The sequence below is a fragment of the Xiphophorus maculatus genome, chromosome 1 (genome assembly GCF_002775205.1).
Source record: "Xiphophorus maculatus strain JP 163 A chromosome 1, X_maculatus-5.0-male, whole genome shotgun sequence".
In the NCBI taxonomy this organism is placed as follows: Eukaryota; Metazoa; Chordata; class Actinopteri; order Cyprinodontiformes; family Poeciliidae; genus Xiphophorus; species Xiphophorus maculatus.
In genome coordinates, this window is record NC_036443.1 from 18729399 (window position 1) to 19232357 (window position 502959).

General features: G+C 38.6%; 10 protein-coding genes across 24 annotated transcripts; 7 read left to right on the plus strand and 3 right to left on the minus strand.

Moving 5' to 3' along the window:
* The first annotated feature begins 1292 nt into the window (after nt 1–1292).
* On the plus strand, nt 1293–55280 carry samd10 (sterile alpha motif domain containing 10). The gene is made up of 5 exons (XM_005801664.2): nt 1293–1609; nt 29944–30128; nt 39775–39943; nt 47250–47390; nt 52921–55280. Exons 1-5 carry the CDS (start codon nt 1597–1599, stop codon nt 52941–52943), a joined length of 531 nt encoding a protein of 176 aa, XP_005801721.1. The 5' UTR covers nt 1293–1596; the 3' UTR covers nt 52944–55280.
* A 3767-nt stretch (nt 55281–59047) lies between these two features.
* Nucleotides 59048–94583, plus strand: znf512b (zinc finger protein 512B). Of its 5 annotated transcripts, XM_023332389.1 has the most exons (19): nt 59048–59423; nt 59669–59819; nt 59934–60109; nt 62793–62927; nt 76422–76501; nt 76655–76783; nt 77042–77211; nt 77305–77582; nt 77691–77762; nt 79402–79536; nt 80217–80344; nt 81371–81463; nt 83566–83664; nt 85183–85437; nt 85523–85846; nt 86405–86506; nt 86722–86784; nt 89215–89313; nt 90130–94583. In XM_023332389.1, the coding sequence occupies exons 4-19, from the start codon at nt 62795–62797 to the stop codon at nt 90472–90474; spliced, it is 2505 nt and encodes an 834-aa protein (XP_023188157.1). In that variant the 5' UTR covers nt 59048–59423; nt 59669–59819; nt 59934–60109; nt 62793–62794; the 3' UTR covers nt 90475–94583. The 5 variants fall into 5 exon arrangements, with proteins under 5 accessions (XP_023188157.1, XP_023188150.1, XP_023188153.1 ...); XM_023332382.1 differs by having other exon boundaries at nt 59669–60109; XM_023332396.1 differs by having other exon boundaries at nt 59050–59423; nt 59669–60109; nt 85285–85437.
* Nucleotides 94584–95906: 1323 nt separating this feature from the next.
* On the plus strand, nt 95907–116307 carry uckl1 (uridine-cytidine kinase 1 like 1). Of its 5 annotated transcripts, none has more exons than XM_023332062.1 (15): nt 95907–96011; nt 101987–102180; nt 104073–104179; nt 105153–105323; nt 106764–106835; nt 107686–107875; nt 107998–108059; nt 109129–109145; nt 112413–112511; nt 112619–112712; nt 113129–113191; nt 113285–113407; nt 114256–114363; nt 114473–114629; nt 114770–116307. In XM_023332062.1, the coding sequence occupies exons 1-15, from the start codon at nt 95938–95940 to the stop codon at nt 114847–114849; spliced, it is 1611 nt and encodes a 536-aa protein (XP_023187830.1). In that variant the 5' UTR covers nt 95907–95937; the 3' UTR covers nt 114850–116307. The 5 variants fall into 5 exon arrangements, with proteins under 5 accessions (XP_023187830.1, XP_023187823.1, XP_023187836.1 ...); XM_023332055.1 differs by lacking the exon at nt 109129–109145 and adding an exon at nt 111230–111249; XM_023332068.1 differs by lacking the exons at nt 95907–96011; nt 109129–109145 and adding exons at nt 99321–99642; nt 111230–111249.
* Nucleotides 116308–146385: 30078 nt separating this feature from the next.
* Nucleotides 146386–235121, plus strand: zbtb46 (zinc finger and BTB domain containing 46). The gene is made up of 9 exons (XM_023332712.1): nt 146386–146639; nt 172893–173113; nt 173220–174153; nt 209763–210044; nt 220461–220801; nt 225210–225252; nt 225336–225461; nt 229887–230062; nt 230955–235121. The coding sequence occupies exons 2-9, from the start codon at nt 172928–172930 to the stop codon at nt 231393–231395; spliced, it is 2529 nt and encodes an 842-aa protein (XP_023188480.1). The 5' UTR covers nt 146386–146639; nt 172893–172927; the 3' UTR covers nt 231396–235121.
* A 1081-nt stretch (nt 235122–236202) lies between these two features.
* slc2a4rg (SLC2A4 regulator) lies at nt 236203–280040 on the minus strand. 2 transcript variants are annotated; one of them, XM_023331473.1, is made up of 9 exons: nt 279559–280040; nt 277792–278027; nt 255770–255870; nt 253006–253238; nt 248660–248760; nt 245667–245940; nt 244804–244953; nt 243549–243676; nt 236203–242696 (listed from the first exon to the last, which is right to left on the minus strand). In XM_023331473.1, exons 1-9 carry the CDS (start codon nt 279808–279810, stop codon nt 242585–242587), a joined length of 1587 nt encoding a protein of 528 aa, XP_023187241.1. In that variant the 5' UTR covers nt 279811–280040; the 3' UTR covers nt 236203–242584. The 2 variants fall into 2 exon arrangements, with proteins under 2 accessions (XP_023187241.1, XP_023187244.1); XM_023331476.1 differs by lacking the exon at nt 244804–244953 and having other exon boundaries at nt 279559–280039.
* Nucleotides 280041–283589: 3549 nt separating this feature from the next.
* On the minus strand, nt 283590–335595 carry LOC102220074. 4 transcript variants are annotated; one of them, XM_023335674.1, is made up of 9 exons: nt 335039–335595; nt 303289–303488; nt 302530–302587; nt 298844–298898; nt 298004–298449; nt 296201–296365; nt 295595–295756; nt 291855–291992; nt 283590–286814 (listed from the first exon to the last, which is right to left on the minus strand). In XM_023335674.1, the coding sequence occupies exons 2-9, from the start codon at nt 303414–303416 to the stop codon at nt 286299–286301; spliced, it is 1668 nt and encodes a 555-aa protein (XP_023191442.1). In that variant the 5' UTR covers nt 303417–303488; nt 335039–335595; the 3' UTR covers nt 283590–286298. The 4 variants fall into 4 exon arrangements, with proteins under 4 accessions (XP_023191442.1, XP_023191435.1, XP_023191426.1 ...); XM_023335667.1 differs by lacking the exon at nt 302530–302587 and adding an exon at nt 298578–298665 and having other exon boundaries at nt 335039–335591; XM_023335658.1 differs by lacking the exon at nt 302530–302587 and adding an exon at nt 298578–298668 and having other exon boundaries at nt 335039–335591.
* A 4738-nt stretch (nt 335596–340333) lies between these two features.
* On the plus strand, nt 340334–391183 carry LOC102220331 (sodium/potassium-transporting ATPase subunit beta-1-interacting protein 4-like). 3 transcript variants are annotated; one of them, XM_023344305.1, is made up of 7 exons: nt 340334–340631; nt 358701–358838; nt 362379–362459; nt 367944–368144; nt 380274–380334; nt 389247–389331; nt 390342–391183. In XM_023344305.1, exons 1-7 carry the CDS (start codon nt 340578–340580, stop codon nt 390349–390351), a joined length of 630 nt encoding a protein of 209 aa, XP_023200073.1. In that variant the 5' UTR covers nt 340334–340577; the 3' UTR covers nt 390352–391183. The 3 variants fall into 3 exon arrangements, with proteins under 3 accessions (XP_023200073.1, XP_014325234.1, XP_014325233.1); XM_014469748.2 differs by lacking the exon at nt 389247–389331; XM_014469747.2 differs by lacking the exon at nt 390342–391183 and having other exon boundaries at nt 389247–389335.
* Nucleotides 391184–394427: 3244 nt separating this feature from the next.
* On the minus strand, nt 394428–398776 carry LOC102220596 (baculoviral IAP repeat-containing protein 7-like). The gene is made up of 7 exons (XM_023325385.1): nt 398204–398776; nt 397566–397665; nt 396825–396906; nt 396629–396674; nt 395677–395886; nt 394905–394970; nt 394428–394765 (listed from the first exon to the last, which is right to left on the minus strand). The coding sequence occupies exons 1-7, from the start codon at nt 398694–398696 to the stop codon at nt 394566–394568; spliced, it is 1197 nt and encodes a 398-aa protein (XP_023181153.1). The 5' UTR covers nt 398697–398776; the 3' UTR covers nt 394428–394565.
* A 1860-nt stretch (nt 398777–400636) lies between these two features.
* On the plus strand, nt 400637–409796 carry LOC102233845 (YTH domain-containing family protein 1). Its single transcript, XM_005801668.2, has 6 exons — nt 400637–401079; nt 401847–401871; nt 403867–403946; nt 404537–406186; nt 406331–406375; nt 407335–409796. Exons 1-6 carry the CDS (start codon nt 401053–401055, stop codon nt 407359–407361), a joined length of 1854 nt encoding a protein of 617 aa, XP_005801725.1. The 5' UTR covers nt 400637–401052; the 3' UTR covers nt 407362–409796.
* A 54177-nt stretch (nt 409797–463973) lies between these two features.
* Nucleotides 463974–466815, plus strand: bhlhe23 (basic helix-loop-helix family member e23). Its single transcript, XM_005801670.2, has one exon. It carries the CDS (start codon nt 465499–465501, stop codon nt 466180–466182), a length of 684 nt encoding a protein of 227 aa, XP_005801727.1. The 5' UTR covers nt 463974–465498; the 3' UTR covers nt 466183–466815.
* The last annotated feature ends 36144 nt before the right edge of the window (nt 466816–502959 follow it).

Consider the following 502959-nt stretch of genomic DNA (forward strand, 5'->3'; position numbering starts at 1 on the left):
AAAGAACATCAGATTTCATATGTTTTACAAGCAACTATAAAAGATGTTGTTCAATGATTTAAAATAGTTTCCTGAAAATGTTTTTCAGACCAAACATAAGCAAGAAAGTTGTTTGAATGTCTACATCTGATACTTTTGCCAGCTTGTATTGTATGTTGCAATGGCTTCAGTAGGTTTAGACCCAAAACACAAACCAAATCACAGAAAGAGTCGAACAGTTTTTATTAACAGAAATTGTATGCATGTGCAAGCAGGGATGGGGTTGGGCGCAAAAGCAAAACAGATCCAGAATCAGTAATCAAGGTCTAGGTACATAAATCGAGGCTCCGAGCCAAAATCAGAGTAACTCAGTGAAACAGAGGCAGTGGTCAGGAGGCGGAAAACAGGTCAGGTACAAAATCAGGAGAGCAGAGCAGGAGTTTTCATAGCCAGCAGCACAGGTGAGAGCCAGCACTCAACAGCAGGAGGAGGAACAAAGGCCAAGGCAAAAGCAATAAGTTAATCAGCAGGTTAAGGAGAGGCTGTAAGCAGAGGAGCAGCATAAATCATAGCAAAAATGGTTGCTATGATTTATAGCAATCATCTTTGCTATAAAAATGATAGCAATTACATCATAATTACATCATAAGAATTACATCATAAGCTTTTACATAATGAGATTTATCCAGCCATTTCTCTTGGGCATTCTCAACCATTCATTATTATTGCAATTGTCATTCTTTTTCTATCATTTGACAAGAACCCAGTTTGACTTATGGGGACTTTGCTATTGTCAGTCACACCTAAATTGTGGCTGCAACTTTTGTATAATCATCCTCCAGACTGGCAATGACTCCAGTTAGATTAAAAGGGAAACCTTGGTTAGATCATCCTTATGCCTTTCTGATCTCAATGGAACTTTGTAATTGAATAAATGAATATAGACATAATTCAGGCAGGATCTCTTACTAAAATAAAACATTTGATTTTATTAAAACTAAGAAGTACATCTGCAAACAAATATGTTTAATTAATCTGTAGTTTACATTAATTGCCAGTTTTTTTTTTAATAAACTTCTTTTTACAGAGTAATTGTATTATAGTTACAACAATAATTGACATGTTTTTTTCTCCTTTTTGGGGGGGTAGATTTTCAGTAAACAACTGATCCAGTGAAACAAACCGACAGGTGCCACTTTAAAGCAATTAGTGGTTTTATTCAAATGTGTGTTTGTCTTCAGCGCCAGGGACAGACGGGTTGCTGTGTCTCTTGTGTACCCACGAACAGCTGCCGTCGGGGCGTGATGACCTTTTTGTCTCCCGGCGGTCAGGTATGGAGAGGGGGCGGAGACACAGGAGGAGCAGCCTCGTGTCGGACTGGTCCCGACGTCCGGGACAATAAATGGCCGTGAGCCGACAGAGAGCGGCGGTGTGAGGCGAGTTTCCTTTATTCTCAGCACGGCTGCACCAAGAGCTTCCTCCATGCTCACATAGCGGGTTAAAAGGGGGCCAAGAGGCGCGCTTCATCCTCTCTGTCAGTAACCTACATTTTTTATCTCTCTGGGAGGATGAGGGAGTCCTGTTGACACCACGGAGAGATACACGCTGAGACCGACTATGGCTGTGGACGGTAAGAGCGCTCAGTTTGCGGAGCATCTCAGCCGGACAGTTTTCTGACAGACTTTGTTCGGATCTGACTTGTGAGTTGAGACCGTAAAAGCCTCACATCAGAAGATCCGCACAAATAGAGATGCCTATTTATTCAGTCATTCACAGCATGCCGATAATTAAAGTTGTTGACATGGTTCTTGCTAGGGGTTTTTGTCAATTAAAATAAAAAGAAAACTTGACGCAATTTCTTCTATCTTTGCTATGTTATGCATTTCTAAACTGTAAAAAGTGGAGCATAGAAAGGATTTTGTGATATTCATTTAGGAGTTGTAATTAAAACACAGCATTTAGCTGGCAAAATAGTTTTCCTCCATTGTATATTTATGTAGTTGGGTTCTGGATCCAGGAATAATGCATTTTGAGACTAATATTCAATTTAACTAGAAGCATCTTCATCCCTCATCTTTTGTTTTTTTGTTTCTTTTTCCACCGTTTCAAAAATGATTAAATTATATTTGCCACTTTATGACAATGCTTTTTCATGTGTTTGGTTCTATAACTATTACATTTAACAAATTAATTAAACAATAATGTTGTTCTAGTTTTTCTTTATTAGCCCTAAATAGAAAAAGAATTGTCTTGTACTGTTCTACAATAGTTTCATCTTAAATAAAGAATATTTTCATTTCTATTTCTTAAAAAGCAAGAAAAGAGACCATGTAATCATACTCACTATAGTTAGTAAATCTTGCATATCAAACACAGAATCCTTGCAACTTCGATGAATAAGTGATGAGGTTATATATTTTGCTGTCTCAGCTTGAAATTTATGCTTCTCTGTAAGTCCAGAGGTTGTCTTCTCCCACGTCCTTTTAGCTTAAAGGCGCAAAGACACACAATTTTTCTTTTTTCTGTTTTAAATTCACTTTAACACCTATGCGCTGTTTGTCCTGTTTGTTTTCCACACTCTTCCGTCTGTCCTTTGCATGGCTGGTTGGTTTTTATTGCAGGCTAGCAAACTTAAGTGAAGTCTAATCAAAGCTTATTTTTTTCCTCCTCCAGGACAATAATGTGTGTTGGAACCTCTCTGTTGTGCCGCGTATGTTTTCTATCTGTGTCTATTTAGGAAAATCGGTCAAATATACACTAATGCAATGCACAAGTTGGTATACCTTCATGATTTTCAGCTTCTCCTTTTCATATCAAAACCGTTCTGACCCATTACCCCATTTAAAAATGTTTTGAAAAGTGTCAAATATCGGGACATCTTCCATATGGAGTACATTGCTCTACAATAAGAAGATCAGTGTTGCTCTCTTTATCTGTCAGTGGTTGTAATGTCATGGCCGCATGGTGTCTTTGCCTGAAGTTATACATTGAACTATCTATAATTGAACTGAAGTTTGCTTAAGCAGCATTGATTTATGCAGTGCCCTGGGCACTGATGTCACAAAGTGCCGCTGTTCCACTTAAACTTTAATGCATGTTGGTGAAAAGAATAAAAGAGAGTGGAAACCATATTTCTTTTACTGTTGAAAGTAGAGAAGGACACCCTGTGAGACACTGGATGCTAACATATGGTGTATGAGTTTATATAGGTCAGGCTTGTTCAGTAAAACATTTAAGTTCAGATTGTTTTCAATTTGCTTTTAGTTTGCAGTGTCATTGTTTGGCAGACTGTCACCTGCTGACCAGTAGGTACTACAAATTACAAAGCCTTCTTTTTGTTTGTTTTTTTTACATTTACACAAATGCTTAAATGGCTACTTAAATTACATAGACATCTCAAATGTTGTGTAAGTGTATTTTACTGACAGAATGATTTTTCTTTCTCGCTGCCATGCTGCATAATTATGCTCTCATCCATGTTTGGGAATTTGAAGCAGATGCAGTTTTTCAGATATTTGCCTAAATTTACCAGTAGGTCTGGAAGTATTGCAACATCTGAAACAAGAGTAAAAGTAATTATCCTTAACAGTAATGTGCAGAAAAATCGACTTGTGACTGGAATTGGCTTTGTCTATAATCAGCTTGACTGATCCTACTCTGCTCAGGATTTAGAAAAAGTTGGATCTTTTTGAGATCCATGATCCCATCATATGTAAGCACTACTAAATTGTACTTACAACAACATTCTTCAGTGTGCACACTGTGATTGATGGAATGAGATTTAATAGGACTTACACTTATCAATTTTTCAGGCAGGGAAAAGGCAAGACTCTTAGTAGATGATCGGAGGGCTGCTTTATTTTATAGTTTTCAAGCTCTCTATGTCATAGAATATTGTGGATTTGGAAATCCACAATGTTCTATCATTACAAGATGTCAGAGCTAAGGTAAGGATTTATACTCTCCAGCACATATATACAGATACTGATGTAGTGATTAAAGCTCTGCTCATTTCTAACATAAGTTAAAGACAGCTTAAATTTTGAACTGATTTTGAACTGTTCTTTTTAAAGACATTTATGAAACTGTGTTTAACAGTGACAGCTCCTTCACACGTGTGATGTTGCATTTCTAATAAAAGACGGCAGACAAAAGGAAGGGTAGAAAATGTTGAATTGAAAGCTGCCTTTAAATCTTAATTGGATCTTATGTCATTTACAGTAAAAAATATTGGCTGCTGGTCATCAATGTACTCTACATAGCTATACGTTCCTTCATGTTAAAAAATCTGAGCAGGTACATTTTTTCTAGAGTGTTGCCTTACTTATCTCTGAAACTCTGGAAGTATAGTCAAATCAGAGATAAGCAGCCAATGCAAACACATCAATCTTTGTCTCCTGCCTCTCCTATACACACTTCACCACTGCACAGACCAAAAGCACATTGTCTAGCAGAAGAACTTTATTTTTAGAGAGAAAATAACCAAAAGCCTATTGTTTTTATGCTCAAAAAGACAAGGCTGACCAGGCTCAGCTAGATATCTAAAGATTTGTGGCGATGCAGAGAATGTCAGAATGGCTATCATCCATCCTCGTGCTGCCAGAAAAATGTACGTACACATAGACACACACACAGCCGTGCTCATCAGCAACCAGACAGCCTTCGGGGAGGCGACTACACAGTTGGAACTCAATCAAAACCCAAGCTATTTGTTTATTTCGACCTCACTGGGCATGGCAACATTCAATGGACATTTCATTGAGAACTGTATAATTGAAATGCACGAGGCATTCTTTCTCTGAAACACTGATTTGTATCTTCAAATAGTGGGTATGTCTTGATGAAGGATCATCAGGAGTGTCACATAAACCGTCACTCCTATGATCAGGTGACACCATTGTTCAGCTGTGAAACAATTCCCCACTTGCAGGAGAAGCCTCCTAGCAAAGTAATTCAGACTCAGTGTGCGTCTGACCATGTGCATTTCTATTCTGTGGATATGTTTATGTTAGATGAAGCAAAAGAGGTTTTTTGTGTCACAGTCAAGGAAAAGCATGGGGGAGGAGCAGTAAGCACATGAACACACCCTTGTTGTCTTTTCCCTGGTGTGTATTGCATCGCCTGCTAATGATGGTCCATGTGATGCATTTGGTGGTGGAGCCAAATGGTTTTTAGGTGTTTGGAGTTAACTGATTTGGTAATAGAGTCTTAACCTCCTCTGTTCCAGATCTGCTGTGAGGTTATACAGGGATTTTCTATGTGGACATGCATGTAAGGCTTGCAAGAGCCTAACCTCATTCCCCACCATCCATTATCATCCCTCACAGCAGGGGGGTTGTCATTTTAATGCATAGAGAGTCCTACTAAATGTGTTCGCACCCACACAGAAACACACCCACTCACAAGCACTCCTATCATCCATCATCAACACCCTGATCCTCTGCTGGCCTGTAGTTGCTCCTGACCTGATCCTGTGGATTTTAGACCCACAGAGAGCAGAATAAACATGATGTGGACAGAGAAAGAGAGAGAGCAGACAGAGATGGATGTGTTTGCATAAACTGAACCAGGAACAGCACGTTTCAAAATGCGCTCACAAACCTGGACCTTAAGTGTGTATAAACTTGTCATTCAGCTTGAGGGCCCAGACATTGGCTTTTGCTATTATTTCTTGCAGGTATGTTTAGATATGCATTTAATGAAAGGGCATCTTAAATGCAGAAGAAGAACCACAAACACTTCAGAATAGGTTTTCTAGACTGTGACTATTGTTTGCACTAAAATGTCCTTGGTATTTCCTTTTCTTGCTTTTAAAAATTTGTTTTAAACTTGTGTATATGGTTAAATTTGTTTTGCTTTTGCGTAACAAGGTTGCCGTGTGTTGCAGATTTCTGTCTATGCTCTCTTGCAAATGAGATCCGGATCTTCATTGGATTTTACCTGGTTAAATTAAAAAAAAGAAAGAGAAAAATCTAGTTTTTATTCTGCCTTGTATGCAGTGAGTATTGAATTTTTAAAAAATATATTTGCCAAAATAGCTATCAGCTTTCAGCATACAAGATTTATACTCTGAAAACTGCATAACACAAAATGCTTTGGTCTTTGACGATCCCATCTGCTCCACCAGTAATTTACATAAATAAAAATAAATACAAAGTTTTTCTGTCAATTGCATCTATAATGTCTCATGTGCTCTTTGCCTAATGACATACTTTTAGAATCAGATTTATTTTTAGGTCTAGTTCAGAATTTACAGCATGTGCAAATTCATTTTTGCTCATGTTAATTAGCACCAGCAAATAAATTTACCTGCATGTACTTGAAAGTCATACTGGTAAGACTTACAAATACCTTGAACTTGTTAAGTAAGCCTGAGAAAATGCCTTTTACTTGGTAATGTAATCCAAATGTTCAGCCTCAGTGATAACTTGCTGTAGATGGAGATCCAACACGGTTTAAACCCTGATTGAGCATTTAAGACTTTAATGGATATAGAAGTCTCTGTTCAAAAGAGAGAAATAGTGGTCAAAGAGGACAAGATCACTGCAGGATAAATCAAGAGTGGATTAGCATAAGCAGGTCGAGGTGCGTTTTGGATTATGCCCTAAAGCGTCCCACCTTAGATGTCTCTTTTGGTTAGTCTTCTGCCCTCACTGTTGCTACATTTTGCCATCACTTAAATGCTTACCCAGAGGACAAGGCGTTACCTGTCTGATCCTGTGTCCTCGTCTTGGGTCTGACATTTCTACCTCCCTCTTGTCACTTCTTTTTTTTTTCTGAATTGGAGTGCGCAAAGGCCCATATCCAATTTCTTTCCTTTAATTAGCCATCTACTCAGCAATGGAGCGATTGAGGAAGGAACTGGAAGGGGTGCATTGAGGGGGGAAAAAAGAAAGATATAATTTTGCTGAAGGATTGCACCGATTTAGATACAATTTCAATCATTTGTTGATTTGAAACATGTCAACTCAATTATTCATATTATTTTACTGTTCAAGTAAAGTGACACATGTCCTATTAAATGAAAGGAGAACTTACTGAATTTAAAGTTTTCACATTTTATCTGCTGTTGCTTTCTATCATCACCATCTGTCCAGACAAAATGAGACACACTAAATGAGACGAGGGCTTGTTGGGCTATAAACACGTTTTTGTTCTTTGTGTTATCCTTGGCCAGATGTCTTTCAGCTCACAGTTTCAAGGAGAAAAACAACCTTCTCACACGGTTTGCTGTCCTCTCCATTAGAGTGTGCTAAACAAACAGCCTAATTAAGTGTGGCCTTGTGTGAGAGCGCAAGCGTGGAGCTTTTCACTCTTTGTTAATAGGTTAGGCATCTCCTCCTACTGAGTTGCTGGGGGTCAGTAAACCCTTCTGTGGAGATTGTCCATCTAACCAAATTGCTGATGGCTCCAGTTACACCCTAACAAGCCATACATCCTCTCGCATTTAGGAGCAGAAGTCATGCTCATCCACTCGAAAAGCAATTAAGTTCCTGAAAGCAATCTCGTTGCGTGATCTCTTGCAGGTCTCATCGGCATGTGAGATTATGTGAGTTTATATGGAAGAAACCAAGTGTGTGTGTTTCTTCGATGTTAGTTCAAATATGTTTTAGACTTATTCCAGAGGATGGTCTTACCTCCTCCAAAAATAGAAATCAATTTTCTGTCTTCCCCTCTTATCACACATTTAGTGCTTCCTTCCCTTCGCTGCTCTCGCTCTTCCTGCCTATATTTTCATACTTTTTAATCATTTTTACCTCTGCATGGCTCACCTTCTGTTGCATTCATCTATCTTATATCCCTTGTTCATGTTTTGCTGCATTGCTCTCTCTCCTGCTCCTTCTGTGTATGTATTCATGCAAAGTTTCCATATAAAGCTCTGGCAAAGTCCAAGTCCTCCCTTGGCTTTCACATTTATGCTAGAATGAGCCCTCGATTTACCATGTCAATGGGCAGCCAAGAGTCAGCGTGTCACCTCGACAGCTGGGGTGTTGAGCAAGAGTTGCTCAAATGTAGCTCAATGCTCTTGTATGTTTGCTCATGTTTACTGGATTTAATGTAGGAGTGCATAATCTGGAGGTCATGAATGTCTCAAATATGTTTTTTTTTTCTTTTTAGGTATGTATATTTTGGTGAAGTAAAACAATGTGTAATTAAATTAAACATATGAAACGGTAAAAAATAGACTGTCTTGCACTGGTCAAACAAAAAACCAATCTCTGACTCATGGTTTGTGTACTTGTATATTAGATCTTTGGTCTTCTGTCAAGTACTATTACCTCGAGCTTCAATTGTCCATTTTGAAAAACAGATCTAGCATAAACCAACAAAGACAAGCAGCTCTTTAAGCAGCCCTTTGACATTCATAGATCACCAATAATGACACTCATGTCTCTCACTCATGTAAGCTTATAAGGTAAATCCAGCATTGTATAACAAAAAACATGCATGGAAAGAAACTCACCACTTCTGATGAAACTGAACTTAGCTGTGGTCCAGTTATCTATTCTGTCATAGCGCACTTCACCACGATTTGTGCAATGTGTGATACTGATAAGACATTATGTCCTGTTGTGTTTTTGCCTTGCATCCAACAGATCTTCATCAGTACGTCACACTTAGGGGTCGGCTGTTACAGTCGCTTGGCTGCTAGGAAGCTTGAAGGTTGTGTTGAGCCCCCATTCTCATACTCATGGTTTTAAGACAATTTTTGAACTTTTGCTTCTAAGTTAAATAGCTTCAAAACTACTACATTGTGGAAAAACACATTAATTATACAGGATGAGGAAATTCCTTGTCACATTAAATGTAAAATGTACCATTCGACCTACAACCTATTGTATTGTTGTTCTACAACATTTCATTCTGCCTGCCTGATGCTGTCCTTTAAATATCACTGGAGATTCTTAAAATAGATATATGCTTCAGTTTTCAATTTGTTCCATGCTTACTGAACATGTGACATTTTCAAAAACTTATTTTTTCCCTCACATGCTAACTCATCTCAAGGGAACTAATGTCTTTTTAAAAGAATCATATGGTGGCATGAAAAGTCACAATGGGAAATACATGTTACAGAAACGCGTCCGTCAGAGTATAGTGGTATTTTGTAGTAGCTAAATATAACAAGCAAGTTTCAGCACATAATGTAATCTGATTTTCCACAGATATAAACTGACATTAATGCCACAGTCCAGAAGATGTCCTGAAGGCTGTAAAGAAGACATGCTGTTTTTAGCCAAGATGTACACATGTCTTCATGCAGCTCTTATTAATTTCTTTTTTAAATTAATTCAAAAAGTAATTTAGAGTGTAACATCCTGTTACCAATCTGGTACCAAATAGGTCTTCACATCTAGTTATAGAGGATGCAACTAAAATATATTTTTCTGGGATTTTTGAGATATGCATAAAAGGAGTTGTGCCTATTTATGGCTTTAAAGGAAAGAGATAAATGCTTTTTAAATTAGTTTATACATAAAAGTTGAAAATATATGGTTTGCATTTGTTCTCAGCCAACTTGAGTCACTACTTTAATTCAGGTGTAAGACAACAAGCCAGTAAACACATTTCTGTAAATGACTTTTTACATGAGCTCCTGCTCAGTAAGTACACATCACTTGTAATTACACATTATTGCCAAGCTTGTTCATTTCAGAAAAGGTTCTTTTTAACATTTAAAATTCATAAACTGAAGCTTATGTGCTGTAGTCGAAGCCTCACTACAGAAAGTTTTCATCTTTTAGGTGGAGTTGTATTTACGTCTAACTCAATTTGGATCTAGACTTTGCTCAACTTGCTCTTTCGATATGCCCTTACACCCTAACCCAAACTTTTCTATGTATGAATTTTGCAAGATTCATGTGCCACTAACATGAGACATATATATAATCTATCTCCTTTCTTTCTATTGGCTCTGGTTGTTTCTGGCTGAGTGGTGTGTTTATTTCTGCAGATGATAGGACTATGGGGTCCATTTTTTTTTTACAGATTATCTGTCAAGACATGGTGACAGTTTTAAGTTTTAATATGTAAAAAAAATATGTATTTTTTTTTAAATAAAAGTTACACAATGACAGTGCAAATTGTATTAACAGCCAGTATCTAGCATAAATATACTTGATCGCTTGTTTTTGATTTTCAAAGAGCACCTCAAAAATTCACACTTGTTGATTTTCGACTGCAGATTTTGGAATCACCACTATAGACTGTAGGACTGAAAGACACTAATGTGTTTGCTTTGTGAATACACTGACAGAATTAAGAGGGTTTTACACAGTGTGACTCCTGTCCTTAAACATCAGATTGCTAGAATACTTTGAGAAACAATATTTTCCTTCAACCTGACATTGTTGTTTCCTCAAGTCATGATATTATATATGAAAAGTTTGCTTTTGTGAAAGCTGAAATGACAGATGCTAAAGTGAAACCGAGACTGAGTTATTGTCTCGAGAGGCAGCCGAGGTTACCGGACTGCCAGTCAGTGTTAGTGGGGGCGGGCTCTAAGCTGTCATCCCAGCATTTCGGTCTCGCCCTACATAACAGGTCACTGGAGCACTGCAGGCTTTGGGTCTTGGCAGGAGCAATCACACATACTTTTACAGACACAGTTAAACTGTATGTGCTTTTTGCACTTGTGCTTCCTCACATTTACATTTTGCTTTTGATGGGATGAGTCACCAGCTTTTGGAAAGAAGCATTTTCGGGATGGGACCGATCTTAAGTTTGTGAAATGTTTTGTGGTTTCTGTAAAACAGAAAGGATTTTTAAAATGTACAAGTACAAATAAAGCTGCTCTTCTTGAACCTTTCAAGCCTGTGTGGATTTAGCTTAGACACACTTTGATGACCCTGTGATGAACTCGGCAGAAAGTGATATAATTAAGGGGTAGATAGTGAAACTCTTTCCTAGATCGTCCATAATCATCCAGCATATTAACATGTAAGGTTATAATAGCATACTCGTGGAATTATGTATATGTCAAACAGAAATAAAAAAAATGTGTTAAAAAGGCTTGTTCACCCATGTGCTATTAATAGCCCATTTGTTAAAATGACGTATTTGTGGGATAATTAGGGTATGTTTTTGTGTGCTTCAGAGTGTGTGTTTGATTGTGTGTGACGCATGGTGATAATAAGGGGATGATTCAGTGGAGTGGAAGATAATGGGAACTAGAACTGGTTTGACACCGGAACATTGGGACAGAATAAATGAAACCGCTGTGACACACACACACTTAGAGCCAGCAGTATCATTAAAGTACAAGTATACATACACTCACATCGTCCTACAAATAGGCTGATTAACTGGTGGCTACATGAGAGAAGCCCACAGCAGCAGTGTCCAAATCACCCAGCTGTAAGGAATATATCTTGGATTGTTTTCATGTCAACAGAGGGGAAGTTGGAGGACTGGTGCAGATTGGGATTGGAAAAAATCATATTGACAGAGATCTACTGTGTGAACCTGTAGATCTCTGTCAGTATGAATTTTGAGGGCGTTATATTGCATTATTTGAAATTCACCTAATTTAAAATGATATGCAAGTGTTTGCAGAATGCAGAAGCATGACAGTCATGAATAGAGAAAGCAGACGACTTGACTGTCCAGTCATGTTTGCAGATGGATAAAAAAAATAGTAGTCTCCTATTGTTCTTGCTTTCTATCTACATAGCTGAACCTATCAGGTGCAAAAAGGATTTGCTTTCTACAGAACATTTCAGACAGACCATGCATTATTTCACACCCTTACTTTCATAATCCATGATTTAAAGTAAGTTTCTTCAATATTCTCATCGCCTGCTTTAAAGAAATGTACTTATGTAATTCTGATAAGTTATTTTTGTTTGATTAAGAGACAGCCTGTTACATTTCATAAGATTAAACTGAGCCAGACAGGGATAAAAACCACAGTGAATAGAAACATGTTTGTCTTCAAAAAGTAATAAATAAATTAAATGATGCCCGAATATTGTTATGAATACTTTGCTTGATAATTCTTCAAAGGGATTGAAAACAAAGAGAAATAAACTTAGAAACACAGGTAAAGTTCTTGAATGAAATGGTTTGTTACAGGTACAAAAAGGTAGTGCATGGGTAAAGACGAGGGGAGCAAATTTGCCATATGGGGATTTGACCCTGAGCCGATGTAAGGTGCCACTCCGAAATAGTATTTAGTACATGGAGATGTGGATTCAATACTGTGTGGACTGCTTTGTTATGAAAGGTGAAATTAATCACATTTTGTGCTTACTGCATTACTAAAAGGATGTGAGGCATATCTGCTGCTTGGTATGAGTTCTCATTTATTTGATCTGTCAATCATGTTGCATTGTGATTAAGGGGGTTATTGAACTGGATTGTGTACATTTTTGCTGCATGAATATTTTGTATCTGTTTGCAGACAGTATTGGCCAGAGACATGTGATGCTTAACCCTAAATATTATCTGGATGTTCGCCATTTGAAAATTTAGCATAGAAAGAGAATCCCGGTCCATTTAAGCACAAAGAGCTAAAATGATTTAAGCTCTTGGTGGAGTAATAAGTTTGTAGCCTCTGGCTGTTATGAGCAGTCCTGCTTCAAATTCTCTCAAGATCAGTGTACACAGGTGAGCAAGCCACACTACACAGCAGACTGACAACTGCTGCTGCCAAGCTCCTCCATGAAGCACCCAGGATGCATTATGCCAGTGTAGGCACACTGTCCTACATGTTTTAGAGGTTTCCCTGCTTTAATGTGCCTGATTCAACTGACTGTAGTTCAACAAACGCCTGTTAATCAGTCATCAATTGAAATCAGCTGGACTGAAGCAAGGAAATACCTAAAACATGCAGAGCAGTGTGCCTTGAGGACCAGGGTTGGGAAACACTGCATTATGCTGTCACGGTGATAATGAACCACCACAATCTCACTGTGTGAGACTGGGAGTGCTCTTAAGCTTGATCATGCATATGGGAGAGCTGACTGCATTTCTGATGTGCCACAGAAAACCTCTTCAAGACTCTGCAGAGACCATCTCCATTCTGGCTGTTTTTGTTTTTTTTCTATGTATGGAAACAACATTTTAGCATCATCTTCAACTCTTGCTTATCTTCCTGCAAACAAAATTTTGCTGAACAAAATAACAAGACAACTTTGTCCTCTGTCTAATCCTTGTGTAAAAATGGCTGAGAAGGTGGAAAGAGCCCAAACAGGGATGTCATTAAAAACTTAAATGTGATCGAAAGTTCATGATGTTGTTCAGAGGACTAACTCACAAAGTTAGCTCCTCCTTGGAGCTGCAGTCTCCAGCCGAGCTCCCGCCTCACAGAGCAGCCCTCCCCCGTACCTCTCCCACCCAGTTTCTCCAGACTAGCAGCAGCAATTAGAAAAGTCCTGGTGGAACTGCAAGTTTGCTGAGTTTACCTTACAAACTACTTCACAGTCAAACGCTCTTATGAACTGTTATAGAGAGCATAATGGAGGAGCTTCGTTTTGATGATGTTCTGAAGGCGGCGTGTCGGAAAGAGCAGGAACTTCTTAAAGAGACAGAGGCCAGTTTCAAGGTGTCATGTTGTGAAGTTAAATTTCTTTTAAGTTATAATTGATATATACAGCATTTTTATAACAACTGACAGTAACAACATGGTTACCTGATTGTGCTATGAAATGGCACAATGTGCCTGGAAAATACATAATACCTCTCCTTTAAGATTAAATTTTGACAGTACATTAGACCAAAATTGTTTAATTAATGAATATCTATTAAAATGTACATTGGAAATCACAGTTGCCAACATATTTTAGTTGACCAATTTACAAACCCTTTCATTCTGTGCTTATTTGGATTTTACATAGCATCTCATCATTTAGGAAATAATAGAGTTTTTTGATGGCTGGCTGAGTTTTGTTAATTCCATGCTTAATCCAAACTGGTATTTACTACCAACCCATGACAGTCGTATCACTTTCCTCCTGTAAGTGAAAGAAAGTGCAAATGGAAATATGGATATTTCAAAACTGTTGGATTGTGTCTGCTAGCTAAAGATAAGCTAAAAAAAATCAATAGAAAATCACGGAGATGTGTGAATGTGTGGGAATGTTTGTAAGTGTTTACAGGATTAAGAGGTAAGGAAATAGAAAGTTTCCCTCGGATCACTTGGCCTGGACAAGAAACTCCAGCTGGGACTTTCTTTGTGCCCGTGCCTGTACTTGTCTAAATGTGTGAATAATGGCAACAAAAAGCTTTGATTCTTTTCCCCGTTTCATCCGTAACTGCCCACTTTGTTCCAGCTGCTGTCTACTTTGTTACCTGATGGTGCAGCCTCAGGGAACCCTGTGAGGGATCAACATCTAGTGTGTGAGTGTGGGGGTGTGTGTGTGTGTGTGTTTGTTTGTGTGGAGAAGCTGTAATTGGCATGTCCGTCTGACTGAAAGGACGGGACTTGGTGGCGGTGCAGGAGTGGCGGTGATAACACGGCAATTAAGCTCAGAGAGACAGACCCCAAATCACTACAGTTGGGTGCTTGGAGACTCACAGCGATAGGTTGGACTGTTGGGAGTGAATACAGAGGAGAAGTCCAGAACGGATTGTACTGGACGAATTGCACACAGAAGACACCTGGTGCAGACTGGATTCTGGCTTCTATGGGTGACTCTACAACTAAAAATATCTTGACGGTGTATATCACATGCCCTTGATTTTTATGAGAATCACAGACAGCGAGTAAATGTACTGAAGTTTTTACAACACTTAGGATTCATATTGCATTGCCTGTAGGGTGTTTGCAATGACGACAAAATAAGAGCTTTTATGGCGACTCATGCAGGAATGTTGGTGAAAACTAGTATTAAAAACTGCAATTAAAGGAAGATCAAAGAGTTTAGAAATACATTTAATCGGTAGACTTTAAGTATACCTCATGAAAGTGCTATAAGTGCCTTGGCTGCCTAACATTTCATACATGGATATAGAGAACTACTTCCTAATGTCAGAAAACCACAAATCTAGATTACGTCTAATTGGAAAGTAAATGTGTTAGTAACCTACGCATAGGAAAATACAGCTGTTACTGTAGAAATCTTTGAAGATGATAATCTTCAAAAAATAATAATAAGCCCATGCTTATTATTATCTAAGCACTTTGGATTGTGCTTATTATTACCTAAGCATGGACTTAGATAATAATAAGCAATTTACCTTTCTAAAACAAACATCCCGTTTGTTTCTATTAAATGCTCTATGGGTGTTCTTTGATGAAGCAGATGCAACAGTAAACCTTCAACAAATTTGACAGTAAGAGTAACAGCGATAACATTACCAGATTGGTTTTGTCTTCTTAATTCTTCCATTGAATCATCCCAGTTTGTGACTGAGGATGCCACAATGTTTTACCTCATCTCTCTTTCTCTGATTAACTTAATCTTCCATGAAAAAATCCCTTTGTTGTTGCCTCCAGAATGGGGGATATGAAGTTAGCTGACGTACTATGCCAAACACCTTATTTTGCACAATCCTGTATTGTTTCAGCACCTACATGTCCTTAATTTCCATGAGACACTACGTCATGTGCAGCAGATTTTGCCTTGTGTGGACAGACAATTTGCCAGCCTCTGTCATCCTTTGCTCTGTTTTTGAGACTAACCTAAACATTTCACACGTTTAATTGAGTGAAAAATATAAAGATTTATGTTGTGATTTATGCTGATTTGCTTAAAACAGTTTTGGAAACCTGAGTAATGTCAGGCAGCAAATGAAATTTATGATTCAATAACTGAAGTTTATTCTTTGTAAACAATATAATAAAGATTAATGACCATGGAAATTAGAGGGAGTTGCTGGGAGAAACCCAGGAAATAAATGAAAAGTGGAACATTAAATCACATTCAGATGGATTTGTAGCATCGGGAAAAGAAAAAAAAAACATGTGCCAGGTGTTTTGATGGGCATCAGAAGCAGGTCTTAAAATGTGATGGATCTTTGGGAGCTATAGGAAATTATTTACCAACAAGTCTGAAACCTGAAGTGTTCATCCAGACAACCCTGGAAAAATGCAAAATAAAAAACATATAAATAAAGAACAGAAATATCTGTTTTCCTTCCTTCCTAATATTACTTTTAGTGAGTTAAAAAAAAAAAGGTTTATAGCTAAATACATTGTAAAAGTTCATTTTGCCTAATGATTCCATTTAGAGAAGAGCTGAGGCTATGAAATCCTGGATTTAATTGCATCGCTTGCTAAAATTATATGCAGAGCGGAGATAGAGCAGAGTAATTTCATACATTGATTGTTTATGCCAGTGGCACTGCTGATATTCTCCCTCTCACCTGTATCAGCAGCATTGCCTGAGCGTGCCTGTGTGGCCTCCCTTCACACGTTTTTTTGCATTCTTTTCCCCTTCATTTCTGGTTTTTCTGGTTTCTTTCTTTTTCTTCCTTACCCTCCTTTAAAGGAAAAAAAAGAAACACGGCTGTCTTGATCACTTCAGACCGTACTACTGCAGCCTTCAAATCTGTTATTCATATAAATTTCCAAATTAATTCACTACTTTCAGTTTTTTGTGTGTGTGTTTTCTTTGTATTTCTTTGTATCTCCCTCACAGATGACCCATTTACCTTCTCTCTGCAATGTGCTTTTTCTCTTTGTTTACTTCTCAGCTCCTGTCGAGCATTAACTTTTATCTTTTTCTCCCTTTAGTTTAGTATTCCTGCCATAAGCCTATTTCCACATTTTTTTCCAGATTTTAATTTTTGTCTTCCTGATTTTATTTTAGAAATAGAACAATTTTTCAGATAAGCCCCACAATGGTTATTCGGTTTATGGAAATGTCTCTGTGTTTAGTAATACTAATATATGAGCCACAGAATGTTGACTGCTTACTTTAGTAACGCTTCACTGCTTAGATATTTCTTTTCTAATTTATTACAAAGATCTACGAGCGCTGAGATACATTAGCTAACACAGTGGACTACTCGCGTGACTCCCATGGTTTAGGGACACTCAATAATTTATTGACCGCTGAACCCTTCCTCTTCATTTTCTCTCATCAGGCTACGGGGTGAGGGCGCTTCATTGATTTATAGACTAGATGCAATTTTTAAATACAAGTGTGGTTAACTGTTATCTTTATGGATCAGTTGGGATCTCTAAACGGATTTACAAGTGACAGTGGAAGGGATTTCCTTATGGAAAGCAGGAAAAAAGATGCGGATATCTCCTGAATAGTTTTCTGAATGCATCACTGAAAGAACAATCCACAGTGGTTGTGAAATTATTCATGCTTGAATTTTTTACATTTTGTCATATTAAATCACAAAGTAGTGCATAGTTGTGAAGTGAAGAGTGAAGGACTCATGGTTTTCAAATGTTTTTCCCAAAAGAAATCTGCATTGGCCTAAATCATAAAACACAATCCACAAGTTATTTTGATGGCACCGTTATTGTCAGTTTTAAAGAACCAACATTTTATTTCATTTTTTAGGTTGTAGACTAAAGAAAAACATAAATATTTTCTAAAAAAGAGGAGGTATTCATTTTCTTTATGTTCTTTTATTTGATTAGGACATTGCATCAACATTACTGCAATTTATTATACTGTAAATATGCCCAAATTAGCACAATAACTAAGTTATGTTATTAATTCAAAATCATGTTTAAAAAAAGCACATAGGTTTCACATACTGAAAAAAGGCAAAGCAAAAATGCATTTTTCATTTTATCTACGTTGAAAACATTAATAGGTTCTTTATTTATTTTAGCCAGTTACGCAGATCCAGAGCCACAAGTTGCAAATCTCTGATCTGCAACCACAGATCCCTGAGGTCTGTGGTTGCAGATCCCTGAGCGACTTAATAAAAAAGTAGGAAGAGGAAATACATTTTGGTACAAACCATGCAGATCTTGAATATTGACCTGAACTCAAGCTTAGTCAGATAGAGACTAAGCTTGAGCAATTTTGCTAAATTGTTGCATTTTTTATAGTAAAAACCTTTTCACCATGCTTTAAAATTGTTCACAGCTCTGTGTTCATCATAAAGAATTCTAACAAAAATATATTAACATTTTTAGTTTTATTGTGGCAAAAAATGTGGACAAGTTCAAAGGGCTTAAATACTTATGTATGAGCCGGAAAACAAAAACTTGCAGCTGCGTGTGTGAAGTCTTGTTGAATCCTTTTCTTTTTTATAAGAAGCTAATGATAAAATCTGTTTCACGATGCGGAACACTATAAAGCTCATTAGTAGACCATCTGGTGTGTTTGCTCGTCGTTCCGAGTGGTCGACTTAAATTGCTCTTGAAATGAAAAGATGACTTGGTGCTGGGTTAGGGTGGACAGGGACTACTTTAGACCTTTAGGAAACCAAATTATCCTGTCACATTTACTGTGGTGCCCTTCACAAGAACAGCATTGGACAACAACCTTAAAATGTCAGTCTGGTTTAGAGGTTTGCACAGGAACATTCTGTGTCAGAAAAACTGAACAAATGGTGACATTTTAAATGAAAGCAGTTGCAACATTGAAGGACTGGGGAATTTATTATTATGATTTGACAGCTGAATCGACTGGTATTCAACACAACATAATGGCAAACATTTCTATCTAAAACTTTTGAAGCAGTGAACTTTCCTTCTGGAAACGAATCTGCAATAATTAGAGTTTTAGAACTGGATTTATTTATCTTTCTCCAAAGATCAACAAATATGAAGAATGCATTTACATAGACCAGTATTGTAGTTCCGGAAGCCATAGTCTGAATAATATGCAGTATTTAGTCTAAGGACATTTGGTGGAGTTCATTTAAACACTATAAAGATTTTGAACTGATCAGTTAAAAATATGTTAAAATAATGAATACATGATTTACTTCCCCATTAAATATATTTAGAAACAACTTCAAATGAATGAATAATGCAATCATTTTTACTGCAGTTTTACAATTTGACACTATAAATGGCAGCAGCCTGGGGTCCTTGTCCAGCCTTTTCTGTCACACTCCTCGCCTTTTTAGTTATTGCTCCAATTATTGATATGTGCACATTTTTAAATATTATAAAGCAGGAAATTGCAGACTAAACTTGAAATCTTCTCATTTTTGTTTTTTTGCCCTCAATGGAAAGACAGATTTGCTGCTTGCATCAACACTTTACTCATATTGTGACATTTTTAATATGTGAGACTAACCTGTGAAAGAAATATCCACAGCTCATTTCATCAGAGGAAAAAGAATCAAGTAGTAAAGTGGTCGGAACGTTTTCAATCCATGTATCTCATTTTATCGCTGCTGCTGCTTCCTCTGCTTACATGAGCGATGTGCTCGTACTTTGCATGTATATGAAGTTGTTCCCTACTTACTTGACCTTTCTGTGTAATTTTCCCCTTTTTCATGCTGTGCCCCATTTATTCTAATTCATCCCAATGTGACAATCAAACTAATTTGGATAAAGTTTGATGATGATTTTTATGTGAGGTGAATCATAACAGTAACATTTGTATGCAACCCGAATGATCTCCCGATTACTTTCACAGTAAGAGCGCTATGTTATTTAATTATTTAACACTTTATGGAAAAGATGATGCAAACATACATACATGTTATATGCGGTGAAAGAAATAGTACTTAACTCTTCATTAGAAAAGCATTCATGCCAGGGTTTTTTTTCTTCTTTTTTTTGACATCCACCATTCTGACTGCATCATTCATTATGCATATAGCTGCCTAATGGAGCTTGTGTTGCTCATCGGTGTGTGAATGTGAGTACAATGTCTGGGTAAAGCTAACATAGAGCAAGTGGTGCAAAGGTGTAGCAGTGCTTAAATCGTAACACCTCTGGAAAAAAACAAAAAACATTGTATACATGGGATTGTGCTGCTTTTACTTTTGCCTCATAAATCAGAATTTGGACAGTTCTCCCATTTCCAGTTTTGATCTGGAATCGTTTCCTAATTAGTATTCTTTGTAATATGTGTAGATATCACAAAACCCATCTTAGCAAATATCTTGTTTACCTCAATAAAATTTCCAATGAAATATTAATGAGATAATCTTTAAACAACAACGTGTCTGGAGTAGCGACCTACTAAAAGATGGAGGTGTATTGTAGGAAGGAAAATATTAAAGACTAAGAAAAATTTAAAGAGTTATGCAAAACACCGTACGTACAAGTGAGATTGCATTTTATAGTCAATTATATTTAAAAGTATATTCAAAAGTTTATATTGCAGATTCATATCCAGGTTTTGAGGCTGTAAGTTAGTTAAAATCTCCTTGCAAACTCTAAAAGAAAATTTGGTTTCGCAAAAACAACATGGTGTCCCTGTGGTGTCCAAGCATTTTGTCACATGGGCCAAAATCATTCAGCTCAAAGTAAACAGCAAAAACAAATAAATGAAAAGCATATAAATAAAAAATACATATCTGCTTAACAATAAATAAAATTTATTGGATTGAATAAAATAGTTTGTGTTTGGAAGACAAGAGATCTTTAAATCATTGTAAATTCCGAAACATAATGAATTTTGAACTTTTCTGTTACTAAAGAAAGGCATACAGTTTTCTAATTGTGTTTTGTATTTTTTTAGACAAGGACAACTTTTCTGTTTTCAGTAACAAGAACAGGATTTATCTTTCTTTGAGAACACCTTCCTTATTTAGCCTAGTTTAATGAATTATTTAAAAGCAGATCTTGATGGACCCAAGTCTGCATCAGTTTCCTGTCCTATAGGGCCATATTTTTACCATTCCAGTTGGGGCCCATGGTATATATTTAAGATCCGCACATGGCCCCTGAGCCGTGCATTGGATACCCCCAATATAGTACATAGCTTTAGCAAGAAAGCAGGTGTCACTTTTTCTTTCAACAATGTTGTTTCCATTTATCAATTTTCTGCAATCCAGCTCTTCTGTGTATTTGGAGTACATGGATGACAAATGTTTGCACAGCATTTAAAAATTATTAAAAATCTATAGATATTAATTTTCAACTACTGCATTAGTTACACTATGCCCTTGCCATGGATATAATAGTTTTTGTAGAACAAATGATTAGCCGGAGTACTCTTTACCTTAGTGTTGTTCAGGTAAAATGTACCAGAGCAACACTCTTTATTCATTGCTTTAAGTCTTCCTGTCTCATCATTTATACCTGTTTGGTATAAATGACAGGTATGCTGCCTGGATTTTTGTGACTAGGCTGACTACCCTCTTTCATTCAAAGGGTGGTGGCAAGATCACAGCAGATATAGAAAACAATCATTATTTTATAAATAGAAGAAGAAAAATAGCAATGCGTTTAAAAAGTAAAGTGCAGGTAAATTCTGATATTTTCTGTACTTTCTCCAAGCAACAACAAAAGACCAAAATAGTGCTAACATACTGATGAGAATTTTTTTTCTTCCTTTTCACACCTGAACAGTCCACATACAATGCATTATCATCCCCTATCAAGCTGTAGTGAACACATTATATTTCTGTGCAGAACAGTGTGTTTCATCTGATCTGATGAGGGCATGATTACAGGAGCGTTTGTATCAGACGCACAGAGCTATGTTCAAGATTTAAACCTCAAAATCAGGTAACTTCTGTTAATTCAGATGGACTCGTTTATATCCTTCCCTGATTTTATCAAACTTTACCTCATATCCTATTACTTAGATTCATATCCTCCTTCTCTGTGTCCTTCCTCTCCCTTCCTCTTTGACATTCACTCTGGATTATTGATAGGCAAAGAGATCTAATCTGTCCTCCCGTGTCATCATATGAGGGCTTTGGCTGTGAAGGGGAGACGGTGAAAAACACTGCGTCTGATTACTTTAAATTATTGTTAACCTTTTCTTAATCTTAATGTTCTGCACCTTTTGGTCTGTTCAATTTATTCTGGCTTATTCTGCACCTATTTTATGATTATTTTCTGCATTACTCTCTGAGCTCTAAGGTTTCCTTTCCACATTCTTTCAGTAAGTGTTAAAATGTCCCACCTCTATACTATGCTTACTCTTCTTTTCAGGGGTATTTTGAGTTGTGAAAAAAAAGAAAGAAATGAAGTCATATTTATTTTAAATAAGAGATTTTACCACTGCTTGTGTGGAAGAGACACTGTTTATCCACCTTGTCTTCTCTCTGTGACACATCAATACCTGATCAATAGTTCTGTCTGACTTTGTGAATGTGCTTGGTCTTCCAGACTTGTTTTCCTTCACAGCCATGCGTACAGAGAGGAAACTGGCATTTATCATGTCAGCAGGGTTACGTTCTCCCAGGAAAGTGCTTCTGCTCAGTTTGTAGAATCATAAACAAAATGCCATCCCCACCTGTGTGCTGGGCAGCTCTGTGCATCCTGAGGCATGGCTGCCCTGTGATTTGATTCCTGGATTTGCTCTCCATCCACACGGCATTCTCTCTGTAGCTTTGTTCAGCCTCAATAGCCTGGATGAATGCTGATAGAAACTCCACAGATGTACGACTGTGCGACTTGGCACTCACAGTAATGCATGTATGGCAATGCTGACCTTCATTCTTAGTGGTATGAGGGAATTTAGCTTGCGTTTGTGCATGCTGTGCCACGATGAGAGTTGAATCTGTGCTTGTTTACTATCATCCCATTATTTACTTGCTTTCGTGACACTGATAGTTAGTGAAAGGTAAACCTTAGCCCCATCCTCAGCGAACGCGCCCTGTCAGAGTGGATAATAGACTGCAGTGCATAATGTGAACCATCACGGGGTTCTTGAGTATATTCGAAGCTCTAAACATATTCTGGTATTCTGGTCTGCAAGGTTTATTCATTGGGTTCAAACTGGGTTCTAGTGGACTAGAAGTGTTGAAAGGTCCACTTACTTTACCAGCAGCATGCATAAATATTAGTGTGCTCAAAGCAGTAGTTGGGACACCAAGCGCAATGTGTTACACAAGCATTAAATGACTGCATTATGATGTTTCACACTCTGGAAGATTACAGGGTGACTGTACATATTTATGTATTACTTATACTGCAAATAGAATGCTTTTATTACTGGGGTGTTGGAGCAAGTAAATACCCATATCAAGCAGCTGAAATGCACCATGGTATCCTCTGCATGTTGCCCAAAATAAGGTGGATAGACCAACTGCCTTCCTCTCAATGCAAGAGGGTAAAGTTAATATGAACTGCTAGGTTGATGCCAGCGTTATCAAAGAAAAAAGAATCAGGCTTCTGCAAAAGAGCCTACACAGCAAAAATAGACCATTTTAGACACTCTTTGGAGTCAAATGAGTAATGCTGGACGATGCCATGTTAATCTACTCTGGGATTTGGCTCGAAACGACCTTCCAGGGTGCCGTACCTAACATCTTAATTACCTTTTCAAAAGGGAATACCTCTGAGATTTAACTATCCTTCCTGCACAGCAGATAGGTTGTTCAGTCAAGAGGAGGTGATATGAGGTTACACTTCACTGGGCTGAGTCGCTTTGACCTACCTACCCTCTGTACGCTCATGTAAAGCTTTCTATGACACTTTGCCCTTGGTTTTTGGCACGTCTTGTTCCAACTGCCAGGGATCCTATGAAGTCTTTGAAAGTGTGGAAAAGTATAGAATATGGTTGAATCTCTTCCTTAGTAGACAAAGGGCAATGTGAGATTTGAATTTACATGGTCTAATAACGTTGAGTAAAAAAACGGCACATTTTTACAGTATTTGTACAAAATGTCTAAACTGAAATGTTTAACATTATCTAATAGTTTCTAATTAAAACCGAAAATCAATAATCATTCATATTGCTTCTAAAATTAGTTATTTAACACATATAGTCATAAAAATCCTACTTCTTACATGAATTGATTGTTATATTAACTTTTACATTTAAAAAAATATTTTTTTTACATTTACATTTTAAAATTAAATTCAGAATACAGACCTGCTAACATTGAGGATTTAAAAATGTGTATTAAATATCTAGTAAATAAGTCAGGCTATCTCCTCAGGAAGCTAGCAGTGAGCTGCTTAACAGACGTGTCACTCAAACCTTTACAACTGAAGTTTGATTTAATAAGAAAAGAGTGATACTCCTTTAGTTTGGACACCATGGCAGTGATTGTTTTAAAAACACTGTTCTTCAATACAAGAAAAATCTGTAGGCAGACAAGTTTGTTCTTGCTAGTGAGAGTCTGTGTAGTGGCCTTCATAAACTGTAAGAACAGTAAGTTGTAGCATTTTAATGGTTTTGAAGCTATAACTTTTTAAAACCTTGGAATGTCTTGATTCTGATAAATGTTCCATACCTGATTCTGAGACATCAAAATATGCATTAGAGAAAATCGAGTACAGCAAAAAAAATTGGGGGTTTCTGGACCTAAATCCTTATTCCATTGTGTAAAAAAAATCTAAAGAAAGTGCTGGGTTATTGACAGAGAACTCACAGATAAATGCAAATCCATTAAAAAAATCATAAGATGGAAATTTCAGTGCTTTTTTGGCCTCCAGCCAATGGATGTCCAACTCCATTCCTAAAGAGCCGGTGTCCTGCAGTGTTCCAAGTTCAATGCACCTTAATGAAATGAACCAGGCTTCTGCAGAAATAGTTGATATTCTGAGGAAGTAATTCAGACATTACTTTTGGCTTGTTGGAACAGTCACATCTGAAATATGGAGCACAGCAACTCTCGAGGACTGAAGTTGGACACCCCAGTAGAACTGAGACTTGTAGGTCAGCATTTTAACATTGCTGTGGTCTTAGCATGACACTCAGGAGGTGTGCGGCAAATATCACGGCCGGACAGCGGGAAGTGGGCAGTTGTCCCGTCAGACTGTCACTTTTCGAAACCACACACACACACACAAAAATCTCATAAAAGCGCACATGGAGTCGATGCGACCACACCACACAGAGTAGAAAACTCATGGGGTCTAAATGACCCGTCTCTTAGTGCTGGAGTGTTGATAAATTCAATAAAATTATAACAAACATAAATTTTAATATACTGAGAATTTCAATAAAAAACACTGCATGAAATTATTATGAAAGGAACTCTGAGCAGTCCTCTTTTTTTCCCCTCTTTTTTTATCTAAGCACGGCAATTTAATTGTACGCAGTTAAAAAGAATCCTCATTTTACTAGTATAGTTTTCTTTTTTATTAAAACATTACATTCTAACTCCCATCGTTTACTCTCCATCATCCCTCGTCCTACCGCCCCCTCTCTTGGGTGGAGGTGATAAAAGTCACTCACAAGGGTACTGAGAGATAATACAACACTAGATAGTGACAAATAGGGCAGTGGGGACTTGGCAGTTGTCCAGGCTCATCGTGCACACGTTCTGGCAGACGAGGAAAGGTGAGAGATAACTCCTAAATCTGATTGAAATCACAAAGATATAACGAGATTTAGCAGAACCTAAATAAACGTCAGTCCCATTTTCTTAAAGCTTTCAGTCTCGCTGCCATGCCGCTTCAAAGGGGACATTAGTTTGAGTGTGTGGATATTTAATTATCTTTGGCTGATCTTAAATTCTCTTTGGTATCTTGTGCCAGAAGGTTAAGCCAACTAAGTCCATTAAAGACTGCAGAATGAGTGCTTTGCCTTCATTTTTATGACTGCGTTAGGAGAGGGAGTCCAGCACTGTGGAGAGATTTAGATTCTAATAGATGAGAGAGGTCATAATCCAGCAATTCTTCATTTTAAAGGTTATGTCTATCAAGTGTGGAATCATTGTTTATTAGCAGCAAAGTTTTGGCTTGTAACATTAACGTCTCTTCCTCCTGAGATCTTTTTACCTTGATACAGTCAAGGTAGGTTTACAGGAATCCAGGACTAATTTACAGCTCAACTCCCTCTTTCTCCTTGTCAGTCTCGCTCTCGCTTCTCTGCTTCCTCTTGTCTCTTTCCGAGAGATTGGCAGGTCTTTAGGGTTTTAAGGCGCTTAGTTTTCCATGTTCCTTCCTCCTGTCTCCTGCCGTTAGGCTGACTGGCAGTAATTATATCTGAGTTGGGCCCTGGTTGATCCCGACGACCCCAAGGACGTGACGACAATAAAAAGACAGAGAAATGCAAAAAGATTACAAGAAGAAAAAAAAAAATAAGATAATGAAAAAAGGAGTACACCGCATAAGACAGCGAGGCTGAAACATGCAGAAAAAGGAAGTCGGGAATGATGCACATCTCTGCAGAGTAAGAAATAAATGGACGGAGATAGGCTGGACAAGGTTACACTTCACTGATTCCTGACAGGGTTTTTTTTTTATATATATTCCCTTTCTTCCCCCTTGTTCCTTCCTGCATCACAGGTATGAGAACTCAGTATTCATCGTTGTTCACTCGAGCAGCCTTGTACGCTAAGAAAACGTGTTTTTGTCTTCACTCTTCTCAGCTGCAGCCAGGTGTTTCTCCTCAAACATCAGCTGTCTTCCAACAGGTTTCAGTGCTCTGCTGTTAAATTGTGAAATAAAATCAGAAGAATTGTTTTTCCCTTGATGGATGAAGTTACATTTCCATATACTTTTTTACCAGTTCTGTCTGCAAATATAACCATCTTGCACAGTTAGAAATGTATATTCAATAGTCAATAGCATAAATGATATTGGTTTGAAGCTTTTCTTTCCTGAGGGGAATGGTCATAAAAATTGACCTTTGATAATTTCTACAAACAAAAGTTTTCTGTGTGTTTTACAGTGGGCTGCACTCTTTCTTTGTAGCAAGAAAATCCTGTGAATTTCTCCATGAAGTTTACATGTGAATGTGTGGGTTCTGTCCAGGTACTCCAGTTTTCTCCTGCAGTCCAAAAACAAGAATGTTAATTAGTCCCTCTAAGTTGTCCTTAGGTAGGTGGTGTGTGTGTATGTGTGTGTTGTCCTGTTATGGACTGGTGACTCGGTGTACTCTTGCCCAATGACCACTGGAAATAGACACCAACCTCCCTGAGATCCTGCTAGAATAATCAGAAATAGACGATCAATGAATTTGTTTTGAATTTCTGAGCTTATTTTAACCAGCACACCTTCTTTTTGTTTATATAAAGTCCAGAAGAGTCTTAAATTTAACTCGCATTGTTGTTGAGAGAGTAAAAATGCACTGGGGAAAATGAAATTAAGTTTCTCCCGCTCGCCTGAAAGCTTTGTCTTACATTGTTCTCTTATAAAGATTTTTTTTTACATCAGAAAGAAATGAAAATGACATTTGTTACGCCTTGTTCCACTTTTAGTTCTATAATCAGCAAATCTCCTTTTGTCTCAATAACCATATTCACATGAGCTGACAAGATTTGAAAAGGTAGTTCAATTAACACAAAAGAATTGGATGCTGCTTTGAATATGCTGTGAGTCTGCAGTTACTTACAGACTCGTAATAAACTGAAATCATCTCCTGCATTTTCTCAACCAGCTGAGGTGCAGTCAAAATGTCGTATATTGTTTTTACAACACTTATCCATTTCAATTTTGTTCAGGCTTGTAGCTCACATTCGTTTTATTCATTCCAATTTTCAGGCCTGTAATCGAGAAATCTGTGAAAAAAGAAGTGTTAAAGAAAGCATGCAGAAGACAGTGCAGAACTGATCTGAAAGCAGGTGAAAAGTAATAACATTACTGTGAGAATATGAACTTGGGCCTCAAATCAAAACACAATGTGCCACATAGGACAAAAACCCCAAAACAACTAGTTTCCAGTGTTTCCAGCTCAAACGTGAGTTCAGAACGTACAATTTATGTGATTTTTTCATTGATAGGGAGCATATCAGGAAAAATGCTATGAGAGCAATAAAAACTTAGCAGACTTTCACCTTACAAAAGGGATTTAAAATTGCTCTGTTTTTTGCTACATTGATGAATAGCTGATGAATTCTAAAAAAAAAAAATGTAATTCTTCTATGAAGTAGTGCAGTTGCTCAAATATCTGCTCTGGCTCTGAGCAGCAATTTTTTTTTCTTTGATTCAAGCAGACACCGACACTCACGTATATTTATACTCTTACATTTACATCATTACGTGCAACACATTTTAATCCCAACTGCAGATTAACTGCAACTTAGGCTTCAGTTACTGTAGGTCTTTGTGTCAAAAACATTAAATTTTCCCCCCAAAAAGGATCCAGGAGTTAATGTTGCACTGCTAATTGGAAGCTAAGTAAAAATACTGATATCCATTCAGACAGAAGCTGCCATCAAATTCATCACTGTCTGAGCCTTCTCCTGGCTCAGACAATGAGAAAAAAAAAGAAGACGCAGGATGGACTAGGTTTCTCAGCTGATCAGGAAAAGCGTTGGGATTCCCCTCATGGATGGATGGATGGACGGATGGATGGAGTCTTTCTATAAAATCTCTGCTGACTCGCTACTAGAGTTGTCACCATGGCATAAACTGTTATGTCCTAATCCCTCACTGTTGTGTTTGTTTTTTGAAGCCAAGTCTCCTGTGCTATATAATCCTTTGAGACAAAAAGTATTTCCAATAGTGACTGTCTTTGATGGGTGACAAGGATCTACCCTCTTAACCTGTTTATTTTTACGGAGATGTTCAACTTCTTGCAGAGAATCTTTAGTTTGGGGGAGGGGGAGTTGTCAAGAACACAATCTATTCCCTGTTCATAACAACAGACACACTGTGTCTGTGGCACAGTGCAGTTCTGGAGGATATGTCATTATTCGACTGTGGGGGCGACTGTGGCTCAGTAGGAAGATTTGAAAGTTGTGTGTGTGATTTCAGCTTCCTCCTGTCACATGTCGATGTGCAGTCCCATTGGACAAGGCACTTTACCCTAAGTTCTTCATGTAGGAATGAGTGTGATTAGGTGAATGTGGCTCTAGGTTGAAGTGCTGTAAGCGGTCGCTATGACTGGAAAAGCTTTTGATATAAATTCATTTAATTAACCATTTATATGCATATAGAGTAATGCCTTCTTGCTTTGGAAAGACAGGCTTTTAAGAGTCTAGTTGTGTCTAAACAGTGTGTTTTAAAATTAAATACCTGCTTTATAAAACCTAGAACAGGTGTTTGCAATTTGTTTGTTTCATACTTTGATATGATGTGGTTGTATGACTATTTGATAAATACAATTTGCTCTTTTACATGTACTCAAATATGTACTTTTTATTTCTGTATCTGTTTTAACCACTGATTATTTTTAATCATTTCTGCTCCATGGAGCCTTTTCTTGAACAATGCAGCCATGTATAAGTGATTTACCAGATACTGGCTGTCTGCGGCACAATCGGGTTGCTATTAACCCCTAATAAATGGGCTTCTTGCCAATCCATCCAGGCATGAAATAACACTGCAACTCATGCTAGATGTTATTACTATTCACTGTTTTATCTTTGGTTCTCTTGACAAATGAGTTTTGGGCCTAACAGTAACTCGTTTGTGATTTAACACGTTTAAATAGATTCCCAAAGATCTTGAGGTAATGTTTCTCCTCCTCTTTAATTCACATTACATTGCATTAAATTACCCCTTAGGGGAATAAAAGCCCTACGACTCCATTTCACTGTTGGATAATGGCTCCGCTAGAGATGACAAACCACAGGTCAGCTTTGATTCAGAGTGCATAAGATGCCTCATGGCGTTCACTCAACTGCACTTTGACCCTAAACTGACAAGTTGGCTGCTTCGCCATGTCACAGCTAACACGTCTGTCCATCCATCCAACATTCCTGAGAGAGGAGGGTGAATGAAGGACAGAGAAGAGGAAGAGCGGAGGGCAAGATGAGTGAGACACATTCCAGATATTCATGATATAGAGGTTATATAACAGGAACCAGTCTGGTAAGAGAGTTACTTTTCCAGAAATTATGTGCTCCCTCTTTGAATATGCACTCAGCATAATTAGAAATCACAGTGAAGTAGCTCAATCTCCCAGAATCATCATTGCATCAGCCATCTGTTTATAGCATATCTAGAGTTGGTAAGCAGTGTGCATACATTAGAGTAAATGTCAATATCATTCATTGTAAAGATTTTATGTGAGCAAAGATAGAAAAAGCTGATTAGCTAAAATTCTCCCTTTCTCTCCTGACCAGCGGCGTCCAGCTTCAGTTTTTGCCGTGCCTCCCTGGAGCACACGGTGTCTGCTGAGGAGCTGAGCTACCAGCTGCCGCGTCGGGCCGGAGGCAGCAACCTGACCTGGCACGACGGCCGCGGCCAGAAGACAGCGCACACGCGCACCGTCAAATTACTCCAGCAGCCGGGCACAGAGGGCATCCAGGTAGAAGCATTTCTGCACAAACAGAGCAGAAACTGAGTGCATCCGGTCCATGAAACTAACCCCAAGTGGCGGTTTTGCTTGGAAAATAAGGTCAAACATATTTCGGTAATCAAGTGCTCTTTAAGTAATCAAGTGCTCTTATCAGAAATACGTTTGACATTCTCAACCGTCTTTTTCTTCTTGCACCTCACTGCTCACATACACTTCCATATCCCACTCCAGTATCTACAGTCAATGCAGTAATTCCCGATTTAAATATCAGAAACAAAAATTTTTCTCTCAATGAAAATGCCAGTGGTGCGCCGTTAGGGCCTGCAAGGCCTTCTCTGCTGGCTTAAAAATATCTGAATCACAGACTGATGTTAATTATATTTTGTCCATGAATATGTATTAAATAAATCCAAATTGTTTGTCCGCTTCCTTTCATTGCTAGCTCCCTGGTTGCGCTGCTTCCAGAAGTGTATTTTCATATTTAAGCATTTAACCAATCACATTTCAGCCACTATTTGTTGCCAGGGTCAAAGAAATCTGCCTGGAGGCCTTCATAATCAGTTCCGCGGGCCCTGTAGCATAAAATAAATGTCGATCAAACTGTTGCTTCAACCAATCAGATTTTGAGTTGGCGACACCAAGGCCCTCTAGCAGGCGTAACGTCAGCGTATTCACACGCTCTGATTGGATAGTCAAAGCGTGTACTAGCCAGAGCTAGCAAACTGCATCTGTAGCGAGCTGCACAAGCAAAGATGTTGTTGTATTGATTTAATAGCTGTTTTGTCAACCCACAATGGGTGAAAGAGGAGAAGAAATGGATTTGGTTGGAGATTTACTGTCAAAGCCATTTTCAAGACGGACTTTTCAAGAAAAGCTGGACGTTGTTAAGCAAGGTCGGGCAACTCCGAAGCTAGCAAGCCTGTCACAACCGGGAAAAGGATTTGTCCGCCACTTTCAGTCTACTAACTAAAACTTATGCCAGAAATACGACAGGGCAGGCTGGACTTTCAGCATTAGCTTCGATGGCGATAGAAAAGGACTTCTTCATGGAACTGAAACGCACGGATAATCTGCACAACAGAGTAATTGAAATCTTCTTGAGGAAAGAAAGGAGGATGGATTTTGTGTACATATAATCAGGATTTTTGGTGAGTAAAATGTTGCTATATTCGTAAATAATATTGCAATTTTATCAGGTTATTTTTGATGCTTTTTTTAATGTGTGTTGCAGCTGTTTTATAGCCATGAAATAGTTATTGAGGGTTGGATTGATTCAGACGGAGCACTACTGAAGGCCTAGGTGTGAAATGCACGGCCCGCCACTGGAAAATGCCAAGAAGTCTCCTTGGTTTTTAGCACTACAGATCAGAGATAAACTTCAGAATGTCTGGGTATTGATGTGTGGCTATAGTAGGACCCAAATGCATACAAGACTGAAGTGATTACAGACAGATTTCATTAGTAGTAAACTGAAAGGAACCTAAAGGAACTCAAACCAGCAATGAGACAAAACAGTGATCATAAATACTGTGAAGGTGTTGTTAGTGACATGGAAACCAGGTGAGAGAAAGTGCTGAGCAGAAAGCCTAACACCAACTTAAGAGTCTAAACCAACAGAACACAAGAAAGAAATTAAACACATGGAGGAATGAACTTAAGAAGATGATAATACTACAATAATAATGAAAAATCAAAAAATGATCAGAATATTAACACCACTGAAAACCAAAAGCCATAATAACAGTCTGCCGCATAAAACTACAAATTTAGCTTATTCTCACAAGATTGTGGATACATGTTAAAGTTGTGGCACAACAGGATAGCCACAAGATCATAACAGTGCAAAAAGAAGCATCTGCATTGCTTGCGTCAGTCATTGTTTATATCCGGTTTTATCCCATTTGGCTGCTTCTGGTTAAAAATTATGCTACGTTTCATGTTCATGACATAAAAGTTGGACAAAATGTGATATGAACATTCTGACTGATGCACTGAAAACTCTCAGATACATATATGATTTAGTACCACATGTAAAAGTGGAGTAAATCATATCTTTGGGGGGTGAAGCGGTTGGAACTGGGTCGTTCAAACTATCATGAAAAAGTCGGGTTTGGATAATTGGCAAAAAAAAAAAAATTTGGGTTGCATTTCCCTGTTGTGTGAATTTAGCCGTGCTAATAGGTAACAGAAAATAGTACCTTGAATCACCAAAATAAATAGAATTTAAGGACTTAGTTTTTGTTATCTTTTGCAAGTTTTAAGAATTATTAACCAAATGACAGGGATTCTGAAGTCTTACCTGGAGCCTTCTGGAGTAAATTTTCTTATTAGTTCAGTTTCAAACCAAATTGAGAGATCTACCTGTGCGATGTCATTGGAGATGGGCCAAAATGTTCAGTGTCAGACCTGCACCTCCCCAGATCAAATCTCAGCCTTGACAGAATGCACAATAGCTTTAGCTTGTGCATATTGCTGCCTGATCTTGGTTGATTCTGCAGTGGTAGAACCACCAGAGAAGAACGGGTTATGTAATAGTCGTACAAGTGCTGATGTAATGGTGCTTGTGCGGTCTAAGTGAGTCAGAAAGTAAGAGATGATGTTTAATGTTAATTATGTCTGAAATATTTCTTTATTTTACAGATAAATGTTTCTCACCAGGGATTTAAGTTCTAAAAGCAATGAGGTTAAACACCAGATATAAAACTCATTTGAGTGCTGTCAGGCATGTGAGGAATACTTAGTGGCTTATCATCGTAGCGATACAATGCAGGCAGCCGCTGCACCATTTAGTTGGAAACAGTGCTTTATTGAAACTTTTCTTCCTTCTAAAGCAAATGAGAAGTGAATCAAAATGAAAAATGACTATATTAGAGCGGATTGAATGCATCACGCCTAAAACGGCATGTGAATCAACTCCCTCGTTCCATTTAAATATTTAAATGACAGAGAGCAGATAGCCCCGTGGATGTCCTTTCTTTCATTTTCCGACCGCTTTTTGAGAAAGTTTGTAATTGAGAGACTGTAAAACATACACACTGTACTCAGTTTGTTTAATAATTCATAAAAGAGAGTCCTCTTAGCTGCAAAAGCTGTAAAAGGCTTAATAAGAGACGAGTGAAGAGCTGTTTCCGTGTGATTACACAAAGCTTGGATAATTACAGCTCCTTTATACCATGAGAACTAAAGCTTATCACTTCCTTGTGGCGACAAGCTTCTTTTTGCATTATTTAACAAATGAGAGTGGAGTCCAGCTCTACGTGCATTTACAAAATACCACAGTCTCTGCTCATATAGCTGTAATGATAAGAAATGTGTGTTTATTGGGGTGCAAATGTGTGCGCACGTATTGTGTTAACTGCTTGTGTGTGCATGTGGTCCTTTCAGGACTGATGATTAGATTATTCTCCATTAAACTGGCTGGGCACACACAGGCCTTAATGAGGGAGCCGTTTAAGTAAAACACGGCTCAGTTTCTGGATGTAAGGTAGGACCTGGGGAATCCTTCTTATGTGCTTAACAAAGCTGATAAAGCACGTTATGCATCGCTGTGCAAACTCCCAGTCAGGGGGTGATGAGAGATAATGATGGCAGAGGAAGGAGAGGTGGGTAGTTTTAGTGTTTATCCATGCACAAACATGATTGTTAGTATCAAAGATGTCCACAGCTTCTAAGTGTCACTGGTTCAAATAGAGTGTAGCGACACATATGGTCACTAGCAACCATATATCCTGTTTTCAGTGATTTAGAAGAAATAGGAGGAAGGTGTACGCTTAACAAATTATAATTATCCAGACGATCCAATAACAAACTTATTTATTATTCTCTTTAAGTTTAACTGTGTTTTGGTTGCTGGATGTGAACCAATACACCGACCTCTCTGCTTACTGAATTTTTTCCAAATAATGAGGTACTGTCTCATCGGTGCACCTTCTGTGCCGTTCGTGCCTTGGCTGCTGTTTGGATAACCAGATGGGGGCTAAGGGAGGGTTTTCTGTGCGCGGCTCATTTTGCTGTCTGCCACACAGCTTGTGGGTGAACGTTTAGATGAGACCGGGGACTAGGTGGAATAACAAAGACACAATTTAAGAAGTCTCCTTTTCTCTGAAGCAGGACTGAGCTTGTTACAGGAAGCAAAGCTCCTTCTTTGTGCGCTAATTTGCTTTGCCTTGGTGGGCGAATAAGAAAGACTGCTTCGTGATTATTTTTCCCTTCTCATTACCCAGTGCTGTGGCTGACCTTTTGAGCTGACACTGACACAAAGAATTGAATTAATGGAGAAAACACACACGCATGTAATTTGCAGCCCTTTTTTTTTATTAGAGATTACATCTTTTAGTCATCTCTAGTCTACTTTATTATCTTTAGTCTACTGTATTCTCACCACAGTTATACATTTTCAGTATAAATATTTTCAATGTTTGTGGGGTTTTGTATTATTTTGTATTTTACCTTTAAGTAATGGTATTTATGCTGATTCTCTCTTAGCAGAGGGCCATTTCTCAGAATGAGAGTAGTTTATATTATTATGGCTGGTTTATACACACCACTGTTGTCCTTTCTAATGACATGGAAGCACATGATTTTGAGGAGCATATTCTCTTGTTTAGGTTTGGAGCTAGGTAAAGTCTGAAAGCCCTTCCATTTCTTACAAGCATTTGCAAGGTTCAGTATAAGTAGAGAAAAAACATTTTGCAAAATGGTTGGAATCGACTTGCAAAAATAGACCCGTAAAGCCAAACTTAGTAGTTAAAATTTAAAATGGGAACATACTATTTCTACATTTCTTCTTATGCTCCCAGTTGTTGACAGATTTTTTTCTGCAGCGCCGTCAACTGCGGCGCCTCAGCTGCAGCTCCCCTTATGACATGACAGACAGAGATTAAAGTCTCAGTGGGATAAAGCAAAGCATTCTCCCTACTCTCCATTCAGCCTACCTGTTACCTGCCAAAGTTCTGGCTCTGTCTTCGTCTGTCGAAGCCCAAATAAGCCACAGACTTTAATAGTTTCCTGCTTCTGTGTTTCCTTTGACATAATCGCAAACATCCCACTGATAATAACAAATTCCGTCACTTAGTTACTGCATTTGCACCAAAGAGTGTTGTTTTGTATTGTATTATTTTGTCTGCATATGGAGTCACAAAATCCTGGAAATCACACAGCCACCTGCAGGGATCCTTGTGGTCGACTGACTGACGAGTTCTGTGAAGCTAATGATCACCTTGGTTGTTTAAAACCGTGATGATGAAGTGCAGAAAACAGACAGACAGACACAAAAAATAAGAGCTGCTGGGCAAAGAGCCAGAAGTGCTTGAGTGTATATTGTCCTTGTCCTGGCACTCAGTGATGTGTTGCACTCTTCAAGACACATGTTTGACTCATGCTAAATAGAGAGCTTTGCGAAAATCCCATCTGGCTCTTTGTCCACCCACTGAGAGGCTGCTCATATTTGCATGAGTGCAAACCTTTTTAAACACTCAGAGTCCTGGGGACAGGCAAAAAACAGAGCTGCACAAAAGCTGGCCGAGGTTGACGGTTCACACACTTCCACAAAGTTACTTACACAAGAACAGTCAAGTAGACACTTGACAAAAAGCCACTGAAGCATTTACGGAATCACCCTGACACACTTAAACAAAGGCACAAGACTAGACTGAGCAGGTCGAAGTAACGGGGTGCTAAACGGTGGAATCGAAACTGCCAAGAAAAGGGGGCCGAGGAATGTTTCTGTGCACAGAGGGACGAAGGAGGGAGGAGGATGACGGAGATATGTTGGATCATATGTCGTGATCTGCCAGGGTCTTTGGGATCAGAGAGACAGATTGCAGATCCAACTCTATAATGACAGCAGAGCAAGAGTTCGATGGGCACCAAAGATTGGGGAAAGGGAAGGAGTTGTTTGGTCAGACAGCAGATTGCAGGGATGATAGAGGAGTGTTTAGTATCCTGCTGAGGGATGAAGTGACACCCAGAGAAGATTTACAGCCGAGAGAGAAAGTAAGGAGGCAGTACATGATATGCATACCATAAAAAAAATCAATCTATTCATCCTTGTACTGTAGAATTTTTACTGCTGATTAGCATTGAATCTATCGTCAATCTCATGCAGGGTCTAACAGGCAGCCATCAGAAGAGGTGTGTTATTGGTCGCAAAGAATGAATTTAGCAGATTCCCCACGCTCTCTTGACTTCCAGCTAATCCCTAATTAACTACACATGAAGACACTGCAAACACACACGTGCACTCTCAAAATTACTAAGGGAGGACAAAGCTCACAGAAGTCAAGGTAATGCACAGAGCGAACAGACAAGAAGATGAAAAAGGAAGAAAAAAAAAGATGTGGAGTGAGAGTGTCAGGCGGAGGAGCCTGAGATTTATGTGAAATGAGTGGAGGAGGATACGGGACATGATAGATCAAAAGGAGCAGTGAATGGCAAAAAATGCTGTTTCAGTACACAAACAGAATGATCAATTGGAAAGTACTGAGAAAGTCAGAGTTTGATATAGGGAAGGATGGGTTGAAATGCACAAAAAATACTCTGAAATACTGATATATAAACCTGCATATTTTTTATTCAGAATTTATCGGAGGGCTACAGGCTGATTCTTTTGAAATCAAAATAGTCTGGTCTCTAAAACAGCACAATGAGTTAAACATTTAGAATTATCTAACCATGTTTGTTTTCAACCTACATCAGTCAACTCCTACTTTGAAAGCTTGACACTTTCTCCTTTCTGGATTTCACTCGTAATTCTTTCAGTAATACTGTACCTTAAAAAAAAGAAGCAGTTAGACCTTTTCAACTATTTCACATTTTTGTCATGTTACAACTTCAAACGCCAGTGTAGTTTGGGGGAATTTTATGGAGTGGGGAGATCAGATGAAAGGCCCACGATGGAGGAAATGCAGAAATCCACAACTCAGGTGGGAGGATCTGTCAGCTGTGGGTGCTGAGAGATCCATATATGTGGCCTTTATGGAAGAGTGTCGAGAGGAAAGCTTTTGTAAAAAGAAATCCATAAGAAATCCTATTTATAGTTTCCCTCAAGCCATATAGAGGAAACAGTAAACACTTAGGGTAAGGTGCTTTAGTCAGAGAAGGAAATCAGACATCATAGTCGTCTATATATTTGTGTAAAAGTAATACTGCATTATCTTTATCTTTAGAATGAAAATGGTGCTGGCAGCTTTATGCTTCATTACAGAGTTGATAGGAAGATAGATAGAGGGCGGTACGAGAAGTTCACTTTCAGCAGGACAGCAACACTTTAATGATTATTATTGTCTCAAGTTATTTAACACCTTATTACAACCAATCAGGAGCTTCGTTAGCTGTACAAAGCGTGCTTGAGATAAAATATCTCAGATATATGGTCTGATGAAGTTTCATTGATTATTTCTGTACATAAGCTGTATTTTTTTTTTATTGCATAATGTCTTGAGACATTTGCTATGGATTGGCATTATATAAATAAACTTAGTTAGAAAGTGTTACATTAATAAAACAGAATAAGAACCTGTCACATAAGAGTTTGTCTTTCTCCAGATAGATTCGTATTTTTTTGCAACTGCCAGCTTTTTTCCTTTTTCTTCCCAGTCCATATCCTCAACATTTTATAGACCGCCTCAGCAGATGCAGCCTCTGCCGTGCCCCTATCCTTTCTGTCTTTTTTCTATATGTAACAAATGAGGGACCTCCTCCAGCTGGACAGAAGTAGGTCTCAGGAGGAACTGCGAGGTAGCAAAGGGTGAGCAGGGACTAGACGGATCTGGCCAGAGGAGATGCAGTCTGATGGATGGCCAACAAATGGAGCGAGAAGAGTGAGGGATGGAAAAAAGAGAGAGACAGAGGGATGATTGGGAACTATTATTCCATTTCCCTCTTGTCTGGCTTCTTGATGATGAAGGCCATTATTCACACTCAGAGCATAGCTAACTCTACAGCTCACAGCATTCCCTCCCTTTTTTGTCCTATTTTATATGCGCTCACCTTTTCTGTCTGTTTCACTGAATGCCATTTGCTACATTTTCATTATATATGTACAAGCAGATCTAAAACAAATGTAAACCATTTGAAATTTGCTATGAAATTACTACACCTATGTACTATATTACCAAAGTATTTATTCGTCTGCCATTATGAACTTGAGTGGCACCTCATTCTTAATCCATACATATAATAATAGGATTTTAGGTGACAGCTTGAATTTTTCTAGAATGCTGAGAGAATAAAACGGTTCCATATTGGGTTCAGTTATTTGGTTAATTTTAGTAATTTGCAATGTGAAAAGAATATAACTCTCTGGTTTCCTCTTGTACAAGCAATAATTATCCTCTGTTTATCTTATTTAATAATCCAGAGCAGAAACCAGTTCCACATCTTCTCAAACTCAATTCCAGCTAATGACTGGGCTCAGCTGTAAATTTTCTGAAGCTGACTTGCTCAGAAATATGTGTGTAATTGGAAAACAGGCACACTGGAGAGGGGAAATGTAGATGTTTTCAATTAAGTCCAATAAAGCAGATCACACTTGGTTGACCAGCCCTTAAGATTTGATAGCTTATTAAAAGAGAAAGTAATTGAAGCTGCATATACAAATACACAGTGTTTACTGCATGAGAGCCAAATTGAGATGTGCAGCTTTTCTGCAAGCTGACCATTCTGTTCTCGAAAGTGTGTCTATGTTGCATTTGTGCATATGACATTTCAGCATACTTAATCTCATTAAATGCAGTCAGCTATTGAGTGCAACATTTGGCAGCCGTTCAGTGCTTTTCCGTTGAAAATAAGCCAAAGTCTTTGTTTTAGAGTCAGCTCAGCCAGAACATAATTGAATGGATTAGCTATGAGAGTAAGTAACTTCTAATGAGAACTGAGGGGACAGGGTGATTGTTGTGTTTTCTGGTCTTATGAGCCGGTTGTCACTTTGTAATATCCATATTAATTTCCTTCAATTGACTCATGCAAAGGAAGGCCTGTGTTGGCTATAAGTCTGTGTAGGTTAGTGAACGGAAAACAAGAAATGCAAAAAGACAAATGAAAGTGAAACTATTAGACAAAAATCTTAGAAGAAACACCATGAGCAGTTTTTTTTATACGGTGTTCCTCTTAATGAGGGGTTGTGAGGTGAACATAAGATGCTAATTCAAATTTAACTCAACATCTGTTCGCCTGTTTATGCTCACAAGGTTTCAAACCTTAATCTCACTAATGAATCAAGCTACATGTGAGCTAATTGTGTTGATTAAATTTGTTCTGTATAAAGCAAATTATACCAACTTTTTTAAGCAGATAAATCAGGAAAAACATTTTTGGTTTGGTAGAGTTAAGGAAAAATGTCAGTCAATATTACAATTTGTTGGCAATTAGATGATTGTTTTCCTATTACTATTTTCCTGTCTCTGGTTTATACTACTGGGAGTAGTTTTCTTTAAAATTGTGGTATTTGAATGCATTCCTTCATCTTATTTCAACATAATGTGACAATCCTGCAAGGTGAAATGAGCTACATCAGTTACTGCATGTGCAGTTTATCTGGGGATAAAAAGAAGTATTTCAGTCTTCATATCTCATATGAAGACTGAAATACAAACATATTCACTTGGTCATACCCATTACAAGGACTGATATAAAATACCTTTTTGTTCTGTTTCAGCTGCATCCAGGTGAAGCCTTCACCGTCTATCACACCAGTCCTACGCTGTCCTGTTTGTCCAAACCTGTGGTGCTGTGGACTCAGCAGGATGTCTGCAAGTGGCTGAAGAAACACTGTCCTCACAACTACCTGACCTACGTAGAGGCCTTCTCCCATCACGCTATCACAGGTGCAACACACTGCAGAAAGATGCAAGCACACCTTCTTTATAACGCATTAAATGACATTAAATAACTGTGATTGTATGGCTGTACAAAAAATTTACAGTACACAAAATATTATTGAATATCTGGTATTTTTCTTAGTATTGTATCAAGTTTGAAATTATAGTATCACGACAACCCTAGAAATGTTTCAAATTAGTGTAGCGCTTTTACCTTTGGGTATTTGTATTTCTATCAGAATATTGCTTCTGAATGTTCCTCAGAGTAAACTATCATAGAAGTTATTCCATGACCTTTAGAGTTTGTTTTTTTTTAATACACAGTTTAGATGTATTTTTCTATTAAGGCACATCAAATGAATGCATTAAAATGCTAATAGGTGTCACATGGGTCTTTTCTTATCCTACAGCTTAAATTTTCAGCTTGAAGGGGATTTAAACTGAAAAATCTGCAACTGAGATTTAAAGTCTTCATTGTGAGGTGACTTATAGGGTAAAGTCTATATTAGGTGAAGAAAGAAAAAGCTGCAGAAAGAAAACAGAGTAATAAGTGTGTATTTGTTACAAAATAAAATCCCTACAAAAGCACATGCAGGCACCTCTACATTTAAAAACATACCACCAGCAGATCCAGATCCAAGACTTACACACATTTCTTTCAAACCTTAAGAGGCCAAATGGTATTTCATGGCTGCACAGAGAACAGATTGCTGAATGGTGCCGTAGGGTCATTCACCACTCAGACTACATTTGCATGTAGGCTTTTGAGCAGACACATGCTGTATGTACACATTTGCTTTAGGGTTAACAAGCTTGACAAAACTGCACTGACATGGATACAGTTTATAGAATTTGTAGAAAAAGAGACAAGGAAAGCAGCTCAGCTCTCATGTGCTCTGTAATGCCAGCGACACATCATTTTACTTAATGTTATTATTATTATTATTATTTTCTTTTGCTAAATTGCCAAATGAGTTCTTGTTTTTGGAGTCATCATGACACAATTACACACAAAAAGTGTTCTACTTAAACCCGCATGGCTTTTGTGTAAGCTATTAGTAGCTCCGTGCTAGATTCTGTGTCTGTACCACATTAGACCACTGACCCATAAGTAAATGTATCTATTTCAGTCTCTTTGTTAGGGCACAGTTACAGTGGCACAAGCTGCCTGAGGACAGTAATGGAGTTTGTTGTTTGTATTTACATTTGTGGTGTATATGTATTACGAAAAATCAAAAAAGTTAACTGTCTGTGTCTGCAGACCTTAGAAAATTACCTTTCAATACTCCTGCTGTCATTGTTTGTGAAGCCTTAGGTTATCAGACTGTGTGTTATGTAATTTTAACTTGGTTCCACCAAACAGTACATAATGTTTATATTATATATTTATGTATTCTGCATTTACTTAATATATACAGGCTAATTATTCTGCCATTTAAAGTTTCCATCATCTACTAAACGGTATTAATGCACATATAGACTACCAAAATAGAGGACTACCACAATCTCCTTTTCTGCTTATCCTTTTCCTAAAGGCAGAGCAGGGAAATGCATATTAATAACCATGTGAATTGGGACAGAGACTACATGTTAGTTTTGCATTAAAAAACTAATTTGAGCCTGAATCACCCGCCAGGGTGTTTATAGCTACCTCTGATAAAAAAAATAAATAAAAAGAGTTCCAAAATAAATCTGTATTCAATAGCAGTGGCATAATCCTACTCTGAAAAATGTTAAAAAGTGCAACTGTTAATTTGAGTGCTCTGATTCAGCAGGGGGAAAAAACTAATTAAGAACTGATTTTTTGGGTCTGCAAAGGCTATCAATACTTATGGCACAGGTGATTCTTATTAGAAGGTTTTATCTCATCACATGGGGATTTATAAGTTTACACATATTGGAATTTTCAACATTTTTCTGTGTGTGGAATTATTCTACTGCAATGAATTTATATTATTTTAATGTTTTTACATTTCTTTACCGAAACTTCCAATAACAGTGGAGGATACGGCAAGTTAGCATTTGAAACAATAACCCTTAAAACTTAGCATGCTATTTTTTTTTTTTTAGCTACAAAATGGTCCTGCACACATAGTCAGTCCTTACGGGACTGACTTTAGATACCTGGATATTTTTGTTTTCTCTTTGGTGGTAGTTGGTTACTACTTCCTCAGCATGTCAATGTTCTGCAGAGGCCTGCTAATGAGGCATCATTCGATCCAGATGTGTTGAACCAAGGAGAGAACTCAACTAAGACTTGAGGAGTGACTTCTGAGGTGCTGCTGTTTTACTGCTATGACCTTTTATATGAGCTATACATCTCGTTACAACTTATTATAACAAATTTATGTGTTTTGCCTTAATGATTTTGTTTTGAGAAGATCCTTTTTTTCTGTTTTACTTTATTATTCAGTTATTATTTATTGTTGTATCATTTTATCATCTGTCTAACCAGGCACTGACTATGCCTTTGAATTTTTATATTGAAAATACTTCAGCCATGTCTCCTGTGAGCTCTGTAAGTACATAACTCACTGAAAACATGGCTGGAGTACTTCACTTTAAAAAGTACTTGATGCTTTTAAAGTTTTAGAAAATAATCATATTACATTTTTGAAACTGAAAAGGATTCTTTTCTTATTGCTGTCTCAAAGCAAAATATATATAAAAAGAAGTGATTTACATATTTGTATGTATGTCCCCTGATTCAAGCATACTGAAAATGTATCAAAAATGTATTATGCCCGTGTGTGGCATAATGGTGCCTGAAGGTTGACGTTTGGAGCATTGAACTGCTACATAATGTAATAATGACATTTATTTGGTGTGTAAACTCTTTTTACTTGCTTAGTGGGTATGCATACATTTCTAAAAGATTTTAGAAATGTAATACACTGCTCAAAAAAATAAAGGGAACACTTAAACAGGTGTTTAACACTTAAAGTGTTCCCTTTATTTTTTTGAGCAGTATACTTAATGTTTGGCTTCAGGAAAAACAGGAGTTCTATACGTACAATTTAAAGTACTTTTCCTCTTTTATGTAAGGAAGTCTCTACCTTTCCGTGTTTTGGATTGCTTGTCAGACCACTTTAAGAGTCATTATTGCCCTAGCCAAGGTAGAATTGCTTCTCATTTGCCCAAAGACACCATTAATATGCAATTTAGTTGGGAGCCAAGTTGAGGGAAGCGATCTCCATTTTAAAAAAAGCTTTTGTTTTTGTGTCTCTTTTCTCCCTTTGACGGCATACTTTCCCTATCTGCAGGCAATTATTAGGAGCTGCATTAAGTCTGTCTGAAGGGAATTGATTTGAGCTCCATTCATCTGCTTTGTCTCGTTTGTACACACTTATTCACAGCGCAAGGGCAGGGGGTATTCTGGGACATGCTGGTACCGCTGTTGGCAAGCTCTAGAAACGACAGGGCTTTTGAGAAGGCGAGGCAAATACGTTAATGAGTGTATATACACAGAAACTAGTTCATTTCAGTTTGAAAAATACTAAACACATGCACAAAATAAAACGTGTCTTGTTTAGTTCTCAAGAGTTTGTTTGCACATAAATTGGTTATTAGATACAAATTTTCTGACACAGTAAGAGAAGCAAATAATCATCCTCTGAACAGCATGAGCATACAAAGGCATAAACACACCATACAGCAGTTGTGAAAGCTGATAAGTGTCGCACTGCTTTTTCCTTTAAGGGAGGAGAGTTAAACTTCATCAGAGGTAACAATTGCTTTGTTTATAAAGCAGTTCCATATTCATGTCTTGTTGCATCCAAAGTTTATATAAAAATTGCTCTTTGAAATGATGTTTGTTGGTCTATTGATCCTTCATTTAAACTCAATGCAAATTTTTGACAGAAAAAGTGTATTCATACCTTCTGATTTTTTTTATATCCAATTTTGTCATTTTACAAAGAACCTTCAAGTATTTTCCTAACATTTTGTGTTAAACCAACAATAAGTAATACATGGCTGTGAAGTGGGAGAAGGATATAAAGTTTCCAAAGTTTTTACAGACAAGCTGAGCAGTGTAGTGTGGCGTACATTTGTATTCTTCCTCCCTGAGTCAAATCTTTGTAGAACCACTTGGTGCTGCAATTGGACTTTGACTGGACTGTTCTAACACACATATATACCTTGATTTAAACCATTCTTTTGCAATTTTGACTGTATGTTTAGGGTTGTTCTGCTGGAAAGTGAACTAAATTTTTGCAGCATCCAACAGATTTTGTGCAAGGACTGTCCTGTATTTAGCTAGACAGAATGCAGACAGAATTGCATGCTTAAGTTTTCAGATTTATTGAACTATTTTTTCATGACATCCAACTTTATTGGTTTATTCCAACCCCCCCCCCCCCCCCCCCCCATTTGAATAGATAGCCTGAGTTTGATTTGTGACAGTGGCACAGCATTGCTCAGAGATCTCTGCTAATGTACAGTGATAAAAGAAAGGATTTATTTACTTGAAGACTGACACAGTTCTCTGCAAAAACAAATAATGTACTTGTCCTGAACAATCAAAAATCTAACAAGCTTTTTGTCCAAGGCATCATTTTTTATCAGTTCCAAAAGGATGAGGCTTCCTTTGTTTATTGTGCTTGGGTTTTTTAGTCAGTTGTTAGGGGGTTTAGGAATGCTGTGTATTTCTTTATACATAGTGTAAAAGAACTGCATCCAGTGGGACTATTAGGGGATCCAGACAAACCCAAACCATCAAACCCTCAAAGCTGTTTTGCGCTGTGATGCCAATCTCATAAAATATGACTTCTGTTTCTCTGTTAAGAAAATATACCCGTATTTCATAGACTGGGAGATCAAAGGAAGCTGAAAGCTGCCTTTTAATTTTGGTTTTCTGGACTATCTCTGTTTTATCCCACTTCTGTCTCCACTGCTTCTGCATTCAGACCACATGCAAACTTACTGACTGCACAAGGAGGGTAAAATTGCACTAATAAATAGAGCTTATTAGGAGTTAGAGATGAAAGTTCATACTTTTGCAGGAGTTATTTAAAAGATGTACCTAAATAAGAGATTAAATAAAATAGCAGAAGAAGAACTAGACCAGTGAAGCAGAGGATGTGCAGATATTTAAACGGGGGAAATTGGAATGAATAGAATGATAAGGAGAGGGAGCCACATGAGTAATGAGTCCAATTATGTTTTGGATGTCGTACAGAGCTGCTGCAGGTATGATGGATTCCTCCTCTTGCTGCGCAACTGAAGGACACACTGTAGCTCTTGTTACCACAGCAGTATCTGTTCCTTTTTTGAACCTCCATGCAAATAAGCTTTCGTACCGTTCCCATCTACAGAACGCCTGGTTTTAAATTTTGTTTACACTGGGTAATGATATGTTAAATGTTTGTGTCTTGAGGGTTAATTGCCACACACTGTAATAAAATCCCACCACAAAAAACAATCTAGCTATTCATTAACAGTTTACCCCTGCTAAACAGATAATGAATCACCAGATCCTTTATGTAAATTATGCAGCAAGTCTACAAGCTTAAACATAAATTTCTTTGCAGGGGATTGTAAATGTCAGATATGTGTTTGTTTCCTTTAAACAACCATGTGCAGACCTCAAAACATACAGTTCTATATTTTCACAAGTTTTCTGTGTAATTTATGCCTTATCTCTCTTTTAGACCTGCAGTTTTGCAATACTCAATAGGGAAGTGAAGATGTTTAATCCTCACTGATGCAGTTTTGTGTTGTTAAGTACTGTAGGTTGACATTGAATTGCCATGACCTGCAGACAGATGGTACACATACACTCAATATAAGGATGATTGCCATATTATTATTTTAGCTTGTAAACACTAACTCTCTCCCTGGTAATTGGTAAGTAAGTTAAATTGATTGCTTCATTGCCATGGGTCTGGCTTTAATTCGTTGTTGAAAAATTTTCCATAGAGGTTAGGTCAGACCTAGCCTGGCCATTGCCTTCCTGTGCAATTTCGCTCAAGTAAAATCTTTCTTCCAGAACAGTCTGGGCTTCCCCCTCTCAATCCCGTTGGTAGATCTTTTACCAGGCCAATCAGCAACCAGCAGGAGAAGTGGCGAATGATGACATTGATTTTCTGTGCTGCTTTAGAATTGTCGTCTGCCTGTAGCTTTCTCAATGGCAGTGGAGGAAGTGAACAAAGTCATTAAGTGCGTATTGGCCATGCTTCCAAATGTTAACATTATTATCTAACTCTTTGAAGACTTTGAATTAATGAGTTACAGCAACATGTAATTTCCCTTTGGGATCAATAAAGTATTTTTGAATTTTGAATTTGAATTTTTGAACATTAACAGCCGTCTCGTTTGGATCAGCATTTCTCTTTTCGCAGTGAAGGATGGTTGTTTACCGCACAGGTAATTTCTGGTAAGCTTCATAACATTGAAAGGGCGCATAATATATGTCACGGACAAAAGTTAGCAACTGGCTAAAATGTAAAACCTCAACACAGTTCATGCCTGCAAGAAGCAATTGTTTCTCAAAAGCTGAGAGCCCAGACCCACGGTATGAAACTAATAGCTTAAGACAAGGGGCTGGTTTTTACCAGGCTAGGATAATCTTATCCTTCTTTTTCTAATTTAGATCCAGGTTTGGCCTGGCTTTGAGTTTATTGTCCTTTTGGAACATTTAAGTATTTTCAAATTATGCCTGGCCTAAAGGTATGGATTAAGATATTTGGCCACAAAACAATAGTAATGTTTGAAGCTCTCAAAGTGAGGCTTTCATGCCTAGAAAAAACTGTTTTAAGTACCAAACATGGTGGTGATAGCTGTCATGCCGAGGGTTTGTTTGACTACTGGTGGTACTGATGCTTTGCACAAAGTAGATAGAGCAATGAAGATGAAGGATCATCTTGAAATTCTTCAGCTTCATCAAAAACAAATGACAACATAACTGGAAACATGTTTAACACTTAAAAATAATTGTAGTTTTTTTTCCTGTAAATTAAGGGAAATTTATGCTGCTACTTATTGGGTGTATGTGAATATTTTAGTCTATTTGAATAACTGGTATTGATGTATGTATTGATGTATGGATTAGAAAAATTTGCAAGAAATTGCAGATTTGTGTACCAAGTATCCTTTTTTTTAAAGAAATGATTGAAGTCTCATGTTTCAGACTTCAATTACATAATTAAAAATCAAAGATTATTATGACATTCATGCTGGAATTGGGGGTATGTACAACTCTGAAGAGCATTGTTAATTTATTGAGAATCCACACTGACACTCAGTGTTGAATAAAAGGTATATCAGAAAGTCAAGGACAACTCTTAACTAATTCCTAACCTCCTGCTGGCAGGTCGGGCGTTGCTCCGCCTCAATGGGGAGAAGCTGGAGCGGATGGGAATCGTCCAGGACTCCCTGAGGCAGGAGGTCCTCCAGCAAGTCCTTCAGCTCCAGGTCAGAGAAGAGGTCCGCAACTTGCAGCTCCTTAGCAGAAGTAAGTGACCGCGTAACACTGTGTTCTGGTTCCTGTGCTTTGTTTCAGTGGGAGAGGGAACAATAAAGTCAGACAAATTGGTTTGAGATTTGTCAAAGTGGGAGGAGGCAGTGTGGGACCATGCATCCCTGCTGCGACATGCGTGGAGCCGGACAAACAAGCGCAGTTGTTTGTGGATTTTACTGGTGGGGGTTTCAGGAATTACTGCATTGCATCTCAGCAAGAGCTTCATTGACCGCTTTTACTACCCAGCCACAGGGAAACAAGCCCAGACAAACTCTGATTTCCTGAATTTTCTTCTTGTATAATGTTTCTTCTAAATAACATTTGTGTCCTTTAGGTTGTGCAGATTGAATCAGGGTCTTTTATACATATTTATTGATGAGAACAACGCTGGGTTTGTATTCAGGTTCAGGTTTCCCGTTAGGTATGATACATTGTAAATCCTTGACCTAAATTGAGCAATAGAAGCGTTTTTCCTGAATACATGCTTAGAATCAGAAGAGGGCAGCAGAATTTAGGATTGCAATAAGCTTCTGGATTTTGTATTTCTGAAGCTTGTTTTAATTTGTTACAGGGTTGTTTTGGTGCATGCTGAGTAAAACAGCTTTTTTTTTTTTACTGCAAACATGTCTAAAATAAATGCGGTAAATTATCTACCCTGTGCTTAGTTTAGGTGTGCCGCTTCTAAAATCATATTGCAAGGTTTTTTGTTATTACCATTTCATTATGGGCTGATACTGTAAACAGCTAATTAAGTAAAAAAAGTGGTGTTGGCTCAAAGGCATGCTCACACTTTCACTTCTTAAGCTGCTGATGCTGTTACAATTTGGTTCTGCATATCAACCACAGGCTGCTTTACAGTAACTTTTAAATCCACACACTGAAGACTTTTGTTAAATTGAGTTACTCAGTTATTGACTGAGTTTGCTCTTTTCTATTAAAGCTGGTTTCAAGTAAATTTTCACATCCACGTCCAGAATTGGACTAATATTAATAGTTTGTGGGGATAAGATGAGTCATCATGGCTGACTTGTTCAGTTTTTAAGAAAACCAGCCGAAATGGAACAGTTTAGAGGGTTTTTTTTTAAGTAATTGTCAGTGATGCATGAGCTAGGTATTGTAGCATATTTCTTCTTTTTTTAAAAGTTATGTTTTTGTTTATGTTTTGTTCAGTAACTGCATTAAAACTTGGAACTCCCAATTTTTTTCTATAAATGAATCTGCTAAGAACATAGTGCTATGACGCTCTTAATAATTAAGTAGGAAGCAAAAATTCACTAGGCACAGTGCAAACTGATCATTCATGACTTAGCTTATTTACACATTGTAGAGATATTGCAGGTGCTTTACACTTATAGATACGTTTCTCTCCAACTTCTTAAACTAACTTTCTACAAAAAAAGTCAGTCACACCTTTCTATCTACTTTAAGTGAGTTGGTGTGCACATGCTCCCTAATGGCACAATTCACAGTGTAAGGAGTGCTTTTGATGACCTTCAAATCACCCAAGCATGTTAGACAGAATTAAACTCAAAGATGCGAAACAACTAATAGGTAAGGGGAGAGTATTAAATTGCTGTTAGACACCTCCGTTAATTGGGCAGTGCCAATGTAATTTCTCAGTTCATGAGGCTTTAACTCGGAGCTACAAGGGCAGGCTAATTAGGGGACCTCATATAAAGCTTGGTTTTCACAAGTTTGGAGAAAAATGAGAGGTTACAAAGGTGTGGGACAATCTGGGAAGCTGTGGGGTGGGATCATGAGACAAGAAGTGAAACGTGCTGGATGTGAAGGTTGAATGAGGTCAAAGCTTTAAACTTTTTTTTTTTGAAATAACAGTTTTACAAAGTAATTATGTTTTCTAATCCACCCAAGTTATAAAATATTTGCTCATTAAATATAACTTTGTTTTCCCTCACTCGTGCTGATGGGGCAGAAGCTGCTCAGGGTAATGCCCAAAGGAACTTTGCCTGGTTGCGGTAGCGTTTCTGTTTCAAAGGCAACCCCACTTTTCCATCAGCTCACTAATTTTATCTAAATTCAAAAATTAAAACTAACATAGATCATACATTATGCAATGTGTTATATTTTAAAAAATTGGAAAACTAATTCCCCTTCCTCTTTACACCTATTGCCTGCTTTGTGTTGGTCTATCTATCACATAAACAGCCACTAGAATACAGCGCAGTTACCATTTATTTACAAAACTGTAAATGTTTAAAGAGAATAATTTCTGAAATAAAAAATATTTGAAGATAAACTCTTTGCCAGTTTCTCTCCTTATAAGAAATTGATGTGATCAGTTCTGTTTTTTTCCCTTGAATTATCTGAGCTGAATAATGCTGTTAACATAAAAGTAATTATAAAATTTCAAACTAGGTTAGGACTAGGCTGAGAAAATTTGAAGTGCTGTGGGTATGACTGTGTTACGTGGACGAGAGAACGAAGACGAGCCAGCTGGCTGTTCTGTGCTGAATAGTGTGGAGAGGCCTGGTCATGGTTAAATGGAACGATAAGAGCATGAAACAAGAAAGAAAGATGGTGTATTCAGACGGCAGCTCACACATATAGGCGTTGCACTCGCACAGCTCTGCACACAACTGCAACTTTTCTCCCTGAACGATTCTTCTAATACGCTCACACTTCTGCGGTGATTAAGTGGAGCCGCCATACCAGCTGTCAGACCTGATACATCTCCAATGGATTTACCAAAAATTGAATATTGATCTCACAATAAATTCTGCGAAGGGAACGAAAATACAGAGATGCAGCTGAATTCCCATGCAAGCTTGTCTCTGATATGAGCCATGACACTTTTACAATGCTTTCACGTTATTCATATCAGGAGTGTAAAAGGCTTTGTGATGCAAAACCCTTCGCAAGACGCAGAAATGCTGCATCCAGCTTCTTTTGACAGATGGCACAAAATATTAAATTACGCCTCACTGAAATGACCAATAAAAGACCTGCATACACGTTCAAATCCTTCTTTATTTATTGAGTTTATTGAACTTTTTTAATAAAGACTCATTTTAAAGAATTTTTTTTTGTTTTTGTCAGGGGTTTGCTTTCATTTTCTGCAGACCAGTGAAATGTCTGCCATATAGATTAACCAGTAAACTGTAGAACAGTATACTGTAGCATCACTTACACAGCTTTTCTTTCGAGAGTGGTTGTGCAAGTTCAGGCTACCATGCAAATGAAAATTATGACACATCTGGTCTAGGTTGTGAAAATACCACACTGAGGATAGAGTAGCAAAAGAGCCAGCTGCTTGGTTATTATAAGGATTAAAACATTTTGGTTATGCCTAGGTCACATATCAGCTCCAATAACTCATTTGCCTTTGCTTTTCTGGGTTTGACTCAAAAAATAAAGTCCCCCAAGATAGAGGGCTTTGATGTATGATTTAATTTGTATAGATATAACTTCAGATGCAATCAGACTGAACTGCTTACAGGTTTTCTTTTGGGCTATGAAGGCTGAACTCCTCTGGCGTTTACTTGCATTTGTATGGTAAATCAGAAAACAGGTGAAGCAGTGAACATGTAATGTAGTTCTGGTCAAACGTTTATGTCCACTCATACACTTGAATATAGTCTTATTTTTGGGTTTTCATTAATTTGTTTAAATCATTCTGTTTCTGGCTAGTCTGACTGTACTAACATACAGTTAGTACAGTCAGACAAAATATACAAAATATAGTCTTACAGTATAGTAAGACTATATTTTGCTGTCAGTTTGAATTTACTGTCTGTTGTCTTAGATGCATACAAGGTCAAATGTTCACATACAGTGAATATCCACTAAGATATGAATGGATAATTGTCCCAGGGAAAGCTGCATCTTCTGCTTTTCTAACCATTTAAATTAATTCTGGCATAATTCTGTGTTGATATTTGGCCAATGCTCTTGTTCAAAATAATATGGTTCATTTAAATGGACTGTTTTCTAAATACATGGCTGGTTTCTAAGATTAATCCATATTAGTCGAGTTTGGGGCCATTTCAGAGGCTTAATGTAAGCCTTCTCCATTTACTCCAAACTGAGCCCAGCAATTATTGAATTCTATAATATATAAGCTCTTTGACCAGATTTGTAAATGTGCTCTGAATCAAGATCATTTACAGCATAAAATGTATACTTTGTGTTGTAATCATATTTGTAATAATTAAAATGTTCATCATATTTTTAAAATTCACTTCCTGTTAAATGTTGGATTACTTCATTGCTAAATAAACGTCTTGCAGCTTCTTTTCTTTATTTTATGGAATTCTCAAAACATAGTGAAACATTTGGAAGATCGTTGACTTCGCATCAAAGCTGAAGTAAAATGAACGTATGTACAACTAATACTCCAGAAAGCTCATATTCATCATTTTCTTCTTCAACAGAGCCTTATCATCGATTTAGAAAACCTTTGCCATTTTTTTCTTCTATATGCATATTGTATTATTCTATTTTTGGAAACTGTTTTGAAAGGTAAAGTTGATATCTTCCATAGCCCAGAGCCACAGCGCTCAGAGAGTAGGGAGCAATGTGTGAGGATTTTTATCCGGAAACTTTTGGGACTGAGGATTCGGATCAAAGCCCAGAGAGAAATCTGTCTTCCTTCTTCTGCTGAGGAACTAGCTGTTGGTTTATCTTTATAATAAACTGCCAATAACTCTTTGCTGCTCAACATATCAACTTTTGATCAAAGTCAGCCTGTGATTTTGTGTGAAGCCATCTGCCATGTACAAGAACCTTAGCTAATTAGGAAAAATTAAACCAACTGCAAAGATTGTCATTAAAACATCTGATCTTCTCCCATCACAAAAAGATGTGTTGCCCGTACTGATTTGCTGAGAATACTGAAACTTTACAGCTCTAAAACTCTTCTGTTATAAGTATAAAAAAAAACAGGCAAAGGAAAGTCAGCCTCCGCATGTAGAAAGATGATAGAAACATCTGCTGTAATTGCAGTGAAATGAGATTCTACAATTTTTTTACTCAGTAGGGCTTAAATAAAAGGTAGACCAAACTTATGTAATTGTAAAAAAAAAAACAACCAAAAAATACTACAACTTTATAATGGTGTTGCTACTTTCTTTCACAGTAAAAGAAATCTATTAACATACAAAAAATGTTAAGGTTATAATACGACAAAATGTTCAAGGGGTTTGAGTGCTTTTGCCTCTCTCGATTAATCGTATGCTAATGTGACTAAACATGACTAGACATCTTGGGGAAAAAAAATCAAAATACATTTTTAAATGTGTATTGCTATTGATATTTTGTTATTTTATTCTAATACAGAACTGATTTGTAATTTGTTGGCTTGTTATTACATGCAGCATTTCCCATACACTGTGACTATCCATAATAATTACTTAAAATAAAATAGACGTCCATGGAGACCTCTGGCCACCAGTCGGCTAAAGGCCTGACGTGGGAACAGTGAATCGCTTCACTTAAAAACAGCACTGTTTCCATGTGAGGCCTGGTGATGCACTAATTTTTTTTTCCCCTTCTCCTCTCTCCACAGCCTCCTTTGGAAATTTCTCTTAGCTCATCAAAGGATGTGCTTGGCAGTCCTTCTCCTCGTCTCCTGTCACAATACATCTCCAGGAGCTGCAGAAGAGCTGCTATCTCCAGATATGTGAGCGGAGAATCAACGAGTGAAAGCAGGGGGAGGACGAGCCTATAGACTCTATGCCAACTGGTCTGGAGGATTCCCATTCAATGCAGCCAATCTGCTTTACAGGCACTGTGACAAAGACAAAGAGCCGTTCAAAGCAGGGAGACCCTCTGTAACCTAATGATGCAATGGAAGATTATCACTATTCCAGGGATGATCCAGACCTGGCACTGGTGGGATCATTAAAAATGTCCCTTTTGATTTTCATTTCGATTGAACCAACTGGACAGCTCTGACTGAAATTAAAGTCTGAAAAATTGGACTCATAGAGATCCGCTTTGATTTAGTTAAATAAATAGTTCTGTGGAGCAGCTATGAGTAGTCTGAGTCTTGTCTGCAGCACTAGCTCTTTGAACAGCTTAACTGTAGAGATCTGGAGGGTAGTTTTATCTGGAGAGTTAAACTAACTGCTGGTCAGGATTTGCTTAGTTGGAAAGCACAAGAACTTTGATCTCAAGAATCCTTGTGATTCATTCAAACACTGCTTTATATACTGTATGTAAGGCCTTTAGCATGCCTCTCTGTGTCTGCGAGCCACTTGGAAATATACAGTTTTCACTACAGCCTCAACGCAACTGTAATATGGTGCTCATTCAAAAGAGAAAGTAAGAATTAAGGAATTTTTCACCAGAATATCTAGTTTTAAATACTAGTTGTTTCTCAGACATACTTTATCCATACATGAAAGACAGCACAGTAGTGTCTCCATATGCTGTACTTCTAAAAAAAAAAAAAAAAAAAAACAGACATAGTTGTTGTTTTTTCTAATTGTGCTTGTGATCAGTCTCACCACTCTCTCTTTCTGCAGTGTGCTTTGTTCACCCTTTGCATGGGAGTTTGGTTTTTCAGCTCAGCGCTCACTCCGCATGATTACAAAAACTTGAGCTTCATGGTAACGCTGGTAGGGAGCTACAGATGACACTCATGCTGGCATTTATTTCCATACTGTAGAGGTGTATAGTTATATACACTGAAGCACCTAGTCAAGGACAAGTAATGTAAAACTTGTTTAGCCAAGTACTTCATGTTGTACAACCTTGAAGAGTAACTGCCTGGTGATAAGAAAAAATAGAGCAGTGGAAAACAACTACAATGTAACAGTTTATGTATAGAGGTATCTGCTGTGGGTAAGATATTGACTGCTCATAACCTCTGCACAGAACTACATAGAAGAAATCTGAACTATCCCTTTAAGACCACTACACCAGTGATTATGTTACATGTTTTTATATCAAGGAATTCTGGGTTAATTCCTTGAGTCATGGTGTGAGTACATATGAACAAACAGAGCTACTAACATAAAATAACGGAAACGTTCCATCTACAATACTATGAGATGAATGTCATTCCCACAATAATCCTTTTTGTATTGTGACTTCTCTGCAGTGTAGTACTGAAAAAATTAACCTTTATATATAATTGAGTGTAGTAGAGTAACAAACACTTTAATTTATGTATTTGTGATTTAATGACTGATCAAAGGGTTTCATGGGGTTAACACAATGCTCACTAACTGCATAGGTCTGACAAAGCAATAATTTGAATAGCTAGAGGTAAATGGGAAAGGACTATCTGGTAGCTAAATTAAGAAACCATTTCCACAGAGCTGTGAAGGTCTGCCAAGGGAAAGAAAGTCATTTGTGTGTGAATCTTTATATTTTACATCATTTGTCACTTGCAAGCACTGGAGGAAAAAAAAATACATCCCTCTGTTGTATTCTGTTCGGTTTCTTTCCCAGAGATGATGCTGAAGTTTCTAAAGCTCAGAAAGCAAGACTGCCAACAATGACAGCAAGCCAGATACCAGATTCCCTAAGTGACTGAAGCCAGATCTGCAGATGTAATTCCAGGCAGTAACGCTCAGCTTTGCAGAATGATGATTCTCATGTCACATAAATGAATAAAATAAACAAACATCCAGTGAAGAAAACCTGCCCATCCAACATCCATCCATGCATCCTTTAGCAGGAAGTCACAGGGAACAGTGAGTGACTGACTGTTAAAAGAAAGAAAACACACTGTGTAATTTTTAGTAGACCTAATCCACTGTAAATATCAACACATTCGGTTTCTGTTCACTGATCATCGATGAACTGTTTCAAATGCAGAAAAAGTACAGTTCGCTCTGCTCTACAGATTCAAACATAAATGTATGTATGGAACATGTCGACAGCTGTTTTTGAATAAACTTACTGAGAAAAACTGTTGACCCTGATGTACTGACATGGTGCATATTTGTCTGCATGATTAAGCTAATAGTTTTTACCAAACTGATGTTAAAACAACCACATGTGATGCAAAAAGGACAATAGAAAAATCATTTTAAAAATAGAAGGTAGTAAGGGAAAAAAGAATGCTCAATACTACATTTTTCTTTAAAAAAAAAAAAAACCCAAGTGATTAAGTGATGAAGATTTTGTCCTTATAGTACAGAATCCTTTACCACTTGTTCTTCAAACATGTTTATGCTATCGCTTCATCCCTTTTTTTCAGTTGATGAATATTTAAGGTTTGCATTGCTCTCATCAAGGGAAATAATGTCCTTTAATTGCTCAAAAGCTAAACTTGTTCATAAACATAAAAAAGATTAAAAAAGTGCACCACAATTTAAAATTGGATACATAATCACAGTTCCTTCTTTCATTTTGCAGTAGACAAAATGAAATTAGTGAGAAGCAAAATAGTTTCCCAGTTAATTGCTTACATTAAAATTAGTTTTTGTTTTATAAAGTGTTGCAAGTATAAAAGTACTAATTTGCATATTCAGTGGATAATTTAGTAATAAGAACATCTTAATTTGTATTTCCCCCTCCAGTGTTTCCCATTATATAAATTAGTGTACTAAAAAATATATATATATATAAATATAGATGTATCTGCAAGTAGAGATAAAATTACTATGATGGTTTTAATATTCATACAAAAATACAGCTAGAGAACTCATTCCAGTGAATCACAAAGTCTTCATTACACATAAATACATTAAGAAACAGTTTGTTTTGAAGGACTGACATGATTCATATCAGTGCTTGTCCTCAACTCCATCCATCTTCTAACTTTATTTAGTCCAGCAAAGGATCACCAAGGCCTGCATTTCTCCAGTGGTCCATGGGCAAGAGCCGGGGTTCTGCCTGGACAATTTAACAATCTATGAAATAGCAAACGGGCAACCAAAGACACACACATTATACACATCAGTGATATTTAATGCAATGTACGTGAAAGGTTTACACGCACTATTTAAGCGACTTAATGTAAGATTAATCCTGGTCTTTCAATGATGCATTTGACCCTTTCTTTTTTTCAGGGTGGACAACAACTTCAGTGAATTTCCAAAGCAGGCACAAGTTTGAATTTCACTAGCTTTTTTCTAGTCAATATATGGTCAGAATTACACATACAGGCCCAACGCATACACCTGCACTAATATTTGATTTAATGTCCACTCCACCACCTTTATATAGCCCTGCTTTAACAATTCCAAAACAATTTTTGTGTGTGTTTTGGATCGCTACTTTGTTTAAACACCCAATTGTATTAAAGTTGAAACTTTCTACTTGTTGAGCTGAGTCAAAGAACTTGGAGGTAGTTCTTTGTTTTCAGCAGATCCATTCATGTTGCTTTGTTTTCTTTAAAAAATACCCTTTCTGTAAAATAATTCCACTAAACCCTGAGCCAGATTTATTGTCAGAATAGCTATTGACTATATAATTTAAATATGCCTTAATCTTCCATCTGTTCTGAAACATTATTCAAGGTCCATGAGTCACAACTTTGACTCTGTGAAAACTAAGTGTTGCCCAAACAGATGATGACTTTGTCTCTCGCTGACGCATCATCACACGCATTGAGAACACACATACACACTCAAATAAATCCTATTACTGCAAGACATCAAGCATCTCACCTGTTAGTTCCAGGGCACATGTATGATAAACAGATTCAGTGAACAGTGACCTTCTCAACCTTGGTAGGGGAATACATCTGCACAGCAGATGGTTGGATGCTTCAGTTAATTGGAATCTGTTTATTATTATGTTTTTCTTTTTGTTTTCTTCTATTTACCATTTGGAAACTATGCTTCCACAATGGGAGCTTTTGTGACTGTTCTCTGTTTGAGACCCGTGCTTTTTCTGATTCGTAACTATTTCCTTGTGACTTTGATCTGCTGGCTCTCAATTCTCTGACAGCACAGAAACTAAATGTGAAACACTCCTATGTCTTCCATCTCTCCTTTAACAGCTGCTTGACTGAAGGCTCTTGATGATATAAATAGCTCAAAATTGTATTTTTTTCATGAGGAGCCAAACTGTCAAGTAGAGTGTTAAAAGATAGTAATGAGAATGACGTTAGTGCGCTTAGTTGCTTTTGATTTGAAAACTTACTAGGAAAAAAGTAGTTATCTCTTGCCAGTTAAAAAAAATACATGATTGTGCTTACTCAGCTGATAAGGAGAATAAGCATAAACCTGTATCATGCTCTCAAGTACTGTTCACGGGTCTAACAGTGCCGCAAAGTGAAGTATTTATCAGAACCGATTAAACAGGAAACGTGTGTTTTAGATTTAACTTGATCAGCTAGGAATGGCAGCTGTAACTCAGGATCACCATAGACTTGATGGTTCTACCAGTCATCACTTATGAACAAATATAAAATATCCCAAAATTTCCTGGAGTGTCACGAAATTTTGGGCTTTACAAATCAATCAAGTTTATTTGTAGGGCACATTTCAGCAACAAGGCAATTTAAGGTGCATTACATCATAAAACCATACAAAGTCTTAAAAAAAAAAAACACTGTACAGTCAACAATTGCGAAAACCAGTAAGATATGCATCCAAATCATAAGTTTTGAAGTCACAATGACGAGGTGTTTGTTTTGCCTTTTTACTCTGAGAAATGATTGAACTGTACTGCCCTCTAGTGGGTAATTTCTGGTCATATACCTTGACTGAACGTGGAGAGACAAATAAAAATGAATTATTTGTCTAATAATAATAATAGTAGTAGTAGTAGAAGAAGAAGAAGAAGAAGAAGAAGAAGAACAAGAAGAAAGAAAAAACAATACTTCATTATTATCAACCACAGTTGCAATAACAGCAGTAAATAAAGCGGTACAAGTAAATTACAACAGAAAATTGAATAAAATAAATGAATACCTACTTTGTAAGAATAGTAATAATAATAATGGTGATAAGAATAAGATTAAGAATGAAAATACAAATTTCATATAGTCGATTCTAATTATTGATACTCTAGTACAACTATGTGTACATAATAAGTGGTATGCTTTTTCTTATTTATGCACAGAACTCAAAAATAATGTCTCTCACCCTTTTTACATTTTATTAATATATTTAATTTCCCATATGCCTTTTACACTACATATTTGGCAATTCTAACAATATACTTGGCAACACTAAAGTTAAGCTATGCCGCCCTCCAGAGGCGATACCTAAAATAGTTTTTTCTACATAAATTACATCATGATTTCAGATTATTTCCACTAATAGGAGAATATCAGTCCATGTTGACTGGCACCAGTCAGAGTAAGAGAGTCCCTCTGTTGTTGTACTGAAACACAGAGAGGTGGCAATGAAACCATGAATGATTCATGAAGTCAGCTGTCCTTATGAGAAAAATGTAGGCTCCCACCATATGTGAGAAACATTTATTATTTGCCGCTTTAGATGGGTGAAAAGCCATGTGCACATACCCCGCAGCCAGCTGACAGAGCATCTAATGCAGATTAAATATTGCATTAGACCCATTACTGCCATTACTTGAAATAAATAGGACTTAATATCTGAGGTGATGACCTTGAATTCTGTGGAAATATAAGAAAATATTACAGAGACTGGTAATGATGACATAAGGAAATATTTTTTGCCTTCAGTGGTATATTCAGTAAATTTCTCTCATACTTGATTTTCAGATGTCTTTTTTTTTTTTTTTTTTGTCAGAGAGAAGACTGCACAGACTGAACTCAAGCTGCGGGTCAGATTGGTCTAATATTTAGCAGCAGCTCGATGCAAACACTTAACGAGGGCTGATATGAGGAATTTAAGCCCTGACCCTTTTTTTCGTCAGGGACCAGCGCCGTTACGTCGAAAGAGCAGCGAGAGCCGGGGTATATTGCAGCGACTCTATCAGCCAGAGCAACCCCACACTGTTGTTATTCACTTCGAAATAGATAATAATAACAACGCAAGAGCTCGCAAGTTGCATCAAGACTGTGGCTGCAACTGTCAAAGGTGGAGTGGATACGCGCATGACCCAACACACACTACTGTAATACTGTACACGACCGCCGAGATAAAATCCGTATAAAAAAGCCGAAATAATCCCGAGGTAAGGAGCCGGGGACTGGACTAACATCCGACGTTTGTTCTTTTCCTTCGCTTCGTTTTCTTTTACTCTAACCGACTGTCTCACAGCCGTCGAAATTACTGCACTAAACATATTTTTGTGCCTCCCTTCAGCTACAGCCAGCGCAGGGATTTTTTTTTTTTTTTTTACTCCTCCTTCGTAATAAAGTCGCCATTTTGCTTCACTGCCTATATAAACCATTCTGTATTCTAATATTTTTCCTTCAGGAGCCGAGGACCTGGTCGTGTTTCCTGGGTGTTTTGTTAATATTTCTGGAGGGTCTAAGGAGAAGACGGAGGTTGGAGAAGTGCCTCGTGGTGTACATATTAATGCAGAAAAGGAGGAGGGAGGAGAATGCGTTTGGAAGCTGGGAATGAGGTGAAACTACACTGGATTTCTTTTCATGGACACTCGGGAGCGTGATTCGTCTTTTTGTCGTCGTGTTCAGAAGAGACGAGGCTGACGGTTGTCCGTGTCCCTTCGGCCCCCCAGCCTCCTGTTTGAACGGCCCTTGACGTACAAGCAGGTGTGATTGCCATGTAACATAACATTGGTGGAAAAAACGCCCACTTTGGTGCCTGTCTCCTGACCTCCTCCTCCCGTCACGTGGGTGACCCGGTGGGGCCCCCCAGGGCTCCTGCTGCTGAGTGACTGACCCCACAGTTCAGGTAGGTGTGGTCGGACTAAAGGAGGAAAAAGTGGAACACTTTTATTGTTTTTATTTACCGTACTCACATGGTCAAATTGAGCCTGACCATAGCTGACAAACACCGTGGCAGTGGGCCACGTGCAGTGGGAAATACTTGTTTGCATGTTGGCTTGTTTGAGGTGTCACAAGCTTGTATTCGTTATAACTTGAAGGACGGTGTCAAAGAATCTTTTATGGAATTACTTATTGTATTCGGCACATTATTGTTCCTAATTAAAAAACAAAAACATGAGAGTAAAAATGCTTGTTTCGCAATAATATCAAATTTGTTTTATTTTAAAATAGAAACAGTTTTTTCAACCATTTTAAAAGTATATATTTTAATGTTAAATGAGTTCTTCTGATCATTCCAACCTTTTGCCATTAAGTACTTTTGTAGTACATTTTGAGACTTAACTATAGACTCCCTTAAGTTTCAAGTTATTTTCTAATATGTGCTCTAGCCTTACTGTAGGGAAATGTAGCTTTAGGAGTCCAATAAATAATATGTCTACTAGTTGGATGTTATTTAGAGTTAATTTGGTTTAATCATGGCATAACATTTTAGAGCAATCAATTAGTCTGAACATGGATAAGAGTTATTTAATTTTCCTTTGGGATCAAGAAAGTTTTTTTGAATTTGTATTGAACCAGAATCCAACAAAATAAAACAGGTTTTAATACTCAGATTTCAGAGAACTATGGATTTTTTAAAATAAAATTTTAGCAATTTATCACTATTTTCATATTTCAGGTCAAAACTTTACTGCAAGTAAAAACAAAACTGATACACAATGGTTTAATCACATTGTATTTGTTTACAGGTTTTAAATGGAAGTACAGTAGGTGGGTGCAAAATGACAACACTAAAAAATAACATGGGCGTAAAATTTGAAAACGGGTGCATTAACTCAGGGCCTAAATTAATAACAATGTTATTTTGATTCTACATAGACCAAAGCAAAGGCACTTGCTAAATGTTGTAGTAGTTTATAAGTTCTTAATGTTAAGATTTTCTCTTGTTGCTGTTCTGGTTTTTATAGATACACCAGTATTTATTGCTGGTCACTTTGTCGTGCTATCTGCTCAGTTAGCCAGCTTGCAGTTGGCTTCATGACAGACATATTGCTTGTGACTTGCCAGCTGTAGTGTCAAAACAGTTTTAGCTTCATTAGACTCACGTTTCATGCCATGGCTGTTTTTTTCACAACTATTTCTAAACAGATAAATGTTTTTCTTGTAATCAGAAAATAATATATAGTGGCCGTCTTTCAGATAGCTGACCAGCAGTTCGTAGTAGTTGGAAGTGGAACACTAATCTCTGTATAGACGGTCACTATGCCACTTTCTCTGACATCTAAATAAAAGATCATTAAACCGTGGGATCAGTATGGTGAAATGTTTTAGAGAAACCTACTAAGCGGTTTACATTGTTAGGTGGAGCTGAAACTGTTTGGCCTTTAGCTTGTTAAGTGAGAAAAATACCAAGTTTATTGAAAGTTTGTTAGCTCCATTGTTTGTTTGCATATATTTTAATATTTTGTCATTTGTAAACAGAGGGAAAAAATTCACACAAACTCAAAACATTCACAAAGTATTTTCCTACAATGTGAATGTTGTATTTTAATATTTGAAGTAAGCTACATTTTAATTCCATTAGCTATGTACCAATTTAAAAAGAAAGTATGTGTTTAACTTTTTGCAAAGAACCTTGCAAACTTAATCTCTGTTTATTTGTTCAGTTTTTTTTTTACTGGTTTTTGCACTAAAGTCTCACAGTTACTCATTTCTGTTTTTTTGGTTTTTTTTACCCACATTTGTTAGTTTCAGGGCTTGGGTGATCTAACACCCCTCAGTCATACTAAATTACTGTTCCTGCATGCTCTCTAGTTCCTGTTTGTGCTTATGTGCATTTCAACTTCTTGTTTAATGAAGAGCACGTGCTATGCATGTCAGAATATCTTTAAGCAAAATTAAAGCAAATTATTTCCAGGATACATCATCCAGAAGAGCGTATATATTGTAAAGCATGGCGTGAAAATGGAAACTGATTGGTTCCTCCTGGGTGTCATACAGTTTGGTGTTGTAATTTATAAAAAGTAACATTTGAGTGAAAGCATGTTGGATTCTAAAAGCATGTTGGCTGCCAATTAACAATTGGCAGCCTTGTTCATCAAAATTTTAGGAACAGTACATTTTGTTTATACAGTAGGCGTGTTGAGATTCAACAATTAATGTTGATAATTAATAATGTAAAGCAGAAAACTTTGCTGTCAACCAGGTGACAGCAAAGTACTGTTGAGTTCTGAACACAGTTGGTTTTTCATAAGCTAGACAGCAAGCAGAGCAGCAGTTCTTGTCTCTGTCCTTACTTTGACGTACCTTTTGTCTAATGGGCAGAGCATGAAGTTAGTGTGCAAGTCAGATTATTGATTTTGAAATGAAACATGGAAGGTCACACCCTCATTACCACTGCAGATGATGTGTGTGCCTCCACCTTTAGTCCAACAGTACCAATGACCAGTATGAAGACTCTGCATTAACAAGGAGAGAGCATCTTCACAGACTATTGATGTAATGGAGTGCTAATAATGTTCTTACAAACATTGGGAACAGATTAATGAGCAGCAGAAAGCCTTTAACCTCATAATCTACCATTGTAGGTATGGAGAGCTCCAGTGGCCCCAGGCTTGGGAAGCTGTCCTCACCAGGCCTGCCAAGGGGCCAAACACCCAAGCATGGTCATCCCCAGGAGTTTGTTAGAAGCACGCCGTGCCCTGAAAACAACAACAAACATAGTGAGTGATATACCAATGTCCCTCTTTATATATAATTAGTGAGAATTAAGCTTTTGTTGGGATAAACCAGGTTAGTAGTGGCTTCATCCCCAGATGAATTCATCTGGGGATGTGAAGTGGAGCATCTGTCCTACTAGTGACCTCTGACATAACATACTAACACATATTGTAAATGTGTTTGAATTTTTGTTCATACAGTGCCGTACAAAAGCATTCACACTGTGTGGGAGTTTTTATTTTATATTAGAGTCTACTACTTCTGTATATTTCATTGGAGTTTATATGATAGACATAAGCTAATTATGTCTAACATGCTTAGCTTATCTCAGATTTTGGAAGTTTTTAACATAAAAACCTTAGTGTATTTTTGTATTCTGTTCTTTTTAAAAATGTTTCTTGACTCCAATTAAAATTTTATTTAAGGAATTTTATAAATGTAACTTAAGTTGACATAAAACTAATAAACCATAAGTAAATGATTGTGGTTACTAGTATCAGTACAACATGGGCAGTGTTGACTTAAAATTTAATTATGGTATTATGCGTTACAGCTATGTCAAAGCGATAAAAGTGATAATTTAAACCTATTATCACTTCTTTTAAATCTTTTTTTAGGTCATTAGTTATCTCCATGGCAAAGCAATGAAAGACTCAAACTCAAATGCCTCTGTTAGAAAACATTTCAATTTTTAAATGTACCTCTGGTACACTACTTGACTGGTTCAAGCCTTACCTAAAGAACAGGGATTTTGTCATGTCATTAGGCAACGTTTCATTGAAGCAAACAAAGATCACATGTGGGGTACCTCAAGGTTCCATCTTGGGGCTCTCCTTATTTAATATCTACATGTTACCACTAACTCATATTATAATATTTACTACCATAACTATGTAGATGATACACAGCTCTACATTACAATGCCGCCAGGTGACAATGAACCCGCGGAAGCACAGAGAATGTGCAGAAAGTCAAGTCAGTGTGTGAATGTGCAGAAGTTTCTTCTGATGAGTAGAAACAAAACTGAAGTTATTATCTTTGAACCTAAAGAAGAACGATCTAGAATCTGCCTACAGCTTCACTTATTACAGCTAGAAAGTGATCAGGGCCAAAATCTGTATGCAGTGATGGATATAGACCTGAATCTCCAGAGATACATAAAGACAACTGCATCATCTAAAGAACATTTGGACGATTAAATCACTAATGTCCCAACAAAATATAGATAAACTCATCCATGCGCTTATATTTAATTTGTAAATTTATTGATATTTTTTAACTCCCTCATCGAACAAACAGTGGAGAAAACTATAAAATAACAATACAGACCAAAGTGTTTGTATTTTTTTTTCTAAATCTAAGGACGTCAGTAACAAGCAGGTTAAAATAAGCTGGAAATATTGAACCCAAACACTCCCAGTCAGTACCTGGCGATAGGCTGCTTCCTCTTCATGTAATGGACATGATATAAAAGGAAAAGACAGGCAGAGGTTGTCAGATTCTGCTAGAAGGTGAACCTCTGCTGCAGTCTAGTCAAGTTTTCTTCCAGACCTGCTTTGTTTTCAGAAACATCTAACTTCCTTTCAAGTCTGGTCAGCTGATGACGCAGGTCATCATGCCACAAATGCTTTCACCTACATTTGTCACTGTGGAGATGTTAATTGTGTTGTGTTAGTTGCCTGTCACATAAAATTTTGTGGCATGTAGGCCACATAGTTTAGTTTTGGCTTCATCTGACCAGGACACATTTTCCTACATGTTTTCTGTGTTTCATGTGCATAGCTTCTGGAAACCTGAAAGTAAGAGTTCCGATTGCTTCCTTTGAACAACCGCTTTCTTGTAATGCCACCTGTTTTATCTATCACATAAAACCACAAAGAAATGCACTGGAGTTTGTGGACTTAATGTGATTGAATATGAAAATGTTAATAGAGGTATAAATTCTTATGTCACTTGGTATCTTGGTTTTTGTTATCTGCTGAAAATTTATCATTTTGGGTTAGCTGTTGAAAATTTTGCATTGTTTCCAAAAGATTTGATTACCCTACCATATTTCTAACTAGTCCCTACAGCATTTCTTTAAATGATTTATATTTTATTTTAATCATTGGTTCTAGTCTGTATGCAACCCTACCCCTCTCATTAGAAAGGGCCTGGAAACTACAAAATTTTTTTTCCTGGGACTGCCTTACAGTGAGAAAGCCAAACAAACACGTATTGCCAAGCACTGACATGATTGAAACCCCAAGCCATCTGGATGGAGATGGAATATTTTGGAAGGAGAAAGCGAGACTAGGGAATGGTTTTTCAATTCAATAACCAGCAGATCCTCATGACTTTGGTAATAGCATCAGGCAGGCTTGGAAAGCTGGGTCTGTGCTAATATGACCCAGTTGTTTTGGTTGCTGCAAAATAGCCTCCTTTTTCCAGACATAGAGGTGCTTCATTGTGTTTGTTATTAGTAAAATCCCCAGGCTGTATTTTCATATCCATGCGGGGGCCTGCATGTGTTCGGTGGTGCCTGCTTTTTATGGGCGTCAATACAAACCTTATTCACCAAGATGAAGCCCGGAGTACGGAAAACGTAAGAAACAAAAAACACATTTAAGTCGTTATAAAAATCCCTTCTTTATCGTTTTCCAGTTATCTGCCTTATCTGATTGCTGGCACCAGTTCAGAACATGCTCTCTTATATTGCTTCCTACTAATGTGCTGGTCTTGTGGTTTCATGTTGTGTTTATTTTGGTGGAAGACAGTGAGTCAGTTTAAAACGGCAGCTTCTTACAGGCAAGCTCTCAAAGTGTCATATTTGATAGATTTCCCCTATTCTTTATTACTCAATAAAGATACGTTTATAGATCCATCAGTGAAAAGTTGGTGGCTGTCTCCTCATTTTCTCCTTACTGTAAGACTAGAAGTTACACAAATGTACTACTTTAATGAGTAACCCTGCAGATCATGACTAGGAATTTGCGTGTGTGCGTCTGTGTTAGTACTGTTTTCACAGGTGATGAATTGGTCCAGGTTTTTATGGGACTTTTCCAGGTAACTTCATACTCTACAGTGTGTGCATATGTTCCGCTTTCTTTTCCTACGGTTGATTTGCTCTGACTCGCATGCAAAGCTTCCCAGGGATACGAGTGCAATTAAATCATTGTGTTTAGTGTTGTACATAGTTTTTTTATTATTTTTATTTAGCCTAAACTTTCTGATCTTAATCTAAAACAATTAGCTGTTAAAGTTGTTTCAGGAGAAGTTGTATGAAGCTTAGATGATATTAGGAATAGATGTAATGAAAAGTTATGATTAAATATTGGTATTATTAGTTATGGTAAAACCCTTGCATTCCTAACTCATCTTGTTTGTTTTCTGTCATAATGTCCGCACTCCTTTCCATTCTTTTCCAAACAATCTATTGCTGCATAAGGAATGAGGATTAGTGGCAGTGAAGTGAATCCATGCAATTGACCATATGCAGTATTGGCACACAAAGGACTAATGTATGATTCTTGAAATCTAATAACCTTCCAAATATCACATTCAAGCAGTCCCATGCATTATTTTCCATTATAGGAATTGTGACTTATAGTGAGGTAAAAATATTCTACAGTATGATGTTTGTAAACTTCCAAAACTATGGGATTGATCAAACCCCAAAAACTATCCAGAAAAGATTACTGTTGAGTTCTGAAAAAATCTATATAAAGGTTTTTGATAATTGACTGAATCTGCTTTTTATTGTCTTATTAGTGAAACAAATTTCCTCTAGCTGTAAACAGGACACGTTATATGTGATCCTGTGGGTAGAGAATGAGTGACGCACCTGCAGAATGAGGTGACGGCTGTGCAGTTGAAAGGTTGTGAGTTTGGTTCCAGATTTTTCTCACTGAAGTGCAAGACAATGTACCTGAAGTGATCTGCTGATCTGCATTTTGGTGTGAATATTTGTGTGGAAAAATCACTTTGGATGGTCTGTATGTCAAGAAAAGTGTTCTATAAGTTTATTTACTTATACATCTATTTACTATTGGTGTAGCACATCCTTCTCATCGACAACACTGTTTCACTCAGCTGGTTTGGCTTAAAACATTGGAATAAACAAGAATTTTATCAGACTAATTATGTTTAATTTTTCATTTCGTGTCTTTTGTTTGTTAATGGTTTTTCCTGAATAAAATTTAGCACAAAGAAATAATAGAAAACAAACTCTGTCTAAGCCATTCTTCGATGTACTCGTGGTTTCCTGAAAGTCTTCGTGCTTTGAAACATGAAGATAATAAGTTCAGATCGGCTTGCATGCGTTCCTAAAGTGTTGTGATTAAGCTTTAATCTTGCCACACCAGACAGATCACATGGGAGGATGTGGTCCTTGAGGTTGACTTTGAGACATTTTTCTTTGTTGTTTTATGTTTTCTTCCCTTTGATATTGTGTTTAAACCTGGTATTATTATTTCTTTTGATTAGATAGACATAAATCTGTTATTTAAAATGCTCCGTTCAACTGCAGGCTTAGCAAAAAGTCAGTGTTTGCTGACTCTTTCCTAAGTCAGTCTTTGCAAAAAATATTGTCAGGCTCAGAGAACACTTAACCATTTAAAAGGAAATAAAAAATGTCTGGTTCTGTGGTATACCTTCAAGAAAGTCTTTCAAAGTAAGTAGAAGATATGGAGCAGATATTATTTAAGATATTAACGTATTAATTTTTAATACCTTTTTAAACCAGATTAGACCTAAAGCAACCCAGAAGATATTCAAATTACATTAAGTATGCTGCTGCATTATCTTTGTACTTCAAAGTCAGATTTTCTGAGTTCCCAGGCAGAAAAGCAACAATACAACTCAGACAGTCAGAGCTTGCTGAGGACGTTTAGTATTCAAGATGGCCGCACGCCCACAGAATGCAGGCGTGGACTTCATCGTGTTTGCATCTAAATAAACCAGTAGCACCAAAAGTTCTGTAGATCTGTTTGTGGACATGTTCCTTCAATGTTTGAACATACTGAATGGAGAGAAATATGCTGTTTTGGTATATTATTGCTAATATTAGCCAGCACATACACAAATATCTAGTCCCACTGTTCTGCAGCATGCAGAAAACAAAAATTATATTATATGTGATATATTTCCTAGCTCAAAACCGACTTCTGAGACACGCTAGATACAGCATGTTCAATGTTAAATAATGTAAAGAATAGGAAAAATATTCTCTTTTTTCCAGAATATAAAAGTGACATCCCTCAGGGCGCCATAATGAGATTTAAAAAACATTAAAAATAGTAATATGTTGATTTTGACTGATCTGATTTTGTAAGTGTACATACTGTAGGTACCTTATATTTTAATTTAGGAATTTCACAGATATTTGAGCAGATGAGCCAGCTTAAATCTATAAATGTAAGCAGCTTTCTGCCACCGTTGTGCAGTTAGTTAACTGTAGATGTTCTTCATAAAGTTATGTCTATACACATCAGTGTAGCAGCAGAATATTCACTGTTGCAGAAGACAGGATGTTGGGCAGAAATGATTTACATAGAATTCACTGTTCTACAATTTTAAAAATGTCAAATTAAGTTTTTTTTATACTCATCAATCAAGGCTTCATTGCAATGGTAGTATGACGGAGTAATTCATATTGATTTGTCCACTTACCTGCTGCAAATTGCTGGGTAAGTATTTTAACCCACTGTGATTTTTTCATATTTAAACTTTTACACACAAACTCCAAGATAACATTTAAAAAAAATTATTTACATATTTTTTATAAGATTTTCCATCAACATCTAAGTTTCAGTGTGTTCCTCATGCATCTTGACGGCTTTGAGCTTTCAGTTTTCTTGCTTCCTTAATTCCTGCTGATGTTCTATATTAATGCGCCTTAAATTTCCTGTTTTATTTGCCATGTTTACCATCAGTCATTTTGAGAGTGATTATTTTGATGCAGCTTTGTGTGATTGCAGCCAAATGCAGGTATTTTGACAGTTGGTGCTTCCCACTCAGGATTAGCCACCACTAGCTTATCCTGTCAGACTAGTCTTATTAACTAAGCCTCTTCCTCATAATGACCCACCTGAGCAACTCAGATAAGATACAGTTGAAAAGCTTACATTCCAACCTCGTACCTGCACTCAATAGTAAAATGTCAATTTTTAGTTGATTTTTTTTAGAAAATATCCGAATTTTCCACTGCCACTAAATCATTTATTATTAATATTTTTATTTAATAAAAGGCTTTAATAAGATACTAAAAACTTAGTACCATTAAAAAGTCAGTGTGTTTCCCTTTTTTGATGTTTTTGTTGCTATTTTAATGAGTTTTTGTGCTTACTGTGGGGTTTTTTCTTACCTAAAAGTAATGCACATTGTCTGTAGTATTTTGCATAATAGTAGCTCAGTTTTTTTTTAAGCTTCTGCAAAGGTCTTCCTATAAGGCTTGAAGTCAAGGCTCGAACTTTCAAATAGGGCAGATATCTCTTCTTGTTGCAGCCTGTGAAACATTGCCCACAAACTCTTCTGCCGTTTTTATTAACAAAACCTTGACAGCACAGCCACCCTCTGAATACAGTATGTTCAAAATGTTGCACACGCCGCAATATTGTAATTAGCACATCGAAAAAGCAACTCTTTCAACAGATTAACACATTTAAACTTGTGGGCTTCATCAGGGTCATCATAAAACATGGAACTGTTTGCATATAGATAGAAAAGGTGCAAAATAGAAAAGAAGTTCACAACAACCAATCTTACATTTACAAATAGAAAGCCAGACAATTAACACATAAGGGGTAGGGTTTGTCACAAGGTGGGTACTCTAAACAGACTCCCACTTGGACAAATTTCAGAATCATACAAGCAGTGGTGAGTTTCCAAAAGCTCCTTTAAAATCCAAAAGCAAGGAACATAGACACAACAATCATAATAGTTGTATAAAGGTCATGAATGAAAACATGAACGTATTAACTCATTAATTAAAAGTTCCATAATCATAATTATTAAAAATGGAAAAGTATGTTGAAACATTTTATCTCTGTGACAAATGAGTGATATTTGTCAAATGTGTACAGCTGGAGCACAAAATAAAGACCCATAAATATGAAGTTTCTGTTGTCAAATGTGCAGTTGCAATGTCTTCTGTTGCTTAAAACATAAACATACAGTTTATCATTAAATATAATTGTGAAAAGTTGTGGAAAGCCACTGGCGTATGTGGTTATATGGAAAAAATATTCACCCAGTCTGGTTTATGGACATACACAGATCTGAAATAACATTATGTTAATTGACAGGTGAAGTGATAAATGGTTCAGTAACAGTTTAAACTGCATAATTTTGATGTGTTGACCTTCAAATTCCTCAAGAGGTAGATCCAATCAAACGTGGGTGTTGATGTGTTAGACAAATAAATCCATGGAGATGGAGGCCCCACCTTGCAAAACTTGTCAGCTACTAACAGATTTATACCACATAGCACAGCATGCCTTCAGGATATGAGTGCTGTCTATATCTTGACTGGTCTGGACTGTTTTTACAAAAAATAAGGGCAAACAAAAGATGTATTTTGGCACATGAAGTGTGTTTTCAGTGTACAGAAAACAGCACCAGGTGCTGCACAAATTTCGTTCACTCATTATGAGCTTCTTTCTTTAGAAGACAATGGCCTCAGAAGAAGTTTCGAATCTCCCTACAATATTATATTGACTATGTTAGCACAGGAAACCATACCTTTGGTGATTTTAAATATCTCAGCCTGATGTCCGTATGTGCAAACATCAATGTTCTAAACAGGCAGAATGAGACCATTCTCCCTGTGAGACCCTCATTTCTGGCACACAGCTGCCATTTGATAAAACTACACATTTGCATTTGTTTCCATCAGTTTTTTGCCTTTTCTCTCCATGTACTCACAGTTCCTCTGATGTATTTTGTCCCATTCTGGATGGATAAACAAATTCCTTCCTTCATCTCTTTAACTGTCTTTTGTTTAAATTAATAAAATGGAGAATATTTGGGGGTATTTTTGCCTGGTTCCTAAAATTTTATTTATAAGCTTCATTATCCTAGTACGTAGTATTTGTGGAGTTTTTCAGTTGTGAAAAAGATGACAAACAGATTGGTAAGAAGAAAGAATCTTAAGTTTGGGAGTCATTTTCCATAAGGAGGGAGCGGCAGGCTTTCTGTAGCAGGCGGTGTCTGGCTTTTATGTATCTGGACTATATAGCTTGTTCTGTAAACATGGGTCATTTTTATGCTTATTTATATGTAATGGAACGATTAAAAACCCCACTGTGAGCTGCTGGTGGAGTATACATTTGCAAAGATTTAGCTCGTTCTTTTGTCAGCTCGTTTTCCTCCTTTATTTTTGTCCTTCCCTTGAAATTATACATATGTGACCAGCCAGCTGGAGTTATTGTGATTGAAAGTCTTTAAACCCATTATACCACATTAGTTCTGCAAAAGCATGGAAAAAAACAGCTGTAAGATCAATGCATAATTTGTAAGTATCCAGATTGCATTTCAGAAATCTTAACCATGTCTGTTCCTTTGAACTGGCTGTGTAATGTGTGGTTTAGCGGTAGTATTAAACTGGTAGTCATCGCTTCTTACAAAGAATGAGTCGTTATTCTGTGGTTTCAGGCACTGTGCGCCCTGAAAGTAGTTTTTCATTTGGACACTTGCTTTCTCACGCTAGCTACTAATTTTAAAAATATGTGGTCCAAGGATCTCCCACTCTGAGTCAGTTTCGCACTATGAAACATGAGAGTGCAAACCTGCAAATCAACGGAAAGTTGTGCACTCTGAGCATACAGTAGCATTGTTTTTACATGCAGAAAGCCATTTGCACATGAGCTGCTTGGATGGGCTGTACATTCTAATATTAATGTCAATGTAGCACATGTGGGTCTGTTGTAGAAATGTTTAATGGAAGTGTGAATAACAATTCCACCCATCCATCCACCCACCTACCTACCTACCTTTGTCAATGCCTCTGTGAAACTGTCTATTAATCATTCATTGTTTTAGTTTCCACATATAATGCTTAGAATTTACACAAGAATATATGGTGTTATGATTTTTAGTAGTTTTTAGTACATTATGTCGTGTCCAATGGCAACTGAGCTTTTTTGAGTTGTAATGTAACTAATTGAACTGAGGCAGAGTAGTGAGATAACACAAGATCTAAAGTAATTCAAACATCTTCTTCTGTTTTATGTTACATTTGTAAGAAAATTGGGATATATTATCAGTAACTAGTTATTATTTAGCGTATAAGCTTTCTTATAGCTATATTTCTGTTGACCTGTTGAGGTAGCAGGTTTCTTTAGTTTCCTGTTTGCAAAGATCATCTCGCCATCAAGATCAGAGAATAAGGTTGAGTTCATTTGAAAGACTTTTTTTTCTGTTTTAGTGCTGCTTCTGTTGATGAACAGCAAAAATTTACATTATGAGATAATTCCACCAAAGAAAGGAATGATGGTTCCTGAGGTTAGGGTTAGATCATCTTCTCCTATAATAAGACAATTTAGTTGTGAACAAACATGGAAGTGCTTAGCTAAAGCACAGCTACAGTGGGGCAAAAAAGAAAGAGAGGGAGGGCAGTAAGACAAAGACAGCATGAGTCTGAGAGCCCGTCGCACTGACAGAGTCTGGTTTTCTTTTCAGTAAGTCAGTGTCTTCTGGCGCTGCTCCACCTCACTTCTCTGTCTTACTCACTTTCTGGAAGCAGATCTGACTGGGAGGGAATATGGGGACGTCTTCGAAAGGAGGTGCGTATACGAAGAAGAGGAAGAAATGCGCTTAGTGTGTGTGTGTGATGGAGTGAGTGAGAGAGAGAGGAAATGAAAATACATGCAGAGAAAATACATGCAGAGAAAATACAGTATACGCGGTCGTGGAAAGTAGTAAAAAAACATGAGTGCATATGAAACGAGAGGTGTGAGAACAGTTTTTTTAATGTAAACCACATTGTCTGCAGCAGACTCTTACTGTAAGCATTGTGTTCTGAACCCAGGTGAATTGGTTTCTTCACCTTTTGTCCATTTAGATTGAGGAAGTAGTGAAACTATGCCCTCATTCCACAAGGCATGTGTTCGTGGCAAATGTTTGTTTATAACTACAGTAGGTCTGTAGCCCACTGTGCAGACACAGACAAAGGTTTCTGTGTAAGTGTTTGTCAAGGAAAACAAATGGCTGTTCTGTACGTGCATACTGCTGTGTGTAGGGGTGTGTGCTTGTGGGTAATGTGTGAACGCTTGCACTAAGGGAGAGAGCAGTTGCAGGCGTAGCTAGGAGAACGCAGAGGTTATTTGAGATCGTTAGACAGCTGCCAGGACTCCTGTGTCCTGACTCTTGTCCTCTCTACTTTTCTTTTCTCTTCTTGCACGCCTTCAAGTGTTAAACAGTGTGGCGCAACAGTTGCAGGCAGCTGGGAGCGAATCACACTCTGACATTAGCAGAACAGCTGTTTTATCCCTGTGGCCTGTGCATGAGAACCGGGGTTTGGGTTTGACACAATGGGCCTGCTTTGTTTCAGACCAAAACAATGCACGTGATTGCTGGAACATCAGAGCACCAGTGTGCTCCAAACTTAAAACTTCTGCTTAAAGATTGTAATTTATTTACAAAGATAATCCAAAAGAGAAGAGTTAACATTTTATATTCATAAGCATAATTTATGTGCAGAACAGGCTTTGATTGTTTGCATTGTAGCGCAGTTTACAAAATTTGAGTCAGATTGTTTTGCTTTCACTAAAGAGGCCTCTAATTGTGGTAAGATAAGTGGATGTTATTCCCATAGCAACAAGATCATATCTTTCCCAAGAGCAAAATTCATTAATTATGCTGTTTTTTTTCAAGGCCTTTATTTTCTAGGACAAGAATTAGAATGCAAGCTCAATTTCATTCCCAGCAAAAGAGCAGCTTTGCCAAGTGCATCACCTCTCCAGCTGCTACCCAGCTAATAGAGAAATGCTCTGGTGCCTGGAGAATATTAATACACTCATATCAATGCATTGACATCACACACACACTGGTAATGGGTTTGTGTACTTGTTTGTGCAGGACTGTGTGCTTTTATGTTTACACATTTTGGCAAGTATTTGAAGTTTAAAGTCTGCAATGTTGTGCTACTTCTCATTCTATTTTGCTCTATTTTCAGTTATTTTCAGACTAACTTAATGTTATGAGTCTGCAAAAAGAGATTAGACACAAACATTTTCAGTAGTCTTTGTCTGCGGGTTTGGGTCTGAGAGAACAAGAGATGAAGAAAGAAAGTGGAGGTGTTAAAAGTTTGCTGTGTAATTCTTGTGACTTGCAAAATCTGTCATACCCCTTTTCACATTGATGCAAAAACAAACTTCAGTGTGTCTGATTAAGATTTTATGCGATTGATCTCCACAAAGTTGTGAATAATAGTGAAGTAGAAGGAAAATGATGCACAGGTGTAAAAAAGAGTGGCGTGCATTTCTACTTAACTCTCCTCCACAAGAGTCAATATTGTGTAGAGCAGCTTTTCACTTCTGCTACAGCTGCAAAAGAGAGGTATGTCTCACACTTTGCGTCATACTCCTAGAGACCGAAAATTTTGCAGATTCTGTTTCCTTTTGTCTTCTGAAAAAACAAAATGTCCACAGAATGCTACTACCACCATCATTTTCTGATCACAGAGATTGTGTTTTCAGGGTGACGTTCTCTTCCATACATAGCATTTTGCTTGTAGGGAACAAACTTAAATTTTGTCTCACACACCAAATTTGTGGCGGTCACAACTAGTAGTTGAATGTGCTTTGATTTAGGATTGAGGCTCACTGAACTGTAGACTGAACCTTAGACTAAGTATACAGCTGTGTCTAAAAGGTTTTATCAAGCCATCCTTTGTGCTGAAGAAAATAACTTCCTCCGCATGATGCTGTCACTCCCATGTTTCATATGCGGCATTGTGTGTTTAGGATGATGTACAATGTTTTCTGAGTTGCCATGACCCTCTTCACTACCACTTTGACTGATTATCTCTGTTAGCTTAGGTGGACGGACAGGTCTTGTGAGATTTGCAGTTGTTCCAAATGTTTTCCACTTTCAAATGAGGACTGAAAAAGTGCTTTGCGAGATGTTCCAAACTTGGAGTATTTAAGATCCAGGTTGTTTTTTTAGACAACCTGGAAACACAGGTTTCCAGGTTGTTTTTTGTGTGGCTTTTCTTGGTCTTGCCATGTCGATGTAGTCAGATTCAGAGCATATGTAAAGACACATTTTGCAGACCAGGGTTACCTGCAGCACTGTCATTCAGTATTATGTTCAGGCAGAATCATTCTTCTGTGAAATTCCCTTCTCCCTCTTCAACATCCTTTTTATTCTCTTCTCCCTCTTTTCTCACCTTTTCAGTCATGCATACAGTCTTGTACGGAGCACACTCTTCATCTGTCTGGGCTGATTTACTCAGGTAGCAGTGTGCTACGGAGAGGGAGTGTGGGGGTTTTAATTGTGGCAGAGAAAAGAGCAGTACTGAGATGGTGGAACCATCGAGAAAGATGAGCAAGAGCAGAGAGAGAAAAGAGAGAAACTTAGTCTTGTGGTGAGTAAAGAGGAAAGCAGCAATATCAGAGATGAAAGAGGGTACAACAGAGAGAACAGAGTGAGCTGAGGCAGTCAGTCTGCAGTCTGCTGTGTCAGAGGTTCATTCAAGCTCCTGCAATTTATATCCTTTGCTCACACAGCTTTCACTTTCACACACTCATGCAAAAACACACATACTTACACATGGAAATGCACAAGAAAGACTGACATGTGACTCCCCTGGTTTCCATTTAGCTCTGTGTTTACACACACTTGAGTCAGTCCATTTGTTTTTGTGGGAATCCCATGATATCAGATTCTGTATGTGTGGTGAAGCGCCTCCTCGTGTGTGTTTCTGTCCAAAACCTGCTTTATTTTTGCAGGAGGAAAGCAATTGTTCTGAAATAGATTTGGACAATTCACAGCTCTATCAAATAAATAGGAATATTACTGAAAAGTAAATTTATTTTAGTAAGTCAAATCAGTTCACCTATCAAATAAGTACAATTGCTGCTGATTAGAAGCTTCACATTAGTTTGAAAGAGTAATTTAATCTTTAACTGGTTGTTTCAACAATTCAACTGTTTATATTTCTAGAAGATAAAAGCAGTCTGCATCTTAAAAACAGAACTGCCAAGATTTTCATCTCAAGGTATTGGGCTCTTAGTCTGTAAAGAAAAAAAACTTTTTCTGCTGAAGGACTAGTGTAAAATACTGGATGTGACACTGTGCATGATTTTAGGAGATCCCTCATGTACCTGTCTATCCTACCTGCTTAACTCAACCTCTATAGTGATTGTGAATCATTAATTTTGTTTGAACTAAAAGATAGTGAAAATGGTTTGTGGAACACTTCACAAAACTTTGTCATAGCAATTTGCAAGCTTTTATTAAGTGTGAAGTAGTGGCGACACTTTTATCCCAAAGATATTTTGTTCTAATTTTTCCAGGTTTAATGTGTGACGACCAAGCAGATGGGAAGAGAAAAGGTCGGCCTAAGACTGACGGTCAGGAGCTTAGGAGCATTCCTGTGAGTATCTCTCTTGGACATGTCTGGGTGCGTTATCTGGGCTTTGTTACCCCTTAACAGAAGACAGTTTCTTGATAATGTCTGCAAGATAAACCAATTTAAAAAAAAAAAGAATTTGCTGGTTCTCACTCTTTTGTCATCATGTCTATGCAGGCCCATTTGATAATACAATGGAAGGAAGAGTTCAAGCGCCGCTCCAGGGTTAAATGTCCATGTACAGGCTGTTGGCTAGAATTTCCCAGCATCTATGGCGTTAAATACCACTATCAACGCTGCCAAGGAGTGAGTCACTAGCCTCTGCTGCTTTTCCTGCTATTTCGCTGGCTATTTCTGTTTGGATTCTTCCGATAAGGTCTAAAGATTCAAGAAACGCAATTGAATCTTATACAACTATTGAAGTTAAGAAATACAATTTATGTTTTTCTTCTTGAATGACTTCTAAGTTACCTAAGAGCTTTAAATAATAACCACCAACTAATATTGGATAATGTGTAGGGCGAGAGCTTAATCTAGGTCCCCACTCATGATATCTTTCTTCAGCCCACTGTAGCTGAGAAGCTGAGTCACGGCTGTCCCTACTGTGAGGCAGCTTTTGCCACAAAAGTACGGCTGGAGAAGCACAAACTGTGGAACCACCCAGAGAGAGTTAGCAAGGACGCCAAGGAACAGCAGCTTCTTAAGATTCCTGTCAAATCCAACATCAAGAAAAGGTGACTGAAAGTTCAAATTCTTACCCAAAACCACCAGGCGGATGTTTTACGTGTTTTAATGCCTACATCTGTTCCTTCGGTGTGTGAATTTAGGCCTATGGAGAACAGTCCGCCATCGCCGGTGTTCTTTAAGGTGAAAAAAACGTATGAGGTTTCCGCACCGTCTCAGAATGGAGAACTAACCCACCTCAAGAGTGAGAGGAAAGTACACAGTCAGATCCCGGCTTCACAGCAGATTCACCCATCGTCGCACACAGTTCAGTCTCAGTCGCAGTCACAAAGCACATCATCCGACGCAGGAGGGAGTGAAAGTGAAGGCGGGAGTCTTCCCTCCTCTTACCCCGACGAAGATCCAGAGCGAATGAGGCACAGTAAGATTGCAGCAAAATGTTGTAATGTACTTTTGTGTTTGTCGTGTATTCTACGTCTTTAATGATACAATTCCTTTTTTGTATTTTTTTTTTTTTTTAATGGTCCAGGACGGAAGCAAAAAACTCCCAAGAAATTCACCGGAGAACAGCCGTCAATATCCGGGACATTTGGGCTGAAAGGTAAACACCTGCTGCTGCAGATAATCCAGCCTTTCTAATGGAAATTTGCACTCTACCACCATTTTCAATTACCATGTCACCATGGTTATAAAGATGATAAATAGATCATCTGCGTAGACAGAATCAGCATTGATTACAGAAGACCTCAGGAATTATTTGATGTTTTATTTAATTATACAATTCTAAGGAGAACTAATATACCACTGTGTCCCTGCAGAGTTGATTTTAGGCCCTTTCAAGAGAATTGCATTTGGTTGTGTCATTGTGAATGCTCCCTATTGCTACTGATCAATGGAGCTAGTCTTTTAACAGCGTTAATGTGGCAACTGCTGAGATGCTTCATTTCTGGCTAAATGAAACAGTGAGTCACATACACAGCTTTACCAACCTCCTTCTGTCTTTGTCTCATTGATATGCTGGAAATACTCAGTGACTCATGTAGCATATTCGGGCTGTAAAGCACTTCTCATCACATGTCAAACAATTCATCTGCCGTTTTGCAAGACAGATTGCTCTCTTTCAGGCTGCCTCTCATAGATATGTATACAGTGTCTTGCAAAAGTTTTCATAACCCCTGAAGTATTTCATGTACAGTATTTCCTCACTATATCTGCAAACTTCAGTGCAATTTATTGGTTTTGTATATAACAGTCTAAGCCAAAGTAGTGCATAAATTTAAGTAGGATAAGATGATACATGGCATAATTTTTTTTCACCAAAAAAAATATCTGAAAAGTTTGCATAGGATTTGCATTCAAGCTCTATTACTATTATTTCACTAAATAACATCCAACCCAACCAACTGATTTTAATTATAAGCTCAAGGCAATTGGCAAGGCGATAACAGAGAACTGCTTATTTTTTTGTTTGTTTTTTAAACTGTTATTGGCTCTACTGGCTTTTATTTGACAGTTGTCAGGAAGGAACAATTGTCATCCGGCCAGGACTCGGAATGCGTGACGGCCGCATCGAAGTCCAAGGTCTCTATATATGGGTCGCACACTTTATCCCTGAGCCATTGTCATGCTCAACAGAGAACTATTTAATCCATCATTAAAAAAATAAGGAGATTACTGCACAACTTCAAACCTACCAAGACATACATCCAATTGAGATTCTGTTGACCTGAAAATCGATGTTCAAAATAAGGATCGAGGCTATTTCTGCCAGCGTTTGAGCTATTTCTAAGAAAGTTAAATATTTAATGTCTTTAGGTTTGCAAAGCAGATAGAAACAAACCCCAAAACAGTTCAAGAAAATATTGACTAACTACAAGTCAGACTCTTCAGGTTTTTAACTGTACAGGACAGGAAAATGTAATTTTCTTAATACTTCACAATTTTAATCTACTGTCATTCATATAAAAACAAAAAATAGAAGTTACTGGAGTTAATGTACAAAAGCTCAAGGTGATGTGAAAACTTTTTCAAAACACTAATTCTACTAAAGTAATATATATTTACAGTTGATTGTCATTCTTACTTTTTGCTATCGTACACAAAGTTTAGCTCTTTGGTTTCTTACTAATCGTTGACCATCATTTTCTCTTCACTGTCATTTTTTTCTCCACTTCTTTTTAAATACTTTATTGTCCAAATTAATTACTACATTAGTTGTATCTTTTGTATGTGCATTTCAGGCATGACTAAGGTCGAGGAGAAGCTGAAGGCAGGTCGTGTGAAGAGACCAGAGGGCTGTGGGTTCAGCGATGAGCCTCAGAGAAGACCCTCATCTGCTCAGTCCTCCAAGAAAGAGCCAGTGACAGCAAGCTCGGGTGAGAACCAAGATCTATGAAATCCTTAAATAAATAAAAAATAGGGAACCTAAAAAAATTTATTAACCTATTCTGATTATATACAAAATCTGAAAAAACAAAAAAGGATGTCTAAGTTTGCTCAGATATATTGTCTTAATGCATAGTTTATAAGAGAATCTAATCTTCACCCTCCATATAGTTTTTTTAATGAAGCCACAGCATTTCAAAAGCTGAGATTTATTAGATTTTTGCTTTTTTAATTAATTTGGGCAATACCACCTAATTTTGTTAGATGTTGAAGTACTTCCTGCTTTAAATTTGTTCGCTTCTTGATTTTCTGTGACTGCTTCATCCTACTCAGGATGGAGAGGTAGCTTGACCAGATCCCAGCCATTATTATGTAAGAAGCACGTAGGAGAAAGGTCACTAGTGTGTAACAAAGCTACATTTAAAATTACCCGGACTAGGAAGCCTGTCATTAAATTTTTACAGGGGTGTAGAAATTTAATTAATTCTTCCTATCTGACATTGCGCGTACTGCTTTTCGCTGGGCTCGTCTGTTCAGTGTGATTCTGGGAATTTTAAAACAGATCTGATAGATTCATTTAAACTGAGTAAACATTAAGCAATAAAATGTTCCTAATCCTTAATATTTTACATGCATTTTACAAGCCTTCCTGCTTCCCATTTGTGCTCAGGTGGTGTTTCTGACACTCAGTGGCAGCGAACAATCTCGGAGCGAGGTGAAGTGGTGTGCCCGACTTGCTCCATTGTCACCAGGAAAACAATCCATGGTCTGAAGAAACACATGGAGATCTGCCAGAAGGTATGCAAGAAATACACCTGTCTACCACACAGAGAACCAAAACTTCACTGCAACTGGGTCAATATTCTATTTTGGTAGGGGAACACTGTTTTATGACTAAAGCTACCAAACTACAATGAGCATGTTTGTTTAGATGCTAAGATCTGGCTGCGGACCAGAGCACATAGCCTGACTAATTAATTGTAACAGTAGCATCATTAGTTGTTGTACATTTTTAGTGTTAAATTTTTAACACTAAAGAAGCATGATACCATGATATTGATACTGTGAAACCATAATAAGTAGTTTCTCAAAGTTATAATTCTGTGTGACCTCTAATAACTCCTTGCATATTCTGTGATGTTATGCGATATAACATGATAGTGAATAAGCATATTACCTCGATTACTGTTTCATCCATTAAATTTCAACTCTACATTGTACAGATATGATCCAGAAATACCACAATGTTTTTCAGGTGCTGAGTCTGTATTATCAGCAGTGATATAGTGACACCCTCCCTGTGGATCGGTAGTTAACTATGCCATTTGCAGACCAAATCCTCCATCTTCCAGAGTCATCTTATGACATAGGCAGACCTTGCTAATTAGATTACATTTACATGTTATATTTGTTTTTGTGTTGATGAACCAAATTTGCCTTTTCAGGGCCTGATTTTGGCTTTTATAACAAAAATCCATCTGTACGCAATCAGGCTTTTTTAAAGTGACAACTGTACTGTATATACACTAGATGACTATGAAAATAAAATCTGCCAGCATCTCCAGCCTGTGCAGTATTTTTACTAGTTTCTGGTTGTAATATACAGTACAGACCAAAAGTTTGGACACAACTGTGTCCAAACTTTTGGTCTGTACTGTAATAATTTTTTTATCTTATACCTCAGGGGTTGGGTTTTTTTATGAGAACTGACCAGATTGCTGACTACATGTTTGTGCGTTGATTGATTCAGTTTAGTGAAAAGCCAACTTTAGTTTTTGTTTCAGGTATGTAAATGATTCTCTGTTTGGCCCTCTCTGTCCTCAGCTCCAGGATGCCCTAAAGTGCCAGCAGTGCCAGAAACAGTTCCGGTCCAAAGCTGGTCTAAACTACCACACCATGGCAGAACACAGCACCAAGGTACTCTGGCATGTGTTGTGTTTTTTTGTGTTAAATGCACACCTTCTTGTGTCTTCTTTGTGTATCAATCTTAGCCTGACCCTGAGGAAAGTGCTTTGGGTGTTTTGAGAGTTTTGTGAGTGTTTTGACACCAGAGAATTTCAGCTGTTTGGAAACTGCTCTGACTTTTTCTTGCGTTGATGTGCTTCTTCTTATCTGGGCCCATGAAGTTATACCTTATGTTTAAATATCTTTCCATTCAGTAAAATACATCTCTGTTTTTAATTCCTTACAATTGTAATGGAACTCATAACCTGGATGATGGCATTTTTGTTTTATTGCTCCTATTTCTTTCTGGACCTGTCTTAAGTCTGTCGACCAAGAGCTTCATTAAGATACTATCATGCCCGGTTTTGCATTAGAGCAATGACACTGCAATGAAGTTTGTTAAATAATTCAAAGCTGCTTATTTGTAAAGGTATCATAAAAAATTAACGACTCTACAGGCAGTAAACTTTGAGGCTTGTAGTATGTCGCTAGGTGGTGAGCACCTAGGCTCCAAGGAGCTGATACATGGGCTCGTACATGTATATTTATGAAGTGTGTCATGCTTGGTAGTTTTGGAGTAATGATCCATTTGCACCAGCAAAATTAAACTGAGCGAATCAGCCATATATCTTCTGAAGGGACTTGTAGCCAGACATTACTGGCATCCTTTCAACTCAGTGGAGATGACTTCAGCATGTTAGGTATGTAAGATCTTCAGAGATATGAGAAGGCACGTTATCTCAGTAAAATAACAATGCACAGCATATTTTATACATGATCATAAATAGTTAGTGAAAATATAAAAGATCTCAGTATTTTGGATATAGTTTTGCCACTTGTGTTTTTGTACCCAAATCTCAGAGTAGGTCCTGACTGAAGTAATGGAAAGCTGAAATTAAACTTGTTCCTTTCTGATTGAAGGACAGTTACCATACTCACTCTAGCCACAGCAGCGACCCCTATTTTTAAATTATTTATGGCAAAAAATATTTATTATGTATTTGTAAGGCAAGTTGGTATTTCCACTGATCATATTTATGCAGGCATTACTGCAGAAAAGAACATTATACCGCAGCAGTAGCATTTGCTAAATCAGATTTATTTATCTAGTGGCTTTGATTTATAGAAGCATCATTTTTTAATGTCCTGTCAATCTTTCAGCCCTTAACTTGAACTCTGGTCCTTTTTTTTATGTGTAGCGATTCTTTTTACTGTATTATTTATAAGTATTTGATATTGATGTGGTTATTTTATTAATATTACCCTTAATTGACTTATTTTTGTCCCTATTTTTGCAGCCATAAACTATACTAGTTTATAGTAGCTGCATACCACTGGTGCTGTAATTTGGTATTTTTGTAGCATGTAGTTTTCAGGACCTTTGGCCCTTTGTGTTTGAAGTGTTTGTACATGGACTAGGCTATTTAAAAACCTTATTTCCATAGTCTGTACGATAGTTAGGTTGTGCCCTGGAAAGGCCTCTAGTCCATCACAGGACAAGTAATTCTTTGTCTCCCCTGGTGGTTCTCACTCTTCTTTTGTTCTATATATATTAGAGAAATTAATAATGCATGTTGGTGCACAGCTATCCTTTTTTTGCCCGTCAGTGTAAATCACAGGCTCAATCTGCAGGCAAACATTATTGTTGAGATAAAAGGGCATCTCCTCTTTACCTTCACCTTTTATCTGATGCAGAGTTGCATGCCGTGTGTCTCATGGAGCGTTTTACGCTTGAGTAAACACGTGAAGTTAACCCCCCTGGGATTACTGAGTAGGTCCAGACTCTTTTCAGTGCCTCACTTTTCTTTTTTCTATCTGGCAGCCTTACCATCTGTTGTTCTGGTCTTGGCTGCGTTTGGCACCAGGCGACATTCAAGTTAAAACATGAGTTTGACAGTTGTCACAAACACGCCTTGAGTAACAGCCTCACCATGAAATCATTCAATGATCCTGCCACAGTGTGAACAAATGAGAGGGAGAAGATGCTTTCTTGGTACAATGTTATTGTGATATGAGGAAGCGGGTGGTGTTGTGGTGCGACAAGCTTATATGACGGTGTGTTTGTTCCTCCTCAGCCCTCAGGGAGCGAAGGCCAGACGGGCAACGAGCACGAAGAGAGAGAACGGCTGCGGCGAGTGCTCAAACAGATGGGACGAATCAAGTGTCCTACTGAGGTATTCTTCTCTCTAGTTCTTTCCATGGCCTTGTCTCTTTTCTGCCTTTTATCATATATCATAATTTTTTTTAAACATCTGTCATTCACATTTTTGTCAGTTTTGCTGTCTAAAGTGACATAATCCCTTTTCCACATTTGCCGGTTTGGATTTGGTGTCTTTTTTTCTCAGACTCCTCACATGTGCCACTCTCATTTTACAAGGCTCCGATCCAGTCTGGAAAATTAATTTTAGTATTTTTAATATCAAAATAACTTAAGTAAATGATAGTATGGAAAAAAATGATCTTGTTTAGACTGTCTTCCCTGAATGACTGTGTGTGTACATGGTTGTTTGTCCTCTGTGTCCCTGTGACGGACGGACGGACGGATGGATGTTCTGACAAATTTTATATTAGTTTTACTCATCTATCCATCCATTTGCCCATACCTTGCCCGACCCCTTTAATTTTTGCCAGTTCTAACACATTGGAACCACAAACATCATTGTATTTTATTTTAATTTTATGTGCTAGGTTACCAGAAATATATAGTAGTGCATGACTGAAGTGGAAGGAAATAAAAAATGCTTTTCAGTTTTGGCAAATAAAAATCTGAAAAGAATAGTGTGTCTGTATTCAGCCTTTCTCTGATATCTTAAATACAGTACAAAGAACTTCCTTGGTTTTATTAGTTGAATTATTTTAATCTCATATCATATATTTACTATCATATTGAAAAACTGCGTCAATAGAGGCAAATTGTTATCAGCATACTCCATTGGCAAAGATTTTAGTCTGCAGATATGCAAAGTTGGTAGAGACATACCCTCCAAAATGTGCAGCTGTAATTTCAATGAAAGGTAATCTTCTATCATTTTTATATTTTTATTTGTTAAAAAAAAAGAAAACCAAGTATGGTGCTCCTCCCTCTTTACAATTATGCATTATTTTGTGTTCATTCATCAAGTAAAATCCAAAAAAACTGCTTTTAAATTTATGGTTGTGACTCCACAAAATATGAAGAAGCCAATAGACGAATGAATCTTTTTGCTAGGTTTCATCCATCCATGCCACGTTTGTGGATTGTGTCGCTTCCATATTGACAGTCTGATTTCTGTAGAAACATCTTTCCTTCCAGCTTCCTAAAGGCATGACATTTTGACAAGAAAAATGTGTTGGAAGAATGATTTCAACTTCCTCTACTTTAATTTCTGATATGATGCCTAAGCTATGTCATCACTCAGTTCCTGTTTCTGGGACTACAAAAGGTTGCAGAGAAGAAGGAAATTTGAAAAACTGATTGCCTGATTGATGTTTAGTAGTAACATGTTTGGACACAGAAAAATTACCACCTGTCAAACATCAACTAAAAACCGCTGACTAAATCCAGTAATACTGTTCCTTTTAACATTGAGATTTTTTGCCTTCCTGGCTAAATGTTCATCCTGTCTCATCTCTTGTCATTGTTGTCACACCATCTTACAAACCTTTTGTGCACAAACATGCATACACGCATACACATATATGTATATACACAGGGTTGTTCAGCCCACTTTTCCAGTCTGATGGGCTACCAGTATCACCAGCAGCGTTGTGGAAGAGAGTTTTCTGATGATGAGAGGCCTGTGTTTCTGTGCCAGCACTGTGGGAAGAGCTACCGCTCCAAGGCAGGCAGAGACTACCACATACGCACTGAGCACCCGCCGACCATCACCACCGTCACGACAGCGACAAATGCCAATAACTACAAGAACAACATCACTGACACCAACAACAATACAGGCAAGGAAAGGGTAAGTGGATCTTTGAGAGGACTGATGAAATATTGTCGGAGCATCAAGAATTTCTCCCAAATGAGTTCTGTCTTTGTTTTTCCAGGGGATCTCTGAAGATTCTCCGTTAGTAGGGAAGAAAAAAGAGCAAAACTTGCTCGAGAGGAAAGACTGGCCGGAGAAAATCCCAACCAGCCAGCCTAAAGAGAGAGACTTGGAAAAGGAAGAGGAGAGAAAACAAAGCAAAGAGAAAGCAGCACAAATTAAGAATCAGGGGGAGGACTTTGAAAGGACACCCAGCGGCCGAGTGAGGCGGCAGTCTGCTCAGGTGGCCGTGTTCCACCTGCAGGAGATAGCAGAGGATGAGCTGGCCAAAGACTGGGGCACCAAGCGACGCATCAAGGACGACCTGGTGCCTGACAGCAAAAGGGTGAGGAGACATTACATACAGTGCTGGCTAGAATATTCATATTGATAAAAGTTTTTTACATTTTGTCATGTCACAAACACAAACCTCGGTAAATTTTATTTGGACAACAAACAAAAACGTACAGCCAGAGGAACAATGTAATGTTTTAGTTTAAATCCAGTTGAGAATCTGTAGCAAGACTAGACATTGATGTTCACAAACACTCTCAATCTATTGAGAATGAGATTTGAAAAACTTTTAGAAATATGCCCTTAAATGTTCTATAAAGGTGTGTATACAGGGCAGTTCAATGCATGTCTACACACCACACGTTTTAGCATATGCACTACATTGCTTGGGTCAGCCACATAAAATACCTGTAAATAGATTAAGGCTTGTGAAATACCTAGAGAAAATGTAAAAAATCTGAAGTAATGTGAAGATGTTTGCAATGCACTGTGGTAAATGATTAATGACAGCATGAATACATAAGTGCAAAAAAGAAAGACAAATATCTATTGAAATGAGTTAAACTTTATTTCAGTTAACAATTCAGGAAAAATGTTCTCTTCTGTACAGTTGAACTACACTCGTCCTGGCCTCCCCAACTTCAGCCCAGAGCTACTGGAGACCTGGAAGAACCAAGTGAAGGAGAAGGGCTTCATTTGCTGCACAAATGCTGTATGAAAATTCCTCTTGTTAACATGTCAAAACACAGAAAACAAATCTGTTTGGTTAAAGTACATAGTTTGTAAAAAGAAAGGGTAAACTATTTCTGGGATTTTATTTATGAAGGAGAGGTTTAAATAATCACTTCAGTTTTTTTAACTATAATAAGAGTTTTATAAATATGTTCACTGACTCATTATGATCCCTTGCTCTTGTTTTTACTTCAGAATTGTGAAGCTGTATATTCCAGCGTCTCTGGGCTGAAGGCACACCTTGCCAACTGCAGCCAGGTACAGACCTCCATCTGCAGCAGTTCTATCAACTACCTAAATCACACCTATCTGTTGTGACAACATCATATAAGCTGAAATGTACTCAAATAGAAGCCAATCCAATATTTGAACCTGAGGTCATCTGCCAGACCAGATGTTTCCTCTTCAGTTTGTCTGTAGTCAACATAGGTCAAAGAAAATGTTGAAATTCATCACCAAAAAATAAAAAAGTAGGTAATTTAGTAGAATCTGATGCTCATGTCTGTCCCCATAGAACTAGGCCTGTCGCGATAAACAATAAATCAATAAATCGCACAATAAATTAAAACTATCGACCTCATTTTAATTAAGGGCTTTATCGTTTCTTCTGGCCTTTTTCTCTTTCTATTGATGACACTGAATGAAAAAAGGCTCCACTGACCTCTCCCTTCCTCATTTCCTTAGCGTAATGCCCAGTGCACACTACATGATCTTAGAGTTGCCGGCCGACTGTTGGCCCACTTTCAAAAGCTGAGAGATCACACATTAGCCGACAGAAATAACTGTTCGATCAGGTTCGATCCTGCCGTGTGGTGTCCAGCAAAGGGCACAAAATAATGGCTACAAGTCCAGTTAACTAATTTTAAAACCAGGCATTAATCAATGCTTTACTACAATCTACCTGCAATGCATGTGGCTAGTCTCAGTCCTGACTAAATGAAAATCATAACCTATTTATGTCGCGTTAATGAAGAACAGCTGAAAAGTTACCGGGTTTATCAACAGCGGTAACAATTTAGCTCCAACTCCTCCCCTTGTCATTTCTGTATTCTTTGCACGAAATGTTGAATAAACATTAATGTTGTTTCCACATATCATCTCCAATGTCCGCTGGACTTCGGGTTGCCCTGTGTCAGTTGTTTGGGATTCCCCTCCATAATTTCCCCTCAGAAAGCACGGAGGGGAATCTGCGCTTTCTGATTGGCTGCCTGTCACATTCAACAGGCTGCGTTAACAGTCCCAGTCTCAGCTCCCTGATTAAGATCGGAGCAGCCACGACAATCTATTGTAACACAGCACACACTACAGGATGATCGGTTACGAAATTGCACGGCCAACGTTCTAAGATTGTCGTAAGGAGAAAATCGGGGCAGAAAATTGTGTAGTGTGAACTATTGCATCAGGTAGTCGGATGTGCCCGTCTTCTCTATCTAAATCTAATGACTACTGAAGTGCAATATAGTATACAGACTTCATAATCTGTACTCTTTTGGTTGAATGCAGTATTTATTTCCACTTTGGCTTTATGTTGTTTAGTTTTTATTCAAGTACATTTTTTGTTAATGGAGACTGAGAATCCATTTTATTTTTGTTTTTGGTTGCTTTTTTTATTTTGTTTATCAGTTCCAGTGTTAAGTGTTCTTTTGAAAATAAAGTGTATTTATCTTTGGCAGGAAATCGCATGCATTATTACTTTTTTTTTCATTAAATCAGTGTAAAAAGCTCTTCAAACAATATTATTGTTTATCGCAATAATTTTTGAGACAATTAGTTGCTCAGCAAAATTTGCTATCGTGACAGGCCTACATACTGTAGAACAGATATGATAAGGCATAGAACTCATATCTCATAAGACAACCTTTAATTAAGAGTTCTCTTTGCTTATCTGAAAGAAAAGGTCATTGGAAATCTTAAACTTGTAAAGCTTGATACGACTCATTCAGTCTCATAGAAAATGTCGGACTAATTAAATATTCAGTTCTTCTGACAGAAAAGTTCACATATTGGTCTAAATCTTGTTTTATTGTTTGGTTATTGTAATTTTATTACAGATAAACCCCAAAAGGTAATTTACTTACTCATTGAACAAAAGATATCAACAAACATCAGCGTGTCTACTAACTGAGGAACAATTGGGAAACACTGCCCCCTTACAGCCAGTGTAACCCTTTGGTTGAAGTAATTTTAACGAGATACTTCTTGCAATTTATCAACTAGTCTCTGACATCAGTCTGAGGAACGTTTGCCTCACTACTTGTCATTTTAAGTGGGAATAAATATGTAGGTGTACTAATTTATTCCTTTAAAAATGTGCATATTTTATAACATTTTATAAAACATGTCTTTTGGGCCTTTATTGTTTATTTACATCACTTGTATTTCTCAGTTTACGATTAATAATTAAGATTAATGTTAAATATCCATATGACCACAAAAACACATAGATTGACGAAAACCAAACTTAGGCATATGCACAATGATCCATTCATGAATAAATTTGAAACACTCAATAAAGGAGATAAACACATCCCTGAAGAACACATTTGTAAGTAATGCACATCCATTGAATCTTTCTACTTAACATGATGAGCTTGTTATGCATGCTTATTGTATATTTGAGTTAGTTCAAGTTAGTCTTCATACTGTATTTATGCATTTTTTGTTTCTACTTGTCTGTGTGTTTTTCAGGGTGGTGGTGAAATGGGAAAGTACACCTGTCTGATCTGTCAGAAGGAGTTTAGCTCAGAGAGCGGTGTTAAATATCATATTAGTAAGACACACTCACAGGTGGGTCTCTCTCTGTGGAAACTTAAACAGCCATTAAGAATGCACTAACATAAACATACAGTATATTTGAACATGAATGTGCCAGCTTCATTGAGAAAAACTTTTTTAAATTAAATGCCACATTCTTAGATCACCATGCAAAACATTCTTAGGACCTATGTTTTGCATGCAAACTGAGCCGTTTTTTTCCCTGTTAATGAGTGTATATGCAGTGTGTCTGATAATTGTGTAGCATTATGCACAAACACATCACTGAAGTGGCTGCTATGAAGGAAATGAAAAAACATAAATCTTACTACAGAAAAGTTTCCTAAAACTAATGAAAATTATCCTGATCGCTCCCTTTGCAGTATAAGAAGCTAATAAAAAGTGCCATAAAAGTAACTGCTCAGCAAGAATTACTTGGCGGCCCATTCTCTGGGAGGAGTGAAGGCCAAAATGATAAATAAATGATCAAAGCAACCTGAAGTTCTTTAATGCAGAACTAATGGCTGATCACCTCCATGCCAAGCTGCATTGATGCAATAATTTAAGCAAAAGGAGCCCCAGCAATGTATTGAGTCAAAATACTGTGCAGTACATCAACTTACTTCTCAGTAGATCGATCATTTTTAATTGGTCTTTTTCTATTTTCTAATTGTTCTATATATATGTATGAATTATCAGTTGCAAGTTATAGTCATCAATTCTAACAGATGCACACTTCACTGATATCACTTTGTGTGTTGTTAAGTAATATTCCTTTATGTTTGCACTTGTTATGTTTTATATTTATGTTTGTTCAAATTCTAATTGATTTAATGTGCTTTTTTGTAGAACTGGTTTCGTGCATCAACCAGCCAAGTGGTTTCTGGTAGCAAGAGCAAAGGGTTGGAGAACAATGGATTCAAAGCTGAGGTGAGGAACGGTGCCACCTCAGGTAAAAAGAGGGGCCGGAAACCAAAAGAACGCCCCCTGATGGACGAGTCTCTACAAACAAAGACAGATGCCCTCACCACCGCCCAAAATTCACCTCCAGCCATGACCCCTCCCTCTTGCTCAGCACAGTCCCCAGCCCTGATCCCTGACCAAACGGACAGTGATGATCCAGGCCAGGAGAGGCAAATCCCCCCCTCTGCCTCCAGACGGAACAAAACCAAGAAGATCTTTTTGTCAGAGTAGCACTGCTTTTATCAACCCTGGAGTCAAAATGGATGCTTTTGGTAAACGTGCCGCCTGGAAGCTAAAAGGACCTTTCCATCTTGGCACTGAGTAGAAAGCCAGATCAACAATGAAAACTTTAAAGATTTTAAAAGAGTCTTTAAATCTTGGTTTTATACCTTAGAGTTAATGTGTGCACTGGTATGAACATTTATCACCACAGTAGTGCATTTCCTCCATTCCACTTCTGTTTCCTTTATAGGGCACACATTTCAGTTTCTGTTCCCACAGCAAAGGCCGTAAACCAAGTGCAAATCCAAACCCTAACGTTGATAGAAGTTTTTAAACAGAAGTAGTATCCCAAATAGATAAATAATAATAATTTTCTCCGCAAGAGTCAAATTGTTTTGAAAGGATTTAAAAAGGAAATTCTATTAGCATGGTGAAGTCATTTTATGATAGCTGGTGTTTTTTCATGTTTCTTCACAGATATACTGTATGTGTACATAAACAGTAACTATATATATATATATATATATATATATATATCTATATACTCAAAGTAATGATGCCATCCTTCGTTTTCAAGCCCGATGCGTCCAGTTGGCTTTTGGTCAGTCACAAATTTTGCAGTGTGTTTTAGTGCAACATTGTTTCAATGTATTATTTTTCCTTTTAGTTTTGCTTTCATTACTTTTTTGGGTTTCCGGTTCTTGTGAGCAAATTTCACATAAGCTACAATGTTCAGTTGTTTTATTTCCCCCAATGCTGTTCCTTTTACCTAACATTTCCATGGTTACTTTAGACTGAAGGTGATAATTAATACACCCAAAAAGGGATTTTTTTTTTTTTTTATCTCTTAAGATGATAATTCAATTACAATAACACACATTGATTTTATTTAATCGATTTCATTTAAAGAAGCGAAACAAGGTCTGGCCAAACAAAATATTTAGCAGAAGGAAGGATTTTTAACATTGTTGCACCGTTGCAGCACAATCAAATGACATATCTCTATTAAAAGGAGGCCATACTATGGACTCTGCTTTATTATAGGTCTAAGCTGCAGAGAAGATTTACAAAAGCTATCTTTTATAGAAAGGTTTAAGATGATAACCTTTTATTACACAGGCAAAACATGTAAATTAACATTCTCAGAAAGTGATGTATTTGAATGAATTAGCTAAAAGTTGTTGCCTTGCACTTTAACCCTCTACCCTTCTTGCTCTCCTCTTATCTTTTTTGCACTCTAAGACTATTCAATCTAGCCTGCAGGTCGTCTCTTTAACAGGAGTGGGAAAATGTTGCTCTGATCGAAAAGGAAACAGTTAACTCTGTCTGAACTGTAAAACAGGACTGTGTAATTATTGCTTACAGAGCCAAGCAAAATTGTTCATACCTTCCAAACGTTTTAACTTTTTTTTTTTCATTTCAACCACAAACTCCATCATGCTTTGTTTTATTTCATTGTGGTTAAATAACATGAAGTAGCAATTAGTTATAATGTATTTTTACTAATAATACACATGTGTATTACTCTGTAGATCACCTTTTCCTGAACAGTGTTTTACATTCAGCTTTGGTCTCATCTGACCAGGGTGACACTTTTCACACATTTGCTTTCCCCTGCATGGCTTGTGTCAATCTGCTAATCATTAGTTGTATTCTTATTTCTGCTTTTCCATAAAGGCCAGATTTGTAAAGTTTTCAAATAACTCAGCTCGGGATGCTGTTTTTATATTCTATCCCTGCTTTAAGTTTTTCTACAATTTCATCCCTGACCCGCCTGATGTGGCTCTTTGGTCTACATGATGCTGTTTGTTCATCAGTGTTTTCCAACAGTTCCTCTAGACCCTAGAGTCTAGGGCCTACGGGGAACAGCTGGGCTTATACTGAGATTTTACTTCTAGTAGTAAAATCTAGAACTGAAGTCTCTTGGTTGCATTAAACTTTATTTAGATGCAATAGATTAAAAGATGCTGAGCACATATGCAGTCCATGCTTTTTAGATTTTTTTTTTTACAATTTAAAGTAAATAAAAATCATTTATTATGTTTCTTGTTTTACACTAAGCACTACTTTGTGTTGGTTTATCACATACAATCCCATTAAAACACATTGGAATTTGTGCTTTTAACATGACAAACATTTGACAAGGCTCAAGGGGTATGAATGATTTTGCAAGGTACTGTATTCCAGAAAGCCATAACTGGTCTTAACAAAGTTCAGAGTTCCTCAACATTTCGACTTCAGATTAGATTACTTGATTACTTAATATGAGAGACTATATTCACTTTAACATGCTAAAAAGTCAAAGTAGATACTTGAATCCACAGTTATGTTAAACTTTTCAGCAAATGTAAACAACATATTACTTGGTTTATTTGTGCTGTTTGTGTGATAATGATGCTCACTTTTGAAAAAAGAAAAAAAAAATCACAAATCTATTTTAGATTTTCTTGTGTGTATTACTTAGATAGCCAGTCTGCTAGTTTTGGATATATTGTGATGTGAGGGATAATAAGGGTGCTTTACTTGCCACTTTACCTTAAAGACCTGATACAATGCACCTAAAATCTACAAATCCACCCAGCCTTCCTACTGGCAAGTTGTCTGAATTTTGGAGCAAAATGTCAAAGTTATGAAATCCAAGCACTGATGTCAGCTGAACATACCCTAGGAATATAGAGTTTAATATGTTATTGGTGTGTTCAAGTGGTTTCATCCCCGTGCTGTTACTTTTTATAATGTACAGCAAAAATTCAACTTGAATTCCTCCTGAACTAATCAGACAGTGGAGTGTATTCAGATGGGGATGAATATGTTTTTATAGTGGAATGGGCCTTTATCTGCTATTTAGGCTTAGTTGACAAAAAGCAGAAGTTAGAGAAGCACTGATCGGTCCATGGACGAGTTTTTAACACGAGTTGTCCAGACCTTGCGTGTATGCGTGTGCGCGAGTGTGTGTTTGTATTAAACGGTTAGCACCTTTGTAAAGAGTGGATGTCGGAGAACGGTGACACTCTCTGTTGAGTGTGATGCTGTGGCACAGAATCAGTTCGTCAGCTGCTTGTTTCTCGTCTCATACAACATTGCGTCGACTGTGTTTACCCGACAAGCTTTTGGTGTTGCAATATGATAGTTTAGCACTGCTTATAAGAGTGGATATTTTATATTTTATAACACCCTTTACTATCTGTCTTCCTATTACTTGGAAAACACATCTATCCTGCAGTGTGAATAAACTGCAACTTGTTTAAAACTTACAGCAATATACCATATTTAGCTGATTTTGTTGGCTTGCTAATTTTTTGATATTGATGTGTCTTCTTAGAAATGTGTGGCTTTTTTCCACCCACTCCCCGGTCCACGCCCCCAAATTTTCTTTAATTGCTTTAAAATGCTTTTTACATATATGAATTTTACATAACGATGTTGGAAAAATAATCGTAGACCACAAAAACTTTGTTGGCATACACTGTTATTTTGTCCATTTTGATGATGCACATGATTTCAGATTTTTTAGTACACAAAAACCCTGTTGAGAGAGTCATTTATTATTATTATTATTATTATTACATATAGATATGGGGGCAACAAGGCATATGTATGTGTGTTTGTTTCTGTATTTAGTGCACTTACTATAACATAAAATAGGCTTGAAAATAGGAGTGTTGTTGGAGATTTCTAGTGACCTGGACTGTGTGGTGTGACTTTTGTACCCAGGGAAACAGGAGGCTCAAGTGTCTTCCCTTTGTCAGCAATGTTATTTCCAAAACCAAGGTTAATCCTTAGAAATCCTCTTAGCCTATGAATTTTACCCTGGTTCGTTTTGTATGCTACCTACTTGAAAAGCAGGAACTGGCATCCGACTGGTGCCGGCCATTGTAATGAAATATTTGAGAGCTGCACGACAGCTCATAACTGTTTATGATACTTGGGTAACAGATAAAATTAGACTGATGATGTAATTAAGATTTCCATATCTGAAATTAAGCTGTATAGTACTTAACACTGGAGGAATCAGTTCCTCCTTTGTGTCTGAACTGTTACACTTTTTCTCCCAAAACTTGTTGTATTACCTGTGCATTAGTATCCCTTAACTAATTAATAAAGTTTAATGACTAAATCAGTGTCGTATATATGCAAGGTCTTTAGCAGTATTATTTTAAATGTCATTCACATTATGTACAATATATCCACAATAACTTCACTACAACTGGTAAAGGTTGTAGTGAAGTTAAAAGAGTTTTAGAGGACTATGCATACCTTAAACAAGGTATGCATGTTTTTCACAAGGTTGAAAAAACATAGTGTGACACCATTGTGTTTTTGCAGCTTGTTCTTGACATTTTCAAGAACAATTTGAAAATGTTTTTTTCTTGTGCGCTGTGTGACAAATAATGTGTCACTGTCAAAAACCTGTGGTTACCATATTGATAAATGTTACCATTGGAGGAACCTATAAAGGTTTCCCAAGAGTTCTCTACTTGGGTTCTTATTAGATATGAAGTGTCAGAAAGAATTTATTCTTGTTACTGCTACCTTAAGGAAAGAAACTCATTTCTCTGTTAGCACCTTTGCTAGTTTCTTTCTCCTGTTTTCAAATCCACCAAAAGAGGTGTCCAGCAGGTATCCTGATCAAATGCATAAATAACCTCAAATGATTTTGTTGTTGTTGTTTTAATTCAGAAAGGTCCCCACCCAATCTCTAAGGCTGAGTTGAACTACCCTATGAAGGAAGTTCATTTCAGCTATTGATAACCAAGAGCAGGTTCTTTCAGTCATGATTCAAATCTCATGAAAAGAGATGAGGGTCAGAATGTAGACTAACCAGCCTCATCCCTTCTCTTCACCACATTGTAGCATATGAGACATCAGTTCATCTGCCTATTTACTTTGTAAAATTAAACACCCATGTAAATATTTCATTTTTGGCACACCATAGAATAATTTCAACAGTGCACATGTTGTTTATCGCATTGTGACGTTCAATTCTGAAATGACACACATTATGACAGTTCTGTGGGGTCTTGCTGTGTAAGTGTTTATGACAGTTACTGAGCTTTTCAAGCATGAAACGCTTAACAATTATTAAGAAATGGAAGGATTTCCCATACATGCAGCCGCAGCAGGATTCATCATCAAATTAACGAGTAGCCAAGAAAGTAAAAAAAACATGAATGTTAAAATAAAACATTCAGAAATAATTAAATATATATATATAAATATATATCTACTCTGCGCTGCTAAACTTCACTAAGCTTTGGGAAAGGCCCCGTGTGATGTCATAGCGTACTGCACTATACATGCTTTTTACTGTAAGAAAAGGGAGAGAAAAAAAATCTGTAATTGCATTGTAGGGCTTGAAGTCTTTCAGAGAGCCAACGCTGCACTGCGTTCGAAGAGTGAATAACGAAACGCCTACATATCCCATGATGCCTCAGCGCGGACCGAACACCTGATTGTCAACAGAGAAAAGCAATGTCTGCCGTTAGCGTGGAAGAAAGGCTTGCTAAGATGGACAACGAGGAGAAAACTTGCTCTGTTTCCAACAGGTACTCCTCTTTCAGGGTGGGGTGTTTGCCGTTTGAAACTTTGGACTATTTTTGCATTTTTATAGATTGTTATAATGTATATATATATATATTTTTATTACAGCAATAGTTAAGCATCTTCACGGATGCTACCACTCACACTGTTCCTTCCATTAAACTGACACTTATAATAGCTGCTAGGTTCTAGGTAGAATTTTAGGCACATACAAATTTCATATACACGTCCATCGTGTCCCATTTTACACCAAGTGGCCTCCTGATATAACTTTATATTTTGAAACATCCGATGAGCTAACAATAATAAGCAATACATGCTCTAAAACTTTTAACACGTATATAACCGAGGGGCATGAATTACGGTAAGGCACTGACCACAGTCCACTTTAATTTAGGTTTTGTATGGCGATACAAATTAATCTTTTTAATATTCCGGACTAATTTATTATATTTGCCCTGTGTTCATGGTTACGGAATGAAAGAAATTCACATTTTAATGGCCAATAGTGTAATTTAAGGTACACGTGCTATGCCGTGAAGAAATTATCTCTGCATCACAGCAGCATGAAGGTTGATCCCATGAAGTACCACCAGAGGGCGTTGCTGATCAGTCCACTGCACTAGCACAGTACCATACGTCCCTGCTCCTGTTCATTTACGTAACCTAACTATCACAAATATTAAAAACGCCCTCAAAAGGGGATCGAACACGGAAATGACTTGCTTACAATGTACAGTTGAAAAAGGGCAAGGACCGAATGATTTTTGACTCCACATAAATCTAAGTCTTGTTAAGTTCTAATATTTAAATGACTTTTCTTTTAAGATATGCTCAAGTGTGAAATATTTTATTGTTGTTTGAGCTATTCATCACTAGTTTTAAATGGAAAATGCAGACATATTAATCACCTTTCATACATATTAGTACCAACTTAATATATTTTATCTAGAAATTTAAAAATAAACCAATGCAAAGTGGCAGATAATTGTGTGTAGATTTTTATGAATAAAAATCAGAAATGTGTGTTGTACATTTGCATTCAACCCTATTAACGTTGATATTGCTAAATTACATCCAATGCAATCAATGACCTTCAGAAATCACTTACTTTGTGAACAATGAAAAATTTCATCTAAGCACTACAGCTTTTCTTTCAAGGTCTCAGAGGTTTGTTAGAGAACATTACACATAATGCTGAACACACCGTGCCCACCATAAAACATTGTAGTGTCATATTGAGGTTGTCTTCAGTAGGGATTGTGGTGCTGGTCAGAGTTACAGGAAAGATGAATGTTGCTAAATACAGGCCATTACTGAAGGAAAACTTAAAACTGGGACAAAGCTGAATATGATTATGATAAAGCTGTTTTACAAAAAAAGAATGGGCATTAATGTCACTCTTTATCAAAGCGGATAGAGACTTAGTCCTAATTAAAAGTTGGTACTGACTTAAGAGAGCCTAAAATCTATTCTTGATGCACTTGGAATGTTTTTACTTGTAAACAATACTAAACCGATTTATCATTTTCACTCCACTACTTTATGCTGGTTTTAGGGGTTGGTATTTAACATATTCTTTATCATTTATTGTGAGAAATTTCCTATTGTGAGAAGGATGTTGATTTATCTTTGAATTTGAAAATATGATTAATACAGTTACTGTGTGAAGTTTAGTCATACTATATGTGGCTGTTTTTCAAGACCTGTATTTGTGTTTGTGGGACTGAAATTGCTGTGTCATGCAATGTTAAACATTTACCTAAAACAAAAGTAACAAATAGTTCTCATCACTTTTATCACAATAGTACTACAAAATCTGATAAAACTCTAAGACTGTATCGCACACATCTTGTTGGTCTGTCACAAAAACACCAATAAAGTGCATTGAAGTTGGAGGCTGTACTTGGAGAATTATTACTTTTGCAAGGCACTGTAGGGACATTCATTGCAATTAAACTTTTTCACTTACAAAATAATGTGGAATAAGGAAAAAGTATTCAAAATGTCTTCGTTAAAGTTTTTAAGTTACAAAACTTGTAACTCGCAGTGATTGGTTTTAGATGAGTTTCGTGTTCTCCACTGTGTGGTAGATCATTGAAAATCTTGTTTTTCTAGATAAACAGCCTAGTCTTGTTGTGTAAAAATATGTCTGACTCAGACTTAAACAGAATAGCAACAGAATGCATTTCATTTCAGACTCAATCTGAATCATGCCTTCAGTAGGTAAATATTTTGTTCCCAGGCTGCCTCTGCTGTGTTAGACTTGGCTTTGCGTCTTTGTATCCATAGAGAGTTTTTTGAATGTTTGGCATAGCAACTAACTGGAGCTTCTTGTTTCAGTGTGGCTTTCTTGTGCTGCAGCTGTCTTCAGCCTGCACTTTAAAGCTCTGGCCACGGCTCCATAACTGTGATTACGATCAGAGGAATTCCATTGTAGTTTGATCAAGGAAGAAAACAGAAGCTGGATGTGTGTAGTACAGTCAGAATAGCTGTAGGGGTTTGACATTTTGGTTTAAAGTAAATCTGTTTGCTTCTTTATTTTTTTGTTCTTAATTGCATAGATTTGTAATAAACAAATAAATAAAGACTTAATATTTGCTTTGCCTGGCCTAGGAGGAGTGTAAGGGTGCAACTTGCACATTGCCAACGGCCGTCCTTCAGACTTTCAGCTGATTGAGCAGGAGTGTTGGGTTTCATCATGCTGTTTATTCCCTCCGTCCTCAGTGGGAGTGAACCCTGGGAGGAGGCACAGCTCTTTCTGTGTGTGTGCTTGCGGGTGTGTGTGTGTTTGTTTTCAGTGGTGCTGACATCTCCAGTCTCTGAGTAAGGCAGAGACGTAGTGAGTCTCTGCAGGGTACAAGCACATCACGTCCTCCCCGCCCTCCTCCTCCATCATCTTCCTCCCTTCCCTCTTTTTCTCTGTCTTGTCACCTCTTCAGCTCAGCCCGAGGCGTCTCCCCTTTGGATAAAATCAACATCAGAGGACAGCAGATGTTGCTGTCCTCTGACAGCTACCTGTTTGTCTATTCCTTCTTTAAAAGTTTCCTTGTCTGTGTCGCTTTTCTCCGGTCGCTCTGTCGCCCCTCCAGCCACGTTTTGCGTCACTGACTGTCCAAACTGTTTATGAGACATGTGTGTTTGTGCCAGTACTAGGAAGGTATAGCTCTAACCTGATGCTATTAATACAAACTAATGAACATAATCTGGAAAGGGGTAGGTGATCCTCTGAGATTTGCTGGCTGGACAGCCAAAGGGGAGGAGCAGAGAAAGAGGAGGGAAAAACTGTGCTGCAGTTTCACTCTGTCGTTTTCTCTAACAACCAGGCTGTGGAGTCTTCCTCTGTCCAAAGAAAGGAGAATCTGAAACCTAAACAGATGCTTTAAGTTTCGTTTCTCACCCAAGTTAATACCCCCTCATATCTCCAACTCCTTAGTGTCGCTGGATGTTTTGCAACAAGGGGCGTGGTGGTTGAACGTGTTACTGTGCTCCGATGTATTAAAACTATTACCTGTTGGCAGAAGTGTTGAACTAAAACACAAGCAAATCCGAAATAGTTGCTCCTGTCATGAACACTATACCAGCTTACTCAGGAGCTAGAATATCTGGCTGTTGGACTCTAATATCTGATGGCAGGTAAGTGTCTTATTTATTCATATATTTTCAATGTTGACATCTTATTTTCAGGCTCCAAAGGAGCCTTTTTCCTCTCCGAATGTGGAACAATGTCGTCATGAGTTGTCTTTTGAATCAAATTGTTATTGTTTATCTACTGAGAAGATCTCTGGGGAATGATGCGACTGTATCGTCTTACTAATCAACTCTGTTATACAAATTGAGGCAAGAAAGGCTCTAGATTGTTTTTTTTTTAAGTAATTAAATGTCAGTTTATGTTTGGCATTTTTATGCATTTCTGGGGATATTTTAAAATTGCTAAAAAATTTTTTACCAGCTTACTTTTTTCACACACGCACTCCAAAAAGTTTTCTTGTTTACCTGCGATCTGCCCTTTTGTCCTTTTTTTCCCTCCTCTCAAAGCTGCATCCATGGTGTGTACTTTGCATTTGGAGCAATGAGCAAGAGCATGAATCAGCACCATCAGCCAGGCTAATCTATTATGGCACCGTGGTTTGGCTTTAACTGATAACCCAGTTTGAGCGAGCCGCGTCTCATGTGTAGCTCTGACTGTTGTCTGAGTACACTCCCTGGCTTCACTCAGGTGACTCTGATGAGATAAGATAAATCTTTGTCAGTTTTTCATTTGCTTCCCGACCGCCTCCTGACTACCCGAGGAACTATGTGATCTGAGTAAAGATTTTAGAGGCAGAGAATTGACTGGATGACAGCAGACGTCTTGGAATTCCTCTCTTATAGCCTGTAGTTATGGCCTCTGGCTCTTTACAGTCCTGTCTGGGTGAGGTGTGGATGTCTCGCATACTACAGTAAGTGTTGCTAAAAACTGGACACTGGTTAGATTTTATTTTTTTGGTCAAAAATTGAGGGTTTTTTTCTTTTGCAAAAAACTTAAATGACAATTATGAAATTCAGAGTAATCTGAAGATTTACTTGTACTGTTTTGCGCTCTCCTAGGATTTTATTACTTAACAATATTCTGCTAGATTTTACAATATAATGTTTGTTTTTTTCCAGTATTATGGGTTAGTTGATCTGTAGCTCGCCTGAGGAAACACTTCCATTAAGCAATTAGTTGCTGCACTGCTTTTGTTCTGCAAAGTGAAGCAGCTGTATTTCCACTTTTGCTGTTCCAACTCAGTATTAGTTTCTGTAGATACTTTATTTTGGTCATGAGTCACAGAGTCCTTGCAGTAATCAGCATTGCTTCTCTGTCTTGCAAAAGACTTGAATGTCCATTGTGTTTGCTTTGAGTAGTTCATGCAAATTCACTTTGTGTCTTTGTCCAGTGAGAACCTTGTGTCTAATTTGAATCAGCTTGTTGTAATTTGTTTACCTTTTTCATTACTGGGACGATGCGTTTTGTTCAGTTGGACAACCGACTGCATGACTCAGCAGTTATTAGTAAAGCTCACTGCAGGGAGAGGTAATAGATTTTCCTCCTCTGTGGCTGTCGATCAATGATCAGGGTTTTTTGTTTTAAAGAGTGTTCCCACAGCATGATACTGTCAGTCGATGGATGGCACTAAATGCAGGGAAGTCTGGCAGAACAACCAGCGAGAGACTATAAAGTCTTGGGTGGAGGTTAGTTTTTCAGCAGGACAGCCAAATCCACTCTGGAATGATTTAGATCCAAGGATATTCTTGGTTTTGAATGGCCTAGTCAAAGTCCAGAACTATGTCTACTTGACTTTATACTATATATTTTCTGCCCAATCCAATTCAGTTTGAGCTATTTTGCAGAATTATGTAATTTCAACAGTTGGTTCTACAAAGTGTCACCCAATCAACCCGCTCCACTTAGCGCTGCTCTTTCACATAAAATCCCAATAAAACACAACAAAATTTGTGATTAAATATGAAAAGTCCAAGGGCAATGAATACATTTTAAAGTCTTTGTGCCTATGCTCTGATTGAACAGTTGGATCCATTTCATTGAATTGCCTTAGCTGATTTATACACACAGGTCTCTGCTTCCATCTAAAGGAATGTTTGGCTATCTTTTTTTTTTTTAGCAAAAGCTGGGGACAAATTTAAAATCTGGTGTTAACCCATTTTTATCTCCAGGACCTAAGGTTGTTTATGAACTTCTTTATCTGTTAAGCTTTTATCCAAAATCAGCCGTAAAAATGCCCTCTTTACCTGCTGCCTTTTCCACAATGGTGTACAAAGTTCACTTGCTGAAGATGTAAAAAATAAACTAAACATTAACCAATGGCTGGGGATACAGTAGGTCATTGCTGGTACAGTTTGTCATTTAACTGGACCATTTTCATTATGTCATGTTTTTGTTTTTTTTGCTCTAAACACTTACGCTGGGATCTCTTTTGTGTTTGCTTATTTAAAGTGGAGGCAGTGAGGGATCGCTGGACCGGCTGCTGCCCTCTGTCAGCTTGGGTCTTTCTCCCAGGAAACGGACCACCAGCCAGTGTAAATCTGAGCCTCCGCTGCTCCTCACCTCCAAACGAACCATCTACACAGCCGGTCGCCCACCGTGGTACAACGAGCATGGAACACAGTCCAAAGAGGCCTTCGTCATTGGTAGGAAACTGCAGACATACAGTTTATGTACAAATTTGTTTTATTAAGATTACTTTCTCATAACAGCATAGTACAGTATATATTTTGGGGAAAACACTGTTCTCCGTGGTCCAAGTGTTTAAAAAGTAAATGTAATCATTTGTGTTTTGACTGAGGTGTTTCCTTGCTCTTACTTTGTGACAAAACCTCAAGTCCCATGATGCATTTCAGCAACCAGCCTGATTAGGAGTACAGCCTTCCTCATGAACTGAGTGAAAAAATGTCATCCTGAATCTGACTTGTTTGTGGCACACAGATCAAAACATTCTTGTGTTTTCCATTACTAACTCTTCCATATAGGAAAATATATATCTACTGAGATTTGCTTTGACAACAGGGTTTTCTAAAGCTGCCTAAATCTGTTATTGATAACTGTCAACAGGGAGCAACATAACTATAACAACATACATAGCTGCTTCCTGCAAACCGTAAAGTTCATTGCACAATCTCGATGAAAAACCAATGAAGTCAAAAGCAGAGTCACAACCACCGTATTTAACTTGCTTCAGATAGTCAAAAAATTAAATACTGCTTATTGGGTAATATATTTAGTGTTCTATGTTTTACATAAAGGTTTTGAATTTCATTTCAGTAATAAAAAGAAAGTCAAAAATTCACCTCTTAACCATTTTTCTAAACTGTCCCACCTTGATATCTAATAAAAGATATATGTATTTTTTTCCATTTTCAATTAGATTTGACAAGTTTGACATAATAGTCATACTTAATAAGAATTGTACTTTGCAGAAATTAACACTGATTTACTTTTCTTTATATTGTATTCCAGTGATGAGTGAAAACTGTATTTCCAAACTGTTGATCCTCTTCCCAGCTGCATAAAAAGCAGCTGATGTAAATGTAAACAGAGCGTACAAATAGAACCCAATTTCATTGGGTTCTGACCCGAATTGTTTACTATAGTGTGAGAGAACGCAGGCCAGAAAGAGCTGGATGTCAGTGAAAGTAAGGCAGGAAGTGAGAAAAACTCCTACGCGTTGCTGCCTCGATGCTTCGCAACCTGAGAGGTGCAACTGAATGTTTGGATTACTCACACACTCTTAAGTGTCAGCAAGATTTGGACACTTTGTTGGTTGATAATCATCACAGCAATATTTTGAGAGCATTTTCATGGCAGCAATGTCTGCCAAGGCTCTATACATTATGAGATAAATTAATATCGTAAGACCTTTTTGTCTTTTTATATTGGAAAATATTACTGTCACAGTTAAAGCATTTTAGTTTCCTTATTTGGCAGATTTGTCGTTGCTCTTTTTTTTGCGTACTGAAACTTTAAAGTTTTAATTTAAAAAAAAAACTATTAACAATAAATATTGCTTGTTCTGGCATAGTAATATTTATGGGGCATCCACTGGTGTCTGGCAATAATTTCTCAATATAATATAAAAAATAACCTGCTGAAAGTAAGACTCATGCTTGTTTTATATGACATCACAGTTAGGCTACATGATATTAGAAAGTCATGTAGTAGTGATATATATTTTTAAGTTTTGCAATTTATCAAAATGTTTCTCTCACTTATGTTTGTCTTCTATCATTGGAATATTTTTATGTCTTTTCTGTGACCTTTAGTTTTCGCGACACTGTGGTCTGTGGCAGTTTGGCTGCAGTGAGGCTCCAAATCCAACAGGCTGATTATGTTATGCATGCAAAATCTGTGACACTTGGAATAATTGCTAATAAAGATTATATTAAGAACATTAGTTTGTAATATCAATATTGCATGTACCAATTGTATGATAATACATTTTTTGATATGTGTATTTGATATATTTTATTTATTCTATAAATACATATTGTAACGTCTTTTTTTTTTCCCCAACTTACCCTGACAGGTCTTTGTGGAGGCAGCGCTTCAGGAAAAACCACAGTTGCCAGGAAAATCATTGAAGCTTTAGATGTGCCATGGGTTGTTTTACTCTCAATGGACTCTTTTTATAAGGTACTTATAATGATGCAGCGTGTCTGACATGAACCGATGTGTGTTTGCGCGTGTGCAGGCGGGGGTGTGTGTGTGTGTGTGTGTGTGCACATATACATTTTTTGTATAGTTTTCATCAATGCGAGTTAATTTAGACTGAAGAAAATAAGACCATAACATTAAATTGAAAGATTTTTGGTGCCTACTCACATCAGGCTCCTCTAAATCCTCCCACTGGCCTGAAGGACAGAAATATAGTGGAAGAAAAAGAAACCAAAATATAATACAGTTTGAATCCTGAGGGGGAAAAGAGGAGTGACAGAGGAGAGAGAGGCCAGACTGAATAGAAAAAGAGTGCAGTGAAGTTCAATTAAATAAGAGACTTCATTTTTACCCCTCTGCAAGTTCGCCCACGCTGGTTGTGTAATCCTTTTCTGCAGGGGGTCATACCCGACCAAGGACTAGCACCGCTACAGCTCTCAGCCTGTTTTCTCGCTGCGCTAACAGGGATTTCTTTGTACATTAGCGACTTCATTTTTTTCTGGTGGAGTAGCTTACAGCCCACACAAAGCGTGGAACATCAGTTTATCATATTAAGCGTGTAATCAGCTCACTTAAGAAGAAGGTGTTGGTGTTCAGAAACTGCCAAATAGGAGGTCTGGGCTTTTCAAAGCACAACCAGCCTAAGGGCACACACACACACGCATACATACAGAGACAGCACCTGGTACAGACGTCACAGTGGCGCATGATGTTTTACTAAATTTAGGTTCCTAACTTCGACTGCTCTTGAAGGGATCAGTGTTTTCACACAAGCATGTGTATATCATGTGGCAGTATTTGACTGTGTATGATTGTGATAGAGCATTGCAGATATTTTTTTATTTCATGTTTATGAAATGTTTTCAGTTCGTTCTTGCATAAAGAAGAACAACACAGGCTAATTTCTTACAGTAAAAGTCGCGCTGTGCTGAAACGATGTGCCTGTCCTCAGGTCCTGTCCCCTGAGGAGCAGCTGCTGGCAGCCAGGAATGATTATAACTTTGACCACCCAGATGCCTTCGACTTTGATTTGCTGACACACACCCTGCGCAAACTCAAACAGGGCAAAAGTGTGAAAATCCCCGTCTATGACTTCACAACTCATGGGAGACAGAAAGAGTGGGTAAGGACGACCTAGCGCAGCCTGGCCTGTTTTTTATTAGCTTTTTCACATTTATTCACGTTGCAAAAACTATTTCAATGGGATTTTATTAAAGTTTTTACATATTTTACAAACGAAAACCTGAAAAAGCTTGTGTGTATTTGCATTCGCTCCACAAATCCGGCCTTTGTGGAGCAGTAGCAAGAGGAAAGTCAAATAAGGTGACCATAGGCTTGTGCAATTTAGCACAAGCCTATGGAGAACAGAACAAAAAGAAAATGCTGGACAAAAAATCCAGAGAGCAAACGTAGCTCCTATTGATGACATTTTAGAAACATCTTTTTCTGGATTTTTTGGAATTCTAAGATTTGTTTTAGAATTTCACCTCGGTAAGGTAAAATTAATTCCCAAAGCACCTTAGGCTTTTAGAGAGCACCTAAACTCATTAAATGTTGGGAGTGTTGAGGAGGACTTTTATTTAGTATAAGAGTGTCTTAAGATGGGAAGAAATATCAACAGAAAGCAGAAATATTCTCTATAAAATGGATAAAGCTGTAGGCGTTGCTTCTCTGTCCTATTTGGTTATGTGTCTTTTACTTCCCTATTTTGTATTGATCAAACAACTTTATATAAGCAAACAATCCCAGTAAATTGCTGACAGCTGAGCAAATACCATTCCATCTATTTGATAGATGACCTAATAAAATGACCAGCATGGCAAGAAGCCATGACAAACCACAATGATGATGGGAATGTAAATAAGTTGCCATCAAACATGTTGATTCAGTGTGGCAATAAATTCATTTTCATCATCATGACACATTTTTCTTTATCCAGTCTAGAGTGTATGATTGGTTAATTTCTATCAACATATTATTGTTTGTTTTTTAGTCTTATTTTGTTTTGTGCATCCACCAATCACAGTCCCTAGAAGATAGCATCACACCTAGCTGCAGCTGCATCAATCACTCTTAGCAACAATCACTTAGCATTAGTGCTAAGTGATTGATGCTAAGATAGGACTCTTAGCAGGAATTTTTTAGGCTAAGCTAGGAGCTCTCTGAGAGAACTCTGATAATCTCTGGGCATGTGGGCCCAGATCTGATCTGAGACCAAAACCTGCATACACATGTAGTGGAAACTCAATATTAAACACTGCACATTGCCCATGTTTGATGCTAATCGGACTTCAAACATGGTGGTGGCAGCATTATGCTGTGTTTTTTCTTCAGCAGGGAAAGTTAAGTTGGTCAGAGTGAAGGGGAAGAGCAGTCAGACTAAATTAATTCGTTGTCATAATGTCTATGATACCATTAAAGGGGTAGGAATATTTTTGCAACAGTGATCATTTTTTGGCATTTATTAAAACTTACTGAGATATCACTTTATGAATCTGATCTGTCATTATATCACTGTTTCTATGGGCATTTAACTTGAATGTTTTGTGTCTGTTTTTTATAGAAAACTGTATATGGAGCTAGTGTCATCATCTTTGAGGGAATCATGTCTTTTGCAGATAAAGCCCTCCTGCAGGTACGGCATGAATATTGATCTGCAAATCATTGAAAAAGCTTGCTTTAGTGTATTTTGTTAGTGTATTCATTTCTTACTAGGTCTTTTAATTAGACACATATATTCATTTTCTCTGTTTGCAAAGTAAACAAATGCAGAAACCTTACATGTATGCACATGTGGGTGGATATAGATGAGTAGAGAATTGCAAAAATACATTTGATTGACTTTCTAGATTTTGTTTTTAGCCGTTAAATGTCACTTATTTAATATGGATATTCAAAAAGTGCCCTTGTTTTTTCTCTTTTTCATTGTAGCAAGTGTTTAAGTTGTCCTTACTTTAACTGTTATTTTATATGGGTCTCTTACTGAAATAACTTCTAAAAATATTTAAACAAACTTTGACAATTGCAAGCTTGACTGTGCATTCTAGATACCTTTATTTACTTATAATTAAAAATGAAACATTATTTTTATGTAAAATGTAAGTTACATTTTGAGTAATAGCATATTGCCAATAAGCTTGTCATTACTGAAATATATTTAATTAAAAGAAAACATTATACTCAATAAATGTGACACAAATTGTAAGAACAATAAATAATTCTAGGTTACGACACCCTTTGTTTCAGCCTTATTGGACTTTTTCCAAAAAAATATAAGCTTAATCAACTTACAGTAGTCTTTGCCTCGAAGAATTTCACCATAATTTTTATTATGAAATATAATTCAATGAAATCTGAAATCTGAAAGGAGGTGAATTCACCACCAACCAATAAGATTCTCAGTGTCGTTTTCACTTTATGTTTATCAGTTTGAACTAAAGCTTCATATAACCAAACATTTCTAATTGTGTGGTGCATCCCGGCAGCTGCTCGACATGAAGATCTTTGTGGAAACCGACTCTGACATCCGTTTAGTGCGCCGGCTGCGGAGGGACATCACGGAACGAGGCCGAGAGATCGAGGGCGTCATCAAACAATACAACAAGTTTGTGAAGCCCGCTTTTGAGCAGTACATCGAGCCCACCATGCGCCTGGCAGATCTAGTGGTGCCACGTGGTGAGCGCTTACACACTGACTGCATGGACTAGTTCAGAATCAGATAGAATCAGATAAAAGTCGAAGCTGTGGCCTAAAAGACAAATAAACCCTGAAACTACAGACTTCTGTCATCCTGTCAGGTGGTGGGAACATGGTAGCCATTGACCTGATTGTGCAGCATGTTCACAGTCAGCTGGAGGAGGTAAGAAGGGTCATACTCACAAATCTAAGCAATGAGATATTATAATAGATTTCAATAGAGCCCCGTTCCTTTTCATTTTTTCCATCTTTTTTATTTTTAAGTACTACTTCCTAACTATATGCACTCAGTAGAGTTGTTTTTGCTCACGCCCATTTTTATATTTAGCATGCAAGGGTCATCATGCCCTCTTGTGGAGGATGTCTGAACTGCCTGAGTGTTACTGAGGGTTTTAAATTTCTTTGGATTTGTATTCTTGACTTTCTCCTGCTGAATTTCACATTTTTAGAAGACATGCACTTAAGAGGGAAACTGTTAATTCTGCTTCGTGTGTATTTGAATTGATAACACCAAAAAAGGCACAAAAATCAAGCTGATCAGATGGCTTAATGAACGCTGAAGTGGTTTTGTAGATTTCAACACAGTTTATGAAGAATTCAGGTTGTTTTCCAGTCTGCTTTGGTTATCTTTAAAAATTACTCCATGTTTTTTATTGTCATTAAAAGGACATTTAATTAAAAGCAGGTGAAGAAAGAAGCAAAAATAAAAACAATGCAAAAGCAAACAGAAAATAACTGACCAGATGCTTTATTTAATAACCAGATTCATTTGTCCCACGGAAGCTGTGCTTAGGATGGTTAATTCTATCTTAAGTGATGACTTGCAGCAAAATGGCACAAACAGAAAAACTGACCATGATATTCTGCTCTGTTGATGACAGTTTGTATCTCAGCAGACTTTGATTGATTCTGTGCAGAAAGTTTGACTCGTAGCTTTAAGAAATTGGGACACAAAGAACAAGTTTGTCTTTAAAGGCACGACTGCTTCTTTCTACATTACACAACCTGTGATCCCACCAATGATATGTTTGTTAAAATGAGACGACATATGAAACTGACTTTTGGTTTTCCTGTACCACTACACTAATCGCAAGTTTTGTTTGTGGGGAGCACTTTTTGCCATGGCGTTTGCTTTTTTTATGTCCTCCCCACCACAAACACAGTATCACACATGCTGCTGATGGATTGCTCTCTCACTCTCTCCCCTCCTCCTCACCCTCCGTTGCTCACAGCGTGAGCTCAGCGTCAGGTAGTGTGACCTTTATCCTCTATGTCTTTCTCTCTTCGACATCTTCCCAGTTCACCACTTGCTTTAGCTTTCCACTTGAAGGGATAGAAAAAGCGCTGAGCACAAACCAGCATGTCTTCCTCTCTGTCGTGCTGGCTGCCAGGACGCATCAGCAGGTGGTGCTGTTGCATCTTGTATTAATGAGGAATTAAGCCGTCCACTTTATAGTAATATGTTACGGAGCTGTGCAAAGAATACTCATACATTTTGTCACGCTACAACCACAAACTTCAAGTCTTTTTTCAGAAGGTGGGAGAAAAATCATATTTTCAATTTTTATTTTTTTACGCATAAAAAATCCCTTTACTCTGGCACCCCAAAATAACATACAGTGCAGCCAGTTACCTTCAGAAGTTGCCTCATTATAAAGTGCATATGTGTGTTTAATTTAATCTCAGTATATAATAACGAGGTCTTTGGATGCCTCAGAGCTTCGTTAGAAAACAATCAGTATCAATTAACACAGCGGACAAGTCAGAGATGATGTGAAAGTGTTTAAGCAGAGGTAAGTCCTAAACCAATATGCCGAACTTTGAACACCTCATCAAGCACTGTTCAAATCATCATCTGAAAATGGAAAAAGTGTGACACAGCGTTAAACCTACCAAGACATGGCTGGGTAAGGAGAGATTAAATCGGAGAACCAGACAAGTTGAGCTTCAGAGATCCACTGGGAGAATCATTAGTCGGGATAATTAGTCCCGTCACTTCCCATATACAGCCATAATGGTGAGGTTGAACAAAGAAAGCCATTGTTACAAAAAACAATCCTACACAGCATTAGACTAAAATTAATCATTTGGCCTACAAGTTCCTTAAGAGTTGAAGGCTGCAGCAAAACAAAGAAGCCTGAGACCAGGGCAGTAATCAGTTTATAAATGCGCAGAACTAGTTCTCATGCCACAGAAGACCCACAGCTGTAGCTTCAACAATAGCTAGTCCTTCAAAGTATTGACTCAGGGGCCGTGAAAACAAATCCATGACACAATTTTCATGTTTATTTGTTTGAAAAACATGTCAGTTTCCTCCCACATCGCAATAATATTAAACTTTTTGTTCGTCTACCCAATAAAATCCCATAAAAGCATAATGAGAACTGTGGTTGGAATGTGAGAAAAATGTGGAAAAAACATTAAAGGGATGTGATTGTTTCAAGACTGTAAAATCTGAATCTGTGGGCCAGTTCCAAATCTATGGAAACTGTAGTTTAAAAAGTTTAAACGTGGTGCGACGCAGCCAGTACGCAGTGAAAGGTGTTGGTTTTTCCTCTCTTTATGTTTAAAGAAATGACAGCTCACACTCTTCCTGACTCCTGTGTCTAAAAATACAGCCATGAGTCTGAGCAACTGACCCCTCCTTTAAGTGGCAACAACAGAGACGGAGGGAAAGAGACACTTAACAGAAAGCAGAGAAAGAGAAAGGAAGCGCTCGCTGCAACTATTGTTGATTATCACATACCTCAGCCACAGAGAAAGTTTCCAATACCCTACTACAAAGCAGCGAGTTTTTCCATTGAATGTCGGCCACAGTACATGAGGCAGACAGAGAAAGGAAGTGAGCTCGGTGTCTGTCTTTAGACACAGGATGTGCTGGGGCCTGTGAGCTGAAATACCAACCTTTACTGTTTTACACGGTGAAAGAGTGACAGCCGCACCAGCGCTTGTGCACCGCCCACGCGTACACACACTGGATGCACATGCAGATATCAAAATCTGATCCAAAAGGCGATACTTCTGTTTTCTACTGTATCTGTAGAAATATGTGAAACCATGGACTATAGCTCTAGGCTTTCTTAATGTTATGGAATACATCCACTATTGAGGTTTTTTTTTTGTTTTTTTTTTTCAGTTCTTTTGTAATTGAAATGACAATTTGACATATTTCTACTTAGTCGCAGCTGTCACACTTTACACTGTCTGATCAACCTTCATCCTTTCATTCACCTGATGTTGTCTCTTCTCATTTGTCTTCTCTTATCTGTTTGTCTTTTCTTTGTCCCCTTCTGTGTGATTGTTGTCTTGTCAAAAAAAAAAATCTCCCTTTAGAGGAAACTTCGCTGGGATATGTGAGCAGATCTGCTACAATCTTTCTTTTCTTGCCTTTGGCTAGTCTGTAATGTTTCTGATGGTGTAGATATTTTGTAGTGTCAACATAACTGCATCACTGGGTGTTTATAACTGTGTTTCTGCTCCTCTGGAAATCAAAATCAACCAGTTAGTTTTTTCAGACCTAATGTCTGAGTGGTTAAGCAGAGACCAATTAAAAAAAAGAACACTTTTAATTTGTTTTTGTTTAAAGGGCATGTATCGGTTTTTCTTTTCAGATGTACGTTGTAATTTTCTTACTGAAAATAGAGAAATAGCTAGAAAAGGAAACAGCATGAAGGAAAAAAGCCAGTGTCGGAAACACACTTGGCTAACAGTAATGGCATTTCATCTGAACTGCATTTGTAGAGGTAGCAAAGTCTCCAGCTCAAATTCTAGTTGTCAAAGTAAATAATTACGTGGGTATCTATCCATAAAGGTGAAGGAAGAGTCTAGAAGTGTTGTCTGAAAGAAGTAGCTTTGAGATGTAACAAACCACCACAATACAGAGGAATTTAATTTAATATCTCTGTGACGAACTTCATATGCATGAAATTTACCTTCATACACAATTTTAAATTTCAGAAAAGTGCCTCGTGATTTACTTATCAGCTTTGAAAAACAAAGTAAGTGTTAGGTGTAGATGGTTTTCACATTACTTGTTGAAATATGGTGTTATATTCCCTTCAACATGACGTTTATTTATTTTACTCTTACAAATAATATTCAAAAGAATATTTTTGATTTCTTTTTAGTTGTAATGTTTTTTTTTTTATCCATTTTCACGGTCTCTGCTAAAACTGCACTCTGCAGTTTTCTGTGGTTTTTATTTTTTAGTCCAGAACTACTCTTGCAATTTTGTTTTGCTTTTCAAATTTTCTCTAACTACTACAGAAAAAAAGATCTTTATTGATTTAATGTTTTATCTGCATGTAAATTCACCTGTGTGTGTATTTTCTGAATATGAATATACAGAGTGTGTGTGTGCACGCTTCTGTGTGAATTCTACAAGATTTCTGCACAAGTCTTAATTGCGCTTGCCTCCATTTGTGCTTGCACTCAAGTCTCTGTCCATCTTTCTTTCTGTTTTTGGCACTCTCACCCTCTGCCACCCCCGCTTTACTATTTGTTGCCGTGGTTACAGGGCAGCCCTGGCTTCTGCACACCAGGCCCAACCCCTCCCCCAGACCCTCAGCGTTCTGGAGAGCACACCCCAAGTCAGGGGCATGCACACCATCATCAGGTAAAAGCTTCAAGAAAAATACCCTAATGGAAGATTTAGCAGAGTAAAGCCTCTGCTGTCAGAATAAACCTTGTAACTCTTATTTTTTCACTGATCATCTCATTTAGAAACAAGGAAACCAGCCGCGATGAGTTCATCTTCTACTCAAAGAGGTTGATGCGCCTGTTGATTGAGCGAGCGCTCTCCTTTCTCCCCTCTCAGGTTAAATACATATAAATAAATTAATTTATGCCGCATGGAGTCTGCATTGTAGAACATAATAAGCATAAAGGCAGCCAACAATCAGCTCAGGACGCAGTGAGAACAAAACATGTAGATGGCTTTAAAATGTGAACAGTGTGAAAAGATAAAGACAAATGGAAAGATGAAGTGCTTGTGTTAGAAAGAGATATGCAGCCTGAGATGACCTGCAACACAAGCATGGAAACTTAGAAACTCACCACAATGGAAAGTTTAAACCTTAATTCTGGGTTGTTGTGTGCATCTCTCACTCACTAACATGAGTTTCTAATGCCCCTCAGCATATCTGAATCTATGTTCTAGATGTCTGCAGTACAGTATACAGCATTCTGAACAGCTCTGTGTTTATACTGTGATGCTCTCCAATATTAACTCAGGTCCACATAGTGCAGACCCCCCAGGGAGAGGACTACGAAGGCAGGAGTTTCCATGGAAAGAGAGTGAGTGAGCTTCATTTAGCTTTCTTTCCAATAGTCACAGTTTAAAGCCACTTAAAATGATTTTCTTTTCATTTTAATTTATTCCTCCAAAAGATTACAGGGGTGTCCATCCTGAGAGCTGGGGAGACCATGGAACCAGCCCTGAGGGCTGTCTGTAAAGACGTCCGCATCGGGAAGATCCTCATCCAGACCAACCAGGACACAGGGGAACCTGAGGTACAACGATCACTACTGTAGCAACATCAGAGCTGTTAGACACACATTACTATCTAAACATACTTTCCTTTGCAAGGATCTATTTAACTCAGAATCGGAAGACTTTGTTTTTAATTCCTGCAAATATGTCCTTGCAGTTGACCAGTTTGGGAAAAAACATTGAAATAGAAATATAACTGGTCTGACAAATAATGACCATACATATAAATCCAAACTAATTTAAGAGTATAGTAATCGTGTAGTACTATAAAAATGTGCGTGTTTATGCACTAAGCTTGTAAAGTTGAAAGGAATTTTAAAAAATATTTTTCAAGATTTGTTTTGCTTGTTTCTATAATTGTGTTTTCCATGTGGTGATAATAAAAACACAAACTTGTTTCATAATAGTATATTATCAGTATAGTTTATTAATAGAGCTCACTGTTCTGTTAAATTTATTTCTGTATTTAATTATGTATTTATTTATAGTAGATCTTTAGTTGTGTAACTTTTTATCATATGGATACCAAGTTGATACTAGTGAGGAGAATGTAACAATCAATACTGCATCATTCAACAACACTGCTAAGTCATGTTTTTCTTGAATTTTGAATAAAGTGTTTAAAACTGAAATTGCTTTACCTTTCTGTTTCTCAGTAAACGCAGTTTAAAACTTAACTTCACTGGACAAGTAATTAAAATAAAACGGTTGCATGCAATTTTATGAATATAAAGGTTTCAATGAGCAGGTGTTTGAAGCGCTCCTAATTTTGACTTTTAGGAAGGTGCAGGAGCCCCGAATATAGCAGCAGGTCAGTTAGGTCACGTTTTTGGTATTAACCACACACATCCTGTCTGCACATTTTCAGCTTCATTACCTTCGTCTACCCAAAGACATCAGTGAGGACCACGTGATTCTGATGGACTGCACTGTGTCCACTGGGGCTGCTGCCATGATGGCTGTTCGAGTTCTGCTGGTGTTGATTGCTCCAAAAATCTTCCTTTTTCTGCATTCATTAAGCTGCATTCAATATTCAACCTGTTTCTTCTTATTATTATTATTATTATTATTATTTTCATTTTCAGGACCATGATGTTCAGGAGGACAAGATCCTGTTAGTTTCTTTGCTAATGGCGGAAATGGGAGTCCATTCAGTGGCCTACGCATTCCCACAGGTGAAAATCATCACCACAGCCGTGGACAAGAAGGTCAATGATGTTTTTCACATCATTCCCGGCATTGGTGAGTGCTGTTTGAATCTTTAGTTTTTCTTTTTAGTCTCACTTGTTAAGCTAAAAAAAACAGTGTGTCGAAGTCGGTTCATCTGATCAAGGGAAAATTAGCCGATTCCAGTTTATAAAACGACTTTTTATTCTGCGCAGGAAATTTTGGAGATCGATATTTTGGAACGGACGCACCGCCTGACTGGAGCGACGAGGACTTAGACGAGCCCAGTTACTGATTGTTACTCACGCTTTAAGGATTCAGGCCTTTTGGGGGCAATCTGAAGACATGCTCCTCGTCCTTCTCTTTCTGACTGCGGCCGGCCTGCATCCTTCAGGGATCGAACAGGAAAGACATGCAAAATAATTCAAAATCAGGAAACGGGAGTTTGCAAATAGACTAACTTGTAAATTATTGCATTTAAAAATCAATTTTGAACACTGTTGAGTGACTTTGCTGTTATGCATCCAAAATATTTTTTATTTGTACAGTTTGTTATAGAGCTAAAATATTTAAATTGTGACAATCTATTAAAAAAGTGCAGTTTTAAGATGTATATCTTGCCTTAAGTCATGTACTGTGGACGACACAATTGAATGTGAGCTTGCACACTTTTTAAAAAAAGAAACTGAAGCTTTTTGGGGGTTTTTCTCTTGTTTTACTTTTTTTTTCACAACATGCCTCCTTCCTTGTAACTTTCAGAAAAGTAAAATCGTAACACGAACCCGTCTTGCTCAACTTCCATCGCCGTGAGGCTTTTCTGAAGGACCATTCAATCGGAAAATGTGTGGGTGTTGTGTTTTTTTTTTTTTTTTTAGCTCTCTCAACCTTTTCCTTCAACGTGGATGCTGACCTATCCAGCCTAAAAAGGATGTTGAAAACCGAAGTTCATTATACAGCTTTAAGTATGTACTTGTGGTGTATATATTAAGGCTGGATGTCTGTCTTTTACATCTTTTTTTACTATGTATGAAGCAGCTGAGTGGGATGGGCGTGCATCTTTTTGTTGCTGTGGAAATGGGTTATCTGCATAAAGCAAACACTGATTGGGCATATAGTTTTAACCCAGTAGGTGGGATTGGTGATTTGAAAAGAGGGCAATGATGGTATAAAAATATCCACAATGTGCCGAATGTTTTGATTCGGGAGTTTTATTGAAAATAAATTATATTAATCTGTTTAAGTTGTTGCATTGTTCTTATTGTTGTAAACTATTCAGTTTACCAGAACTGGGGTCACACTCTGCAATATGGACCCTCACCAGTTTTATAGTTCATATCTTGAAGGTCAAGTCGTTGAGTGTTTGTTGTGTTTTTTATAATTTACATTTTTGCAATATTGGCGTTTATTTGAAGCGGACATGTTAAAAAGTACAGTAAAATTACGTTTTATTGAAAAGTGGAAAATACTGCATCATGTTAGTTGAACATATGTCATATTTGCTTATCTCTGCTCCTCCATTTTGCAACCTGTTACTCACCAATAAACTCTTTCCGTACTGAAATCAAATGATTGCGTGCCGTTTCATACCCTTTGAACGTTTTCACATTTTATTATGCAATCACCACAAATGTCGATGTGTTTTATTTGCACTTTTTTGTGTCAAACCAAAATAAAGCATTGTGTTATTGTAATGCTGATGGAAAATCAATGCAATGTTTTTAAATTATTTTGCAAATAAAAAATCTGAAAAGTGTGGTGTACATTTTTATTCAATGCTTGAAATGATGCGTGATTCTTGTAAGCAAAACAACTGATTTCCATTCAGATTGGGTGGTAGGTGTGTGTGAACATCATGTTCTGAGTATTGATTTAATAAAACTACAGATTTAAGCTATTCTTACATGAATATAATTTAATCCAAACTCTTCTATTGTAGCTCTGCTCTGGTCCTGCTGTAAGGTGAACCTCTACGCAAGTTTCAGATTTTTAGTTGTTTTTAACTTCTTTGTTTTTGTCGGAATTTCCAATCTTATCTCCCTGCTTAAGAAAAACATTTCTATAACACCACGCTGCCATCATTTTGTATTTTCATTGTGATATTTTTAGGGTGCATAAGCAGCATTAGCTTTTCCACCATACATAATATTTTACACGTTTGCCAAAAAGTTCAGTTTGGCTGATTCTTTGCAGACAGTTGATTGGTTCCCTACATTACTTGTGGCAAACTGCTAACAGGATAGCTTGTGACTTTATTTTGTTCTTCTTCCATAGAGGCCAGATTTATAGAGTGTTCCTTTGAACTGTATGAACATATTCTCATACCTGAGACATGGGTCTCTGTCACTATAAGCCTCACAGCTCCTTCCCTGATTCATGATCTTTGCCTTGCCAGTCAGCTGAGGTGGGTATTCGTTTGTGTCAAATATTCATTTTAGGATGATGGATCGAACACTCACCTGTCAGATGATCAAGATGTTCTCCAGCAACACCTTCAGGGCTTTGCAGAACCATTATACTAAGATTAAGTTTCGCACATTTAGAATATATTTATTGTTTGACCTCTGAAGGCAATTTGTTGCACTGGACTTTATTTAAGGGTGCCAGAGTACACGAGGCTGAATACAAATGCACACTGCACTTCTCAGGTTTTTTAAAATTTTTTATTATTTCCATCCCCTTCACAACTGTGCTCTACTCTGTCGACCTTTCACATAAAATCTCACCAAAAAAAAACAAAACATCATAGTTTATGTGACAAAAATGTGAAAAAGTTCAGTGAGTGTGAATGTATCTGAAAGCAGCTTCAGACAATAGTGCAACAAAAACCGATTTCCCCGAGCTTCCCTACAGAAGGTGAATTTTGCTCTTGCATCACTTTTATAAAACAGATGCAAGTGAAATGCACCTTAGCAAATGCAGCAGACTTAATATTAAGCCGTTCAGCACAGTCGCACATTACCTGCGCTACAGAGGAAGAACAGGAAGGATATTGTGGTTGTCCTCTTCTCATGGAAAGTAACCTCAGTATCTTCCATTAGTTTCCATAATTATCGCCCTGACAGCTGTCGAGACGTCAGTCACCATAAAATATGATTGGCACACATCTCATGAGGCTGAGAGACAATTACAAACTGCTAGCCTGCTGGGTGGGTATCGACAGGCACAAAGCATGATTTTTCTTTTGGAGGGAAGCTGTGAGGGGGATGGAGAGCGAACATGCAAGAGATAAAAATATCAAACATTCAGCAGCAGCATTTTTAAAAAAAAAAATTCAATACTTTTATGTGCAATTAAAAGACTTTTTTACATTTTTGATTGATGTGCTTTTATTCAAATGTTAATTCTTTGAATGATTTAACATAGAAATCTCTTTCCGATTCTATTTAGTCAAAGAAAGCATGGTTTAAAAAAATAAAAATAAAAAAATCCTCTGCAAAATGCATGAAAACTATATGAATGAAACTGTCAGTGGAAAGTTCAGCACCGGCACTGACAAACAGGAAGGTGGCGTGTCACTGTGTGTTTTGTTGCATCCCCATTGGTAGCACAGAGCATGATGAGGTCACAGCCTGCTGAAGACTGCAGGAGTGGCCGTTAAAAGTCAGACCTGTGTTTCTTTTTTCATCTCACATCACACGGTTTCAGCCAGGTTGCTCCTCTGCTCTCTTTGTGTCTTTTGCTCTGTGCTTCACATGACGGTGTCTACCTGCCTTGTCTTGAACTGTGGTGTGAGGAGCCTCAGGGTCTGCCATGTGGGTACGTAGCATGCTCTGAACACTTCCAAGGGTCTTAATTCAGGATTAGGCTATGCGAAGGTGCCATGATTACTGCAATAGGAATGTGGGGAAATAACTATGTTGTATGGCTGCTATTTGTTTGGTTTAGTGTGCAATCAGGCTGTGAGGGTGTAAGGGTTGGACATGTGATGTGATGTAGGCCAACGGAGAGCAGCAGCTCAGTGCTCAGAGTTGAAAATGAATTATTCAGACAATGAAGTATTTCTGAATCATATGAAGAGGGTTTAGATTAGCGTGTTTGAGAGGGTAAAGTACTATCTTTCCCTTCTCCCCCCCTCCTTCTCCCTTCGCCCTCTCTCTTTGTCTGCGCGTCTCATTGTGCACTCTCCATCTGCATACTTTAATATGAGAGTAGAAGCTCTGAGAGACTGGACAGTCCTCATCAAGCCAGGCCAGGGTGATTTAGATGTTTCCAGTGAGAGATGCAGTTTGTGCATTACGCTCAGATGGCTGAGTGTTTAATTGCTCTGTGAGTGCAGGTCAGCAGGCAACAGAAAGACAAATGTGGTGCTGTGGTGCTTCAGAGACTGTGCATTAAGTTTTCTGAGATCGAATTTTAAAAACAGATAGACAAAAAAAAAACCCATCACCTCTTATATCGTTTAATCGACCTTTATGGTAGCATTTAGGTTTTATAATAGCATCTGACGTTAAAACTTAAAACCATATCAATTTATAAGCACAATGACTCATTTACGGAAAATGAGCGAAGCAGTTAAACAGAAAAAAAGTTAAAAAAAAACCAGAGAGAATATCTTTTGATTGTATTTTTATTAGGAGTTTCCCACTTTTTTTTCCCCAGTCTGGATGATGATTCTTCCCGCCAAAATCTCATGCATTCATCTCAGGCCTGAAACATTTTATCATGTTGGACAAGTGAATAAATCTCACATCTACTGAAATTACATAAATTTATCTAAAAGGAAACAAATAGGCGGTAGGTAGTTTAGCAACATTTATAAAACTAAGAAGATGCACCTTTATAAGTTGTAATTAGCCTTGTAGGCAACTTGACATAATAAGGTAGAAACTTCGCCTCAAAAGTGAATAAAATTTGTCTGGACCATTCTACATTTGCAAAGATGTAACTAAATCAGATTTTTTTTTTTTAAGGGCTACATATTTCTCATTTTTTCACCCGTTGGATTTTTTTTTTTGTTTTGTTTTATTTTTATGTTTGTCAGGAAATTTTGCCTTCGCCTTGGACTCTTTGCCTTCGCCTTGGAGCTGAGGCTCACGGAGCGGCCTGACCGAGACCAGCGGCCGCTCTTTGACTACTGAGTGGTTCTTTCCAGGACTGTCCAACCTGAGAATGGTGATTTCAGGCTCAATCTCAGGTTCGTCAGCCCATGAAACGCCAGCTCTCCTCAGCACAGTGTATGAAGAAACCCCAAAAGAGAAAATTTTTAAAAAATCCACAAAGATGTCCAGACTGAGTTAAAAGCCTGAAAGCTGAAGTTTTACTCATTTTAAGATTAGGTATTTCATTATTTTGGTAAAATAAATGTAGATTTCACTTAATTTTTTTTAAAGAAAATGTTTGTCAAATAATACATTCCTGCTATTCTATAAGTTGGGAATTGTAAGCTCCTAAGAAAAAAAGTAACAGTTACTGTTAACATCAATTCTTCTAAAACAAAGAAAACAGCCATTTCCTCCTCTAAAATGCTGCTGCCTGTTAACCAGAAGAGGGAGCAACGTGCACGTTAACCAAGGAGCAGTGAAGGATGCTGTCAGTCATAGTTAAATTCATGACAAAGTTTCCTTTGATTTTAATCTAGAAGACAGTTACTATTATTCAAGGCTGATTTTTTCTTGTCTAGAATAACAATTTCAGTCTCGAAACATAAAACTTGCATAGACTGTAAATATCAGGGCCCTCTCCTATCTGCTGAACAATTTCCCTCAGTGTTTAAGATTTTGAGTAAAAACTCCCAACTTACTCGCTAAAGTGAAAAAATTGCCTACAAATGAAAGAAAGTTGGTCAGACTCATCGATGTTTGTATAGAAGGACATTTTCAGTTGTTGTGTGTTTTTCTGCAGATGGCTGTTTCAGATCAAGAGAGGACAATGATGCTTGAAAATTGTCTGACTTCAAACCCATTGGCTTTATACCGGAAATCAGACTACACTTTCCTATAATTAGGTTAAAATTGGAATGCATGGAAATGCATTTGAATCTATATAATTGAACAACATTAATCTTTTGAGTATGTCTTTGTCCTGTAAACTGTTCTAAGGAGATATTTTCATTGTAAATCGGATCAAACTCGATTGAATTGATTGGAGTTGAGGTGTAGGCAGTTACTATAAATTTTGGATGGTATTTATTTCATGCATCTGTAAATTTAATTTGACTTGAAGCAACACATGTATGGTTAGATTTTCAATGTTCTATGCTGCAAAAGAAAATTATCTCTGAAATCCATCCATCTTTTACCCAACACGAGGTCAGAGAAATGTTTCAGTAATAAATTACTGCATTTTTGCTTGAGTTGTGCACAAAAATCCCAAAACAAAATGCTTTCCATTTAGCATGTTGTAGATATGGAAACCCATGACGATTTATTTCTAAATTCAATAAATAACCAATGAAATAACAATAGATATTTGTGTCTGTGGTTATTGTCATTCATTTAAAAGTATATGTATGTCATTTTCTGAAACAGAAGATACAATACAGCGTTTTGCACTATAACTAAGCACATATACGTCATATACATTTCTGTCTCTTTTTAATTCCATTTCAGCACAATCAATAAACTGATGCTTTTGTTTTTTTCTCTCCAGATAAGAAATCTCGAAAGAGGTTTTATGAATATACTTTTTAGCGTAATAATAAACCAGTTATTTTACTGGCAGTAATTCAGTAATAAAAAATTACATACAAAATGAAACTAATTGCTTTTATTATTTCCAATAAGATCATTCTCTACTTTTGGTATGGGGATTTTAATATTTGCCTTATTCACAGCAATGCAATAAAGAAATTGTTTTACTTTTCTGTTTTACTAAGTTACAAATAGAGCACAGTTTAATTTCTGATATAATGGTTAGGACTCTGAAACTGGTGAACTGTGGTCAATAATCAAAGAACAACGCTGGGCTGCTCTCTTTGTTGGTTCCACCGAGTCTTTAGTGTGTTTTACTGTGACTGTATTACAGTTTAATGAATTCACAGAAACTCTGAATTTAATTTATAAGCCTCCATTCTGTGAAAAGTTTCTGCAAACAAAAAGGAACTGATTGGCATATAACAATGGCAACCTTTTCTTTATTTCCATTAATGTTCAGGTTTGAAAGAAGTCACCGAATCAATAATTTGATCATATTCGTTTTTATGTGTTTTTTTAAGTTGTTTTTTTATTAAACAGTGATAAAAAATCATTAAAAATAAAACTTTACTTAGTTTTCTTAAATGTTCCTTAAGGTGCAAGCGGATGATTTTTGAATGTGCATGCTCTCCCTCCTGATTTTAATTTTTGTTTGCTCCACAACTTTGTACGTATGAATCAGCCAGTAATGGCTGCCGTGTTCGTGTTTGAGGCACATTGCCTGTGGTTATCTGTCTGAGAATGAACATGTGGAAGGGCTGAGAAGCCAGAAGCCGGTGTCCAAGTGTGAGGCCATGCTGGCAGGTGTACAACGCAGTCCGATCATCGGTTTAGCTCACAGTGTGTCAGTCATGCTCCTGACAGAAAAATAAATCACTTCACAGGATGACTTGTTGACCTTTTTGTACTCCTCTTCTAAAAAAAAATTTGTAGATTGTAATTGATTTTTTGCCTCCTACTTTCCCGGTGCTTTTAGGTACACCTTATTGTGAGGCCAGGAGCACATATGTCATTTTCATAAATAGAGCGCACCAAAATTTATGGGGCTGTATCTCTAATCTGCCCCATAAATGTCTGTATAGAATCATGTTTTCATGACTCTATGCAGACATATAATTCAATTTAAATATAATTGGGAATGTTCTACAATGGTATGATAATAATGTTTTAGCAACTTCATTCATTCATTCAAGTTAAACACATTATCTATATTACGTATGCTTTAAAAACATTATTTCTGTTTCTTATAGTGTTTTTTCCACTTAAAGCTTATCTATTAAGATTAGAATATGTTAGATGAATAAAAATATTTTAATAAAGAAATGTGGTTTTAGTAAAAAGAATTTTTAATTCAAGGTTGCTGTTTTCAAATGCTACTTTTAATCTCTCTAACTATCCCCTTCGGAACTCATATTCTAATTTAGAGAACGTTTATTGAACATAACTGTATATATACGTGCCTACAGTCTGTGTGTGGGTGTGAGTACAAGATGTTCGGTTGTCAGCATACAGTGTGTGTGTATGATTTTAAGTTGGTGGTATCTGATTCGTAAACCACAAAAGTCTTTAAGTTACAGATAAAATAAAGTAAAATGATCTTTATATATATATATATATATATATATATATGTATATATATATAACATCACATCAGAAGGATCTTATTATGTCTTTTCTTACAATTCAATGACTAAGTATAACCAAAAAGATCTGTAAAAAAAAAGCATTGACCTTATTGGGACAACAATACCAAGACCTTCCAGAAATAATTTTAGGTTGTTTTTATGCTGTGTGAGTTAACACACAAATTAAGTTAGAAACTAGTTTTATGACAAAGCTCAGTATTTCCAGAAACACATTAAATGACAGAGGTATTGTCAGCTTAAAACTCAGTGCCTCCCATTTCGTCTTTCTGGAAAGTTCCTGTAAGTTTTCATGCTTCCCTGTGACACACAGGTGTTTTTTTCTGGGTACTCCAGCTTCCGGTAAACTGTTCTAAAAAATATATTTCTGGTTAATTTGTCCTATTTTCAGTAGGTGTGAATGTGTGTTTTTGTTTGTTGGCATTTAAAAAATGTCTATTACATAGACAAATGAAAATAAACACATGATAATAAACATTAAAAGCACTTTTACATTTTCAGCTTTTAGGTACTGGTGGTCAGGAGACTTGTGATCTTAATTTAAAATGTTTCAAATCAACATGTGTATTTAGTTAATAAATAAACAAAAGGTCGGATTAGATTTTTTTAATGTGTTATGCTGCAATTTGGCTTCTACGCAATTTTACTCCTCTTCTAAATGAAACATGACTTTCCTTCAGCTGACAGAGTGAAGCGTATATCTCAGCAAAATATGGGTGATTTTTTTTCTTTGCTCCTGTTTATTTACTTTTGTGTACAGTTTACCTTGAATTTTAGTGCAGAAACAACCAGTTGCTTTCTCAGGAGGAGGGACTGCTGCACAGTTAGTGACTGAATGCAATCACCTCGGCCCCCGTGCATGGAAAACCTTTTACACCGCTGAATTTGTGTGAAATGGGATATAAGTAGGATCAGTTCAGAAGTCTGCCAGTGAATGCATGTCTATGTACATTATTGGCTTGAATTGCGTTGGAGTTGTTGTCGATATTTCTATATAACGTAACATGGATATGACTTGCTTATATAAAGTTCTTTTGAGATGAGTCCTTTGAATTGGTGGCATGTCTATAAAATGGTTCTGACCTGAATTCAATTGAAATGAAGTGCGACTGGTTTCCATGTAACACAAATTATAAAAGTGAGTAAGAAGTGAGAACTTCTTACATTTGTTTGCCCTGAAAGCTTTACACAAGAGAAACAGACTCTTTATCATTTAGCTATCAGTTGTTTTCATGTGTGTGTGTGTGTGTGTGTGTGGGTGTGTGTGTGTGTATGTGTGTGAGAGGCTTTAAAGGTGTGGTGTGAGTTGAGCTCTGAGGTCAGTTAGTTCCAACCTCGAGGAGAGTACCGCCACGGCCTTGGAACAGTGTGGGGGCGGTTCACTTCCCCTTTCCCTGCTTCACGGCTTCCTGTGAGTGCTGCAACCGTTAACCACACCCTCCTCCTTTCTGTCCGACACCCCCAACCCCTTATGCCACGACACTAAGCCCTAAAACACTAATAGACAACTCCACCCTCCTACCTCATCAAACAGACACCACCTCCAACAACAGCCCTGTCCATTATACGACCTAACCTCTCGTAGGTCAATCATAAAATAACTCTTAAGGCACTTTTTCTCATGCTAAAGCCACAGCACTGAGGTGCGCATCTCATTGAAACAAACTGTCCCTGTGTGAATCAACACTGAAGGGTGTCTGCGAGTTTATTCTCTTCTGCTGCCTGAACAACGATGAAACATCCAACACAGAGCTGAGCCACGATCTGCTCCGATGACTTGTTTTTCTGTGCCGTGCATCACACCTACTATACCAGCATTCCTACACAGCTCCCATCAGTCATTGTGCTGCTCAAATTCAGATTTCTGAAGGAGATCTCGTGTGTCAGTGTGTGTGAGAGTGGGCGTTTGTAAGCCTGTGGTCTGTGGAGGGACAGTAGATATGTATTGGAGAGTATCTGAGTGTATGTGTTTGTGCAGATCGTGAATCTGAGCACAATGGTAGTGTTTTTTATTTATTTAATTTTTTATATGGGAGGGTGGGGGGGGGTGAGGTCTACTCCTCGAAAAGGGAGGGCTGTTCCTGTGGAAGGGGGAGAGTAGGAGTGGGGTGGAGCGGTTGGAGTGAGTGTATGTGGGGGAGTTAGTGTGGGGGCAGCTAGGCCATCTGGACTGTGAAGAGGCTGAAGAAATAAAGGGAGAGAGTGTGTTTGGGTGCGTGTGCGTGCGTGCAAGTGTGCGTGTGTGTGAGAGAGAGGGAGAAGAGAGAGAAAGCACGAAGGAAGGATGAGAAGAGAAATTAAAAGAGGGAGGCAGAGCCAGAACTGAGGTTCTGTGAGAAAAAAGCGAAGGAATGAAGTTTTGAGAACAAACACAAGGAAGGACGCTTTTTATGGATGTTCCATAAGAACATCCATAAGATCCACAGGCTGCTATGAAGATCTCTTCACAGCATCCTGCAAAATGTATTGATTTTACTTTACAGGCACGACGCACTTGTGAGCGTAGGCTAAGAAGAAATGAGCTATAGGTATTTCAGAGCTTTTCACACTCATTCAATAGAGATAATTCATAAAAGTTTTTTATGAATAATCTTAAGTTTGCTCAACAGTTACAGATACGAGAAAAAGTTTAATTAATAAAATAACCTTACTTTCACATTTTTCCTAATTCCTCATTCCTTAAGGTTTCAGAACAAAAATGTGGTTGATAAAATGTTATTACTTATCACACAGACGTTCTATAATATGTACAGTATTTAAATAAAATGATTTACTTTTTCAATAGCATTTTTGCACAAGTACCTTTTATGACAAAAAAAATGCATCACATGCATCCCACCGAATGCTTCAGAAGGCAGAGCTGTAGATCCCAGTGCTTTGCCTTGAAGCTTTTCACATTTGTGTCATATTACAACCATGAAGTTCAATGTATTTTTTGGAGACTTTAAATGACAGATCAACTAAATGTGGTGGGTCATTGAGAAATTGAATAAAGTGGATACATGTTTTTTCGATGTTTGTTCAAAAATATAAGTGTGACATGATTTTTAACACTCCACAATGGATCTCATCAGCTTTGTAGCTCTGCAGACAAAAATTTGTACCAGTCTATAATTTAATTACGGCTTAATATCTAATACAAACTTTAAACTTGAGATAACAATAAAATGTCTTACACAGTTCACTGATGGGTTTTTTTGGGTCAATTTGTTCCAGCTTTTTTTTGTTTTAAACACTTGGTCTGACATTTTTCTGAAACATCATTAACAATTTACTATGGATTTTATGATGACAAGGTGGCCAAGTCCTGCTGTACCAAGAGATTACCAAACCATGACACTTTCAGCTCTATGCTTCACAGTTACTTCAACCTTGAAGCAGTTGGTATCAATTCTGGTGGCCAAATGTTTTCATCTTAAATAAATTTTTTCAGGACATTTCTCTTCTTGATCTTTCTCTATTTTAATTCTAAAAAACGTTAGTCTGACATTGGTGATTTTCTTGTGTTTTCTCTTTACACGCTTCTCCTTAAAGTTCCAGTTGCTGCAGTATTTTTCTGAATGTACATGTATTCACTTTCATATTAACAGCAGGAAGAGCCCATTGTAGGTTTTCTTATGCCATTTTAGTAAGTTAGTGTGTTTTAGCACCTTGCAGTCTTCTTTCAAGTTGAAGTTACTGTGCACGGAACACCAGACCTACGCATGTTAGCAGATGCTTTGAGCGTCCTGCAGTTGTACGCTATTTTCAGGGGAGAGGAATGACTTATTTAAAATTAAGTTGAGAGCTTTTTAAAATCCTTGCCAAACCCATGAGAATCAACAATCCTTTTCCTGGGGGCCTAAGACGGCTCTTTTGATCTCACTACGGTGTTCACTCTCAGATTAGGTGGACGATCAAGTAATGGTCGGAGTCAAAGCTTGGGATGTTGTTTTGAACTTCCCCACAACTTTATCCTGGACCTCCTGCTGTGTTCGTGATACTTATTGATACTAACGTTCTCTGAAAAACCTCGGAGGCCTTCATAGATCACATGCTGACTTTAATTACTCTCTTGATGATTATCAGAGGTAACTGATTGCATTGGCTTTTATTTAGTGGGGGGGGGGAAAAGTATATAAAGCTCATACCAAATGAACCCCAGACCTTTCACATATTTATTTGTAAAAAAAATAAAATAAATGTTTGTCAGTACATCATCAGAAATCCTTAGCTACAGTGATTTTACGATGTAAAGCACTTTGAACTGCCTTGTTACGATACAAATAAGCTTGGTTGATTGATTATCGGTACCGTAATTAAACTTGTGGTGATGAAAGATCTTCTGTGGAAGTCTGTTTTACAGTGGATCACTAATCCGTGTCTCCAGTCCAGTCTGGTGTGTAGGTTAACACTAAGGCTGTATTCACACCAGGAAGGTCCGTTGGTCTACTTGTTTGGCCCAGGCCAGAAGTGAACTCTAATTTTTTTTATTTTATTTATTATTTTTATTTTCTTTGGTGTGGTTTGCTGTCACATTGTGCTTCTCAATGTTTTGGCTGTTTGGCAGTTTTTCAGATGTTTGTTCCAGATTTGTTGTGCATAAAAGCTGAATGCTGCTTCTCAATGTTTGGTTCTGGTTCTGTGGATGCAGAGCAGATCAGAACCGGAAGACCTGGGAGGTCCGGAGGGTTGATGCAACAGAAGATCTTTAACATAGTGTGGAGCTAAGCCGCTTAGTGATTTACAAACTATCAACAGTATCTCAAAGTCTGTTCTCTGAGCTTCAGGGAGCCAGTGTAGGGCCATTAGAACTGGGGCGATGTGCTCTATCTTCCTGGTTTTAGTGAGAACGCGAGCAGCAGCGTTCTGGATCAGCTGCAGCTGTCTCATTTTGTAGGCAGACCTGTGTAGAAACTGTTGCAGGAATTAATGTGACTAAAGACATGGATGAGTTTCTCTAGCTCTTGCTGAGACATTAGTCCTCTAATCCTAGAAATGTTCTGCAGTTGATGGAAGGCCAACTTTTAACCCCGTGGCAGAGGTTTTTCTGTGTGCAATGCTCCTTATGCATGTGGTTACTCTCATTGTCCAAACTCATCATGCATGACAATTTATCAAGTACTCTGTCTCTCTTCCATTGACAACTGCACTTTTGGTAAAGGAACTAAAGTAAACAGAGAAATGCTAGCAGCTACTTACATACAGGAAACTTCTTTTACTATCGACTGCTAGGTGCAGAATGTGAGCCATTTGAGTCCACTGTCACTACAACCACAAACGGACCAGTGTAGAACGGATGTGGTTTGCATTCAGGAAGTGTGAAACTACAAAAAGTTTATCATGACCCTAAAACATAAAACTTCCCTTTGAAAAATTCATTGTCTGTCAAATTTGCTATTGTGAGTGGGCATGTATTTAACAATGTGACAAAAGCAGAGTGGCCTGATTTGTGCAGCTGTGTGCAAATGCATCACTGCAAACCTAACAACTAAAAGGAGCCGACACCAGGATCAACATTCACCTGACTGTCACTAGATTTGAAGCAAAACCTCAAAAAAGGTAAAATAATTGCTGACTTTAAATTATATGTTTAACACTGAGCAAAAACTTCATAATGTGAGACACCACCTACCGCCAGGGCCTGACAGCTAACAGGCCCAGAAAAAATAGTGTGCCACCGAAGCAGCTCTCCGTTGGTTGATACAAACAGATACACTAAAAAGGCATTTATATAAATACAAATAATATAGAATTATTGTCAACTAACTTGATTTAAATTCCTCCACTGTCTCTTCCTTTTGTTGTTAGTAGGTGTCGAGTCCTTTTCTGTAAGTAACTAAGTAGCTGCTAGCAGTTCCTTGTTTACTTTAGCTCCCAGAGTGATTCTATACAATTTGATCAGATTTATTTTCTAAGTTGTTTACACTTTGGAGCTAAGGTCCAATTGTTGGGGAACCATTTAACACCACAGTTTAGCTGACATCACAATTAGCTTGGTATTTAAATGGCAATGCTATTTTTTTTTCTTTTTGTTATAAGTGCCAATCTAATAAAACTCTCAGTAGTCCAACTACAACAGATTTTAAACCATTGTGTTTTAAAACAAATGCATTTTATTAACTCTAAACCAGGACATTGCAAGTGCTAGGAAAATCCCTCTATCCTTCTGATGTTTCTATATTTCATGATGTTTAGCAAAATGTTTGCACATCTTCCACACACAAGATAGACCTAATATCTATCCTCACCTTTCAGAGTTCGGGAATATTTTATTGTAGTGGACACAACCTGAAGCACCTCAAAGCCTTTCTGAATCTAAAACTATAATCTATATGAATACTGACGTGGTGTTTTACATGTTTTTAAATCTGCTGATAGTACATTCATTGTGTATTGTCAGATATATTAGTATTTTAAAATAAATAATGAGTTGTATCAACTACGTTCTGCACTCTTTTCTTTGTTGAAGAGTTCCTCGTGCGTTGACATGTGAACCAACAGCACTCTTACACTTTCTTTTTGTTGGTTAAATGTGCTTTCAGGGTGTCCTGCATCGCTGTTATGCCCATGATACCAACTGCATGATTGCTTAGCTGCCACCAGAGTGAATGTGTCCTAATTTCCTAAGCCAAACCAAATTAAAAACAGAAACTTTTTCAGTGGTGTGGGATAATTTGTGATTGTTGTTGATTAGTTGGTAAATTGCATTGAAATTGTTAAACATTATCTCATTAATTTAGACAATGACAGATTTTTTTTTTAATCAGACCATTATGTTATTTTGAGCTGGTTCATTTACTATTTTTTAACAAAGAGACATCAACATCATGTATCTATAGCTATGATGTACTCTACTGATCTTGAGTGAATGATTCTATAATTTTACTTTAATTCATCAGTTATTTAGACTATCTAGACTATCTCCATCACAACTAGCCTGTTTTAGAATGATTATAGCTTAAAGAAAATGCCATTAAGAGGACGGAGCTATAAGTCTCACATAATTAGATTTTTGCTACAGACAATGCATATGAAATTGACATATCACTGTCAGATATTCCAAACCAGGCTTTTTTTCTTCATATCTATTCTGGCCGCTTTAAAGCAGGATGTGACTACATGGAGTAGAGAAGAGCGTACAAACAGCTAAATTTGATGTTACTAAAATACTACTGAAATGCTACTTTCTCAAAGTTAGAAGCCAGTGTTTGTTTTTACTTTTAGCTATGCAGAAATCATAAAAAAAAACCACATAGCTTGGGTAATAAATTAAACAATTTAATCATAAAAGAGCTGAATCAAACAGTGATAGAGTCGACAGTCATCTTCAGAAAATCAATTGATAAGAATTAACTAATTGCAATATTTATATTGTTTGGATTGACTGGTTTATGTGCATGTTTGCCACTTGTTAATGGCATATTTAGCTTGTTTGGCCTCAACTACTTAGTTGAGAAGCCAATACAGAGGCTGAACATCGCTGTCAGAAGACAATTGTTTTCCACATTTGGTTATGTTAAAAATGTATTCCTAGTTTCATTTACATGTAGGTTAAGAGGTTATAAAAGAAGATATATGATATCCCAAAAAGATGACACATGTTTAAGATAATTTTATAAATTCGGAGTGGTCAGAGAGCCCAAAGAAGTCAGACCTTAGCCCAAATGGTACTAAAATCACCATTCAGAAGGTCATCCATAGCAAATGCATTCAGCCTTTATACAGAGTGGCCAAATGCAGCTAGGTCAAATTTTGGAGCTGCAACACAAAAAGTTATTGAAAAAAACGCAATTACAATCTGAGTTCACCGGGAACATTGATAAGCATCTGCTTTTAGAGGCTTGAAAATACCCACCTTTACAGGAAATTGATAGAAAATCATCTTCTTTGTCTTAAATCATGGTTAACTTTAGCTTCTCCACATTCTGTCACAGTTTTGTCTAATCTCATCGCATTACTCATTTGCTTGTTTGTTCATTTTCTGTTTATATCCTTAGGTGTCTGCACAATGCTTATGCTAAAATAGTTTTATTATGAACCAGGCAGATAACAGTAAATGCGGTGAAAATGTTGGCCGGTTCATATTTCATAATCGCGTACCTTGAAAAATATTTTGCTGATCCAAGCCTGACAGAGATGAAAAATCCATTAAAATTTGTTATATGAAATGTATAACATACAATGCATTTGTAATCAAATTTACAAGTTTAGGTTTACAGTCCTGCTCACCATTATTGGCACACATGACGTTTAAGTACATATAATGGAATATTTCCTGAAGGAAATTCATCAAATGAAACAACATTTTACTGCTGATAGCTTGTGCTTGATGCAAAACAGCAAACGATAAAAAAAAAAACATTTAAAAAGATCAAAATTATGAGAAAACAAAAAAACCCCATAATGTTTACCATGTCAATGGTATTGGCACCCTGTTTTAATGGTGCGTAATGTTATTATGACGTTTTCCAGGCATGGAATAGTCAAGAACCTCCCTGGACATGGGGGGAAGAGAAAAATTGATGACAGAAGTCTTTGACGAATGGTGCGAATGGTGGAAAAAACTCCACGTCAAACATCTAAAGATCTAAAGACCAACCTGGGGCAGTCTGGTGTGATTGTTTCAACAAGTACCATACGCCGCACACTAAACAAAGTGGGGCTTTATGGGCGGAGGTCAAGGAAGACCCCATTGTTAAAGAAAAGACATAAAAAATAACGCTTGTTCTTCGCAAAAGAGAAATCTGGACAAATCTCAAGCCTTCTGGGACAACATTTTATGGACAGACGAAACAAAAGTGGAGCTTTTCGGTAATTGACACAAACCGTATGTTTACAGACGGCGCAATGAAGCCTTTAAAGAAAAGAACACCATACCAACAGTCAAGCATGATGGAGGATCCATAATGCTGTGGGGCTGCTTTGTGGCATCTGGTACTGGAGGCCTCGACTGTATCACAGGCATCATGAAATCAGAAGACTATCAAGCAATTCTAGAGCGAAATGTCTTGCCCAGTGTAAGAAAACTTGGTTTGAGGCGAAGATCCTGGGTCTTCCAGCAAGATAATGACCCAAAGCACACCTCCAAAAGCACGCAGGTATGTTTGAAAGGGAATAAATGGACTCTTTTAAAATGGCCAGCAATGAGTCCTGATCTCAATCCAATTAAAAATCTTTGTAGGGTGCTGAAATCTGCCTTTGGAGAAAGGAACCCTGCAAATGTACAAGAGCTTGAGCATATTGCAAAAGAAGTGTGGGAGAAAATGCCACCCGAGAAGTGCAAGAAGCTTATAGATGAATATAAGAAACGTTTGGAGGCTGTCATTGCTGCCAAAGGCTGTGCAACCAAGTATTAAGGAGGGATGTCAATATTAGTGCACATGCTGGTTTTCTGTTTTGTCCTTTGGAATTAAAATATTTATGTTGAAATAGTAATTGTCTTTGTTAAATTACTTTGGACCTCAAATTGGAAGATCCTGCTGATATAAGTTTTGAACATTTCCATTTATTTCTCAAGATATTCACTCAGCTATGCAAAACATGAAGGGGTGCCAATAACGGTGAGCAGGACTGTATTTACAGCTCTCCACTGTTGCTGCTACTCAAACTGTATAAAGTAGACTTTAGCCTGAGGGGAATAGTGTAAAGACATCTTAAAATTGCATCACCTTTTGACACTTCTTCAGGTGAGGTCTTGGAGCTGGAGAAAAAATAAAAACAAGAAAGATGTAAAGCGGTAAGCTTACCTGATCTCTCCTTTCCCTGCTTAAGGCTGACAGCTTAAAGTCAGCGTCTGAATCAATGACTGTTGCATTGAACAGAACAGTTGATTTTTTTTTTTTTAACCAAAAAGTGAAGTGATACATTCTTGGAGGATTTTTATCCAAGGCTACACTGTTAAGATGTGATATTTTCATTCACTTCAATAAGATATTGCTCTAATAATCCCAACGGGAAATTAAATGTTCTTGTAACATAGACAAGTCTCTTCAAAGCACTTTGAACTGCCTTGTTGCTGAAATATGCGGCACAAATAAACTTGATTGATTGCTGTAAGCTGAATAATATGTAAAGCTCTCCCTACCTTGTTCCACAACATGCTATCATGTTGCTAAGCATTGCTAAGCAGAAGATGGTGGATCTGGTATGATTCTCTCCAGAATTTTTACGATGTGTGATGTTGGAGCGATTGAAATATAGTTATTGGGAACTCATGGATGAACAGCCTTAGGTACCGAAACAAGGCGAGATGTTTTAGATAGCACCAGAAACCTTCTCCTGAGTCACGGTAAGGTTAAAGACGGGCTGTGGAATCCGACATAGCTGATCCGCACAGGCCTTCAGGACTTTAGGGCTGACATGGTGCGGACCTGCAGCCTCGTTCCTGTTCAGTCTCTCCAGCTGCCTTCTAGAGACTTGACAATTTCTAGAGAAAAAATGGTTTAATCGTCTAACGTTCTTTGATTATGAAATAAGCAATTAGATTAGACAAAATTTACTCTCGAAAAATGCTATGCCAGAGGGCTGAGGTTGTTGCATTTGGTAATTATAACTCATTGGTTTGTCATTAAAGGAGCTGATGTATGATGTTCCATATTCATCCTTCATTTTTGTGCAGCAAGGTTTATAAAGCTTCTTGAAAGTTATGCAGGACTGTGAGAATGCATTCTTACAGATTCTCTTTTCCTTTTTTTTCATACTTGAATGCTTTAGTTCATCATCAACCCAATCTCATTACCAGATAAAGAAAACCAAAGAAAATACGTAAACCAGTTTTCACATGTTGGTTTTATTTTTTTAAAAGAAAAAAACTTCAAAACCAACCTGTTCTGATGTGAAAATGTAATTGTCCCCTCAATCTAAAAACACACTCACCAGCAAAAACTGCCACCAAGCACTGATGATATCTGGCAACGACATTTTACACGACCGTAGAGAAATCTTGGTCCATTTTTTATACACTTGCTTCTACAAACAAACAAGAGGCATCAATAATCACCTTGATCAATGACTTCTTGACAGATATTTAATAGTTTTTGAGGACAAATTGTTATGTGTCTAAACAGGTGGCCTCACAGCACAAGGGACCTTATGCTCACCTTTGTTTTTCAATGTTGTTCAAAATGTCTTCTAGCAGTTTGTAGCAGAGAATGTGATTTCTTCTTCCATCATCTGTTGGCTGGTTCTGTTCTGGGGACTACTCTAGAACCCCAGAAGATGATGATGCAAAGAAGGATTATTCACATAGTGAAGGCCATAACTGGCAGCTCTCAACATCCTCTTCAACATATATATTGTCTTCAGTCAGAGGCTTCTTTAGAACAGCTGCAAGACTGACGGCTAAAAGAGATCCTTTCTGGCCATAAGTATCAGCATAATTAATGACTTTAAAAAAAATTGTGTAAAGTAAATTCAAATATTTATTTTTCCTTAGGGATTACTAAACTACTTTTGACACTAATTAAATTAAATGAGTTTATGCTATTTTTCACATTGGGCTAGGCTGATTTAGATAGCTTTTTGCTCCTAATAAATTAAATCCTTATATAACTGTGTATTCTAACACAGCACTTAGGATAATATTAGTTTCCACATAATCTGACAAGACAAAGAACATCAGAAGCTTAAATAGTGTGACTTTTCAATTATTTCCGTTCTAATAGAGATGTGCGTAAGGACTTCTCGGTGGAAAGGTAATGTTATTTTGGAAAGTAGAGATGTGTAAGCAATGCTCTAATGTCAAACAAACAGATGCACACAAAGGGCAGGTAAAGCAGGTTCCTGATCTTCATTATTATCTAAAGGAAAATATTTTTTATGCATTTACTTTGAAGAAATACAAAGAATACAGTATGAATTTGTTTTAGATAGAAATATTTAAAGACTAAATGTACTTAGTTACCATTTCCCTAAACTTCTGCATTCTACAAATGTCCCAGTTCACACTGAGAGAAAATATGTGTTTAGGTGTGAGAGGTGTCTTCACTACCACCCTTCCCCCGATCTTTTTGCCACATCGATATCTCCTCCATCCTTTTTCAAAACTCCCACAAGACTTCACCCTTCCCCTGGCCTGATCTCCTCAGATTCTGCTTGTTCAGGGGTCAACGTGGGTCAGGAGCTCATGACTCCCTCATACAAGCTCGTTCCTCTTTTTTGCTGACCTCACGCCTTCATCCATGTTTCTCTTTTCCCCTTCATCTCTTTCTCTTCAGTTTAAACACTCAAAATTTCTTGCCTCATTATTTCACAGACTTTCCCCCTACTTTCTCTCTTCCAGTGCTTGAACTGCTCCGCTGGCTTAAGCTGCTCTTGGTTGGCATATTGATTGGGGTTTCTATTTGCCTCCACTAACATCCCATACACTCCCTCCAGTCTTTTTTTGTTCCCCAGTGTACTGTAATGCTCAAACCTCTTTGATTCATGTGTTTGCATCTGTCTGTCTGCTGCTTTCCTAAATGTCTCCATTTGCTGTGAGCTTTACCTCCGTGCAGCGCTCAGTTTCTTTCCAGCTCTCGGGCTGCAACACAGAAAAACACATGCACGCACACACACAACACATGCACGCACACATGAAACACAGATATCGTATTATACACACTGACAGGTTGATGTGAGAAATTGATATGTAAAAAATAAGACCGCAGTCTGACTGCAGTCTTGGACACTCCTGTCTGGTCTGCTCATCCTTTTCCATTGCTGTGTGTTTGTACTTTGCACGAATCACATAGACCCACAAGTTTCTGTGACATGAAAGTCTTACAGTGTCTTGCAAAACTATTTGAACTTTTATACATTTTGCAACTTTATTTCCACGTCCAGTGGACCCCGCCTATTTGTGCTTCAGTATTTGTGGATTTGCTTACTTGGGGATTTTTCAGTGGAACGTAATTCCTAATTATTTATAGAAGCTTTGCCTATTCAGGTTTTTTTTTGCAGAGAATATATAAAATATTCAAAAGAAAATCCAGCTTGGGAAGCTGAGATACCTCGGTGCAATGCCACTTGACACAATATTGGCTATATTTGCAAAAATATCTGCCTGTTTATGGTCACTCTTCTGGAAGTTAACCTCCATTACCAATTCAAGTATTTTTCCTGGTCCTATCAGATTTTCTTTTCATATTATCCTAAATTTTCCTCCATCTATATTCCTGTAAACTCTGACCAGTTTGCCTTTCCCTGCTGAAAAAATCAGCATCCCCACAGAATATTGCTGCCACCACCATGTTACACAGTAGGGATGTTGCGTTCAGGATATGATGGAAAATTAGTCCTCTGCCACACAAAGCACTGTACAACAGGCTAAAAATTTCAATTTTGGTCTGATCTGGCCAGGGCACTTTACTCGATGTTTGCTGTGTCGGCTTTTCTTACACATTGACTTTATTCCTGCCACTCTCCCACTAATGCTGGATTTGTTGCTTCTTGGATCAGCAGTCTCTTTCAAAACCCAGTGATCTCCTGTCTCTTGTTAGGTTTGTTCGGAACATACTCACGCAGTGCTCCACAACATGTTCAAATCTTAGACTGTTGTATCCTACCCTCTGCAACTTTCTCTCCAATATGCCATCTTGCTGTTGTAGCGTTTTTCTTTAGGCACTGTTTATAAGCCATTAACTACACTGGATTTTATTAAGAATATTCAATTAAACGTGACTAAATACATATGAATGCCACATGATTCAGAATTTCCATTATTTTGAGGAGGGACTGCATGGGTTGGATACTTAGGGGAATTTACATTCAAACGGGTGGATACGCATTACACACTACACATGCACATGTTCACAGATCAAATCCAAACACAGCCCATGGGAGTGGTTGTACTTTACTCCCGCTTAGCCGAAGGGAGAGGAGAGATGTGGTACGAAGGGAAAAAAAATTAGAAACTAAATTAGAAGAGCTGGTCAGGCGAGGAGGAGAGAGAGAGGAGTTGGAGGGGAAGAGAGGAAGAGGAGGACCAAGACAAACAGAGCCAGTGACCTGAGGAGGGAATGTCTGAGAACGTAAGGAGCGTGCATCAACAAAGAGGCTGCTGAGAGGGCAGAAATGCAAGGTACAAGAGTGAAAGCAGCTCAGAGTGGAAAAGAGTGGGAGAGCAACTCTTTCCCTGTCAAACAAGTTTGTTGCTGTGGGGTGCCTTTGTCCAGCTGTTGCCCTTTGACCCCTTTGTTATCTGAGCAAGTGTGTAGTCTTGAAGCAGCTTTACCCCCCACTACATGTGACTGTCATTCCCGTCAAACCGCAGAGACAGTCACAGTTGTAGGATTTTTTTTTTTTTTAATTCTCAAACCGCTCCTCGATCTCTTGACTGGAGCATCCCACGTCTTCCCAGTCAGCCTCTGCTTATCGAAGAGTGTATATGTCTTGTGGGCTGAAGAAGAATACTTAGCATACAGTCCTGATATAACTCTGCCTCTTCTTATTCTTCTTTGCCAGTTTTGGATCGGATTGTCACCCCTGGAAACACGCAAACTGCACTGGTGATTTCCTTGATTAGTATCCCCCAGAAATACCCTTTAGCTGTAAAGAAACTTAGACTAGAATAACTTGAATACTTACACATCGCAGCCTCCTACAACCGTGACCTCCGCCCTCATCTTCTTCTAACTTCCCCATTCTTCCTCTCTCCTGCTCCCTGCAGTTTCTTCTCCCTGTTCTGCCTCTTTCATTGCCTCATCTCTCTTTCTCTCGTTGGTGTAAGTAAGCAGCTTAAACACCTACAGGGTGTGACATCGGGGCCCCACGCGCCTCCAAACGCAGTCAGAGCAGGCGGAAGGAAGGCAGCGCTGAAAAGGAGAGCATTTCATTCGTCTATTCTCTGTTCCCTGCTTTGCCTGGCACCGACGGTGCGAGCACGGTTAAGGCAAAGCCAAGGCTGTCCCCTCACATTAGCTGGGGCTGAGCCCGACAAGCCGTCACCCCCTCCACCACCACCAACCCCCCTGCAACACTGTCCTCCACTGCTCATCTTGACACCCCTCCTGTTTTTCCTCTCTCTCTCTCTCTCTTTCTCTCTCCCTCATCCTCCTTCCACCTCCTCTCCTCAGCTCAGCTTAGCTCTGCCATGGGCACCGGTCCCCAATCTCCAAGGTGATTATGACAAAAACGAACGACCCCCATGAGACGGGGCCAGCAGAGATAAGAAAGAAGAGGATGGCAGAGGGAGCGAACGAGGAGGAGGAGGAGGAAGGGATTGGAGATGGATGATGTAACAAAGAATTTTGGCTTTGTGTTATGATTTGGGTTGAGTATTTCAGGAACAGCAGTTTTCACCAAAGCGTGTCAGTATCCATCGACAGTATCAGTGTGGTACAAAAGAACTAAGTATATTGAGAAATGTGCCGCAGGTTTCTGTTTTTTCAAAAAAAGAAAATATCATAATTCAGAATGTGCATATTAAAAATGGCTTTAATTTAAATACAATTCAATTCAACAATTCAATGAATTGATTCAGCCCGATAGATAGATAGATAGATAGATAGATAGATAGATAGATAGATAGATAGATAGATAGATAGATAGATAGATAGATAGATAGATAGATAGATAGATAGATAGATAGATAGATAGATAGATAGATAGATAGATAGATAGATAGATAGATAGATAGATAGATAGATAGATAGATAGATAGATAGATAGATAGATAGATAGATAGATAGATAGATAGATAGATAGATAGATAGATAGATAGATAGATAGATAGATAGATAGATAGATCGATCGATCGATCGATCGATCGGATGAAGAAAGGAAAGGGAAGATAAAGATAATCATAATGCCTTAGAGAAATGCATAAAAGAATGACTAAAACAATAGAAGGATGGAAAGATACATGAAATCCTTGACTGATGAAAACATATTATAAGGACTGATAGAAAAATATGGAATAAATACATAAAGAAGAGAATAGAAGACAGAGAATGAAGGACGACACGACAGATGTACGGATGAAGAAATGGATGGAACATGGAATGAAGTCCAAGGGATGGAAAGATGTATGGCCATGAAAAAAATAAGGGAAACTAGGAAGGAAGAATGAGGAGAGGTGAACCATGGTAGGAAGGGAGCTTGGATAGATAGATAGATACAAAGACAGACAGTTGTTGTAGTGTGGAATGGGGGTCGTGACCATACAAGGTCAGCAGGGTCAAATCAAGCAGTGGGACAAAGCTGAAGAAGGCCATTAAAGAGGCACGCAGTCCTGATGGAGGAGACAGTGAAAGGGGGATGCTGCTGTTAACCCCTTCCCCTGCCTCCCATGTAAAACGAGAGGAAGCAGAGCAAAAGGAAACGTAGTGGAGGAGAAAAGACGAGAGGTCATATTATTGTAGCATAGCAACCCAGGTTTCAGTGTGGGTTGAGGCAAGCAACAATATATATAATATTGCTGAGAGGTTAGACAGCTTAGAAGGACCTTTCAAGATGAATGTGGAAAGAGAGGTATACTTCCTGAGCTTGAAGAGGGGGAGGGAAGGTAGGAGAAGATGGGGAGCGTGGGGGGTGAGTGGTGGAAAAAAATAGCCCAAACCTCCTGTCTTCATGCACTCCCCCTTCTTTTCTTTTCCCTTTTCTCTTCTTCTCTGATACTATGTTAGTTTGCCTATCTGGATCTCTTCCTCCCTCCTTCTCCCTCCGCTCTGTGCATCATTAAAACAAGCAGAGTAGTGTTCAGAGCGTGGGGCTGAACTGAGACGGTGACCTCCACAATAAGAAGATGTTCTTGCTTCGGGGAAGAGAAGGTCGTTTTGTACTCCTCCTCCTCCTCTCTCTCTCTGTTTCTCTATCTCTCTCTGTCTCTCAGTTTTTTCTCCTCCTGCTACTTCCAGTGGAGTAAATGAGATTTGGAGGGGATAGAAGAGTGCAGGAAGGGATCAAGAGGGTAGACATGCAGACGGAGAGAGATGGCAAGATGCAGATGGAGAGAGGGCAGCTTAATGTAGAATTCATAAAACAGAAAAGCTGAATATGATAAACAGCAAAGATCTGAATTCCCCTGAAGTAAAGAGAAACGGAGGGTTAGACTGAGGCAGCCAGGAGGTAAATCTACCAAAATAACTCTTCCTATTTTACTTTCTCTGCCCTGAACTATCTTAAAGATTCTTCTTTGGTATCCGCATATACCAATGGATGCACAGAGGTCAGCAAGAACACCTATCAAAGAACACCTCTGCAGCCATGTCCAGAGGCTCCTCTATATCGTATATAAATATATAAAGTAGATGTAAAGACCTGCAGGTCTGGGGAGGACACAAAGTCCTGTGGGTGACACAAGGACAAGCAGTAGTGTGAACAGCTCCAGTCGCCCCCCCCTCCACCTTCCCTTTCTGCACGTTGCCTTCACGCAGGAACAGAATGTGTGGGCAGAGAGCACAAACACATTCTCTGTATCCTCCAGATGATTATACAGCCCTTAAATCCAATAACCTCCATTCATTCTGCTTTTCCTGGTGTCATTCTTCAATGCACCTTCATTCATTTCCACTGTCTTGGTGAAATTATATTATTCTCCTCCCTTTCCTCACACTCTTGTGCCCTTCCTTTCCTAGCTCCTACTTCGAGTGAACTTTGTTCCAGGACCCTTTATTTGGTCTCCTTCTCCTTGAGGGAGGGCTCTTTATAAAAAGCCTTGTCGTTCTTCAATACTGATTTGAGTATCACTGAGCTGCACCTTCACACATGTTGATGCCTCTCACCTTGTGCCAAATGCTCCTTTGTGAAGCCTTCCCCCATCCTCCGCCTGCACCTGGTAGAGATAGTGTTCATCCAGCCGGAGGCTTCTCTGTCTATAAAAGCAGGCCTGGGATGGCACAAGCCGCACACAGCTGTTCTCCTTGCTAAATTGATAGTGGAGGGTTGTGGATGGGGCTTTGAAAATACCCTATTTTATGTTTTATGACACTTGTACATTTCTTGTTTAATTCAGTCTTTAAAAATGCTCTGTTTGTGTGCGGCAAGACAAAGTTTCTTAAAAGTTTGTTAATGATCCTCCCACTGTTGTGGAGTTTTCACTAAAACACCGATTAAAAAAAAAAAAAATTATGTTCTGTTCATTATACTTCTTTCAGCCTTGTTTCATTATTTAAAATTCAAATTTAAGCAAACACAGCAAATACAGCAAATACAAGAGAATTCTTAAAAAAGACAACAATCCAGTCTGACTCCATCACCCCTCTCCCTCAAAGCAAACGCAATTCAGCCACAGCTGCAACTGAAGTTTTAGTGAGAAATAAAACAAAGTTTTATATGCTGATGATTTTCTGAAATGAGCATATGGTTGAATGTTTACATATTAGCTCCAAAAACATTCAGACACCCACTCAAATTATTCACCCAGCAAAATTTCCAAAATGTCTGTCAACTTACCAAGAGCCTTTTAGCTTCCTGTCCGTGAACATGACTGACTGCAGCTGGTGACTCCTCGATGCCAGCATGCAAGAAAATTATTTGACAGCACTCACTGGATTGACCAACGTAATGTGGACTTACAACATTTTTGAGCCATTCTTTAACAAATGAACATTTCAATATCAGAAGCTAACCAAGTGCTTGATGACTTAGCAGCCACTTTTTTTGGAAAAGTGTTTTAATAGTCAGAAAAACTGAGGAACCTTCTTCGCAAAGGACTAGGATTAACATATATTTATGGCAGCCTATAGACAAAACACACATTTTGCAGATAGACCAAACATTTTGGTCTTGAGTGACCAAAGTAACTTCCTTCACAACTTAACTAATGTATTTCATAATATATTATTATTACATATGGCTGTATGTAAATTTGACCTGTTTGTCTTGGAAAGTACCATGAACTGACATTTGATGGGAACTAGTGCTACAAAATGTACTAAATGCCAATCTGAAGTCACTATTTTGGATTTTACATTTCAAATGTAACTTTATGACCTTTAGTTATATCAGGCCAAATGCAAAGCTCTTTTTTAATTAAGTTTATTTTATGTGAAACACATAAAGGTACTAAAGATGTATTCTGCTATTTTATGACAGCTAATAGGCCAGCAATAACTTAAAACTAAAATACATGAAATAAAAACTAAGTTATTGAATAATGTTAATTTGTAAGTATTTCTGCAATAATTGAACCTAATGAGAATTATTATGCACATAAATGTTGTTAAAGCGCTGTTTTTTGTCAGTAGTACTATCCCTTGTTGTGAGCACTTCCTTGGACAATTATTAAATGTAACATCACTCAAACCACTTTACACTGGAGACACATTCACCCAGATGTCCTCTCAAACACACACACACAAACCCCTACACAGAATGCAGAACCAGGGGTAACTTTTAGCTAAGTGCCTTGCCTAAGGGCATATCGCTACGTAGTAAAGGAGGAAGCCAGAATCAAACCAGCACCTTTCTAAGTGAAATACAATTACTCACTATCCCCCAAAAAAGTAAGTTTACGCATCTCAAAAAGCAGGGGGAAATGGGAAACAGCTTTAGGTTAACAAGTGTAAATCACATAATTGTTTCTGCTCCAGAGAAGTGTTGCTAAATGTCGAACTAGAATTGTACAGTAGGTCCACACCACACCCACATGTTGCTCCTGAGTTTAAACACCACACACACGCAGGGCAAAAGCACTCTAATACAAAAATCCAGTTTTTTTTCCCCCTCACCCTGGTACTCAGTGTGGATTTCTACAATGAGGGTTCCTGGGGGGAAATACATGTGTAAGTGGTCTAATGTTGCCTAAATCCATCCTTGAGCTGGCAGAACGGGAGAACGCGACAGTCAGGGAGGAGTGGCATGGAGGAGGAGGCACTAGGGTCGTGCTTTTCGTGTCAGGCGGATTGGAAAGCCCTGTTGGCACAAGGGACCACAGCTTTGAGTAAAGCAGCTTGTTTCAGGAAGGGATTGTGTTTGCAGACCCTGCTTGGAAGTGGGCTTGTGTGTGCATGAGTGAGAGAGGGGCATTGCAGCCCGGCAGCCGTAATCCACATGGCCTGACACTCTCTGTTATCTGCCCCTCGGCTGCCAACAACCCGGCCTAATAGAGGCAGAGCTCAACCCCCTGCTGTGTTAGGCTACACATCACTGTCTCCCCCCACACACACACACAGTAAACACCCACATGCAGCAGAGACACACATAGTACATGTTCTAAAATGCCACCCGGTTTCTTCCCCATAAATGTTTCCCACTTCCTCAAACCTCCAACGATTCCTGGTTACAGCACATATATTCTTATTTCCCAAGAAACAAGCTTGTCCACAGTTCCTCATTACTGAACCCATTAACACACCAAGTTCACTGTATGCACTGACTCTGAGACACAAACAAACTCTTATAGCTATAGCTGTTATAACTCCGCTTTAGCCTTCAGAAGTAAATTAAAAGTTTGCACAGTCTGGAAAAACTATTAGTTATGAGCTGTGATGAATTATGTGATCTCAACTCACATAATTGAGTTGAGATCAATTATGTGAGTTGATCTCAGTGTTACTAGTGTTTAATGTTACTAAACACTAGCAACATTAAATTTGTTCAATTGGTTAATGTGGCAATTTATACCACAACTTTTACACAGCCTAATTTAAACATTTTTAACTAATTTATATGTGGCTGGTACAACAATTTTTGCAATTCTTTCATAAATATTTTGACGTGAAACTGTGTCTGAATTTTGATTTTTATACTAAGATTTCACAATTGTTTTTTTTCTTTGAACTGTTTTCAAGGTTGCTACAATTTTCTTGTCAGTTCTTGCAATGTATATATATATATATATATATATATATATATATATATATATATATATATATATATATATATATATATATATATATATATATATATATATATATATATATATACTAGTAACCTTAAGTTGGTTCAATTGACTGTGTACATGGACTGTTGCTGAAGTTCTGACTGAGCATCAGAATGGGGAAGAGAGAAGATTTATGTGACTTTAAATAGGACATGGTTGTTGGTGTCAACATAAACAGGTCTGATTCTTTCCAAGGCTTCTTATCTACTGGAGTTATCACACAAAACATTCACTCAGGTTTACAGAGAATGCTCTAAAAAAGAGAAGATATACAATAACCGGCCGTCGTGTAGATGAATGTGTTGTCAATGTCAGACATCAGAGGACAATGAGGAGACTGGTTCAAGATTATAGAAATGCAACAATAACTCCAGTAGCCACTCATCATAAGCAGGTTTTCCAGAATACTTTCTCTGAATACACAACACATTGAATGTTAAAGGAGATTGGCTACAACAGCAAACAGGTATGACATTTCAGATGGCACCCTGTGTTTAAGAGATCCACAATTAGTTGTAACAATATACATTATTTGAGAAATATTTATTTTAGATGTAAAAACAATACAGTATTGTCACATGGATGGCACCATGTTTTTTACGCTGTAATGCATTCTGGGTAAATGAGGTATGCTTAGTCCGATTGCCCTAGTTCTGTCCAGTCAAAACAGCAATGAGTAACTTCATTAAATTGATGGGAAAGTAGAAATCACAAGCAGTAATGAAGATGGGGAGGAAAAAAGGAGGAAGAGGACAGAGTTGGGCGAAGAAGCTGATGTTTTGCTGCTGCTGCCACATTCAGCTTCGTGAATGACTCGTACCTCTGGTTGGACCTTTTTAGCTGGTAAGTAGTTCTGTAGCTCTTCGGTCCGGTGCGGTCTTCAGTCTGGTGTCGGGACCGCTTCACATTCACTAGCACAGGCAGCGGGATTTGGCGCCTTGAGGATAAAAACTGTCGCCAGGGTTTGTGAAGGCCCTCATCAGTTTTGCTTGTACAAATGACCGAGTCTTCGGGAGAGAAATATTGAGAGAAAATGTAGATCCTGTGGAAGTTGTGTTCGGCTCTTTCCCATTGCGCTCTTCTTTTTTTTTTTCATGTGGGAAAACTTCCCTTTTTTATGTTTTATTCTTAAATTACAACCAACAGTGACACAGTGTGGCATTATCTAAATTCACACCAGTGAAAAGCAATATAATAAAAACAATTCAGGTAAAGTTAACCTTCCTGTGTTCGCACTGTAGATTCCAGTAAAAAATGGACCAAAACCCATCATCAACCCAAAACGCATTTCTTTCATGCGTTCAAAAAATGAAAGTATGAAAAAGATGGAGACCTTCAAGATATACATTTTTTGAAGTAATGGTGAGTTTTCGCAAACAGCAATTTTCTTTAGTTAATAGTAAAATTAAAATATTTAGACCAATGTGTTAAACTAATCGTAAATCCCTTTAATAGCTAGAATTAGCACTACAAAATTAGCTTTACAAAATCACACAATGAATAGAAAAATGTTGTCTGGCTCACTGAGTCTCAATTTCAACTGCGACATTTAAAAAGTAGGGTAAGAATTAAGCAACATCAAAGTGGTTAATTCCACTGATAGAGGGTCCATTCGGCCTTCTATCAGTGGTTCAGGCATATGGTGGGGATGTAATGCTGTGGGACATAGTTTCTTGGCACTTTTTGGACCTCTTAGCAGCAACTGTATCGTTAAAATGCCACAGCCTCAATAAGAATTATTACTGACCTTGTCCTTGTCTTTATGACCACAGTGTACCCCTTTTCTGATGACTACTTCCAGCAGGATAATGCATGGTGTCACATTGCTCAAATCATCTCTAACTAGTTTCTGGAACATGACAGTAAATTCAGTATATTCCATATGGGATGTGGTGAAACAGGAGATTTTCTTCACAGACAGATGAAGAATTAAGGCAGTTCAGAATATGACCTAGCACTATCAATGTGTGCAACCAAGAAAGAAAGTGATTATAGAGTGTACATGTGAAAGAAGTGCTGTAGTTAAGTGAAAGAGTTTGATCTGTTTACCTCCACCAGTAGAAATGTGATCATTTAGGTTCGTGTTGACTCTAACTATCGAACAATAACAACAGGAAGTGTAAAAGTCACACAGGATTCACTTACGTATGTGCCAACCCCCCCAAACACAGACACATACCTTGAAAAAAAAATCCTTCTCTCGTTCAAAGGAAAGGGTCAGGCCAAAGTGGAATTACCCCAGAACTTCTGGCAAAGATTTTTAAAAAATGGCTTGTGTGTTGCACATCACATGGCCTAAGAGGTGTTTTCCAGCCACTGTCATTGTAAGAGTAAGACTTTTTTCCTATTGAAAGTGTTTTCCAATTACTGCCACAAGAGGGGGCAAGTTACAGTACAGAACTGGTCATTAAGGAGTCCTATGGCAACAGATGCAGAAATTGGAAAAGCCATTCAAGATTCAGTTTCTATTATTATTATTATTATTATTATTATTATTATTATTATTATTATTATTATTATTATTATTATTATTATTATTATTGCTGTTGTGTCATATTCTGGTCTGATATGAGAGCTTCTTATCTGAGATGAAATGATATATCCCAGTCTACGCATGGTGTGTGGGTTTACGTTGTCTCATTTCCTGACTCTAAGAGAAAGTGTGTGTGTGGGGGTGTGTGTTGGGGGGGTGAGATCGAGAGAGACAGAGGGAAAAAGGAAGAGAGAGATAGATATGCACAGAGGAGGAGAGAGAGAAGGAGGAGGGAGAGGAGGGGGAGGCTCCTGATACCAAGACACGGAAAAGCAGGGGAGGGAAAGAGAGAAAGAACAAGGGGCTGGTGGAGGAAGAGGAGAGGGGAGTTGGAGAAATCGGGGAATAACACTTAACAAAAAGCGCACAGAGAAGAGGAGGGACGGCACCCGGCGCGTTGGACATCCCCAGCTTTCTTCCCTCAGGCTGTCAGAGCAGATTGGACTCCGAAGGACCGACACGGCGGCCACCCCAGACCCCATGGGGTAACAGGTATGTCTGACTTCCTACCTATAGCCACCACCAGGAGCCACGCTGCCCATCAACGGGGCATCATCGGGAGTAGAGATTTCATCTAGACACCGTGAGGTTTCCCCCCCCTCCCTCCTTGTCATGTCAACAATTAGTTTTCTGCCTCACGGAGCCGCCGCGTCTACAGCTGATATAGTTGCTGCTGCCGCTGCGCACAGGTTGGAGACATGACACAATACAACTCTTGGCCACTGTGGCTACTCTTACAAAGGCCTATTTGGATTTTTAAAAATTTAACATTGCCATTAGAATCATGTTAATGAAGAGCTTGAGTGAATATTTCGACAGTAACGCAGACGGGTTATCGAGCAGGCGGCAGTCTTAAAGTACGCCTACCTGTTCCATACGTGACAGCCAGCTGCCTTACTGCGCGTGTTGATATTTTGAAGAAGCTGTCCAAGCTTTTTGCCTGGATTATTTCAGATTATTGATCGCAGACTACTTCATGTCACACGCTTAGTAAACTGATTTAAGATAACAAACTGTTTTAAATTAAATTTCTATTTGAATTTGAAAATGTGAGTTATAAATCCTCAATAATCTTTTTGAGACACGTTTATGTTTACTGTCGTAGAGAGCTGGATGTGTTTGATAGAACCAGTGGGGCGATCGTTGCAAACTTTTGCTTTCCACAATTGCTGAGAAAGGGGTTGGGAGACAAACTTGAAGTGCACACATGATCGTGATCGTACCACAGAAGAAAACGGGGGATGCGCTATAGACGCCTAGAGGGGATTCAGAATGAAAGCGCTTTGCGTCTGAAAGACAGAGGGGGGGTTGAACCCTCCTCCCTTTTCACCGCGATTAACCCCAGAAAGGGGGATTTCTCCAGCTGGGGTTTTTTTTTTCTGTTTTGCTGCGTCAATGACAAGCCCCTTAGACTTATCAGACAAGACACAAAGATGAAGGGAGGCTTTTTTATTTTGAATATATAGAGCTGTCGCGCGATTTATTTTTAATCATTTGTAGAAGGTAGAAGTATTTGACTAGGCTCATCATCTGATCCTAGATGAGAGTTGAATAGCACCCGCGTCAAGTGTTTTTTTTGGTTGTTGTTTTTTTCTGAAAGCGTCTCCTGCCAACATCTGTCCTATCTAACCGGTCAGTTCCGTCTTCCTCCATTTTCTACCATGTGACAGCGGGGGAACAACCCCACTTCGTTTGAAAAGCTGTGCATATGGACGTCAGAGCGCCTGGCTGTCATGCACTGACTTAACCACAGTCAGGTGGATGCTCACCAAAATGTATAAGGAGGCGACAGATTAATAGCAGCAGGGCTGCCAAGTTTTGAGCGGAGCTGGGAGTAACTATGAAAAAGTTTTCTGTAAGCAATATCTTTTTATTTGCTTGACATATGGATGAAATCAATCAAACTCATTATATAGTTTGCCCAAGATGGGGTTGTTGTATATACATTTGTTGGCCTGTTTTGCATAAATTGGTATTCAATCATTATTAAATACCCTGTCTTAAAAGCAAGCTTTCACACACACACACCTCTAGTAACATGACAAAGGACATAAGGAAAGTGAAAATGGCTTTTTTCAGTTTGTTTTGTCTTACTTTTTGGGTCATAGTCCCTTACAAAGGCCTTTATGAATTTGGTAGAACTGCAGTGAAAATATTTACTTTCTGTGTGTTTCATATAACTAAGAACTAGCAGTGTTTATCTTTAGCCCACTTTTAGGACAATGTTTTTGTGAAAGCTCACTATGGAAGTATATGGTTTATTACTAAGCTTTTTTTTTTTTTTTTTTTACAGTAAGTTTACTTTATTAAATGAGCAAACGTGATCCTAAAAAATAATCTAGAGATAACTACATTTTTTTGCGCTTGTGATAGTCATGTGGAATCAACAATCTCTTTCTCTTCAGGATTTATGAAAGAAGTCGTAACCTTAAGCATCAGAGGAGTGAAGTACCAAGAAGATTTTATCTTTTTTAAATTTATGCCAGTTAATGGACAAAACATCTCTGCTCTCTTCTTTTTGGAAAGTTTTGATTCTTGTCATATCTTACACGCAACAGGGTATAGAAGTTTCAAACATAAAAAAACAACAACATAAAACTACTTTAAAAACCTGTTGTACACCTTGTTAATCCACAGATTAATATAATCCTGACAAAACACGCTTTATTAATTTGGAGTTTTACAACCCAACCTTTAGGGTTCTTCTGTTTCTTGTAAACGGCAACTTTCCTTGATTGTCCATTGCGTTAACTTGAGCTTTTTGCTACTAGGTTGCACACCATGTGATTAAAAAAAGATGGTTCGTAGTTGTGGAGACCTACCTGCCTACCTGTTACAGAAAGATATAGCCACTGTGTTTAGAGTGAGCAATCAGCGAAGGCACTGTGTGGAAAATAAAGAAAAAGCTCGAGTCTCACTCTAAAAGAGTGAGAATTGGAAACTGCACATGTGGTGCCACCTTTTTATTTATTTATTTTTTTATCTAAACTCTTTTTAAATGATATTTTTATGGAACTTAATGTATGGATGGATTTTGAACACTGTATACGTGAGCTTAAAACACTGAGAAGTTTTTATCTCCCCTGTGCTGTAAATAGATTTCCAGTTATTCTGAAGCATTTGTACGGTCCCACTGAGCTGTTTTTTTCTGCCGCGGTTTAACGTGCACTCTTTTGGCAGCCGCAACTAGTGTACAGCTGTAAGATATAGGCCTTTTCCTTTTGTTGGACAGTTGCTAACTAGATCTCCGGGATTAGTAGACCATCAAGCCATTTTTCCAAATTGTCTTAGCCCTCTGTGGATTTGTCTGGTTGTTTTGTCCTTCCAACTACTGAGTTAAGGGTTGGCACTTGATATGATAAACCCTCCAAAGTCCTTTATTCTGTTATTCAATTACCATCGGCTTGTTTCCCTGTGCATGCCCCTTTGAGAGTGTGTATGTGCGTGTGTGTCGTCATGAGCAGGATAAAGCTCAATTATCTGCTTTTAATGCTTAGAATCCAAATAGCATTAGAACAACTAAACTCTCATGGCACGCTGTCAACTTAAAGACCTAACATCTTTCAGAGTGCTTTGTTTCTTTGGCTCTGCCCGCCTTCTCCCCCCATCCACTCCCTTGCTGCTCCTTGGAGGTTGCTCTCCCAGGTGGGGTCATGTAGTGCTGTCTTTTTAGAGGAGAACAGTGGTGTATGTGTGTGCATCTGCGTCTGCACCTCCATCTGTGTGTTCCACATAGAAAAAAAAAAAATGCAAGACAGACCAAGACAACAGCTTCAAGGATGAGTGGAGGAGGAGTGTAGGCGAGATCGGCCAAAAGATGGGGGGAAAAAAATTAGCTGCACGTGTGCTCGTGGGATTGCAAAGCAGGAATGGAAGCGTTCTGCTCTTGTCTAATCCATCATGAATGGACTTTTGAAGTTGATTAAGCGATGTGCGCTGGTGAAAATCTCTCTGATCTCTTTTTGTATTGCCAAAGCCAAAGTTGTACGCTGTGTTTCTTGAAAGCATCGAGGAGTAGATGTGCTGGACTTTATCCGTTGACTTTATGAAGTTTGTGGGAAGCAACGGTAGTGTGGTGACAGTGAAGTAAAGGCACTGAGGAATTGAGAAGTAGGGGCTTGGTTTCAGTGGTGGACAGGCTTGAAGCTCGACACCTGTTTCTCACTGTGTGAGTGTGTGAGGTTGTTGATGTGTAGGTGGTGCTCAGTGATCCCATGCAGGTTGTAAGCTGAACTGTGTGGTTGCAGGTTAGTTGGCTTTAGCCTTCAGTCACGCAAACCCGGGGGTTGCAGCGCCCCCGCTGCATGCGTGTGTCTCAATCCAGCAAATACAGTGCCCTGCAAAGCCATTCACACCTCATAGTTGTGCAGTGAAAAGAAAATTATTTAGTATTCAGCAGTTTCTACAAGTTAAAATCTAATACGCATGTTGTGCATTTGTATTCACCTCCCTGATATGCCAAAATAAAATACAATTCAACCAAATAGCAAATTTAGGCTACCCATGTTTAATTTAATCTCACTTCATTGGTTGGGCCCTTTTTGTGAAGAACTGATAGTAGAAAAAACATTGTTCTATGAAGAAACACGATTCACTGTCGGTCACATGCAAGTTAGGGAACACACGGAAACTATTTGGAAGAAGTTAAGATGAAATGAAAATTAAACTTTTTTGCTATGGTAAAAAGTACTTTGAATACACCCTATTTATGGTGAAGTATGGTGGTGGCAGTATCATGCTGAAGGAGTGCTTGCCCTTAGTAGGGACAGGGTCATAGTTGATGGGATGAATGTGTTAAATACAGAGCAGCACTGGAGGAAAACTTGTTTAAGTACAACAGCAATAAACATATAGCTTGAGCTTCAAGAAAAAGGCTTAGCATGAAGCATATTGTGCTAGAATGGCCTAGTCAAAGTCTATTCCCAATAAACACCTTGCAGCTGTTAAAGCAATAAATTGTGGTTCCTCAAAGTATTGACTCAGTGATTCTGAACACAGATTTTTACTTGTTCCCAAAGAAGAAAATCAAGTACTTACTATTTTCTTTTTTAATCAAAAAAATCTGCATTATACAATGGTTGATCACACAGAATATCCCAAGAAAACACAGTTTGAGATCTATTAACTTTTTTAAGACACTTTACCTAATCCGCAAAATAAAAAAAGCTCTACAGAGCCCCCCTTTTTTTCCAATAAACAACCTGTGTTCACCTCTGTGTTTCTGTCGGCTCTCTCATCTGGATCACCCCTCAGGGCTCACTTGTTAATGAGAACACCTGTTTGGCTAACACTCTGCAAAATAAACCATTTACACTCATCTTACAAGACACACCGCCTCTCTCTGGAGCTTTCTAACAACTCCGTCTCTCCGTTGCGTTCCAGGTATTTGTTTCGCGATACATGTTAACCCCCGGGTCTAAACGTTGTCCATCCCCCACCTGCCCAATAACTCCCCAGGCTTAACTGCTGCTATAGCTCATTGTGCAGTGCTGAATACAGGTGTTACTAATCGCCATGGGGTTACATGGGTGATGTGGGGGATGTGTGTGTGTGTGTGTGTTCACCTATCTGACATGCTCATCCTCCCCCAGCAGAGAGAGCAGGTGAGTCTTTAAGCAGCCCCCGCCCCTTCCTCTGCAGACCGCATCTGCAGATACTCTCCACCACCCGCTTCCCTTGAATGAATATTTCATGGCGTTTTGTGTATGTGTGTGTTTTTATTCCCGTACTCATCTATACAAAATAATGAGAGTGACAATAATAATCCTGCTCTTCTGTTCCTTTCTTGTTTTGTCCTCACGTTTTGCATTAAAATGTAATTTTTCAGCTGCCTTTTCTTTTTCAAATTCCACACTCAAACATGTGATAGTAAAAGAGAATAGTTGACAAGGAATGTTTTTTTTTTTATTGTTGCCTTTCTTATCTTATTTGAGGAGTTGTTGATATTGCAAAACACCTTTTCGATTGCACATTCCTCAGAAAACAGACGTGGGATTTAACTTTGTGTATTTTTCACAGGTTGTGTGGTTTTCGTTTTTCTTAAGGAATGTGGAGCAGGGAATTTTTTTTCCCAACTGCTAACCTATCTTCTTGTCATCATGCAAAGCTCATGCCATCATGAGCCAATCAGAGATACTTTATAGCTGTTTATTTTTTTCAAACAAATCTGCAAGATTCAAAGTGATGACTGTGGGTTTTTTGCACATATGTTGTTGTAATGTGACATATGTGTGTTGGTCATTTTAATCCTTCACTAGTTTTGCATTTTTCATCCTATCATCAGGTAAACCTTGTAGTGAAAGTGCTTCCATTCATACCTTTGTTTTGACAGTTAATTTAAAGTAGCTTTTAAAGTCTTTAAGTAAATACAGTTGCGTTACTGGTGGATAATATTTAACATAAAAACGACATTCACTCTTATTTAGGCACCATTCTGCTTGACACAATACTGACTGGCTTTTGCAAAGCAGCCAATCCAGGAGTGCCATTTATTTTCCTTGCCGCTGATTGGCTGTTCCCTGTCTAAATAAGAAAGACTGTAGATGTAAATTTTTGTGTAGTGCTACGACAGTTTCCACTGGTATGGTATATTTTGTGTTTAACTATTAAAATGTGCATCTTTTATTAGCATTTTTAGATGAGGTCTGAATTATTTGCAGATTTTAGATATTGTTGTGTTGCCTAACCCCCACAAATACCGGGGCTCCAGTGTATCTGATTATACTGGACCCCCCTGTAATCATAAACATGATTACCATATTTATGTACTTCACATAACAGCTGTTAATAACAGCTGATGGAGTAAGAAAAATGAAAGTGACTACTGTCCTCTGAGAACTGAATACAAAACTCACGTTAATTTCTTTGGAAAGACAAAAAAAAGTACAAGTTAAAATAAAATCTTTTAAAGATGGGAAGGGGGGGGGGGGAGTAGCCTTTAGATTTTTGCCATCACCATATTCTCCAACAAATTTAATCATACATGTTTACTGAAAAAGCTCACCAAGCCTCCCAAGCAGTGGGGGAGGTTTTGGTTTATTAGTGTTAGCAAAAAGAAGAAGTAAGCCTTCCAAACATAAGCCCATCGTTACCGTTTTTTTCCCTGTTGTAAAAAAAAAAAGGAACAACAAACAAAAGTATTTGAAAGATCACACTGATGAGCAAAGCTATGATTCACACCATTTTACACATTAACTACTGATATTATCACTCTCCCGTACTGGGACTGTTTACTGCTGTTCAGAAGATTTGACTTCTTGAACAATTGAATCCTCTCAGACTCATTTTTCTGTCTCCTGTATATTAATTTAATTTCTACCTAATTTTAAAACGTTTTCGTACCATTAAACTGTTGAAAATGTCTCTCTGTTTGACTCAGAGTTGGAGACATGCTAGTTAGAAGTCTTTTAATGCAATGTAATGATCTGACAGGAAAAGAGAAGTAAACCGGTGGGAAGGAGCTCTCTTTAAAAACTCCATCAGTAATATGACGACACTCCTCAGCTTTGCACTTTGCACAAATGTCACCTGCCTTTTAGCCAAATTAATATGAGCTGCTAAGAAGCTGAGAGTTTGAGCTTCTTGGCTGAAGTGTGTGGTTAGCAGAGAGTACCAGGTTGTTAGTTGTTATTTTCCTAGTGAACAAGTTTGTCTTTCATGCACGCAGTGGGAGCATTTGATGAGAAATTGAACGTCTTTGAGCAAATACATCTTTAGAAACAGTCAACTGGCCTCGGGCTCTGGCTGTTGAGAGATTTCCATATCAAAGCCCAGGTGAGGGAACTAGACTGGGGAGGCAGAGGGAGGCAGGAGAAGTAGGCAGGGGGTCTGGGGTTTGATGAAACAGACATCTACTCCTAAAAGATCTCCATCCCTTGTTATTGTGTCACTCCTTTGTGCAGCACAGTTTAGTCTGTGTGTGTCAGCGCTGTCTGTCTCAATCTAAACTCCCCGCTTTACAAAAACACACACGCGGTGCGAAGGGAACTCATACGCGCACCTTTACCCGAATCAAATACACCACAAATATTGCCTCTAGTCTGACCACAGAGACTCCCAGTGTAGCAGAGGGGGGCTTTCTCCTTTTAACAGTGTGTAACATCTGACCTGCCAGCCTCTGCCAATATTTGGATCCCTGTTTAATATTGATACAGAAGCATAAAACCATAATTTTCCCTGGAACTAGTTCTCTTCTTTAGCCATAAGTATCAGAGCTGACCTCATGGAAATGATGGTGGCACACTAATTAATGGATAGAGTTTTTAAAGATGTGTCTGTGCGTGTATGCGTGTGTGCGCGTGCAGGGGTGTGTGTGTGCTGAACATTAGTCCGCTTTGTAGAGTTTTGTAATCCAGCCATGGACTCAGGCTAGAGTGCTAAAGTGCTGCTAACAAGACCTGTTTAACATTCTCTCCCCTGCTCAACATACAATTATTCCACTTCGCTGCCATTAACATGTACAGTAGGACTGGGCTTTTAATTGGCCTGATATGACTAATGCCAGATCAACTTGGATTTGCTAATTAGTTTTTTGCTTTAAAAGTGCCATCAGGACATGAAATATTCATTGATGTGAGGTGGAGTGAGGACTGTGGGTGGTATTAGTGGGATATTAGTGGTACGGGCAGGCTGCTCAAGCGTACCGGGGGAGAGACTGAACTTACGTTGGCCTGTTGTGGTCGGTTATTCATACTTTGGGAGAGGTGTTAGTTTTTCGTCATGATTCGAGACACCCACATGCACAGAGAGACACACATTCATGCCGTTCACGCACACACCACCTCCCTCCTCGGCGTCACAAGGCCACCTTTTTTTTTCCAGCCCCCACCCCATCTCTCTCTGTCTCCGTGTTTCCATTATTTTATCTTTTATTCTGCTTTTGCCTTCACCATTCACTTATTTTTTCTTCTTACCTTTTCCTTCACCCTAACCCCTCCATTCAGTTTCATTTGCTTTTCTTTCTTAATTTTTCTCTAGGCCTCCTCATCTTTTACTTTGGCTTGGTATATCTCCTCCGCCTCCTTTTCTTTTTTCCCTTCTACTCCTTAATCTTCCACCTCTCCTTCTTCACCACCCCCTCCTCTGCTCTAAGTGGGCCAGGTGCCTCCTGTGGCCTCCCCTACTCCATTTCTCATTTTACCCTTCCTCTACTCCTTTTTTTCTCATTTTTACCTTCTCTGCTCCCTTTCTCATTTTTATCCTTCCCCTTGACCCTACGGCTCATATTTATACATCCTGTTAAAGCAGCGGCTAACAACCGGTGCAACCCTCCGCTCAGCCCCCAAAAAAGAAAAGAAAATGTCTTGCTGTTGCAGTCTGTTCAGTTCAAACATGTTTCTTTGAGGAAGTTAATTTAGAGTGTGCTTCAATAGGACTGTACCTGTGAATCTTAAGAAATTAGAATTAACAAAAAGTTTATTTTTTGGGGGAATTCACTTCAGTAAAGTAAAATCATATAGATTTATTAAACACATTTATATACTTCAAGTGTTAACTTCTGTTCATTTTGATAAGTGTAGGCTATGGCTATTGTTCAGATGCTGAATGTGAATATTATGTAAAAAAAACAATAGAAAAGGAGTGTTGTGGTGTGCACTATAAACAAATTACTTGGTTGGGGCTCCTTTTGCATGATTTACTGCATCAGTGCAGCATAACATGGAAGTAATCAGCCTTTGGGTAATGAGGTAGTAACGATATCTATGTTCATTTGCTATAAACCCAAAGCAATTTCTAATAAAATTTTTAATATATTAAAAAGAAGAAAAAACAGGAACTCTGTTGCTTTGATAGTGACCTTTAGCTCATATCTATTGTTGTTTGTCTGTCGTCTCCCTCTTGCGACACCAGTACCTTTCTATGCGGTGGCTCCTTAATAGTTCTGTGATTTTCTTGAATAGGCTTTTCTTCACAACCCTCTCAAGTCTGTGGTGATCTATGTTGCTTATGCATCTATTTCAAACACACTTTTTCCTTCCACTTAACTTTCCATTAATATATATGAATACAGCACAATTAGCTTTTGTGCCTTGCCCTCCTTGTGTAGGGTGTCAGTGACTGTCCACCTGCTAAAACTCTTAAATCAGTAAGTTTCCTTATGATTTGGTAGACCATAACAAGGTGTTTTACTGGTCTTGTGTACTACTTTAATTTTAATAGAATCTGAATTGTTGATTTTTCATCAGCTGCAAGCCATAATGATCAGAACACAAAATCACCTTGAAACATTTTTAAATGACTCATTCTGTAGTTAATCTATGTATTGTAGTAGTTTCACTTTTTAAAACGGAATAACTGAAATAAAACATGTTTTCAGTGACAATTGAGAGCTTGTTACTAGGTGTTTGAGAAGCTTATTTTTTTTAGTTTAGTTCCTTTAAAAAAACAGGAGATCCAAGTGGGAACAGAAGTGAGTAGGTTCACATCCCCTTTTCAATGGCAAGGGGCAAATTTCCCCAACGGTCCTGTGGCACTTCTCTTCAACTCTGTGTGTACACACACAGACGCACACACCCCTACAAGCGCGCACACGCACACTCCCACGTGCATGAGTACATGCATTCATTCACACATGCACATGAATGAAAGTATCTTTATCACTGTCGTCTTGCCCTCCTTCTGCTCTGTATGTTTTCACAGGGAAGAGAGAGCATGCTCGTCACCTCTTGTCCTCTCTCCTTTCCGTTTTTCTCCCACCCAACTCTTCCTCTTTTCACTCATTGTCATTCTGCCTGCCTTTGTCTCTTACTGCCTCTTTCCTGTGCCCTCTACGTTTTACTTTCTCTTTTCACCCCCCTGTTCCATCCTGTCTTCCATCTCAGGGTTGTGTTGCTGTGTGCCCTGGTGTCTGTCACAAAAAGGCCAGTAGTAGATGATTTGTGTTTTTTACAGGACAGCTGATGATGCCTCACAATGTGGGGAATGTAGGACTTCTTCAAAATCATGTTTCTTCATTGGGAGTTGTCTTTAGGGATGGGAAGTGTAACATTTTCTGTAGGTGTACTTGTGAAGGTTTTTTTTGTGACTGGCAGGAGAGTGGGTGGAGCAGTAATTGCTCAAAAAGCCTGCGAGCCATGGCAGTCACTAATGCTAGTCAACAGGTGACAGTCAAACGTCAAAGCGCATTTAAATAAACGCTGCCAGAGTAAAAGGCAGATTGACAGATGTGGAAAATAGGTGGATAGGTACTGAGGTGACAAAAAAAGAAGATCTTAAAAGAAGCCCGTGGATCCAAGTGAGGCATTTGTCCGATCAAAGCTTGCTCTTCGTCAGTCACAGTCAGAAAAGTAGCCTGGAGCTGTCCGGCCAAGGCAGACATGCAAATGTGCTGTCCACAGTTACTTTCAAGGAATTTCGTTTTAGCACAAGATACTTTGCTATGTAGTCTTAATGCAGCTCTTTTCATGTACATTATCTTATAAAAGTATTTACAATGTTTTTCTGTATTTTGTCATGTAACAATCACAAATTTCAATATACTTTGCTGGGATTTTATGAGAAAGCATAGAATTGAAAAATGGAAAGAAAATTATGAATGGTCTTATTTTAATTCTTTGGCAAACTTAGAATTGTAAAAGTAGCACTAGGTTTTAATTGAATTGCTAATGCAAATCTTGGTGTCTGCACATCTAGAGACAAAACATTGTGATACTAGTATCTTTGTAGAAGGTTTTTGCACATTCTTCTTTGCAAAGTGAGATTGGATGGAAATGTCTGTAAGCAACATTTTTAAAGTCTCACTGCAGATTCAAAATTTGATTTACCCCTGTAGTTTGACAAGGATAATCTAAGAAACAAATATGTTTTGATCTAAAAGGATTCCATCTATGTCCTGCTGAAAGGTAAACCTCTTCTTCCGGCAGGTTTCCTTGCAGGATTGCCCCATGGATGTTTAACTGTATTTTCCTACCAACTTTAGCTAGTACCTGCTAAAGAAAAGCATTTCAAGAACATGACGCTGCTATCACCATATTTCATCATTTGAATAGTGACTTAGCATCCTGCATGTTGTCCAAAAAGCTCAGTTTTGATTCCATGTAAGCACAAGACCTTCTTCCACATATCTGCAGTGATACTACATGGCTTATCGAAAACTATAGACAGAACTTCTTATGACTCTCTTCATAAGACACTGTCTTTCTTCTTGTCTTTCTTCCATATAGACTAGATTTCTGGACTGCATGATTAACAGTTGTCCTATCAGTGCATTGTTCCACCTAATCTCTGTAACACTGGAGCTCCTCTAGAGTTGCCATAGACCCTTTTGTTGTCTGTCTTTACCCAACCTTTCAAGATGATAACTATGTTTTTCTAGGTTTGCAGTTATGCTGTACTCTCTCTGTATTTGAATGACTTCTGTAGACAAATGGTGTCACTAGATTTTGTTTTAGAGCTATCACACTAATAGGGGCAGAACACAATGCACACCACACCATTTAGATAAAAAAAAAAAGAATCATGTAGTATTTTCTTTAAATTGACAATTTTTGCGTTACTTTCTGTTGCTCTAACAATGTACATTGTAGTTTGTGTATTTAATAAGACAAAATGTGTTAGATTCCAAGAGGGGATACATATTTCTGCAAGATACTGTAGATTTACAATATCCAGTCACAAATTGCAGGACTGGTCCCACGCAAAATAGCCAATCAGGGCACAGCACAGAGACAATAGAGACAAAGACCTATAATGATTTTGCATCTTTGCTGATTGCCGCTGGGTTCCACTCAGCATATTAAGGACCGCGGACAGTTTGTTGAAACTGTTGAAGAGCCCATACAAAGGCCAGACCTTCAGTATTGACTCTATGCATTGATGAGCACCTGAAGTAATACACTGAGCAGCTTATTGAACTCCACCATGCCTGTGCCCTGTTCTCCAGAAGTCCACTGAACTAGTCTTTCCATCTTGCGCTTGCATCCCTTTTCTTCCACATTCATCCCATTCCTTTCCTTCCATCCCATCTTCTTTCTCCCTCACCCACCCTTCAGTGTCTCTTCTCTGAGTCCAAAATGCAAGCCTCTCTATATTTAGATGCTCTTCTTCTCTCCCCTTGATTCCTCTTCCTTTATCTCACCTCCTTTTTTTCCTTTCTGCTGTCGTTGAAGGACAGATACGCAGACGCGCTCCAAGATTTATCAGTGTTGCATTGTAGCTGCTTTTTGATCAGCTTGATGACTGACAACACAGCCTCAAGCTATTATATACAAGGGTGCTTTTATAAATGCTTTTCTATCTATATGTAAATCTTTCCTGCTTAGTTGTTGTTGCTTTGTGCACAGTGAAAACAGGTATAAGTGAATCTTGTTTGTTTATTAGAATAAACCGGTGGAATAAAGTTCGCCTCACGCTGTGCAGGTTTTGGAGTGTGTATGGATTAGATTAGCTGGGAGTAAAGTCTCCCTTAATATTTGCTCCAGGGAAGGCGGGACGGGGGGGCTGGTGGACGCAGGGCGTGCCTGTTGAACTTGCGAGTGTACACTTAAGCCCCTGGTTCTTTGCTTCCCTCTGTGCATGAGTTCATTGTAATCTGGTGCTCAGTGTGGATTTGAGAGAGCCGCCTCTGTTTGCTGTCTGACAGAGTGACAGTCACACCAAGTTACCCCTGCATGCACACACACCCTCACACACGCACGCACACACGCACGCACACTCCCCGGACACCCGCCTCGGCACCAGAGAGCGACTGGCCACCAGCAGTGAGTCACCATCGTTCAGTCATTCAGAAGCCACACATTTTAACAAACAACAATTAGCTCTCAGTCATCAGACGCTTCAGACATTTATTCCCAGAGGACTGGTATTTTTGTACCATATGATCTTTTTTTATTTATTTACACACTCTGTCACCTTTTTATTTTCCTTCTCCAACCTTTCTCTGTACTGTTTAGTCTTTCCCTCTCTCTCTCTCTCTCTCTCTCTCTCTCTCTCTTTCTCTTTCTTTTGGTGTGTGTGTTTCTTTGTCTGAGACCTTTGGAGCTGGTGACTGTTTTAACAGCTTGGGAACAGGCTGCTTGTGTTCTTTGTGGTACAGTCATGTACAGTCGTGTCTGGCTGAGTCGTGACAGGTTGCTTTTTTGCTGTGACAGGTTTTGTGATGAGACCTACAAGAGGCTCTGAACGTCCACACACACTTGCTGACACACAAGGCACGCACAGAGACGCTGAGTAGCTCGCTGGAAGAGGGGAGGAAAAATTGGGAAGGTGCTAAAGTTCTTGCCTGTCCGCAGACTTTTTATTGTTACTTTTAACAACAAAGCCATTTTTTTGTGTGGTTTTAGAAGACAGAGCTGAAATTTGTCAAACAGAAACAGGAAAGAACATCTCTAAGGGAATATCCAGCCTACACTTTTTCACATGTGGATGGAAAAAATATTTCATAGATTGATTTGATGTACTTTAGGGGACATAAGACATGCATATTTGTGTTGTAATTGTCCACAAGCAGTGCTATGTAACATTGCTGCTTTGCAAGCTGTGATGAACATAAATTGGCTCCAGAGCAATTGATCTATTCATACCTGCCTTACTTTTACACACACATCATAATACTGAACCACAGAGTATGTCCATTTATCTTTCTTCATTGTCAAGTATTTTAAATACAACTACACTATAACAGAAAAATATTTAATTGTGATAGCATTTTTGAATTCTGCCACAATAATAATGATCCAACATCTTCCTAGCTGTGATCTTTCTTTCTTTTTCCTCATCATAATGTTGTTACCTAATTTTGTAAGTTCTAATGTGTTGGCATTGAGGGCAATGTCAGTCTATCCAACAGGTCAATGTCATTATTAACATGCAGCTTTGGATGCATTGCAAATGACTGCTTGGTATTGGAACCAAGCAGTCATTTACAGTTGAGAGCAGACTGATATTGCATTGATGATTGCAATTCTGTATGTTGTGCAGCTATAATTTTGATTCCTCGATAATGCCAATAATGCATACGTGACAGATTTTTGTAGACACACTAACCCTAAAGTTCACAGAGAGTCATAGAGATATTATGACAATGGAAAGAAAAGCTGAAAATTGATAAAAGGCTGAGTTATTCCGAATTGATATTATCATAGCAATATTTCAGAATTACACTATATCTCTAGGTGATGTTTTCATATATATATATATATACAGTATATATATATAGTTCATGATTCGATGTCATGAATTCATCTTGGTATTTTACAATATCATGCCTTAAAACTCCCCTTACCATGACTTCATTTTAAGTTAGCTAGACCATCAGTCGATGAGTCTGTTGCAATGATTCAAATGGGGGTTTTGCATGAAGTGATGTAGTGTTGTCACATGAGCCTATCCCCTTCGATGCCATCAGCCTCCTCTTACCAGAAATGCTCAACTTCTGTTGTTGTTTTTTTTGTTTGTTTGTATGTGGAAAAAGTTGTCTATAATGAAAAGAGTTAGGTCTATGGCTTATTTGAGCTACACTGATTATGATTGTATGGATAATTTATGATCTTCTGTTTTTATCTAGCTTTGATCTAAAATGTTAACACGATTTTATGTTTGCAGTTTGCACAGCTTCCATAGGTAGCATTTGTTCATCATGTTTCCTGACAGACAGACAGAGGTCAAGAGCTTCAAAGGTTAAAACAGAGCAACTTTTCTGTAATACATTCATATATACAATTATTGCTCCCTCAAAGCCTAAATGAACCGCAAACAGGTTTGGACATGTAGGAAATACAGTTTCCTTCTCAGTAGCTTTCTACATATCTTTGCACCTTTTGACTTAAGTTTTTAATTCTTTACTGAGGGAGAAAATAACTTAATTTGAGTCTTATTCACTCAGTAACAATCTGCACACCTAAGAGTGTTAAACACAGTTTGGTAGATCAGAAAAATATCAAATATTCTTATTTGATAAGCTGATCACTGATTGAGATGAAGATAATCAGATTCTTTTGAAAAGCCAACTATTTTTCTATTCACTTCTACAAATTATTCTTAAACATAATTAAGACAGTCAGAGAGATGTCCTGTCTTTTTTTCCCTGGACCAAGCGAGGAGAAATATGAAGAAGCAACTAATAATCCTTATATAGATAAGCAGAAACGCATTGGATCTGATCATTCATAACAGCAATGGATAGCTAATGAGGTGTTTTAGAATTGAAGTAGGGAATAGATAAACCCGAGTGACTGCCATCCTCCATCAGGACTCCAACTCTGTCTCTGCATTGGTGGTAACTCATGTATATGCTCAGTGTAACGGCAACATGCATCAAACAGAAGACTCACTGAGAGGCTACCTGCTCCCATCCTTGCTTCCTCCCTTCTTTCCTCCCCTGGCTCTGCTCCTTTCTTTTCTGCTGCAGCTCATTTATCCCCATCCTCTCACCTACAGCCCTCTCTGGTTGTTTTATCATTATTCCCCTCTCTCTTACTCTCCCTCTCGCCCCCTCCTTTCATTTTGGGTTCTCCGACAGTGGTAATGAGATGTTTCATTATTTGCGTTTCACAGCTTTTAATAGAGAGAGAATTTAGGCTAAGCCCCGGGTCGTCAGGCAGGGAGTTACCACGGGAGACATAGGAGGCTTAGGGGGCCTAGAGAGAAAGATAGCCCAGAAACCACACATTTATATGCACTCCCGCACTCTTCCATGAGGGCAAAGAAAGAAAATGCAGAACCAACGACGTCTGAGAGATGGTAGGATGCAGTTTCACCACTCTCGGGGAAACAAAAAACAAACTTGCTAGTAGTTTGTGAGCGGCTTCAGGAAGTCAAAGGTGAGGCGAAACTCTGGCCTGAACGACATCCATAGCAATGTCACACCTCCTTTCTGGTCACTCTGGGATGATCCCTTTCCATCCTGGATTTCCATTAGATCACTATAGGGTTTAACACCTGTGTGGCTGAAGGCGAGAAGACACGGTGCTACAGAAGTGACACATTGGTGTCATAAGCTTGGGCGGACGTGTTTGTAGAGAGAGAGCTTTACCGAAGTCCAATGAATGTTTACGTGGTGAAAACCCAACCGTGCCGACATCCTCAGGTGTAAATGAGGAGGGGTGGAGGTATTGTTTCAGGGACAGCGGGTGCAGGGTAAGACCCTAGGAGGGTGGAGCAGGGGATGAAGGGAATAGTGTTAAGTCTCTCAAAGCCTCTTAGATCCTCTTTGGTCCCTCTCCACATGACATGGCTATCCTTCTTTGAGTCAATCTCTTCTTCCACCTTGCCTTCTTGGACACTGTCCAGGGTAACAGAGAGAGGACAGGGAAAAGGGAGAGTGTTGTAGAGGTGGAGTTGCAAAATGTGGGCATGATTAGAGCCGTTCAGGAGGTAGGACAGATGGAGGGTGTGTGATAAAAGAAGCAAAGGAGACTGAAAACACAAAAACGTGCAGGGAGATATTAAAAAAAATGTCAGAGACAGACGTGAACAATAGTTTATTTTCAACAGAAAAGAAGACGACAAAGCGCCTAAAAAAAAAACAAGCCATTTACATCTAATAGCTTTTTGGGTTGTTTTGCTCTAATTGTAGCTTGCATGCCTGCCTGTGTCTGTCATGTGCATGTGCTTGAGTGTGTGTTATTTTTGTCCACGCCTGCCTTGTTGATGGACTGCCACCCTGGCTTGTCCCGGAAGGCTGCCAGCTCCGTCGGATTGGGGATTAACCCCGGGATAATGGCCTTGATGCCCAGTTGAGTGGAAGCAAAGCTGTTTAAAAAATATTGGCTGCCTGAGTCACTCTCTCCTCTCTTCCTGTCTTCCCCAGTTTCACTCTGTCCCTTCTGCATCTGATTGTGCTCGTGTTTTCTGCTCGTCTTTATCTCTCTGAGGTTTTATTCTTTTCTCAAATAGAAAAGAAGCTCCTCTGTGAATACTCATCCTGCCTTAATAGGAGCAGTTCAAGAGCAACCACTGTGCTCGTACTTAGCAAACATCAGTGTATTTTCCATCACTTATTCAACTTTGTATTGAAAATAATAGGTGAACAGTATGAAGTCTAATAAAAGTGACTTGTTGAAGTTAAGGGACTTGGTTTTACTTTGAGAAGAGATGGCTGCCCTCAGCCAAACTCTCTTTTTTTTTTGCTTAGTTCAATATTCTTTTGTAATTTGCTGCTGTATAAACCTTAATCAAACACTTCAAAATATACTAAAAATGAAAGATGTTGATTTTTTTTAATCCTACTTCATAATTTTTAAATCTTGGGCATGAAGATGAAGATATTTGACAACATAAGCTAGCTATTCTACCTTACCTTGACCTCCATTTGCCCTCATATTTTTAAAACCAGATTTTATTGCACTTTTCCAGCTCAAATAAATCATTCCATCATAAGTCAGACAGACTTTTGCGGAGAATTAGATTAACTAATCACGTTTTTAATACCTGAAAATGCTAGAACCAATGTAGGCAAGGGCTAGTTTTTTTCAAACAATTTGAGCTCTGAGTTGAAGTAACATCATGTTAAACTGAACAAAATGTGTCATAAGAATTTTGCTATATTATGAATTGGATTAACATGTTGTAGTACTTACTTAAAGAAATGTATAAAAATCTATAACATCATCTAACCACTTTTATTTTAAAACATAAACCCAGTTATTCCTACTCCTTATAATATGTAATACTACATATTTATACTACATTTAAAATAATATGTTTTTGTAACGTTTACCAACAACAGTGTTACCTCAATAAAAGTGATGCGTGCATGTTTTAGTTTGCTCTAACTTACAACCAACTTCATTTGTTTTTCTTGTAACTAATGTAAACATGTAGCACCCATTCTCGGCTCGCAAATCGGCAGAGCGCAACAACAGGTGGGGAGGGGTAGAGATTTGTTACCCCATACTTAATACAATCAGAAATAACTCCCTCACTTTGTCACTCTGACAATTATTTGAGTGTTTCATCAAAATAACTTTCCACCTTTGTAACAGTTTTAGTTGTTCTGAGACCATAACATCACTGAAAAACTTTCTTTAAATACATTTTCTTTTGGAAAAAATACTGCATTTATATAGCTTTTCCATCCCAAGTTTGATGTAGTTCAATATGTGTTGACTTGACTCTGCAGGGCAACGTTTTAGAAATCGTCTCTCCTTGTTTTTAATTTAATCTACACTCTGGGTTTGTGGGCTCTAAACTACATAATTGTGGGTCTTGCCTTGGCCAAAAACAGATCCCTCCATGTCATTTCCCTGTCTTGTAAAGAGAGCAATCTCAAACTATTGTCTTTTCTGACTCAGATTGAGGAAAGTTCATTGCTTTAATAGACATGTTGTAGTCTCTTGTGGACCACTGAGGTTATTATAGGCTTTTGACAAATCAGTTCCTGTTAAATCAGCAAGTGTTTGCTCGCCACCTTTTAAATGCCTCTTTTAGCTCACAGAGTCCATGGACTCTACCATTGCTTGAATGTTTCCCAATTGACCACTCACCACTGCTGTCATTTTCACCATTCATAACAATTAGTGTAGGTGAGAATAAATGAGACTTATGGAACTCGAATGTGAGCAGTAACATGTTTACTTTGAAAGCAGACACTTTGCAAAACATCTGCACTAAAATTTATTTTCAAATATTAGTCCTGGGGACCCAGTTTGTAAAAAGGCTTACTTTCTATGTGTGAAATTAATTAATAAAGTGAATTTTATTGCAGTGTTTTCAAGCCAACTTGTCCCTTTAATAATTTATGCCTCTATTTTGTAGTTGGGTGCTTAAATTAAGACCAGACCTGGTATTAACGGCCATTTTGGCTGATCTTGTTGTAAAAAAATAGCAATGACCATTTACAACTGACAAATAAAAACCATCCAGTGATCAGATCACAGTTAATGCTTGATCCGCTGATGTTCATGTAAGAGCACATATTCATTCAATAACTTCAGCTATGTTATTAATCAGACATCAACATTGCTGAGATTCATCTGTAATGTGTTGGTATTTCACCTACAAACACTTTATAAGCATATTTGTGTAAATCAGCACATTTTGTAGAAAAACAATAAATCGCTTGCACACTGTTATTTGTTCATGCACGTTAAGCTGCATAAAAGTTCCTGCTCATTTTAAATAGAAGGACTTTGGACATTGCATGAATCAATTTTATTTCTTGCTGACATGATAAATAAATACGTGATTTATGCAGTATCTTGATATCAACAGATTTTCAATCCTGAGAATGATTAGTGAAACTTTTGCCTACAGTGTATTTTTTTTTTTTTTTTTTTTTTTACATCCTTCCAGGTAGCTGTTTCACTGACTTATAGTTGACATCTGCTCTGATTTTGGTAAAGAGCTGTGCAGGTAATTCTGCTGCTTGAGGAGAGTCAGTTCAGTGGGCGTTTCCACAATGTGTCCCAGGAAGGATTTCATTAAGGCTGCCAAACGAAACTGATACAAGTGTCTCAGGCTGCCTTTGAAGGTGGTCTGAAGGAAAGCGTCTTCAGTGCATTTTGATCATGTTCATACCTGCTTTAGGAGCCACCAGGACATGATCTGATCACTGAAGACACACTAGAGCAGGATATGAACCAGGTCTTAGTTCTTTTAGACAAACCATTTCATGCCTTTGTGCTTTACCTTGCAGCGAAGTAGTCTATTTCTCTTGGTAGTTAACTAAATAAATATAACTGCATAACATTTTGTGAAGATCTTACATTGCACCCTTTTTCAATTGCTTCTGGTTAAGATATATTTTTCTGGCAGTTGATTTTATTTTTTTTTTAAGATTGAGAGCACCGCTCCAACCTAAATAGCTCTGAGCTGGTACATGCCATCACTGGATTCACATAGCCACACTTACTTTAAATAATCATCTGTAGAAAATCTCCCTGAGGTGACTAAAAATTGAAGCATGGTCAGTACAACATGCCCCCTGGAAGAAGGCTCTTTGTCATAGCCCAAGGAATCAAACATGAAATGATCAAAAGTACAAAATGACAAAGGAACAAAATGACCAGCATCTAATGGGAAGGCTTGGAATGGATTTGACCAGTTGCTTTTCCAAAATCTGCAAATAAATAACTTTTTTAGGCACTGCAACTGGAGTGGACCCTAATGATTGTGGTAATTGTTACTGTAGGTCTTGTTTGACATGGGCTTCAAAAATATTCTTTGACTACCTATTAACTCCTTGGAAATGAGAAAATAAACTTTGTACCTATTGATTAATACAGACTCCGTTAACAGCTACAGAAGAATCACTATGCCTTAAGTGAGTTTTCATTGCCAAATTCATTTAAAATCCCATTTAAAAGAGCCTTGAGTGCTTTGACATTAACAATGAGCACAGTGTGAGATCACCTTCTGAAAGCTTAGGTTTACACGACTCCAAAAGCCTTCCTATCAAACAAAGTACTGCTTCGTATTTGATCCAGAAGGACCTTGTGCTCCGTCTCCCCTCGGTCCTGTGCGGTCAAGGAGGCAGAGAAGTGGCTCGGAGGGACAGGCTGCATTAAAAGGAAACGCAGGAAGGATGGAGCCCCATTCTCTCGCTCCATCACACGTCTCATCTCTTTAGCTGTCTCTGTGTCCGGGGCCTAAAGTGACTTTGCCGTGATGTGACCAGGACAAACAGCTAGTGATGCCATGACGGCTCTGGTAAGCGTGCGAATGTGGATGTTTTTAGCTGTAGCTTGTGTTTGTGTGTTTGTAGGTGGGAACTCTGTGTGCCTGTTTGAGGGAGAATATCATCTTGATTCTGTGTATTTGGAAAAGGAGGAGTAAAGAAGGGCGGTCACTTTTGATTTGGTATCGCAAGGGTTAGGGACCTCTGGTGGAATTCTGTACTAAAACAGTCGTTTCTGACCACAAACAAGCACCGCAGACTGTCAGTTTCCCTCCTGATGACTTCTTCCTTACTTTTCCTTTTGTTAGCGCTAAGATTTCATAGAGGGATGAAAAGCTTTTTTGTGCTGTGCGACATGCTGAAAGCAGGCTTTAGTTTCTGTAACCTTGGTGAGACTGCTAATGCTTTAGACATAAATATCTCTGCCTCTCTCTCCCTCTCCATAGCTGATTGTTTGACAAGTTCATTTTACCTTACTTTTCCATCTTGTGTGAAGTGTACGTTTTCACAAAAACGTGTGCTTTGAATCAAGCCTGTACTGTACTAGTGAAAGGTGCAGGCTTTGGTTCTGTAGCTCATGGGTTAAGATGAAGTCTTGAAAAGAAGAAATGACTGGATGGGTGTTTTTGTATCATATAATGGGGGGGGAACCTGGGATGGGTCCCTCTGCAAAAGGGGTTTCTGACTGGAGGGAATTGGATATGCTGAAATTAAACGAGCCAATTAGGAAGCAAAGAGTTTAGAGGTCAAAGCATGCCCCATTAAAGCTCCTCTTCTCAACCTAACTTCTAATTCAGTCTGGCTCTTAGTCTGCTGAAGCAATAAATCTGATTAAATCTCCTTGGCTTTCTCTCTCAGGTCCCTGCTGTTGTGTTGCCCTCTGCCGATCACTGCTTTTGTGAAATTTGAGGCACCATTGAACATGGGTGCACAAATTCACACAAACGTAACATTGGATCATTGACTGAAGTATTCGTCTGCACCTTGAGAAATCTGTATTACCATCTCTACTAAAGATAGTGTTTAAGAAAAAGTTTATTCTGTGTTTAAGGCCTGTGCTCCCTTATTGGTTTAAATAAGAGGTTTCAAACTCCAGTTCCCTTTTTCTATTAGATTCATCCGTAGTCCAACACACCTGAATTAAATGGCTGACTGAGCTACTCAGCATGCAGTTAAATTCCAAGGAGTCATGCTAACTATTGACTCAGGTGAGCTGAAGCAGATGCACATGATACAGGACACCAGGCCCTGATCTTTAAGTGATATACAGTATGTTTCCTGTGCACCTTGTTAGGCAATCCTTGGTGGTACTGGGTTTGATCCCCATTTTAAATTGACAGTGATCTCACAGTCTCACAGTGATCACTTGACCATGTTGGACTGGAGGTTTAATGCCTGCCAATTTTCAGAACCTGAGAGACTCCACACACTTGATGCTAAAACCATCATAGATTGTATAAGTTTTATATAACAGGTTTGGTCCTACAGTGTATGGTGTCCAGTCACATAGCAAAGACAACATGCCACACACGGACAGATTTCACTCTGAAAATTTTGATGGTATTCTGAAAGGAAATATCGCAAAACTTCTCGGGATCAAATGCAAAAAGAAGCAACGGTGATAATTGGTGGACTATTTTTAACAGGGAAAAAAAATAAGTGGACAAGTAGCTATTTACTAAAATAAACAGAAGACGGGGCTAAACGTCAACCACTTTTAGCACTACGAATGTGGAGGGGTGCAAGTCTTCATCAATGGAGCCCAATCATAATAGTAATATATTTAATAAAGACAGTAAAACTCTTTTACCTTGTTTTACAAATATATAAAGAGAATAGGTTTTTGTGTGTTTTTGTTTTATCTGACGGTAAGCCTGCAACATAGGTGCCTAGCAAAATTTTCATCACCACTTTGCAACAAAAGTCAGGTTTGAACCTGAAGCAACATCACAAAGTGAAAAGTAATGGTTTGTATACAATACTATGTGTGGCTGCAGTTATGACAAAACATAAAGATAAGTCAAAGTCCCCCAAAATGACAAAAACAATCACCCTTTAGATTACTGTGTACTGCAGATGGATGTTTTCACTCTCCATTATTCATTTCAGACAAATAAAAACAGGAAATATGGCAGTAATGTAAATCATAAAGTGTAAAAAGGTATGTTTTCAAATGCACACATTTTTAACATTACATCTTGTAAAACAGCTTTCTAAGCGTGGACTGGGTTATTATTCTCTGAAATAAAGTTCTTTGCAAAAGGATATTTGTAATACTTGCTTAAAAATGTGAAAAAATAAGTTCAAAGAATACTGACTTTTCCTACGTCAGAATTAAACTCTTCAAATATCTTTTTTTCTCCCTACTAACCCACCAAAACCTTGAACATTGATGGTACCATTGTCAATGAAAAAGAGAAATTTTCACATTAAGAGAGACTGTAACACTGATTACCTCAGATAATTTCTTTCATACAAATTTTTTGGTGCTTTTGGAGGCTTCAGATTAAATTCAGTTGACTTAAATGGCAGTGTTTGTGTGGAGACAAGGATTTTATAAATTAGTTTATCTCCCGATACTCTTGCTTTTTTGTTACCTGGTTGACAGAATACTTGAGTTCCTTTAAAAAACATTTTCATTTAGCTATGATTAGCCCTTGCTTTCTTTGTTTAAGAATTTTCCATTATTGATTTGAGATTTTAAGAGTAATACTGAGAAACGGACAGGTGGGTGGATCTAAATGATTAGTCTAGATGCATAATCCTCTATGATGCACACTGACCTTTGGCTACACCATTCATTTTGATCAGAAAAAAATTAGAAAAAAGGAGGAATATGTCTGTGTGGATCAGTGACTTCTTTTGAATAAGTGATTTCTTCTGTGTTTAATGTAGCTCACATATACAGCAGGCTTTGCAGTTGAATGCACAAGTGGCCCTGAGAGAGGACAAGCACAACCACGGTCTCTTTAAAGCCTCTCGGTTTGTCTCCAAAGGTGAGAGGTGAAGACTCTCAATACCTCTGTCAGAGCAATACAGAAAAGAAAGAATATCTCAAGGTTAGCCTGATTTTTTTTTTTTCAAAGAAATATGTGAGCCCTAGGATAAAAAAAAATGTTTGTGTGAAAACCTCCCTTTTAAGTCTGTCAGGGACGCTGTTTTTCTGCACTCACATCCAACTTTCCTTTTTCTTTCTGTCGTTTTTTTTTTTTTGTCTCTCTATAACTTCAAGAATCACCAGTCAAAGCAAAAGGTTTCATGCATTGATAGAGAAGGCTTCAGCTGCTGTCACAATCACGCGGTCGGCATGTCCACTGCTGTTCATAGGAGGTGTGTTTGTCCAAGTGGACGTGGGAGACAATGTGGATTTATCTGATCTTACAAGCCATCAGGTTGAGCAGAGCTTTGCTAAACATGACCTGAAGTGTGCCGGCCCCCGAGCAAACGCTGCTGTCACCTTGGCCAGCCCGAGCTGTCATCTCTCAGAACGGCCCATGAGAGCTGACAGCTGTAGCGTTCCCAAAACAAATCACTGCTGCGTTTGGTAACACCCTGCGTCCGCGCGATTTAGCCCTCGCTGAGACAAGAGCGGGAGTGGCGGCTGTTAATGCTCCAGCTAATGCACTACCTTGATGTGTGTGCGTGAGTGTGTTTGTGTCTGTTTTCACCTCTGTGAACGTGGGTGCAGGTTTGCCTTTGCTGGGATTTACGTACTTTCCTGCCACCTTCTGCATGGGTTGACATGGTGATGTTCACATCTTTATTTGTCTCCTTTTTGCAGTCTTTTATCAGTGTGTTTTTTTTCCTGCCATTTTTTCTTTATCATCTGTTCTCTGACCATTCAGCACCTCTGCAAATTAAGGGCCTAAATCATTAAGGGTCAGTTTCCTCTTTTTCCAGGCATAAAGCATTTGTTTTCATTGCTCAGACTGAAGCGAGGACACAAAGGTGTTGGACAACAGAAGCACTAATGTGAAGGTTTAGGAGTGCACACAGCAGGTTTTGTGTCAAAATGAGATTAAAGAAACAACTTAGACCATTCTTTTTTATTGGTGAGATTAATTGTAATGCAATCTGTACAAAACGTCTTCCTTTTTCCTCAGAAATTCCTTTGCGTGTATGTTTCACTTTTTAACTGGCATTTCTAATGAGTGTATGCACTCTGTTTCACTCTCTCATGCACACACCCACACACACCCACGCCCACACACACACACAAACCTGTCAGAAGCACTTCATAAACAGAAATATTTGATTATTCGATCCCAGGCTTTTTTTAGACATCAAACTCAAGTAGTGGAGATGTGGTTTCTATTGATGTCTTTGTTTTTATGTCACAGTCATTGCTCACATATCCTCATCTTTAGAGACTACCTCAGTTAAATATTTTTTCTCCTCTTATTTTTGCATAAAAAGAAAATCATTTAGGCTTTGCCTAAAACTATAAACTATATGAATGTACCGAATTTAAATATCTTTCCATCTGAACACGAAAAATGCACATTAGGCGTGGGTAATAAAATCAGTAAGTCTGACCAACAGACTAAATATATCACTAGTATCCCAAATTTGTATGCATTTCATTTGAAACATAATACCCCACCAAATAGTGTATGAAAAAAGTCATAAAGCAAACATTGGTGATGTAATGATAATGCAGTTCAACATATTGTGCTGCTGTTGTGTCCACATTTGAATATCTGCTGGTACAGATGTTTACTGAACCAAAAAGATTTTATTTTAGCAGTTGGTGTTTTTATCTCCGTGTCATAAAGCCATGAATAAAACATGGAAGAATGACCCTTGACCCAGCACACACCTTCTTGTCAGCTATAAAACTGCTAAAACTGGATACAAACTACTGAAAGAAGTGATGTTAGGGGGGGCGTCATCAGCACCGTATGTGTCAACACTGTTTGAGTGCATATAAGTTACCAAAATATCAATTAATATCAGTCCAGTACTGATATTTTATTGATTTTGATGGATATTTTGAAGAAATGCATTATACAGATCTTGTTTCCTTCTCCATAAATACCCTAAAAGTCTTAGATCCATTTTCCTCCATGCTATGCATTTCTGCTAACGTACACTTTCGATATTTCATCTTGTAGAATTTGTGAAAGAAAATATTTCGAGGCGCCCCAGATCCTTTGCTTATTGCTTTTATGTCTTCTTTTATCTTCATACAGATGTTTTGAGGAGAGGCTTTTGTTCAGCTACACAGATGAACAACAGGAAGGAGGACATGGAGATCTCATCTCACTACCGTCAGCTCCTCAGAGAGCTCAATGAGCAGAGGCAGCATGGCATCCTCTGTGATGCCTGTGTCATCGTGGACGGAAAGATCTTCAAGGCCCATAAGAACGTCCTTCTGGGCTCCTCACGCTACTTCAAGACTCTTTACTGCCAGGTGAGGGACTGCATTTTATAAAACAATTCAGGGGGAATATATGTTTATTTTTCCATCACTTTCTCATTACAATAAAAAGTAAAGGGGTCCGTTTTACATCCTGCAGGTTAAGAAAGGAGCCGAGCCTCCCCATCAGACTACTGTTACGCACCTCGACATCGTGACGGCGACCGGCTTCAAAGCCATCTTGGATTTCATGTACTCAGCGCACCTTGCCCTTACCAGTAAGAACGTGATCGAGGTCATGTCGGCCGCCAGCTACCTGCAGATGACGGACATCGTCCAGGCCTGCCACAGCTTCATCAAGGCTGCTCTTGACATCAGCATCCGCTCGGAGATGGCTGATGAGCTGGCTGACTTTGAAATGGGAGCTGTTGCTGCAGGTTTAGGAGGAGGAGGTGGAGTCTCCGGGAATGGAGGTGGGGTCGGTTTAGCTGGAGCAGGGGGTGTTCCAGGAGCTAGTTTGGGACGAGGGGGTGGGATAGTAGGTATAGCCTCTGAAGCTTTGGCGTCCATCATTTCTGGTCGCAGCACCTCTCCCTGGCTGGCACGCCGAACTAGTCCAGCCAACTCCTCCGGAGATTCGGCCATTGCCAGTTGCCATGAGGGAGGCAGCACGTATGGGAAGGAGGACCAAGAACCCCCTAAGAGCCATGAGAGCCAGGAGGAAGCATGCCATGACTCTCAACCCGCCTGGCCTCATGACTATAGGCCGGTCAATGTCAAAGAAGAACAGGTTTCCCCTGCCTCCTCTTCTCATCCAAGGGACACTCCCAAGGGGTCAACCCAAAGCCAAGTAGAACAAGGGGCAGGGGGAGCTAGTGGTGGAGGTGCCGAAGGGCCCTGGCAGCCCCTATCAGGGTCCGGGCGGAGGAAGAACCGGAAGAACAAGGACACAGTCAGACATATTACCCAGCAGTCTGAAAGAACCTGGGATCGGCAGCGGGACAGGGACAGAGAGAGGGACAGTAGACCTGGATCACCTTTGCCCTCCATGCTAGCTGTCACTGCTTGGAACTACAATGGCCAGGACATCCCAGGTAAGACCAACCCTTCCTACAATGGTCAGTGTGCACCAGCTGTAATGTTGGAATTAAATATTTTCAAGTTACAGGTTGAAAATTAAATTTAAATGACACTGAAATCAGAACTCCACCTTAGAAAATCAGAGGTTTCTTAACTTTTTCCTTAAAATCCAATATAGTTGGTTTGTGGTCAAAGCCGACATAAACTCTTCCCACTTCCTTCAGTTTGTGAGACTTAAGACCGACTTCCAATCTTGGGTTTAAGCTCTGGCTTACTGGTATTGATTTTAGCTGATTTCAAATTCTCTTTACAAGACATTAAAAAATAAATAGTCAAAATACAATTTTATTGCCTTTCAACATTGACTGGTCAAATACTATTTATAGTAGGAGACACGGTCTTTCTGTCACTGCTTGTGACAGAGAGTAGCTACTGTAAAACAAGGGTTTACTCATTTAAAACTTTGGTAAAAAAAAAGTTTGGACTGTCTTTTCTGAACAAATGCAATCAGAGGCTGAAAGATTACAAGACCAAAAGAGAGACTCCCTTTTAGCTACACAAGAGGTCAGTTTGTTCCTTCGCCAATTTGACAAAAGTACCATGTCCCAGGGTCATTTTTTTTATTTAAAATATCTTTTTGCAGGTTTTGTGTTCACATGACATCCGGCAACGCTGAAAATTTCTACTTTAAATCTTCTACTTCAGGTTCCACACTGGAGAGTGTTGTTATTGCAATTCAGAAGTGCTAACATGTATGGTGCCTTCACTGATGAGAAAATAGTTATATTTTTGAGTGTGTGACTGGCTGGCCAACCTCAAAATGGTCCAATTTTGGTGCATAAATTAAATCAGTCACATACATATTACTGGTGAATTTCTATGGTTGAACATTTTTGCTACAGTGTATGACTGCACATATTTTGATAGCTTGTGTTGGTAACAGGTACTTTGGTCATTAGCAAGTCCTGCTTTTCTAACCTGCAGCCAACACAATTACATAGGTTTATTACAAGATCCAACTTCTGAGAATTAACTGGAGTGGAGCATCTTTCTATTTTTAGAAAAGTGATTTAAGCAATAGGCAAAACAAACCAGGTGTTTAGTGGCTAATCGTGTGCTCAGATTAACAGTTAAAGGTCTCAACATTGAGCGGAAAGGACTTGAAAGGATGAATGAAGGTCAAAAGAAAAGCTTTTTATCTCCAGGTGTGGGGCGCTGATTTGATGACTTCGAGGAGGCGGTGCTACAATTTTACTTTTTTTTTAATCTTGTGGACTATAAGTTTGTTTTCATTGAATGTAATTGCCGGTTGTCTGGTGAGTTTACAAGATTAGGGTAGATAATTCGGTGAAACTGTCGTCTCAACACCTAACTGTGGCAAAATCTAATTTATCTTTAAGACTGTTTAACCAACTGGTCAACGGCTGGAAGTAACTGAACTTCTGCTGTTTATTTCCGCTGGCTTCTGCTGATCTCACGTCCATGATACTATCTGCATCCTGTAGTGCTTCATCAGAAACCCAGAGAAAATCATCTCTCTGCACAGTTTGTAGAAATTGACCTCTTTTCTTTTTTCTCTCTCCTCCGGCATTGTGATTAGTGAGCTTATACACTAACGTGTCAGGCCTAAGATGATTATCTCAGATCTTGAAGGTGTGAGGTGAAGCCTGGGTAAATGCAGATGGATAATACAATCCTTTCTTTACTGCAGTTTATTTAAGCCACACTCCTACTTACACAGACGAGAAAATGTGTACACAAACACAATGGTGAATGCATATTTATTTTGAGATTTCTTACTTGATCCTAGGCCTTGCAGAGCTGTTTAGTGAGTTCTTCTTCGCCAAAACTTATACATGATAAAGTTACCTATGTGTGTTTGTGCGTCTGTGTGCATGTTGTGGGCCCACGGCGTCAATAGGTAGATTATTAAAAGTAAGAGAAGCTAATCCTGGGCGCATTAAGGGAGTTGGCTGTGAAATGGGCACACACGTCGCGCAGTGAAAGAAAACAGGATAATTGAATTGACCTGGGTCACTGCACGGATTACCAGCGCGTCCTCGCCATCCCGGGCTCCTCCCCCTCTCTCTGGGGTTTAGGGAAGGACCTTCTGGAAAGGGCGAAAAGATGGAACAGAAAGAGAGAGTGTTAGATTGGAGGGGTAATTAGAGAGAACAAAAATACAGAGGAGCAAGAAGGAAATGGGAATTGAACGGTCCATGCTTGTGGGCTATGAAGTGTTTGTCTTCTCTAGTTGACGTGTCTTCAGTCCCTGATTTTATGACCCGCAGTTGAACCTTATTACTTTGCTGGAGTACAACTTGTCTTGAGTCGCAGATTGCCAGACATCAATGCATAATCACACACAGACACACAGGTAAATGGTACAAATAAGGCGGTTTCCCAGTGGCATGGTTCTAGTAGAAGGTAGAGTTAAAGTCTGGCTGTGGTGAAGAAGTGTTTAATGAGAGCTGTGTTTGCCCCACCTTAAGGTTAGAGGAAGTGTAGAGTTGCTGCTGGTGTAGACTCACCTGGTGTTTGCCAAAAGGCAACCAATCATTCTTGAGTGCTACTGGCCAAGATCTGGGTAAAGACTCAGACAATCCAGTCTCCTTCAGAGTGATGGACTTGATATTTAAGAGCAAGCATCTTGTTACCACTCAAGGTTTCATAGTTTCACTGTTGAGCTTTGAGGCTGTAGTTTGTGTCTGTACATATTGGCAAGCAATCCTGGTTTTAATTTTAGTTTTACAGCCTAGAGTCCAATTGGTCTACAACTCTAAATAACTGTGGGTCAAAAGTACAAACAGTGGCTCTGGTGGGCTTATGAGCGTTAGAGTCCTTAAGTCTTAAGTCTCCTTAAGCCCAGGATTTTGTCACCTCCAGTCAACGATCTAAATGAGATGTAGATGCATGTTAAAGGGCCAAAGCATTAGAAAGTGATCAGATTTTGTGGATTAATATATTGCTGAGATTTGCAAGATGCAGTTGGCAAGAGGACTGAAACAATTTGTTCTGGTAGCAGCAGAATGTGGATTGATGTTGATGAAGAAAAATGCTTGGTAACAACTTCACTATGACGTAAGTGAAAAATAAATTCATGATTAAAAATGAAAATGAAATCTGCTTTTTCCTTTTCAGTAAATTAGAACTTTATCTGGAATATTTTAGTAAATTATTCAATTCCATCAGTAGGACAAGCTGATATAGAGGCCCCCTGTTTCTTGTGGCTCAGTATTCATGAATTCACTTATTTGTGGAATCTTCTGTGGACTGTAACTCCTATTTTTTTGTGGAAAATTAGCCTATTTGTGGATTTTTTTTAAAATATTTGAAAGGAAATTCAGCTTGGGAAGCTGAAATACTTTGGCGCAATGCTACTGGACACTCAGTTCATGGACATTTGCAAAGCAGCCAGTCTAGGAGTGCCATTTATTTTCCTTGGTGCTAATTAGCTCTACCTACAATAGCGGAGATAAGACAGACTGCACACGTAAGCTTCTGCGGTAGTGCAAAGACTGTTTCCACTGTGAGTATAAATGCACATTAAGGTATATTTGGTGTTTGAACTATTTCAATAAACAATTCAAAGTCTTTTTAGATGGGTCTCAAGTATTTGTGGATTTTACCTATTTGAGGGCTGCTGTGGTCCAAATAATTAAGAAGCTAATAGTGTTTGTGGGTGTTGAACTTATTAGGTGTTTTATTTATTCAGGCAATCTGCTGAGGTAGTGAGCCTACAGTCAGCTGCTAAATAAATTCTGCTTGTGGCTTGTCAACTACAGTTATAATACATTGTTATATTAACGATGTATTAATATAACACATCGTGTTATCTGTTTCTTTAAGACAGATGATTTCCACACAGTGGCTGTCAGTATTTTTCACGATCAGAAAAGTTTGTCTCTATTATATGGATGGAGAAATATGGTTGCCTTTTGTCACACAGCTGTCCAGCAGTGTGCAGCAATGGGTGGGGGAAGGGTGGCACTGCATTCATCCCTCCCCCTTCTACACTCATTTCTAATGAGTGTAGAAATAAATTTTCAGTAAATTATTCATCTTTCAGTCACAGGAGTAAGACAGTTTTACACAACTTTATATACAATGTGAAAAATAAATCCACTAATCTCACCTACAAATTTCTTCTTTTTTTTGCTACTTTGTCACAATGTTTCAGATTATGAAACAAATTTTAATCTTAAGCAAAGCATAAAATGCACTTTTTTTCAATAATGCTTTCATTGATTTAACAAAAATCATAGTTAAACAACCTGTCCTAGGGTACAGCATTGTTGCAGGGTTAAAGTGCAACCCATGTATTGAGGTGTAAATCCTCGTTGCGGCAGTCACAGGTTTGAATCTCGACCTGATGACCTTTGCCGCTTGTCTCTCACAACCCTCTTTCCTCTCTGACAACTGTTAAATAAAGGCCACAGAGCCAACAAAACCTTTTAAAAAACAACCATATAGCTCTGGGGAGAAAGTTTGGCCAGTTTCTCTTTGCAGAACTGTTTTAATTCAGTCACATTGAAGGTTATTGAAAATGAAAAGCCTTTTTAAGGTCATGCCACAGCATCGCAATCAGATTTAACATCAAACTTTATACAGGCCACTTGTGGATAGTTAATTCTACCCTTCAGGCAGTAATCACTTTTTTTGCTTAAACTTTATGTTTTGTTTTATTGTGAAAGTTATGTAAACTCTGTGTGCTGCCAGTCTTGGCTATATAGTCTCTTGTTAAATAGATTTGTTTAATTTCAGTGAGATTTTACTGGTGAAATTAAAGGTAATAATGACAAAAAAATGAGGCCTATTACTTTGTATTTGTCCTATATCTGGCCAACAGCAAGATTAGAGTATTAATGAATCTTTATTTTGTCTTCCAGTTAAGTCATAACAGCATTTAAAAAACACTCAGTGGCCTAATCTTAGGGGCTCAAATAATTTCGTAGTGTTCTTGAGACATGAACAGGATTTGGTTTAGTGTAAAGGAATAACATCACAAAAGTTTGATTTAAAACACTGGTTTATAAATGATCCTCAAAGTTGACATTAAAAGATAATATGAAAATTTTTTCAAGTACTTCTGTCTGAGATGAAGGATTTTTTTTTTCTTTTTGCTTGATCTGATTTTCATCAAAACATTTTGTCTTCAGTTTCACTCTGACTCACAGCTTGGCAGGCTGGCCTTAGTCCTATAGCTCAAAATCTAAAGATGGTGCAATCAGAGTATTTCTCTGCAACTGACACATAAAGTTGTTCTAAGAACATCGGACAATACAGGAAAGTGAGGTTACAATAAATGAAAACGATCCAGTTTTTCACAGTCATTGTATATCAAAATCTACTTAACTGAAATGTGGACTGCCTCTGAGTTTGCTTGCTTCAAGACAAGGCAAAAGTTTAGATAGGCAACTAACCGGTCAGATAACTAACTATGTCAACTTTTTTATTCTCTGATGGTTTAGAAGAAGCTCTGCCTAATCTTCACATTCAGAGACGTTTAGATTGGGGAGGAAACATGTTCCATGGAGTCCCGTTGTTAGTTTCCATGAAGGGCTCGTCTGGGGGAGAAAGGGCACCTTCGGTCTGAGATTAGCTTAATTGCTTCATTCTTTATTGATGAAAAGTGCCTACACACTGTCTTTCTCCCTCCCTCTCATTCATCTGTAATCAGTGTCCATGCTCTGCTGTTAGAAATGACCATGTGACACACAATGCGGGGCGGCTTGGTCGAGGGTTTAACTAGTTTACTCCAATCCACCATTAAAGCATGTCTGTGTAAAGGCTTGGAATATTAGCACACAGGCTTTAATGCATCTGTATGAAAATGTGGCCATGTTGACATAAACAGCTGCAGGAATTAGGATTTGTTTTCTTCGGATCCTCTTCTCCCACTAACATCTGCTGTGGTTATTGGATGTCATTATTAAGGCCTCTAAGCGTCCAGCTGCCTTTTCTCTGGCTTGCTAACATTTGATCTCCTTATTTCTTAGGCTCACCTTGCCTACTGAGACACATGTTTGAAATATTACATGTGAGGAAATCATTGTTTCATACAAAATGCTCATGTGTATATTTTCCTCCCAAGAAAATTATTGTAGGTGACATATTTTGACTAAGAGAGCTTTAAATAGTCTCTGCTTTGACTGCTTTTTCTTCCCGATCCTTTAAATAATTACCTGATATTATTTTTAGTTTGGCCCCTGCTGCTTCGGCTGCTTCTCTAAGACCTCAAGAAAAACATTTCTGCACATCTAAGGCAAACATTTTGAATTTCAAGAGTTACTGGTGGCTCATGTGAAACTTTTATTTCTTGTTTAATCATTTTTATTCATTTATTTTCTACATTAGTTTTATTTTAAATGTCATTTTTATTTCAGATTTTTCTGATCTACGTGGTGCTCAAATAAATTATTAGTAATTTCTAAAATTAATTAACAATTTCATTATTTTATGGTATTTTTCAAATTTATTCACAGCTAAAGATCTCAGCTTTAAATATGCTGTGTTTTCCTCCCGCTGGCATCGCTGCAGTTTAAACTAATTTAGCAGTTCATTTACAAAACACAGGGAAATTTACATTTTCCTGTCAAGTTTAACAAATAAGTAAGAAAACGACAGCAAAATACAATTTTGCCCATTAAAATTCAGTGGCTAATTGCTACATTTAGCTGCTAAGAGCTTTCCATTTATTAACAGCTGGACTCCTGATGAGTTTTACTGTACAATAACAGACTTTACTGCATGATATAAAGTCTGTTTGTAACAAGCTCTCCAAAAATCTTGATGAAATAGCTCCCGTTACCATAAGACCACCAAATAAAGCTGTCAAACATTTCATACTTTGTTTACTTTTTGTGAAGCATTTTTTTCATGCCTTTGGAAATGGTTGTGCTCACACATCACTATAATCATTGAAGCAAAGAGTCAGTAATTACCCTACACCATACACAGACGGTATGGTTTACAACCAGAAAGTTTCCTATGCGTCTTTTGCCTAAGGGAAAACTCATTTCGATGTAGCGATGTAGTTTCCTACCTTTCAACATCTAAGTGACAGTTTGTTGCTGTTTTGTTAATTACATTAGGAACAATACATCAAACACGAGATGATACATGACGATGGTTTCATAAAAACAAAATGAGAAAAAATTGCAAAGATTGATTTTGGGGGGGAAAAAAAGAATGCATATTTTTTTTGTTTTTACAAACAGATGAAATGTTTCATAAATCTCAAATCTGGAATCAGAAATTAGTGTAAAATACTGCAGTTCATGCTTATCGTGTCCAAACTATCCTATGGTATAGTCATGCTGTCCTTACAATGTTTGCAAATCATTTGTATCTTGTCTTTCACTTTGTCACAGTTTTTTTATAGGGTGGCAAAAAAAATAAAAAACACTTGCCAGGAAAAATTCATACTTCAAAACAGAAGTATGGCTGTCAACCTTTTGATGCCGAGCTTGACTCGCTTACAATAGCTTACATTTGACCAAAGTCAAGCTGACTACAACTACATTCATGATACAGGTTTCACTTTTACAAGAAATAGTGGTGTTTCTTTACCCCATGTCTTGTGGCATGAGGTGTTGCTACCAATCTGATATTGATCTCGTTATCTGCAACATCTTAAAACGTTAGCAAAAACAGGGTGTTGGTTTTTCCATTGAGTGAGATAAAAAAGCCGTTTAGTCATTTTTGCACTCCTTACTGAGATGCTTTGAGATGTTCAGGTTATACTTCTCTGCTCTTTGACATGTGATCCAAAACTGAAAAAAAAAATCTAAGAACTCAGTGCTTTGAAGAAGGTTTAACAAATCCAGGGCATACAACAACCCTTATGGTTGCACATAGAGCTGCTGGTCCACTCAGGAAGTGAGGTGTGTGTGTAATGGTTAGATTTGAATTGTGAGAAGCAGCCACAATGAAAGAGCATGAAGAAAGCTTGCAAAACAGAGCAGCCGAAATTAAAGCTGCAGCAGGTAGCTTTTCTGAAAAACATGTTTTGCACATATTTGTAAAAACTATCACTATGTCATCAGTCTCCTTTGGCTCCATCCTGTGGTCCAACTGCTATCTGCAGAAATGCATTACTCCTGGAACTACCAATCAGAGTCAGGAGGAGGGTCTTAGCGCTGTTAATCACAGACCTGTACACCCTGCAGCCATACTAATAATGGAGAGACAACTTACTGCTAAACAAAAAATGTTTATCCATCGTCATGCTAACTAGCCTGCACATTCATGGCCATACCGATTGTGGGGAAGGAGCTGTAGCATAGCGGAGAGCAGTGGGGAGTGTGTGGGCAGAGTGATGATTGACAAGTGATGCGATCTCCTCCTGACTTTTATTGGCTGAGAGTACTGCAGGTAGGAGGCAGAGGAGCTTAATTTTTTCACAGATTTTCTGTCTCATTTTTTGCTGTTTTAACAAATACAAAATCGTACCTTCTGCAGCTTTAAGAAGGTTTATCAAAGTATATTTGCCACATCATTGGGGTAGAAAAGAATTACATTTACTAACATAATTGTTATGCATATCTCACAGATTATCCAGATGTGAGAGAAATTCTCTACTTGAATCTTTGTCCTGTTTTAAAGCCTCTTAAAGTTGTAAAGAATGTAAATGTCTAAGATCACCAGTATGAACTGATCATTTCCTATGAAACACGCTGTAGGCTTTCTACGTCATTGTATGTAAGAATATACCTTCCAAGGCTGCTTGAAAAGCTTTTAGTTCTGAGTTTTTTCAATCTTTAAGTTTAGTTTCTAATCTTCAGTTTCTAGGTAGAAGAAACTAAAGTAATCATTCTCTGTTTTAGTGACATTATCCAAACAATATCAGAGCAGATGAAATCTCTCCTGTGAGGATTTCTCTTATGAAAGTTAAACCTAACTTGGCAAGAAGGAAGAGAACCATTTACTGTTTCTTTTTTCAGAGCATTGATTGTTGGTTGGTGATTTAAAATGTGTTCATTTTATATTCCTCTGGAAAACACTGAACCTTAGTTTCTCACAGGAAGCTGCTAATTCAGAATTATAAAACAGGTTCCCACAGCAAGACGAATACTCAAAATATAAAAATAACCTCATTTGTTAAAAATGTGGCCTACTTTTGATATATGTATCCTTTTTTTTTTTAGTAATTTCTCAAGACATCGTCACAAGGTTTTAATTGATAAGTGCCAAGAAAACTTGTGAGCATAGCCAAATTCTTATTTTTTCTATTTTAAAATTAAGTGCTTTTTCTAATTTTAAAGAGTCACCTGTCCATTCTTCAAACAGGTTTTTTTGTCTTTTTGGAGGCAGACCTAAAATTTTGCTGTAAGATTGAGAAATCATGTAGACAAAAACATGAGTTAAAAATTGATTTCTCCCCTCCTGCTGTTCTTCTGTGGGCAAACACCAAACTTGATCTGTATCCCACATAATAACAGCACTGGAAATACTTTTTGTTTGTGTTGTTTTCTGATATTAAAGCACACGCATACACACACCAGACGCACACGCACACACACACACATGCATACGGTGACCTTTACCAGCAGCTTGGGGGATTTTGGCAATCCGGTACATGGCCAGTGTGATACACATCCACACATACACAAAGCTTAGAGCATCTGATTATGTAGACGTGAACAGTTAATCACACGTGGGCTGTTCTTTCCATTTCCCTCTAGCTGTTGCACATTGATTACATCGAGAATCTTTTTTGAAATCCAACATCTTTATCTGACTCTCTTCCTCTCTGCTCTGTGGCCTCAGAGTTCCCCTCCCCAACCACTGATGCAAAACAACATCTCACAAACTCACACCTACCCACGGACGCACATTGAAGAAAAAAAACCAAAAAACAACAACATGAAATCATTTTTCCGCAGAATCGTGTCCTGTTCCTGCATGTGATCTCAGGAGCGCTGCAGTTAACGCTGCATGTTTTGACTTGTTCAAGCTCAGATCCTGGTCCTCCTGAGCTGCAGAGTCTCCTGGACTTGCCCAAGGCCTGCAGACAGGTGCTTGAAAAGCTGCCCTCTATTTTCTGCCTAAACTTTCTCTCCTTCACTCCCTGTGCTCCTCTCCCCAAGTCTCTGCTGTCTATAAAGGTGAACACTTGAAATAATGAATCGGATCCCCCTTTCGCCCCTTTCCTTTCTGTATTCCAGTTAAGACTCTCCCCATAGTATTTGCACTTCATTAAACTTGAAATAGGTTTAATATTTAAAACACCGTGAACAGATTTCAACCCGCTCACACCTCTCCACTTTTCTTCTCCTTTTCTCCTCGCTCTTTAATAATCTACTCCCTTATTTCCTCCTTAATGCACTTCTCCTTCATTAAAAGCCAAAATAGATTTAATATTTCAGAGTGTGGACTTAATTTTTTAACCCCTGTCTTCAAGGCTTGGTGTCTGACACACGATGAGTTAGATAGCTACATCATGTTAAGACTTTTCCTCTCTTTGCCTTTTTCACTCTCCGGATTTTTCTGTGGCTCATCCATCTCACTTTCTCCACCACGGGTCTATTATCAGTTCTGTCTCTCACCATCATTGAACTGCCAGCCTCTCTGGCTCACGCTGTCCCTCCACCCCCTGTTTGCTTTCCCTTTTTGTCCTCTGACTGACTAGATGGTTTCTGCCCTTTCCTCCCTGTTGACTTTTGTATCCTTCTAACTCCACTTCCTTCAACTTCTTACGCTTTTTGTCACCTGCTGCCTCAGAAACAGTATTCACACCCACCTTTTACACATTTTGTCCCATTACAATCACAAACTTCAATTTCGGATGGGATTTTGCATAATGGACAAAACAAAATAGTTGTAGAAAAAGGAGAAAAGTTTTCAACCAATTTTCATAAAAGTGTGCCTGGCAAAATACACCAAAATATAATGTCGATTAAAACCCTTTCTACCTCCAGAATTCATATTATTAGTAATCATGATTCACTTGGGGTTCATATGGTCAACGTTTTACCCACAATTTGTAACATTACAACCATAAACCCCCACATATTTTGTTTGGATTTTATGTAATAGGTCAACACAAAGTGACATAAAGTTAAAGAAAACAGAAACAGAGTTTTTGTGGAATGCAGTTGTGTTCAGTCCTCCTTACCCTTTATGTTCCTTCAGCAGTCACTCAATAAGTAAGTGCAGTTCACCTTTTGTCAATGCTGTATAATTAAATACAGCTGTTCTGCAAAGGCCTTAGAGGTTTGTTGGAGAAAGTTACTGTAAAGTAAACATCATGAAGACTGATGAACAAGCCAAACAGTTATCAGATAAAGTTGGGGAGATGGCAGAAGCATGGTGAAGCCAAAAAACAGGTTATGAAATTGATAAGACTGGCAAGTAGAGAGTTAATCAGTGGAGCAACCAAAAGGCTTTTGGTAACTCTGGAGAAGCTACAAAGATTCACTGCTCAGGTGGAGATATGTGTTGACAAGATAACATTTTGTTGGGTGCTCCACAAATCTGGCTTTTGGAGAATAGTGGTGATAATAAAATCATTATAAGAATTTCACTTAGGGCAGTGGTGCCCTCAAGGGCCGGAACCCTGCATGTTTTAGTTCTCTTCCTGGTGGTAGTAACAACCTTTTCAGCATGTCAATGTTCTTCTTAGACCTTCTAATGAGCCATCATTTCATCCAGCTGTGATAAACAAGGGAGAGAACTAAAACATGCAGGATGCCGGCCCTCCAGGACCGACTTTGGATACTACTGACTTAGGGTCTCACTTTAAGGTTGCCATACCCCATCTAGGTAATAAGATCGCTTTTGGAAAGATGAAACCTTTTTGGTCAATAGACAAAACCATAGTGAGTAGTAGCAACATCAGGCTATTTAAGACTCTTTTCTTCAGTAGGGACATTGAAGAAGCTAAGTCATAAGACTTGTCAATGTTGCAGAGTTTCATGTTGATGATGCCATCCAGTCCGACTGATCTTCATCTATCTTGTGAACAAGAATGAGCAACACCTGCATAGTCTTGGTGTGCAAAAGTGGTAGAGACAAATTCCCAAAAGTAACTTCAGCTCTAACTGCAGCGAAAGGTGGTTTAACAAATTACTGACTCAAGAGGAAGACAAGTGTACATTACAGTTTTAGGATTTTCACTCTTAAAACCAGTAAAGGAAGTACATTTCCTCCCAATATACAAATATACAATACACTGAAATGTCTGGGAGTTATGCTATTTAATAGGGAAAAATCCAAGTAACATATTTTGAATAGCACCATGCACAATTTATCCTCTGGAGAATTGAGAAAGAGCATAATTCTGTTCTTTCTCCCCTTTTTTCCTCTCTCTCTCAAAAAATGTTGCATTATTTCTTTGGAAAGCAATAATTTCTCACCACCCACCAGCCATCTTTGCGTTATGACCTCACATCCTGCTGGACATTATGGGTAGCCCACCAGTTAAAAAAGCCCCTTCTCCCACTCCACGATGGCATCACACCACACACCCATTCACACAATTTTTCACACTCTTGCTGTCAGTCTTTTTTGCCTCGCAGCAGTTCTCAATACTGACACCTGCTCTATTTATAAGTATTTGGCTTGAAAAGAATAATTTTTGGACAGGAAGCTGCCCCCTCCCTGTTCTTGACCGTGGCTTTTTTCCAAAACGTCAGAACCCCCTACAACCCACACCTCCTGGCCTTGGAACAGACAAGAGAAGGCTTTCTAAATGGATAACCAAGGCAAGAAAGAACAGAAGAATGGGAGCATGTGCATGGAGTTAAAGATTAGCCATCCCATCCTGAATGGATCTGAGTCGGGCTCTTTTGTGTGCCTCATTCAGCCTTCCACCACTGCGTGCTCTCAGATCCTAGCATCTTTACAGATATCCCATGCATGTTGCAAATTCCCCAATTTCCATGCTAAAGTCTAAGTGGTTCAACTCTATTCACACACACACTTCTAACCTTCGAACACTCAGGTCTGAGGATTAAAATACCCACAATGCAATCTGACAGGATGTCCTGTTGGCACAATATAGAGTGGGTGGGTCAGGAGGTTTTTGTGGTTGAACATTCACAGCAGTATCCCCACAGCTATGGCTTGGCCCCCAGCACATCAGCACGCACTGTTTGATCTAAATTGCATGTACAACATAAATTGTAATTTTGTTATATTCTCATAAAAATAAAAAAAAGTTAAGTAACACGCAGCTTTTGATCACAGACCTATTTTCTAAAACACTCTTTTCCTTTCACATTGATGATGTAGGGGACATGTCCTAGTTATTTTAGAACTTGAAAGTTTTATCATGGCAGCATCTGAGTCAAACAATATTTTTAACATTTCCAAAGAAGCCGATGCTTTTGCAAACAAACAAAAACTATTACTGTGTTCGCTTTATTAATATGTTTCCCCCTCTTGTGTTTTGGCTCTGTTACTGGTGGGATCCTCTAAGCCAGGGGTTTTCAGAGTCTGACACTGGAAACTGGAAATCCCCACCCTGGATAAAATGAACATAATTTTGTCCCCTGAAACCTCTCTATTATAAGGTCAAGCTATTTTAGGTGCATCATGCAAAAATATTGCTGAAATAATTGCATTGGAACTTGAATGACTATTATAGTCTATATATGGTATAGGAATTGCCACTAGGCCAGTACTTTGAGCTACAAGAGCATTGACCTTCAGCAGTGGATTTCAGAAAACTATAATCTACAAATAGGTTTTTTTTATTTTTATTAAAGTTTTAGACAGGTATTGCTGTAGAGCTAAGTGGTTTGATTTAAAAAAAAAACTGCAAACAACCAGCTTGCTTTTCCAGAGCTACAGAGTCACCTCAGAGTCACTGCTCAAGACATTACTTCCAGTAAATGTTTGATCCTCCCACAGATGCATTCTGAATTCCTTTACAGTTCAAACATAGTTCTTTTATGTATTGCTTGTGAATGTAGTTTTAAACAACACCTGGTTTGCTTGAGTGATCTTTGCAATGCAGAGTGGAATTTTCAATCTCTGATTGGTAATACCCCTTTTCACACTATTGTGTTTCTGCGATGCCTTTACAGTGGCGTAGGAAGATGACTTTTCTTAAATAAATAATGCTCCAGCATTGCCTTCCCACGCATTTGACATTATCGCATAAACAATTCAGCTTAGGAAAGTTTCCATGGATTTTTTTTAGGTGTGTTCAAAAAATTCTGCGCCATGAGCGTCACAACCCTGAAACGGTTTGCTACACACTGGACAGTGATGCAAGAGCTGAAATGTAGCATAATTTGGCCAATATATAAAGTCATTTTACATTATGCAGATGCTTTACCTGGGCTGATGAAGACTTTAGTGTGTTCTATTTGAATTAGTTTTTTTTTTTAGATTTCTGGAAAAATAACAAACCTTGAAGTTTAAAGGTCTGACAAAAGTAAGAGTTCACTGAAAATCCCCGAGTTCAGTATCTGAAATGGTTGTGCAATTGCAGAACTTCTTAAAAGTTGCTGGCATGAATTATTTATTTGCATTTCTGACTATGTGTATTTCAATTAGCTACTGACACACCTTGTCCTGGAACGTACCTACTTGATGTTTTAAAGTAAATACAGTGAACTGCAGCAGCAAAACAAATAGAAAATCTCAATATTTTCTATCTTACATACTTTACTACATTAACACTCCATTTGGGAGTGTTGTCATTCAAAAGTCTGAGTGTTGACGTCTGAGACAAATCACACACGGCAGTACTTACCTTAGCAAGGTAAATGTTTCAATTGGCTCCAGTTGATGGCAGCCCACCCTGCTCTGATTGACTTTGATAAAACATTCTTGTACAATTTACATCTCTAGTTCATTGTGAAAAATAGCAAAAATAAAATGAGAAAATGAAATATGGGTCAGTTTGCAGACTTTATTCCTTTTTCCAATTTATTTTGAAATTGATCTATGCTTAAAGGACACCTGTTAGTTTTAAATTGCCATAAAATGCCGATCTAAAGCTAAAAAATGGATAAGTTCACAACACTTTGACCTCTTGTCAACCTCTTTAGTGTTTTAAACTGGAGCTGTTTTTCTTGAGAGGAGTCTGGTTCAGATGCCACATGAAATATTCAAACTGGCATTCTGTTCCTAAAAACCAAATAAATGGGTTAACATTCACAAACGGCACTTTAAGTGATCTGTGTTTAGTGAAGGACAATCAAGTCTTCATTTGACAAATTTAGGTGTTATGGATTTGAAACAGAGCTGATCTAAATTGGCCTAGTTGCTAGATAAAGTAGTAAAATAGCTTTTTGTCACACTACCAAGTTAGAAACTAAATTCAGTCTCAGGTTATTTTACAGTTTTTTAAACACACAGATTATAAGCTTTTAGTCCTGTGCAAGAGGTGTTGCAAGGTGTTGCACTCAAATGTCAGAATCTTTTTTTTTAAATAGGCAGGAAAAATCTAGAAAATCACTTTGATTATCAACATAAACAAATCACTTAAGAACATATCTTTGTGGATGATCCTAAATAAATGCTTTATTAAGCAATCAGGTGCAGCTATAGTGCTTATTAAAGCACAGATTTTATGGGCACAAACCTAAAAGCATTTTCATCTAAAGTTTGCAAAATCTGCTCATAGATGGGGATAAAAAAAACATCATCAGGGTAACCAGTCCTTTGATCTGGTTCCTTCTGAGCAACTGTTGGAGTCAAAGGGTTATGTGACAAATCTGAAAAAGTCTGCGGTAATTGGAAGAAATAAGAGCACAAAACTGCCAAAATTTTAATTTTGAGTGACTCATCTCTGTTTTTGAACCCTTTGGTGGTCAGTTTTTTTAGGTATAGGAATACTATCAAATCTTCTATGCCTAGTGAGTTTAAAGATCCTAATGGTTGTAATAGACCCAGTAAGCTTTATTCCCTCTTCAGAGTGGATCAATGATTGACTTTGTCTTGTGGAGATAAGAGAAGTGCTGTGATGTGACCTAAGAAGCTTCTTTTTTTGTTCTGTAACGGTCAGATAGGCTTAAACATCTACCAGCTCACTGCAGACACGAACAACACACTTCAGCCAACATTCACCAAGTTTGCTGAGAACAAACTGCAAACCTACTGCACACATCGGCAGGCCGCCTGGCAGGGAAAAGTTTAATCTTAGAGTGCTTTATAGGAAGCTCACTCAGTCTGTGCTCTGTTTCTCTCTCAGTTTCAGTCAACCTGAAGTTCCTCTTCCCCCGATTTGTTTATTTTAGAAAGGTGGCTTTGTTCTATTTACTGTACCCACTCCCTCGGAGGCCTCCCCTCCTTGTCGGACCAGTTAGAAAAGGGGGAGCGAGAAGGAGGAAGAGGAGAAGAGGTGGTTGAAAGAGGGGTCGGGGTGGGGGGGTGGGGGTCGTGATGTTTGGACAAACGAACAGCCCGAACAGGATATAGAGGTCTACAGCCCATGGGTGTGTCAGTTTGGCCGTCACAAAGCTCACACATACGCACACATATGTGCACACAATTGTGGGAGTGTTCCTGCTGGAGGGCAAAGTCTCCCTTCCTCTTACACATTCATCCTCTCTTCTCCCTTCATTCCCCCTTTCCGCCAGCCATCACACCCCTCCATACCTCCTTCCCTCAAACCTCTCTTTCTCTCGCTCCTTCATCCCTCATTCCTTCCATTGTGACAGCCCCCACCGCTCTTCCTCTTTGTCCAAGAAGGAGAAAAAAAGAAAGTGTTAAAGATACAGAAGAGTTGGCCAACAGGAATGAGAATCTAAGAGGGAGAGGCCAAAATCACCACAGGGAACAATTATGGCTTGGGTTGTGTATGCGTGTGTGTGTATTTGTGTGTGGTTCTTTTCTGGGTTTGATGGTTCCAGAGATGCTGAAGACAGTCCTGGAAGCCACTATCTGTCCTTAGTAGCAATGTATCCCCTCGTTCTCTCCTCTATCCCTCCTTCCCTCAGTCTCTTTGGACCTTCTTTATCATCCTGTCAGTTCACTCTGTCACTTTTGTTTCCACTCATTTCATACACTGAAGCTATAGCCACTTCTTCAATGCAATGTGTGGGTGCGTGTATGTGTGTCTGCTTATGGTTTAACATTGACTAGAAATAAAGGGCAGGACTGTGGGTGGGTTCAACTCTCCTCCCATCCATCAGTAGTTTTCTACCCCTTTATTTGCTTTTAAAAGTGGAACTTACAGATATTGGTTCAGCTCAACACATTATAGTAACCATTGTGTTAGAGATCACAAAAACTGAATCAGATTTTACTTTTAAGCATCGAGATGCTTTACGTCACCCCTTCTTCAACCTTGTTGCTAATATTATGATCTGAAAGTGGGTCTAAACTAAGATGTTGAAGTTATTGGGATATTTCAATAGATGAAGTATATGGTAATTTATTGTTATTTTATGCAATACACTGTCTTATGGTAGCATTTAATTGTGAAGTGAAAATAAAAACTGATTCACGATTTTAAAATGTTTTTGTAAGTGAAAAGCTAAAGATCGTGTCATGCCAATACTTTATCTTTACCAACTTTGCACTGCTAGAGGCTCAATCTTCTCACAAAATAATTCAAGCTTATTCAAATTGGATGGAGAATGTCTTTCGGCATCATTTTTTTTTTTTTTTAGATCTGTAGATTATGAACTAAATCTATGTTCAGACTTTGACTGGGCCCTTTAAAGACATAAATCTGCTTTGATCTAGTCAAGTCAAGTTCATTTCAGCAACAAGATTCTAGTTTAAATGCTTTACATGCTAAAAATATAATACACTAACTAAACAGAAAACAAACAGCAAACATTACATTTTGTCATATGTCATAATTAGAATCATAAAGAATAATCATCATCAAATATATTAATCCATATTCCAGTTGTTTTTAATCAAACGCAACTCTAAACGAGTCTGTTTTATCCTTGATTTAAAGGAACTCAGTGTTTCAGCTGTTTTGTGGTTTTCTGAAATTTTGTTCCAGATTAGTGGAGCAAAGAATGCTGCTTCTCTTTGTTGATTCTGGTTCCAGCTGTCTAATTGACTTTTTAGGCAGACCTGTGAAGATATTGTTGCAGTATTCAACTAAACAAAAACACATGAATGAGTTTCTCTAGATCTTGCTGGGACATTAGTCCTTTAGTCCTAGAAATTTCCTTTAGATGACAGAAGGTCATCTGTATTTGTTTTTACATGTTTTTGAATGTTCAGGTCCGAGTCCATGTCTACATCCAGATTTCAGGGCAGATCACTAAGTGAAGCTACATCCTGAGTGTTGATCTTTAGGTCCAAAGAAAAAACTTCAGTGACTTTTCAATTGAACTTACTGTAGTTCAAGTATTTTGTGATCTCACCCTTTAAACCAATTTAAAAGAGAAATTTTAAGATATTTTTTCACGTATTGGTACAATTTCTAAAAAAAAAAAAAAAACAACTTCTTCAACAAATTAAATTATCACATACAGGCAACAAGCAGTTTATGTTTAAGCATAATTCACACCTCTTCTCTAAACAATAAGTTGAGTGTTCGAATCAGAAAAGATTCGAACACTCGGACGGCTGTATTGAGGAACAATTAACTAATAATTTTGAAGAGAAAAATATATACATATTTTCCTAACTGTAAAGAGGAAGTATGGTTTCTTCACATAATGGAAGTTTAACATTGACTACAAATAAAGGGCAGGACTGTGGGTGGGTTCAACTCTCCTCCCATCCATCAGTAGTTTTCTACCCCTTTATTTGCTTTTAAAAGTGGAACTTCCAGTTATTGGTTCAGCTCAACACATTATAGTAACCATTGTGTTAGAGATCACAAGAACTGAATCAGATTTTACTTTAAGCATCGAGATGCCTTACATCACCCCTTCTTCAACGTTGTTGCTAATATTATGATCTGAAAGTGGGTCTAAACTAAGACTAAACTAAGTCGAAGTCGAACTTCTTCGACAAATTAAATTATCACATACAGACAACAAGTAGTTTATATTTAAGCATAATTCACACCTCTTCTCTAAGCAATAAGTTTTAGGCAATTTTTCTTTTTTAAAAATCTTTTAGTGCTAGTGGCCTTCATTAATGATAATTAGACGAGGAACAATTAACTAATGATTTTGAAGAGAAAAATATATACATATTTTCCTAACTGTAAAGAGGTAGCATGGTTTCTTCACATGGTTGAAGTTGAAAGTGCGACTTTTCCAGTCCTCACACTGTTCCACTTCACTTCTTTTCTTCCCCAGCCCATTTACCTGATATCACCTGTCAGACTACACCCTTTACTGTTATTTCCTCACTGATACACGTAGGGAGCGATATACTGATATACTCATAAAGGAAGTCTACATTCAACGAAGAGCATTTTGTTGGTGAACCACAGCTGCACCAAATCTAGCACTAAAATTTCATTTCCAAACCTTTCAGCTTGCTCTTTGCTTAGTTTTCGGTGAGCAACTCATACAGATAGAGTTCATCTAGTAGCAGAAGAAGATCAGGTTCCACAGAAGGTTCAGGGTCCACACTGCTTCCAATAACACCATGGCAGATATACAGCGCATGTGATGTGCGTGCGGGGGCGTGCGTGTGTGTGTTTGTTTGGGCTGAGTATGGAGACATAGACAACATGGTTTCATGGTGGCTGTAATTGTGGCCCTGGCAGTTTTTTTTTTCTCATTTTTTTAATAGCTTCCCCATAGTTCATCTGGCCTTGAAACATCCAGTCTCGGTGTGTAGTTTTTGTGTGTCTGCTTGCGTATTTTTATTAGAGAGAGGAGTGAGACAGCAACAGGGTGGTGTGAGGTGGGTTTGATAGCACCCCTCTTCCCGCTCTCCTCCTTCATACCCCTCTGTTCGGGCCCTGATAAGAGGAGCCGTGGTCTGTGGGGGTTAGGGATTCCTGTCTGGCACAGTCGCACCAGCACACAGAAACAAGCACGCACCCTCGCTGGGATCCGCCCGCTCCACATTCCTGTGTCCGGCTAAGGAAGCAGCCCAGCCGTCTTCCCCTCCACTCCCAAATTATCCCCTTCTCCTAAAGTCACTGCATACTTATCGCACACCCTTCTACCTCTCTCATCCAATATTACACCCACGGACCTCCTCCGTCTACTTTGTTTTTTTTCTTCAGGATCGCTCAACCATAAACAGCGTCTCTACGTATCTGAAATGTTTCACTATAGCAGTTTGGTGATTTAGTGATGTCATTTTTTTTGACAGTGTGAAAGTTTGAAAAAAATATGTTTGCTGCTCATTTTTTAAAATCTTCTGTTTAACTTGATATTTCTGCTTTTAATCCTTATGCTCCCTTTTAACTCCCATAACATTTTCACCCTTACTTTCTGTCCCAGCATGCCTCCCTTTCTCTTGCTCTTGAGGATGTGTTACAGAGGTCAACAAGGGGTCATGCGTTCTCTTGCTGCCCCTCTCTCAAATGGTTTCTTAATGAGAGAGTTGGAGAGGGAGAAGGAAACAGAGAGAGAAGCAGTCTGGAGAAGCTGGGTGAGATATCAGCGATTCTGCTTACAGCGCTGACTCGGTGTGTAGAGGTGTGTATGCTTTGTGCATGTGTGCTTTGTGCACATGCCTGTGCTGTTCAACTGACCCCTTGCTCCATTTCGAGGCCTGTCTGTGCTCCGTGCTCCACTCTGGGGAAAGAGGAAATGACACATTTGTACCCTTGAATGAGCTCGTCACACACACACACACTACCCACGGGACCTGGCTCTGGGGGAAAGCTGGAGAGGGGAGCTGGGGGGATGTTGTGTAGGTGAGGGAGGAGGAGAAGGGGTGGTGGTCCACTCCTTAATTTGCATAGTTTCTGCTGATTTGATCATTAGCAATTAATCTCAGTAGCCCAGCTCGGCTGTGTCGAGGAGGTAAAGATGACTCCCTCTGTGCACATGTTGTGATTTTGTACCGTTCTTCATCAAAATCTTATAATGTATAGGTGTTATTGAGTCAAGGTGCCATGAGAGACAGATAATCATATGTTGAATCAAAATCTAGCGGAAATAAAAATAAGTCACTTGATGAAGAAGATTTACTTAATCAGTGCCTGTAATGAGCTTTTATTTATTTATTTTTTTGACAACCTGGAGTTACAATAAAGTCAGATTATGCAACATGGGTTGCATGTGGAGAGACCTTCTGTTTTGTTGGCTTGAGACCTTTGAGAGGATTGCCGACTTGTTTGAGGGTTAAGGCCCAGTTTCCCCCGCTTCATCTTGAGATCTGTTCAGCTCAAGATTCATACAGGTCTCCTCTGATCTATAACCAGTTAGCACACACCAAGCACAAGCAAGCTCATCTACATCTCATCTCTCTCACTTCCCCTGCCTGTTGAACCCGCCGCTCCGTCCTCGTGCCCCACTCTTGTGTGCACGACGAACGGTGTGACCCGTCCCTTTGCTCTGCCAGTTTTCCATCTCCCTCACCCCTCGGTTTTCCTCTAAATGGCACTGTACTCCTCCCATGCTGAGGCCAGAGCTCTCTCCATTGTTGGAGGCAGGTTGCCAGGGATACAAGCACACAGAGGCACAATCTTAATGTTAAGAGATGGGAGAGATGAGCAAAGAGAAGGGAGGAAGTAGCTTATCTGGCCACCAGGCAGCCCCACCAGCACGCTCAGGCTCTCCTGAGAACACGTAATAAACCCCTGCTTACTAACGTGTGTCCCTAAGTGGATGGAGCAGAATGACACTGACTGCTTGTGGGAGAACCTTTTGTACTAGTTGCCTACTTTCCGCTCACCTGTTGTGACTGAAGTGTAAGAGTGCAGTGAAAAGTCTTCATGTGTTGTGTTTTTGCACATTTGACAGGCAGCCCTATTGGTGGAGGAGCTGTTCTACTTTTAAGAATATCTGCAGAAATAAAATGAGAAAAAGAGAAAAGTCACGTTTGAGTTCTGTGTGGGGTTTTATTTGACCAAATACAGGCGTTTAAACTTGAATTCAGTAAACATCTCAGTAGGTTATGTTTTTTGTTTTTTTTTTTTGTCAAGTGAAAGGATGCCCAGTGGCTGCTGTCGATGGGAGTCATAAAACCTGCAAGAATCAGACATGGATAATCATACCGGTTCTCACACAATGTTTTATGAATTTCAATTAGATTACATTGTATGTTTTTTTTCCAACCCAAATCTGGATTTAAAAAGAAGGACCTGTAAAAAATACTTGCACAGAATGTCTCACATAGTGAAAAAACACACAGACAAATATGATGAAAGAAAGCATTGTTAAATTTTTTTATTTCATTAATCTCTCATCTGAACAAAATTTGAAAATGCTGATAAGATTTTAAGTATTTTGGAGTGTTTCTTGCTCTTTAGGGTATTATCACAACAGTTTCGTGTTTAAAGCTAAATAGTTGCATGCATATATTAAGTGTCCATATCTAGTTGCAATCTCAATCCACCTTCTACCTTTATAGTATTTTACCTTGATTGGATGTGTTAGACCAAAACAAAGTATGGTCAAAGACAGGTCCGTGGTACCTCTAGAAGAGCTGCAGCGATCCGCAGCTCAGCTCCAGCCACACAGGGAAAGCATGCTGTTTGGTGGAACATTAGCCCTGCAAATCAAGTAGAGACACTATTGGTGAGGTGGGAGTATGAGTCTTTGGAGGGCACTTTTATTTGGCAGGGTGTGTCGCATAAAATCCCTAAAAATACATGGAAGCAAATTGTTTTAATGCAACAAAATGTAACAGTCTTTTATACTATTATGAGGCACAGCAGACTGGGTGCTGTGCCTCGTACATGCTGCTTTTATAGGTTTTATTTGTTTTGAAAACTTTGAGCTGTGCTGTTAATTCCAACATACTGATGCCAAACAGAAGATAGGATTTCTTTTCACCCATTCATGGGAATATGCACATTATCTCTCTAAGAATTTTAAGGTATACAAACCCAGAAAGAAGAATGTTTTTTGAGAGCCTGTGCTGGAAGTAATATTAGCCTTACACACTCACAGTAGTTGTAGCTACCTAAGCAGAAAGTTGCTGCAGTTGTTTAGAAAGGTCATCCCAGGTTCCAGGATAAGAGTTGTGGAGGAGGACTACCTTCACTACCTCTTCTTCTTCCTAACTCTTATTGGTTAGCACAGTTAATTGCAGCCAAAGTATGGAACAGGGGTGCAGTTACACTCAGTCATTACTTGCATGCATTTTTATTAACAATAATAATTTAAACAAGTAGTAAAGTTTGTCTTGATTTAACTGATTTAGTGTTTTGTAAATTTGCTGTCTCTCTTCTCCTGTTAATTTCCCTCTGAGCTGCAATTTCAACTAAAGCTAAGCTATTTAGATGGTCAGTGTGAGTTGAACAGTGTATGAAGACATGCATCACAGGCTCAAAGCAACAATCAGACCCAGAGTCTTTGTTGATTTCCTCATCTACTTTCCATTATCCGTCCTCTGTCTCTTTGTGTCCAACCTCACCCTCAAAACGACCCTGGACTGAGTCGGACGGGGCTTTCGGGCTCATTCGCTGGGTCCTCCCCTGCACTAGAAGCCAGAAAATAACTTCACTTTTTCTCTCTTAATCTCTCAATCTGTCTCTCTTTGCTCTCAGCACAAAGCCCAGCGTGTCTGCCTTCCTTCCCCACCCAGCATTCTTTCCCCATGCAGACCTCTCCCCCGCTCTGTGTCGTTTTCTCTCCTTTGACTTCCCTTCTACCCACCAACTCGCTGCTCAGCCTCACCCTACCTTTCATTAGCCCACTCTTTATCTCACACACTCACTCTGCTGCCTCTCTGTGCCCCCCCACCTCCTGCCTCATGTTCCTATCTCTCTAGCTTTTAATGTTTGCCTCTCTCTTTTCTCCTCCTTCTCTCCCCCCTTAGTTGCTTTGGCTTTTGTTTCTGATACATCTTCATTTATTCCTCGCTCCCGCTCTTTCCCTGCTGACCCTATTATTTTTATATTCGTTCTCTCTAACTGCCATCACTCCCCCTCTCTGCCTCTCTCTGCCTCCCTCCCACTCCTCTCAGTCCCTCTAAGCTGCATTAACTCCCCAGATTACCTTGAGCCCTGCAATCCTCCATCCCCCATGCACTCACCCACTCTTCCACCCCTCCCTTCATTCACTCATTCACTTGCTCACATTAACCCCCCCGTCCACAGCAGGGTGGTTAATTGTGAAAATGTGTACAGGGTTTTTGTTTTTATGTCACGTCATTGAGACTTAAACAGCTAAACTGTAAAATGAAATTCTTGCGTGCTTCATGGCCTCAACAGAGTTATTATATCACTTCAAGCATCTGTGAAGTGACTCAGGTAGTCAAATTAATTTCCTGAGTCCTGTCAGCTCTTTAATAGCCCCTCTAACACTCTGATAAGTTCATTTCAGCTAGATATTTTACTGGTTCAGTTCACCTTATGGATAATAAACCTGTTCATAGGCCATGGAGGCTAGTGTTTAACTCTGTGAACAGTGATGTTTTCCCTGCTTCATTCAGTCATCAAATAAATCAATATGAAGAGATGTAGCCTATCAGGAAATCGGATGATTGAGTGATTTCAGCTTGATAGCTTGGTAAGTTAAGGGTCTTTTTCAGGGGTTTCAAACTCCAGTCCTCAAGGGCCGCTGTTCTGCAACTTTTGGTGTCTCTACAGACCCTTATTGCATCCTGAGGGGGCAAGTCAGGTATTTATGCCAGGTAGGCTGAAACAGGGAGACATCTAAAAGTTACAGCACACCAGTGCTCAAGAGCAGACTACATTGTCTAGGAAATACACACTGTAACTCTGTTTTGTAATGCTACCAAACTGAAGCATGCTAATAACTGGTGGGAGATACTAAAAACAACACACCTGGGGAGGTAGTTGGACCATTTAAAGCAGCTCTGCTGGACCAAAGACACAACTAAAACTGGCAGGACACCAGGCCATTGAGGATTGGAACTCAACACTCAAGATTCAACACTGTAACATTCATTTTGATCTGTAGATGAGCCAGACAACCACAGATTTTGTGGACATTTTCAAAAATTCCATACCAGCTTTTTTACCAAGACGTAAACCACACATGTGCACCACTTCGACAGAACCGGTCCAATTGCACCTAAGATATCACAGCAATGACATCACTAACTCTCATGCAGACACTATAGAAACAATTTAATCAAAGCGATTCGAAATTCTAGTTCATGGTGCCGCAGAACACTGGATCCACTCCATTGATTCATTGAAACAGTGAGCACCTGTTTTGAATATTCACTATTCAAAACAGGTGCTAAGCCTAAGTGAGAATAAACTTGATGTTCTACAAAATCCCCTGTATTACCACATGTTATGACCCACCATGTTTTTCAATACACCTATAGACACGGAAAAAATTTTGCGTGCGCCTTCAGGTTAAGAAGAAATTTTCCTGGTCATGGTTTTTGTCTTTGCAGGTCTTCCCCCTCAAAACAACAAGCAAACAACCACGTGCTTCTTATTCATTTGTCTCTTTTGTGCTCATTTTATTTTTTAACCTTTATTTTACCAGGTTAAAAAACCCCACTGAGATTAAAAACCTCTTTTTCAAGGTATTCCAAGCGGCAGCAACAAATACAGCACATAAAAATACACAGTTAAAAGAAAATGTCAAACTATAAAAAAAGAGGTACATGTCATAGAATCAGCCATTTAGATTTTAAACGAGATGAGTTCAGTCAATCTTAAAGTTTCTTGTAACACGTTATATGAAGAGGGAACAGTGAATGAAAGCCTTCTTGCTCAATTCGGTCCAAGCAAAGGGGACAGAAAGAAGCAGCAAATTGTGTGAGCAAAAAGTATGAGGTAATTAATTAATTAAAAAACAAAAACTCATGAAAAGTAAACAAGCATCTTCAGCATGAAGATGGACATTGAATCAAATCGCAGTTGTTTAAAATCCTGGTGGGATGTTTGCATCACACTTAACACAGTTGCTTCGCGACAAGAAGGAGTTTGCATTTTCCCCTCAAGCTTTCACACATTTCCAGTACTCTCCTTGAGCATAGATCAGTTTGTAAAAGGGAAATTGGTTATCTTCAGGGGAGGCGAAATCACTCTAAAATTACAGCAGAATAGAGAAAATTCAATTCAACTCAAAAACACTAAGTTGATTCCGAAGGAAAATGAAACAGACTGCTACAGTTTGGGAATTCCAGCACTTATACAGAGCGGTAACCCTTTGGTTCTTTGTTTCTTACAGATTATTCCTGATAAGATGGAGCTCCTGTCCATATTTACAAGTTAGCATGACGTACCGCCCGAATGATGTTCCTAGAAAATCTCAGCTGTACAACAACATGGGGATGTTTTTTTTTTAAACAGACATGGCATAGAGTCTGCATTTTGCTTGTAGTTGAAGAACTTTATTTCGAACACTGTTATCAGAGTGGATTATAGCACACAGAGTCCAGAGAACCAGCAGGATGTACAAGACTCATTGAGGGTTCTGACTGATTAGGTGAATTAGAGAAAGCTGGTCAGCTAAGAGGTTCATAATAAAACCTATTAACCTACAAAAGACCTGCATTTGAATCAGAAAATTCTACAAATCCTTTTTACAGTTTGCAGGTGTGAAATATGAAGCCTGCAGCTCAATCTGCTCTCTGTGTTTGCTTTGTGGCTGTGATTGGTTGTTTTGTTTAAAATGCGTGAACATTACTCCCTGACTGAAAACAAACATGAACTGTGGCTATAGTACAAAGAGGTAGTTTCTAAACTGAGAAATGATTTTAAGAGTTCAACGTTATTCAACCACTGAACTTTCTTTGCGTAAACAACCAATTGTCTAAAATCACTGAGTAATTCAATGTTTTTAAAATAAAGAAAAGTGTGGTTTTTATTTCTATGCTCATATTGTAACCAATTATTTAACATATTTTGCACATGATCTGACTCAACTATATCTAAAGCTTTATGTTTTTTGGGACAAAAACAGTTCAAACATAAATAATTCACTGTACCAGATTATATATGTAAGCTAATTGATACTTGCAGACATTGCTAACATCAACCGGTCACAGCAAAGTACTCATCCAGCTGATTTAACTGACGACTAAACGTTTCTCCTTGATCAGTAGGTAAAAATGATCTTAAAATTATTTTCAAATATGAAAATAATATTGATTAATTGATATGTCAATAAATCAATCAAATTCTAATTGTACATCACATTTCAGCAACAAGGCATTTCAAAGTGATTTATATCATAACAAGCACAACAAGTGCCATCATTAAATTCATAATTGATTATGTTTCAGATACAACTCTAAACAGGTGGGTTTTCAGTCGAGATTTAAAGGAACTCAGTGTTTCAGCTGTCAGTCAGATGTTTCAAAGTCTATTATTTGAGCTACAGGGAGCCAGTGCAGGGACTTGTCACATAAACTAGTGTTATGTGCTCTATCTTCCTGGTTTTAGTGAGAACGCGAGAAGCAGCATTCTGGATCAGCTGCAGCTGTTTGATTGATTTGTTAGGCATACCTGTGAGGAAGCAGTTGCAGTAATCAATGCGACTAAACATAAACATGTGAATAAAATCAAGGTGGAACAAAATGAGTCTGTTACTTTTTTTGTTTAGTGAAGTATTTTTATCTCCTCAATTTTTTCTCATTTGTCATGTTAAAACTATTAACTTCAGCATATATCACTGGGATGTTAGTTGATAGACAAACACAAATAATTGCATTATTTGGAAGTGGAGTATCACCTTTAAAAGTATGCCATGCATTCACACTTATCTGCTCTGAGAATTAGGACTAGGTAAACCTAAGACTTTGTAGAAACACCTTTGTCGGCTAATAAAGCTGAAAGTCATTTTAAGTACGCATCTTTCACATACCATGACCCTAACACCAACACAATTCCCTTCAGGCATGGTGAGTTCTGGATGATGTTTTGTATTTGTTTTTAGACACGCATAATATTTTGCATGTAGGTTGTAAAGTTAAGTCTTGGTCTCATCTGAGCAGAACACCTTTTAGCACATGTACTTGTTTGCTGTGTTACTTATCCAACAGAATTTCTTCTTACAAACATGGACTCTATTCACCTGTTTGATAACTTGAAAGTATGAACTGATTTTATCTAGGTGTGTCAGGGTACAGAAGAATAATCCAAGCCACACTTGTTGGGTTTCTATATGTAGATAAAAACTAGAAATCATTATTAATTTTGTTCCATTTAATAATTGTATACCAGTTGGTGTGAGTCTGATTCATAAAATCCCCCCCAAAATGTATTTTTTGGGGGGATGTATGTAATGTATGTAGCAAAATGTATTTGTGGTTCTGGCATAACAAATGCAAAAAAAAAAAAAAAACAAAGTTCAAAGTGTATGAATACTTTGCCAAGGCTTTGTCTTACATATTCATAACATGCTTTACCACATTAATGTAGACATGGAATTAAACACAGAGATGAAAGACGTTTTCATATTTAGTTGCTGCGTGTACTGTAAAAGTCCTTTCACACACTGCCCTCCCTCCCACAGCCTCTGTAACCTCCCCCTCACCTCTCCTTGCCTCCCCTTCACTTACCCATCCACCCACACTCCATCACCCCACCGCTCACCTCTCGCCCCACCACTTTTGCAATCGTGCTCCTCTCTTCTCCTCTTCTCCCCTCCACCCACACTCTCTTTTCCTTTTTTCCTCAGAGCCCCCAGCAGCAGTACCACCATCACTACCAGCACCATCGTATCCCTCTCCACTGTCCTTTACCACTTTCTTCCCTCTGTCCCTCCCTCTCTCTAAAGCCTTCAGGCCATGCTTGATTTATGCTCGCCCTCCCTACCACCACCACCATCACCACCACCCACCCTTCCCTATCTCTCCAGGAGGTTGTGGCCCGACTAGTCCCTAAAAACAACAGAGGGAGAAGAGAATAACAGCCTTCTTTTTTACTTTCCATCCTCCCTCCTTTTTAACCCAGCATTTTTTTCATTCCCCTCTCCCACACTGCTTTTTAAATTGCCTCTGAATTCTTGAGCTGTTTTAGTGCCTCACTCCCCCTTCTCAGCTGAAATTACTTTTTTACCCTCTCAAACTCTGGCATGCTGAGGAAGCAAGTTTCACCTTCCCTCCCCTCTCCTCCTCTTCCACTTGAGAACAAACGCACCTCGGCCGCACGTCCGTCGCAATAAAAGCGTGGAGACGAGATGTTGTGATGTCGCGCGTGCAACACAGTGGATTCTTGTAGTGCCCTGTCCTCGATCTAACTCTTGGCTGCCCAAGCCATTAACCCACACAACTTGAGGCAAGGCTTCTTTCTCTGTCTTTCACCGTCACACACATTTACTTACAAATATACTCAGTGAGAGTCTTTCTCCTTTGTTTGCACTCACCCTACAAACATGCACACAGGGCCCTGCTTTCTTTTCTGACAGCTCTCTTGTGGTCGACAAGCCTCAGTAACTCGTTGCCTAACCACCCTAGACTTTTTTTCTCTCCATTGTGTTTGGCTACTGTCTCTGTTGATTTGATGGCGTGAACCGTTTCTTTTTTTTTTTTGTACGGGTAAAATAAGTATTGAATGAACCAATGTATTTCTCAGTAAATATATTTCTAATATAATATAGTAGAAAAAAGTAATTATTATCCCACAGAGAGGAAATTCAGATGCAGCAGCAGGATCAAGACTATGTAGGTTTACACAAAAGTTCCACAAGTGAAAAAACAATATTAACAATAATAATAATAATAATAATAATAATAATATGCTGTACACGACTAGAACATGACAACACTCTGCAGTTATCAGAAGTAGAAATAGGACTGGAAATATCATACGCAGCAGTTATTGGAAATATAAATATCATACCAGTAGCAAGTCATGCAGACAGTCAGTAAGTAATCCACATGGTAAAAATAATCTAAGCATAACAGTTCATAAAGTGGAATAACTCAAGAAATAAGTATTGAAGACATATCACCCTCAAAAATTACCAGAGTTACAATGATGTTTAGAGGTGGGAACATCAGGGTTTGAAGCTGTTTGTCAGCATAACACAGTACCGGCAGATTTCCGAAAGTTCAAGAGAGGATGAATGGAGAAATTTAGTGAGACGGCCTCAAGAAGAATCTGAATCTTTTCACTTGAACCCAATTGAGAATTTATGGAAAGAACTGAAGATCAAACTGCATGAAAGAGGTAACAGTTAGTGTAAAAGAGAGTTAAAATCCCATTGTTTTAATTTTGTTTTGTGTGTGCATTACTGAGTGTTGCAAATGTTTAGTGTGTATTTCATTTGAATGACTTCATCATAAATGTATCTACTGATAACATTAACTAGATTAATAGTGATTCTCTCTGCTGTCTTTTGAGGTGTTAAAATGCGTGTCCATAAACAGCCGGGCCACGAGTGCCTGTTTTTGTGGGAAAGTAGTAGATATGCATGTGTGTTTCTGGGGTCGATCCGTCAGCGGGTGTATTTTTGTTAAAATAGAAACTCTCTCGCCCGACAGCGTTCAGATCACATAATCAGAACAGAAGATCAGAGGTCAAACTGGGCCAGCTGACCTATTCCTCCCCTTTCAGGCCTTCCTCACCTCCTCTTTACTGCCTCAAAGTGTCTCACTGTAACAACACACCACCCCTGACACACACACCCCACACACACACATCAATGAGAAATACAGTGCAGCTTCCAACCACAGCATATAAAACTGCATCCTCTATCCATTAGCCATAACTCAGTATTCCTCACAACACGTATAAAGTACAGTCAAACGCACATCTTTTATTCCGAGTCTCAGTCCTTTTTTTTCATGCTCGGCTCTGGCATAGCTTACAGCGTCGCTCGCATTAACAAAGAGAACCACCATTTCTACATATTTGTCTTTCCTTTTTTTTTTTTTTTTTAAAAAGGGGGTTTTATTTAGCATAAATGTTGAAGCCAAGGGTGCCGGGCTGCCATGGCAACCAAATTAAACGGAGGATCTCTTCAGAAAGCAGAAATCTAAATTATTCGGACTCTTTTATGAAGGGGAAAATGAAAATTCTTTCCACTGTACAGAAACCGCTTCAGTGTAAAAGCAGAAGAAAGGAACTGAGAGCGGAAAGAAAATGATGAAGAAAATGTCTTTGTTTTTTGGGGGGGGGATCTGACCATGTAGTTCAAAGGCATATCTCTGGCTATTGAAATTCATAGGTTGTCTCATGACACTGAGCATATTGTGCATGAAGGAATGATGTAACAGTAGTGTCTCTACAACACGAGATAAACCTATTGGGTTTGAAAGGCTCCACATTTTGTGTGTCTGCAAATCCTCGATGAAAACCAAACCAGGCGCAGGAATGATGAAATCCATAGGATGGAACCTCGGGATTAGTTGCAACTTGTTTCTGGTGCCATAAATGATATTATCTGTCCGAGCAGAGGGCTGTTTAAGGATAACACTATCAGCACAGGCCAGTCAAAGCTCAATAAGTGGGGATTACGGGGCACATTTTGATCAAGTGTTTTTAAAGTCTGTTTGCATTTGGTTGAATTATCTTTTTTCATTCTACCCCAAGTCTTGGATGTGTGGGTATCTACTGTATTTATAGGTGTACATCAATAAATTAGAATATCTTTGAAAAGTTTGTTTAAAGGCTGATATGTAGTTTTATTACAGAAAGAGTGACATACTTCCAATAATTTTTGATTATTGTGATTTACAGCTAATACAAAAGAAATTTCTGTTCTCAGAATAATAGAATATTGCACCATGCCAATAAAATATATGTTTTACTTCACACATATGTCCACTTACTGAAAGCATGTTCATGTACTGTACAGTGTATGCACTCAATACTTGGTTGGAACTTCTTTAGTTTGCTCTGGTGTCCTTCACGACAATACTCCATAGATTTGTTCATTGTAGCTCAGGTGAGTTTGCTATCCAGTAAAGTCATACCTTGGTCATTATAGCATAAATTGGTACTTTTTGCAGTGTGTGCTGGTAAATGAATTCAGTAAATCTTCTCATAAAGTGTTCTAAAATATCTCAGTAGCTGGCTGTGCTGACTTTTCACATGAACCAAAACCAGCAGAGGCCTCGCCTCCCCAATCATCACTGACTCTAGAAACTTCATATTGAGCCTCAGTCAGTTTGGACTGTGTGCCTCTCCACTCTGCGACATTAAAAATGAATGAAAAATGGCAACCTAGCAGCAGCCCAGTCTGTTTCCTCCTTAGGTTAAGGTGTTTGTAACGTTGTCTGTGGTTCAGGAATGTGTTAACACAAGGAGCCCATGTCCTGGATATTTATGTGTATAAGGGCTCTTGGAGCATTGACTCCATGCTGTAGTCCACATCTTGTGATTGTGCATAAAACTCTTGATAAATATATTTTCCAACCACGCTTTTTTCTTCCATTCAACTTCCCATTAAAACCTTTGGATCCAGCATTCTGTGAACATCCAGCTTCTTAAGTGATGACCTTTTGTGATTGAAACATACATCTCTCTGTATGTGATTCATCTAAACTAAATAACTGAAGTAAGAGCATTTTTTCATTGAGATTCACCCGCATTCTTAAAAAAACATAAATTCTGCTGCAGAACAGACCACCTTCCAGTCACTCTTGCGTAAAACACCTGCAAATTTACACCTTTTTTTAAAACAAGTTTGACATTCCTGACGTGACCCATATTCCATAAGACTAAATCGAGCGTCTCGTGATTGATTCATTGTTGCTGCAGGGCTGCGAGGAGGGCCGACATGTTCCATCTGTGGATGTTCGTCTTCCGAAGACGCTAGAAAACTGGTCAGGGTTCATTTAGTCGTCCAATAAACAGATGAGTGGTGGGACACATGGGGGTCAGAGATGATGCTCTTTTCTCTGCCTCCTTCCCATCTTCTCCCTCCAATTGTCATCCTCCCTTTGCTCTCTCTGTGTGTGTATTGTTGTTGTTGGCCAACAGCAGATCTATGTTATTGATTGACTCCTTTGGCTGCTGGGCTGCCCACTGAAGGAGGGGGCAGAGCTCTAATGAATTCCTGCACCTCGTGCCCCTTGCGCCAACCCCTACACCCCCTTCTTAATTAACTTTGTGTGTTTGTGTGGGTGTGAGTGCAGGTGGGATGGTTTTGTGTGTGTGTGTGGGGGGGTGTGTGTGTGTGTGTGTGTGTGTGTGTGTGTGTGTGTGTGTGTGTGTGTGTGTGTGTGTGGGGGTGTGTGGGTGGGTGTGTGTGTGCGTGGATGCATGCAAGTATGTTTGTTTGTGCCTCCTCCCTAGCTATACTCCCCCGCTTTCTTCTCTCCCCTACATTTTTTTTTTTTGCTTTATCTGCCTTCTCTCTCTTCCTCTGCTTTAGCTCTGCATCTCCTTTTTTCCTATCATCTGATGAGTCTGATAGTAGAATGGGGGAACAGACAACTTTATATGGATGTCACTCTTATTTGTCACAGCTCATCTTCTTCTTCTAGCCACTATATCTAATTGTGATCTCAAGATTCTATGTACAGAAAGGATATCCATCCTCAGGACTGATCTGAGTGTCATGAAAAATGTCAGATTTTGTGTGTGTGTGTGTGTGTGAACACTGTAGACCCATCGGTATTCCAGACGTGCAGGCAAACTACTGTTTCTGTCACCTTGACCACCTTGATTCCCCCTGCAGTAGACAGCAGCTCTGAGCTGCACAGCAGACACTTTTGCCCGAGCTCGACGTAGTTGGAAGAGACAGTTTTCATTTTCTTCACTGCTCATTTCTGTTTTGCATGCTCCTTCATCAAACTGGTGTTTTCCTTCGCTTTATTTATTCCTCGTTTGCTGCAAGTGAAATTTCAATTGTCTGTTATGTGACAACCGCACATTTCAATTTATTTAAATGGGATTGTGTGTGATAGACCAGCAAAAAGTAATGCATAATTGTGCAGCCGAGAGAAAATCACACAGGATTTTAGACATGCTCTCCAATAAAAATCTAAAAAACAGTGGGAAGTATTTTTATTCAGCAGGCCAGAGTTAATACTTTGAAGAACCACCTTCTGCTACTATTGCAGCCGCAGGTCGTTTTGGGCTGTAATTCTCTAACAGCTTTACACAACTAAAGGCGGAAATGTTTGCCCTTCTTCTTCACAAAAAAAAAAATCTCAAACTCAGATTGGAAGGAGAGCATCTGTGCACATCAGCCTCCAAGTTCGCCACAGATTTTGAGTTGGATTTAAGTTTGAATTTTATTCTAACACATCGATGAAAATGTTCCATTTTAGCTCTGACTATCACTGCCTGAGTTTGAAGTGCTTTACAGCCTCTAGCAGCTTTTCTTCCAGCATTGTCCTGTATTTTTACTCCACCCAGCTTCCCGTTCGCCACAGAATGATGCTGCTACCACCACCTTTTCCACTGTGTGGTTTCTCTACACTTAAATTTGTGCATATAGATCAACATTTCGGTCTCCTATTTCCAATTCTGTCCTATGTATGGCAGCAAACATCTGTCAATGTCTTTCTTCTTCCCTCTCTTGTATGACTAATAGTTGTCCTTTTGACAGATTAACCCACCTGAGCTGTGGACATTTGCGGTAAATTTAGGTAAACAGTCATATCTTAGGTTGTTTTTTTTCTATTTCTATTTTCAGCAGATGGACCCTGAAAGCAATTTAGTGAATTGGATTTTACACAGAGGTATTGAATAAATGGTGCTGAACATAAATGCACACCACACTTTTCAGACTTTTCTAAGTGCTTAAGTAGAGGGTAACTGGACTACTCTTTTCTTTTCTTTTTTTTTTTTTGCAGAAGGCATTTCACCTTTCATCCAAAACACTTCTTTAAAACTGAAAAAGTTTGTGGTTATAATGCTAAAAACAATGGGGTATGTATACTTTTGCAAGTCACTGCATACCAGGATTTCTTTGTGTTAGAAGCAGTCACACATCATTATGCACCACTTCCCACCCCCTTTAAGGCAAATCTGCATTATCGCTCAGATGTCTGTTTGCTTTAGATGTAGACAATCTTTTCCTTCAAAGTCTCTAAGCTAGCGATGTGTCTTCTGTATTTTTCTCCCTCTAAGAGAAAGCAACCTTGCATCAGGTAAATGTCAATTAGGAGACGGTGTATGTCTGTAGATTTGTGTGTGCATGTGTGTTTGGTGCGCTGTTGTCAGCAGTGTTGTCTGACAGTCTCGTAGATCTACAGCAAAACGTCTACGGCTGACAGCGCACATGCCGTTAGCCGTTAAATGCGCACATGCAGACGAAACAAGCACACAAAACACGCTGTGTCTGCCTTTTCTCTCTCTCTCTCTTACTGTCTCTTTATGATCTCCTTGTTTTTAGTGTTGACTGGTAATGATGAGATATGTTAGGGAGTCAAGCAGAGAGGGAGATGAATCAGAGCTGTGACGCTTTGGTACTTGCTTCTGAAACCTCTGTTGTGTAAATGTTGATTTTATTCTTTTTTCTTTTTTATTTTTGCATTTTGCACTTCAGCTGTTTTTTCCATCATCAGGTCAAAGCCCTTAAACTGCCAAAGTGACAACTTCATGAGCACATTGTAAGAGTTTTGGGGGTTTTAACATGCCTTTTTCATCCGCTTTGTTAAGAGTGACAGGATTTGCAGCCTGTAGAGAAGCGTGTAATCCCTGAAATTAATTATCAGTGTTATCTGGGAGACATCAAACATTATTAAATTTCTTTTTCAGACACTAAAAACATTTTGAGTCACTGAGTCAGATCTGCATACTCATCCTTTGTTACCTCCCTTTTTTTCTGTTCAGGGGCAGACGTGACCGAACCCAACAGCTCAGACAGCCGCGGTGAGCGCCTCGATTTCTTCCTCAAGCAGGAAGAGACTCTCGCCACAGAGTCGGGCTTCCTGGGCGCCAACGAATCGGAGGAGGCCAGCGGAGGTGGGGGAGGCGGAGGCATCTCATCCGTAGCCAATCTGAAGGCAGCGCTGATGAGTAAGAACAGCCTGCTGTCGCTGCGGGCTGAGATGATGGGAGATGATAACCCCTTGCTGTATGAGTACCTGCCCAAAGGAGGACACTCCCTGTCCTGTAAGTATCTATTTACAGAAGCTGTGCTCACACTGCTTGTTTCGCACATCTGAGACACACCGTCTAACTCATAGTATATGCATATGTTGTTCCCCCAGATGCAGCATACAGTGCCTTGCAAAATCCTTTAAGCTTTACCTTTAAACTTTACTTTGCTTTTTACTATATTAGCAAAGTTTACTGTGACACTCCAAAACAAACTAGTGAGTACCTGTCACATGGAAGGAAAAGAATACATGGTTTTCAACTTTTTGAAGAAGTGTGGCATGCATATGTATTTATCCCCCTTTACTTTGACACTCCTAAATAAAATTTTGCGTAAACAAATTACCCTAACACGCTATTCCCACAGTGATACATAGTGGCAGTAGCATCATGACATTAGAATGTTTTTTTTTCCCCTGGCAGAGATATTGAAGTTGATTAGAAGGTAGATTGAGCTAAACACTATTAATTTTTGGAAGGATTTAGGGGTGTGTTAACTTGTGAGTGCTGACTATAGGCATCTAATGTTTTTTGGGGGGAGGGGTTATGTGAATGGATTTGTGTGCATATTCATGTTTGTTGGATATATACCTGTTGTGTATAAGTGCATATATATATTGGTTTATTAGGTTAAAAAAATTTTCTATTTCATTAACAAATAATGTTCGCTTAGATAGACGTCCTTTCAGGATTGGAGTGTGGCCACCATCCAGAAGAGGGCACTACTGCTCATTCTTAAGCTGAGCCAGTTGATGGTTGTAAGAGAAACAATCGTGGCAGAGGTATCCTACGGAGGAAAGTGAAACAGTCCAAACGGAGTCAGGTGTGGAATTACTGTACTCCAGTTAATGATGACACAGACGCAAAATTCACTGTATGTGGTGATGTTTTGAAATATAAATACTTGAAAAATCTTCTTAAGTTATAGCGCTCATTCAGCCTAACTGCATTGCAGACAGCATCAAAATCTCAACCAAAAATTAGTCCTGAGGCTGCATAAATCAGAGGGCATTAAGCAAAAATAAAAAAAAAGAGACGTTTTAACATCATAGATAAAGACATAGTACCAATGACCACGGTTGATGGTAAGAGCTTTCTTGACTTCTTTATGGAGCTCATTTTTCGTTTCTTTGAGAACAACAATAAGCGCCCATTTAGAGGCGCACTATAACAAGAAGCCTGTTAGTGTTTTTGCATAATGTGCAGTTACCAGTCCTCTTGTTTGTATTCTAACCCTCCCAGGGATATTTCAAGTTTTTTTGTTTTTTTTATAGTTTGTTTTTGAGTTAGTCCTTAACTTAAATGATGGTTTTCTATTTGGATTAAATGTTATACATATTCTGTTCTTTTCCTCTTTTTCTCTATTCAGCAACGTATTAGGTTCCTGTTTAAAAGTGTGTGGGAAAATAAAACAACACGTATTTATTTATTAAATCAGTATTTAATACAACTGAAACAATAAATTAAAATGTAATGATGCGCTTCTTAGAAAATTCAGAATATTGCAAACATGTTATGGAAAAAACCCTATGATACGAGAGAAAACTCTTGAATGGTGACTGCAAAGTATTGACTCAGAATGACTGAATACAAATGCAAGAGACACTTTGCAAGGTTTTATGGAAGAAAAAAAAGCAATTGAACACCATGTTCCTTTTCCTTTAATTGCTCCATTGTAACATGACAAAACAAAAAACAAATACAACTGACATGGTACTGTTGCAAGGCATTGTATGTAGTGGTTTCTGTCCTTAATAGCACTAAATGTCTATGAGCCAGTTTACTAGGTTAGACCTCAATGCATGTGTGTTTTTAATGTGTGTGCGGGCGTGTGTGTGTGTGATGCCACGGCTACACGGCAGTGACTAAGTGAGAGAACATTTTGCAAGGCTGTCTCGAGAAAATTTTCTTGTTTTTATTTTCTGAGACAGTTTTTTTTTTTTTGTAGTCAGTCTGTGGGTCTGCCACTGAATTTCACAGAGGCAAAATAAACCAGCAGAACAACCACTCAGACTGACATAAGCTCATATTGCTCCACTTAGCCATGTTTAAAAACATCAACTTTTTCATGCATCCAAAAAAATCTTTCAAACACAAACATGTCTCATGTTGTAATTTCAAAAAGTTGTTCTTGACAAATGTCCTTGAAATACATATTTCAACTTCAGGTATGTCTACCAGTTTAAATCTGTTTTTCGTAGAGTTGTACGATAAGTTTATTTTTAGTTATTTTAGATACATAATTTACACAAAATGTAAGAATCTTTATATTTACTTAGTATTATCTACATTGTATCAAGCCTCTTGACAATTATCAAGAAAGCTGGTTTATTTCCTTTTCAATGGCGTATTTGAAAGGAAAACGCATTTGTGGGTTGAGCAGGAGAGTTCAGTTGGTGGTTTTCTTGGTAAATCTTCTTTGCCAATACAAATTAATGAAGTTAGTGAGACGGTGTGATCATATCAGAGTATACCAGGAGTGGAGAGAATGGAATAACATGTTCTCAATGCCATTAAACAGTTGTGGGATCTTTTTGGGTGTGTTCTTTGTGACAGAGCAACACAAGTATGCCGAGTGACTTGTGGGAAATGCTGGTTGAATAAGATGCCATCCCACAACAGTTGGTGACCAAGCTAGTGATTAGCATGGGAAGAAGGGGCTAGGCTTTTGTCATTTTTATACGGTTTTCCCATGCATCACTAAGACCCGTGTTTGCCACGTGGATATGGTTGTAAATTACCAATATGTCTCATTTCTACAAACTTTAATTATTTAGTCAATAAATGATTGATGCGGACAAACAAATTTTACCATGACATTTTCTTTCTGTATTGAATGGTTTCAGTAATTATCACAATATGTTTTCAAATTACAGTAAATGGCTTGCTTCTAAGATTGAATTGATTTAAATGCAAACTTAAAATACACATTAATAATAACTAGTAAGATTAAATTGTCGAACTGTGCACTAAATTCTCTTTAAAAAATGTGACTTATTGAATTAATAATGACAATGTCAGCTATAAAAATGTACAAATACCATTTAAAGTGCTGTTTACAAATGCATATATGACTATAATCAGAAAATAATGCAAATCAAGTTCACACAACTGTTTGCAATCTCTACTCCGTCTTACAAAAATTCTTAAATCATGATGCCCCACATTTTGCCTGTTAACCCTCCTGTATTGACTGTCTTATTGAATTTTACATTTTCTGTTTTTCTAAGAATTATTGAAGTCTTTTTTGCCTCGTTCTAAATTACACCAAACAAAAGTCAATAGCTGAATAAGCATTTTGGCATTGGCAGAGAGGATTTGGCAAGTTTTTTATGAATGCAGCCCACATAGTTAACTCCGCAGCTCGACTCACAAACACGTCTTCCTCACCAATGTCACACCATTTAAAAGGAAAAATAAACCTTTCCAAACGTCTAAAAATTATTACTGAAAAAACATTGAATCAAAAATAAACTAATCAAATTTTTCCTTTTAACTTTTCATACTGCATCAGTAATAAGGTTGAATTTAGTTCCTTAAGTCATTGTTGACTAAAGCGTTTTATATTTATCTGTGTTAATAATACATTAATGCCCTGCAGAACGACTGTGTAATTTGTCTGTAACAAGAGATTTTCTTTATTTTGCCATTTTCTTTGCTACTCGTGGAGCGTATAAAACTGTCGGCGTGTATGGGTGTGTGTGTGTGTGGGTGCATGGTGGTGTGAGCTTGTATTTGCTAGAGTCCAGGTCCGCGTGGGCACATTTTGTGAGCTCAACTTCTGGGTTTGTTTCTTTTGCTTTTACTGCCATGTAATTGGATCTTTTGTCCTGAGTTCTCCCTGTTTTTTGTGAGTGGAAGAAAAGATGAGAAAGGGTACAACTCTGAGCCCAGTCGCATCTATTGAGCTGAGCCCCACTCACCTAAGCTATAAAAGACTGGGCCAAGCCTGAATAGACCAAAACACATACTCGTCATCGTGCACGCTCGCGCGCTCGTGTCCCTTCGCATCACCTCTTTTGTGTGAGTGTTAAGTGTGTGGGATTGAGATGTTTCTGTTGGCTCACGGAGGAGAATCAGATGCTGTCGCAGCACAGACAGCCTCAGAAAACACAAGTAGAGGCTTTTGGATATGCTTTCAGACTTTACAGATACAGTCAGCCTTGACTATCTGAATAAAAGATTTGGAGAATTCTGAGAATGTTAATCATTTGTTCCCTGCATGGGAAAGTGTCCTGAATGAGCCCTGTATCTGTATTTCAGTTGTCACCAAAGAAACCTCAGGGAGGGTTTTTTGGTTAGCCAAATACTATTTTGTATTCACTGCACAATAGGGGTTGGGGAAATGGGCTTGCTGAGATGGCCAACAGCCTCCCCTCCCACCCCAGGTCTGTCCCTGTGTCTAAATGAGGACAGAGGATAAACAAACACTGTACCTCAGATTACTGGGCGGAGGAGAAGTCTGCCTGCTTTGACAGATCACTGTTCCCATCTTTGCTCCCTCCCTCTTTCTATCCATTCAGCTCCATTTGCCCCTTCGCCTGTCTTCTCTTCTTTCGCCCCCGATGTACATCTTATCCCTCTCATGCTGTTTCTCTCCTTCTTCCCCGCCATACATTTCTCCTTCATCCCACCTTAACACTCATTCCTTGCACTCTCCTTCCCAGCCTGCATTTTCTCATTTTATTTGCTTCTGGCCCTTTCCCCCTCTTTTTACTTCTGCTAGGGAACATCAAAGCATGTTGCTGTAAAATCCTGGGAAAGTATTGATCTGGGCAGAGTGGAGGTACAGCAAGGTCACTTGCTCCGATTCCAGAGAGACCAGGAAATTTTGCAAAAGGCCTTGATGCAGAGCTTCTGTGGCTCTTATTTTTCCATAAAGTCACCTTCTTGTGTGGTTCATGCACTAAATATATACAAAAACACACAAAATTTGACAAAAACAGTTTGTGTTGTTCCGTTTAATTCTTTCTAATCTGAGCCAGCCGCCACCTTGTTGACATTACATGGGATTCCAACACAAAGCCCCTTGTATTTACTATTCTTTGCATGGGACATGGACTAGATCCTCCTTGCATGTGGAATGCCAAAAATACAGTGGAACCGGACTGCATGTCAATCAGTCTCTAAAATCCAATTAGGATCATTGGGATTTAGCCCCACTACCCGTCTGTGTGTCAGGCAGTCAATGTCTAACAATGGATCGTGTCGGACCATCCCGGAGCACCTGTCCACACTGCCACTGTGTACAGGCTGCAAAGAACATCCAATTAACTGCAGAGATCATACTGACAATATTGAACTTTTCTCTAAACTGTCAACTCTCATCATTTCACATCAACTTTTTCAAATTGACAATGTTGCCTGTAAAGCCGGCGCTTTCATGAAGATTTTCTGAATGTATTTTGGTGAATAAAATTTTGCTCCACCTTCTGAGTCACACCTTCCTATCCTCTTTTTAAATGCAAACCGACAGGAGGAGCTGTAGCTTTTAGTTTTGATACCAGTAGGAAGAAATTGATTCTGAAAAGTCTTGGATGTGTTTTAAGTTCTGTGCTTTTTATTTAAACTTTTCAAAGGTTCTGGGACTTGGCTGCAGTTACAGGAAGTCAGAATTGGTCAGAATAATTACCTGAAACTATCTAGATTTTGGGAGGTTTCTCACCCATCTCAACCCCAAAATCCATTATAAAGTGTATGTATCCTGCAATAAAGACTTTGTAAACATTTTAGTCATTAGATTGTTATTTTCACTTTTCACAGCTTATATCTCACTTAATCAATCGGGCTTATAATTATTTGGGAACATATTCACAGACAGATATACATGAAAATGCAGAGAAATACATCTTTGTTGATTGGTATTTCTAACATTAAGCCCACTAGTACAATGACTGAAAACATTCAGTGTTGGGTGAAATATCACTTCGTATCTGAGTTTCCACTTCTCAGGCAAATGATTCACAGCAAAAGTTCTTTATAACATTAGTAATGATAAGAGGTATTTTTTCAAAGCAAAGGTGAGAAAACGGTTATGCCTTAATTTACAAAGAAGTGACAATGTCCCAGTAAAGGTAACCTGAAGAGAACAAGTATGCTTTTAGAAGAAATTGTACCTAATCTCTAGTTCTAACATTTAGAGAGATTTGATCCTTCCTTGTGTGAATTTAATTAAGACTAGTAATAAAGATAGTTTGCACAACTGATTCTCATTCACATAACTGTAGTATCTCAATTGTGATTGCCAGTTCTTTCTATAGCCATTGTAATGAAAATTCAAAGGAGATCAAAATTCAGGTGGAGAAATTCAGGTTGCTCATCTAAAAGAACAGTCTTGCTGCAGCCTAGTTACAATGGATGTGTCTAAATTCTGGGGCTACAGGGATGTAGCCTGAGACATAACATAAAAGCTACCCTTCACATATCATAGTTAGCTAAAGGTTAGTGCTTGCTGACCCACATGAGCTAAAAAAACATACTGGTTTTAAGTAACTGACAGTTACTAATAATGTGCCGACTTATTTTAATAACGATCACTTAATAACAAAACCAAACGTATTACTTTGTGTGGTTGGTCCTCATTTTTCTGCTTCAGAGCTTAAAGCATTATACTATGCTTTAAGTTAACTCTGATGTGTGGAGCTGTTGGTGCTCAGTTGATTATCCAAAGAGTGGTTTGAAATGTGGTAGCCTATCCTCCCTGGCTACTCAACATTCAAATGACTTTTGTTATCTGGGTTTTTGTAAAGATGCTTGAAAATAGCAATAGAATTTCATTCTACGTAATAATGATTTATGCCATAATGTGATCCACTGTTGTGTTCTAAACAAAATCAAAAATCAGGTAACAGTAACAAATCTTTGAAGTGCTCACATAAATGAAGTAGAAAGTTGATGAATTGGAAAGTAGCATGACATCAGAATGGGAATGTACCTCCAAACTGCACAGTTTTAGTTACTTTACATTAATTTTCAAAACTCTGAAAGAGAATAAACTTTCAAAAGGGTCATTGCTAACAAGATGTCATTAAGCCTTTTTTCTACTAACAAACTTATGAAGTTTTAGGTAATTAGTTAGGATATTCAACTTAAGGGAGCTGCTTTTCTAAAGCTTAGAACCGTATAAGTCTTGACCCCATTTTAGTGGCAGATGGAGTAAAGGAAACAGGTTCTTACAAGGTCAGCTTGCTCCTTCAGCCTATAGTCACATGGAATAGATTTTTTTTGTTATGACCTCTATTTTTCCATGCAGTAAGTCACTTTGGTGTGATCACTATTCTTTAAAGCTTGCCAGATTTCTGACAAATCTGAAATTTGTGAGAAATCCATCAGTCTTTTAAAAAGACTCACACCTCACACATGGTGAAGTTCAAAACAAAGTGATTAACACAAAGTTCAAACAGGAGGCATTGTCAAACAAACAAATGGACAAGCACTATTTAGAGAAAAAAAAAGTACTGATTACCTAAACTGGGTTAGGTAATCAGTACTTTTTCAGTGATTGTTATGTTGATGGGCAGATGCTGGATGTAGACATAAAAAGCCAAAGTTGCATTGACCTGATAAAAATGAACCCTAAGATTATAAATAATCAGCAAAGGGCTAAATTGAATGATGTACATAACAATAGTAAAATCCAAGGAAAATATTTTTTTTTGCCCTCAGAAAAACATCCTGAAGACATTTCAACAAATGGAAAAGACATCAGGGCATTGGCATGTATACTCCAAAATATTAACTTTATTGGCCATAAGCTCCTTTGTAGTTACCTTGCTTGTATACTTAGGCTAGTTATCCATTTACATGTCTATTTGTGAAAAGCTGTAACTCGTAGCGTCTCTTGACTGATGTCTTGAGATATTGCCTTAATATTTACACAAAATGTTCTTTCCTTATGATGCCATCTATTCAATGAAGCGCACTTGCAATAAAAAAAAATCAACACAACATGGGGGTGCTGTGGTGGTGCAGGGGTTAAGAACAGCCCATGTGTGAAGTTCTTAGTCCTCGACGTGGCTGTCGCAAGTTTGATTCCTGGCCAGGTGGCCTTTGCCGCATGTCTTCCCCCGTCTCCCATTACCCACCTTCCTGTCAATTCACTATCAAATAAAGGCCACTAGAGCCAATAAAACCTTAAAAAAAAAATCAAGACAACTTAATGCTGCCGCCCTTGTATTTGTCACTTAGGATGGTGTTCTTCAGCTTGAAAACTTCCTTTTTCTTCCAAATGTAATAATTGTCATAGTGGCCAAATACCAGAGGCCACAAATTAAAGGTATCCATTGTTGTGCACCTTTGCAAGCTGAAATCTGGCTTTTTTATGTTGCTGTTGGGGTCATGACTTCTTCCTCCCCGAGTGGGCTTTCAACCCATTTTGGTACAAAACTCAATGTTTCCTTGTGGATAATGACACCAACTTCAGCCAACCTCTTTACAATATATTTTGTTCTGGGTTTTAGATGCACTTTTCACACCACAACATGCCCATCTCCTGGATACAATATGACAGCTGGACATTCCCACACTGTTTATACTTGCTATAAGTGTTTGAACAAATGCATATTTAACTTTCAGGCATTAAAAACACCCGAGGGTTTATCAGATTTGTAAAGGACAACAAGTATCCAAATATCTCAAATATGGTTTTGGTTTTGACTCAGCATTCATCCACAGTGGTGTCATTGTTTTACTCAAATGTTGTTAATGAGCTCATCAGAAACTTCAAATGCCATGATATTATCACGATCTAAGTTTTCACAAATATTCTGTCTTTAAACAATAGCAGTATTTTTTAAAGACAGAATACATAGTGTACAGCAGGGTACAGAAAGTAACACAGACTGCCCTTAAAACCATCTATTTATTCTGGCATTTGGCAAATAGTAATAATTATGGTATAATTACTAACCTAAAACAAGAAAAGTTTAGTCTGATGTCACAGTGAGGGAAAAAAAAAATATTTGTACACATTTGAAACCTTATGTAAACTTGTGGTTAAATGTATATTTAAATAAATGAAAATAGAAATGTGAGTTTTACTATATTTACATTTGGACCATATCTTATTGTATGGTTTTATGTCTGTCAGTACCTCTAACTTCAATTAAAGATGCTTATCCAAATCTTCTTGAATGTTAAGTGACATTAGAAAAGCCTAGTGTGTTGGAAAATTTAAAAGCAAATATAAACAATGTAGTTCACCTGAAAAAAAAAAAAATCAGCAACCATACACTGAACTAAGGAAGATGGAATAGAAAGATAAAAGGACGGCGTGCTACTAACTAATGTAGCTGACACACTTCTGTCAATAAATTGATTCCCCTGAAATGCTTGTATATCTTATACCAGGACAGCAGTCCAATTAGATGGTCACGCCACAACCTAAGTTTGTCTTAACTCAGTAAAACTCAGACGCCGTTAGAGCCAGCTAACAGAGTTATTCCATAATAACGCGTCTGACAGGTGTCTTCTGCCAGAACGCCATTAGTTAATGAGCTGCTCTGCCTCACCTGTAGCTCATTCGTTTACTCTCCGCCTCCACTTCCTCTTTCACGCTCCTAAGGCTTTTCCCTCTGCCTCTGCTGGGGTGGGCGAGGAGGAGGACAGGGATTTCAACTCTTGTGTGTGTTCTCATTCAGTGGGAGTGGGGAGTGTCAGGCGTGGTAGTTTAACATTCCAGGAATCAAACCTCATGTATGTGTGATTCTATCCATTGTGCAGAGGAGGGCAGTGAATGGCTAACCCACTGCATAACTCTGGAGACGTTCCCCCCAAACACAAACATACTGTAAGACAACTTGCAACAGATTATCTTGTTACAAGAGAAAGAAAGAGTTTCACTTGTGCTGTGAGCTAACGGTGATATTAATGTAGCAGAAATGCATGTGTGTGAACTGAAATTTCAAATTCTCCAACCAGCGTGCCTTCACTTGTTGCTGGTAAACATCTTACATGCTTCTTGTAGTCATCCTTTGCCCACTCTTGTACAAAAAGTGTTCAACTGAGCTGCAATATGGCTCCTCTCCAAAACTATTTCCCTCCACGCTACAGAGGATCCTCAAGCCCTCTCTCCTTGTAAGCATTTCACTGCCGCACACAAACACATGCACATGCTCTCCCAAAACACACACATGCTGCCATCCTCTGTGCACACATGTGGGTGGAAGGAGAAGGAGAGCAGAGGAGCAAAGGAAAAAAAAGGGAGAGAGAAAGAGAGAAGAAAAGTCCTAACCCTTTCCCCTCAGATGGTGGAAAGTGAAACTTTTGAGTTTTTCTTCCTCCCCCTCTCTGCAGTGTTTGATAGTGTAGCACTGGCAGCCTCTGTGTGCCCCCCTGCCCACTCTCTCCCGTTGTGTTCTGGTGGCCCAGCTGCTAGCAGGGTTGCAGTTGTACGTGAGTGGGTGGGTGAGACTCGTTTCCTGTGCTCCTCAGGGCTCCGCTCCAACAACTACTGCAGCGCACTCCGGCCAGGGGCCACGGGGGCCGCTGTTCATAACAAACAGGGCGCTGGTTCCTCTCCTCCTCTTCCTCTTCTTCCTCCTCATCTACCACCATCACCACCACCACCACCACCACCACCACCACCACCCCATCTGCCATCATCAACATCAGCATACTGCCCACCCTCTCCGCCCACACCACTGCATCTATCCGAGCCTCGGCCCCTGGAGGCCCCTGGGCTGCGGGCCGGGGCGACACCCCTCCACTCAGAAGGACTGGACATGGAAGTAGAAGAGGCTCCCGAGGGCACAGAGCCCTCCGTCTTGCCGGAGGTAAGCACACCGAGCTAAGGGTCAGGCTGCTCACTGGGTGCCACTCCACCTGATAGATAAAAGTTTGAAACAAGGAGTTTAGCACCCAGGGGGCAACTTCAGCCTGCTTCTACACACCCAAGGGGGTTGAGACTAGGCATGGGCCGGTTACTGGTGGGAAGGTATGATAAGTATTTTTTTTAAAATATCTTTTCAGAACATTTTTTGTCATATTTACTTGGATTTAGAGTGGAATTAGATGCTGCAGAAAGAGTGCCAAAGCAAGCTAAATATTGCCTTCCTATGGAACATTAAGTAGTGCCATGTTCCCCCGTTCTCCACCTGTTTTCACACACTGCCTGTAAGCTGGCTGAAAGAAGCATGTCACACTTTTTTCTTAGCTACAACAAAGACAAACTCAGCAAAGAACTATTGAACTTTTTTAAGAACAGTTAGTGATGGCGTGAACTCTAAAAGAGCTTTAGCTGCCTATTAATTTTACATAATGCTTGTTATAGTCACATCAATATTCTACAAAGAGAAGAACAGCATAATATTTTGCACAATAAACACTTGAAAAGGGCTGATGGAAAAGTTACTAACTGAAGCTTCAAGGTGAGGAGTATCTTGTCTTTGGAAGAAGATTGGGTGGAGCAGGAGCATTGGTGACGATTTTATGTTACTGAGGTCCCAGTCTGTCAGGGTGGAAAGAGGGAGGAGCGATAAAGCAAAGCTCTCTAGTTTCCTGTTTGTCTACTTTTTGGCACGCACCTATAGACATGAGATGCAGACAAATGAGACCCAGGAAAAAAAGTGGTTGAATAAAGTTTCCCCACTAGGTTGCTGATCTCAGACTTCGCAATAGGGTGAAGTGTTCTGAGCTGCACACTGAAAGGAGTCACTTGAGGTGATTCAGGTATCTAATCAGGATGCCTCCCTTTGGAGGTTATCTTGAGACGTCGTACTGGGAGGAAACCACGTGGCACACAAAGAACTCATTAGAGATACCATGTTTCCCTGGGGACGCCTCGGGATCCCACCAAATCAAGATGGAGAGGAATGTCCAGGTTCCCTTTCTAAACCTGTAAAACCTGCAACTCAATCTTTACCAGCAGAACACTGAGCTATGCGTAGATATAAACAATCCATTAGGTAACATTGTAGTTTTCTGTCCATAACAAAAACAATTACAGTATTTTTGTGTCAGTACAACAGAACTGTGAATTAGTGGCTCTTTAACGTCAGGTTATCATACCATGAGAATCTCTTACCGGCCCATGCCTCGTTGAGAGGGGCAAAAAAAATGAAAGTTGATGTGGGGTAATTTTTCATCATGTTGCATCGCTATATCTCATTTGGCCCTTTTCTGTCTCTCTTTCTTGTGTGAATATGCTACATTTCCTGCTGCACTGAAGTTAACAAAGCTGCCTGTTTTTTTCGCCTTTCTTTTATGCTTTTTACTCTCAGTTTCTTTCAGATCCCTGTCACCCTTCCCTCTAGTCTCCTTTCTCAGGCAGTCTTTTAATATAGCTAGACCCAAGTTTGCCTTGAAGCAAGGAGTCTTTGCATGGCATTAGAGATAATGCAGTTTATAGTGGTTACATCAGAGATGACACCTTTAGTCACAATGGCAGCATGCGCCCAGAGATAGCAGATAACGGGCAAAGGTAGTGTGATGAGACCGAGTAGAATCAATACTAGAAGACAAAGAGAGGTTTGGTCTTGTGGCTCAGGAAATTGTTTGTTCTGCTGTGTGTGTGTAGGTGTGTGTGTGAGTGTTTCTGTGTGTATGTGGAGAGGGGTGGGCGTGTTTGTGTGTGTGTGTGTGTTGTGCCAGTTTGTGTGCGTGCGTGCAAGCATTTAGGAGCAGCATTTGATTTCAGTGGACCTGCCTCCCAACAAGCCTTCCTATCTCTACGGACAAGCCATCTGTTTGCCCAGTGCATGGTGTTCTGTTCTTAGAGAGGAGGAGGAGGAGGAAGAGTGAAGGAGCTGAGTAAATAGGCGGGGGTGAAGGAATGGCACGGGTATGGTGTGGATAGACGGGGGTAGAGTTTTACGCTGGTGCAGAAGGGATGAGATGGGTTTTGGCTGCACCTTACTGAGACCTCAAAAGATCTGTGAGCTTTAGTTAGATGGTATTTAAAAAATCAGTTCTTAAGGGTTGTTATCCTGCATCTTTTCTAGTTCTTCTTGTTTCAACACATCAGAATCAAATGGTTCATTACAAGGCTTCTTTAGAACTTAAAGACATACATGGAAGTAATTTAATCGTTTGAAGCATGGATAGAAATCACACAGAACCTCGACACTTGAGGATTGTAGTTTCCCATCCCTGGATTAAATGGAGAGTTTTGGACTTTTGAAGTGAGATGTAGGTGACCTGCAGTAGATACCTCTCTCGGAAAGTTCATTAAGTGTCAATTTTATTTGGTCCTGCGGCCTAAAGCTAATGACTTGCACAAGGGGTACAAAACCAAAGCTGATTTTTAATATCTTAAATAATTCTAGTCTTAAAAAAAACATCCCAGAGGTTTAATGAAAATGATATATATTGAACTGTTAAGCTGTGGTAATGTAGTAAAATCATTTCATGATGATCTTCACCAAAACCAATAACTCTTTTGCATGGTTAATGAAGGTGGCAGGTGGGGTGCCAAAAGTGATCTTCCTGTGAGAAATGTGCACGGAAATATCCTTCTGAAACTATACCTCAAATGATTCAATTTCTAAAAACACTGAGGGAAGCGTTTTAAATTCACTGCTTTCCCCACTCTACAGTTGTATGTTTTTTTACATGGTCATTTCTTTCATGGATAACAACTATCACAGTTTCCCAGATTCCCTGTCCCTCAGATTGAACAGTCCGGTGCCTCTAAGCTGTATCTAAAATACAGATTTTCTACCAACCCGAGAAGAAACCAGAATCTCAAGCTGGTGCACTTCTATATTTCTAATTCCTATGATCCTATGATTAGCATACATGCCGTTAGTTTTTTTTTTGTTGTCAAATATTTTTCCAAAACAACACCGACGAAAATATTGGGAACAATCAAACAATTTTAGGTTCTTCATTCTCTAAATACCTGTTGGGGAGGATTTTGTGAGAAAGAACAAAAACCTGTTAGTTGATGTTCAAGACATCCTCACAACTCATCTTTGAACAAAGACATAAAACCAAGATTATACTACATTTCTAATTGGGCTGTAGATGGTGGATTTGAATGTACATGGCATTGTCAGTCAGAGTAATTGTATAATGTAAAGGTGAAAAACTAAATTATTCTTGTGCTTTAAGGTAACACTGTTTTATTGATTTTTACACGGTTATGCTTTTCTGCAAGGTCACTGCTCTGACCAGAAACTCTTTACATGCTTTGTTCTGTGTTTCACACAGGAAGATCATTGGTGCTGCACCACCACCTGTCTCTGTTTTATGTGTAAATAATCCTCAGCTTATATGTAAATCTACACACACTACAACTGTGGCCACAGTTTTTTAAGTTCATAAAACAGTGTTTACATAGACACTTTGATGTTCCGTGGTTTATTCTTCCCATCAAATTCCAAATTGTATGTAAAATTAAGGGCATTGAAAATTAATTTATATGTAGTGGCTTACTTTGTGTTTGACTTGCCAAAGCTCATGTTTCGTCAAAATCATAGACTGCTGTTGTGGGTTTGACTTACTGATAGAATCAACCAATAAATTCCCACTCATTCAGAATTTTAAAATTCCCTCTAAACCTTCTTTCTTGAGGATTTTAAACTTAACCTGCAGAGGGCAAGCAAATCAGTGACACTTAAATTGTCTTTTGCCACACTGTCAAATTAAATGTCATCATGTTGTTTCGTAATTTGTAAAATGTACAAATAATAATAACTGAGCTAATGGTTTTGCAATGAAATGTTGAGAATGTTGTCAAAACTGACAGAAATATTGAGAAATTTGAATCTGGAAAGTGTTTGATTTAGAAATATAAAAATATTTGGAACTCTCGTCTTTGACCCTTGCTGGCTACCTGTTGGCTTTAACCTCATGGACAAAGTAATACACTCATGCTAAAGTAAGCGACTGTAGGTAGCTTTTCAACAAACCTAATTTAAAAAGTCCTTAGTGTTCCCGTTAATAACATCACTACTTATCAGTGTCACTGCCTAGAATGATGTAGTAACTTAAACTCTTTTATGACTGCAGTTTTTGTATTCTCTGTCTCTCTGTTTCTCTCTCTACTAACCTGCTTTTGCATAATTATGACCATGGTTTCCTTTTTTGAACTTTTCATTTCTTTATATCTGGTTTATTCATATTAAAAAAAAGGGTTTGCTTTCACAGCTTTACCCCCTTCCTGCCTTCTGCATGCCCAGACAACATTCCTTACAGATTGCATAAATGTGTGTCGCATAACGGAATATTTTGTGCTTACAGGAGAGGATAAAGGAGAGAGAAGACATGAAAGACTACAGCCCAGGTAAAGTTCAAAACTTAATATAGAGAATGTATCAAAATTGGAGTTTCATTTTTGTTTCTTACTTAAACTCATTGCTATTTCAGCTTTGGAAGGTGACCAGTCCCCTGTCGAGAGGGATCAGATGGGCGAGGGGAGTTGCGCCGGTGGCTCGTCAGTGCCTGCGTCAGTGTCCGTACCTGGCACGGGATCTAAAGGGCCGCTCGCGCTGGGTGAGGAGGCTGGATCAGGGGAAAAAGTCCTGCCAGAGCACGGTGGCTTCTCACAGGGGCTCGCCTGCTCCCTGTGCAAACGGCTGTTCAGCAGCCTGGAGCATCTCAGGGAACACGAGTACCACCACACCCTGTCTCTGATGGCCCTGTCCCTGGACTGGCCAGGCATGCCGGGTCCTCTCCACCAGCCAATCCAGCCTCGCCACCAGTCGCAGCCCCAGCCTCCCCTCTTCGGCCAGTCTCTCTACCGCCCCGGAGTGGGTGAGCCCATTCCAGCCCGCTACTTCTGCTCCCACTGCCCCGCCAGCTTCACCCTCAAATCCAACGCGGACCGTCACGAGAAGACCATCCACTTTAAGAAGAAGCTGATGCAATGCGTGTACTGCCTGAAGCACTTTCGGGATCGCACAGACCTGCACCGGCACCTGTCCTCTGTGCACTCCAAAGAGAGAGGGCACACCTGCCCAGCCTGTGCCAAGGCTTTTAGCACCCAGAAGAACCTGGCAACACACGTTAAAGTGTGCTGCCAGGTGGCCTTAGTGCCAGGAGCCATACTGGGAGGCAGCACTGGAATGGAAATGTCTCAGGGTGGGCTTACAGACCCGCTGTGGCGGCTAAACCAACACCTGAAAGTTGACAATTACAATGGCAGTATCGACGTGGAAGGCCTGTAGAGTCACTCATACCCATTTGTAGTTAGAATTATACCTTCACTTGCATTTCACATTCATGCCAAAAATGCTTTGTGGTGTTATTCTCTCAGAATGGAAGAATTCCTTTTGATCAAAAGTGTGGAGCACTTTTTTTACACCTTGTTAAATATCATGCCATTAGTATTATGTAATAATAACCCATTTAAACTTATGACAATTTGTCAGAAGTGCACAGTTGCTATGCAAAATGAATCCAATGGAACACCCATTAAACTTTTGACCCATAATTTATGCAATGTTTAAATAGTTTTAGTAAGAACTATCTGAACCCATAAACCAGGTGAATAACTTTTCACTGCTGTGCCGAGCCAAGAGACAGGGGGTGTATTTTCACTTCCTCAACTTTAACCACTTGTCTGGTTCTCCGTCGCCAGTCACCACTGTGACTGCGCTTTCATCTCCTTTTTAGGCAGAGAGATCTCAATCTTTGTGTCCACCCATGCATTACGGCACAAAGATGTTAAAACAGAACCCATACCTGTCAGGCATAGTGGGTTGAAGCCCAAACAACCACACCACCTGCAGGAACTTTACAGGATTGCAAAAAGAGAAGAAAATAAGATGTTTTGCACCTGAGTCACTATTATATAGAATGGGAAGATAATTTCTAAAAATCCTGTGATAGGTCCAGTTAAGATGGACTCACAGCAGTCACTCTGACGTGACTATATTGAGTCAGAAGCTGTCAGATGAGCACAGATGGAGAGGATGTGCCGAAGAAGACAAAGCCTGCTAAAACAATAGGCCAGCAGCAGCTTGGATGGGGGTTGGTTGGTGTCATTTTCTCTCTTCATTCCGGCCACCTTCTTAGAACCAGATCTGTGAGTGCCGTAGTGGCCGAGCAGGGCAGGACCTGGGCAGTAATCGGTCCTCCACGGCTTCGGCCCCCTCTTGACCTCTTGACCCCCACATCTGAAGTGGAAGTGAGGGCCGAGGGGCAGAGGCCTGTTAAACCAGTGGAGCTCAGTGATGTCACGGATGCAGAGCGATAATGGCGCTGTGGTGTGCTCGGGGCAGAAAATGGGGAATCAAGTGAGACAAGTGGAAAAACGCATATGAATAATAATAAGGCAGACAGTGAGGGCTGTGTTGGTGAGCAGCAGTTGGACTGAACAAGAGCTTGACAATCATTGCTAATGCGAATTCGCACCAGTTTCTGCCAAAACACTTTTGTTTTGAGTTTACGATAGTTGAGCAGCAAAATATAGTAAAAACCAGTATTGATTTCTCAGTAAATGTATTGTCACTGGGCTATTGAGATGAAATTCATGTCAGATGTTGGTAACAACCTAAGCAATACACACATACAAAGAATCACAAATGAATTTAAAAATGTGTGTGTGATAAAGTGGATTGACAAAGAATTACTATAAGTACGAAGACATGTTCACTGAAATGCATCGAGTATTTACTATGAAAACATTTTTGGTAATAACATCTTGAGGACATCTTTTTAGAAAAACTAGTGGCACGTGTCACTCTGGTGTAATTTTGACCCTTATTTCAACAAAAACTGGCTTCAAATCTTCAGGAGGTTTTTATGCACTTTAGTTCTGTCTACAGATAAATTGTATACAAGTGAAGTAATTTACTGGACCAATCTAGAAGCTCTCTGTGGATTTTAAGTTTTTATTGTTGTGTGTTTGGGAACATTGTAGGACATAAAAACCCACTCACTTCAGGATTCTGAAGTGAGACATCCTTTTGTCTCACTTCTAAATTTCTCCATCTATCCTTCCTTCAACTGTAAGAAGTCTGCTGTATTTTGAAAACCATCACATGACATACGCGCCTTTAAACATCACTGTTGGTGCAGAGTTTTTGTGGTGAAGTTCAGCATCATTCCATCTCCAAACACATTGGGTGCAGTGACATCCAAAGAGGGTCATTTTAGTCCCATATGACCAAACTATATTATTTCATTAGCTTGTCCACATGTTCTGCTGCTAATTTTGATAGAGCTTTGAATTGTTTTTTTTCTCCAACAATGGAGTCTTGTGCAGTGAGTGTCAGTGAGTGTGCACAGTGGCCATTTGGTAGTGTGCTTGCCTTTTTGTTTTTGGTCTTTCTAAAGTTCCCTGTAAGTGACTCCTGGCCCTTAGACAATTCTGATTGTTCTTCTGATTTTGTCTTGCAATGATTTTGTCTTGCAATGAGCACCAGGATGCGGCTTGTATACAGTAAAGTCATAATCTTTCCACGCCCAGATTTTTAACCCATACAGTACACATTGAAACTTTAGGGGATTTAGAAAGAGTAATGTCTTGGAGCTTGTTGTGTGATACCTTGGTAATGAGAAACCCTTTTATAAGTCATCATTCAGGACCAAAACAACTGATGTTTTCTGACAATGTTAGGCGGAATTTTTGCTTTCTAAATAATGGGAGGTTTTAGTTATTTTCTTGGGTTTTTGTGTATTGTTAAAGCTTAATTTCATCATAACTACCCTGCGTTATTTCACTTTATTTCCTATAACATAATTCATAGACGTATTTCTTTGTGGTAGTGGATTACTTAGGATTTTTATCAACATCTGCTTTGAAACTTTATGTCTATGGAAGCATTAGAAACAAATATACTGAGAAAAACTGTGTTCACTTCCTATTTTTCCTGCCATATTGTCTTGTTACAACAAAAGTTTCTTAAATACACCCATACTTTGAATAAGATACCCATTATTCAGGTATTCACCTGCTATTGTCTTTTTAGGTGCTCTTTATTAAAGCAAAACTTGAGCCCATGGGAGAATTTGTCCCTTTTCTGTTGCAAATGTACAGAAAACTCCCAACTGCCAAATGCTTTATGAAATCCCATCTCCAGGTAGCACATTTTGCAGCTGAACGGAGTCACAGGTTGATGGAACTCAGGAACTGAATGGGAAATCTGCTGAGGTAGTTGTTATGTTGTGGTATCTATGCGTTTGAATAAGTGTTGTAAGTACAGGAAGATTTAGGCTGAATAATGTATCTTTGAAACCCATGTACTGTTCAGACATCTGTATGTTTTTTTAAAATAAAAAAAAATGTAGAATTCATGCTGTGATTAAATTATGGTTGAAAACTGAAATTTTGTTGCAGCTCCTTTTTTTCCCCATATTTGTGTTTTGCACACATGCACACTGACATTCACGAGAATTCGTCTACTTCAGAATTTGAAAGCCTGAATCTGTTGTGCGGTTTATTTGTCCTTGCATGTTTTTTCTTCTATTTTCTTTCCTCTTTTTTTTTTTTGATGTGCTGTCACATGTTTAACGAGAGCCGAAGCCGATGGAGGTAATTACAAGCGATGACCCCCTCCTTTGTAGATGTGCACAGTGTGTGTGGTGCCTTTTAAACCCCCGTCACTGTAAAATACAGTTTCCCCTCCATCGTGTTGCTGATTTTCTTGTCGTTGTCTGTGTTTGCGTTTCTGTCTGTGTTCTCGCAGTCCACACCAGAGACCTTCTAGAGCACCTTAGGCAGACTCAATGTAGTGTCATGTGTTTATAGTATCGCTATGCCTTTATTGCTTTAGCATGGAGGAAGAGCTTGTTTCCAGGGCAACTGTAGCTTTGCCTGGGATTGGGATGACCATGGGAATTGATGTTACATTTCTAGCCCATGCTGATAATTAAAAGCAATAACTGAAAAGAGAAGTCATGTTTTTTTTCTTTCAAAGCTAATCTTTTGCTCCTTCCTTTTCTTTTTCTCCTCCCTCCTTTCTGTCCTTGCAGTGAACGACTTCACAGTGATCCGTAAAAAGTTCAAGTGCCCATACTGCAGTTTCTCTGCTATGCACCAGTGCATCCTTAAGAGGCACATGCGATCCCACACCGGTGAGAGGCCATACCCATGTGAAATTTGTGGCAAGAAGTTCACCAGACGGGAACACATGAAGAGGCACACGCTGGTGAGTGCTGTCTTGCAGCCGTTGCCCCCTAGGGGTGTCCTGTTACAAGTGTCATCAAAAAAAAAAAAAAAGAAAGAAAGAAAAAAATCTGTTATTCAATTAAAAAAAAAAAATTGATATTTTCTGGGGGATTTTCTGTTCTGTTTGATGATTATGGCTTACAGTTATGAAAACTCCAAATTTTAATTCTTAGACAGTTTTAATATTACATCAGCCCAATAAAAATTGATAGAGAAGTTAAAGCCACTCATATGTGGTCATTAAGCTGAGTTTTGATACTTTTGATGGTGTGGGCAGGTGTCAAGTCCTGCTGGAAGATGAGATGAAATCAGCATCCTCATAAAGCTTGTCAGCAGAGGGAGCCATGGAGCTTCCTAAATTTTTCAGGTTGATAACTGTGCTGATTTTATCTTTGATAAAACACATTGGACCAACACTCGCAGGTGACTCAGTAAGTCCCCAATCATTATCATTGAGTGTGTAAACTTCACTCTGGACCCCACACTTGTAGGATTTGGTGCCTTTACCCGCATTCTGCAAACTGGCAGCTTCTTTAGCAATGACCGTGTGTCTTACCCTTCTCATTGATCAGTGATCTTCTAGACATCTTCCCCATAATTGTATGGGCCATAAAATGACATTTCTGTTAAAAATAAGTTTTTAAAATGGACTTATGTAATCTTAAAATTTTCTCAGAAAATGTACGTTTCAAAATGAACAAAAATTAAATACTTGAAATACATTTTCATGATACGCCATGCATAATCATGGCGTATCATGCATCTATTTAAATGAGCTTCACTTTTAGAACTGAATTACTGAAACTTAAAAAAATATATATTGTAATCGAAAATGTCACTGAAAAACATGGAATGGTTTTTCCGTCCCACAGGTCCACAGCAAGGACAAGAAGTATGTGTGCAAGGTGTGCAGCCGGGTCTTCATGTCCGCCGCGAGTGTTGGGATCAAACACGGTTCTCGGAGGCATGGGGTCTGCGCCGACTGCTCGGGCAGAGGCATGGCCGCGCTTCTGGACCACAACGGGGAGACGGGCGGGGACATCTCCCCCGAGGAGGAGCTTTATCCTGGGGACCGGTTTCACGACGACCAGGCGGAGTGCGATGGGGACGGGGAGGGGGAGGAGGAAATGATGGTGGAAGGGGACGGTGAGATTTTGGGAGAAGGGGAGGAAGAGGCGGGGAAGTGGAAGGACTCAGGGATGGCCGCCGAGGCACACAGAGCACTGGACAATGAGAAGGAGGAGAGCGACTCCTCGGCTCAGGAGGGGGAGCAGCATAATGGGAGTGAGAAGGACTTTGCTTGGATCTCGTAGAACCCGTCAAGCCTCCTGCTTGTGGCTCGTCAACCAATCTCTGGAGATCTCCTCTGATCTCTCAGGCAGATTCCTCTGCTCACTTTACCCACTCGCCCACCCACTGTGGGCAGGCCTTCCTTTGTACGGAGATGCTGTAGGGTGATGCACGACAATGATCGAAACACTCAAACACTCCACACACACACACATACACCCCTTCTCAAGCTTGACCGCCATAGAAGAAGAGTAATCAAGAGATGGCTTGAGTGCAAGGCTTTTTTCCGCTTACCTCCTCCACTTCAGATGCAGTGTTTTTGTGTTTCTTCTTCTCGAGGGTTCAGGCTGGAGTCCAGCTGTTTTCTGCTCTGTCACAACAGGTATCAGGCTGCCAAGGACGCAGCCGGCGCTAGACTGCAACTTTGTATGTTTGCCATCACAATCATTGCAGAAACCAAGGATCACAGGCAGAATAAGGGGGACAGCCAGGAACGAGGGTGTCTCAAAGCGAGAGTCTAAATCTATTGCAAAGATCGAGTGTCAGGGTTGGGGGACTGCGAAGCCCCAAGTGACACATTTTCTTTTTTGAGTCCTACTGCCACAGACTTGCACTTTAATGACAACTGACTCCTATCAAAGTCCTGAACCCATGGTTTACATTTTTAATCTGATCTTTACTTACCTGAACAACTCGGTGACCGCACCTACCTTTAAGGATGTACCTTATGTCTTCTCTGACTGTTATCGCCAGATAGAAATCACTGAATCTTTGTGCAGATTGCTGATCATAGAGCCTATGCCTTTTCAGTGGGGTTCTTAATCTTTTCTTCTGTTAAGTTCACCACCTGGTTTCCATTGATCCATTCCAACAGAAGCTGGAGATTTGTACATAAAGATGTAAAAGAAAGGGAAAATAAAGGCTGTGTGAGACAGAGAGAGACAGAGAATGAACTTTGCTTTTACAAATTGGGGAGTTTAAAACAAAACGTTTCTGCTCTGACAGTCGATACGAGCGCACAGTGGACCTACCTTACACTAACAAACACTCTTTGTCTCTCTCACTTGTCTCTCTGGCTGAAGTTTGTGAAGATAGGACCTGTGAGCCAAGTCTCTCACACCTTTTTTTTCTCCCTGGTTTTATTCTATTTTGTTTGATTTCCTCCCCACTCAGACGTGTAAATTCCAGTTTCTCCACACAGAATATGCAGACACTTTTCGCGGTAACTCTTTTGCGTGCTCCAGTTCCTCCTGCTTTGTGAGGTGTAAAGAAAAAGGATCAACGTTGTGCTTGAAATTCAGAGATTTCAGTATTTGTAGAGAGTGTAATATTGATTTGTTATTTATTGAGAACCATTTTTTTCCCCTCTCTGTGTCTATGTGTGTGTGTGTGTGTGTACGTTTGAATGAGGGTTTGGCGTTTAGAAAGAGTCTACACTGATTTTTAAGATTATTTCTGAATTTTTTGGCAAAAGGTATTGACAATTCAAGTGAGGCCGATGACATGTCTTATTATTATGAATACCTATGATTATTGTTGTTGATGTTACTATTATTAATTATTCTTATTAAGTGCGGGATGCTAAGCTTTACTGTGTGTGTTTCTTTTTTTTGATATTTTATATCTTGTACAAAAAGAAAGCTTTTATACTTTGCCTTGTTGTGGATAGCAAGCCATGGGGCTTTTTATCAACCTTTTATTGTGTCAGTTTACGCTTTTTTCTGTCGTATTTACTTCTTTTTTTTTTTTTTGTACTACTGAGGGGAAAAACACATTCACTGTCCTGCTCCTCTGTTGAATATTGATTGAAACATTTATTCAGCTTATGCTTTTTACACCACTAATGTACACTAATTGATTATTATGGAACCAAAAAAAGAGAACAAAATATACCAATCTAGTACTTTTGTATACATGAAGTGCTTTTGTTTTGCAGTCAGTGTTTTAACGAGTGCTTTTTGCCTTTATAGTCGTGGTAAACGGTTCGTTGCTGGGTTGTTTTTATTTCATTTTGGGGGGTTTTCCCACGAGCCTGTCGCTATTCATCACAATTGAATTAAAGAAGTACACATGTTTTGTTTTTTTTTTGTTTTGTTTTTATTATTGTTGTTATAAATGAAGGGCTGGATGAGAGGGAACATCTAGTTTTTTGAAGACTGCAAGCAGATTTGATTTTTATTTTATTCCTTCACAGTTAAAGTGATACACAGTAAGGCAGCTTGCAGACTAAACACTCCTCTCTAACGCAAGTGTGTTGAGTCTGCAGTTTGGATCTCAATCTTAAAAAAAAAAAAGTGGAAAAGAAGTGCTGCAGCTGTAACATGTTGTGGAAAACGTGTTGCCTGTGATGGTTGCACACATCAGGCTCTCTGCTCTGCTGCCAGTGCCATGGACTGTACTTCTCATCAAAAAGAAAAAAAAAACCCTCAGCACAACTTGTGATGCTTTCTTCATTTCTAGCAGCTCTGCTATCCAATGTGTTTTTGATCCATTTCATTTTGAACTGTTCTTTATTTCTGGGGTTAAAAAAAAAGACAATGGGGAAGAAATTTTGATGAATGTTAGTAATGGGTGTGGAAGGAGCCCATGATCAGTGACAAATCTCTGTCCTGCGGTGCTGTTATGGCCACTGAGAGACATCTGGATGTATGTTTGATTCCCCTGGACCCTTCCTACCCCACACTTTACTCTCTTCTCACGACCTGTGCTGTATGTCCTCTTCCTCATTCCGGGTTGTACTTCAGGAAAACGTCCGCCATCGACCCCTCAATATGTGCCTCAATGACATTTTCTTTCACCTGCGTACTTGCGAGAGCGTCTGCGTGGAGAGATGAAATGAATATTTGTGTGTGTGGATAGAGATTACGGAGATGTGTTGTTTTTTTTTTCTCCTGAGAAGACAAATCATAACGGGGCAACTAGATCCTCTCTCCTTTCCTTGACCTTTCGTGCCCTGATTCTGTGGTCTTAACTTGCATGCCTGTGTTCATTTTTGTCATACCAAAGCGACATCTACGGCATCTGCGCACGGCGGTCTCATTCCACACAATGCAAAACTGGAACTGTTTGCTCTTTTTGCAGATGAATATGGGTATTCTTTGACGTGTACAAACTGCAATCCTCATTCAGCCTGTATAGCTTGACTCACACGTGAAAATCATGAAGCCATAGATATGGGTATATCTATATTCTACTATATTTAAAAAAAAAAAAAATTGGCGCTTTTTACTTTAGATTTTGTTCTTCTACTAAGAGTGATGTGTGTATACCTTCATATATCTGAATTTATATTACTATTATATATTATTTATTTACTCTTTCAAGTTTCAAAGGGTCTTTCATTTGTAAAAGGTCACACTTGAAGCTTGAGGTTTGTTTATTTTTGTTGGGAATATTTGTTCAATATGATACTGACTTTATAATGATTATTATCATAATCCTGTGTTTGTAACAAAATGTGGTAAATAATCAGAAAAAAAGAAAAACTGTCCTGTTTTTACTCCTGTTTTGTTTTTTGGGCAGATTTAAGTGCTCTTGTGCTGATTTTATTTCTTTTTGTTTCTGGTTGATAGTACTGATCACAGAACATTTTTACAGTCAACCATAAGCCTTCTGTTTCGATGTTGGGTCGAGCCCGCGAGTTGTCCAAGCCTCTTTCTAACTTCATGTTTAGTGGAAGAATTAGCTTGACTATTATTTGCAAAATCCAATCAGTCTCAATAAATTTTGAAATTGCTGCTGTAAAGACATGAGCAGTGTCTATTGTTTTTTTTCTTTTGCTTCTTTTTGTCCACTGGGGGGCGCAATAGACAATTTAGATTAAAAAAAAGAATCCGCTGGGAACATTTTTGTCAAATGTTCCCAACGTATACTGTATATATAAAGATCCACACTGTATATATAAAGATCTTACTGTACATATAAGGATCCAGACATGTTGCACTCCAGGAAAAGTTGTGAAAAAATCCTTAAATCATATTCTACTTTAATTTCTTTTTCATTTCAAAAAGTGACACCTGGTATTAAAATTTGAAAACCTTGTTTTTGTCCACTGGACAGCACTTTTATTAAACCTTTCACTTCCATCCAAGGTTTCAGGACAAAGTGACCTCTGTCCATTTTTCTAAATCCTCAATATTTTTTGTCTAAATTTGCTCAAAGATTTTATATCATTATCCTGCTGAAACACACACTGCAGACAAACCCTTTTCAATTTTCTGGCAGACCACCACATATATCTTGTTAAATGTCCTGGTAGGGGTAGCATGACCCATTGAAGTCGCCGTCACCGATTTGAGTTCCGACCCGATGACCTTCGCTGCATGTCTTCCCCCTCTCTCACAATCCACCTTCCTGTCGAACGACTGTCAAATAAAGGCATCTAGAGCCAACAAAAGTCTTTTAAAGAAGTATATAAATAAATATGTGTTGTTCCAAAGTCTAGATTGCACTATTGCAAGATGCTAGTCACATTATTAGCAAACATTTCATATTTCTTCAATAGTAAATCTTAATAAATGAAAAAGTTTTTTTTTTTAATATAGCGATACATCTGTATAAACTTGAAAAATGCATTGTAATAATAATGGAATTTTGATTATGTGTTAGACATCTAAACATAAAAGTCTAACAGGGCAAACACAAGGGCTCTCGAAAGTACTTGAGATCCAAAACACATACGTACAATTGATGTACTTTTGTTACTTTTGGTTGCATTCGTTTTTTTCTTGCAACATGGATTTGGTTAAGTATTTATATGTTAAGTACTATCAAATGATTTTCACACATCTTTACCTAGGATGTCAAAAAAAATTTAAATCTGATGCCAGACGTCTTCCATTCAGGTTTATTTTTCTTTACCGTCACATTACATCACACAGATCACATTATAAGCATCATACATGTTCATCCATCTTTTCAAGCACTAGTCAAAGGCTTGACATTCATACGAGTACTCCTTGAGTGCACCACTGCTCAGAAAGTGCTTTCTCCGTGTGTGTGTGTGGGCCTGCTGATGAAGACCAGAAGCAGAGCCCACCCAAAAACAGGAGAAATCGTGGCCTCCAGTGAAGACCTAAAGGCTGACGTCACATTTCCACCAAAAACTCTTCCAGCACTGAGCGTAGTCAGGGCGCTCCTAGTATGTTTGCTTCCACCATCAGCCTTGAGCTCCTGGATACTGAGAGGGGAAATCTAACACAAAACCCTTCAGTGTTGTATCTCCTAACATACACACAAAAATAAAGAATATCAAAAGAATGAGCAATGCTAGACATGCACAACGTCGTCAAACTCAATCAGACAATCGATGGGAGAAAAATAAAAGCGTAAGGCTCAGTAAAAACACAACAGCACTGAAAAAAATGGTCATTAGAGGGTGGGGTTTGACAAACGCCTGGACAGACAATACAAGCACAGGAGAGGGAGGTGTGGAGCTGCCATTGCAATGAAATACATGTGATTTTGAACAAATATATATATTGTTTTTTGCTGCTGCTCTTTAGTGAACAAAATGAAAACTGACATTCAGGAAAGCAGCACATCAATTTTGACATATTTGGTAAGAGAACAAGAAGGCTTTTTTTTTTTGATGCACATTTCAAGGGTTTAGTTTAGCTTAATGTACTGGCTAAAGGCTTGGGTGGAACCACAGTGAAGCTGAATAGCACATAAAAAGGAATTGCTGCGGTGAAAGGAGAAGCGGGGAAAGACACTAACAGCATGCTGTCTGTTGGAATGCGCAGGGCAGGATAAAGATGTCCCAAAGGGTAACAATTTCCATTGTGACCAAAAAGGTTGAAAGAGATCCTGACTTGAGGACAACTTCATGTCACAACCACAAACAACATTCATGACAACAAAAAGTACACAAACTCACACGAAATGACCCAGCTGGCTGAATATAGAGGACAAAATGATAAAAGTGGATCATAAATGTCACCAAAAGGCATGAAAATTTTTGTTCCGCTGTAAATGGTCATTGCACAAAGATAGTAAAGCAATACTGCATGGTTGTGTTATTCCATATGATTCATCAGTGTGGCGACAGATGTTTTTTAGGCGTTAACAAAACAAAATAAGGACGCACAACAATTTCTCAAAATGGCTAAGCTAGCCAGCGACTACACGAAAACAACAAAATGAATTTCTATAAGTTGTACATTCAACAGGTTGTCATTTTTTTCTCCCCTTTGCCACTAAGCTACAATATACATTGAATCAGTTCACTATAGGTTTGCAATTGCCTTTAAAAGTGAAAGAAAAAACATATATTCTGAGCAACTTTAATGTAAAAAAAAAAAAAAATGAAGAAAGTTTCCTTTTCGTATAACAAAGATACAACAAAACATGTGACAAAGCCTCACAGAACTCTTTATCTTGCTTTATGTACAACAAGGCCCTGAAACTGCAAATGTTACCGCATGTTGTGTGTGAACTTTGCTGTTTCCCGCACACCCGTCAGCAGTTAGTGTCAATCTCCATCCACTGGTTTCTAGGGAGAATACGTTGTTGAAAGTAAACTGGAATTTAAACTAGAGGTGCACCGATCAGTTATTTCCTGTCCGATTTTTTTTGAGGATCGGACCTGCTGAGTACGATTTTGATCAAAACTGTTTTTTCACTGCACATAAAAAAATGTGGTACATGTTTTTTGACAGAAGTTGTAGTTTTAAACAGAAAATCAGTGGATTACAAGATGATATTCATTCATAGCCAAGAAATGATGGGAGTTATTAAAACATTTTAAAAATGTGGAATAAAATAGATGTATCACAGCCAATTAAGCGAAAATTGGTATATTATTATCTCTGGCTATTTGACTGGTGCATCTCTAGTTTAAGAGCGAGTGATCTTTGAGGCTAAAAAAGTTATTGAAAATAGAGTTCCAAGCTCCATTGTTAAATGCAGAGCTAATGGGGACAATTTCAACAGCGGGGGATCCAGTGGCAGCTTTTGCTTAAATGGCACCCAGCAATAGCTTTAGGTGGTCCTAATGCCAACAGAGCAATAAGAGTTCTCTTGCGTGTTTTAACAAATAGAGTAAAGGTTTCAAAGATCTCAACATTTATTTTTTAAGAATTTCTGTGCAGTATAGCATAATTCAGTCCAGTCTAAGAAACTTAGTTATTAAACAAGTGATAATCAAATGTAGTCCCAATTTCCAAATAAAAAAAAAACAACCCTATGAAATAGCCCTTTTCAACAGCACCACAGTAGAGGTTGTAAATCAAAGAGCAACTTCAGCCTGCTGCAGTGTTCAGCCATATTTACAACTTTGAACGCAACTAAAAACTTGTTTGGAGCACAAATGAAAAAAATAAAAACAAAATCTTCAGGCTGGTCCTAAGCTGTGGTGCCCTGGGCAGTGAGCCACATTGCTCATAACAAAAACCGCCACTAAGTGGAACAGTGGGGAGAAAAGCCCGGTTTCCTCTGGGTTCCATTCTCTGCCAACTGAAGCTCTCGGTACATGGACCTGCTGGTGTTTACATACGGGATGGAGAGACCTAATGGGTGGCTTTTCATACTCTTATCGACAACCAAACCAAATGTACTGAACAAAAAAAGTGGTATCCAGCACTAATAATTGTATGTACATACATGAAATACATTATCTTAGTAAAACGTTAAGAAGCAGGAGCTTTTTTTTAATGAAAGGAAGAGCAAATTTGCAGCAGTGTGTCTAAAAAGCATGTGAACAATGCGAGGGGAAAAAAAACCCTCCAGGCAATGAACACTTTAAAGCATCTTCTGTTATCGAGATGATAACGTGTGGCTATGTACTGAAACTGGTGTTTCCCCGTCACTGCAATAAGTCTGGAACCGTTTTCAGCCCATGGCGCTCATCCTAGGAAAGGCAAAGAGATCGACGACCGCCGAGTACCACACTGTACTTCCAGTACCACACATCTCCAACTGTCAGTACTACAGTGTTAGGTACAACATCTGACACCAAGCACAAGATTGTAGCTGTCAAGATCACTTGCCATTAATGGGGAAACCCCCTGGGAGGGGTGCTCAGCCCCCTTTATTTTCCCACTGTCAGCCTGTGAATGGATCCCTCCAGACCCATCGGGGGAAAAAAAACAAAGAAAAAAACAACGACCTTTTCACTTAAAAATCTGTAAATACAAAACGTTCATGTATAAAAAACATGTCTATGCGCAGTACAGCGTAGTGCAATTTCTTTAAAGGTCGTAATACCCTTTCCTTTATGTTTTAACTTTTATTGGCACTTGGTGAATTTGGTGACTGGAAGAGGCCTGCTGGCCTAGCTTATCTGGAACACACTGATATATAAAAAATTTAAACGGAGCATCGTGAAGGCTTGAACTGTGATGGTGACAATGTCTGCTTAATGTTTTCTTTAGCTCTCATCAAAAAATTATTGGAGGTCTTTATTGTTTTTCTTGTAGCACATCTGACCTGCCGATGCTAGAAAACAACACAAATGTTTTCACGGAGACGAGAGGTTTGACGCTGTCGACTCAAATACGTGCCAAACAAAGAACACGTCCTCTGTGAAATCTGATCAGATTGACAAATAAAAAACGTGCAGCAGAATTTGTGAGAAGAAGGAGGCCAATGTACAGCATACATGTCTTTATGAATTTACACCTACTGACATAACTATATCTCTGCAAATGTGAAAAAGGAAAAAAAAAATCACACAAAGAAAGGGTTTGTTTTTATCATTTCATGTCTAAATCAAAGGTCAAAAGATGAGGTGGAAAGGTAGTCAGAAATTTCTAGACTTTAAAGCCGTATGGGGCTACTTTGAGTTTTAGGACAATATGAATAAATAGTTCAGCTAACATTTTCCTCAGAATTAACATATCATTTAAAAGAAAAGAAAAATAAAAAGGTATAGATTTTTTTATGCACAAGTTGAAAACTGATTGAGTCAACTGAGGAAATTTACAAAATTGACTAACAATGGACGTTTACTCTGGAAAGATCTGAGTGGCAACCAACTTTTGTTGTTTGAATTTTTCTCTCATTAAAAGATTTTCTATCTATGTAAATACACCAATCATAAGTGCTTTTTTTCTCTTTCACTTTGGAAATGTAAAATTTGAAAAAACTACATTTTAAAGAGGTGGACAGCATTTAATTTTTAATATTAGAAAGTTACTTTTTTCTTTGTCTTGTATTTCTTATTAAAAAATTAACCAGGTAACAAAATGGGCTCTAAAGTCAACTATTTTTATAGGTACAGATTACAAGTACTTCCATCATCTGTAGCAGACATACAGTCTTTTTATCCCTGCCCTTATTCTTGTGGCCTCAGTCTGACTTCAATATGTTTATTCTAAATAAGTAAGACTCCATTTTGGCCTCCAAAAAAAAAAGAAAGATTCTTGCTAGATTCGCTTCCACATAAATCAAGGGTTCCCTGATTTGCAAAGACTCAATAGATTCAATGTACTTGCTTTCTTCAAAGATTAAATATATATTTTTTAAAAACACAGGACAGCCTTGGCCACCTGCTAAGTTCAGTTTGGTATTTACAACTGATTAAATGCTCATTAACAGAAGAAGCTGGTGATTACTGAAATTTGACAATTTCCAGTTTGACCAGCCTCGACTGGTGATTTGAGTCAGGACTTCAGTCTTTTCTTTTATCACTGAACATAAAATTTATGCAACTGCAACCATGTTGCGCTGATGACATGATGATATTGTGATGGCTTTAAAAATGTTAAAAATGTTAGAAAATCGCAGAGTTAAGATAATGGTCTCCATTTTCAAGGAAATACACAAAGAGACTGATTATCATTAATATAATATGCAAAAAAAAAAACGTATGAATGCCAATGTCAAATCAGTTTAACTTTGCTTTAAATTAGTACAACTCTAAAGACCGCTTACAGCAATAGGTATAGACATATCTTCCATGTTTCTTAATTAAAATTATTAGAAGGAATTGAAATCTAAAATTTATATCGACAGGTCAAAGCTTTACAAAAACTGAAGTTTGGAGACTAAACCTTACATCGGTGCGTCATTATTCTAAAACTTGCCAGGCAATTTATCTTAGAAAACTATGAGAGATAGATGTATTTAAGTTAAGATTGAGAGAATGCAGTCTCTATGTGTTCTCCCTGCATCCACAATTATCATCATCAGTCAAACTATCAAGTTCAAAATGTTAAATGGTGGCTACAGTTCACATAGCATGGTAAACAATATCTTTAAGAACATCAAAATAGCCTTTTTGCTTCAATTGTGACTGATAACCATAGAGAAAAAAAAAATTATTAAATGCTGTCGTTCCTCTGATTGCACAATGCAACTGCAAGTTGATTCAGCAGCTTACTGCTGAAAATAAACTATACAGGAAATAGATATCAACTCTCTCAGGCAAACTTGGGTTACAGTGCTACTTTAGAAGACAACTTATCTCTGAAGGGTGCATAACAAGATATGGGCATATATATATATATACTTTATAAACTGTGCATTTTTCTAAAATATTTTGGGACATTAAATGAGAACTTTTTGTACCACTTGTGAATGATTTAGTGCAGTTTTGCAGAACTTAAAAAAGTTGTTTTTAATTAGAGTAACAAAGTTGTTTGATCCTAAAATTACATGTATTCAGATTTGCAGTCTATATTTCCAGTAAAAAGGCAGAACACAGTGTTGTTACATCTTAATCTAAAACCTATGTCTGTAAGTTGAGAATTTGGCAGATTTGATGAAGGCCCCTAAAAGGTGGCCATGAGAAACTGATCTGCAACAGTGATTTCACTGAGCACATGTGATTTTAACCGTTTAACCTCGGAAAAGAGCCACGACCCACCAAACAAAAAGTAGCTTACATAGTGCTCTGACAATGAACAGGGTATAACAAAAAGCTTATCTGTACTCTTCAAAATTGCTTTGATTTGAAGCAAGTGGGAAATAAAAGAATCTGATCAGCATCCAATTTGTTTTGTTTTCCTTATTTAGCTGTAAGTGAAAATGTCTCAGTCTTAAAAAGTCTCCGGATCTGGATAAAGTTATTTTTTTCTCTTTGTGTTTTGTTTTGATATTCTCATTGTGTTTGGAAACTGAAAAGAGATAAGGCAACCCTTTCCCCCTGCTGGCCCAGAGGAAGCAGCATTGAGAACCTTGCCCTCATCTCTTCGTGGAAAAAAATGTCAACCTCGCTGTCACTCCGAGCGAGGAGGAGCTCGTCTCCCACAAGCAGGGGAAGGCAACTGGATTAGTCGGTGAATCTCTGACAGGCTTTTTTCCATCGACAGGCTGTGCACCACATGTCTCTCTTCTCCATGCCGTATACCTTTCGGCACTTCTTAGCTTCCCCACGGGGTTTCCTTGGAAACAGCAGATGTGACAGTGTAAGGACATGCACAAAGACGTCATCCAGCTTCTCACACAGACACAAAAAAACAACAAAAAACATGCACATTCAGTCTTCTGAAATTAAACTACATCTGCATGAATCCAAAAAGAATTTTAAAAATAATTTTCAATTAGTTGAGAATACAACCCTAACTATTTTTTTACCCCATTGGATAAAAGATATAATAATAATAATAATAATAATAATAATAATAATAATAATAATAATAATAATAATAATAATAATAATAATAATAATAATAATAATAATAATAATAATGACCCACTAGTCATTGGTATTATTTTTGTTAATTTTACAAAGTGTTTTTCGCCTGTTAAAATGACATTCACAGTGAAAACATGTCTAAATTTGTTTCCTATCTGTCTGTGTCATATGACTTTGTTGTCTGTGTGGGGGTGAGCTACTGCAGCACTGGTCTCTAAATTCTAAGACATTCAATGCAAAAAAGTTTAAGTTTAAGAAGATGAGAACAACATTCTTTTAAGCACACACAAGTAAATGCAACTGTACTGTAGTATGTTAGAGGCAGAATTATCAACAGGTCACAGAATGAACAAAATAGCGTTAACATGGACAGTTCTGGAAAGGTACGTTTCATCTTAGATATAGCTTAGATGTAATGCTGTCTGTTCTGCAGAAACTCTTGTTGGGTCAAAATATCTGTTGCTGACCTTCGAGCAAAAATGCTTACTAACAATTGCAATATGGCAGGTGCTTCAAAGTAAGAATCTGTAACCATTATATCTTGGTAAGAATTATACAGACTCTGATGACAACAATAGGTTGAGGGGAATGTACATACCTGGTTCCTGCTGCTGATTTAGTTGCTGGCGTTACTAAAGGATGGTTCTTGTTAACGGCGGCGTGCGTGCCGATCGCCGGCTGCCGCTTTTCACCAATGCAAACAGTGCGAACATGTGTCACAGGGCCCTGCACAAATTGTAAAACATTTACTGACTCAGTGATGCACTAAAACAAAGAGGACTCACAGAGTCAGGTTTAATGAGAAAAAGACATATGAAAAAAAAGAATAATTAATTGCTATACATGCTATACATCCCTTTAATTACTGAAGCCTAATTATTTATGTTGTCATAAATAATGACAACATTAAAATGGTTATGTCAGAGATCTTACTGATAATCTAACAATGACCTGACTAATTACTTGTAAACCTGTGAAATACAAATCTGGATTTTTAGTTTCTCAATTTCCCACATTATGCACCTTAATTAAAACAGAAATATGATTTATTTCTAAGCTTAAAAGAAGCAAAAACAACTTGTGAAGAAAAAACAATAAGCCTATTTTGCAAGGGGACTGGTCCACAGCATTTTATTTCATTGAGTTTTACTTAAATATTTATGCATTATTAAAAAATGTTTCCACAGCATTTTGCAACCTTGCAGATATTTATACTTTTTTCCTCCTTTTTTTTCTGAATTTCTTCAAGCCACAATGTCACCTTCCTGAACTCTGAACTGAGCAACATCTAGAAGCGTCTTCTGCAGTCGCTAGTCACATGTCATCCAACTTTGCACAGCTGCGCTTCTGACATCAGCTCATTGTTTACCCTACTGTTTTCTGCAAAACTGCATGGTTAACATAAGTGTTACGTTATTAGAAAGCAAACATATGTGTGTTTTATAACTACATTTTGTGTTTTTGCAGATCTTAAACAAGTCTGTGCCTGAGAATGTTTAAGCTCTGATATGTTGGCCTGCATTTAATGAGCACAGACTGATTCATTGTAAGCCTGCCTTCAGCTTGATTTAACTACAGTACCTACATGTTTTAAATCACATTCAACATATGAATTCAAATACTTAACATCAAGTTCCTTGAAAATATTTCCATCTCTAAATGAGTACGAAGCCATTGCAAACAGGAGTGGTAGAAAAAAACCCTAATGTTGTGAAAGTAGACAAATACAGCTACTTTAGTGCAGCAAGGACCAATAAAAACTTATACAAAAAAAAATCAAATGGCTGTAAGTGGACACTGGAGGGAAGGAGTGAAAATTGAGATAAAAATGCGTGAGACAAAGCCTCACTCACCAGGGCGCCTTTAAAAATGACAGGAGGGGGCTGCTGCCAAGACACACTGATGCCATTCCCAGTCCCTGTTCCAGTTCCAGGCCCGATCCCATTACCACTGCCTATCCCAGCCAGCTCAGGACCCACTGGGATACTCACTGGAGCGGTGGCCTGGAACATGGACAACCACCCCACGCAGACAGGACAGGAACACCAAAGAAACAAGAAGGGACAAGAAATGTGCAGGGGGAAAAACAGATGAGAGGAGAACAGAGTGGAAACAGATTGTACAATTAGTGGGAAGGCATTCATTCCAGCTTTGCTCTTTACTTGTGATTTTTTAAAGATGTCTCAAAGATTATCAAAAATGCATTGAAAGGTATCAGAAGAGTATACACAAATTGTGCAATGTAGGACAAAAAGAAAACTGGTGAAGCAATTAGATAACTAATAAAATAAGTATTTTATGTGTATTTTTTATTATCATGGAAACATAAAAGGACAGAGTTCAACAAATGCAGTTTAAATAATTTAATTTGACCTCTGTTTATATATAAAGGAATGTTGCAGTAAAATGAAAAGGAAGAAAAAGCAGAGGGATGTGGAGAAGAAGAGGAAGAAGGTATAAAAGCAAATAGCAAAATCATAATGATATTTTGCTTCACTTTAACATAAAATTCTTATATAACAATAACATAAAACTAAAAACTGTTCTTTCGGTCACTGCTAACCTCCCGCATCTATGCTGGAGCAGATTTTCTTTCTCGGTTTTACCTGCTGATCTCGAAATCTGAACCTAATAATTGGAACAGCTGCAGCATTGACATCATGAATTAAAACCTTCTCAACTCTTGTTGTACGGGGTGTATGTGTGTGTGCATTACCTGGTAGGCATGGTCAGTGCGGATGTGGCAGAGTGTGGAGGGAGCCGACTGACTGAGCAGCGACGAGGTGTGGCTCTGTGAACCGTTCACGCCGACGTACTCAGTGCGGGACACGTCGCTCAGCGGGGGGGGGAAGATGGGCGGAGGGCCAGCCGTGGTGGGGGAGGTAGGTGTGAGGCTGGACAAACCCTCCGTCAGGCTGTCCATGTTGACTTCAATCTCTGAGTAATAAAAATCCTCCTCTCCATCGCTGTAATCTGAGTCGCTGTTTCGCCTGCAGAGAAAAGAATTAAGATTTTCTCAAAAACTTAAATATATTATAAAATTGTTTTTTTTATCCTGAACCCAACACCTCGGTGTTGAGAAATTGTGTATAATAAAAAAAATACATTTTCTTAACAGGAGGGGGCAGCAAAATTCTACAATCCTGTCAGTGTGCTTTATCTTTCAATGTGGGATTGAAAGACAAACTTTTACTACTGAATGTAACCCTAAAATGTGGGCTAGAAAAGCTCATTTCTTATAGGTTTTAACAAGGAATTAATGTTGCACAAACATTGTTACAATAGTATTACATCTCTAAGAGTCTACACAGCAACATATATGACAGGTATGTGGAAAAAAAATAAATCATATAAAGATTAGGGGCAAATGATATCAGCAGATCATGTGAGGGCAATATTAACTGTGAAAATGACAAAATATGTTGCAATAGATAGTGTTTCCTCTCTCCTCTCTTTTACAGTTATGCTTCCAGGACTTTCTGTGAGTGTTAGCATCTTCAGGCCTCTCAACCATGCCAGACTCCATAAGGATAAATATTTTATTGCCATGAAACTGTGACACTTAGGATACATTACAAAACAATAATTCCATAACTAATGCTCCTTTGCAAGATTAATATTATAAACACTTATATTGTGGAAATGATATATTTGTTATATTGTCAAACTGAGGGACATATACTATGATGAACTTCTATTTTTTTAATTTTCAGTTGAATTTAAAACTAACAACTTTATAAAAGATCCTGTAGTAAATTTTCCACTTTTATCGTCTTTTGGTTAGAAAAAATTGGAATTGGTGAGTCAAGCCTTAAATACAAGCAGAAATATGAATGTTCAAGGAAAAGCTTAGTTTGTGTGTCTCTAATGTAAGTATATCATTTTTAAAGGTTTGCAAAAGAATCAGTGCTTCCACAAAGGTTAAGTTGGGAATAGACTATGCGACTTTCACAGTCTTTAGAGATTTTGAAAAACTTGATGCACACACCAACAGACTGGTTTCAGCAGATTATTTTATGACAACTGATAGACTGAGTAACGCTTAACTGTGTATAATGCAGGCTCATACACTACATGATTTATGAAACCAACTGAAGCCAGCTGAAACACACACTTGAGAGGGTGACAGTTTAAGAATGGCAGTAGTGCACCAGTTTCTTGTTTGCCATTGATAAAACTTTAAAGGATAAGAAAGAGTTAAGAAATGGGTCAACAGAGATGGGTGACAATTGTTTTATTGCTGTACTCTCTCTTTAATTAGCTGTTGGAAAAACATGTTTGTAGTTGGACCTGTTAATGCAACATAACTGCATCCAGATTTGGCTCCAAACATTCAGACATGTTTTATTGACTGTGACCGAAATCAATTTGGGTCCATTTCACAAAATGTGCATGTTTAACCCTTACAAGCTGACAGACTGTTGTGCCAACTAGTTATCCTCATTGTTCTCACCCAGAGGAGTCGGGTTCAGAGCAATGCAGACCGTGCCCAGTGTACTATGTCTTCGGGGTAAGCAGGCTTTTACAGTTCGTACACTGTGGGACTGGAAAATTAACCCTAATCTTACTATGCTAAATGCTAGATTGCATGATAGATGGCAGCCAATGTCTCAAAAGTAATCAACGCCCTGTTTCACTAGCTAGTTTGATCATATGCCAAAACCTAAGATCCAAACCTAAATTTAATTTCTATGCCAAAATATCCAGAAACTGTTATGGCCACTTAACCTTTTTGCAGAGATATTTCCTTCTCTGAAGGTTATTTGTTTTTCAGAGTATAAAGGTATTCCTTTTAACTGCAGATGGTACAGGAAAAGATGCAGTTCACTCTTAACATCAAAAAACAAACATCAAGCTTCTTGCAGTTTATTTTGTTTCACATGAACATGTATTATTTTTCTTCTTCAAAGTGTTTCATGTGGTAGAATAAATAGCAATGTATAGCAAAAACTCAAAATTCCTGTCAAATATAATGATCATGTTTACATTTAGTAAAACTGTGAGGACAAGCAGAAATTTACAACTATGTCACATCAAAGCTTTTTGTGTGAATCAAATTACTTAAATTATTGCCTGGTGGTGGTGGTGGTGCATGCGTGTGTGTGTGTGCAGAAATGCAGTGGGAATAAAAACAGCATTGCAAGATATATATACATCATACGGTGAGAAGAGAAACAATGACTAGTTATTATCTCCATCCATCCATCCATTTTCTGTTCACCCTTGTCCCTAATGGGGTCGGGAGGGTTGCTGGTGCCCATCCCCAGCTACGTTCCAGGCGAGAGGCGGGGTACACCCTGGACAGGTCGCCAGTCTGTCGCAGGGCAACACAGAGACATACAGGACAAATAACCATGCACACACACACTCACACCTAGGGAGAATTTAGAGAAACCAATTAACCTGACAGTCATGTTTTTGGACTGTGGGAGGAAGCCGGAGTACCCGGAGAGAACCCACGCATGCACAGGGAGAACATGCAAACTCCATGCAGAAAGACCCTGGCCGGGAATCGAACCCAGGACCTTCTTGCTGCAAGGCAACAGTGCTACCAACTGCGCCACTGTGCAGCCAATAGTTATTATCTAATGTATAAAATTATTTTTTATCCTGCATCTGAAATAGTTTTGCTTTTGTTGGTTTACTGAAAGTAGGAGCTGGAGGAAGACAGAAATTCTCAGAATTCCTGTGATGATTATAAAAACTTACCCCAGGTGGACGGTGCGGATATGTCGCTGGATCCCTGAGGAGGTGCTGAGGACCTTTTCACAGTTCTTCCACAAGCACTTAAACATCACCTTCATGGAGTTCTGAAGAGATAAGAATTTTTATTTTAATAGAAGTACCTTTAGCAATATTAAAAATAAGGCCCTGTGCCATCTGCACATTATTGATTGGATAAGAGAAAAATATGTAGAGTTAACCAAGATAAAAAAAAAGTGAAACCATCTCATAATCGAACAAACACACTGCTTTGCATATCTATAAGGCTTTTGGATTTGGATTTTATGTAGTTTGAGCTATTTATGTCTAATTGGAGTTTACCTTTCATTCTTTTTTTTCTCAAAAAAAAAAAAGGAAATAGGAAAAGCAATCATCATCACACATTTTAGATAAAGATGCATCAGTTAATCGTAAAGAGATTTCCCTGCTTTCCCTTGATTCAGCATGATTGGTGATAAGCAGATCAAATTTGAAAAACTCTGTTTCCCCCATTTGCATCAAAAGTGAGAACTCGCATTATTTTGAATCTCTAAGTCCAATAACAAGCAGTACTATTTATTTAATTGAATAAAAATCTGATAAAGATTATGAACATATGCTTAGGTGCAAAAATGGGGATAATCTTGTTTTCCTTCACTTTCTATTGGATGTAAAACTACCATACCCATCAAAGCCTAGGAATTGGCCAATAAAAGTCTGATCGGTTCATCTCTGCTTTCAGAGTAGTAATACTGTAAAAACAGAAGTTGTACATCAAGTGATAACTTAGAACACATAAAATAAAAGATAAATATGACAGATAAACATGAGAGATGACAGAACATAAATATTTGCACATGCTCTGAGACTGACAAAACTGGAAAAGATTTGCTGATAAATTTAACCTCCAGGATGATACGTATATTATTGAGCAAACCATTAAATAACTCCCTCAGAAATGAATCATGTCCAGTTCTCTTCACATCAGACTTATCACAAAACACACAATACTCCTACTTGACTCTTAAGCAAACCTTTATGGAGAGATGGAATACATGTGGTCTGATTTTATTTCATTTTCTTATCCACATGCCAGTGCTGGCAGCAGTCCCTTAAGCAGGCAGAGACCTGCATCTGTGCTAATGAAAGATGGTGGGTGTGTGTAGTCTCATTGCTCTCAAACAGCCCATGAAGAAGAAAACAAATGATGCAAAAAATAGGAAAAAGAGCAATGGAACATGTTTTTAATGAACACTTCTGTTATTTTTTTCCTGAAATGTCTTCCCCTCTCTTGTTTACCAGGAACACACACTGTATTGAATAGTGTTTGCTATCCTGCTGTTCAAAGAAAAAAGGAAACAGCAAAGCGAGTGTTTAATCCCACTAACAATCACAAATCACTTAATTCCTTAAGAGATTTTCCTTTTAATACAGTATTTTTAACACATTTACAGTAGGACTTGGGATTGTTGTTAATTTATCCTCTTAAGTCATTGCCAGTCATTTTGTATGACTGGTTATCATACAAAATCAGACATCCTACAATCCAGTGTACAGCTGTTTGCCATGCAAATGTTCTAAACCTTTAGAGCTAAACTGCTGGTTCAATAAATCCCTGAAAGAGAAGCAAAACATTTTATAGTTGTGCTTGAGGACAGTTTCGCTTGGTGGAATCAAAACAAGAGAACAAATAAGAAAGAGTAGCTGGAACAACAAGTGGTCTGGAATGACCAGGCTACTATTCATGACCTTGACCCTGTCCATCAGTGTTCGCATAGCTCAATACGGATGGAAGCAATGGATGCCACTGCTTTCAGGGGGTTGTTTAGAATGATATTATGCATTACAAAGAAGATAATAAATAGAGACTTAAGACAGGTCTTTAAGCTGACTCTGTTAGGACATGTGGCTGTTCCTCTACAAAATCTGCTTTAGAGTATAATCCAATCACAGAGAAATTGGGGGATTAAGATAAGATTCCAGGTGCAGTACTGGGAAATCTAAAATACCCCATAGGAGCACAGAAATGCTGTACTTATGTGTAACACTCCAAAGAGCCAGTTAAAAGTTCTGTTGTAAAGAGGAACGCACCAAAACATAAGCTGCTGATCAGAATCAGATCATTTTCAGCTTGGTTATCAGCCAGTTGGAAATCCAGATGTCTGATCTACTTCTTTCCCCCATTTAGCGAACCCCACCATATATGACGTGTAACATGATGTGCACTGACAACACTTTCAGACGTGGTAGTTGTTACTGATGTTGTTACTGTTGTTATTTTTTTAATATATTTGAAGTTTATTTGGACTGCAGAAGAGAAGAGCGAGAGAGAGAAATATTTTCCACAGACAACAGGAAGGCTACTCATATTACAGCAAAGTTTCATTGCTTTTGGGTGGCATGTGTTGTAGTGAAAGAGCAGCTCCCAGCAGTTTGATTTCCATTGTAAGACCTTTGCTGGATGTCTCCCTCCCATTCTTCCCCATATTTCTCTTTGCCTGTTTCCTGTCTGACTGCTGCCTACAGAAGCAATAAAACATATAAAACAACAGTTTTGGCTGTTTGAGCCCTGTCATGTAACATGATAGATTTGGAAATGTCTAAAAATAAATGAGTTCACCTTTCATTGCTTGCTTTGTTGTGAATAAGATAGGTAGGCTCAACTAAACAATAGCCACTAGTCGTATAGTATCATACATATTTAATGAGTTCTCTATTTTTCCTTTGCACTCCCCTTTGTGCTTTACATTTGATCCTACTGGGAAGTGATAACTTGGCACACTTGGTACATTTTTTGACGGCCAAGATTAAAGCAAAGCCTTTTCAGAGATAAGTATAATGTATGCAACACTTGTACTTGAGAGAAAATATTGGCACAACTATGTCCAAAAATGTGCTTAATTTGTTGATTTTAACCTCTATGGGGATGAATGAGAGAAAATCTCTGACAAGTAGGTAAATTTAAATCTGTTAATCACAGAACAATGAGCATGTTGTCCTCACCTAACATCAGCTGCTCAAAATGAAATAGATCATTGTTCAATGTTGAAAGAAGGAGAGCCACTCCTTACATGTTTGATATTTGACACCAACTTGTTTGAATCAACGTCTATGGAAAATATGAACACCGATTAAAACTGTCAATGCCCAACAGTGGCAACATCACTTCACCATAAGCTGATGAGTGTAATGAGTTCTGCTTTGCAGAGTGCACAGCTCAGGTAGAGGAGACCTGTGCATGTATATCAATGATTGTAGGTGCACAATTGTACCTTGTGACGAGACACGCATATGATTTTTCCTCATTATTCATATTTTTCATGCTTTCCCAAAATAATCAACCTAAGAGTGGGTATTACTTTAGAAACAATTTGAAAGGATCAAAAATAATTAAATAAATATTTTTGCTTAACCTAAACAAAACTAAACAAATTTTGACCATCATAATATTCTATCAGGAAGCTGAAATAGTGAGAATGTCTGACTCTCTTGTGTGTAAATCTGTCTACAAGATTCCACTAGCCAAGGTCTCTAACCATTTACATTTAAAAATGATTTTTTTGTTTGATTACCTTCATGTTTTGTGGGTCATAGAGGCTACAGTGAAAGTGGTTTACAGAATGAGAAGCGGCATCTATTTTTAATCAATAGGTATGTTTGCATTTATCCCTTCATCCTATCTAATATCATGACTGGTTATCAAAGGAAAGGCATAGCTTTGCAGAAACCTCAGAAACCTTTACTGTATTACTGTATATGTGTATATATATATATATATATATATATACATATATATATATATATATATATATATATATAATCTCTCCTGCTAGTCCTTGGAAACTGAAAAGAGAAACTCCCACACAAACTGTATATTAACCCTCTTCAGCCACTGTAAGTGTGGAGGAAATGTATATTAATTTGTCCTCCTCCATAACACACTCCAACTGCTCCTGTATTTTTAAAGTTTTTCTTTAACACATGCTTTATCCCTCCACAAAAATCTAAATCATCTTCTTCGTTCTTGCTAAAGCGTCTTTTCCCCTGATAGGCCTACAAACAGTTGGGAAGCTTATTTATAGTGAAAACACTTCCACATTCTCGACTGTCTTAATAGAACAAAAACAAGATGAAGGGAAGTGAAAGAGTGAAGTTAATCTATTATTCACACAAGAAGAATGCGACAGGCTTTATGTCAGAAGCTGTAAACTGCACAGTGCTGACATTTCTGGAACTTTTCTGCTGTTTTTAAAAACAAAATTGTCTTTGGGAAACAAAAAAACTCCCTCACGATTCAAACCCAAATTTGAACAAAATTAATCTTCATTGTGTCAGATGCTGATCATTTTTACCTTTCGCTTTCGAGGGATGGGGTCCTCAAACATAAAATGTGTGCTCTCCGAAACATCCTCACTGGCATCATCTCCCTGGGCCGAGTGCAGGAAGCCCGTGTTGGCATCTTTGGAAAGTGGTGGGGACGGTGTGGAGGGCACTGATTGGTCACTGGCATCCCAGCTCCAGTTGCCGCTCGTTGAGCTGCTGTAACTCGTAGAAAGCACCTCTTTCCATGTTTTGCTGGCTGGCTCTGGATGCACAAAATAAACAGCAGAGTTTAAGATCTTCCAAAACCAAACTTATAACCAAATGTTTCTTTTCCCTAAACATATCCTGGAGTAATTACTAATTTTTCATTTCTGGAAACAGATCAAAACATGTATCCAAGCTTATAAATATAGAATGGAATTGACAGATATACTGTAGAATACAGTCCACTTCCAAATACAACATGGAGCTGAATCACAGACCAAATGTATTAACTCCCAAGAAGCAAAAAAAATAAAACAAACACTAGGTGTTAAGACAATGTCAGACAATATACGGATAACAGATTCACATTAACAGTTTATAAAACTTCACTAAAACTGTGATCAACCATCATTCCTGTGCTTCTGCAATGTGGTGAGTTATGTAAGCATTTCATAAAACATAGCTCCTCCTAACTTAACTGTCCTCTGAGGGGAATGAAAGCTGAATACCACAACAAAACCTTAAAGGGATAGTTCAGATTCTTTGAATAGGGGTGCTATGAGCAATCCAAGGTTCTATGTTTTATTAACATAGAACCATTCATACGTTAAGCTATGTACATGCTTAAAAAGTGACATATAGTAACTGATGGAGAATAAGAAAAAGAAAAAAATTTTCATGCGGGTAATTAAATTATTTTACCAAAAAGTGCTGTAAACAAAAATGTTTTTAGTACATCTCAACTTTGTACATTTCAGGTTTTCATGGAGTTGGGTCTTGAACTGAGAAGCAGAGAAACTAAATGCTGCCTCACCTTGTATGATTGTGGTCCAACAAACGCTGAGTGAGCAGGTATTGAACACCTGAGGGGTCCGCATAGTTCGAAATTGACAGGATTTTAAAATCTATTATTAGATATACAGGGACCCAGTATCAGTAAGCTAATTTTGCAACAAACGTTACGTTTGTTAAAATTCATATTTGAGTCCAAAACATAATCGGGGATTCTCACATGCTTTTGGGTTTAAATACTAATCTCAACCTTCCCATTTTTGGGACCAAAAACCTTGGTGTCTGTCTCATCTATATTAACCCGGGTTAAATATCAACCCATTGCCTCATTCATATTCATTTATAATATGGTCACCTTGACTCAGTGAATGTAGTGGACAAGGGTCCTGTGGTGACATGGACATATAAAGTTGCTTGTCGTCATCAGCATATATAGAGCAGTAGATATAGTACTCTATAGTCAACTGTAGAAGGTGAAAAAAGTGGTCTGAAAATGAACCTTTGAGGAATCGCAAAAATTTATTTTTGTTCTCCCAGATTTAAAATTATCAAACATAAATTTCCTGTCTGTAAAAAAAAATAACAACCGGACAATTCCACACATTTTTCCAGCATATCCATCATTACATTATGAGCAACTGCATCAAAGGCAATACTGAGGTCAAGTAATACCAAGACGGAAAGTTCTAGACCCATCATTGTTAAGACGTATACTGATCAAAACTTTTACCACTGGTGTCTCGGTTCTGTAGTGTGATCAAAAGTCTGCCTACAGCGATAAAGAAATGATTTATCTCATTTTATCTTAAATTTGTTCACATACTATTTTTTCAATTATGTGTCAGAAACTGTAGACTGGATATGGGTCTGTAATGACTTGCTGATAGATAAATTCAAACACTAAATAGCCATAAAATACTTGGCCAGATCTGGTGTCCTTGTGTGCAGAGGAGATCTAATTCTTTGTGAGAAGGATGAGTGGCAAAGACATTGTGCAGATGAAAAAGAGAGAAGAGCAGCTCTAATTTTAAAATTTTATTGCATTTTATTTTTGGTATGCTATAAATTCTTTTTATCTTAATTTATTATCATTACTTAACACTAAATAAGCCTTAAGGCTTTGAATAGTTACGCAACAGGGAAAGCCTAACGGGTTTTGTCTTGACATGATTTCACTTGACCAGTTTTGACTACTTTGCTCTGGAGGTAAACTTAATCTTCTTTTAGCCAAACTAAAGTTGATCAATGAGTTATACTGTATACTACAGATAAGAAAATGACAGCTCAGGACCTCAAAATATCAATTTCTTTAGATTTCTTGCCATTCTAATTTAAAATTATCCACTCTCTCTTATTGAGAAGGAGAAAAGAAACTACCGCCAACCTAAATGAAATGCTCCCAGGACTTTGACCGTCTGGCTAAGCTGGCATGATAAGGGCAACAACAGCCGTGCTAGACGTTGTGAGAGGAGCTGTGTTTAGAGGGTCAACATTTAATAGAACATGAATGCATCAGAAGATAACAAAATATTGCTGATAACATTACAAGGTTCTATCTTCCCTTGGATAAACATTCAGCAGATCAACTTGATTCAGGGTAAAGGAACATCAAGCGTTTTGAGGTGAGCACTCTGCCCAGCCTCTCAGAGCTTAGAGTTAGCACTCTTTGGCAGGTTTTAAAGTAAATGTACTTGATTTATTTAACATGGAGGGTGAGTCACTGTTTGATCATGCAGCTCCTACTGAGAGAGCTGTAGCTGCAGGGTGGAAAGGAAACCTAAAGACTTGTGGTGTTACCTGTGGGCACAGAGGAAGGATAGAGCACCAAGGGGGATGTGGACAGTGAGGTCAAGACGGTGGCAGCCATCACCTCCTTATCGGCATGACCTGAAGGATTCCTGAAAAACACACAAACAATGGCAATATGTGAAAAAATAAGCACTCACTTCATGTTTGAAAAAGTTATACAATTGTGTATTTGAAAGCACAACATTAAATTCTGTAAAAATGGCAAATATTGGTTGCTAAACAAAATAACAACCCACATAGCCAAAAATAACCATGAAGCAAAAATAAATAAAGCAAACAAGAAGAGCGTTAACAGACGTTCAGTGAGCCTTGAACAACTTGCTGCGTGTGGGTATACATGAGACTCTAATGGAAAGCCTCTAGGGTGAAAGTGCCTTACAGTGTGCTTTTTACACTGCCTGTGAAACCTAGCTGGTGAAGCTAAAGAGAGATGCCTTCTCCTCCTCCTCTCCACTAAGCTCAATACTGAGAGAGCCTGCCTCATTCTAAACCTTTATGCTACACAGTGGAACCACGACAAATGCATGTGCAACACAGCTCCAGAGTGGAGGTTTTTAACATGTGGCAATTTCAGAAAAATGTTGCAGAACAGTCACTGAAAAGCTTCCTGCAAACATTAACAAACTTATCTGCCTCACACACACTATTTCTCTCTATTGCTTGTATTTGGCAATCTCTGCCGCGGTTCCTGCCGTCCTTGAAAAAGAAATGTGGGGAAAATTGTTTAAGGCCGGTCCAAGAACTCACCCACACACTTGCGCACATTTGCACACATACACATAACAGGATTTGTTTTTTCAGGTTATGTTAGGTAGAATAGCAAGCTCTCCAAGTAAATGTAGTCAAGTGGGCACATTCTAGAACTGTATATTTGTGATATAGGCCAATAAAAATGGGCAGAAATCTCCAACTCTTATGTGAAGAGAAAGGAAGCCTGGAGCTTTAAGTGGTTCTTGTCCCGCCCCCCTGACTTCTCCACTACTCAACCAGAGTAAACTGGTTTGAGGCATTCTCTCAGCCAAGCCCTAAGCCCTGGCTAAGCTCCACAGTGAGTTTTAATGCAAGCTCGCGCACACAAATACACACAATCAATTAAAAAAAACTTCTACAAACATGTCTAGAAGTGCGCTTCAAGTGATCAACCCTCCATCTACCTGCACAAACAGCACTTTGTGTAATAAAAGTTTACTTTCTAAAGAGTTTTGTAGAAGCACAGAAAAAAGTTTGTAAGTGGCTGAGCTCCCACGCTGATGAGAATTTGCTGGATAGGGAGCAAACACATCCCAACGGAATGTACCAGATATCTCTCAGAAAGAAAGCCTGTGCAGTCCACCACACGCCACACAGAAAGAAAAGTGTTAAGATATGTTAGTTTTACTCCTCTACATTGTCAAATAGAACCTGAGTGCTCACAGTCCTTGAAGAAAATTCAGAGTATAATAATACTGCTGAAAAGGACACCAGAACTACACAAAAATGAGTAAACGCAATATGTATAAACAGTACAGACAAATACATGTAGGCGCACACACACACACATACAGTCTGGCCAAGAGATAAAGAGATAACAAGATTAGCTGTGTCCTGTTTCAGTCATTAGCCATGTTTTCAGTACTAAACAGGGCCAGCCAGGGACACGGTTATGACTTATGGAGCTCATTTCTCTGCTGTTTGTTTCCATTTCATCAACACAGGCAACATGTTATCAGTTTGAACATGGAAGTAAAATTAGACTTAAAAGTGAGAATTAAGCCTGCTTGAGTTTGTTTTCTGGGACCTATATGTGCATATCATTTAGAGGGGAGAAGGAAGTAAACAAGCAAAAAGTATAGCTAGCCTTTTGGTTAAAACCAGAGTTAATCCAAATTTTATTATTCCTCCCTCTCATGCACGTATGCCTGCAAACACAGATACCAAGACACAACCAACACTATTACCACCCACCTTCCATCCCCAGCCTGATTTCCTGACATTGAGCACTTTCCTTCCTCTGCTTCCCAGAACAACCATGATCCCTCACAGTCACCACAGCTTTTACATCTGGTGCACATTTCTCTGTATGGATGTGATGAGCAAAACAACACATGGACATGTTTTAGACATCTTTTTACACAAAGCCAACTGATGATCTTCTTTTTATTATTTTTTATAAACAGATGACCTAATTTGCTCTTCTACTGATTTTGATATCAGTGTTTACAGCAGATGGCTGCCACATTCTGCCATCATAAACACCAACTCTGATCATAAAAATCCACTCCGACAGATAACTGCTCCCCCATCGCCGCTTATCGCTCACTTCGATGGACGACCGACCCTAAATGACAGTCCCTCGTCTCATCTGTCTGTGGAATAACTATGAAATATTTAAAGCTTGTGGGAGAGCAGAGCAGAAGGAGGGCACAAAAACTGCAACAAGGTCTTTAAAAATCTGTTTACATCTTCTAATAGCAGGATTTATTTTAAAGCAAGTTAAACTGAACATAGTTTTATTTAGGCTTCCTGCAATTTCTGTTTTTAGGGAAAGCAGATATTGCTTTAGACAAATGTTGTCTCTGTGTGGTACTTATACATGCGGTTAAGAGGGTGATGAGGTTAGGTTTTTGGGTTTTCTTGCTTTTTCAAATTTGGATGTTTGTAAGCACAGTTCATTCAAAGATAATATGATAAATTTTACACTCATTTTAATGAACTTACATAAATAGCCTGTGGTTACTATGTTATTCTGCTGGGTGTAAAGAAGCCATTCATGGCAGATGTTAAATTTAACTCCATCAATGACAAGTGTTTCATGAGGTGCCAGTTACTTTACGTGAGAAGGCTTAATCCCATTTTAGTGCATGTGTATTTATGCAACACATAGTGCCTTTCAAATTTATGCAGCCATTAGAACTTAAACTGAACTAAATTAATCACTACTGTACTATATATGATAGAAAAATTTGTGCATAAAAAGTACATTATTGTAAAGCAGTGGGAAAGGAATTATGTTTTTGAAATTGTCTTTAAAAATAAAAATAAAAACTTGAAAACTAGGCATTACTATTTTCTAGGACACCTTTGAATAAAGCTCAGGTCAACTAACTGCTTTATAAGTCTAACTAATGAGTGATTTTAAAATGTAATCTCTGCACAGTGATGCAATAAGTGGCACTGTTGTCTTGAAGCAAAAAAGTTCTGGGTTCAAAAAAATTTCCTTAATTTTGGGAGATCTGGGAGGAGGTGATCAACCGATATTTACATGTGAAGCTGATATTATCCACCGATCTTCTCTACAAAGGTCTAAAAATCAACACCACTGTTCTCTTCTGCTCTCCTGTGAGAGAGGTTTGACTGATAGATCAGCCCACCCGGTCATCTCTACATGTTTGAAGTTAACAAAAGTCACCACCCTGTTGCCAACTCAGCAACTTTCATACTATATTTAGCAACATTTCAGACAAAAAAATTGGAATCGGCCAAAACTGGAATCGGATTTTTAAAGGTTGGTAATTGGTGATTGGCCAGAAAACTGCAATCGGTGCATCCCTAAGGACTAATGCTAAGACACCAACTCTGGAGGAGCTCCAGAGATCCTCAGCTCATCTGGGAGACTGAAACAAATATGGGACCTTTTGCCTGCATTGAAAATGCTACACAAAACCTAACAGTATATCACCCTGAGTACACAAATCTCAGGGTGAAACGAGGTGATGGCAGCACTATGTTGTGGAGATGGTTTTCTTTAGTGGGGCCAAGAAAGCTGTCAGTTGAAAAATACCTTTTTTCAAAATTTTAGAGGCTACAAAATATTTGTGACAGCAAAATCTGAAAACCATGCAACGTTTTCACTCAGTGCCATAGTTGTGTACTATGTTGTGTTGGTCCTTTGCACAAAATCCTAATAAAATATATGCATGCATGCTGCAGAAAAATGTGAAAAGGTTCAAGTAGTAGGATTGCATTTGCAAGGCCCTGTATGTGTGACATTTGGCCCATTTAAGTGCATGCACAAACAGAACCATACAGTCGGTTTCTCACACACACCCACACACTCAAAACACACTTTTACCTTCCTTACACCTTCAATTTGGATTGGCCTTAGCTGAGCCAAGAACACACCTCTTTGGCAGCAGCACCACACATGGGCCGGCTAAAGTCAACATGCCAGGTTCAGGCACATATGGAGACTTCTGCTCTGAGCCAAGACAAGAAGCAGCAAAAACAAGATCAGAGTTCAAAAAGAAGAAACCACTGTCCGATCCATCCTGCATTCAAGTACTGTATCCACTGAGAAGATAAGAGCTGCAGATTAGTATAATATTACTATGTCGCAAAATCTTTTTACAAGATTCTTATGTTTTTATCTTTCCAGGGTCCAGTACAACAATTTGTCCAGTCACACTAAATTTTCCAAAAATGAAATGTTGGAAATTACAAAAAATAACAGGAATGCTGTACAACAACTACTCAGGCCCACTCCAGCTTTCTCCCCACACACTAAATTGAAAGATCACAAAAATGGTTAACAATTTAAAATACTTGCTCTAAATCATATTTTGGAGAACAAAAATTGGAGATATAGAGAGGTGAACCAACATTATGGTGAGATTTTGATCATGAATACAAAACGTTTTAACCCTAAGCTCAACATAAAATAATAAAATTTGTCACAGCATGTTTTAATGATGAGAGGAAAACGTCCTGGAATAGTTGGATGAAGTTTGTCTGAATGGAACATCTCACAGCAGATTAAGTTACAGTAACTTGCAGCGCTTAGGTAACATTTATGGAGGAAAAAAATAAAATCCTGAAGCTACAGAGTTTTTCCACTGAGTGTTCCACTGTACATGCTGCAGTTTACTGAACAGTTTTATGCTCATGGGGATTCAATTGCATTACAGTACCACTACAGATATTATCAAGCGGGTGGTGACGACATTGTTACCCTATCAGACAGAAAGCAGAAGTTTTACCAGCAGCTCTAACGCTTTTAAGTTGTTTTCTCCTCTTCATTAGACCTAAGCTATTAAAAAACAAAGCTAATCATTGTGGGGATGTTTGGACTGTCATGAACTCATATCCTGAAAGACCATATCTCTGGGCACTGCGAGTTTCCTCCAGCTGCTCCACTCAGGGAACTCTGCTCATTCTTTTAACCTATACAGCTGGTATTCTGAAGGTCTTTGCTTTTCTCTTACCTACACAGTTCATCTTACGAAGAGACAAACAAAATGAAAACGGGACATTTTATGCATTTATTTCTTTTTATAGAGACTTGTGAAGAAATCTGCTTTTTATTTGATAGCTCATCAACCCTGAGTGAATTTAACAACTTTTTTCCTCCACCAAATAGAGTTGTAACACTCATTTGCGTGTTGCACCTTTCTGGCAAAGCCTCTGCTCTGCTTTCCATAGCAAGACTTTGAGCGCCTTCCTCTTACCATTTTTTTTTTTATGGTGCAATAAAGTTGAAAACCACAGACAAGACTTAGATGTGTATCTTGTTTTCCAGGAAACAGCGCTGAATCCCATAGGCTGCTTGCATGACGGTTAGTTTAAAGGTCAACAGAAAAGAAGAGACAGATGGAAGGCTGGTGGGCAGCTTTATTGTTTGGAATATCTGCTGAACATGGACGGTCTAGATCTCATTGTTGCAACAAAATGGCAACAATGATCTCTGTCTTCTTATAAGCTTAGCTGTAGTTGCTTTAAATATCACTTATTCATCCAGTCTGATCATGTGATCAACGCGGCGCCCATCCACACCAACATCATAATGTAGTGTTTGTATGCCTTCCCAGTGTGTGTGTAGAAGCTTCCCAATATCCATAGCAGCTGCATGTGCCTAACAGTGACGAGGCAGCTGGTGTTTGACCTTTATAGTTAAAGTTTAAAAACACTGTCTCACAAACTCATGACTAAAATCAGCGATCAAACACCTCTCTGTTGGAGTCATGGTGAAATTTACATCCACTGCGCTTCCTTTTTATCTATCATGAACACAAACAAATGCAAATGCACACCAGGCCAGAGCATCGCAGATTATAAACACGGGCATGTTTCCAGTTATACTTTGGATCTGGTGAATTTTTTTCTTTGTTTTGTATCACTCATAGTTATGACCTCTTAAGAGTTAAAAAGGCTGACAGGATTGCTACCCCCAAAGCCACAAAATATTGTCTCTTATATGCCAGGATATGCACCCCAGTCCTTTTCCTCTCAGCTCGCTCAAACTCAGAGCTTTGAGGATCTTGGTTGTCTATAGCTTGTTTATAAAGTTGAGACACCACACGTTATTTAAATCATAACAACCCACAGATGATGATGTAGACGAGGATTCTAGGAAAACTGGACATGTAAAGTGGAGAAGTGGTGTCAGAAAGAGATGAGCTGTTGTCAAACTGGAATATCATAATAGGGAAATGTTGGGAGTCTACCAGGTCTGACAAGGCTGGTGTTGGTGATCGTCTGCGTATCGCCTCATTCAAACCCACTATTTATAGAACACACACTGCTCTCAATCCTGCAACCGCCTCTGTGCCCCATCATTCTGCCTGGACCCCAATAGCATTATATAATGTCATCTGACCCCCAGGAGCCCCAGTCGCTGGCTAGCTGCAGGAGGTCGTAATGATTGACAGTAAACAGTCTGCCAGTGACTCAACACAAGAACCCATGTCTACATCAGCGATCCTTTGCATTTCTACATTAGAAAATATTGGAAAAATATAACAAACAGAAATTCATGTCTAAAAATGCATAAGAATTTTATTGTCTGTCTTTCCTACTTTTACAACTTTTCCATTTCATTGTAGTCCACGCACATGTCAGGCCTTACGTAAGCCCACAGGCGGTGAACCCCCGGAGAGGGAAGGGCTGTTGGGCAGGAGCTGTCTCTCTTTAATGTGGCCTCTCACTGTGGAGGCTATTCAGTCTCAACACAAAAAGGCCTCTCTTTCTCTCTCTTGATCCTAGAATGCAATCTGTATCCTTCAGGACATGCACACAAACAGCTTTGTATTGGCAAAAAAATTTAAATATAGGACACACATGGAGCAAAAAGCATGATTCCTTCAATTCCATCTTATTAGATGTATAAACTACACATATAGATGCAGATGTATAGATGCAAACAATTTAATGTGAAAGCAAATTCCCTTCTAAAAGTACCGTAAATACATCTATGTTTCGAATTGGACATTCCATAATATTATTTTTAAATCAATGGTTCTTCAGAAAAATTTGATACATTAAAAGCACAATGGAGGCAGACGCTATTCTGGCAACAATGATCTCTGTCCATAAGAGACATATTCTGGCTGGCTCACATATATACAGTACAGACCAAAAGTTTGGACACACCTTTCTAATTCAATGGGTTTTCTTTATTTTCATGACTATTTATAAGGCAAGAAATCCCACTTATTAACCTGACAGGGCACACCTATGAAGTGAAAACCATTTCAGGTGACTACCTCTTGAAGCTCATCAAGAAAATGCAGAGTGTGTGCAAAGCAGCAATCACAGCAAAAGGTTGCTACTTTGAACAAACTAGAATATAAGGGGTATTTTCAGTTATTTTACACTTTTTTGTTTAGTGCATATTTCCGCATGTGTTATTCATAGTTTTGATGCCTTCAGTGTGAATCTACAATGTCAATAGTTATGAAAATAAAGGAAACTCATGGAATTAAAAGGTGTGTCTAAACTTTTGGTCTGTACTGTACATATACACAATATAACTATATATTTCTGAAGATATGCTGAGAATTTAGCTGGTAACTGGATCAGATCATTTTTCGCTTAATCTGCCCTTACTGATTATCTGTCAGCTGGAAACTTAAAAATCCAATTATAGTTAATGCATCATACTTTCCACGTCATGCTAACAACCACAGTCTTGGGTTTGGATGGTGTTACCGAGTTAAGAAGACTCAAAGTTAGCAATTTGCGGTATCAGTAGTATGTTTAAAATAAAGTCAGTAAGAAAGTCAGTACCTAATAAGTTATTTCAATTTAAAAAGGCATTTGTTGGGGTGTGCCGTGGTGGCGTAGGGCGTAGCGCGACCCATATTTGGAGGCCTTGAGTCCTCAACGCGGCCGTCGCGGGTTCGACTCCCGGACCCGACGACATTTGCCACATGTCTTCCCCCCTCTCCTTCCCTGTTTCCTGTCAGCCTACTATTACATAAGGGACACTAGAGCCCACAAAAAAGACCCCCTGGAGGGGTTAAAAAAAAGGCATTTTTATGATGTGTCTGAAAAACTAACCTGTAATATAACTAATCTGAAGTAATTAATTACTGTTTATAGCAAAAAGATCAGGGCAAAAAAAAAACTTCACAGGTGTCATGTTCTTATCACACAATTTGGAATCAGCTGATCAGTATTGGTGGAAGCAACTTGAAACTTAAAAAAAAATAAGCTATAGAAAATGGAAAATGGACATAACATTTCTGAATTGTACAGTTCAAATCAGTAGAATTGATGATTGCTACAATGCAAGCTGCTAATTAAGGCGATTTTAAAGTGCCGTTCTCATCCAATAATAACTTAAGTTAGAACTTTGCCTCCAAATGCAGGGAGTAAATGAAGGCATCTACAAGTAACTCGTTCAGAAGACACCATTTGTGATCATTTTGCCGGACAGAAGACATTGAACCAATGTCTTATACGTTCAATGCTATGATATCAAAAAGTAGATTAAACAAATGTCCTCTCAACTTCAGGCACTCCTCTCTGCCAGCATATCCATTACTAAGGGAATGCAGGGAATTTGTTTTGACCAGGGGTCTTAGTTTTTCTAGCCTGATTTTCCTATTTATGTCTGAGGCCCACAAAAAAAGATAGACCCTTCTGTCTACAATAACACCGCTTCCTTATCTTGCAGCATGTCATTCTTCATTTCTGTTGAGGCAAGCCACACAACCTTGCCAAATTGCTGTTTTTTTTTCCTTATTTTGACATCCATTCAAGTTAGCTGTTCATGTATCTAAACAAACCAAACCATCCTTGGTTGCACCAGCAGTGAAAAAACTGGATTTATTTATGAACAGAGTTGAAAAACTAAATAATAGTTTAAAAAATGCCATCCCCTTTTCCGTGTTTTAGAATTCAAATAGGTGGGAGAAAAGATGGAAAATGACAGATCACTGACTTAGAAATACAAGCTAGAAATAGGACAGGGAGGATTAATTGAAACAGAAAGGAATGTAAACGCTGGAGACCCTCAACTGCGGTCAGCTGTCTTTCTCCACTCATACTCCAACTTTGTTTCTCAATCCTCACATCCCACTCCCACTCATGCCTACTTCTGAGATTTGCCCTGCTGCCACCACAAGCCAGCACAGGTTCTTGCCTGGTTTCCTGTGTGTTGTGAAAGGAAACCATCGTTGTTGCTGTTAGCAATCCATTCTGCTCCCCCCCCTCTCCGACAAAGCCAAATATCCACAGGCGAGTGTCAGATAGAGAAAGTCTCTAGTCATTAAAAAAATGATTACAATCTTTTTTATAGACAGTGCAAGCTAGGAAGGTGGAGACCCACAAAAAGTAACCATAAAAGCCACCAGCTAAACAGCTAGGAAGTTACATTCTGTTTGATAGCACAGCACATTATGAAATGTTTGCATTTCCTTTAAGGAAACCGGCACGATCGAGCCTGACACAGCAAACTGGTACATACTGTAAAGTGGATTTTACTTGCATTATTTTCATCAAGAATAGCTCATGTTGTTCTATATACATTTCTAAACCAAAGACAAATCCATGATTGCTTAGTTGTTTTATAATATAACTCATAAATAAAAACCAACTAAAATGTTGAAGAGAGTGAACCTTAAACATTTATTCTAAAAGGCAGCTGATTTCCAAAACTTTGGATATGATATTGCAAATTTGAATAATTAAATTTGTAACATTTGAGCCTCACAATTTTGCTTATGATGGAAGCTGCCTGTAATGTGCTGCAGCTAATACCAAGGGTCGACAATGTTTTATGACGTTTCCAGTAAGAGGACAGCTTATTTTGCAAGGCCAGCACCTGACTGCAAAGCATTGCTTCAACCACAGGGTGGCGATAACTTCCAAACGGAACATGTATTAGTGCATATTATCCTGTTTTTTCTGTAAATATTCAGATGGTATGCCAGAAACACAACATTTACTTTAGTTTAGTCAACTATTAGCCTTTTGGAGTTTAAAATGACTCTTTTTTTTCACATTCTTGATAGTAAATTTGTACAGTAATCTGTCTATGTTGGCCAAGTAAGAAATTATTAGGATGTCTGACAACATACTCTATATCTGAAGCGTTTTGCCAACATTTTTGTGGTGACAGAAGACTAAACCTTGTAAGATTTCAGGGTCTAAGCGAGAGTCACAGAGAAAATCTGAGCAGCTGTTTCCGTCAGTTAAATCAATCAGAGTTAGTGGAGAAATGACTGCATTTATACAACATATACATACACATTTAAGGTGACTGATTACTTGTACAGGTGTGGATTATTTTTGATATTGGCATGGATTTTAAATTACCAAAATGTATGCTATTTTATTTTTTATTCAACTAAACTAACATTTATAATTTTGTTTGTACAAGTTGCCGGTTTAGTCAGTAAAATGCAGTACAAGAAAGTTGAAAAAATTTCAGCTTATAGCACTTCCTCCCTCATGCTAACTTTTTAAAAGATTAAGATATACTGTATGTAACTATTTGTTTGACATCTTTTTTATTTTTATTTATTTATTGATTTGTTTTTTACATGTGACATAATTTCTATAAGATAAAGCCCTGGCTACCCCTTACTACAGTAAGTAGCAACTTATAAAGACTGGTCCCAAACACTAGCTTAACTTATCACTGGGTCAATGTTGCACTGAACATTTTGATTGTTCGGAATATATAAAGCAATAGGTTCTCAATTTCTACCCTCTGTGCCAACAAAGGGATAGTTATTAAGATGAATGGAAGCAATAAGAGCACTATGAAAACACTAAAGACACAATGATCATAAAATGAGCACATCCTTGCTCATTTTTACTATTTTACAAGAAAATTGCTTGTAAATGACTGGGAGGGCATTACAACCCATTGTTTATTAACATTTTCTTTATTGCAAGAAAAGCTGAAATATGACTACTTACTTTCATAAAAATGGAAAAAAATAATTGCAAGCTGGACGCAACTGGTGAGTCTACATTTGTGCATTTTCATGCAGCCAAATTCCAACTGACAGCCAGATGGGAGAGCTTGCCAGGTTCAGCTCTGGCCCAGAGAAAAAGTCATGTTTTGTAAATGGCTAAAGAGTCCCGTCTGTTGAACAGTCAGGTTTTTCCCTGCCAAATCTCTACTCTCTCAGACTTAAACATACAAGGTAAATGCATTTTAATTTAAATTTTTTATTTAAATTAAAAAGAATCAAAATGCTTTTTTGTAAAAAAAAAAACAAAAAAAAAAAAACTTTGCGCTTAAAGTGTAAGGGACTCTTCAGTTCAGGCTGCCCTGGCAACTCCACTTTTAAATTTAGACAAATCACTCAAATTTATTGATAAAAGTTTCCTAGCAATGGTCTTCATTAACTTAACGCTGAACTTCTTAACCATGAATACTTCAAGACATCTTTACTCTGCGAATACACTGAAGTATTCACAAGACATAATCTCGTCTGTATCCGCTAATCCCTGCAGGGTCACCGCGGGGTGGAGGCTGCAGTGGCATCTACAGCGGTCACTGGGGTGTGGTTTACTTGGAGAGATTGCCAGTTCATCATTCAGCAATTTACTGAGGGAAATTAAGCTAAGCTATGAATGCCAAATAAAGAACATAATTTAATGGTTCACATTCAAGGATGATATATCTATTTCTTTCTCTAAGTGTCCAAAAACTGACACTAAACTTTTGAGCTATTCCCTTACTCCTGTCTCTCCCAGTTTCATTCTTTCCATCTTTTCCTTATGGTGCAATTATGGTGAGTAAAACATAGTGTAAATCCAACCAACTGAGACTGTGGTGTTGATTCTGGGTTCAAACCGGATTGGAGCAGATTGAGCAAGAGCGAGGAAAAACTGAAGCAGCTGAACATCTTACTGGATCATCATTCTTCTGCTCTGATTCCAAATTACAAACAAGAGAAACTTCCTTCAATTACTCTAAACTGGGAATCACTGCAACAGTGTTTATTGCTCCATCAAAGCCAAACAATAGACTTTTGGAGTTTTGTATTAAAGCCCACTGTGGGTGGAACAGCAGCTAATGAGGAAACAGTTAGAGTATACAGTATGTAAAACCTCTCAGTATTGCTTCACCACAGAAGAGCTGTGACTTCTAGAGGTTATTTGAACACTGATCCATACCTTACTCTGCATCTGAGAGAAAAGCTTCATACATTTCAGCTCTGTGCAGCGGCATGTTTGTGCTCAAACCCAACATAATTTATGTTTATGTTGGGTTTGAGCACAACCTTATGAACTCTCCAAGTGACAAACCACTCTACCTTATCAAGGCAATAATAAGAGTTCAGGTTGTTTAATAGTGTTGCTCATCTAAAACATATACGGGATATACAAATATTTGAACTATTGTGCAGTTTTTGTATTGTGGTGTTTATTTTTAATCAACCATAAAGTTTCAAATGAAGCAATTTGATTTACCACAAACATATTTATTAAAAATGGTTTAACAAAATGGTTTCCTAAATTAGACCACCATAGTTTTAGAAAAACAAATCACAAATTGGACAAACAAAAGCTGATTTAGAAAGTTTATCATCTTAGTCTAGGAAATATTGGTAAAGAAATACTTATATTACTATTTGTTGGTAGTACAATAGATGTACTACCAACAAAACTCTATGTAAACTCTTTTAGAACTAAGTTCTAGCCTGTAAGTTAGAAGAGCATAAACTGAAAGACAGAGGAGTGAAAAATCTGAATTGTGCAATAGGCATCTTTTTTTTTAAAGCCATGATAAAAGTGGCTTTCATCTTGATTAGAGTTCTAATTTGTTGTCTGTATGTTGTCATTTTGACTTTTGGCTGAGGTTTTCTCCACAAATACCCAAGAACCAATAAACAGATTTCTACAGAGTCTTTAAACAGACATTTAAAAGTATTTTTTAACTCTGGGATGCATGGAAATGTTTGAAGATATTCCACAATTTTTCTGGACTTCCTCATGTACTAGGATAAATGTCCCCTCTCTGAGATTAAAAACCTGGAATATTATATGTATAAATATATATTCCCGTCAGAGCTCACAGCCCCTGAACACAAATGTGTATGAGTACTAAGCATTTTATCAAACTTTCAAAAACAGCATATCCATCAGACATTTCCAAGATCTCCATTTTCAACTGATCTTCAGTGTCGTTTTTTTGTTTTCCTCTGGCATTTAACATTTATTTTAATTTAAATTGATCAAATATTAAATAGTTTTAAGACATTTTACTTTTAAATGTTAGGACTTTTCCACATTTACACAGTTCAGGGTCCATTACAGTTCTCAAATAAAGTTTTGAATTATTGTCCTGTGTTTTAACAGCAAAAAAAGGAAGTTTCACAGCGCTAACTATGGCTCAACTGATTTTTCTGTGTGAACCATTACATCACCCACGCACTGGTCAACACTTGGAGAAAAAGCCTAGTCAACTGAACAAAGAAACAACCAAAAAAAATCATAGGAACGAAGAATGTGCACTTATCTGTTGAGGAAACCAAGCAGCTGATTTTATTTTGAGTGCGGACAATAGGGCTGGAAAGCAGAGATAGGCCATCTACGTTAAGAGTAAACGCTGTATTGGTGATCAGCTGAAATGTCTGTGAATTGTTAAACTAAAGGAAGATATGTGAACAAAGAACTAATACGCACAACTCAGCCAGCGCTGCCATCTTGCTACAACACTCTCTACTATGCTGTAGAATACCCACTGTTGACAACACTTATCTGGCTCCCCAAACTGATAAAAACAGGTGTCAGCTCTCAACAAGGCACAAAAGTTTGAAGGCACCCGATTAGAACCAGTTCAAGATTGAGGGTTCTTTCATGGAAAAGACCTATTTAAAGCGTTTGAAGATTTTTTTTCAACCCACTCTTTACAAATGCTATATTTTTGGTAAACCCCTTAAATTAAAACTGGATTTAGTCACCTCAGTTACGATCTACACTGAAATGTTTTGAAGAACCATACAAATGTGTCAGGCCCCATATGATTACAGGTGAGCTGCTGGGCTGGTTCAGCAGGACATAGCAAGCACACTCCAATGATGCAATGGCCAGGAGTTTAGAAGACAACAGCAACACTAGCAAATATGTGATAATGAAGCCTAACTATGTCACTCTGTGCATGAATTCCTATCTTAGCATTGTGCTTCTGATGCGTAATGTCAGATAAAATTGGAAAACACACAACCGCTTTCATTTGTAGAACTGATTGCCCGTCTGTCAGTACTAGTTGTCGGAGGGCACGGTTATAATTCATTATCCAATCCAACAAAGCCCTATTGTTAAAGATGTGCATGTCTAAACACACACTTGAAGAAACTTCCACAAAGCACAGGGGGGTTCTAGGAGCTTAAAAGAAACTGGGCTTGCTGGTTTTCACAGCTTGGGTGTGGCATGCATGTATTTTTTAAAATATGTTGATTTAAGCTTTAATCTTCAAAGTGGAGTATTGGTGAAGTTATTTCAAGCACAACATAAGATATTTAATCTACACACTCCCCTCGAGTTGTTTCTTCACTCTTTGATTTACTTACTCCCTCTGAGGCCCTGGCATTTTGACAAATCACTGTCCACAATGTTTAACTTTACACCACAAAATCGATTGAAATGGCAGAAGTTCACTACTGCTCTCTTCCGCAATAAAGCAAAAGACAGTAATGTCAATAATCCTTCAGGTGGAACTGAGGTCACGGACAGCTGAAGTTTCTCAGCATGTAGAAAGAAACCTCTACAGTGAGTCTTTCTCTTCCTAAATGCTGCTTTAGTGCATTGCGCATTAACTTTTAGTTCAAACTTATTTTTACATGACAGACAACAGAGGGAAGAGATGCATGGAGCCATTAAAATTACCCTATATTTTCTAGAAAGCTATAAACTAACAAATTTTAGCTTTTTATGCAGATGAATATTGCAACATTCTCCATAAAGACATGTGTGCATGTCTGAGCGTGGGCATGTTTCAGGCTGTACCACACATATTGTTAGTACGTCCCTCCCGTTACTTTAAACTTTATTTATTTTGAGGTCTACGACCCTCAACATCAAAAGCAATGATTAACCCAAGTTATTTTTGCTCCCTAGTTTGCATTTTTTTGAGGATCTTACTACATTCTTTCACTTCTTACCTCTTTGTCTCTGACTACTGTACTGATAAGTACAGTAGAAATAACACAGATGTCTTTAATTTACATAAGAATTTTAATGTAGAGGTTTTGATGGAGGATAACAATACATTAATGCAGAGGAGCTCCCGTCTCATAGGTTCCAGTGAACGCAGTCGTTATCCTCACTGTAAATTTTAATAAGGAATAAAAAATTTTTTAAAAACTTTCTGACAGCTAAGACAGGAAGATGAGATACTGCCTTCATCTTCAATAACGTGTAACAGAAAAAAAAAGTTAAATAAACCTGTTTGCACCTATTTTTATTGTTTGTTTGCATGCACGTCAGTCATAGGAAACCAGGGGCCTCACGCATAAAAGAGTGCGCAGTTTTCACACTAAAACTTGGCGTATGGAAAAATTTAGAAAAGTGCGGCTCACAAAAAAAAAATCGGATGCATAAAGCCGTGCGCCCGCACGTGGCCGCGCACCTTCCTTTATAATTCCTAATTTGCGGGAAATAGAGCGCAGCTGCTGGTCCGCCCTGTCGCCACCCACAAATACATATGTAAATTAGTATAAATACTCGGAAGTCTGCCACCACGTAAAGCAATAACCATGGCAACGTCCTTGTGTGAAGCAGTATAAGTATTTGTAATAATAATAATAAAATGTTTTATTTAAAAGGTGCTTTGAGGGCACACAATGTCACCTCACAAAAGCAAAAATACATTAAAAAAAAACAAAAAATCCAAATTAATATCGTGCAAATGCCTGTTAGAACAGTAGTGCGTCCAGCAGGGATTTAAAGAATGACAGCACATGTGCACAGCACAATAGTCAAGAGTCCTTTGAGTGGGGAATGTGGACGTTTATTCTAAATAGTAGAATCATGTGTATACGTTGTACATTTACAGAATAAAGATGCTTTATGCATAAGGCGAATTCACAAAGCGGGCATGGCTCGACTAAAGGATGACTGCAGCTGGACCGGTACCGGTACCGCACGGCTCCTTCTTTAAGTTTTGCTCAGAGATCCAGGATGATCAGTCTGAGCAATCTAGACGCTCATAAACCATCATCAACATTTCCCAGCAGATCAATATGATCTCTGAACAAACGCTCCCTCTGAATTATTCCATTGGCGATGTTCTCCACCGGAGCCAAAGAGCTCCACAATTACGCGGCACACCTTTGCGCAGCTACTTATATACGTGTGATTGCATACACACCTTGATCACCTTAAAAATAGTCAAACCTGTTGATTATTTTTAATCAGCAGGTTTGAGTTAATCTGCTGATCCAACCCTGTTTTCTTCTTTTAGTGAGAATGATGTTACACCTTTATGAGATAAAAACTGAGGAAAAGTACTATTTATATTCGAGCGAGGTGTTCACATACTTTTATTTATTTTCTTTATTTTGTGTGCGTGTTAGCTTATTGTCTGAGGATAAATGCAGTTCAGTTTCATCGTTTACCTTTAAACAATAAAATATTAAAATCAAGAAAAACATCAGGTTTGGTGCTTCTTGGTCTAAATAACACAGAATGTAGTCAGACTTCAGTGTATTTGGATGAGTTTTGACGCTTTGTAGTTTGATATTGTCCACAGAAAAAGTTTGCGTGGCTGCCAAAAGGGCGTGTATGTTTACGCAAACTTTGACGCAAAGTTAATTTTTATATATGCCGACTTATGCGTAAAATATGGCGCCGCACATTTTTTGTGCGCATGCACGCTTTATGCATGAGGCCCCAGAGCTGTTAAAAGAATGACAACGGTTGTGTGAAAGATACTGTAAAGTTGAGAGAAGGCAAAAAATTAGATGCAGCTGATGCTGGTGGAAAAGGGGAGGAGGAGCAGCGCACAACAGCTGCTGGTTGGTATGGAGACTTTGTTGGGTAGAGGGACAGAAAGATCTACTGAGAAAAAGGAATGACAGTCGACTGAGTTGTTTCTAAACGCTGCTGTGGCAGAACAGGAGACCTTATGTGAGTGACTATTAGTGTGGGTGAACAAGAGATGAAGCATTTTACTGCAGGGATTGTTCAAAAGGAAGTTCCTCTCCTGTTGGTCCTTAAGAGGTGCTGCACTAAAGAAAAGATACACAGTGCTTAAGCATTCATTTACACCAATGTACAGTCTCATAGGTTATGTGAAGGTTAGATTTTCTCCATTTAAAAATACTTTTGCAACAAAACAAGCTGAACTGGACCTAGAATTTTCCTTATTTACATCAATTAGCTAAAACAACTCCAGCCGTTTACTAATTTGATGACTGTGCTCACACACAAGTAAAAATTTGCTTGTCGTTTTAAATACAATCATTTAAATTGAACTTCTATCAGTCGGTTTATTTAGTGGTTGATGAGCCACAAACATGATACTATATTGTCAAAATATGTACTATGTACAAGCTTCTCATTTGTCCACCCGCCTCTCAATCTGGAGATAATAAAGCTGCAGTGTTAAATGATGAGCTGTCACTTATCATCTGTGGTTTTAAATTGCTGGCGCAGCTCTGCGACCCAGATCCTGAAGTTGACCTACCAGACGTGCCAGATGCCTGTTTGCGTCCTGATCTAGGCCCGCCCCTCCTGCATAACTCCATTCATTGAGGGGTGACCTTTCACCCTTGCCTGTCAGTGCTAAAGCTTCAACCTCTTGCGGTTTGAGAGCAAGAGAAGAAAAAAGGGGCTGACGCGACATGTGAAAACGGATCATCAGGTTCAGAAGGAATTCTTTTAAAACTAAAGATAACACTGACAAGTTCAAACTACTGAAATGTAAGAAAACAGTCACCTAAAAAGCAGTGGATTGTGTTTCTCAGGAGGCAATGTCAGGGGTTTGAATGTGGGTTAGTCATCCCAGACTAGATTGGGGGATGGGGTGCTGTTTCACCGACTCTGACCTTCAACAACCAGCTGAAATGTCTCCTCTAGGAGTGGAGAATTGGTAGGTGTAATGGTCATGGTCAGGTGAATTTGAGAGGTGAACTTCACTTCCTCCTGCCCAAAAAGTCCCATTGACTCTTATCCAAACAGAATATCAGTAAATATAAAAGAGATACACCACAAATCCTATCCACTGCCCCCTCCCTTCACTGCCGGTTGCTTTGGTGTCGTGTTTATGCCAACTCAGTGTTTTCCATTCATGCTAGCCGACCGTGTACCTGACCAAGGACAGATAAGAGAGACAAACTCTTCTCATCAAAATAAAGTAACCCCTCCCCTGTTCATCTCATCAGGCCTTACTGTATTTTTTTTCTTGCTCATTTCAACTAGTCTCTGTTCAATATCAGGGTACTGGATCCCATGCTGATGAGAATTGACAGGTCGAACACACTTTGCTTTAGGGTGTGAGTGCAAGAGAGACTTAATCAGACACAGGACTCTCTTAGGAGGGGGTGCAGTTGACAAAACGGGTGGGAGTTTTGAAAGATGTTCAGGGGGTTTTAGTTTTGTTAATCGAATAAGCACACATGTGAGTAGGTGGCTCTTTCTCTCTCATTCTGAGGGTTTTTGTCCAGACTTGCCGAAGGGATAGTGACCTACTTTGCAGAGTTTGCAAACCAACAAGACAAACCATGAAAGTGAAGAGTTTTGCACAAGATACAAAATGCAGAAAACTGAACCAATACAAAACACACAGCCACGTCTTCCCAGCAAAATGTCTCCTTAAGCATACATAATCCAGTGACACAGAAATAGTATTAACTAAGCTGTTGGGAAACAAATGAAGATGAATGGTTTTGTTGACGTTATCTGAAACAGGGTACAGAGTGCAGCAAACACACTCCTGGTTACACCCACTAAACGCAGAAGCTTGCAAACTTAACAGGATTGATATTTCATACACCCCCTCCCCATCATTACAATTAAATAACTTTTTTCTTTAGGTGAAATTTTTCAAAATCTGATTTTTGTGAAGCACTTTTGTAATAACTACATATATTACTGATGAATACATAGGGGATGATTCAAATTTTTTTTTTCTTTAATTTTCTGTTGGATTTAAAAATTCTTTCTCAATAAAAAAAAAGACGTTTCATGTTTCTCATACAGTTAGAGCATAACATCAGAATCAGGTCACATTTCTAACAAAACTAGAAATTTTTATCATCCAGGAAAAGCCTACCAGTGGATCTCTAATAAATTGTGATTAATGCCACGTACTCATCTGGTTAACAAATAGAGCCAGAATTAGATGAAGACTTGGTCCATTTAAGGTACATTTTATTCACCTGATACACCAAATCCAAAGTAATACCTTTAAATGAACTGACAAGTTTTTTAAAACAGGCTGCTATTTTGTTGATAAACATTTGCTTGTTTTCCAATATATAAGATGTCCAAATCAAAGCGTTTTAAATTATTGATATCAGATTCCCGCAATTTATGCGAATATTTCTTTTTAAATCAGTCTGTTTGTGTGAGAATTATTTTGACTATTGAAACTACTGTGGTTTGTCTTTTCAGAATGACAGCTTCAAACCCACTAGAGTTACATCTACAATGAAAAAATTATTAAAAACTATTCACCAATGTTTTGATGATCAAAAGAAATCACTGAGTTTATGAAGCATGGTAATTTCCTGATGGAACCCCATTTAAATAACTTAGGAGCTAAATTCTCAACAAGTCATATCAAAACAGGAAGTAAAAATGCTAGCATTAGCTTAGCACTTCCAAAAACATCCCTGCATAAAAACTCTGTCAACAAAAGTAAAACACACTTTGTTGCGGACTGTAGCTAGATTTACTTGAATATAAATAGAACAAAAGGCTGTTCCGCTAGAAACTCTTGTTGTGACTAAATATTTTTCACCATCAAGAAAAACGGATATCGTACAGTCTCAAAAGTCAGTGGTGAACAAAAGAAGAAAAACACAATCACAGTAGACCTTGTACTACAAAAAAATCAAATGTGTTACCATACTTTCCTTCAAACTACTGAGTTTTGAAGGATTTCCAGGGAATTCATTTTATTGCAATATTGGGATCAAGTAGCATCAAAATAGTTTTTTCTTCAATTACTGGTATCAAGGACAAAAACGTATCTGAGTTCATGCTAAATTAAACAGAAATTCAAAATAAATGCATTGTTCATCTGGCAGGAAGAGATGCCACAGTGTTTGACAGATGTTAGATACATTTATCTGGATTGTCATTCTTTTCAGTAATTTAAGAAAACATAGTTCCTTGACAATGAATGCAAAACAAACACAAATCTTAGTCTGGCAAACTCACTGCAATATTAGAAAAGGTCAACAGTGCAACAAACAGACTTCACTTTTATGACCACACCGTTATATAATGTTATGCAATCTCTCTTACAGTCTGAATAATGTCAACGCTGAATTTGTTAATGTAGTAGCAGTGTGCTCAGTGAGATTGCTATGATCGTACTGAAGCTTTACATCTGGTCAGCATGTGTACGTAAGAGACAAAAATAGATGCTGTCTTGGCCATCATAGGCACTATATTGAATTCAAGCAGTTTGCTCTGATTTAAAAGTAGGGTCAGTCTTGCAGGCTCCCAAGAGATTTTCACTCACAACATAGTATAAATGATCACTGACACGTGAAATTCACATGTTGAGTTGGAAGTAAATGAGTGTGGTGTTGAAAGCCCCTTAACCATACACACCCTTTCTCAAATGTTATGTTTGTTCAGTGCAGCAGCAATCAGTTTTTTTAAGTTACTTTGGAATATATCTACTACACTGAGCTAACAGACAGGGAAAAAAATTAAGTTGTTTAGTTTTTACACTGTACGCCCTCCAGGCATTTTAATAATCTCCAAGAGTCATCTGACAAACAGGTAGGGACTTGACACAAAGAGCAACCAATAGACACAAAGAGCAACCAATATCTCAACTCCCAGTCCTCTTTCATATTACATAATCACTTATCAGTGCATTAAGCTTATCGCTGCGCGCTCGTTCTGTTTGTTTTTCAGACAACAGTCTGCATGTGTGTGTAGCTTACACCAAGAAAGCTGTGGATACAACTGTATTGGAAAATGAAGTGAAACAGCTAAAACAGAGGAAACAATGAACAACAATGCCACCACATACAAGCAGAAACAATAATGTTTATCTTCCCATCTAGATGAAGAAAGCAGCTAACACATTAAATGGACTCTGAAGAGGAATATAACTTAAAACAGTCAATATGATGACTTTGGACTAATAAAAAACTTCCCCAAAAGCAGTTAAACTGACTTATCAGTAGCCTGCCTCCTTGTTTTTCCCCTCCTTCGGTCAAGCAGATTGAGCAATTCTGGCTCTGACTGCAAACTCTGGCTCTCCAAAGGAATAGTATTTCGAAACTATTCTGGATGGAGCACTAAACATGCGGTCAGTTAACCAGTACACTCCCACACCATTCAGACCAAAACCACTGGACGGTTATAGGCAGATGGTGTATTTCACTTCTCTTAAGACCTTATGAACACAAGTCAGAGCTGAATGCACAAACTGCCAGAGCCAATTGCTTTTATGACAACAAAGTCACAGCCAAATTAGCCTCGGGCACAAGAGCCACACACAGCAAAATACCTCTGTGCCTCAGAATCCTATGAGCTGGCAGAAGGAGTGTGTTTGTGCAAAAATGCAAAATGGGGCTTTGTCTACAAGTTAAACGATGCGGTCCACAAACAAAACCAAAAATAAATGGGCCCACAACTGTTGCTGGCCTCAGTTTTCCTACCTGTTTCTGGGGACTGGGATGTGGGAGGAGGGAAGGGGTTGTATCTCTGCCTGTGGGACATTTTGCCCCTGTGCTGGCCTGAAGCTGTTGGCCAGCTCTGCCTGTTTTCCTGGGTTTCTGATGTCCAAACTTATGGAGCTGCCTGGCAACTGCCTGCCCATGCCAAGGCAGAGGGTAGGACTGGCCCTCTTCAGGATCCCAGTGGAACCAATGTCTTTTTGGTCTCTGATGACTGTCTGGAAAATGAAGCAGAAAGAAAAAGAAATTGAACTTCCTTTTATCATTCCAAGTAGTTAAAGAATTGTACATTCCTGTGTTTTCCCAGGTCTCCTGAGGATGCTGATCAGGTAGAACAGCTGATTAGGTGGATTTATACAGATAGCAAGCAATGGCAATAAAACAGTAGCATAGTCACTTGCATGCTGCTTGGCTGAGAAAAATCACAAACCTAGCAACTGTCTCTCATGAAAATATTGGTGCTTAATAACTGCTATTACTGTCCAATTTTCCACTGAAACATTTTCAGTTTGACTTGTTACAAAATCCCCAAAACAGCTAAACACTTGGTCTGCCTGACTAGCTGTTGGCATTTTGCCACTCTGAAGACTTCTTCATTTTTCTACAAACTCCCTGCAAGTCACTTTTTTTTCCCATTACAGTACTGGTAGAACTATCACTAATATTTTCACACAACCTCACTTCAGAAAATCCAAACTATCCCTCTGAGTTAATGCCAAAAAGATATGTTAATATAAACCAACGTTTTCAAAACTTTGGCAGACTGACTGCCCCCACCCCCACCCCTCCCTTCTCTCTCTTCCAGAAGCCATAAAAAGTTCACTCCACCCCAAACAGTACTGTAGCTTGCTCATTTTTTTTCTCCCAATCAATCATTAACAACTGTGATGGAACTGTGTGTTTTAGGTGGATTTTAGCACAGACAATCAAGCTCAGCATATGGCATATGAAAATGGTCACACCATAGAATAAATCATATTGATTTAACCCAGTTTCGTTTAATAGCCCCCTCCAGTCATCGGTCTTTTGCTCTTCCCCACCCCCTCCTACAGTAACTATATACCTCCAGGGGGCCCGCCCCCAGTAAGAACCACTGACATAAACACGCGGCAAGGCAACGGTCTTACCTCCGTAAAAACCTGACTGATACATCAATAAAATAAATTTATTCTATACTGCTAAAAAAAAACATATGTATTTATTTTGTTCTTTTCAGAAAGCGACTAATGGCTGAAAATGTTCTTTAAATCCAAACGTGATGCAAATAAAAAGCAGAAGCAAAGGACAAAGTAAACAAATACAAAATAATCATATAAAATCAAATTAGTATTTTTGGAGAGTTTGCGTGAAGGAACCGGGCCTGCGCAGCCAGGAAGCTCACTGTAGCTCCACCCTTAAGACATGGGGGAGGGGGTAAATCATGTAGTTTAGAATCCCTGCCCCCCTTCATGCTGTAAACTTTGCTCAGAGAATAAGCAGCCATTTAAAGCGGTTAAAACCCAAGATAAACACTTTAACTGACGCTTTAGTGAAACTGGCCCTTTAAAAAAACACTTTATCCAATAAAAAACGTGTAGAAACAAGCCAACAGTTGTAGCTGTCTCATGCGAGCATCGTGGTCGTCACCGTTACAAGCCATTAGCGGCATATGTCAAACTATACCCTCATGTTAACCCCGTCTGACTCTGTGATATCTGCGTGGCTACGTGGGTATACATGTGACTTTGAAAGCTTAGAGAAAGAACTCACTTTTTCCACGTTTTGTAATATTCCAACGCCCGGTGAGTGCCCGCTACCGACGGACGAAGTTCGCTCGTTTTTAACCGCCGCCGTCGAGCCTCCGTCCGTTACGCATTTGTAAAAGATGGGCCCTGGTGTGAAGCTGCTTTTTGCCACCGCTGGGACCCGGCTGTTGTAGCGACCCGGCCGGTAGTTGAAGTCCACGACTCCACCGACGCTTGTCCCGACCGACGACTTTTCCAAAATGCATTTGGACTCCATATTTAGTCAAGGAGAGAGGAGACTAAAGGAAGAATGTCGGCTTTCTGTAGGGTTTTAGTGCAAATTGCGGGAATTAGATACATTTATTGGGATTGTCGCAGTTTGATAGGAGCTATTTGAGTCCTAACTTCTATTCTAGTCTACATGTGAAGTTTTTTCCACCGCTGCCGTCACCGCCGCAGCCCAAGATATCCAAAAAGCCGCCCGGTTAGGAGGATAAAAAGATTGTTTTGCCTCTTTCCTCCAAACCAATGCCACGCCCCCTCATCTAAGCTCCCATTGGTCCGACTCGTACATAAACATGTCACTTTGGCACGCGTCCACATCGAGACTGCCTCTGATTGGTTGTTTTGCTCGCGTCAATCACGTTTTTTTAAGTCTAAGTAATGCGGGAGGAAAAGAAAAGGGGGCGTGAGCAGCAGTTTACCGGCCGGTGTTTGTCGACGAAGAGCCGGTGTTGAGCAGGGGCAAAACAGCCTTCAGCCCCAGAAGCAAACTGCGCAGTAACGCTTATGCAAATTAACCGGCGACATAGTGGATCTAAAATCGTGGTGGATAAAATTTATTTTAACTGTTGATTCAAATTACTATGCTTCTTTTTCCTCCTCACGTAAGTTCGTGAAGTACGTAGTTAGACACAATAACAAAAATAGTGTGCGGCACATTGTAAGGACGTCCTGTGGATCTGGAAAGTATTCGCTGCACTTCACTTTTAACGCATTTTGCTATGCCACACCTTTAGAATAAATTGTATTAAATGAATCTCTTTCTTGGAAATTCTACACAGAAATACCTCATTATGGCAATGTGGAGAAAAATGTAGGATTTTTGCAAATGTATTAAAATGGGAAACCAAAGAATCACATTTAAGCCACAGCCTACACCTTGATCCACTTTTAGCAGTAGTTACATTCTCAAGTCTTTTATGATGCCACGAGCTTAGCGCACCTATCCTTGATTCTCAAGTTTCATCATGCTGGATGGAGATGCTTGTGAGCCATTTTCAAATCTTTCCAGAGATGTTCAATGAGATTCAACTGAGCTCATTGGGACCTCCAAATCAGCAGAATTTTTTAATTTCCTTTCCCAGATTCATGCTTCAAGACAACCCTGTCTCAGAGGTCTGCAGACAATTTCTTAGATTTCATTCTTGGTGTTTGACCTTTGACCTGCCCTGTCAACTGTTGGACCTAATATAGATTTATATAATAAATTTGCTAAAATCTCTAAAACCTTTTTTTTCCACAGTGTCATAATGCAGTATCTGTGTGTAGAGTTTTCAGGAAAGAGATTAATTTAATGCAATTTTCAATAATGCAACATAACAAATTGTGGAAAAAGTGTAGCAATGGGAATACTTTCTGGATGCACTGTAGCTCTGCAGAAAATTGCAAGTTTCCTCTGGTGCATGAGTAAAGGGTGTAGTAGTTACAGCTGTGAAGCTTCAAATTCTTACCTAATGAGTTTAAACAAGACACAACAAACTGGCTTATGAATTTAAAATTGGCAAATCAATCAATCAATAAAACATCTTTGAGTTCAATGCAATCTCAGGGGCCCCTAAAGTTTCATTAACTTGACAATACCCTTTACCCCTAAAAGTAAAGTAAATGGTTTGATTAGAAAATATTTTATAAAATCTCCAGCTCTTTTCAAACAACAATCGTCATAACATACTTCTGGAAATCAATCATTTTAAAGCTATTACTTACTCATATATTTTCCAAACAATAATCATAGTTTTGGAACCTATAGAACAGGATGCCATGGTTTCTATTGGCTTAAAAAAACTGTTCTTCTTTAAAAAAAAAAAAAAACATGCCCTGTCCAGCAGTGTTATGCTCAGAATTGTTGTCTGAGTGCCAAAGAGTAGCCCAACAGACTTACTACTTTCACAAGTGTGGCACTACGGTTTTCACTATAATGCTCCAAATTAAAAATTGTTGTTGAATTACAATAGATATGTTTTCTGCAGTCCTTTAGTCACATCACATCACATTGAACATAATGCAGTTCTTTTTATTTTCATTAGCATCTTATTTATTAAAACCACTTAACTGTTATAAAGACAGTGATGTCCTCATGGCCCTGTTGGCTTACTTGTAAGTGTTTTGGAGGTGACAGTTAAGCTTTTTTTAATTATTTCTTTTTTACTTTTAAGAAAACGTATCCTTAAATACGTTTACTTGTATTCTGTATAACTGCAGCGAAACATTTGAGTTTTCTGTGTGACGACTTCATCGATTTTATTAAAGTTTGAGGAAAATTGGCAAAAAGACACATGCAAACAAAGACAGATTTCACTGTGAAATGTATTTTGCTATCATTGTGAGACAAATTGTGATATAAACTGTAGGAGCAGAGCAATGTTTTCTGGGTCAAAAACTGGAAAGTTTAAAAACCACTTGCCTCAGTATCACTGTGGTCAACCCCAAGAGGAAGAAGAAATAAATATATCTCATCAGTAAGACATTTTAAGATAGAGTGTAATCTCCATCCCTACTCTCACTCCATGATGTAATGCTACTACTTTATTATCCAACTGTGTTTGTATTGTCATTGTATATTTGTTAGTGAAAATAAAATCACACCTGTTGCTCAATGATCCAGAATGTACACACCAGTGGTTACTGCTTTATTGCCTAATCCCTCACAAACACATTTTATTGCATCCTGCATTATTGCAAGATTGAGTTATTAATGTCAGGCTGTAGCAAAGAGGGAAAATCTCTGCTCAGCTGGATTCCCTCTGCAAAACAACAAAATGCAGGTAACACAAGCATGTTATAATGTGCCACTTTATTAGAAAAGTAAAAACTCACTTTAATATTTTATGAAGGGTAATATAAAACATTACAATCTTTTGCATATTTGCACTGTCACGCTATATTTATTAATTTTACTTCTTTTTTTTTTAATTAAACCCTGTGCTTTAAGAACATACAACATTGGCTACAGCTGTCACAGCAGTACTGGCCCATATTTATATTTTAAGACAATTAATAAACAGCATCTGTATTTGCATGGAAAGCATGAAATGTTTTCTCTTTTTTTTCATACACAAAGTATTGCGTGTCTGTGATAGCCATCTTTTTTTTTCTTTTTTTTCGGCAACAAATATACTGTATACTGCATGTTACATTGGAACAACATTAGAACAGCAACAGAGTATTTTACACATTTACATCATCGTACTGTTTGTGCAACGAACATTTGTCTCTGTCAGTGAATAACATTGTTCAACAATGTATTTCAGATCAGTCCATTCTCTCAGGGTAAAATGCAACACATAAGGTGATAACCACACGGGGAAATCATGGAGCGTGACAGCAATTTCCAGTCGATTTTGTTTGAGAGATCACTTCTCAGCTGTTGGTCATTTCTCATGAGTCAGACAGACGAGCCGTTGGTGCATTGTTGATGTGAGGCTGGGGGTCTGCCTGCCCCCCCTCCTCGATCTCTGTATTACTTGGAGACCCTCAGAACAGGACATCAAAGGGCCCTCCTCTGTACAGCAGGAGAAAGAGGGAGTGTCTTCAATGTGAAAAACAAAAACAAATCAGGAAGGGGGCAAGCCCTCTGGGTCCGTGTCCATTTGCACTGACGCTCATCTGGCTTTACACTAGCTGTGCATCTCTCCCCCACCCCCACTCTATCCCGCTTTCCTGCTCCCTCTGGGGAAAAGAATAAACAACTCTTCCATTTTCTCCCAATGGCTCCTCTCTATCCCTTCCTCTCTCTTTTGCTCGTTAAAGTAGTTGCTTTGGCTAAACAAAATGCTGCTTTTACATTACATGGCAAAAAGTACAACATAAAATAGAAACGAGAGATAAGTAACACACTATTTGTTTTCATCTCCATATATCAAGGCATGCACTTACTTGCTCAAGCAGAAAAGAAAAGTAGCATCAACAACATAAATATACTCTTTTCATGGCAGTGGTGTGAGCTATTTAACCAAATGTATTGTCATTAGTTAGGTTGAAAATTAAACAGTGCTTCAAAATACAGTGAGCATTTGTTTTTACATACTTTCTGACACAGTAGCATTTATATATTTCTCTTAAAACCTCTTTAAACCCGTTCTTGTCGCACAGCAAGTAAATAGAATATAAACTTAACCAATTCTCCCTTTACAGTACTGCAAAGAAGTATTTAGCCCCTAAACAAAGTTATTTTATTTTAGTTTCTTTGTCACACACAAATTATCAAAATGTTAATATCAGACAATGACAACCTGAGTAAATACAAAAGCAGTTTTCTAATGCTGATTTCGATTATTTAGGGGGACAAAACAACCTAACCATGCATGAAGATAAAATTTCACCCCCTTCTTATATCATTAAATATTTGTGATTAGTCACATTCCTTTGGGTCTTTTTTCACTTTACACAGCATGACCTGATTACTGCGAGAACCAAGACAATAAGAAAATCACTTAAATAGAACCTGTCAAACACCATGAAGTAGGCTAAATGATCTAAACAACAACAAAAAAAAGTCCTTACACCTACTAGTCTGGAAAGCAATACAAAGACATTTCTGGGACTTTGGGACCAGGTAGTCTCACCAACAGCCATTATCCTTAAGTGGGGAAAACATTGGCCAAGAACGGTGGTGAACATAGTGGGCCCTTAATGCTCAAAAATCCTCCAATGTTGGTGAGTTAAGACAATTCGGCAAAGAAGAGCATTCTAAATTCATCTGTAGTGGTGTAAAAGACTGACAGATTACAGTAGCAAAACTATAAGGTTTAAGACTTAATATGTTTTCATAATAGACCAAGATAGTTTTAGATGTTTTATTTTCTTTAATATTTAATATAATTTGAAAACTGAATTTTGTATTTACAGTAGGTAGGTTTGTTTAAAACTTGCTTCAAAATTTTAAAGGTTGAAGTTTGTCAAAACTAAAAAAGAAAAAGAGAGGACAAATCTATAAAGGGGCAAATACATTCTCCCAACACTGCATCAAGCCCTAAAAGTCTTTCTTCCTGCATTCTTTTTTTAATGGTTCCCGAAGCTACATGGGAAAGACTGTTTATGATGGAAGAGAACCCAGCACAGAAACTTGAAACGAGACCGGAGAGAAAGAGATGAACAACTTTTCAAAAAGACACTAAATGGTAATATTTGTGTCCAGCTTTATATTTTCTTTGGAGTCCAGATCCCTCTGTTACTATTTCAACCACAGGACTCAAGTCTGGTGAGCTACGTGGAGCTCTAGTTTTTTTTTTTTTTTTTTGAGTGCTCAGAGCAAATCAAAACTGTGCTTTAATATTCCCTTCAGGGGTACAGCTTGGCTCAGCAGTCAGGCAGTTGTCCTGTGCAAAAATACATAGACTATGAAATAAGATGTTTACAATCCGCATAAGAAATGACACAAACTGAACAGACTGAAGCGTCCTGCATTGATTGGTATTGAAACTCTTTCACTTCTCTATTTTCTTTTAAAAACACTAATCTCATGTATCCCTGCAGTACAGTAAAGCTCTCTTATTGGGAAATTATCACACTGGGGAAATTCTTGCACAAGCCATTTGCTGCCCTCGACCTGATCACTTCACCTTGCATGACTCTGCCAAATATGTGCGCATCTGGGCGGAGGGTGATGTCAACATGCCTCCAGTAACAGTTTGCCAAACGTGACGGTACATTTTCAACTTTTGTCTTAATCTAAGCCTTATTGAGCAAAAGCTCCCTTTCTAATTTTATCACGAGGGCTCTTACTAACACCTGACACTGATGACAATTTGCGGAATGAAGACAATGACCGTAATTTACTCCTGTGCATTTGAGCGGGCCTGCAAATTACAGGCCTGTGTTTGAACAAAGCACCGCAAACACACTCCTCCTGATGACAGGTCAGTGAGCGTCAGAACCTGTTTAATGTTTGCGTAGGTAGAGTGGAGCACCACAAATAACTGTGCCTCTAATGTGCTTATTCTCCACCCCAAGATGAGGGATATCTGTGCACCGGTGACCCGATTGCTTACCTTATACTCCGTAAACATCCACTTTCATTGCTACTAATGTCTATTTTCATGTCTACTATTGTGTGAGTTTGCACAATGCATGCACATTTTTCTTTTTTTTTTTCCATATATATTTTAAGAGTGTTCTTCTCAGGTTGTGAGTTGAAACACATACTCTTTCAAGAGTACAGTGTTCATATAAAAATAAAGATATAATGAAAAATGATGCACAAGTGGGTGAGTATGGCCAGTGACACAGTTACATATATATATATATCTATATATATTTTTTTGTTTTTGTTCAAATGTATTTGGTCCATTTTTGGGCTGGACTAGGCTTAGGCTGGTTCTGAAATGCAGACCAATCGAAGGAAGTCTGAACCTGGATTAAGACCCTGTTTGTACCTGATGTCAACACAAAATGGATCCTCATTGATTGTAGAGGGCCTGTGTGTATGTACAGCAACCTGCTTGAAGATCCATGAAATCTGGACTAGTGGGTTCTACAAGGGTGCTACAGGCCGGTGACGTACATCTCCATCCCATCGTTGAAGGTGAAGATGGTGGTAGTGCCAGAAGTGTTGCCTCCCTGTTTTACATCGCTGATGGTTTCATAGAAGTTTTCCCCACCAGGGAGGCCTCTGACTGGAGGAGCAATGGGCCCTGAGCCTTGTAGTGCTGCTGGTGCTGCCTGATGCTGCTGCTGCTGCTGAGGGGTTTGCTTCTTCCTCTTCAAAGTGGCGCTACCCCCACCTGTGCTGTTATTGGTTGCTCCCTGCTCACGTTTCCTGTGGGCGTCGATACTCGCGTATGCAGGGTCTGACTCGGCCACAGCAGAAGACCAGGACCGGTCCCCCACAGGCTCGTAGCAGGGCTCCTCTTGAGAACGGGCCTGCCCCTGGACTCCTCGGCCTCGGCCTCGGTTTCCTCTGTCCCCTCCGAAGGAGCGCGGAAGGGTCTTTGCTCCGTTGTGCTCCATGGGAGGTTTTTTTTTCTGGGTTTTGCACACGATGGAGTAAGTGTCTGCAATCTGATGGCACATACACACAGGACGAGAACACAGTATGGTGTCAGTTAATGAGTTAATAACACAGAACTAGTCAAAACCTATCCTGTTGTTTACTGGTGACATATCCTGTGATAAAATTTCACTGCAGTGTACATAAGGGCCAACGTCTCCACCTACTAATATGTACAGTGCCTCAAATCACTTGTGCCAGTAGAGAAAAAAAAAAAACCATTAACAAACTGCTTAAACATTTATAATTAGCTGCCTCTGCATTCACTTCTTAAAATTCAACAATACTGAAAATCTTTTTACATTGATGTAATTTGTCAGAATACAGATAAAAACGGCTCCCATTTGATTAAATAATATTCATGCACACCACCGTTATCTAATAGGGTCTATTAAAGTGTCCCTCTAGAACCTAGAAGGCTGCATAAAAAATTGTGGTGGGTCGTAGGAAAATCACACACATTTTTGCTTGAAAAGTAAAATCGGTGTGGCATGCATTTGTAATCCGCTCCTATTAATCACTGCTTTGCAAATTTTTATTTTGGTCTCATCTGACAAGAGCGCCTTTTTTCACCATGTTCACTGCATGGTATTAGCTAGTGGTAAAATGCAAACTTTTTATAGTTTTTTCAACAATGATTTTATTACTAGACCTTGGCAACCCCTCCAGAGATTCCATGGACTCATTAGCCGCTTCTTAGCTAAATAGCTGGCTTGCCTTGTCAGTTTAGGTAGACTGTTATGTCTTGGTAGGTTTGCATTTGAGCCATGCTCTTTCAATTGTTATATGGCAAACTGGAGAGTGGTTTATGAGATGTTTGGATATTGCAGTATTATTTAACTCTGCAACTTAAATTTTTGCAACTGTATCTCTGACCCTTCCAGTGTGTTGCTTGATTATACCGCTCTGCAAAATAAAAAAAAGTTTGCAGCCTTCACAAAACAACTGTTTCAGATTAAATTGCACACAGGTAAACTCTATTAAGTAATAAGATCCAATTTAAACAAAATTAGCTGCCCTTTGGTTTGATGTCAGAGGATAAGGGGTTGAACACAAATATATGCCACAGTTTACAGATTTTTATTTATAAAAGAAATTTAAACAATGTCCTATATTTTTCCACTTCATAGTTGTGAACTAGTTTTTGCTGATCTAAAATTGAACTAAAATCATTTTAATTTGCAGTTCCAACAGGGCAGAATGTTACAAAGGTCAAGGGGTGTGAATACTTTTCCAAGGCACTGCAGAATGCACATGCTGCACTGGAGTCAGACTTAAATTAAACATTTTCTGTTATATATCGCAAGTCTCATGTTCCTTAGTTAACTATTACATCTTAAATATGACTGGCATGCAACATGTAATAACAAGTGTAAAAGTATACTGTTGCTAAAATGGAATATGCAAATAACTGCCTGAGCATGGATTGTGTGTGTGTTTATGCACAGAGGTTTGCACATGCATTAACAGCTCTTGCTCTTTGCTGTAACCTGACCTAATTTAACCGAGCAGGATAAGACAGTGTAAACGCTGTTATCAGTCCGTTGGATATCTAGTCAACAACAGAGTTAGTTGTGCAGTGGATGAACCTGTAAAAATTTCCACACCACTGCTTTGGTAACAGGGCGGCAAACCATGGACTGAATTATCTGGACGAGAGCCAAGTTACAAAAAAAAGGGCCAACAAGTTTTGTTTTCCTGAATGACCTTTGTAGGTATAAGATTTGCTGTGCATGCACTGCAGGTGTTATGACTGCATGTCCTCATTCATAAATGCGGGGTTTTTGCACAGCGTGTGTGCATACGTGCTTGGTTTGCAGCGATAACTAAGGTTCACAACTGAAAAGCATGCATGAGGAATTCTGATAAACCAGCTCCACGACCTCTGGCATTTCTGTGTCAAAATTCCACAAGTGGTGAAAAAGCGCAAAGGATTGTGGGCCGTGGTGATGTTTACCCTCATCGTTCACACCCACACCAGTAGCTCTGCTCTGCTGGGCCTGAGAAACGCTGCCTATGCAGACTCTCTTTTTCCACCACACATACAGATTAACCTTGTTTTTGTCCTGCCTCCAAAATCATGACAGGACTCCCTTTCATTATGTGTGCTCACCTTGCACTATATGTCACATCGATTGGTCGTGCTGGGGGAAAGTAAATAAAGTGCATGTGACTGAGACTTCCTCTGTGAGTATCTCTTGCCGTTTCTCTTCGCTCCTTGTGTTACAGGCAGAGCTGAAGTGGAGCATGCACACACCCTGCCCCCACAATTTTCTGGTGTGACCTTTTTGGATAAACAAAGACCCCGGCATAAGCTGTAAGTGTGTGCAGACAACGTGCTGTGTGTGTGCAAGTGCATGTATTTATGTGGACAGAGTGTGCAACTCTGCACAGAGGAAGGAAGGAAGTCACAAGATGATGGGGATTTCAAAACTGAGCTACAGCTGGTGAGGAAGCCTGCCATTGTATGCTTTCTGTTCTCTTCACAGCAGACTGTACTTCTTTATGTTGTTTTTAGCTTCCAGCTCTGAGCAAGGCTTCGATAAGCAACACTTTCTGCATACAGTGGCTATCTGCGCCACTCACGCATCTGGTCGCGATTCTATGAGTTGCAAGGACTGCAGAGTTTTCTAAAGGATCTTGCAGCAGCAGATATTCATCTGCTGGGACACGCTTGATGCAACGTGACTGGTTGGGGAGGGCAGGGCCTCCTAATAGCCACAAAGGGAGTGGAGCAGAAGGAGTGAGCACCAAGGAGAGGAGGAGACTTGGTTGGGAGTGGAAACTCAACACCTTTTGACGGCTGCAACTGACAAACTCCAGAGTATAGGGGCATGTTAGGGCAACAACAAGATCTGAAGCGAGAAAACAAAACAACGAGTGGGGAAAACATTAACACAGCGAGAGAAAGAAGTAAAAAAAAGAAATTGTGAGAGACTGCAAAACGCTGTCAAGGCCAGTTGCTCCGTGGTGCATTTTGACATGCAACATAGAAGTGCTCCTGGCAGTAAAGCGCAGAGATTTAACCCTTTAATTTAAACATAAATCTCTTTTTTTTTTTTTTTGTTAAACTCATTAATGCCTTTGATAAGCTCACTAACACTATAACACCCTTTAGAACTACTGCTTTGTTATAACATGCCTTTTTAATCATAAAGTGTTTAAAATGTTTAGTGTTTAAACTGAGACTGGGACGCATGGAGAAGTGTGGTGATGAAGTAAAAATAAACACTTGTCTATTTTAGGGAGCCCTGTACTATTTAGACGGACTGTCTCTGACCTGTAGGCAGACTGTTTACAGCTCAGTGACTCAAACATATATAGTGCCATGGAAAAGTAATCACACCTCTTTATCATTTTTAATATTTTGTCAATTTACAACCAGAAACTTTGGTGTATTTCTCAATGGGATTTCATGTGAAAGACAAAGACAGACTAGAGCATAATTGTTAAGTCGGAAAAAAAAAGAAGCAAAATCTTAAATCTGAAAAGCAGGGTTTATATAGAGACACCAACAAGTGTTTTAACGTTATTTCTTCCATCTTTGCACATCTAGATCCGAAACTTTAGTCCAGTACGTCTTTGCAAATTAGTTCAATCTTAGTCAGATTAAATCTAGAGTGACTGTGAACATCAGTTTTCAAATTCCCAACTGGATTTAGGTCATGTGTTAGGCCAGGGGTCTGCAACCTTTGGCTCCAATATTATCCATAAATGGATAATACTCCATTATAATATGCCATTATTATAATTATTGTTTTATTGTCCATTATTGTTTTGTTATCTGTGTTTCACCTTAGTTATTTTTTGCTTTGAGTAGATCAACCTTGTGTCTATTATAGTCTCGTTCAGTTTGTCCTTGGTAATTTAGTTAGGTCATGTTTATTATTTATTTATTGTGTTTAGTCAGTCTTTGTTGTGGTTAATGTCTTCTCGCTCCCCTGAGTCATTTTTCTCTCAGCTTGCGTTCTGATCTTCCCTCACAGCTGCATTCAGTTTGTAATTAGTTTTGCTCCATTATTCCAGAAATCAAACACCTCAGTAATTAACCACCTCTCTTTCACTTACTTCTCCTTCTGTTTGCCCTCTGCTTTTGTAAGTTGTTTTTTTGAGTTCTTTAGTAGAACTTATTTTATCATTTACCCCAGGATTCCAGCTTCCATTTTGGTTCAACTTCATACACACAAAATACTGACACATTCATTTAACAATTTTGGCTCTAAACACGTTTGAATTTAATAGAATTGGGGGCGAAAAAGCCTATTTGGATTGTTAAGTTTGCAGACCCCGTGTAAGGCTTTTCCAACCCAAAAATATGTGTATAATTGTCCTTTTCACAGATTCTCTCATTTAGACTGTGTATCTTTGCAGCTCCTCTAGAGTTATCATGGGTCTATTAACTACTAATGTAAGACTGGCTTAAACTACTGCACAACTTTATTATAATGCTGGTTGCTTGGTAAAGAACCATCCCAGGAGTTTGCAGAAAAGCTGCACTCAAACTAAGACTTCACTTACATTGAATTTCAGTTGGAATTTTCTATTCTAATTGCATAGTTTGTCTAAAACATAAACAGATGTGTGCATATATTTACATATACACACACACACGCACACACACACACACAGTATATAAACAGATGCCCTATTTAAACATAGCTGTATCTATTCTGAGCTATGATTAATACTGGACAGCAGGTGACAGCCAGCCCTGGTCTGTGCAGTTATATACTGAAGGCCAACAGATGAATGGGGGGTTGGGCGAATGAGGTCAAGGTTCAGGCAGGCGGTGGGGGTTGTGGATCCATGTAACATAACCTCTTTCTGTAAGCAGAAACCACGTATGGCAGGAAGGTCCTCAGGCAGCCGTGTTACGACGACATACCCAATCAAAAGGGTGCCGGCGTCGGTAAACACAGCAGAAATCAGAGACTGCATCTCCTGCCTGCTTGGAGAGTTTCCGGCCAGCCTTGTATTGATTCTTTCTTCTCCCAGTTGTCACTAAAATCACATGTATCCATTCACAAATACACATACTGTAGGTAAACTACCTCCTTTGCAGTTGGAGGTGATGGATGCCCCGGCTGTCCGTTCTCTCCCCGGAGTGGAGGTGGGTGCAAGGTGATGATGTCGTCGTCCTCCGGAGGCTTCCATATGTACTGCTCTCCATTGCCTATGAACACCGTTTCCTGATAAACAAAGTCAAATGATGAGCTTCATAAAGTGCTGCTGTGAGGTTAGAATCTGTGAGCCATTGTGCAAAGGTACTCATGCAAATAAAAGCTCTAATGTTTTAATATTTCCCCCTGTATGAGTTAAAAGCAGATGAACAAAAATAAGTGAATTATTCATGTGTGTTTCCAAGGAATGGGCCAGTTTCCAGGAGTCAGTCCTGGATTGTATGGACCCAAAGTTGGATTGGATCAGGGAAACCTCAGACTATGACTAGTTCCTATTTTGTATCATCTGGATTTGGATGTTTATGGATTGGACATTTAACATTGTAAATATGAAGATTGATAATTGGAAATAAAGATAGGTAAAGTCTATTATTCTATTAAAATTAGAAAATCAAGATGGTAAAATATTCTGTGCAATAAGAACCTTGATTTAAAAACTATGACTGAATTCAGGTTTAGTCTATATTTTGCTTAATTCTATGCATTAAACTCAAAAATAACATAAATGTTATAGACAACAATATAATAACTAGCAACATGTTTCTCTTAGCAGCAGGAACATTTCTTGTTCTTTCTAAAAACCAAAAGCTTATGCAATATTATTTTGAATTTTTGCTGTTATAACCACAATACTCTAAAAACAACACTTTGAAACTCAGTTCCAGGCTTCACTTGCCCTGCAGGATCATTTTGACTGGAAAGCTTTGAAGAAATAGTGAAATCATAACTTTTTAGCTAAATATAGTACATCCATCCATCATTTTACACGCTCAGCCCTATTGAGGTTAAAAAGGGTGCTGGTGACTATCTCCTGAGAACAATGGGCGAGAGGCAGGGTACACCCTGGTCAGATGGCCAGTCCATCACAGGCTAAACATACACTATGACATAATCTCAAATGCCATGAAATAATGGCCTTTTGGACAAAAGGTTGGTTATTTAAACGACGATCAAACAAATAACAAAACAAATTGACAACTCTTTTTGACAACAAGCAGGTGCTCTGACATCAGTTAAAACCTGAAATTAGCTGTCCTCTACTTCGTGGCTCTTCAGATGGAGATTTCAGAGTAAGCTCTGTGTAGTCATAAAAACAATATTAAATTATTGAATCACTTTTTCTGTGCTTCGTGCTTAAATGTGTGGTTTCTTTTGTTGTTGTTTTTTTCAGTTCCTCCTTGCTCTGCGACCAACCGTTCCAAAGACATTTTATGCAAATCTGCAAACTCAAATATGCCTTGCTGACAGACAAGCAGACCTAGTGGCACACAGACAGTGCTGCCAAAACAGAACCTCCATTTAACTCTGCTGGTGGTGGTGATTTGTGAGAGACTTGAGGAGAAGTAGAGGTCAGATAGGAATCTGTATTCAGGAGAAATGATTGGGCCTTTTATAGAGTTTAACTGCTGCACTTAGCAAATTCTGACTGACAGGCAACAGTTGACTTACTCTTTTCAATACCTTTAACATTATCTGGAAAATAGTACTGTGCCTGGGTGGCTTAAGACAAACCTAAATGTCATAAAAGAATGACTCAACATGACACTTCTCTTGCAAAACTTTTTATAACTACAGGTCTTAAGAGGAATTAGTAACCAATTAGGAACCACAAATTGGTGAACACACATGCGACTGAGGATGATTAAACTTTTATATGCCTGCCCCCCCACGCAGCCTGACTGAGTTAAAATAGCAAATGGCTTCAATATGTGCACAATATCTATTCTCATTCAGGCTGCTGGCTACCTGTTAGCTGTTTCTAGATAGACTTGCTGATGGATTCAACAAGAGCAATCCCACCGACAGACACACACACACACACACCTACACACACGCACGCACGCACACACACACACACACACACGCACACACACACGCACGCACGCACGCACGCACGCACGCACACACACACACACACACACACACACACACACACACACACACACACACACACACACACACACACACACACACACACACACACACACACACACACACACACACACACACACACACACACACACACACGCTGGCAACCAGGCAGCCTGCCAAACTCTTAGATAATCCATGCTTCCACACTTTGCTCTAATAGCGTGCTGCACTGCATGATGCAAAGCGGCCAGAAGACAAGCACACACACACATGGAAAAAAAACACACACATTAAAGGTTTGTCACACTCATTAAAAGTTCAGGTCAGTAACAAATCACATCAGCAGTGATTTTATCCTTCATCTTAAGGGAAAGTTTTGGTTTTGCTTAACATATTAACACAGATTCATCATAATTGTATTGATTTCTTTTCATTCTTACGATAATTACTGACAGCTAATAAAAAGACCACATCCAGTTTTGCAGAAAATGTAAATAAAATGGATCCCTAACGCATAAAAAATATTTTTACAACACAAATTTTGCCTCACTTAAAAGTTGTTTATGTACAGTAAAAGACATGCACTCAATATTTGAATTGGGTTCATTTTGCATGAATTACTGCATCAAAGTGGCGTGGCATGACGGCGTTTAGCCTGAGACATAACTGAGATGTTGAGGAACCCCGGTTTGCTCTAATAGCGGCCTTCAGTTTGTCTGTATTGTTGTTTCTGGTGTCTCTCATCTTCCTCTTAAAGATGAAAAAGGGGGAAATTTAAGCCACTAAAAGGGGAATTTAAACCACTGAGCAACAGTTCATTCTTTTTTCTACTTGGCCCAGGAGAGACACACTGTTGATTCTGGCTTAGAAGAGGCTTTATAGATGGGATGTGATGGTTGTAGACGATGTCCTGGATATGAGTTTTTCTAGTGGCAATCAGTGAAGTACTGGTTCCAGTCCTTGCCAATCATGCAAATCTCACCAAACTAGGCTTTGCTTCACAACCCTCTTTAGTCTTCAGTTATCTCTGTGTTTTGAACATATTCACATGACATATTTTTCCCTTCAACTTAATATGCCAATAAAATGCTTGTATACAGCAGTTTGTGAACAGAGAGCTTTTTCACTTAAGAGAATTGAGACGTCAGAATAACAGTCAAGTTAGTACAGACTTCCTCACAATTGTGTAGATCACAAAATTACATTTCTACTTTAAAATACTTTTTAAAAATTATGTTATACAATTTTCTGGAAACTGAATCTGATTTTCATTAGCTGCAATCCATAATCAGCTAAATTAATTGAAGTGCTTGAAATACATCACTCTGTAAGCAACAAATTTAATATAAGTTTTATTTTTGAACGGAATTGCTGAAGTAAAGAACGTTTTCAATGATAATGTAATTTATCGACATCTGAATATATGAAGTATGTGACAGAGCAAAACAATAGTATTTATCTTATGTACATCATTCGAATCTTCTTAAAGAGAATAAAACTTAATGGGATAACCACATCTAGCCTACACTAAATATATTTGTGCTTTAAAGCTATGAAAACTGAGAACAAGCCAAGACCAAACCAGTTAAATCATATTAATCTGCATGGCTTAACATGTTTGTTTGTGGACACTGCCCTCTTGTGGTCATGAGGCCCTCCTACAGCTGTCAGAATGTGGCTGGTTGAGGAGTGTAACAGATTACGTATTTGAAGAAGACATGATTTATTTTTTTTTGTACCTTCGGGAAAGAGTGCAGATGGAACGGCTCCAGCGGCTTGCGTGGAAACTCCTGACTGCGATGTAGGGGAAGAGGACCAGCGGAGGGGGAGTCGCTCACGCTCGACTGGCTGTCTGACATGCTGTCAGCTCCATTATTCTCCTTTCGACTTAACTTGTCTACCTAGAAATTTGTATTGTGATTGACAAAATTATAGTCAATTATTTTATCGAAAAATATCATAAAACATTTCATTTTTATTGTACAAGCAGTATGTATTAAGTGATGTTGTTTGAACAATATAGGTTGATTTTAATTTCTTTTTCAAAATATTTTACCCAAAAGTAAACTGGAGTTTGTAGACAGCTTTTGCAGCTCTTCAAACTCTCTAGAGATAATACAGCAACGGTGACACCTTCACATAAGCCTGATGTTAATATTTCTTTTTCAGAAGTGAAATCTAATACAGTTACATAAGATGTATTATGACAGTCTTTAACACTCTTGCTAAGTTCAAGGATGAAACACTGATGACAATATCCAGCTAAATCAGTTAAATCCCCCAGCTTTTTCTTTTCGGGTTTCTCTTTTTTTCTAACCATAGATAAGAAATTGTATAAGGTCTACCTTTTTAAACTTCCGTATGGAAGCATATTCAGCTGCAGCTGGATCTTGATTGACCAGGGAATTCACAGAGGACAGAGGAGATCTGCTAACACCGCTCGCTCCGTTTCCTCTCCCTGCCATGGTTCCATTAGTGACGCCGTTTCCTCTGCCGTTCCCTCTACCAGCCTGAAAACAAAAACACACAGGTTAGTCTCTCACAAATCATTTGTCTCAAACGTAAACAGAGAAAGACAACCGATGCAATGCATCCTGAATGAGCACCAATCCCATTTATCTTCGAACAAATAGAATCTGCTGGGAGTGGCAGCTCCAATATGTTTAGAACTAATTTTACTTTATTTTTTTGGTATTATTAGCAGCAGTTACAGCACCATTCTAACTTATTAGAACCATTGTTAAGATGAGTAAAAAGCCCTTAATTAAATACTTATTTAATCACAGGAGTTTAACTTTAATTTTTCTAGTTTCTAAATAAATATGTTGTCAAGATGGGTTTTTTTTCTTTTCTTTTAACAAAATCATTGGAACCAAACATTTTTGGCACACTGTTGTCTGTAAAATTTCCTTATGCCAATAAGCTAATGTTTATTCTTCTGCAACAACCTTTCAGTAGGCTGAAGCTTGCAAGTAGAGGGATCTTGGTCAGTTTCTTTAGTTTGCTCATCTTCTCTCTTCTCTTTGCATCAACCCGCAGGTTTTCGACAGAATGAGGATCTGGGTGTCAACATGGCCATGGAAGAAGGTTTATTTTGTTTCTGATAAACCTGTTTGTCTTGGTTCGGTCATGTTTTCGGTCAATATGAAAGTAAATAACCCGATGGCCAGCCATTTTAAATGTGTTCTCATATGGTCCACAAGACTTCTATTTAAAATATCAAGTTATTTTAAAACATTTATCAGGAAATGCACTCCTGTGGGGATACTCAAACTCACATCTACACAAAACCTCCATCATACTTAATAGTGGGGGGGGGGTTGCTTTTCCACATTGTCATTCTATGTTTAATGACAAAACTGCCAGATCCATTTGTTACTAAAAGAGTTCGGTCTTTGATTAATTTTTACATAAGTTGGCCCCAGTTGATACCCCAGTGAATCAAACTCTACATATTTATGTTTGTAACGGCAGCAAAAGGCTTTGCTCTGGCATGACTTCCAAAATACCAGTTTGCACATAGACAGTGTCTAATCGTTACTATGGAGACCTGGTTTCCCTCGAGATGGCACTTTTTGCAGCAGTACTCCAAAAGGGAGATTTGGAGATTTTTTTTTTAATCTCCCTCATCTTCATTTTTATTTTGTGTGGTGGTGATATTAATATGGCTCCTTGTCTAACTGAAACGGCAGTGGAAAAGAGAAATGTTGTTTTCATAGACCAGGGAACAACAAAGTCATAGGTTAATAATTAAAAGTAAAAAGAAACTTGGAACTTTTAATAAGAATAAATAAATTAGAAATGCGTTTTAACAAAAACTTCTGCTACATTTATTTTGTAGACATTGTTAGTGTGCCAGGAGTTGTGCCAGTGACTGAAAAAACATCAACTTGAATTTATGGTTGAATTTTTATGATTTTTTTTTCAGTTTTGTATATTTTGTAACTGCAATAAAACGTTGATTCAATTCAATTTGTATATCTAGTGTGCTTATGTGTGGAGGGTGCTGTACTACATCCAATTTATACATACAGAAAACCTACTTAAAACAAATCCAGTTTAAGGTTTCACAGTCAGTGAGCAACATTTCTTTCCTCTTAAGTTACAGACTATAAATGTATCACTGTTAAATGTCTGTGTGTACATACGTTTCCTTGCCCGTTCCCACTACGAGCTCCTCCTGAGAGAGGCGGTGGGCTCTGAGCGGCTCTGATCGTCGATGGCGTGCTGCTTGATGACGTCAGCGGAGCAGAGGGCACTCTGGGAGCCGCTTCGCCTTCCCGGATACCAACGCTTTCGTACAGACCATCGTCCAGGTAACGGGTGGGCGTTGGGTTATTGCGCAGGCCGACCTCAGTGTAGGTGTGGTCTCTGGCCTCCGCTCCGCCGCCTCCACCACCACTCCCGCCTCCGCCTCCTCCTTCACCTCCCGCTTCCCCTCCACCACCGCCCCCTCCGCCTCCCTGGCCAGACGCCTGGGGACTGGTGGGGATCTGGGGGAGCTGGCGGCCATGGGAGGGCCTCAGGTCCGTCTGGGAGCGTCGACTGTGGAGGAGCAGGAGGTCCATACTGGCCGGACGGCTCTTGCTAACAGCTGCACAGGGAAGAAGAAGAAGGAGGAAAAGGGAGAGAAAATGTTTGAATATGCACTGCTGAGAACGTGTAACAGCTCGGATGTGTATATTATTTATTATCACACAGAACCTGTTAGTTAGCACTTACAGTTTCCATTGCAGGGAAAGCGATTGATCTCATGCAGCCTGGTGTCAGATTTACTCATGGAGTTCAGTTTTGGATGCCGAAGCGTACCCTGCTGTCGCACATACACACATAGACTTGTTAATGGAGGCATAAAACATGCAAACACATGCATGTGCATCTGTTAGAAGGGAGGTTAGAAGAAAAACAGTAGAAGTGGATGGTGACAGGCATAGGGGGGTGGTTTTGGGAGGGATGGGGGGGGGCTGTAAAATGAAAACACGTCTCACCATATTTACAGATGTCCCTTTGTCTCCGGCCGGGGGGTGCTTGCTCTTGCTTTTTCTGACATGGCATCAAAGTGAGGAAGGTCACCAGAGGCCCGTGGACAGAAAGAGAAGACACACACACACAGAGAGAAGATAGATACCATCAGCATCAAACTGTGGTCAGGGCATAGAAGTCCTTGGTTGATAACAAGAGCCCAGTCGAACAGTGAATGGAGCATGACTCTGGCTTTTTATTGAGGCAAGGACGACCTTCATTTTCTACACGTAGATAAAATCAGATAAAATTCACAAATGTTCTTTTGTACTTTGCTCTATTCTGCCTTCAGGTTGACGACTTGTAAAACAAATGTATTCCGATAAGTGTTATGCATGCGAGCAGATCCCTGGAGGTGGCTGTAACTACAGGAAACAGTTGATATGGAGCCAAAGCAACAAGACAAAGTCAAAGAAGAAGAAGAGAAAAAAAAACTCTGCTGTGCAGGTGTGACTGTGAACAGCGCTCCTCCCTCTGCCTCTTCTCTTTGGAGGGTGAGTGCATCACATAACACAAGAGATCCTACTGCTGTGCTGCAAAAGCACAGTGAAGCAATAAATAGAATTTCAGGTTTGCAAACAGGTGCAGAGTCCCTGCTGCGTCATCCTATTATGCAAGTCGCTGCAAAGACTGTGTCAGATCCATGTTACTGGAGCACGATATTGTCTCGTCCAGCGAACTGCAACCATTTTGTACAAACATATGGTCATCATGCCCCCAGGGGGATCCTGGGAAGGTGAAGAGAGCTCCCCTGGTGATTTTCATAATAATTCGAAGGAGGGGGTTTACAGGAAATGATGACAGTGAAGCACAAAGTCGGAGAACAGGTATGATTATTATATCAAAACAAAACTCTCCAACAGCTTTGCTCATTTAAAGAATTCAATTTTTGCTTATTTTCTTTGCAAAGTAAGTCGAACTCAGTCAGACTAGAAGGGGATAGTCCGTGAACATCCAATTTTAAGTCTTGTCAAGGACTTTAAATTGGATTTTGTTCTGGAGTTTAAATACTTTCAATTCTAATACATAAACATGCTCTGATCCCATTGCAATTTTGGGAACAGAGGGTCATTGTGATGCTGAAGTGTATTCTTCCAGTACATCCCGTGATTTAGATTCCTCCAATATTCCCTCAAGTCTGTCAATCATCCATGTCCCTGCAGACATGGATCCCTATAGCGTGATCCTGCCGTTATGGGGATTGTGAATTCAGAGTAACGTGAAGTGATAATTTTCAAACGCTTTTTTATGTAGGTCAAAACGTTTAATTTTGGTCTCATATGGCCCAGGCTCTCTTCCACATGTTTACTGTGTTCCCCAAATTTCAAACATGACTTCGTATTGCTTTATATTAACATCAGCTTTGTTTTGAATGTGCGACTAATAGCTGTGCTGGAAAGTGTTCAAGGTATGTAGCTGCAATCTATTTTGTTTACAAAAATAAAGGCAATGAATACAAATGCATACTTCACTTTTAGTTTTATAACTTGTAAAAGAAAAGCTGAACCATGTTTCAGTTTCTTCCCCCTTCTCAGATATGTTACACTTGGCCTATCTGATAAAATCGCAATAAACTATGTTGAAGTTTGTGGCTGAAATATGACAAAAAGGGAAAAAAAATTATCATTTCCCTGGAACTTAGAAGAATATTTTGCAGAAAACATCAATAGATCAGAGAATATTTTACTATATTTTTTTGTACTTTGTAAATATATATATTTTTTGTACTTCAACTGCATGCTATTAGTACTTCTGGATTTTACAGCAAGTTGAAAGGTTGTTCTCATTTCATTGCATTGCTGACTGTGTTTTAACGTGGATATAACAAACCAATCTGGATCTGAATCAGCACTTGACTGTGACAAACTGGTTATGCACAAGAAAACTACTGAATATCCAATACCATCCAGCAGGGAGGCTAAGTTCTATACTATTCTTTAAATGACATAAGATGGTTGGACATTTCTCTACATCCAAATATGCGTTTCCCATGGCAACACAGGCACAATGCAGCTGCTGATTGGTCCCTGAGGAGTTTGAAAAAAAAAAAAAAAAGCTCCTCCCTTGAGTCTGATCCTCTTTAAACCGTGGGGTGTCCCAGTGAGCGTGCCTGCTGTGGAGTTTGCTGGAGAGAAGTGACTTTGGGCAGCTCTTACTCTGGCTTGCCTCCCCCTCACTGTCCTGTAAGCATCGGTTCATCTCATCTGACACTAACAGCCATTAACATTCATTACTGCCACTGTGCTCAAAGTCGGGGATGAAAGAGATGGAGAGTAAATGGACAGAGGGATAGGAAATAATGGAGCAGGGGAGTTCAGAAGAAGTAGGGAAACAAAGAGAACGAGTGGATGATCAGAGGGATCTGAGGGTGCAAGGGAAGAGTTCAGCAAATTTGCTAAAACTTTGGCTGTTATCTCTTTCTTTTCCTGTGCTGTGGAAAAGCGTCAACACTTTGTAAACCTTTCCTCTTTTCTAACTTAAATGAAACAGAAATATTTTTTGGTGATACTATACATTCACTAGCTGAGACGGCACACCACGCACCATGCACACTCTACACCCAAATAGCCGGCCCTACCCTCTCTTGTTGAAGTAATTTCAGTGAAATGCTTTACTTAGTCAGTCCTTACTGGATTTATTAGTAAGTGTTGGGTCACTGTCAAGTCCGATCTGCTTCAGCTTTACTTTTTACAGATGGTCTCACATTTTCCTAATTCGCCCGTGTCAAACAGCAGAAGTCATTGAGAGTTTTATGGTGGTGAGCCAGCCACGCCCTGCTGCAGTAAAAGATTCTCAAACCATAACCATAACACTTCCACCTCTATGCTGCCCATCGGTCTCATTGCCCTTGCACATCCCCCACAACATTTAAACTTCTGTCTCATTTTGGTTCTACAGGCATGGACTTCCATATCAACAGTACCACAAACCTTATGTATGTTTCCTAATGGAGACTTCTTTTATCAAATTACCGCCTGCTTTTAGAGCTTGCCTGTTTGGACAACCAGACCCGGGCGTGATGGTAGTTGTTTTGAATGTCGTCCGGTTTCAGACTATTTTCCCTACAGTGGAACGGCTGATTTCAGATTCATTGGAGGCTACTCTAAATCCCTCACCAAACTCATAAGCTGCTGCAATCTTCTTTCTGAAGGCCTCACACAGTTCTTTTCCAGTTACCATGTTGTTTATTCTAATTTTAACAGAGAGGAGCAAACCAAACTAAATGCCCTAAGCTTAAACAGGACAAACCTCCTTAAAATGAAGTAGTGATGTTGTGATCACTCTGTTTGTGATATTAACAACTTTACATAGAAATGTGATGGTGTCCTAATGTACAGCGAGTTCTGCTTCACTGAACTATAACAGGCCAGTCCAAACAACACAATGACTCTGTGTTGTGTTGATGTTTTTAAGGAAGACGAGTTTCTGGGTGATCTAACACACTAACCAGAATTTGACCCTTTTTTTAAATTATTTTTAAGAAAACTTCAATCGGACATTTATGTCCTGACTGAGAACATATCGGATTTGGATCCGTGCAATCGGCTCAGCTTCACCCAGCACACTCTCGTGCAGCTTTACACAGACTGGCCAAGTTCACTGTAACAATATTTTCAATGCACAATGAAGAACACAATAAAAAATGATGTACCTGAATGAGAACATATCGGGCTCGGCTCAGTACAATCGGCTCTGTTTCACGCAGCACTCTACAACAGAGCATTACATTAGCATTTCGCTTTAGTATGAGTGTTTTTGCAATATTAAACAAATTGAAAGTGCAAAAGCTGGTGCTAGGCACACATCCAGTAAATATTCATCACACTCCATGTACATAAGTTAATAAAAAATATTATTTATGTATTGCTAATGCTTTTCTACACGGTGTGCTGAAAAATGCAACTCACCTACCGCGTGACTTTCACAGAATGGCACTGATTACAGGAGGCAGCAGCATATAGCCAGCCACACAGAGAGGGGGCGCTATTTCCCATTGCACTGATACATAAAGCAACCTAACACGCTAACCAGAATTTGACCTTTTTTATTTTTAAGAAAACTTCAAAAGGTATTTTCTTTTTTGCATTGTAGCCTTGATCTTATTCAGTTATTAGGACTAATATTTCTAAGATAATATTAGTAAGATAATATGATATTTCTTAGAAATATTAGTTTATGGATATGTAAAAAAACATGTAAATAAAAAAACATACAGGCTTTCAAAGGGGGAGCTCAATATTGTAAGTTTATTGATTTTATGTTACTAATATCAGTTTTTAATCAGTTTCTGTTAACTTTTATAATGATAACAACAATTAATATATAATTAATTTATCAAATAATTTATCACAATGTGATCTGTTAATGCACTTTTGAAAGGCTTTTTCCTCACTAAAATTAACAGCCTTACCTTTGGCAACCTACACAGACGAGGACGATAAGGATGGTGACCACAAAGGCTGAGGCTGCTGCGATTGCTCCCAGAACCAGCAGGCTTTTATAGGGGAGCTCTGAACCTGGGTCTTCCTTGTCAGCCATGACACAAATTCTGTCTTGCTCACTTTCAGTCAAGCGCCAGTTCTGCAAATCGGACCTTGTGATCAGGAAAACCTGCAGGGACACAAGGAAAAAGAAAAAGCGAACACATGAGTGACATGGGAGATAAAAGGAAACAGAAGAAAAAAAAAAATCACAGCATGAACTACAGAGAAAGATGGTGTCTTTGCGTGTGTGTATGTGTGTGCGTGAGCATGGACACACTTGCCTCTGGCTTTTTATCACTGTCTTTTTCTGACATATCAGTTTCTATTTTTGACTTTCTCGAATAATGCACAGAAAATAGAACACCTTGCAAGGAAGCAGCTAGCATGCCAAAAACACTTTGATCATCCTTTCTCGAAGCCTGAGAGAACCTTGTGTTAGTTTAACAGGGGAATGAAGACGCAACTGAGCTCCTTATAGGCAGTAATAGTGGGACCGCATGCTCTGCGGCTGTACTTCAGCTGGGGGTATGAATCGAGTCACAGCAGGCTTAAGCACAGAAGACAAGATTATGCATCATAGTAATATTGCTGCACAGAGGATAGGAGAGCATGTTTACTCCAAGTCTGTTTAGCTTTCTGACGCAAAAACCTATTCCACGAACATACACAATTCTCATTCATGTCAGACAAGATTAACTCTGGACAGATTTACATGCTGGTCCTACACGACTGGATTAGTGGAGATAGATTTGACTACTATAATGAAAAATGTAAAAATCGAATATATGATTTTATTCAAGCACATTCACAGTATATTTTCTTAACAAAGTATTGAAAAGAAACAGCATCTAAACCAGGTTATATCTGCAGTAGCTTCCTATTCTCCCTAAACCTTCTTTAAAAGCAGCTCAGGTTTACCCAGCTGCGCTAACAAGCCGTCATTATTCCAGCGACCTACTGCGCTCATGCAGTCAGTGCTTCCATAATCACAGATTAAAGGAAGTAAAACAAAAGCAGGGCGCTTTAGTGATACATGTTGAATCGCAAACATACACGAGTAGTGTGACAAAGCAAGCATAATGTTTTAGCATCAACATTTTCTAGAGCACAAGCGGAGCAGCAGAGTTCCTGCAGATGAATAGACAGTCGGCTGTTGGTTCATCACATTCTCCTAGAGTTAGTTGTTTTTTAGTTGTAGCTGAAAAAAACAAGTGATTTTGCTAAAGATACACTGATCAATGAGCCAGAGGTTGAAATTGGCCACTATTTTTTCTTGTTTGGCTCTAATTGGTAATCAGTAGGTCAAATAGTAAATGTGATTTTTTTTTTCTCTCTCTTATCACTCAACTATTAAATCCTTCAAAACTAAGAACTGTCATTATTTTCAATCTAAAAATACATAAACCAACAACATGCATTTTGATGCACAGATTAATAAAAATTAGATAAGGGTTAAAAAAATATATATACACTGCTCAAAAAAATAAAGGGAACACTTAAACAACACAATATAACTCCAAGTAAATCAAACTTCTGTGAAATCAAACTGTCCACTTAGGAAGCAACACTGATTGACAATCAATTTCACCTGCTGTTGTGCAAATGGAACTTTGTACAGAACAAAGTATTCAATGAGAATATTTCTTTCATTCAGATCTAGGATGTGTTATTTGAGTGTTCCCTTTATTTTTTTGAACAGTATATATAAACAGGGATGATCTTGTATTCCCTTTATTGTCATTTAGACTGAAAACTTTATATGTGTAGTAACACACATAAAGTAGGTTTTTACTTTGTTATTTTTGCTTATGGATGAAGTTAAAGAAGAGCCCCAACTTCACAGAGTCTGTTTATTCAGTTACAATAATGATGGTCTTCATATTGCAGGTAAATTTGTAATAAACAGACATTTATACCTTTTTTTTCATTCAGCAACAGAAATATGGCATCACTATCAAAAGCAAGCTGCGCTTTTACCATTTTAGTCACCGATATTAATGTTGACATTCTTTTCTAAACTTATCGTTTCAAGTCAGTACTGGACTCTTTTCTGTGTGTTTTTAATCTGCTTTTCTATCTAATCTGAGTTCTCTCTATTTTCCTATGAGGTCACACAGAGAAGCAGTGTGTTGTGTTTAGAATTAACAGAAGCATACAAAAACGTATCACCATACCTTGCAAAAGTTTTTTAAGGACATACGAAGGTATGTATGTATTTTGAACGGAGGAAAACAAATAGCCTTCTCATGTCTTTGGTTTTTAGTAAAAAGAAACAATAATAATAATGACCTAAAAGAAGAGGAAAAGTCAGTGTAACAATACAGGTAAGTATTTTGATTATTCCAGAATTGTTTTAGCCCAGTAGCTATTTTTGAAGCTATTTACTGATTTCTGAAGACTAACACTCATCTGCCTTACTTGAATCCCGTGTGTGCTTATTTTTCCCACTTTGATGAATATCTTATTCAGGTCATATTAATTCCCCACCTGATATGTCAACATTTAACTAAGATTGTGGTGAAATAATAAGAGACATATTTCCTTCAATGATATTAAAATATATGTTTACTACAGGTGACTGAGAGTCAACCAGTGAATTTGCTTATACAAATGAGAACATATTTGTATTCAAGCATGTTTACATTTCTGACTTACAATGAGACGGACATAGTGTGCATAAGCAGGTCATGACATAACTCCTACACTACTGCAAGTTTGTGGGGGAGAGACTGTGGGATACACAACAACTGGTTCTGACTCTGGGTTTCTGTTTTTGCAGATAAAACTCCATCTTTCTTTTATTTCTTCTCCTTTTGATCCCTCTGTGTTCTCTCTTTTTCCAGATACCCTCTCCTCCTCTTCCTCTCTGTCTGTCTGCCTGACCCTGCAGATATGTGAGGCGATGCACAGCGAATGAATTAACAGAGCAGTGGCCTTAGACAGTCCTTTATGCCACAGACAGACAGGCAGGCAAGCAGAGGGAGTACACCACAGAGGAAAGATGGGGAAAAATGGTGAATGAAATGGGGAGAGAAAGGGAGAGGTAATCAGACAGGAGTGAGTGAGTGGGATGAAAGTTGGTAGAGATGCAAGGAGGACAGGGAAGAGGGGAGCTCCCTTAAAACATGAAGGAGGAGAGAGGAGGAGAGGGGATCATAAACAGTGGGGGAGGGAGAAGAAGAAAGATAGCGAGGAGACTCTAAAGACAGTGTAAGAGGAAAAAGAAAGCGGGCAAGCCATGGGAGAATGTGAGAAAAAAAAGAGGAGGAAATGAGAAGGAGGTCATCACTGGTATGTTTCTGTGTGCGATTTGTCAGCCTCCTCCTGAAAAATTCAGAGGAGAAACACATACGAGGGTTGCCTTTCCAGCAAGCGTGATGCGAGATGGGAGCACATGTCGTTACAGCATGCAACCCTCACAAGTAGCGAAAAGGACCAAGGACGAGGGGAGACGGCTTCTGCATGACGCCCCTGCAGCTGCACGCTCAACAGTGTAACACGGTCAAGGTGCAAGAGTGTTTATTCCAGCATCTGTCTTCATTTCACAATGTTACCAGCAAAAATGATGACAGTGGTAACGGCAGCATATTGAGAGTGATGGCAGGGGCGGTGATGGCACTAGTGATGCCTGCTGGGGGCGATTATGATAAAGATGTCAATGATGGTGATGATGATGATGGTGATGAAGAAGGGTGCAGCTGCTAATACTGATGGAAATGAGGGTGATAATGAGGTCAAAGTGAGCGCTGCGTAGACACACTGCGGGACGGATGCAAGCAGCAGAAGAAAAGAGGATGCAGCAGTGCAGCTCAACCACAGGGTGGAAGGTTTCCTCTGAGATCACACACGCCTAGCACAAACCAGAACAAACGCACACAAAACGCACACAGCATAAAATGATACATGGTGCCGCTGCCAATCTAACAGAAATCGTCCTGTTTCGCAACCACTTTTACCGACTTACCTTGACTGTGAAGGAGGAGAGGCTGCTGCAGGCTGATTATTGTTATTTATCAATATCTGTCTAATATAAGTTAATTTGAGTTCTTCTCACCCTAGTCCTCATTCCTTAACCCCATTGAGAATTCTTTTCTCAGCATGGAGATGGAAAATATGTGATTGCCAGCCATACACAGATGACCCTTCTGGCTACCATGGATGGAGGCATGTGATAACTTCACAGCAGATGCCTGAAGAGGCTGGATATCACACTCTAAGAGATTCTTTCCACACTACACTGCAAGATAACAAGCAGGAATGTTAAAAAGTGTAGGAATATTGCACTGCAAATTCTACACTTTGGGTAGATGCATGGGTCTTCATGCATTGTTTTTGTATACTTTATTGCATACTTTTGTGTACTTATAACAAGTTATAAGTAAATCCATCCATCCATTTTCTGTTCACCCTTGTCCCTAAAGGGGTCGGGAGGGTTGCTGGTGCCTATCTCCAGCTACGTTCCGGGCGAGAGGCGGGGTACACCCTGGACAGGTCGCCAGTCTGTCGCAGGGCAGCACAGAGACATACAGGACAAACAACCATGCACACACACTCACACCTAGGGAGAATTTAGAGAGACCAATTAACCTGACAGTCATGTTTTTGGACTGTGGAAGGAAGCCGGAGTACCCAGAGAGAACCCACGCATGCACAGGGAGAACATGCAGAAAGACCCCGGGCCGGGAATCGAACCCAGGACCTTCTTGCTGCAAGGCAACAGTGTTACCAACTGCGCCACAGTGCAGCCCTGTTATAAGTAAATGAAAACACAAAATATATATAAAAAAATCCATCTCAATGTTATTTTTCGTTTTCGATCCTTAATTTGTCATTCTAAGTTAATTCATTTATTCAGTGTGATTCCACATACAAACGCTAGAGGGCGCCTGTGACATAGAGAAGGTTGGGCACGCAGAAGAAGAATAAACCTTCCTGTTAGATGTTAAAGAAAGCTTAACGTGTCTATCTCGTCTTATCACAGGTCAGTGAAAATGTATGTTGATGTATATTGGTTACCTTCAAATGTTGAGGTTATTGAATCGACAGTCAACTAAAGTCACATTAAGTAATTTGAGATTAGTGTGTAGAAAACGGGACATATTTCTGGAGACTAATTAATGCTAATGCTAGTGGACTTTATACAAGTGTGTTGAGCTAGCCGAGAAACAGCTGAATGACTGTTGAATTCACTTTGAACTTATTGTGTTTTGGACTTTTTTGAAATGGTTCTCACACAAAATGCATTGTTTTGGTGTCTTTATTAGTAAAATAGACATTTCTTCATAGGTTATTGCAAAACCATATTATTATCACATTTGGTGAGTAAGCATTGACTGTATGAACCAGTCATACAGTCTGGTTCAAAGAGACACAGCATTAAAGGAGAAGCAGTTTTGTAGTTTGCTTTTTTTTTTTTTTTTACCTAAAATATTGTTATTCTGTGAAAACAATAGCTATTACAGTTACTCAGTGTTACCTCAAGTATTTGATATGAAGTATTGCATATTATTGACACAGATATTTACTTTTGAGAGATGAACTAAGGCTTTTGAACAAGAGACTGGAGTTTGCATGTAATCAGTCCATGGTGCTTTGGTATTTGTATGAATATTTTGAGAAATGCACTTACTGTTTTGTATAGTATGATTTCAGAAATTTACCAAAGTGACAGAGAAAAACTGTAAATATACCAAGAAATATTACAATTATTCAAAAAGCAAAAACAAATATGTGAATATAAAAAAACTGTGTTGATTAAACAGTAGTTCCCTAAACAGTTTTTTAAATTATGAATAACAGCCCTGGCGGCAAGCAGGACTCCTCTCAAAGTGGGACATTCTTTTTAAAGGTTTAAAAATAGGACTAACCTGATTAAGCTGCATTTCTAGGATGACATTAACTTTTGTATTTACATTGTGTTTCCATGAGAACTTTCAATTGTCAGGAAATCGTTGGCTCAGCTTCTTGTTTCAGAAAAGCAATTACTGGAAAGGCAAAGCATCCAAACAGCAGTGACTTCAGGTCTAGCCAAAAGGGGAAAAAAAGCAAAAAGGGGGCAGCTCTGCACAGTGGTGAGTACAGAAGCATGTTAAGGTTAACTTAAGCTTTTTACAGGTGTTTCCCTAAAGTAATGCAAAATTTATGAACTCTTAGAACTGATTTTGTTTGCTGCGAGGCTCTCCTTTCCCCTTCCTGATTTATGATTGACAAGCTTCACAAAATGGAATTCATCGGGAGGTTTTCTCAAATTTGGAAATAGAGGTAAAGAAAAACTATGTTGTGGAGGCAAATCTGGCTTATCTGGTGCACACACACATTTGCTTGGCAATGTTGGGAGAAGAAACAGTCTTTGAAATTCACATCAGACAGTCTGTACTGATGCACAACATGGTCAGAAGATAGTCAGTAAACACGTTGGAAGTCAGGGTGTCCCAAACTGATCCAGTATATTGTCCTTATCAAGAAACTTTGTAAAAGACAGTTATTAAAACCTCTAACAAACTTGATAACCAATCTCTGATGTTTGTGTTCTAGCTGTAATTTTTTTGTCAGTCTCAGCCATACTGTTAGCGAGCAAGCAATGCCGCTACATATTAAAACCACAGCCTACTTTTGTGTGCTCAACTTGCCAATCTGTACATTATTTTGCTGATTTAAGAAGTCTGGGTTTTCCCCAACAAGAAAAGATTTCTAAGTGCGATGATCACAGTTAAAAGAAAGACTGCACTGGCAGTTGTCACATCTTGTCTGTCTGTATCATGTGACCTGCTACGCTGACAACTGTCAACGCAGTTAGCCTGACATATCAGCAAGCTGGCTGTTATAGCAACTTTTTTTACCCTTTTAACATCTGTGTATCACGGCATATTACAGCATCCTGAATGTAAACAAGTGTTCATTAAAATTGAATTGTTTAACCTCTCTTTCACATTTTCTCTTGAATATTGATCTGTTTATCTTTTTTTTTTAACATTGCCATTGTATTTACTTCAACTGGAGGCAGAACCTAAATCAACCACAGGGGTTTTCAGTAAACCCACTTTAAGACTGGAAAAGCAACACAATAGTGACAACATAATATTCAGATGATTTGCTCTCATTATTGGGTAATAAGTTTGTCTCGTAATAAGTCATTAGAAAATGCCAAGATCTGTTGTATAGCAGAGAAAACTAAATTTTAGTAGAGTTTATGACTGAGGATCAGAATGAAATATGAGAAGGTTTATTTGGCTTCAGTAAGACTCTCAACACTTTTGTAATTGTTTTAATTGGAAAATCAAACATTGTGAAGAATATTTAGAATTGTTATTTGTCCTTGAAAATATAGAAAGCATGAGCAGATGTACAAGGGCATTGTACTGCCTTTGTTTATTTTTTAAATGTGTTTTCAACACATTGCTCTTCAGAGGTTCATGTTGTTCATCCTTATTCAATTAAATACACCCCTTGCAGTTTTTGCAAAGCTAACCAAGATACAAAAGATTTTCCATTCCTGACACATGCTCAACATGAATATGTTTCAGGAATCTGAGAAGCAAAAAAAAAAAAAGATATGATGGTTATCTTGATGATTTAGGGGATCCTCATTGAGTTGACCAACAAACTTGGATTGATGTAACTTTTGAACAGTTCTGTTTTCGTGATTTTTCTTCTTTGCTGTTTATCTGTCCTTTGCTTTCTGGCACACTGTAGACTTTAGGTTTGCAAAGTTTGGTTTCACTTAAGCAACTCAATCTTATGGTTAGGTTCAGGAAGTGTAGCTACTTGGTTTCAGGTGAAAGAGAACACCATTATCATGTTAAGATCTAATGCTAAATACTACTGTTTCCATTCACTGGTGAAGCTAGAAGATCCTGACAAATTAAAATGCAGTAATTAAGTAGACACATGCATTTTTCTTCATTTTATTTGAACAATTTTTTGCAGTTATTAATACATTTCTTTCTAGGTTTTGCTGTAAACTTGCTGGTATTTGCGCTATTATTGTCAAAGCTGACTATATAATGAAGGCAAAATGAAATTCATTTGTCCCTGAAACAAATCTCCCAACCACAACATTAAGACACTATTTAGAGCCAGTGGAATATATTTTTACATTCATCTCAAAACTTTCAAAGATGATATCTCAAAATCTCATGAAATATTTTTTTTCACTGAGGTAAGATCGCTTTCTAGGTTAGTAAGATCTGCATTAAAACAGGCATGTAGTTTCGCTATAAATAAAGTAACAATACATTCATATAACACCAACGCACACATCTGCTTCTCAGAAATCTATTTATAGCATTTACAATCATGTGTTTTCATGAAGTACGGGAAATGTTCCTTTTATCTCACCTCTCAATGTGGTCAGATTATATGACAACCTTCATTATTTAGTTGGATCTAATTCCCTCAGGTAATCTCAGAGCCTGAAATAAAGTGCATGTACAGATGAATTTCAGTATATTTGAATATTATTGTGCATTTACTACTGATACTCATTTGTTTATTTCAAACATTTATTTCTGTTAATTTTGATGATTATGGCTTACTTTCTTGTAATGCAAACGAGAATTTAACATCATAACACTTCAATGACAGTTTCTTCTTCTTCTAAAAAAAAAATCAATTCATTGTACAGCATATGCACTTAATACTTGTGAGGGGCTCCTTTTGAATAAATTAGTGCATTAATAGTGTGACCGTCAGTTTGTTTGTGTTGTTGGATTGATCACTCATTTTTCTTTTGACAATACTCCATAGTGGCTCTGTAGAGTTTTCACAACTTTTGATATTCTGGTTCAGAAGTTGCTTACACAATAAATGCCACAGTTGTAGTCTGTTTGTGGTGGCTCTTGAAACACTGCCTCCAGCTGCAGTAAGTGTCTTTTGAATCTCTCATGATCTCTTTCTTTTCAAGACTCACATTGCTGCAGTTATGCATCTATTTAGGTTTTCCTTCCAATCAGTGTTCTGATTTATGTTTCTGATACAGCCGTCTGAGAAGTCAGCTTCTTTAACTGACATATTGAGGCTTGTTGTGAGCTGTGCACAGAAAATTTATCACTGTGGAATGTGGAACCGTTAGCATTTTAGCCCATTTACTCATATTTTCATTTGTCTTGATAGATAAATGATAATATGTAAATTGCCATGAAATTCAAATGTAGCTTCACCTGTTTTTTTTTTCTTTCATTAGATTTGCCATTTTACTCATCACTGTCTCCTGATTTTCTCATCTGCCTTCACTCATCATTTTAAAACGAACCGCAAACATTGTTCCTTTGGGTTCACACTGGATTAAAAAGCCTGCATCTCTGCAATTTTCATAATTGTAAACAGACTTTGACCTGGCTGAAACCATTCTGAGCTCAGTCTCTATCATCACATTAAAAGTCCATTTAAGTGAATTTCACTCCAGCTACCAAGGAGTTTGTGTACTGCCTGTGCCCATCGTGCCAAGAAACCATTAAAAGGCCAACAGCTCTGACCTCCCTGTGTGAAAAATTTGCACACATCACCTTCCCACCACTGATCTGTGAGTAAAATCAACCTGTAAAACAGTTGCGCCCTTTTTACGCTCCACTTCTGAGTCAATCAATCACGCTAACAGTCAGTGATGTGCACATAATCTGTTGGACAAAAATAAAAGGTTGACAGAGGGCAATTGTGGGGGGAAATATCTCAAGTTCATCAGCACATAAGAGGGAACAAGAAATCTCATTGTGTCCACAGCATAACAAGATGAAATGAAGGAGTAGGGGAGGTAGAAAAGGAGAAAACCTGAGGTAAGATGGGCTGCAGCTTAACCCTGTGACATTTCTGCTATCAGCTCCAGGCCCCTATCTCAAAGCCTCAGACACCTACACATGGGGTAGAAAAACTTTGTACAGACACTTGGAAATTCAGATTGTAATTTATTGCTTTCCCCTAAATGACTTGCTACCAGCGGTCACATCCAATGAACTTAACCTGCGGATCTATTTGTCCCGCACTAAAGCTCTAATCTCATAAGCAGAACAAATATGATTTGGAATCTGCTAAAAGCCTTAGGCAGTATCCGTCTCTTAATGAGTAAGTATTGATGTGGCAAGTAAAGGGTTACCTCTTAATAACAAGCATACATTTCTATTTTTACTCAAGTGTTTCATCTCTTCTCTTCTCCAAAGATTGTTCTAGAAAAAACCGATGAATGTTACTGTTTAGGTCGGTTTCCAGTATAAATGTATGGCAACATTTTAATAGCCTACGATTTCTTTATCATAGCGTTCCCAAAGTATAAACTCCTTTCAAAGAGTTATCATATGAAGAATCTCCTACTGTTAAACCAGAGACTAATAAAGCATTGGCCTCGCCCACTTGTTATGGTTTATAAATTGTTGTTTCATTTGTACTTATTTTGAACACATGCACATATATATTTTTTTTGCGTAATTTTTTTTTACAGAATTTTTATTACATTGTTAGCATTTTATAAATTAATAAATAGAATAAGAGAAAAGAAAACTTTATAACAGGACTTTGTATTGCATAGAGAGTTTTACTATGAATTATATAATGCTGTTGAACATACTAGGTTGCCTGTTCTTTGAAAATACTCATTTTACACATTTATATGTCATGATGACATGCTGGAAACATACATATTTATATTCTTAAGGGCACTAAATGTTAAGTAGATAAACATTTTCAAAATACACTTTCTTCTATTTTTAGGAGAGAACTGTTGGCACCTCTACTTCAGATGCTGCTGCTGGGTGCAGAGAAATGTTTGTTTCCTCTGTTCCATGCACTACGGCGTGGCTAAGATGTACTCAGATGGCAGCCCTTAGGTCTTTTATTTTTAGTGTTACACAGGATCTTGACATTTCAGTTGTTTGCCTCATCCTTTTGTCGCATGGCGAAATCTTTCCACCATAATACAACAAAAGAAAATTCCCATCGGTTGCTCAACAGATTTCTTTGTTTTCTCTGAGTTTCAGGCAGCGTGTGTGTTTGTCTGCGTGTGTGTGTGCATGTTTTAACTGCTGAGTGCCGGATGTGCAGCGCAATAACATCTACCATAAATGGGGGCTAACTGATAAAGTGTGATAAATGAAACTGTTAGCATACACAGCCTGCAACCCAACACTGAATGAGGGTACGAACTAGTGATATGTATGTAAATATGAGACCTGATGGGAAGCCAGAGTGAAATTCCTGTAAAATAAAAGAGCTGCTTAGAGTGAGCTTATGAAAACAGCCTGGATACAATTTGTTCCATCTCTGCTTTTGGAGAACACAGAGGACACTTCCAATGAGAGACCTCATAAGCTCCACGTAGAGTATTGTGCTGATCCTACAGACTTAGAGAAGGCAAGACCCCATTTTCCTCTCACTTGACTCGACTTAATTAACCAGAATGAGTCAGAAGCAACATTCAGGATTAAGATTTATCCTTATGGGATTAGGAATTATTCCCTTTCTCTGTCTCTCTCCCTTGATGCCGCTCTTCCTCTCTGTTTATGGTTGACTTCAGTGCTAACTTCCTCCTCATTACTTTAATGATGCTTCTACTGTGAGTTTATGCTCGCGAGTGCGGTTAGCTTTTCGACTGCAGTTTGGGAATGTCGGGCAAAATACAAACTCATGCATGCAGTCACACAGAATCAAACGAAAGCATGCATTATGCATGTGTGTTGTTGAGAAAAACAGGGGGTCTTGTCAAGAACATGCCAAAAAATCACCAAAATTTTTCATAGCATGTGTCAAGTCTTCTTACTGCATAATGGATACAATTAAACATTCAGTTGCAAAATTAAATGTGAATGGAAAGCAATCTGAAGAAAAACAGTTTTCCTCCACTGAAGTATCGGATGAACTCCCTACCTAACTGTAACACACTGGAAAAGAGTCTGACAAGATAGCTGTACCCAACCCCAGCTCTCTGCTTTTGCTTTAGATGCATTATTCATCTGTGTGCCAATTTGGAGGAGCCCTCCCAATCCCCCATTTGGCACCAAAAAAAAAAAAAAAAAACGAGAGGGAGACAGGCAGACGGCAGAACCAGAAGTCACAGCAAGAACGTCAAGGGAGAAAAGGAATGAGAGAGAAAGAGGGAGAGTGGGAAGACCAGAACAAAAGTATGAGGGAGAGTGAATAGCAGAAGCAGGAATGGCTGACTTTAAAGTTGCAATGTAGCGAAACATTTAAACAGGATTTCAAATGATCCAGGGATATTTTTCCATGTAATGATATTCCTGGGTTGGTCTAAATGTGTCTCCATAGGGCAGATTAAGGAATGTTTTCAAAGTAAAGAAGAGTCCAGGAGAATAGAGCTGAAGAATACAGTATATGCTGACCCAGTCTTAATTTGACGTGTTGCTGGACAAACACTACCAAACACAGGGCAGTGCGCTTTTAGAACTACATCCCAACACCAACATTTCTTTTGTTCTTCACAGCTATCTCCAGAGTCAGCATTACATCACCTTCGTCCCTGCATCTCTCCCAATTGACCCCCACTACATCAGCAGCTGCTGAAGCCATCCACGCTGGGGCGGCCTGCCCCAGATTTAACCCCACTAACGTCCAGCATCTGTCCCGTCCAGGTTTGTTACCTATTATGGCAGCGGTCTGTCACACACTTGGACTAGATCTCTTGAAAACATTACGGCAGAGCTAAAAATAAGTTGAGCACTCATAGCAACACCTCCTCTTTTGTGTGTGTGTGTGTGTGCGTGTGTGCGTGTGTGTGTGTGTGGCAGTGGGGAGAGTATATGTGTGGGCTGGATCAGCAGGATTGCCGTTTAATCTGCCACCGTCTCCCCACAACGAGGCTCAGAGCTTTTAGACCTAACAGCTGGTTGGTTTAACCCCACCCCCTCCTCGCAGCCCCTTGTTGCTGCTGCACCTCTCTAAATACCAGTTTTCATTATTATTGCTGTGGACACCAACCATCACCACTAAACCCCACCTGCACACTCATCTCAAACTACTTTATCTCAAACCTGTGACATGATTATCACCATTTCGTGCCTTTCTCATCAACACTATCATTTCTACTGTAGTGTTATGAAACCATGGTAATGAATGCCTCTGCTGCTGCTGCTGCAAGGGGCGTTGGCTGCTCTGCTGAAGGATCTGTCAGACTCCGGAGCTGCTCGGAGGATTCGCCTGTCAGATTTGGCCTTATTTGTCAGTTTCCTGTGATTCCACTCCCTCAGCTTTGTTGTGTCACCAGTCGGATCGCTTCAGAGGGCTCCTGGGAGCTGCTAACACGGAGAGTATATGGCAGGCCTCGGAGCTGATCAACATCAGGTCAGTCTTCTCCAAGACAGATGGGATGCCTAGGCTCTACCTAATCTAAATGATAGAGACGATTATTTAAATAGCTAGAATTAAAGATGCAACGATGTTGTCACAACAATCAAACTCTATGTTGCACTGACACTGTAGCTTATTTAGCGTCAAAGGTGAATTTGTCAAAAATGCTTTAACTATGGGCGTGCCATGGTGGCGTAGGGGTTAGCGCGACCCATATTTGGAGGCCTTCAGTCCTCGACGCGGCCGTCGCAGGTTCGACTCTCGGACCCGATGATATTTGCCGCATGTCTTCCCCCCTCTCCTTCCTCGTTTCCTGTCAGCCTACTGTCGTATAAGGGACACTAGAGCTCACAAAAGACCCCCTGGAGGGGTAAAAAATAAATAAAAATGCTTTAACTACTGTATGTCCATTAATACCTTGGTGTGCAAACAACTTACAATAAATCACTTCAATAAATTTTAACTTTACTTAAAAATGAACATATACAATGTTATAATTGTAGAATAACCTATAAGCAAAGTCAATCTGCTTCAAAATGAACTCTGTCCCAGTTCAGAGGCTGCATCCTTGGGAATGCTGACCCTTATGACCTCGAAGGCTAGGCCAAGGGAGGGTAAGTTGAAGGGTTGGTGATGAGGCGATATGGGACTCCATTTCAAGCAGAGAGAAGGATGTCATGAAAATGTAAAACGGCAAGTTTAGTCAGGGAGCCTGTGGAGACGGCATGAGGATTTGGGTATTTGGGGGAGGAGCTGTGTGGCTGGGATGGCTGCAGCCTTCCAGAGCACAGACCACCTATCCTTTTGCTCCTCTTGGTGCTAATTCTTTCTACAATTTTCACCACATTTCCTAAATGGTCAGGCCGAAGTGTCAAGATTGTTTCTCGCAGCTGAAAGATTGTTGCTATGTCAATGATTAGATGAAGTCAACTAGATTTCTTAGATCACTTTTTTTTAACCAATCTGTCTTTTTATCTAGGGATACTTTGGGCATTATTGGTCATTTAGTTTTTGAATTATAATTTTAATTGAATTGGATGTCATGCATCACATTCTAAGTACATAAAATGAATTGTGGTGATTCCATTAAATAATTACAATGTATAAAATAACTCGTATGTTAAAAAAGTTTTTGTCACACAATTTTTTTCTTTTTCTATATAGTTCAAAACCTTATCCATGACACGAATAACAGCTCGGACTTATGACAGGTGGATATTTACGTCATGAAGCTGATGACTCTAGAATCCCGCCACTTCAAAATGTTCACATTCATAGGAACAATTCCTTACAAAAGTCATGCAAACAGGATCACACGCATTGTACACGTGTAGACCCACGTGGCAGCACCAGTTCCCAGGTCTCTGGTGGCAAGTAATGTTTTCACACTTATGTGAGAGATTGCTATTTCTGCATGGAGCCAGATAACTCAATTATTCATCACGGATGCTGGCGCACTCGCTTTACCTCTGTAAGAATGGAGGCGGGGTGTGTCTTGCTCTGAGTATGTGCGGCTGACACTGTGTTTGTGCGTTGGAGAGAGCAGCTCACTTCGAACTGCTGACACGCCAATGCCACACAGTGAGAACGCAAAGAGGGAAGGGGAGAAAAGGAAGAAGGAGCTGTCATAAACATGGCAATCAAAGGGATATGAAGCGGGAGGTGAGGATCAAAGAGAGAGAGGAGAGAAGGCGAGGAATTAGTTCCCTTATCTTCTCTCAAAGCCATCTGTGCAACTTCCAATCCTCTTGAGCTCAATCAACAGTTACAAAGAAAAAGACTTTTTACATTACAAGAAAAAAAAACTAAATTCGATAGAGTTAAACCTTTATGCATGGGAATGTTTTATAGACACCTTGTGGAATCTTAAGGAATAATTTTTTGATACTGATATTAACGCCACATGATCATTCTGGCCCAAGCAGTTATTTGAAGGTTGGCATCATTGGTGCCATCATGAATGCTGTGAATACCCTCAGTATTTTATTGATACATATCAGAAAATCTCTCAGGTGCATGCCCTAAATGCTGTTAGGTTAAGTTTATTTACCAAATATTAGAATGGAGTCAAAGTCAGAACCCATAAAACACAAGCACAGATGAGCTGAACAGCTGCTAATATCACATGGCGCAAGTAATATATGTCCTTCTGTGAATTCATACATTTACTTTCATTACTGAAGTTTTGGCAGGCTTCTTTTTCTTTTTTTTTTTTTGGTTTTTATCTTTGTAAAGTTAAGTTTACAAAGATAAACTTAACTGCTCACCACATTGAAGGGGTTTCAGGCGTAGACAACTTATTTAAAGTCATGTCACAGCATCTTAAATGGATTGGTTGCAGACTTTGACTAGGTCATGTGAAACCTTTTTTTTAAACCATTCATTTTTAACTTGGTGTTGTGATTTATGATCATTGCTTGGCTGCATTAAACTTAGGCTGTTTAATACGAAACTTTTTAAAGAGTAGTTCCTTCAATTCCACCAATAGTCCACAGAATATTTTTAGGGATCATCGCTTTTGTTAGACTACCAGGGCAGCTGTGGCTACAATTTAGTAGCTTGTCAGTATCAGTGTGTGAATGTGTGTGTGAATAAGCGAATGACTGAATATAGCGTAAAGCGCTTTGGGGTCCTCTGGACTTGACAAAGCACTATACAAGGACAGGGCATTTACCATTAAGATGCCCTTTTGACAAATGTAATACGGGCATTAGTATTACATTGCAAGTGGGACTGAAAAAAGAAAATGAAAGAAATCTGTAAGAGGGCATTTTTTTCACAGTGTTTGTAAGTCAAAATCAGGTTAATGTATGGAAGATTGCTTCGCCTAGGTCGAGCCAAAGTGTTGATTAATGCACTTTTATTGACTAAAGTGAGCCTGTCCCTGTACATTGTGTTAATTGGAAGACAAAATTCAGTCCTCAAGTCCCTGAAGTCAATCAACATGGGTAATTTTTTAAGTGAACATCTTATACACTGATGACACAACTGTGGTTAGCCTCAAGCATTTCAGTTGTTTCTACAGGTTCAACTAATCCTAAAACTAATGAAACAGCAACATCACTATTAATTCATTCATTGTCTATGGCTGCCTGGTTTTGCAGGGTTACACAGGGGAACACAGTAACAAAAAGAACCACATTTTTATAAGGTAAAATAAAGAAACAACACCTTGGGGAAATATACACATGCATGGGGAAAACATGCAAACTCCATGCATCCCCTGGATGAAATTTACACCAGAAAGGAAGTGTGCCACCATGCAACCCAAACCAACTCTCTAGTTTCCACAACAAGAGAAATTCAATACATAAAAGACAATGGCTGAGGCAGTAAGATGTGTGGATTTATTCTCACATCAATACAGCAAACCGAATGTCGGGTTTATTACCACTCACTTAGCCACAGACCGTTGGACCGTAGAGTGTAAAGGCCGACGTTCAGCATTAAGTTCACAGCTGCTCAGTGCTGCCCCTGGAGCCAATTTATCACCTCTGACACCATATGGAGCTAAAAAAACGTCATCAGAAAGCACACTGCATTAAAATGGCCTTTAGGCAGAGACATTATGTCAACATATGCACATACATATTGTACATGCAAACCCAAACAAACAATAGAGACAGGATTATGCACAGACAAAATAAATTCACACACAACACTGTCTGCATAATTTAAGCATTCCCCGCATTCTCTCACTAATGAAAGAACACAAAATAATGCACATACTAGACCAACACAAAACTCTAATACAGTTGTTGTGTATCTCTCAAAGATACACAATCTTTAATCTTTAGGGCCAGCAGTATATGTGAGTGATTTATTTTGAACGATTCCCTGCGGGCTGCCCTTATTTCCCTGGGGACAGCTTTTGTGAGCCAATTGGTGCTGGTACATGTGTAGACACTTCCATGCAACTGTTTACGGCAGCAGCACTGACCCAGAGGCTCTTTGCATCGCCTTCACATTATGCAAAGCTCACAAACATTGTGACTTTAGGTTAAGGCATTTACTGTATAAAAACACCTAATACACACGCAGACAGACTTAATTTACAGAGATGCCACGCACATATGCACTTTAATCTTTAGGGCCAGCAGTATCTGTGAGTGATTTATTTTGAACGATTCACTGCGGGCTCTTAGAGGATCGAGCCGGTGCTCAGCATGATCATACCACTCGCTTTCTGTGTCAGCAAATTACAAACCCACCCCCCTGGCTGAAATTTGACTGACCGCACATGTGTGCTTGCAAGCAGCCTAGTGAGGGACAGAGAGAGCGATAGATGTTGACTTATGAGGAAAGAGGGGGGGACATGGGAAGAACAAACTGGCACTGTGATGAGTGTGTACTGTAAGTCAGCACCCTGTCTGCTGAACACACCCCTGTGGTTTAGGGTGAATCACTCTCTGCACTTGCAAGCATGCATCCATTCTGAAATGGCTCTATAAATACAGCGCAACTTGTGCTAAACTGACTTGCAAAAGTATTCATGATTCTTTTTTCAAATTAAGTCACCGTATGATGACAAACTTTAATGGATTTGAATGTATTTTTAATTAAAAATGTGTGTCCTGCACTTATTTTTATATGTGCAGGATATATATTCAGCCCTCTTGAGATGATATTTTGTATGAACCATTGTTAGCAGCAGTTACAGCTGCAATTCTTCACGGGTGCATATCTGTCGGCTTTGTACAAATGGACTAAAAATATTTGCTCAACTTTGTCCGATTGGATGATGAGTGTCTGTGAGCAGTATTTTAAGTCTTGCCATAGATTCTTGGCTTTATATAAGGACTTTGACTGGGCCATTTCAATATGTGTACATGCTTTGATCTGAACCATTTCATTGAAGTCTTGGCTGGATGTTTAGGACCCACCAAGAATGTGAACCTCTGCCACAGTCTCAAGCAAAAAAGCATCTAACAGATTTTGTCTGGTATTTAACTCCATTATTCTTATCATCAGTTCTGACTAGTTTCCATGTATCTGCTAAAGAAAAGCATTCCAACAGTATGTTGCTGCTATCACCATGCTTTATTATAGTAATGGTGTGTTCAGGGTGATGTCCAGTCTTAATTTTTTGCCACGTGTCGTGTTGATTGTAGGCCAAATAGTTCAGTTTCATTCTTATCTGATCATGGCATCTTCTTCCATATGGTTAGCATATCCAATTCATGGTTTGTAATAAAGCATATTAGGTATCAGAAGTAAAAGGGCTAAATATCAGTGTTTTCCACATTTTTCAGATCTTTATTTGTAATAAATTTTGAAAAGCCTGCATTCTTTTCATCCCACATGCTCTGTAATGCACTAGCTTTAGTCGATTTATCACATTTGCGTCTCAATATAAATTTATGGTTGAGCTATGAAGGCACTGTAAGTTTGTTTTCGGGTGTTACACATTTGAACAAACCCTAGTCAAAGCAAAACAGACTTCAAGTGTTCAGCAGAAACTGAGCTCTGACACAACAAAGTCTCAAAGCTTGACACACCCTCAACCGCCACACTACCATCTTCCATTCACCGCCTTGTTCTTAGTATCATCCAGATGGCTGTGTCTAATTTCACTGGATGCTCCATTTCCATTTGAAAGGTGGTTAGTGCCCATTGAGCAACGTTATCGTGGCTCTGCAGACACAGAGAGCCTCCGCTGCTCCTCCCCAGTCGAAGACGGAGAAGCCATCGATTTGATTCAGTCTTAAAAGCCAGGTCAGCCTCGACAATGGCGGCTTATGGAAAAACCATTACCCCTGGTGAATTCTGAAACGTTAACCTACATACATGTTTCCCCATCACTCTCCTGCCTCTCTGACTATCCTATACAACAGCACAGATGGAGAAAGCTCTGTGGGCTGCTTGTCAATGGACTCTGAAGGCTCCTCTCTTGGTGAGTCACTCTGCCTTTCTTTACACTTCTTGTCCAAGGCCACCTACCATACACCTCCACTCCCGCACAGCTGCTGCCAAGTTACTACGCATTCTCATCCACTCACAACCTCAGAAACAGCAGAAAAGTCACAGATAACAAATCTCACCATGCTGAAGTGCTTGTTGCTATAGTAAAAAATGACATTACCTGTAGCTCCTTAAAGCTGTAACCCATAAATGTTAGTTGGGATATCATTATGTCATGTCAGTTGTCTTTGTCAAGTAATGTAATATTGAGAATGAACTATTCTTGTTACAGCAATTTAGGTTTTCTGCTTGTATGTCAATGAGAAAATACAATGAGTGACTTCTTGATCACAGTCACCAAGCAAAAATAGGAAAATCCTTCATTTCATATGAACTGAAAGGCAAGCAGAGCTACAGTATCATTAACATCTGTTTTATGTTCTAATGTTTTGTCAGAGGGCTGCACAGTGGCGCAGTTGGTAGAAGGTCCTTGGTTTGATTCCCGGCCCGGGGTCTTTCTGCATGGAGTTTGCATGTTCTCCCTGTGCATGCGTGGGTTCTTTCCGGGTACTCCGGCTTCCTCCCACAGTCCAAAAAACCATGACTGTTAGGTTAATTGGTCTATCTAAATTCTCCCTAGGGGTGTGAGTGTGTGTGTGAATGGTTGTTTGTCCTGTATGTCTTTGTGTTGCCCTGCGACAGACTGGCGACCTGTCCAGGGTGTACCCTGCCTCTCGCCTGGAATGTAGCTGGAGATAGGCACCAGCAACCCTCCGGACCCCATTGGGGACAAGGGTGAACAGAAGATGGATGGATGGATGTTTTGTCAGTCATATACAGTGGCAACACAGAAAGAAAGGCGGAGTTTTATATATATACAGTATATAATTTTTTTTTCTTGGCACCACAAAATAAAGTTGCATAGTTGCCAGGTGTACCAGCACCCTGATGGTCCACAAAGCAACTTGCACAATCTGTGTACAAATTGACAGCATGTAGTGTCAATTTGTACACTACAAATCTTTTCATGCTAAGGAAGTGCGAGTCCAAGATGCTGATGCAGAAGTGTATAAACGTTTTGCCATGTTTGAAAGTGCAGTTTCTTTCATAATTAAAAATGGAAACATGATTACTTTCAGATAATTTTTTTCCTTAATTTCTCAACAATGTACAAACCATCTAACGTAGCTGTTAAAGCTTAAAAGTATCTGTAAATTATTGTAGACTGAAAACAAAATTGTCTCATTGTCTTATTAAAAGAAAAGGCAAACTGTTTTTTAATTTAGGGATGGATTGTTCTGCTTTTTGTGTCAGAAAAAAAACTTTAGTCTCTATATTCAGCTAAGTATAGTAAATCAAAGTGATTTTGAGTAGAAGTCGCTGGAAGGTTTGACTTAATATGGTGTCAAATTAAAGCCAAAAAATGTGGTAAATAAAATATGAATACTATATGTTGTAGTCTCTATTTTCCACTGTAAGCAGATTTCAATTTATCAGTGAAAATGTCACCTGAACCACATGAACTTGAACTGGCTCCTGGTCCAAAGAGTTGATTATTTTTTTTGTATCTGAATTTGAATTGAAGCTGTACTTACTATCAAATTCAATTAAAAGCAAAAAATGTAATTAAGAATTTACATTCACATCTTAAGAAGATTTTAATTTCCTAATATCTTTTCTGAAAGGGCTCACATTAGTGAAAATTTCACCCTAACATGTTTAATACATGCATATGTGTATACACTGCCTGAGTTGACTAACCAAATTTCTGTAATGTAAAAAAAAAAATATGTATGAGGGCCACACAAAATCATTTTAAGGGCAGCTGTTTTTGCTCCCTGACTTATTTTAAGGACTCACAACATTAGAACCAATAAAAACGATATCCTGTGTAGAGTGTGAAAACACGACATCACATATAATTTAATGGTTTATAAAGGTCAAGAGGGTGCTGCTAATTTAGTTAGTGCACAATTTGGTTAATTGGGTTTGCAAAGATTTCACGACAGTGACCATAATGAGAGATTCAGTTTGCTATTGATCAGAGGAGCGAAAGAAGGCCGAGTGTCTGTTCGGGAATGATGATTTTATTAAACAAGTGCAAGCACATACTGTAAAAAAGCAAAAAAAAAAACAAGCAGTGCATATATGCACAAGTCTGTTAGTTTACATAAAGACTAAATGAATCTGTTCAGCGGAGACAGAGGTGTGCAGATTGGCCATCAAATCAAGGGCAAAATGTGATAGTTTTTTTTTTTTTTTTTACAAAAACACCAATCTGCTTTCATGAGAGCACATGAAAAGAAGAAAAGTGTGCGAGAAGAAAAAAAAGACAGAAATCGCTTGGGACTGCAGTTCTTTCATGTAGAGGTGAATACATACAGAATAAAATTAAATAATCAAAAATAGCCTTAAAAATAGCTCCTAACTCACTAATATTTTTGTACAAAAATAGAGAATGCTGCATGTTCTTCAGTATTTCTTTTTTTTACACAATGACTGTTCTCATATGTATAGTATAGGTATAGATGTATGATAACATAAATATGCACAATCTTGTATGGGATGCCCCAAAATATAAATGAACCACATACAGTGTTCCACAATGCAATGTGGAAAAGCAGTTGTCTGTGAAATGGTTGCTATCTTCAGGCTTTTGATGTGCAGCTTGCTTCCACAGCTATTATCTGATGGTGGCTTCGAGCAACCTGCAAGGTGTTGAGTGGGGTGGGGGGTTGCACGGCTCTAAAGCAAGACATTTTCAAGGTTTTCAGACACCGAGCAATCTCAACTCCGGTTGTGTCACATCGCTTTCTCGCTCAATATATTCACCTACCTCCTAAAATAGCTCAGGGTTTCTCTGACACCAGGCTCTTGACTTAACACAAAGGTACACGGAGAGCATGGGTGCAGAAGGAGAGACGGAGTAAAAAAAAGAGGAAACTATACATCAGTGCAAACAAACCACAAGAAACCAGCTGCAAAACGTGGAGAAGATTGGTGATAATTTTAGTGCCTTGCAGAAAATGTTCACATCATGGAAACTTTATCACATTACAGCCACAAAGTTCAGTATATTTTATTTGGGTGTTTATCTGATAGACCGACACATAATGGTGCATGTTTGTAAAGTAAAAAGAAAATAATAAATTGTTTTCATTTTTTTTTTTTTACAAATACAAATCTTGACATGAAAGTTATCGGGTTCAATGTAAAACCTTTTGTGCGTCACACTGCAATGAACACACCATTCCCAGAGTGGTGACAGCATCGTGCTGTGGGGATGTCTTACTTTAGCAGGACATTCATTTTGACAGGAAAATGAATGGAGCTAATCACAGAGCAATCCAGGTAGAAAATCTGCTGGAGGTTGCAAAAGTCTTGAAACTGAGATGGAGAAATTTCCAGGAGGAAAATAATGCTAGACAAGCAGGTAGAGCTACAATGGAGTCAAAAAAACATTCATTAGTACAAATGGAGCAGACAAAGTCTAAACCTCAATTCAGTTGAGAATCCGTCAAGACTTGATCATTCCTGTTCTTCTGCGGATCTGATTGAATTTAAGCTGTTTTGCAAAGAAGAAATGGCAAAACATTTTCTCTCTACTATATTTCCAATCTCACGTAGCGAATTGAATTGACCTTTCTGTTGTTTTTGTTTTGTTACCGCGGTAAATTATTTTTAAAGCTGAAGACAGCCTCTGGAGTGGAGTTCAGATGATGTGATCTCTCTTTCCACAAGCTCCTCTTATTAAGGAGTACCACTAAAAGCCTGAGGATTCTCTTACTAAACCAATCAATACGGGATCTGCCTTGCCGTCATCCCCCGAGCCCTGGACTCCACCCTCCATTCTTCCTCTAACTTTCTCTGTCCCCGCGGCTTCTCTCATTCATGGCGAGCTCAAGCTGGGGCTGAGACTTTTTGGCGAGCACTCTTTGATCAAATAAACCCAAGACAGATCTGATACCAAACGCCTCACCGTCCCAGACACCTCATGAGGTGAAACAGGTGAGACGAGTCCTCTGAGAGTGCAGAGCATAGCGGCGAGCCGCGTTATAATGAATAAATAAAGGGAGCATTCAGCATGACTGCTCCACTGTCATCTTTGAGTGCAGAAGCTGATCCTGCATCAGCAACACCTGTGTGACTGTCAGAGGAATCGATAAAACAGTTAAGGTTGGAAAGGTGAACTAGACAACCAACTTCTGTGCCTCCAACAGAAAGAAAAGTTTATACATTCAGACTCTCTTGGACAAAACGCTCAGAAATGTGCAGAAACATAAACTTACGGTTTATATTCTGCAATATGAATTTGTCAGAATATCTCAAATTCTATAAAGTAATCCTAAATTAGCCAATCAAACACACACCTAGGATATTTGCAACGATGTCATACAAATTACCCACCAGGCATCTTGGAGAACAAAAAAAACAATAACACATGCAGGTATATTGGAGAAAGATAGTTTTAGTTTGCTGAATATTTTACAGCAGTTTTATAACCAACAGAGTAACACTTTAACTTTCTTTATTTAACTACTGACAAAGGCTTCTGGTCACCGCCTTTTATTTTGAAAACCTACAACAAATCAACAAGCTACCTTTACCTAAGCCAAGCACCAGCTTGGTGATGTTCAAAATCAATGATCCACTGTTCTTTCAGGCAATATAACATTAAAAGCAACAAACATTAATGATAAATAATATGAGCAGACATGGGCATGGTGTCCAGCTGAATCATGTAAATCATCCCATGCTATTTTAGGACAACCACAACATTTTTGTTTTGATAACTCCTCTGTTTACTCATCTTGATTTCTGATTACCAATAAATTATAACATTTTTCATCTCATATCTTTGTCTCTGATTGCCATAATTTACAGCAATTGAGAAGCTTAATTTTTCTTTCATTTCAACAGCAGTGTCTCGTTATTACTCTGTTCTGTTGTACAGCGAGGCAGACAGGGAGTTAGCTGATGTACTTTTGCAAAGACCTTTTGTTGAGCAATCTTTACTCTACAAAAGATCACACTCCTTACCACTATTACAACAGAATAGCTACTAGATCCTACCTGGTCTGATGAGACAATCCCCCTCACCCCCTGCGTCTCCATTCTCCTGAGTATACTGAAAGAGTGATGGATACTAGAATAAAGTATAGGACAGCAGGAACATCACAAATTATGGATAAGACCAAAAAGAAACTGGTCTTATCCAGTTTTTTTTTTCTTTCTTTTTCCAGTGTTGACAACAACATTGAAGGACCTGTAGGAACAAGGTACTGGTTCTGTTCTACATGTATGTATTTGCTATATGACTAAGCTAAGGAGTAGGGCTATAAGACAGAAGGCTTTTGTTGTTCATCAAAAAACATGCCTGTCTGGCTACAATCTCCCCAAGCTTTGACCAAATTCACAGAAGAATAAATTCATAAGAGGGAAACTTAAGTTTGGGAGTGGAATAGACATAGTCCAGGGCTAAATACGACAAAATGTCTGTGGTATCACCTGAAGAGGGCTTCAATCGAGAGGCGTTCTCTCATTCTCATTTATTTAAACTCTTTTCAAATAAAGTAGGAAAATACAAGTAAGTGAAGATGTGGGATGCTGATAGATTCCTACTGAAGAAGACTGAATGCTAAAATTGAATGAAAAGGTTCTTCAACAAAGTACTAGTACAAGAGTCTGCCCTTTTATGCAACCAAGTTGTTGCAGCTTTTTTGTGTTTGTATCCTTCAAACAGATTTCTTTATTTTTCTCCTGAATTGAACAAGCTATATGTCAAATTAAATATAAAACGATTCAAAGTATTTTGCTGAATTCTACAAGGTCAAAAACAGTTGTGAAAGCCACTGTTGGCATTTGTTAAGGCTATGTGTATTACCCTAGATGTTATAAAGTGTAAAATAATGCTGAAACATTGCAATGGACTGGTGACCCTTCCAGGGTGTACCCTGACTCTCACCCAATGACCACTCTAGTGTGTTTAGATAATGGATGGATGAAATATGCTGAAACACACTGGCACTCTTAAATGAGTGATTTAGACTGGTTTTGTAACATGCTTCCTTGTCTTGAAGCGCGCAACTTTTTTTTTCTTTTTGAGGAGAATGCGGATGTGACATAAAGGATAAAAAAAGAAGCAGCAATTGAGAGGAACATCCCTCCCTGCTAATGAGATCCCGAAGGTTTGCTCTGATTGCGCAGATTAAACTGTTTTGGGGAAAAACACTTCTCCACCCACAGTGAGTGACAAACTTTGAGTATGAGTAAGAAATGGCTGAAAACATTCGTGGTGCGGAGCTGTGTCTGTGAACCTTTTGCTAGCATGCTCCGAACACTGAATGGAGCAAATTCAGCTACGAAACCAAGAGTGACGTGAACAGAGTGTCATGGATTCACAGTGCCGAGGTCAAGGCAAGTCAAATATCCTAAGGCTTATATGTACAAAATAGATTTGCTTAAAATAGAGATTTTGCACACTCCATCCTGCAGAACTAAACAAATGTCAGAAATTATAATCAAGATCCAGCCCACTAAGAGGGAAAAAAAAATGCTTTTTGAGTTTGACTTTTTTGACATAATAAGCCCCCACTATGGGTTTTGGTCTCTTTTGCTAAAGAAAATGCTATATGTATGTTTAGTTTCATGTTGACATACAAGCTATCAGTGATACAAATTATATTTTCAACAAAATGCTAAGAGGACTTTCTGAACTATTCAGCTGCCCTGTAAAGTAACACTTCAAATTGAGAATTAAAGTGATCAAATTTTCTGGATATTTGATTTAAAGTGTTTGCCTAAACCTGCAACATTTTTGGAAAAAACTTGAGCACATTTGGGAAATACCTTCAGAGTCCCAGCTGATCTTTACCTCACTTTCTGAAATCTTGTCAGTATGTTACACCCCAATCATAGAAAAAAAAAAAAAAATAAAATAAAATAAAATAAATATATATATATATATATATATATATATATATATATATATATATATATATATATATATATATATATATATAAACTGTAATTACGGTTACACCTTTTCTGCCTAAATGCAAAGCCACTGCTCAATGCTCAAAAGCTGTCTATGTTTTTGAAGCTAGTAGGGTTTACATACCAGTAGCGAGGTGAAGCAATATTGAACTATTGCTTCAATAGTTTTAGCTCTGAGGCTAAAACTATTGAAGCCTCAGAGCTTCAATAGTGTAGGGTTAGGGTTAGGCAGCAGAAGATGTGCAGCATCATCTGTGCTACCTTAAGTACAACAGCAATGTTCAGAGGAAGAATTATTTAATGTTCCTACACCACGAGTGCATCCCAAATTAAGAAAAAGGGGTGGGGGAGATAACAGCATAACTATGTAAATCATCGCCACCACTTTGCTTTATTTACTCCACTCGCTTCTGTATGGAGTTGTGTTCAGAGTCGTTTTGCTGAAACGCCGCTCAGACACCAATCAATAGTTATGAATTACAGTGCTACTGCTTTTATGGCAACCGATTGCCACTCTGAGCCTGAAATGTATTTAGCTCAGATCGAGACAGATAGTGAACTGACACAGAACCCGACAATTAGAAAGAAGCATTCAAAGCAACAGCTGTCAGAGTGAAAAACTAGAGATTTTTTTACATTTTCACATGTTGAAGAAACAAGAATAATTCTTTATTTTTTATGTTCCAATGTTTCTTCTTTTTTGTTGATTGGTACACAGAAATAAAGAACAGAGAGTATTTTAACAAAACTGAGTTTTGCAGTCTTTAACCCCTTGTTAACAGATCCATGGCACTAATGCTGGATGGCAGGCCAGTTTGAAGCTCCGCACTCCCAAGCCCGGGCCAGGGCACATCTGTCCGGCTGACTGGCCAATTTACATCGCCCTGTGGTCTCTACGTTCACAAATAGACAGCTGACACGTACACAAGCGTGTGAGCGTGCACACTGCAAGGATTCATGGACCATTTACTCTATGATCTGTGAAGCTCACATCACAATTTTGCACCTTTTACAAAGAACCAAAGGCCATGGACAATTGCTGACATTTTCAAAACCCTCAATGTGCTCAACGTGCACTTTACTCTTCTCTGTTTGGCAACCCGATGACAATTCAGAGATGATGTATTATTTAAAGGAGAATAACGTGAGAGTGAATGAAACTGGCAATCTGTATGCAACAGAAGTGTGAGCAGAAGGCTACAATAGTGTTTTGGCTGCATTAGAAATTAGTATGATGTGAAAAAAAAAGATGATTGTGCACAGGGAGGGGAGTATCGGAGTGTAGGGGAGTGCTTCCTGGAAAGGAAAGATGCATTCTCAGTTTCTGATTAGCTCACCACGTTTTTGGGAAAAAACGTGGTGCTTTCAAGCACGTACTTTCAAGAAACATTTACATTTAAAAGAAGTTTATTCATCTTGACACATTTAGGAACAACTTGAAACACATAAATATCTTTCAAAATGGTTACAGAAATGAACCAGTTCCTTTGTTATTTCACATTTCAGGGCTGTGGACCACCTAGGAAGAACAAACCAAAACAGTTGTTACTATCACTATCTTAACAAGAGTCATGAGCTTAAAAAAAAATACAAAACACTTCCTTACTCAGTTTTGCAAGTGGTTTTACACAGTGACTACTGCAAAGTTGACAGACTTTCAGATCAGCCATGTGATGTTGACAGATGTTAATTATAATGTGGCCACAACAAGCAATGTGACAACCAGGAATAGTCCATCCTACTGAGTTGAGCTGTCTTAACAGAAAAAAAGATTGATTTGCTTAAAAGAATAGTTTTCATGCTTTGAAGTGATATTGTGCAGTAACCTAGTATTATATCTGTGTGTTAGTAGGAAAGAGAAGAAATCCTCAGAGAGAAGAAAGGCTAACATTTAGTTTGAAAGGTGCCCCTGCTTTGAGTTATTTTAGCCATTTATAGCAACTCAAACTCAAAATGTTCATATACATGGGATACAATGTTATATTAGCATATTTAACACCTATTGTTACTTTTTTTAATTTTTTTTTTTACATTTTCTCATCTGAACTGTGTTATTGTTCAAAGTTGCAGAGGTTATGGTTGACCAATTATAGATCCTGTAAAGATAATTTGCAAACAATCACAACAGTGAAGCAAGTGATCTTTGATTCAGTTGCACAAATTACAGCTTGATGACAAACTTAAAAGATTTTCTTACTCTTGGCTACCAAAAAGCAGACTGACAAGTCCCAGCTTGATACAGCTGAGTGTCGACCTCCAATGACATAAATCTAGCATCTGCTTACAGTGGAAGTGTAGACAGTTAATATTTGCTAGTATGGTATTGTATCCCTCAGATAAAATGTAATATTGTAGTAGTTTAAGAGGCTTTGCTAACAGTTAAAATGTGGTCTGTTTGGTTAGTTGCTATGTGGCTCTCACACCCAAAGCAGCATGCCCTGCTGAACTTGATGTAGGACTCAGTGAACCTTGATTTCTCCAGTATAGTTCCATAGAGCAGATGAGAATAACAGTAGTGTATAATGGCTATGATTTATTTATGTTATGTTATGAAAATGAGTTTGTCTCGTCTTACAATTTGTAATAGGAAGGAGCTTCATTTTCACACTTAATTGCTACTTCCTGTTTGATCAAGAGCAGTTTGATAGATACATTTTATGTTGACTGGCCGTGTATCAGAGTCAAAGTTGGGATTTGTTCAACTTTGACCCCTGCACGCAGCGGGTTCCTCACATGCAACACAAATGAACAGATTTTTGAGCACAGTGGCCACTGGAGTTGTGAATTGCATCATTTTCATGCAAACTCAGAGCAACATGACATCTGTCTACAACAAATAAGGGAGCCAAAACAGATAATTACTCCAGAGAACCATGTTTCAAAATATCTGAACTATCCCTTTAACCTTGAAAGGAGAATTAACAGAGTATGATTTATGTGTGGCTGGTTCCAGCGGCTCGCAGCTGGAGCCTTCCTGTTTGCGTGTTATCTCTGTGTTTGCTTGGCTTTTCTCCGGCTCCTTCTGCAGTTTTAAACAAGCGTGCTGTGCTAATTAGTCACTCTTAATTGATGTTTAGCAACATCGCTACGTTCACCTTGCAATGCATTGTCTGCTGAGATAAGCTCCAGCTTCCCACAAACCTGAAGAGCTTAAGGCTGATAGAGAAAGATAGTGAATGAATTAGCTATTTTATTTTTTCAAAAAATCTTTTAGATCTCGTCTGACAGGTCGCCTGCTCCGAGTCCCAAGTGCCCAGAAGTTGTTGGCTTTGCAAGTCCGTCCGTTCTTAACAGACATAGAATCTGGAGTTGGCCAGGGTTCAGACGTTGTGCACCTTGAGATGAATAGTTGATGCCATTAAACAGGGCAGGGGACAGGAATGGAAAACAACGTCTCTGTAAGTTTGGCTCTAAAGTCTTATGCAGACGAATCAAAACAAATCTGGCAAATAAACGGTACAATTCCGGTCATCACAGAGAGAGCAACAAGAGTTTTATGTAGCAACTGTAACGGGTTGAACTATTATCACTCAGTTTATGGTTTATCACATTGAAGGAAAAGGTTTGTTTTGTCTGATTCCAAGCTTCTGTAAAAATGTAATTAAAATACCAAAAAATCTGAAAAGTGTGGCATGCATTTTTATTTGGCTATTTTTCCTTTGATATTCCCAAGTAAAATAAATCTAATCAATTACCTTCAGAAGTCACCTACTTATCAAATAGAGTCCACCTGTGTGTTACTTAATCTCAGTATTAGTCGTTAGCTAGTAAACAGCATCACAGCGATCAAGGAGCCCAGCAGACAGGTCAGGAACGAAAATGTGGAAAACACATCGCAGCAAAGATGCACAAATGAACTACAGAGTATTTCTGTAGGATGAAACGTTGTAAAGATGGAAGCTGAATAAGACGAGGAGGAAGGAGCACTCCTGGCTCGTCACCTTGAGTGCATCAGCATTTGTACTTCGCCTGATGAAATATAACTACCTGTTCTATCACCCTCAACTGAAGGCCCGACTCCATCTTAAAAAGTAGTCCCTCGTCCCCCAGGCTTTTCAGTTTGATTTTGCTTGATGTTTAATATCAGAAATGATCTGTAAATATACAGCTGTAAAGTGGAGATGGTTTAGTTTTGTCACTTTGTGGAGAAATCGAGTGCAATGTGTGGGTGGGCAGGCTGCAAACATAATTTCTCAGGAGTCAAACAGGACCCGGAGCTCTTTCACAATTTATTTTATTTTTTAAGACAAGATAAAAGAGTTAAGCACCTCTCGTCAAAACACATTTGTCAGGATTGGGGAGCAGCCTAATCCAGTTCAGCCAGAATATTTACGGCGCATCAGATTAATACATGACGCTTCAGTCTGGTGCTGAACTTGATCATGTAAGCTGAAAAGCCTCTCCCACCGCGGTGTGTGGTGTAATTCTGGGCATCGCTCCTCAGTAAGGCAGGTGAACAGGCCTCAGGGGTGACCCTACTGCTTAAGTCAACACAATGAGTGTAATGAGGTGAGCTACACACACACACACACACACACACACACACACACACACACACACGCACACACACACACACACACGCACACACGCACACACACACACACACACACACACACACACACACACACACACACACACCCCTACACAGCAGAAGGAGACCCTTGCAGCATAGTAAGTGGATTTTTATTCATCTGCATGCACTGGGGCTCATGTGGAAGTGCTTCTTACACCCACACCTAAATTTTTAGCAAAACAGTGTGCATTGTATGATTTTCACCAAAAATAAGAAAAGAAAATCATCCAGATCAACATCAGGACAGAAGGACGACCTAAATTTAAACCCAGTGTTGGTAATTTGGGTAGATTTGGGGGTAATAATCCAAAATGTCACATATAAAATGGTAAAAATTTAACATGAACTGCTATGACTCTTTGAGATGTGTGCATCATTTCTGCAGGCATCACAGCCAGAGTCCATAATTAATCAGCCCAAGTGTGAGAGCAGGGCTGGTGGCTTCCTCTTATCAGCGCGGACACCAACCCACGCCCTCCGGGCCATCATTGGATTAATGATGAGTGTCTGTGATAGGAGAAGCCCCCTTACAAAGGCTGTATTAATTGGCCACTGAGGCCGCTGTGTGGAACACATGTTCACTCTAATCAAAACTTTAAAGAGACACGACGGACCCCGCAAGCCCCCCGCAGAAGCGCCCTGCATGGCGTTCAACCCCGAGGATGTGTGCGCGCACCACGGTGAAGTACCGGCGTGCCCATGGGCTGAGCGCACTATTTCTTCCATTTAGCAGCCGCTTTTACTCGCGGTTGATCTACTGACTGCGTGCACTTAAAAAAAAAAAAAAGAAGCATATCAAGGATTGATCAGACAGGTGGAATCGATGTAGTTGGCAGTAATGTCGAGCGATTAGAGGAAACAAGAAGCCTTAAACTCTCGTGTTAACTCTTATATTAAGAGATGCGATATCGGCTACTCACCCGCCCCGGGTGGTGTTAGAGGAGCATCCCGGTCTTTCACGGACAGCTCTTCGGATGAGTTCTCCTGGGACAGCGCGCCTTGATCCTCACTACCATTCTCCGTAACGCTCCTCACAGCCTCCCTTTACTCTCCTCCTCTGGCATCACGTTAAAAAAAAAAAAAAAAAATTCAACAAAATAATAAACCGTTGCATACCCAGACGGGATCAGCCTTTAATTATCGTTTGCAGCCGTCAGTCTCTATGCGAGCAGGGCTGAAGTGACAGCAGCGGATTTCTATTTGAGGGGATGCTGACGCGCAAGCGGAGGGGCTCGCCTCCTGCCTCTTTCATCTGGCTCCATCAGCTCTCCGTTAAGAACACCATGTGACTTACATCGCTGTCAAGGCTCATCCAGGAGCTGCTTTAATTTCCTGTTGAGACTTTCAAAATAAAAAGATGTAAGCATTATGGTATAAATCTAAATAACCGCAACCGTTTAGTTTGTATTTTACAAGCATGTTTTACTGTATTTGTTTATTTAATTTTTATAAAAGATATGCCATATTCTAATGTTGTCTTATGGAAACGTTTAACTGTTGTAGTGACTGTGTAAGAGTATTAACAAACTGAGCACCTTATTTAAAAATGTACTTTTTGTGAAAAAATAAAAAATCTCACAAAAATTACAACACTGAACATGTATTGTAATTTTTGAAACACATGTTCAGGTGGAAGTACATCCTTATATAAGGTCTGAAACTGCTGTCTGATTCAAAAGGATTAGATGTGATGTGTGATTTATTTAATTTCTTATATTGGATTAAAATTTTATAACTCAGGTTTGACTTAAGTTCATTAATTCTTACACTCTCGGATGTTTTGATAAGTAATACTTTTGCTTATTTGTTCTATATGTGTGCTTATTTACCCAATAATTAAAATAAAACACACACACACCCACACACAAAAATCACATTATGATTAATGACCCTTAAAAGAGGTCTGATGAATTGGGCAAAGCTGAACTGTGACATCAACTTATAACTGCAAACTAACTGGTTAACATAACAAAACTGACCATAGCAACACTGACCACATTTCCTCACTTTGTTCTTTGCCAACTTGTTATTCTTTTTGAACAAACTGCACAAGATGTCTCAGATTTTAAGGGCTAGCAGAGTGGATGTGAATGACCAAAAAGGTCTAGTTTAATCTTCTCTGGCTAAAAGATATTCTTCAAAGCTTGGGACTTGTTAATGGGTATTGATATGTATTACTGTATTCTTTGGCTCTTTTTCTATTATGTGATTAATCTGAAAATGTGGGGTTGCATTTCTTCTTGTATCCTCATCCCAGGGATTAAAATAATATTTTCATCTCTGGTCACAGATGTTTGTAGATGGACTTATATAATATATCTGAACTCCTTAGACATCTTTTTTTTGTAACTTTAATATGATGAAGACAGTGATGTCAAAATACACAGTATGGTGTTATCTCCCTTTAAATCAACGGAATGGCTCATGAAAAGCAGCTCAAAGTTAAGGAGAAATGAGACAATATTTTAAGGAGCTTTTACAGTACAAATTTTTCCTTGTCTGTATATGTGAATTTAATAAATCACCATCTAATAGGAGTACTTTAAATATTTGCACCAGTGGGATTCATCTCGTTTTGTGTTATAAATCCACCTTAAGGCCACCACAGCTCATGTTTCTTTTATTTTGAAGTAAAACCTCCCAATGTCCTGTTTTCTTTAGCTTGTGTTTCCTTTGACGCACCACCGTTCAATTTAAAACGGCCCCAGAAAGAAGGCCCCCAAGCGGCAAACATTAGAACAACACCAGATGTTAAAAGGATTCCACCAATATTTCCTCAGCAAAGCATAATCCATTCATGAATTATTGACATCCTCCTCATATCGTCCTTTGTATTTATTCTTCATTAAGTCTGGGATGTTGGTGGAACAAAAAGGAAAAAATCAGAACAGAATCTGTCTCCTTGTTACATCCAGTGCCACATGTACAATATTAAAGTTTCATTAGATGGACCTAAATAAAGAAAGCATTCATGTGCTTGTTCAACAACCAGCAAAGGCAACAATTTTGAGGCAAGTCAGCAAATTTGTGTTGATGCTGATGTTTGAAACGCCGAACAGAGCAGCTTGTTTTAGTTCCGATTTAGTAATAAAGCAGACTTCAGCCAATGAAAATTGACCTGTTTCTGTCACCCAAACCAGGCCCTCGTGAGACTCACAGTATTTCAGCATGAATTATACAATCATTTCAGTCTAAGATTAATTCTAGGCCACTATAGTCATTTTGGAAATTGATTTGTTCAAACTCCTACGTATGAAAGTGGATACAATCAGCTCTGCTCTCATATCTACCTTAGAAAGGATGAACTGGATGTTTAATCACCAGCAAACACACTTGTCTTGAGTGTGTCTGCATGAGGAATCATGAAGGTCTGCATAATCTCTAAAATGTGTGGAAAAAAAGAAAAAGAAAATGAGAAACAGACAATCAGAGTGGAGACAAAAATGACAGCACTAAGATGCTTTCAGAAAGAAGAAAAAACTCTGTCCTTCGAAGGTCTTTTTTTCTATTGTTGTCCACTATGAGACAGACTCTCAGGTCTCCTCCACAAAGCAAGTCCCCTCCAAGCAGAACGCCACTGGCTGTCCTGTCACTTCATATTAACGTCTTGGTGGAGAACAGCAGCCCCGGAGGGCCGCACTTGTCATGAAAGAAATGGTCGAGAAACACACACACACGCACACCCCCCTCCCACAGACACACACACACACACACGAACAAAGAGTAAGGAGAAAAGGAGGTGTCGGGCAAAATGGGAACACACAGTAGAGCCTCGATCAGGCTTTCAAATAGTCAGAACTATAACATTGACCTTATTTCAGCTATCACCGATCACACACACACCCACGCACGCACACACACACATAATCTTCTGGTACACACTTAGATGTTCTCATAAGAAATGCAGCTGTGAATATTGTGCATGCAAGGAACGGTTGTGTTCTGGTTGTAAGCCTACTTCCTGCTCTGACTTATTTAAAGTAACGTGTATTAAAATCTTAAAGTCTTATGAAGACCTAAGAATATTCATTATTTGAATACTGATTCATATAAACTGACAACCCTTATTTAAGGAGTGTTTATATTTTTTAATCCAGCTGATGCAATAAAGACTGTAAATGCAATTTCAAAAGACATCCAGTTTCTGAGTAACTGAAATCATCACAGTGCCACTAATATTTATTAGCAGTTCTGGTAAATAAGTATAAAACCCTGTAAAAACAAATGTAATAAACTAATAATAAAAAACTTTGAAAAATTGAACTGTCAAAACTCCAACAGATGTCAGCCAAGGTAAAACTAAATCTTCAGTGCTTGTTGTTGGAAAGGCCTGATCTTACAAACCTTTTTAGGAGACATAGTTTAACCCACTGTTTAAATGTGTAACTAGTCAAATATCTAAAAATAAATTGAGGACTTAACTAGAAAACGGAAATGTCTCAGATGATCCAGGATAAAGACCCATAGCATATTGGCAAATCAACAAAGGAATCATAAAAAGTTAAAAAGCAACAACAGCTAAAGAGATGAGTTGTACATGCATGTTGGTCTTTGCTTCATTAGAACCCGCAAATAAATAATAATAATAATAATAATAATAATAATAATAATAATAATAATAATTATTATTATTATTATTATTATTATTATTATTATTTACTCCAGCAGCAATAGTGGATTTGGGACCTCAGATTTTTCCAGGAATTTTTTGTTTTTCAGTGTGAATTTATGCTCCTGCAATAAAAGCTGAATTTGTTTGAACTCTTTTAACACAACAATGGCAATAAATGTAGCCAGCGAAGCACATCAGATGCAAATGTTACAAGAAAGCTAGACCGATGAAATAAAAAAAAACTATGCAGTGTCAAAATGTTTAAATATATCATTCGTTAGTATTTAAAAAGGAATTTTAGATGAAGGTGAACATTTGCATGTGGATCCTTACATAAAATTAAGTTTACCTATTAAACAGTGATTATTCAATAAATTAAAAAAACATCACACAGTCACCAGGGCATAGACTTAAAGTTCCTAAAACATTAAGTGACTCCCTTCTGTCGACTTCCATAGAGACTACCCAATTGTTTATTTTTGGCAATGTTGAGAGAGGGGAGTTCCTTCTGGGCCAGGGCGAATGCAGGTGGCCAGGGCAGTGTAGCTGAAGGATGCCAAAAGAAGAGGAGCGGAGCTTTAAAAGGAACAGAACGGAGGAGTGTGTGATGAAATTAGATCCGAAGTCTTTCCCCGGTCATCCCTCAAAAGTCTGAAACATTTATGAATTTGTTGAGGAAAGTAGTGGGAGCCACCCTGGTTGTGAAGAACATGAGGTTAACAGCGAGAGGTGTTTAAAGGCGTTTTTATTTTAAGTTACATTCAAATGTCAAACGAATATTCTTATCCTAGTAATTTTTCCATCAGAAAAAGTTACAAAATTACACTTTGAAAAAACGATAGGGACAAAACAATGTTTACAGAAAGAGCTGATCCAAGGAACTACACATTAAAACAAACTGATTTGCAGTTCATAACTATAGATATAAATATGTAATGATCAGCGTCCTTAAATATTCCTATTATACCAGAAGAAATGTACAATGTGTATTACAGGGCTTCTCGATAAAGCTACTACTACAGAAAAACTATGTGTCTCCATATGTTGAATGTACCATTCAAACTCCAAATGGCTTCCTTATCAAGGAAACCATTTGAACTCGGTCCCCCAAGTCCGAAGGCGTCCAAAAGCAATCCGGTAGTAGTACAGTACACTGAATCCCGTGTGCTTCTTATTCTCTCTTATTCGACACCAGATGGCGCCACTTCTCCACATTTTTTTGAAGGGGTTAGGTAATGTCCTGACCCCGAGGAACTAAAGTCATTACTAAATTGCTTGTACGCTTAATTAACAACACTGGCCCTGTTACACACAGACATGAAAACATCTATTCAACAGTCTGTTCATTTTTTTAAAAATAAAAATGAGTGAAAATATGATTATTAATAATACTCTTCTTACTAATGCATATTAAAAAATACTGATATAATAATGATAACTATTATTATTAATATTATTATAGTTATTATTATTATTTCTTGATGCTGCCATAAATCGCTGCCCTCAGTCAGTCTTTCAGTGTGTCTGCCCCACCAGCGCCACTGCGACCACCTCCCACCTCCTCCCTGCCCCTCCTCCTCTTTTTTTTTTTTTTACACACACACCGGCTTGCTCCCTGTCTCCCAGCCAGTCACCTCCAGTGCGACCGGTCGGCCAGAGCGGAGGTAAACAGACACGTCCGGAGCAACCCAGCCGACTCTGGTCGCTGTTCCCAGGGCTCAGTGAAAAAGACGCCGGAGGAGGATGGGACAAAGCCGGTGTTTGGATCAAGACTGAGTCTGGACGGCACGCCGAGAGCTCGATACCAAGTCCTTCATAGAGTCACCGCGTTTCCCTCCGCTGACACAATGGGCTGCTGCAGCGGACGATGCACTCTCATTTTTATTTGCACTTTACAGCTGGTAAGTTTGTGCACTTGTTTTTGCTACTTTTGAAAATGGAAAAACAGCCTTAATGTGAGAACAGACTGAAATTTCTCGATTTTGTGGTTTAGTTTTTTTTTTAAGTTTTTTTTTTTTTTTTAAAGTGCAGTTTTTTGTTTGTTTGAAGTCCTCTTAATGGAAAGAAAACATGCTGGTCTGAAGAACATTCATGAACTCCACTCTGAATAATGTGATTAAGATCCCACTCTTTGTTGAGTGGGACACATTCAAGGTTTGCTACTCACAGTAAACCTCACCCAGCATGACCCCCTGATGCTGCCACCTTTCTATGTAAATAAAGGTGAAACCTGCATTTATGGGATGATCTTAGTGTTTGGGAGTTGTGTTCATCAGGAAACATCATATACTGAAGCATGTGAAACCAATGAAACATCACTCAGCTTTTCAAGTTCACAAAGTCACCGAAAGTGATATCAAAAAGATTGTAGTGAAGTCTCAAATGATGCTCCTCAGGCTCGCCTTTCTCTCCATCAGTGATGGAACAGAGTTTACTTGACGGAGCGTGACAGTGTAATTTATAGTGGCATTAAAAGTGAGCTCGGTCATGCCATCGAGTAAAACGCCACTCTCAACATCTGAGGAAGCAATAAAATGCTCCTTTCAAAGAGACAAACAGGGAGGTTATGATGTATTGTATCATGCATGAAGTAATTCAAAACAGAAACTGAGTGTAGACAAAGGGGCATGCACTAATACAATGGAGCTTTTCTTTTCATTTAATATATTATTTAACAATTAACCATACCATCACTTCTAGCTTTTCTGTGGGTTAAATTAAGTTTCTGGATGCTGCTGTGCCTCAAGTTATTTATTTAGAACTATGACGCTGACAAGCTAATGCATTATTTCTGCTTCATACTGCCCAAATACTGCTGTATCTTAAGAAAGTGGAACTGTTTAAGTCACAGGTGTCAAACTCCAGTCCTCCAGGGCCGGTGTCCTGCAGTTTTTAGATGTGCCACAGGTACAAACCGCTAGAATGAAATGGCTTAATTACCTCCTCCTTGTGTAGATAAATTCTCCAGAGCCTTGCTAATGACCTAATTATTCGATTCAGGTGTGGTGCAGCAGAGGCACACCTAAAAGTTGCAGGACACCGACCCTTGAGGACTGGAGTTTGACACCCCTGGTTTAAGTTATTGTTTTTTGACAAGGGGGCTTATTTTTCATTTGCTAGAATATTTTGCTTGATAACTTTTATATCAGAGACACGTATTTGCATGAGTTTAATTGAAGCCCTTTTCTCTCTCTTTGTTTTAAGAACAGGTATACCAGCCACGCTTCACCCACAAAGACAAATAATACAGCTCTGCCATGATTTTTTAGGTTTTCACAAATATTACCTTAAATGTAATCATTAAATCACTTATAAATGTGATGTGACATTTTGCATTATGACAGAAAAATCACAGGGATGATCATATTAAAGGATATTTTAAAAATCCAGTCAGTTACTAAAATCTCCTCAGCATAACTGAACTCATATGACCATACCTTCATTGTTAAAATAAGTCAAATAGATAGGGATAGAAGACTTATGACATTATAGTGACATATGACAGAATTAGACACAAGGAACTCGATTATCAACTCTTAAAATTGTGTCTAAGTCTCTTAAGTAATATACCTCGAGCAACACACCTGTTTTTCCTTTGCAAGCCTCAGGTCGTTTCGTCTCATCATAAAGAAGGAGGTCAACCATTTTTAACGTGATTTATATAGACGTCAGCTGGTTCCTTAAAAAGCCCCTGAAGATTTCTGCGGACAGCTTCGTTTTCTCCTCGCCGCTGTTTCTTGATAACCTCACATTTCCTGTCGTGGAGCCACACAACACCACAAACACACACACACACCTCCATGCTGACAAGTGTAATCTGTGAAAAAGGGGGTGGTGTTAAACCCTTTTGTGACCCTTTGAAGGACCCTCTGGTTGTGTATGTGTTTTGTCTGCATGAATATACATGTGGGCATGTGCTCTGAGCAGCACCAGGGACACCCTGCTCTCTCCTGGCTTATACCTATGAATCCACAATGAGCCAGGTTATTCCCTGCCCAATTCACCGTAAAAAAGAAAAACTGCCATTAACAAAACAGAGCAGTCTTCTCCTCAGATGTAAAAATAGCCCTCATAAACCACAGCGTGAGCTAATTAGCTCAACAGAGTGCTTTGATCAAACCTCTTTTGGCATCTTGGCCATACCCTAATTGAATTGTGGTGCGCTCTGCTCATCAACAGGCCGGCCGAGCGCCGGGACTCATCTCTCTGGGACAGAAGGCAGCAGATAATGAGCCTATATTGATCGAAATGCCTCAGTTCCTTTTTCCCTTTGCTGCCTAACTGTTGCAGACAGCAGTGCTGGATGGTTGTCAGGATCCTGATCAGCCCTGGAGAGTAGCAAGTACTGGCTGGAAGCCCTGTCTCCGTAATGATTTGTTTGTACTCAGAGACACAAGTAAGCTCAGTTTTTTTTTCTTTTTTTTTTTGTCTCAGTGGGTTGGTAGGTTAAGGTGTTGCCCTGAAGTTGACCCAGAGTGGAAGGGTTTCAATTGGTTAAAAAAAACAGGACTATTGTAAATGTCAGCCGCTGGACATGACAAGGATGTGGTTGTAAATTAATCTTGTGGCTCCTTGGATAGAAGCTACAATTGTCCTGAGCTTACAAGAAAGACAAACTGAGCTGTTTAAGATATAAAACGCTGACAGTCAAAGTGTAGAAACTAAAGGAATTCAAAACTCCGGGTTTGTTTTGACTGTGAAACACTGAACGCTTTTTCTCAGGCTTATTTGCAGTCACTGTAAATGCCACAGAAGCAAATTTTGATGGGGTTTTCACAGACTTCTGTGCGCTGAGGTGAGAAAATGAGCAACAGCTTCTTCAGGATTAAAACCTTCTGCATAACTATAAAGTTCTCAACATTTTGCAGCATTTATAATTAGAAAGAGAGATGTAATACTTTCATTGTCAGAGGAAGTTTGTAACATTCACAGAAAAGAAAAAAGAGAAACATGTTTTTCACAGACAGAGCAGCAGCATCACATCTTTTCTTAAAAATATGTTAATGATCCACAGTTGTTGTGATTAGTTTTATTTGTACCCATAAACAGATAACTATTTTTTTTTAAATGTTACAGTTGAAAATCAATAAATCAATAACATTTTTACTTTAATCAAACATCACGGTTTTTGTACTAGAAATATGCCTTGAAGGAGCTTTTCTGTTGCAGGAAACTTTTCCAGGAACTTTTGTTGTTTCCACTGCAGAAGCCTGAGGCAGATCAGATTAATGTCCTCATAAATGTAAATGTTACAAGATTTTATGTTGCTTATGTTTTGAGAGAATAAGAACATTGATAACCCCCAGAGATGTTTATTGTTAAGGTTAAAAGAATGGATTGCAAGTGGCTGCTGTTCCTCTAGAAAATGTGTTGCAATGTTTTGTTTGTTTGTTTTTTTTTAAATCTAAAAACCTCTTTAGAGTTACAAGTGGTTTAAATTCATTTTCAACATGGAGCCACATTTCAAAATGGGATGTTGTGAATGTAGAACACTGGGTTTTAATCCCAAAGAGAACTCCCCCGTCCTTTCCTCTTGCTCCAATGGCAAGTTGAAGTCTGTGCTGGCAAAAAATCTACCTAAATAATAGTTTGAGTTCTCCTTTTCCATACTGCTGGGAATGATTGTCACATTCTTAAATCTGCAGTTTTAGTGGGCAAAGACATTTTGAAAGACTGTTGGCTACCTGTTTTTAAACAATTCAACTGTGCATTTTATTTTATTTTTTGTAAATCTTTTTGTCCGTACTTCAAAAATGGGACATTTTCACTTAAAGTCATCATTTGGTGAGAATTTCATATAGGTACACTGCCAGGGCAGACAAACACCCTCTCCCAGATCGGCACTCTGTTTTCCCGGAATGAACTAATTGCTCTGATAGACTGAACACATAAACCAGCATGAACCGTTTCTCATTCTCAGACACGCCCAGAATTACAGCTGCACATTCCTCACTGTGAGGGAAAGGTTAGAAGGTCTGATGTTGGGTGAAGATTAAAGCCTTTGTGTAAAAGATGCACAAGCAGCTTTTGAGAGATTTTGGAAGACAAGTTAAAATAGAAGTTTCATTTGATCTCTTGTGAGAAAAAACAGATGCTGCAGAGGCTTGTTGAATTGGAAAGGTTTGGCGGAAAAAAGTCTTAAAAAGTTCCTCATAAGAAGGCTTTGTCCTTGTTTAAGGTGTTTTTGTAGTTGTTGTTGTTCATAAGGCAGATGGAAACATTTTTTGGAAATGATTTTCCTTGTGGGAGATTGAGATCAGTTGAAAGAGCAGCTGTTTCTATTCTGAGCTCCAGAAAAGATTTATAGTAACTGACTAGATTTATGACTCCAGAAATGATTCTTAAGGCACAAACTTGGTTCCAGAATTGGACTGAACAGAGTCAATCAAAAGTCAGTTCACATCTTCTTTTAGAGCGGCACTCTAAACCAACAGACACATGAACACAGCACAGCTTGCAGCTATAACCCATTAGTCATCAATAATTACAATTTTTGCAGAAATCACTTAGCTTGTGGAAGGATCTCTTTCTGTAAGTTTTTGCCATACCTGGTAAGTCAAAAGTGCAAGGAAGACGAGCTATGAACTGCTTTTATCAACAAGTCGTATTGAACTAGAACAAAGCAAGCTAACATTAGCCTAGCATGTCAGAAAACATGTTCCACAGCAGAGATCCACATTTCATAAAGTTATGTTTGCTTTTGAGAAAAGTGTTATTATAGCAGTACAAAACGAGTAGAGGGTTAATATTGACTTCATTTTAAAGTTTATGTTTTAAAGTGTACCTGTTTACTACTTAGCTGTAGCTAACAGGTAGGTTTGGGGTATTTTTTATTGAACTGTTGAAAATGTAAGCATTAAAATAATTAGAGAGTCCTTTGGGTTAAAGAATGGACTTTTTTTGATAAAATGTGAAATTTAAAACAGAATGTGAGATAAACTAAGCAATTGTTTTAAGGTCCTAGGTTTTGACTTTTGAACATGATATAGTGCAAAGAGCACACATTCTTTCTCAGACTGGCAACCAGAAGGAATTTGATATTTGTAAATGAGCTTAGCCCTAAACACTGATCATCAGCCTCTGATTTTTGTGTGGGGATCAATAAATCCCCCAAAGAACATATTAAGTAATAATAATATATGTAAGTTTCAGTGACACAAGCCCTTCTTTTTTTAAAATTCTTTTTAAACCATTTGAGTGTTTTTCACCAACAATTCTTGCATGCGTTTGCCCACTGGGTTAGGTGATGTCACTTGGCTTCCTTTCCTCTATTGTTTGATTTATTTAGCAAAAGAACAAATCAGTTTTATCTGGAATGTGTCATTGTTTTTCCTGCATATGCAAGCACTTGGATCATTTGCTTCACAAGAGCAGTAAAATGCAAATTTCCTGATGCATGTATGCCATTGATATATATCAGTACAATTTGATACACATCAATTTGTATCGACATTCAGCTTGAATTTAAGTGTGTGCACACAAAATGCCCTGGCCTCACTTCATATATTACTTTGTCACCCTGTTGTAATTAAGGGTTATTACTAGAGCTGAAACAAACTGCGTGGCAGTAAAACACTATATGCTGTCAGGCCTGCAGAGCAGGGAGTTACGGTTAGCGCTGTTGGATAATCCTGTCGTTCCTCACCTGCTCCCACCAGAAGTGATAGATCATAACATGGTGGGATTAGAAATATGAAAGATGCTGCTGGGAAGTGCAACAGTATTTCAGTTTAACTGGTTACAGATGCAGACATCTGTTCAGGGTAACTTGTTGGTTGGGTGTTTTGAGAGTGTGTAACTTCTTTATCACGCCTGTGCTGGAGTGTAGTGTGATTAATGTTAATCAACTGTATTTCTTCAGCAACCCCAGGTTGATAGAAGAGATTTACTGGTAGTAGGAGATTAAATGCTCACGGCTCTTTCATCTCTCTATTTTCTTCGTTGTCTTTGCCTTCCTGGGGTTTCTACTGAGTTTTTATAACCCTTTTCCAGGCTGTGATTCATACTATCAGGGGCAACAACCCATTTGTTTGGTGTTTGCTTTAGTTCTCGGAGATAGTGGCAAACAAAGAAAGGATTGCTATCTGATTTATCCTTGTGGGAATAAATTTTCTCTCTTTGTGTTGGACGGAGCAGGTATATAGAGAGAGTTCTCTGAGACCCAATGGTTTCTTTAGTCGTTTCCATTTTTTATGGGAAACTTTTGGTCTAATTTAGTTTGAGCAGGGTGTGATTTTTAAAAATGCAAGCATCTGCCTACATTGATTACCATATTGGCCACACTGCAAATGAAATCCAAGCAGTGTTTGTATTCTCATATTGCTTCTTGATATGTGACTTTCCTGTCACTTATAATAGATACTTCTTAGAGATCTAAGAAGTGTGGTATGCATTTGTATTCACCACCAAATCAATACTTTGTTAAAACCAACTTTTGCTGCAGTTACACCGTAAGTCTTTTAGGGTGTCTCTTTACCAACTTTGCACATCAAAAGGCTGAAACTTTTCTCTATACTGCTCAACAAAATAGCAAAGCTCAGTCAGATGGGATTCAGAGTTGCAATAAACGGCAAATTTCACATCTCAATAGAATTTAAGTTCTGTACTGGAACTGATCCGTATATTGCAGATCTAAACCTTATTGTAGATTTAGATGTATGTTTACTGTAGATGCATTGTTATTCTGAAAGCTAAGACTGCTCCAGTTTCAAGTATTTTGTGGCCTCTAATAGGTTTTCCAAAAGAATTCCTGTATGCACTAAATCCATCTCTGGCCAGCTTCCCTGTCCCTGCCTAAGAAAAGGCCTCCCCATAGCATGATGCTGCCATCATCATATTTCTGTGTTTGGATTGTTTTCCACCAAACATATAATTTTAAGCCAAAAAGTAGAGGCTTAAACATCTCTCATCAACATGTGTGCTGTGTCTGGCACATGGCTCCAGAAAAACTGCAGGTTGTTTTCTGTCAACAATTGATAGATCTTGAGTAAGAACTTCAATTACCGAGGAAAAAAAACCCAACAACTCATCTTTCTAATCAACAATGATTTTGGAGCTGTTTGTGGCTGCTTTTGCACCAACAATCCACCAAAGGTTGAACCGTCCAACTATAGTGGCAGATGAGATGAGATTCAAAGCAAAGAAAAAAAGCTAAATTCTTCAAATTCTGCTGAAATGCTGCTCCGTTATCTCAGTGCAAATTGTAAAATACTGCTTGTTTGGGCCTTGTATCAAAATGTCACTTATTTTAAATACAGACTTCTCCAATAGACTGTTGACCAGAGAAACTGCATTAAGTCCCAACCTTGTCTTACATTGTCTCTGGATATTTACTATTTTCTTTTTGAAGGTCAGACAGGTTGCCATAATTAGCCTCAGTATGTGTGTGTTTAGTGGTGAGCTTGCTGTCAGTCGGACCCCTGGTGTTCAGCGCTGATTGTGGTCTTGGCCCAGGTTGCCTTGATTGCTTCGCTTGAACAGCCCTCATCCACGGAAGAGCAGATCTTGACAGGTCATGTCTGGCCTTAGCAGAAAAAAAAAAAAGCCCCATCAAAAGACGTTGATTAAACAGAGGCTTCCACTGAGTCACAGGGCAAGGTGACTCCTTAACACATTCACACACACATCCCCTACCCCTGGAGCTTCAGTATGTCATCATCTCACCTGCTTTTTTTTTTTTTTTTTTTTGTGGAGGTGAAGCTCTGCTTGAATGTTTAATGAATGCAAAAAGCTAACAAAGCTGTCTGGTATCTCCTTTTCCCTCCCATTTTACGGCACTACCCCCACTGGACCCCCCGCACATCGCCCCCTGCTGAGATTAGAGGTTGGAATATGTTTGAATTATTGATTGCCATTTGATTTAAGAGAGCCTCTGGAGATTTTGGCTAGATAGAAAGGTGTGTAAAAGGCGAGAGGTAGAAAGGAACTCGGGGATGGGAGAAGGTTCAACCTCTATTTGAGCTAATAAGACGTTTGACCCCAGATATCTGGTCTCCATGTTTTCTTTTCACTTGCCTTTTTTAAATTTAAAGTTCTACTTTTCTTCATTCACCCATTTTTATGGCCTGCAATATTAAACATATGACGAAGAGAAGAAGACAACTTGATTTAAATCAAGTTGGCACCCTTAGAAGAGAGATGAATGCAGACAACATCTGTGGGTTAGCTTGCTGAAAACTTAAGGGGTTATACATCCTTCTCTTAGAGCAGCTGTCACTCCAAAGATGTCTATTTTGATCCCTATCCTTTAGTCACATCCAGCTGGGGATTTTTCATTTCCAGCTCCCTCTTTTTACAACCTCAGTTTAAAACCTAATCACATGTTGAAATAAATTAAGCCTTCCTTGTTCCTTATCAGTGCTAACTTCTTCTTCAGTCGTGGCTGCAGGTTTGAATCAGCATTCATGCTCTCAGCATGTTAGTTTTAATAATATGTGTGTGCTTGTGGCAAACCCCCTTCCTCTCATTCCCAAGTGACCTTTATTACAACCAGTCTCCATTTTAATGTGTTCAATTTAACACATCATTAATGTTGTGGTTATAGTGAAAACACTGGGCTGGCAGATGCAAGCGTGTCGACGCTCCCATCCAGGCGCCGGCTCACGGTGGCGCGTCTGTGTGTGTGTTCCACATCGGTGACGCTGCAATATTCAGGCATAATGGAGATAAAAGTGGGACTGTTTGAGAGCCCATTTCTCTCTTTCCATTCCAGTGGTTCCATTGGTGTCATTTGTTATAGTGTGGCACTGAATAAATTGCTTTGGGAGTTCCACAGCTGTGATGACTATCTTGACAGATCACACTCAGCTGAATGCATATTCGTCTCCATCAAATTTTCCTCCTCAACTTTGGGGTTTTAGTCCTTGTTTCACAAGCGACTAATGAATTCTCACTTCTTTTTTTGTGCGGTAAATATGTAGGGAGATCCGAGCTACAAACTTTAAACAAACATGTTGGTCAAAAAGAGAGATGTGTGGATTATCTGAGTCACAAAAGAAATCACAACATCTGCTGTTGCTGTACATTTTACTTAGGGCGTATCTTTATCTAAATATCAGCACTAACTAAGACTAATACCCCTGTCAGACTATTGTGTATGAGCCTTTTGTTTCAATAGAATTGAAAGCCATAATTCTGTCAGAATAATTCTCCAACATCGCCTTCCTAAGCGGGTAACACTGCAGCATAAGCAACATGCACAATCCTGTTAATCCTGTGAGAGATTTAACACATGGATGCCCTTACTCAAAACAACAAGCATTGCTAATTATTACTGCTGGGATACAGCCTATTGTCAAAACCTGAGCAGGGAGGTGTTGAGTCAGACTGAGAACAAGTTCAGGCTCAGGCTTTGAAACTGTAGCAATTAACTGACGCTTTCAGCTTGTGTTGTTACAATATTTAATTTTCCTTTAGGATATTTCTTTCATAATCTAAATTGAATAAGACTGAATTGATTTGAATTTCAAGTCACAGGTAATTTAAGACTGAATCTAATTAGGCAGAGAAACAAAACTTCTGCAGTTTAAGACTGAATCTAACACATGCAGCAGAAACTGATGACACAACCTCACCGTGCACTGACCAGCTACTTTATAAGATATACTGCTGTAGGATCTGTCTGGAGACCCTATCTTTATAGACAAAAATGGGCATCACAAATGTTTCTCAGATATTTGTGTTAATATGGAAATGATGCCATGAAGGGATGCTACAGATTTTTCAGCTGCCAATATGTGCTGTGTATTTCCTGCTCTGCTACATACCAATCATGCCCTTTTGAACTGAGGTCTAGTATCATGATGTGAACTGATTGTCATGTTCTGGAAACCAGTTTGTGATTTGAGCTTTGTGACATGGTGCGTTGTCCTGCTGAAAGTCAGGATGGGTACACTGTGGTGAAAAAGGGTTGGACACTCTCAGCAACAATACTCACTGTGCTCTTTGATTGATGCTTTGATTTTAACAGTCCAAAATGTGTCAGAAGATATGCCCCAAGCCATTACATATCCACGACGAGCCAGAACCATTGGTAGAATGGTACATGTATCCATACAATATTGTTTTAATGCTCAGTTTTAACAACCTTCAACTGGCTCTGCTTGAATTGAAACTTTTCGAATCAGGCAATGGTTTTCCAGTACTTTATTGTCCAATTATGGTGAACCTGTATGAATTTTAGCCTCAGTTTTCTGTTCCAAGTTGATAGAAGTGGCACCTGTATGGGCTTCTTCTGCTGCAGCCCATCCCCTTCAAGAAATCTGGGTTGTAAGAAGTTGGTATTTGGTCTATTGTTGCCTATGTATCATCTCAAATCAGTCTGTTCATAATTTTCTGACCTCTGACATCAACAAGGTCACTGCATTAGTTGTTCTTTTGGGCCACTCACTGTAAACCCAAGAGATGGTTGTGCGTCAAACTCCTAGTAGATCATCTACAGCTGTACCACATTCAAACACACTTAAATTCTGTTTCTTCTTCTTTTTCTGATGCTCCATTTGAACTAACTACTTCACACAGCCAAAATTCTAACTGTGACTGAAATTGATTTTTCAGCGATGCTGCATCACTCAGTTAAAGTTCACTAAAATTCCCCTTCTGTTAAAATGATCTAAAATGACCAAATCTATTAGCTTAAATCATAAACTTCAGGCTGCTTTACAGCACAAGTCAGGCAACACAAAGGTAAAAGGTAAAGGTAGTTAAAGCCCCGAGGGCGATTTACTTCAAAGTGTGTATTGTCTTCTGAGGCTGGATTCTTTTATGTTCCTATATTGGCAGAGATATAATACTAGCTTGTTACTAACAGGAGGAGTACTGGACAAATTTCATCCTAAAAACGTGCTGTTAAATTAATTCACTTTACTTTTATTGAAAATAACCCACCCCTGTTATTAAAGTGTTTTTAGTGTCAACATCTAAAGTGAGAGGTACTTAAAGGGAGTTGGTGATTTGTGTTTCACCGTGAAGACCATATTTCAAACAGAAAAGAAGAAAGTGGCTTATGAAAGCACCCTGCCTGTTAATCTCTGTGTCTCTCTGGTAGGCGAAGCGTCACCGAGGGCTATCCATCTATCCAGCTCACCATGTGTCCATTGAAAGCCGCACATACACGCACATACACCATAACACACAAACTGAGATTGACACCATTAGTCACACACTTTCATTGGGCCCAGGCAGTCACCGGGCCTAATAACTTTACCCTGGCAGGAGGTGAAAAATTAGATTCGAGAAAGTTTTAAAGAAGTGCCTTAGTGTCTTCTGGAGGAGAAAAAGCATAAAAATAGCCTTGCCAACGTAGGGGACATTTGAAAAGTGTCAGACACCAATGTGGCATATGACTGCAGCCTGTTTTTGTCTTCAGTGCAGGGCAGCTGCTTCCTAATGCCCTTTTTTAACTGTTTTAACCTGAACCTAAGGAGTGAAAGTACAGAGGCATATTACATATCTTCTGCTAAAGTTACCTTGTAGGTAATGGCAGTAATAGTCATAGGTGCTAAGTGGAGTGTTCAGTAATAAAGATGAAAGAAAGCATACAAAGTCACATAAATATAAAACCCAGTTAAAACCAGATTATTTATACATGAAACATTAGAATTAGCAGAGGGTGTGTTTTCTATTTAACATCAATGTAAACAGCGTAGCTCAGGGGTTTATACTGCATGTTTGTTATAAATACAAAATCTTTAGAATTTGATGAAAATCTTTTTCATGATGACTTCTTTTTTTTTTTTTTTTTCAAATTTAGAGTACCACCAAATCTTTTTTCTGCCTAAAATGTTGCAATTCTTTTTAAAGATGTGTTCAAAATGTTTAACTTTGTTTTAGCGGCAAAAATGTAAATCAGAATTTGTTTTTTTATGGATTAGTATACAAATTAAATTATGACCATGTACTTATAAAAATTGCATTTGTTCAAAGCTTTTTGACTCTAATACCTTACCTTAAGCATAGTATAATATAGAAGTTTATTAAAGCATGCGTAAGTTTTACCAAAATGTTGTAACTTGTTCAGGCTCAGTACTCAGAATGACAATCAGTATGTGTAAGAAAACTAATTTATTAATCACACATAGTGATTTTTGGAATTTTAATATTATGTAACAATAATGCATACTGCATTTTAATTCAGAAATATATTATAATGGCCATGGTGTGGCCTGATCAGTAATGGGGAAGACCGATGACTTCACAGTTGTCCAGTAAACAGTGACTAAGATCATCCACAGGGAGGGTAAGTCACAGCATTATTGATAAAGAAGCTGACTTTTCATAGTGTAATATTTCAAAGCGTATTACTGGAAAGTTTAAATGGAAGGAAAACATGCGGTAATGTGACAAACCACAAGCAATGACAGACTTAAATATTGTGAAGCAAATATTTAACTCTGGGGAAGATTCCAGAATGGGCTGTCTGGAGTCAGAGCTTCAAGAAAATTGAAGAATAATTTGTTAATATTTATTGTTGTCTAAGCAATGAATCCTGAACCCAGTTATTTTGCAACAGCCATGTGTTTATGTTATCTTATGGAGTCCTAGTAAATTTAGTCTTTTATTTGGAAATCACAGTCCCACCCTTCGCAACGTTGGTGTCTAAGGGTTAATGGTGGGGCTGTGATATGGTGGTTGTACAAATTAGTAGCGCAATAGTAGTGCAGTGACACACAGTGATTTGGGTAAGTAACTTTAATCTGATTACTGGATTTGAAATAGTAACGCGTTAGATTACTCGTTACTGAAAAAAGTGGTCTGACGTCAGTAACGCTTTACTTTGTAACTGGCTGCGATGTGGTGGTTGTACAAAATTCTGCAGGTTTTGTCCTTTTATTCTGCTTTCTTAGATCTCCTTTTTCACCGAAAATGTGCTCTTTTCACATGAAATCAAGGTTTCCAGTTTTTGCCAGCCAGAATGAGTTAATATTAACAACTTTATTAACTTAGATGTGAACCTTCGACCTTGTTCGCCTCCTCGGGGTGATTTTATCTTCCAAAATTCAGAAGCATTGATTGCTGAGGAAGCTTCACTAAAGAAGAATGTTCCTTTTCTCACGTAAAAGAAGGATTTTTTTTTTTAAAACTCAAGCAGTGGTGAGGAAAAGGATGAATCTGAGCATAACTGGCTTTTTTAAATGTACCATGGTGTGCATTTTTTAAAATCTTTATTCATTCAGTGACTAGAGGCAGTGCATAAATTACCAGTTGGAGGGAAAGGCGACCATGAAACGACTGTAATCATTTGGGAATTACAGATCATTTACCCTTGTGTTTTAGTTTTTCAGGCTTGGCCAGTTCGGGTAATCTGTTGAACGTAAACAAAATCAACTGTTTGTTAAAGCTAGAGAGGAAAAAAAAAGAGACCCTAAATAATTATCTGTCCTAAGAGCAGCCCCTCACATCTGTCTCGACTCCTCACTGACATACCCTCTATATCAGCGTCATACCCTTGAACAAGGAGGAAACCGAGTCATGCTGCCTGAAGTCACATAGGCAGGCACACGCTCACACTTCCTGATGACACAGCCAGTAACACGTTACCTGAGGACATTTCACAGAAGACTCCCAGAGAAAGAGAGGCACTGATGGGATTCATAATATCTGCGGGCTAAGGTGGAGAGGTGTGGAAATGAGAGGGGTCACCAGTCACAGGTGTCCTCTGAGGGAGCAATGCAGTCTCATTTACAACGTCTCCTACCTGTTGTGAACAAAGACTGCAATGTGCTTAGGTCTGATTGGAACCCAAGCTGGATTATTTATTTATTTTTTTTAGGATTTCAGCTGCTTATCTTACACGTGCATGTCTTAATTAGCTTTCCAAGTATGCAGATCAAGTGTTTTTTCCTCCTGTTTTCCTATTTTTCTCTCTTCCACTGGCTCTGATCCGCTCATCATTCTTACTTCCCTCTCTTCTTCTTCTCCTTCGTTTCATGTCAAAGAAGGCGGTGATGCCTGAAATGTTTTGGGGATTATGGTGAGAAAAACTGTCGACTCGAATTTCCGTTTCTGCTCTGCTTGCCACTTTATGCACACCTGAGTGTACGCGCCAGCTAATATAATCTGACAGAAAGAGCAGGATTGAGCTCTGTGATCCTAATCTGGCATCACGTGGCTCAAGAACTGAGTGAGTGATGGGTTTTGGGAGAGTTATAAATAGATTAAGAAAACAGCTAAAGTGAGAGCAGAGATGACGATGAATGTAGCGAAAGGGTGGAAGAGGCTTGTTGCATCCTGCTATACTCTTGCCCTGAGTATTTATCTTGGGAGTAGTCATTTATGTGGGCAGCTTGCTTCTCCACACAGACACACACTCAAACCCAAAATGCACAGAAAGGGATTCCGTCGCTCCATAGGGAGTGATTTGTGCTCGCCGGAGGTCGGTGGAAGGCTTTTACGGGCCGGTTATGTAGCCCGCGCTTTATTCCTGGAAGAGCATTGGTATCTTTTGATCAAATTCCGCCCCACTCTCCAGCAGTGTACTTCCCATGAATTGTGGACTAATTGTGCCGTATGGGTTTCGTGTGATTGTGCATGCCTGATTGTGTGTCTGGGTGGGCAGAAGCCCTTTTTTTTTTCTTTGATTGATTGTTGTCATCTCGGTGGATTATTGAGTTAGCTGCGTATGTGATGGGCTTACTGCAGCATGTCTTAGGGGAGACCACACAGGCTAACATTTCTTAGGCCTACACACATCTTTAATTCAATAGCTGGTGGAAATATTTCAGAGGAAGGAATAGATATGTGTGTGTTGAGTGCAGCATACACTGCAAGTTAAAAACAGAAATTAGGTCCATGTGATAGAATTTTAATGTTCAGATTTTCTCAAATTCTCTCAGGATCTACATACTTGAGGCATTTTATTGGCAAGAAACTCAATTTTAAGCATGTTATTTACATTTCCAAACAAGTTGAGATTGGGCCGTTCCACCAGATTAATGTTATCTTGCTTTATCAGTCAACCACACTTCCTGGAAGATTTTGTAGAGCTTGTTTGTTTTGGAGAGTGTCCTGGCATGGATCCTGCTTTAAATATAGCCGATAAATTTTCAGTAGTACTGAGGTCAGGGCCACTACTGAAGCTTTATGTTTTAACATTTCCAAACCCAGTTTTGACCTTTGTTTGGTGGAAGACAGTATTTCAGAATACTCTTAAATTGCTTTCATACGTAAGTCCTAATATCATGTTATGCTTTATCTTAAAACAACGAGTGGAATGACTTCACTTGAAAAGCTTTGCAGGGCATGCTGCTGAGAAGTATCTCCACAGCATGATGCTGCCACCACCATACGTCACAGTGGGCATAGCATTTTTTTTTCTGATGGCCCAAAAAACATACAGAACTTTCTTCCACATGACCATGGAGTCTCCCAGACATATTCCACATATTCCTTCTGTTTATTGATGATGTATTTAACTGAACTCCAGGGGATGTTTAGAGCCATAAAGATTTTTTATGTATTTATCCCCTGGCTTACATTTCTCAATAACCTTTTCTCTGATTTTCTTGGAGTGTTCTTCTGTTTTAATGGTGTAATTGGAGCCAGGAATGCTGAATAAGGTTATTGGTTATTCAGTGAATTGACCTTCCAGACACAGGTGTTGAATCTGCTAAACACTGATTTGTGATTTGAACGGGGTGAATATTTAGCAATCACTCATCCTATGTTAAATATTTTGTGATGAATATTTGAAATATTCCGTGATGAAACTCCAAACCCCGATGGTGAAATCTTTAAATTTTGAAACTGTTTTTGGATGATTTCTGTCAAGAGTCAGAGCGTGTTGCAAGACCAACCTAAGACAAATAAATAAGAATAAAATTGAATAAGAAATTATCATAGTTTTTCTTTTTAAGTATTTCTGGTAAACAATTTCCCCTAATAGTGGGGGAAACTGACCTAACATCCAAAGAAAATGATAATCCCCATACCTGGATCTCACCGTAGGCATGAGCTACTCCTGCCCATATGGTCGTACTCTGTGACATTCCGAAAGTGGAGATGACCTTTGTCGTTTAAGTTAGCTGTATTCTTTTGGAACCATAGTTTTCTTGTTTTCCCTCCCTTGTTTTTCCTTTTTTTCTGTCATTTTATCTTATGGTTTCTTGCAGAAGCAGCTATGCTTTATCTCAGTTTTACAGCAAAGGCATTCCTTCACTTTATTCAGCTAAATGCGCATTATGGCTCAATCACTTCATCCTCTGCTGCTTCACTCCCTACCTGTACAAATATTTTTTAATTATCACTCCGGATTCAATCATCTCCCTCCAATATCACTGCATTCGAATTGCTGTCACCTGCTCTGCTACATGAGGATGAGCAGGGAGTGCTGTGTGTGTGCGTGTTCAGTGGCGTGTGTTCCTTCTCGTATCAGCAGAGACGACATTTCTTTCCTCCCTCATCCATCTTCAAACGTTTGGCTGTAAGTGACATGTCAGGATGCGATGAAAGACACCGTTTCTTTGAGCACACTGGTGCACAAACAACAACACACACTCTCGGAACAAAATAGAATTGGATCGGAACAGGAATTTTAATTAAATGCTATATAACCCCTTTATGTATTTTCCCTAAATGGTATACTGATAGATTTTGTTTTTCTTATGTGTTTGATTTCTGTTGTACAAAATAATTTGCACTTAGATGTGGATTCAAATAAAAATGAATAAAGATGGGAAATTATCTTGTGCATGGCTAAGGAAAAAGTAACTTGCAGTTTTTTTTCTGATGGCAGAAACAAAAACTAAGCTAAAACAGGCAGCTCTGCAGCTATGAGTTCCACTGTGAACTTTTTCATTCTGCTATTGCTTGTGTGTAGAGCGTAAATGTGTACATGTTGTCTTTTTTTTTTTATAAAGGCCTGAAGTCGATGCAGGTTATTATGAACTTCATGTCCTATAAAGTTCCCAGAGTATTTCCATTGCTCGGAGCCATTGACAGAAAGGTTAGAAATGATGATCTCTTCTTTAGCTCAGACTTGCATCAATAAGTCTGTCGTTATTGGTTTTACAAAACTCCCCTTTGGCTGCTCCCATCATTGGGAGCTTAACAATTGGGCTGTTGTTGTTAAGTCTGTCTGAACAAGATTCTTGGTTTGTTCGGAGAAACACATAATTTCTTGAATTGACATTTAACAATGTTATGTGGAGAAATATTTATATATGCTCACTCACTCATTTTGACCAGTTGACACTTAATTTAATTTAATACCATAAACCAAATAGTTTTCAGCAATGCATCAAATTTTGTTGAACTCATTCAGTTTGGATTTTTTCCCTAAACTATAAAAAAGCAACAAGTAATTTCTGGTAGTACCTGACAGACATATTGTGAAGTGTCTATGGTTGACCAAATAAAGTGTATCAACTACTTATTCAATTCAGATTTATTTTTAGATTTTGAAGGACTTTATTTTTCTCTGAAGGGGAAATAACTCTTGACTGACAGTAAAACAAAATTGAGGCATAACCACTGAAAACAGTTGGACTGAAGAAGCAGACGCAGCAAAAGACATCAAAACATAGACATAGACAACCTCATTTGAATTAAAACCATTACAAACGTCAAATAATAGAATAGAATAGAATTAGAATTCAACTTTATTGTCATTGCACTGTCACAAGTACAAGCAACGAGATGTAGTAATGTAATAATGCTTTATTCTTTCAAAGTGTGAACTGAACATTTTGCATAATGATTGCAGTAATTGTTTGTGGAATGAAGAAACATTTATACCTTTGAGTTTTGGCATCTCCATCCTCAAGAAACAATTTATTTTTTAAAAGTGTTGACAAATTTTTTTGTATCTTGTCTGGCACGTACGGTGTACACTTTAGGACATCCTTAGGAAACACCCTCAAACATTAGAACAAACGGCCTCGGATGTCAGACCATAAACAAAACAAAAAATCATAGGCCATCATATATATGTATACATATATTATCTAATAATCTTATGTCTTTGTTTTCTTCAGGTGCTGGCCTTGGAGAGACAGGTGTTTGACTTCCTTGGTTACCAATGGGCTCCCATTCTTGCAAACTTTTTCCATATCATCATTGTAATCTTGGGCCTCTTTGGAACCATCCAGTACCGGCCACGATACATTGTTGTGGTGAGTAAAGCAAACTGGAACCCTACAGTGCCTAATAAAAGAAGTTTACCATTTTAATCTTTCAAATCACTCCTGATTAATAAAATAAATGGCCAATAAACCTCTTAATTTCAAAGTAAAGACAGATTGCTAAATATTCACCCCGTTGAAATCGGTGTGCAGCAGATTCAACACCTGTGTCTGGAAGGTCAATTCACTGGTTATTCAGTGAATTAACCTTATTCAGTATTCCTGGCTCCAATTACACCATTAAAACAGAAGAACACTCCAAGAAAATCAGAGAAAAGGTTATTGAGAAATGTAAGCCAGGGGATAAATACATAAAAATCTTTATGGTTCTAAACATTCCCTGGAGTTCAGTTAAATACATCATCAATAAACAGAAGGAATATGTGGAATATGTCTGGGAGACTCCATGGTCAAGTGGAAGAAAGTTCTGTATGTACTGTGACGTACGGTGGTGGCAGCATCATGCTGTGGAGATACTTCTCAGCAGCATGCCCTGCAAAGCTTTTCAAGTTAGGAAGCAAAATCAAAGCAGTAAAAATGTAGAATTACTGGGGAACATTTTGTTTTCATGTACAAGAGAATTACGCCTTCAGAGAACATTTATTTTTGACATAAAACATCCAACTAAAGTTACACAGGAATGGATTTAAGACATCAAGGTGGATGTTTTGTAGTGGCCTATTCTAAGCCCAGATATCAATCTGACAGGAAATTTGTGGCAGGAGTTAAAAAGGGGTGTTTAGAGCCAATCCCCACGCAGTCTAACGGAGCTTGAACAGTTTTGGCAAAGAAAGAATGGAGTCAAGCTGCAGTGTTCGGATATGCAGGCCTGACTGAGACCTGTCCACATGGAGTCCATGCTGTGTTACAGCCATATATCCCTCTGCTAAATACTGACTTGAAGAGTGTGGATATTTTGCAATCACATATTCTATATTAAATATTTTTATTTATTTTGTAGAAATCAGTTTTCACGTTATGACGTTAAAGGTTTTAGTTTTGTAACTATTTTTGTCATAAAAGCCAATTTGAAAGAAAAATCTTGATCGATTTGTAAAAGCGACAAAAAAAGATTAATAATCAAAAAGGGGTGAATGTTGTTTTTTTTATGGTCTGTACATTTATTGGCTTCTTTACATGTAGCTAGATGTTAATTCAGTTATATTGACATGATTGCATCATGCAGATTTGTCATCTAAGGATTTATGCCAATTAGATTTAAATTTGGGAAATTTGGAGGCCATGACACTCACTCATGTTCAAGAAACCAATCTGTGACTAACTATGATATGGAACAGAACATTGTTATACTGTGGTCATGAAGGGATGAACATGCTGAGCAGCAATACTCGCTGTGGCATTTAAATAATGGTTAGCTGGTAGGGAGCTCAAAGTGTGCCAAGAAATATTCCCCACCTCATTACACAACCACCAGCCTGACTTGATAATACAAGGCAGAATAGAATAATATCGGGGTCTTCATGTTGTTTATGCCAAATTTTGCTGTTACCATTTGAATGTTGCAGTTGAAATCAAGGAAACAGGCAACATTTTTTCCAAACTGTTTTCATGATCTTGTCCGAAAGGGAGGCTCAGTTTCCTGTTTTTTGCCGACAGGAGTGGCACCCGGTTGTTGATGTCAGCTCTCTGACACCAACAAGGCATTTTCCTCTATACAACTGCCACTTCCTGGACATTATCTCTTTTTCTGACCACAATGTAAACCTTTGAAATGGTCAAGTTCAGTAGATCAACTGTTCCTGAAGTACTAGTTCAGTTTGGCATCAACAATCGTGTCAGAATGTTGTCTTCCACATTTTGAGGCTCAACTTGAATTTCAGCAAGTCATATTCATCATGTCGCGATTCCTTAATAAAAGAAGCCGCTGCCTTTGTAATCGGCTTTTTCAATATTTGTGTTTAAACAGCAGTTGAACAAGTGCACATAACAAGTGGCCTGAGTGTTTTCCTGATGTTTTTTATTCATGTTTTTCCTTGTGTTTTTCAAACAGTGCTGCGTTAGTACTAAGCTCTCAGTCTGTGTGCACAGAGTTCTGTAGGTTTTGTCACTTTCCTGTGAAACTGCAGACTGTGGTGAAATGTTTTGTGGATTGTGAAATGCTATTAAATGACTGTAATCCCCTGGTAGTTTGGGCTAATTAAAGCAGGCGAAACCTTGGTTGGGGGACTCAGGAGTTAATCTGATTTAAACTTTGCTTTGAGTTCCTAATCAGAAAAGGTCATTCTTAAAAGAAAAAAGGCACGAGTGTTTAGGATATACTGTGAATTATTAGGAAAGAGCTTTTACATGCATCAGCTTTTATTTGACACTTTTCTATTTATAATAGGCATTAAACGCATATTTTGAGCACAGATGGCGATTCTAATAACAGGAAAATATTGGAACAAGGGAGAGGAGAGTAAATAAAGAGAGGCAGGAAAGATAAAGAAGCGTACAGTGAAGCTGCACCGGATAAACTGCAGAATCAGAGGAAGCATGAGGTGAAAGGAGGAGCGGAAGGAGGGAAAGTCGAAGCTATTCTCTCATGTCAAGTGGAAAATGGGAGAACTTGAGCTAAGGGGCTTTGTGAATCAACACGCATGTTTTTATGGTGCTGCAGCTTTGTCCTTTGCTCTCACTTTGACACTTTAAGTACATATTTCATCATGAGTCAGAGGATTTCACAACCTTCCCTCTGACGACTCTGTCAGTGAATACCACCCAGTACCACTCTGTATCTGTCAGCACTTGGCTGTCTGACTGTACAATTTTCTAAATGGTTGAGTCGTGAACTTCAGTTGGCCTCAGCAGTTTAAAAAGCCACAACTCCCACAGGATTGACACAGAATGGCTAAACTTACTGGCAACATCAGAAAAGTCAGGTCATGTACAGTATATGTAAATGGCAGGTTTCTGTCTGTATACATTAGGTCCCAAATGTGCACAGGTGCCTCTGAAAAACTGTTCTTTTTGTGATGTCAAAAAATAGAACCATAATAAATTATTTTGAAACATTTTCTGCCTTTGATTAGACATATATCCTTTTAAGTTGAACTGGAAAATAAACCAATATGAGAAGACATGTGAAGAAAGATAGAATAATCTGCTTTTAAAAGTGTTAACTCCATTAAATTAAAACAAATGTATATTTTTTATTTAATTTGAGCATTCAGTCTTATGGGGGGTTTACAACCAACATGAACTGTACATCCGATCAACTTGAAATAAGGTATTTTAATCTCTGCTGCTACAGATGTCTACTCTTTGATTTTATCACTACATCACACTTTTTTTGTATTTCACTTGTGTAGAAAGTTTTTAAATGACTTATTGTGGTCTCATTTTTTTATAATCATGATTTTGATAGAGATTTAACTATATAACATGTTGCTTTGGATGGATTCTCTCCTCCACCTTTTGTTGTTAAGAACCTAATTGATTCAACATGTCATTTTGGTTTAGGTTCACTTAGTTTCTGTCTATTGCTTCTGCTAAATGTGCTGTCAACTAATTGTTGCGTCTCTTCTGCAGTACACTGTTTGGGCCGCACTTTGGGTAGCCTGGAACGTCTTCATTATCTGCTTTTATCTGGACGTTGGAGGTCTGTCAAAGGTGAGATTTCTAACATTTCTGTAAGGCTTTTATCTCATCATATTAGGTCATGAATAGGTCCTCTTGGTGCAATCTGTACTGTGCGTCTGTTTCCTTGACATCATGACTGCAAGCTCAGTGAGTGGGGATGAGGGGCGGTGGGGTTAGCATGATGTATCTCGCTATTTTGAAGAGCTTTGACTAAAGCTTTTAGGCCTCAGTCTTACACAAATTCTGATATTTCCGAACTGAAATTCTGATCTGCTGAAAAAGAAACGCATTTAAACATTAATGAACGATTTCATTAATGATTTCACAACTTTGCAAATCACTTTGAAAAACCACAACTTATTATTTAATTTTTGCTTGTTATTAACCAGCATTAAATAATAATTCCTACAGACAATGTCTTAAGCTTTACAAATCATCTGTTATTCTTAAGAAACAAATTCTTGACTGTGCAAAAACCACACCCTCAATTTAGCTTTCAGCAGAGACTTTTTAAACCTCTGACTTTGCTTAAAATTAAGCAAAGTGATCTAGGTCATCATATCACCACAACTTTGCAGTCAGAATGTGTTTAAAAGATAAGTGCAAATATCTTTTTAAGAATCAGATTAAGTAAGCACACCTTCCTGAAAGTTTTATCAAGCCTTAAACTACAAAGTTTCTAATAAAAATATATCCACTGATGGTTGTTACTATGAACAGCTTCTGCAAGAGGCTTGGAGACGAGGATTAAACAACATTGCTGTCGAAGGAGAAGTCCCTGTGAATTTACTTTTAAGTAAGGAAAAAAGCCAAAGTAACAGGATTTTTTTTCTTGGAAAATACTCAGAATAACCCTGACTTTATGACACAGTAGTTATTTGTTTGATTGCTTCAAGGCAAAAATAAAGTTTCACTTCCAAAAACAAGCTGAGATATAATTCAGATTTATTCTCACTGAATATAAGCCGTAGTTATAATTAAATATGATTCTCTGCCACAGAGTTTTTTTAGCTTCCATTATGCCTGAAGGAATGACCATGAGTATAAGTGCAGTCAAAGCAAACACAATTATATGCAGTGTACAGCATAATGAAAGTGTGACACCAGTAAGTCTTAGGAATCCAAACAGTAGACAATAAATTACTCTGGAAATTATGGAGCAGCCAGAAATGAAATATCTCTGCTTCTTTTATGTTTTCTGGTGTGTTTTGTTCCAGATTGGAGGGTGGGATACATATACCCCCTACTAGATTTATAATGGAGGAACATTTAACTAGAAACAAATATCCTGCCTCCAAAGCTCTGTTAACACACTGTTAATTGCACATACAATGCAAAAGTATTTTGACCTTTTTGTCCTGTTAAAACTACAAACTTAAATCTGTTTAATTTTTTTGTTTTTGTTAAAGACAGACACAATATTTTTATACATAAAAATAAACTGAAACATATGACATGCATCTAGAGCTACAATGAAACGGTTTATATCAAAACTTATGTGTTTGAATTGCCTAGTCAAAGTCCTGACATAAATCCACTTGAGAATCTGTGGCAAGACTTGAAAACTTATCTCTACAGATAAACTCAAAATAACTAAACTTGGATGATTTAGATAATAAGATGTGGGCCTCCACATGTGCTCAGCTGGTGGATATATAACTCAAAAGACGTGCAGCAGAAGTTGTGGCAAATGATGATTCTACAAAGTATTGATTCAAGGGGTAGGAATTGGCCTATTAAATTAAGTTTCAATAAAAAGCATTAAATATTTAGTTTTATTGTGAGTAAATGTGTAAAACGTTAAGGGAGCATAAATACTTTTGATGAGCAAAATACTGCATACTCAGATATAGGCAAGTGGCTAATTTTATTCGGTTTCCCTCCTTCTTTTTTTCCTTAGTCATTCTGTTCACTACTCCTCTCCTGTCCTTCACACTGATGAGTATCTCACCCAACAACCTGCTGACCACTGAGAATAATAAATTCATGTTGGCAACATTCATCTGACACCTGCTCAGACAGCCAAAATGAGTTTCAGAAACACCTTCCCGGGTTACGTGGAGTTTATCATTGCGTGATGATCCTTGGCTTCATCGAGTGTGTCTGTCTGTCTTTCTCCACTCATATCTATGGGTGTGTGTGTATGTGTGTGTTCCTACTAGAATAATGATGCTTGTAGGGGCCAGCTGCTTGGGGCCGAGACTGAGCATTAACCCGACAGATGGAGCCAGCTTGGGCTCAGAGCTCTGCATATGGTGGCCAGGAGGAAAGCTGGCTAATGAAGTGCACCACCACGCAAACACACACACACACACGCACACACACACACACGCCAGCACACAGCCCATCCGCGTAGAAAAATCAAACTCGACACTTGACAGTCCTTAGGAGAGGATCCCCCAACACATTATATCACAAAACAAGTGAGCTAATTCTTTCTGGATCACCTTGACTGATGTTGACAGTAGAGACCAGAGGCAGTGTATGTACCTGTGTGTGTGTGTGAGCTTTGTGTGCTGGCCTGGCCTGCAGAGTTGGGGGACAGGTTGTCACAGAGTCATATGCCACATTCGCTGTCACCTCCTATTGATCTCTTATACCTTCCCCCACAGTGCAAGACAAATAGAGCCTTGCTGCTCCACACACACCTTTGATTTAAACAGGCTCCATCCATCGACCTCTTGTATTCATTGTCTATAAAACTAATTTGACCGCAGCCGTCACTACTGTTTTTTTATACTGATTCTTGGAAAAGGATGCTTAACCTTACTGCTTGTTTTCATAATGGTATATATTCCAAAAACTCTGCATAAAAATAATCTGTATAATTCTTTTTTCTTTCTTTTTCTTCTCTAAAGAGAAAAAATGTGGATGCATTTAGCTAAGCACCCAGTTCTCTCATTTTCTTCTGTATTTTAGATAGTTTGTTGTTTACAACTTTAGTTATAGAGCCTACTTATAATACTGTTAAGCTAAGTATAAAATAACCCAGTATATTGCATACAAGTATGATACAATGATGCACATTAGACATACTCTGATCAATAGTTTTGTGTCACATTTCTAGTTTTTGTAAGGCTATAACCTGCTTATATTAAATTTAGGCGCTTCCTAATTCTCCATAGGAACGGGTACAAATGTCATTAGATTTAGTCTGAAACAACCTCCGGCTTCACTCGCCCTTTTTTAGGAACAGCATAGTTAAGTAAGTTATTTATGAAATGTAATTACATTTGAAGCTGTAGGCAGAATCAGATGAGACTTTAACATCCATTTAGGTCCACAGGTGGTTTCTTCACCCTGCAATGAAACAGAACTCGATTTATTATATCTTTACACCAAACAGCTTTGTAAATATAATTCCTTGTCATTAGATGTTTAGAGTTGGAAACAAATATTTAAGTGGTGATATCTTTAGCAACTTCTTGAAATATGAATGAATTTAAAATAATTAGTTTACCAGACTCACCTTGAGTCTATGATATTGAAGAATTGATTTGCGCTTGTGGGCGGAGGCGAGTACTGCCACTCCTGGCAGTGAGTTGCCAAAACCCTTCTCAATATCGACTGCTGATGCACTGCAGTCATGAGTGTACCTTCCATAGAGATGATTTCCCAGCCTCACAGTATCAATCAATGATATCTGTCAAGTCATTAGGCCTCTCTGGGCTACTCTGACCTTAAGTCGTCCTTGTAGATTGTGACGGAGAGACAAATGACCAAAGGGCAAAAGGAAGAAAGTAAAAGACAAAGAATGATGATAGGTCATTAACAGAAAGAGGAGAATATGTGGTATCACACTTGACAAATGTTAGATTTCATTTTTTAACTTCTTGCTCAGAGCCATTTTTGAAAGTTGTTTCAACCTTTATCATTTAGTATACTGTTGATGCCTATTTGTGGGCCAATAGGAATCAGGGGTGATTCTTGACAGACCTCTGTTCTTTTAATAATGCATGTCTTGTCACTGAGGAGCAGATGTGGGTTTAGATTGCTGTATTGGGATATTGATCAGCATCAGTTTCTGACGGTCTGTGCACATGGGCTCATGTGGCTGCTTCAAAATGAATCTCACCATTGCGTACAAGGGGAACTAATATAATAAAAAAGCTGGCCCTAATACTTGTATCACATTTGTGTCGTAGCCACATTACTTATTAAACCTCAATCGTACACAACTGGTCTGTTCAGATCATGTCATATCCCATTAATGTTATTAACCATATACAGTATATTAACTATTTATATTTTTAATTACTTGTCACAGTTACTTGTCTAACTGTGCTGCTCTTTTTTTATTTCTCTTTTTGGGGCAAAGGATTTTGCCCCAAAAGTAGTTCTAAGTAGTTCTCTATTCACGTTAAGAGCTGTGGTTCTCACATTAATGGCACCCTTTGGGGTGCCTGCTCCTTCAGCCATCCCGTCTACCCATTAAAATACATGAAATTATTTGACATTCTGAAGTGGGATGCATTGCGGTCTCACAGAAAGTAACCCACAGTCCACACAGGGATCTCTGTTCCCTACTAGTTGTACATGCATAAACACAAGTGAAAGCTTGCTCAGGTCACAACTGATAGATATTTTGTATTTTATTATATGGATAATTGGGTTCTCCTATGCCACCCTGGGCAACAGCACATATTGGGCCGTATCAATAACCACCGCTAGCTACCTCTCATTCAATAAGGAATGAATATAAGTTCAATTCATGGGCCTTTATTATATTCTAATGTCACAATACCCTATAGTAGACTTTTGGTGTAAAGACAATGAAGAGTTTACACCACTGTGTGTATATTTCATTTTTCATGCAGAGAATTTGAAATATAATGGCCTAACAATTATTAGATCCAAACAATCCTTTGCTGTTTTGTTATCATGCACCATGATACTGCAGCTTAATAAATTGTGCAGCTCTGCTCCTGGCTAAGCTTTCCTTGTTACAGCGTAGGTATACAAATCAGTGGCAGAAGTGCAAAGTATAATGAGACGATGGTGGCAACGGTGGTAGGAGTTTGCCCTGCAATTGGCGAGTTGCTGGTTTGATCCCCACTCCACCCATCTTTGCTGTTGTGTCCTTGGGAATCTTAGTGTATGTAACGTTATAAATTTGTAGAAAGTACTAAAATAATTTTGTTTTTTTCTTCCATTTAGCAAATTGAAATATTAGCTATCCTAACCGAACTAATACAGAAAAACTTTAGTCTGAATTAATGTCCGACAGAGAAAACAAAAGTTTATGACGTGTATGTAAATAACTGAAATCTGCCGTGTATGTCAAGGCAATTAGGACCTTGAATGTCAACTGATAAATTAAATAAAGTGTAATAATTAGGTAAATATATGCAATTGCTTAGACTTGTCTTGCATGATCACAACATTTTTTAATGGTCATACACTTAACATCCCTTCATGAACAACTTGGCCTGCATTCTAGATAAAGATGATGTGAATATGCCTCATAAATAATAGAAACCACACAAAAAGGTTAATGTGTTTCTTTTCTTCTAGGAGAGCGATCTGCTGACATTTAACATATCAGCTCATCACTCCTGGTGGAGCGAGCACGGTCCCGGCTGTGTGAGGAGAGAGATGCCACAGGCCCCCGGAGTCCGCACCACAGAGAGCCACTCCTACATCTCTGTCATGGGCTGCTTCATGGACTACCAGTACATCGAGGTCATGCATAGCAGCGTGCAGATCTTTGTTGCTGTGAGTACCGTAGCCCTACAGAACAGCACAAACACTCATGGGAGTACACCAAGGACATGGCTCCGTGTTATTGGATTGTGTCACATGCAGATGGATTTATGAGCATAAAAGGTGAACATAATAGAAAGGGTGGGGATGATTTTCCAACAAGTTCTTTGGAAAGGACACAAACCTTTAAAACTTCTCTGGTCAGAGCACCAGCCTTCCTTCCTGTGCTCTGGTCAGTAAATGGGAAAGTAAGCAGTTGTTATGTCTGGCTCACGCTCAGACCTGCCAACAGCTAGCAGGTTTTTACCAACAATGGAAAGGCTGTTATTGTCCTCGATTTACATCCCACTGTCAATACAACAGAAGCTCTCATCCTGCCAACATTTTTATCTGCACACACCCATGTGCATGTATGTACAATTAGACCCATCCTTTTGGTGCCAAAGCACTTTCAGTTAGCAGAACTCAGATTGCTTTAGTTTTAGAGACAGAGATGTAAATGTATCTGCCATATAACTGCACAAGATGGCAAAAAAAAAAAAAAAATCAGCTGGTTTTGGTGTGAAGTTGGTTTTTACTCTTCCCAGGCAATCTTGGTATAATTTAAGCTTTAGAGAGCACTGGGAAGGTCTACTGGGAGAGGCACCAAATAATAAAAATCACTGAATTGTATCCTTTATTCCATCTTCCCTATGAAGAAAAAGCTTCATTAACTGTTTAGCTTCCTGGCTTTGAACTTGTTTGTTCCCACTCTTGGACTAAAAGCTTTGCTTCTGAGGGGATGGCTGCACCATTTAGCTGGTGACTCACAGGTTATTGTTGAGCCAAGCAATCACTTCAAACTTGAGGAGGGTTCATACTGGGAAGAGCAGGCAAATTGAGACCGTAGTCCTTCAGTGTGTAGTGTTATTTTTCTGGTTTGCCAATTTCCTAAACAAGTCAAATATAAAGTATATTTAATATGTTAAATTAATCATTAAGGTTTTAGTTTGTCTTTTTTTCGTCAGACTGAAAAACAAATAATACATTCTGTTTGTTCTCAGAAATCAGATTTCTCAGTTTCCACTATGTGAATTCTAAACTATATTGTTGTTAAGTGATTTTGCTTATAGCAGTTAGCATCACAACAATTAGGAAAGCTCAATAATGGATTTAGCTCAACTGATGAATGTGACATCATTCCCAAATCCAAGTTACAACGCCTACAACAAATCAAACGCTCCGATAAATCACCAGCAGATTGTCAGACAAAAGAAGTCTGCTATCTTTACGACTGAATAGCTGGGAAATTGATTGTAAATTGATATCCTTTATAGATCCATGGCAGCATGACGTAACAAGCCCCTGCTTTACTCTCTGAATCCCTTTGGTTGGCAAAATATCTCCGTTATATAAATAAAGCATCAAACAAACAGAAAACGGCAGAGTGTAAACAATGCATCAAAACTCCATGATGCTGTGCATGTGGGTGCACAATAAGGCTTAATAAACCTAACCTAAGAAGTTAGGTTTTCATTTTTGCTTATGTCATAGTCAAAACATGTCAACTACTCTGGCAGACAATTAATCAGTGGAGAGACGTCAGGAATTCAAACGTGAAGCCTTTCAGAGCTCTGCTAGATATACAGAGTGCTTTTTACTAAAGTCATACGTTTATCTGTTTTTTCAATTAAGATATCTTCTTAAAAAAATCTTACTTTATATCAGTTGTGCTCATGACAGTTTAGTACTTCTTACTAAAGCATGTTGAGTTAGCTGGTCATTATCAGCATAAACGTGTTGTTTTTTCTCCATCTGTGGACTACAACTCTCACTGAGGAACGTTAGTCCCAAAGCACTTATAGGCACATAGGGAACACCTTGATACCTCTTGCCAGTCAATGCAGGTCATTTGGTACCTTTGACACACACTGAGGTGTGCAGAGACTGGACTCCAGTATTGGATAGTCAATCTGTTAGACAGTCAAACAGGTTTAAAAACGGATTAATGCTTTAGAACATCGGCTACAACCAAACGCAGCCTGTGTGTTTTATAGATGGAAAATGTATCTCTCTCTCTCTCTCTTTTTTTTTTTTTTTACCTCTGTCTCAAACAGCTAATGCACTCTTTCTTGGTAGATCACACAACAGCAGGTCAGGAGACTTGATTTGATTGGGTGGCAATTGCTGAAAAATATCATATCTTGATTTGGTTTGATTCACCTTCACACCACACTGTTCTTTGAAGGGTGTCAGAATCATCCAATCACAACAGCTGTTTGTTTGCAGCACCATCACAAGATGCTGCCACATAGCCTTCCTGTTGCCTTTAAAGGGCTGTGTTGCTCCTCTGTTTTGCGCCTGCTTTATCTTCTCTTTGCCTGGGCGATACAGATCTACGTTTAGTTAACATACAAATGTTCGTGCATTTGACTGCAGTGGAACCTGGGGGACCCCGGGAACTGATGCAGACGATGAAAAGTCACAGGTCTCAGCTCTGTAGAGTATGCAAATATTATACATTTTATTTTTAAGTGAACTACATGGTTGTTTTGTGTCTATGGAATAAGAGAAGATATCAGAAAGTCACAACAGAGCATATTAGGATAAGATTCTGAAGAAAAAGGGAGTTGTTCCTTTAGATTTTTCAAGGTCACATGTAAAGGCCATAAAATATTTAGTTTGGACTCCAAGGAGTATGTTTCATTAGGCTGAAAAATGTGAATACGTTAGCCAGTAATGGTGGGAGTTTTCTCATCCGTCTACTCCAGGTTTGCAATCCAGAAGAAAGAGATTCCTACGTGAAGACTTGAATTCAGAACTGTTTTGTTGCTTTGCCGTGCCGTGCCGCGCCGCGGGCAACGCTCAGGCAAAGTAACTTCAAAATCTAGAAGGATGAGCATGAAGTAGAAGCATCGTTTTCTAACTTAGATACTGAATTATTTATCACAGAAGGGAATATTTTCCTCCATCACTGCTTTTATTCTTTGTTGCTTTTACTGAATCCAAACACACACACACACACACACACAAAATCAACCTTCCTCCAATCATGGTTTTCTCTTCTTCAAAGCTAAGTAAAACAGCTGAGTGTGAGGTAACATTTCCAATGAGATAGAGGGAAGGACAGTTTGAGGGAAGGAACAGAAGCAGTGCAAGAGATGAGATTCAGCTTACATCTGTAGACATTACTCAGAGACACTGATGGGAGCAGGGAAACATGCGCGTGAGTTGTCAGGGCTGCTTGTTTTTCCCAGCAAGCAGTTGGAGAAGGTGCTCTAATACATTTAGATTATTGTATCACTTAACTCTGGATGTAGCTGCCAGAGGCTGTGCTTTATACTGCAGCAGTTCTATTTCCTGAAAAACCTGCATCGGCTAAAGTTAAGGAAAAAAAAAACAAAACGACAGCCTCCATCACTCTCTCATTCCATTACTCATTTCCTCTGTTTGCATGTTTTTTTTCTCTCCTCATCACAATCTCTCTGCTCAGTGTCTTCCTGTCTCCTCTTTCCTCTCTGCATCCCAGTCTTTTTGACCCCCTCATCCCTGTCGAATTTCCACCCACTCAACTAACAAAAGTGACAGTTCAGTTCTTTTTTTTAACTAGTTCGCTGTCGCTTTGACTTTCTCAGTTTAAGTAGCTCTCTGTTATGTGTCGTCTGCTGTCGGGGGTGGTTGGCTGCCCCATTGGTTAATCACAGAGTGTGAAAGGGTCACTGTGCATTTTGTGGTCACTGTGGTTCAGCAGCATGAAAACAGCATGATCACCCCACCCATCTTATCATCCGTTTCAGAGGTCAGGGTTCTCCCTTTGATGAGTCCATTAGTCCCTGTTGTTTTGGAGCGCTCGTGCTGAGGAACCAACATCACTGCATTGTGAGCCATCTATGTTGATCTTTGATGTTCCTATTTTGAAAAAGAAAAATAATTTTCACCCAGCATCTGTCAGGAACTAGTCATTCGCCTCTAGTACTATAGGAGAATAAAGCACAACTATAACATTTCAGCATTTATGCTTACATTTTACAGCATCTGCTTCAAAGGATTCCCAGATCCAGTGATGGAAGAAATAAGGATGCAGCCGTAAAAAATTATTTGGGCTGTTTGCAGAAGCACAGAGATTGAGACACGGTTCCTAATACAGAGAACTAACGTTATATTTCAAGGATTTTCTTGACCAAAATAATTTATTTAGAGATGGTCTGATGCAATTTCTTTGAGATCTAGATCTTATATCTGAATTTAAACATCTGTCAGTATAGTTTATATGCAGAAACTTCTACCTGATCATTTAGAGTCATTTTTGATTATGGTGTAGACTCATGGTCACTTCATTAGGTATAACGTGCTGGTATTAGATTGGACATTGCTTTGAATTCTCTGCTGCCTTCGTTCTTTGTACCTTAGCTTAAACAAGGCGTCACACAAATGATCAGTAACTGTAACAGTTTATTCATGTATTTTCCAGATCCTTCTGTCAGTGACTTCCAAAACACTTCCAGATTCTACATATTGTGGTAATTATTATTGACCCGCTTAGCCCTCCTTCTGCTAACTCATTTTTGAGCCTTTTTTTCCAATATTTTTGGCAGAATTTTCACTAATAAAATCCTGTCCTCTCCTCAATTTCTGGTCCAATTCATGTTAGTTGCAGCAACTAACATGAATTGGAACCAGTGGACGCAGTGTCGGTCTCTATCTGATAACTGATCCAAGAATGATTTCAGTATCAAAAGACGCTGGTAGTGACCTGGATTGGTCCTGTATTTGTTTATCTGTTTTGGCTCAGATAAGTTTAGCTTTAATATTTGTAATTTCTTAAACCTCTGAGAGAAACCAGAGAGCAATCAGAATAGAAAGGGAACGATACAGTTATAAAACAAGCAGCCTCCAAGACAAGAAGTGCATCTTGAGTTTGTTACAGTGTTTTTCTTCTCATTCAGCCTCGTAGGTTTTAAGAACAGGGAGCTTTAATTTCCCCTTGTCTTTTTATCAAAGCTTATTTTTACCAAGTCGTAGTTGTGCTTTTTTTAATCAGAATTTGTATGCCAGTTGCACTTTATCTAATGTGGGAAATGCTAATTAATACCAAAACCCTCAACATACATGACTCTCTGTAGCTTGTGGGTGAGCCTGCTTTGATTTGGGAGGAGAATGAGGATGAGGAGAACAGGTGGATGTGGTCTCTGCAGTCCCTACCTCATCAAGGGTTGTCATTAAACATGCAGCTGCCCAGACACAAGCACACACTTCTAATTTTCTGTAGACGCTTGCTGCCTTATTTTCAGGCAGGAAAGTCTTGTGTAATTAACCTACAGGCCATCTGCACCACCCCTCTCTGTAAAGGGCCATTCCTCTGCTCTGAAATGTGATGTGTTTTATCTGCAAATTTCTTTCATTACATTACATGCAGAGTTCTCTTCTGACACCAGAGCCCCGATCAATAGTGCAGTAATTAGCTTGTAGCTCGACTCACATTTTTGTCACTTACCGTTGGCCATATAACAAACGCTCACAGACATAATGCTGAAATTATTATCAAGTTAACACAGCAGATAATAGTCATTTGGACTTTAATCAGATGTTTTTAATCCTTTACTAATGAAATTAAATATTTAAAGCTAACATAAATGATCATAAGGTAGTGACACACCCAATGGATTAACACTTTTTACTGAATGTGGGTTTTATATCTTTTTGGACCAGCGCTGTCGCTGTGAGCCTGATCTTCATTAGCCTATGCAAATACATGTAACCTTTTTTTTTTCCTCACTCAGCAGCTGGTTCAATTCCCACTCCCTCACAAAGACAACGCTACAGACTTCATTTTTCTTTCTGAAGGCAGAAACACAGAAGAAGCTAATGTAATTTTAATCTTGCATTAGATTTTCTTTTGCTCATACATTTTTGCAAAAGCAGAGAAACAAAAAGTGATTTCTTAAAGTTTTTTTTTCTCTTATTTTCATAAAAGTGCCATTATAAAATTCTGTAAGACCAGGAAAGAGTGTTGTGCTTATAGTGTTTCACCAAGTAAGATCAGGAAGCAGAGACAGCTGAATAGAAAGATAACAGGGAGGATTAATGGGTCGTGGGGTCAAAGAAACGCCTCTGTTAATAAAACAGGAGGAGCTGCAGAGAGCAAGAGAAAAAAGTAACTGATTGGCAGTAAAATGATTTGGCTTCAGTGTTACAGAGTCACGGGGGACATGAAAAGGCTTTATGAGCTTAATTAATATGACATTAATTTCTAAAATGATCTCTGTGCTCCCACTGTGAAAGGTGTACGGTACATCAGCGATAGAAGCTGATGAAAACGTGTATTTTTGTTTGAGAGAGACAATGAGACACCAGTTTAATTATTCGCTTTCGCTGACTCTTACCAAGCAATCAGCCTGTGGACTTGTCACTTGTTGTTGAGGACAGTGACCTGTATTAGCTTTGCCCTATGGCAGTATACCACCTAATGGACACTCCTCTGATCTTGTTAGCTCTGTGTGGATGACACTAACTAGCAAGCTGTCAGCAGTCATAAATGGACGAATGAGAGATGGAGAAGGGTTTCTTATAGCTGAGCTTTTTCAGGCACACTGGTACTCAGGGAAGTTTTCCCTCATTAAAAGAACAGATAGTAGAGTTTTGGAACATTTGGGATTAAGATACTATGGTGATTTAGAGCTTCAAAAAAGCCCTGCTATTCTTGTTTTGGCATTTTGTTTTGTGCTCTTGAATCTTTGCTGTGCTTTAGTAAATGGTATATTTATTTGTGTTCCTGTTGGTCCCAAGCAGAGAAGGTGATCTCATCTTGCAGCTCTAAAATATTCAAATCAGCTTCTGATACAAAAATATGCATTTCTATAAATGGTAAAGGCTATGAGTGTATTACACCAAGCTCTTGACAAAAAACATGAGGAGATTAAAGCAAGATCAGTTCTTACATTATTTAAGAGATAACTAAGAATAGAGCTTTTTTTTGGTTATAGTTGTTTATAAATTATAAATCCCAAAGAGATTTATAATCAGGGATGAAGAACATCACAGATTTCAAGAAGGAGGATCAGAGAGACGGAAGTCTGGATAAAGCCAATAAACTGAACAGCAGGTTCAGTCAGGAGCAAGCGCAGCATCCTCTCCACACCCCAGTCAAACAGACCTTGTCTGTGTTGCACCTCTGATGCTTCATCTCTCTTCTGGAGAACAAATCCTGCTGTTGCTTCATTGTTGCCTTCAAAGGAAGATGCCGATGCTATTCTTGTCTCAGGGACAAAAGGAGCGACGTCTGTTTAGGTGCAGAGGCAGCTGGAGAGACTGAAGGCGACCAAGCTTCAGTCTTGGTCAGGTTCTGATCCCTCAGGTTCTGTGGGATTCCTTCAAACTGACGAGACTCTTGTTTTTCCATTTCAGTAAGCAAAAAAAAAAAAAACTCTCAGGACCCCCATCATACACCTCCTTGGCTTCAATCCACCATCATCTGGATAAAACGGGTTCGCACTGTGAATATCATGTTCTTTTATTTTTCTCGCACGTTTAATATAATTCAGCCTGATTTACTTTGACAGACACTCCAAAAGTCACAAGTGGAGGCCTCAATAATCACCTAGACTAATGTTACATGACAAACACATCACAGTTTGTGGGCCTGAAGGATTGTGTGTCTGACCAGAAGGCCAACAGTGTTTTTAAAAGTTTTGTCATTCAGCCAGTTTCATTGAGTCACCATCTTTGCAGGAGTCCTTCTTCCACAGAAAGCAACAGTTGAGAGGAATGTTTTAATAGGAAGACCCCTCCAGCAGAGCCAGGCTGAGTGTAAGCTGCCATTTGCTATGAGCGACTGTGGATTAAATAGGACAGAGCAGACAAATGAAAAACCCAAAAACACAGAAGCAGTGGTCCAGGACAACTTTCTATGTCGTAGAAAAATATATTTTTATGGAAGCAGTGGCTCTTTTAGTATTTTCATCTAAGAAAGAAATCTAGCAAAATAGTCATGTTTTAGTCTCCAAAAGTCCCCTGTAACAGCAGTAAAATTCAGTAAAGTTGTTGCTGTTTTTTTAAAGAATAGTTTCAATAGAACTCTAAATTCTAGCTAAGTATTGTGACAAAGTTAACAACACAGCAGTCCAATGAGAAGCTTTGACTAGTTGTATCTCAAAACTTCCTTCCTTTCTTTCAAAGACAACGGTCTTACACAGATACATGCGGTGTCCAACATAAAGCACTCAACCTCTTTCTGGAGCCCATAATGACGCCTTATGTCTATTTAAACAAGTCACATGCTGACAGCAACTGGACAGCTCTTTGTGACACAAATTTCTCTTTGATGAGGAATATTCAGGAGTTTTAACACTGCAAGATCAATCCTCTCTGGAGACAAGATTTTGTTGCAATTATTTCAGTATAATCTACCACAAACAGCCAGATTTTCTAAAACCTCTTTTGACTGAGATGAGAGCAGCCCTTGGAAGAACATTGCAGATCACAGATGCAGAGCAGCAACAGCAGAGAAACGGCCCTATGAGGCCCACTTATTGGTTTGTAGTTCCCAACACCTTAATTAAACACAGAATGTTGACTTTTATTATCTGCTCTATTTCACTGTATGTTTATATTACATGAATAAGTTGCTGAAGCATTTTTTAACTGCACATTGTTTATCTCAACCCCAGGCAAAACAAGTGTGCTCAATAAAAACCCATGCAAGCAGCCACTTGCAGAGGAGTCCCACACGAACACGCACACTAAACGCGCGCGCCCCATGCTGTTAACACCATCTTGTGTTTGACACTAGCTTTATACATATGCTAATTCACCTCCATTTCACCACCACTGTAATGGATGGGGTGAGACCAGCAATTATATACTGGAGAGCGCAAATGTGGTTGTGAGGGAAGCTGCAGAAGATGTGCAAATTGTTCTCTGTGTTTTCTTTTTATTTATTGGGTATGACACGTATTTCATTCAGAAATAAAACATCAGTTAAGCTTCAATAAATAAATTAATTTATTAATATAGACCAAAATTCAAATGATTGAAACAGGAGTTCCTGTCATTCTAAGTAGGTCTCAACTTCTGTACGTTTTACATAAGTGGGAATAATAAGGTGCAGCTATAACCCCTCCTTGGTTTGTGTTTGTGAGGAGGGCAGCGTGCCTGTCGCTCTTTTAATTGGCATGGCTCGGTGCCAAATGATGGATGGATGGTTTGGTGGAGAGACTCAATGTGTCTGCTTCAGAGTTGATGGCGGCCATCTGCCGGTGCCATGGGCTATTCTCAAGGCTGTGTGTTTGTCCACACATGAGTCCTCCTGCTTTGTGCTTTCTTGTGTGTTTATGCAGACGTGCAGCTACTGTGGCAGCCAACCCTCAGAAACTTTGGAGCACAAATAAGTTTTATGATCGCAATGAAGCCTGGATTGCTCTCTTTGTGTGATTCTTTGTTTTGTTTTTTGTAGTAGTGATGCAGCGGTAAGTGATCAAAACTGACAAGTTTCCCGTTTTCTTCTGCCAGTTGGCTCTGATCGCTAACCTGGAGGTCAAATACTGAAAGGTTTTAATGATTTCCTTGTTCGTTAAATACATCAAAACTAAAAACTTACAGTTTTCAAAATCTGTAAATACATGAACAAACAATATGTTATTTAAAGTACTTTTTTCTGGGGATCAGTAAACCATTGTAAAAAAGTTAGATACAATCTTTGACTCATTGATTGACAAATTCTTTAGACTTGTTACCTTTTATGTCCAATATTTGTTACACTTAATTATTGAATTAAAACAAAATTTACACAAATGAGATTCTTTATGTTAAAGTACTTTGCAAGAAAATTTGAATCGACCAACATCTGAATTGGCGGCTCATATTTTGAAGAAAAAAAACAAAAGATTTTTGGCCAGTTGACGCCTGACTGATGCATCTCTGTTTCCTAATGATAACTTTTTAACGCTAATATTCCCATACTTAGATTTAAATAGTACTCTGCCTTAAGTAGTTGCCGTTTATCATTAATTTTTGCCTTTCAATAATTTTTTTCTCATGACTCATGTATGACCAAAGACAATGGTTTATTTTATTCGTTGGTAAAATATGTTGACTGAAAAGATGGTTGTGAGACTACTTTACTCTTGACCAAACTTTTTTAGTTAACCAACTTTAAGTTTAGATGTAACTAATTGGCCAAATTACAATTATTTTACTAAAAGTTTTTGCCACTTTAAAATTTTAATGACCAATAAACCTATAGCTAACCTATCCTGAGTCATTCTGTTGATCTTTCAACACATTTTATACCAATAAAATGTCACATTCAGAGGTGCCGCCTCAGTCTGATCATATACACATACAGATCAATATAATTAATTCTACAAAAAATCTTCTCTTTTTTTTGTTGGTTTGGGAAATTTTTTGTCAGTTCACATTGAGTCTGGAAGAAAGTTGACTATCTCAGGCCCACCCATGTCCTCCTTCAAAGCTCACACCCATTTTATCTGCCAAAAAATCTGTATCTGTCTTCTGGCGTTTGTGTTTTTTTTGGCCCAGTCTTCACTCTAAAGCCCCAGAATTATATTCAGGGAAGGTTGTCTTTCAGCTTTCTTTACTCTGGCAATTCCTCTGAGCACTTAACACCTTCTGTTCACACCGAGTTGGTTGCAGCTCTGGAATATAGTGGCACTGGAGAATTATCCCTCCCTCTGAGCTTTATGTATTGTAAGGATTTTACGTTTTGCTCGTTTCTTTTCCACACCTTCATAAAATTTGTTGCCTTCCCTGACAGAAAGGCTTTTTTTTTTGGCTTTTCTGTTTCAGTTCACTTCTGACTTTGTTATAAGACCATAATTGCTTTAGTCCAAATCTGCCATCACGCATTAATATGAAATAAATGACAATTTATTTATTTTTGCATGAATGTTGATGATTAGCTTAAATTAGGAAATGAAAATGCTGTATTTCTTAGTCACTTGAGCCACAGCTGTCTCTATATGTAAGGCGATTTAGACACAAAAGAAAACAATACCTACTCCAACAGTGATAAGAGATGTGAAAATGTTCATATGATCTATAACTGATATTTGTCAGCTGTTTTTACAACAGTGCCCTGGAAAAATATTAACACTTTTTTGTGCATTTTTATTTCATTTCAATCACAAACTCCTACATATTTTATTGAGATTTAATTTGATAGACCAACACAAAGTAGAGCACAGTTGTGACATTTTTTATTCTGATATCCCAAAACAAAATTCAGTAGAACCAATTGCCTTTACCTAATAAGTAAGAATCACCAATTTTTCACCAATCACCAAAACAAAATCTTATGTATATTTTAACATTAATATAAGGATGGTTGATAGTTTTAGATTATTCTATCTGAAACACTCAGACACATCCATAATAATAATAGTCGTTACAGTTAATCAATACTCCAACTACAAGTCAAAGAAATTCAAAACAAAGTCGAGGGAAAATAATTCATAAGTGTTGCATAAAATAATAGACTATAATTTATAGTCTATAATTAATATAATTATTATAAATTAATTTACAATTTTAATGCTTTGTTAACATAATACACAGTATCAACAATTACATCCAGGCAGGAGAAGTGGCTTTGAAAATCCTCAGAGGTTTATTTGAGAACTTTAATGTACAAACATGAAACACCAAAATTTGAACATCTTACAAAACACTATTCAGTCAAGAGGTTTGCAAGATTAGTTTTTAAAAGTCGTGCTTGAAATGTTTTCACAAGCCACGTAGAGCAGAGAGGAGGCAGAGCAAACATGCAGCAGAAGGCTTTCTGGTCCGAAGAGACACAAATTGAACTTTTATTTGGCATGCACATCATCCCCAGCACACCACTGCGATGGTGAAACATGGTGTCGGCAGCATCATTCTGTGCGAATGCTTTATATAAAAAACTGGTCCTAATTTATGGGAATCAGCATTAATTTGAGGTAAGAAGCTAAATTTGGAGTATGGTGTTAAATACAGGACAGTCCTGGAATTACCAATAAATAAGCTATGGTTTTATGAGTTTTACCATCTCCCCACTGGAAGGTTTTTTTTTTAATGTTCTATATTGGTTTGTCTTTCTTTGGGAATAATGCAGGTTTCTAACTGTCAGCTCTATGGAGAGTAACCTCTCATTTCTGTGTGTGTTCACAGCTCCTGGGCTTCGTGTACGCCTGCTATGTTGTCAGTGCCATCACTGAGGAGGAGGACAGTTGTGAGTGACACACACATGCGCACACACCCCTACATGCACATACATGCACACAGAAACAGTACTGAGAAGGAACTTTGCAGCAAAAATTGGATCACACCCAGATTCAGCCCCAGACACAATAAACGCCGGAGCTTAAAACAGTTGAGTTGCATCTTCCTCACCCATTTCCAGTCACACCCCTCTGTCTCACAGCTTCAGTTTCTCCCTGTCACCCTCCTCTTTCCTCCCCCACACCAGCTGAGGCCTCTCACTCTTTTTTTTTCTTCAGTACTGAAGGGCCCATTTGTTACTTCTCAGTGCTTCCATAAGTCTAGTCTGTTTTTTTTTCAGTTTCAGTTTCACATGTGCAGTCATTGCTTTGTCTGTCTGCATCATGTCTTTGTTACTTTTTGTACATTTGAGTCTTCAATTAGGATTTTTTGTCTCTTTTCTCCTCATGTGCCCTTGTTTTTTTCACTCTAGCTTTCTGAAGACTAAGCAGATCTGTTGTATATTTATAGGTGCCACGACTACACCTCATGTGTGGTCATGCGTGTGACCACTTTTGATCACTTTCCTCTTGTTAGATCTATGTCTTTGTCCTGAAGTTCTCACCATGCAGAGCAATCTCCTTTGGTACGTCAAATATTGGTTCAGTCTTATTCTTGCCCTGTCATGCAGTAACAGGCAGAAAGAACGAGGAAAGGGTGTGGGAAATGATGAGGAGGTGGCACTAAATAAGTCATGGGAAGATTGGGAACCAGAAATGGAAACTTGTGATAAATTGCCAAGCTGCTGTGACCTTACAGAGAGCGGGTCAGGGGTCCTGCCTGAGGTTAGTTGATCATAGGTCAGGAAACATTTAATCTTGGGACCAGTGGTGGTCATAAATATCTGATTTGTTCTGCAGCGACACCAGGCTGCATTTTTCTCATGTATAAGAATCTGCTTTTAGAGATATTTTGGAAATGGGCATGGAGAAGGAGATTGTGGGTGTAAAGTAATTGAATAAACAAGGTCTACAGAGGTGATTTATGAGGATTTGTTAGGATTGTTTGAATCATTGTTTGAATTGAGCTGTTGCTGATTCAGTTGACTCTAAAGGGTTCAATGCAGTTAACTGATTTTATTAACTGGATAGCCTTTTGGCGTTTTCTAACTGCTGAAATAATTTATTTGAACTGGATTATTGTTGACCTGAATTCGCATTTCACAGTTTTGTTTCTTTATTAACTAACTTGCCATGCTGTTTTTTGAAAACAAAATGAAAGTAAAAATGAAAAAACTAATCCAAAATGGCTTGAATTATGTCAAAAATGACTTTACATTTTCCTTCAAAAATGAAAAAATAAGGTTTTGGTATGGAAAGGTAGAAAAAGTTAGAAAGTAGCCAATGAGAATGGGTCTTGTACCAAGTATCCCAATAATGTAGTTAAGTGTTGGCACTGGGAAGAAAAAAAAAGATTGAATGGAACCATTCATATTTGATCAAATTTACAACACTTTTTTCTAAGAATATGGAGCAACAATAAATAGGGAGGACATGATGAGCTTGGAGCAGGAAGCAGGCCATTGTGTCATCTAAAGTTTTCCAGTGAAGTCTGAAAAATTCCTCCATAGCGTCATAATTAGTTAGCTAAATCTACTTAGTTGACTAAAATTACTTCAAACTGATCAATTGTTCCTAGAACTAAATCACATATTTGATCAAAGCACTGTCTAAAACTAAATTAAAAAGTGCTGACAGAACTGACACTACTGGGAAGATGAATGAAGATGATCTTGGAGTTTGCTAGATGCTTGCAACAGAAGTTGAGGTGTAACTTCAACCAGGACATGATCATAAACACAAAACCAGAACTTCAGTGGAATGTTTTATATCAAAATACATTCAGGTATTAGAATGGCTCAGTTAAAATCCAGATTCAATTGAGAATCTGTGGCAAGACTGAAAAATTGACGTTCACAGACGTCAGTCCAGGCTGATTGAGCTTGAGCTGTTTAGTGAAGAAGAGTAGGCAAAAAATTCAGTCTCAGCCGCAGAATTTCAGCCATAAAATTAGTAAAAAGTGGTTCGCCAAGGTGAATACAGATGCATACCACGTTTTTTAAGTTTTATTTGGGGGGAAAAAAAAAATTGTCCTTCAAATTCACAATTTTGTGCTTTTTATGTTGGTGTGTAACATACAATCCCAGTAAAAACACCAGAATTTATGCTTGTAATGTAACAGAAAAACTTTACAAGGTATGAATAACATTTTGATTTTGCAAATGAACTGAACTTCTCCAAATTAAAGTCTTTATGTGCTAAAACAGAAAATCCTTGTAATATGAAGAACCCTGATGTGGTTTTAGTGTGTGACATGCAGACCAGTGTTACAAGCTGTTCAGCGGTGGTCACATTCCAGAAACCCACAGGCTGTGAGTGGTTAGTATCACCACCCAGCTGCCCCGCCCCTTAACTCTGGGAAGTACCATTTAATCACCAGTCACCCCTAAATAATCTTTCCACAGCAATGCAGCTTTAGTTAACAGAGAGAAAAAAAATCTTTCAGTACAAAAACTTCTCCTTGTCTCTTTTGTTTTTTCTTTGTAATTCATGCATTTTGTTGAGTGCTGTTTACTTGGGTTTGTTGAAAATCATATCCGCTCTCAAAAAAACAGGAACAAAAATAACAAGGAAGTGACAACAAAAGCACAGAGTTAAGAAAAAAAAACATGGAGTGATTTTTATTAGTTTTAATTATCCCGCAGTTGTTCTCTGATCTAGGCTTTGTCAAAGTGAAAGGCTGCAGCATTGCTTCCCAGCTCTTTGTTATTGTAATCAGCCCTTTGCCTGTGTGTGCACAACCATATTTGCTCACACAGACACAGGTGCACAGCACACACAGCACAAAGACCAGCTCTTGCACTTTTCTGCTCTCTTTTTCTCTACGTATTTGATGTGCACATTAAAGCAAATCTCCTCACTGAGCTCACTGACTGCCTCAGCATCTCTCCTCCTCCTCTATGCGCCGCTCCCTCGTTTGTGTCAGTTCCAATTCCTGAGTGCTTCACAGGTAGATGCAATATCCTCACGTCTAAATCTAATTCTGGTTTGTTTAAGGAGCCCGTCTCTCTCAGCCTGTTTTTCAATCTCAGTCTTCCGATCCTTAATGAGGTGCGCTTGTACAAAGTTGCCGGTCTCTGGTCACTCGTTATATCAGCCTTATTAAGCACCTCGCCAGTCGATAAATCCCACAGCTGATTGCACCCAATTGAGGCGAAGGAAGGTAGAAAGAATCCCCTGGAAAACAGAAAATAAATGGAAGGATGAAAGAAGGAGTGCATGAGAGGAGCTGAGGGAGGTGTTTAGCAGAAATGAGAAAAAGGAGATGAGGCAACATTCAGCAAAAAAAAAAAAGAAGAGCGAAACAGAAAACAAGATGAGCTTGTCACGAAGAGGGAGATAAAACAGGAATTCTTCTCACGCTGTACACTCTCCAGGGAGAAGACAGAGTTATATCTGAGTGCTCAGACTTGGGTAAAAAGATTGCAATGAAACACACGATGCAATAACAAGCATCATATACCATCAGCTGAGGGCTTAACCAGACTTTCAGACTTTATTAATAATAATAAGGGTGTGAGTGTGTTTGTGATGTCCCAAATTCTCTCTTCCCCCATAACTTAGAGAGAGGCTGCATATCTGCACTCACTCATACTGATGTTCTGCTTGTATTCCTGTATGTTTAGCAGACTTTGACTCGTTGGCTGATTTGTTGAGCATTTCTATGTATGAATTTGTTCTCCAGTTATCAGCGGCATGCAGGCACACCGGCAGAGTGAGTAGTGGGTAAAATCCTCTTTGCAAAGTAGGTCATGGAGTTAGCTGCCTAGTGCCGGGATAAGCTCACTTCATCTAATTATGATGCCGCCCTTCATGCTGAGTCACATCAGCAGCAGACCATGGATGGATGGATGGATGGATGGCTTTGTAGTTTTTTTAAGCTAAGTTTTTTTTTTAAGGAACACTGATTCTTACAACTTCTACTCCAATCACTTTTGTGTGCCTCTATTTCTCCCAGATGAAAATATATAATTTAAATACCTGTTCTATACACAAAAACACACTTTCCAAGTTTAAGAAACTCACAATGTCAAAAAAACTATGATGGATTCTTTCTGCCAGAATTTTAATTCAACTTTGACACAAATACTTACACAACATCCACTTTATTAAGTACATTGTTCAAATCCTCCTTAACAAAAATAGGTTGTCAATCAATCAAATGGCAACAATTCAGTTCATTCATGGCATTGTGACGACAACTTAATTCACACCAAGTGTCAGAATAGGGATGAGTTTTAAATTACTTTAAACTTGGGATAGTTGTTGATCAGCAGTTTTAGAAACTGCTGATTTTCTGGGATCTTAACATCCATTTCATGACTTTACAGATAAAGGTCTGAAAAAGATATCGAAGTTTGAAACAGATGGGCTAAAGAAATGGAAGACCACGCCACGCTTCAATGTCGAACTGGAAACTAGGACAGCATATCGGAGTAAACATAAAAACATGGAAGACTCCTGCCTTGAACAGTTCACATCCGTGAAGGTGTGGAAGATATTTTTAAAGGGACACACTTTGGGCCTCTTAGTTTCCCAGATCACTGCTGAAAGATAAAAGTCTAATGTTGCTGACCATCTCCATCCGTTTATGACCGTTGCATTCTTGTCTTCTCTTGGCGACTTCCAACAGGATAATGCACCATGTCACAGAGCTCAGATCATTTCAGACTGGTTTCCCAAATAACACAATAAACTCAGTGTACTTTAATGACCTCCACAGTCACCTAATCTCAATCTAATAGAGCACATTTTTTAATAAATATTAGATTTACATCAGGAATGCGCAGCTGACAAGTCTTTAGCAACTGGCTGAATAGATAAACCTTTATCTATTCAGTAATCAAATCTTTCTTGATTACTGAATAGATAAAGTTAGAGCTACTTTATTGATGATGATAGAAGTACACAGGTGGGGCGGGTGGAGGGGTTATCACCTAACCAGGCTGCACCACAGCAGACAACCACATGTGTCTTCAAGGAAAATTTCTACCTGAAATAGCGTAACTTTTTCCTAAAGCCTCTCAGTTGACAGGAATTGTCCACCTCCGAACGGAGCACAAGGACACCACATTGAGCTCTTAGTAAAACAAACCATTTCCTTTATCTTCTAAATGTCATCAAACTGGTGTCAAAATTTGACGAAGCACGCTCATCTAAATGTGCATGTATTATTGCTCAACAATAGCCTTAAATGCAGCAATATGAAACATTTTGCAAATAAAAACACAAATGATGCACAAAAGAGCCTGTGAAAAGCAGTAAATCCTCATTAGAGGGAAACTAGACACTAGAAGGCAGCCATACTGAAATAGTTAAAGCTGCTGAAGAGCTGGCAGTTTTATTTAAAAACTAAGTGGAGACCAGTTGTTTGCCGACCACTTAAAATAAATGCCTGCTTCTCCTGCATCTGCCAAGGTAGAGAATACAGAGAATGGCTGCTTCCAGATTTTCTGGCTAGCCATTTCTGCAGCTGCACAAAGAAACAGAGGTGCTGCTGCAAGTAAAAGATATTATAAAAAAAAAGAAGCAGCAGCTGGTGTGGAACCGAAATACAAATAACTCTCACAGAAGACAGTTTTATTGCTGAAGAGTTATAAAATGTTTGAGTGTCGGTAGGCAGCAATAACGCATCATGGAGATTCATTTCAAGTTTGGGGATGAATTTATGCAAATTTAGTGAGAAATGTAGTATGGATCAGCAGTCTCTGTAATGCTGAGTGCAGTCTCGTCCATCGTGCAAGGAGGGCATCTGATAAATGTTGAAGCAGACCCAATCATACACCCAAAAAAATAAATACTTTGTTCAACCTCAGGTAAAACACAAGTCCACCAAAAATATAAAACATTCAAGCCATCATTCATGGAAGTATCTTTTCATGCTTTCATTGATAATTAACTTCAAACAAACTCATCACATCAAGTCTCGTGCAAACATAACAAAACTGCTAAGCTGGTCATTACAGTAAATTTATAGCAGCAACGGTTGTGTAGTGGTCTGTGTGGACAGTGACAGATGGAGAGCCAGTGTAGCAGACAGGCTTTGAAGTACCGACCTTATCCGTCTGGTCTGTTTTAGTCTCTGCTGTCCCTTGCATGTTTTTCTTGATCTTCCCCACGCTTTGCCTTTTTCCCACCAACCTCATTTTTACCCTCCTGCTCTTTTGTCTCATTTTCTCTTTGAATTCAGCACAAGTAACCAAACATTTTACACACTTGTCAGGAGATTACAGAAGTTTTCATTTGAACTAAAACATTTTTGTCTTACATGAACCGCATTTCTGACCCGCATTCCTGTCAATTCTTGCGTATGCCTGAACAAGTAAAAAATCTGCTAGGAAGAGATCGCCTTAGCCATTTGCCCTGTCAAAAAAATAAAAAATACACATCTGCCAATCATCTGTAAATACTAATGCCTTTATTTCATGTTGACATTTTTGGCAATAGGGTTAAGACTCCTAGAACTTATATTAACAAAAGTGCTTCAAAAAGGATTAAGATTTCTTTACACAGATTTCTTCATTCTGAACATTGCGTAAAATGAATACATGTTTCATGTTTAAAGGATAAACAGATCTGTTTCATATCCATACTTTTCATATTCAACTGGGAATGTGAGACAGGACAGAGACACAAGAAAAAAGAAGACGGGGTTCAAGACAGAACTAGAAGGCAAACTAAATGGTCCATAGAGAGCGAATGTTATTCTCAGCTGATAGTGCCTTTATGTATTTCAAAACTTTTCAGGTTGGTTGTCCTTCTTAATGGTGATCCAATGGAGCAAAATAAATAATGAACAAAGGCAATTTTTTCCAAAACAGTGGATTTTGACAACATACTGTTCTATGCAGGAGGAACAATGATGTTCCTGTTAATTGTGTTTGAACAAAATGTTCAGAAAAGGTTGTCTTGGTTCTTCTTAGCTATAGCTGTTTGATTTAAGCAATGTGAAGTTCAGTTACTAGTGTTTCAGGTACATTCTGTTCAGCACAGCAACAGGCTGGCAGCTGTCTGAGAAACGGTAGACTGTAGCATCCAAGACTGTCTTTTTCACTTTGCTTATCTCCACAAAGGTGAGAAACCATTACGTCTTTAACATAGCAAATTCTGGTGAGTAGCTTGGATGTCTCTGACAAGCTCTCGCCTGTATTCATTCTAGTTTTGGTTCTGATGAACTGAATGAGCATGGTATGAAGTTTTCTGATTGAGCCTCATAGGGATTTGTTTTGTGCAACGTTTGCTCAGAACCAAAGGAAAACACAACTGAAAAGAAGAAAGAACATATATTTCATATTTCTTAAAAACATAAATACTGTTTTCTTTTTCTGCTTGTGATCTGACCATGATTTTCTTTACCAGCTGTGTGTTTAAGCTATTTTTGAGTGAATATGCACAGTCACAAAAAATTGGGCTGCATGCAATATTCACAAAGAATCCTGGTGGAAAGAGAAAGCTTACAAATAATAGGATCTATGTCACACAGGCTCTGTGGTGAAACAAATAGATTGACAGACATAAATTAGACTTAGATTGTTGGGGAAAATATGATTAGCACCAGATCCCAAGTATCTCATGTTCATATTTAATGCATCCTATAATTCTCTTTGAACTAGTCTTTGTCTGACTGACGAATATGTTAACCTGACCATAAAGTCCCAAGAGGTGTTATTGTGTCTAAAAATGGCAAATATAATTATCAGTTAACTATATTGTGCAGCATAGCTCATCATAGTGGGGGGTAGATCCCCACCCACTTATAATGAGAGAGCTATTTGTGTAGAAATACCAGGGGAGACGTGCGCTTGAGGCAGGTGTGTGTCTGTATCTGGTTTGCAGATGAAATGGTAAGTCCCTGGGACGCAGGGCAGGGTCACAGGAAAAGCATAGGCCAGCATAACCCCAACCAGCCCCCTGGCTCCCACCCTGACCACCTATCAGTGTCCAGCAGACCACCTCTGTCTCCACTTATCAGGATAGGGTCGATTCCCAGTAGGTTTTCCCATGTGCGTTTTTCCTTAGCGGCTGTTCATTTGTGGAATGTAACAGATCTTTCCATTTCTCCTCTTTTATTAGAGCACTATTTGTTTGGTGCCTTTCTGAACTGAATCAAATTCAGTCTCAGTTTCTTCCCCTGCAGTTTACACACGACTCACAGTTCCTGGACATGCTGTCCTCTTTTACACGCACTCCCTTAACGTAATCTTTTCAGCCCCTGTCAGTCAGACCGACAGGCGTGACGCACCCCTGCCTCCGCTTTCTTTCCTCTGCCATTGTAACCAGTCTCAAGAGGTTTTCCTTCCACCATCTCAACACTTCTTCCCATTGGTGAAAGGTTCACCGCACTTTGCAACAAGCATGCTCTTCTGTTCCTTGCATTACATGGCAATCGCCAGTTGATCTACAATCTGAACTCTTTAAAAGGAGGATAAGCAAAAAAGGCTATTTGTTTGGTGGCTGAAGGCTGCTTCTGTTTCTATGCGATAAAAAGGCTGAGGTTATTTTAACAGCTGGCAAGCTTTCACCTGTTCCTAAGCTTTCCTGTTGGCCGCAGGCGGATGCACAGATTAAAAAAGTTTCAGCAAGATTTTTTTTTTTTTTTCTAACTTGGTCAAAGATAAAATAACTAGGAAGCTTTTCTCTTAAAATGCCACCAGTGGATCCATTTTCTTTTACATTTTATTCCATGTTCATATAGTGACTTATCTTTTTTGTCATCCGTGATGTTATGTTACTTTGATGTGCTTTTATTTTGTTTTCTGTTGTTTTCTGTTGTTCTGTCTTTTTATTTGCTCCATAAATCATATGTTTGATCTTTTATTTTCAGTTGATTTTATTGGTGGATTTGATCCATTCCCACTCTACCATGTCAATGAAAAATCATCTCATCTCCTGTTAAAGCCCATGCACCTGTAAGTATGTCACCCTAAAGGCATTGCATCTACATCTACAATGTCTACAACTTAACTGTTCACGCCAATAATTCTATGTTCTTCAAAGTATTAAAATAAAAAGCTTTGTACCGGTCCATCTCAATAAATTGGAATATCACTGAAATATTAATTCAGTAGAGAGCATAGAGATGAACAGGCGGATCATCTCTATGCTGCATTGTTGCAGTAACTGATGCAATAAGAGCCCAGAGCTGGTATTCAGTGTATGTACTGTACATGCTTCTCAGCACAATATGTTCTGCAATATTTTTTTTTGATAAAACGACTTATTTTCTTTTTTATTAGCTGTCAACCATAATCATCTAAATTAACTGGAATACATCTATTGAAATGTATAACTCTATAAGTTATAAATTTTAGTTTCAAAGTCTGAACTGAAGTTCTAAAATAAATAAAAAGTGTCTTAATGGCACTACAAATTATTAACATTCCTTGTTCTTCAAAACTTAAATAATACCTGAATTTATTAATTAACCACAGTCTGAAACATGCTACGTTCTGTTGTAGTACTTTATACAAAGCCCTACCATGGCACAGTTGTGACTTGATTGTGTGCATACGTGTGTGTGGGGTCGTGGGGGCGTGTGTGTGTGTGTGTCCGTCCATGTCACAAGCAGCTAAGAGAAGCACATTAACCACATACACATTTCTGTCCAAAAATCGGATTAATTAATTAAATGTTGCAAAGAAGTTCATGACAATAAGCCACAGAACTCATGTAATAATTCTCAGCCAACATGACATGAATATTTAATGAGCTTCCTGACAGTTTAATCAACTCCGTCTCTAATGGGAGGGAGGACGTTTTCCTCTCTCCAATCTACAGGGAGTTATGTTCTGAATGAATTCATCCAGGGCTGGTTTTGCATGTGCACACTTGTGCATATATGTGCGCGTGTGTGTGTAAGTAGGAAACCCAAGAAGTGCTAATCCTCTTTTCCCTCTTTCCATGTTTCCTGCTCTTCCAGGTCTACGTAAATAGGAAAGGCATCCACCGAGGGAGGTGATACAGCAAATTCCCATGGAGCCAAAATGGCTGACTTCACACACACACACACACACACACACCCCCACACCCACCCATCCACCCGCACACACGCCCCCATGCCAACCCCAACTCACGCACACATCCCAGAGCTTCTCATAGCACCAGGCGTCTCCTTCTGGGTTTCAGTTCTTAACATGTAATTTACTTGTGTGTGGCCCTGAAAAGTCAGTTTCACAATAACAGTCCATTGTTACAAGATTTGGGAATTACCATTAGTGGTATTTGTGTTTATATAAAAGTATCATTTATTTTCTTTCTGTCAGCTTTCACTATGAGCTAGCTCTACTGTATAGGACATATTTCAGCAGATGAAAACACTACATAGGATGATGGAGCAACCAGCATTCCCAGTCTGTAGCTGTGTGTCACAGAGGATGGTGATTTAGCATATTACTGCTGGTTTGGCTGAGATCTTGACCGTTGGGCTGAATTATGGCAGAGTTTGCAGAATGAACCATTGTGCTGCTGCCTGTTTACTTTAGGATCTGTATGCATAAATACAGAAGCAAAGCAGGAAGAGCCAAGGGAGCGGAGAAGTGAAGGCTCGGGGAAACAACAAAAGCACCAGTACAACAGGCACATCTGCCAAAAATAGAAAATGTAAATAAGGAAATTCAAAATTTCAAAGAACTGGAAAAGAGTGTTCACCTTGCAAAGAGGTGCTCAAACACAATAAATGGCATGCAAATGTTACTTTTATATCTGAAGCATTTTATTACAACAGTTTTTCTGAGTCAGTATTTCTGAAGTGCCAGGTGTTGTGTTTGCCAAAGACCTGAAAGCTTTTGTTCTGACTTCAACTCTTCTCCCCTAGCAGCAGACAGGTCTGGGTAGGGCGTTCATTACAAACAATCCTTCAAAAGTTGCAAGGCATATTTTTAACTTGGCGCAAACAACCGAGATTGTTATACCTTTTCATATTGCAAACAGCGGAGCTTGAGCTGTTTGGATATGGATGTTATGTGTGGATGAATTAAATCTCTACCTGAATAGATCAGGGGGCTTCGTTCCCTGTCAGTTCAACACTTATATTCTGTCTGTACACGGTGGAAGCCTGAGCTGTGATCAGTTGTAAGATTTATCAAAGTTTGCATTGTATGTAATTACAACTGATTGAAGTTGGTTAACCAGTTACTTAGACTCGTGTCTAAGTAACGAGTCTAAGCCCGTTTGGCTTTTATTCTGAATCAGCTTCATTTTAACTTTTTACTAACAAAACTGAGCACACATAATTAACATTACTCACTTCAGCACTTTTTAGAACATATCCATCAGTTTACCCACCAGTCTTGTATTGTCAGAGCTTCCTTTGCCTTAATGTTATGTGAATCACTACTGCCCTCTGGTGTTCAAATGGATCATGTGCATAGTGAGAAGCTTTCATATCTCCTCCAGAAATGGCATGTTTCTGTTTGGGAAACAGAAAATAGTCAACTGTACAAGGTGGAAGAGTTTAAAAGTGTGTTTTCTCAGTCAACATACATTCCATTCCACATGACTCAGGTTGGATACCAACTGAATTTAAACTTCAGCTTCTCATTTGTTTGGTTTTAGTATGCTTTAACAAAGAATTACAGTGCCTTGCAAAGTATTATTATCCCTTAAACCTTTTCATGTTATCAGAACTTTAAAATGCAATGGATTTTATTGCTGTTTAATGTGATAGACCAACACAAATTGGTGCATCAGTTTGGAAATGCTTAAATATAAAAATCTGTAAAGTATGGTTAACATCTCGGTCCAGTCTCCCTGAATAAGTACAACCATCTGTTGCAACAAACACAGCTTTAAGTCTTGGGGTTTGCACATTTACAGCCCAGCAGTATGAAGTTTTAAGAGTTATCACATATTCTCAATTGGATTTAGGCCTGGATTTTCTCTTGGTCACTGTCAAATATGGATATATTTGAATTAAAAACATTTCATTGTTACTGGATGGTGAAGTCTAAAGTCTTTTGCAGCCTCTAGTAGTTTTTCTTCCATGATGTCACTGCATTTAGCTCCATCCATCTTCCAATTACCGTATTTTCCACACCTAAAAACCTTCAATTTTCTCAAAAGCTGAGAGAGCGCCTTATAATCCAGTGCACCTTATATATGGACCAATATTGAGCCACAAGAGGTCTCGCAACTACGGTAAGCAGCCGTAGTTCATTCATTTTCCCCCGTAGAAGAAGAAGCGCGCAGTGCACACTGGGTTTTGTGTAAAGACCCCAAAATGGCTCCTATTAAGAGACACGCTTATGACGCAGAGTTTAAGCTCAAGGCGATCAGTCACGCAGTAGAACACGGGAATAGAGCAGCAGCCAGAGAATTTAACATTAACGAATCAATGGTGCGGAAGTGGATATACACTGCTCAAAAAAATAAAGGGAACACTTAAACAGGTGTTTCACACTTAAAATGTTCCCTTTATTTTTTTGAGCAGTATATATTGTGATTGCACTAATGTTTGATTTACCGTAGCAGTAACAGACTGTTTTTTACGTGTTTATTGAATCGAGGAAAAGTTCCCTTCCACTATATGTTATACCTTGCTGTTGTTAAAAAATAAACTGTGTCACGAAAATACCACGTCACTTACTTTACCTCGGGGAAAATAATAAAACAGCTGTTTATTCATTTTGGGAATGAACAGAGTTGTCAGAACGCTGGTTTGTAATCTATTAATAAAGTTTGACTGACCTATCTGACTATTTTGTTGACATTCCCTTTAGCGCAGTTCCATCTAATGGATGCATAACGTAACCCCAGCCTCTACTGTAGCGTCTATTCTATGCGCCTAATAATGCGGTGCGCCTTATATATGAAAAAAAGTTTTAAAATTGGCCATTCATTGAAGGTGCGCCTTATAATGTGGTGCGCCTTATAGTGCGGAAAATACGGGTAAACTCTGATCAGCTTCCCTGACCCTGCTGAAATATAGCATCTCCACAGCATAGTGTTCCTACCATCATGCTTCATAGCAGAGTTGTTCTATTCAGGGGGATTAGGGCAGAGAAAGTTTTCCACCACATTTAGTGTGGCATTTAGGCCAAAGCACCTTCTTCCATGCGTTTGCTGTCTCCACTATATGTAGTGAACTTCAGCACTCTTTCATAAAGGCCAGATTTGTGGTGTGGGTGACTAATTAGAATAATTATCTGTGTTGACAGATTCTTCCACCCGAGCCACAGTTTCTAAGGTCCTCTTGATGGTTTCTCTTGTTAATGCTTTTTCTCTTTTGGTGTAGCTACATTTTGAAAGGCTTGCTGTTGTCATTGTGACTAACTTTGTGTTGTTCTTTTCCATAAGGTCGCAACTTCCATCTGTGGTTTTGACTTGAAAAAGTTCAAGGACTCTGAATTCTTTTGCAGAGCACTGTATAAACAAAAATCTTGACTAGTGTTCATTTTTACAATTTTCCTGTACTGCCAGCAGCCGCCCAGGTACTTAAGGCAAGCATTAGATTTCTCTGTGATATGAAGAGTTCTTCACTGCCAGACAAACAGAATGTAAATGTTACGATCCTGAAAAACATCTAAACACTTCTGTTGGTTGACTTTGCAATAATTCAGATCTCATTCCTGTAATTTAGAGCTGCACTCATTGTTCGCTCAGTGGATTAGGAAAACAAAGGGTCTAATATTGTAACATTATCAGTCTTAGTAGAAAAAAAAATACTTCTAAGATGTCAAAGCTAGTCTTCCTCCGGGTGCAATACAGACTTTTCCCAAAGTCCTGGTTGTAGTTATGGTTCTGCTTGTGCTGGTCCAAACTGAAAATGTGTCCATTTCTTTGTAAATATTTCTTTTTTCTTTGTGTTAAAAGGTGGTAAATTATGTTCTCCTGTTTTCTGTCTTGTGTTGCTCCAACCTCATGTGACCTGATTGTGTAACCCTGTTTATCCAGAACTGTACTTTGTGTTCATGTAAATATGGTAAGTGTTTGTTAATAAAAAGAAAAACCATGCTCTTTTAAAAGTCTTGGGAGTGATTTTAGGAATGTAATGATGACAGTGCACAAGTTAAACCTAAAAATTTTATTGTATAACATTATAAAACCAGCACTCCTTATTTTTATAAATTCACTGAAGATTGCAGGCAGTGCAAATTCAAGGGGAATCTGTGGAACACCAGTGCAGTGGCAGTTTTTAACTACAGCCTTAAGACATAAAAGCACGAACACTGCCTCTGATGACAGCTCTGCAGATGGGGCAGTGACGCAGGCTGGCGGCACAATCGCCACAGACCACCAGGTGACCGCAGGGGATGAAGACAATGGATACCAACTTGTCCATGCAGACTTTACAAGTTCTCTCTTCCTGCAGCTGCCTGAGCAGCTCCTCAGGACTTTGATCCATTACTGGTGGAAAACACAAACAAAAAAGTTCAATTGGTTGGGGTAGGCTCTGTGACTAAAACATCAAGATAGATAAAATAGTGAAAAAGCAAAAAAAATTAAATGCCAATTCATTATAATTGGATTTCACAAGCACGCAGACCTCTCTTTGGGACGGGTGTCTCGGTCCTCACGTTTCCTGCACTGGATCCCAGGCTCCTCTCTTGCTCTACATTGAACAAATTTAAGACGCAACATAAACACTTGGCTTTAATTAAAATTGAGTGTTTTAATTCTGCAGTTGGTCAAAGTTGTGTTTTTGCATTATATTACTCGTTTTAAAATACTTCCAAAGTTGAAGTCCTCTTTTTCAAATGTCCACTTATTTTCAAGTAAATGTGATGCAGAATCAAATGTGATATATTTGTAATAATGTTTATGCTCAACAGACTTCATTTTAAAAACCAAAAGTTGTGAGATTTTAATGTTTAGCTTGTTGCAAAAGTCTGAGCTGATGCTCTGTATTTCTTTCCCAAAAGGTTATCTGGAATTTTTATTTGTATTAGTACTGATGGCACGGGTCAACAAAAAAAAATGTCGGAAGTTGCAATTTGAAGGAGGAACATGGATTTCTTAGAATATATGTTGTTTTGCTCATAAAGCTGGGATTTCTACAAAATCAGCAGTGAATTTGCAAAACTGTGAAAAATACATCCAAGTACAACAGAAAACCTTATTTATTATGCAAAAAGTGAGAAAATTACTCCCTTAATTACTGATAAAAAAAGTATTTTCCATAAATAGTAACATGTCTCTGTTCAACAGGGAGGTAGGAATAAGCTGAAAAAAAAATCTATTACTCATATAAAACATGGACAAATCTCCAAAAGCACAGTAGTCTGGTGAATATTTAAATTTGTTTCCATCTCTGTTACCTCTGCTGTTTGGCCCTGCCTGCCTCTCCTCCTCTTCTGCTCGCAGAACATCAGTAACCAGCTCAGACACTGAGGTGTAGTACTGGCCTGTCAGCAGGTACTTGGTCTGGACCAGACTCTCCACCACGCCAGCTTCAAACCCCATCTGCAGCACAGTCTGCACAACAGGAGAGAGCATGGCTGATGAAGCTCCCAGACCTCCGACCATATCTGAAGGGTAAGAGAGTGAGAGAAGAGAGGAAGATGACTTCAAACTAGAGACCGAATACCATACTGGCTTTACACACGACCTGAGGCCTCAGATGGTACGATATCACGCAAAACTGGAAGAGAAAAACAAAAAACATTCACTTTACTTTTTGTATAGCAACATATTAAACATTTTTAGCTGCAGTACTTTTCTGTATGTCTGCAGAAAATCTGATTGCTATGGTTCTTCTAACATTTCACGCAATAACTACTGTGTTACATTCACTGTGTGACTACACTCAGTTAAACACCCTGAAATGCATTTAGCAGTGGCCACAGTCCCTGAAGAAAAACAAGCTTAGATAATTTCAGTCAGTTCTGTGCTGCTACCAGTCCTGGCCTGTTCACTTTCATAAAAGACATGTGAATTGTAAAGAGTTGATTAAATAAAGATTTGAATGCATGTCACGTTATTTTTTTTTATCATGTTTCTGAAAGCAACATAAAGAAAATGAACCTGCTACATGAGAAAGAAATTTTACTTTAATGTTAACTTGAGGCTTAAAACAGAGATTGTGCAATACTTTTTGTCAGCCAGAAAAGCAATAATCTGCAAAGTTGGACAGAAATAATCAAGAAGTTTAAATCAAAAAAGACATGTGGATACTTTGAATCTGGGATCAGACAGTAGGCCACCATTTTGTTTCTCATCTCTCTATTAATACATGATTTTTGTACCATTTTCAATCTTGGTAAGACTTACCATTTCTCCCACCAACGTCTCTGCCTGTGGAAGTCTGAGATCCTCCCTGGAAACCAAGGTTTTGTTTTTCTATTACAGTGAATTAAATGAATTATTTAAGTCAATAAATAACAAACTGGCATTTATGCACAGGTCTAGTGCTTTCATTTATCCATGTAGTTTAAGTCATTATTAATTAAAGGAATAGGACTCTTACCATAGTATCACCCAGGTGGAAATGAGCATCCTGAATGTTGCTGATGTACTCCTGCCCTCGTGACTGGATTAAAAACTCACATCTGAGGAACGTAAGAAGGCCGCTTTTAAGATAGGCAACAGGTATGATCCCTTAACAAAATCCCAGCGGGAGGCTTAATTTTTAAGTCAAAAGGGAAATAGTACATTTTTAAAAAACTAAATGTGATATGATATTGTATTCATTCCCTTTCATTCGGATATTCCTAAATCAAATAAATGCATATGTACCAAAACATGACCGTCCACCTAAATTGTAAGGCTGGGAAAGAAGAGGATTAATCACTAATTCAGCCAAAAGCCCTGTCTCATCCTCGGAGAGATTTCAGAGATCCGCCGTTCAGATGGGAGATTTTGAGAACAACTGTAAGTTGTTCCCTCCTTAAATCCAGGCTTTATGGGCCAAGAAGATGAAAGAAACCTATATGAAGTCTCATTTTATGCCACACGTCATGTAGGGGATCCAGCAAATGTGTAAAAATGTGCTGTGGTTACATGAGATCAAAATGTTTTTGGCTTAATTGCAATACGACATGTGGAGCAAATCTTACCGTGGACATAACACTGAACACACACAATGACACGAGAATTATTGATTTATAAGTAGTGGTTAAATCTTATAGATGTCATTGTGTATAATAAAAATACAATTTTGTTTTTAGCTGATATTTTTCTCATCTCACTGTTACAGCCCTCTTGTTACCTTGGAAACCACTTGGCATGTTCCTGCCAGGGGTCATCCCCTGGCTCCCAGTTCCTCAGTCCTCCATCACAGAAGAAGCATTTGACATTGTCACCATGACCTGAGATTAAAAAAAATTCTTTAGACAGAGTTTGATTGAATAAAGACTCGCTAGACTTTCAAGCTTGATGGACAAGCCTCTAATGTTATCTATATTTCAAATACAATCCGAATACAACTGCTTTCTGGTTCAGATGGTCAAAGAAATTTATCTCAAGAACAAACGGCTGCATTTAATACATAAATAAAAATTAGCTTAAAATTTCTGACCCTGCCTCTCCCAATCTAGAAGACAGTAATGGTAATGACAGGTTTGTTTGTTTGTTTGAAATGTTTGTTAATGGTATTTTATAAATTTGAGTTCTCACTGCATGTTGCCTAGCAGCTCCCGTTTTGTCCAGTTTATTCTGTTCACAACATCCTGACTCAGCTGGAACTATTGTAGCATGAACTCTCACACAGAGGAGGTCACTACAGCAGTCAACGTCTACTGAAACATTCTAGTGGATGCTCAGGTTTTGCCTAAAAACTGCTAAGGAAAGGAGCTCATTGAAAATGTTATATTTTAGTACTTCTGATAGGGAATTGATAGTAAGTACCTGTGTAGAAAAACCCTGCTTGGGCCAGAACATCTGGCTGCACCGAGGCTTCAGTGGGCCAGTTGTGGAAAGTGGTAAGTCGAGAGTCCTCTGTCTCCATCTCGGGGTATACTGCTTGTCCAGCTGTTCCCTGATCATCCATAGTCATCCTCTGGAGCTGACTCAACAGCTGGCCATCCACAGAGTCTGAGGAGCCCACCGTCAGTGGAATATTCCCTACAGTTTGACCCAGTATGAAGCTGCAAGTAGGGAAATGACGCTTATGCTCAACGGCTGGGCTGTCACCCTGCTCCCAGAACCTTAAAACCCCTCCACAGCAGAAACACTGAACTTTGTCCCCAGAACCCAGGAAGAAGAAGCCCGCCTTAGCCAGGTCTCCTGAAGCCACGGGTGCATCTGCAGGCCAGTTCTGGAAGGTCCGAAGTCTCTCCACTTCTTCCCTCATCCGAGGCTCCTCAAGGATGTGCAGCATAGTACTCCTGTCATCCGACATTCTGCAGCATGTGAGCTTTTCTCTCTCGTTTTGTCCTGTGCCAGTCAGCCCTTTCGCGGTCCATAGTGGAACACACACTGAAGGTGAGTGCAGAACAACAGCTGAAATAATATGATGAGCAGCGGGGCGCTGTGCAGCGGCCTACAGGAGAAAGTTTTCTAGAAAATCCTCCAACTGCCAGAATGTATGCTCATTGATCCTTGATTGAATGACACGCCATGCCTGTCCTATGGCTGCACCTCATGGGGAAAAGAACACAGTAAACTAACACAAAGTAGTTCATAATTGTAAAGAGGAAGGAAAAGAAAATATGTTTTTCAAAAGTGGTAAATAAAAATCTGATAAACATGAAAAATTGTTTATCAAAAGCAGGGCCCTTTTTCAGTGTAGCTACGTTTGTTCAGGGTAGTTCTCCCGTTTAAATGTGAATCTGTGTGGTTTTGGCTCAATTACACAGTTTTTATGAGACAAATAAAATAAGGACATCATGAGTCTTGATGACATAGGTTTAGACTTAGATAACTTCTCACCCCCTGGTTACTATCATTTGACATTTAACTCAACTTCAGAATTATTCTGCCTTCAACTGTGCTTACAACCAAAGACTTCATGTGATTTGCAATTATGCATATCGTGCATATGTATAAAATGTATCTACTCAAAAATTGCATCCAGATCTGATAATTGCACATGAGATGATTAATGATCACTGTGGCCATATTTTACCACGTGTTATTGTCCACTCTAGTCTCACATGAGCTGATCTTTTTGATATAAGAGGGCCTGCAGGAAACCAGTCTGCTGACATCTCCTGGCCTCACTTGCACTCACAGATACTGCAGAAAAAAAACACGGTTGATCAGCAGCTCAACTGTGTGCATTAAAATAGAAAAGCACAAAACTAAAGTGACGAGTAAGAATAGACTTCACAAAAAATATTTTTAACACTACTCGTGCAACACTTCTGAAACTATCATAAAATGTATTACCTTTACATTTTTAAAAATTATTCAGTTCTTTATGTTGTATTGACAAAGTTGCTAAAAGCTAGATTTGGATAGCAACTAGCTACATTTACTCTGTTGCATTTACTTGAGTAGCTTTTATTTACTAGTTTTTTTTAGTTCAGGTACGTTTTTATGCTTTTGGGAGAACTTTTACTATGCTGTGCCTTTTACTTTTATTTGAGCAAATTTATTATGAAGTATCTCTACTCTTACTTGAGTAAAATGTCTGGATTCTCTATCCACTGAATGAGAAACAAACATTTTTTAACCCAAAATTCACCAGTCAAAGACACACACCTGCAGTTTTTATTAAAGTTTCTTAATTTTTGTGTTGAAATAAACTGATTTGGAAAAAAATATATATTTTGTCTGATTTTGTTATTTTTGTTACTTATATGAATTGTCATTTGGTCCTTAAAATACCCATATTTCCTCTTAACTTTATATTTTGGTCCATTTGATGGTGCAATTTGTAAATATTAAATGACTGATAATTTGATCATTTACTCAGTACTTGAGTAGACTTTTTACCAAATACATTTTTACTCTTAATTGTAATTTTTTGGAGGACTACCTTTTACCTTTACTTGAGCAAAATATGTTCAAGTAGTGCTACTCTTACTTGAGTACAATTTTTGGGTACTCTCCCCACCTCTGCTAAGAGCAACAGTGGGGGGCAGGTTTTAATAAAATAAACAAAATTAACAAAAAAAGTAATCTGTTAAAAAAAATGTTAATCTCAGGATTTGGGGTTCGTCATTGGCTGTAATGATCAAAGTGAATATATGACGCTAAACGTAAAGAAGATTACCTGTCCGAAGATATCCTAGTTTATTGATATGCGCTTAGATTTTTATTATCTCATGCTTCTATGGTTATTGGAGAAGATGCTGAAAGTTTTGCCACCCCGCGGGGGAGGACGTGAATTACAGCGACAGCTCAGAGCCCGGATGGAGCAGCCATTGGGGAAGTGTGCGGGGCTTTAACGTAACCGAGGAGTGCTCTCTCTGTGGAATTAAAAAAAAGAGACTAAGTGAGAGGCGAACACAGAGTCATAAATATCCAAGATCCACAGGGTGCCACACGACGATACGCGCTTAACCTCGGAAAACCTGAACTCGGACTGGAAACCTTTGGGATACAGAATCCGAGGCGTCTGACTTGAACTGTGGAAGTTGGGAGAATACTCAGCTGAGCCTGCGCTACAACTACTAGCCATAAGCTAAGCGGCGCTGTTAGCCCCGAAGCTAACTCCGACTGAGCTGTGAACTTGCTTGCAAATCACGGGGGTTGAAATTCAGTCACAGGCTCAGGCTCCGTGAGAAAACCAGGGACTTGCTTAATGAATTATGTCTACCACAAGCATTGACCCTCAGGTATGAATGACGACTTATCTCGCCAGTTGAGAGCTTGCGAGCTAACTACCTGCTAACGTTATCGATTTATTAGGCTATGGCTATTCCTCGGAAGTGCTAGCTAGCCATTAGCGTTGGCATGTAGCTAGCGAGTTGGCTGCATTCCGTGAAAATGATCAAGGGTTTTATTGACGTTTAAGAGGGATGACATCTGTAGCTCTGCATGCATCACGTTGTCGGATGTATCTTTTACAGAAATCGTGTGTTTTGCAAGCTACATAGCTGCAAAAATCCCACCACTTGATTTGGTAAAACCTAAAGCTAGTTAACGTAAACAGATTTACATAATGGCACAAGGTAACTTGCTCTTTGAACAGTAACTTTTAGTGGAATTGTTTCTGTGTCTTTACCGAGAGAAATACCTTGTGGAAAACATGTATTCGTGTTGCTTTAAGAACCGCTGGCGTTTAGAAAGCCATTTTAAGGTTGCTGTGATGTAGAAGTTGCTACTGAAGTCTGACTAGCATTAGCTGGCTAGTTGACTTAAGATGTTCAGAAAATTATACAATATTCAGTACAGCCGACAGTAACTCACCCTAAGCATCGTGTTTGTCCACTACAGGACTACGTTTTATAAATACCCTGCATAGTCTCTTTAATAAAATTGGCAGAATGATGACATGAATATTGATTATATATATAAACAGTACATATTCTTAATATAAAGTCTCAATTACTAAAAATAACATTGTTTCTTGTTTTGTTTTTCTGGATCAACCCAAACTCAGAGATCAAAGGGACAAGCGTCTAAAGGTAGGTGATGACACAATTATATTTTTATGGTATTAATGTGGCAGTCCTACTTAGTTTGCCAAAGAATACAATTATTATTATTTTTTTAGTTATGATAATGTATTTAAAATTTGTCAAAGTGTGATGGACATATTTTCTGTATGAAAGTACAAATTTAACAAAGGAAAATTAAAAAAAATCTTTTAAATTAGTATGTTGACGGCATTTGGAGTTGTCTACAGAAATTAATCTCAAAGCAAAAATAAGCTCTTCAATTATACCAAGATCATGTATCTGAAAAGCTGAAATTTTAGGGTGATTTATGCCCCTTAATTTCTATTCCAACATGTGATAAATTGTCACTCAAACATAAAAGAAAGTGCTTAATGTTTTCTTTTTTGTTTCAAAGCAGCTTTTTTTCATCAGACATTTAACAGACATTTTTTGTTAAATGTTTGTGTTTTTAGTAGTTAATCACATGATTAATTGACTTGAACACATTTTATTCTACTCAAAGATCAAATTTTCTGCTGTGGAATGTAATTTGGTCATAAAAACAGTAATAGAGAGCATTCTACCTAAAATCAAAAATACATTCCTTTCCAAAAAACACAATGAGTTAAGCTAAAATGAAACCATAAATTATTTGAGGTGATCTGGCCTGGGTTAATTACGCATCTGCTCATCTGTCAAATCAAATGTGTTTTATTGATTTTTAAAAATGATGCAAATCTTAAGGCAGATCCTGCATATACCATGGCTTTTATTATCAGAAATGGAGAGTGAGGGGGGAAAACAAATTACATTCTGGGCATTTCTGTTTTCACTGAAAAATCTCCAAGCTACAACTTGCAATAACAAATTGTTTTTGAGGGAGCGTGAAGCCAATAACGCAAACAGCAGCCAAGCGATTGGAACACAAACAGCAGCCACACAACATATTTTATTAGATGCATATGTAAAATATTTACCATATATTGGTATTTTGTCATATATCGTAAGACTTATTCTAATGCAAGTTTTTTTTTGTTTTATCAAAGAAATTGAATATTTATGGTCTTTATTGTAGTATTCTAGTGAAGACTTCAGGTGTTAATAGTTGTTAACGGTAACTCTTTTGTTAAACTATTTTAAATTAATTATACTACTTATAATTATTTATGAGTTTGTTACGTAGACAGAGAGTGGTAAGAGGGCTGTTGTAGATAAATATAGTATTACAATGTACAACCACAGAGTAAATAGATATGTCAATTTTAATTTAGTTTTATATTTTGTATTTTTCTTCTCAAAAACAAGATGTTAGCTTAGATTCTAGTTATAACCTTAGTCACTTTTTGTTCACATGCTTTGTAGGATGTCATATTTTACAGCATTTTATTATTAGGATTATTCAGTATAAATGTGTCCTACTGAAGCAAAGCGTTTAATCTGATTATGTGTGGCATATCTCTTCATTGGCTAAATTACAACCAATAATTTGTTGCTTTTCATTATTATAATAAGTATTTGAGTTTTATCATTGTTTATCTGTTGTTAATGTAGTAGAGGGTTAGTTAATTTGACATTGTGTATTTTAACTCATAATAGGGTAAAACATCTGAGAATTAAGTCTTTGTTAGATGTATCTTGATATTTATGTGTAATATTTGCATCTGTTTTTGCTTTTGCAAAATTGTTTGTTTTGGAGGTTTAGGATGCAGATTTTCTGTAATTTTATAGCATCACAAGTCTGTGTGATACCTTTAAAATTTATATTTTTTTTGTCTTTTGGTAAAGAAAACATGTTGTTTATAATATATCAGAAATAGTTTCAGCTAGTAGTAATGTGATGTGGTTATTTCGGCTGCAAAGAAACAAAGAAATCATTCATGTGCTGCATGCTTTGTTAGTAGCGCCCCATGTCTTCATATCTAAATAACCTTCTCTACCATAACCCCCTTTAAAACATCACTCCATCTGCCAGCATTGTAAATTCAAATTTGCTTCTTTTTTGTATTTTTGTTATATTTGCAGTGCAAAATGGTTCACTGCATCAGAAGGAGACTGTCCATGACAATGACTTTGAGCCATACCTTCCTGGTCAATCTACTCAGGTAAATCATACTTTCAGTGTTGTTGTTGTTGTTTTTTTCTGGTTATTTTCATTATTAAATCTCACAGCATAATAACTGCGAGCAGATACCTGATTAAAGTGTTATGCTTTTAAGAATGATCCAAAACAGTCATTTTGCTTACATGTCAAAACTAAGAGACACCACAAGGTTTCCCCCCGGAAACTCTGCTAAGCCGAGTGGTAGGGGAACATTTGGTTATAAACAATCAGAGATGCACGAGCAGACATCATAATTTGAAATAATAATGTGTGAACCCAAAGGGCAGGTGCAGAGATGGCGAAATTGGTTTCTCACCCCCACGCCCAGTTCATTGCACCATCTTTAAACCGAGCTTAATCCGTCCACTGTCACACCTTTACTCTTATGTTAAAAAAAAAAAAAAAAAAATCCTATTTAAAATAAACAAACAACGCTTATTCCTGGTGGTGGAGAGGGGACGGGGGTGTGGGGCAATTACAGCCTGTTGGCCTACCAGGCTTATAATACACTGAGGGAAACCCTGTACCATGTTTTGCCAGTTTTAAATTGAGCTTCAGTGTCACTTCTTTGTTTATTCCATCTTATTTCAGAACAACAGCTACCAGTCCATCACCGATCCCTACATGTCCAGCTACTATGCTCCCTCCATTGGATTTCCTTACCCACTGAGTGAGGCTCCCTGGTCCACAGGTGGGGACCCTCCAATTCCTTACCTCACACCCTATGGACCTCTGAGCAATGGAGACCACCACTTTATGCCGGACACCGTGTTTGGCCAGCCAGGAGGACTGGGAAGCAGTATCTACCCCCACAGGTTTAACTTTTTTCCTGAAAACCCTGCCTTCTCTGCTTGGGGCACAAGTGGCTCCCAGGGCCAGCAGACTCAAAGTTCAGCTTATGGTGGCAGCTATAGCTATCCTCCCAGCTCCCTGGGGGGCACTCTGGTGCCTGACGGTCAGACAGGGTTTCACAGCGACACCCTGAACAAAGCTCCTGGTATGAACAGCCTAGAACAGGGGATGGTTGGGCTGAAGATTGGAGGGGATGTCACTGGTCAGGGGTCAGGAGTCAAGGCAGTGGGGTCTGTGATTGGTGGGCCTGCAGTGACAGCCACAGGGAATGGAGCCACACCGATAGGAATGCCTCCACCTAAGCCCACCTCCTGGGCTGCCATTGCCAGCAAGCCTGCCAAACCGCAGCAGTTAAAATTGAAGGTGAAGCCAGGGATGCCCAATCCAGGGGGGGCTCTGCCCCCACCACCTATTAAACACAACATGAATATTGGGACCTGGGACAAGGGCCCAGTCACTAAAGTAGCCACAGCCCCACTGCAGCAGCAGCAGCCTCTTGGGCTGCCTCATGGCATGCCACCTCAAGGCCCCATACAGCAAGGACCCATGCAGCCCCCACCTCCCCAGTCATTAGTGCAACCCCAGATGCAGCCTATGGCCTTACAGCCTCAGCCGCCACACCACCAGCACCATCAGCCACCACCTCAACCCTACCAAAACCACACCCAGCCACCTCAGCCCCAGACCCGCTGGATCGCGCCACGCAATCGTAACCAAGGCTACGGGCAGGGTGGCCTCGGCCAAGATGGGAGTGGCATGATGGGAGTTGTTGGTGGTGGGAACAATGGCCCCTTAACGTCTACTAGTCAGGGACCTGGTGGAGAATCCCACCCAGTGCTGGAAAAGCTGCGTGCCTCCCATAGCTACAACCCCAAGGACTTTGACTGGAACCTGAAGAATGGCCGCGTTTTCATCATTAAGAGCTACTCTGAGGATGATATTCATCGCTCCATCAAGTATTCCATCTGGTGTAGCACGGAGCATGGCAACAAGCGGCTGGACTCAGCCTTCCGTGCAATGAATGGTAAGGGTCCAGTGTACCTGCTGTTCAGCGTCAACGGCAGCGGTCATTTCTGTGGCGTGGCAGAAATGCGCTCGCCAGTGGACTACGGGACCAGCGCTGGTGTTTGGGCGCAGGACAAGTGGAAAGGCAAGTTTGACGTGGACTGGTTGTTCGTTAAGGACGTGCCTAACAGCCAGCTGCGCCACATCCGCTTGGAGAACAACGACAACAAGCCAGTGACCAACTCCCGCGATACCCAGGAGGTTCCTCTGGAGAAGGCCAAGCAGGTGCTGAAGATCATCGCCACCTACAAACACACCACCTCCATCTTTGACGATTTTTCTCATTATGAGAAGAGGCAGGAGGAGGAAGAGGAAGTGCGCAAGGTGGGTAAAGCCTTCTAACTGTTTATAAAAATCCGGCTGCTTGAAGAAGATGTGCAACCATGCTCTTTATGAAGATGCTGGTTTCTAAGAGGCTAATATTTTTCTGTTTTTATCTTTCTTTTTTTGTTGTTGTTTGTTTGACAGACTTTTGAACCTGCTCAGATACAGAACCGCTCTCGGTTGGATCAGGTAAACATCTGGATTTCTTAACAGGGTCTTTTAAAATCCCAAGAATTTTTAATTTAATACATATTTTAAAGGGAGAAAGAAACACCTCTTTAAAAACGTTTTTGTGTTTTGAATAGATACATGTTGCCTTTTTAAAAACGTTGTTTTACCATAATGTTCTTGACCCTTGAATACTTTAACATTTTGCCCTTTTCCAACCACAAACATCTGTGTATTTTATTGAGATTTTATGTGATAGTCCAAACTAATTAGGAAGTGGAAGAATACGTTTAATGCATGGGAATCCAACATTCTCATAGTTTTGTATTGGATGTCCGACACACATGAATTAAATGGCTCAATTGCCTCCTCAGTAGTTCATCAAGATCTACAGAGGCCATTTCTTCAGTTCAGGTGTGCTAAAACTGGAAACTTAAAAAAACAAGCTGGACACGGTGACCTTGGATGTAGCTATTACTTCCGCACTTCACCAATCTAGTCTTTATGGACGATGATAGTCATTGGAAGTCCAGCTTTCCTGAAGCGGCTGGAGCCAAACTAGGGTGACACCAAACATGGAATAAAGTGGTCTAGTTAGATGAGAGCAAAATGAACCTTTTTAACCTACTAAAATGAATTAGCATTTCAGAAAGTCCCTTACATTGATGTGCCAACATGGCACAGGGACCCCAAAAGAGTTTGAGGCTGACTGCAGCCAAAGCTAGTTTTACAAGGTATTGATTTTTATCAAGCTTATAATAAAAGCACACCACACACACTTCTCTTTGACATCACTAATATGCATTTTTGTCTATCACATAAAATCCTGACTAAAATACATTGAAGTTTATGCCTGTAGTGTGAAAAGAAAAATAAAGCTCTCTTAAGGGTCTTTTATTTAGGGTTTTATGATATCCTGAACTCTACTGTAGTAACATTTACCATTTGTTTGTCTAACGTATTTTTTTCCTCTCAAACAGGAGCGCCAAAACAGGAATAAACAATAGAAGACATTTATCCTCGGCTTGATCATTTACAATAGGACTCGATTTAAAGACAGAAGAATATGAAAATGCAACGAAGCCCCTCATTTCTGTTTTCTATTTAATCCTGGTGAACGTTTCTTTGTTTTATTTTTTTGTTCCACCAACCATCGATTCTTGTGCGACAGTAATAAGCTGATTAAATGTTACCAAGCAGCCACCACACTCTAATTTTTTAAAACATGTTTTTATTCTTGTTCCATCACGTTCTTTTCTCTTACTGGATGTTTTTTTTCTCTCTCTTGCTCCCGCCCCCTCCTCTCTCCAATTGAATCAGGGTTTGACTGCCACTTTATATTTCAGTACAATCAGGAACAGACGTGTCATGCCCCTCTGTCTCCATTTGGGGGCAGCATTGCCATGCTTTATAGGTTTATCTGTGCCAACAGGGTTGAAGGATCCTTAAGGCAATGTTGGGACTTGGAACTGGGATGACAAAACTTAAGTGGTTTAACTATTTTTCATTCAGATCAACAAAATCTCTATTTTTTGGCTTACTACTGACAATTTTCATTTCAGAAACTTTTTCTCTGGAGCCTTATTTTTGTTTTTAATTATCAGTGACTTGTCAAAAGAACTGCTCAAACAGTGACACTGCTGGAGAAATCAGGGAAAGTGTGAAGTCACACAGGACTTAAGACATTTCAGAAGAGGAAGGGCTTTTGGAAAGAAACAACAAATATGTCCTTCACAACCAGAACTCTCACCATTTAAATCAAAAATTGTACTAATGACACTTTCACAGCCCTCTTTTTTTCTTTTCCTTTTTGTAAAATTTCTTTTGATGTTTGTCCTGAGAGCGTTGTCTTTTTGTGTTTCAACAACAGATTCCGCTTGTCTCCACAACCTGGTCAACCTGAGCAATTTGTCAAATTCACCATCTTGAATTGCTTTGTTAGAATTACATAATGATGTAACTGCTAAGTTTAATGAATTTTATGCTCTTGTGTTTTTTGTTCCACAAAACAGGGGAGAGGGTTCAAATATTTGTCCATTCACCGTCATTCTGTCTTAATCCTTAGTATTTTTTTTCTCTGTTTCCTTGAATTTGGGTTTTGCTAATTCTTTCATGTTGGTCGTAATGCTAAGCTTTAACGTAGGAGTCTATATATTCATGGAGAAAGCCTAAAAATGTATAACCTAAAAATTAATGTAACTGATTTACTATCAACTAAGAAAAAAAAAATAAGAATGAAATGTGGTTTCTGTGTGTTTTTTGGTTGTTTCAAATATAGTTTGTTTTAGCTGGGATCTACTGATCCTGATACAGCAAGTTCTAAATTATGTTTAAAAAAAAAAACATTTGGGAACTAAAAAAATATTGAGATGTGTGTGCCGATGCATGGCGAGCTGAAATACAGTGGGTCTGCTGAAGATGTCTGAAAAGAAGGTCCTCCATGTGGCTTGCGTCTAAAGGTGACAGTGCTGTTTCTCTCTCTCTCCCTCCCCCCCCCCTCCTTAGCACATTTTAAATAAGAACACAGTCATTTTAAAAAAAGAAATCACAGATTTTCTTCCCTTTGATCATGTGATTTATTGAAGTATCTCTTTGGCCGCTGTGATGCAGAGAGAAGCCCCCGAAAACAGATCTGCTGCTTCTTTCATTTTCCATCTTTTGTGTATTTTCTAATCCTGATGTAGCCTCAAATGAACTAAAACTCACTTTTCAGATTCTATTGAAAATTTTCTTTGTTTTTTCTTAATTATTGAAGATGATACGGATAATATTGTCACCTGTGTGGATAACTGTGGCCAAAAGTAGATGTTTGCGTATTTAGGTTATAGATGATGTATATTCTTCAATCCTGTTTTTTTGTTTGTTTGTTTTGTTTTTTTTGTCTTTACCTTATTATAAAAGTGAAATGGCTCAAGTAATGCACTTTACAGAAGTCGCCCGAGTATGAACTGTAAGTTTCAGAGAGGAAGTAAATTTGTGATGCTGCATTGTGTTCTTACCCTGCCAGTGTAATCACCTCTCATAGCCTCTAATCTTCATTATCGTTGTACTTGCACTAACCGATAGCTAGGTTGATTGAAGCAATATAGGGGACATGGGCGCTCCCTCACCAACACCACTCTGACATGCAGAGGAGGGCAGAGGTGAGACGCTAAAGGATGTCACCGAGGACTTTTATTGCCTCTGGAGTTGGTAGCTGGTTGGGATTAAAGTACAGGGCTTACATGTACATTAAGGATAATTGTAAGATGTTTGATGTAAGGGGGTTGTCGGGTCGGCCACAGATTTCAGCACTGCAGAAGGATCCATTATATGAAATGCTAAACCTCTGATTTATCTAAAAGGCCACAGCTGTAGTGGACACAACCTGTTCAAAAGGATCTATCTTGGTTTTTCTTTATAGAAGAATTCAAGCCTTAATAAACTGTTAGTTCAGAAATCACTTTGTCTTGATCTTGTGAGTCCTCTGTGATTTCCTTGAGAAATTCTTACAGTGACCTTATCTAAAGACTCGCTTCGCAGGCCAGCCTCTGTGCTGAAATGACCCTCAAAGGTTGTCAAGCTAGAAATAATTTCTTTACTTTGCCTGTCTATTAATCCCCGTTAGCTTCGCCCAAGATTCTGTGTAGACAGTTGTTATCGAACTCGGTATGTTACTTACAGTTAAAAGAGATTTCAGATTTGATTAGATTTATTAAACATATATGTTTGTAACATGAAGAAGAAAATAGTCAATGCATTTTTTGCACGGTTTTGTTTTAGATTCTCAAATGTAAAAAAAATGTTTCATAATGCCTTTTTTCCCCCCCCTTCACTTTGCTTAACTGGCACTCTCCATGGTCCTGATTTAGAGAAAGAGCAGTTAGCATTCTCCTGTCACAAAATAAACTAAAGACAGCTGTTCAGACTGAAAATGTGTTGTGGTATTTTACATGTAGGTGAGAATTTCTGCCCTAATTGAACCATCATAAGTTGAAGGCGAGGGAACTATCTGCTGCAAATGATCCAAGGTTGAGCATCTCTGTAGAAAGTCAAACATGCATGCATGTTTGGTTTCGAACAATAAGGACAAGTAGCAAATGTGGCACATCTCACTCTTTATTTTTGACATGTTATTACAAGACATATTAACATAATAAAAATATATCAAATTATGAATGCAGGAATTACAACCCACATAATCTAGACATCAGCGGAAGTAATACGTCAAAACTACTGACCAAAGGAAATACGTGTCATTATTTTCTGCTTGAAATCTAACGCAGGAAAAAAAAAAAAAAAAAACTGAGGTTTTGGAAGTATGACTTTCAATGTCAAATCTGTCACTGTGAAGATTAGGGGCTCTGTTGTCTTGCGTTTGGTTCAGAAACCTTTATAATGTAATGTTACATCCAAGGTTGCCTTAATTATTTTTGCTTTATGTCAATAATTAATTGAGTCGTCTTCAATAGATTCCTGAGACCCAAATTTGATGCATATTATTGGAGCATACATTTTAGCTGGCATCCTGTTTTTAAGGAACAAGGTGCGTAAATAACCGGCTTCTAGCTAAAACATTCATCACTGCAGCATTTCTCAAAAAGGCAAGACCTTTCTTTGGCTTTTTGTTTTTGTACGTACACTTACGAAGTTAATCACGCTTGCGTAAAATATTACAAATTTAGCCAGGTCTTATACTCAACAGAACAAAACGACTTGAATGTTTTGACAAATTAATTAAGACTTTTCCTAGGCGCCATTTATTGCTCCTTTTCAGCGGTGTACCTATGTACATGCACTGTGAGAGAGGCGCCTGTAGATGGCATTAAATCACTTATTGTGATGCATGTTGACTCCATCCGAATAAACACTGCAGCCGTTGTCAGTTTGTATCTTTCATATAGTCTCCTCGGCTTCTGCTGTGGGCCTGAGCTCTGAGCCACACTCTGAGGATGTGAAGGAATGAAACAGAAGATGCGCTACACACTCAGCAGGCTTATACCAATGGCCGTGTGCGAACTATGAAAACAAACAAAACATTTTAAAAAGCGATATCTTGCAACTTTACGTGCGTCTGATCTGCACAAGTAAAGATTAATCGCCAATGTTACAAATTTAATTTACGATTTCTTTATTGTTAAACTAGAACCATGATCCTTTCCTATATCTGGTCTGCAGTGAAAACTGAGCTTTTGGCCCATTCTCTACTAGCAATAAAATGCTTTTGTGTTAAGCTTAGTAAATAAGTGGCACGTCTGCAACTCTTACAAATACCTTCCTTCGAGTCTTAAATATGTAAACCTAATATGAGCAGTTGACCACACCTGAAGGTCCATTTGTTTTGGAAAACCGTTGTCCAGAATCCAGCGGTGGAGAACAGCTGCTAAAAATCACCAGTAAAACACTTTTAATTGATTTTATGGGGAATATAAAGGTTGACCAAACTGGTCATATATCACGCTTTTTAAATCTGCGCATTGCGCCCATCCAGCCCGGGTAGCACACATACACACACTCACGCACACCCCCACACGCACACGCACACACGCTAGTGACCGGATCTGCACGCGCAAATTGCTTTCCCCGTTAGCACATCCACGCGAGCCGCTTTGATTGGCAGTTGCGGGCCTGTTTCTGAGGGATGAAGGGTCAGTTACCCTGCGGCCTGAGATTTTTATTTATTTATTATTTTTGTAATACTAGCATTATTATTATTATTATTCTAAGGAATAAAACATGGAAAGGATGCTGTGTAGATTCCTCTCTTGGCATTCACCGCGTGCCTTAATTGTATGGACATTAAATCAAGGTCCGCTGTGAACACGCAGAGTGACAACCCCTTTTAGGACCCCGCTGATGGGCGCAGGATGAAGCCAAGCGAGCCTCCTCTCAAACTCCACTTCCCTCCCCCGCCTCCCCCTGCAACATCTTCCCCCTAAGGAGGATGCAAGACCATCATGCCGGAGATTTAAAGAACAGCTCCAGGTCCCGTGTGCGTGCTGAACTATATAGGCTATACAGACACATACACACGAAACTAAAGCCGATTTGCAGCGCAATCACGCGCGCCAAGCACGCAAGACGCTCATTTAGACACTCGGATCTAAAGCGGATTTACAAAACTAACGGACGCGCTGGTCTCCTGCAACTCTGCAGGGTTCACGTGAGGGAAAATTGATATTGAAGATCACTGCGCCACAACGCGCATGCAAGCCTCCCCACGTCTGAATCGTTGCATTACAAAGCTAGCGGCAGAGGGAAAAGCCGGGCACATATGCAGGTGTGCGTCTTTACGCATCTCTTGGCACGCTACCTGACATGGAATGAAAGCTATTTAATCTCCCGATTTCCTCCTTCCCAATAAAAAATGCACAACATGGTCCAGAAACACAAAGAGAAAACTGTTAAAGACAGCAGCGCAAGCGGCGGCGCGTTATTAGTCTGAAGCCATACATCCCACTGCGAAGAGAACTGTATGTTCCATTGAACTTGGCTTGAATGCAGTTCCTTGCCTTGTCCACGATCAACGCCCTCGGACACACACGCACGGTGCCTCCTTTCTCCTCTCGAGCACCTGACACTACGGAGTGCTATTCTTACATTATGCTACAGTATAAATCTTCAAGCATGTCCCTACAGCCGGTGGAGGCTGAAGCTGTTTTATTCTTTCTTTCTTCAAGGTCGGAGAAACAGCTCCTCCATCTGCCAAAAAAAAAAAAAACATCCTTTCGCCAACCAAGATGTCAGTCGCTTCCGTTCGGATTCGGCTCTTTAATCTGACCCATTTCGAGTAAAAAATCCAGCCCTGGTCGCATCCCCCCCTCCTCTGCTCTCCACTCCCCTTCCCCCCCCCCCTCTCTCTCTCTCTCTCTCACTCGTTCTCATCTCTTGCGGGCTGTGTGATCCACTGTCTCCCAGATTAGAGCCCCCCTCTCTTCCCATCCTAGACAATTGCGAGTCTCTGCTGATTGGGCTTCAGCGCAAGAGGATTACATGGGCGCACAATGACGTCACGGCCCGGGGCCCAAGCCATCCCCCATCCCAATCACCACCACCACCACCACCCCCCATTAGAACCAAATCCTCATCAACCTCAAACGTCCTTGAAACCACCTACCTGACTTTCTGCAGCGCGACATGCGAACATGCGTCGGTGCCGGCTGCCTGTAATCAGCGTGGTGCAGCCGGCAGTTTAATGTAACGTAGAAGAAGAAGAAAAAGAAGAAGAAGAAGAAGAAGAAAAGGAGGAGGAGAAGAAGAAAATACCGCCATCTCTTTTGTGCACCTGCGCGTCTTAATGGGTTATTTTTGTTGTTGCTGTTGTTTTCCTTTGCCTTTTTTCGTGTATTTTTCGCACGAAGAATATGTTTGATAATTGAAAAAGCTGAACAAAGCGCCTCCATTATCATTTCCATTTAAACAATATGTGGGTTGAACCAGTGGATGGCTTTTGCTTTGAGAAGTAAATCCACACCTGACCTGTTCAGGTGTGTTAACGCAAGCAGTTGTTGTTGGTTTTTTTAAATTTTGTTTGTTTATCTTTCGATTAATCGTTAATTGCTGCTTGAAATCTTGCCCACATGTCAAGATCTCAAATGCTCAAAGTCAAAGTTGTTCCTCTCAGGCCTGTGACACCAGAGTGTCGGGACCACAATCACGTGATGCTACAAAGTATATGACATAAGCTAATAATTTGAACAACAGGGAAATAAATAAAAATATGTATTTCAGATGCAGAATATGCAATATAATATGCTGCATAGTTATGCCATGAGTCTCTGTTTCAAGGAAATGTATTTTTGTAAGGCTTTATCTTTAACCTTTACACTAAAATAGTTCTTTGGTTAGGTTTAAAGTCCCAAATGAATTATTTTTTAAAATAGTTACATTTTTATTTGTTCATATAAATCAAATTGAGGGCATTTTGCATTAAAAATAATAACATCACATAGTTTTTATACAAAGCACGTCAATGGTGTTTTTTTTTTAAACGCCACTTTTGTTTTCAATTAAAAAAATAAAATAAAAGGACCAATTATTCTGACTGTCTAGAGGACGCGTTTCTTGAATAAACAGAAGCTCTTAAAACTGCACCATATTTGCATTGCGTGTTTAAACACAGTTCCAATTAAATCCCATCGATTTCTGTCCCGGAAGAAAATGTCAGTGGATTTTCAAATGTTTCTCTTGGCTTGCGTCTATACCTCCCACTGTTGGCTGAACAAAGAAACGGAGAGGAAGGACTGTCAGCCCGTGTTGAGAGTGATTCCTCTGCTCCTTGTTTCTCGCTAACTGAGGCCATAGAATCGTAAATGCGGCTTCCCTCTCCCTCTCTTTCAAACAAATACACTTAACTTTTTTTTTTTTTTTTTAAATATGCATATTGCCGTACTTAAGCCTGCGCCACAATCTGCATCTCAAAACGCCCCTTGTTGCATTTACGTTATTACAAAAGCAATCCACTAATTCAGTGTTTGGCCTAAAAGTCTGTTGGTTCCTGCTGCCAAAATATATGGAAAAAATACAATAGCCCGAAGCGGCGCAGCTGCCAACTGCTGCAGAAGAGGCGTCTTCTTTACCAAAAAAATGTCTATACTGATAAATCCACATCGGCTTGGATTCGTTATCCTTTGTTCAGCGTCTTACTGCCGTCCAACTCTGCGCCATAGGCTGCTGCTGGCTTCTGCTCCACTTTTTTTTTTTTGCAACCGAAGGGAAAAAAAAATAACTGCATGCAAACGCAGAAGCAAAACGCCTAAACCTGAGCCAGACGTTGGTCCGCGTCCTTCCACCTGCACGACGAGCCGAAGAGAGACCGTGCAAGTGGATTGCAGTTGCAGCTTTTCCTCTCTTCTCGCCTCTCCCTCTGCGGAGCTGAGCGGCCTCCACATCTCAAGCTGAATGAAGGGGGAGTTGTCCCTGTGCATTACAATGACATTCAGGGCCCATTCATTCAGCCACTGTCTAACGGTCTTTGGACAGCAAATGCACCCCCATCGGGGGGTCTCAGCCCCCTCATTACACCCCCAGTCCCAACACGCAGCCCCCCACAAAAGCCTCAACAAAAGACGAGAGGAGAGTCGGCCCCAGTTGTGCGAGCTGCGGCCCCTGGACTTTTGAGGAATGTTGGGAACATTTTTCCCCCCCTGCGCGTCTGAATTATATCCAGAAACGTTCAGTTTCAACACAAGCTTTTCGTAATAAATTTATTATCGTAGTTGTACACTTCTTCAGTCTCGAGATCTTCACCTTTAACAAAAGTTATAAAAGTTGGTGCTAAAGGAAGGAAATAATTTTTTGACTCTAACTTGCAGGAGATAATCTGGGCAATAATTAATATATCTTAATATATCTACTGGAAAGTTAATTGCAATAAGTCTCCCTTTTTCAATATAGACTTCATCAATGTATCCAAAACAGTACAATAGTGTAATCTGAGCGATTGTGTTTTAAAATTAGGATTTTTAAATTTTCAAACGTAGTTAGGCTATTTGTTTTTCATTTAACATTGAACTTTTTCAAAAACTATTATTGGTAAAAAAAATAAAAAATAAAATAAATAAATAAATAAATAAATAATACAAGTCGAACTTTTACCATACTCAAGTTATACCACTGGAAAAAGTGCCCCGATCTGGGGAGACATGTTTCCCAGAAAAATCATACGGATTTCTGAAATGTTGTTGAAGGCCCGAATAGGCACAGCTGGGCATCTGTTCATGGGGCCATTCATCAGGAGGAGAGAGGGTCAGGGCTGCAGCCCAGTGGGCAGCTCTGCACCATGTGCTCGTTATGCAGAGCAGACACACAACCTATATACTCTATAACCAAACCCACATTACACAGAGAAAGCGTAGTCTGAGTCTGGAGAAATCACTTATGTGTGTGACACACACACACACACACACACACACACACACACGCACGCACGCACACACACACACACACACACACACACACACACACACACACACACACACATATATATATATATATATATATATATATATATATAGGCATCAGTTGAGGACAGCAGCAAAGAACAAAACAAAATTTTCATTCTCCAGGATTTAAAACAGTAGACGAAGTTTATCAAAGAGCAAATCACCGGCGCATTTTTTGAAAAAAAAAAAAAAAAAAAAAAAAAAAAAAATCTCCCACACTTTTATACCGGCGCTGCTACATGTTTTGAGAGGCGTAGGGAGAGGTGTAACTTTGCAAACATTTCTTAAGTGTAGAGAGCCAGAAGGACCCTCCAGCATTGTCCACCAGGAGAAAGAGAAACACGTTGACAAAGGAAGCCATTGTTCCCGGTGAACAATTCAAGGGGCCTAGTAAGCTGTCCTCTGCGATCAGGCAGCCGGCCGCTGATCTGAATGCAAGGGGCCACTCTGAGGAGAAATTGTAATATACGGAGAGATATACCGCAAACACTGGTCTGTATTAAAGCCCGCAAGCATCTGTACACACACACTCAGTGAACACACGCAGAGAGGTGAGTCTGGACATGCAGGAATCGTCAATGTGCTTTAGATGGAGCATGTTACACCTGCTCACAGGAGTAACCATTATTAATTTTTACAGCCTCTGTCGTGCTTGTGTGTGTCGCACGTTTTGCAGTAAATTCATCACCAAATAATTATTTTTTTTATTCCAGCCCTTGTACTCAGGTGTGCTCCTATTAATGACTTTAGAAGTGTGCTGTACGGACAAAATGAAATACAATATACTGATAGGTAATATAGAAAATGATCATAGAGCATTATAAAAATAACGTGGGCTTATTGAAATTTACATGTAACACCTGCTCAAAGATTGTTATTGTGAAAAAATAGTTAATTATATATATATATATAATTTAAGCACAAAAATAGAAAACTGGAAAAACTTTCAAATTTTTGTGAACCTCAAGACTCACAGTCCAGTGTGCAGGTTCCTGTTTTTATTGCTTAATAAAAACAAAAACAAAAGATCTTTGAACATTTGTTCAGAATTATTAGAAGCATATCCTAACTTCCAATGCTGTGCTACAATGACTCAAAAACACGTTTTTTCCCCCCTTATTCCATTAAATATCCATTCCACTGTTTTTTTGGCAGAAGAATGAATTGCTATTTGTCCCTGGCTTTGCGCACTCACTATCAATAATGCCGGGCCGACTTCCACTGGTTGAGGTCAGCGTCAGTACTGATGTAGAGGTCCTTGACTCTATCTGATAAATGTCATGAGCTGTTTGCATTGATCTGCATGTCATGCAACCTGCAGAAAAAGAGTCATTATCTTGTCTGTTTCTGTACAATTATTGTACGTTTGTACAGCAACTGAATATTGAAACATCCCTTGAAGGTGTGTCAGTGGGTACACATGTTACAATCTCTGGCTAAAAGGCTATAAGATTTTTTATTTTATTAAGATTCAGACAGGTTTTGTGATGCTTTTACAGATTAACAAAAATACGGCACTATTTTATTTTCAAATGAATAAAGGCTTTAAAATGTATAGTTGCTCTCACTTTATATATATTATTTGTCTTGGTCTTGTGCTCCAGCCCCAGCTAGAGAGGAAATGTACCAGGACACACTTTTGTGGACATTCATTACTGAATGCTGTATAACGAATCAAATCCCAGTGCGTGATCACAGTAGCTGCACAGACTTTGAGTGTATGTGTGTGTGTGTTCTTCTGGCATAGAGGAGAGAAGTAATACCAGAACTGAGGTGAGTTTTACACAAATCTTTAGCGTCAGGCATTCACATGAAAACAAAGGCACACGCTTAACCTCCGTTCAAAGCGTTGCTCTTACTGATGCTCATTTGTGCCCAACCGGATGACACACACATACACACCCACGCCAACACACGCACAACATGTAGAGCTGCAAACAGTTCAATAAAGTTATGTGCAGCCTTTCCCTTCCACAGGCTAAACCTCACTTTGGTCTCATGTTCACAGCACACCGCTCCTCATCGCTGTCAGTTAACCCCACAATTAACCCACACCTCAGCCAAACATCATTAGGGAGCGAAAGGAAGCGAAACAGAGATGGAGATTTACAAAGATAAGAAGGAAGAGTGGGAAACAGTGACATGCATGTCTCGGAAATTAACGATGACTCATAGCAAATTGCAAAAATACAACAAGTGTGTTTATTTTTATTGCTTTAAACTTTTACTTTTTATTCCATGCACCAATCAATCTTTTACCTTTCCTGCTGCGTCAAATGTTCTGCATTGTACATATATCTTAATTATTCCTCATGCATTTCTTTGATAGAGGATGATTAATCTACAATAACCATACAGCATCACCCCATGACCTCTCCCATCCCCCCACACTTTATTTTGCAGACTGGGAGGTTTGGACGTTGGGAGCATCAGAGAGGTTTTGCATACAGCTGTATTCAAACACGGGGTAGCCACACTGGCAGCTGATAGAGATTTGAAAATATATTTTAAAAATGAAAATTTTTAATGCCATTAAAAAAAAAAAGATTAAACAATAAACAATTTGAAAAACTTGGCTTAGAGGGTTTAATTTATTGCACTAATAGACACACATCTCGTTAATAGACACAGTCAATCAGTGATGGTTTCTTGAATAAATGCTGCCATAGATAATCCACCCTCCACCCCTCCACTCTCCTCTGACCTTATTGATGGGTGTTATAAATCACAGAGTTGCTATTTAAAGAATCTGTAGTGAGTATAAAAAATATTAATCTATGTCGCAACTGTCCACATATTTTTTATTTTTTATTTTTTTAGATGACATCATCAGTATTCCAAATTTTCTCATTCTTCCCAAGTAGAATAAACTAGGTCAAGTTTGACTTAAATTATTTAATATTTTGAACAAGAGATGATCAGAAACATTTTTGATTCCTTGAAATTAGACAAAATAACTTGTGAATTCAATTTAGAACCAAATAGGCATTTCAAATCAGATACCAACTTCAGTAACACTAAGCTGGACATATATTTATTTCTCATAATAAAAAAAAAAGAAAAAAATGGTTTAGCTTGTCACAGACAGACCTTTTCTTTTTTTTTAACTTTTTAATATATTGCACATGACAGAATGCCACCTGGGTGTTGAACCATATTTCTAATATAAAGAAGCACCGCTGCCAGAGTTAGTCAAGGAGCTGTTTTTGTCTGTAGCCCATGGCATATTGATGTCTTTGTTTGTTTGTATAATGTACAGACAAAAACTGAAGCCAACCTATCAAAAACAGATGACAAAAGTCAGCAAGACTTCATTAAACTGTTTATAGAAATAATCTTTATGTTGCAAATCGTAGTTTGTTCGTTCATTTTGTAGTTCATTTATGTAATCTGGCATTGACCTTTAGTGGTACTTCTTTTGCCATTTTCACTTCCAGTTCTCTGCTTGAGCAACATCTTTAACCTCATGAAGCCAAATGTATATTTTTTTGATACGCACATTTCTGAGATCTCTACCTTTTTTACAGAGTTGACACTTTAATCCAAAATTGCTGCATCACATCGTATTCTTGTCTTCTACTAGTTCCTATATGCACTTTCTCAGAAGCAAAGATTTTATGGATCACGTAGTCCTTTTAAAAATAAATGATTACAAACATTTGAGGAAAATACCTTTAGGACAATCTAAAAAGAAAAAACGCTGTAATGGTATATAAAAAAATTATGTGTTGAAAATATTTGCATAAAGTGCGATATGTTAGGTATTCAGGCTTATATTATGGATTGATACAGTAATTGTTTTCAGTGAATTTCTACCATGAGTCTTTTTGAATGCACACAATGGAAAATGGACTTAAAGTGCTTTACTCTAGCGTCACATTCACCCAATCGCACTCACTAATGTCAGTGCGTGCATATTTAACATGTGCATGTTAAATATGCACGCATTCAATGCACTCGACTCAGAATAATCTTGTATTATTCTTATTATAATTACCTGTGTGAATGTTTGAGATTTTGAACTAAAAATGACCAAATGTGTTCAAGATTCATTAAAACAGTGAAGTAGTTCTTTAATTTAGTGCCAAATTTGAAACTGCAGTCAGATACAACCTTTAGCATATTTCTTTTAGTATTTTCACTGTACATTTTTTTTGTTGAAGCCACATGCAAACAAGAAAAACAACCAGGGAACATGATATGATAATTTTGGGTTTTCTCAATGTTTTTGATGAACTTACTAAAGCCATGCCACCCTGGGGTGTGAGCCAATTTAGCCACATCAAAACTACTATGAGTCAGTCAAATGTTACCAAAATCAGACCAAACGATAAAGCTGTAGATGGTTGTTGCAGTCGTGGGGTTATAGTTCAGCCATTCTTTCTGGTCCTTGTTGATGCAAAGCTGTATAGTAAAGTGTGTTTCACTGCAGCAGTGTGGAGTATTTGGGAGGGAGAACTGTTTCGTCTCCCGTAAGAAGATTAGAGATGATTGGTTTTATTGACCGGCCTACACCTCGGTTATCAGGGCGACTCTCAGAGCATGGAGTCACGCTTTTGTCTGGCCCTCATTGTTCTTCTCAATCCGAGACCCTGCACTGATATGAATTTGATATGACAGTAAAGTGCCAATTATGTACATATGTGCGAGGCCTCACACCCTACCCCACCCCTTGCTCCCTTTACAGCTCTGAAAAGCCCGAGACGTGAGGAAGAGTGGGCAGGAAAGAGATAAGGTGAGTAGAAATAATGCTAAGAAGGTTAGCAAACTGGTCTTGGGTGTAAATTGCAGCAAGAATCTTGTATTATTCTTATATTTATTGCAGAATGTCAGTAAAGTGGTCATGTCTGTACTTGCTTTTTTCTACTAGATCTCCTTTCCCATCTTACCTATATGAACTCAACGTTTCTGAAATTAACACATTATAATCATAGATTTCATATGCAGTTAATTAAATGAGTGGTTTTCTTTAGGTAACAGCTGTAAATATAGTCAGCCATCACAGCTGTTTTTATGTATTTAAATAAATTTGACTTATTGCATTTACGCCAACTTGCACATGACTGACTTCAAAGTACAAAATGTAGTTATTTGCTACATTTATGTTTGTATTTATAAATGCGTGTGTGTGGACTTGAAGTAGCCTGATATCAAAAGTTGGAAAAGATGTGCAAGTTTGTCTCTAATTTCCTTTTATTACTCTCTTCCTATTTTCTCCCCCCTTTTATGCACTCGACTCAGAGAAAAGGTGTTAAATCATCTAAATCATTCCCGGGCTATTATATCCAATTAATGCCTCCTCATGGTGTTTTATTGTGTTATAAACTGGTATTGCTTGTGGTTCAGTAGACAAACACAATGTGTGTCTGTGCCGCCTGCCACCGGGGGCTTGCTGTAGCCGTGCTGGGGAGGGACGGAGGAGGCGAGAGGCAGGGTACGCGGTGTTGGAGGTGGTGGGGGGAGGACTTGGCCACTGCCCATGGGGGCCCTGGCCACTCTAAATCAGTTAGTTTTGGAGGAGATCCTGGTCGGCTTTTTAAGAGGGTCCATTATAGGCTTGTTAATGCCTCAGCCGAGGGGGAAACACTGTTAACTGCACTCAATTCTCTGTGCACTCTGTCTGGGTCTCACTCTCCCTAACGCAAACAAATACACCTGCAAACAACTCCCATTTTCTTCACCTTTCTGTTTTCCCTATCATTATGTGCGGTTTTCTTCAGATTCTGTGTCTTCTGGCCTTGTGTTCTCACTCCATGCTCTCGGCTTTAACCCGATCATGAATTTCACGGTTCCGGCCTTCACTGAGAGTATCAAAAAATCCTAAAGTCTTCCCATTTTCCGCCGTGACCTGTGTTCTATGGAGCCCAGTGAGTTTTTATTTTTATTTGTTTGAGAAGCTATGACCATATGTAACTGTATATGTTTGTGCATGATGTAAAATGTATTAAGCTGATTGAGGCCTTCTTTGAACATGATTTTGAATGCCTAGGGGGGGATTGTGGACTGTGGTATTTCATATTTAGGACAGTGTGCACAGGGGTCTTTTGAGAGAGGGTGTGTGTGAAATTGTAATTCACACTATAAGTGCGAAGCGGCTTAGTTCATTTATCACTGCGAGCAGGTACCCAGAGAGTGAGCTTAACTCCCAATAGGTCTTCTATCACATCGAGCTCTGGAGGATAACAACAAACCTCAAAACTAAAAAAAAAAAAAAACTGCAAAGTTCATCAAAGAACTGTGACTTTATTGTTTGTGCCATTTTTTCCTTTGTTGTATTTTTAGTTCTTCTCACATAAATGCATCACACTTGCTCTTGTTTCTGCTCAGCTCTGTTTGCGATACAAACTCCAACCTTCAGGATTGCTACACCTGAGGTGCAAGCTAATGTCCTCCATCGCCGCATTCTGAACTGTCGTCAAGGAAAGGTGCCTTTCGGTCTCCCTGGAAACCATGCCTCCCAGCATTCTTTGTGTGAGTGACAAGAAGAAGGTGTGACAGAGTGAGGTCTTTGTGTGAACTGGTATCTCAGGAGCTGGACGGATATGAAATCGCCTTTTCATCATGTACCGACCTAAAAAAGTTACTATTATTATTATTCTACATTTACATTCAGTTTTAATTAAAATAAAATATACTTACATTCCCCATTATGATTTCCTTCAAATAATTTTTCCGTTTTAAGAAGGAACCACAACTGGCTACCATGACCAGTGCAGCCTGCATGTGTCTAAGACAAACAACCCCCGTTTTGGATAAGTAAAAGACAGAAGCTGGTTCAGAATCATCTGCTGTTTATGTGTTGCTTAGTAGAGATAAGGCCACTTTCACAGTTTGCACTCTGCTGTAAATATGTGCCAGAATGGATCTACACAAACACACACACACACACACGCCCAGGCACACGTCCTTCCAGACTGACTCTCACATTTTAGATCTTTCCTGCGCGGGTGCACGTGTCAGGGTGTTTGCTTGGGCTTCAATCTCAGCCACCTGATAAACGACGAAACCAATAACTGATAAAAGTATCAGACAAGACGCAGAGCTGTCCACTGAGCACCTGGAAATGGACCTTTTCCTGAACACTGACCAGATAAGCAAAATCTGAAATAACTGACTCCAGGGACACCTGCCAGGTCTTACTGATAGGTGCTATAACTCTCGTTGGAGTCTTTCGGCTTATGTGGAGTCCAGTGAATTCTTGTTTTTTTTTCTTGTAATAGAATTTTTTAAGCAGTCAATATGATACACCTTTCATGAAATACACTGTAGCAATGACAGCATAATGCAAGCTGCACGTGTTTCTTAGTTTCACATATATTTCATGTCTACAACCCTCACTTTGAAAATATTTAAAGTATTAATGCCCCTTAAACCTTTTTAGAATTACAATGCATCTGGAAAGTATTCAAAGCACTTCACTTTCCCCACTTTTAGTAACATAAAAGCCATGTTTAAACCAGTATTAAATTAATTAATTTCATTCAAATTCTACACACAAATACCCCATTACGACAAAGTTTTTGAGTGTTTTGGCAGTTTAGTAAAAATGGAAAGCCAAAAAATCACATTTACATAAGTAGTCACAGCCTTTGCTTGAACAGTTTCCATTGATCATATTTGAGAAGCGTCTACAACGTAAATGGAATCTAGCTGTGGTAAACTGAGTGAACTGAAATAGATTTGGGAAGTCTGTCTAAGGTCTCACAGTTGACAGTTCAGGTCAGAGCGCAAAAATGTTAGAGACAGGATTAATTCCTTGAGGTAGAAATCTGGGAAAGTTACAGAAAACTTTGGCTGCTTTGAAGGTCACAATGAGCCCAGTGGCCTCCAACATACATAAATCAAAGAAGTTTAGAACAGAGATTCTTCCTAGTCAGAACTTGATGTTCAACCTTTCAGACCTCCAGCATTCCTCTGTGAGAGACAAGAACCTTCCAGAGGGACAACCACCAGTCAGGCCTGAATGGTAGAGTGACCAGATGAAAGCCACGCCTTAGTAAAAGGTATGTGACAGTCCATCTGAAGTTAAGCAAAAGGTACCTGAAGGAGAAACAAAATTCTCTGGTCTTGTTAGACAAAGGTCACCGCCAGGCCAAGATCATCCCTACAGTGAAGCATGGTATTGGGAACATCATGCTATGGGGATGATTTGCAGCAGCAGGAAATGGCAGACTGGTCAGGATAGAGGGAAAGATGAATACAGCAATGTACAAAAACACCGGATAAAAACCAAAGCATTTTTGACCTCAGCACATAGCCAAGATCTCAAAGGAGTGGCTTCAGAACCACTCTGGGAACATCCTGGAAAAACCAAGCCAGACTTGGTCTTTTCAGGTCTTGAAAGACCTGGAGAGACTTGAATCTGAACATCTCTGGAGAGATCTGAAAATGGCTGCACAGATGCCTCACATCCAACCAGATGGATGAAGTACTGCAAAGAAGAATGGGGAAAACTGACTACCGATAGGTGAGCTAAGCTGGTGGCATCGCCCTTACAAAAAAATCTCATGAAATTCACATGTGGTCACATGTGGTTCCCATGTACCACATGTGATAAAGTATTTTGTTCATGTGATCCATGGTTTGTTCAACATTGGATCACATGTGTCACATGTGATCACATATTTTTCACATGTGCACCACATATGATCAGATTTATATATATATATATACATATATATATATATATATATATATATAGGTGAAATTATTGCTGCAAATCTTTAAGGGTGTGTCTCTTTGCTGTCCATTCTTCAATACAAAATAGCTGAAGGTCAGTCAGGAAGGAACATTTTTGAGCATATATTTTCAAGTCTTAACAGGGCCATTTTAACACATGATCACAAAAAAGGTATATTTACCGTGATTGTTTAAATGGAAGATATTTTTTTTCCTCTTTTAACATGTTATTTTTTTCAGGATTGCCCAGTCCTCAGCTCCATTCATCTTCCCAACATTTCTTTGTGCCCTCTGAAGGAAGGCATTCCCACAGCATAATGCTGCCACTACCATGTTTCACACCAAGGATGGTGCATTCAGGGTCACATGCTGTGTTTGTTTACCACCACACACACAGTATTTTGCATGTAGATCGAAAGGTTTAGCTTCGGTCCCATGAGAGCCAGAGGACCTCTGTCCACATGTTTTCTGTGTCCTAGATGGGTTGTGGTGAAAGGTAAAAACATGACTTCTCTAACTTTTCTGCTCATTGTTTCTTTCTCCATAAAAAAAAAAAAGAAAAAAGAAAAAACTGATTTGTAGAGCGCTGCACTGCAGCTGTCACCTCCAAACTGAGTCGTGGATCTCTGCAGCTGTTCCAGAGTTACAATGGGCCTCTTGGCTGCTTCTTTGACTAACCCACCGTGTCTCAGTCAGTTTGAAGTTATGCCAGACTGTTTATATTTTTAAATGACTCCTGTCTTTCCACTTCATGGTTGTGTATTACTTTGCATCTAAAATCTCAGTGAAATACATTGATTTTGGGGGGAAATGTTAAAGGGTATTAAGTCTTTTATAAGGTATTGTAATGTGGTGGCTGATGGCACTTCACTGAAAACTTTAGGCTAACAGCAAACTTTCACCCTTCTCACTTCTCAGCCTCCAAGAGCCACAATGTTTTTAATCTTTTAACAAATGCTCCATTAATCAGAAATCCCCCACATCCTCACATTTTCCCACCCTATTATCATTATTAGCATCTCATCACCACTTTGTCATTAGCCGCCTCTAATGGTGCCTGCTTTGTTTCTCTCGTTTTACAGTCTGTTGTGGCTTCAAATGTTTTCCTTCTCTATTTGTTTTTGATTAGTTTGGTTTCTGCATTAGATGTCATTTGCTGCCGTCTTGAGCAGACCTAAGGTACATTCTGTGAGATTCATTTGATGCTCCATTTGTTGTTAGTCTTATGGGAAGAATAATCTTTGAGTGTATGGCTCTCCGACTTCCTCCCATCTCTCCAAATCTACATCTTAAAATAGACTCAAAACCTATTTTAGTCCTGCTCTCATCTTCTTTTTTTTTTGATCTTCTGCTTTGACTCTTTCCATTTGACCAGGCAATTTTTTTCCCATTAAGCCTTTCACCTGTGTTTTTGACTTCCTATGTTTTTTTTTCTAACATCCATTTTTAGAGCAGTTTTATCACTTTTTTTGCCCATTAACCTACTTTGTTTTCCTCTGCTCAGTTCTCCTCTCCATCCTGCATGCCTCAGCAGCCTCTCTGTCCTGCCTGTCTGTGTTGGCATGAGCATTGCTGGCTCTGCACCCGCCTGCCCACACTTTATGCTGATTGGACCAGCTGTTCCACTTAAATTCACCATGGCAACCACAACCCGTTGCTTAGCAACCCCGCTCTTCTCCCTGATTCCTGCCATCGTTCTCCACAGGCAGAGGGAGAGTGAAAGAGAGAAGAAGAGATTGAAAATTCCCTCAGATTTGTGCATGTGTGTGTGTGTGTGTGTGTGTGTGTGTGTGTGTGTGTGTGTGTGTGTGTGTGCGTGTGCGGGCGTGTGTGTGTGTGTTTGTGAGCTATACATGGGCATGCTTGGCTCCTGTTGTGTAACTCAGAAGGGAATGTGTTGTGTGAGCTGATAAGATGGTTAAAACTGGCTAGTGTTTGCCACAGGGACCATCAGTTAACTCTGTGGAAACTGGTTAAAGTGGGTAAATCAGATTTATATATATATATATATATATATATATATATATATATATATATATATATATATATATATATATATATATATATATATGTGCCTGTCTGATTGCGTGTGTGTGTGTATATGTGCCTTCTTGTCTCCCGTTGACCAGACTTGTCCTCTCAGGCGTGATGACAGTAAGGGTGCATGAACACTCAAGCTAAAGAATTCATGGCACTGCTGCTCTCAGAGGCCTCACTGTCAGTGTAGCCCCATGGCCTCCGCATACTAATCCAACATACTGGATAGATGGACTTGGCGTGGGCCACTTTGTGGTTTGGGGTGTACCATGTTTGTAAAATAGTCTGTTCCAAGATCACAAAAAATCTTCAAAAGGTTTTGCAGTTTAAAGGCTGCCTCTATAAACATTTGGGAAAGAATAGTTTGCTCTTAGGAGCTCGGTAAATTTGAGATTGGCAGCAAAATTTGATGCCTCTTGTGCATTTAAGACTCTTTTAAAAACTTTCTTTCTACTAAAAGTCTCACAGTCGACTGTTAATGGCATTGAAACAAAGTGGAAAGCGATTGAAAACAACAACTCTGACACAGAGTGGGGTTGGATGCTGAGGTGTCCAGCTTTCGGCAAGTATCAGATTCTCTCAAGAACGATGCACAGAGTGTCATGCAATGGGTTTCCATGGCCAACCCGATGGATTAAAGAAAATTCACACAAACACGCTTCAAAGTCTTGTAGAAAGCTTCCACAAAAGAGTCGAAGGTTCAACCCATAAAAATAGGATATATGAAAGTGCATATTTTGGCAAAATAGTGAAATGTATCAAAAATAAAGACTGCATATTAAATTTATTAAGCTAGAAATATAAATGACTTTTATTTGTTGTCCTATAATGGGAAAAATTTCCATCCAAAGGAAAGATTACATCACACATTTCAAGATATAGTTAAAGGTAAAGGTCATTTTATTTATATAGCACATTTTCAGCAACGAGACAATACAAAGTAATACAAATGTGTATGTGGGGAGAATTTGGAAATTTACTAAAATTAAAATGTATTTATATGCCCATGTATCCTTAGATTATTCATATTTCTTTCTCAAGGTTGTCCATTCCCAAGGTCCCATTCCTAAACTGTGTCCAGTTTAGGACACACAGAGAGTGCTGAAAAATACAGCAGAAACCAGGCTGAATAGACATTCTGCTCTGACATGTTGTTATCCACCTGTTTTACCCAGGGAAGATTACCCAGCTGCTAACAGACTCTTCCTGCAGGCTGGGAAAGAGGCCCATGGTCAAGTAATCCCACAGATCATCCTGGGGAGAGCACCACACTTGCCCTCACCTCTCATAATTGGATGTTATACAAGCCCAAAGTTGTTGTCTGGTTTGTTCCCACTTCACTTTGTCATACAAAGATTAAAAACCTCTTCAAAAGCCTGTGCGAACTCTGTTTTATTCCCTCTGCACATGCCTAATGTGGGTTTTGATGAGGGTGTATACACCCTATTATTTATGAGTTTATTTTAATGCGCACTCAGTTTCCTCTTCTTCGTCTATGGAGAGATCTGCCTGGCTTGCTAATTAATCTGAGCCACAGAAACGGGATCAAACATGGATCGCACTGATGTATAATTATCTCTGATCAAACATTTCCTAGAGCAAGTCTGCTCACAAACACCACAAACAGAAATGAGAAGGTAAGTTTGGACCTTTGGACTTTGGGTTTGAGTCAGAAGTTTACATACTTTTGACACTAACACTCAACTCAAGTAAATTTGTAATTTGATTTATTGAGTTACTAAGTTTACTTTTTTATTCTAAAACTGTAGAACTGAAAGACATACTATGTGCCATGAATGCATGTGAAATCATAAAGAATGCACTCAATGATATTGAATCTTAATGTCAAGTTGCGTTTACTGCGGCTTCTTAACGTCATGCTTGTGATCATGAATGACTGCAGGCAGCTTCTCTGTGATGATATTCCTATGTCAGAAATAAATAAATAAACTCTGGCCCCGTAGAAATTGGAAGGTACAAGAATGATGTGGATTTGAGAAAAAAAAATCAAAAACAGCTAGAGGAACACTAAAAGTCTCTTTCAGCCTTTTCTCAAAATGTACAGAGTTCTGGCTGTTGTTAATAGAAATTGTGTGAAAGCTATTGAAAGGTGTAACCACTTTGAAGACTATAACAAAACCCATTCCTCTGGAGAACTGCTGCAGCAGCATCACTTGGGTAATAACCAGAGGCTTAGCTTTCTGATAATCTTTCAACATATTTCTTTAGACTTTGGCAGCAGTAGTTTTACTCATTCTAAGTTATTTTTTGTATTCCTTTTACTTTGTTCTGTCATTTTTCTATGGCCTTCCATTAACACCATTTAGGAGGGAGAGAGGAATTTTATCCACCAGAAATGAATTGCAAAATGTATCTATCAACTGCAAAAGAAAACCAAAAGACCTTATGAAGATGTTGGCTGACCCTGGTAAGAGTGTCATTATCTACAGTGAAATGAGTCCTGAACAGTCATGGACTGAAAAGCCACTCAGCACGGAAAAGGGAAATATCCCAAAAGTAGGTTAAAAAGATATATTTCATTTAGCAAATGCAGTCAGGGTCACAGATCTTAATTTTTGTAAACATGCCCTGTGTTCTGATGAAACTAAAATTGACGTGTTTGGTTATAATGACCTTTGCTAGATTTGTTATGGAGCTTATAATGTCATGATACCATCTTAATTGTGACCTATGGCAGTATCTTATGTGGTGCAATTAAAAAAATAGATATGATAAAAAGAGATGAACATTATATAGAAATATTAAAGCAATGTCTCAAGAAATGAGTCAAGAAGTGAAAGCTGAGACATAAAATGGACATTTAATGTTTTAACCAAAGTATAAGAAAGTGGAAAGGAAGTGGTTTTCACAAAGCATTGATCTGAGTTCTATAGAAAAATTGTGTTAAAGGTTTATAGTCAAGGCCAACAAACCAGACACCAATTCTTTCAGGAAAAATTGGTTGAACTCTTTCTGTCTCAAAAAGCAAGCCTTTTTGTAAAGTTAACTTATAGCAAACATAGCAGCTTTACATTCTATGTTTTAAAGGCTTTTTCTACATGCCTACTGGATGAGTTTAAGTCTCCCCCCCCCCAACCTACACAGATGCAGATACACACAGATGACTTTGCTTGGGCAGCCCTAAAAGCAGAAAGACATACAAAGTGAATGAAAAACAATGATGGTAAAAATGGCTTAGTAATATGAGTGATTTGCATTTATTGTATATGTACAGCCTATTAGAGGGTGAATGGATACTGTTGGTCATTGAGAAAAGTTTGCAGAGAAGCTGCTATTGGGCCTTCCAGTATTAAAAGCAACATTTGGCCCTTTGTATCAAAATGGGACTGCAACACATATCTGCTTGTTTAGAAAGTTAGAGTCTTAAAGCTGAGCGAACCTAGAATGATAAATATAAAATACTTACCTACAGCTGGTCTTAAAGGCCGGCGGTGTTTCTCCAAAGGAAACATTATCAAAAGAGGCGCATCAGACGATGAAGAAATTCTCATGTCTGTCTGCTTTAAAAAAAAGAAAAAATGCTTTCTTGTTGTTTTACAACACAGAAGAACAGTTACATCTGTCAAACTTTTCTTAGCTATGCAACAGCAACTGTTTCATTCTGCATTAATGTCAGAAGACCAATATGTATAAAACTACAAACGTTTTCTTGGATCTTCTTTGCCAAACCCTCTTCCTTGTTTGACAGATCCTACTATATTCTGTTGTTTCATTTTTCATTCCTTCTTGTTTGGACATTTGGAGTCTCTGCTGTGTTCAGGAGGATAAAAGAGAATATTTTTGAAAAAAAAAATGGACGAAGGAGAAAGTCTTTACTTGACTTTGTGACAGTCTTAAGTGATACATTGACTGTTGTGACACTTTATCTTTGTTATAAAACTTTATAATGGAAAATCGACCCTGTCCTCCAAGTCCAGGACCTGATCAGCAGGATGGTGCACTAGACAGAAAACTGTACTTGTGTGTGTGTATATGAAATAAAAGCAAAAAGAGTAAAGACTAGGAGACTTCATTTTCCTTGAGATTTATGTCAGCATTCTTTTTGCATGCATGAAGAAAAATCTATTTTCAGTCCATCAAGGCCTGACAACAAGGGGCCCTAAATTCACCCCCAGCTTGAAGGACAATAGCAGGCATGGGCCTTGTAGCTTTCCCAGCAATCTGCCTCTCCTTTGTGTGTGCCGATGTGTGAGGCACTATAGTGACAGATGGCAGGAGCGTGCTGCCGTATGTGTTACCTTTCCGAATGACGCTCAACATGTACTGTTTCCTATAGACAACCACAGAGAGACGGCAGCTGTCCATCTTTTGGACCACAACGGCAAAAGACATGCTGTCCCTAAACCCAAACCTGGGGAAAATGCTCATAGCAGTATCTGAGGAACTATTTAATGATGGTAAAATTATAAAATATGTGAGAACATAAGCTGCTTTTTGAAAAATTTGACTTCATTTTCATGCTTGAACCATTCCATTGTTCTACAATAAGATAATAATATATTTGAAAATTTGAATCAAAATGTATCTGTAAAGTACAACCGTGCTGATGATAAACTCAATGCAAAAAGTAAAGAAATTTCTGTTTGATTGACAGTTTCTTTGTTGTAACAGCTTTTTAGCAAAATAGCTTATACTTTTAGAAAGGCTTCTTGTTTCTCTTTAGATTATGTCACATTTGTAAAGAAAATGTGCTTGTGGGCTAAGCACCCAGTTGAGTATGTGCGTTGCACCCATAACAGAACTTCCCAAATCTTCTGCAATTGCCGCACAGCATTTGGTGGAGGTAGTGTGATGCTGTGGGGCAGCATCTTCCATCTTTCATCCAAACTAGGTGAAGGGTGATGAAGAGTCCAAGTATTGTCCAACGTGAAGGTTTCCCCCAACTTTCCTGAGTTTGCTGCTTTTGTGAAAACAAACTTGGATTTTTAAGGAGGTTCCTGAAGATACAACACATCCAGTTGGTCACACATTGCTGTAAGATGGCATCCCATTCTTCAAAGAGCATTTCTTGCAAGTCAGTCAATATTGTTGTGTTTGTTACTCTGGCACAAGGAGTATACCCAGTGCCCAGGGGTTGAGGTTGACTGCAGACATGTCGCCCCCACCTCTCCACTGCTAAACTCTGAACATACTCTTTGTTAAACACAGCTGTGTGGAGGTGAACTCTGACATCTTGGTGGGCAGATTTCAGTTCCTAAGAGTGAAGATGTGAGCTTTGGGACTGTGGGATAGTTGCAGAACTTAGATAGGAGGAAATAAATGGTTTCCCCCTACCCTCCTATTTTCTAAGATTTTTTTTCTTTCTTTCTTTACCACAAAATTGTGATAATTTAAAAACAAGTTTTCTTACTTTTTGGGCAAGTCATTTTATATAAGTATAACTGATTTACAATCTTTGAGTTGTTTTTAATAGCAGTCTTCATGAATAAAAGACTTCTTCCCCTTTGTGATGCATTAACTAAGGCAAAGTGAAAAATAAAATGACAGATTTTGTATTAACGGTTGTTGACTTATAGCCAAACCATAGGTTAATGAGAGTGTTCCTCATTGTCTCTTGTTTATTTTCCCTCAGTGATGTCATTAATAGGAGGCAATGCCATGGCTGAACTCATCGCTACGTTCTTCCCGTTGACTCTAAAGTCATTCACTGCTGCTGCCTCGTCTCACATCACCTTCAGCTGAATCTCTCATTCATGGCACGTCTTGGAGAGGATGATCCTCCTTATGAACAGACCTATTTGTATCTGTGAAAACATAACAGAAAAATCTCACTTCAAGCACATACCACTGGAAACATTTAGCACTTTTACTGAATAAATGCACTTACAAAAGAAACCAAAAATAGCTGATGCATCTGCTTCCAAATATCATTCTGTTAACAAAAAAAAATAATTTCCAAAGTTTCTTTTCCTGGTTCATTTGTAGAGACACAGATCTACTAAAAAACACTGAAAAACTAAGTTAAACTCATGCCTAACACATAAATGTATAACAAAGCAGGATTGTGTTAACCTACTTATGTTTGTTAAGTTTATGTAAGGGTTTATTTTTGAGGCATAAAACATGTTTGGAAATACCTCTAAATGCAGCGTCCAGTTCAAAAAGCTAGTGTCAAAGATGGTTCACTCTGCAGTTATTATAAACATTTGGATATAACTTGTGCCATTATAATGTCAAAGACTCCATATTTTTAACTATATTGTTTTAAGACATTGATTAGTTTGATTCTGTGATTTCTAAATTCAACCAAGTTAAACATGGTTAGGTCCAGAAGACATTTAATTCCTGACACCAAATGTGGTAATGTAGAATACAGAAATATATAATACAAACAGAATACATAAATGTTTAGTCTGAATTGAATAAGATAAAGATAAGAAATACCAATTGGTGTTTCAAACTGTTAATTAAATTCTTTTGCTTAGAGTTTTCTGTACATAAATTGTCACATATATAGCATCTTTTCAGACAACACTGCCTATTTGATTGCAAAACACATTCTTTACGACTTTGACAGAGACACCGTGGGGCGGCGGTGGCACTCCAAGACAGGGCTCATCAGCGTGTCTCCTTTAAAAGCAAGGAGCGTTGGTAGCGGCAGCCCACGAGAGGCGGTGTCTGTCTGAGCATGGATGCTGCCCTGTCACCCACCCCACTGCTTCCACCTCAGCAGCAACAACACACTGGGAGCCCTGAGACAAGGTCTGCATACAGAGAAGTCAGAAAAAGGAGATGTGTGCTGCAATTTCACAAAATAACGTCTTGCAAAGCCAATACAGCTTTCTTTGATCACTGTCAGATTTCACCTCCAACATTAAACCTTAAAAATGTTGCAGCTCCTCTGTGAGAAAGTGCATTTAGAAAACCTTTTCAGCAGCAACAACAACGACACAGCTAACAACTATAATCTAGTGTTGCCCAGAAAAATATTCACTAGACATGTATTTTCTTATTTGTTCCCATGAGCTCTCATTGATACCACACAAATTGTCTGTTCTGAGAAGTGGATTATAAAAAGAAAATCGATTCGCATCTGTTGTCTAAGAAACACATACATTTCAAATATACATTTCAGTGTTGTCTCAGAAAAACTGCTTCAACTGCAACAAACACTAGTTTGTTGGCTGCTTCTCACCAACAAACTAGTGTAAGTTATTCTTGCTTTTTAGAGGTAAATGTCAATAAAACCAGAAAAATTACTATGGATTTTAGGAGAAATAAACATGCCATGTGTCTTGTGTACATTAATAATCAAACAGCTGAAGTTGAGGAGGAATACAGATATCTGGGTACAAAAATGGACACTGTATGCAAGAAAGCTCACCAATATATGTACTTTTATTGTAAATTAAGACATTTCATTGTGGACTGTAGTTTTAAACATTGTTTAACAGTTGTTTTATTGAATCTGTATTTTATTTTATTTCATTAGTTATTGACACAGAAAAATAAAAACCAAGACATTTCAGTCTTTGCAGAAAAGTTTATGGCCCGCAACACACATGTCCACACTCCTCAAACACAGATCCCTCAAGAAAACCACCTCCAGTTCACAGAGTTTTCTGTTTTACCATCAGGATGCAGATCTGCTTTAAAAAACTGCAGGATCAATAGATTTAAGAATTTATTTTTACCTTCTTTTACCGTCCTTTTAAGTACTTCTAGTTGAGTGTTGTGTGTGTCGGTCACTGCTAATGTGTTTTTAATGGCAATACTGTGGTGGTTTTTATTGTATTCACTGTATGTACCACCGGACAATGCTTTTTCTGCTGGCTGTAAAACAAATTTTCCCATGGGGCTACTAAGAATATCTTGATACCCTTAATTTTTTTTTATCCACTTGAGCACATTTTTATTGAGTCTGTAAACACTCTGACTGTCTGTATAGTTTATGCTACTTATAATCTATTTTCTTCTCTCTCTACATGGCTATACGGGAAAACCTGATCTGGAAATGTCAAACCTTTTAAGGGTTTAGTTAGAACACTTATAAAATCTCATTGAGCAAATTCAGTTAAAGGATGAGTCTCATTTTCCATCCTATTCCACCTTAAATGTAATATTAAAGTAGTTTTTATTTTAGAGATTTATTTTATCAGTTTTCTACAGTTGGAAAGACTTTCTGTAAGACCATTACATTCATCATTGTAAAACAGTAAATAAGGAGCATTCTCGACTTAACCTAACATAGATAATTGTTTTTATAACACTTCCTGCTTCTGTACAAAAGTCCAGCTTTTGTTAAGGTGGATGACCTCTTTCATTAATTTCAGCTTTCTATTTCACACTGCATACTAACATTCTCTTTCAGTTTGCCTGATCAGATTTTTGAAGCTAGATAAAACTTTGTCACCAACACAGTGTGTTCAGCAAACCATAATATTGTCAGCTCTTGTTTTAGATGTTTTTCCTAATTTCTTTTAGTAGAAGTTCATTTTCACCTCCTGCCTTCTCTCTGCATTTTGTCCCCCCGTGTCACCTTTACTTGACAGCATCACTTTCATTTAAATGTACAATTACATATTACGTTGTGTCGGCCTATCATGTGCAATCTCCATAAACACATTGAGATTTTTGGGAAAGGTGAGAAAATCTGAAAGATCCAAATGGTATGTGCTCAAAACTACCACTGTGGACCCCTGAAGAAGTATACAAAATGTAAAATAAAGGCATAATAGCATCATGCACTATTTTCGTAAAACAATATGCTTTTTGACTTGACTGCAATAAACAGAAAGTACATCTCCCATAGCTCTGCATTGTGTTTCAAATATACTGAAAGTCAGGAAATGACAGCAAGTGCAGGTCAAACTGGAAGGTGCTGAAAGCAGTTGGCATGATGCACCACAGAGAGACAAGGTGCTTCTGCCAGACTTTGTAGGGAACACACACAAACACACACACCATCTGTTGAGGACACAAATGCAGTTCAAGGGCCAGACATTTACTTTACATGACTCAGACAGAAACCTACTCAGATATACGTGCTCTAAAGAGAATACTTTACATTCTAGATGCAGGAAAAAGACCATATTCTGCCAAACACATACCAGCTGAATATATTAAATAATGTTACAGAATGACATCACTGAAAAAAGAGTTTAGTGAATTTGATGAATAATATTTATAAATATTCCTTTCGACACATCCCAATTTGTGTCTTCCATTATTTGACTGCATGTGAATAAAATATTTGTGTTCTAAAATGATGGAGAAGCAAATCAGAGTTTCCCCGTTTTGCCAATATTCCCATCTGCTGAAGGCCAATTTGCCAAACTGTGTCGCTGCTAATTATGTTTCATGCATTTTTGTTCTTATTTTGGAAAAAACAGTGATGCGGCATGTGCAACCGCAACAGTTGCATGTTTTATCTTAAATATCCTTAAAAAGCTCAAATGTTTTAAGTTGACGGGTCGATGGTTTTCTGCTGTTTAGATGGATGAATGTCATGGTGCGTCTGTTTAGTTGTGTGAGCGTGTCCGGATGAGTCGCAGGTTGGGCTGTGTTTGGCTTCGGATCCAGTTTAGGTCAGGATGGCCTAAACGCTCAGGTCAGAGTGAGCGGGCCCGGCTTCACGGCTGCGGTCTTGTCTTTCTTTTGTTTGGCAAATAATTTGCCTTCTGCCAGGATCAAGGTTTAGTTAGTTAAGGTCAGAGGTCACCAACAACATCGGGGACTCTTACAAGGCAAAGTGCTGCATCTGCTACGTCACAGACACAAAGAAACACACATGCGCTCCCACACAAAGCTCTACGGGTCGCACTGGGCGGGTGCAAACCGATGGAAACCACCAGACTTGCTTAAGCTGTCTGATCTCCATATCTAATTGACGCCCCCACATACACACACTCATGCCGACCTCCACCCCCAATGCGCACATGCACTATTACATTTATACACCGCTTCATTTTATTCGTATTTTTCCATCTTGGGAAAATGAAGCAACCAATAAGAAATGGCTGATGCACCCCCACCTCTGGAAATCCATCCATCCCTGCATCTTCCTGCTCACCCTTCCTCCTCCATAACCACCAGCTGAGCCTGCTTGAGGTTGAGGTCTGCTTGTGGGTGAGGGGGAAGGAGCAAAACGGCTTTTTTGGGGGGGGGGTTAGAGGGGTGAATGAATGAGACCATGTAAATGTGCGACACGTGTCAGGGTGAGTCCTTCTCCTGCTGTTGCTGATTCACAATATCAACCCCCTCTTTAAAAACACAAGCTGACACATGAACAGACACACACTCAAACAGTCCCGTTTATCTCACTTCATCTACCCATTATAGAGAGCCACAAACTCTCTCGACAAACACGCCGTCTCGGTGTAAGGACACACAAATATGCACAACATACCAGGTCCGCTCATCCTTCATCCCGATTGGCCAAGGGCAGCAGAGGCAGGCGCAGGGAAGAATTAAGGTCACATGGTGCATGCTGCTGCAAAGCCTTTACTGAACCCAAGGACGGACTGGCCTACAGCGGCTGCCACCAGCTTCCACCCCCCACAACAGGAGAGGGGTGGTGGCAAAGATGGCGGCAGCCCTTCACAGTGCTTTAGAATTACTGTGTTTTATGCTGAAGTGACCCATGTCTTAGCCTTTTCTGCCCTATAAAGGACTGGAGACATGATGGAGACGTGTGCATTTATGAGTGTCCACCTAAATTCCTGTAAATGACAGCGATAGAGGTGAAAAGGAAGCGAGTACAGTAGTACAGTATGAGGTGATGTCTCTCTGGGGAGGCTGAGGTGACAGACCGCTACGCCTCTCACTTCAGTGATTTTGCCTGCCGCCTGCTGCCTCATATACTCACAGCTCTACACTCAGTTGCTATGGAAACAGAAGGATGGGGTGTACATTTTTTTGTGAATATTTGTATATCTGTGTTTAAAAAATTGGGTCTGGCAGAGGCCAAGTGGTTAGCTCTCTCTTTTTTTTTTACTCATTAATTCGCACCTCTGTGTGCACACACACACGCATATTTATACACAACTCCACATATTTGTGCGTTTGTGTTTCCGTGAGTTTAACGATGTTAGGCTCCTATTTTTGTCAAGTACTCCTTTCCTGTCTGTTCACCTGAGGGATGGAAGATTAGGTGATTAGTGAGAGATTATCGGGAGGTGAATCCCCTGTTTCTGCTAACAACATAACCGCAGTTCACACATTCACACACACGCACATGAGCGCACACATCGTGCATGCACGCACCCACGCCTATACACTCACATTCTGAAAGTTCCTGCTCTCATTTCCCAGCTCCATTGGCACCCTCCTGTTCCATCACACTCTCGAATAAGCTGAGAGGCCCAGATGATTTGATGTTGAAAAGAGGGTTAGAGTATGTGTGCATTCTCCATCAGAGCCGTATTCATTAGGTATTTATATGCATGTGCTTGTTACCCCCAAGTCCCTGCATTTTAGCATATGTGTGTAAAATTCTCTAAATTAGCAGGCTGTGGGCAAACAGAAACATGACAGGTTTTTAATAACTCTAGTAATAGGTTGGAAGCGAGGGGTGTTTAGCTAAGTGCAAAGGGGCAATGATCACAGAAGTGCTATGAAATAAATTACTTTATTTTATAAAATCCACATAAATATAGCCGTGGTAGATTACAGGAATTCCACACCACATTCAAGATTCAGCATCAAATTCTTGTTTTTAAAAGTCATTGCAATTGTATCCTGTATCAGCAGTTTACATTGAAAAATGCATTGGTTAAATGCATCCTTGAAATCATAAAATTATCACAACATCCAAGCCTCTAATGAGGGTATGTAAACTTTTGACTCATACTATAACTGTCTGCTTCGACGCACACGCATGAGGAAAACCTGCTGAGTTAAAACAAGGCGGAAATTTTAGGTTACCACCGTTTTCATGTGGTGTTCTTGATGTGTTGTTGCTCTACTACACAGAGGCCAGGTCAGGAGCGATGAGTGAGAACTGAAAATGCAGTAAAGAAATCTGTAGGACTGCAGCAGAACACGTTGCACAACCTAATCAATATTCTCTAGTCACAGTCGGCGTTGGTCTCAGGAATAAAACGAGCTTGATAAAGCATATAGAAATCCACAGCCCCACTCTGGTAGATACTTCAGAGATTTCCTCCAAGTGAGAGGAAGTTTATTCGCTCTGGGTAATAGGGTGTCACTCTGTTTGCTTATCTCAGCATACATGTTTGATGACTTTGATAATTGAGCTTTTGTTTGGGACCTCCCTCCCTCCTCCTCGCTGCTACCTCTGCCTCCTCCCACTGCTTCCTCGTCCTCACATCCCCGGTGCTGTTATTGCTGTGATATTTTTCTCTCCTCCATCCCAGAAGTAATTTGGCTTGTGAAATTGCACCTTTTTTCACCAACTCCCCACCCTCGAAGTGCTTCTCTTCGATTTCCTGTCTGGGTGGCTGCAATCACTCTCGTCTTGTCCTTGGTCCACGACCTTGGCGGCCGGCATCGGCTCCTATCCATCGTCATGGAGATGACCCACATCTATCACCATGGAGACAACCTTTGAGCAGAAGTGTGCCACACCCACCCAAGGACTCAGCAGACTTGCTGCTGCGTCTGCACATGCATGGACATGCATGCTGAGATGCGAAAACACAAAACACAGAAGATTGTGAAGATGGTGGATGTTTTTTTTTTATATATTCCTGTGAGCTTCAGCCTCACTGTAAGATGGCCGAAAGTCAACTGGGAGCAAAATTGATGGAATTCAGATAGAACTTTTTTAAAACGTAAAAAAAAAACAAAAAAAAACTCACATGTATTTCTTTCACATTTATATCCTGTGATTACAGAAATGTGAAATCAGGTAAATGTATGGAACAGTAACAGGAGAACTATAGAGTAAGAGACAATTAAAAGGCCGGTGTAGCGGCTCCTCGTGATGATTAAACTTGCTGGGGTTTTTTTGTTTGTTTGTTTTTTTACTTGGGTATCAAAACGGAAATGACTGTGTTGTGTTTTTATCCTCTTTGACGATACTTGACTGCGGTCATAAAGTGCCAATGTTGCTCTCAGAGGTGCTATCATCAAATAAATTCAATTCAGTTAGTTTGTCTTAATGCACTTCTTTTTTCTTCTGTTTTTTTTTTTAGATTTCAGCATAAAAGGGGAAAACTGAAATAATTATCAGCTCTAAAGTAATATGTGCAACTTACTGGTGCTATTGAAGAAAATGCTATGAAATTTTCTAGATATATTTTTTTCTATAAGGGTTTAATATTCCCCTCAGTTACGTACAGTTTCACACAAAAAATATTCAAACTTCTTAAACTTTTTAAAATTCTGTAATGCTACAACTAAAAACATGAATGAGAGTTTTATGTGATAGATGAATGGAAATTAGAACATGTTGGTGAAATGGAACATGAAGGATGCATGGTTTTCACAGTTGGGTGAAAATCACTCAGTCAGGTTTATTTAATATCAGACACATGAGATGAGAGCCACCACTTTGTAGTGGGAAATTTTATTTTGAGCTAACATCTGCCTGTCATGTCATGCTATAATACAATTTCCCAGCACAAGTGGCAAGAAGACAATGTAAGAATAAGAATAACCCAAAGTTTGTCGCAAGAATGCTATGGTTGGCATTGGACAAAGCATCAAAGTTTAAGGAGTGAAACTACAAGGTAATGCAGACCAGATTAGAGTCATTCTTTCTATTGCACACGGGGAACTTGTAAGTCTGAATATCAGCCTATTCAGTGTGAGGTCTTAGTCATTTGTTACTGGATTCACTCTTAGATGCCATCATTGTTCTGCATGTGTTTAAGAGCTCTGCCAAACAGAGTTCCTCCATACTCCATTGCTGAAAGCCAAGCCAAGCTCTATGGCTTATGTGCATCTTTCATTCCTTCCCTTTTAAACTCTAAACCTCAGAGAAAAGCAGAGCTGGCAGTTCTGGTGAGCAGAGCAGTTTGGGAGGAACAGGATGAAAGGAAGGAGGAGACCAGGGAGAACTAAAAATAACACACACCGAAAAGGGAGGGAAAAATCCGTGGACCCCTGTTGGAACTGCCGGCGTACCACTTGAGCATGCTCTTATGCAAATGTTGCAGTGTGTGCCGGCGTGTGTGTGTGTGTGTGGGTGTGTGTGTGTGTGTGTGTGTGTGTGTGTGTGTGTGTGTGTGTGTGTCAACGGTTGCTGTGTTAACAGGACGGGCTGTGCTACTTGGGCCCTCCTCGCTGCCACATCATTTGTTTAAGTCATCCAAACAAAAGCCAGGGGAGAGAGCCACATGATTGGTGAAATATGCTTGTGTGGGACCACTGCAGTGGAATAATGATTGCAGCATTACTCCTGCGTGTGCCAGGGGCTGTGTGGCCATTTCATGCCCTTATGGAGTGAATGTAAGAGATGTTTATTCATGAGAGAGAGAAAAAGAGAGAGAGCTAGAAAGCGTGGGAGGGACAGAAAAAAGGGAGGTAATAAAGGATTGTGGTTATGTGGCAGACACTGATATAACTCCTCTGTGAGCTGCCTTGCGTCTGCATTTCCAGCAGCTCTCGACCTGCAAACTGAAGAGCAGAAACACCGAAAGAGCAAAATGATTGTTTTATGTCAAATGGAGGCCAAGAGAGGTATTGATTGGAAAACTGTCTCTTCTGTGAGTTACTCTTTTCCCTTGTATGGGAAACAGATATGTAGATGTGAGACCATCTTCAAAGGAAGGTGTTCAACTAACGTGAAAATTCATCATGTAACATATATTATATTGTCAAAAGTATTTGCTTACATAAACAAAACCTTTAGCCTCCATTAGCATCTATAACAACTTCAGGTATTAAGGGGAAAACTGTCCACAAGTTTGCAAACATGTAAATCTTTCACTAAATAAAGAGAGTTCACATTCAAAGTTAACATTAATGCTTACTTTCAAGCTTTCTGACTTTTTGTATCAGCAAAACAAACTCATTCATATACAAGAAAATTTGACATGTACCTACAGACCTTCGGGCAACTTCCTTTGAGCATAAAACATTCATATTCTTAATGTCCGGGGATGCCATCTGTGTGGGATAAGAGATTGTTTTGGGTATTCCTAAAAGGTCTGCTGAAAGCATTTCCAAATGAAATTTTAGAACAGCTGATTGACTGTAAACACATTGGGACTATTTAAATTATTTGAACACCTGAAATCCCCAATGTGGGAGATGATAAACATACATAAGAGGCTTCCTTTATTTGAAATATCAGACAAACATTATCAATCAAACCAGTTCACTCTGTCCACATGACAAATCAGAACTCAAGCAGTGATTCACTTAACTCTGTGTTTCGGAGATGATTAATGCACAAAACTCCTTGCAGAAAATGGTTTCTGTATCATTAAATCTACAGGCTTCTTCTCCAGCTGCTTTGAATATTCATGTTTTAGGACGAGATAAAAAGAAGTCAAATGTAAGACGTGGGAGACGGCATTATAAATATGCAAGAGTGGTTTGAGAAGATTGAAAGTAAAAATGTTTCTCTTTGTTGTGATAGCATAAATGATACACAGACTATTCTTGAAAGTTGAATATAATTGCTGCACACCATGCATGCGCGTCTGTTGGGTCTCTGCTTGATCTTGCTTTTCTTTTCTGTTTGAAACCAAGCTAATTGCAACAAGGAGAGAACAGTTTCACTCAGATAATGAAAGACACAGACTTCTGTGTGTTTGCTTAATGCTTCAGCGGGAGAATGTAGCACCGCAAATAAACCTACACAATAACTGCTCTCAGACACCGCGCGAGTTGGCTTGTGATTGGCAGCGAAGCTCAATTAGAGACCTGCCTTGTGCGCGCCCATCAAGTCATGCCTTCACATAAATCTATCAGTCAACCCCATGCGCATGATGACATGCATATTTTAGGCCTCCCTTCCTGCAGTCCTCCTCTCATCCCTTCGCTCCCTCTGCTCCTCCTATTCTCCGTTTCGCTGCTCATTATACACTGGAGAACTGACATCTTCCTGTTCCGTAAATGTTTCTCAAACCTTGAACTTATTTCAAAAGCAGGTCACTCCCACCTGCAAATATACACAGTCCAATGAATAGGAACAGCATCTCCTGAGCAACAATGACATGTGTAATACAGTAATGCAAACAAAGTGTTTGCCCCTCTGAGATTTCTGGGGTTTTTTTTTGCTTTTCCTTTGTTTTGTTTTTTGTTTTTTCAGATCAGCAAAAAAACTTTTGTATTAAAGAAAACCTGAAAACATACAAGAAGCATGTTTCAAATTATGTTTCATCCAAATCTAATAACTAGTTGTAATTGACAGCTATTGCAAACACTTGACAGTAGCCATTGCTGCTAACAAAAGATTCTTTGATCCATTCTTGTTTGCACAATTGTTGTATTTCAGCACCATTGGAGTGTTTGTATTTTTTAGCAAAAATGACCTATTTAAGATCAACCATTCCAGTCTGACTCAAGTCTGGACTTTGACTAGGCTACTCTATTTTTAATTATTTTATTATTTTTGAACCATTTAGAAGTGGACTCACTGGTGTGCTTTGGATCTTTTTTCTGCAGCATAACTTTGGTGTGCTTAGTGTTGAGCTTAAGGTTGCAAATTGATGGCCAGATATTCTTCTTCTATATTTTCTGGAAGAAAACAGAATTCATGGTTCCAAGTCAACGAGTTCTTGAGGCAGTAAGACAGACCCAGACCATTACACTACCACCATAACGTTTCACTATAGGCTTCCTGGTTTTTATTGGAAAAGCTATGTTAGTTTTACGCCAGATGAACATTTACCATGGCTTCACTAAAGGCCGGTGAAACCTTTAGAACCTTAGATGTTGTTTTGGGATTTTTTGTGACATTCTGAGTGAGTTGTTGCTGTTCCTTTGGAGTAATTTTGTTAGGTTGGCCTCTACCCACTCACTACTGTGCAATGTTTTTTAAATTGCATACATTGACACTTACGGTGTTACACTGATTCCTCAAAGTCAACAGAAACAGCTTTGTATCCCTTTTTTGACTGACAATATGTCAGTAACTTGTGTTTCCATTAACCTTAAAATTGAGCAATTTAACATTTATAAAATAAATTTGCTCAATGGAATCACATCAATTTTGAAAAAAAAAAAATCGTGTTTTTATATATAAAGTTTTGGCGCTAGGTTGAGGTGGGTTTTTAGCCGAAATATGTGTATTTCACAAAGCTGCAATGAAAACACTTCCATTGTGTCACACGCATCATGTGATCAACAGTCATATTACTACTGGTGGAAAAGATGAAGAAATCAACAAGAAGTGGCAGGAGGATCATGGCGCAGCATGGTTTTTAACGACTTATCGTGTGAACAAGCTTATTTAGGTGATTTTAATTGCATTTCTTGTTTAATGGAAACTCCACAATTGCAAAATTGTGTTTTTTAGATTTGTTGATATTTTTGAAATATCATCAAAGTTTTGCGCACACATGTAATGGAAACACAGCTAGTGTCTTTGTTTTGCACCTGGTCTTGAATTTCTTTATATTGATATGCTGTCAATACATGGTCCCCCATGAAATCTGTTAGGTTTGCTAAGATAGAAACATTTTGTGCTACTTTGAATAATTAACTGTATTTACTGTAATGCTTAATAACTTCGGTCAATTGGAATGTATGTGTAGTTGAATTGAAAATATTTTTTTTATAAATATGACATTTATTGTGACATAAATAAACTGAATTGAATTGAATTGAATTAATGCCTATTGTAATCTTTAAGCCTACTTCATGTTGTCAGACAGGTCCTGTATTGATGTCACATTGTACATGTCTGTTAACAGACAGGTTTAACAATGAGGTGCATTTACTTTTTTCACACAGGAAAAGGTTAGCCTGAATATGTTTTATCATTAATAAATTATATCCTATTGGAAGTTGCTATTTGTATTTACTTTGGTTTTATTTTTCTGATATTAAAATTCAAAACAATGAACCATGTCTGCGACAGACTGGCGACCTGTCCAGGGTGAACCCTGCCTCTCACCCGGAACGTTAGCTGGAGATAGGCACCAGCACCCCTCCTGACCCCACTAGGGACAAGGATGTTAGAAAATGGATGGATGGATGGATGGATGGATGGATGGATGGATGGATGGATGGATGAACCATGTAACTGTGACAAAAAAAGAAAACTAAATCAGAAGTGTTATGTCAAACTTTGTTTTATTTCAATCAATCAAGCAAGCAATCAATTGTAGCTATAGAGCACCCTTGTTATGGGCAGCTCGCTGGAAACACATCATAAAGGATATTTCTGACCTGGGTTTGAACCATCCAGGGTCACAGTCTGCAGGAGCAAATGCCAGAGTTGTGAAGTAAACTGAAACTGGTGGGATACTCCCTTCTGCTCCAATCTTTGTAAGAGGGCTGATGGATATTAAAAGCGATGTACCTTCATCTTTTCTTCACTTCCCTGGACTAGCCAGGGGAGTCATTGCTATATTCTTTGCTTAATTGGGGCCTGCCATGCAAAGCAATGGCAGGAACCTATTACTCTACACCCAACAAGCGTCTCTTTATTATTATAGTTCTTTATTTAACCGTTAATGCGGCTCATACCGCTGGGTGCACACCTACAAATGAGGTATCAAAACGTGCAGAAAATTCACGCCATTGTTGCTATTACTTTTGGTGGGATTTGGGCTTAACGTGGCGACATAATTCGCAAAAAACTACGAAAAAAACCCCATTATAAGTCAATGGGAAAAATCCTGGAAATACCCTATTTTTGAGGATTTTCTGTGTCGTCACTAATTCACGTAGAAATGCCATTCAAATTTCATTTTGTAGATACGTCTGTGATCTCTTCGAAAGTGAAGACGGCTCGTCGATAACAGTTACGGTTTGTCCACAATTTGCCTCTAAGCGACCCAAAGTTTCTCATTTTTCCTAAAGTTAGAGTGCTTCTCTCGCTGATTAGAGTGAGAGATCAAGACAACTTTTTCAACCCAAATCATTTTTGAAATCGCCATCACGCCCACAAATATCGCACGATTAGTATCAAAATCGGTCCTGACATTGATACGCCTGTCTGCTCCGGTAAAATGTTTTCGAAATTTATCTAGATCGTACGGTTTTCTGTCACGGTGCTTCAGAGCAAAGTCATGCGACAGGATTTTCTGAGGCTGTCTGAGGCTCTCTCCCATGTATTTGAATAGAATTTCAGATCTGGGCACAACATTTCTTTCTCTCATCGCTGTAAATGTTCTGAGTGAGGTACAGATATGAATCTCGGGACTATCGCAGAAGACACATTGACCTGTCATACGCTTCAAACGCTTTTCGAATATGTATTACGGTTCCCGACCAGGAAGGATTTGTTTCCAATGCTTTTTGTCAGTAAAACGTGTTTGCTCAAACACACAATTGTGTGTTTGACAGCTCAGAGCTCAGAGCTCACACCCTGCTGAGACCATTATTTGCCATAGCAACGGATCTCAAGAGGCTATTGGCTGCTGGTTTGGACTACAGATACGCATCATTGTAGTTCTATCTATAGTGGAACCCTCAGTTGAAACAGATCAGGACTGAACTGGCCTTTAGAACTATTTGCTGCTATGGGCTGTATATAACTGATTTAACTCAGGAACTGTTACACATGGTATTAGTTTGGAACTTTAAAATTAAGCATAATAATAATTTCAAAATAAAAGCCTTGAATATTTTTACATCAGGTAATTGCTGTTTTTGGCTTTATTTGACTTTTTCATCCAAAGCACTGTTACACATGGTATTAGTTTGGCCCTTTGAAATGAAGCTTAACAAAAATTTCAAAATAAAAGCTTTGAATATTTTTACATCATGTAATTGCTCTTTTTGGCTTTATATGACTTTTTCATCCAAAGCACTGTTACACATGGGATTAGTTCGGAACTTTAAAATGGAGCATAATAATAATTTCAAAATAAAAGCCTTGCATATTTTTACATCAGGTAATTGCGCTTTTTGGCTTTATGTGACTTTTTTATCCAAAGCACTGTTACACATGGGATTCGTTCAGAACTTTAAAATGGAGCATACTGAAAATTTCAAAATAAAAGCCTTGAGAATTCTTACATGAGATTATTGCTGTTTTGAGCACTATATAACTGATTTTATCCAATGACTGTTATTCATGGTATTAGTTTGGCCCTTTGAAATGAAGCATAGTGAAAATTTCAAAATAAAAGCCTTGAATATTTTTTAAATGAAGTAATTGCTCATTTTGGCTTTATTTGACTTTTTCATCCAAAGCACTGTTACACATGGTATTAGTTTGGCCCTTTTGAAATGAAGCATAATGAAAATTCCAAAATAAAAGCCTTGAATATTTTTACATCAGCTACTTGTGTTTTGAGCATTATATAACTATTTTAACCCAAGGACTATTACGCATGGGATTAGTTTGGCCCTTTGAAATGAAGCATACTGAAACTTCCAAAATAAAAGCCTTGACAACATTTTAAATCGTACCGAATGGTGAACGTCCACCTTACTAACGTTCTTGTGGTTCTCTGCGTGCCATTGATCACGTTGCGCCGTCCTTTAGCGTCGATGCCAATTTGTAGCGTGACGACGCCGGGCCCAAACCCGACGGGCGCGCCTTGGCAGGCCCCGGCTAAATTTCTTCAGAAATTTTGGTTTTCTAGTTTCTTAATAAAATAATAATCAAAATGCATTTTGATTAATTCTTGATTGACTCAATGTTTCACCTTAGGTAAGACTTATTTATTTCCTTAACAGAAGCAATTGCAGTATGTCAGGGGTAAATGCTTTTTCCTAGTCCAGTATATGATGTGAATATTTGTATGCATGAGAACATCGTGCATCCAGAGAGAGAGAGCAACTCCCTGCTGATATGCAAGATAGGAGAGGCCATAACATCTGTGTGTGACTGAGAGATGAGGAGATTGCGGATATCAGTCACAACAGAGAGGAACTCTTCTGGAGCCCTACTTTTATGACACAACATCAACAAAAGTAGAACAGTATTTAAAGCAGTAACTTTTATTCTCTTAAAAAACCTGAGACTGCATTTTGACTTACCATGCAACAGCCATAAATTAGAATGATGTGGAAAGGCCAAAGATAAGCCTGGTGAGTGCATATGCATCCATATTTGTTCCTTCATCTGCATCTGCAGGCCTGGTGCCACATTTATCCAGCCAGGTGTGAAATGTGAAGCAAGGCCAGATGAGGAAAAATCTACATGTAACTGGAGCAGAATTAATGCTCACTTGCAGCACCCTCACAGCCTTTTACAACCTCAGTTAATATTTAGCTTTAAAAAAAAAAAAAAAAATGTCTGTCACTATTTTTACACCAGACAGGATTTTTGTGTCTAGACTGTAAAAAGAAGTCATCTTTAGGAATAATCCAATACCTATTGTGTTGTACTGAGCTCAGACGATGTGCATTTGCGTGTATGTGCGTAGGGATGTGCGTGTGTGTGTGTGTGTGCGTGTGTGTGTGTGTGTGTGTGTGTGTGTGTGTGTGTGTGTGTGTGTGTGTGTGTGTGTGTGTGTGTAATTGCACATAAGGCTGTGGTTCCCAACATCTCTCTATGTTATTTCCCCTTTTTGGATCTGAGTGAATGTCTATGTTTGTGTTTGAGGACCTATAGGGCATGCTAATTCACATGAGAGGCCATGCTAGTTATCAGCATTGAACATGCGCCGCAGTCAGTGTGTGAGCCTTTGTCTTCGGACGGTGCTGTTCTGTAATGAGTGGGACTCTGTCGCCTCCGTGTGAGCTGTGGAGGGAGAGGAGAAACACACAGGGGTGCACGCACACACACATGCACACCCCCACGCACACACACTCACCATACCTAATCTTTTTTTTTAAATGACAGGCTAGGCTTTTTTAACCATATTGTACATAACTTTGCAGTCCTATTTTCAAAGATCCAGTGTTCACACATCTTAATTTCCTCACTTTTGCCTTTATGCAGCTTGCAGTCACATTGGTTTTCTTATGATATTACTTTATGGGGACTTTGTAAGAATATAAAAGAAATACATTCATATCAGACATACGGTACGCCGCAAAAAGCTTTTGTATATCTTGAATTTCCTCATACGTTGACACATTACTATGTCAAATGTCAGTGTATTTTTGGGCTATTTTAAGTGATTGACTAACTTAAAGAAGTAAATATTTATGAAGTTGAAGAAAAATAATGCATTTAAAAAAATTTGTAGCAGAATATTGTTGTGTAGAATGCCATGTGCAAGTAAAGGGACAGCTAAAAACATAGAATGTCACAAAAAGAGTAATTTTTCTCACTCATTTCTGAAAGAGAAACTGATATAATGTAGATTTGTTACATCATCCTTTACATTTTGTGATTATGGCTTACAAATAATGAAAACCCAACAGTCAGTGTCTCAGAAAATTTAAATATTACGTAAGATCAATAGAACAGATATTTTGAACAGAAATCTCAGCCTTCTGAAAAGTATTTTCATTTCTGTAAACTCAGTTCCTGGTCAGGCCTCCTTTTGTATGATTTACAGCTTACGGCATGGAATGGGGCGATCAGCCTGTAGTTCTGCTGGGGTATAATGGAAGCCCAGGTTGCTTGGACAGAGGTCATCTGCATTGTTGGGTCTGGTCTCTCTCATCTTCCTTTTGACAACATCCCTTAGATTCTCCAGGGGGTTCAGGTCAGGCAGGTTTTCTGGCAAATCAAAATGGTAACATGATGGTCATTGAACCAGCTTTTGGTGCCTTTGGCAGTGTGGGTAGTGGTCAAGTTCTGCTGGGAAATGAAATCAGCATCTCATGCTATAGTGTGGAAACTTCCCACTGGACTTCAAGCAATATGGATTGGAACTTTGATTTCCAAAAGAAATGTGAACTTATCTGAAATGATGACTTTAAATCTGTGTTCATTTAATCTAGAGGAGACCACCATCCCCATGTTTTAAAAAAAGAAATTAATTATTCTTTTGGTTTTTGCAATATTTTGACTGATATATATAAAACGATTTTTTTCATGTTCTAAATTTTGTTCATTCCTTTGTGTTGATTTTTCAAATTCCTACTCGTTTTCTGCTCCTTGCCTATTTGGAATGGATTATTTGGCATCTGCTTGTGTCCCATTAAGATTTATCTGTATTTATCTCTACTTATTAGTCACCTTCCCTCATTTCTCTGCTCAGTTTCTTCTGCAGCTGCTCCACATTCTTGTGATTGGTAACATGTGGTTCTCATGGCACTCATTAACCCTCCCAGTAGCTGAAAGCAACCTCCATGCTGGTTTCCTGTGCTCCAGTTGCTGGGGTGGTTCCAGTCAGTTTATTCCTCAATTCTCTGTGCATGGGTCCTCTAAAACACCATGCAAACACAACAGTTGTTTTTCACAACATTAACAGCACCATCATTATCTGCACCCTCAACAATTCAATTTACAATTTCGTAATTCTTAGTTTAGGTTTTAAATTGATCAGAGCAGCAAGAAACATTTACCGTAGTTAAATGTTTAAACCTTGTTATTTTCCAGGACAGTAAATATGTAGCATTCAATATTTTTGCCACTCTCCAAAACTGGAAGGACAAGAAAACATGCAAAGCTGAGGCAAATCAAGAAAAGCCTTCAAGAAACTTGAGTAGCAGCAGTAATTAGTGTAGTAAAACCAACAAATTTCCACAAACCTTGTATTTTCAATCGTCTTGGTTAATTGGTTCTGTCAATATGAGCAGTGAGGAGACTGACATGGGAGATAAACAAAATCTCAGCAGTAAGTGACATCTTGGGACCACAAAGTATATGGGGCCATAACCTTTTTGTGTGCACCCTTTTCAGTGGTGCCAATACTGATGTAGGTTGTTGCATATTTTAGTATCTCTAAATGAGGGACATAATTATACTGCGCACACATTTTGCCGTGACAAATGGGCTCATGAGAGTCACATCTTTGACAGCACTGATATCTTGGTTTGTGGCGCAAAAAGAGAGCAGAGGAAGCACAGAGATGGCTAGAAAAGAGGAAGGGCAAAAGAAAAGGGTGAGGGGCACCCAACTTTGAGCTGTATACACCAGCCATTCATATCCGACCTTGTAATCAAAGAGAGTTGAAAAGCAATTAACTGGGACAATTATAGCAGTCCGAGGAGGCTGAATGGTTGGCTAACTAAAGCAGTGTGTCATTGAATGGAGATTAATTGATGAGGGCAATAATTCAAGGTCCCGCTCGGCCTTTGAAAGTTGAAGTCAAATATGTTTTGTCACTGTCAAAGAACAGAAAACCATGCAGGAATTCTCCTGTTCTGTTCATGGTTTCAGTTTTTTTTTTTTAAATAAAGGAAGTAAATATATTTTAAAAATATAAAAAGTACTATTAAATGTTAAAAAAAACCAACTCGTTAAATTGATAATAAAAATAACCTGCATAAAGATATTATGTTGAAACTCTTTATTTCAGCCTTGATCTAAATCAATGCTTTTTCCTCTTTACTGAAAAGCTCTGTACATGGACAGTATAAAGCAGATGGTTTGTCTGGCACATACAGTCTGGGTACTCCTCCTCACCCTGTTGCAATAATCTTCACATCATGCACTACATATGAATTATCACATTTTTATCTGAGCAGTCAAACAAATCCAAGCTTTGCACTTCTTTCTCATTTCATTTACTGGTGAAGTTTGCTCCAACCATCAATAATTCAACAAGCAACAAGATGGAGGGAAATGATGGAGCTTGTTTTTGCTGTATGGTTGGACTGCAGTCAGTCCAATTAAAAGTGGTATCTGTGTGCGTGCAGGGGTGCGTGTGTGTGTGTGTGTGTGTGTGTGTGTGTGTGTGTGTGTGTGTGTTTTCTTATCCTCTGTTTTCTGGATAAATTAGTGTGTGTGCATGTGTAAATGTGAATTTGTTTGAATAAAATCACAGAGCACAGGGCTCTGACTGCAACTAGTTATCAGTGAGGGCCAGCAACGCTGTCGTCTCACTCGGCCTCACACTCAGTCAACGGTGAATGAAAACAGCAGAGAGAACCTTGTCACACTCAGCCACGCACTCATGTACTCGAGGAATGAAAGTACATGTAGCTAAAATCAAGAAATAGGTGAAAGAGGCTTTTAAGTTAATTTTTCTAAGTTGGTCTTACAGTGTCTTGCAAAAATATTCATTGTATTAATTTTTGCACATTTTGTCACATTATAATATGTATAGGATAAATCTGTTTTATTGTGATTTAAACAAAGGAATAACAAAAAGTGGCATATAGCATTGAAGTAGAAGAAAAAGGATGGGATACATTTCTACAAAAAAGTTCTTAAAAGTGTGGCATGAATTTGAATTTAGTCCCCTTAAGCATGATATCATTAAATAAAATGTAGTTCAACAAATTTCCTTCAGAAGTTTCATAATTAATAAACAGCTATGCAAATTCTCAGAGAGGGTGTCTATAAATTTACAGGTTGAACAAAGACCACATTAGTCACAGAAGCAGACAAGACGCAAAGATGCTCCAGTCCGTCAAAATGTCCATATTTATTTCACAAAAAAGAAACGCCAATAAAAACAGAGTAAAATATATCTATAAAATGGTTGGACTGAGGTCAAAAAATGCTCTTTGGACTGTAAAGGTTGCAGACCTCTACTTTAGATCAGAATAGCCATATATTCATTTGAGACTCTTTACTGAAACCTGAAAGTTTATGTTTACAACCCGTATCTATCCATTGTGATTGAGTTTAAGCAGAAATGTGCAACTTTTGTAAAGACAAAACACAAATGATGTGTAGTGACAACATCAGTGAAAATTGGGTTCTACAAAATGTTAACACAACAGAGACTGAAATGTATGCACTGCTTTGTATTGTCTACAACAGTTCCCAGTAAAAAAAAAAACAACAAAGATTTTCCTTTTAACATGATAAAATCTGAAAAAGTTTAAGGTGAGAATTTTTCCATGCCACTGTATTTTAGCAATAATATTGGAAAAAATAAACAAGTTAATATTTAAAACTACTAACCGGAGTTTCTGTAAAATAAGCCCAAACTCACTTTTACTGTACTGTGTCAACTTTACTGTATCATGCCATGGACAGCTTTTCAATTTTTTTGCTATTTCTCTGTGTCGTCATTTATTTGCAGGAAAATTTGCATTGTTCCTAAAATATGCAGCTTTTAAAGGTCACAGAAACGTCTGCCAAGCACACACTCTGCTGGCCCCACTCCACTATCAATATTCTATTCCACACCAGGCAGAAAATGTGCAAAAATAAATTGCTCTGTAGCCAGAAAGAAAAAGAGGTATTGATTGATTTCCTTCTGTTTTTCCACATATTTGATTTGTATTTATTTAGAAGAACAAAAAGCATTGCCATTGTAACAGCATTTCATTTAACTCTAACCAGTCACCTTATTAAGTACATGTGTTTGTGAATTCATATAGATACACCTTGCACCAACACAATTCATGTGTTCATCAAGATGTCATGAAAACAGCTTGAATGGTTTATACTAAGCGGAATGGTTAATAAAGGGGATTTAAGGGACTAAGCATGTAGTATGGTTGTTGGTGCAGAAAGTTTAGTTTGTGCATTTCACAAAAAAGCTGATGCTCTAGGATTTTCATCCATCTCTTCAGTTTACAGAAAATAGTCTGAGAAAGACAACATTTGCGAATGTCGGTTGTGTGGATCAAAAAGCCTCGTTGATCTCAGAGAAGACTGGTTCAAGATCAGGGAAAGCCAGTGGTAGCTCAAACAGGCACTCATTACAACCAAGGTATGCAGAAAATCATCTTGAAGCCTTGAAGCAGATTGTCAGTTGTAGGTTGTAAAAACATTGCCTGCTCAGATGAGTCTTCACTCAGCTGTAACATTCAGATGATGGGGTCAGTGGCTTAAGCACTTTTGACTGATCAATGTTTAATAATATATTGATCAGGGTTAGTCATTCAAACCTTTTTATAGGTAAAGAAAAAAACAGTTTTAGGCTCTGAATCTCTCTGCTCTGAATTGAGTTAAAATAGATTAATCAGTTCATTCAGAATGTCTTTCTTTAGTGTTATAATGATTTAAATAAAAAAAAAAGACTGTGCGTGTTAACCTTATAACCTAAATTTCAATGTGTAAAGTTTAAATAGAAAAACCCTAGGAAATGTACACATTGAGTCATCGTCTCAGGGATCTCTATTAAACTCATTAAGCCAATTAACCTACTGAAACAATTCTGCTTGGTTATGGCACCACCTTGCCAACACCATGCGAAACCCTGAAGGTATTGTCCACACAGGAGTGTGTGTGAGTGATCTGTTCCCAGATAGACTAAAAAGGACAAGCACTGATTCATATCATTAGCATAAACAAATTAGGGCATTGCTCCCTCGTTAGGCCAAATATGTCTCATTAGTGCCACAGCTGAACAAACCTCCTGATGAAGCCTCACTCTCTCTCTCTTTGAAGCTCAGAGAAGGAGAGTCTATTTTTTAATTAAGCTCATTTGCATTTACAAATGAGAAGCTAATTAATAAGACTCATTTTGTGGGGCTTTTCTGGTTTACCATGTGGAACAGTTGGTACCTGCCTGTGGAGAAACAAGAGGTGAACAGAGGCCACTCCCAACACTATTAAGCAAATTGATATTGCTGCAGATTTTCAAATTACTTAATGTTTAAAGTTGGAAAGATGATTAATGGTTATTGTAAATAATCTTAGATAAGGCGTCTACACGGTCTGCTTTTGCTTTAAGTGAAACAACTCATTCATTTTTCCCTTCGGGCTTTGCACGTACTGCAGTATGTTACAACATTAGTGAGCACACAGTGGGCAGGATGGTGCAGGGAAAGGTGTGGGTGTTGTGTCATGCAAAGATACAAAGGTGACAGGACAAATACAGTGTTTGTAAATGTGCCTGTGCATTTGTTAGAGGAGAACAAGAGGAAGAGAAAGAGTGAAACAGAAGTGTGATACCATCAACTAAATAACCCTCCCACACAGCATCTGGTGCTCTCTCCAAGGCCGTCTGTCTCATTGCCGACCATCACATGCTAATTTTCTGCTTCTCCTGTTTCTCCATCCTCTTTTTTGGGGGGGCGGAGGGGTGGGGGTGTGGGGTTGAAAATTACTGTTGCTATTTAACCTGCCAAATTAGGGCAGTTTCTTATATACACAATATGCTGACAGACTGACTTGAACTGAGCACCTGATTGGAGGAGAAACAAACACAATAATGGAGTTCAAGTTCAATGACCGTTATGCTGCTGCATAATAATTTAATCTTAACTATGGTAACTTTGTGCCATCAAGAGATAGTTCATAGTCTTCAAAAGGAGCTTACGTCTCCAGCAGCTCGCTAGGTGTTTTCAGTTAGCATAAATCTAGTTTAATTGGTCCCAAATGCTAAAGCTAATGGCTAATCTAAGACCCAAAGTGAACTTCTGGAGTCCTTAAACAACATCATTATCAAACATTTTCTAAATGGTTTATATTAGCAGTGTTTTATAAGCTTTTCAACTCTTACAGTGAGAAGTTATGTACAGAAGCTGATTAGTATTTACTCAAAAAACGTACGTAGGAGGTGGTGTGCCACCAGTGATCTTCGTGTGTGAAATTTATACAAAACAGAAAACACAACATCTCTTTTGTCAGATTAACTACCTAAAAGATAAGGAAAAGAATGAAAACAATTAGCAATATAGCATTCACTTAAACGACAGTAATATATTTGCCTTTTTATATCAGTTACTTTGAATTTCAAAAGGAGTGATATCACATTACTGACCATGCATAATTACTGCCCCTATTTTGTGAGCAACGTTGTTGTTTCTCTGTCCCAAGGAATTAGCAGTACAGTTAATTTCTTTTAATAAACTAGCTAATAATTCAATGAAAAGTAAGAAAATGGCATATTCCAAAACTGATTTAGCATATTAAGGTAAAATAGAACTGGAGTGAATGTCAAACCAGAGAGTAACCCAGAGGAAGACCAAGTTTAGTTCTAACACACTGGTCAGAATTGATTTTATTTAAATTGCCTATGAGGTCTCCATTCTTAAAGGTCAATGTTACGCTAAGTGGAAAATGCTTTACTTATTCTGTTCTATGTAGGAGTTTCATTTAGGAAGATTGGTGATGGTGCACTAAAAATATGCCGACCTTTTAAAGGGTCACAGGACGGCCTTGGTTTTTGAGACTGGATGATTTTTTGTTAACACATGAGAAGCTTGCTCTGAATGTATTTTTACTAAATGAAGATGCCGACAAAGTTGGTTTTAACTGGTAACAGAAACTTTGTCCTGAAACTGTGAATCGTCCTTCTACTGTGGACTTTCAGCTGGATCCCGATGAAACAATTGTTCTCCCCATCCTCCTCTGCCGCTATGCCTTTCCTTCCTGGGCTGACGGTGGAACGAGGCGGCTTCTTGTGTTTCTCTGAAAGAAAAAAACTGGGAGTGAATGGTGCGTATGACGAAAGCTTTTATATTAACTTGAGGAATCCAATTATAAGATTGTGAGAGTCGAGCTAGAGGATAAAATGAATTTGCATATTAACAATTTTAGTTTGATGTTGATCCTAAGATGAGAGAGACAAAAGGAAATATGGAAAAAGTGTGAGGTTCAATTACTGGATATATCCAGGTCAAAAGAATAAAAACGATATTAAAACCTAGAACATTAAAACAAAGGCTTTGCATTTCCCTTTCTGTTTCATTTTTGGTGTTAGCAAGTGTGTGTGCGGCGGCATGGGGAATCATCTCTTTTTCATGAGCCTGAAACTGGAATCTAGGTCAACATGGAGCCTTAGACACCATTTACATCTGTCTGCCTGACTACAATAGTGTGCACAAATTATAACCCCACAAACACTCAGTTACACAATTTACCCAAGACAAATCAAACATTTTTTTTTTATTTTAGATCTGAGCTCTCAAAAATCTGTCAGAGAAATAATTTGAAAACTTTTTTGGGTTGGGGTAGGGGAGGGCAGAAAACTTAAACTACTGCAGTCTACAAATTGCTACCATGCACATGAACGACACCAGAGCGAAAAACTGGTTGTGATGTGATGGAGTCTACGAGTTCTTACAGAAACACCCTCGGCAAATGATATGCCTCTCTCATCCAGTTTGAGTCTTAGCTCCCCTCTTTTCTGCAAGCAGAACAGATAACAAGAGAGTAGACAACATAAAACTTCATACAACAGACAAACCAGCAAATAGAAATGCTTCAAAATTCACTCAGTAAAGCTTTTTCTTTTTCTCTAATTTCTCCATTCAAAGATTGTTGGCAGTGTGCTCATTCCAGACGTGCTCAAATACACCTACAGATCAAAAAGGGGACAGCTGTGTTTGTTTAAGCCGAGTGTTGGAGCAGTTTCTCGATACAGGTCCAATATCAACGTAGACATAGAGCATTGCTCAAGGCACAAACGAGATGATAAACACTTGAAGTCTGTGACTCATAACGATATTGGTTTAAGAACATCTCTGCTGCCACTCGGTTCATGTTCACGTGTGTGCGACTGCTGCGGATGGGAGTTTGCATGAGGTTACACGCATTCGTGTTCTTGTTTGAGTGACTCAGTGGGACAGAGGCTCGTCCCCCTCCAGTGCACCATGCACGCTCTGATGGATGTTAATGTGGACTGACGCAGGGGTGTCCCCCAAAGGAGGGAACATGGCTACTAAAGGAGGGAAGGCTGATGTGTGTGTGGGCGTGTGCGGGCGTGTGTGTGTGTATGCTCAGAGACAGTTTTCTAATCCTCTCCCTTCTTCACAGAGCCAGCGCGGGAAAGAGGCACTGAACCGCCCAATGAATAAATAAAAGCCTCAACCCCGCCAGCACCCCCATCCCCTTGCCTCTTTTCCAGCCTGAAGCTGTGCACAGGAGCACTTAAAAGCATTTTAACAAGAGTCACTTCATTAAATATGGACTTCCTTTCCAAAAAAAAAAAAAAAGAATCCCTGGAAGGAAAACTCTGAGTGACTTTTCACATCAGGAAATATGGGGAAAAGTGTGGGATGATGGTTGTGTGTGGGGGGGAGGGAGGGAGGATACACTGGAGATTAAGGCAACAAGAGAAATGTTAGAGCTCAGAGACAAAAGAAGAGAAAATATGGCAGAGATGAAAAAAAGGGAGAAGAGGAGACAACAGGAGCACTGACGTGAAAACTGGTGAGAACATGTCAGGTCAGTTTGGCATTCAGAACACCTTCCTGTATCATTCAAAACCTGAAACTAATTGTGAAAGATTGCTGGACTCGAGCTTAAGACACCATCTTTCTGTGCATCTGGTCCACACATAAGAATGAAACCTTTTTAGAAGTCTAAGAGAAAAGCTGCATTTTATCAAGAGAAGTTGAAGGGTTGTTCAGAACGCTTTAAATTAGCCTCTGTTAACAACTTGCCTGTCTCCGATGCCTCCTTGGTGTCTTCAATTAAATTAAATCCAGATTCGTTTGTCTTTGACAATAAATCTGCAGCTCTCGGACAGCTTAGAAAAAAAGCCAATTCTTTAGTGTAGAAGTTGAGGTGGTCCGCTAAACACAAACTGAGAACAGATCATGACTTTCTGAAAAGATCAGTCACTCAGCATTGCACTCAAATAAATATGTTAAAATGTCAACAACGTTGATATTTTATCTTTATCCAAACATTAGATGCTCAGTAGAATGACTAAAGCAGTGCCAGGATAGAAATACTTTCAAAGAAATTTGAGAATAAGTTTTCTCAGTTTGATTTTTGCCCTTTGTTATAAATTACTTCAAAGGGCAAAGACAGGAAACAACAAAGAACAACAGCTATGAACCATGTAAATCAATCATGTTTTTCTTTTTATTTCGGTAGATTTTAATTTAACCTCTCTTTCTTTCTTATAATACTTAATGTTTTTGATGTCAGTTTATGTCCTAAATCTGTTTCTTTGTTTTCCAGTGTAGGACTTTGAAATATCGGTTGTGTGGATTGGTATTCTAACAGAGAAGTTGAGGATTATTTACATGGGAAAAGGATGGGAAGTGATGCATCGCCAGAGTTCTTAATGAGTGAAAGAAATACAATGAGTGAAAGAAAACTGAGCATTTAAATAATTTCCAGTTAAAGGAACTGTCTGTTATACATTTAAAAAAAACTATATTAAAAGCAAAATTGATTTTAAAATAGTGTTTTTTTAAAAAATAAAAAAAAACATTATTTGTGGTGGACTAGTGGATTTCCAGAGATTCTTGAAACAATGTTATTGCTGTGAATTTTGCACACGTCCTCCTTTGGTTTTGCAGAGCAACCCACCAATTGCAGAGCAAACTCCGACCACCATCACCCCAAATACTCAGATTTACAAAATTACCAAGAGGACAAATATTTGTCTAACCAGAAGATAAACACGCAGTTGTTTTCTGACAATAAATAAAGTTAGCTCAGTTTTCTGTAAGTACTCAGATATTTGTAGCGCCATTGCCTTAAAGCAAGATGGTCTTGGGTTTGAATCCCAGCCTGGGGTCTTTCTTCATTAAGTTTGCATAACATGCCTGTGTGTGCGTGGGTTCTCTCCAGGTATGTCGGCTTCCTCCCATAGTCAAAAAACATGACTGCTAGCTTTAAAGGTTGCTCTAAGTTATACTTAGAGTAACCATTTGATTTTTTGTCCTGTGTCTCTCATAAACTGGCAACCAGTCCATGGTTTAAGCCACCTCTCATTAAATAACCTGGAGATAGCCACCAACCCCCACCCAGCAAGGACAAGTGGATGTAGAGAACAGATGAATGGATGCAATCCAAACCTTGTTTCCGTGGAGCGTGATCATCATAGCAACGTTCTCACATGAGCTTATTCTGTTCTCACATAGCCATGAATATGCATTAACATGTGAGGCGCACATCTTGCTCTTCTTTTACAACATGCGAAGACTTTAAACATTTCATGTTGACTCAGTGCATAGCAACACTGCAGCACCTTCAAAGAGGACGAAAGGGACCCTTAAGTGGGTCACAGTAAAAATATCTTCAACAATTATTCATGGGGCCCCCGCCTATCTCGACTATACCTCCACCCTGCGAAGAATCTGCATTGCACTGCAGTGAGTGGAGACAAAATGGAGACTGAAGGAAAGAAGGTACAGAGAAGGAAAAAATCTGGAAGCAAAACCCACAGAGAGAAAGTAAAGTTAAGTGTTGTTGACTTATTTTGGCTTGGCTCCTGGTAGGGGTTGCAGTGGGCAACGCATAAAGCACAGTGCACATTGTGAGCTCTGCAAACACGTCTTTTGATGCTCTGTACAAAATTTTTCCAACATTTACTTCCCTGTCATCACTAATCCCCCCACCAAACTCCAGTGTATCACACAATGGAAATTGTCTGCTAAAACTGACAGTTCAACACTGATCACAGCTATCTTCTTCTAAAGAACATCCTGCCCATATAAGATGAAAGTGTTTGGATTCAGCGAAGTGGGTGCACAGAACAGAAACTTTGTGAAAATCTCTCTGCTTGTGAAGGGACGATAGCATTGTCTTGAATATAGGACACTTTAATTTGAATGAATATGAACATTTGGTCCATTTTTGTGATAACCTACACTTAAATTATTATGACTAGGGCAATGAATAAAATAAAGGGCTGCGCTTATTTGCAAAGAAAACTAGATTCCAGTGCAGCACACGGGTGTCAGGGTTGCCAGGTCCCTGTAGGTCTGCACTGTAAATCCACACATTAATCAGAGTCGACAGGGAGAGATCAAAGGAGCCTGTTCCATCTTTACTGAGAGCAGCGCTTTGATGTGTGTGTGTGTGTGTGTGCGTGGGGGGGTGGGCGTGTGTGTGTGTTACAGACGCAGCAGAGAAATGAGGAATGAGTCAGACAGAGGGAGCAGGACTGAAAATTAGGATATAAGAGACAGCCTGAAGAGAAAACTCTTACGTGTGGCTCCTGCTGGGGTTAGATAAAAAATATGCTGGCAATGATAAAGACTCACTGTAACTTTCGACTCTGGCTGAAACTAAAGGTACAAGCCATGAAATGTAGATAAAAACTGTGTAAAAATATAATAGTGTTGATAAAAGTGACCCAGCACATGTATGTTGTGGGAGATGCACATGTGGCCACATACATCTCTTCTCTTCAGTGTTTGTGCACACATGCACAATTCCTGTTAAAAGTCAAATTCAGAGCAATCTGAAATACTTTCCTGCCACACGGTGGACGTCTAGGCTTACTGCAGCTCAGAACCTGAGCCAACTGTGGTGCAACATAAAGGATGGCATGAATGCAGCTGCCATGGCAACACAGAGCTGCAGCAGGGCCTCAAAAGGCATTATTTATTATTAGTTATTGTGTGTTTGCACATTTATGTTTCTTCTATTCTTTGAAAATCAGCAGCTAATGGAGATGCGGGGGTGCAATGATTTATGTGTGTGTTCACTAACAGAACCCGACTCTCCAGACTAAGGAGTCAGATTTATCCATTATTCCATCCATTAGATACATTTTTAGTCAAATACCAGTAAGGCAGTTTTGGGGGGTTTTTTGTCAAATAAAAGCATGTTTCATAACTTTTTCTCCATTAATGTTGTTTGAGAATTGTGTTTAGTGTGACATATTATTAACTCAAAGGTATAAAATGCTTTAACATTAAATACCAATTTACTAACTGCGTTCAATTACAGATAATCTGCATTGAATATTTTGTTGAAGAGGCATTTTTAATTCTTAAACTTTTCTGCCACCTCCTGGACAGTCACAGAAATTGACTTTCAAAAAGACATCGTTCAAAGATCTTGTGCAAAAAACATCCAGTGATTTCACATTCTAAAATCTTATCATGCATTGAGTTTAGGTTCCGTCATTCTGGAGAATTTGATGACTGCTTTCAGTTTATTGTGAAAAATTACCATATTTTCAGAACAAGATGTTTTATTTACTTGTTTGTTTTTTTTGCCTCCTTTCACTTTTCGCCTTAATCTTAGATATTATTATTGCCTTTTTTTACCCATGGCCCTCATTTCCTTCCTGTTTCCATTTCACTTTTATTTCTCTTAATGTAAGAATAATGAGCACAAGTAAGAACATTACTTACTGGCATGAGTGTTGTGTTCACTTTGAGCTTTTGAGAGTAGAGTGCATGTGAACCATTCTTATCCTTATCCTTATCTTAAAATATGTCATTTTTTGTATGACACATTTTTCAATGTCATACAAAAAATCTGTTTGAGAGTTTGCTTCACGTTTGTTCTCCATTTAACTCAAATGTTGTTGAAGAAAAGCTTACGAAGCGAAGGCATCATCATATTTGCTTTCTCAAATTATTTAAACATATAGTAACCATATTGCTTCTGAATTTAAATAAAGTGCTTTCAAAAACCACATTTTTTTTCTCTCTCTCTTGTTACACTAAGATATAGAAAATAGAAATAATGTTAGTAATCCCAACAGACCTAAAACAGAAAACATTTAGTTTAATTTAAAGTCAGATAGTGAGAAGATAATGACTGGATTAGAGGAAGACCACAGTAAATCCAAACAACAAATCCTTGTTTTTTGAAGATGCAGGTGTATAATGGAGGAAATAAAATAAATGCAAGGTGGTGAACAGTTTGACTGTCGCCACCGAGTGTCTGCTAAGACACAAAACAGAAGCTTAGAGTAATTTTGACTCATTATGTTGAAGAAAAATTTGAACCTTTATAGAGGTTTTGTATGTGGGTGGTCATTGGTCAAGAAAAACAATCTCAAAACTGGTTTCAAGAAACCTCACCGCTATTTGCTGGCCATGCTTCAGTTCTCTACTCTTTTTCACCAATAGGTGGCGCCTCTGGATCATACATTTAAAACTAAATAGTCCATTATTCCGTGCCAGTGCAAATAAAAGTCTCATTTCCGTCTAAGTCATTTTAACAATTTGTATCATATTTTCATCATAGAAAAGATTAAATTAAAACTCAAATAAAATATTATTTAAGTTCATTGTCTGAGAGGCCTCCAAGGAGAAACCTGAGTTAATTTTCAGGTGTAATTATGTGTCACTTGTTGCTTCCACTTTTGAAACTCTTTGCTTTTAGGAGGTAAATAATGTGTTTTAAATCTTGAAGATCTCTCTTTGTATAGTATTATATGTGAGGGACTAATGTATTTATAGCTGTATGCACTACCTATAATACAAACTTGTTTACTAACAAATAACATTTTCATCACACTAGAAGGAAAACCAAGACAGCTGAACAGTAACACTTTCTGTTCAGGTCAGTTTATTTTTCACAGGGAAACTTCACAACAAAGTAACAAATGGAGACATTTCATAACCAAAGGAAGATCATATAAAATCCAGTTGGTTCCAGATGTATCTTCATTTCAGTTCAGTCCAATCATTTAGAAATACTCTGATATAAATATGGTCTAATTCTACCCTAATTTTATTACTGTACATTTAAATTTCATTTATTTTTTTAATGCTAAATATTCACAGACGCAAAACTGATTGCATCAAGTTGCTGACTTTGCAGAAATCCTTCATCGTCACAGCCTTGTGTTAATGTAGCTTTTAAGACTCAAAATGCATTTAGTCAGCATAAAAGGGAATTAATCTAAATACATTTTTCCATACTTATGCAGACTTTTGCACAACACGAATCAAATTTCATAGTTTTACAGACTTTCCAGATTCTGTAGGGACATGGACGACATAGATTTGAATTCAGATAAATAGGCAGATATGACTTAAATGTAACGTTTCATCCGGGACACTAGGTGGCGGCCTTGGTTTCACTTTGAAATTACACCTTCGGCTGGAGGACACCTGTTTTTCTAACGCAGCAAATGTTTGTTTTTTGTCATTACAAACTTAGCGTATATATTAGAAGAAAATTCAAAATGACCTGACATTAAATTGATAATAATTTATTTTCTTTTTTTTTTTTTTTTTACATTTTAAAGAAAATGTTTGCAGTGACACCACTTCTAATAAACATAATTTATGTGAATACTATGATGCTGTGAAAAACATGAAATTTTTTTGTTATTACGTCATTATGGCTGTATCAGAGTATAATAATAAATTTCCATCGTTCCTGCTGTAGGTCTCTTCATGTCAGTTGCTAAATTTAAAAATTAGATTAGTTATTTTCAATCTTGAAGCAGTGACTTTTTCATTGATCTCTTTCTACGTTTTTTTCCCCCTCATCAGTCTAGTTGTGCCCACATAGACAAAAATAAGTTTTGAGTAGGTCTGGCCAAGTTTGTGGGGAAATACCCTATAAGCAATCACAAAGTCAGTTTAAACAGAGACATCTTAATAATTTAGGAAGCATAACTGACCGAGGCCACGGCTCCTCAAATCAACACTAACTGTGGAAACTTCACATTGGATTCCAAGCTTCTTGAATTTGGTGCCTTTCTAATCTTCTGCCAGACCTTGACTTCCAAACAAAATGGAAAATTCACCTGGGAATACTGAGCAACAAGTCACTTCTTATTCTCCCTGTCCCCATGTATTTCTGATATCACTTGATAGTAGTTTAACAGGAGGAATTATAGCCAAAGTCCTGCATATAAATGGTAAACTCCCTCCAAATTCCTGAATGGATTTTACTTCATAATCTTGCACCTTTTTCCACACTTCTTCCTTCCTCTCAACTTTCACCTAATATGCATGAACATAGCCCTCTGTTAAAAGCTACTTTCTTTAGCAGTTACCTTTTGTTTCTTCCCCTCTTTGTGGAGTGTGTCAAACACTTTCTGCAGGAAAAATGTGATGTCTGCAGATTTCCCCATGATGGTGTGAGGCATAACATGACATTTTTGTATTAAAGATCATCTTTCATTTTGTCTTGTGCAATGTTTTGTTTTTCTGAAATTTAGTTTTGAATTCGCCTTAGCTGCAAGTCAAAATCATCCATATTAACAGAAATAAACCCTTAAACATATCACAATGTGTGTTAGAGATCCATAAATTGTACGTGTTTCCGTGTATAAACTAAATAAATGAACTTGGAAATGATATTCTAAATTACTAAGACGCAGCTGTAAAACACAACAGCCAGACAGACCTGGGATCCGCGTCAGGTTGCAGTTTCTGTTTTAAAAGTGGAAACTGGGAGCAGACCCACGCTCTTTCCAAGTTAATTAAAACGCCCCCCTGATTGGACGGACAGATAATCCCGGCGGGCCGCCTGCTCGTACTAACTTGTGAGCGGGACGGAGTGCCAGTCACAATCTGCTAGAGGCGAGGGAGGGCAAGAAAGACCACTGCAGCTACAAAGGCGAGAGGAGCGCAGTTAGGGAAGTGTTGTTAAACGTGGGCTATGCGCGCAACAAGGGGGGAGCGCAGTGCACAGAGGAGGTGAACGCATGTACAGGCTCAGCTTCACACTCACAGCCTCCTTCCTGAAGAGACACAGCGCTGAGAGGGGAAAGGAGTGAGGAAAAACTCAGAGAACAACACAGCAACTCTTGGACGAAAGTGCGCCACAGCCGTCAGGAGAGAAGTTTGGATAAAGCGGTCCAAGGAAGACTTTTTCCTGGTCAGAACCTGCTCTGGAAGAGAGAGAGAGAGGGAGAGAGAAAGAAAATGAATGTCAGCGATGAGAATCTGCTCAAATCGATCAGCAACGACGCGCTTCTCGACCTGACGCAGCGCTACGGGCAGTCAGCCTTCGGGTTTGGCGCTGGCCACGGTGCTGGAAGTCCCGGCAGATACCCGCTCACACCGGCCGCCGACTTCCTCTCCGGACAGACTGGGAAGTCCAACGAGAGCGGCGGGGAGCACACGAGCGACGACGAGGACGGCTTTGACTCGCTGGAGTCCCGGAAGAGGGGCTCCTCGTTTGGGGACGACAAGCCCGGCGGGCCCCTGGCCAAAAAGTCCAAAGAGCAGCGGTCCCTGCGGCTCAGTATCAACGCCCGGGAGAGGAGGAGGATGCACGACCTGAACGACGCGCTGGACGGCCTGCGCGCCGTCATCCCGTACGCCCACAGCCCCTCGGTGAGAAAACTCTCCAAAATAGCCACTCTCCTCTTGGCCAAGAACTACATCCTCATGCAGGCTCAGGCTCTGGAGGAGATGAGGCGGCTGGTGGCGTATCTGAACCAGGGACAGACTATAACCTCACCGATCCCCACCGCCCTGGCGCCCTTTGGACAGGCAGCCGTCTACCCCTTCTCGGGCTCCGCTCTCGCCACCTGTGCCGAAAAGTGCACCACTTACTCCGGGGCACCGTCGACTCTCTTCAAACACTGTAACGACAAGCCTTGATTTGATTTACGCTCTTTTTCCTGAACTTGAACCTGTACTGCGCCCATGTCAGTCTCTGTCCCACTCTAGTTAATTTAACACATAATTCTGTGGAAATTAAAACGGTTTTAGTCTAATGCGTAATGGTAAGATATGGTTAAGTAATCATACTTCAAAAATGCTCTGTAGAAATTAAATTGTTCGGGCCTTCCTGTCACTGTGGCTTGCATGTCTCACATCAACTACAGGCCATATTCAAAATATGAACTTAAATTCTGCGAAGTTTCTGTTATCATTTGCAATCTATGCAACATTCAGTAATTACAAGAAAAAATAAATGCGACCATTTTCAACCTTTAGATCTGATCCTAATTAACTATATGAAAACAATCTGATGTTATATTTTCTGATACAGTGTGTTTGTTTTTATTTCAACTTATTGCACATCTCACATGATTGTATTGTACAACTTTGAATAATCTTCAAAGCCCGGTTATAATAATAATAATAATAATAATAATAATAATAATAATGATACTAATGGTTATATAACTGCAGCCTATAAACCGAAGAAGTATTCTGGTTGTGTTACAACATGGATTTCATATATTGTTTATAGTATGTCTTTATAATTAAAACATATCTATGCTCGGGGCCGGTTTGCGTCATCATTTCACAGATTTAAAGATTGCAAATAAAGCTCGGAAATGCCATGACGTGATAAACAGGAAAATTTGAGATATTGCATTGATTATTTTAAATTTACAAATTTGAATAGTTTTTTTTTTTTTTTTTTTTTTTGCAAATCCACTCTTCTCTAAAAACACCTTTAGATAGAAATTGGCAACTAGCATCCGGCATGAGGAGCCTGTCTGAACGAGCTCAGTGGGTCTGGTGGGGCCTGTTAGGCTTGCAGTGGGGTCGTTGGCGCTGAGGGGAAGGGCGCAAGCGCAGCCCGGGGCTACCCACGACCTGTCTCTGGGTATTTGGGTGATTGCAGACTTGCTTGGCGGGCTCTTACACACTGGACAGCTATTAACACGATTTCCGACCTTGTCTCTTTGGGAGAGTTAATTCAGTGAACGTTACAGGGACACTTTTCTCTTTGCAGGTTGGATGGATTTAGAGAAGTCTTTGAGACATTAATCGTCATTGTTAGAGATACAGCGCGGCACGTATTGTTTTGCACCACCCGTGTGACACAGATTTACTTCACGTCAAAAGTGGGGGGGAAATGCGCACACCCACGTATACACGCATACATGCATATATACGCATACATGCTTATCAAGTAAGATGCACTGTAAAACCGATTTTCGAAGGTGCTAAATATTAGCCCTTTAAAATTTTTAATTTTAATCAGGCAGCCTTTTCTCCTTTTATGTAAACGTTACACTTATTTGATAACGGTTAAATTAGTAATTAATTAGTAATGATGGTAGCTACTTTATTTTGCTATCATACAAGTTCATGAGAATTTAACTGTAGATGTTGGTTCAGTCGACCATTGGCCATCTCATTCATCCTCCAGCAGATAACGACTGACATAATAAAATGAGTAAAGATATTAGCCTTGTAAAATATAACTTAATTGTCATTAAATTTGAGGCTAGGAAAGTTTCAAGAATTTGGGTTTATATACATTTTTAGCCATGTTAGCAGCAACGCTAATATCAAACTAGCTAGCATGCTGAGATTTTTATCATCTACACAGTCACTGCCAATAAATGACACATCTTACCTGTTGCTGTCAGGGAAACGTTTTCCATACCTACTTAAACAAAATTTAAAAAGCTGATTTCTGCTTTTAGTTTAGCACCACCACCACCAGAAGAACAAAAGAATCTTTCTATTTAGTTTGAATTAAGCTAGTTTTTTGTTGCTGTTTTTTTTAATCATTATTATTTTTAAAAAGTTATTTGAAATTAACTAACGCCATTCTGTTTTTGGTGTTAAATTTACAAACATTTGGTTCTATTTTTATAATCCACTTAAATAAAATGTTAAATTTTCACATTTTGTTGCACTTTTAAAATCTCAGATTCTTTTTACCATGTAGATATTTAAATTCCACAGTACTTATTTTCTTTCTGGTCTACAAGTCAGAGTCCACAGATATTCACATTAGGTCAGTCTGTTTAAGGGCAGTTAGCTACTCTCCTACGATTTATAAATATGTCACAACAACAGGGCATCCGTGGCATTTTAAATAGGCTCGCTGATGACATGTGACTCCTCTGGGGACCCATAAAACATTCGGGACAGTGGGGATGAAATGTGACAAACGCTGCCAATATTGCATGGGAGAGGGATAGAGGCGAGGGGGGGTTGCACAATCTTTATCAGTCTCTGTATGGCCTAATTGTCACAAATGAGAGGGCTGTTTTTCAATTCAAAAGGAAGGATGGTCACTCATCTCCCAACAGGGATGTGGAGTTGTTCAGATTTACGTTTCATACTTTCACTGTATTTTTCAAAGTGCGTAGTGGTAAAAGGAATATATTTGTGGATGAAAACAAATGGTCAAATTTGCTTGTAGAATGGTTTTGTGCCAGGCTACAGTGGGTAAAGAAGCCTAAATCGTCCCTCCTGGCTGAGTAAGGAAAATTTTATAAAATAGGTAATACTAAGTGTATGCTTTGTTTTTAGATTTTACTTTAACTCAGATATAACTATGCTTCTGATTTTCAAAGCAGAAGTGGAATGCAACATAGTCTCTCTGGTGTGGAGACCGAAATTAACTATCTGTAGCTCAATTTATTTTACTGTTTTTACAAAGGAAATATAATTGTTGTTGCTTATTTTGAGTATATGGAATGGATGGATGGATGGATGGATGGATGGATGGATGGATGGATGGATGGATGGAATATGGAATTAAAATACACGTAAAAGGTGGTTTAAATAAGTATTACAAACCTAAAACTCATTTGGGTTTATATCTTACAGCAAGATAAAAATATTTTCTTGAGAAAATAAATTTCAGTAGTTATGTTATAATTATGCATGAATGTGATACAGAAAAAAAATCTTAGCAGCTGTAGGAAGGGGTGTATTGTTTATCATTATCAATTTTAAAAAAAGAGCCTTAATAAAAACTCTGATTGATCCTCATAATGACAAATACTAATATTGCCATCCCCAAAAATCAACTGCATGTTTGGGATTACAACTGCAGTTTCCACTCTTCCTTGAGAGCAACAACACATATTAATACATATGAAAATTAAATGAGATGTATTTATTGTGTGATGTCAAGCAGTACCACTGTATTTACGAGGTAATGGAAAAGTTTTATTTGTAGGGAAATATTTCTGTTTATGGGGCTATGTCTGTGATATTTGCATTCCCAAAAAGCATGTGGCAATTTTTTTAAACACATTTTATAGTTACTTTAATCATTGTCATAATACATGCTGAAAGATATCACAATATATTCTAAAATTTTAAGTTCATCTTGCACAGCGCTGCCAAGGTTAGAGCTAGAATATAAAAGCATATACGGATTGTGACAAAAGTTGGAATGTGTGCACTGGGTACACAAGTCATTCAATAGCCATCTTAATGTGCTCCTTTGAAAAATTCTTAACAAACTGGATGATATAATTCGTGAACCTTTTAGTATTCGATTGTTTCTAATTTTTTTTTCACAAAAGGTTCTACAAAAGAAAAAAACCTCACAATTAAAACAAAAGATCCAAAAGCCCCTGAGACATAAATCTGAAAGCAAAAATAAATCTTGTAAAGAAACATTACAAACTATTAGAGAGGGACATCTCGCTGCCTGTTCTCACCTTTTGTCTCTTGCCGACTGAATTTTTCTTCAGACAAACACCCTGCACTACTGACAGTGCTCTGCCACTCTCACGACAGCCCAGTGTGGTGCAGGAGTGCGGACAGACTGTGTGATGTCTGTAAACATTTGTGTTTGCTCTCAGTGGGATAGAAAGGGAGTGATTTCATTAGCATGGCTCGAAGCTTTGAGGTATGTTTGTGCGCTTTTCTCCAACCCAACAGTATAGTACTAAAACCATATGCCCTAAAGTGTGTACCTCTGCCTAATGCATCTGACAGCGCTGTTTTCTCTAATTAAACTCTCTTCGTGTGCAGGCTCAATGTGTCTGAGCCACGTTGGGGGACTCTTAACTCGCACACACACAGATTTGTCTTACAACAGGGGCCTTGAAGGAAAAAGAACATACTTCAGCTTTTGCTATGCTTATAATAAAGAAGTGTAGGGTTTATTATGTAGGGCATCATAATTTCTTCACACATGGAGTTTTGAAGTTTTAGACTGGAAGCTGCATCAATGTTTTTTTTTATTTATTTGTGGGCAAGGAGGCAAATTTGTTGATCAGGTTTGGGTGAATAACAAACCTACACATGTACGTTGGAAGAAGATGGTGCATAAACATGGATGAAAAAGAGAGCATGCTGAAAAGAAAAGTGCCAGGGGTAACACCACAAGAATGCCCCCCCTACAACCCTCAGAAAACCATCCACTCCAACTTCAGCGCTTCACTATGGCATCACACTTTGTCGTCCCTCGCAGCCCCGCCCTGTCGGAAGCGATGAGCGGTTGAGTCAGTTGGTTCTGAGGAGCCATGTGATTCGGGGTGACGTTGCTGCAAGTGCACTGGTATGGGCCAGGGCCTTTCATTTGTTAATCAGATGTCCAAAGGGGGGGTTGGAGAGGGGATGTCTGCTTGCATGTGTCTGCGTGTTTTTCTACTTTCTGTATATCGGTCCCCGCAATTTGTGCTCATATGGTGGAAAAAGCCCATGAAACATTGCTAATGTACTTTGCGTGTTGCCACAAGGTGCCTGACCCCAACTCATGGTGGACACCGGCAGTGTGACAGGGGCCAAATGAGGCCTAGTTGGAGAGATTGAAGCATCAGATGATAGCAGAATGAGCCACTATTGAATATTTTGTCATATTCATCCCTGAATATATCCTGTTTGAGTTTTCCAGCTAATCATAACTATTCGGTGCTTAGTATTATTGCACTGTTTGTCAATTTTCTTCTCATCTCTGTGTTTTTCTCTAATTCCTCCTGCATTCCCTCGCCCCTAAAACCACTGCATTCATGACGCTCGCTCCTTCTCTTTTAGCTTGTTTTATCTTGACAGAGGATATGAGCTGACAAACAGGGGCAGCCGTTACAGTACCACTGCCTAATCTCTGTAATGGCCTCACAGATATGGGACTGGTGGTGAGCAAACATTGAAAGACACATACCCAAACACACCTCAAGTAACTGGACAAACGAACATGCCAAGCCCTGGGGTCAACAGTCATCTTAATGTGTAACCTCCTTTCCAATATACGCTGCACTCGGTGTGTCCTTTTCTCTATAAATGCCACTTACACACAAACAGAGAACTGCCTAATCCTCACTTTAGAGATCTGACATGGAAAGAGGATGTAATTTTCAGAAAAACTACTCTGACCATGAATTTCTAAAAACTAAATGGCCCATAAAGTGCCATGCAGAAATATTCCTACTCCTAGAACTTTTCCACATTTTGACACATTGCAAACAGAAACACTCATATATTTTATTGTGATACTATGTAAAATTTTAACACAAAGTAGCACTCAATTGTCAAGTTGAAGAAGAATGATACATGGTTTTAAACTTTGTTACAAATAAAAGATATTAAAAAGGTAATGTGCATTTGTAAACTGGCCCCTTAATCTTGATGTTTTAAATTAAAATCCAGTCCAACCAGCTGTCTTCAAAGTTGGTTAGACTTTTATAAGTCTTTTATAAGATGAATAAAGTTCACCTTTGTGTAAAATAATTCTGTATAAATATTGGTCTTTTATGAAAACCTCAGAGGTTTATCAGACAGTATTTATTGTCTAACAGTTGCTGCAGAAATTTGAAGCAAACTTATGCAGCAGAACAATATAAAAAACGTATTAGTCACTGTTCAGTCCGTCATATGAAAACACAAAGGGTTCTAAGACATGGCTGTCCACCCAGACTGACAGACTGAGCCAGCAACCACAATGGTAACTCTGGAGGAGCTGCACAATTCAACAGTTCAGGGGAGCGAATCAATCAGAATAAGACATTTGTTAGTCATGCTCGTCACAAACCTGGTCTTTATGGGAAAGAGAAAACAACAAGTCTAGGGTTTAATAAAAACCATACAAAATGTCACAAGCCACATAGAGGACATATAAACATCAGAATAGAGAAGCTCTCGTCAGAATAAATACAAATAACTGAATATTTTTGGCTTATATTCAAACTGCTGTGTATAGAGGAAAACTAACACTGTACCTTGAACATACCACACCCATAGTGAAACCTGATGGTGACAGAATCTCATTTTGAGAAAGTTTTTTTAACAGGTAAAATAACACTGGTCAGGATTGATGAAAAGGTATATTAAAATATAGGCCAATTCCTAAAGAAAACTTGTCAGGGACTGCTGAAAAACTGGATATCAAACATGCATAATTCATGAATTTTGCTCATGAATCCGAAACTGGTTTAATTATTTATGAAAAGTACATTTATAGTTTCAGACATCAATACAGTTTTTGACATGTTATTGTTCTCTTGAAATTTGCAAAGTTTCCACAGAAAGCCAAGTTAAATATTTGCTTGGACAAATTTTGTTGAGCTATTGATTTTTCCTTTAATAATCATCACTATGTCATTCTTTGGGAAAGTAGCCATCAACGCCTGCTAAATATAGCATATTCATGTGCTATAATAGTCCGGTCAGAGTTCAGATCTAAATCCAATTCAGAAGCTGCAGCAAGACTTGAAAGATGATGATCACAGACACCCTCAGACTGAGATTGAGCTAGCTTGAAAAAAATGGGCAAACATTTCAGTTTTTATATGAGCATAGCTGCCAGAGACATAAACTGTAAACAAGTTGTAGATGCTTCTGCAGCAAAAGGTGTTTGTACAAAGTTGTAGCTCACATGGCTAGGTGCTAGTTTTTGTTGATCTATTACATAAATCTCCCCAAAATACATTGGGTTTGTGGTTAGAGTGAGAGAAAAATCCTGTACACAATTAACCTTGGTCTGCACCAATTTCTAAAATCAAAAGTTCAGAACCCAACATGCCCCAAAAAAGCCATTATGTCCCCACAAAACTAGTGATATAAACACACACACACACACATGCAGAACCGAGCACCCCTTTCTCTGCTCAGTACCAGCTGAGGAGCACCGTGATTTTGTAGAGAGCAGGGGGAGCTCGTTATCCTCATTAATTAATGACAAAAGCGATGTAATTGGCCATCCATAATCCTCCATGTGGAGACAGTGTGACAGGCAGGGCTGGGACTGTTCTCAACAGCAAGAGCAACTCATAAACACAGAGAAAATGAAGACACATTTGTCCTGTTTTGGTGTGTGAGTATGTGTGTTCAGTTACTGATGCTCCTGAATTTAAATATAAATTTTAATAGCAAAGAAATTGAATAAATGTAAACACATTTTGGCTCTTTTCATTACTTCAGTTTGATTCCACACAAGTGAAGAACAAAATAAACATACACACACTTACATGCAGAACAAGAATGGCAGTCGGATTCCGAGTCCACAGCTTGTTGGACTGTTTGAGGCTCCACTGGGCCCAGGCTCAGGCGCCAGGCTGCAACATGCTATATCCCCCACCACGTCTGGATGAAAAGACAAGATTAATGGCACTTCCTGTCGCAGACGATCTTGCACTAGCCTAATTAAAACCACTGGAACACGCGCGTGGCCAAGGATCAGTGGCTTTTAATGAGGAGCTTGTAGGCTGATTTGGGCCTCATTTTCTGCTTAATAAGGCCGGTTTAAAAAGTAATTTTGGAGGGATGTGACTCTTTTAAACCTGCTCATTATCAATGATAGCACTTCACTTAAGTACTTTCAGGAAACGCTGTGTTTAATTAATATTGTGTCGCGCGCAAGGATTAGCTGACAGCCCAGAATGTTGGAATGCAAGCAAGTGAGCAAGGGAGCTAGAATTGATGAAGAACTTTCAAGGGCACTGATTTCATTAAGCAGCTTCATTACAGCCCAAATAACTCTTCATGTCATTTCAATGCTCCAATCCACACACACACACGCACACCCCTACACACACACACACGCATACATCCCTCTTTATTGTTGGGGAAGGTAGATTTCCTTCAACTGATTTTTATGGAAAAACACATTTTTGTGTGTAATACTGCTTCGCTGAGTAAGCAAACTCCTGTTTTGTCGTTTCAAATAGTTTTTATTTGCTTTATTTTTTTTTCCACAGCGTTTTCATTGGAAGCTTATCAAAACAAAGCTTTTAAGATCATGCAGTTTTAGAGCTTGAGAGAGCTGCCTAAACTTTCATTGTGCTCCTCTAACCCGCCTAGAAAGCAGAGCCAACAAAAGCTCCTACAGTCTTTTCATCTCATTGTGATAATCTTCTTAGCCCCCTGACTCCAATGCTAAACATGTATACAGCAAAAAAGCATTGGGCGATAGGGACTTTCCTCTCTGGATGACAAATTGTAACATACAGGCAGCCTGAACAACTATAATATGAGTTCTCGAATTTCACATTTAAAGATCAAATTAAAATTTTGCATAAGGTTAAAAATTTAGTCCAACTTCTGCAGAGATAAATCCCCCTTTTTTAAATAATTTGCAGACAAGTAGTGCATAAAACAAACAGCATTTGAAGTTTCCACTTGTTTGTGACCCTAAGCAACTCTAATTTATGACAGAAAAGCATCATGGGAGTTCTAATTATGTAAGAAATTTGAATTTAAATTTGATCAACTTTATTACATTTCATGCCTCACTGAATAAAGGGTCTTTCTTTATATGCATGCAAAAAAGAAAGACTTGAAACTGCAACAGAAAACTGTAGGGGAAAAAAAAAGAAATATTTAAAATATGCACTTGAGGCCCTTTGGCATTATTAAATTAACTATAAGGTTTTTTCATAATTAAAAGCCTTATAATTACCCATTTTACCTTTTTTCAAAATAAAATATTTTACAAAGTAACATTTTACTTAACCTGAAAAAAAGTATCCAATTATGTAACAACGTATTAACAGTTCAAGAACAGGGATGGATGGATGGATGGATGGATGGATGGATGGATGGATGGATGGATGGATGGATGGATGGATGGATGGATGGATGGATGGATGGATGGATGGATGGATGGATGGATGGATGGACGGACGGACGGATGGATGTGACAAATTGGTTTCAGGACAAAGTCAAAGCTTTAGAGAGATCAGGACTTATTACAAAATATGCTCACACACACTTGAAAAGATGTGCATGAGCAAGGTAAGAAATGTGGCAAAATTGCATCAGCTTGCTCAGGATGAATGGGCCAAAATTCTAGCAAAATGTACCTAATGAATTACCTCACTGAGGAATAGCAAAAGTTATTTCTACTTTATTCTTCCAGTCTCTGTATGCCAAATTCTAAATTTGAAGAAAGTTAACAAAAATTCTCTGAAACAACTCTATTTCAGAGATGTTAGAAATCCTGGCTGACATTTAGTAAAAAGAAATAATTTTGATAATATTAACTGACCTAAAACATGAAACATGTTGTCTGATTTAATGTCAAAGAGTGAGAATAGAAAGGTTATGTGTCCGTTATATAAACGTCTAGTTTCAACTGTACACAGAATTTGGACAAACTGGGTCGTTTATTGGTCAGTTATGTGGCAGACGTTTTGCTCTCGTCATATAGTATTTGGAAAAGAGGTCGCTTTCTCTGTCTGTTTACAGGCTTGAATAAAATTTAAAAAATATGAAGCCTAGGCGCAAATTCAAACTGGAAGACTCTTTTATCCCCACCGGGACCCGTTAATTGAAGCGACCTGCCCACAATCGTCGACCTATCAACGCCGGACCAAGCCACGTCACGTCCAATCATCGACCAAGTCCCAGCTGATAAGGACCTTCATTCATGGCGTCCTTCGCTCTCCAGCCGAGCTCAACCCACCACCACCCCTTCTCCTCCATTCGCCCGGTCCTGAGGCCCGCACCCTTCTTCAACCTCCACCACCACTGCCGGGCCCTGGGGGATGACGTTCCTAACAGCATCGGGGATGCTCATCTGAAGCCTATCGCTAACGCTGCGATAACCATTATCCCCAGCCGGGGCCCGAGCGCCAAAGACTTTAAATTCTGTTTGTCAATAAACTCTTCTAATTGTCTTCTCATCTCCGTCTGAGTCTCTCCAGATTGAAACTTATTTTTATTCTAAGGAGCTGTCAGTATTTGATAGCACAGTTGCCTTGTAGCATAATGGTCTGACCTGACTTCTTTCTATAACGCATTTACATGTTCTACATGTACATGCATGGTTCTTTGCAGGAACTCCTTCTTTCTTCCAGTCAACACAATGACATCTAAATTAATTAATCTCTTGAATGGCCCTCATGGTGTGAGTGTGTACATTCATAGTTTATGGTCTTGTGTGTCTATATTATGCCCTGAGATGGACTGGAGACCTGTCCAAGATGTAACCACTCAGTAACAACTAGAGATCAAGAACAGTTCCCCCCATGACCGTTGGAGGACAAGCTGATACAGGCGTAGATGGATGGATGTCTACATAGCAATACTCTCATGATTACCTGTGAAATATTTTTGTAATTGTCAAATAACTGCATCGACTGAGAACTTACAGAATGATTCTTAAGAATGTTCAACAACATTGTTATTTCAAAATGCATAGTTTAGGGAGCTTATGTTATTTTTCATTTGACTTTTTTTTACAGATTGAGATTTTTCTTTTGTCTCATGAGCAATAAGAAAAAAAAACCAAAACAAAAAGTGTTTTGCATATGACTCATTCTGGAATCTGAGGGAACGGTGAAGGCAGAGAAAACTAGGCGCTACATTTCAGTAAAGAGATCAACTGGAAGAGAGATGTGCTCACTCTAATCTCCACAATGGGGACCTGCTTACATGATTTTTTGGCTTGTCTCGCTGATAGCATTCGCACAGTACAACATCCTATCAGGTAATATCACAGTCTTTGAAGGATTAGAGGGAATAAGAGGGGTTTTATTCTGCTTTGCAGAGGGGATGATTCTGCTGAAATGTTCATACATTTTCATACTAATATGGAAATGGATTCTGGGAGTGGTTTGAATTGGGAAGTCTTTTTCAGGACGCCACAGGAGAGAAGAGAGTGATTTTGAGTGATTAAAAGAGAAAGAGAGAGAGAAAGGAAATAAAGACAGAAAGCAAGGGAGACACAAAGAGAGAAAATCAAACTGACTATAAGATGTTGCAAGGAGGAAGGGAATCAGAGAAACATTATGTAATCAAGGATCCCTGTAAGACAGAAAGATCCGGAAGCTTTTTGATTTTGATCACTCTTATTGTAGCGTCATGAGCAAGATGAAGACAATGCTGCGGACTAAGGCAGCTAATGTTAATCCTATAATGCAGGAGCCATGCATAAGCCATGGCTCCACCTTGTTATTCTCTCTTCATACACAACAAATAAGAGGATAATAATGGTGGCTGGGATCCCTGGAAAATTCCATTGTTCTCCATTTGTTTTTGGTTCCGAGTCAAAAACACCTCTTGTTTATCACTGTGGTCTTCCCTGCTGTCTTTGTTTTCCTAGGAGAAATACCTAGAAGAAGAGGAGAGCCTACGAGAGTCACACTAACTGTGTTGCTAACGTCACCTTGTTAAAAAACAATATTGCTCTCAACTAATGAATCAATTAACTTATTTAACTGCAAGGTTGCTGTATATAAATCATTCATTATCAATGCTCTGCTAACCTTCCGGAGTTATCTCAGTGGTCCAATTGTTGTCCCCCAGGTCTCCTGTCTCAAGGTTGATCTGCATGGAGGATGGACAAAAGACAGCTGCCCATCAGTCTCCTGCTAGAGCAGGCCATTAGAGAAGTGTTTGTGTCTATGTGTTTGTCATTTACAGGTTTAATTAGACAGGGCTGTTAATGGCTGAGATGACTTTGGGGGCCGAGGATGAATGACACCCGTTCATCTCCGGCTGTGGGGCCACAATATGTTTCACTAAGAGCCGCGGAAGGGAGGGAAAGACGGAGACGTGTGATGGAAGAGTGGAGATAAAGCAGAGGAAAAGAGCGGAGGGTGAAGAGAGGGTCACACTGATATTATTTATGAACGGATGGCTCCGTATGTGCCAATATGTGCATGTATGTGTGTGGGTTTTGTTAATGGAGCCCCATAATGTAACTCTGCTGGTCCAGGTCACCTGCCGCTCCCTCTGTTGTGTTAAGGATTATCCCAGGAAGTGAAGTGGAGCAACAGTAATCTGAAGTGTGCCTCTTTCTGTAAGACTGGCAAAGGGTTACTGACACACACACACACACGCACCCACACGCACACACCCCTACACGCAGACGCAAATAAATTACTTGGCACTTGTAGTTAAGATGCGTACTAGTGCCACTATTGAGGTCCCCTCAGTAATCCATTTAGAATGAATCAGACTTAAGATTTTATTTTAAGTGGATCAAAGTTTTCAAGTTATCTAAAGTTCTCTATATAGCTATTTTTGATAAACATAATGTTTCTTAACATTGGACTTTTTTCATGACTGAATAAATGTAATTCATGTTCTCAGATTTAATTAAATTTACCTTGTACCAATCTTTACCAGCGTTACCAACAAATTTGTGAGCATCTATAAGTGTTACCCTTTCCCGCACCCCCCACCCCACCCCCCAACACACACACACACACACACAAAAGAAGTTCCTTATTCATCTGTGTCCTGTTAAGGGGATAGAAATAAGTCTGTTGTGTGTTACATGTCATGTGTTTTTTGATATTCTGATTGTTAATTTAAGAGAAAGATGAGATGAAGAGCTTATTTCTTAATTAGAACAATAAAAGCACAATTTTTTATTTTTATGACAAACTCAAAATAAAATCTGTTATTTCATTTCTGCAATTTGAAAACAGATAAATTACGTTGTGCCATTTTAGGTGATGGACTTGATTAGAAGATTGCACCTGGCATCGCTCCCTGTTTTCTGGAAAACAAGTAGATCAGTGACAAACTAAAATGCAGCAGGACATTTCATAATGAAGCTGTTGCTTTGCAAATATCCACACAGGTGCCTCTGTGTTACAACAAAAACATGTTTTCCTCCCAAAACACACTGCTCATAAGCAAATTGATTTATTGTTGCTGAAGAATGAAAACACGGAATGTTGCTAATCCAATCCTGTGCTTCGTAATCTTTTTTTCTATTAATATTTCAAACAATAAAAATTGGGCTTTGCAGTCTAAGCCTGGGAATTAAACTGCACACACACGCACACAGACATCTTTGCATCACTTCATAGGACATTACAGTACATTATTCCTACGGACTTAACCCAAGCCTAAAACCAGGTCTTCATATGTCATCATTATGGCGACTCCAAACTTCAAAAAACCTCACAATCAGGTTTTGTAAACAGAATTATGTTGCTACAGCATGAGAAACACACACACACGCACACACACATTCCTGATCTTCCTTATGAGGTGAACATGGGGATTTGTGATAATGTCCCAGCTCCCTTTTCATTTTAATCATGACAATGGGATCAGGCAAGCCGGTGGGGCGGGCCCGGCCCGGCCGGGGTTGGTTGATTGTTCTGATTGAGTTTTCTTTGTATGGTAGATATGTAATACAGTCTGTTTAAGAGGATTTGATGAGAGGAAGGAGGTTACTGTGTGATTTAATCATGTTCAGAGGTGAGCCTGCATTTATCCACCTCACAACAAGCAAAAAGTGGTTGCAATTTGTCAGCATGGGCAGGAGAAAGTTGCTGGTGTTACCACTGATGCATTGCTGAAGACTGTGGAGACTATTGCAGTGCATGCTTGTGATGGGATGGCTATGCTTCTATATTATGTTACAGTGGACCGAAAAACTGAGGAAGGCATTTTTTTTAGCATAAACATACATTTTCTTTTCATGATAGGATATAAAGTACCTATTTTTTTTACTTTAGATTCCTAAACAGCACTAAACAAATATTTTAATCAGTCTTAAAAGATAACCATTAAGGAATTGTTTTTATTTGACCAAATTTCCAAAAATCTAAACAACAATACTCTGATATTGCAGTAAAATGTAAGAAAAGAACAATGTACAGTCCAATGCAAAGTATGGATACCTATTGAACCTTTTCACGCTCTGTTAATTATAACAATGAACTTCAGTGTTTTATTAAGATTGTATACAACCAATATACTGTAATAAATAAGGTATTGCAAATGGAAGGAAATTTGAACGAATGTGAGAATGCGTGTTCTGTATTTATTCAGTGCTTTGTTGTAACACTTTTCACTGATATGACAACCGAAAATCTTTTGTGTCTCTGCCAGCTTTGCACATCCAGACGCAAAAAAAGTATTAAAGTATTTAGGCCAGAAAGATGCATTTATTTTAATCTGACCAAATCACATTCTTCCAGTCATTTGCCATTTTCCCTACATGGCTTCTAGAAGACAGGACTTCTTAAGTTTTTTTTTTTTTTTTTAAAAGTACTCTCTTCTTGTAACTTTTCCATAAAGACCATATTTGTGCAATTAAGTGCAATAATTGCCCTTTTCAACAAATTCTTCTACCTTATATATGGATATCTGCAGCTCCTCCAGAGTAACCATGTGCCACTTAGTTGATTTCATAATTAATGTTATCCACCTGTCAGCCTGCTGACATGCAGATAATGTCATTATCATCTCCATGATTATGTTCATTGTTTAATTGCTCTCCAACAAACACAAGAAGTATTGAGTCTATTTTTCATTTTCCTTCCATTTCACAATGACCCATACCTTTGTGTTGTTTATTGAATAAAATCCTAATAAAATACATTGAAATTTGTTTGTGACTAAATGTAAAATAGTTTGTATTCTGTGTTGAAATAATCTGAAATACTTGAGTACTCACTCATGAATAGTGCAAGTGTAGAAGCCTGAATTTTTGAGAATAACTTTAAAAATAGCATTGAAAGTAGGAAACATCCTTTGTTTGTTCAACCATATTGAATTTACTTGTAGGAGTTTTACTTTTGGTCTTTTCATTAAAGATGGTAATGTAATAAAGTGTATGAGCTGAAAATTATTAATGTCTTTGTAGTCAGGTTTTAGCGATTTAAAATTGTTAATCCTGGACAGGATGTTATAAAAGAAGAATTTGTTAGAAGAGCAATGAATATGAGAAAAAAGTATGACCCAGTGTAAAACAGCATAACATCAATAAAAATAGTTACATTTATAAAATATCCTGTCATCAAATCTAAAATCCATTCCCTTTCTGAAAATAATTTTTTCATTGTCATTATTTTTCACACCTTCTATGTTTATATAATCTATGTTTTAAGTGTCAGTGTGTCCCAACCATTGTCCTAAATATCTTCATAAATGAGGCTTCCCTGATATCTAACTGGTCTCACCGTCTGCCATCATGAGGATTAGAAAGGCTCAGGTGGGGGGTGGGAGATGATCCCTTTCTCCTCATGTTCACTCTCATTCTTAAATTTCGCCTCTCTGATCTTCTGTAGCATCAGTAAGATGACTTATCAAAGTATAATCGCCACTTAAAGGTGAACTGACCTACAGGAGCAGCAGCACCACAGAGACATAAAGTCAATCAAACATGAAATAAAAACAGTGTGTTGTAGCTTTTGTCCTGCATGTGTGTGCGTGTGTTGGCGTGGCACACAAACCCAGAGGCATGAGGGTGTTAAGCCTAGCATTAGCTTTGCTCAGTTTGTGTCTTTCCCTCCATCAGCAGCAGTATTATTTACATGAGTCCCAGCAGGGTGCTGCTCCTGGTCCAACACTCAGCTGCTTATTGTGCCATATTTTGACATGACAGTTTAATCAAGACCGAATGAGTTACATGCATGCAAATTCCTACTTCGTCGAGACTGTTTAGGAAACATCAAGAGGTTATTACTGAAATTTGACAAAAACTTTGATTGTTAGATAGATTTTCCTGATTGGTTTAGGTTTCCTGGGTGTAATCTCTGAGTATTAATATTCATTTTTTAACAGTGTGCCCTTAATGACTTAATCCTCTTATGCCCTCCCAGTGCTCTTAAAAAAGAGGGTCATCCTGTGCATGTCTATGTGTGTCTGTGTATTTACAGTATGGGCTTACATGTGCTGATAAATATCATGTGAAATCGCTCACGCTCTTGACTCTAATGTGCCCTGATACAGCCGCTGTACTCCACCCAAACACGCCGCAGCTCCGTGGCCTCTGCAAACCAGTCAGCCCCCTCTCTGCACCTCCTCTCAACCTATCACAAACACTCAATACCATGTCAGATTTATGTCAAATCACATTCAAAGTATTTATTAATGCAGGGAATACCCAGATGGGGTCTTTAAGATGTTCTTGACTGGTTTTTGTTTGTGTGTTTAAAATAATTAGCTAAATGAGCTTCTGCTTTCGATGTAGTTTGCGCATCTGCGAAACACTTTGCCTAAAACCTACAGTTATAAATTTCAGTGTTCTGCCTGTGTCAGGCATTTTGCATCCTCCTGGCTGCATTGAAGTTTTGCAGTTGTCTTGCTGGCTGGTTGAGAGTGACTGGTTGGCTTAGCGTCAGCTGCTAACCCAGCCAGGCTCAGCTCCGATTGCTCCAGATTAGGAGATGGGGCACTCTCAGAGCAACTATGATCCATATTAAAGCTGCATAAAATGAAAATTGCAAAGATTTAGTGGTGGATCATAGGCCAGAGAGAATTTAATCACCACCAGTCTGTGTGTGTGCACAATTGTGTGCAAAAGTGTATGAGTGTATATGCAGCCCTCCACATAATACATGAGCACTGGTGACATGAGGATTATTGATGTAGGCTGTATTTACTTATCAACACAGTGTTCAACAATGTTGCAGGACTGTTTTTTGTGTGCAGCAGTTTTTCTCTGCCTTCACTTTCTAAAATCATTATGATGCAAACCAAAAAAAGAGAAGAAATACTGCAGCAAATCAGTGTCTTATATTTTGGAGAAAAACGTGGGGTGTCTACAGTAAATAAAAAAAAAGGAAAGTATTTGTTCTGTGTTGGTGTTTGAGTGGGCGAGAGAAAGAGAGAGAGAGGGAATGTGTGTTTGAGCACAGCCGGGGATGATGCTGTTCTGGTGTCCTCAACACTTGTAATCTCCCTAAAGCTTTAAATACTGTTACATTGTATTCAAACGGTACTCTAGTAACTGAGAACTGGAGAAAGGTCCAAAATTTAGTCATTAAATTTCAACTTTGCAGAAAAAAGTAATAACCAGGCCCACAGGGTACGATCTATGCATTCAGACCTTCTGATCCTGTTGGTTCAGGGTCCACATCAAAGCATTATTAAATATCAATTGATGATGAAATGAAGCTATTAGTCCCAGTTCTTGGTGTGATGTCTGTGGTTTCAACAGTTAAAGACCCAGCTATCTCAAGTCTGTGCAGGCAGTAAAAAAAACACACAAAAAAACATGTAACATCCTTGAGAAGAGATGAATTTTTAAAATTCAGATAAAAATTCATTCAATAAATTCAGATTTTTTAAAAAATGTAATAAATTTTATTTTTTTTTTGTTTTTACACATAGAATGCACACATTCTCACACCAATACACAGACTGGGAGGCAACTTGGTATAAAGTGTTTTGCCCTACATCAGTATGTGGAACGGAACTTTCTGATAGCAAGACAATATTTTTCCCACTGAGCCACTTAATTTTTGATCCTGGTTGTCTTTTAACCTCACTGCCACAAGTGTTTTTCAAACATTTGAAACATTAGTTGTCATGCTTGTTTTTTGATGACTGTTCCAGTTACGGTAGAACTGAATCTCTATCTGCATTTAGAGAAGCTTCACAGCAAGAAGCTCCTGTAGGTTCAAATGTTTTGGGCCTTTATGAATCACAAAACAAAATCCATGAACCAAATAAATTAAATAAAAGGTTGTTTTCCCTTAATGAAAAAGTTAACATCACTCAATAGAAATATTTATAGTGTTGTCTGTACATAATGTGTGATAAAATCCACAAAATATTTAACTGATTAAGTCTACAGCTCCTAATTAAACCATCAAATGATGCTACATTATAATTTGGTAAGTGGTTGATTCATGAACCACTTACTGGAAAAATAGCATAAATTATCACAATCTACCAGAAAACATCTAATATATTGACAATAACATTTCAAGACACTCACACATAACGTGTCTGTTCTCTCAAAGGATTATTAAATTGATTTATTCTAATGATCATCTTAGCTTATCAAGTAGAAGTTTCTCTTCTAACCATTGGTGATTGCATAGTTTAATTAACTCTGCTCAGAGTATCAATATTTAAAGTCTTTATTTCTTTATAGTCCTCTGCTAATGTGTGCTCACCTGTTTACGCTGCTGCTACATCTGAATACACACAAGAACATGACTTAATTACAGATTTCTACTTTTTTTCATTTTTGGTGCTTCTGATGCCATTCTTCTTTCTTTCTTTCTTTTTTCATGTATTCTCTCTTTCTTTCATCCCATATTTCTAAATCTCTCTTCAAGAGAACATTGTGTGTATCCGCATGATTGTCATACACACAAATGTGTCCCCTCCTTCACACACACATACACATGAACAGAACGCAGACTTAGATTGAGCAGATGGTCACCGTATTCATTTTTTTTTTATCAAACTAACATTAACCATTCATTATAGACAGCAGACTAAGCCAATCCCACATCCGCCCCCGTGCAACACGTACACACACACACATGCTCACACGCGCAGCTAATGTCCAATAATTTTGCCATTAGCTCAGTAACGGTCCCAAAATCTCGCATGCCCCTCAGTCAGTGTTGATAGTCTCTCCTTCCAGACGGTCCCGGCTCTGCTCTGACTCAATCTGTTGACATTTCTGATTCCCCATGACTCAAATGCTTCTCCTTCCTTTCAGCTCCCCACAACAGGAATGAGGAGCATCTGACGATTCCCTCTGCCTCTCGTTCTATCCAATCCATGTTTTTTTTTTTTTTCCTCTTCCCTTTGTTCTTTCCACATTCACTGTCTGGTTTCTTCTGGCAACTTCCCCATCAGTAGGAGACACAATCACACAATTGCTTTGCCTTCTCTTCTTTGTTTCTCCGCCGGTCTAATTTAGACCACCTCTTCGCTTCTCTGAAATAAAACAGAACCAAACTAAAACCCATTAGGTGGTAAATCAGGTTTAATCTCTGGCTTGAAGAAAAGATGAACATTAATCCACATCTGTTCGTACAACTGTTTGCCACTCAAATTTCAGACTCCATCAGGCCCTGATGTTAAGCTGCATGCTCATGATTATGGGTATGCATGGTGGGAGGACAAAAGACAAAAGAAGTGCAATAATGCCAAGCAGACTAATATGGGCAAGCAAATCACATTTTTTATATGACTTTGTGCATGCTGTAAGATGATGCAATTAAATCTCCTCCATGCATTTCTTTGGCCACCTCCTGTTTGTGTGGTCTGAAGGGAGCAGGAGCTCACAACTCCAACACACTTAAGCTAATGAGAATTTTAGCTGCAGTATCAAAGTGTTGTGAATTAGTGTTTCTTAGTCATTCAATGGACATCAATTGCACACACAAGCCTAGAAACTTGAAGGCCTTAATCAGCTCCCTTTATGAAACTCCACCAACCATGCACTCAGACATTTAATATTATAATTCCACATCTTAATTTGATTAACATTTTTCTTTTATACAATTATTCATATACATATTTTACTCTCTGGGCCTGGTCTAGTTAAAGTGGTATCACACACTCATTTATCTGGTTTCCCTTTTGTTAGATTTTATTTTACTTTCATGTTTTACATTTGTTTTTTTGTTGTTGTTTTTTTTCCAGTATTTGGTTAGGTCTGAGCACCAAAAGTCCTCTGTTACGTTGAAAAAAAACAACAATGTCCAAACTTTATTAAAACTGACAAGTTGCAGCATGTTATACATGTGAGGGATAGTTTCTAGCCCTCTGCTGATATGTTGATTTTCTACAAAATGAAATGAAAGCTACACCTCAAATCTTTACTACAAAAGTGCACCATTAACTAGGGTCAGGGGTTAAGACGGAAATTGAAAGAAACATTGCAAGCAAATTAATTATTGCAATTTTGATGATTGTGATAATAAAAAATTAAAAATGCTGCTTTTCAAAAAAATATAAATAAGATAAGATAAAGATATTATATTAATAAGATAAATAAAAATTTATATTTTAAACAAAATATCATTCTACTGAAAAGTTCATAGAAATGAACTTTTCAGTAGTTCATAGAAAATGAACTACTGAAGGAGACCTGGTTGGGTCTCCTTTTGCATGAATTACTGCACCAGTGCAGACAGTCAATCTACAGTTTTGCTGAGATGTAATGAAAGACCAACTTACTTTGATAGCAGCCTTCAAGTCAAAGCATACTCCCCTTCCAGAATTCTAATTTTGCTTTGGTGTGTTCGTATACACTTCCTGCTTTTTTGCACAAATAAAATAAAAAATTCCCATTATGTGCCAATTTCAGGGTTAGCCCTAACATTGGGCTGATGTTAGGGCTAATCCTTAAGATTAAACCCTGATTCCAGTTATCTTTTCACTTTCCAAGCAAAGGGTAGAAGACCAATTTTCCTTAGTGCCTGCGATTTTTTTTTTTCATTTGAAGCAACCCCTTACGATTTGATAATGACTCCTAGGTAGTCATTTTTAAAAAGGAATGTCAACCAGGTGACTGAAGAATTTAAAAATAGACATGGTAGAATGACAAACAAACCAGATCTTCTGCATGGGATTTATTTGCATGGAGCCACTGCAATTCTGAACAGCCTCTTAAAGTGGAAGTTTTAGAGACTGGCCTGTAGAAACAGATTATTTTTATCATAGGAAATAAAAAGAAATGTATGCAGTAAAAACTGCATTCCCTGATTTATACATTTTAGATTTTATGTGCCAAATAATTTGAACAGACTCCAGACTTCCCAAACCAGTACTTTGATGCCTTGCAATATTGTTTTCATAACACTGAACACAAATGTTAGTGTGTTGCATCAGGCCTTCATATGATAGACCAACACAAAATAGTGCACAAATGTGAAGATGAAATAATTCATGGTTTTCAATTGTTGAAAAATAAAAATCTGAAAAGCATAGTATCAATATGCAATCAGCTCTCTTAAAATCCATTGAGATCAACTGTCTTCAGAAGTCATCTAATTACTAAGCTACATCCATCCCATGTGTAATTTGACATCAGCCTGAACACAACATTCTCACTGTGGAATGGTGTTGGCAGCATCATGCTGTGGGGATGCTTTTCGTTAGCAGGGTGCTGCGATATGAGAATACTTGGCAACATTTGAAAACCATCTGAACTTGCAAATAAAAAAAGTAGTTCATATGAATGCATAGTACATAAAATCACGTTAACATATTTTAACGTTTGTGGTTTTACCATATGCGCTGCACAATAATCAACCATTTAAAAGTCCTTCTGTCAGGTTACTCATCACCACCAGAGCTTTGCTGAAGGAAATTCTGCTGTTCTATCCAAGCAACGTCTTTATATATTTGATTCAGATGATACCAGGAACAGGAGCCACTATCGCACTGTATGTGCAGTAATCTGAGCTCTGTTATGTGTTTTGGCATGTTAATTGTCCATTCGCATGTTAGTGCATGCAAATCTATTTAGTACGGTCCAGAAAGACAGGGCAAACTTCCAGAAATTCCTGTTCTTGTGCTATCTCTGGCTTATATGGTGCATATTAAAATCACATAGCAAATCCTTGAAAAAAAAACTTAATTAGAACGCTTATATGTGGTAAAATTAAAAGAAATTTCCATTTTGTATTAAATCGTCATTAAATAATGTCTACTACAAATGAGTAAATACGAAACAGATTCATCTAAACCACCCTCCCACTCTAAATACTTGTACAACACTTCACTAAATACATCACCAGGCCAATCTCCATCTTCCTTTTGTCTCTTTTCCATCCAGCACCTCCTCTGTCAGACAGCCCGGTGTCCTAAAACTGTCCTTAATGACTTAATCTATTGGGCGACAGCACTCCAGAGAGGCTGGTGAGCGAGGATGGTCTCTCTGCGCGCTGTAAGGGGATTGCTGTAATTACTGGGATCTGTGCACCGTATTTATCTTTTCAAGGGATGGGTGATCCTGCCATAAAAAGCCCAACATTTGGCAGTTAACTAATGCACACCATTAGATTGATTGTGCTGGATTTGTGTTTGTGAGTGTATGTGTGTCCCATATTTTTCCTTTTGCTGCCACACGCTGAGATGTGTGTTAAATAATGCTTGGTTGTTCTCTGTAATCCTGATTAAATGGGGGTTAATGTGTGTCTGTTCAACTTTTTCACTGATTCCACAACCATGACCTTCCATGGCTAAACAGTTTGTTGAGATGAACAGGCTTACGAGCTACAATAAAATATAGGGAGCCGTAGAAAGAGCAGGCAGAGTACTGAAGCTCAGAGAACATCAGTGGCTTTGTTGTTTTCAGAGGTGTTGCCGGAGCCGTTTTACTCCTGCACACGCCCCAGGGTTTAATTGTCTGTACTGCAGTAAAATTCCTGATCAAATTTTAACAAAACATTGTGATTTCCAACAACAATTTGCCTAAAGATTCACTTTAAAAGATAATAAATGTCTGATTGCTCAGATGGAGGATATAAAAAAAACTGAGTGGCGCAGAGCACAATTGTAATCAGGTAGAATTGTGAAGCATACAATTAAAGGAACATTGCACATATCCGTATTAGGAAGTCAGAGGCATGCAAAAAATAAAAATAAAGACTTTAAATGAAAATATGGTTTTAAAAATGTATCATGTTACTGAAAAGAGACTTGAAAGCTGTAATTATTCACAAAATTATCAGGAAAAGCATATATTATTTTCTTTACAGGAATATTGTTTCTAGTAATCTTCAAGTAAATTCATTGACAGTAATGTTTTGTCTGGCCCAGCCAGAGCTCTGGCTCGATCACTGGTGGGATGTGAATATTTTTGGGCTTGTCTGTAAATAAACTAATACTCCAAATTGCACTAAACACATCACAACCATGATTAAACCCAGTGGTGAGAGTATCATGCTGTGGGAACGCTTTTCTTCACCAAGAGAACATATATAAATATATTTTTCAATCAGGACTTCAAATATAGTCAGATCTTGTCTTCTGTCTGACAACACCCATTGCATGTTTTATTTTTTGTATCTTTTATTTTATTTTTTTCATGACCTGGCATTTCATTGGATCAAATTAAATCAATTACCCTGTGATCTTACATTTTAGCAAGTTTCAAAAACTGACATCAGGAGGAAAATAAAAGGGAGAAGATAATGATCAGAAAATGAAATTATCACTCTTCTTGGATGTGACAGAGAAACAAACAGATTGACCACGCTCTTCTTTCCAGAATCCTCCCCCATGCAAGCAACATGTTCCTCACGTCCATCTTGGCTGTTTTTTTTTTTTCAGATATTTGGTGTCAGTGTGTGTGCGTGTAGGGGTGCGTGTGTATGTGCGTGTACGTGCAACTGTTTGCGTGTGCTTCTTGTGAAGACGGAGGCTGCACCAGGCTGTCCAGCCTACACACAAACCATCCTGTCGTTAAATCACCTCACTGTTCCATCCACCATCCACTGCCCTGAGCATGTTTTTCATTTGATGTGTGTTTTCTCCGAAATGGGACTCACACAGGGGAAGAGGAGACTGAAAACAAGAATGTAGGGTTATCAGGAAAAGGAAGCATCAACATTGAATCTCAGAGTAGCTTTAGACTCGGCTATCTTTGCATTAATAAAACTAACTTTTGCCGTCTTTGCTGCTTTAAACTTACACACATGCCGACACACACTTACTTTCATTTAATCTGTCTTCTCTGTCCTCTTCCTCCCACTTGTTCCTCATTAATTTTTATGTTTCTGACCTCGGAAACGGGCATGAGTACACAGATATATTACAGTAATTATCTTATTTTACAGTGCCATTAAATGTCACAGAAGTCCAGAGTTACAGCATTAATACAATAAAGAGGTTTTGGGCCAGGGGGATGATAACTCACTACAAGACGAGACTTCAGCAAATTGTCTGCTGTGGACTTTTGCCGGCTTTAATCAAGCAGCACCACCAGTCTTTCTTATAATTATCAATTAGCCATAAGCTGGTTACCAGAATAAAGGTACACCAAGGTTTTAAAAAGTTTCAAAACCACTAAAAGCTCCTCTCATACTGTTCCTACATTTTAAAGTCCTTTAAATGAGATTCATTACAAAGTACAAAATGGTCAGGGTTTTTCAAGCTGTATATAGCTTAGAATGAAACAGTGCTTGACCCTCCCCCTCTTATTACTGTGAACCTTAGGTCAGCTGACTGAAAGAAGACTGCTACACTTTTTCCTGTTTACAACATAAAACAAATTTGAATGTTTTAATGTGAAAAGCAAAGAGATGATGCATGATAAAAAAAATTAATAAATTAAGTTTAGTAAAAAAAAAAAGACCATTCTATATTTGTCAGAAAATACTAAAAATTAACAATATAATTTTTCTACTTTAAAAACATGTTTACATACAAACTGATGCTAAGTTTAGGCAAGTGTTCTAAATGTCTGTTTAAGTCTGTCTATTAGTATCAAACCAATACATAAATCATGTGCTTAAAGTTCTTATAGCTGTAAAGATTATTAAAAAGATACAAGCTACAAGCAGCAGGTATATTAGTCAAGCTGGCTATACAAGCAGAGAACCTCCCTACTGATTAACACTTAAAATGAGGCTGTTTGACTTGTAAAACTTAAAAACAATTAAAAGGCAAAACAGCTACAATTTATTTTCGTACTTCTATGTATCAAAATCAAAGTTGACATAATTCTATGGTTCTAATATTATAGTAATTATTGTGCTGAAATATAGCTCACATAGTAGGTAATGAGGCTACTTAATTATACTGATGTACTGACATTTCTTAACAGTCTATCAGTCATTTCATCAGTCTCACTCTGTCAATAATTAGGCAGGGATTTTTTTTTTCCTGAACATGAAACTCTATTTACATATTTTAAAGATATGGAGAAGCAGAAAGTGAAATGAAATACAAGTGAACCAGCTTTGTTCTCTCAGCTTGGCCACCGTCACATTAAAACTGAAAGAAAAAACTCCTTACTTTGGTTTGGAATCAAGCTGTGGTGTCACCTCTCTCTGGGAACCAACCGAATGTGGACCCCAGTAAGTGTAGTTCACACATCCATCTGAGAAGCTGCCTGCGGGGAATATTTGTGCATTGCTCAGACTGGCCAGCGGCCTCGCTCCTGAAACTTTCCTCTGAACGTCTTGATGGGTTTCACACTTGGAATCAGAACTGATCTGTTAACAGGACAAAAAGTAATTTTTATGAATGTTGCATTTCATTTCCTTTGCAGCTGCTGGAAGGAGAAATGGGGCGAAGCTTGCTAGAACTTTTAAGAAGATTAGCCAGAATCACTTTGTTAGATTTCCAACTGCAAATGGCGTTGGGAGTAGCTACTCTGACAAATTGGCCCACTTATATCAGCTCTTTAGACTCCAAGTGTCGCACTGTGTGGAGTAGAAAGGAAAAAAAAAAGATAAAGAGACTATCTTTACAGTGGATTGGATTCAAAGAATGCTCCACCATTCTAAAAATCAGGACAAATTATATATATATATATATATATATATATATATATATATATATATATATATATATATATATATATATATATATATATATATATATATATATATATATATATATATATATATATATATATGACAGTTGTAAAAATAGTACATTTAGTGACTATTTGTTTGAGAGTCTTGCTTAAGTCTATCTTAAGTTATCTGTGCCGTTATTCTCACTCTAGAAACTCAATTTTGTATTTCCAGAAAGAGGATAGTTAAAATTATTGTATTTTTGTATTAAATAGAAGTTGTGAGATAATATTGTTTATTTTAGCTCAGTTATTTAACAGCATGTGAACCCCTTCTTTCCATCAATTATCATACACTGAGAATCTCATACCAACCGAGTCTTGTTGTCAAAACTGCAAAAGTACATTTACTAAAATGTTCACAGATTTATCTAATTTTTAAAGCCATATTTAATCCAAATGATTGAAATTGTCATAGTTCTATAACCACAAGCAGTCCATCTAAATGCAATTTATAAAAAAATTTAAAAAAACATGCCTTTGATAGATGTTAGATTTACAAAGTATTATAATTAGATTTTCCTTGTTTCTGGCCAACAATAGTGTTATTTACCGTGGATCTGACTGAGGCCCATTTGGGAGCAGTTCAAATTTAAAGCCGTGCCAATCTACTCATTTTTTTTCCCTCCACCCCATCTCCACCACTCCACCAGCCATCCACTTCCCTCACTCACTCTGGACTCTTTTTTTCTTCTTTTTTATAAAATTTGCTTATGTCCCAATAGATGGAGATGTGAAATATTTAAACACACTTTGTTGTTTGGGGACGATGCACTTCAGCAGATGGGCCGTAGCTGCACAGACCCCCAATGTATGCAAATCTCCATACAAAGCAGCCCAGGATGTTTTCAATATAACACAAGTGCCTCGGGCCTTGTTTTAATCCCTCTTTACCCGCAGCCAAAGCGCTGTTTCATCCAGTCAAACGCCTTAAGCGCTATGTCAACTTGGACATCTGGCCACATAACTGAACCAAAAAAAAAAAAAACAAGGTGTGCATGTGCATTAGGAAAAAGAGCAAGAAACCAAGGGAAATGTAATAGGGTAAATGCTATCTAGCCACAATATCTAGAAATAAAGCTACTGCTTGTGTTTTTAGCAAGAGAGAGCATAGAAGGACTGGTCTATGGAGTGTCTTTGCCTTCCACACCAGGGGAAACAGGTGCCAGTGTTGCTTTCTTCATTGTCTCTTAACTTGTTTTGCTGTTTTCTCACTTGTTTCTCTCACCCCCACCCTCTAGGAATAGGTTACCGCAATCTCACGCAGAAGCAAACACATGCAAATATGTGTGTGTGCAGATGCACCAAAAGACACACACTCGCATACACACCCCCGCCCAATGGCTGTGCACACACATGTGACACACTCACACGTAGATGCTGCCTGCAGACTTTCTGGTCAGACTACTGATTTCTGCCGTTGTGACATCTGAAGGGCGCTACAGCACAGCCAGACACCTGGATACACATGGCATCCTTCACTACTGTGTGTCAAGGTGTGTGTGTGTGTGGGGGGGGGGGGAGGGGGGGCGTGTGTGCGTGTGTGAGAAAGAGAAAAAAGGGATAGATGAGGGGGGAAGTTAACGCAGCACCTCCTGAGGCAAACTCATGAGCTTTTCCTGGATGGACCACAAGTTCAGGTGCTTATGGCTGTGCTATATGTCCTCATTGACCCACATGATGCCGAATGCACATAGACAGGTATGTGCTGCACACCAGCATGTGTGTTCTGCCAGATCCAGGGATTCACCCAGGAAAATGAAGTCATCATGATATCTGATGGTGGAAATTCTGGTCAGTATTAGGCATGGGTTATTTAGGTTCCACTTTCAATTTAAGTAAAGTAAACCATCAGCAAAATCAGATATATATGTAAATACAATGTGTGAAAGACAATAGAGTTCATTCTTATGGAGCTAAAACACTTGGAGAAATAAATCCTACAAAGTTTTTGAGTGTGGTCCCTTAAAGGTTCCTTGGTCAATAGAATATCTTAAAAATGTAAATTTAATTGAAACGTGGGCATTTCGGGATTAATGGAAATATGTTTCTTTCAGTGGTTACAATGGTACAATCAAATTTTTACTGTGTGATTTTATGTGAGAAGAACTCCAAAGTATGGGTAAAGTTTTTAATTTTTTTTAATTTTATTTAATTTTATTTTTTTCAACAAATCGGGCATACAGAAAAATTAACTTTGTTTTATTTACTTAATAGAACAATTTCTGTGGAAATTGCAGCTGAAAGGTTTTTGGTGCCTGCCTGTAGCTACGCACATCCAACTAGTCACTGATTTTTTTTAACAAAATAGTACTCCCTCAGATTTTTAGTTAGTTTTATCCATGGACATTGACAGAGCACATAAATATGATTTTATCTAAATTGTTCCATTGTAGCTCTGGCTTTATATTTTGCGTTGACCTGCTTAAATATGAACCTTTGCTCCCCCCCCACTCAAGGCCACTCCAGCCTTTAATGGGTTTTATTCCAGGATTTCCCTTTACTTAGCTCTATGCATCTTCCCATCAGCTCTGGCCAGCTTTCATTTTCCTCCTGAATAAAGTCACCCCTATCACATTTGCATCTTATTTCACAATAAGGGTGCTTTCTTCGGAGTGTCAGTTTTATAACAAACACTATCCATTGGATATAGTCCAAAAACTTTCATCTGACCAAAACCCTTTCTTTCATATGTCCGTTGTGTGCTCCGTGTGGTTTGTAGAAATCCGCAAAAGAGGACCTCGGATGGCTTTCATTTAACATTGACTTAAATGTTAAATAAACATTTACATTTAAATGGGTTTAATGGGAGAGCCATGAACCTGGCTCTCCCATTAAAGCCAGGTTCATGGAGTGCAGTATTAATAGCGATTCTGTTTACAGATTTTCCCAACTGAGTTATGGATATCTGCAGCTTCTCCAAAGTTGCAATGGGCCTTCTAAACACTTCCATGATAAAAGCTCTCTTGCATTTCTGCCATAATTCTTCTACTTTCAGATCAAAAAATAAATAATGATGTGCTTAACAACCTAACTCTGCTTTAAGCTTATATTCAACTGAAATTTTTGAGGAACTCTGTTCCTTTGTCTTCATGATTCTGTTTGTTTATTTATGTTCCCTACCAAACCTCGGAGAAGCAATAGCTTCTGAATTTATACTAAAATAAGGAATACACAAAACTGATAACCACTACTAATCAGGTGGCTTCTAAAGAAATTAATTTCTTTGTTTTTTATTTAGGGTTACTAGAGAAAAGGGGGTTGAATTCAAATGCACACCACACTTTTATGACTTTTGCTTTTAAAAACTTTAAAAACCATGAGATATCAAATAAAACCCTAATAAAAATATTTGAGGTATGTCAGTGTAGAGAGAAAAACAAACAATATGACATTTTTGACATGTCACTGTTCTCTTGAAGAAGCAGGGTTGTCCCCGTTAAGTTTAAACAGGGTTTATCAGACAGCTGCACAATATATCACAAACATCATCACTGTATAAGTGTTGGCAATAATAATATAGCAAAGGTCTGTTTGAAAAGCAATATTAGTTTACTGCTGTACAGACAAAAAGTCACTAAGATATTCAGCGTGTTAAATTGAGTTCCCCTGCAGTAAAAGATGACACCAATTGTACTCAAGATGCTCTTTCACCACAGAGTTAAAAGAATCATCATGATAGATAAGAGACAGAGGACTGAGAAAAATATTAAACTATTTCAATAATATTGTGTTTATTATTTGCATCAGATTTATTGGTAATTTACTTAATGAAATCTCATTTGCTTTTGGTCTTCTTAAGTAAAAATTCGTTTGCATCTTCAGTAAAATCTATTTAGCGATGCTGAATTTCTGAGTTTTCGTGTTAACAGCTTAATAAGTTCCACAAAGATAAACTATTGTGAGGTACGCTGCCTACGTGATGAAAAATATTGAAGAAAGATGCTATGTTTCAGAACCGTTTCATGCTTGCTCATTTTGATCAAATTGCGAGGATGTGTTGAGTGAGTATAGCCACTATACAGCAGAGCTCTGTGAGCGTATTCCTTTTGCAGTGTTTGTAGCTGGCATGAGAGAGGCTGCCTGCAGCTTGTGTGATTGTCTGTGGATATGTGTGGATGTGGGGAGGGGGGGGAGTTGTGGGTGCATGTGTACTTAAACCTCAGGCCATGAAAGAGTGAGCGTTTTTTTGGTGTTTGTGTATGTGCTTCATTATATGAACGTCGGTGTGTGTTTTTGTGTGTGTGAAAGCGAGGAAAGAGTGTAGTAGGTGAGTGCAGAAGACAAACCTGTCAGCTTCACAGCTGGTTTCTCTGGCTGCAGGGCTCAGGCCGGACCACGGTGACACTCAGCATCACAGCACCGCAGCACAGGGCCCCGGGTAAACACACCATCAAATACTGTAGCCATACACACACACACACATGCACAAGCACACCCACCTTGGTTGGCTGTCCTCACCCATAAGACCAAGAGACCAGTGAAATACACCACCTGGGTAAGTCATCATATCTTGTCATAGATTTTTTTTCTTCTTCTTCTTTTGGCTCAACGGAGGTGTGAACAACATCACAGACCAGATTGCCTGGCAATAGACTGACCATCATGTTGTAAGGAAGGGGCGGGGGAGGTTGAGAAGAACATAGAGCGGGGGTGGGGGGGTAAGAATAAGCGAAAAGTATAATGGAAGATGAGAATACATGCCTCAGTGTTCTCTATGAATGAAGATGGGTTGTCATTCCGCATCATGTGCCGCAGTGGCTCGTTTGCAGCTATCACCAACACTTTTGACGCATTATTCATGATAAGGGTTGACACGGGCTAATAGCCGGTCCTATCCTGCATCAAGAAGAGATGGTGTTTCTATCCTTTGGTCTCATTTCAGAACTCGTTTCATGGCGTGCTCCCGAGTGGAGTGGACTCTCTATGGGGGAGAAGAGCCTCAGGCAGTCCCCACACATCCAGCACTGTCGCACATTTCTATCTAAGCACTGATGGAAGTGATGGCGATTTCTTCGGGGTATTGGGAGGATGCTGGCCCCCTTTTAGCACTCCATGCAAGTACAACTTACAAGCAAACGGCAAAACAAAAAGACAACTTAAGGACTGATGTTAAGAGACGTATTTACCTCTAATGTGTTAAGGTGATAATTGTAATTCTAAACGGAGCGCAGGTGAATCCGTGTTACTCTGAATGCTGTTGACATTTTGGGATAGAAAGTCCCAAAGTGAGTCAATTATACAAATAAAGTAAACATGTTGACAGGAGAAATGAAACCATGTTATGACTGGTGCTGTCAGGGGAGATTCCCACAATAAATGATTCCACCTCAGTAGTTCTGCTCTCAATACTTGTTCACAAAGTCTGCGTGTGTTTGCATGCATGCACTCAATGATCAACTTCAGCTAAATACTAATTACTGAATACTTAGTACGGATGCCCTTTCTATTGGGTCCCTTTGGTATAAACATTCATTATGGCTCTTTTTCCTCCTTTGTAGCTCGATCATCATTATTCCACCGCATCCCCCGAGGACCAAGACAGAGCCGAGGCCGGGGCCAGGACCGGACCAGGCTGATGGGGCGGGGGGAGGGAGTAAGCGCTGCAGAACCAGAGCACCAGGACCTGGGAATGCACACAAGTGATATTTGTGTGAGGAGATCAAAAAGCATTTACCTTTAGATGTTTCCCTGACATGAATATTCAACATCCTTATTGAAATCTAATTTGGGTCTCCTTCTCTCAGGGGTCTTTTCATCAGTGCCCGTTGCCTGAGGCCACTGCTGATTGACGGCCAAACTTTAGTAAAGAGAGAGTGAGGGGAAAAAAAGGGGGAAGATCTGGCGGTGTTGGAGATGTGAGCGGTGTGAGGCTGGGGAGAGCTGGAACAGATGAATGGAGAGGTGCTGAGGCAGTGACACGGGTGGGGTATTTAACCTCCTCATGTGCATGCACAAACAGAATGCTGCAGGTTGTTGGGACATGCCGGACACAATAAATAAAACTTTATTATGATAACGCATTTTTATAATCCACAAACACCTTATTTTGTATTTTTGAAACAATTTTTTAAATAAGACTATAGACAAAAAATATATATAAATATATTATTAAGTTCATTTCATGCAAAGAAGAATCCATATTCTCCCATAACTTTACAAACTGTTATCTTTATAAATTCTACTTATAGTAAATGTACTAAATTCAGCACCAGGAATCCAAAATCAACATTTATTTTAATGGGTAATTTAATCATCATTATCTGATACTGAAGAGAAACTAAACAATGTAGGATGAATATATAGCACAATAAATACATTGACCAAACATAAATTAGACTGACTTTTGAGTCAATCCAAAGATCTTTTGTTTCTCATCATGCATTAAAATAGATATGCATTTCTTAATTCATATTTTGCATCTAACTGAAATTTACATTTGTAATTTAAGTCTATTGAATACCATCAATAAGCAAATCAGCCAGCACTATTTTCAATAGCCAATTGTACATTTCTTCGCCAAACTGGCAGCTTCCTCAGAGTGCCGGCCTCTGCTTCGTGCGAAATTCCTGATAATTCTCATTTCAGTCCACTAAATCATCTATCTTTGGGTTGTCCACTCTGGGTCAGGCTGAAAAACAGCAAACTGGATTTTCTTATTAGAGCAAATGATTAATAAAACAATTAAAAGGAATTATAAGTCAGTCTAGTTGCAGGCCTATTAAAAATATTTAAGCCGAGTAAATTAAAAGAGAAAAGGAAGCAGTCTAAAATAAAAATTCAACTTAAAAATGTTTGCTTAATTTTCCAGTGATGTTTTCTATGCCTTCTCCTCGTGTTAAGCTTCTGCCATTCACTGCCAAAAGATAATTCACCATGTTGTTTTCTAAAATTATGTTTCTAAACATTTGTTATTGCACCTGTAAACTGCACAACTCTTTTTATTTTTTAAGAAAAATGGGAAAAAATATAATGTCGGTGCTGCGGGGGAGAGTTTCAGATCTAGCTTGTGCCTTTGTTTTTTTCTGGCTTAGCAGATATAAAGCTGAAAACCTGGCTGAGCTGTCTGTCTCCTGTTGGGGCTCAGGGAACAGAAAAAAAAAGTTTGCAAATGGTTAGGGTAATATAAAAAAGCAGTTTTAGAGTTTGTTGTATGCAATAAATACTTTAACTGAATTGGGATGCCCTGTGCCCCCCACCAACACTGTCCTCATCTGGCCAATGCGTTGCTCATGGTTAACTCTATTATTACACAGGTGTGGGTCTTGTCCCTGAGGGTTCCATTAAAATGATGCCCCTTTCAATGGTGGTCCCACTTGCTCTTTAGATTTAACATGGGCCATATGTCTGGCAAGAGGCAAACAGCTGAAGGGGCTTTAATTGACAAAAATCAACATATTTGGTTGTGAGTGTGTTTGTGGTGGCGAGTTAAAATGGTGAGTGTGCTCAGGCATCGGGAGATCGCTTTAGGGGTCAATTATCTATCAGAAGTTGGTTTACAGGAAGAGATGAAGACAAGAACAAAAGAGGAAAACAAAGAAAAGATGGTCAACAGAGGCAGTGATACAGGCTAAAAAAAACACCTGAAAGCCGTAGTGAAGAGTGGAAGCTTAAAACAGACATTGCTCAAAATTACCCTCCGAATAATATTCCAAACTGTTTTGTTCATGACAAAAACACTGCTGTGTGCTGAATATAAACTTCGTGTTTTATTTTTCTTTGCAGCAATAATACTCATGACCACAGACAAATCACGCAATATTAGCCATGTCAGCAGGCTGATTCCAGCTCAGGGGGGGAAGACCAGAAACAAAAGCACATTCCCATCTCTTTATTTCACCTCAGTCAGACCGTAAAAAAGGCTGAATTACATTCAACACAGGTCAACTCCCTCATGTTCATGTAACAAAATGGTTTAAAGGGCATGTATATTTTTTTGACAACTTTTCCCTTGTAGCTCACAATAACTGTATTTAATCATTGGAGTTCAGAAAATGTTAAAAATGACTGAAACAGAAAAAAAGCAAGAACTTGCTGAAAGAAATGATGGTGTTATGATAGGAACACCAACGTTGCAGTCCAATGTACACACAAGAAAATGTAGACTAACTCTCTATCTTGAATTTTTGATCAGAAAGGAAAGACTTACATATTAATTTATCAGCAACTGGCATCTTACAGAAATTCAAACAGTCCTCTGTGTCCATTCTGCCTGTAATTCACCACAGGAAAAAATTATCACATGACAAAAACTAATTTGACGCACTAAACCCTACATTATGACTGATAGCCACAGGCGTCAGCCCTGCCATTTCTCCTGTGACAAAATACTTTAAATTAAGGAGCCCTGCAGTAGCTCTGCACGTCTCACTTTTCTCCACATAATCAGTCTGTGGTTTACTTGTGAGGCTGTCCTTACACCAATTAAACTGTCAAAATGCTGTTCATAGGGCACCATCTATTCAGTCAGTTAAACACTATATGGATTTTTTTTTTGTCTGCAGCTAGTTTTTCAAAAGATGTTGTTTGGTCCTTAAATGTCAGTTTTAGCTAACGATGCACATATTATGTGGACTTAATACAGAAACAAAACTGCTGCTGCAGCTAATTTTAAAAAAGCATGTTCTTGCCTGTTAAACTCTATCCTTATAAACAACACTTGTAGTTGCCTTTGTTGGTGGTCTGGCTATGAACTCTGTTGCATGCTCTTACCTCAGCTTTGGGGTGTTGCTTCTCGTAAATGCAGGATGTTTCAATGTTGTTTTTTCTCAAGAACAAAAAGATTTTCTGTCTGCGGTCATACAAAGTAACAGCTTCAAGATGGTGACATTATTGTGTTGCCTTCTGGTTTTAGTAGCCGTGTCTAAAAAATTTCTCTTTGTTTCGTATACCTCCCTCAACCACCATCACCAAAGAAAAAAAGTGCTATCTACTTAATAGGCCAATTGTGTTTTATTTCTGTTTTATATACTTTCCACATTGTTTGAGTTTTTCCAACCCAGATTATATATGATGTCTAAGAAGGAGGTGAAATGTTTAATGTGTTTCAAAGTCAGTTGGAGAAACGTTAGCTTACACCATGCAATTAACATGTAAAACCTTTATGTCAGACTTATAAAGCCTGCTTATCTATTACTACAAAGCAATTAATACTGCTCACACAATGACCAGCCTCTATATTATAAGGTAGTCCTATACAGCAGTTTAGCTTTGCTCTAATTAGCTTTCCGATCAGGGACTGGAGAGACAGCCCCTCCACCTCAGAGGAAGGACATAGAATGAAATGGCAACACAGTGAAATGTCATTAACTTGATGTTAATTACTAATTAATGGGGCTATTTCATTTACATGTATCTCTAGCTCTCTGACAGCACAGCATTTACTAGGTTACTCTAACTAGCCAACAAGTTCGGGGAGGGTTTAATTGCCTCGCTCTTCTAGTCTCCCTCTTCGTGTTTAATTTCTGCTAATTAAATAGTGGGCCACTCATCATGATTATGTCTTCTTTTACAACGCCATTTTCTGTCTGAGTGACTGACCATCCCCACCTTTTATTTTTACAAACTGTACATCAAACCCTAAATTTACTTCACCACTCCACTGACTTCTAAATGACTTGTTACTTTCATTCACTTGTGACCCCCCCGCCCTGCCATTCCCTTCTTCTTTCCTTTTCATTGCCACGCGGCAGCCGCACAAGCCACCCGTCGTCATGGTTACCCAAGCCGTTGGGTCCCATGAGGAGGAGTAGGTTCGGTTGACTAGCGTCTGGCCATTCACACGTGGGTAGTGCCAGCTAGCCAACATGGCACACAGCATCCTGCCATATGGTGCCACCGCATACGTCCCGCTGGCCCGCACTCGGGATTTGGGCGTGTAGTGAGCTGCTAGTGTGAACATGACGGCCCGGCACCAGAACCTGTTCAGCAGCTGATCCGGATTCAATACAGGACTGAAGCAACTTTCAGGTACTTAACGCATAAAATACTACGGGCTTTTGTCACAGAAGTAGTTGCAGGACATGTTTCTTGATGCAGGAGATATTTTAATAATTTCTGCAAAGTATAGGGTGTTCTTAAAACTTATGATGCGTCACTTAAGGGCTTCATTCTAGGAATTTGGAGATGGGTAACATGGACTCTGTCATTGCTTGTACTATGCTGCCTCTCTGTGGAGCGACACAGAAAATACACACAGATAAAACAAGAATACAACTAAAAATACTGGAAAATCCCATGTACTGCATTTTTATTCAAAACTGAAAACTTTTTTAAATAGCATATTTTGTTTTAACATATTTCTTATCTTAAATATGACTTTTTTTTAGGACAGCATGTGAATACATCACTAAAAGAAACACCAAAGTTAATTTCTTGAAAGCTGTCAACTGACAAAGTCATAAAAGATAAAGGTAGCTTTACATAATCCACATTTAAACAGGCAGGAGGAAATATTTGCTCCACCTGGCTAAAGGCTGGGAAAAAATCAAATTATTCTGTACGGTACTGTCATTTAAGTAAATTAACCTTTTAAATGGAAATCATAAGAGGAGGCATGGTAGAGCAGACATTGAGAGTAAGTATACTTTCTGCAATATGTATCTACATGTATCATCAATGTTTTTATGCCTCTGTAATTAGTAGACAAATGTAGAACAGAATTAGGGCCATTGATGAAATAAGAACTTTTTTTTTACTTTGAGAAAATATTATAAAACTTAAAAGATTTTGTTTGAATTGCTCACAAATCATGAGTCAAAAGAAAAGCTGCATGTGGTCTGACCTAAACAATGGATAAAACGAATAATTTTCGCAGCTTACAAATGGATTAGAGCCAAAAGGCTTAGAAAAATAAATACATCTCTTCAGAAGTCCTGAACTATTGTTTAAGACTGCATTAAAATTACAATGGCTTTTGGCAAGCAATATGCAAAATCTATGGAGCATCAACATTTTTATTTACTGAAATTCTGAACTGAGCTGACACACAGAGAGGACAGTTTTAAACTTGTGGTTTATCAGTTTAT

What these genes read in the sequence shown, in the direction of transcription:
- samd10 (XM_005801664.2), top strand. An exon ending in CGGGCACAGAGGGCATCCAG is followed by an intron (nt 30,129 to 39,774) that starts GTAGAAGCATTT and finishes GTTCTGTTTCAG; the next exon opens with CTGCATCCAGGTGAAGCCTT. An exon ending in CTCCCATCACGCTATCACAG is followed by an intron (nt 39,944 to 47,249) that starts GTGCAACACACT and finishes TCCTGCTGGCAG; the next exon opens with GTCGGGCGTTGCTCCGCCTC.
- znf512b (XM_023332385.1), top strand. Translation starts at nt 62,795, where the DNA reads ATGGAGAGCTCCAGTGGCCCCAGGCTTGGGAAGCTGTCCTCACCAGGC. An exon ending in ACTATCAACGCTGCCAAGGA is followed by an intron (nt 76,784 to 77,041) that starts GTGAGTCACTAG and finishes ATCTTTCTTCAG; the next exon opens with CCCACTGTAGCTGAGAAGCT. An exon ending in CGGGACATTTGGGCTGAAAG is followed by an intron (nt 77,763 to 79,401) that starts GTAAACACCTGC and finishes TGTGCATTTCAG; the next exon opens with GCATGACTAAGGTCGAGGAG.
- uckl1 (XM_023332055.1), top strand. Translation starts at nt 95,938, where the DNA reads ATGTCTGCCGTTAGCGTGGAAGAAAGGCTTGCTAAGATGGACAACGAG. An exon ending in ATGGGAGACAGAAAGAGTGG is followed by an intron (nt 105,324 to 106,763) that starts GTAAGGACGACC and finishes TGTTTTTTATAG; the next exon opens with AAAACTGTATATGGAGCTAG. An exon ending in AGGAAACTTCGCTGGGATAT is followed by an intron (nt 111,250 to 112,412) that starts GTGAGCAGATCT and finishes CCGTGGTTACAG; the next exon opens with GGCAGCCCTGGCTTCTGCAC.
- zbtb46 (XM_023332712.1), top strand. Translation starts at nt 172,928, where the DNA reads ATGAACAACAGGAAGGAGGACATGGAGATCTCATCTCACTACCGTCAG. An exon ending in TCAAGACTCTTTACTGCCAG is followed by an intron (nt 173,114 to 173,219) that starts GTGAGGGACTGC and finishes TACATCCTGCAG; the next exon opens with GTTAAGAAAGGAGCCGAGCC. An exon ending in CATGAAAGACTACAGCCCAG is followed by an intron (nt 225,253 to 225,335) that starts GTAAAGTTCAAA and finishes TTGCTATTTCAG; the next exon opens with CTTTGGAAGGTGACCAGTCC.
- slc2a4rg (XM_023331473.1), bottom strand. Translation starts at nt 279,810, where the DNA reads ATGGAGTCCAAATGCATTTTGGAAAAGTCGTCGGTCGGGACAAGCGTC. An exon ending in TCCTTCCTCTGTGCCCACAG is followed by an intron (nt 253,239 to 255,769) that starts GTAACACCACAA and finishes TTGTGCATCCAG; the next exon opens with AGCCAGCCAGCAAAACATGG. An exon ending in TCATTTTTAAAGGCGCCCTG is followed by an intron (nt 243,677 to 244,803) that starts GTGAGTGAGGCT and finishes CAATTTGTGCAG; the next exon opens with GGCCCTGTGACACATGTTCG.
- LOC102220074 (XM_023335658.1), bottom strand. Translation starts at nt 303,416, where the DNA reads ATGGCTGACAAGGAAGACCCAGGTTCAGAGCTCCCCTATAAAAGCCTG. An exon ending in GTCTGTGTAGGTTGCCAAAG is followed by an intron (nt 298,899 to 303,288) that starts GTAAGGCTGTTA and finishes ATGCCATGTCAG; the next exon opens with AAAAAGCAAGAGCAAGCACC. An exon ending in CACCTCCAACTGCAAAGGAG is followed by an intron (nt 286,815 to 291,854) that starts GTAGTTTACCTA and finishes ATGTGCCATCAG; the next exon opens with ATTGCAGACACTTACTCCAT.
- LOC102220331 (XM_023344305.1), top strand. Translation starts at nt 340,578, where the DNA reads ATGGGCTGCTGCAGCGGACGATGCACTCTCATTTTTATTTGCACTTTA. An exon ending in GGCCACGATACATTGTTGTG is followed by an intron (nt 358,839 to 362,378) that starts GTGAGTAAAGCA and finishes TCTCTTCTGCAG; the next exon opens with TACACTGTTTGGGCCGCACT. An exon ending in ACGTTGGAGGTCTGTCAAAG is followed by an intron (nt 362,460 to 367,943) that starts GTGAGATTTCTA and finishes CTTTTCTTCTAG; the next exon opens with GAGAGCGATCTGCTGACATT.
- LOC102220596 (XM_023325385.1), bottom strand. Translation starts at nt 398,696, where the DNA reads ATGTCGGATGACAGGAGTACTATGCTGCACATCCTTGAGGAGCCTCGG. An exon ending in TCCACCTGGGTGATACTATG is followed by an intron (nt 396,675 to 396,824) that starts GTAAGAGTCCTA and finishes CTTGGTTTCCAG; the next exon opens with GGAGGATCTCAGACTTCCAC. An exon ending in GGCAGGGCCAAACAGCAGAG is followed by an intron (nt 394,971 to 395,676) that starts GTAACAGAGATG and finishes TGTTCAATGTAG; the next exon opens with AGCAAGAGAGGAGCCTGGGA.
- LOC102233845 (XM_005801668.2), top strand. Translation starts at nt 401,053, where the DNA reads ATGTCTACCACAAGCATTGACCCTCAG. An exon ending in AAAGGGACAAGCGTCTAAAG is followed by an intron (nt 401,872 to 403,866) that starts GTAGGTGATGAC and finishes TTATATTTGCAG; the next exon opens with TGCAAAATGGTTCACTGCAT. An exon ending in TTCCTGGTCAATCTACTCAG is followed by an intron (nt 403,947 to 404,536) that starts GTAAATCATACT and finishes ATCTTATTTCAG; the next exon opens with AACAACAGCTACCAGTCCAT.
- bhlhe23 (XM_005801670.2), top strand. Translation starts at nt 465,499, where the DNA reads ATGAATGTCAGCGATGAGAATCTGCTCAAATCGATCAGCAACGACGCG.